The sequence below is a fragment of the Labrus mixtus genome, chromosome 11, assembly GCF_963584025.1.
Source record: "Labrus mixtus chromosome 11, fLabMix1.1, whole genome shotgun sequence".
Lineage (NCBI taxonomy): Eukaryota > Metazoa > Chordata > Actinopteri > Labriformes > Labridae > Labrus > Labrus mixtus.
The window spans coordinates 5,584,214-6,102,198 of NC_083622.1; the positions used below are offsets into that span (position 1 = coordinate 5,584,214).

General features: G+C 39.9%; 10 protein-coding genes, 1 long non-coding RNA gene and 1 pseudogene across 14 annotated transcripts; 8 read left to right on the plus strand and 4 right to left on the minus strand.

Annotated features, from left to right (window-relative positions):
- Positions 1-1,907: 1,907 nt before the first annotated feature.
- Positions 1,908-74,960, plus strand: LOC132983430 (neurocalcin-delta A). Of its 2 annotated transcripts, XM_061049721.1 has the most exons (7): positions 1,908-2,029; positions 4,853-4,957; positions 7,187-7,269; positions 60,941-61,352; positions 70,496-70,601; positions 71,703-71,822; positions 72,781-74,960. In XM_061049721.1, exons 4-6 carry the CDS (start codon positions 60,975-60,977, stop codon positions 71,798-71,800), a joined length of 582 nt encoding a protein of 193 aa, XP_060905704.1. In that variant the 5' UTR covers positions 1,908-2,029; positions 4,853-4,957; positions 7,187-7,269; positions 60,941-60,974; the 3' UTR covers positions 71,801-71,822; positions 72,781-74,960. The 2 variants fall into 2 exon arrangements, with proteins under 2 accessions (XP_060905704.1, XP_060905705.1); XM_061049722.1 differs by lacking the exons at positions 1,908-2,029; positions 4,853-4,957; positions 7,187-7,269 and adding an exon at positions 36,474-36,763.
- A 1,135-nt stretch (positions 74,961-76,095) lies between these two features.
- LOC132983422 (grainyhead-like protein 2 homolog) lies at positions 76,096-90,640 on the minus strand. Of its 2 annotated transcripts, none has more exons than XM_061049715.1 (15): positions 90,165-90,640; positions 89,214-89,403; positions 88,679-89,104; positions 88,522-88,577; positions 87,300-87,456; positions 86,899-87,010; positions 84,596-84,690; positions 80,987-81,145; positions 80,787-80,844; positions 80,384-80,526; positions 80,217-80,254; positions 78,718-78,809; positions 77,781-77,866; positions 77,547-77,611; positions 76,096-76,935 (listed from the first exon to the last, which is right to left on the minus strand). In XM_061049715.1, the coding sequence occupies exons 1-15, from the start codon at positions 90,176-90,178 to the stop codon at positions 76,821-76,823; spliced, it is 1,806 nt and encodes a 601-aa protein (XP_060905698.1). In that variant the 5' UTR covers positions 90,179-90,640; the 3' UTR covers positions 76,096-76,820. The 2 variants fall into 2 exon arrangements, with proteins under 2 accessions (XP_060905698.1, XP_060905697.1); XM_061049714.1 differs by having other exon boundaries at positions 87,198-87,456; positions 90,165-90,637.
- An 873-nt stretch (positions 90,641-91,513) lies between these two features.
- Positions 91,514-94,105, plus strand: LOC132983423 (zinc finger protein 706-like; annotated as a pseudogene).
- Positions 94,106-96,638: 2,533 nt separating this feature from the next.
- LOC132983424 (14-3-3 protein beta/alpha-1-like) lies at positions 96,639-107,924 on the plus strand. The gene is made up of 6 exons (XM_061049716.1): positions 96,639-96,789; positions 99,133-99,444; positions 103,140-103,263; positions 105,121-105,284; positions 105,502-105,597; positions 107,062-107,924. Exons 2-6 carry the CDS (start codon positions 99,142-99,144, stop codon positions 107,116-107,118), a joined length of 744 nt encoding a protein of 247 aa, XP_060905699.1. The 5' UTR covers positions 96,639-96,789; positions 99,133-99,141; the 3' UTR covers positions 107,119-107,924.
- A 1,716-nt stretch (positions 107,925-109,640) lies between these two features.
- On the plus strand, positions 109,641-116,171 carry LOC132983425 (polyadenylate-binding protein 1A). The gene is made up of 15 exons (XM_061049717.1): positions 109,641-110,446; positions 110,669-110,862; positions 111,319-111,434; positions 112,048-112,187; positions 112,275-112,369; positions 112,512-112,649; positions 113,475-113,570; positions 113,706-113,978; positions 114,190-114,280; positions 114,400-114,522; positions 114,637-114,779; positions 115,122-115,206; positions 115,351-115,481; positions 115,602-115,694; positions 115,807-116,171. The coding sequence occupies exons 1-14, from the start codon at positions 110,254-110,256 to the stop codon at positions 115,689-115,691; spliced, it is 1,908 nt and encodes a 635-aa protein (XP_060905700.1). The 5' UTR covers positions 109,641-110,253; the 3' UTR covers positions 115,692-115,694; positions 115,807-116,171.
- A 14,654-nt stretch (positions 116,172-130,825) lies between these two features.
- On the plus strand, positions 130,826-144,949 carry LOC132983427 (E3 ubiquitin-protein ligase RNF19A-like). The gene is made up of 9 exons (XM_061049719.1): positions 130,826-131,797; positions 134,198-134,406; positions 136,090-136,234; positions 137,902-138,064; positions 138,878-138,992; positions 139,307-139,468; positions 139,762-139,975; positions 140,082-140,225; positions 141,468-144,949. The coding sequence occupies exons 1-9, from the start codon at positions 131,106-131,108 to the stop codon at positions 142,258-142,260; spliced, it is 2,637 nt and encodes an 878-aa protein (XP_060905702.1). The 5' UTR covers positions 130,826-131,105; the 3' UTR covers positions 142,261-144,949.
- A 669-nt stretch (positions 144,950-145,618) lies between these two features.
- On the minus strand, positions 145,619-159,123 carry spag1b (sperm associated antigen 1b). Its single transcript, XM_061049718.1, has 19 exons — positions 159,066-159,123; positions 158,628-158,766; positions 158,294-158,453; positions 158,085-158,207; positions 157,932-158,002; positions 157,623-157,735; positions 157,419-157,524; positions 156,831-156,961; positions 156,459-156,565; positions 155,781-155,892; positions 154,717-155,196; positions 152,297-152,396; positions 151,605-151,757; positions 150,816-150,973; positions 148,264-148,405; positions 147,453-147,579; positions 147,113-147,277; positions 146,676-146,999; positions 145,619-146,499 (listed from the first exon to the last, which is right to left on the minus strand). The coding sequence occupies exons 1-19, from the start codon at positions 159,106-159,108 to the stop codon at positions 146,371-146,373; spliced, it is 2,883 nt and encodes a 960-aa protein (XP_060905701.1). The 5' UTR covers positions 159,109-159,123; the 3' UTR covers positions 145,619-146,370.
- LOC132983431 (uncharacterized) lies at positions 147,508-150,866 on the plus strand. The gene is made up of 3 exons (XR_009674838.1): positions 147,508-147,651; positions 150,418-150,530; positions 150,778-150,866. It is a non-coding gene; the product is annotated as an uncharacterized LOC132983431 (long non-coding RNA).
- Positions 159,124-159,146: 23 nt separating the features above from the next.
- Positions 159,147-163,859, plus strand: fbxo43 (F-box protein 43). The gene is made up of 6 exons (XM_061049720.1): positions 159,147-159,263; positions 160,134-160,958; positions 161,069-161,824; positions 162,230-162,332; positions 162,957-163,139; positions 163,237-163,859. Exons 2-6 carry the CDS (start codon positions 160,210-160,212, stop codon positions 163,483-163,485), a joined length of 2,040 nt encoding a protein of 679 aa, XP_060905703.1. The 5' UTR covers positions 159,147-159,263; positions 160,134-160,209; the 3' UTR covers positions 163,486-163,859.
- Positions 163,860-164,230: 371 nt separating this feature from the next.
- Positions 164,231-180,283, plus strand: LOC132983159 (regulator of G-protein signaling 22). Its single transcript, XM_061049390.1, has 22 exons — positions 164,231-164,245; positions 164,525-164,587; positions 164,677-164,859; positions 164,977-165,062; positions 165,769-165,953; positions 166,041-166,797; positions 167,040-167,201; positions 167,475-167,637; positions 167,992-168,114; positions 168,298-168,399; positions 170,617-170,811; positions 172,375-172,467; positions 172,563-172,753; positions 172,977-173,139; positions 174,999-175,163; positions 176,400-176,468; positions 177,072-177,230; positions 177,692-177,871; positions 177,957-178,139; positions 178,221-178,331; positions 179,161-179,260; positions 180,141-180,283. The coding sequence occupies exons 1-22, from the start codon at positions 164,231-164,233 to the stop codon at positions 180,245-180,247; spliced, it is 3,555 nt and encodes a 1,184-aa protein (XP_060905373.1). The 3' UTR covers positions 180,248-180,283.
- Positions 180,284-180,561: 278 nt separating this feature from the next.
- LOC132983433 (intermembrane lipid transfer protein VPS13B-like) lies at positions 180,562-463,350 on the minus strand. Its single transcript, XM_061049726.1, has 68 exons — positions 463,041-463,350; positions 461,192-461,350; positions 459,282-459,425; positions 443,811-443,928; positions 438,519-438,686; positions 436,895-437,076; positions 435,246-435,420; positions 429,834-430,105; positions 427,865-427,960; positions 426,495-426,617; positions 425,305-425,442; positions 423,751-423,838; positions 421,563-421,748; positions 418,319-418,488; positions 417,941-418,135; positions 415,513-415,637; positions 401,576-401,760; positions 388,784-388,918; positions 387,846-388,025; positions 349,822-349,945; positions 347,925-348,073; positions 338,992-339,125; positions 323,791-324,025; positions 322,736-322,953; positions 318,674-318,874; positions 314,152-314,323; positions 312,076-312,190; positions 308,166-308,307; positions 307,011-307,283; positions 306,698-306,854; positions 306,203-306,323; positions 285,578-285,781; positions 280,343-280,469; positions 278,139-278,282; positions 262,873-263,214; positions 261,850-262,264; positions 261,492-261,629; positions 253,890-254,285; positions 246,656-246,858; positions 245,310-245,526; positions 243,720-243,904; positions 233,879-234,075; positions 231,785-231,966; positions 231,295-231,515; positions 231,047-231,178; positions 225,908-226,069; positions 208,907-209,062; positions 206,984-207,250; positions 205,360-205,443; positions 204,893-205,068; positions 201,973-202,143; positions 198,999-199,206; positions 196,826-197,014; positions 195,827-195,973; positions 194,709-194,995; positions 193,946-194,073; positions 193,340-193,536; positions 191,932-192,050; positions 190,921-191,371; positions 190,588-190,752; positions 189,388-189,616; positions 186,962-187,138; positions 186,624-186,794; positions 185,955-186,131; positions 183,876-183,978; positions 182,333-182,501; positions 182,116-182,196; positions 180,562-181,557 (listed from the first exon to the last, which is right to left on the minus strand). The coding sequence occupies exons 2-68, from the start codon at positions 461,336-461,338 to the stop codon at positions 181,309-181,311; spliced, it is 12,234 nt and encodes a 4,077-aa protein (XP_060905709.1). The 5' UTR covers positions 461,339-461,350; positions 463,041-463,350; the 3' UTR covers positions 180,562-181,308.
- Positions 463,351-466,355: 3,005 nt separating this feature from the next.
- On the minus strand, positions 466,356-470,486 carry osr2 (odd-skipped related transciption factor 2). Of its 2 annotated transcripts, none has more exons than XM_061049724.1 (4): positions 470,212-470,486; positions 467,673-468,333; positions 467,191-467,290; positions 466,356-466,858 (listed from the first exon to the last, which is right to left on the minus strand). In XM_061049724.1, exons 2-4 carry the CDS (start codon positions 468,317-468,319, stop codon positions 466,676-466,678), a joined length of 930 nt encoding a protein of 309 aa, XP_060905707.1. In that variant the 5' UTR covers positions 468,320-468,333; positions 470,212-470,486; the 3' UTR covers positions 466,356-466,675. The 2 variants fall into 2 exon arrangements, with proteins under 2 accessions (XP_060905707.1, XP_060905708.1); XM_061049725.1 differs by having other exon boundaries at positions 466,356-466,776; positions 470,212-470,485.
- Between the last annotated feature and the right edge of the window lie 47,499 nt (positions 470,487-517,985).

Sequence of the window (517,985 nt, forward strand, 5' to 3'; positions counted from 1 at the left end):
ACTGCGTTTCATAAATATCATTGTTTACATCTAAGCAGAGGCAGGGGTTATATACTGAGTAACCTGCTGTATCCAAATGAAGACCAGTGATTCATCCATGATATCTGAGGTACATTACTCCTTTCATGATGAGAAACAGAAATCTATAAAATAAAGATTTGAACTATTGTATTTTCTTCATTAATGTTTGCTTAATCCATGTATATTACTCAGAAATGAATGCAGGGCTGTGGCACTCCTTATCTACCATTAAAGCACTTCACTGAAAACATGTCATTCATTCCAGCGACTGATGCAAAGAGAATTTGTTTTTAAGTAGGATGATGTTCTACAGGATACATAGAACATAATAAAATCAATAAATGACTTTATTTATCTTCTGTTCATTGACCTTTATTAGATGAAATGTGATGCACAATAGGGGAACAGACTGTGGACTGACACACAGCTCTTGATCACCACCTGCTGGTCTTTAAACACTATGACCTGCCCTGATGTCGTCTTATCGTGTACAATCATTTGAGATAAAATCAGTTTTATTTAATAAGTGAGGTTACATAATGAAATTAAAGAGAAGTATCACTGTAGAGTATGGATTCCAAAAAAAATTAGCCTTGGTGCACATCACAGAGTTTGTAGTTATTTTATCTTTCTTTGCATTTCATGGACCAATTTCACTTCCTCAAGCTGAAGACATGGGAGAGGCTGTTGTACTCTAAACACTCCGCTCCAAATAATATCTTTTTTTTTTATAGACTACAGTACGCACTCACAGTATGCATACAATTGGAATATAATAAAATTGCACCTTGGACTTTGACACCAATGCTCCTTCATCTGCTCAGACCAGCATTTAGGACAAATAAGGAGATGTTACTGTAAGCATTTGTCCTGTGTCTGCCCCTCTTTTGTATTTGATCCAGTATTCTATCTTTGTTTTATTGCTTCTTTTATTAACATTATTGTATTCATCAAAGGTGCGGCATGAATATTTACTCGCCTGTCCTGCTTGATTGCTAAATTGTTCACGAAGGCACAAAATTCAAACATTGTCGAAAATTTGTAGTTCTTCTGAAAAACAAAACATTTGACCTATTCCTCGTGTGGATGATCTTCTGCTGGAGAGGATTGGGGGTCAGAAAAGCCTGTTAGCATACTGGCTTGCATACAGGAAAATGTGACCCCTGGTTGCACTATACATCCTGCGTTGTTTGTTTTTGTTTTTGGGCATTTTGCAGTGCCACAAAGTATTTTTCTGGTATATTGAATAACAAAGAAGTATTTAACATAACCTATTACGACTTACTACACAAAACACTTTTTTTAAAGGAAAGATAAAAAGTAAAGTCCATAAGGTAAGATAAGGGAAGGTTTAAATTGCCTTTGTCCTCTTAGTGCAGTTTAGAGAAACATTACTGTAGCATATATGCAATACAACATTTGCCCAAGTTCAAATAAAATGAAAACTGTAGAAGAACTTTTCATGTACCTACACTGACAAAAGACTATATGTAACATTAGATCCTCGTTTTTACCAAATTACTGCGAGGAAATCATGTAACTAACCTGTTTGACCAGTAGATGGAGCAGGAGTCCAACCAATGAAGTAGCTAAAGAGGCGAAATAAGACAGATGTCTCACTCTGTCTTTTTATGAACACCATTATTGTGTTCTTCACGAATAGTTTTTTAAGAGTACATCATTAAACTGTCACATATTGTAAACACAAAAACAGCAGCAGTCCCTTTATGTGAAAAATAGAAATGGCAGAGCTCCTCGTGAAAAGACAATAAACCCATGGATATACTAAAAAATATATATATTTTAGACAACAACCGGAAGAGACGCTGGTTTTCCTCTCGTTACGCTCATCTTGTTTATATGCGATCTTTGATGTTACTCCACAAAGTGACACTTGTTGGAGATACATGTGTTACTGTTGAGTTCTTACAGACTTACCGCCGTCACATGAAGAAGACACTTCTGGTGACATTTCCTACCTGGATATGTGTTACTACTACAGTTTGAGGTGAGCTATTTACGGCTTTTAACGCTCTATTTTTGCTTTTTGACTGTTTATTAACACGCAATACAGAGCCGTGTTATTTTTTTTTTTTTTAGCATGTAGGAGCATCTTTCTGTGTGATTCAAATGCAAGGACTACAATTTAAAAAAAACGATGCCTGCGTCTTTAAAACATGCAACAAGCTGTGATGTGCTGCAGCAGATTAGTTCTGTAAATAGTACATTGTGTGTCGCTGTGCTTGGGAGCATCCTTTTAACCATAGCATTTTAGCTTCCTGTGCTAATTTGAAAGCCTTTAAGGAAGAGCTGAACTGCTTTGTTTGGCTCCGGTTTGATGCATTAATGAATGAATGAATGTAGTCTGAGATATCACTGTCTCATTTACTTCCTGAACTTCCTGTTTTCTTATTGCTGTGTGTCCTACTTAACAATTGCTCTGAAGGTTTCCGGAGGGTGTGCAGTGGTGGGCGGTGGACTGAGCCCCTCTCAAGCACATTAAATTGTTGTTTCCTGTGCTGTTAACATGAAGTTGGTTGTATTTGTTGGCATTTCCTTTTGAAAACACAAGTAGGAACTCCCAATTGGTTTCTCAGGGGCCAACGACCCCAGTGTCTCAGAAGATGTTGTAATGTGTTGTTGCATACTGCAGAAGCAAACTGTCCTGAAGAAAACGAAACAAGTCATTATTGCCTCTTGTTAAGTCATAAAAGGCATGAAATAAAAATAATGAGATGAAGCTCCCCTTTAACTTGCTGCTGGCTTTCATGATCATCAACATGTTTTCTTTACCCATGTGTGAACTAAAGTGAAACCTATGGAAGCCCATTTCCGCCAGTTAAAAAATAAAAATGAAAATAATAAAGTCATAATAATGAGATAAAAAGTCATAATAATGAGATACAAAGTCAAAATTATGAGATAAAAAGTCAAAAATATGAGATATAAAGTCATAATAATGAGATAAAAAGTCAAAATTATGAGATAAAAAGTCAAAAATATGAGATATAGTCATAATAATGAGATAAAAAGTCAAAATTATGAGATAAAAAGTCATAATAATGAGATAAAAAGTCAAAATTATGAGATAAAAAGTCAAAATTATGAGATATAAAGTCAAAATAATGAGATAAAAAGTCAAAATTATGAGATATAAAGTCAAAATTATGAGATATAAAGTCATGAGATAAAAAGTCAAAATTATGAGATATAAAGTCAAAATTATGAGATATAAAGTCAAAATTATTAGATATAAAGTCATAATAATGAGTTGAAATTGTGAGACTTTATTATTTTCATTTTTATTTTTTTTTACTGGCGGAAATGGGCTTCCATAGAAATCTGAGTGATACACAACTATTCAAAGATTTTAGTTTAGTTTAGTTTATTTGCACATTTTTTGAAAGAAGAAGTCAAACAGAATTAAAACAAATAAAAAATAAAACACATGTGCAAGTGAGGGCTTATCTCAAAACCTCACCTTAAGAGATTAAACAAAAGTTCAAATAAAATACAGTAAAAAATAACAAAGTAAGAATATTTACTATCACAAATAAAATGACATACAAACATTGAAAACATTAAAAAATAGAGCAAAACAGGTCATACAGTATGTAGACAATATAACAAAATCAGGACAAATTTTTCTGACATCAACGCATTTCTGAGTCTCAATTTGTATCTAGAAAAAGACAAAAAAATCATCAAGTAAATAAATATGCGTGTTCCATAATTTGACTCTATCTTATTGAGTCCTCGAGATGTACGACACATTGGGAGGTAGAGGTTATTGGTTTGTCTAGTTGAGTAATAGTTCACTTGAGAATTAAAAATGATCTTATTGTTGTTGTTGTTGTTGCTGTGTTTGTGTCTGTCCTCCATTTTCCTTCACCTCTCTTAGGGCTGGGCGATATATCGAGTTTTTAAGATATATCGATATATTTTAAATCCAGATATAGGGCAGGACAATATCGTTAATATCGATATAGTTCATGTTGCATTAAAATAACGTTATACGTTCTTCTGTAAAGCTGCCAGTTCACATATTTCTCATCTCACTGTCTCTCCCTCTTCACCCTGCTCCTCTCTCTCTCTCCCTCTCTCTCTCTCTCCCTCTCTCTCTCTCTCTCTCTCTCCCTCTCCCTCTCTCTCTGTCTCTCTCTCTCTCTCTCTCTCTCTCTCTGTCTCTCTCTCTCTCTCTCTCTCTCTCTCTCTCTCTCTCTCTCTCACACACACACACAACTGTGTTTATTTTGTTATGCAGGTTATGCAATTAATTAATTTCACAAACAGGTAGTTTGTTTTCATGTACATGTTGAACTTGTGCAACTGACTGTTAATGAAAGACATATCGATATATATCGAGTATCGTGTAAATTTCCCCATTGTGGGATAAATAAAGGATTATCTTATCTTATCGCCATTCAGCGAAAAAATATCAAGATATGAGTTTTGGCCCATATCGCCCAGCCCTAATCTCTCCATCCCAACACAGTTCCAGCAGGCGGCTGTTCAACATGAGTCTGCTTCTGCTCCAGGCTTCTGCCTCCTAAAGGAAGTTTTCCCTTGCCACTCTAACTCTGCTAAATGTTCCTCAGCGCTGTGCTCATGATGGATTAATGTCGGGTCTTCGTAATGTAATATAAAAAATAGTAAGGTCTTCTACCTGCTGTTTTGTAAAGTGTCTTGAGATAACATTTGTTATGAATTGTCGCTTTGCAAATAAACATTGATAGATTGGTTAATCAAAAGAAAGCAGTGGTAGCAGCACCTCTCCCTCTCTCTGAATGTGCTAAGTAGATTTTCTTTTTTTCTCACCTTGTCTTTTCAGCTTATTACATGTACGGGGATCCAGATGAGCTGACATCTGGGACAAGTCACACATCACCAGGCAGCGTGGTACCACTGACAGCTGTAGTCAGCAGCATCAGGTTGAGTAAGTAGGAGTCTCACTGCCAATGCTTGGGCTTAATAGTAAATTAAGTCAACTGTTTTCATTCTGATTTTGATGGAGAAATAAATCTTCTGGTGCAGTCAAGATGATGTCAAACTGAGTTGCCAGTGCATGATTTGTTTGTTTTTTAAGTAATGAAACTTATGAGAGTTGACTTTCGCATCGGTAGTTTGTTCGACTAATTGAGATGTACATTAGAGACTCCCCCACACTCACCTCCTTCAAGAAATCCCTCAAAACTCACCTCTTCAATACTGCCTACAACCACTAACTCCCCCCCCCCCCCCCCCCATATTACTTCATCATTGTACTGTCCTCGTCATTTTTTGTTTTGTTTTATTGTTTTATGTTTTTGTCAAAGCGTCTTTGAGTTTTTAGAAAAGCGCTATATAAAACCAATATATTATTATCATTATTATTCTGAGTATTAATACATGCAATGCCATCATTTTACATTTCATTGGCTATGTTGAATAAAAATGAGGCTTTTGCAAAATATACAATTTTTTTATTGGGAAAAATAACAGATGACCAATGTAGTGTTTGAAACAGTAACCGTTTGAACAGGAATGTTAATTGACCATTCCTTAGTTATGCAGCAGTTTCGCACTGATATTAAGATGCAAGGACATAGAAAAAGTCTATTTTTTCTTGAGCGAACAACATAAACTTAATTTGATTTTGTCAACCAGTTCACCGCGGTTTGCACCACTGACTGCTAAGCTGTGATTTATGTGCTGCCGTCATTTGCTGAAAAGAATTTCAAACTGTGGAGTTGATGCATGCTCTGCTGGATAAACTAGCTGAAGACATCCTTTATGCTTCCTGCATTATATGTTATCAAGAAAAATAAATAATGTCAGTACACATTGGTAACCGTCAGTATGATAACAATATAACTGTTATAGGACCAATAATATTAAACTTTCATTTTTTTGGGTCTGGTCCTAATTTCAATACCTGAGTTAAAACTCTTTATTACACACAGATGCTGTTCCTCCCATACAGGGTGAAGGTATTTCTTCTATAATGTTGTTTTAATAAGTCACGGGTGTGATCTGCTCTTGTATTGCATAATTGTTTTATTATTTTCATATTTCTTTGTATATGTCACTAACTTCAGGAAGAATGACGTAGGTAGTGAGCAAGTGTCGAATGAATGAAGTCTAAAGTCAGAGCAGACGCTTCTGTTGGGTCTGCTGGTCAATAACACTGGACCCATTTAGGGCCACTCATAGCTGGACCTCAGCCAATGATATACAACCCACCTCTGACCTACTCATTAACTCAACATGCACACACGTGAAACTGTAAACAGAAACTCGCGCACACATGTCCCAGGACGAACTTGGCATGGGAAGAAAATCACATTGTGATTATTTTGACTTGCATTGCAGGAATTGCACGATCCAGGAATAGTGGGAACATTTTTTGCATCACTCTCTAAACATTCACAGAAAAACACAACATAACAATCATGGTGACATGACTTTTTTTTTTTATCTCTGCGATTTGCCCCATTTGCAATTTCAGTTATTTCAATCAATCTTGTAGCCCTGACATGTTTGTACAAATGTTTATTGGTACACAGTCATATACATTAGAGTGTATATCTTCAGAGAGAGCGGAATCATTGATTAGAGCCTGGCCAATAAATCCTCCAGCCAATAACATCTGCAGATATTAGCATATCAAGTGACTATCTGCATCGGCTAATTTGATTGCCTCTATTACTAGATTTAGTCCCCAGTAAAGTAGCATCTCATTTGAGTATAGTTGAACTAAACTAGCAGTTCTCTTTCTGGCCGTCACCAGCAGAGTGTGCTACACAGATTACAACAAGCATTATCCCCCTCCAGAGTGTCAAGAGGTGATGCATGTACGGGGCGCAGTCACTTTCCAGTCGAGTGACCATCTACCTCATTAAATATCTTTTCCACAAGTGTTATCACTGCATTTGAGGGAGTAACACAATCAATGTGTATATCTATATTTATCTATCTCTACAGGTCTAATAAAGATGTCGGCCGATATATCAGTATCTGATTTTTTTCTCTCCATAATATCGATATCGGCCCCAAAAATCCCATATCAGTCGACCCTATAATATATTGTTTTACTCAATTTTATGCAACTTGTGTGAGATCAAATCTAGATTTAATTTTTTTTTTTAAAGTGTGTGTCTCTCTCTGCTGTTTCATTTTTTGTCAGATAAAGTCGTTGGTCAAAGGAAGGACAAACCAAATAAGGATTGACCGAGCAGTCTGAGATCACCTGACTGAGCTATTCAAAAGGTTAGTAAAATAAAGCAGAAACTTTATGTGTTGCCTGTATGTCTTATATAAATAAGATAAGAGCTGAGACACTGTAAATGATTGATGTCACCTCTGTGAATGTACCCTGACTGGGATAACAGTAAAAACGTGTTTTATTCCTTTTGTCTGCACACACTGATCACGATGCATTTGTTAGCTAAAGCTGTGGTTAGAAAATGCACTTCAGGTCATTTCACTGCACGTGTGTGATGTCTGTTTATGTTGGCCATAAACATATGAGGGGCAGTGTCTCTCCATGCTGTGATAAGTTGCAGCTCCCTGCAACATGAAACACAAAAAGCAGTTTAGACCAGTGGTCCACAACAGTTCGGCCCGGGGGCCCAAAGGCGGGTCGCGGAGCGGTTTTCAGTGGGTCCTGATTGTGTGCCTGAAAAAATGTCTAAGAAGTGCTTTTTAAACATGTTTCTTTTGTTCTGTTTCTTTGTTTTATCTCGTGTTTTTGTGCCTCTCTGAGGTCCAAACTGCACATTTTGAAATATCAGAAAATAGGGTTTGGAGTTTTCATGAATGAGTTGGTGGTGGGTCCTCCAGAGGCTTGACCACTTGAGGATCACTGGTTAGACAATAGAAAGCAAAGAGTGGTATTAAAGCTTTTATCTTCACTTGTTGATATTTAAGGGAGGGGACTGTTTGTTCAGCAATATTACCGCAACACTAATTTACGACCCGATACCAATATAAGATCGGACCGGTCCCATCTCTATTCATGACTATGCTTTCACATCATTTTGCTCCTCATGCAGTCAGATTAAATTTAAGCTGCTTTTTGATTTATTTTGGATTCAGGATATCACTTAAACCTGAATAGCAGTGGATAGCTGAAGAAACTCTGACTCATAGCTAATATTTCTTCATTTATCACACTGTATTGTTATTGCAATATATACAATGTAATCGCACATTACTTGCTTTATAAACAGGTTTTCAAAGATTTGAGAATTTCACTTCTTTGTCACTGACCCTCTATCTCATCAAACAGGCAGGCACAGCGCGCATAGCTGTGATGAGTCACAGGTCAAATAATAGCATCTGACCAATTACAGGGCCAGGTGTCAGCACTCAGTCATCCATGGACTACAGGCTCAGTCTGACAGACAACACATGACGGATGATTTTAATTCCACTTCATTGTGCTGTGGAATATGTTGTACTATATTTAATACAAGACACTGCAGCTACAATGTAATGATATTTAAATAGATTTTTACAACGTTTAAAGGGCAATCACACAATTGTATTTACCGATGCCTCACTACAGTGTATGTTTATGAGGAATGAGAAATGAGCAAATTAAAGACAGAGCTTTAGATGAACACTTCATCTTTACTTGAGATTTGTTTAGAACTGTAAAATTAGTCTTATACACATAAAACATATTTGTTATAACTTTGACCCAATGTGTTTTAAATCCTCGAGCTCAGTGACAAACTGTACAGTCAGAGAAAATCCAACCTGATCCACGTCACATGTGTGATTTCCTGTCCTGCTGCCACTGACTCAGACCATATGTCAACTCTGCATTTCTACAACCTAAAATGGACTAAAGAGTGAGCTCCATCTATCCACCCCTTATCTGTGCTGCTTGTCCTGGTCTGGGTCACGGGGGGTGGGTGGGGGGGGGGCTGGAGCCATTCAGCTGTCATTGGGCTAAAGGGACATACAGAGACAAACAACGAGTCATATTGAGAGGGCAACTCTAACAAATAGAATTGGTAGCTCTTTATAAATACCACACTAACTGTTTATTCCGCCTGTAATAAGGAATTGACTAAACAGTGTAGTCGTAAAAATCTACATTTCAGAGGAAGAGAAACCTTAAGCACCTAATTAGCTTTTTAAAATGTGTATCTAAATGTACTTTTGACTTTCAGAAATGGTGTTTAAAACAACAAACCCAAGACAAGAGATGTTTGCATTTGATTTGGCGCTAAGGTTGCATCCCTAGATTTACATAACGTAGCTCAGGGACAGTGCAGAATAACAATAATGGCCAAACACAAAACACTACAAGTGTCACTCTTACTGTAGTTTGAGACTGTCACAGTAATTGTACTTACAGGTTACTTTTAAAACTTAGGTTCACTGCTCACTGATTGTCTGTGTAACAGGAGACAGAAGATGTTTTTAATTAAACTTCCCTCTGAAGCCACCCGTTGTTTTCACTCGTTCAAGCCGTCACCATGAGTTTGATTGGAACGATGAGGCAACATTTGTTTTTGAGACTTTCTGAATTCTCACTTGTGTCAGGCGTAGCAGAAGAGCGATAGAATAACCGCATTAGCTCTGTCTTCTCAGAATGGACAGGATGCTGTAAACTTGTCTTTCTAACATTCGGAGTTTCAGTCAGTCTTCTTCCTCGCAGCACATCATGGAAATGTAGTTTTTATATATTTCCTTTATGTTTATGTGGAGTACCCTGGTGGCTTTGTGGTCTAAGATCACTAACTATGATACTGTGATGTTGTGGATTCAGACCCCTCCCCCCCCCCCCCAAAAGTACTCTCTGATCTCAGTTTGTGATATATTGTCGCCATAAGGAGTTCATGCCAAGTGATAAAATTCATAAAATATGCATGTTATGTGACTTTTTCCACATTCTTTGAGAGGGGACTCGTAACAAGCTGCAGTATAGCTGTGTCCCTGGTTTTAATGAGGAATGCCAACAATTTTAACTATCCTCCCTGGGAAACTAAAGACATGGAAAAATAAGGAGGCAGCGTTTGAAAGGAGCTTTCCAGAGAGCCAGGAGTGTATGCTGTGATATTATTATATTTGTCAGAATGCGACAAACAACCTACTTGCTGTTGTCTTTAATGTCTTTTTTAAACCTTTATTTTAGAGCCAGGTTAGTCTCACCGAGCTCAGAGAACTCATATTAAATATAGTCATTTAAAAGTAAAGAAACGTATCAATATCACAACAAAAACACTTCTTTAAATGTTTTTCTTAAAGGGGGCTGAGGGAAGAAATAATAGAAGTAAGAGAAAGTAATGATCATTATAATAATAATTAGGTAGGAGCCACAGGTCGGATTCGAACCCGGGCCGCTTGGAGGCCTATAGCCTCAGTACATGAGGTGTGTGCACCAACCTCTGCACCACCAGCGCCTTGGAATTATTTTTTTTTTAAGATGAGATAAAAGTATAATGAAAACTTTGATTATAAAAAAAGCTAAAACTGTCTATCTAGCATGACTTCTCTCAAATAACTTTTTTTTTTTTTTTTTTTTAAAGAGCACCAACTGCTAGTGTCCAACAATCTGGGGAATGACTTCAAGGCCAAATTCTTCCCACATTACACAGTCCAAAAAGGATTTTGTGTAATCAGTGCTTCGTATGGCTGTGTTTGAATCAGCCAAAGTTTGAGTTAAACTGAGCAGCAGCCTGAAGCAGATAAGCTCTCCAGTTTGTTGGTCAGTCATTACAAACACATGATGCAGTTTTTTTTTTAACAATACCACATCATAACTTATCCCATGAGAATCAACATGAGAAGATTAGCCATTTATACAGAAAAGTCAAATGAAGGAACACGGCCATAAGTATTAGGAAGAAAAAGGCTTCCACAGGCTGCTGGCCTTTGTTTAAGCTACAAGTGGGATGAACAACACAGAAGAGAATAACAATTAACAATAAATCACTGAAAGTGACGGCTGATCTGCAAAGTGTCCAACGGGATATTCTTTACTTTTGACTTGTGGAAAATTCTTTTCATGTAACACTTGCCATTAGGGGTGTAACGGTACACAAAAAATTCAGTTCGGTACGGTTCCAAGTTTTGAAGCTTCGGTTCGGTACATTTTCGGTACAGTAAAAGGGACCTGACCCTTTTACACATTGGGCTAAGTGCAGCATCGACAGCTCAGACTTCTACACCTGCTCAGGTTACTTTTTAATAACATTTTAAATTAAACGTTGTAAAAAAAATAAACTTATGCTGCATCCGTCAACCAAAAGAGTCTCCAATAAATAAAATATATGAAGTATTTTAGAATGAAATGAAGTAATTAATATAGCCTATATGTAAAAATATTTATTTTTAATTTCACTGACACCTTTTAGTTTATTAAGCCAACAGTTTTTTGAATGCCCTTTGAGCACATAATAAACATAATCACATCTGGGACAGAAGAGTTTCATCACAGAACTATTAATATTTCCCTCTGTCGATATAAGAACTTCAATGGCATTTGTTATGGCTTTGGCCCGTTTAGAATTACTAGCAAAAGGCTGTCTGTTGGGGAGGGAGGGTGTTCATTCTATCATGCTGCAGGTTATTTTTGCGCAGGCCCTGTACCGAAACGGTCCGGTCCGAGTACCTTTACACCCCTACTTGCCATTGATTCTTAAGAGTCCCTCTGCACCTTTAAGAAAAAGCTAAAGACCCAGCTCTTTCATGAATACTTACTAACTTAATGATGATGGTCTCCATATTATTGATGATGATGATGATGGTTGTGACGATTGTTTTTGTTTGATAATGACGACTTATAAGATGGTTTCTATACTGATTAGAGCTCTCAAGAACTGTCGTCAATGTTGTGCTTTGTGGTCACTTCCTGTCAGCACCTGTGTGTCCAATCAGACTCAAAGCTGATCGTTTACTCTTACTCACATTGTTCCCTTTTTTCTAGATCCTTGCTTGTGTTGTTCTTACTCTCTGATGTACGTCGCTTTGGATAAAAGCGTCTGCTAAGTGAATTGTAGAATTGTACCACTTTAATCTACAATAATTTATTGCAAATATTGAATTTACTTGAAATATCCTTCTCTATTGTGAACTCACACATAAGCATGAGAGAAGACTGTGTCAAACATGTTGAGAGTTGTGTGGCAAACGTAACTCTCAGCATCGCCCAGTAGCTCACAGTGGATCCATTTATGACCCACGTTGATCCTCAGCAGCTGTCTCATCTCCCTGTAAACTCTCTTTGTCTGTATGACTCGCCCATAACTCTGAATGTGGCTTCAGACATGAACAGCACAGCGCAGTGTGGGCGTCACATCAAAAGATGAGTATTAACCCACAAATATACTGAAATACTAAAATGATGGATGCTTTTGTTGTTTGTGTCTAGTCTACCCTGGGTTAGATACTCGTACTGTAATAAAGGCTAGCCCCAACTACCTGTGCATAAAAGGGATGAAGCAACCTACCTCTATAGAATTCACAGTGGGAGTTTTCCTATAATAATGTCCATTATCTACAATCTGAAACTCCTGCAAGTTTAATGAATATCCAGACAACTGGGGCGCTGGTGGCGCAGTGGTTAGTACGCGGGGGTGACTGTGGCTCAGTCGGTAGAGTCGTCGTCTCTCAACCGGTCGAGGGTTCGATCCCCAGCTCCTGCAGCAACATGTCCGATGTGTCCTTGGGCAAGACACTTGGGATTAGTTACTTCTGATGGATGATACTACATAGCAACCTCTGCCATCAGGGTGTGAATGGGTAGGTGTGACATTCGGTGTAAAAGCTCTTTGAGTTGTCAGAAGACTAGAGAAGCGCTATACAAGCTCAAGTCCATTTACCATGTACGGAAGCGGTAGTCTTCCAAGCAGGCGGCCCACGTTCAAATCCGACCTGTGGCTCCTTTCCCCCACGTCATTCCCTACTCTCTCGATGAAGTCCAACTTTATCCACTGTCCTATCTCCCCAATAAGGCACAAAATACCCAAAACACATCTTAATAAAAAAAGAATATCTGTATAACAAAAGATGAGTGAAGAAACAAACTACTGTAAAACTTCAATTAATAGCCGGGCTTTTATTTTCTTCAGTGTATGAAATGACACTGCCTTACTTTGGGACAGGTCTTTGATTATTTACAAACTAACATCAATGACGGGAAAGACTATAAAAGTTTAAATTTACACCAGAAACTGTGCACAAAGTTAGGGTGTCGATAAACACATTAATATCAGAACCAGAGAGAGAGACAGGGACTCAAAAGCAGACTCACACGTGGCCGAGTTCAGGAAAAGGCAGAGTTTAATTACAGTCCAGGTCGGTGCACAGGAAGGCAAATCTTCAAGGCAAACAAATCCAAAGGGAGCAGGCAAAAGGCAGGCACGGTCAAAATCACCAAGTCTACTAGGAAAACCGCTGGAACAAGGTGACACACAGGAACACACTACGAACTGGCAACATGAGGGAGGAAACACAGGGGTATATACACACACACAATCAGGGGATAACGAGACACAGGTGAGCACAATCAGGGCAGGAAAACATGAGGAGCAGGATCTGAAAGACAGAGACAAGGGTAAGTACAAAATAAAACAGGAACAGACAATAATCCTAAATAAATGAGTAAAAACAAAACATGGCACTAGGTAACTTTACAGATCTTGTCAAATAAGTTACAAATCAAGAATTTGATCTTGCTTTTTGAGATGGTATGCCAACCTGTTGCACAGCTGCATACTAGCATCATTTTATGTCTTTCTTGGACACATGTTAAAGATCATCTCTATTTTTAATCGGCTAACTAATCAACACTAAACGCACAGGGGCCTCTAATTGAGACCTGCTTTTATTTGTCAAAAAGGAAGGTTTCTATCACACATTTTTATGGCAGTTTAATTTGTATAAAGTAGAGATATTATAACTGGTAACACTAAAGCATGCACGTCATTTAGAAAAAAGTGTCTCGGCGGTGCATTTAAGTCGACACAAAAACAAACATATTCAAGAAGTAATGAGGAACAGTTTCATGGTAAAAGTTTTTCCAGGTAAAAGTGTCTCCAGCACTCGTTTGTGGGCTGCCAGCCGAGCTGTCTTTGTATTTTTGGATGACTTAAATTCATAGTCTGGTTAAAGAGATTACTCTATAATATATTTTTAATTTTCGATGGAAATTGTATAAAGTTTCTTCACTGTTACTACTTTTTTTTAATCTCCTGACCCTTACGTTAGCCATCCAAAAGGCTGAATGAGAAGAAGCAAAGAAAAGACTCAAACTGAGACTTTTTTTTTTATCAAAGGTGCTAATATTTGTATTTACCTTTAACCTTTAACCACACATTCCATTACCTCAGCAGCTAAACCGTGACACCAGATCTCCAAGTCCAGACAGACTGTTGGCATCAATAGCTGCAGACTGTGTTGAGCGAGAGCAGAGAGGAGTTGCTAAGCTTCACTGACAGGCTTTAGTTTCACACCCTGGCTGGCCATGAGTCCATGTGCATGCCCAGAATTAGCACAGGGCTTTCCCACTATGTTAGAATACTGTGTTGGCTGGAGCGCCTGTCTCTGTCAGACAAGTGTGAAGTCCTGGGTATACAATTGACTTCGAGGGATTTTTTTTAAAGACCTGGAATGCCTGTTACTCTGAGTATACAGGACAGAACTCCAAGGTGTTGTTGAAGTCATTGTCATGGATTAATGCAAACACTGTGTGTAGGATGCATTAGTAATCCTGATAATGATGAGACTATGGGTATAAAAATAAGTTTTCATAAAAACTCCTAAACATTTTCCTTATGGAAAGGTACACATAGAGAATCATCTTTTATATAAAAATTGTTTTGCATTTGTGAAATCCAACAAATATGCATTAAGAATAATAAGCATTTATTAGATAGGACAGCTGAAGAGAGTCAGGGTATGTGGAGAAGAGAAAGCAGGAACAACATGCACCAAATGGTCGAAGGCCGGGAGTCAAACCAGCAACCATTTCATTAGCTGTTTTCACACGTGCACTCCTGAAAATTAGGAAAACATTTCAGCAGGACTGCTTAGGATTTTCTCCTAACCTGGCTGTTCACTTATGCTCCTCACAGCTAGAGACTAGACTCCCTGTCAGAAGGGAGGCGGGCGACGTAAAGAAGACAATGTGGAAGTAGCGGATGAAGCAGCATAGTCCACTATGCTAGAATGAGAATATTTACCTTTGTGTCAATGCAACGTGTAGGTCAACAGGTTTCACACTAACAGCAAAAGAGCGGAGAACAACATTCTGACAAACAGAAAACGTAATGCAGCGGTCTGATTACGTGCACGGAGTTTGAACCGGTGGCGTGCAGACAGTCTAGGCACTGACTCCACTCACAGGACGTAAACGTCACCACCCTCTCCTACTGGCTCGAGGTGAATTTCCTGCTGCGTTATCACATCAGTTCACTCTGACTTTCTGCGGAAAAAAAATACTAGGAGGCCGTCAGGAGAAACTCCAGGTGAAGTCCGAGTGAAAAATGTGGCTGTTTGCGTTCACACGTACAGCTCAATATTTCAGGAGAGTTCTGAAAGTGTGAATTGTGAGTTTTGCGTCTGTACATGGGGTTTTACTAAAACAGTATTCTTTTTTTTATCTATTGAAATCACCTGTTTTTACACATGATAAAACATACTGTGATGGAAAAAATGTTGCAGAGGAAGTCCAAGATGGCAGACAAAGCGACAGAGTCCGACACTATAATGACAGTTTTTGCTTGTAATTGGACATAATCAGTATCAACAAATGATGCAGCTTCATTTTGTGCAAACGTTTCCACCAGACACATGATATAAAAGTCATCAACACCTGCCGCTCGCCTGGTAGAATTTTCCTAAAAATGATTAATTAAATTAAGTATTATCTGCTCAGTCATGGATCGTCTCACCTCGACTTAATGTGGAAATTTTACGAGGGAGCTGGTAGGAAAAAGTCCAGGTAAAGTCTGGAGGAAAAATCTGTTTATTTACCTTACAAAAACAAAATGCTAAAAGGTGGTAAGGAGCTGAGGATGATAGTATTGTTAGTTTGAGGTCGTGTGCATGTGTGAGAAAAGTTTGACACGTGCACAGTGACATTGAAAAGTCAGGTTTAGGGCGCACTTACACGGGCCAATCTGTACTGTGCCTAAGCACGCCTCAACCCTAAAGTCCAGTTAGTTTGACTAGTGTTAGTGCTCCAGTCCATGCTCTAACACGGTACACTCCATGCATGAGCGCAAGCACGGGTACACATCGTGGACAGCCTTTCGTTATCGAGAAATCCCGGAGTGTGGTGGCTGCATCTGACTAAAAAGTCAAAATAAGTGTGTGAAGTAGCTGTCATGTTCTCTGTTCTGTTCTCCGATGTGCAGATACGGACTCTTCTGTCTTGTAAACTGAGCATGCTTCGTGATAACATAAAGCCATGCATGTGACGTATCACGACCTGCTCAACCTTTGAGCAGTGTGAGTGCAGGCCAGCGGGGGAAATGGGAGGGGCGGGACAATTGAGCTTAAGCACGGTACTGGACAATTGGGCTTAGTGTGAGTGCGCCCATAATCTTCTTTTAATCTAAATTTTATGACATGAATATCTCATTCAGTGACCTTTACCCTTACATTGTCCTGCTGACTCAAGGTTGATTAAAAGCAGTAGATGAAATTCAGAGACATTTTAAACCCACAACAAGGTGATTATGACATATTGAATAAAAGAAACTTCAATATTATCACTTGCATGGACGTGTCTCATATGGACAGTAATAACATCTAAGTATGAAGCACTTCTATAAGCTGCCAGTATTTGTAAAATACCGTTACCTCTGGAAAATATGTTGAGTTCATTCAGATGAATTAATCCAAGTAAATGCAAACAATTGCACAAACAAACAGACATGCATGCATTTGACCCACATTGTCTTTTATGTAATGTTCTAGTTTGCCACCCAGTGTGCAGTAGAGGAGAGGTAGGATGAAAGCTTCCAGGAGCGACAGTTATATGAGAGCGGAACGGTTATGAGTGGGCTGGAAACCGTGACAGCCGGTCTCCTGCAAGAAGGGGAGTGCGGGAGAAAAGACTGAATAAGAAGTGGGGTTGTTACATGTGGGAGTATACCACCGCAAATATGGTAGGAAGAAAACACGTTGATGCGGCGGCCCAGTTTTTCTGAGCAGATGAGCGAATGAGCAAGCAAGCGTGTCTCGTCCAGACACCCACACACTGCCCGGGCTGTTGTCCAAGGAGATTAGCAATATATTGTTACGTCTTTCTCTGTTTGTCTTTCTTCTCCCTGTGTGTGTGTGTGTGTGTGTGTGTGTGTGTGTAACCATCAGGTCAGAGAGAGATTGCCATTTTTATGATGAACATGAATGGGACAGATGTTGAACTTTAGTCTTCTTGTAATATTTCACTCACCATATTTACATCTAGAATGGGTCATACGCTCACATTAAAATATGTGTCATCCACCTGCAGGAATCCCGTCCTCTGTGTACATAGAAGAGTTGATACAGTACTGGGATTTAAAGGTCACACATTGTGCAAAATACACTTAACCATGTTATTCTAACACTAATATGTGTCCCTAGTCCGTCTACAAACCCCCCCCTCCACTTATGAGAAAAGTCCATCCTCTCCGTCTTTTGCCTGCTCCACTTTTCAGAAAATGTGTGCTCAAACAGGTTGTTTGTAGACTTTCCCTTTATGACATCACAAAGGGCAGTAACCCCTCCCCCAGGTGAGTGACACTCCAACAGCTAGGTGTTTTTGCCTTCTCATCGTAAACCACTGGGCCTTGAGCGAGAAAGCCCTATCCTCCCCCCCTCCCCTCCTCCCCTCGGTGTAGTCGAACACAGCTCACTTGTATTTAAAGCTACAGACACAGAAACAGCGTGTTCAGAGCAGGGCTGAAATAGAGGGGTTTATAGGCATTAAACAATACAGGAGACTGGTTTGAAATTGTTGAAGAGGAGGATTAAATGTGACCTTTAAACTTTGCAATTACACAATACTAATAAGAAAAAAACACTAATGATACCTGTTCCGATACCACAGCAACAAAAATAGAAGTCCTAAGCACCCGAGATTGACTAGTTTATTGTTTTTTGTTTATTTGTTCTCCTGCACCTGCACTCTAAATTGAACAAACGCAAAACCTTGCCAATGCATTTGTGCAATTGAGACAGTGTCCTCTCTCTTTCTTTAGTGGTAGATTTGGGTTTAAAAATACAACTGTGGTTTATCTCAAGTTTAGGTATTTTGGGATTTTATCATTCAAGACAACTTTATTGTCCTATAGTTAGGATCTCTGAACTGCACCAAAAGATAAGCCTGATCAGAGCCTGTGCTGATGGCATGGCACCAGTGGTTTAGCAGACTAGAATAACATCTTTGAATTGTTTTTGTTTTTTTAGATAAAGTACAGAGGGAGACTAGAGACACTTTAACAATGCTAAGTAGAAGAAGAAGCTTTGATGAAATATGTTAAAGCCCATGAATTACATCATTTTCTTTTAATCATCTGTCAGTAATCAGAGGTGTTTGGTCATTTGAAAGGATCTTTAATACCATGAATAAAACAGAAATGAAGCCTAGGACCTGGCTGCTAATGAAATGTTAATCCCTTGAATTACACAGTCTTCCTGCTCATTGACACTGCCACTGGTGTTTGATGTTTCACATGAATGCACACAAATGGAGATGTTTTTTTGATCCCTGATCATTCTCTCTAGGTTGAATAATATGCTGTTTTTTTGTACCTGATTCTGGCTGCTTTTTTTTCCCTACCTACCATCTGCATAGAACACGTTGCCATGGCTTCAATGAAAAGCCTCAGGTCTCTCTGTTGTCACATTTTGTACAAAGACAACCTGAGCTCTCCAACCTCTCAGCTTTTCTGTCTCTCAGTTTGGTTATTTCCACTGTATTTCTCCTAACCGGTGACTAACACGATGCGTCTCCACAGGAGAGCTTACAACTTCCTCAGAAACCTTGATGAGCAAAATAACTTCATCTTAATTTAAATAAATGAAAGAAATGTAAAAGCTTCATTGATGCGTTTGTTTTAAAGTAATTTAAAAAATGAAATGATGGGTGTATTTCAGATATAATCATAACTACATTGTCCTGACATGACATTGGTTAAGTCTCTTTGTAAAACATGTCTGCTTGCTTTTGGCCTGCTTAAATGACTACAGGGGGATGTCATCGGGTTAGATACAATCTCTTGCCATAAAACACAAGCTGGACCATGTCATGGATGTTTCGAGAAGTTGTTCTATTTTTGGTTTGTTTGAGCTCATTCCTCTTTCCAGTTCTGTTGTATCAAAGTTATTGGGCAATGTTGTCGTTGAGCCACATGTTGCATTCCATATACGGTTGTTAGGCAGGACGACTTCTACGTCAGTAGTGTTTGTGTAGTGTCACAAATGGTCTGTGAAATATGCACTGTGTTGTCTGTCTACACATGTATGTCTGCCTTTGGGGGAGAGCAGGCAAGTGAGAGTGAGACTCTGAATGTGCATGAACACTCTTCTGCTTTCTCTCCTGGGAATTTTCAAATTGCCCCCGAGCCAAAAAAGCTCTCACAGAACCCAGGAAATAATTCCCTTTGATTTGAAGACATTAGCGGGTTAAGGCTATTTTCTTTGCAGTGCTTTTTGATGGATTGACTAATATTTATGTTGAAATACAAGAATTTTCTCAGACAACAATCATTCTCCTACTTCTCTGTCCCTCATCGGTGTTTGCAGAATATTTCTGGAGTGGAATTGAAAAAATATGACTGTAAAATATTTATTTTGTCACTTTGAGACAAGCGAAATGTTTGCGTCTATACAAAACACATATTGTATCACCGTTACCCATCACTACAAGAGCTGTTAGAATAGAATAGCATGTGCCTCAGTTTATCTTTCAAACGGTAAAGTCTTCACATGAAGTTACTATTCTGGGAAAGTCACAGCCGCAACACCTCATGTTTTCAGTTGGAACTGTTAAGGAGGCTCCTTCACGGGGTTTTTCCAAAGAAGCGGCTCGTGTTTCTCCACTTGTAATCATTCACAGATAAACATTTGAAATGTTTCTCAGTCATCCTTTTAAATTAAAGCTAAACAAGAACAGATTTGTTTTGCTGATCGATACAGAAGATTTCGTTAGAAGCCAGTCTGAGTCAAAGTAAGAGCAATTGCCATAGAGCCACACCACTAGCATGCCAAAAAAGAACAAAATAAGAGGAGTGATTGAGCAGGTATTCAGACCCCTTCTGTGTCCTTTGTGTAGCCAATTTACTTCTCAAGTCTAGGCCATGCTTTCTATTAGGGATTTTAATAATTAAGCATTTAGCCGATTACAGACTGAATAATAAATACTGTCAGTTTAACCGTTAAAATAATTTAATCAAAAGTTATTCAGAGTTTGTCTCAAGGTTGAATTTTCTTTCAGCTTAGTCATGTCGTTTACACAAGTATCATCATGTGCCTCTTATGGGAAAAGCATTCATTCACGTAGATCCACAGAAACCTCTGTGGGGCTCTTCACAGGACCGAACAAAGAACAGGTCGTTAGAACGTTATGTAATTCTGTATAATAGAAATATAGAAGAACCACAATGCATTACAACGTGCACAGCAAACATAACAAGCCTAATGAAATAATGGAGGACAACCTATTTTGCCTCCCAAGTTACACATCTTACTAATAAACATCGAGCGAGCAGACTAAGTCATCAATCATTTTCCTGATATATACTACAATACATGTTACGATATCCTCCTTTTAGATATCCTGTTCCCTTTCTCACTCATCAGTCCATCTCTACAGTCAGGAATCAGTCATTTTCTTATTTTTGTATATTTTAAAATAAACCATTTATAGCTAAAATAAAACAAACGTGTGTCATTGATCATTTGTAAAGCGATCACATACATTTGCTGTCACTAAAAAGTGCATTTTCAATCTTGTTGGTTTGTTAAGGTCGGCTATGAGTAAGAATAAATTCTTTATTAGCATCCTCAGTTCATAGCAATAAGGGACATACTATTATTTCTGGAAGTGACAATGGTATTAATGGCCATTTAGTCGGCATGGGATTTTGAGACAGAAGCAATAATGACAACACAAAAGTACTTAAAGAATCCTAATATAGAATTTTTAACAAATATTCTGAATTGCAACTGAAGCATTGCTCTCTGTACAGACTGTTCCCTAAAGTAAAAGTTTGTATCAGAAAAAACACACAAATAATGACATATCTATAAAAAAAGTTCTCCTCTAGTCCAGTGCCATACCATGAATCAGTCGGGTTATTGGAAACGTGTCACAAAACCTGCTGCAGCTGTTTGAACCAAGTTTTGCAGCGACAGTAAATGCAGGGGGGTGGCAGGGTTGAACCACTGATTAATACTTTGACACTTTGCGAAGTAGACATTTGTGGCTGTTCACCGACGTTTTAAGTCTTAATGCAAAGTCAATGCAGCCAACTTCATGTGTGAGTAAAAGAGAGAATGTGTGTAGCTGAATGTCAGTTTACTAAAAGTACACAGAAGGAAGCTTTCCTATCATGTTCCCTTCTTCAGGCACCCAGAGGGTAAAAGAGTTGAATGGCATTAGCTTCAATTGTGAGAAAAACCCCTGACCTGCAAAGAGCAGGTCGTGCATCTAAAAGGAATACTAAGACCTGAAGTGTAATACGAATGAAATCACTCTGCTTTTGCTGAAAAAAATCACAAAAATCTGAAATCCTCCGTACTTGAAAATGCTATAATTATTTCCTATTTTCTAACCCTCAATCCACTGCATGTTGCCATATTGTTTTTTAGGGCTCCATCTACTGTTAATGGCAATCCAATGGTATGTATTTGGATGGTTGTCTTTCCAGGCACATTGGCTTATTTACAATGTTCAGTCTTGACGTATGTGTCATTTAAAAATTTCAATATATTTCAACGATATATTTATAATATTTGCAAAATTCAAATACTTTTAATGAATAATTAACTTGAGATCTATATGATAAGCTTATTATATTTTTGACACAGGTTTCCATTTTTGTCTCGCTTTTAGTTTGAGGCATCTGTTTTGGTCAACGATGAGATTTGAGCTTTGCTGTTTTCCAGCTCTCTCGCCTACTCGATCTAAATATAGAGGACTCAAAAAACATGCATAATTCCAGATATTCCTGACTTATGAGTCTACTTTTCTTTGACAAGTACAGTACTAATGTTTCCTGGCAGATGGGAAAACGTGAATTCATATCACAATTTTCATTTTGGCCTGAAGGGAGCATGGGTGTAGGATAGATGTGGAGTCGAGTTTGGTGTAGGAATATCTACTAAGGAACGAAATACTCAACTCACAATAAGATACTTATCAATGCTGCATTTCTGGATACAATTTTCTCACAATATGATGCTCTATTTATTACATTAAAGTCAAATTATGAATACATATGTTTATATAATTTCAAATCTCTGACTATATTAAATGTGAATACATTTTTATTATTTTGTCTTTATGTATTAAAGTAGTCCTTGTTGTATATTTGCTCAGGAACACAATGCCATTTTTTTTTTCTTAATTAAAAGCGACAGTGATAATGCCTTAAAAACAGACGTAACATTTTATTTTCAACAAAGGATTTTGAAACCCCTGCCTGAATCATTACAGCACAAATTAAAATGAACAGAGGTGCAGCATGGCGTTTAGCACAGAAAGCTTTTTAAAGATGATTCTTTCTTTTTTTTTTACAAGTAACTTTGTGTCACTTGTTCATCGTCCGCTGAAATCCTTAAACGACCAATGAACTTATTCATCTCTAAGGCTCTTGCACTGGTTTGGATAAGGGCCGTTCAAAATCTGCTCTGGGTGTATGTTATTGATAAATATTTGGCGTGGCACCGCTTTATGTGCTGCATAGTGTTGGTTGTGCTATATCAGTCCACCTTTGTTCAAAATATTTTTTGGGCGTTATATGTGCCGTTCATTGTAGAGATAGGACAGGTGATAGAGTCGGAAATCGGGGGGGGGGGGGGGGGGAAGTGTGCGGGAAAGGAGCCACAGGTCGGACTCCAAACTTGGAGGACAACAACCTCCCTGCTCCCGTATTTGCACAATCTTGTAAGTCGTACAACGCTAACTGTAGTCTTAAGAATTGTTATTCAAGATACATTATTTTCCTTTCAGCCTGTTTTTCCTCCCTTGTGGATTCAGAAAACACTGGTGAAATTTGGAGCGAATTAAATTGGTACTAATGTCATATTGCACAACGTAACACATTCGACTGATGGAAAGATTTTTTTATAAAGGATGACTCAAAGAACATCATGACACGCTCAGCAAAGCCAAAGAAGAGTGTGTGCCCAATTAACGTTTCAATTTTTGTAGTTAATCCAATTCCCCACATGTGGATCTGCCCATGACATGGATACCCCACCAAACCCTGTCCCTTTACCCGGGGCAGGCATTGGTGTATGTCTCTAGGTCTAGTGTAATGGTCAATTTAAAACCTCCACGTTGTTTGTGGGCAGTGTTGTTTACCATGACTCTGAGTTGAACCAGAGGAAGTTCAGTGTAATTTTCAGACGGTTCCCAGGCCCCGGAAACCTCCGAACACAGGCCACAACACAGTAAAACTTACACTCTTGCAAATAAATCAAGGACAAATGTGTTTGTTTTTTTAACATTTAAAGGGATAAATGGCCTGAATATCCTTTCTTTTTAATACACAAACACACACACACACACACACACACACACACAGGCCTGTAGGGCCCTCAGACCAAGAGACAGCTGCGTCATGTCCAGTGCAGCGACCCACTTCACACAACAAGGACCTTCTGCCTCACACATACTCTTACTCCAGGTCGCTTGTTCTCAGTTGAACCTCTAAACTTACTTAACATAACTGCCACTTATCATTTGGCATTTTAAATTGGAGGAAAGTAAATTCTAAACAGTAAAACGCGGTTAATTCAATGTCTGAAAAAGGGACTTGAAAGTCAAGTGTCAGTTAAAATGAAACTTCAGATTGATTCTAATCTAATTGATACGAGTACTACGAATACTTTATTCAGCATTGCGCTCACAAATGTCACATTCTGTGCTAGCTTTGCACTGTTGTTGTTGTTGTTGTTTGCTCTCACAATGAAATGAATGGCAGGCAACAAGTTCTCCTTTTTTATTCTGTTCAAAAACAAACAGTGGGTTTGTTGGGATCCATAAAACCTGGTGGCAGTTTACAGCTTGATGTGAAGCATTGGCGCATCCAGAGGGGTTGCCAGGGGTTTTCCTAGAAATGTGATTGGCCACCCCAAAAAAGCGTAAACTGTGATTGGCCATGACTAACGATCCAGAGCAACCTACGAGACAAGGGAGCTCAGGAACTATGTGGTTCGTAAGTTTAACAGCCAATGAAAAATAAGAGAAAGTGACGTGCAGTAATTTGATGTGAATGCATACAGGGAGAGAGCGATAGGCATAGACATGAGTACAATGTGCCAAGTCCATGGGCCTCTAAGCCTAAAGCAGCATAACTAGGAACTGGTCCATACCTGAGCCCTAACAATAAGCTTTATCTAAAAGGAAAGTTTTAAGCCTACTCTTAAAAGTACAGAGTGTGTCTGCCTCCCGGACTCTGACTGGTAGATGACTCCAGAGGAGAGGAGCCTGATAACTGAAGGCTTTACCTCCCATAGCACTTTTAGAGACTTTAGGTACCACGAGCAGGACTACTTTCTGGGACCATTATGGCCAAAAGGGTAGTACGGTACTATTAGCTCTTAAATATAAGATGGTGCCTGACCATTTAGAGCAGTTGTGTTAGAATCGCTCGCAGGCCACAGGTTTTGTTTTTTAAAATATAGTTGAAAAAATAGTAAGGCTTTGTAGATCAGAATCGAAAGGCTCGCTAAAGAAACCCTTTAATAAAAGGAAATCAAATATTTTGATTTCTTCGTTCTACTTTATTTGTTTTTTTCTCAGAATCAAACCTGTAACGTGGTTAAGTTTTTTTGGAAAAGCTTTCTGCATTTAGCTCAGGTCATTAAATGGTTAAACAACAGTCCGCTTGTTTGCAAAAACTTTGCATACGTTTTTTTTCATAGTTTACAAAAAAATGTGGAAAATAGTAAAAGCTGTAGATTAAAACAAAAAAACAACATGTTACTGAACATTTTCTATTTTAGGAATATTGTTCAGCCCTTGTTAACATGAAAAATAAAAATAAGATAATGTGCCAATCTTAATCGAGGCCTCGGGCCAAAATCTTCTGATTCTTCATTTGAAGTCACGGACCGCAAAAAATCCCCTCAAGGGCCGCAAATGGCCCTCGGGCCGCACTTTGGACACCCCTGATTTAGAGCTTTGTAAGTGAGAAGAAGGATTTTAAATTCTATTCTAGATTTTATCGGGAGCCAGTGCAGAGAAGACAGTACAAAAGTAATGTGGTTCCTTTTCCTAGTTCTAGTCAGTACAAGAGTCTTTAGAGACTTACTAGAGCAGCCTAATAAAATAGAATTACAACGGTCCAACCGAGAGGTAACAAATGCATTCATGAGTTTTTTCTGCATCGTTTTGTGAGGATATGTCTGATTTTAGATATATTCTGCAGGTGAAAATTAAAAAAGTGTTTCCTCATAATATTACACGGAGGAAGCGTAAGGTAAAGAAAATCGGTCCAAGCACTGGAGCTTGCGGAACTCCATGGCTCTCTTTGGTAAATGGTAAATGGACTTGAGCTTATATAGAGCTTTTCTAGTCTTCTGACCACTCGAAACACTTTTACACTGCATGTCAATCCCCATTCTCACACTGATGGCAGAGGCTGCTGCGTAAAGTGACCATCAGAAGTAACTAATCCCATTTATACGCATGCATACGCCGTTGACGAAGCAATTCGGGGGTTAAGTGTCTTGCCCGAGGACTTTAACATGTACAAACTGAGATCGAGCTGATAAATAGGATTTAAACCAGCTTACAGCAATCCCTGTAATGCCAAGTAATTGTTCTAGTCTCTGTAATAGGATCTGATGGTCAATCGTGTCAAAAGCAGCACTAAGATCTAACAGGACGAGCACAGACAGAAGTCCCCTGTCTGACGCTAGAAGGAGGTCATTGGTAACTTTAACCAGTGCAGTCTCAGTGGCAGATAGCTGTTAACACCAGTCTGGTTTTGCTCAAGGTTTCTGCCTCTTGAAGGAAGTTTCTCCTTGCCGCTGTAACTCTGCTGAATGTTGCTTAGTACTCATGATGGATTAACGTTGGGTCTTTGTAGATAATAGAACATAGAGGAAGGTCTTTTACCTGTGTGTGTTGAGATAACATTTGTTATGAAGATTGATTGATGGATGGATTGATTGATTGATTGATTTATTGATTTATTGATTTATTGATTTATTGATTTATTGATTGATTGAGTGCTTTGGTGGACTATAAATCTTTACTGAAAATCGTCATATATACTGTTGTCATGGAGAAAGTCACATAACTTGATAAGCTACCACTTTCTCCAAGACCTTTGAGATAAAAGGAAGGTTAGATAAGAAGAGGTTTAATTACGGCTACTTTAAACATGTGGTATAGCCTGCCAGTAAGGACATGTTGATGGTTAATGGTAAACGGACTTGAGTAGTCTTCTGATCAATCTAATATAGAGGTGCTAACTGAGGGGAAGACTTCCTTAAACAGCGTTCACTCATCATATCTACTTCAAATATAAGCAGTTAATAATCTGAAAGACTTCACATGCCGGTGTATTTTTTTATTTTATTTTTTTAAAGTAACACAGCAGAGTAACATTTACATTTTTTTAGGCTTATTTCTTTGAGGAGAAGATGTATGTCCATGTCAAGTCACAATATGACGTTATAACAATAGAAAAGCCCATTTGGCCACGCCCCTGATCAGACCCTCTGTACCACGTGTTCATGTCTCCCACCCCCCTGCACTGCTGTAAATGATACAATCAGTTATTCAAGATTATTAAACTGTAAGCTAATTCATTAATTAATTGTTTCAAACTTATATATATGATTATCAAGACAGTGATCACAATACAGATTTAGATCCAAAAACACATAAGCCGCTGTTCAATTTACAGATTGCACAGGAAGTGCTCGGTGAACAAAAAAATGTCACGGCTGCTGCTGTGAGCTTACTACCTCAACCCACTTGTGTGCAGTATTTGATAGGTAAACTGCATCTGTGCCTTCCCCCCCATGCAGGTTTACTAGACCGCAATCATTAATATGCAAAGACAACAACAGCTCTATTTCTGTGTGAACATTATTGATGCATGTGTGGGTGTGTATGCCAGGTCTGTATTCATTGTGTGTGTGTGTGTGTGTGTGTGGTTTATGTGCATGTGTATGTCAGTAATAGTGAGCAGAGGACAAGAGTATGACTCATAGGGGAGGTCGTGATGAGTCTTTTTCTTGCCCCTGACTTCCAACCTGCTGCTTTCTGATAAGAAAGACACTGAGGCTGTGGGCTCTGGTTAATCCTCTCAGTGCATCGAGCCTGCTGTCTGCCATCAAGAACAATGGCTGGGACAGGTTGGTCATCCATCCCTTTTTCTGGCTTCTGTTTATAGCTCCTGAATCACCAAGGATGGAGTGGGTTGTAATCTTGTTGAGTAACTCTTGAGACACTTTGTAGATTGTATAACCATTCTTTCACCCCAATATCCTGTTTGCTCAATTTAACCACGCCTGCAGCTATAAATTAGATTCAATATAATCTGTAAATAATTTGCTTCTTACCTCTCCAGATTTAGGGGAAATGCTAAAATATCAAAGAATGAGTCACGGGCAGTCAGTGGTGGAGAGGTGAATGTGACAGTCTTACATAAATATCAAAAAATGTCATTTTAATCCATTAGTTACCGAGAAATAAAGAATCAAAAGACACTGAGTTGACTCACATTTACGGTCAGATATGCCCTTTATTTTCTATTTAGATGCACCTCCTCTGTTTACATTCATCTAGTAGGATGCTGAAGTATTCAACATTTGCATGGGAGCCCAAATGGCTGCAGAGAGCTCCTCTCCAGGACAAGTTGACCCAGAGATAAGGACTAGTGAGCACACTAAATGAAGCAGTTTCAGCGTTGGAAAGTCTGTGGTATCTGTGGTAAGTCATGATGGGCTGCAAGATGAGGTTGAAATAAAAACATTGTGAGGGTCTAACTCTCAGCATAGTGTTAGTGCGACTTCCTGTAATGTTCATTTTTCAAAATGCTTTTTAATCACAAAGCTCTTTTTTTTTTTTAGGCAAAAACACTGAATAAATCAGTTTCACTGAAAACAGTATTGTTGAGACTCTTCCATAGGACATAAGGCAAGACAAGTTGATTTATTTTGCTTATATCATACACAAAGGTCACTCACTTTACACAGATAAAGAAATCATCCAAAGGAAAAACAACATGCTTAAACAAATAGATGATTGGAGTATTAGAATAAACTTCAAATACTGAGTCTGTAAAGTTATACTAAAAGAAAGTAAGATCATTCATTGATCATAATTAAAAATGAATAACAGTACTGGGACATTAAAAGTGCAGGTTTTGGGTTCATCCAAAAGCAAATGAAAAAAAAATTTTTTTTTAATTGTTTACATTTGGAGACCGTCTTATTTGTAATGACAGTTTAAGTTACAAGCTGCATGGTGACTTAATGCTGGTTCACAGTGTTTCATTAGGACTCCTGTCTAAACTAGCAGACCTACAGGTCAACAGAACTAAGGTGCTGTTTAGTTTATACGGGTCAGAAAAATATAGATACCCACCCGATCAGTCTCTAACTAGTGGAAACACTTTAAACTGGATGCCAGTGCAGAGATTTTTTAAAACCGGATTTCATTGTTCGATCATGGCAGCAGCTTTCTGAATGAGCTGCAGCTGTTTCATGGTCTTTTAGGAAGTTCAGTTTGAAGACCATTACAGACCATTAGAGGGGGGGGATTTACGTTTATTCCCTGCGATCGGTTCGCGTCCACAGACTGTTGCTCTGTGCAGGCTGTGTCAGGCTTAAGTGGCTTATAGGCAAAGAACATTGTTTGCTGCTGGACAATTTTAAATAGTTGCCTGGGAACACTCCTATTCAATACGGTCAGCATGAGGATAAAGGGAAATGAATCTTACAGTTTGTCTCCCCCTGCCTCTTTTTACCACTTTAAGTATTTCAGTCTTGCTAACACAAGTTGGGTAATGTTTCATGATGTAAGTGTGGCTTTTCAGAATGAACAAAAACAAAAAAAAAAAGGAGTCGACTGCAAAAGAACAAAAAGCTGTGAGCAGTGTGTGTGTGGTGGTGTGTACTGCGAGTGCTGTCCTCAGATTGTCCCCTCGTTCAGGTGGCAGTTACATAATCTCAGTGAACCGTCGCAGATCACATAAATTTCACTTTTGTGACGGATAGAAATCTGCGTGCAGAAGTTCTGAGGATGAATTTAGTCCCCATGTGCTGACCTTTTAAAAATGCATTTCTGGATTTGAATCAAAAGATAAAATGAGACATCAGACAAGAAGTAAAAATAAACTGAAAGTGTCTTAAGGTCTTGTGTTATTTAGCCAGTCTTTAACAACAAATTCTCTGTCACTTTGTTTATTTTTATTTTCATACCACCTCTAATGTTTAATCCGTTCTTTATGTAATATTTGCAGCTGTTTCTGGATTATCTCATTAAAAGTGCAAATGTTTTATTAAATGATAGCCCCCCCTTTATTCACAGCGAGTTGTTATTTATCTTGTAAATTAAATAACCATACCTTGTTTTTTTTAACACAACAGCATGGACCTCGAGGATGCTTTCGTCATTTGTTTTGGCAAGCGGTGTGGTGCATTGGATTAGCCTGTTCAGCGAGGTGAATTGGCTCGCCCACCTCACTGTATTGCAGTTATATAACACACGAGGAGGAGATTTGGGTTTTTTTTTGTTTTTTTTTTAACAATGTTATCCACTCAATTCTGTGAGCTGTGAATTAACCTTCAGTGCTAATATGCATTTAAAGCTACGAGACCAGCTGCCTTGTGTAAGAGATTCTGACTGCAGCTGCTGAAGGATAAAGGGACGTGTGGCCGTCACAGATAGTCTCTCTTAGTGTTGTAGTGTCAGTGCATTCCCTCAGGTCAAGGTTTGTGAGTTTATGCATGGCTGCACATCTACATGTCTGGGATGTATGCGGATGTCCTTTTGCCTCTCTGTCCCTCTGCTCTTAGGACAGTGCATTGTTCTAATCATAACCATATGGTGTGTGGGAGACGACTTCACATCTCTGTCAACCAGCCAGGTTTCTGCTGATTCCTGTTTATGTTGTAATTGCCAGTTATGTAGAAAGGCACAGCTTGTTACTGTGAGTAGACTAAGAGTATTTATCCACTGTTGGTGTGACAAAAGAAGACATTTGAAGATGTCACTCTGGGTTACGGGATATTGCAATGAACATTTTTTTTTTTTTTAAAGATTCAAATAATCAGCAGATAATTCCATATGTTTACTAATTGTTGCATCTCTAGTTAACACATAATCAAACATGTTCTATGTTGTGACGCTCTCACTGGTCACATGTTGTCCTAACAGCGTACAAGAGTTAGATATCACAAAGCATCGCGGCAGCATCGGACGCTCGCTGTCAGCACTGCATCTTTCAAATATTGACTTCTCTGCTCTGTGGATTTCAGCTTCACCTTGCAAAAAAAAAAATGACAACATGATGTGCTTTTGATTCGAGGGTGGACCAACGAATTGAGTCAACAAGCTGTTGACTCAATTCACATCACTCAGGCTCTTCTATATAACGGCTTGCAGTGAGACTAATAAAGTTTTGCTCTGGTATTGACACAAGTCAAAGGGCACCTCTGCAGTACTTTGGAAGGTGACCTTGCACTTCTCCAGCAATTAAACCAGCTTCAATACTTTGGTCCGTACCGAGACTTGAAGTCCCTACGGACTGAGCTACTGCCGCCCAAAGGTTGTGGCAAGCCAAAAAAAAAGGTTTTTCACCTGCATCGACACAAGTCAGAGCTCTTCTCGATCACAGATGTTGATATTAATAACACACCACTATCTCCACTTTGGTAAAAAAAAAAAAAAAGTTAACCAGCTCTGTTGAGTGAGAAAAGTGAAAGGAAACCAGAAGTTTTCCTGTTAGACACTGCCAGTGCCTTGTAGAGCCCGTCCTCCCTCGTTCCTTGTCTTCACAGGCCACAGAAAGGAAAATGGAAACCGCGCGTCGGGTTCAGATGTTGCAAGCCTTAAACGGGAGATAATTAAATCAAACTGGTTCTGTGACTGCTCGTTTGCATCACATGTCGTGTGAGCCAAATCAGCCACGCCCCTTATAGTGCAATCTGTGCGTATCTCTTAATCGAAAAAGGAAAGGAATGAGTTGACTCTTCAGACCAAAACCTTTTTTAGAACCAGGCTGTTAATGGGGCTTCCTGTGCTTTTGGAGCAAGCCTCAAGTGGACACAGGAGGAACTGCACTTTGCACTTATGCATCAGCTTCAACTTTCAACTTCGGAAAGGGTGGAGCCACATTCCACCGCACACCCAGTGACTCCCTATCATGACGTCTGAACTGAATGTAACATGACGCTTCTGATGCTTGCCTGCTGTGAGGACAGAGTGTTAGCTTCAGTGAACCAGTGAGAGTTTGAAGTATGGAGAAGCAAAATTGACCTGTTACTCATAATGCCAAACATTACAACCTGAATCAGAATAAACAAACCACTCCACCTACAACGGCAGCTGTGTAGTTGTAATCCTTCTGACCTTCAAAAAATCGATTTGTAACAAACTTTTTTGACCAAAATGAAGATGAGAGCGGTTTAAAGAATTAAGTCTTTTTGTAGTTTTTTTAGTGAATGTTTGTCATAACTCTCCTCAGAACTACATACAGCGATACTAAAGGAGCTGACACAATAATGTTGACTGGCACCTTGATGTCTCTTTCTGCTGTTCTTGTTGCACATTGGTCAGTCTGCTTCATTATGTTGAGTCACAAACAACCTGACATGCTGCTTCCATAGATAACTTGAATTGAAAGGAATAGTCAAAGGCTGATGTTGTTTAAAAAAGATGAAATGTAAACCTAGTTGAGAGGTCTTGGTCTTCTCTCCTTGAAAACTGACGATATTTGTTTTTTCATTTGTTTTTTATTGTTTATTTTTTATTTACTTTATTAATTCCTGAGGGGAAAGTCAGGTTTACACTCCGTTAGTTCGAGACCTGCTACTCGCACGCTCAGGCCCGAAATGCTCACATGCACAAACCGGACCGACGGACATGCATTAGTGGAGAGACGTCAGATTGAGGGTGCTACATAGGGAGCATGCCAGAGCTGTTGAGGGTTCAGTGCCTCGCTCAAGAGAACCTCTGAAGTGATCTGGCACCTCTCCAGCAGCCAGACCGACTTCAGTACTTTGGACTGAGCTACAGCCGCCCCGATGTTATCTAATGCCTCCACTGAGCAGCTTGGATTAACGTGACTTCTTTCTTGATACAGCTCCAACTTTTCCAGGTTAAGGTTTCACTGCCGCAAATCGACTTCAAGATTTATAAAAAGCTTAAACCTTAAGTTTGCATTTATTGTTTCTCAGTAATGTTTGGCTGATTTTGGCTGATTTGAGAAACTTGATGCAGACAACCATGTAGTCATTAAGGGAGTTTTTTTTTTTTTTTTTTTTAACAGTAACGCAGTTTGGGGAGTGTTTCCTATTCCAAAGGAACAACTTCTAAAGGGTTTGTCTTGGAAAGAGAAGTTGTTTTCTCTTCCGCCCATGCTGTTGCTTCCTGAGTCTTCAGGAGGAAGGAATTCCCTCTAGTGCTGGTTACCCACCCAACATCCTAAAACACACACACACACACACACACACACACACACACACACACACACACACAGCGTGCCTCGACAGAAGGGCTGTTCAGAGAGTCTAAATGAAGTGAAAAGGCCCCTAGAGGGTCAGATTATGTGTGGCTCTGGCGACAAAACCTTTCACTTTTAAAATGTTCTATCATTTAAAATCCGACCTCCCTTTCTTAGGGATATTGTTGTGTTAAAATGTAAAAAAATAGCATTGTTTAAGGGGTTTCCTGTAATTTTTCTCTTGTGTATTTATCTCCTCCACCAAATAATTCTCCCCCCCCCCCTTTCATCCCTCATTTTTTTATTATGAGCCCATAACAGTCCATATAAAACAGCAGCCAATATTTGCCCTTAAAACATTTCAATCAAGTACTTTATTGTCATATTTACAGAACAGTTACAGGGAAGCGGTCATTGTCAGTACATTTTTGAATTCTTAGGTTTTCTCCAACAGCACTTAAACAATACGTGTAAAAGGAAATCAACCAAGTAGGTAAAAAAAAAAAAAAAAAAGAGGAACTTAAACATGACATAATGAGATATAGAAAATCTGCTTTAATACAGGTATGTAACGTTAAAAATATAAAATAGTGAAACATGCCAAAAATAATTCTTCCATCTAAGCTAAGCGTGAACAACCATGTGTCCATGAGGCATCACCAGTCAGCCTACAAATCCCATGACTCCGGCTAAAGTCTAAATAATTCATCCCTGAACCGATTTATTCACCTGACCCCGTAAGATTCTCATTTCATCCTGTGCTCTGCTGTTCTCTTTCCTGTTGGCCTCCACTTTTGTCTCTGCTTCACCCCTCAGCAGGACCTTTACAGTCTTATTTATCCTAGCTGCAGGCTTTATTAAATTACTTTTCTTGCACTCTGTTGGCTTTCTCCGCCCTGTGTGGTGTTTCATCGTCTGTCTCTGTCCGTGTTCCTCTCTCTCAGCCATATTATACTTTTACCCACAGTGGTGCAGTGGGGGTGGGGGTGGGGTGGGGGGTGGGATTCTTTCTTGGCTGACTTTGCCCCACCCTTCACACTACCCCACCCTAATCAGGGCCCCACTGCGGTCCATTCAACAGGCCGGCAGATGCTATTCATCCCAGAGCTGGTTGGAGTGGAGGATGGGATAAGGAGTTGGTATGGCTTGTAGAAGTTTTTCCTCCCACAGTGCACACCCTCGGTCTTTGTCTGACCCTTAAGCCCCTGCCCCAGATTATCTTGACACACAATGAAGAGCACATTTTGGAAGTGCTGTTCTGCCACTTAACCGACGAGTAAATACAAATGTTAAAATCCCGACATAGGTAGTTGCTAAAGGTAAATACATGCATGAAAAAAAAACAGTCACTTGCTTCAATTTGATGAATACATATTAGAATAAAATACAAATACAAAGATAAGGCTTTCATGAACATGTTGCTAGTTTACCAGTGTAAGGATGAAGCCCTTGGTTGAATAGTCATTAAATGTTCATGATATAAATTAAATTATGTAGATATATATTTATAGGGCCTTGTTTGGAACCAAAGCTAAAAAATAAAGCTTTTAAAAGCTGTCACCCTCACTTGTCTGTAACAAAATTACGAGGCACAAGGCAGTTCAACTTGTGTTTTTGAATAAAAAAATTACAAGCACACTCTCTAAATTGCTCGAATACATCGGCAACTGCTCTCTTCTGTCTTTTAGTAGGAGACATAATCGTAACTTTTGCGTCTGTATGAAAAGCCAAAGGCGCTTCAGGCCTGTGAATTTAAATGGATTCCAGCTGCTAAAAGCTTGGAGTTAAAATATGATTAAATATCTGTACTTTTTTTTTTTACTTTGCTATTTTTCTATATTATTTAAACGACAGAGATTTTATCTTTTTGAAACACTTGAAAAGTGTCAAAGTGTTGAAAATGATGTCAAACGTAATCCCCGCTGTTGAATATGACTTGTTACTTGTTATTGTGTCATTTGAAATATTAAGGCATCTGAACCTGGAGCTGTTTTATTCCCCACTTCCCTAAAGTAATAACGTTATTTAGTTTCTTTTTTTTTTATTTCCTGTCTGTACTCCTTTGTTCAGATGTAGTTCTTTTATTAGTCATTTGTCGAATTGATCCCAGGAGTCCAAAGGAGAAACATTCAGCAGCGCCGACATTAACAGACTAAAGAGCCTATGATTATAAGAATTATAAACACAGCTTAAGTTATTAGAAACTCTTTCTTCTGTGTTTCCTAAAAAATTAGAGTGACAGCGAGATCACAAGGTGGCACCTCGCATGCCACTTGGGGAGCTGGGGCACATGTCGGTAGTTCAGTGATGTGCCAGCTAGTCCAACGCCATGTGCGCTTAGTTTAGTGTTTTATATGTCATTAGATCAGCGGCTTGTGCGCTGGCTGATGGCATGCCACCAGGGAGCGCCCCCGTTAAACCAAATCAAGCTAAATGTTAAAGGTCATTATTATCAACACTTTATTATGCAAATTATAAACATTCCTATTTTAATCATGCCCAATATACTCCTCGTCAAAATGAATAGGCATTTAACATCCGTTCCTGCTGCAGTGGCTGACGAGGCCAAGTGAAAGCAAGTCCAGCCTAGACTGGAACTGGATTCATTGGGTCTTGGGAGTACCTTTATCGTCTCCCCCCACAGACCTCATAACTCCAATCTCCTGACGGTCCAAAGCCCAAATGACCGATGTAGAGGAAAGGAGGTTAGTTTAGCAAAGTAGGCCCTGCAGCTAGGTCCATGCGGGCATCCTGGGGGGAGGGGGGGGGGGGGGGGGGGTCCTAAGAGGAACCCCGCTCAGCTGCCTCATCCAGATTCCTTTAAACCTCCTGTAGTTGCTGTAATTCTAATGTAACTCTCCGTCTTTAAACTCTGTACCTTTACTATCTAAAGAATACATTCACTTCCTCGTTAGTCCCTCCTTCTCTTCAATAAAAAAAACTGTCACATTTGTCTACATCCAGATGTTTTCAGATGTATTGTTTTAGCATCATTTGGATGCATTTGCAGCACGTTTGATGTCAATGCCGTTTTTTTCCACTTTTTGCAGCTAGTTCCCTTCATCTGCAGCGAGTACGCAATTTAGGTGTTGCATTTGTTTTTGTTTTTTTGCAATTTATTTTGTTTGTGAATTTGCGGCATGTTTTCCTTATGTGAGGAAATCATAAGTCATCCTAAAAACCAAAGTCAAGAACACCCTGCATTGGGTGGGATTCAGGGACAGCAGCACACGTTTCACACTGCATGTTCTTTTACGCCTGGAATAAATCAAAAGCAATTTGAACCGCTGTATTTATTTCTAATTGTAAATGTCCTTCTGCCCGTTCAGTTTTTTTTTTTTTCTGGTCTGGGTCAGCAGCACCGAGCTTGTCCTTAACCAGCTTCTCTGTATGTAAAAATCTACGTGCATATGTGTGTGTCAGATGACCTATTGAAATCATTGCGGCGCAGTACTCCTGTTACCATGGCAATGCAGGCTTCTCCGTCTCTCTCTCTCTTTCTCTCCCTCGGTCTCCCCTCCCCTTTCATTTCCCTCCACACCAGAGCGAGGGTCATGTGACCACTCTGACGTCAAGCTGTAGAGGAGGCAGGCAGAGAAACGAATTAGTTTGTGGGCTTTTAACAGACTAGGAGCCTCTCTGAGTCTGTCAGTCACTCTTTGCTCTGTCTCAGTCGCTCAGTCTATACTCTCCCCCTTATCTGCTGTTCCTTTCCTCTCTCTCTCTCTCTCTCTCTCTCATCCTCTCATCTGTCTTCCTTTCTAGCGCTCCTCTTTATTCTCGCCTGTTGCATTTGCTTCTGCTTCTGCTGCTGCTGCTGCTTCAACAAACTTAGTCTAGAGAGAAAGTGCTGGGTGATGGGCTGCTGAACGGCTTGAACGTCGCTACAAAGTGAGGTAAGCTTCCTGTGTTTTCTCTTTGTGTAGTATTGTGTGTTTTAGCAGCTAGTGGTTGCTTCCAGAAGGGAGAGCTTTTTTAGTTCACACGTTTGAGTCACATACTTGCACTGAGGGGAAGTTGCCTCTCAAATGAATTCCCTGACAGGGAGCGTATAGGGCTCTTGTGTCTTTCCTTTAAAAACTCCTTTTGTCACGCTTAAAATCCTTTAGCTTGACCGCGCTGACTTTAAAACGGTGCAGAAGTGTAGCGTGATGTTAAAGGTTTCAGAGGTCAGGACTCAGAGCTAATTGCTTTCTGTCTGGACAAACACTGCCAGATCTGTTTTCAGCACTAGCAGGAAGTCTGTTCACGATAGAGAGAGAGAGGAGGAAAGCGTGATCGTTGCGGGGAGTGAGTGTGTGTTGTGAAGCTTGGAAATGATAGGCAGCTCCACATGGCTTTTCCTCCCCAAAGCGTTGCTAATGTTAGAGGCAGTGGTGTAGGCTGGGGCTGCTGCTGGCTTGGGGGCAGAGCAGCTGCCACTTGCCCCCCCCCCCCCCCCCCCCCCACACACACACACACACACACACACACACACACACACACTTTGTAGGGATGGGAAAGCCTCAGAGGTCTGCTCTGCAAAAATGTAACTCTCACAGGCTCAAGGTCAGCTGTAATATTTATTTCTTCTTGGGTGGACACTAAAAGGCATTTTCTTTCCAAGTTTTTGTTTGTCCGTGAAATTTCTACAATTGTCTGGCTTGAGAAACCCCCACCCCTTCCCCCCCCCCCTACCATGCTGTTAAAACACACCCCCCACCTCGCCGCATGCTCCAAACAATAGCACGTCGGCCCACATTTAGCCCAAACAGGGTGGAAAGAGGGAAATGTGCATAACAAGTGGATTGGGTCTCCCTGCAATACTTCACACTTTATTTGTTCTCTCCTCCTCCTCCTCCTCCTCCTCCACCTCTCTCTGCTGTGAGTCTTTATCTCAGACTTTCATTTCTTTACCCAGTAGTGTCACCTTCTCAAACTTAGCGAAACAGTCACGAGGAAAGTCCACGTAACCAGAGTGTGGAGTGGTGCCCAGTTATAGGCCGACTCTCGAGTCTGCGTGTTGGATTTGGTAATGTGAAGAAAAGAGATGAAGAACACCTCCTCACACAACAGTCGTTTCTCAAGCATGTGATGTAACCCAGTTGTAGATATCTTCTGACTCCAATGAAATGCTTAGCAGAAGCAACAGTTTGGACATCCAACAGGATTTGTACTTTCTTTGCGGGGGGGGGGGGGGGGGGGGGCTTTTTGGTTCCATAAATTGTTTTACTACTGAAAATGTATAGAATTTCAGCTCGACTGCCCCCGAAATCCTCCCGACTTGCTTGTTCACACATGCATCTCGCCTTTATATCCCAGAATGTCAGTGCCGCAGACAGATTCACAGTTTAAGTGCAGAGAATAACACCCTGGACAGCAGGGGCATTTCTTGGGGTTTGGGACATTAGGCGCTGAGCCGAGACCCCTACAGGGGGATGCACCCCCAGAAAAATATTGATTAAAAAAGGGGAAATATGTCATCCCCCCCCCCCCCGAGAACAATTTTGCCCATAAAAGACCACATTTGTTGGCTTCTGGCACATTTCAATGCCACCATTCTATCATGTACATGTTATATTTCTAATATTTTTTGGCAGGTTTGGAAACGGTTTGGAAATGATTGCAAAGGAGAATTGGGTCTCTTTGTTAAATAAGGGTGGGCTGGTAAAAAAAAATTGTATGTGGGCAACGTTGGCTGTAGTTTCTGAGCAGTTCCACAACAGTAGGCTTCATTTAAACATAGTGAATCACAGGTTATAAGAGAGGGGGGGTGGGGGGGTCACCAACACTTAATTCCCTACATTCTGGTGAATATTTATGAACTTCAAATAGGCTAGGTAAAATGAAAACACTACATTATTAACATGAAACACAACAGACTGTTTCTAATAACTTCAGCTGTGCTATAATTCTGATAATTACAGTCTCTCCTGTCTGTTACACCAAATCTGAATAATTCTCATTTTCCTTTGAGCTGAAGCTCCTTATTTAATCTGTTGTTTTTCACATTTCATTTTAAACACAGTAGTTTAATAACACAAAACTTGTGAGAGAATTCTGTTTACTGCTTTAACACTTGAATCAAATATAAACTCTCAGAGTTTAAAACCTTAGTCACAAACCTTACATAACAGCCAAACACCAAATATACCAGATTTCATGACAATAAAGGGATTCATTACATCTTTATATTGCATAGAAGCACTTTTTAACTGAATATTATTTCATTTTTCACGACACTCCAGATAGTTTAATAATCTTGGAAACTCTGACTGTAGAATACAAACTGTTACGTGCAGTCTTTTCTCTCTTCCTCCCTCAGTGATGGTTCAGTAGCTGTTTTTTTAATCAACATGTATTGTTCAAATTCAACCTGTGATGCATTTCACTGTAAGTCAGAGCTTTTCTATGACATCTTAAGAGTGAGAACGTCTCAGATTGTTGAATATTCATTTTAGGAAAGGCTATCATGATGTAGCCTCTTAGTCTTCATCGGGTCGAGGGAGAAAGAGAGAGCACGTATTGGACAGAGGAGCAGACGCTAAGGGAAAAATGGGAAAACTTTGAATGCTTACTGTGCAGAAGCAGCCCGTAATATGGTAATGCTGATGAACATCTATGTAGTAAAATGCAATTATTGTACTGACATCTCCTCTTGGCTGAGCGCTGCCTTGTCCCCATACTCACACACAGAGCCGCGCAGAACACCTCGGCCAGTTTGGGTCCGATTGAGATGTAACTGTGCAAGAGGGAATCGATTCCAAGCCACATTATCTAGGTGTTAGTCTGACTTCAAACAAACTGACTGAGCACTATTTCAGTCCGTCTATCATGCATTTGAAACGCTAGTTTAACACAGTAAATCGACTTTCTCTGACTGCATGTGAGCGTTCTTTCTGTTTTTACTGATTTGAATCACTGATTCGGTTTATTTGGACGAGGGGGGCCTCTGTAAATAATGACTCAGTTTGTAAAGTTAACAGTCTACCATGATACTGCACATGCATTGCTTTGTGAAACTTCAAAAGGTGCAGAGATCCGCCTGATACAATGTGAGTCATGTAAAGCACGTGGGCCATCTAAAACAGTAATTCTGCAGGAATCTGCCAGTGTGAAGTACATGTTAAGGAGTTGATCTGTGTTGACCATCATCAGGACATTTAGTCTTGACTGAGAATTATCAAAATTTGTTGGAGTCAAAATGAACACAGGTACAGTTTGAAGCTAAATGAATTTAAGTCTTCCGTCTGCTGGTTGTGTCGATCAGTTTCATAAGTTCTGCAAGACAATCATTCTGAAAGCACGTGTTGACTTGTGAAATGGATGTGTGCAGGCTGTGTTTGTGTCTAGCATTTACACTAAAGAGACACTGCCCCACACACACACACACACACACACACACACACTTCCAGCATGCTGCCAGTAGCTTTATCTGACATACTACGGAAGTTAACTATTCTCTTGTGTGTGTGTGTGTGTGTGTGTGTGTGTGTGTGTGTGTGTATGTGTGTGTGCATGCACGAGCTGTTGAATGTTTTCAAGAAGAATTTCACATTATGCAGAAGGTGGCCAAATAAAGCATTACCCAAAGTAAAGTGAAAGTGTTGCTTTATTTAGTTTTAGCTTGATGAAAGATGTGTATTGGATCGGTCTGCTCCACCTGTTCAGTTTAGCACCACATATAAAGAGGCTACAACCACCGCAAAGAGGCTACAGTCCTCTATGCAGCGGCTGAAGGTTCAACTCCCAGCCTCAGGTCTTTGATGCATGTCTACACCGCTCTCTCTGTGACACATTCAATATTTGTAAAGTTTAACAGTCTAACATGCACAATGGCAGTCAGTCACTGCTGTTGGCATACCGACAGGTTCTGCAAACAAAAAAAAAAGCTTTAAGGCAATGTCTCAAATTCTGATAATGTCCCGGACAACAACGTATTGTTTGACACATATGCAGTAACACCAGTGTTGAACTGAACATGGTGCATGTTAAGGAGTTAGTAGGAGGTTGGCGACATGACTAAACAGGTTTTTATTTGTGAAAATATGTATGCCATTGTAACTAGTCATTTATCTGTGGGAAAAACAGGACGCTTTGGTAAAGACGGCAAAACATGAGATATTTAAGTGTTTGCAGCAAATACTGAGTTCAATCCTGGACTCTCACCTTGCTGCAGGAGAAAACACACATACACAAAACTAGAACAAAATCACCGTTAAGCTTTTTTTTCCACACATGCGCTCATTATTTATTTAAAGAAAAATGTGAAAATGATACAAGTGCTATACAATGAAGATAGACGTGGCTGACGTGTTTGAGGCAGAAATGTGAACAAGCCAACCGTATAGGAAAGACATACAGTTGTAAAAATCAAAAACAGAAGTGAAAAACAATTTCCGCCAGCCTGCCGCTGAGTCTGACACCATAATGACAGTGTTTGCCTTACTATCAATGGGACCTGCAATTTGACATTACAAGTAGAAAATGAAATACTTTCTGGCAGCAGCTTCAATACGTGCACAACTGTGTTGAGTCCAACATCTATACCGTCACAAAATAAGAAATCATCATGTGGCAGTGATCCACTTTTTAAGATTGAATACTTTATATAATAATAATAATAATAATAATTTGGGAAATTCGGTTTTACAATCTGTTTAATGAACTTGGCCGGTGCCGGGACTTGAACATGCGACCCTCCGATTCCCAACCCAAGTCCCCTACAGACTGAGCTACTGCCACATCCATTCTATAATATACAGTACTGTTTATCCCTCATGATGAGGGTCAAGTATTTTCTGCTTTGCTACTGCCCTTCCAATGTTAGGTGAAGTGAAAGGATTAAAAGCAGGCAGTAATGTTACAGATTGTCATTTGCTGAAGAGGCTGATTAGTTCCAAAGCTGCCCGTGTTTTGTTCTGCTCTCCAGTTTTCACCATCAGAATCCTGCACAAAGATCAACTCACCACTTGTGTTTCCATGTGTGTGTGTGTTGAAGAGTGTGTGTAGTTTGTGTCTGTGTGGTGGCAGGTGGATAAAGGAAGAGGGGACTGTGTGTCAGCTCTATGCAACTGAATGCTTCCCTGTGTCCAGGTGATTATCTGCAACTACTGTTTGTGTGTGTGTGTGTGTAAGAGTGGGACACAGTGTAGCTTTAAGTCTTAAATAAAAGTCTAAATTGATTTAAGATAGTTACATCATGGAAAAGATGACTTAACTCCCTCCTATCGGGCCCCCACATACACAAGAGATGGTTGCGTTTGTGTTTTATGTGTTTATGCCCACATCCGTTTAAAAAACCTTCCTCATTTCTACTCACGAGCTGAGCTGAACTTTATGAACCAGGCTTCTAAAACATCCTGTTTTATACTTAAGGGAGTCTCATGTAACAGTGATGGAAACTAACTTGAAGGCAGTTTATATAACTGTTGATTTATGAGCGGAGCCAGAGATGAAGGCAGAAACTGGGAGAACGAGAGGAGCAGAGCTGAAGTGAGAAAGACACTCAGAGATAAGAGGGGCGACTTCAGGGGGGCACGTAGATGTTTCTGAACTGCTCTCAAACTTCTCTCAGGTGTTAAAACAGTGGATCCTGTAAAGTACTGAACATGTTGAAATGCACAGTTGATTGATCCGGCAAGTTTCCGGCAACAACACTACTATTTATTACGTCGTCTCCTTCCACTTCCGGGTGAAAAGCCCCGGCGGAAATTCTCGAGCGTGCGCAGAACGCGAAATCCGATTACGATACGATGGCTGAGTATACGTGCCGTTAGTTTGCAGACTGTGAACGACTTATCTAGGTGTTCTTTTCCGATTACGAGATGTCCGTCATGGTCCGATGTAGGTCGGACTAAGATGTTTACATGCATTTAAAAAAAGTCCAAACAGTGTCTGATACGATCAGAAATTCTAATATCTAGCGCCATGTAACCCTACTGAGTGTGTTACTCCTGTTATCAGAATGTATTTGCATTGTGTAATTTCCAAACTCAAAAGAAGAAGCAGGCCATGAAAAACCTATTTAACCTGTTAACTATTTAACGGTTAAACTCTTGGTCGCTGGAGTGATCTGCTGCTGTCCATCTCCTGCGCTGGCATTCGTCTCTTTGTGATTAAAGTCAGAGCATCAAGACAGAAGCATGTTTGTGGTAGTTTGGAGGGACAGCTGGTCAGCAATGCCTTTGTCTTTCTCCAACAGGCTTCTTTAAGAAGGGGTTATAGGTCATTCAACTGCAATCCCGCCCAAAAGGGGGTGCAGAAGGCCCCCCTTCCACACCCTCCCCCCCAAAGGTCCCCCCATGGGAAGACACACTGACATATTTAAAGGACAGCCTTGGCCGATCGGCGCCCATGCATTGGTTAAGGAGAACTATGGGAAACAGATATTCTATTTTTATCTTGAAAAAGGAATTCACACAACAGACAAAAGAAAGTTATTTTTTTCGGAGAGCAGATGTCCCCTTGCAGAGTTTAAAGAGTGATTGTACTATTACACTGCGACAAAGGAACACAGCTGCTGACATTACTGAAAACTTTTCTGCTGTCACAGAAGTTTCACTATACCACACACTCGGTTTGTAAAATCAAGATTACCATTTGGGCCCGACCAATATGACATGCCGATATTCATATTGGGGAGAGAGAAAATCCAATACCAATGTATCGGTCAATATCTATGAAGTATAGATATAGATATACACATTTGCATTGATTCCTCAAATGCAGTTGTCAAACACGTGCTGGTGAAAGAGAACTGCTAGTGTAATACAATGAAACTCAAATGAAATGATTTTGACTGGTAGATAAATCTAGTAATATCAGCGCATATCTGCGATATAATTAGCCAATACTAGTAGTCACTGGACGAGCTAATATCAGCCGATATTATAGGCTGGACGATAAATCGGTCAGGCTCTAATTACTATTATAAATTTGAGTTACAATGTAGAAAAAGTGGTATTTTTTTGGATTAAAAGATTTATTCTGCTGGTTGATTTTGTGAATTCAATAATTCTCCAAAAAGATTTTTGTGACTTCTTTAGAAGTTTTCCATTCAGCTGAATTTCGGGTTGATTTTCATGATACCAGGATCTTCTCTTTTAAAAGATTGGCTTTAATTAAAGGCTTCCTAAGTGAGCATTCAGACATGCTTTGGTTTGAGCAGGTTATCAGTTTGATGTACCACTAGTCTGAGATATTTCAGGAAGAATTTGAAAGCGAGAGGATAATTTAACTTATCTCAGCCTTGATCACACCAATTTCAAGGTGAGATAGTAAGTTGGCACTGTCCATGTGCCAGCCAAGTTATTTGAAAATGTAATTTCAATGTGTTTCTACAAACGTAAATGTCTTTTTCCTTGCCTTGTTTTACCAAGCAGCATCCTCTGGTGTTGAAAAAATGAACCTGGTGACGTCACTGAGATTATATTTCTATATGTCTGTTTTATACATGCTATAGGTTTTACACACATTGGTCAAAATAATTGTTCTGATATGAAGAATCCCATTGCAATACATTTCCCTATGAGTCTTAATGTACAGTAGAAGGCTTACTCACAGGGCATGGATGTGTTTCTAGTTATTAACACTGTCTGGACCTGACTGTAGAAAATGAAGACTTTATCACAGAACATTTGGTGTGAGGCCTCTGTACACTCATTATAGATTACAGCTTTTAAATTATTGACTTTATCCTCAATGAAATATCAAACTTGGTCTTTGGGAAATAACTAGTAAATTAGTTTTTGGGCACAAATGTGCTATCATTAAATCAAATGGCATTTAGTCAGTAAAGAGATGACATATAGGCAATTATAAAATATGATTTAAAATAAACTTTAATTGACACTTGTGAAAATATAATGTCCAATTAGTGTTAACATAATCATGAAAGTTGGTGTTTCTCACCTTTCTCAGGGGGCACAGAAGGAGCTTTCTGCCAGTATGGAATATATTGAATAATTCACTATATAGCATGTGAACGATTTCCCAGAGGGGGGTGCTGTAAATGACAGTTTGGCAGCTAGGAGATGATGGATCTCGCAACTCAACTACTTTGAATTCCTCAGTGCTTGCAGAGATCTTTGGCAGTCAGGATGCATGCCTTACTGTGGGATGTGAGGCGAAAAGAGAAGACTTCTATCACTGAACTTGTCATCTAAAAAAAAATCACTTGACTGCAATATCTGCTTGGAAATTGCTTTCCGAAAACCTGTGGATTTATTGTAAGCTGCAGAAGATGCTATCGTGGCGAGGGGGGGATATTGAAGCATCGTTCTTCCTTGTTATGTGCAAGCTCGTGTGTTGTTGTGGCAGCTGTTCTCAACACAGACAGAAAAAAAACTGTAAGCCCACACGCATCTGTGTTTCACTGATGTTGGTTTGAATATCTTTTGCACAGAAATGACAAATGCTGTGTTAGTTTTTTTTGTAGAGTTTTTTGTCACTGTTTATAACGTGCTTTCATACCCTATGAATAGTTATCTACACTGTAACTGAGACTTCCTCTTGAGTTCTCAGTCATTCAACAACACAAACTTACTACTTAAAGAGAGAGTTTAACTTATATCAGTATGATAAACCAGTCCATCAAACCCATGACTGTGCGTATATACATGTGCGTATCAATTCCAATCATTATAGGAGGGATGACTGCTGATGCCAATTCTGCCTGAGTTAATGCCTTGTTAGTACATTGTCACTCTGTGGTAAACACTGTTGCCCAATATTATTTGGAAGAGTAAACCAACACATTTACCAAACAACTCAAATTGAGCTAAGCTAGCTTGGGTTTTAAATATGTTAAATACTTTGACGATACCACAAGTGTTGAAACATTGTAATCTCTGATTTTTTTTTTTGTAATTGATAGTATTGAAAAGCACCCAAGCTGCAGATCTCCAGTCATATACTGAAGTATATCTTCAGTCAAATTGTGTGCAATTCATAGACCGTGCAGGAGTTAGCTCGCAATCTTTGGTGATTAAAAAACAATACATAACCCAGTATTGGTAGCTTAGGTACTTGCATGTTTGTTTTGTGTTAGTATAGAAACAAGTATTTATATTGCTTGATTCTATCGGGGTTTTTTTGGTTTTTTTTAGATTTTGTGTTTTGGCTTTTTGGAGAGGCAGGACAGTGGATAGAGTCGGAAATTGGGGAGAAAGGGAATGACATGCTGGAATGTAGCCTAAGGTCAGGTTTGAATCCGGGCCGCCTTCTTTGAGCGCTACAGCCTCTGTACAAGGGGCGTGCGAAACAACCGCTCTGCCACTGGCCCCTCTTTATCGTTTGATTCTTACTGGTATTGTATCAAAGTTTAAAATTCTGGTATTATGACAGTCCTGAAGTCAAATGGAATGATCAGTTCCATAAGACAGTAACTGCATGTCTAGAAGAACCCTAATGTCAGCTGTTTGCCTATTTTTGCTTTTAATTTTTTTTTTTTTTCAACTTGCACATCGCCGTGCATGCCAAACTGCCTGTATCCAAGTCAATAGAAATCATCACTGTGCTGACACATACATGCACTAAAACTGTACACAAGTGTTCAGACTTGGCTATGGACGCAGTCACCTTAACGTGACAATCCTTTTCTGCCCTGCCTTTTGTATTCTTTAAAGCTCCTTTGAGAGACTTTTGACTTGTATTGATTGTGGCAACCCCTGTGGACAAAACAGGAGGGTTTATCTCTTCGCTGATCTTGTCCTGGACATGAGTAAGTGGTGTTTTCTTACAACATAATTCCTTGAGAGTCTAATGTGCAACTCACAATGAATCTTTGGTATGAAAATGTCTTTTTAAAGGCTGTTTTGGCAAGCTGCTGTTTAATACCTTGGCTGACACCTAGCCCCTTGCAGCAGTTATAGGTAGAGATGCACCAATCCACTTTTTTTCAGTTCTGATCTGATCTGATGTAAATGGTAAACGGTAAATGGACTTGAGTTTATATAGCGCTTTTTCTGGTCTTCAGACTACTCAAAGCGCTTTACACCGCATGTCACACCTACCCATTCATACCCATTCACACACTGATGGCAGTGGTTGCTGTGTGACCATCAGAAGTAATTAATCCCATTCATACACATTCATACGCCGCCGACTAAGCAGCATGAGCAATTCGGGGTTATAGGGATACTTCACCCGTTGAAACATGAATCTGTATTGACATTGGGTCATATATGTAGTAGAAATGAAGTTGGTGCCTTCTTGACCGAGAAAAGACAGAAAGTGTCTTTTTGGCTCATGTGGATGAAAGACACCAACTCCCAGAACGCACAGCACCGCAGGCCACTCCCACTAAGGTTCCTCTATTTACTACAACACATATGGCCGTTTCCTCAACTGATTTCGAGATTTCTTCCAGAAGGAATTGGCATCTTGGAAATTCCTTGCAGAAAACGGACTCTATGTCTGTGTTCATCGGCAAACAGTGAGAGCACCGACACTACCAGTCTGCCCCAGCTCGAGCCGGCCCCCGTCTCCTCGTCCTCACCGCCGACGACAGGCAGGTCTCCCATCTCGGCTGCCGCGGTAGAGATAGCCACGAACATCCGATTCAAGCACAAGACCTTCAAAATCCCCTTCATCCATATCAGTTTGAAGTTGAAACCTATTTTTTTTAGCCATTGTCGGTTCTTATCAGCTTTTGCCTGTTGGCATAGCTACCAAGCAATATGGTGGACGTTGAGTTTCGATTCTGGGAGTGAGTTCCCACCCACTGATCTGTGATTGGTCTGTAGCTTCAGTGGTCGAAAATATGAGGAACTAGCGATGTAGTTTAACCCCTGCTAACCACAACAGCTACCAAATTTGTAATGACCCAAAGCTTAATGCAAATGGGTGAAGTATCCCTTGTAAGTGTCTTGCCCAAGGACACATCGGACATGTTGCTGCAGGAGCTGGGGATCGAACCCTCGACCTTCTGGTTGAGAGACGTCGACTCTGCCACAGCCGCCCCGTCTCGTCTGAACATGGTCATGGAGATGATTTGTCGACACTTGGTATAGTTTACAGCCTGAACATCTTCAGAGCGAGATTGTGCGAGCTGATAATGTCTAATGTGCCCAACCATATTTCTTGATCAGTGACGTTGATCGGTGCCGTCGGTCCCATCTCTAGTTTTAGGCATTAAAAAATAACTATATAGAAACATTCAGTTGTATCTGATGCTCGTTTTGCTTTTGAAGTTCATATAAACAGGCATCAGTATTCATGTTACTCTGTTTCATAACCAGCTAAAAACTCCAGGACTTTAACTCTGGGAGGATCATTTCACACAACAAAGGACAGTAATAACTGTCTATCTCTATATTCAGTCTTCACGCTTCAAAACATTCTCACCATTTAACAAATCCCCATTCTCTGGATTCATATTGACCCCTGACCTCTCCTGTGATGTAATTTCCGTTTTGTTATTTGCTATTTTCCGTGATGTTGCATCCTGCTTCTATATTTTCCTTTGACCACAGGAAGCAGAGTGAGCTTTGTTGCATCCCCAGAGGCATTCTTCAATCAGAGCCATCTCCAGGCTCACGCTCTCGCCTGAGTCACATTTTCTCATTCCCTTTCTCTTCTTCCATCCTCTGTCTCTTTACTCTTTCTCTCAGAAGGAGTAGAATGCTTGACATGGTAGACCTTGTCCTCTTTCTGTGACAACCATATATTATGATATATATAATGTTTTAATCATTTACACTTAAACTTGTACATTGTAGCCACCTTTCTTCTTTAGCGATGCTTATGGTAAATTGTAATTAGCAGATTGAATTGGGTGCAGTCCTGTTTTATGGGAAATTAAATCTGAAAAAAACAAAAGACAATCAGAAAAGGAAACAGTTGGTACTTTGCACATTTAAAGCCATAGAGACCGTCATTACTCTGCCCAAAGTCAATCAATTAAAACAACCTTACCTCCCACTGCCGAAGTCTCCAATCCCCAAATGTCCATTTATAGCATAAAGACTCCCCCAAGACATGGTGTGACAGAAAAATGTGGGGTTTCTGCTAATGTTTAAGAAATGTCTGCATAGGGGAGGAATAAGATTTGTCCTCTTATAAGGATGAATGGTGTTCTTTAAACAACAAACAAACAACACAAAAACAAAATTTATTTCAGAAATAGCCATTTTCACATCAACTATATTGACACACGGAGTAAGCTGGGTCTGTGTGCTTGTTATATTATGTAAGCTTACATGACCAGCTTTATCCTGCTGTACTGGATTTTGTAGTCAACAAAGCCAATCTGGTAAGTAGAGGGGGGGGGATTAAGCAGTATATTGGGGTCAGCAGGGGTACAGTGTAGGTCCTCTCACAGCTGGAAAGTTTGGGGTTTTGATCAACTCCCGCAGCCACATGTCAAAGTGTCCTTGATGACTCCGAGACACTGAACCCCGAAATACTCTCACATCAGCAGTGTGTGATTTGAATGGAGTAAATACATACTGATGTTCTCTTTACAGCAGTGAAGTCTGAATGTTATGTGAGGGGTGAATTTGACCTGCAGTGTTAAAAACAGCTTTGAGTAGTCGGAATACTAGAAAAGTGCTATACAAGCTCAAGTCCATTCACCATTAGAGTGGTGGCAAACTAAGGGGCAGGTGATTATTAAGGGTAATGTTGGTAATCGGTGGAAGAACCGAAATATGCAAGAGGTGAGTGATTTCAAAACAAAAAAAATTTGCACAATTTAATTGGATTTTTAATCCTGTGAATTTTTAGCTGTGTGCACACTAAACCAGTGTTTTAAAACGCTGTACAAGTAAAAAATCAAACGATATTGATGACTATTTTGATACCATTGTAAAAATAGAAGATCTGGGCATTCAATATTGGGAAAGTCAACGTTTTTAATTGTCAAAGAGGCGAAATCCTCTACAAATACATGGCGTTTCATGGCTTTAATTGTCCAAAAAAAAAAGGCTATAGACCCATTTAATTATCACTCATAATCCAGTTAAAGTAGGTGATGGGGTCTGCACAGACCCCGGCCTCTGTCTGAACTTTCCTATTTTCTCATCATGTTGATTGGGAAACATTTCTGTGCATCAATCATTGTTGCAGAATAGTGTTGAGCCAACAGTTCACAGATCAGGTCAAAATAATAACGTAGTTATTCGGTGACATTGCTGTCTCCTCTGTTCTCTATCTGTTTGTAGAAGACTTAAAGGTCTTTCTTTCCAGCTTTTAGATACAAGTGGGGGGGGGGGGGGACCACTGATGTAGGCAATTAACTAGGTCCAATGATCATGTGCCAGGCAGACAGAGTGCACCTTCTGCTGCACCTCAGACAAGGAACCAAACAAATTAGACACGACCTCTGAGTACAAAGCAGAGGAAAAGAGGAAGTGGGGGGGAAAGGCTTAGATTCCATGCAGGCATGCTATCAGAGCTGTTTCTCATCAGAGTCCACCAAAATAGTTCTGACCACGCTGACATGCTGCCTAATCACGTGTTATCCCAAATCTTTTCCTTTTCTTTTTTTCTGTATCAAATGTTGCAAGCCAGAAAACCATTAAATAGTAATGTTATATAATCCCTCATGGATTACTAACATGGATAACAACACAGAGTAGCACAGATGCAATGACCACATATCCCTGCAATGTGGCTTCATAGATGAAATTACATAACCCTTAAGTTGATTATGAAATCAACTAGAGGAAGCATGTCATGTTGTGCTTCTTGCTGGTTCACTCTTTTTTTTTTTTTTTTTCCTGAATCAATATAGGAACAATACGAGGTTGCCTCCTCGTCCTCCTCCTGTCAGGTCTGTTACCATAACAACCTAATGAAGGCTAAGGGGGCCATTTAAAAGTATGAGAGCTGGAAATATCAACTGAGGGCAGTTTCAGGATAACCAGCTAGCAACGCTAATCAATCAGACCAGACTACTGTTTTATGCCGTCTCAGATTTGGTGTTGATTATGAGTTAGCACAATATAGGCAACTCAGTTTCTCACATGAACATGTGCATTTAGGAGTCAGGTCACAGAAATCCTTTTCTTTAGTCTGTGTTGTAAAAAAACTCATTTGCTCCATTTTTAGTTTACCCTCTGTCCAGCTACTGCCGACAACTGCCTCTTCTGTTTGTTATCCCATCTGACCTCACTCTGTCAGTGCCAGAATTTTTCCCTTTTGGAGGTATCTTTGGAATAAAGTTGGGCTTAATCTTACATTTAGTTTGGGTTAAATCATTTTTGTCTAATAAGGTGTTTTTTTCATTTACCAGGAGCATTGATACTTAATCAGTCTCACTAAACAAACGGTGTGTGACTCAGTAATGAATGTCTATTAAAGGGCCTGAATTGTCTCACGGTTTTCCTGCAGGGACAGGAAAAGGGGAGGACAGAGGCGTGTCCCTTAGGGCCCAGTAGGATGTAGGCAGATACAAGCATCATGGCTCAGCAGCATTTTCTTTCTTATTTTAATCTTAACTTTGGAGCGTGTCTTTGTGACCCTTCTGTCTCACTTCCCCACTGTCGTCTCTCTTCTTCCTGCTGTCATTTGTTCTGGAGGCCCCCCCCCCCCCCACACACACACACACACACACACACACACACACACACACAGATGTATTTTCTTTAAAAAGAAAAGGAAAACTTTCTTTTTCTTTGGTTTCACTTTATTTTCTCTCATGTGCTCTCCACAAACGGAGAGAGGCACCATTAACCCATTACAAGCCAGTGTACCACCAGATGATGTTGAAAACTAAAAGTGTCGCATCATGTTTCTTTATTGTCAGGGACTCAAGGGTTATGAGTATGCGATAATTATAATTATGCCCAAATTTGCTCTTACTATTTCATCCTTTAGTACAACTTCACATAACTAAGACACCAACTTATAAACATGTAGGCCATGTATATATTTTTCTGTGTTTGTTTGTTGTGAACAGCCATGTTTTTATGCTTGTATGTGGGTTAGAGGTTGTTTCTCTGTCAACTGATGTACTGTTGAAGTTGTTGTTTGGTCATTGTGGTTTTATGTGACCTGTTGGGAGACTATATGGAAATAAGCCTTATGGCTACAATCTGGCATATTTACATGTTTATGTTCATTAATGTGCACTGTCCCTGCTTTAAATAAATAAATACAGTAAAAAAAAAAAGTAAATACAGATGCTTTAGATCTATCTATCCATCTATCTACATACATTTTACAAAGTACTTCTAAAGCTCTTAAACTCAATTCAAAAACTTGCTGCAATTATGTTGGTAAAATTTCATTTGTTGTGGCTTTTTACATTTGTGAGCAAGTTATTTATTTTTTAATACTGATTTAAATGTATAATAAACATTCAAAGAGTATGTGGCATGTATGGACAACACTAGAGTCTGTATTAGATAGTTAAACACAGAACTTACCCTGAGCTGAAGTTCAAGAAGGCCACGGCACAGCTGGAATGAATAAGGCTTTACGGAGGCCTCTTTGAATCCCGCTAAGCCAAGCTGTAATCATGATGTGTTACACGGGTTAAGACACTGACCGGGGCCAGTCCTCATGTGCAGCTGCCATAGAGGGCCCACCTGTGCATACTTGCCTGTATAAAATGAATTTGAATGGATGACTGAAAAGTCCTAATGAAAGGAAAGCCTTGGTGAACTTTCACGCTACAAAGGTTTATCTTTGATTTCATCTTTGAAATATAAATATCTGAATCAAAGATAAAAACCTATGACCACTTCACAGGTTTATCTGTTAGGGGTGGTGGCCTGGTCCCCGGCCCCCTGACGAGGGCTCGGGGGGTGCACCTGAAATACATAAAGTATTTTTGTGACTGTATTTGAGGTGGTGGGAGGTTGTGTTGGAAGGCAGCAGCCACCTCGCCGCTTACTGCCTTCTCAGTAACTATTCACTTCTGTATTTGAAAGAAGAAGAACAGATCTGGGGTCTCATTTATAAAAGAGTGCGTAGAATTCATACTAAAATGTACGTGCGCCAAAATCCCGGAAATGGCGTGCGCACAAAATAATTCAGATTTATAAAAGCGTTCGTACGCACACCCGCACGCAATGTTCCCTTTATAAATCACGATCCACCTGGAAACGTGCGCACGTAGATTAGTCCCATGTTCCGCCCTCTACACGCCCACAATCAACCATAAACGGTCAATGCAAAGCATGGAAATGCATACAAACGAGGGGGCGGAGCAAAGGTTTCCAGCGCTGGATCGCGGCCAAACCCGGAAGTTTAGACGAAGAAACGAAACTTTCTGACCCAGAAACGGAGGAGTTTGTGAATGAAGTGAAGGATGAAATGGACATATCGGTAGTTTGCTGCAGCAGGAGGATCACAAACTGAAGAAAAATCAGAGAATGACACCACGTCGCTGCTGCATGCACCCTGTCCTATGTGCCAAAACATCCACCGTTCATCATTACGCACGAGTATATCTGCAATGTTTACATGTTAACGGGACCCTAACTGACTTCATATTGTCAGAGAGGTCACTTCAGTCAGCAGTCTCCCTCACTCTATCATATTAGTAATCAAAAGTTTGATCAACGAACAAAAACGTTTGATTGTTGGCCACATTTTTTCGTGGGAAACTCCGTCTGCTCTGTGACTCATTATGAGGATATATAGGCCTAATGGTCGTGTCAGAGATGCCCCGACTTAATGTCCACACTTGAATCATTTACAGAATAAATACGTGCAGCTGATGAAGATGTGCTGAGTGTGGAGGAGGCGAAATGTGTGAAGCCACCGCCATGTCTCTGTGCGCTCTGTGCGTCTTGACGCAGGCATCTTTATTGAAACTAAAGATCACAAATGATGATAAATGCACGATACTGAAAGATAGTAATAGAAACTAGTGGCGTTATAGTTTTTGTGTTAGTCTATTTTTTAACTCTACATCATTGGGTTAGATTAGTGTAGACGTCCCGTCCTCTGAGGTCCGTCCGGGATAATGAAGGCGAGACGGCGCTGATGCAATATGTATGAGGCGGACTTTTATTTTTTATTTTTATGTTTATATCTTGTCATAATGAAAGTGACTTATTGCAAGCGCGATTATAGCCTGAATAAAACCATCGGTTTGAATGATTAGGATGACGTGGATCTGTCAGTAAAGTTTGATATTTAGTGAAATAAAATGTGGAAGAGACATCAATATGTATCTGCAGGCTTCAATTCACCACTTCGCCGTCTGTGTCGCCAGTTTCCCATACCTTCAAACTGTACGTACGCCTGGGTCAGAGTTTGAGTACCGGTGCGCACATTTTAGCGTCAGGTTTGTTTTTGTAGATCACAGACTTTGCGTGGGAAAAGGCGTACGGCAGTTTCAGACCCCGTTATGTGCGTACACAACGGTTATGAATGAGACCCCTGATGACAGAATTTATTTTGATGTGCAAAGTTGAAACATTTTCAGCCTGTGTTTGCCATCAAGTCTTCACCCCCCCAAAAAAAAGGTTTGCAGTTTTTTCACATTGACAACTCTTCCTTTTCTCAGAATGAAAGTCTGGTCTTTCTCAATGCTCTGGTTTGAACTTCAACCCTTACAGCTCAGACAGTCTCACTGATTTATTTCATGTGAGATTCCTTCTCCATGAATCTAAACAAGTTGCAGAGTGAAAATGTATTTTTCCACTACTACTAGCAACAGGGCATCAACCGGCCAGTTTATCATTACTTTCATTTGAATAGATGCAAAAAAATATGATATGAACTTAAATGTTTCTGACACATATGTTTTTGTCTGCTATTTTTGCTGACTTAAAATGCTGCTTAAGAAAAGAGGCATTTGTTTTCTATTGGACTTGTTCAGCCTGTCATTTTCTTGGCGCAGGGATTGTGAGTGTAATGGTAATGGCTTTGGAATTAAACTTCATTTGCAAATCTCACACTTTGAACAATTAATTGATAAATGTGGCTTACTGAAAGATAGAGTTGGGAAATGAGTTGACATGCCTTGCAAAAGAAGAAGCGCTATGGCTGACTCATCCTGCACTGTAGGTAAGGTGCAGCTCACTCTACTGTTTTAAGGGTGAGGCTTTAAGATTTCCTCGTTTGGATGCTTAAAACAATTAGCCATACTCTTTTTTTTCTTCCAAAGTTTCCTCCCCAGCTGAAACATGTAACACATCACAGCCAGTTAGATTTCATCATGTAGTGTCATGCAACTAGCTTCAAGCTCAGTTTTAGGAAGAGCACATGTTTGTTGTCACCGTTGCTTTTAGAAAATCTGATGTGAAGTAGTTGCATTTTTTTGTTGCTTAATGTGTGGATCGTTGCACTTCAACATCCAGGTAGGACATTTCTTTCATGCTGCACTTCTGCTGAGATGGAGAAATCATTGCAGCATAAAATGCAGAAATAATGTAGCAGCTCACCTCCCCCATCTTATTTCTTCAAACAATGATGTGTTGCTAAGCAACATAAAACAGTCAGTAGCCTGCTGTGATTGCAATGCATAGTAAAAACATCCACGATAGAATGCTATTAAATGGTAATGTTTTAAAGACATAATATCTTTTCATTCTTTTGCATATCTTTTTGCCTGGCTATTGGTTGATACACTGATGATAATAGAAATATTGAAGCACTATGCTGAGTAGACTGATGTCGTTGGATCATTTTCTGTATTAATTATCATTTTCTTTTGACAGCCTGTTTTATAAAAGGATTTTTTAATACGTTTGAGTTTATACCATCGTTGATCACATTTTCTACTTGCTACTCACCTCACATACCTGCACCCACACAATCCCATGTACACACACACACACACACACACACACACACACACACACACACACACACACTTCCTGCAGTCACTCATTCTGTGTATTTGACTCTGAGTTGTGTGTGTGTGTGTGTGTGTGTGTGTGTGTGTGTGTGTGTGTGTGTGTGTGTGTGTGTGTGTGTGTGTGTGTGTGTGTGTGTGTGTGTGTGTGTGTGTGTGTGTGTGTGTGTGTGTGTGTGTGTGTGTGTGCCCATGGATATGTGTATTCAGCGCACTCAGCCAGACAGCTCATCAATGGCTGTGAGATTTTGCCGAACGTTACTATGGTAACTGCAGTGAAATTGCTTCATATGAGAGTGAATTGTTCATGTGTAGGATGAAATAAAACAGAGGATGAAGAGCATGGAAATCAAGTGTGACTTGAAGAGAAAGATGAGGAGTTTATGAATGAGATCAGGGACCTTTTTTTTTTTTAAAGTTAAATCGGAATCAGATTTATTGTTATACGTATGCTTCGTAGTTATTTAGGACTGAAGTCAGAGAAATAGTCAGACTAATACCTTGGGGTGGTTCAGAGTATCTAATTAACCTAAAGTGCATGTCTTTGACTGTGGGTGAAAACCGGAGCACCCGGAGAAAAACCACAAATGCACATAGGGAACCTTTTTGCTGTGAGGGGACAGTGCTTATCACTTATTATTAATGAATAAGGGAGGGGGAGATGACTTAGGAGAAGGGAACACATTAGCAGAAGGTCGGGAAAAGACCAAAGCATGAGGAAAAGATTTCTCCAGTGTTCCTGCAAAACTGGATGAATCTTTTCTTCAGAGATGTACTTTTTGGTCTAGTCTCCAGCTCGTAGATCTTATCCTCCAGCTCAGCAAGCTCGTTTCTACACTTGTCCAGAGCTTTGTCTCTCTTCTTCACAGTTTGTTTGAGGCTGCTGAAGTGCTGGCGGAGGTTGGACCTCTCCTCCTCCCACTGCAGCTGCTGATTCTCCATCTCTGCCGTTGTGTGGGACAGTGATGCCTTCAGTTTGTTGTTTTCTTCTTTTTGCTGCCCCAGCTGCACTTCCACTTCAACTTGAGTCTGTATCTGGTTCCCTAGATCTTTTTCCAACTTCTGGACCTTTTTAAGAGCCTCAGATTCAAACCTATTCTTCCCTAACAACTGAGGCTCCCGGACTGTGACCTCTATGTCCCTCATCATCTTCTCTTCATCGATACTTTTGATCTCTTCTTTGAGCTGTTTCCCCTCGGTCTGTGAAGCTTTATTGTGCTTCATGAGCCTTGTGGTCTTCTCAGCACTTTTGTTTTTGACTTGCTCAGGCTCAAGCTCAGAAACGAACGCTTCCACAGTCTTCTGTTCAGTTTGTTTGGGACTGCTGAGGGACTGGATGAGGTTGTACCTCTCCTCCTCCCACTGCAGCTGCCGATTCTCCAGGTTTTCCTTTGCGTTGGACAGTTTCAACTTCAGTTTCCTTTTTTTTTTCATTTCTTGCTTCAGCCGCTCTTCCAGTTCACTGTAACTCTGCTTTTGGTTCCATAGTTCTTGTTCCAACCTCTCTAACTTTTTAAAAGGCCCACGATAAAAACCATTTTTCCCCACCAGCTCACACTCCAAGTCTTTGACCTCTATGTCGTTCATCAGCTTTCCTTCTACTAGCTGCTCATCCATCGTTTGGAGCTCTTCTTTGAGCTGTGTCACCTCTGCCGCTAAAGCTGTATTGTGCTTCATGAGCCGTGTGATCTTCTCCGCCTTTCTGTTTTTGAGCTCATTAAGGTCAAGCTCAGAAATAAGAAACATTTTTTGCTGCGCTTGTTCGGCTGGTACTGGGTTATGGCTATGCTCGTGCATGTTATTTATCCTACCTTGATTTGTTCCTTTTATTGGGGGTAATGGGAAGGGTGCTTGTTTGGCTGCTACTGGGTTATGGCTATGCTGGTGCATGTTATTTACCCTACCTTGATTTGTTCCTTTTAGTTGGGGTAATGGTAAGGTTGGTGTCCCAGGTCTTCTTGACATACTGTTGTCTCCATAAGCCTGCAGTGAAGCACCTGTAGATGCAGCAGTCTGCTGTGCAGCATCTGGTTTCCCTTTGAGGATGAGATGTTGGGGCTGAGTCTCTGCCATCTTCATCTTTGAGTCTCTTTCCTCTTTCTTGCCCTTCTTAGCCCGATGTTCTCTCTTCCGGCTCGGTGTCTCCAGGGTTGAGGCGTCCACAGCCCCCTGTAGAGAGGTAGCTCTCTCCTTCTGCGAGTGGACATTGGACATTTCTGAATCCCAAGAACATAAGTCCAGGGACTGCGACTCCATGGGTTTCTGTACTTTCTTGTTTTTTTTATGTCCTTTCTTGTCTTGTTTGTCTTTGTTTTCCATCGTGAAAACTTCTGTTCCGTTTGCTCCGTTCATCTCTGAGTGTACTTATATCCGGCTGCTCTGAATAAGTGTGTAGTATGTCAGGTAAAGGAGCTCTATTTGGTAAGTCTAGAGATTCTAGAATTGTTGGTCATCAAAGGGATCAAAGGACGGAATGTTGTTTTTTTCCTCCAGTCTTTACCATGACAACAATCACTATGGAAACGGTTGATGTGTCTGGATTCTGAAATGTCTGGGAATGTTTTTTTTTAAAAGTAAATAGTAATTATACATAATTGCACATAAATGTACATAGCTCAAAGCTACTATGAGGAACATTTATATTGTTCAGTTGACAAGGTGGTGCCCTCATCTCTCTACTACGTACTCATCAAAGTGATCAAGCAGTGAATTTGATTATTTTTTTTGGTTCTTTTGCTACGTTAATAAAAAATAACCGTGTCAGTTTAATCCTGAAAACAGTTTTTTTTTTTGGGGGGGGGGGGTCTTTATTTGAGAGACAAGACAGTGGATAGAGTCAGAAAACATGGAGAGAGACGGTGGGGAATGACATGTGGGAAAGCAGCCACAGGTCAGATTCGAACCTGGGGCGCGCGCACTAGCCACTGGGCCACCAGCGCCCCAAAATGTATTAGACTTCTGACTTGAATAGAAAATACATTTAAATTGCATAATGATTTGCCAAAACAACTTCACAATGTCTGTTTTGTAAACACGTAAAGAGTGTGTCATACACTGATGTGAGAGTGAGGTGATGAGATGAAGTAGTGTCTACTACTTCAATTAACACTTATAACCTCAGTGCCTAAGCCGTCCTACAATTTCACTATCACTCCACTTACAAAATATGCACACAAGTAAAGAAGTGTGGCTTTATTCTGCTTCAACTGCAAGAGGATGACTCATCACCATTACTATTTTGAGCAGATTTTATTTTCCTCACTTTCCTCACAGGGATTACAAAGCTTTATTACTGTTTCTTAGAGATTGATGCTGGGTGACACATGATACACCAGTTCCTGAAGAGGATTAGTGAAGTGTCTCTCAATAGTTTATGAATCTGAATGCTGTTGTTTGGCTAAATATAATTCAAAACCAACAGTTTAGATAGATGTAGAGTGTGTGTGGAGGTTTAATAGGCTAATTAAACCCATGTTGTGCATATGATGCTGTGTGTCCTCAGAGTGCACAGAGCTGTTTTCCATGGAAAGTTCCAGTAGTTAGTAAAAAAGGGAGGGATTTTATTCCTGATAAAGTCTGAAAAGAAGGTTTGCTTACATTTTTGGTTGATACTTCAGTAAAGCCACTCGAGGACAGAGCAGATGTGTCCTTGGCTTAGTCTGCTTGTTATTGGGCTGATGCATTGAGAAGATAAAACCATCACTTTACAATGGAAGCGGGTACAAAACTACCGTTTCAAAGTAAATTACAATAGATACGTAAAGACACGTATTAAACAGTAGGTCCCAACCAATATCAGATGTTTGGGACCGATACTGATATTGGGAGAGAAAAAAATCCAATACCGAGATATTAGCCGATACACAAAGACAAATTCCTTGTATGTGAAAACGTACTTGGCAATAAAACCCGATTCTGATATCTTTCTTAGATCTATGTTCAATCTGTAGAGATAGATATATTTAGATGAACGTATTGTGTTGATCCCTCAATGCAGTTATCAAACACTTGTGGAAAAAAAATGTTTTTAAAGGGGACATATTATGAAAAATAGAATATAGGATTACTTTATTGATCCCAAACTGGGAAATTGTGGCGTTACAGCAGCAGGTTATCCAACACACAATATGAGTAAAAAACACAATGTTAGCAAATCTAAACATAATATAATATTAAATACAAAGTAAATAAGTACTAAAAATATCAAAACTAAGAATGTGAATATATACAACCAGGATTTAACTAAGCATTACTAGTCTTAAATAGGAAGATTAAATATGGAAGATTAAATGTAAATGTGCAAAAACAGAGTCGTAAATGGACAGTATTGACATAAGTTAAAGTGCATGAGTGTAGACATATAATAAGCAGAAACTATACAATATAACGGCGAGTAGACAGCCAAATGAAGTGAACATGAGTGCAGTTTGACAGTGTTTTTGAACATATATTTGGGTAACCTGAGTGTCTACCGACCCACAAAATGTGAAATAAACCCATCCAGTCCTTTGTTTGTGGTCTGTATAAGTCTTACAACACAGAGAAAAATGATCTGTTTCAAATTTGTTCTCCTTGTGATGTCACAGTGGGATTCTGGTCAAAAAATACCCTACCCTCCCCTGGTATCTCCACCCATGGACTCCACCCCCAGCCTGGAACAAAACTTTTGAACAGGTCCCCCTGATGTCTACCGGGAAAACTGAGGGGGGCTCATTGAATTTAAAGAGACACACACGCCAAAACGGAGCGTTCTGAGAGAGCTGGTTTATACAGGGTCACAAACCTCCTCTGGTGCTTGATTCATGTTATATTTTGACCAAAGAACAGCACAGATGTTTCATTTAGACCACAGGGGGACTGTTTTGGGTATAATATGTCCTCTTTAATATCTGCACATATCTGTGACAAAATACCAATAATCACTGGATATGCCAATATCGGCTGATATTATCAGCTGGTCGTTAATCGTTCGGGCTCTATACAGTTCTTTCTTTTTGAGGTGGTGATATAAACTATTTAACCAATATTTTCAGCAATTATTTCATGCTCTTTAATTGCGGGAGGTATTTAGAAATAGTGACTGTAATGTAATAATCCTTGATTCACTAATTAATATGTAGGAAATATTCCTGCATTTACATAACTTGTTTTACTGCGTCCCTCTGTCGCTGTCTGCTCCAGCAAGCGATTATGACACACGTAAATCCTGTGAGAAATGACACCCCTAAAATCCTATAGATCAACAGAACATACTATAGTTTTATCCTTCATGTTGTATTTCATTGGTTTGTCCCACACTAAAACCAATCCTTCTTTGCCTTCCTCTCTCCTCCAGCTGTGTGTGCCAATAATCGACGGAACCAACAGACATGGGGAAGCAGAACAGCAAGCTCCGCCCTGAGGTGATGCAGGACCTCCTGGAGAGCACCGACTTCACAGAGCATGAGATCCAGGAGTGGTACAAGGGCTTCCTGAGGGACTGCCCGAGTGGGAACCTCTCCATGGAGGAGTTCAAGAAGATCTACGGTAACTTCTTCCCGTACGGAGACGCTTCCAAGTTCGCGGAGCACGTCTTTCGCACATTTGACGCCAACGGAGATGGGACAATAGACTTTCGGGAGTTTATCATCGCGCTCAGTGTGACGTCACGTGGCAAGCTGGAGCAGAAGCTGAAATGGGCCTTCAGTATGTACGACTTGGATGGAAATGGGTACATCAGTAAATCTGAGATGCTTGAGATTGTTCAGGTGAGTGTGGCTGGAGGAAGATGGACACATCATATTCACTTAGTCTATGTACAAAATCAGCTCACAGATAACTAATGAGCGCTTTGAGACTAAGAGACGGTCAGCTCTGAATTAATTACAATCCCTGAGCAGCATTAGCATGGACACACACACACCAACTAGGGCAGGTATTTTCATGTATCAACAATACTTCTACTGAATTCATATCAGGCTCTTATGAGACTAGGTTAAAGAGTGCAGCTCTTATCCCTGGAGGGAGAGAGATCTGAAATGTGTCATTTACCAGAAGCATTGAAGTGTTGTATTTAAAAAGATGCATTTAGATGATAACATTAACTGCAAATGTTCCTTGTCCTAACAGTAAAGCAGTTTTGGAAGGAGTCGGGACTTTATGAGCTTTAGTCCCTTAATGTGGCTTCTAGTCTTATCTAGAAAGGAAAGGATAGATTTCCATCTGCTCTGCACAATTTAAGAACCAGAAATAGATCAAAAGCTCAGTCTAACAGACATCTGCTTATACACCTCCATGACACTGTTTATGCAACTATATTTAAATGTTTTTAAAGTTGGCTCGCAGTCTATATCGGGCTTGTGTCGAGTCTTAGACTTCAGTGTACACCTACCCTTTTAAGCCTCATTTGTTGATTAAAAGACGAAGGACAGTGTTAAAATCCCTTCATGTTGACCTGTTGTAATTCATCCAGTTTTATGAATGCAAATGTCAAAGTGTGTGAATATGGGTTTTTAAGGAAGGGTTGGGTAATTCTGGAAAGCTAGCAAGATTTGAAAATGAATATCTCCTCAGGGGTCTGTATGAAACCAAGACCGTCCCCTCCCCTCGCGGCGTCATCAATGGTGATGACGCTGATGAAGCAGCGGGAGCAACTTGGGGTTTAGTGTCTTGCCCAAGGTCACATCGGACATGTAGCTGCAGGAGTTTGGGATTGAACCCCTGACCTTCCGGTCGAGAGACGACTGAGATTAGAGTGAGCACAGGGAACCAGGGGATCATTTGATTGGTGCTTTCCATCCAGACTTTACGGCAGTGATAGGTCAGGGTTTTTACAGGATTAGAGCAGGTAGAGCTTTTTTGGTCCATTTTCAGAGCACATGATTTAGATGGCTGTCAGGTTGTTAAGATCATGTTAATGAATATAACAAATAGTGTATACTGGATAAAATAACCAACCTTACCTTTAAAACACTTTTACCACTTTATTAATAAAAAGATTGAAAAGTTATCCAACAGTGTCCAGAGTTGTAATAGATTTAAAGTCCTTTTTTTTTTTTAAATTAAAGGACAGTAAAACAGTTGTACTTTGATTTACAGTATGAGAAAAGTATTCTCTGTAATGCAGCTCAGCTTTGAAGGTATGTTGAGTGTATTTTGCTGAAAAACGTTGTTTGGGGGGAACAATGATGGCTTTTCATCATCGAGAGTTTCTCATGTAAACAGACTGTCACAGCTCCACACACATACAATATCAGTGTTTGTGTGAGACGTCTCCCCTCTTGTTTTTTACTTCCATGTTTGTGTACAGCAGTAGTATTTAGTTGGTCTGGCTTCAGTTTCATCTAGTTTCCATTTTATTGAGAAATACAATTGATTAACAAACAATAATGGACTTGAATCATCTTTTGAACCCGTCTCCCATTTTCTTTTGCCTCCCCGCAGCACAGGGACAGGAATACACTTTACAATTATTTCTTATTTTAATCCGTACACCCTGGAGTTGTTGTTTGCATGACCAGGTGGAATCTGTGAGGGAGGTGATGACACTCGTTATCTCTCATTATTAGGGACGGCCACTAGAGAGTTAAGCTAATGAAGACAACCTCTCCGATTCATTTCTTGGTAGCCAACTTAGTGACTGAGCCTGCAGCTTCTGTCCACATAAACCCTCTGCCTACTTTCCATTAAACACTGGTTCTGTTCACAAGGACAACATTTAAAAAAAGCACTCACCTCTGGCTGTCAGCAGGGATCATCAATTAAAGTGAAAGGGTTACCTTTCATTCTGCCTTTATGAGGGAATGAGTGTCAGTATTTTTTTTATTTTTTTTTAAGCAAATGTGTCTGCTTTGCTGGCAACAGCTCTTTAAGGTGAGTTATTTACCATCCAGTTATAAAGTGGTAGCTCTACGGACCTGGGTTAGGAACCAGAGGGTCACCTGGTCTGGAAATTGGTCTAGCTGGAGAGGTATCAGTTCACTCCCAGGGTGCCCTTGAGCAAGGCCCTCTTTTATGTGCAGCCCCTCACTCTGACATCTTTCCATTAGTGCATGTCCAAAGAATCTGTTTGTGCATGTGTGTGTGTGTATTTTATCTTATGTGTGTGTAGCATGTCTCAATACAGAGCATAGAAGTATTAATAAAGGATATCTTCTTCTTCTTCTCCTCCTTCTTCTGTAAAGTATTTAAATGTAGAAGAAAGAGAGCTATGTTTCACTCAGTGTAGACAGTGTGACTTGTCTAAAGTGCAGTTTTAGAAAGACACACACACACACACAGATTGTTATATATACACACACATAGTATTTGTATTTTTTAATATCTATCTACTTCTTCATGCATTTGGCTGTGTGAGTCTGCCAGTTCAAAGCCAACCGCCTCTGCAGAGAGTAGGCCAGCTAAAGAGAAAAGTTTCAGGTTTCACTGACTTGTTGAACTTGTTGAAGTTAAACCAATGGCTGAGTTCAGAGTCTTGGAGTAAAGTCTGCAGTTTAGAGCGATCACAGTGTCCGCTTTCAGCTGCACCGGCAGGTCAGTAGTCAGTAGTTTGCTGAGCTGGAGCTGAAGCTCACTCCAGTTAGCTAATGGTCTCTCCTGCAGAGAGTGTGTAAATGCTGGTGATACTCATAATTAGCCTTGCTGTGGGAGTAATTGAATAAGAAAGATGTTAGCCTGCCTCATTTTCTCCACATAATGAAAAAATCTTCTGAAGATAATTGCAAAAACTGAATGCAGGGAGAAGAGATAAAACAGCCTCATGATCCCTTCATCAATAGTTGATATCCATCCTCTGTCTTCTTTTTATCTCAAATGGGGCGCTATCAGCAGAGCAGGCAGGCTGAGAGGAAGTTCATTGTCGCGATTGGTTAAAAGGGAGGGAGACAGCATTCACACTGGTAATTTAGTGAGATTGAATAGAATAGCCGCTCCAATGAATAGATGACTGCTCAGGCTGTTCAGGTAGATAAAGTCGCAATAGGAAACACATTTATCTGTGTTGGGAGGGTGTGGAGAGACTCTTGGCAACAAGAGAACAACCTCCCTCCCCCTGTTTGCCTTCCTGGCTCTCTTAAATTTTACCTTTCCATTTCTTTTAAATGTGATCACATTTATGTTCTGAATGAGAGTGAACAAACAGCCTGAACCACTCCTCTGTGACTCAGGCTGTTTCCGGCTCCACAGGAGGCGATGTTGTGTTCTTGTCTGGAAGATCCCTGCTCAACTGGTATGAAAAGCACCCTCTTTTTTTTCTCCTTGTGATATTTAAGCTCTTACATGGATTCTGCTTCCCGAGCTCAGTAATGTTGTCTCATATAGCCAAAATATAAACCAGCGTTAAAGACAAATGAGGAGAGGATAGCTGGGGAAGGAGAAAAGCAGTGTCCAGGTAGAAAAACAGGCAGCCGAAGAGGCAAGAGAGCTAAGGGATACAATGAGCAAGAAAGAATACACCAGCTTGCAGGGTGTCGTGTGTGTGTGTGTGTGTGTGTGTGGGTGGGGATAGAAAGCCACAGCCAATTAAGACAAAGGTTGTGGTCTGTGGACACTAAGGAAGGAGAGATCAAATCTGTAAAACACACGTCTCTCTCTTTCTGCAGGGACATCATTCTGTTTGATATTTTGAACCACTTCAAACACGCTGACTGAAGACCAGCTGGGTCAGAGCATAACGCTGGTTTTTATTTCATATTTTCAGCCGTCATAGAATCTCAATCCTTTCTGATTTCCATACTAGTTATCCTCATTTCTATTAACAGATATATATAATATATAGATGTAGAATTGTGGAGTAGAGGGACAAGATTTCTGGTGTTAGTAGTGTTCCGGTTTCAATTTGGTGTTGGATCACGTTTCAGCATTCTTTGGTGGTATGTGAGAGAGTACAGATGGGGTAGATTGGGCTGTGGCTCAATTGGTAGAGTCGTCGCCTTTCAATCGGCAGGTCGAGGGTTTGATCCCCAGCTGAGCAACATGTCCGATGTGTCCTTGGGCAAGATGCTTAACACTAATTGCTGGCTGCTGCTTCTGTGGCGGTGTATGAATGGATTAGTGTTGTATGTCGCTTTGGATAAAAGCGTCTGCTAAGTGAATTGTAACAATCTGCTGATGAGTTGTGTTGAGTTGGAGAACAGATAGTCCAACATTCAACCAGCAGACATCGTAAGACGGTGTAGTGTTTTCTATGAGCAGATACATGAATATGCAGAAAACAGTCCCGTCTCTTAACTCTGTTCTCGCATCTCCAGTTGCTAAACAGACTGTAAACACAGTACAGCTTAAGAAAGATGAAGTCTCGGCTTGTATATCTGATATCAGTTATCAGGATATCTGCTGGCTACACTGGAGACATTACCTGTGAACCTCGCGAGGTGAAACCATCCTCAGAGGATAGTCCATGGATTCTTTACAGTTTGAAGTCATATACTTCATAACAACACGACTATCTGAAATCTTTAAAAGAAAAAGAACTAAATGTGAAACTGGTTTGCCGAGTGTGGCTAACATTAGCAGTGCTAACACAGCCAGCCCTCGGCACTCCTTGTAGGTTAAAGGTGCACTATGTAGATTTGGTAGTGACATTTTTAAGTTGGAGAAGGGAAATAATAATATGCTGTATTTTCTGAAATGAATACAGAAAACTTAATTCAAAGAACCCTGGAGCACTGTTTGTGGATAAAAGCTACCAGGAGAGTTACGGTTTCACTGTTGTGGACCCCCCTCCATAACTTCTCGCTTAGCATTTTATCTTCAAACGGTGTTCCAGGGACCAAAATCTCCTCTGAGGACAGTTTGTGTATAGAGTTATGAACATATACGACAGAATATGTACACTTCTCCAACTATCACATTTCTCTTCCAAAACTACACAGTGCACCTTTAACGTCCACACGTTTTTGCTGAATGCGGTCATGCCATGCTCCTGTCAATAGACCATTTTTAACCTGACACAGCTTTCATGCGTTTTTATCTCCATTTTCTAGATTCAAATACTGCCAAACCTCTCCGTGCCATCTGTTCACTGTTCTTGTTTACATCAGGGCAGAAGAACAAGGAGAGAAGGCCACACAGCCACAGCTGCAGCCAGCCTGTGGCTACAGCCCTGGCTAGCGGAAGGGGCTGACAAAATATCTGACCGGCATCGAGGGCCAACATATAAACATATTAGTAATGTGTTTAAGCGACTAGTAGCGCTGGTGCTGATGTTTAATCACATCCCTAAACGCTCCTCCTCTTTGAATCGATGTTATTATAAACACCAAACTGTCAGCTTTGTCTTTGATTTAATATCCACCCCACAATCATGTTGTCTTACTCATCACGTGCTGCCCACAACATCTACTTAAGTGATGTTCAAAATGCCCAAACCATTGCTTTTGCTTGTGAACTCTCCAGTGAAACTAATAGAAACAAACTGCTTTACAAAGACAGCTATGATAAAACATGTTTTTTAGCGGAATTTTAAAGTAGATATAAAGCATTACTGATTCTTCGTAATGTCTGGTCAAATATGTCTCTACTCACGATGGTGGTAGTAGATAGTCGAGGTGGGCTACACCCTCGACTGGTCGCCAGTCAATCACGTGGTGCTCTAGATCATTTCACTTTTTACTTTTTTGCTTGTGATTTAGGGGTTCAAACTGGATTGCTCTGGATTTGATCAAAAGCTAAATTCCCAACGCCTCATATTGGCTAAATGTTCCTCACGCCCAGTGGTTTGACATATTTTGATTAATAACAGACCGTTCTCTAAACTAGAACGATGACTGATAATAACCGTAGATGCTTCTTGTACTCGAGCTACAGTGACCCCAGTTCTGAGCCGCCATGTTACTGCCGAACAGAAAGCATAACCAGCACCTATTTAAAGCCTTCAGTGCACTCACTGTAATTACAATCAGCTCTCTCCTCTGTTCTCATGTCAGCTCCCATTCCCCTCAAATCAGCCTCCTTATTAGAAACAGAGAGAGTGGGCTGTGTTTTCACTGTTTACTCCCAAACCGCCCGCGAGGCAACAGAGAGCAGAGCAGAGACACTGATATATTCAGTCTGTGAGGGTCTACGCCAATCTTTACCTTAGCCACCATAATGCACGCTCAAAACAGTCAAGTGTTTCAGCTTTGTGAGTATACTCTTTGACTCACCTGTGTGTTTTTGTACCTGAGACGGCAGCATCACATTTGCTCACATCAGGAAATTAAAAATCCCACGGGCATGTTACACAAGATCCAGAATGTGGTAAACTCGTCTCTGGAGTTCTGATAGTACCTCTGTGTGAAGGTGCATATGATATGCAAAAAAATCTGTTAATTTTGAAGGCATGAAAGGTAAGCAAATCATGATAGTTTCTCTACGTATCACGCCTGATTAAATATTCTCTTCTCTTTGTATAGCGCCAATTCATAACAAGTGTTGTATCAAGAGCATATGGGATAATATGCAGGAAGGATTTGTCCTTTGTATTCCTCGCATTCCTGTTTTCCACACTTCCTTGCCGCTGAGGTGGAGGTCGCAGCAGACCGTGCATTAATGAGGACGGAGTTGGTTGTGGGGACAACACAATCCGATGATGGGGGCTAAGCGTCGGGTGTTGGTTGGTCTGAAGGTGGAGTCTGGTCGTCGGGAGCTGGTTGGGATGACGCAGTCTGAAGGTGGAGTCTGGTCGTCGGGGAGTTGGTTGTGGGGACGACACAGTCTGAAGGTGGAGTCTGGTCGTCGGGGAGTTGGTTGTGGGGACGACACAGTCTGAAGGTGGAGTCTGGTCGTCGGGGAGCTGGTTGTGGGGACGACACAGTCTGAAGGTGGAGTCTGGTCGTCGGGGAGTTGGTTGTGGGGACGACACAGTCTGAAGGTGGAGTCTGGTCGTCGGGGAGCTGGTTGTGGGGACGACACAGTCTGAAGGTGGAGTCTGGTCGTCGGGGAGCTGGTTGTGGGGACGACACAGTCTGAAGGTGGAGTCTGGTCATCGGGTGTTGGTTGGGACGACACAGTCTGAAGGTGGAGTCTGGTCGTCGGGGAGTTGGTTGTGGGGACGACACAGTCTGAAGGTGGAGTCTGGTCGTCGGGGAGCTGGTTGTGGGGACGACACAGTCTGAAGGTGGAGTCTGGTCGTTGGGGAGCTGGTTGTGGGGACGACACAGTCTGAAGGTGGAGTCTGGTCGTCGGGGAGTTGGTTGTGGGGACGACACAGTCTGAAGGTGGAGTCTGGTCGTTGGGGAGCTGGTTGTGGGGACGACACAGTCTGAAGGTGGAGTCTGGTCGTCGGGGAGCTGGTTGTGGGGACGACACAGTCTGAAGGCGGTGGCTGGTCGTCAGCGACAGTTGGGTGGTAGTACTGCCAGACCGCCTCGCTGAAGATTGGGGGGAGCTCCGATTACTTGAGAGCCTGGCTTCTACTGCCGGGAGAATCAGGCTGAGTAGAAGAAGAAAAGAAGCTGAGAAGAAAAGAACTGTGGACCGTTTTGAAGCATTCAGCATGGGAAGGAACATCCAAGAGAAGAAATGTTCATTGTGTCTACATCAGGTGTTTAGATTATGAGCCTGGTTTCATATGTAGCTGCAGCTTTATGACTAAATGCATGTGTTTAAATATTGACACAGTGGTGGAAATCACATAGTTCTTTATAACATATCTTTGTTGAATACTTCGCTCTGTAGATTAAGGAGTTTTAACATCATACATACATCATGCAACATTCTGAACAGCAGACTAATACATGTAAAAAATCCACTGCTGTGAATACCAAACTATTGCTGTAGGGACATCTTGATAAAACAGTCTTCTGTATTATCTGTACAGAATATACCCATAAAGTGGAAATAAACACAAACAGGATGACATGGGATCTGAGACTGATTTGCAATTTCAATGAGATCTGCATTAACAAATTAACTTTTAAGATTTGGTGAAAAATAGAGCACAAGTATTGCTGCTCAGTATCAACAGATTCGCTAAGTTAATGTGTTAGAACTGCTTTCCTAATCAGATCCTGGTCTGGTACAGTTAGAGTTTGCCTATTGGAGCTTACATAATATGGCAGATCAATTTCAAGGCCGTGTAAACAAAGAGAAATCTTCAATCTTTAGTTTCATTTAACCTTTAACCTTCATGCAAACAGGAAGTCTAGAGATATCAGTGTCAGAGTAAAAGTGTGAGAAAAGACTATTTAATTCAGCATACACTTTATGAAGTAGGTTAAAAAGATACTTGAATACTTTTTGTTTCCATACATTTAGAACAATGCAATCTCCATTATTTTAATAATATATTCTATCACAAAGAATCCAAACTTTAAAAAAAACTACACTGCACATCTGTCAGTCGTATGTCAAACCATTAAGGAAGACAGCACTCTAAATTTCACAAATACTTTGGCAGCGTTTCAGTTCTGAAGTGTCGCTAACAGGTTTGTGCAATTAAGACAAGTGTGACAGTGTGCAGGAGTTTGCCTCATAAAAAAAAAACATATTTTTGGAAGGCTAGGACTTCTGTTTTCGTTCTCGTGGTACTGGAACAGATATCGACACTGTTTCAATTTAACCTGTATCATATCTGAGTTGAAATTCTGGTAATCGTGACAACACTGATTGTACTTCAGCCGCAGTCATTGCGGCGTACCACACGTTTACATCCGTTGCACTTTTCTCCTGATGCTAGACGCTGACTTCCATCAGCAGCTGGCTCTACAAGCTGTTTGTTTTTTTGATTGTCTTGCAACTTGTTGGAAAGCCAGAAAATGCAATTCAGCCAAGTTCACAGCAAACTCTGGGTGAAAAACTACAAAAAATGTCTTTTTTTAAGCCTTTGTAATGGATATTTTTGATACTGAAATACATTCCATGTGGATTTTTATTGAAACAGATCCGTCCAATAACTATTAATTAACTGACCTCACTTGTGTCCCTGTTTTAGGCGATCTATAAGATGGTGTCCTCTGTGATGAAGATGCCTGAGGACGAGTCGACACCTGAGAAGAGAACAGAGAAGATCTTCAGGCAGATGGACACCAACAGGGACGGTAGGATGACCTCATATACCTTCTCTAAAGCGGGGTTTGTGTCACAAAGTTTAAACAATGAAATCAAGATAACAGACTTCAAATGTTAAGATGACTGTTCAGTCAAACAGTTGTAGGGTGTGTACCTGCCTGGCCTCAATACTCCATAATCTCAGCACTCAAAAAAACAATTAAAAAAAAACAGAGTTTTCAGTTAAAAGGGACATAACTGGCCTTCACTGCTTGTCCCTGCCACCTGGCTTTCCAACAGCTGTTGTCATTGTCCACTACAGATGCACTTGTAGAGCCCTTCAGCCCTCTTTGAAGACAGGAATCACACCTGACCCTAGATGCTCGTCATACACAACACACCGGTCTGCTTCTGTAAAATTCTACTGTACTTACTCAGAGAACAATAAGTATACCGCACGAACACTCAGCGGAAAAGGAGACACAGAAACGAGACGAGAGGAACAGAAAGAAAGATGAAGAGTGAGTGATGACAAGTGGTGTGAGTGGAAGGAGGAGAAGGCACAATTGGGGAGTAAAGGGCTCGTGGAGAGAGGAGGAGGAGGAGGAAGAGGAACGGAGAGAAAAGGAAAAAGCAGAACAAATGCAGCGACAAAAGCGGAGAGGGAGGGAGCACTGAGTGGTCTTGCGTTTGCTTTTTTTTTTCTTGTAAAAATCAGGAGCAGTGAGTAACTATGGCGGCATGTTGAGTCCCTCTTCTATAGAGGAGAAACAAGAGCCTTCTCAACACTGCCACCTGTTGGTGTAAAGTGGAACATTGTTAGGGTGCAGTAGTTTGAGTATGAAGGGTTCAACAATGAGAACAAAACATTTTCCCAAACATGTTAAGATTTTTGGTGAAGGATAAATATATTTGAAATGAAAAGGAGCCCATGTATACATGTGAGTTGAACTGTTTTAAGTCTTACTACGATTGCTGGTTGTAAAAAGTTACATTTGCTACTCATTCAAACTTGATGTTATGCTTCTATCTTTCTATATAAAGAGGTTTGTCTCCTTCACTGTACCTCGATTCTCTGTGATGCTATTACAAATAAATGATGTTTCAATGCATTCTCTCCTCATTTTCGGATTGTGTTTGGTGTGTTCAAGGCAAGCTGTCCCTGGAGGAGTTCATCAAAGGAGCAAAGAGCGACCCCTCCATCGTCCGCCTGTTGCAGTGTGACCCCAGCAGTGCTGGACAGTTCTAAACCCGAGGCATCAGCTCAACCTGTAAGGCCCAAATTCAACGTGTGTACAGTACAACTTACAGTAAAAGCTTCTGTATACTTAACTTTTTGAAAACAGGAAGGTGTTTAGGGGAGAGTGTGACGGTGCTCTGGTGGTGTAAGTTTGAGAAAGAGCTGATAGCAGGAAGGCGGAGGATCAGCCTCTGGAATGATATGAAGCTATTCAGAGGCTGTGAGCAACGCCTGCAGGATGTGGGCCGGGTCATCCACCGTGTCACTGGCTTTGTGACTGTTCAAGGACTGATGTTAGAGACTTTGTGGGAGGTGGTCTGTTATTTTGGAGAAGTCCTGGAAGGAGTTGATGCTCTGAAGAAGCTTCTTACATTTAAAGCCCACATGTGTAGGATTTGTACTGTCTTTGCAGGCACCTCCTGTAAAGATCCCAAATGTCAGCCGTGCTGCCTCTTCGTAGGAATGTAGGACACTTGAGGCTTACTCAACTGCCTTTGTGATGTCAAGATGTTACGCTTCTCTTTATGACGGGACTTAGCTTCTCACAAAATCAACAAGTAGTCAAGATGGAAATATGAAAGCGTCATGTGAGATGTCTCTGGTCCGTCTAAATCCCCAGAGGAAACAGTGATGACATCATCACCTCCTTCTGAAACTTAAGCACATTATTGCAGATTAAACTTAATGTAGGTTTGAACTGTTTGCCTTGTTTGAACTTGTGTTGTTTAGTCTTTCTGCTGAATTATTATGTGATTAGTCTGAATCCAGCAGAGTTTGAACATGTTTTGGGTTCTAGTTTTTCATATTTTCCAAATGTATAAAATGAACTTTGCATTGTTCTAATTGCTAAAACAAAAAGTGATAGCTGTTGTCTACTTTAAAATGTGATTCAGTGAGAATCATTTTTAGTTTTGGTCCATGTGGACTATTGGGTTAAATACCAAAATGTGTTTCCACATCAGTTCTAACCTTTGTGTGTCTCTTCACAGTGCTTCTGTGGGTGACTCTAAAAGCCCTTAACTCTCCACTAAGGAGCACACTGTTGATGAAGAATGACAAGCTGATGAAGATGAAAGGCCTTCAATATGCACTGAGGACTTCAAAGATGAGTAAAGGAGCCACATGTTCCAGTTAACACACCTGAGCTATTTATCTAAAACCCCTTCCCGAAGACCAACAAAGACTAAACCTGACCCCTGACCTTCCTGAACCCTCAAACGGTTTTTCAAAAATCTGCAGATCGTAGTCGACCACGGTCCCTCAGTTCTCCTCTAGGCCTGTCAGAAGACAATGAATGACAACAGTAGGTTGTATATACAGTATAAACTGGAGTCTCTGTATCAGTGTCTTTGCGTGGCTCTCTGTGCCATTCAGGGCTCCAGCCGGGGGCCACACAGACCCTCTGTCACTCGTATGTGTGTCATAGACAGAGTGTGTGCATGAGACAACAAGAGAGAGAGAGATGATGGTATTAAATAACGGCTCTTACTGCAGAGAGGACTTGTGAAGTTTGTCCTTTAGTCAGAGCAAGTACTGCTTTTAGTTTCCTTCTTTTTTTTTTTTCTACTGTGAGAATATTCCTGTGTTTGTGTATTTTGCAACCTTGATAGACATTGTTTCTTATTTTGTGCTGAGGAAAAAAAATTTACATAAAAATGTAATACTATGCTTCTATGCATATATGCGCCCCCAACATGTCATTTGATTTTGTGAAATATCTCTGACGTCATGAAGGATGAAACACAAATCACAAATCAGTAAGAGTTTGACAGAGAGTCTCAGAGTGGCAGTGTGTTACTGCGCTCCAGCTGAGGAAGGGTAGAAAACGAGTCTGTAAAGTCTTTGAGTACAATGTAGATATATTAAAGTGCACCTGAATTTGTAAAGCAAAAGTCCAGATAACTCAGTCCATTACAAATGTTAAGTAATTAACAGAACGTTTGTTTATTGCTTTTGCAGAATGTCAAGCATGTAAACCATTTCCAGAGACACACTTCTTCAAACTTCACTTTTTCGATGTTTTTTAAATGCCGCATGTTGATTCAGTGGTGAGCAGTTGGCTGCGGAGGTGAGCAGAATGAACAACGCGTGTATGCATGTGACTTATTCGCATGTTATGTATTTTTTATTATGGATATCAGTAGCTAATCGGCCAGTCAAAAATCCGGCTCTGTGCCTGCTTCTGTATGTTTGTGTTTTTCATCGTTAGTGCTGCCAGTTGTCAGTGTTACTGCAGCGTATGGACTGCCAAAGCCGATCAAAACTCGGGGGTTCATCTGAGAAGAGGAGCGCGTAACGACCTCTACACACAGAGACACACTGTTTTAAAGGAGACCATGTTTAAATCAAGTGTATACACACGTCAGTTGTATCTGACTGTAACAGAGCCAAATGTACTCAGAGATGATTCAATCCTTTAGACAAGATGCTGAGTGCACTTCGTAAAGCATGAACACAGTTTACAGTATTACTCAAACAACATGCTAATGACACATACCAGTGTAAGTGCCGGTATCTAAATATAATGAATCAAATAACTCTAAAAGGATGTGATTGACACTTTTTTTGGACTCACCTCCCCTCCCTCTTTTTAATATTCACTTGAAAAGCAAAGAAGTGAGAGAAGAGACAAAGTTCCAGCAGCACTGGTATGAGCCTCACCTGAATGTACCTGAGCCCTCCACAGGGTAGAGCAAAGCTGTTTCAGTGATTGCATTGTTTTCCTACTATAAAAGTTTTGAATGTTTTTTTTTTTTTTGTTTTTTTTTAAATAACTGCTGTTTATTTTTTTTGTGAAGAAGAAAAAAGAAAAAAGATGCAGATGAACAAACCCAGAACAACTACTGCAGTGATACTGTCACATTGTGTTGCTTTTAATGTCTTTTTAATGACTTTAGTCTTTTTTTTAAGGCTCCTTCAGGTGTAACATTTCTGTTTAAACACAAAATAGCATCTTGTGGTCAAGTGCCAAATTAAACAAAGACAGTATTGTATACATTTATACTGTACAATTGTTATCTGTTGGACAAAATGTTTGTTATTGTTGCATTTTGTAGGTTTTGTATGGTATCCTGTATTTAGTGACGGCAGTTTTGGAACACAGAATTCTGTTTTTTGGTCCATTTTAAAAGGCAAGAATTAAATTTACAATTTATTGTGTGCAAACATCGATGTGGTGTCCGCTTAATCGATGCATTCATCTTGATTTGTGCAACACCGATTCATAACAAATGTGATCTCAAGACACTTTACAAAGAGAGCAGATCTAGATCATACTGTGTGCTGTGTTCTTTACGAAGATTGAACTTAAATGTACCTTGAGTTGGGGCGCAGATGGCCTAGCGGGGTAGGTCTTGCCCCATGTATGGAGGCTATAGTCTTTCAAGTGGGTGGCCCAGGTCCAAGTCCAGCCTGTGATAGCCTACATAAAGGTTTAGCCAGTGACTTTAAATAAAATGATATAAGGTTTATTCATACATGTTCATGCTGGATTTATCAGCTCATGAACTTTTCCATGTTGGACAACCCCATTCCCTAAAAAGTTGGGACATTTTTTAAATGTAAACTAAAACAATTTGATGAATCGCAAAACGCTGAGACCCCATATTTAATTGGAAATAGCACAGAGACGATATTTTTTACTTTAGAGAATAAAATCCCCAGATTCTCTGAAATTGTTAAATCATTCGTTTTGGTGCACTATGTTCATGGCCTGGTGAACCCCTCCTCATCTTTACTTCAGGAAGACTCTCTGGGATTCTCTTTTATTCCCAGTCATTAATAACCTGAGGCAGGATAACTTTATCAACTGGGAGATCTTCTATTAGGTGTCGTTTTCTTATTTCACCTATCTTAAACTATTTCTAAAACATGTTTTCATCATCAAAATTCAAACCGGGCATATCATTTGTGGGCATATTTTGTCTCTGTGTCATTTTCAATCAAATAGGAGGTTTCATTTCTGTTTTTATTTACATTTTACACATCGTCGAACTTTTTAGAAAATTGGGTTTAATGAAACTTTAACCTCTCATAATACATGCCCAAACTGTGTGTAGCTCTTGCTTCCACTGATGAAACTGCTCTAATCAGTTGAGTTTGGTATGCTCATGCACTGCACTATATAACAACTCTAAAATTTAAGTGCCAAAGAATTTGTCTCATTTCTATGATTTAATTCTTCAAATAAAATAAATTACAACGAGGTGCTTCATGCAGGAGAAAATCTACGTTCATTAATAAAGCATTAGACAATGGATATCAACTCTTTTACCTGCATTAATGACCAAGTAGAATCAATAAAACCAATTACAAGTTTTTATTTATACATCCAAAGTATATCTTAAAGGAAAAAATGATAAACAACTTCAAGTAGCAAAAACACATAATTACCTTTAAACTGCAAAACAAGTTAAAAGTACAACAAATCAGTAGAGACAAGGGACTACGTATAAAACTATATTTAATGACACATTTATAAAACTGTACATCATGGGGAATGAGTAAATCAGTGTGTTGGTAAAGAGTGATCGGACAAAGGAGCTCCAATGACAAATTTAAAAGATTATCACATAGATAAAAAAAAACAACAGTGAGTGTCATCAAAGCATGTTGGATAGACTTCAAAGTGAAAGGATAATAAGAGATAGGATGGAAGAAGAAGCAGAGGACGCTCACAGTATTCCCTCCAAATTCCTGCAAATCCAGTAAAACCATACTGCACACTGCTTTGTCTTCTTCCAGCAAACTGGCTGAATGCCTCACGTCACAGTGACCGGGATAAACCCCTCTCTTCTGGTTCTCACACAGTAAGTATTAAGAGGTGAATGACTCTCTGCGTTGGGTAAAAAACGAAAAACCAAGACTCGTATGTGGATCACATTCTGGTATTGTCACGTGATACGGTTCACAATTGCTACTCCGTCAAATGGAAAGCTACACCCACCAGTATTCACCTCTGTCAGACAACATGGTGATGGATAAAAAAATAAAATAAAAAAATAAAAAACAGTGCTTTGACGATCAACCATCAGATTTCTGACAGCGTGATATGCAAGGAGTCCGTTGAGCTCTCGACGGTCAGGGTGAAGGTGTCCTCGTTGGAGTAGTTCTGGATGATGTTGTCGTCCATGTTCACCAGGACCCTGAGGGAGACAAACACATGAAGAGGCAGAAAAAGTATCCGGTTAATCCAAGGCACAAGGCGTGCTTGTTTTTGACTAATGTTAAACAAACAACAACATTGTTTTCTCTAACAATCTGTATCAGTCTCATAGATTCCTCAGAGGCCCTGCTCTTCTATTTAATCCCCAGAGGATGATACCTACCTCCCTTGTGTCCCCTGATCTTTCTCCCACAGTGAAGTTGACATATTTTGCTTTTGACAGAAATGTCTCCACCACTATTGGTTAGACTGAGAGAAAAAAATCAATCCATCCAATGGGGATTTAATAGATTGACATTTTTGATGCACGTACAGCAGAATGAATATAAATGACTTCACTGATACTTTACTTTTTTTTTCCTTCTGCTGCCAGCTGTTCATGGTTATCATGATCCAGTAAAACATCTCAGAATCTCAGCTTGATAATTAAATATTAAAATACTTTGATGACTTTGAAGATGCATCACTTACTAAACACTACTGTAAGATCAAACTACAAACACTACAAAGTGAATACGTATGGCCTCACAATGAGAATTACGTCACCCAAAAAACTGAAGGCTGAGGTCTTGAAGGGTTTGGCATACTCACCCTTTTTTGCTCTTTTGGTAAACTTTGTCAATTTTGTCAACAGGCAGTGCATATTTTTCTGAGATCTGTAAAGAAACGGTGCATGTCCAACATGTTAAAGCAGCATGATCCCTTTGTATGTTATCTTTTTTTAAACTAAAAACTAAAAACTGACTAATTAATCCGTCACAAAAGGAGGCCATGTGTTGGTCAAATGATTCAGCCTTAAGTGGCAAGAACAAAACGTATACTCACTGCCTCCATTAATGCCCTGAGGGTTGGGGTGTGCAGCATCAGGGCATCAAACACGTCATCACACTCCTTTCTCACATACAGCAAAACTGATGAGCCAATGAAAATGGAAAAAGTCATCCACATAGTCACATAACAACTTAAAACTTAGAAGAAAAGAAACATTTAGGGGCTGTATGAAGGGCTGTATTCCTGTTCCGGTTGTTCAATACAATAATTATATTGTTTATGTTTTTCCCCTTTTGAGTGCTACAACATCAGCCAGACTCTTGTACAATGACGTCAGCTGTTTGCCATGTGGTGGACATGAACAAAAAGTTCACAGATTACTTTTAGTGTTAAAAGTCATATCATTGTTGTCTAGTTATATTGGATTTGATGGAATGATCTTAAAGCTCCTGTGAAGATGTTTTCATCTGGTTATTAAACAGACTGAAATGTGAACAGAGGCCTCTTTGTAAGTGACATCATCCACATTAGATTCTGATTGGTCTGCAGAGTCAGTTTTAGGGTCGGTGTCAAACAAAGTGATGTCCTGCACGCTGCAGAAACAGCTTTGTTTTTTACTGTTCACGACAAACATGAACAATAAGTGATACATTTGACTTTTCAAAGGATGTCAAATTAGATTTTTCCTCAGAAAACACTACAAACACATGTAATGTACAAATTCCTAAAGAACCCAGAGGTAACCATTCTGTCCACAGTGGGGCACAACTTGAAATCTCCCCACAGTAGCTTTAAGTTATCAGAGAAACTACCCGAGCTACCCTACGAGGGATCACTCCAAAGACAAACACTGATTTGTGCACTATGACACAGCTTAAAAAAATGAAAGCCATTTGCCTGAAACATGCGAGAACACTGGTTGTAGACTTCTCAAAAGGGAAGACAAATGAGCAGAGATAGTTCAGAGAGAAGAACCTTTACTTTAACACACCTTTTCTTTCCAGTTCCACTTTGGGCTTCTTGGGCAGAGGGGGACAAACATCTGTCTCAGCTGGATTAGACGACCGTTTCACAACAACACTCCTGACAAACACACACACACACACACACACACAACCACAAATCAGAAACAGACAAATGGTTTTTATTGCCAAGTACATTTAAACATACAAGGAATTTGACTTGCAGTGCTTCTGCTGACAAAAAAAAAACTTAAATAGAATAAGATCAAAATATAAAAAAACAATATAAAAATGTATGATAGAATGTCGAAATATAAGAAACACAAAGTGTGCAGTGGAGGATCCGTGCAGTTGTGTATGTGTATGATTTACAGTGCAAATTATTGTCAGTATAATTATCAGACACACAACTCTTAGGCTATTATTACATAATGCACTCATGAAGATTTCTTGGACAGAGTTCAACACTATCATGAGTTTATGCCTGTGGTGTAATGTGACGTCAATGAACAGTATGAAGTAGAAAAGCCCAGACTGGCTAGAAAAACAAGCAGGAAAAGTCTGCCATCAATATTTACATATATATCTGCTATGTTTACACATGTTGCTCACTCCAACTTCACATGAAAATTGACTTCAGAGGATGGCAGGTAAAAGTCTGCGTACAGTCAGTCCGTTTGTAGCACACCCAAAAATGTCTGAAAATTATCAAGAGTTTTGGACATGTGTGAAAACACCATAATGGATCCATTCTTTGCGTTAAAGGTCCCATATTATGCTTTTCCTGGTTTTATATGCTCTTTAGTGTGTTTTCCAAGTGTCCTGTGCATGTTTAGGCACATCTATGTGCAAAAATTAAAAGTCCGCGGAAACGTGGCTTCTCCTACGTCCTCCTGTTAGCTGCAGCATTAGCCGCATGTAACGCTCGGTTTTAGCCCCCCTCGAAAAAAATGTGTCAGTCCGACGTCATTGTCAGTGTGAGATCAATGATCTAAGTCCGTTGGCTCGTTGTGGCAAGCCCAGCAGCTCATGTGGAAATTTCCGAGACGCGTGCTGAGCAACTGACCAATAACGACAGAGCGGATCGGCAGACCAATCAGAGCAGACTTGGCCCACGTGGGGTCTAACAGTGTGGGCTCAACAGAGTGTAGCTGACGGACTCAGAGCGTAGAGGGAGCAAGGAGGAGCAGTACATGAAAACAGACACTTTTTTCAGACTTTATCTATTGTGAACGTACAAAAGTAGGTACATAGATTAAATATACAAACCCCAAAAAGGGCAGAATATGGGCTCTTTAAATGTCACAGTGTAGCTTATTCACAATAATTTTGTTTCTGTTCTATGGGGTCTGATAAGTCCAAAGTTCATGAAGAGAAATATATTGAACATTTTTAACAATCCCTTTTTGGTATTTGAAACATAAAGAGTTAGAAAAGAAAGTGACTTGGACTATTTAACAGAAGTAAATAGCAAAGTGACCTCGGAAACGACAGATCAAGAGTACGTAAATAACAGCTTGATACTCACCTATCACTGTCGACCTCCTCGGTGTTGAAGGCAAACACCTGTAAATGGAGTCAAAGCTCGACATGAGGAACACTGCAAGACTGGACAATGGCTCCAATGGGTATTTCTCCCTGTTGTGTGTGTGTTGGTGTGTGTGTGTGTGTAGGTGTGTATTAGACATTCCTCACCTGCCCGGCTCTCTGCAGGTTTCCAAAGTGGACGTCAGGAATGAAGAGGACAGGCTGGTGGGAGTCCAGGTCCATGACAGTTTTTAACAGCGTGTTATCAGCCCTCTTGATAAGAGAGGTAGGCCCTGAGCTGCCATTTTTCCCTAATCCAGAGAGGGAGTGAATTTAACATCTGTTGCCAGGCAACCATTTGATTTATAGGTCCAATGAGGTCCCATTACGCTTGCCTGGCCTTTAGCGTTCCACTGAGCTCATCTATCCAATTTATATGGTTTACTGGGAAGTGCTTGTTGATTTTGTTTTGTCCTATTTTAATCAAGTTCTATGAAGATATATCTGGCCATGACATTTACAGTACTTCTTTATATGCAGTTCATTTTAGCCAAACTGTCTTTTTTTTTACCTTTCGTTCTCTTTCTGAGCTGCTTCTTCTCCTCATCACGAAGCTTCCTCTCAGCACCCTGCGAAACACACGAGGGATTCACAGCACAGAAAAAAAAAAAATATGCTAAAAGACAGCAAACCTCAAAAAAAATCTCTCAACAAAGTCTCAATCCTCCGCTCGAGACTGGGCAGCCGACTGTGCCAGCAAGCCTTCCTCACCTTGTCACAGAAGACCTTGATCTCAGCGAAGGCCCTGTGAATAGGCCGGCTGCTGCAGCTGTTGTAGCTGTAGGTGTCTATCTGGATTATCAGAGGCATCCCCTTCACACCTTTCTGCGAGGAGAAGTCTGTGCTTAGACAGTTCACAGAGATGAAGACCTAGGAAACAAGAGTCAGACAAAAGGACAGAGTCAATTTCTGATTGCTTTGGACTCAAACAAGTAGAGAGATTAATCATCAGAGCCAGGCATACTTGTCTTTTTTGATGATGGAAAGCTCAACTGATATGGAAATACAGAAAATTGTGATTTCGGATGAAGAAATTATCCTGACATTTAAAGGTCACACATTATTCAAATCATAATTTACCGTGTTTTTCTAAACTAATGTGTGTCTCTAGCCTGTTTACAAATCCCCAATTAGAACTTTTTCCTGCTCCACTTCTCAGAAAATGTGTGCTCAAAAAGGCTGTTTGGAGATTTTCCCTTTATGACATCACAAAGGGCAGTAACTCCTCCCCCAGGCTGGTGACACTCCCACAGCGAGGCGTCTGTTCTGCCCTTTCACTCTGCAGGGTAGCAGAAACTAGGAAATACATGATTTTAACTTCCCTTTCGTAAACCAGTATGTCAAGCAGTGGTTGGAAACTTAAAGCCGACACACAGGTATTACTGTCTTGCTTTTTTTGTTTTTGTTTTCTTCCATCAGCTCAGCATTTGTTGTTCAAATGGATCACTGTGCTCCCTGCTGAATCTCAACCTGACTCATGACCCTAAAGCTGCAGCGTTGAGTGAAAAGGTCACAGGGTCAGGAGTCACATCAGCAGGTGTAACTCACAGGTCAGAAGTAAATATGTCCCACTACTACTCCACCTTTTTTTATGTGAAATATCCTATAAGCTGAATAGGCTTTCTATTTGAGAGAAAACTTTTGAAACCATACTTTACAATTGGTTTATTATTGTACCATGAGCTGCAGATTATAGAAATGTGAGGTTTTGCTCCAAATCCCTGAATAATGCAGCTAAGTACCTGAATCTGTTCATAGCTAGAGAGAGGTCACAACACCTCAGCCAAATTGTAGAACAACAATAATCTAAGAATTTTAAAAGAAGTGCACAATGTAGCCAGAACTTTGTGTGCTTTTCCTCTCATACTTCCTGTAGTTACAGGACGTTAAAGATTCCCATGGTTTCCCATCATGTTCGTTTACTGCCAAAGCATTAAAGCCAACATAAACTCCTGATGAAGTTTCCAGTTAAACGGGTCGGACAGCCTGAGCAACAGGTCACCACAGACGACTAACGGAAAAGATGCCAACCTCAAAAACAAGAATTTTCCCACTATGCAGCATTAACAGCATCATGTCTCAACCTGCAGAGGTGAGAGCTGCGTGCTGGAAAAGCCTAGAGCACAAATGAGCCTCCTACACACCTCCACGAATTCACACCTCCATAGACCTCAGGCAGATTAGTATCTCCAATAGCACAGGTCTCCACGCTGCTAGCGTGCCTGCGTGTGCGTGCATGAGTGCATGTGTGTGCATGTGTGTGTACTGCATTTCTGGGAATTCAAAAATTCTTCCTAGAAAAAGAAAAGTTCAGAGGGTGCCATCGGTCAACTGACAAACAAAAACAAAAACAGCTCCAGGAAGCAGCTCATCTCCCCTATCAACTCTCCTCACACTATTACTCACTACAAATGAGGATGATGGTTGTTGCCTGGCAACAGCAGAACCATGCCAAAACAAAAAATCAGAACTGATCATTTGCACTAAAAATACCGATTTTGTGCATCAGCCCATCGGAAGCTGATTGGACATCCAATACGTTTCAAAACCACAACACAGTGACATGAGCCGTCATATTTCCTCACATCAACAGAGGGGTTGTTTTCAACTTGTCCCTGGTCCTGTGTGGAGGCTAGTAAGGGATATTGCATTGTCTGTGTGCAGCATTATCATCTGTTTACTATCGGACAGCCACACATTAACATACCCAATTAACAGAACCAGAGTCAGCCCGTTTCACCTTTAAACATTCAATACTCTGACTGTGAAATCATCTTTAGAAAGAGTCTTTCAGCCAATGTAAGACACATTTAGAGTTTGGGAATCCAGGCTCTGAAAGTGGGAAAAGAAGAGGAAAACGGCTTGGCATTGGTGGAAAAATAAAGTGACATTAAAAAGAGGGTTTATATAGCCTATAGAAAATTTTGGTATTGATGCACATAAAACATTGAGGTTTATGCACTGATGTCCACTGGTGCTTAAACTTCAACATTCATGAACAAAACTAAAGAGACTATATGAAAATCCTGCAGGAGGGCTGGTCAGAAAGGAAATTAGTTTGACCTTTTTGCTCAAAGACGGATGGTGTGTCATTTTCAGGAAGGTTGGAAAGACGTTAATTTCTCACCCTTACATATTTCAGTCGGCAATAAAAAAAAAACTCAATGGCAGCAAGTGACTGATTTAATGGTTGCAGTGGGTCATAAAGCCGTGCTTGCCCTCTTAAAAAGCACAAGAACCGCACCACATTACTGAAATTATAATCACACAATACCCAAAAGTATAAAAAAAAAAAAACACGCTCTAAATCTGTGGCAAGTTGCTGTACTAACAATGGCATTAAAGCATGATCACAATGAAAAAACTAGCAATCTGATGTTCAGATATTAGCACTAAACATACAGAGTAGAGCTTAAAATGATGGGAAAGCCATTAGTTTTACAACTATCTGTTCTACACATAAAGTATGAGAGAAATCTAATTTGATCTGAAGATGGTGTGAGATGAAATGTCACTTCTCCTCGTGGGACACTTAAATGTCTACATTTTCATCTACATACTGTGCAGAGTTCAGACTGCTAACTGATGATGTCTTCAGGTGTAAAGCAAGATACAACTGAGTGAACACAAGGTGATGCTGTATCATCACACAAAGGAGTAAAGGTTTAAGTCAACACCAGGTATTTATCCGCAAACCCACAAGGCAGTAATTACCTTTCTCACAATGACACTGTTTGAAGATCTCATTAAATTTCAGTCCGATAGAAGCCAGAGCATTAAAAAAACTGTCAGAAGCCAAACGCAGCCTGAGGCTTGGCTTGAGCTGGGTGTGAGTGTTTGTACACGTTGTTTGCAATTTGTCTGCATCTAACTGACCACTTTAACAAAAGGTGAAATCCGAGTAGCTGCTTCAGGGTATGTTGCCATGTGTGGAGCATGTCTGTGATCCCTAACACAAAGGAAGATACAGTCCGTCTGTTCTAGAGAAGGGGTGAGGGGCGAATGGAGGGGGCTGGCAGCTATTCTGAAGCAAGGGTGTGACACAGTCCACTGACATGACTCTGTAGCCACAGAATCCTCAGGACAAAAAAGTTGTGGTTTCATTGAGCAATCTTTCCTACAAGTAGTGACAAGTTTTGAATTCACAAAAAAAGAAAAAGAAAACATGACAAAGCACATTGAAAAGGAGGGTTTAAAAGTGAAGGTTAAGAAAAACATGTTTATATGTTTTGAGTGGCTTCCTTTGTGGATCAAGCATCTACTTTAACTAAAACACATTATCTCACGATACTTCTGTTGATTTTTATTTTATTTTTTTACCTTGGGTTCTTCACTCACGTCCCATGTGAAGGAGACGGCGTTATAGGCAATTTCCTCCACATTACTGATCGTGCTGAGGCTGTCTTTGTAATCGGCTGCAGGAAATGAAGATAAGAGAAGAGAATTTCAAGTTGTTAGCTTTACACTTCAACAGAATAATGTAGTCACCCTGCACTCAGAAAAATGCCCCGCCTTTAAAACCCCTTTTATGTAAAAGTACAGAAATGGTATCCGAACTACAATTCACTCAGCAGACGCTTTTATCCAAAGCGACGTACATCAGAGAGTAAGTACAACACAAGCAAGGATCTAGAAAAAAGGGAACAATGTGAGTAAGAGCAAACGATCAGCTTTGAGTCTGATTGGACACACAGGTGCTGACAGGAAGTGACCAGAGGCAAAGCACAACATTGAGGGCAGTTCTTGAGAGCTCTAATCAGTATAGAAACCATCTTATAAGTCGTCGTTATCAAACAAAAACCATCGTCATTACCATCATCATCATCAATAATATGGAGACCATCATCATTAAGTTAGTAGGTATTCATGAAAGAGCTGGGTCTTTAGCTTTTTCTTAAAAGGTGCAGAGGGACTCTGCAGATCCAATGGAGTTTGGAAGTTATGAACTATGAAGTATTTATTTTGTAGTAAAAGTCTCCCCTTGACAGAAATAGTAATCAATAAGAGATTAGATTGTTCATTCTGACGCACCAATGTACATGTGATTTTTTTGTTTTTGTTGTAACCAGTCAAAGTGAAACTACGTTGAACAACTGAAGTCCATGTCACACATGCAGTGCATTCCATCCTCACTGAAAATGTTGGACTCAGTGTACCATGATGCATTGCGACTTTTCTCTGGTTTGGTTTCTTCGTACACGAGAGAGTAGGATCATCTCCCTTGTACAACCGAACGATGGAGCGTTGGTACATTTTTCTTTATAAGGCCATACAACATGAACTGCCTTCTGATTTATGTTCTCCGCTCTAGCTTTCCATCTCAAGGTCTCATCATGTGAGTCTGGGTCTGGGTCTGAGTTGGGGAGTCACCCTTAAACTAGAGCATTCATTTAGCTTGGAAGATTTTAAAACCAGGCTCATTTGATGAACTTTATGTACATGTTTCTCTGCTTTTTGATTTATTAAATGATGTCATATTTGTTTCTTATTATATCCTAGTAAAATACTGGTGAAATAAAAAACCTCTTAACATTGTCCAGTTGGGGTTCATGCGTGACCACAAAGGTTGATGACATCACAATCATCTGAGTTACACTGCTTTATACTCTATATCCAGAATATTGCTTTCTTACTGTCACATTTGTATTGTAAAGACGCCGTTATACATGCTGAGTTGATATTATCACAGTCACCATTATATATACCTGCACACTCTACCTAGACACCCCCCTCTTTTAAGCCAAACAGAAAAAGTTTGAGATGTGAGTGTACGTCCAACACTAACAATCTCCTGCTGAAAGATTGTGTAAAAGGGCAAGTATCAGGACCTCAATGCCTTGAATTATTGAGAAAACGTCAGGAGTTCTTGTGTAAATGAGGCTTTAGTTGAACACTAACTTCAAAACCTGGAGGTCAGCCCCTGCAAAGTGTCACAAAATAAGTCTGAGGGTTTTGTGGGATGTTTATTGTGTACAAAGAAAATTAAATAAATAGTTTAGTTCTGCAACACTTCTTCACATTCAGGGCTTGAACACTAAACTTTAAATGAAACAAACCTGAGAGTTTCACAATCTGACAGAGCACTAAATGAGTAGAAATGAGGCCATTGTTACTTCCTAAAACATTTAAGACCATGTGAGAAAAAGTTATTATAAGCTGCCTCGGGTTTTCATTGTGCCATCGTACTGGCATGAACTTGCCATGGACAAAACCATCAGAGTGCCTAACATCTCTGCTTCATTCCACTACATTTTTCCACCACAGGCTGAGGCCTGTCTCTTGCTGTTCGTACTGGATATGGCCTCAGTCCAGGCCCCAACCCATTTCTCAACGTCTATGCAAATGCATACCCATTGGCTGTATCTGCCATGCTCTGCTGGAACTGGGGACGACAGTTATTCAAATTGTGTCGGGTTTCAGCTCAGAATATGCTGAAGGTCTGCCCTGGAGGCTATTCCAGGGTTGCCATCTGTTTACTGTCTTTTTACCAAAATGTTTTGTGGAGCTCAGGCATCAAGTTTATCTAGACCTATTCCCAATCTGTTCGGTTTCGTAAGCCTTTGACGTGGATTTAGTAGACATGCCTGTAAGTGAAGACTGGAGGAAAACAAGCGTCATCATACCAATATCCAGGACTCTCTGTTTTGCAGTGTGCTGCCGGGAGTGCCAGTATTTCCAATTATTCAGCTGCTCATCTCTGCATTTGTCTTCTCCAAAGACCACCATGATAACACTCTGAAGGCAAAACAAATTATGTATTTATAATGAGGCAAAAACTGAACAAACAAGTAAGAAAAAAAACAGATATTACATGAACAGAAGAGTAACACGGTTTCAAGCCATCCAGAAGTTTGATAACAGTTTTACCCTCGACCGTTGCCTTTTTTTCCCCCCTCACAGGTACTAATCTCCTCTCCCTCACCTGTACAATACTGTCCTTCTGCAGCTCAGAGCCTCCCATGATGCATTGCTCACTACTGGATCGGCTCCCATCAGGCCTGTGTGACGGCGTTAGCCCACTCACCCGCACTTTGCCTCTGGGCTGACGTAGGGACGATGCGCTGCTGGTTTTTGACAGTGTCAAAGCGTAGAATTGGCCCCTGTTCAGGTAAGCCATGGGTCCGTCTCCCTGCCGCGGTCGAAGTGACATGCTGGCTTCAAGACAATACTGGAAACTATCACTGTGAATACATGAACATGATCTGGGTCAACTTAACTTAAACTTAATAAATATAGTGTCTATCCTCTCACATGAGAATAAACCACATTTTTTGTCTTTCCACAAAAAGAGCACATCCTATAATAACTCTGTTCTACTAAGACCTGTGTGAATCCAAGTCTGACATTGTTTTTCTCCACAGAGCTCTGTATTGTTTAACTATAACGATCATACTTTTTAAAACTATAAAAATACATCAATAAATCTCACTGTTCAACTGGCTGACATGTTCCTTCATTACTATAAACACCAACCTGCTGCCCTTAATACACTCTGCAGCAAATGTAATTTGATCCATGACTAAAAAAAATAGTTCCTGATAAACAACACATTCACTGCTGTGCAATATTGTAACCCAAAACAGTTTCCACCTGTGGTTATTATTATGTTTTTTAACCTTTAGTAATCCATAAAACACAATAGGAATAGTATAATGTGAAGTTATTTTTAGAATATCTCAACATGCTTCATATCGCTGAAACATCGACTATACAAAAGGTCATGTAAGTTAATGTATGCTCTAGCTATTGTGGTTTTTAATTTATCTGTGATCCCTAACATGACCTAACACAAAGGAAGATACAGTCCGTCCGTTACAGATGAAGGGGTGAGGGGTGGAAGCAAGGGTGTGACACAGTCCACTGACATGACTCTGTAGCCACAGAATCCTCAGGACAAAAAAGTTGTGGTTTCATTGAGCAATCTTTCCTTCAAGTAGTGACAAGTTTTGAATTCACCAAAAAAAAAAAAAAACGAAAACATGACAAAGCACATTGAAAAGGAGGGTTTAAAAGTGAAGTTTACATGTTCACAATTGTATCCTTTTACGCTGAATGCATATGCATCAGACACACTGTGCACACATAAACATGAACAAACATGTGGTTCTTTCTAGATAATATAACAATGAGTAAGGTCTTCTACCTGCTCTTTTTTTTTTTAAGCGTCAATTGTTATGAACTGGCGCTATCCAAATAAAGATTGATTGATTGATTGAAAAAGTATTATCTGTGAATGTTCAACCTACCCTTGTTGGCTGTGGTGGAGTTCATCAACTCCTGAGGAGGGACTGTCAAGGTACATCTGTTAAAAATCACAAAATATGAAGTGAAATAATTTAAAAAAAAGGCCAATATCTGATTAAAAAAAAAAAAGGCTGATGGAGTTCAAAATCGGACATATACCTCTCCTTCCACAGCATCGTCATACAAGCTCTCTGGAGTGCTTCTCTGCTCATCTTTTAGGTACCCAGCAAGGGGCAAATCATAGTGTCTCTGTTCGTAAACCATCCTTAACTGCTCACTGGGCACTTCTCTGTATGCACCTCCAGGACAGGATGCACAGCCCTCTGACTTGACCAGGGCCAAAGCTGCTGCACCTCCACCTTTATCGTCCCCTTCTCTCGAGTCTCCTGCGAGGCAAGTAGCTTCATACCTGGAGCCCTGATGTTCTGTAGCGGTGCTGTTGTTGAGGGAGAGATTGACAGGCATTGATCTGACAGCCTGAAGATGGTGTTCTAGTATCTCCAAGCTGCTGCTGTTATCAGGTCCAATGGCAGAGGGTTCTGTGGGTTTTCCACTACTGTGGGCACGTCTCATCTCTCTGGGAACCTTACATGATTAGGCAAGACAAAAATAGGATCCGACAGATATCAATATGCTCATGTGAATTTGTCTAATTCAATCATTATTATTCTGCACGTAATGCAAAGCTTTCTACCTTGTAGTAGTCATACAGCAGCCCCAGTGCCGCCGCGCTGTCGTCATCTCCGTTGATGCTCATCATGGCCTTAGTGGCAGCAGTCAGTGGGTTCTCCAGGTAGCTCCTCCACGCCTCATCCTCGCTGCTGAACACTCTGCGAGAGGAGGGTACCAGCACTTCATTTGGTACCACCACCACCAGCCGTTTACTGAGAGGATTTCAGACAGGACATCGGGATGACACATAAGCCGTGTCGTAACTGCAAATGTCAAAGCCGTCATTAACAGACTCCAACTCTGCCAAGCCACCAGATGTGCCCCGGGCTGTTTCTCACCAGACTTCAATCTAACCGCCCCCCCCCCCCCCCATATGGAGTTAACTTCTGAGGAATAACTCATGTGTATATCACATCAATTTCACAATTTGATTTACAAATTCAATTTTTAGTTTAGTTCTGCTACTTTTAAATTATCTCCTTATTTAGACACAAGAAATCATGTGTTTAAGACTCAGACTGTAAATATTAAGGTAAGATTGCATTTGATGCTTAAGCACAAATAAAGTATTTCAGAAAGCCAATATAGGGACATACAATATTTGTTGACATTTTTTTTACCACACAATTTGTGATTCTTATGTCAAAAATAATCATGCCAATGTTGTATTCATTATCACAGGTAAGATACATTTTAAAATCTATGTTTGCACCCCAAGGTTTTTTGATAAAATTTTCTAGTTGTGCATTTCTTGCATTTTATTTGTAAAGGCTACCACAGCTTGATAATTAGACCAACACTAACACAATTAGACATTTGTTAAAGAAAGAAATTAAATAAAGTTTGTCACTGAATGACAGAATATATGCTACCTTAAATAAAGAGCCAAAAAAAAAATCTATGATATTTATAGCACTGGTAAAAGTTGGAGTAAAACTGAGAGACGTTACCGCTTGAGGAATTGTGTACTTACCTGCTTGGATCCATAATGCCTCTAGGATTCCCTGATGTTTTCTTGTTCTTCCTTGAGAAACTGGACTTTCTAGTTAGTGCAGGTAGGTTAGTGTCGGAGATTTAAAAAGGTAGGCGTACAAGAGGCTGGCTTTATTTAGCTTCTCATTCAAGACAGCCAATGAAATTATCCGTGATATTGCCTAATAAAAATATGTCTCTGATGTCAGGACTGGATTAAAAAAAAAAAACTGCATTTCGAGCATTGACCTGCAGGTTTCTGTCTATTGGGAGAAGTTGTTGAACTCAGAGATGGGTAGACTCTACTGCAGCATCTAAAAAGGTAGGATAAACAAGGAAACTACAGCTGCGTCGCTCATTGGTTAAACGACTCTGCACAGGTGGAGCACATGTTCTCCCATTGGTAATTAAAATGAGGAAAAGCGTGTGACCTGAAAATGAGGAAAAAGTGGACTTGCTGACACGTTTTACAGTGATGTAGTCTCTTTCTTCACATATTGTTCTCTTATACCATGGCCTCTTGTTTTAAAGTAGACTACCAGTGAGCAGGGAAGTAGATAATATTCCCACTTATAATGCTTATAATAAATAGTCGGCCAACGTTTGTGGACAATTAGTATTTGTAGAACTTGATTTTAAGTGGCAGCTTAACCAGTTAATTTTACTAAAAAAAATTATAATAAATTTGCTGCTCCTTTTAAGATGATTACATTAAATATACGATCATAAATTGGCTATATTACCTCACATAACAATGCAATGAAATAAGCGCAAAGCCCCGAGCGGCTAATATAGGCATAGACCTCTAGGCTATAAATATAAAAATCTACCCTGTTACCTAAATAGCGTGCTACTCCTGATAAAAAGAGAGAACTAAACGAACTTATCTTTAGCGTGCAATCATAAGACTTTTCTTTCTGACACGATGAGGCGCTGCTCTGTCCAAAAGGCTTTCCTCTAACGATACTGACAGCACATGAAGGCATCACAGTTTAGACCTGAGCATGCGCAGTCGTGCAGAGTTATAGCAATCACTGGAAGCGGCAGCGAAGGGTCTGGAGGATTTTACTTAGCGTTTCTTAACAATTATTTTAGGGGCTATCTACAGTTTAAGATTGTTATTAACTGGTAAGACATTTGAATGATATTTTTATGGCTTTTTACCCATGAATATCTATCAATTTAATCATATTTACTGTATGTTTTCATCCATATCAGACTGTATGTCTCTCTTCACATGGTGGAAGTGATACGCATGCTTTATTTTGCTTTGTTAGGTTTATGTTAGTAAGACGTTCATGTCTATTCTAAAACATTTGATTGAAGGCAAAAGTTGACGAGGGTAAGGATGTGAGAACAACATTGATCTGACATCAATTAAAAACATTTTCATTGTTACTTTTTTTTTTTTTTAAAGAATACCCAGTGATTCATTTTTAGTTGCAAGTGGAGAGAAATGCAACTTCTGCTTCTTTCATTAGACACTCAGTATTATCACAATGCTCGTTGTTTCCTCATCGCTTCCAGTCAGATACAAAGTTCACATGCAGCTATAAACTCAATCAACTGACCTACATCAAGCATTATGTTCTCTAGTCCGATTTTTCTTTGGGGAAATTTTGAACTTGATTGCCTTTTTTTTCCTGTGACCCAAAAAGTGGCAATTAACCTACTTCTAGAGGATAATACTCATCCTCTGCTGTGTGCACGAATTAAAGTCCATTGATCCAATTTGTTCCAAAATTGTTAATCACCTAGGTTTATTCTTCTGAAGCCTCAACTGATATTTTATTATTTGGGCTTCCAGTTAGTTCCTTTGTCAGTCCCTCAATAATTTATCCTTTCCTTCTTCTTCTTTTTTAAAGCTAGATTTTAGTTTCACGGTGTCGTTTAGTTATTCACTTCTTAATAGTGTTCCGTATAATTTCTTCAGGTATAGCATCAGATATGGCCCGTGGGCACCAGAAGTTCCAGTCCCAGCAGAAGAATGCCAAAAAGCAAGCAGACATCAAGAAGAGCAGCAGCTATGGCTGCTTTAATACACACATGCACTGTGTGTCGGGTATGTGCTTATAGGAGAAAAGCAGAGCAGATAGTTCTTCCTTTACGGTTTCATTTAACTATGACGTAAGGATGAAACTGGTGTGGAGCGGGCATAGAAGCCCCATGCCTTTTTTTGTTACTGAGATAAATGACATTGCTATCAATAAAGGGCCTTAAAAAAGAATAGAAGAGACTGTTTGATTCAGCCATTGTTTGGAATGAATCAGCTCACTTCACATGGATGTTTTTCTCCCTGCTGTGAGAAACTAATATCCAAAAATGAATTGATTTCATGATGATGCCACATGTTAGTGTACATCGGACAGTCTTGTGTTCACAGTGACGATGTTCCATACAGGAGTCGGGACAGATATGAGATGATATGCAAACTTTTTTTTTTCTTTCTCCTTTTTCCATTTTAATGCTTCTAATGTTCTATTTGTTCATTCATAATTTCTAATTGAACTGTTTTTTTTTTCTTTTTGACATTTCCTCAGACACAAACGCCTGACCCGAAGACCTTTAAGCAGCACTTTGAAATCAAGCATCCAAAGTCCCCAATGCCACCAGAGTTGATCGGTGTAGAGGCGTAACAGACTCTGATTCCACACAGTCTTTAACATTTTACAATGATTCTGATTATATATCCAAAGTGTTGTTTTATTTCATTTTCGTGCTGCCTGTTTTGGTAATTAATACATGTCTGTTTTCTGCAGGGACAACACCTGTATGTCTGCTCTTCTTTTTTCCAGATTGTATTTTTTTAAACTTTCCTTACTTGTGATAATTTTCTTTGATGCCTATTCTGAACTGCAACTAACAGCTGTCTTGGTTTGTGCTAAAAGTCGATTTCACCTTTGATGGTATGCAATATTTTTATCTGATCATTTTGAAATGTAGAGCTTACAAAACTACCTTACTGATTGCTTCTCATATTAAAAACAATCTCAGGGCTCCTACACGTGACAAGCTATGAATTTAGAAGACGAATTGGTTTATATGACGTTTACAGCAGGGCCATTAAAAGAGTGTATTAACCCTGGTCTTCATAATGTGATATAACATTTCATCACCATCATTTGAGTAGATTCAGATTCAATCTTAATCTGCACTGATATTTTACCTTTCCTCAATAATTGTTATTTTTAATCTGTAGTTTTTGCTTATTTGTAGGATATTATATATACACGGGTACTTAAATTGTTGATTGGATTTCCCCTCTGAATTTTATGAATGGTTTGTAGTTCAAGTCCACTCTTTAAGTTAGTCACATTCAGCAGAGTTGTAAAAGATTGGTCAATAATGTCTCCTCACATCAAACCCCTCCATGACACAATTTCTCATAGAGAAACTTGAATTCAACATTTATGATTTTTTCCTGTAAGATTAGGTCTGAAGAGCGGCAGAAGGTGATGATACGAGTTTGCACTTGATGTTATTCATGATTACACTACTTCCATCCTCCCAGTGTGTCATTGCTATGAGAAGTACGTAACATTGTTCTGTGTTATTTGTTATAAATGATAAGTGTTTGATAATGAATGACTTCACATCTTTTGTACTTTTCTGTGTAACCTGACATCTCATTGGTATATTTGAAAAGGATCTCTAGTGGAGATGCATCTCGTCATGGTGACATGACACTGTAAGTTAGCTTTAGTGTTTTTTTTACTTCTGTATTAGTCTATAATAACAGCATGCCAACAGTATAAGAGAATTCATTTATAAATCTATTTTCAGTACACTTGAACCTACTTATTATTAAGCACACACACATTTTATCACTGTGCTAAAGTCTGGACTGACAACCAGCCATGTTTTTACTTTTGTATAATTATATCTTTGTCAATATCATGATCTGTAAAGCCCCAATAAAGGTTTTACTTTTGTAAAAACAAACTTTCCTATGGTCTGTTTTCCTCATTTCTGTATATTGTTTTTGTTTATGTATCTGTCATCGTTGTCTGGTGTTTTGAGCTCCCACAACCTAAAAGGTTAGAAGCGTAATGCCAATTCACAAGTGGGTAGTTATTTCTTAATCGTCGAACTCACTAGCATACCACAAATAACATTACTGCACCACTCATTGTTTCAAAGGGAGACCCCTCCGCAGACAGACTGCTGAAGAAGTCTCTGATGTGTTGCATTTTTTATTTAATTATCAAATAATTCAATTTCTGGATTGTGGTATTTTGGTCTTTAAAGTTCAGATTTGAGGGCTTGATTTAGTTTTTTTCTATCTTTTTTTTTATAGTTTTGTATGTGTAATCAATTACAGCATTATTAAATCGTGAGTGGAGCATTTTGAAGTCCCTTATATCTGCCAAAAGCCAAAGAAAAGTGACAGTGTATAGTGGCTCTATGGCGTATTGGATAAAATATATGAAAACCCTGAGACTTATTGTATTAAAACTGACTATTAAGATACAAAACGAATAATAATATAGCTAACCATAGTGAGGAATAATCAAAGTACCTGCAACACATTCCCAAGCCAGGTGATCACATGGCAGAGTAAAACAAATAAAAAATGAAAAAATGTTTTCCTCTGCTGATAGTTTCTCATGGTTACTTGGTGTGAGTTTTTGTGCCTATAGGATCAAGGTTAAAATTCTAAAACTTTGCGATGCATATCCTTCTGTTTATCCATAAATAAACAGCTGCATCTTGTGATTTAGTATTAAGGTATTTTTAAGCTTTTAAAAGCTTCACTCTTAGTCCCACATGGATCTCGTTCCATCCCAGGGTTAGGGGTTAGTACATCCTATTTACATTTCAAATAATGCATTAAAACATGTTTTTGATTGGAGCACCTGCCTGGTAAACATTTATTTCAAACTCCAAACCTCCAGCTGGTGTCATAAATGTTTTGTACCCTCGCCTTGCTCATTTGAACAAATTCATAATTTGATGTTTAATCATTTGGAGAAGAATAACTTAATGTCACTCTTCCTAGTTGGTAAAGGTCTATACTCTACTAATACAGCACATCAATTATATTTTAAACTACATTTATTAAATTACAAGTTCAAAGTCGCTCAACTGATAAATATCAGAGTGTTGCCGTGAAAATTCTTGAACTAAATAGTAAACCGTTTGCATGGGACCATGTGTGTTCTCAATCTTGGTTGTTTATAATAAGTGAAACTCATCTAACTGGTTAAACAGCTTAAACCCTACTCAGCTTACATCCCCCCCTTCCATGTGAAACCCCTCTGTTTTGGTAACATGCAAACACAAAAGAAGCATTTTTTGACACTTTTGCATACTGCCACAAATTCTTAAATAGGTTACAAGATTGAAATCTCGGCCCTGAGGGGGAAACATGTGATGGGTCCAAAATAGATTCACTATTTCCCCTTTAAACCAATCAGAATGCTGAAATAGTAGTCTCTATATTAAGCAACATATACTTCATCACTGTGCCATGTGATCTACTTGTTTTAAAACATGCTGGTGTCAGTTTCAAAAACAAATAAATGCCGTCCAGACACAATTTTGTTTTTGCTGTTTTCTAGTTTGTTAAAGATATATTACTCTGGCAGCAGAGGATGTTGGTGATCCCTAGAGAAAATATGACCCAAATACTATTTCCATTCCATAGATCTGTGTCACAGCTTGAGTTTAATGTGTGCCATCCAACCTTTAGAGTTCCTTTAAGTGTTAGTAACTATGTGCTGTTTTGCCTACCTGTAATGCTCAACGGGTCGTCAGTGAAATCAATTTAAATAATCTGTGTCTCATGCACTATATCACTTTATTCTATCCATTTTATATCAGTATTCATACAGTTCTGGTTACTTATTCCTTATGTTTCTTATCCATCATTGCACTACGGTCACTTTATTTATCTGATTTTTACCTTTACAGTTATATTGTTTATATTAGTTCTGTTGTTCCATTATTCAACATGCACCTTATAACTTATCATTTAGTATTTAGTATTTTGCCTACTTGCACATAGCTCTGTATATATATATATATATATATATATGTATTTCTTGTTTACTGCACATAGTTCTGTTTACATCTGGTCACTTCTGCACATAGTTCTGGTTACATCTGTTTACATCTGTTAGTCCGATCACTGTCCACTTATATCTATTCCTTTATATGTTGTATTTTTAAGTTAAGTCTAAGCTTTAAGTTGTATTTAAATTGACACTTTATATTTAGGTTAAAATGTTTCGTACTTGCACTGTTGTTAATTTACTGCTCTGTGTGCCTTTGAATTGCCCCACGGGGACAAATAAAGTTTTTTGAATTGAATTGAATTGAATTTAAATTAGGAGAAAGAAAGTTTTGATAGCATTTTAAAAAAGTATCCTAATTGTACTTTTATTGACGACATTAAGAACTGACGGATGGACGTTGAAGAAATTGTAATCGGGGGGAAAACTACAACTCCCACTATGTCGCCCGATCGGTTGCCTTGGTAACGTTTGACGTCAGCGCCTCCTGCTCTGGAACTGCCTTGGACTCCTGTGATTGGAGGGAAACCCCGTGGACGGGCATTCAGACAGAGGGGCTGAGAGAATCAGCTGTAGCTTGGTACTTCATCACTGCTATCTGCCAGTACTCAGGTATGAAATCGCTTACACCTTTTAAAACTGCACTTGTACGTTCGCGCAATTTATCGCTAAGTCTTCCGCGTTATCGTACGCGACGGTTTTGATGGAAGTGCATTTGTCCACAGTTGTCTGCGAGGCTGTAAATTGCGGCGACAGTCATCGTATCGAAGAACAATGGTTAGCTTAGCTGCAGTTTGGGATGTGTCTAATGGCTGGGCTCAAAATGGAACATCACACGGGGAAGGCGTGTCAGGAGAGCTGCTTATCATTTGGCTCCAAATCTTTGAACGTGTTGACATTAAAATGCAATTGTTAGGATTTATTCACGACGTCGAGATGGCGTGTTGTGCATTAACCTTAACCTTTAAACAACGAGGCTAGTGAAAGGTGTGATTCTTTATAATATCTGCAACCAGATGTAGCCTCCTGCTCCGTGTAAGGCTTATCTAACCAGCAAAGCTTTTAATGTTTCCACTTAAACACAGAAGATTGAAAGATTATGTTATATGTGCAAATTGTAGTAAAAAAAAAAAAAAACAGGTTATTTATAACGCCTATTATCCAAGTTTTTAAAAAGCTGTCCGGCTTGAAATGCTTCTTCAGGAAGTACTCGGCGCCACACTGGAAACTGGTCATGAGGCCTGTAGTGTAGCGGTCTCTTTTATCTCCTCCAAAAGGTGTTTCTCATTATAATTAAGCACCTGAATTAAATTGAAGCGACTTTGCACCCATTAGGGAAAATATACAGGCAATAATCAAATCAAAGTGCTTGAATTTCTACTTTAATTTCGTCTTTTTTTGGGGTGAGCCACAGGTACAGGAATGGGTGTGGTGTTTAGTGTGTGTGTGTGTGTGTGGTTGTGTGTTTGAATGGGTGTGTATTTATGGTGTTCATGCGCCTTTTATGCACGTCCACAAGAGAGGCAATATCAGCATTTGCACTGGAATTAAAAAAAAAAAAATCTTTATTTTTAACTCTAACTAAACGTGGCCAGTAGGCCTACATGCCGTATTTGAGCGGACAGTCTTTCCCATTAACCCTTGGCTCTAGTTAACACTGAATCTACTGTTTTGTGTCGTAATTATTTATTGAATCACATGTGCACACACCCAGTTTATGTTGCATCATATCTATTGGTTACTCACCTTTTCTCTCTTTGCTGAACTGGGGGGAAAAAAATCCTTCAATTTTGCTTTTCATTTCAGAATTTGGACATTTTTTTAACATTGAGTGTGGTGGTGTGAGTTCTTCAAGCCATGCAAAAAAAAAATAAACTAAATTCTTCAACACTTCTGTGTCTTTTCAACAGAAAGTGATTCATGCCTTGGTGTACATGCAACAAAACTTATTTTAACAAACTTGCTTGTATCTTTAAATAGTAAAACAAAATTATGTAAGGTAGTTTGGTGAAGAAGAGGGTTTCATTTCCTTATTTTTTTTAGATACAATGAACTGTTTAATGCAATATAAGAGTGCTAACTGCATTAGAAATTGGTGTAGTTTTGTATCTTTGGACACATTGAAACACAGCACATTACATGCACTCTGTAACGGAAAAAAAGTTATTGATTTTTTTGAAAGCCTGCTGGCTATTTGGACTGGGTCACTCGGATGCAGGTAATTGATCTAGTGTAAAGAATTTGTGTTTATTGGTGTATTTGTGTCAAGTCAACACAAACTGCCTTTACAGTTGTCTGCTGGCATCTTACCTTAGTAACAGTAGCATACAACACTGCTTAGTAACTTGGTAGTATTTCTATAGCCGGTCAGACTAAATTGTTCATTAGCCGGGCCGGTTGTTTTTATGTGACTTGTAATAATAAATTAGGACACGTTCTTATTTATAAACAAAGCTCAATTTCAAAGTTTGAGTATATAAAATTACCTTATGAATCTTTAAAAACATTGCTGTATATAGTTGATGGTCTGTCCGTTTACCTGTTTTCACTCCCATAGTCTTGAACTGCTATGTTGTACATCCGTGTTTGCTTGTACAAATACTTCCTAAAGATTCTATCAAGCGTCCAGAGCAGCCGTTGCATCATAAACCACAGCTTTCGTTTAACCTGTTTAGCTAGTAGTGTGGTAGCTACTTGGGAGTGTCTACAGAAGTCTTGGAAGAATTCATTCAAGAGCAAATACAGATTTGAATGTTATTGCCTAATTCTTCACAGACACTAATTTGTGTTCTTATTGCTCTTGGAATTATATGTTTTGCATTCTTTTGTCCCACTTGTTTGTGATAGGTAGTTGTTATAAATAGACTGTTTCTAATAACAAATATATCCTTCTGTGACTTTCATTTTTACTGACCTTAAGATGTCCTCTTGTCCCCTGTGCTTTCCTTTACCCAGTGAGCAGCCATGAGCGAGGCACCCCAGAAGGAACTTGTGCAAAGGGCCAAACTGGCCGAGCAGGCTGAACGCTATGATGACATGGCTGCCGCGATGAAAAAAGTAACAGAAGAGAGCGAACAGCTGTCAAATGAGGAGCGTAACCTGCTGTCAGTGGCGTATAAGAATGTGGTGGGTGCCCGTCGCTCCTCATGGCGCGTGGTGTCCAGCATTGAGCAAAAGGCGGATGGCAGTGAGAGGAAGCAGGCCATGGCCAAAGAGTACCGGGAAAAGATCGAGAAGGAGCTGAGAGACATCTGTGGGGATGTGCTGGTGAGAATGATATATTGTGATAAAATCAGAATTGTCTCATTATTTACCTGTTTAAGTAATACATTGATCTCATTAGACAAAGGTATCCATCGGTAAGGTTCACTGCAACCTTGTAAAGACCTGAAAGGACTGTTATGGAAAGAATAAAACGAATATCGAGGTTGAGAAGTTTTCTGTTTAGTGCTCCTGAAACAGTGAAGAAAAGTATACATTAGGTCTTCATCAGTGTGTGTGTTGAAATGAAACATCACTCACTGTGTACACTGGCATCTCGACTCTGGAGAAATGATCAACTCGATTAAATTCTTTCAATTACTCTTTGAATGTATGTGAAAGTTGGATTTTTAGCTCATCCACTTCATAGCTATGATTTAGATTTTTCTAGTTTCTAAGCGAATCATTTGTGGACATTTTGGCTCATTAATGTTTGGATTCTCTTTATTTTGTTCCAATCATTTTAATGAACAAAAATGCAGCTCATTCTTCCGCAGCTCATTCAGTTTACATTTTGAAGGTAAATTTGATCATTTATCATTCCATCTGAATTTAAATGATTTATTTATTTAGTAGGTAAAATGAATACTGTAGTGTCAGAAACAGAATCATTGAGGCTTGGCTTTTTAAAACATAAGAAACTTCTTTTCAAATGGAAAAAAAAACAAAACATTGACAACTTAAATTGAAGGCGCCGGTGTTCATTATGCACTGATAAGTAAAGACTAGACAGAACATTTGTCTCTTTAGAACAGACGTCTACTATTTTCTCCTCACTCAGCCTGTGCCTTATCTGCCCGGTGACTCACCAGGCCCTAATCCTATAATGACAGGAGCTGAGCCACCAGTGATCTGGCTTGCTGACCTTCACTTCAGCTGTATGGAGACCAAAATAGAGAGGGATGACACTAAAGAGGGCAGAGGAGGAGGTTGTACAACAGGGATATGTATAATATACATACAACTAAGTAGTTCGTAAGAGGTGTCCACCGTGTCCAAAATGTGTTTATTCCTGTTCTCGATGGCCTTACTTAATGATGTGAAGGGAAGTCGGCTTTCCCTGAGAGGGGCATGCATGGATCTAAATGGGATTACAGAGCATATCCTTTGACAGTTCTTCCTCTATGGTATTCATTTTATTGCACATAATAGTGGGAGATGGTGCAAGAACATAAGTAGACTAATAAACATGTACCAAAAACAGTTGCAGCAGTTTGTAGAGGTATGGAGGTCAGTTCAGTTAACTATTGCTTAGATAGTCCAACATCCACACACCTGCATAAATGGTAATATGGCAATGTAATGGTAATAAAAAACAAGGTAAAAAATGCTGAAAATTGTATATATATATATATATATATATAGAAATAGGCTGGTTCTTCATTTAACTTTCATTTAGTATGTTGTCTTAAGTGAAGTTCAGGATAGAGGGGAGAGGCTCAAAGTGAAGAGCACACTGCATCACCCAGTCAGCATTAATGCAGTGAAAGGAACAGTTATGTGTTTTTTTATTTATAAGAGCTGTAAAGCAGTAGTCAGCTCATATGCCCTGTTTACATTGATTTTTAGCCTCTATTTTCTATCTAAGAAAACATAGGCTCTCCATCACATATTGGTGATGTTCGTGTGACTAGTTTCAAACTACCTTACCTTCTGATATGCATGATATTCTTTTGGGCTGGGTATTCTCAAGAACCTCACAATTCAATTGGCTCTTTGTTCTTGATCGATCTGATGTAGATTGGATTCTACTTTGATTCAATAATACACAAAGATGACTGAAATACTTGGATAATTCATTACAGTTACCTTTCGATATTAGTTACATTTTAATCTCAACATTGTTTGTAAGTTTAGAACAGACCGACTCCAAAATGTGTTTTTCCGTTGCCTTGACCGTTAAAGTACAGTGCTGATCTCTGTGCCTGAGCTGAGTTTACAGCACAGGCGTAAAAAAAAAAATAACTGTGCTGTACAATAATGACATGGGGGGGAGTAAAGTGCATGTACACTGACTTTTTTTTTAAATAGTGCGACTATTATTAGGCTTAGAACATGCCTTAGTTTTTGACAATACAATTGATTTTCTGAATCAATTTTGAATTGGGTAAAAATATATTGCAATGCTTTGATGAATCAATATTTTATAGTGGAATTACACTTTCAGCTAGTTGTGCTTGCTTATGTCGTATAGGGCTTGGCTGGGCTGTGTGAGTGACCTACTTACTTAGCAAGAGCTCATCAGGAGTTCAGCAGCATGGTTCTCTCTTCTCTTCTCCACCCCCCACCATCTTTCATCGGTACTACCATCCTCTCTCTCCCTTCTGTCTGTCCTCCTCTACCATTTACCAATCTCACTTCTCCTGTCCAGCCAGTCCCTTACTCCTCCCCCAAGCTGTTAGTTGTTATACACCATCCAAACAGATCCACCCCCGTTCAGTGGTCTCTGAAGCATCTGTGATATAGCTCCTTGAAAACTCCCAGGCTGAAGCCTTGTGGCTATTTGAGGTAGCCAGCTTGTCTCTACCCTCATTTAGGTCGGTTAAAAAAAAATGTTGCTTTCAAATGATGGCTAAGCAGTATATTTAAATGTGTTGAAAAAACAAGCACTCCTCTTGTGAGGTCAGCAAATTAGTGAAGGCTACACATTATTTCCTCTGACAGAGAGGAGGTTATAATTTTGAGAGAAAGCTCAACCTAAGGAAACGATTTGTCTGAATATGGTGCCCAAACCAGGCACAGCCTTTACCCTATAAAATACATTTTACAAAGATATTTTGAACAGGTTTTCTGTTTTTGGCACCTTGTAGATATTTGGATTGTATTATAAGTTGTGATTGCTGTACATATGGAATACCGGTAGTTGTTTAGCAGTAGGAAAGGGGTAGTAAAATACAGGTTGATACGTCATGTTACAATTCCTTTCATAAACATTTAAATTTGATAAACAGTTTGTGTTTTGACACCAGAGACAGCAAAGTTTTGCTTCAGAAAAAAGGCAAAATAAATTCTGCTTAAAATGATGCAATCAATTCGAAACAGCCTGAGCCACTTGCCCAAACGTTGTGGCGGTAATGCATATGTGGAAAGTAGGTGGTTGGATTGCAGTCTGAGCCGAAGCGCAGCAGGTGTACTTATTAAGCTTGGTTACAGTGCGCAGGGTCAGCAAGTGTAGGGCAGCCTTGTATGTTGTGAAAACGTGTATACTCAAGCCTTCTAATATCAATAATCACTTTTTGTCAGTAAATCAGTCTAACACTGTTTTATTCAGATCCCATTTGTCTTTTTTTGTTTAATTATTGACTTTTCGAATGCAGATGGATGTCATTTCTTTTACTGCATCAGTTTGTGGAAATATAAATACTAATAAAATACTCATACACTGAATAAGCAATAAATACAGACACACTCCTTTTTGAACAGGTACTGACTAGTTTGTGTTGCCTTGGAGAATTTCACATTGAGATCTGAGTGAAGTCTTTTTTTAATATAGTTGTTGTTGTACTTTTTTAGTTTTCTATTGTACTCTACTTTATGTACTGGTTCAAAATAAGTGTATAAATGAGTTGGTCAATTTCAAAGTCATCTGGATCCAGTTGGAGAACAAGAAGTTGCATACATTGTACAGGATGTGTTGTACTGAATATCTTTTAAATCTGTTCTAATATTCTGCTTTGTCTATTGTTTGTTTTCTGTCACAGAACCTCTTGGACACCTTTCTCATTCCTAAAGCCACTGCTCCTGAAAGTAAAGTCTTTTATTTGAAAATGAAAGGAGATTATTTCCGCTATTTGGCTGAGGTGGCTTCAGGAGATGACAAGAAAGGTAAGCTACATGAAACGTCCTTTTTCTGTTTGTGATACAGGTTTGTTGAATTTTCATTATTTAAGTGTGTGTGTTCTGCATCTTGAAAACTGGCATGTAGGATGAACATCTACAACTCCTAGCCTGACCAAATAAGATTAAGAAAGATCCTATTAAATGAACACTTAAGTACGGCAAATGCTTTCTGGCAGTGCCTCCTCAGTGCTGATTACATCAGCCTAATATGCCCTATTGAGACTGCCATTTCAAGCTGCGGTATTTACTACCCTGTGACGTTTTGTCTTCAATCTGAATGTCGCAGAGGCGTAACGGGGGGGGGGGACAAAGTGAAGTTATCCCCCTTCTTTACTGTCTTTGGAGCTAGTAACAGAGACGTTATAGAGACAAGATGGTATCAGCAGACTACAGGGAAGCACAGCACTGTGTGTACAGTATGTAGAGCGCCTGCTGTGTCGTGCTGCCGTAGCGCCCAAATGCAACGTGAATCACAGACTCGCACACCAATTTTTTTTTAGCCTTTGCGGAATCAATATGAATGTGCAGAGACGTGATGACTGCTACTCTTAGTAAGGGCACTTTTGAGAAAAAGGGCTAAGGAGGGCTCCTGCACAAAATAAAACACCTGGTGTGACTGTCAACAGTTTTCTGCAGCAAGTTAAAGATAACTTAAGGACACAGAATTTTACATTTTCCCAAAACTAAATCCAGTTAGCAAAGTGCAATTAATGCAGATCTACGCTAGACATATCTGGACGCCTGTGGGTGGGGAACAGCATCCTCGCTTGCACGTTCTCCCCTCCCAAACAAAGAAGTGTTGAATTTCACACACAATTGTCTCACTTAGCTCCCCCTAGTCATGCTGGTGCTGATGATGAAAAGCACTTGACATGTATTTTAGAAGTGCTGCAGAAGTGAATCTTTTAAAAACAAATCACACATATGTATAGAAGATTAGATTTGACCCCGTATCTAATAATTGAGTAATAACGAGAAACAGATCACATACCGGTAATTAAAATATATTTTCTCTGAACAACAAGATGAGGGAGCTATTTGGGGTCATGTAGCTTTGTCCTTTTTAAGATAAGCATGCTCATGTCTTTTTACATACAAAGCACCTATCTGGATCAGAATCTTTCCCTTTTTATTGTCAATTTCATTCTTGGTCTCTTTACCGATTAACCCCCTAGTGGCAGCTCAGACACAAGGTTGTATCTCTAGATCATATCTTCTATGTCATGATTTACTGTTCATCTGGTAGGCATAATCAAGTGGACACATCCTTGTTCAGTGGTTCACTTCGCAAGGACCAAAAGTTCAAAACCACTGTGTGGAACAGATTGTAATGCAATGATTTTCTTAACTGGCATGTCTTCCCCATTTATCTCTTTCTACATCCATTCCAAAAGTGAAGGTCACAGGATGTTTGAAACTAAATGGAGGCTTGTGTGTTGAATTTGGGGTAGCATTTACATCATCTATTCACTCAGCAATACAGGGGAGTGTACTATTACAGTGAACAACTTAAGACCCTTGCAATATTCTGGTCAGGAAATGGTCTTGCCAATACTTTCCATAAAAATGTAGTTAGATTTATTTAATTCAACAGATTGATCTTGTTCTTTTCCTAAAATATAATATAATAATAATAATAATAATAATAATATAAAAGTATTTCAGTTTACCTGACCTGAGTTTTTAAGTGGCCTTTATGGAAACTACTGTAAAACAAATTGTTCAACTTTGACGGATGTTTTTCTACGCTGAATAAACAAATAAAAAATGCAATGAGAAAATGTTCCCTGTATGCTATAATGTTAAAATTCCACAATTCTCATGCTCCTTTCCTTCTTTCAGACACCATCAAAGACTCAAAGGATGCCTACCAAAAGGCCTTCGACATCAGCAAACAGGATATGCAGTCCACGCACCCAATCCGTCTTGGTCTCGCCCTGAATTATTCCGTTTTCTACTACGAGATCCTCAACTCTCCTGAAGAGGCCTGCCAGCTCGCAAAAAGTGTAAGCTCATTAACACCCTGTTGCACTACTCGTCATACTTATAAAGAAATGTAACTTCTTACTTTAATAAAAAAAAATGCATACAATCACACTAAGTAGATGTTAAAAAAAAACCTTTGCACACCAACTTTCTCATACATGTTCTAAGTTCATGTGTCCGCTTTAGTGAGTGCACAATCATGTTCCAGCTGCTAACACTTTGTTTGGAATCCTACAGGCTTTCGATGATGCCATTGCAGAACTTGACACACTGAGTGAAGATTCGTACAAAGACAGTACTCTAATCATGCAGCTGCTGAGAGACAACTTGACAGTAAGTTTGTTTGATTTTTAAACATTTACCAACTCAAATGACCATATATATATATATATGTGTGTGTGTGTGTGTTTATTTTTTTAGATGATGTGGTTGTTAAATTTTTGCAATGAAACTTTTGGTAATTGACTAATAATTAAATCTAACCTTCATTGCAGCGTAGTAGACAATTGCAGCTGTTCTTTGAAAGTTTACACCTGACATCATGTTCTTGAAGCACCAGTACTCTGAACACAAAAAGATGGTGGTAGGGTTAAAAACAGTTTCAAAGACTGCTTTCAGTTTGTAATTGCAGGGCCAGATTTTCATAACCCTTACTTTGGCCAGGTTTATCTTTTTTTATTATTCTTTGCTTTAATGTCTAAACCTTGTGTTCAATTAGAGAACTACAAATTCAGTCATACTCCTTATGCTATAAATATACAGCATTTGGTCAGTAGGGGGGACTAATGTGTCGTTCAGGGTTCATAAATCATATTAAAACATGTATAAATCTTATCCAGAAACAAGATACTAACATAACAAACCTTTACAGGGATGGGCTATACATTTGTTTTTTAAGATATATTAATACAATTTCAAAAGAGATATAGGGTAAGAATGTTTATGTAAACATAGTTGATGTTGTGTTTGAATAACTTGATAATCTTCTACTGTACAGCCCCCAGTTTTCCTATTTATCCTCTGTCTGTCCCTCTTCTAACAAAACATACATCTGAGTGTCTTTTTATTTTTGAATGAGTATTTTTGTGTCTTTTCATGTATTTTCATTGTGCAGCAGGCTGCTTATAAAAGAGCCTATTTGACATTTGTCCATTGTGGATTTGACTTAGAACAATTATTGAGATATATACATTGTGTGTCATCATTCGGCTAAAGATATGATTAATTGCCCGGCCCTAAATCCTCATAATGTTTACAGTAAAAGGGCCACTGTTTTTACTATCAAAACTAAATTCTGTTCACATTCTTTAAAAAAGATCAGTAGAAAAAAATCACAGGCAAGTAATAAATGTGTTCTGATAAATGTCACACGATGTTTAATGGAATCATCACATGAAGATTACAACACAATAGTTAATCTGCTTAAATTGTGCTAGTTTGTAAGATTTTTGTAGAACCAGGCCCTTAAATATAGTCGCTAACAAGTAACACCTTTGCCACCACTCCCCAAATGTATTACTCTGATATGTGTATGGTCAGCTTAAACAGAAACGTACAACAGACCCCATGTCATTATGCATATAATGCATAGCAGTTATTAAGTATTCCATATTTGTTAATGAAGAAGAGGTGTTATGTTTCTGGTCACTGTGGAGTGTGCACAATACTTAACTTTCCATTCAAATGAAAATGTGAAAAGCTTCAGGATTGGGTGTTGCTCAGCTCAGTTTGACAGTCTTGTTCTTCTCCCGCTTGCTGCTTCTCTTGATGCTGATAAATCCTCCTTTCTTTCCGTAGCTGTGGACCTCTGACAACCAGGTTGATGCAGATGATGCAGAGGAGCCCAGAGATTGAGCCAGTCCCCATAGTCATCCCCGTCTACCTGCCATCAATCCAGCTCAACTCTTATCATGATCATCAACATGAGACCACCTCATTAATCATCTTTGTCGTCCAACTCTCTCCATCTATTTTCTGTTTAGTTCTTTTAACACTCACCTCACTCCTATATCGTTTTACTATTCCATCTTTTATAGTAACAGTCGGGAAAGGGGATGGGGAATGTGGTGGGGGTGGGGGGTGGGGCTAGCTCCTCCGCAGTATGAGACAGTAGCTGTTTTGGTTTGTTCTTTGCAAGAGGAAAGACACTGAAGGTAAAGACGAGAAGTGTAATGGGGACTGCTGGAGACGAAAAGGCAAGGTTTTGTTGGTACACAAAGGTTACATTCCATTTACTGTCATTTTCTCAGCTTTTTACTCTTATTTGTTTTCCTTTTGGGTGACTTGCTTTTGTATTTCTATGTATGATTTACGAGGTATAGATAACTTTGAAGAACAAAAGAGCACACGAGCTTGGTATTGTTGATGTTTTAATGAGCACAGCAGTAAAAAGAACATGTGCTTATCTAGTTACTGCTTTTTCGAATTAAGATTTTTATTGGTTTTGTCTTTTATTCTAATGTTTCTTTCAATACTTGCCTAAACTGCATGTTGGTAAGAAGTAGTCTGTATTGATGTAAGGAAGGTTGTTGTCAGCTGGCTAGCCTTGTTAATGGGTTTTTTTTCTTTCTTTTTTGAATTTTCATACACCCAAACATAACTGCTATTTGGGGGAATACATGTAATTTGACGCAAGAGAAATAAAAGATAATTTAAAAGTTTCCACTTGTCCTTTTTAAATGAATACACTGATGCAACAGCCTTGAAGCTTTTTGGGTTGTAAATACTGTCCATGGTAATCAGTATTTCACAAATAAGATGCGTCCTAAACCAGTTTGTTTTGATGAAAATAGGATGGTGAAATCCAGCAACCATTATAATTAAGCCAATCTGTTCTATGAATCACTAAAATAAATGTAAAGGCTCTAAATTGGAGGCCAGAAGCAGAGAAACCCACAGAAGTCCTATCTATTGTCAGTCCAGTTTCATTCAGAAAAAAAATGTTTAAGGTCCTTTCATGTAAGGCAGACCTGGATCATGCCACGTCAAATATTATTTTCAAAGATCAAACAATTCAACCGTAAGGAAACCCTTCAACCGCAGTGGCGAGTAAAATGTTGCCTCTTGAAGAGAGAAACTTCAGAAAGTGGAGCCAGATTCTTCAGGTCGTTACCATCTGCCTTGCCTGGTGAAGAAGGGGGGATAAAATGTAGAAGCACGATGACAGCTCAACACAGACACAGGAGTGGAGAATATGGTGACGTTTCCTTAGAAAAAATAAGGATCATACTACATGACTTTATTATGTAGACATTTTCCAGGCCTGACTAAAATCTGCAAGACTTCCAAAGCAGAACAATGGGGTCGAGAATTTAGGAACAGGCATTTGATTGGACAGCATTACCCTTTTCTCTCTACTATTACTAATGAAGACCTTATTACTGTTGGATGAATCAATGTTAGATGAAAGCGATTTACCCTAATTATTAGAAATGACTCAGCAGCTGCAAAGGTCCCAGCTGCATCCACCTTCATTTAATCCAAGGTGGGTGTCAGGATAATTGAATGTACTGAAACATTTGTTACCCTGTCAAAGATTTTGATTCATAAATATCTTCAGATGATTCTAAATTAAGAATATTGAACAGTCAAAGACATGGTTATAGGCCTGTGTGAGCCTATACCATAGACCAGGGATGGGCAACTTTGGTCACAGCCAGGGCCACGTTCATTCAATTCTCACTGCCAGAGGACCAAATTGTAGGATACAAAAATGATTATGTCTCAAATTTAACTCAACATATACCAGTGATCAAATATTATTATGGACATATTTCTGGTTTTCATGATTTCATGGCAGATTTTGTCATGTTTTCTTCATGTTTCCAATTAATTGATATGTAAAAATTGACCTGAGGGCCACGTTGAGGGTTGATGGGGGACGCCAGTTGCCCACCCCTGCCATAGACTGTAAATATCATATACGCATACTAATCAAACTAATAAAATCCTAATAATAAATAAATAAAATAAACTAATTAAATCCTGGTTGTATATATTCCCATTCTTAGTTTTGCTTTGTATTTAATATTATATTGTGTTATTTGCTCATATTGTGTGTTTGGACAACCTATTTGGGATCAATAAAGTAATTATATTCTATTCTATTAATCGATAATAATGATTTTTTTTCTTCTATTTAATGGATTATTACAACTACGTTTATTTATCTTAAATTAAAATTATAATCAGTCCAAATGGCAGTGGTAAATGTTTAAATACCTGCTTATAATCCAAAAAATAGTTCAGGAATTTTTTTGAGATCACGAACAGAAAAAAAAAATCATCATAATTAATTCAGATATAAAATATCGCGAGAAGTGTGACGTCAACCTTTGGTAAGTCAGCGCACCGTGGTTTCGACAGGAATCGGGTAACAACCTCCACCGACCTTCCTTTCATTCCGGTAATCCGTCTGCGTAGGGTGTGCTCCGGAGCTAGTCTCGGCACACATTTTATTATTATGAAACAAACTAAAAGCTAGAGAGCACACGCAGACATATTTTTATAAGAAAAGAAAAAAAAAATCGGTGAAGCAGGATTCTATTTGCCAACCCAAAAGCAAACGCGAAGAAGAAATCGAACGAAAAGACGGAACGAAGAAGAAGACGACCGTTAGCACGCCGAGGAGAACGCGTGGTTGATAAACGTTGGGCAGTTATTCTTGATTAATAACAATTTCTCACTTTTTAGGGCTTCGTTATTCGACTGGTAACTGAACGCCTGAACAGTAAGCTCGTATATTTGGTGAAATTTAGCTTACTGGCCGACTGTGAAGGCTGTAAATCGTGGAGTCTGCGAGCCATATCGGGTAGGCCACGCTCCGACATTTTTGCTAATCTAGCTAGCCTGCCCACGTTGCTAACAGCTAAGCTAAGCATCGCTTTACCTGAAGCTTTAGGAAAGGGAACCAACTAACTTAACTCGAGTTTGTGAAGCTTTTTATAACCTTTAACATTACACACATTCTGAGTCCACGCGTCGGCAGACATGAATCCCAGTGCTCCCAGTTACCCGATGGCGTCCCTGTATGTGGGAGACCTGCACCCTGACGTTACCGAGGCCATGCTGTACGAGAAATTCAGCCCGGCTGGGCCCATCCTGTCCATCAGGGTGTGCAGAGACATGATCACACGTCGGTCCCTCGGCTATGCCTATGTCAACTTCCAGCAGCCTGCAGATGGTATGTATAGAGACTCCAACAAGATCTAACAAGACTAAAGCAGCACCTCCATTTTAACCATGTATCACACACACCTTGTTCCAGTATGTACCTACTGCCTGATTGGAGATATTAAGCTGAAAATACAACATTTATATGGCATGAAGTGGGTCAAACAGTCAGTCACTAAATCTGTGATTCAAATCAAATTGGTGTTAAGTCTTCACATTCTTTTCCCTCCAGCTGAGCGAGCTCTGGACACCATGAACTTCGATGTGATCAAAGGCCGACCCCTCCGCATCATGTGGTCTCAACGTGACCCCTCCTTGAGGAAGAGTGGAGTCGGCAACATCTTCATCAAGAACCTGGACAAGTCCATCGATAACAAGGCCCTGTACGATACCTTCTCCGCCTTTGGAAACATCCTGTCCTGCAAGGTGAGACGAGCGGGATTCATTTGGTAGACCTCCTGGAGTTTACAAACTTACTACTACTTTGCATCACAACAGGTTGCTGTAGGTCAGGGGTGGGGCAACTGGCGGGCCCCCCCCATCAACCCTCAATGTGGCCACTCAGGTCAATTTTTACATGTCAATTAATTGGAAACATGAAGAAAACATGACAAAATCTGCCATGAAATCATGAAAACCAGAAACATGTCCATAATAATATTTGATCACTGGTACATGTTGAGTTTAATTTGAGACATAATCATTTTTGTATACTACAATTTGGTCCTCTGGCAGTGAGAATTTAATGAACGTGGCCCTTGCTGTGACCACAGTTGCCCGTCCCTGACCTACGTTGAACTAACTGTGTGTTTGTGAAGTGAAGTTTTTTTTAAAATGCATGGAGTTTGTTTTTTTGACATGCTGAAATTTCCCCTTTCTAAGGTGGTTTGTGATGAAAATGGCTCAAAGGGTTACGGCTTTGTGCACTTTGAGACCCACGAGGCTGCCGAGCGGGCCATTGAGAAAATGAATGGCATGTTGCTCAATGACAGAAAAGTGTAAGTCCAACTGTAATTGCACTTCTAAGCATAACTGTCTCAGGTACAAAGTATTACATGTAAGGTCATTAACTTCATCATATTAAATGTTTTGTAATGCGTAAGTGAAAATGAGAAAAATCCCAGGGAAGTGGGGAAAGGTTTTAAACATCACACAACAGGCACGTAGGGAACATGCCAATCATAATGAGTTTGTGTGTGTGCTTTTCTTATACAAATAACATAATTTAGGCACTAAAAACAACTGAGGCACTCCTTGATGCATGGTTTGAAGCAGATCCATTTGTGGTTGCAAATTAGTGCCATGGTAAAAATGTCTGAACTTACAGCAATAATAACATCTGAATAGGTCCCATCTTTGCCTGCAGATGGACCTTGAGCCAATGAAAAAACGGCGGAAATGCCCTTTGAATGAGCTCTAATCAGTAGTGGATTAAAAGGCAACATGTTTTGTCATCTAAATGATTTAAGGAGGGAAATTTGAATTATTTAAATAAATACATTTGAGGCAACACATTAAAGCTATGTGTAAACAGAACAGTTAAAATGACAAATTTGGTCATTTTGGAGTGTAGGTATATAAGACTGAATGTTTTTTTCCCCCCCCCAACAGATTTGTTGGGCGCTTCAAGTCACGTAAAGAGAGGGAGGCTGAGCTTGGGGCACGAGCAAGAGAATTTACCAATGTTTATATCAAGAACTTTGGGGAGGACATGGATGATGAGAAACTGCGGGAGATGTTCAACAAATACGGTAAGACTGAAGCCATTTCAGAGTTCTGAAAGTCATTTATTAAAATGACCTGGCAGGTTAAATGATGAACTGATTTTTTTTTTTTAGGGCCAGCCCTCAGTATCAGAGTCATGACTGATGACGGTGGCAAATCTAAAGGATTTGGCTTCGTCAGCTTTGAGAGACATGAAGATGCACAGAAGGTCAGTATTCTGTCTTTGATTCATTTTCTCCAATCTAAATGCTTGATTGGAAAATGAACCTTCCTCATATTATCAATGTACCTCTGATGGTAAAAAAGATATTGACCTCTGTATACCTGGTGGTCTGTATTTCTTATTGCAGGCTGTGGACGATATGAATGGTAAAGAACTGAATGGCAGGCAAGTGTATGTGGGCCGGGCACAGAAGAAGGGAGAGCGTCAGAATGAGCTCAAGCGCAAATTTGAGCAGATGAAACAGGATCGCATGACCAGATACCAGGTTTGTTGGCCATCCACTCATTTGACTATTTTGTCAGCAACAACTTCCTTCTTTTGTTCTGAGTTTCATTTTCTGTTATCACCAAAACTCTTTCAAGTGTTACGTGAATGACTGGTTCAACAGGACTAACCTCTGGGCCAATTCATAGTAAAATCTGTCAATGACTTTTTCTGTACTGATTGTGGTTAAGATTACCTTGATGTTGAATTTTAACAGATTCATTCTTATTCATCCTGAAGGCCTGCCCAGTTAACATGCATCATCTTGAGTATTTAGAATCAGTCTAATAATCAGTACTTCTTGAGGGGGGGTGACAAAAGTCTGAGTGAATGGCTTCAAGGACATGGTGCTGCTGACTCTTAACAAGCTGTGTTGAGCATTCTGAACTTTATAAACTAGATATCCACTGGGCACATATTTTCAATCTGATCAATGATGATTGCATCTTCATTTTGGTATCTTTTTTTTTTTGGTAACCCTTATTAGGCCTCATGCTCCGTTTTTGTTTTCCCCCCACTGCAAAGCATCAATACTGTAAGCTGTTGCACCAAGTCAGTCTCAGTTCAGTTTAAACCCAATGAGGTTGTATGTTTCCCCCTCTGGCTCACTGGATAAGCAAAAAAATATCCTGATTCATATAATGCACCTTTTCTTAAAAGTTTTAAATTGTTTTGCTGTTTGTGTTACAACAAAGCCCACAAAGTTTCTCCTTGTGTGCAAAACACATAATAATATAAATACTCTTAAACCTGCCTACTGTTGCCCTGAGGTATTCTTATGTCATTTATAAAGCATTTAAGTTCCATGTCCTTTTCTGTACATCAGGGTGTTAACTTGTATGTGAAAAACCTGGACGATGGCCTTGATGATGAACGTCTGCGCAAAGAATTCTCGCCATTTGGAACCATTACAAGTGCAAAGGTAAAGCCATTTTGATTCATAAACGTATGGCTTGATTCCAAATTTAGATTGTCTTCATCAAATTTTATGGTTGTGATGTTGTATTATTTATATATATATATATATATATATTTCAACTTGTCTCTTCTTCCGTAGGTGATGATGGAAGGTGGCCGCAGCAAAGGCTTTGGCTTTGTGTGCTTCTCTTCCCCAGAGGAGGCCACTAAAGCTGTAACAGAGATGAACGGGAGAATTGTTGCTACAAAGCCTCTGTACGTGGCCCTGGCCCAGCGCAAGGAGGAACGCCAGGCCCATCTCACCAACCAGTACATGCAGAGGATGGCCACTGTCCGTGCAGTGCCCAACCCTGTGCTCAACCCTTACCAGCCTGCCCCACCTTCAGGCTATTTCATGGCTGCTATACCTCAGGTATTAACATATAAATGTGTAGCCAAGACTTCACGTGAAAGCATGCTGCCTAATAGTATTTAGAGGTACTGCTGTCATGTCTTTTAAATTAGTCACTAGTGTGAGCCACTTCATTTGGTTTTAGGAAAATAAATTATTTCAAAATGTTAAAGTACTTTTTTTTTTTTAAGGATAGCTGTTAATTTTAAATCTTTGTGGTTGTACTTTTCAGGCCCAAAACAGAGCTGCATACTACTCCGCCAACCAACTGGCCCAGCTCCGCCCAAGCCCCCGTTGGGCCACTCAAGGAGTGCGTCCTCAGCGTAAGCTAAAACATTTTACTTCATGTGGATATAACATTTTGTGATGTTAAAATTAAAGAACTATATTCGAACCTTTTCACAATGGAATTGTAATGTAAAGTTGTTGTCGCTCTTCTCAGACTTCCAAAACATGCCCAATGCCATGCGCCCATCAGCTCCAAGGCCCCAGGCCTTCAACACCATCCGTCCCACTGCAACCGCCAACACCCAGGTCCCACGCATGATGGCTTCCCAGCGTATGCGTAAGTATTTCCTGTAAAAAATTCAGAATGTGCTGTTGATAAATCAAATATCACTGCCTGGTTAATGCTAGATGCAGTCTGTATGAAGTGCCATGTTCATCTTTCTTACTGCAGCGACCCAGGCACTCAGCCAGCGCCCCACTGGTGCTTCAGCCAATGCTGCCCCAGTTCGTGCCATGCCCCAGTACAAGTATGCTGCTGGTGTGCGCAACCCTCAGCAGCACATGGCCTCCCAGCCACAGGTCACCATGCAGCAGGTAAATTTCTCCTTACTTACATCATCTCTGTATCAGGCGCCATTCATTAACAGTTTTGCCAGAATTTCAAACGTGAGGATCTTAACTTGTTGACTAAAGTAGTTGATGCCCTGTACCCCCACAGAAAGGTGTTGGTGATTAGACCTTAATGTCAATAAGCATGATTTGAGAATCAATCATTTCTATCTTAGTATCCCAGACTGCTCATTCGTACATTGTATAACTATAGATTGTGACAGCTAGTTGTTGTTTTTTTGCTGTAGATACTTTTTAAAGTTATTTAAAATGTTTCCTCTCTGGTTTCTAATCTTAATTATTGATTTTCTTTTTTCCTTTCCTCAGCCTGCTGTCCATGTCCAAGGACAGGAGCCCCTGACTGCCTCCATGCTGGCTGCTGCTCCTCCTCAAGAACAAAAGCAGATGCTGGGTTAGTACATCCTCTGCTCTGATTTAAAAGGAACAAATTAAACAAAAATGTTATGGCTAACCAGTGTAATTGAAATGACATATTTTACACCTAATGTTTGTTGTAGAACATTTCAAATAGTTAATCCCTGTTCTTTCTTATCAGGTGAGCGTCTGTTCCCACTGATCCAGAACATGCACCCAAGCCTTGCAGGCAAGATCACAGGTATGCTGCTGGAGATTGACAACTCAGAGCTTCTCCATATGTTGGAGTCCCCTGAGTCCCTGCGCTCAAAGGTCAGTTTTTGTTCATTTTATTTGCCATGTTTAAAAGTGTGCTGTTGGCAATATGATTCTAGAAGCAATCTGGGTCAGCAGTGGTTTTTTGTTTCTTAAATTCCTTTTGGTTTTTTCTAGGTGGATGAGGCTGTTGCTGTGCTTCAGGCCCACCAGGCCAAGGAGGCTGCTCAGAAGTCCACAACCCCCGCTGGTGTTCCCAGTGTCTAAGGTGTGTATTAGTGGAGGGATTGTAGTTGTAAAGCACAACATGTTACGGAAGTGACAGTCAACATATGTTAATGAACTACATTGTAAGCATAAATTGTTTTGTCTTTTCTTACAGTTTGAGCGTTTGAAACCTGCTTCACCGATGGAAAAAAGAAAAAAAATTAAACATTGAAAAACCTAAAACTCTGAAAACATCGCAAAATGATAAATCATTTCTTAAAAAAAGAAGAAAACAATTGACTCTGCCGGGTCTAGGGATGGTTTGACTGGACCTTGTTCATAAATAAAAAAATTTGTTGAAAAAAAAAAAAGCAAAATAGAAAAAAATCGACATTATAAATTTGAATGCATTCCTGTTTTATGTCATTTTACTGTGTCAGTGCTCAGATTACCAGACAATGTTCAGGAAGGTGATCACTGAGCATTTTGAAAGGTGATTTGTATTGTAAACTGCTGGCTGTAATAAATTGTCATTCAAAATGTCTGCATCAGTTTTATTTTTATTTTCCTGTCCTTATGGCTCTACATTCCTGTTAAGGACTATTGTTGTTTAAGTAGTGCATGTGTGATTGATCAGTCTCTGTTAAATGAGTGTCACTGACCTGCAGTGACTGGACACAAGCTTATCAGAGGTTATGTTTCCGGTCTCCTGTTGGTATTTATTTCATGTGCTTAAACGTACTGATGCTTTTTTTACTTTGATCGATTAGCGAATTTCAACCTCCCGGCAACGTGTTGACAAAGATTCTGTGAAAATTATCTTTAAAAAAGCTTGAAAGGAGTCTTAGCAGCTATTAAGGAACATTAGAGCAACTCTGAGCGTAGAAGGGACAGAAACTTTTTAATGAGGTGTGGTCGGTCCTCTTGCCAGGGCCAAAAGCTGTGACTGGTTGATCCAATAAAGAAAGTTCTCTTTGGTGATAATTAGCATAGAAGGACAATGAAATGTCTTGTCAGACATTGTGCCAATCACAACTCACATGACATGAATGTCACTGAATTAATTGAAAGCTGAATGTATGTAGCCTACAAAATGTGAGGAATTGTTTTTCTGATATGGTGTTTGCGAGACAGACTTAAATTATATTCAAAACAAGACGACAAAGTATTCCCAAAGTTGGAAAAAAACATTTAGAATATAATAAAATAACCATTGTATTTTACAAAAAGGTAATCTAGTTTTCTAATTGTATGTATATTATGGTTTGAGAGCATTACATTGATCCTGTTGTAAGACATAACACTACATCCTAATCTGACTATTCTCTGCCCTCTGAAGTTGATCCAATCAATTCTATAATTCACTTAGCAGACAAGTCAACAATCAAGTGACCTTCCTTTTGGATACAGATGGTCTGTGGTGCTTTTCACTGAAATGTTGAAGTGACCAGTGCTGCTCCTGTCGTCATATTCAGTTGATAGACATCCCTGGTAAAAGGAATTTGTGAACCCTCATTGGTGGCAAGGAATAGACAACTATTGAATGCAAACAATTATTAAAATAGGTAATTACTAAAACCGAATGTATATTATTTATTGGTTAAGTTACAGGAACTCGCAACCGAACAGAATAATGTAAACTGTAAGATTGGATGCATTTTCCCTCAGAAGAGCAGATCCTAAATGATTTTTGGCACCAGCTGGGTGAGCAATGACCTTCATAGAGCAGGGTGACTATTTCTCAGTAATATATTTTTACCAGAGAAAGAGATCTTAGCAAGGAATAGTTCATCATGGCGGAGTTTGTTATACAAAGCTGAACTTTTCGTTGTATGATTTACTTAGGGTGTATTTCTTTAGATCATTTTATCATTCATTTCAGTTCACCAAATCCTACCTGAAATTGCTTCTAGTTGACGGTCCTGGGTTAAACAAATTAGAGAATACTAAAATAAATGATTTATCCATTTTATTTTTCCTTTCATGTGTTAAGGGTCGCCTTCTATTTTTTTTTTTTTTATACAGGTAAAAACAGGAAGTTGATAATGGACACAGGACAGAAAGCTATAGTTGAAATCAATCTCAAATATAAACTTTTGATCATAAATTATTTTTCTGTGCGCTTTTATTTTCTCTACATTTGAACTCTACTCATGACTCATTTTTTTATTCAGCCCAAGCTAATGATATTACAATGTCCAACTTTATTGTGCAGCAGGTTCTTCCAATATCTCCTTTGTAAACTTGGTTGTATCGTCATCATAAAAACATTCAGGGGTGAGATTGATCTGATTTATGTCATCTTCAAAAACAACATTCCCGTGGTATTTTATAGGATTATCAAACTTTGAATCTTATGTTGTGTTATGTTGTGTTTTTATACTTGTGTAATGTTCACATGGGAAGTGTTTTGAGTAATTTATCTCCACATCTTGATATGTTTTTGTGCTCATGAAGCGTTTGTTTTAAGGTCTTTTGCACATACACCGTATTTAACCCTCAGGTTATCTAACAGATTCTCAAGGTCTGGTTAAGACTGTTACTTGTTTACTTAGCTCTTCTACCTAAGTGTTTGCTCTGATGATATTGCAGAATTTAAAACGTTTTATTTGTCTGTAAATGAGGAGTGACAGATCGAAGTAGCCGAATTACAGTGCAGACAGAACATGACTTAGCTGGGAGCTCTCTCTCCATCCATCTCATCACGCCAAAGACCCACATGAAATAAAGCTTTTACCATTTCACGGTACTTCAATGGGCATCCTGTTTCATGAAAATGAAAAGAGACTCAAAAGCATATCCCAGAGACCATATATAATATGTGCTTGCCTCTCATTAGGGCTGGGCCCTTACAATATGGTGCAGAATAGATAGATAGATTGATAGATAGGAACTTTATTAATCCCTTGGGAAGGTTCCCTCAGGAAATTCAGATTCCAGCAGCAGGTAACACCAAAGGATAGAACAGCACACAGATACAAAAAAATAAAATAAAAACATAAGTTATATACAAATAATATATTGTACACAGTAGCAGCAATAGACATGTCTAAATAAAATATACCGGTACAGATTTATAATAAGAAAAAGGTAGCAGCAGTTATGTTGTTTTGTATTTGTCCTTTGTGTTTATAAATAGATAATTAATAATAAATAATGAATAATGCAAGCTGTTAGGATTGTGTTGTGGTCAGAATGGACAGTTTTAAACTAGGAAAACGTCCTGGTCGGTTTTGGGCAACAACTCGACATCTATCGCTTTTCATTATAACCTCTAGGCCTTGTCCATTCAGCATCACAAAGGTTTGAATGTCACCAAATTTACAGACAACAGTGGGACCTGTAGTCCCAAAGAGTTGGGACCCGAGGGGCTCCGTAGCCTACAATAGGCCAGAAGAAATAACTTCGTCAAAAGCTTAAATACTGAGGTCTTTTGTAGGGGTCAAACTAGAGGTTGCAGGGCGTTGGCTCGTCTGTTTACAAAACAAAAACAATCATTGACAAAGCCTAAGTAGATTTGTATCGATATCTTGCAACCTTCTCCAAGCTTCAGTCAATCTATCGATCAATCAAGCAATGGGACTTTGAGTGGCACCTTTCATCAGGGTAAGGGCTGCTCAAAGATAGATTATGGGATAGTTGAAAGCGTTTTGTCACACTGCCGACAAGAGATATGACTGTCTAGTCCAGGGATTGGCCACATGCGGCCCCCATCAACCCTCAACGTGGCCCTCAGGACAATTTTAACATATCAATTAATTGGAAACATGAAGAAAACATGACAAAATCTGCCATGAAATCATGAAAACCAGAAATATGTCCATAATAATATTTGATCACTGGTATATGTTGAGTTAAATTTGAGACATAATTGACTGTAATTGTTTTTGTATACTACAATTTGGCCCTCTGGCAGTGAGAATTAAATAAATGTGGCCCTTGCTGTGACCAAAGTTGCCCATCCGTCTAGCCATACCTCTCTTACTTATTTTAACCTACAAGCTTTTCCTTATTTGTTTGAAATTCAGAAGGACTTACAAATGACTTGAATGTCATGTGACAAGACAAGAGTAGACAACATTATTATGATAGGCCTAATGATATTGTGTTGAACATTATGGACAATAACATGCATCCCTTACACAATCTGGTGTGTGAACAAAAGAGTGTTTTTAGTGGGAGGTTACGGCAGTTAGGCTGCAAAAAGGACAGATTTAAAAATATTTTTTTACCTACTGCAATTGCACTTCATAACGACTCCCCTTTAAGTAAGGACAGAAGACATTTAAACTTTTAAACTTTAGCCTGAGTTGCATATATCATATATCAAACTGTATTGTGGGCTCATGTTTTTTGTATGGGTGGGATATGTATGTATATATGTGTTGTGTTGTGTGTTTGTATGTATGCTGGCTGCTGGAACACCTAAATTTCCCTGCTGGGATGAATAAAGTATATCTTATCTTATTTTATCTTATCTTATCTTATAATTGGGCCAACAATAAAATATAAACATTGAATAACACGTTTAAAATTAGTGTTGTGCATTAGTGTCAGGGAGGGTGAATTTATAAAAAGACACACAGGACGGTGCTGTGTCTGTTTACAGTCGCCTGCCCTTGGCTCTTTTCGTAAAGCTTTACTTTAGCCTTTGAAACTTTACTCGAAATCTCGCGATATGATTTGAATAGAACGAGAACAGCGAACAACAGAGCGAGCACTATGCAGGCTGTTGTCGTTCGAAACGGAGCGGATAGGTGGGACCGAATACGGAGGAAAAGAAGTGCAAGCAGCGGCACCGGGGCCACTCGTTAATTAACTTGAAATCATCTCGGGGAGTCAGGACCATTCTTTTCGTCTTTTTTTAACTGTCTGTAGCAGTAACTGTCACCAGCAACAGACGGTATGTATGTCATCGTTACGAGCTAACCTTTGCTAGCCAGCTGCTAACAGCTCGCTGTGTTTGGCTGTAAGCTAGCGACCGTCAAGTGAGGCAAGATGAGACCAAATGAAACAGTTGTAGAGGCTCCCAGATTCATGTTTCCACATCGTTATGGCTCTTATTTTCTTGCTCAGTTATAGAGGTGACGGTCAGGATCTGTAATGAGACAGAAACGGATATTTAACGTCATATAACTGTGCAGCTGATCTAACGATGTTTAGAAGTCGAAGTCGTATCGTCAACCTACTTTGTTATTTGTTTCTGGAATATCATGCATTAACTTCTGATGTGATTACTAAAGGATAGGCCTTACTTTATAGCTTATATATATACTGGGTTGTCTTTTACCATCGTACAGAACTGCACCAGTTTGTTCAACTTGGGCTGCAGGAGGGATCAGATAAGATAAAGATAAAGATATACTTTATTCATCCCAGCAGGGACATTTAGGTGTTCCAGCATACAAACACAACACATATATACATACATATCCCACCCATACAAAAAAACATGAGCCCACAACACAGTCTGATATATGATATATGCAGCTCAGGCTAAAGTTTAAAAGTTTAAACGATAATGAGGAGCAAGAGGAAAAGTTGTATTCCCTCAGACTGTCTTCATTACAATCTTTGATGCTGCTTTTATATGTCATTTCAAGATAAAAAAAAAATAATCCCACCACTCAGTTACAATAATAAATACACATAGTGTAGATTTTAATAACGACTAGACTTTTTTTTTTTTACCTAGAAACTGGTAATATTACATTTAGATCCTCTGTGGTCTTTTGTATCGTGTCAACCTGAATATATAATTATTATTTAAACAGTATTCAAACTCTTTCCAAACATTCACCTAGGGCTGGACGATATGGACCAAAACTTATATCTCCATATTGTTTAGCTGAATGGCGATACTCGATATACCGTATTGGTCCGAATATAAGACGACCCTGATTATAAGACGACCCCCGTTTTTCAACACTCACATTTAGAAAAAAAGAATTGTCAGACCAGATCTTGTTTTTATAAAGAACTTCATTTTATTTGAAAATAACAATATTAAAAACACATTGAATTAAACACCTGTTGTATTAATAATTATAATAATAATTAACATACCGTATTTTCAAAATTAAAATCAAGCAATATTATCAACATTTTTAAATAACAGAGAAAATACAGGCCACAGCGCCCCGCTGTGTTCGCTCTCACTGTCATCGCTCCCCTGCTCCTCCCAGAGCGCGTCATGTGTATTGACATTTAAAGGGACAAGCGAACAATTAGAGCTGCGCTCCGAATACTAGACCCCGAATATAAGACGACCCGACTTTTTCGGACCTATTTCGATGGGGAAAAAGGCTGTCTTATATTCGGAACAATACGTTATATCGATATGTATTTTCTTAACAGTGAAAACACATGGAAAAATAAACTACCTGTTTGTGAATTTAAAAAGTAATGTTATAAAATAAAAATGTTCCTTAAATACAATAAAAGAGAGGAGAGAGAGAGGAGGAGCAGGGTTAAGAGAGACAGACAGTCAGTCATCATCAGTGAGATGAGAAAAAGGTGACCTGGCATCTCTATAACGTTATTTTAATGTAACATAAACTATATCGATATTAACGATATTGTCTTACCCTATATCTTGTTTGAAAATATATCGATATATCTTAAAAACTCGATATATTTCCCAGCCCTACATTCACCTACAAATAATAATTACCAATTATTGCCGATAACTGTCCTTAGTCTAAATCTGCAAAAAAAGTTGCACTGCATCTTATTGGTGTGCAGGTTATATGGCATAGTATTGAATACATTTACACTTTGCAGCAGAGAAATGTTGTCTTTCTTCATAATATGACACTACGGTTGTTGCTTAGCTGAAGTAAACTGGTCATCATTTCAACTATTATGGCACATCATTGTCATTTTGTGGCAAAGTAGTACAGAAAAGTATGCAGCAATAAGTTATCATCCTTTGTGCCCTGGTTTGTGGAAATCTTAGCTCAGTCCAGGCACTTCATGGTTATGTTACTAAATGAGGCTAGATATCATCAAAGTATGAAAAATTGCATTGCTCTCCTAGAAAGTCAAGAATTTTAATTTTTCTCAATTTATTTGGTTGTGAGGTCATTGAACACATTTGTCTACAGATTTATGACTGCCATTTTTGTCATAGCAGTAGGCCTGCACAATTAATTTAATTTTAATTGTGATCATGATTTTGGCCTTCCCTCTGTCTAAGTAACATGATTGACAGTTATAATTAACGTTTAAAATAAAGATAAACTTTATTGATCCCCCATTGGGGGAAATTTCTTTGTTACAACAGCTGAAAAACAGTAGTATAATAAGTAAAATTAGCAAAAAGTTAAACAAAAAAACAACATGGGTGGAAAACCCTACGTATAAACTCTAAATACATGACCCTTCTTAAATTATGTTTGATTAAATGTCATGTATTGTCTTACTTATAGGAATATTTGTTTACATACAGACTTCATGCTTCCCTTCATTTATTTTCTCCACATGCTGCAGCATCTTCTCCTGCCCATCTCTCTTTTCCTCTTTAGCTGTACACTGCTCTGTTGGCAGCATTCATCAACAGTATTTGTAGTACTTTGTATTTGTAGTTAGTTAATGTCATAACTTTCGATCAACCGGACGTCCATTTTTCTCTATCAAAATAAAAGTCAATATAGGTTATACAAAATAAAAGCACAGCAAAGAACTGTTTTTTTGAGAGAATCTCTTATCTGAATTCTTAACTTTAACTGTATAACGCTTACTTATAAAAGCTGTCATATTAAGCTTAAATATAAAGTACTATTAAATAAAAATACCTTTTTAGACGAGGATGAATACTGAAAACTAGATCTTTCTCCTTGACATTCACTTCTTACACTTTTGATTGAGGATGGATATTGTGTAACAGTCGGTGTATTAAGAGAGCTGCCGCAAGGTCATGTTTGGTCAATTGTTCGGGGCCAGTGTGGGCTTAAAAAGCCAGGGCAGATTTTTTTATCCCAGTCCATCCCTCATGATACAATATGTATCACGATACAGAGGCCAGGCCTAGTTGCAGTGATGTTTACGTTCGCATGGGCTAGTGCCTTTTCAAGTGCTTTAATAAGTTGGACGTGTTGCCTACGACGTACCCGATGTCCGCTGAACAACGACGGCACACTACTCTCGTCTTGTCAACGTTTCTATGTCCATTATTGTGGGAATGGGGAGGGAGGGTGTTCATTCTATCATGCTGCAGGTTATGCTCCCGCACAGACGCGTCTCCCCCTCCCCTTTCATCGCTGAAAATGAAAATGAAAACGAAACTTAAGATTAAGTCCGTAAAAAGAACGCCATCCCGATTATATGCAACTCTTTGCGGTCCGTGTGGGAACACAGATTAAAGCAATTTTGTTCCGCGTGTACTCGGATCGGTCCGCTCCCGGTACCGAAAGGGTCCGGTCCGAGTATGTGTACCTTTACACCCCTACAATACATACAGTGATATACATTAATTTTGGATAATGACCATGTCCTACACAGAATTCACTTTAACAGCTGTGTTTTAGAATAACGGCAAATACTTAATTTTAAGGATATATTTGCACAAGATTTGAAAATGGATTGTGTTTTTATTAGCAAGTTGCCCACCATGTGAACTTCTTCAACCTAAGGCAAGGCTACTATGGGCAAGGCTATCTTTGTTGCTGACTAAGTGCAGTGATGTGAGCTGTTCTGCACATTTCTTGTGCATCTTTTCCACTCTTGTTGCTATTGTTTGCTGTGATGGTAACTTGTGTTCCGGCTTGACAAATGCCATCGTGGACACTTTGTCCTTACACAAAACTTAATGAGAGCCTGTCACTGTTATTTAATAATTAGCTTGTCTGGATATAAGGCTAATCTTCTCCACTCTGGTATCAACCAAGCGGCAACCTCCGGTCATGAAAAATGAAGCCAATGGGGAATTGCAAAATCCTGCAGTTTGTCGAGTGTCCACTTGAGGCGGCCTCCAGAAACACCGGAAGTCACACACACACACAACAGGCAAAAAAACCTGTTTTTACAGCATAAATGTTTACAGCCTGGTACAATAAAACGGAATAGGTCTGATTAGTTATTGTCATCACTGGCACACACTGTACAGGGGGTGAATTATTTTTAAACAGATCTGTTTTAATTTTGAATAGGATACATGTTATCCATAATTAGATGCATAGCTGACATAATTGACAGATGGGTGCAATGTAACGGTTCGTCAAGATTTCATTTTTAATTTTCTTTTACTGTCACTGCTTCGGCTCCATCCTCCTGAGTGCTTTGCTTTTTCTGCTAAACAGAAATGCCAGGATGCTTACCTCATTTCCTCTCCTCAAGTGAAGTGAGGTAGGATAGGAAAATGGGAAGTCTTGGAGGAGGGGTCAGCCGGAAACTGTACTGGCTTTGTTTGGGTTGGGAACTTTTGCTTTGCCTGTCTTTGTGCATTAAACAATGTCTTCACTGTTCATCTTGCCCTTTTTCTGCATCATTATTTTACACCTTTTATTTGTTATTATCAAAGTTGTTTTCTCCACTTCTAGTTGATTAATCTCACTTTTTAATGCTTTTACTAAAGGCACTAGTACAAGGCCCTGTCATTTAAATACAGCCACTGACCACACCCTCAGTTATAAGGTTGAATCACACTTTGTTAAGTAGGGAGAGACAATGTTTGACTTTCATCCAACATCACTCAATAGTTGCTCAGCTTGCTGGTCAGGAGGTTGCTCTATATCTGTTCATGATGCTGTAGAAGCTTTGCTAATGCATTGACTGTCCCAGCCCAATAGAAGCCCAGGAATGTGCATAGAGGCAGCATTACACAAGGGACAGACAGGCCAGGAATGCTGCTACAGTGATACTGACTGGCTAATGACAGTGGCCGACTGCTGCATGTTCAAATGTTCAGATTTGTCTGTTGGTTTGAAGCTGAGCCGTTCGTTGTGTCTGCTTGTTCTTATGTTTATCTCTTGATCTCAATTTGCATCCACGCAACCCTGGATGTTATTTTTCAATGTTTCAACAATCTGATATGGGATAGCTCATTTCCCATTGTTTTGGTGCATGACTACTGTGCCAGGCATCAACTGAATGTGTATTCTGGGTGGTTTCCTTTGCCCCACACACGTAACCCTCCCTATCCCCCCACCACCAACACAACAGCACACTGCATTCCACTATAGTAACATAGGTCACAATTTAGACTGCTGGTTAAATTTAGAGTCCCAGGTCTAATAATTAACTGAGAGGGCTGAAGGGCATTCTTTTGCACTGCTTAGTCGCCCAGGGTGGTACTCGTCTCAGTTGGACTACAGATTTACCTTCCTTGCCCTATAGAAAGAAAAGGCTTTGTTATGGAGAAGTTTGCCCTTCAAGATGCACCTTAAGAGGTCTTTAAAGGCTAACGTAAATCAGACAGATGACAGGTTGAACACTGGAAATCATTTTTGTTGGAGAAAGCAGGAGAGTATAGTAAAAGGAGGTCAAGAGAATACTGGTAACACAGGAAAGCATTGCTGTCCAAATAGTTGCTTTAACTTGGTTTATTGGGTTTTCAAGATAACTAGCGATTATACAATGATTGTATTTGTAAGTTGTTTGGTTGGAATACATGACAACACAGTTAGTCAAAAAATAAAACCAAAAAGAGTATAAAAAATCCCACCATGAATGCCAACACCCCTTTCCCAGGCTCTTCACTGGAATGTATCATGTTCCAACCCGCAGCCAACAAAGATAAAAATAAGAAATATGAATAAATAAGCATAACTCTGAAATGGCAGCGTAAAACACAAACATTAGACATTAAAGAATGGGATGTTCATTGTTCAAAATGTTGTATATAGACCAGATTAAGAGTGTTTTTCCCTTTGTGCAAAGTCTTAAACTTTTAGCCATTCTTCTCAAGAAATGTCTTACTTACTGTAATATACCTTCCACAAACAAGGAGAAAAAAATCCCACTATATCCTCTTTAACCATGACGTTGTTCTGAATATAAAGTGAAACTTATATTCTCCCAGCCTGCAGCAGGTCAACTGAGGTCACCACTGAATCTTTTCTCTGTCTGGAATGCCTAATGAACTCTGCCTCCAAGGCAATGTCTGGCTTGCTTTCTTAGTTTGATAATCTTTTGCTTAAACTCACAGAAATTGTTGTTGAATCGTTTCTTAATTTTCCCATATTACTCATTCACGCAAAATTACGATTTTTGCGTCATCGGAGGCTCCTTGTCAGACTTAAAAATACAAAGATTTCCCGTCTCAGGGGAAAATGAGGGCGGGATGCACGACCGTTCAAAAATACTACCAAGTTTCTAATGATACAAAGCTTAATGCAAATGGGTGAAGTATCCCTTTAAGAAGCAACTATAAGAAAATGTAATTATGTGCTGCAGGATGAACTTAGCATTTTATTTTTGTTTAGTCTACCAAGCATGTAACACATCCACTGGGAAAATATACAGTCCAGAGGGTGCTAACATGACCATTGCATGCATTCTTGACCTCAGCTGTTAAAGACAGTAGGCTAATGAGTATAACAAAGAGTAAGGTCTTTTACCTGCTCTTTTGCAAGATAATGAAACAAACCTCTTTTGCAGAGTGTCTTGAGATAACATTTGTTATGACTTGGTGGTTTCGTAGGTGTTTCGAATGTTAGATTTTAGTTGTTTTGTTGAAAAAGTGACAGTCCTAGTGTATACTGGTATAAGGACAGCGGTCTGGTTAGTTGGCCCTAATTGAGATATAACTGTAGCTCTTCTTAACTGTGCATGTAAATGTACTGAGAGAAGCTTTCTAAATTTGTGGTTGTGGATGCTGCCAGCGCAAAAAACACAGTTAGTGGACAAAGGCTCTATTTCTGTTTGCTAAATGAGAAAAGGCTTTCCAGCTGACAACAGCCTGCATCCAATGAGTGCATGGGTGTTTTATTATGTGAATGGGATTTAGCCAGGACCTTCAGATGAGACAGATGGCACAGTCTACCTGCATCATCATCTCCTTATCACATACAGAACTATCTGCTTTGTGGAGATTGACCTGAACAGTCACTCCTTGGCACATTTTGGATACCGTCTTTGCATCCTCTTTTCATTCATCAAACTGCACACTCCTATGTATCATTCAAAGTAAAATACACTCAACAGCAGTACCTTTGGACTGCAGTCTGGCTTTTGGAAGAGCACTGAAGGAAAAAGCTGAAGGGGATTTCCACTTGTTTTCTGTTATGCTCTTCTGCTTCCTTTTTTTTTCTTTCCGTGGCTTTCTGTTAAAAATATTTATGACTATGAGAAACTATAACTTTTGTGCTGGAAGTTTGTTTTTAAAGCCAGCTGACACTCAGGTCTCCCCTGCCCAGCACATCTTGAGGGTAATGTTTTCAGTCCTGCCTCAAAAAAAGAGCAGTCAAAGCTGAGGTACAGGGGGCAATCACTGTCTTCTGAGTATTATTTGTTGGTGTTTGTATTTGTGAGAAGGGGAAGGAGTACAGCAACCCTTAGCAGAGAAGCTTGGTGCTGCTTGTGTCAGTGGTTTGGTTACCGCTGTAGAGCTTCGCTGCCTTTGATCTTGGTGCATAGCATTGCAGAATGACATATACAGTGTGGTTTTTTTGAAGTTGCAGTAAGTGCTTACAAACTATGCACAATTTGCAGTGTGAGTGTGCTCTTCAGGCCCCTACAGCTTGCGTGGCCAATTTCTGGGTGTGTGTGTGTCCTGGCATTAACCTGTGTATGTTTGCACAAACAGATTTATTGTCCTGTAACCAAAGACCTGGATACATACACTGGTTCACATTTGGGGATGGTCACCAAGAGAGTAAGCTGGAGCTGGTAGCAACTCTCTCCTAAAATAACACAAACTCTTTCTTTACCGCCTCAATCAACCTTCCCAGAAACACAAAGTAAAGCGTTAAGATGCAGTTAGAAAAACTGTTTGGCATTCAACCAACACTTTTGTACTTTATAGAGGTCAACCAGAAGAAGATCATGTAGTAACAAAAGAGTTTTTAGGGGGACTTCAGGCACCAACATTTTCTTTTCCTGCATTGTGATCAATTTGTATGCATCAATGTGTGTCTTCATAGCACAACTTTGTGTTTATGATTGGCATTCAACAATTCTCGATATAATTTTTGAACCGTTTGGTACAGCATCCTTGGTTCAATTCATGCTTTTCAATTAAGTTTTTTTGTTTTTGTACAAATAGCTCAAATGCATTATATTTATTTTCAACATGTTGTGTGTGTGCCTGTGAGTCCAATGCACAATACACTGGGATAAGGAAACCCCTACCCCAGAGGTAATATCCAATCACTGTGTGCTAAAGTTGGTGGACGCTAACAACACTGGTGTCAGATTTCACCCATTCCTTTCACACAGCGAGCAGTGAGGAGAGGCAGCAGTATGAGGAAGCACCGCTGTCTTTAAAGTCAGGGATGTGGGGACATTTCGGTTTCGCGTTAAGTATAATGACAAGGAAGATCAAAATTTCGCCTATTGAAATGGAAACAAAGAGATTGGCTAAGTTTTCATCAAGAGAGTGCAGCAGGCAGTAACGACCAACATAAAGGTACTGATTGTTGCCACACAGACACCAGCTGTTACCTGCATGAGGTCAGACGGGGTGAGAGTGAACAGAGAAAAGACAAAGCAGCGTTTAACAAAGGTACCGTACACAATAAAATACCAACACTTTACGACCCGTTTCTGTGTGATTTTCAGTGCAAAACACACATTTTATCAAACTGTGCTAAAACAGTTTCCAAAACTTTTCATAGGCTACATTTTATAAATCTGTGCAAACAGTTAAATGGACTAGGACTTGTAGAGCGCTTTTCTAGTCTTCTGACTACTCAAAGCGCTTTTACACCGCATGTCACACCTAGACATTCACAACCATTCAAACACTGATGGCAGAGGTTGCTATGTACCATGTCAGTTAAGGAAACCATGGCCACATATTTCAAATACGGTATGTGCAGTATGACTCCATCCACAGCAGGTTATCATGTGTGGGGAGGATTGTTATCAAGAATGCTCCAAAACAGAGAGAGTAGAATCACATCATCAGCAAACAGTTGCAGTAAAAGTTTTGTATATCAGACGTTAAATTTGATTTTATTTTTATAATATTGATGATAAAGGTTTAAAAAAAATTCTGAAGTCATTCGATTCAATTCGAGATATTTAAAATATTCAAATTGAAACGTAAAATGACCACTGACTACATCAGGTATGACTTTTTATTAAAAAAAAAAAAAAAAAAACTATTTTCAACACAATTCACCCAACTTCAAAATGTCTAAAAAATATATTGTTTTTGTCCTCTTAATCTCTTTTCCTCTTCTTAATTTCATTTGTCACTGTCCTGTTACTCTTAGCCTCAGCCATTATATTAAATTACATCTGTAGTAAACTGGTGACCTGGCCGTGCTGTGGTCAAGGTAGAAACGCCATTTTCCCTATTGAAAGTTATTGTGCTATTAAATCGACCGTTGAAACTATTATTTAATGGTGAAAAAGTTGCATATTGTTGCTTTAAGCTCGAAAAATGTATTGCAAAAATCACATGTACCTTGTGACACTTGTGCATCTGCAATTGTGAGCTACAGTTGTCGCTGAATTGCTGCTGCATTAGAAACCCCTGTATGGGGAAAACGCATGCTTTCTTCTATTCTGCTATATCTCACATTGCCGCTGTTTGCTCTAATCAGCGAAGGACGCACTGATCCCTTGCCTTGGCACTGATGCTCTAACAGACATATTAGAGCGGGTTCTTTGCGTCAGTACTCTCCAAGGTTGTCAACCTTTTGTCCTCTGTGAGTGACAAACTGATCAGCTACACAAACCTGTGTCCAGCCAATCACGTTTCCCTTCACATCCTACAATTTGTGTGAATTTTAGTCATGTTTGAACATAGAAATAAAAGTTTTCAGAGTAAGATTCAGAACTATTAAAACTGAAGGAGTAGATTTTCCAGAGATCGTATTGCTTGTTTTTGTTGGCTCATGGATATGGGTCACTTGAGTCACAGGACTGGAGCATGAAATGTTGGTCATAGCGGACCAGACTTGGATCTCATCTCAAAATTGTCATTCAAAGTATCTAATTTACATCATGTTAACTTTCTTATCCTCTCTCTTTCTATGTCTCCCACTCTTTTCCCCTCTCCCTTTCTTCTTTTTCTCCTACAGATTCTGTTGCATCATTTTTGCGGTAGGTGACCCCAACCCCTCCGCCAAAATCCGGCTATTAGATGTGACCACGAGGTTGATCAGGAGAAGCCACCATGTCTTAAACCCAGACGGGCCAAGCGGAGCCCTGTCCCCCCACCCTGGACCACCCTCCCCCTCCCCCATCCACCACCTTACCCCTTCTCCTAGTCCCATTCCTCTCCCAGACCTTCCTGTACATGTAAGGGGCAGGTTACCCAGCGCTGGCTCCCCGCTGGGACACCCCTCCCCATCCTCCGGAGAGATGAGCCTGCAGAAGCTCCAGCCTTTGGGTGGTGGCAGTGGAGTGATGGGCTCTGACCGAGACCTGCAGTCCACTGCTTCCTCCATCTCTCTGCCCTCTGTAAAGAAGGCCCCCAAGAAGAGGCGCCTGTCCCTCGCCTCCTTTTTCGGACGGCGAGGCAGGGAGCCCAAACCAGGACGCCAAAGGTCGAGAGAACTCCACCATTCTGGACCTGGAGGATTCGGAGGGGTGGATGGTATCGCTAGCATCGAGAGTATCCACTCGGAGATGTGCAATGACAGAAACTCTTCTTTCTTCTCTTTGGCTGGGACTGGGGCCGCCTCTGCTGTTGCCACCTCATCTGCCTCAGGGCCTTCCTCCTCTATATCCTCCTCGTCTTCCAGGGGCGGGGGTGAGAGAGAGCTCCTGGAGTGCCCGCTGTGCCTTCTGCGCCACTCAAGGGAGCACTTCCCTGACATCATGACCTGTCCACACCGCTCCTGCATTGATTGCCTACGCCAATACCTGCGTATTGAGATCTCGGAATCCCGTGTAAACATCAGCTGCCCTGAGTGCTCAGAGCGCTTCAACCCACACGACATCCGCATAATCCTCGGTGACCAGGCACTCATGGACAAGTATGAGGAGTTCATGCTGAGGAGATGGTTAGTGGCTGACCCTGACTGCCGGTGGTGTCCTGCACCAGACTGCGGGTAAGAAGTAAACGAGGCTCAGTTTGAGCATTGGCACACTGTTATAAACTCTGTTCTTGTCAGATGTATCAGGTATACCAGTTAAGGAAGTTGAATATGTTGTGAGATAATGTGTTTCTGTGGAGAACTGCCATGGGTAGGAAACATTATATTCAAGCATGCCCCATTGGTGGAGAATATACAATTTTGAATATATCCCAATATTTTGCACTCTTAGGTAGAAACGCCCCGTATTGCATATTCATTAAGGCAAACGTACTAAATTGACAATACGCAATTGAAAGACGCAGTGCTCAGTGTGCGCTGTTAGTAGATCAATTTTCACGTTTGTTCAGTAAATCAGGCCCTTAGTGTACATGGCATGCCCGTTTCTCAATACTAGGCAGAGTTTGAGCTGCCAATGAAAAATGGACATGGAGAAAGTTAGCTCCAGCGATCCTCCAAAGATCAAAAAAGTATTTTAGAAAATGGTGACATAGTTTCACTAATATAGATGATGGAGGCAGCTCTGCTTGCGGCCCCCTCACTTAAAGAGAACATGTTATACCCATTTTCTACCTTTGAAAACAGTCTCCTGTGGTCTAAATGAAACATCTGTGCTGTGCTTTGGTCAAAATATAACATGAATCAAGCACCAGAGGAGGTTTGTGACCCTGTATAAACCAGCTCTCTCAGAACGCTCCGTTTTGGCGTGTGTGTCTCTTTAAATGCAATGCCCCCCCCCCCCCGAGTTTTCCCGGTAGACATCACTCCTCTGTAGCGAGAATAAAAATGGGGGACCTGCGCAAAAGTTTTGTTCTAGGCTGGGGACTTATGCAGACCACAAAAAAAGGACTGGATGGATTTCACATTTTGTGGGTCGGTAGACACTCAGGTTACCCAAATATATGTTCAAAAAACTGTCAAAGCAGATTTTGCATAATATATCCCCTTTAAAATTGTGTGTCCAACAGGAGCATGGAGGGCCAGTGATTTTTATAAATGTTAGTTTTTTCTTCAGTTTTACTGTGTGTGAACCTACAGGACTGTGTGCTCTGTGCCTCTCATGATTCCACAACACGCAATGTGAAATTACACTCTGGGCCAATATTACGCCATTGCAGATGCAATGTGTAAGTACAAAGGCATAATGGCGGCGGACCTTCATAATAGCGCTGTTGCTCAATAGTTAAGGGCAAGAGGTCACTCTGAGAGGCATTGGGGAAATGTTTTCAGCTAGAGTTAAAACCTGCAGGGATTTGGATGTTTTTCAATTTCTTTAACAGTTTCCAAAACTCAGCTCAATCCTGTTTTATGCCTCTGGTAAACAACACAATCCCAATTGCTATAAGGTTTTCTGCACAATAATGAAAACTTGAGATTGACAGTATGCAGTTGCATACCAGCAAACGGGCAGACCTATGCTTTGGCATATCATTCATGACAAAGTTTTTCTGATGACAAGGCCTTAACGCTTACCTTGTATGAGGATCTGGAAAAGCCAGAGGGCGCCACTGGAGAGGGGCAAAAGAACCATATGCAACTCCTATGAATCCAAGTTCTAGAGCTATGTTTCATCTGCTACAGTGTACAATATCATCATATAATGTGTGTGTAATGTAATATAATGTACAATACATTTTTATTATAATCTGTGTGTTTAAATTCTATGTGTCCATCTCTCTGCGTGCCCCTCGGCCGTTAACAGTGCTGTCTTATTTTTGCTGTTTAATCCCCTTTGTGAGTGATGGGTGGTTGGAGTTCACCCCCCGCTCCACTGTTAATGAAATGTGTTTGTGTTAGAGGTCCTGCTTCGTCAAATAATGACTCAGCTTACTGACAGATCAAATCAGCGCCTCATTTATGAATTGAGATGACATCTTTTTTTTAAAGTCTTTACAGTTGGCTTTTCATAACAGAAAGCAGCAGTTCAGGTTTGGAATTATTTGAACTAGTAGTTTGAACTATTGTTTACTGGTAAACTGACTGTCAAAAGTCATACAGGAGATAAAGAACAGCGAACAGAACCCTGACAAAGTGAGCAGGACTCGAAGTGAAGCACAGGGGTCTCATCCTAATTCCTTTGGCGTTTCGTTTGAATAGTAGAGACAGTTGCGATGGATGTGATGTGATCATAGAGACCGAAAGATGTTTAAGTGAGAACAAGTAGTAATATCAGGACATTACATGGGTAATTTTTTACAGGGTAACGGTCAACTGACTCTTACTATGATATTATATGATATTTTATTTTATATGCATCACATTTACTCATACAGTATGTGCACCATTTTCTTATGACTGGAATGTTTCCTTCAACCTTTGTAAAAAAAAAAAAAAATCAGGCAAAACTCATTCTGTGATGTCAGTGTTGTATACTAAAACTTTTTCCGTATTATATTCATGTTTGTCTTCTACCAGATATGCAGTGATTGCCTTTGGGTGCGCAAGCTGTCCTAAAATCACGTGTGGCAGGGAAGGCTGTGGCACAGAGTTCTGTTACCACTGCAAGCAGCTGTGGCATCCCAACCAGACCTGTGATGCAGCCCGACAGCAGAGAGCCCAGAGCCTTCGCCTGAGGACAGTCCGCTCATCCTCCCTCAGCTACAGCCAAGAGAGCGGAGCAGCAGGTTGGCTGAGCAGCTTCTTGTTTGTCTTTCTGTGTTCACCTCCTGGATCAGGTTTGGCCCTTGTCAAAGACTGACGGGTGTTTTCATGTAGAACACACTTTATAAAGTACAGCAAAATGCTGATGTTAAACGTTTTCAGCGTTTGTGTTTGTGGGCTACCAATGAATTGTCCCTATCAATGATTTTGTCCATAAATTATAAACACCTACGCAGATCTTTTGAATGTGCGTTCAGCCTGCGGAGGGATTGTTCATTTGAGACAGCTGTGACTGTTATAAACTCCAGACTGCAGCGGATTTCATCAACTTCCCTGATAGACCTGAGAGTCACACAGAGTAAAACAAGGCTTCATGATTAAACATGAAGTTTTTGGTTTGTGTCTGTCAGAGTATAAAACATAAAAATAATGTTAAGGCTTTTTAATATCCAGTCATGTCTTGGTTAGAGCGTTGTTGCATGTGATTAAAAAGCTTGGACATGCCGACGTATAGTAGAAGTAGTCCTACCATAGAGGAAAAAAACGTTGATAATAAACAGATAAAGACAGGTTAAAACTTGTTTTCGCCACAAATTGCGTTCACACTATGAGGGACAAAGAGTTCATAATTATAGAGTCAGGATCAAGGTCATTAAATCAACTTTACATGATAAAAACAGTTTTCTAGTCCTCGGGTGGTTTTAAAAAGGCATTCGTCTAAAGTGGAGAAACTTTCTAACTGCAGGTAAAATGTAGAAAGTGAATTATGTTACAGTCGGGCTAATTTTTACTTCTGTAAGGTGAGTGTGAGGCAAAGCTTAGGTGAAGAAGAAAAGAAATGACCTTCTCTCTGTGTCTTACATTTTTATCATCAGACTCCATGTGAATGATAACACATTCAATCTGAAATATGACATCCATGCAGGAAGTACCAGATATTTATTATTTACTTGAAATATATTTCATTTTAAATTTTGACATATTGGTGCACAAAAATACATCATGATACAAGATTTACAGTGTTTGATGCACAGCATTTCTTGCCAGAAAACCCCCAGACCCCCCAGGCTTGATTTAATTGAAATTTTGGTTTAAGCATGGAAACTAACTTGTATGTTTTTTATGTTGTTATGATTTACATTTTGAACAGGGTACATTCATTTTAATGTAAGATTTGACCTTTTGTCAATTATACAATTATTAAAATTCCTAATGTTTGTTGTAAAAGGGTTTCAGTCAGTTTGCACGGTACATACACTGTGCAGTGTGCACATGAACAACGATTAATGCTATTTTTGTTTTTGGTTTTAAAGATGTTTTTGGGCTATTTATTTATGCCTTTATTTCAGAGGACAGTGGATACAGTAGGGAAATGGAAGTGAAGGGTAGAGAGTGGAGAATGACATGCGGAAAAGGAGCCACAGATCTGACTTGAAGCTGACCGCCCTCTCGGAGGACTACAGCCTCTACACATGGCGCGACCTTACCGTTAGACCACTACCGCCCAAGAGTTTTTATCTTGATGTTTATTAGTTATCAATGCATGGTCAGCACTCACTGCTGTTTTATCAGCTCTGTAAGCTAGAAGGATTGTTTATCATAGCAAGACAGTTTTCATTTGGTCAGAGATGTCAGGTTTTGCTGTGCTGTATCATTCAAATAGAAATATTACAAGTCATTTATCATATTTTCTTTCTATCCTTCAGCCGATGACATAAAGCCATGTCCACGCTGTGCCGCTTACATCATCAAGATGAATGATGGCAGCTGTAACCACATGACCTGTGCTGTTTGTGGCTGCGAGTTCTGCTGGCTCTGCATGAAGGAGATCTCAGACCTGCACTACCTGAGGTCAGTTCACTACTACACATACATACATGCATATCTTCATAAATCAGACACGGCTTAGATGGAAGAAGAAAAAAAAAAAGAAACAACGACAAACATAACACATTTAAAGCAAAGCTGTAAGAACAAATTCCCCCCTGGGGGACAATAAAGTATTGTATTGTATTTTAACATCATCATTACCACCTTCTTCACAGTGATCAAACAATGCAAAGGCAAACACACATTTCTTTACGTTTTCTGTAATGACTGTTAATCGCAGGAACTCCATTGCAGACTGAAGTGAAAAAACAGACATAAAACCAGCGTCAATAGCACACAGATGGACAATATAAAAACTGTAATCTCCCACTGCATTATGATCTGCTCATGGGGCTTATTTTTTGCTTATTCAAAGCATGTTGACACACAGTTTATCTGCTATAATGGGCTGTGCATGTAAATCAGGACAAGCCAAAACCCTTATTGAGCAAGGTTCAGTGCACGATAGATAAAGGGCATAAAGATTGACAGACATGTGTGCCATATCTGCTCGTCTTCGATGAAACATAAGCACTTTTTAACCACAAAGGTGCATTAATATAAACTCTAATTTGAGACACTCACATGTCTCAACCTCTTCCCAACAGGATTGTGCTGTATTGACTCATTAAATGCAGTCTCCCTGTATAATTAGTGCACTTCATATTTCAGGTTTTGCCATACAGCCCCAGCTCTAATACAAAAGCTTTGTTTTCACATGCTCGGAATGAAATAATAAATGAAAGCAAAACCCCACACTTGTTAACTTGTTTGAATGTTGTCTGTTTGGGTCATATTGGTGTTTGGTCAATAGATGCTACTCTAGACATGATCATAAGCCAGATAGGCAGACAACGCCCAATCCTAGTTCATGAGAGATTGGCTTGAATAGTGGCTAAAATAAGGGTGAGCATTCTGCACTTACAGTATATAGTCCGGGGGGTTGGGCCTTCTCCAGTGGCTCTCTGTGGCTTTGCTGCACTGTTGCTTCATCCGCCATGTCTAGGGCTGGGAATCTTTGGGTGTGACCGATTCAATTCGATTTTAATTATTTTTGGTTACTATTTAATTGCAAATCTATTTTCGATTCAAAACCATTCTGGATTCATGATTCAAAGTCTATTTTTGAATGAGTACATACTTAAGGATCTTCTTCAGTCATCTGTGAGACTGGCTGAATTTCCTGCTGCTTCATTTGGCATTCTACTGAGTTACAGAGCTAGCCTTAGCACTTAGCAGGGAGTGACTGATAAGCCAAAAAAATCTCAGAAGATTAGAATCTCGACTTTTACATAAATCGATTTTTTCCCCTGCCTCTAGCCATGGCTGCGTCGTTTTTTACATTTTTTTTTATTCACGTCTTGTGTGCAAATGAAAACAAGCAAGTCAGGATGAATACAGTAACATTTCCAAGGAGTTTCAAATGTCAGGAATACATATGTGTAAAGGTTAAATCGTGTATTGAGTGGATGGCCCCTTTTACTTAAGCAAAACTGTAACATACAGACAAATGAACAGCGTCACCCACCTTTAACCAGTACCACCCACCTCCAGGACAGACATGAAGTCAGACAGCAAACAGAAGATCTTGTCCCCTCACATGTGTGAAATCATTTTTCTTAATCTTTCCTCCATTACTTCTGTCTCAGTCCCTCAGGCTGTACTTTCTGGGGGAAGAAGCCATGGAGCAGGAAGAAGAAGATTCTTTGGCAACTGGGAACACTTGTTGGTGCCCCTGTCGGCATCGCACTCATTGCCGGCATCGCTATCCCTGCTATGATTATTGGCATCCCTGTGTATGTGGGGAGGAAGGTGAGGCTGTGTGAACAGATTTATATGCAGTCCATAAGAATACATTCAATTGTTCCTGCTTGATTGATTAGACAAGTCGTACAGTTTAAACACTTGACAAACACTTGATCCATGTTTTGGATTTTTTCCCGGTAAAAATACAAAAACATAACGAGTGGAAAAAGTATTGAATGTTTTATCTAACAGGTTATATGTCGTTTAATACTCTGAAAGTTTTTTTTTTTTTAGAAATGAGAGCAAAGGCATATAGATGAAATGAAAAAACACAGCCTATGTTTGCTCTAGGCAACTAGTCCGAATCAAAAATACTTTATTGATCCAACTATAAATCAAATGAGGAATGTAAATACGATATAAAGCAATAAGTACAAGAAATAGTGAGGACAATAAGGAATATCTACAAAGCACAGTATCAACAGGGTGATATTTCAAGGTTACTGTACAGTTTGTTTCAGTAAATGCCTCCATATCTCTAAATTCTGTAAAAACTAGAGGTTATGTTTATATTTTAAACAATGCTCTGACTGGTTTTTAATTCAGGATAATTGAGATAACCAAATGATGTCATCAACGACTTAAGGTGTGACAAAGAGGAAAAAAAAGAAGCCTTAGCTTTCACCTGATAATAGTTGTAAGCTAAGGCTGTCATCTTAATCACATCAGTGCACTACACATCCAAACAATGGTTAAATCATGGTTTACTGGTTGAGCACTCTTCCAGCATAGAGTCTTTAGATCCAAGGTGGTTTGGGTTAGAGTGGTGAGTTTCCTCTCTCTGGCCATGTGACTTAATTCTCCCCTTCCCCCTGTCAGATCCATAACCGCTATGAAGGCAAAGATATCTCCAACCACAAGAGGAACCTGGTGATCGCTGGTGGAGTGACGCTCTCTGTTATCGTGTCTCCAGTGGTGGCTGCAGTCACTGTCGGTCAGTCTGTTCTACAAACTCTTCTGCCTTCCCTCCCAAACCCCCTCTTTGCTAAAGCACTCTGCCTGCATATCTTTGTTGACCTATCCTTGATTGAATTTGTCACCTTAAAAAAAAAAAACTTTTTTAATCCTGGAGATCATATCATGTAGAAGTTTGTTTTCTAAGTCAAAATAATTCCCTATGATCTATTAGATGAGGATGGGGAGGTTAAAGGATATTTTTACTGCTTTTTAAAAATAAGTTGTTTATTTTTTTCAGTAGTTTGGTCCAACACGACCCCACTGTCTCACCCTCTCTCTCTCACCCCTCAGGAATTGGAGTTCCCATCATGTTGGCTTACGTTTACGGTGTAGTGCCCATCTCATTGTGCCGTAGTGGCGGTTGTGGCGTCTCAGCTGGGAACGGTAAAGGAGTTCGCATAGAGTTTGATGACGAGAATGACATGAATGTTGGAAGTGGGGCAGCTGCCACAGGTGAGCCTCAGTGCCCCCGACCCCACCATCCATTACCCTAAAATGTGACAAAAAGTGTCACCTGATCTTGTGACCTTGTGTGGTTATGTCTTAGCCAGCAAACAACAACAAAGTATAATAAAGTCTGCTGCTGGTTTCATAGAAGTGTTCCTTTACACAGTGTATTTGTTGAAGTGCCCTTCTTAAAGAAAATAGTCTTACCAACCCAGAATTAAGCTCATATCAATTTCATCAGACACAGCATAACATTTTTTTTTTTAAATGCTTTTTAATGATTGTTGTTTCCTTTGTAGATTCAACATCTGTGGCAGACACACGGAACAACCCCAGTATAGGTGAAGGTAGTGTCGGAGGACTGACGGGTAGCCTAAGTGCCAGTGGAAGCCACATAGACCGTCTTGGAGCCATCAGAGACAACCTTAGTGAAACAGCATCCACCATGGCCCTGGCTGGAGCCAGCATCACAGGCAGCCTCTCTGGCAGTGCCATGGTCAATTATTTAAATAGGTACTTTAAACAGCAACACACGCCATGCAGTTTAAATGTTGGTGAAGATTTCAACCTCTCTGTTCTTTGCTGCATTGTCTAAACATCTCCCCTTATATTCTGTCAGGCTAGAGGTGCAGGCTGATGTGCAGAAAGAGCGCTGCAGTCTGAGCGGTGAGTCTGCCACTGTCAGTTTGGGTACAATCAGCGACAACGCTAGCACCAAAGCAATGGCTGGATCCATTCTTAACTCCTACGTGCCGCTTGACAGGTGAGCACGATCAACAAACCGTATTTATGATGCCATCAGGAAAGATTTTGTTCATTGACAGCGTTTGTGTGTTTCTGTATGTCTGCCGTCTTTCCACTAATATTTACTTGAAAAGTTAGTTTCTATTGAGAATTATGTACGGTTCTTTTTTAGGAATGCATGGCCAATAAGGTTTTTAGCAAACCATTTCTCAGTTTCCCTGGTAACACTTGAGCATACGATAAATCCCTGAAAAAGACATTCACATCCTATAAGGTTCAATGCTATGAAAACATTCGATACTCCAGTAAATAAAACTGATCTTGGCAACAGATAATATTTATTTACTCTGTAGCCCATAGAGTACTAAGACTCAGCTTTGTGCCAGAAAGTTATGCTATCCAAAATCAATAACATGACGTGTGTTAGATATCATCTCTGTGTAGCTGATCAGCCATGTCCCTTTCCTCATATTCACAAAAAGATTTTGATGAACAAATATTGGGACCATGTTTTAGAGCGTGAGCTGCAGCCTGAAATCCAGATTAGAATAAGTTCATTGGGCAGTGTACGTCTTGCAGCTTATGTATTACAAACACCATCCTTTGGTATTTAGAAGATGAGGCACTTCAAAAAAAGTTCCCTCTTCAATACTCATTTTCTTTCTCTTCAGCTCCATCCAGGTCATCAAAGTTTTCATGAAATCCAGATGGTTAAAGGAATGTTTCATTTCCAAAACGTTTTAACTTGATTTGGGTTTGTAAATGAGATGCAGACATTAGAAATGGGAGGTATGAGAGCGTCCCTTTTGCTGTTGTTACTCTGTTGAGAAACAGGCTTATATGTTGCTAGCACTTTAATTTACAACAGCAATCGGACAGTTTCATCAGATTATTGTTTTCCAGTTCCAATGAACACCCTGCAGCCAATCAGAATGGATGATCCAAACAGAGGATACTTAATTCTGAGAATCCAGTCAATACCAAGGAAAATTGAAATGATTTTTACAAGTGCCTCAAAGCTCAACAATCGTTGCATTATTGCCAATGATGCCTTTAAAATGGCTTTCTCCTCTGATAGTGAGTTGCACTGCACATATACAGCAAACAAAAGGCCTCAACTTCTGGAAATATGTTGGTTTATGTGTGGCTTGCACATCTTCAGTGATCAATGTTTTGTTTTTTCCAAGGATATCAACATGTGTTTGGACGTATACAGTTTAGTTTTCTTATATTTTGTGCTTATTTTCCCCTCATATTTCAGGGATGGGAACAGTATGGAGGTCCAGGTGGACATCGAATCCAAACCTGGCAAACTTCGGCACCACAGTGGCAGCAGCAGTGTAGATGATGGCAGCCACGTTGGCCGCTGTGGCTGGACCTACCCTTCCAACGGTTGTACATCCTTAGAATGCAAAGGAACCTCAGCAAAGTGGGCCAAAGAGGCCTCCTGCTCCTCCTCGTCCGGCTCAGGGGGCAAGAAAAGCAAAGGAAAACTACGCAAGAAAGGCGGCGGAGGCACCAAGATAAACGAGACACGGGAGGACATGGATGCTCAGCTGCTTGAGCAGCAGAGCACCAACTCTTCAGAGTTCGACTCGCCCTCACTGAGCGGCAGCCTGCCATCTGTGGCCGACTCCCACTCTAGCCATTTCTCTGAGTTCAGCTGCTCTGATCTGGAAAGCATGAAGACATCCTGTAGCCACGGCTCCGGCGGAGGCGACTACCACACACGCTTTGCTAACGTCAGCCCCCTACCTGAGGTGGAGAACGATCGTCTGGAGACCTGTCCAGCGTCTTCATCTTCTCCCCAGGGCAGAGGAGCTGTATTTGCTCCCCAGTCCCCCACCTCCTCCCTCGGTCCTGGTTCAGAGCTCTCTCCTCTCTGCTTCATAACAGAGCAGAATGTCAACATGGTGTGCCCTGCTGAGCTGGACTCTCACAGCAACACCAGAGAGCTGCTTAAAGAAACCAACAACAACCACCAACAACCACAACACCCAGCACAGACCCAGCAGCAGCAGCCCAAGAACTCTTGTATACAGACTGACATATAAAATCTCAATACCTTAAGTGCTGCACGGATTTTGTTTTTATTTGATATCATTTCCTCAACTAAATTACAAATTATAGCTGCATTTCTGTTTTTTTTTGCAAACTGCATCTCTGTTGCTACCTTTCAACTTGTTACCTTTTTGGACCTTCAAAAAAAAAAAATCCACCCTCAAGTATAACACTTTGTCCACTGGCAGTTAGAGCGCTGCCAGGAAGTTTAAAGATGTTCCTAAAGTTCAGCCATGTGAGAAAAGTAAAGGTTGTGAATGGTAGTGGTTCTTCCTGTGGAGCCCAAAGACTGCTGACACTTAACGACAGTTCACTTACTCACCACTTGTAACAGAGACAGCCCACTGATTTGGTAACTTTCCTTTTGATCTGTGTACGTTAAATGAAAAACCACTGTGCCAGTAATGCGAGTGTTTGACTTTGGCTTGATAATAGCGATTCTCCAGAAGTGAACTCAGACAGGGACCAGGCAATGTGAATCATTATTTCCTCTTTATACTTCCCCTCAAATGTATTCGTAACAGAGGAACCTTTGTGTTCTTGTTTGTGTTTATAATGACACTTTATTTTTTTGTCCCTGGATGATTGTTTTTAAATGGACCCCCAAATGAAAACTAGAAGGCCTGGGCTTACAGGGATAGTTCAGATTTTCGGTGGTGGGATAAGTTCAAGGTACCCTTCTGTGTTTCAGTGTTTTACCCACAGAGGATGTCAGTCAGCATTTCTCCTCTACCTCTATGTACCACTGTGGACAGAGTTTGAAGCAAAACGTACTTAAAGCCATTAATAGAGTCCCGCCTGTAAACAAAACCAGTCAGTTTGGCTAGATGAGCTGTTTGGGTCATGAAATGCCATGGTGAGCTGGACTAATATTCACTTCTCTGTGTAGATTTCACTTTGATGATAATGGCCTTAGACAGCTGTGGCTGGCTATAAATATATATATAAATAAAAATAGGACAGCTAAACGTGTGGTGAGGCAAACTGCTGCATGAAACTATCAGCAAAGAGTGCCAAATATATATGAGCTAAACAACTGACCAAACCACTTCAAAAGTTGTTCCTCTTCCTCTCGGTTCATTGGTTCTCTCTCTCTCTCTCTCTCTCTCTCTCTCTCTCTCTCTCTCTCTGTAAAAGTGATTCCTCTATTTAGCCTGGTTCATAAATTATCCTCATGCCGCCAGCATGGGTGGAATTAAGTAATTTCCAGCCAATTGTAGTTCTTGATTAGCTTCTCTGATAGCATTGCATGCGTAGGAATACAGAGCGTATGTTTAAAAACACAGTGCCAAAGTAAAGGGCTGTCTGACAGCAAGGTGAAGCAGTGAAAATATTCAAAGAATATAGCAGTAACTTACTTAGGTTAAGGCTTAGCTTTAGTGTTGGTACTTCCACTTGGTTCTCCAAACAGGAATCTGAATTACTCCCTTGTTATCTGAAATCATCCATAACTATTTACCACTGAATTCAACTTGTAACACAACTGAGGTTTACTAAAGGTGGATATGCTCTAGCACCTAGAAGATGTTGCCTCACAGCCTTTCAGCTGCTGCTTGGCATGTTGGACCTGCAGCTGCTGAGAGTCCCTTGGAAGCCCAGGCCTTGGTCAGCTCTTTGAAGAGCTCAGCTCTGTGGAGGACAGTGTTTTAGAGATAATGCTGAAAGTATTCTTATAAGCATTAACCAATGGTTTGGTCGTCTCTCTGAAATTTTATCAAGAAAATATTTAGTCCTTGTGATTTATTCATTGTGATGGTTTTGTCTCCCTGACTAAGAGAGAGCTTTGATGTCTTTCTTTGTTAACTCATGGTGCCTTCAAGAAGCTGTTTGTGTTCTCTGTTTGTCTCTATCTCCACTGTGTCTTCAAGACTCAAAACTAAGACGACCCATTAGGGGTTGCCAAATGTCTGTCAGCGGGAGGGATGCTCATTAACAAAACGTACTGTGGTAGATATGGTAAATGAAGACTTTCCAATTGCCTACCAAAGACAGCACTCAGGCTTTTGTTAAATCTCATACATTTGTCACCTGCTGACACAGTATGGTTTATCCATTTTACACCAAGGGGACAAATGAATATACAAACATACAGACTGCTGTTTTATACATGCCTCACAAATGCTACACAAATGTCTGCGGTCCCAGAAAGGCCCGAGACTCTTGCACTGCTACCTGAACTTCTTATTACCTTTAAATCCAGAAAGGTTAGTTACCTTCCCTGTTGATTTGTCCTTTTTTGATTTGCCAATTGGTGCTGCAGAGCAGACTTGAAGTCAAAATCTGCTTTCAACACTGAACTCCAGAGTGTTGGCTCAAGTTTCTCTTCAGTGGACAGCTTTATTATTGCCACTGAGTTGGCTCAGGTGAACCTCTCTACCAGGTAGGTTAAAGCGTTCTTGAATGGTTATTTGACCCAGGTCTGTTTCTGAATGAACACTTGAGTTTGGTTCTGCAGATAAAGCTACATGCTGCAGTCCTCCCCACTCATTTAGCAAAATGTTTTCTTTCTTTCTCCCCAGTTCTCTCATTCTTCACCAAAACTCCGGTTTCTTGATCCTTATTTGAACACTAGTGCCAGACATAATTTGTGCAGAATAGCATAAGGTATTTGTATATGTTTGGTAATTTGCTTTATTATATGCGTGTAAATGCATATCATAAAAATAAAACAAAAAACAAATACATGTTGTCCGCTCATTCTTTTTCATGTTAGTGCAAGAACTCTAGTAAGGGTAACACATTTCTATTTTTATGTAACTGTTTTACTACTGAGAAGAAAACCTTATAAATAAAAAGTGTATTTGCAAGTTAGTTAAAAAGTTCTCTGAATGTTTTACATTTCATCCTACATTTTTTATATTAAAACCACACTGGGCATGTGAAATGGTTGCCTCTTGACCTTTAACCCCGTCACTCTGGACCATGTATATTTGGTCAAATATTTCAACAAACAGTGTAGATGGATTCAGACAGTCTTTTATGTAATACTTGATATTTAATAAAAGCAAAGAAAATACATGTTTTTGCACTTACAAATATAACTGTATTTTAAAGAAGCTATTGAATGACATAAATATACTGTATCTTTGAGTAGGATCTGCTCACTCATCAACATGTAAGGGGGACCCAGAGTCTGACATCTGAAGACACATCTAAGAGAAAGAGTTTGCCTTTTTCTAGTGTGTACACATCTGAACTGCAGAGAAGATACGTGTGCCCATATGCGTTACCTCGAAGGCTTATTTGGTAAACAAATGCATTGGTAATACACACAAACACTTAGTGAGTGAATCATTTTCTGAACTTAGGTCCGTTCAATTCTTGGGCAAAGGACAAAAGAAAGCATCTGAGTCGTGGAAGGTTATAAATTATATTTTTTCGAACAACATTCTCAGAAGATATCAGTTTAAAAGATACACCTACCAGGCTGCACAGAACAGAGTAAGACATTATGCAGGCCTATTTCTTAGTTGGGATATTTGTCCCTGCTTTTCTTATTCATCAACAGACATTAATTAGCTCAGTAGCAAATTACCTCACTTGTTCCTTTGCTAGGTTACATTCAGCATGCACTGTTTGTCATCTCAGATCGTCGCTGGTGTCTGACAGAAGCTCATAAATCGAATAATTGATATCTGAAAAATAACGGGGTTTGAGGACAACCAAGCTCCGTTCTTAAACACAAACCTGTCCAGAGAATATTGAGCGGCCTGTAGGGGGAAAAGGATTTCCTTTAGCCTTTTAATACCATTGTACCTTGGACCCTGTTTATCAATACACTTCAGTGAAAGGTCCACAGTATCTTCCTGTCACCATGCTGTACAATGCAAATGATGAGTGGTGGTACAAAAGTAAATCTGCATAGCAAAATGTTTTGGAGAGAAAAATATATATACCTTATGCTGTCACACAAACATACAGTGATCAGATCATTTACAGCACACACCAGAAGAGTAACTGTGACTTAGTTCCTTTGTATTGCTCTGGGGCACACGCCGCAGCTTCCTGCCTGTGAGCACTCAGTCAGTGTGCATTGTTTTGCATAGATCCAAAAGTTTCAGTGATGCAGCAGCTCATGCAGCAGGGAGCAGGGGAAGAAGGGGTCAGATGTACTTGTTGGCCAGATTCTGAACATCGTTCTTAGTGAACTCGGAGCTCTCCACAGCAGCCAGATGCTCAAACAGCTGAGTCATGTGGCGACGCTCGTCCTTATTCAGCAGCATAAGCACCACCTGTGAAAACAGCGCATGATTTAAACCTCAGCTGCAGATAGAGTAAATAGATGAAATGTGTTATTTCTTAGATATAAGTTACAGTCAGGGTTATGTAGACTTTTAATACTATCGTGGATTTATATGTTTTTGTAACATTAAACCATTCCATGAAAGGGACCTGAAACACATCTTACCGAAAACCTGTCGGTGGTGTGCAAAACGTTGAGGTGTTGGTAGACTAGGCTAGGATTCTTTTCCAGGAGGTGGGAGTCCATTGCCTGCATGATGAGGCTGATAGTGTGTCCATCCAATTGGGTGCTTAAGAAATGAGGAAGCATCTCAGGGGTCGTGGAGGCCAGCAGTTCAGCACAGATCGCTGTGTCCCCGCTGCAACACGCTGCATTCAGAGCCTGTCCGAACTCGTAGGCATCTGTAGGCTGGAGGTTGGTTGGGATATCCTCTCCTCTGCAGCTGTTCTCTGAGTTAGGATCACCTGTCGTTTCCTGGTCACCGTCAACCTGACGATGTCGTACATAGGTTATTAAAGTGGATTAACACAGAAAAGAAAATATGGCAAGCCTACTTCCTGTGCATACACTCATATTTAAAAATAAAATTAAAGTGTACCTACCTCTGTGATAGGGACAGTTTTCCTGGGTTTGGCTGGTGAAGCGTTGGAATTAGCCAGACTCTGTCTGAGCAGCACTGTGACTTCCAACAGCTCCTTCTCAGCCTCCTGCACATTGGGATCCTGCTGCAGTACCTCCTGCAGGTCAGAGCTGCATGCCAGGTAGTCCTGGATGAGGGGCAAGTAAATACAAGTTCAAGTGACTCATTTTGAAAGGGGTGTGAGAAATTCTACAACATCCCCAGTTCAAACATATTTGAGGGTGTTTTTTTTTCTCTCTCGCCCACCTTTTAATGAGCACAGTAGTTTTGTGGCAGTTTTTTAAATTACTAACTCTACTCACCTTGAGGCCTTTATTGGCCAGTGCTCGTCTGTAGAAGGCCTTCTTATTGGTTGGCTCCAGCTTCAGTGCTGCATCGCAGTCGTGTTTAGCCTCAGCAAACCTCTCAACCTTCAAGTAGCACAGGGCTCTGCAAGCACACACATGCAAGTATTTTTATTGACCCACCAGCAGCTAGTTTTGAATGATGCATAACTAAAAGGTATCATGAGTTTGTGATGCACTGGCTTTGAATCAGACATTAAACTTAAGACTGAACATGCTTTAATAGCTTTAATAGCTGTGTTTTCTTCATAATGACAAAGTATGTTTAGCCTCCTGCGTTTTAGCAGCTCTGTGGGAGTAGCAGCTGTGTGTTTGCTCTGCTGTGGCTGAACATACAAGCTCGTCTCCGCAGCAGAGCTTAGCATACACAAGCAAACATGAACACATAATAGAATGCTTTAAATGTAAGCATCGCAGCTTCCTCTGGAACAGCAAGAAAGAAGTCAGGCCTGCCCAGTCAATGTCCGGTTTTAGCTGTATTTGTCTTTGATAACCAGTACGGAGTCAGACAGCTGCTCCTTTGTGTTCCAATTTAGCAACAATACATTCTAATTTATTACTAATGACAGAGTAAAGCCTAGTTGGGATTTGCTTAAAGATGACATTTGAGGATTATTAATTAGCATGTTTTCATTAATCCCAATGAACCACTGGATTTTTCTGGGTTTTATCTGGCAGTTCTTCCTTGTAAGGAAACAAACTATGTGAAGTACAAAGGGACAGGAAGTGAAAGAGACCTCTGCAGTGTTTATGTTTGTGAGACTCTAACCTGTTGGTGTAGATTGAACACTCTTCTGGCTTTAGCTTAAGGCATTCAGTGTACTTCCCCAGTGCATCCTGGTATTGGCCATTCTTCACAAATTCATTCCCTTCTTTCTTCAAAACTGTAAAACGGGCTTCAGCTTTCCTTTCTGTTAAACAAAAAAGCAGATATTGACATGACGAGCAAGTTATAAACCCATATCTGCACTTAGAACAGAATCAAACCGATCTCCCTTTTATTTCAGAATAAACCTTACACAAGAACATATACCAGTCCTCTGTACATTTAGACTTAAAGAGCTTTATAATGTTTGAAATCAATACTGTGCTTGCGTGATGTGAGGCAGAGAGTGAAGTCAGCAATAAGTCATGGAAGGGACTAAAGGCTAATCAATCTGCTGCAAAGTGTCTCCTGGGAGGAAAAACGGTGCCAGCAGCTCTTTCCTTTCATTGGAGTTTAAAAATAACAGCTCAAGTCTGGAAATTGCAGAGTCAGTGAACAGACGTGACATGTCAACTTATATAAAATAATAGACCTGTCCTGCTACTCCTGTTCTACTGCGAAATAACTGAATACAGGAACAAGCTGAGGTTCAGGGGGAAAAAAACGTTTCTCTATTGGCTCATTTAATTATGATCCAATGTGTGGAGGAATTCTGATCCTCTGTTGGAGTAAAAGTGTCAATATGACAAGATGAAAATGCTCCATGAAAAGTTAAAGTCCTGCCATTAAAAAAAATGTAGGGAGATAAAAGACCCAAAAAGGCAAAAATGTGATGGTTATAATATTTATGGATAAATGCATGTGTCCAACTCATTTCAATGTTGGTAAATTGAATCTCTTTTACTTACACTAATCTAGTGCAATGGATCACACTTGATCTGTGATTAGTTCAAATCAACTCCTATGGTTCAGACCACACATGATCGACGGATCGACGTAGAATCATCATCATTTTGGAAAATAAATGTAATGCCACTAAATCCCTTCAGAGAGTCTGAAGTGAATAGAAAGCAGTGTGTGTGTGTGTGTGTGTGTGCGTGTGTGTGTGTGTGTAGGCACCATGGAGTTCTGCTGTACAATTTTATACTTCTCAATATTTTTACTCGGGTTTTTGCAGACTTTCACAAAGAAACGGTAAAGTGCTGATGTATTATTGTGTATGGTTGCTTTGGATCAACACTGGTTGGACATTTCTATGTTCACTTTCACTATATCTGCGTATCAGCTGGGGGTTATAGATAAATACAAAATTAACCTACAACCTGCACGCTGTAGCTGTTCACTAAGCACTCTTAATTAAGCCACATTATACAAACTCTGTTATACAGGACTTCAGGTTTATCTGACTGCTTGTAGTATTGTTATTATTATTATCATTATTGAAATAGTAGCAGTGTGTATATTGACGATGCGATACATTATCTAGATGCATTTTAATTACAGTTACAGTCAGGGCGTAGAAATCTGTAAAGATCTTTTTTTGTGGCTGAGACAAAAATGATCCAATCTGTGATCTGATCCAAACCGTGAGATTTGAGATTCATTGGAACCCTCGCAAGCATAAGTGAAAACAACTTTGTTGCTGAGCAACCACCGAATGTCCATAACTGCCTGTCCATAACTTTATATGATATTTCCATGGTGTTAATTCCCAGACGGGACCTTTATTTTAACGAGTCAACAGGAGTGAGTAGGAGCAACCTCCTGGTTAGTAAATAGTTAGTTAGTTAGCAACTCTAAAATGTGCATACAAATGAACAGGCTGAGGGCAGGTGTCTTGGCTCTGTGGTTAGAGTCTTTACACTTTTTCAATGTGTCCTATTAAAAAGAAGGAAAACATGCTTTTGAAGTCTAGTCCATTTCAGCTTTTTGTTAAATGTTTTTCCAAATAGAGGTATTTATAGGGCTCATGCAAAAAATGCAAGGTGTCCAGTACAGAAAGCCAACCTATAAACATTTAAAAGTCACATATGTTTGAACTTCAAGGCTCATTAGACAAAGTCTAAAAGGAGCGGGCAAACTGTCTAGGGCAATGCCAGTGTAGAAGACAAATATTAACATGGCCTTCAGAAAGTACAGGTCTATCATGTCTGCATGTCTTACTTCCACTTATTTTTTAAAGATTTTTCAAAACCTTTTTTTTTCCTTTATTGACAGGAAAGCTGAAGAAAGACAGGAAATGCGTGGAGGAGAAAGCGGGACAACCATACATCACAGGAGGCCGAGGCCAGGAGTCAAACCTGCATCCACGGCCTGGAGGACTGTAAATGGTTAATGGACTTGACCTTATATATTATATACTTATCCAGTCTTCTTACTACTCAGTAGCCTCTGTAAATGGGATGCCTGCTCTACAGGCTGAGCTAAACCAGTACCCCACACTTGTAATTATTAACCCAGCATATCTAAAGTTCAAGGTTAACAGTTTCAACATGTAATTAGTCGAAACGTTTTTACAAACATCATCGCTACCTTGATTCAGCCCAGTAAGTGATTTTTTTTTGTTTTTGAGGACAGATCTCAACAGATGTGATTATTCCTTTATCAAAACAGACCTGCATCCATTGCTGCTTTCTCTGCCCGGGCCTGGAGGACCTCTTCACTGGGTGGCTCCTCTCTACGGTGCTGTTGAGCTGACAGAGGCACCAGAGGAATGTCGGGAAGTTTCTCTCTCCACTCTGTACCATCTTGCTCAATCAGCAGCCGAGTGATCCTGGAGAAGGACGCAGACCGGTCAACACACGGACGTTACGTAACAAAAACAAGTTGAATATAAAACTCACCATAACACACAAACAAATGTGATCAAATAAACTATTTTTACAGTGTTTTATGCAATACACTTCAGTCTTCTAGATTACATGACAGCATGGAAATTTCTGGTGCTCCTGAACCCAACTACCCAGGTGAGTTCTCCTCGTTGCATAACAGCGCAAGAGGACATGCACTCTACAAGCCATAATTAGCCTCAAGCTGGAGCTGCTTTTGAACACCAGCTAAATCTTTGAGCCACTAATAAGACTTTGTATGTAACACACATACTGGTAGTTTATTGTGATCATAGAACAAAACAATTTGTGGATTGAGGTAAAGAATAAAATAGCAAATGTACAAAATGTTGAAATAATATTGTGGAAGAAGGAAGGGGTGATTCACTTTATTTAGTTTCTATCTTATATCAGTATGTGAGATGTAATTATTTTGTTTGTCAACCACAATTAAAATAAAGGCAAGGATACGGTCATTCTAGATCTTGATCAGTAAACATGACAGAGATCACTCAGTCAGTGTACTCATCTCCCTGCCTTTGCGGCCTCTCAGCTGAAGACAGGTGGAGTAAATACCTGTTGACGCTGTCATTTGCTGCTTGAACACTGATGTCTATCTGCAGGACAGTCTTGTAATCCACGTAGGCCGTACGGTAGCGTTCCAGGGACTCATAAGCCATGGCCCGCCGCAGGAGAGGCTTGAGGGAGAAGGGCTGCAGCTCCAGGGCTCTGATTAGTATAAATAGATGTGATGAGACAGGAGCAAAGGATCAAGTCGGATGTCTGCTTCCTCTGTTATATTTGTGACATGACAGATTAAAACATTTACCTGTTTTTACAAAAAAAAAACGTTAAAAAACTATGTTGAACTTTAAGCTTACTGCCCAAATAGTCAAATTTGGGATAAATTCCACACCTAGTGTTTAGTGGGCAGAAGAAGCCAAGAGCTCCTGAGTAGAGGGTGCAAATGGAGGAGGATTCTTCTGTATTGCAGACTGTTTCCTGCACTCACACATCGGCTCACCCTGACTTCAAGGTGACTTTTTTTTCCCTAGATATCTGGCAGGACAAAGTCTGCATAAAGTCAGGTTGAGCAAATTTAAATGTTTGCATTCACACATGCACCCCAACCGGAAAGTGTTGGGAAATTTACAGGAGTACAGTGAATGTGTGAAGGGGCTTACATCTCTGAATCCATGTGTGAAGGTGCTGTATTTGCATGTGTAATTAATACACTGTGTGACAAGGTCAGTAAATAATTATCTTACCTTGTGCAATCCTGTATGCATTCTTGACAGTTGCCATCTTTTAGGTAGCATGCTGCTCTGTTAGAATACAGAATACAAAGGTCCTCTGGGCTATCGATCCCTGCATGAGACAGACAGATACCACAAATACAGCATGTATTACTTTGTACTGTTTGCAATATTATGATTATAAATATCTCATTACACACACAGACATGTTAAAGCAAGCCAAAAGGTTTTTTCCTATTTAAAGTGCTGCCACTTTTACAGCTTCAAGTCTAGAAATTGAATAGATGTGTTCTGAACGAATATGGAGCATAAGGTAAGGTATTTCAATTAAAAACAGTTTGGCATATAGATGATTGCCAATATGTACTCCGCCTTTGCTATATGAGTGGGAGTGTGTTGCAACGATAGCTTTGTCTAAAGACGAACAGAAGTACTTTTTTGTTGCATAAGCATTAGAGGTGTAACTTTTAAAACAAACAAAGGGTGAGGTTATCGCCTAAAGTCGCTCATGGTTCAGACTTACAAATGTTAAATAATTGAAAGCTACATTAACGCATGCAACGATTTTATTATATGACCTCCCTACCAATTCTCTCGTTTGAGTACCTTGCAAGCTTTTAACTTAACTTCTAAGCTACGGCATGAGTCTTGAAGTTTAACCAAAGTTCCTTAAACTCTTTGTTGGGGCCGACATAGGCAGCAGCAGGTCAACCATTTGCTCCATTACTATGACTTTTATTTCTACTTTATAGGACTAACCTATGATGGTCTTGATAAAATGTTTCCTCTTCTTTAACAAATGCAAAGGTAAAGTAACACAAGGAGGATGACAACCAAGGAACAGCTTTTCTATCCCCTCAGCACATAACGCCGATCTCTGAATTGGCTACCAGTACCTCACAGAATTAACCCTAACCCTGACCCTGACCCTGACCCTAACCCTAACCCTAACCCTGTGGACCAAACTACCAGAGGAGCTAAGACTCAAAACAGTGCTAACTACTTTTAAATCCAAACCTGTTTAGCAAAACGTCTTAATGAATAGTCTTTCACATTCAGTGTTTTTGTTTTGTCTTAGTGATACTTTGTTGTATTAGTTTAAACTTCATTGTGTTTATTTTCCTTCTTTTTATCTTGTGTGTGTTTCTTTATTGGTTTTGACTCTGTGTCTAATTCTATTTGTTTCTGTAAAGCCCTTTGGGTTGCCCTTGTGCATGAAAAGTGCTGAATAAATAAATATGCCTTTTGCCACAGACTGCACATAGTCTAGTTGCTTTTTTCACCACTTGGCTAATGGTATTTTTACTTTTTACTGTTTTCCCATCATCCTCATCATTGCTCTGCTGGATTTGTGCCACGACAGTACGGTATACTGTATACGAGGTTCAACAACAATCAGAGATAACTCTTTTGTCTTTTCTTTGCAATTTCTGAAAGTGTCTTTGTGACTTTTTCCCTGCTCTTGAATGCAACCACAACTCGAAATCTAGACTTGTCCTTTTAACAAGTTAACATTTTTGTTTATTCATTATTGATAGATCAGTATTAATCTATACATTTTATGATTCCTTGTCCTTTATCTCAAAAGCTCACATATAGAAGGTTTAGGTGTTTTAAAAGGCTTCAAAAATGTATTCTCATCTCTACTAAGATGAAGTCTCCATGGATGAGGCCTCCACTACATCAGACAGCTGCTGGAACTCGTGTGATGTTGATTCCTTTTGTTTAAAATACATTCACAGAGCAGAAATAAGTGCATTATATTACATTACATTAAGTGCCAGAAAGACACCGAGCCTATGCTATATGGTGGATGAGCCTGACAGGCAGCAGTTTCCCTCTCTCCATCAATCGCTCACTTTCTCTCTCTTTGTGAGAATTACAGCAGCAGTCCTACAGATTCAATTTCACAGTGAGTGGTTAGTAGTCATGTGACCTGTACAGACCTGAGCTCAGAGGCTTAGAGCCAGACTGGGGCTAAAACAGAAACACTGTCTGTGTAAATCACAACTGGCAATTTGTGACGCATCACGGTAGTGACAGAGTCACTAAATACCCAGAAACAGTCCAAGATTAAAATCCAGAGATATTAAAATATCTGGTTTTATAAATGGAGGCACTAGCATCACAAGTGCAAGGTCATGACCTTTGATTTAAAATCGCATTTGCAAGTTACAATTAATAATTTTAAGGAATTATCAACATAGACGAATATTACTTCAAATATCAGTGTACGAGCCTTTTTTCTAGTCACAGCCTGTAAACAATACACTGGTGTCAGTAAATATGCTTTGTTTACTCACACTGAAGCACACATATATAACTCTAATACATATTACAAATCAACTAAAGTCTTACATACCAATCAACATTACTACAAGCCACCTCAGGCAATAATAACACAAGCAAGCAGAAGAAGGTATTTACCCTACCTGAGTCTGCATAGCCTTGAATGGCCTGTGAGTATTTCTCCAGTGCATCTGCAAACTGTCCGTTTTTAAACTGCAGGTTGCCTTCATTCTTAAGCCTCGACAGAGCTGGGGGTAGGGCTCCACATGGGGCATCAAGGTTGACAGTTTCCCCTGCATTTCCTCCAGACAAAGTTCCCCCTTCATTTCCTCCAGCCAGACTTCCCTTACCTCCACTGCTCTGCTCAGCCTTGACTGAGGCTGTCGAACCCCTCTTGCTTGTTCCATTCGCTTGCTTTTCCTTGGACTCCTGCGTGAATTTATATTTATCAGAGCTGCCTCCTCTGCTTCTCCAGTGTCCATGGTGGGAGTTGGTGAACTCACTGTGAGGACCCCCGTCCCCTCTGCCGTGAGGCTTTTTTTGAGCGTTACCCATGTCTCCCCTTTCAGGAGCAGCTGAGCTCTCCTCCCCTCCCACAGGCTGGCTGGGTTCAACCGGACGAGCTGGAAGGGAGAGGGAGGGAGAGAGGGAGGGAGAGGCAGAAGGAAAGACAGAGATGAGGGGCAAACACACCCACCGGAAGTTGTCAGCGGTTACATCACAGTGGGGGAGGGTTGGACACACATGACACAGAGCACTTCAAACAGGGTGTTCCAGGAAGCAGCAACTCTCAACAGTGAATTACGAAAGCACTGGGTGGGGGAAGGGCGGATAACACTTGCATACACTGTAGTATGTCACGTTACCCAGATGGAAAAGCTTGGGTTTCTTCTATCTAAACCACAGGCAGACAGAAGGGTTCGTGGTTAAAATGCCTGTCCTTCTATTAATAGAATTATGGAAGCTGCCTTTTAAAATACATCAATAAAAGGAAGCTTTTAAAGGAGGACTGTAAAATGTTTTGAATGTACATAGAAGAGCATTATCTGAATTTGAATCGATCACAGATACATTTTTTAGACGGATTCAGTGAATCATAATTTGTCACTTGCCTGTTTATAGTATCTGTGTCTATAAATCACTAATATATAGATACTGAATATAGAGGCGATGAAAGAATTACACCATTCAGTTCTGAATTTCTCACCATTTCTGTTGTCGTCCCCCTCTTCTACTTCTTGGATGAGGATTTTTTTGCCTTTGCTCTTCTGCTCTGGTCGACATTCTGAAATCCTCTTCTCTGTTTCAGACAGAAGTTGCTAAACCAAAAATAGTTCAGACATTAGACAGAGTTTGCTAACTCATTCTGTTGCTGTTTAGTCAACAAAGGTGACACAGAAACTTATACCACAATCATCAATGAAGACATATCCTCAGCATTCACTTACAGTTAATTACTACCCCTTAGACATAATTAAAGGACTTTAAACACAAAATGATGGTCACCATGTAACAAGGAACATCTGGAAGACTCTACTCCAGATGTACAGTAATTAAAGACTACTTTTTTTAAGATTTATTTTTTGGCTTTTGGCCTTCATTTGACAGGACAGTGGATAGAGTAGGAAACCAGGGAGAGCGAGAGAGAGAGTGGGGAATGACATGTAGGAAAGGAGCCACGGGCCACCCGCTTAGAGGACCAAAACCTCTGTACATAATATGTGAACTACTGTGAACTACTTTTGATTCACTTAAAACCTTGCAGCAGTTGAAATGTGTTCTAACATGCCTAATCTCCAGTAATTACAATGAGTCCTATAGTGAAAAACAAAAAAACCTACTGGCATGAAACGAACATATCTCATTAATAGATTCCATCACCTACCGTGGCTGCAGCATTCTGTGGCTCTTTCCTGAGCACCATCCTCAGGTCTTCAGCCGCCAGCTGGAATTGACCCATGTGATTATAAACTTTGGCACGTCGTAGCAGGCCTGATGATGGAGGAGAAATAAAAAATCACATTCTGAATCTAAATTGCATAGATTGAAGCAACTCTTAACTACTTCACAGTAAAGTTACAAATGTAGTACATAATATTCTATGTGAACGATAATGAGAAAGAGCCTCAGTTAACTTACTGTGTTTTGACCTACTGTCAACTTATAAATTGATGCCAAAATAATGTCTATATTTACATGCATTGTTTTAACACCGATAAAGTGGTACTGCACAAAAGCACAAAAGCACAAAAAGCACCTTTCACATTGCCTGATTCCAGCTCAAGTACCCTCTGACAGTCGCTCATGGCGTTATGCCAGTGCTCGAGTTTGATCTCCGCCTGGGCTCTGTTGTTGTAGGCAGACACAGATGGTATAATGGAAATGCTCCTGTAAAGGATGGGCAAAAAATACATCAACCTTTATTAATAAAGGCTAATAGACACACACAGAGAAGTAAAGTAAATGATGATGGATTTGAGCTTGAATTGTGCTTTTCTAAGCTTCTGACTACTCAATGCGCTTTTACACAGTCACACCTACTCATTCACTCACTGATGACAGAGGCTGCGATGTAAAGTGCATCAGTATTAACTAATCCCCTTCACATTCACACTTCGCTGCCGAAGCAGCAGCGAGCAAATTGGGGTTAAGTGTCTTGCTCAAGGACAGATTAGACATGTGGCTGCAGGAGCTAGGGGATCGAACACCCGACCTTCAGATGACCAGCTCAAGCATTAAACCACAGCCACCACTATTATTCCCAAACATTACATGGTATTGATATCAGGCCTTAAGAAATGCAAAAAAAAATCTTCAAATAAAGAAGTGATTTTAAGAGCCAAACCTGGAATAGTATGCAACAGCCTCCTCATAATCATTTGCCCTGAATGCTTCATTGCCTTTGTCCTTTTCACGATTTGCCAGAAGGAGCTTCTCCTGTTGTGATTTCACTGAATTGATTAAAGAGAGCAGATATATTAGACACAAAACAAGCACTAAAAATACTCCATAAAGACATAAATATAAGATGCTATTCTTAAAACATTACATGAAGCATCCACTTCAGTCCAGATCTGGGGGTGTTGGTTGTTTGCGATGGCAGGTGGATCATTTGTGACCATGTTTCCATCAATTCTTTTGCATTCTTTTTCCACATCAAACCTGGAGACAGAGTGAATATATCTGGGTAAAGGAAAACACTGGAAAATAATGTTTAACAGAAGCACCAACCATTTAACTGAGCATCATTGTAATGAGAGAAGCTTAGCGAAGGCCCTTTGAAGAGTGAAACAGGGTAACATGAGATCGCATTCTTTATAATTTTATCACATAAACAGAGAAAGACAAAATTACTCACTTGTCCCATTCTCGATAATCACGTGGTAGAGGATGTTTTGAACAATTCCTCTTTTCTTTTGATACTGCAGTCTGTATGACATATTCATTAATTTTTTTCACTGTATATATAATAACACATGGTGAAATAAATTTTGAAGACTATTCTTTTTACCTGATTAAGCGGAACAGAGCAATTGGACCCTCTTATTGGTGTCATATCTTCTTTCATTGATGCATCAATCATTGGCTCCTGCATTAGCAAAGTCTCAGTAGTTTTGATTTCTTCTTGCCAAATCTGTAGAGAAGGAAAATGTGTAACAGTGACTCCAAGAGAAAATGGATATTATGATTGATCAGAAAACATTAAAATGTGAAATATACCTTTAAGTCATCAAAAATTTGGCTCCACTCATCTTTAGAGAGACTGGCTGCTGTGGCCACAGGGTTTTCCTTTCTGAGAGCTCGGTTTCGAGGGTCCAGTTTCTTCATGTGACTCTCACAGAACTCAAGCAGATGAGGATAAAATCCCTCTTTGCCAGACCTTTAAACAAAGTAAAACATTATTTGAAAGCCCCACATGTTGGATGGGCCATTACCCTACTACAACCAGTGATGTGTTGTGTGAATATTCAATCTTGTTTACATTTTCCAATAATACAAGACTTTAAAAAATGTATTCTCCTTCTTCATCCTCAAAAGCTCAGGTTTTTTTTACCTTAATACTTCTAAGATCTTCTCCAGGTATTTTACATCTTTGCATTTCTCGATGTAAACATAGTCCAAGTGCTCCACAGGAACCTTTCCGCTGAAGTCACCGGCGGTGGACTGGTTTGAAAAGAAAGCTGCACTCATGCCTAGAAGCAATTTAATGCAGTCAGTTATAAAGTCAAACAATGTGGTTCAATCAATATCAAACAATGTTAGGCTTCTGTAAATAATAGAGAAATAATAATAATAATGATGGGCTAACGTTCGTTAACCAAACAATTTGGTGTTATTTCGACAGTTTTGGCTCCGCAGACTTTGATTAAATCAACATTATTAGTTGGTATTGGATACATTATCGTGTAGGAGGAAATAAGCGAATTTAATATTTCCTTTTATCCGAAGTTAATTGCTATTAAACCCCAGAACTAAGAGGAAATAACTTCACCTGGTGTCGTCTGGTTGAGCAGAGAGGAATAGTCCGTTGCCATGGTAACCGCACACGGAAAGAGGCTGCAGGCCCAGAGCGGAAACATGTGACGCAGTCAAACGGTGGGCTCCAAATTTGAAAAACGTGGCTGTGTTCCTGAGGTGTCACCGTTATTATCGGCACTTTGCGTTTACGTTAGCGCAGTTCAGACCAGAGGTAAGACTTTTTGTATTTAAATTATCTCATTTCATTCTTCACATTACACCGGGTTGCCACTATTTTCGACTGTTTGTGTTTTTACGAAGACAACACGTCTGTAAAAGTACCCCTATCAATGTGTTTGTTTAATAACGCAGCAAGCCACACGGGTAAAAGTCGTTACCCACAGGTGTTTTCTTACCGTGCTAATTGGCCTACTGTATCACGGTTGTTGAGCCCAAAATGTAATTGTTTTTTTTAAAGTTATGTAAACGGAAAAAGGTTCAACTCCACTTCAAAATCCCCTAAACCATGATGACGTCATTCGTGTGGCATTTAAAAAACGGAAACGTTATTATTTAAGCCTAATTACAGGGAACACTGACAAGACACAACCAGCCAATCAAATTGCTGTTATTTTCTCCATTTATTCAACCGTAATTAAATAAAATGGGAGAACGACAATAAGGTAAATGGGTTTATTTCCCCGTTAACCCTGTTGTATGAATCCCCGGGGAGTGCAGTGCTTGTTGGTGTGGTTATCTGGCTCTGGCGGCTATAGCTTACTTTACAGCGGGAGAACCCGGATTTAAATCTCCAACACGCCCTCTCATAGCAACACTGATGAAACAGCTGAGAATGTTTAGTGTTGAATCAGGACAAATCTCTGCCTACCGTATACGTCGAGAACAACTGAAAGGATTTAGATAGGCCTGTGTTTAAATAACTCTGCTTATCCTGCCAGTGAGGGGAAGGTAAGGCCACATTCAAGCTGCATTTGTAGCTTTGTTTGTGTGTTTTGAACCAGTCATTGATCTCGTGTTTCACCTGTTGTTTTTTTTTTGTTTTGTTTGGGACTTTTACCTTACTGCATCTTGTTCTCTTTAGGTCTGTCAACATCATCCTCATTTGGTTGTTTCTGTTTGGAACAAAAAAAGGAGCTCGCAGCGGCAGCAGGAGGAAAATGGAGTGCACTCCTGAATCAAACATCTACCCTGAGAGCTGCAAAGGGAAGCACTTTTACGACGACTGCTCTGACAGTGGGTACTCGGGGTTATTCCACAGCCCTCAGAGCACCAGTGGTGCCGCCTCCCGTGCAACTTTGTCCCCGGTAGAATTCAATGAAACGCCGAAAGAGAACCTCAGGGAACCCATCAAATATGTGGGCAAAGACTTGAGGGGAACACAGCGACCATCTGTCGTAAATTGGTGTGAAACTCCAAAAAGAGATTCCTCATTGAGACACAGACTTCTAATGCGCAGACCCACCACTGATGTCAAAACTGACAACACAAGATCGCCATGCACCAGGAGGACCGGCAGATCTGAACATTGGTTAAGTGTATCTTCTGATACTTTGGACACTGTGACAGGAGCCTTGGCATCAAGCACTTTGGAGCACGATTTGCCACTATCTGGTAGGAAACGCCGTCTCCTCTTCACGCAGGCGAGGACATCAACCCGAGAAGATGGAAAGCCAAACTGTGTTCTCCTTCCCGGTTTTGATAGAAGAGTTTCACTCTCAGATGCAGACTTCAGTGAGAACATTTCTGCCTCTGGTCAAATTAATGAGACTCCATGCTTTAGAAAACTCCAGTCTTCCTCATCTAAAGATAACTTTCAATCACCAATCAGCAGTGTTGCTAACAACCTTCATGAAAGCTCAAGTGCACTGTGCACACCATCTTCAACACACAAACCTAAATACATCAGGTATGTGCTTTTTTTTGACACATCTATCTAACGTTCTCTGTGCTATTTAAAAAAAAAAAAAAAAAAAAAAAAAAAATGCTTATGTTTAACCCCCTTCTAACCCCGGACAGGTCTGTGTGTGAAGATAGTGGTTTCAGTTCTTTGACCCTTGATAAATCCCAGGACTCCTCGGTGGACCATGATGGCTCTTTCCAGGAGCTGCTGCTCCCTAACTCCAGAGGGAACAGTGAAACCCCAAATCTGACCGAGACAAAGCGACACTCTCGTTTGCAGCGGCAGCATAGGCTTTCTACACTCAAAGAAGGGGGCTCTCAGTCTGAGGAAGACACAAAGGAGAAAAAGTATGAACATTTTTATAAGCACCACAGCCTTTGTAAAGAAGATGAGGTTTTTGCTGGTGATGCCACCCCTGTTGGAGGTGTTCCTGTTGCGTTTAGCAATAGCATGACCTCTGATAGTTTGGCTTCTGCAAAGCATTGCTACACAACCCCATTAAGAGCATCCACAACCATGCCAGAAAACAAGACACCTTTTAACACCGTTCAGGCCAATCAAGACGTGACTCCGGTCACAGCAAGCCCAGTGGATCTCTCTCTGACACCAGCGCTGCAGCTGGTTCATGCTATGTGTCAGCAGAATGCCCAGATGTTTGTTGGCCAAAGTCCAAGCCTAAAGGAGCAGCTGAAGTCCACAGCAGCACTTGCTGAGACGCTGGGGACGTTCAGGACCACCATGCCATTGGCAGGGCTCATCGGCAGGAAGATGGGCATTGGGAAGATCGACATATTGACAGAGCTGAAGAAGAGGAACCTCAGGCACATTCTCGCCAAAGTATTCAGCCACCTGTCCTCCGAGAATATCTACAGGTTAGGAGTCTGTTTTAAACTCGGCTGTCTTTACTGTTTACACGATGTTAATCCTTTTTCATGCAGTGTATGAATCTTGACGCCTTGAGTTAAGTAGGATTATTCCAGGTTTTTCAAACATCAAACCAATGAGAGTTTGTGATGACAGCATTAACTTACCACTAACACACAGTAAAGTAGATTTAAATTAATGTATGTAACTGTTAAAATGAAAATAAATACATACAGCTCTAGTATTGAATATTATAAATGTATCAAACTTTCTTGTCTGACAAGTTTTGATTTTTGTGTACTTCCCTTTATTACTTAAAACAACGGGCTTCATGATCAAATCAAGGTTAATAACAGTATTAACAGTTAAATGGGAGCAGACATTCTAAGTCTCTATTTGCTTGTGTTTGGAAGGTGTGGTCAAGTGTGCAAGAGCTGGAGTGAAATCATCCAACAAGACAAGCAAGCCCGATTTAAGAGAAGAAACCACCTAAGTAAAGTGGAGTCTGCTATTGAGGTAGGAGATTGTTATGTCATTTGTCATATTAGTATTTGTGTTTAATCGTTTTTTTATCTAATGTGCTTTGACGTACGTAGGTGTTTGGTCAGCAGAGCAAATAAAAAGTAATCAAGTGGAGACCAGTAAAATGGTATTTATTTTCCAGTGTGATTTAATGTAAAGTAATAGGGCGGAGGGCGGAATCATCAATGCATTTGCAATCTATGTTTGCAAATTCAATATTGATTCAGAAAATCCTGAAGTTGATTATCGTGTTGTCAAAAACTGAGGCAAAATGTCCTAAGCCTAATATACGTTAAACTATTTATTAAAAGAAAAGCAGATTCAAACTAAAAGGAAATATTTGTGTTTAAGGGTGCATGCAGTTAACTTTCTTTGTGTAATTACTGTGCAGCACAGTTATGTTTGTGTTGTAAATTCATCTCAGGCACAGATGCACTAGAGCATACTGTACGTTAACGTTTTATCCTTTGTTTATTAAAGAATAATGCAACTGTAAAATACATTTACAATTAATACAATTAAAATCGAATTGACAGTTCCCAGTCCTACAAAGTAACATGTGAAGGAGTATTTCATTGCCATCCAGCTTTTCATTGACTTTGTTTTGTTGTCTTATAGCTTAGTGGTGCTGTCCATGTTCCTGACGCAGAAACCAGACTGACTCTGACTAAGAGATCTGCCCTGAAGATGGTCCAGTCCCAGTCTAGGAGTTTGAGCTTCTGCACCCCACAGTCAGGAAAAAGCACTTTGACCCCATTAAATTCAGGCGGCAGCAGCAGCAGGCGGGATAAATTTCTCGAAGTGAGTTTAAATCTCTTATTGATTGACTAAGAGAACTACTAAGGATATTTCCAATTAAATATTTGCGTTATATTTCATATCATTTTCTTCCCTTCAGGTTGCCAAAACCCTTTTCAACGATGAGTGCCTCAAGCCTTGCCCCCGATGTCAGAATCCTGCAAGGTGTCACTCAGTGAAGAGGGAGGGTGTGTGCAGCACAGCGGACTGTGGTTTCCAGTTCTGCACAGCCTGCTTGTATGCTTTCCATGGCTCCAAAGAGTGTGGGAGCAGGTCTGTAGGCCGTCACAAGAAGGACATTATTCTTCCTGGAAGCGCTAAGAGCAAGCGAAACATTAGGAGACTATGAGCAGGAAGTGGACTGTTGTCCTGTTTGTATTGCCAGAATCATTTTAAATTATTTTTTCCGGTCTAATGGCAAAGACGAGCTGTGGCAACAGAGAAACTAATTTGAAGCTAGTACATGAGAGCAAGTTCTGTACTTATTGATGTTTTTATTCGTATCTATTTACTGTATTTTACCCCCTTTCCCCCCATTTTTCAACACAGTTCTTACTGTTTTTAATTATGAATGTGAAGGAAATCTCCAGCAGTAAAATGAACTTATTTTGCTCAGTCATTTCCATACATGTTGATCAACTGTACATAAAGTGTTTTTTGAGATTTCCCAATTTTACCAATGTTTTTTCAGAGTTATTTAGAATAAATTTATATTTCTTTTTACTTATTTGCCACTTGTGTCTTGTTCTTTTTTTTGACTCTCTCCAATGTGAACAAGTGAATTTATCAGCATTTGGTGCCATCTAGTGGTATGTCGTCCTAACTTAAAGGAATTCTTGTCTCAATGAGTTAACTTTGTTTTCTTATTAAATAAGATAAATTCACTTGGATGGTCACAGTTATCTCAACAAACTACAAAGGAATAGATTTGTGTCACAAACTACAAGATGAAACATAAACTTGTTTGTTATTCTCTGCTCTGCCCTAGTTAAACTTTTACAGCCCTCTGTGTTTTGAAAATGAGTCCACTTCCATAGCAACCTGCAGTGTGTATGTAATTACACTGAGAGGTTTGTGGCTGGCCAAATGTGCGAATGGCAGCCAATACTGTAAGGGCATTTTAATGTGAGCAACAATGTGTGGTGCAACCTTAACAGGTAGGATCAGCTCTTCTAAGACATTTCTATTTGATGTTTTAACTCAAGATTCTTTGGTAACTTTAGTTTGTGTTTGTGTTAAGAGTGTACTCGTCTAACTGCTGACAACTTCGTGAGTACAAGTTCTTTACTACTTTTCGATCTGTAATAGCAGTTTGGTGTAAATTGTCTGTAATGCTGTTCCAGTGATGTTACCTGGAGTTATAAGTGGCGTTGCTTTTCTCAATGCAGGAGACTCGTCTGGCCTCTGACGATGTATTGACTCACTACTTCAATGATTTCTTAAGTCTTCCGGTAAAGTTTTCCTATTGTATAGATGTAACACTCCTTTGACAAAACTCGTGCACCCTTTGCTTACCCTTACGTCTTTCTCTCTTTTTAAGTCTTTCCCAAAGGCTTTGCTGTACAACAGGGAGACGGGGCTGTTTGAGGTGGTGAGTGGTGCTGCTGAGTTTGCGTCCAGCAGAATCAGATCAGACCTACATAGCAGCAGATCACAACTCCTCACTGGTGACCCATTAGCACTGGCCAGATCCCCTCCAGTAGACAACCACTACACTGTCAGTGTGAGTAAGCAATACGTCCTTTACAGGGGAAAAAACATGTTATTTATCACTCATTAAGGGGATAAGCACAACAATATACTTTAGTTTAATATGTATCTATCTTTGTGACATCTGCAGTGCCTTGACAAAGAGCAAGGAATCCAGTGGATACTGACAGAAAGACTGCCCTTCTTCCTTAAAAGTGACTGCTATAGTGAATACAGGTACTGCAAGTGCTCTTTGAATCTCCTATACATACTGGACAGGAACGCCTTCTATAATCTCTAGATATTTGTATCTGTTTGTGTTCCTCACATCAAATTATTTCTGACATAATATAATTCTTTCTTCATTGTCTAATAGCACATACATTTTATTTCAGCATTTGATTACTTTCCTTTCAAAACTTGAAAAATGTCTACTTTGAAACTTAGATCTATTTTTATTGAGAATCAAGACATTATGAAATCTCTTAAATATGATGTTGTATCTACTGCTATACAAAGCTCACATCATTGATCTGTAGCCTGTACATGTAGAATCATTCATACCAGTCCTTTAAATAACATTATAAAGTAATAGAAGGACAAAAGAAAATATAACGGGACTAAATTTGTAGAGATGAACACCAGTGGGTCTGAAAATCCCATTTCTTCCATATTTTTCAAATTGATCTTTTACGACGATCTTTGCTATTTAAAGAATGCTTGTGGCCCTGAATGCATCGCACTGTGGTTTTGTAGCTGGTTCAAATGCTTGTGTTACCCTTCATCTGATCTTTACAGAGCCACATTCCTGTTACTTACTATCCCATGCTAACTTTCAAACTACACAAAGAACCAGTGACACAGAATCAACAATGTGTTATTACTTTGTATTATCTGGTTGTCAGACAGGAGAGGTCACCAGAATGTTCTACTTTTTTCTCAGGTTTACCAAGCTGTTGTGTCAGTGGGACTCAAACCTCCGTATTCAGAGGAGGAATGTAACCTCTGATCAAACTTTTGTGTCAAAACCACAAAAATACTTTCAATCCCAACTCAACTTTGAAAATAACAAATCACTGAAAGCCCCAACATGCTCACATTCTCAGGAGCACGTTTCAGTAAAAGAAGGTAAAAACTTGTGCTTGTGTTTTTGATGAAATCAATTTATGAATATCTGATACCTAATGTTATGTTGTCTCTTTCTTTGTTGTTCAGCATATGTGAGGATGAACAATATTACATGTCTACCGTCTGAACAGAAGAAACTTTTCAACACTAAACGCAGTCAGTCATCCAGATGTTTCTCCAGCTGCTCCGAGCCAGAGGACCTACGTGCTGTCTCTTCTTTGTCCTCCTTCTTTAACTTTACATTTAAGAGAAGCGATGATCTCTGCAGCTCACAGACAGACATTAGCCGGTACATCACAGCACCATCAGCTGGGAACTTAGTGGAGCAACAACTCAAAGTACCCAAAAGTCACAATTCTGATTCTCCTGAACGACAAATGGAGCACGTGGCTGCAGAAGTGGTTCAACAGGTGCTAAGCAATGCACTGAATGTGATGAGTGGTCAGAGCCAGACAAATGATTTTGATCGTCTCTGCGAGGCAGGAGACCAGACAAACAGTACCAGCACACACCGGTCCTGTGAAAGGAAAGTTAGCCGGCCTTTGCTCAGCAGGGGAATACAAAGATTGGAAGAGAAGAAAGAGAAAGTCCAAGAGGGCAAGAGGGAGAGTGGAGAGGAAGAAAAGGCAGTTTGGCCTAAGAAGAATTGTGAGGTGGGAAGTTGGGGCACCTACCAGGAAAATGTTCGTGATATTTGTTGCCATGGTGCCTGTTGCCATAGCACCAGACCAGGCTTTGATGAGTTCAGAGAGTTTTTGCAAGGAACGCCTGGAGAGAAGCTGCTTAATCTCTGGATGGACATAGAAAGACTGAAAGCGACACAGAACACGGAGCGAAAGAAAAGGTACACGTTACATCCGAGGAGAAGTCTTCTGATCAAATTTTAGTTTTTCATTTCAGTGAGAAGTACTAAAGGCTGACATGTTCTGTTCAAAAAGTAATGGTGAGATATAGAACTTGAAACACTTCAAAAGACTCCTGAACTTTTGAAAGAAAAGGAAAAGGACGACTACCTCTTATTTTGGCGTTGTCTTAATAAATCTGATCGAGGATCTGATAACGTGTTATGTGGTATTTTGGTACCAGGTATGTGGTCTTGATGAGGAGCTGCTACCTGCTGAGCAGCAGCCAGAGCAGTCTAAATGTGGAGCTGCTTTCCAGACTGGGGCTGTCTACCTCCCCCTGCTGGACACAGGAAAAACTGTGCTCGATCCAGCCTTTCCTTACAGAGTCCCTGCTCTCCTACTGGTGAGATTCACAGTTCATAGTGTTTTATCTTAACCATTAACACTGGGTTTCTGTGTGCAGTATCAATTTAGATGTTCATTTATTTACAATCATTTTGATATTGCAACTTTCATTCATACACGGATGGCAGATGTGCCATGCAGGCTAACAAACTGCCCAACAGCTTATACGGTGTTTACTCACTCACGTTCATACAGCGATTTAGGGTTCAATATCTTAACCATGCAGACTGGGGAAACACCCTTGTTTATTCTCTCTCCCCTTCATCCACAGGGTTCCTAGGTTTTGGACTTCCCGGTGTGTCCAGAAAGACCATAATGACTCCCCTCCTCTGGGGCAGTGGGCAGACTTGTGTGTAACTGCTATGCCGGACACACAGCCTCTCCTCTGCCCTGGCTCCACCCTGCCCCAGTCCCCCCTCGCTGTCCACACACAGGTAGGACCGCCAAGATATGACACAAGTTAGTGCTGACGAGAGACCAAAGCAACAACACAGAGACCAGTAGCAATGAAGCTCTAACTGTGTCGGTTTCACTCATTTGACTGTCAATCGTGGTGGGTGGGATCAGTACCTGGCAGTTTATTAAAAAAGTAATCTAAATGAATGTAAGTGCCTGACATGAGGATGTGCAGAATCTCTATTTTTAATTTATCACTGAAGTTGAGAATATTTGAATTTTGAATGTTCTTTTGAGTCAAAGCAAAACAAAAAAAATCACTTTTTAATAAACATACATTGCATACATACAGTATTTGTTGACATGTTGTTTTCTCCTGTGTATGTTCTAAGTTGTTTTCCAGCAGAAGTCAGTTACTGAGCAGCAGCAGAATGGAAGAGATGTTACAGGCGCTTTATGTTGAATCATGGGCTGGTTTATACTTCACAAACTTCTGTGAGCAGTCTGGAAACCAGGTACAACATCAGCTGCTGGAATAATCACACCTTTAATTTATAGTTAATCACATTTAATCATGATTGCACATTTGAATGTTACTGTTATTTGATCTGATGCAATACTATGCTATGTGCACACATTTTAGACATCTGATATGACACCTGCTCATTTTAAATGTTTTTCCTTTTTTTTTGTTTCAGTTGTGGGAGAATGCAGTTAACTTTTGGACTGACCTGCAACACTACCGTGTGTTGTTCTGTCAAAATGGACTCGACCCCTACAGAGTACAGAGAGAGGCGCAGGTAATTACCAAGTACAAAGAACAGTATGGGTTTACAGCGATGTAAACTCTATATGTATAACAGTGATGGAGACCAAGACAAGACAAGTTTATTTATGCAGCATATTTCAACAAGGCAATTCAAAGTGCTTCACACAAGACATCCAAAGCATCATGGCAGAGGAAAAAAGAAACATCAAAATAAATGAGATCATTTAAAAATCACTTACACAATCACAGATTCAAACTGAAAATATGTTGAAATAAAATTAAAATCATTAAAATTAAATGTTTTTTTAAATAATTAAAAAGAGAAATATAAAAATAGTTATATAATAAGTGCAGAGTTTAAAATCTCATTAAAATTGACATAAGCTAGTGTCGGCTATTTGACAGTCACCAACCCTGCATTAAGAAGCATTAGCAATTTAATAACATCAGAAAACTCTAATTAAAAGTGTCATTCTAAAAGTTTAAAGGCATAGTGTATCTGTTTTTTGCTACTTCTCCACTCTATTTTAATTAATAAACTTTTGCCACAAAAGTAGAAACACACTGGTCTAAACATTAAATCGTTTTTGTCTTTCTCTCTCAGGCGCCTGAACATAAATTATATTTCAGACACCAAAAGTGAAGAGCCAAACTTCCTTTGAGGGATAAAAGATATATCTGTGAAAAAATGAGCTTATAAAGCTCAATGGATGTTAAAATAAAATCAAAACCTCTGCAGTAAAGTCCAGAGAGATATGATGGCCAGGATACATCATGATCCACAACAAATGTAAAACAAAATACATTTTAAAAAAGCAATTGACAAAAATAGGTGCAGTAAGCAGTTATTTAGCTAATTTGACCTGCTGCTCCCGGTCTTTTTCATCCTTCTTGACCCTCCACTGTAGAGATTAAAACATTGAGTCTAACTTCTCTCTACAGCTCGACCAACAGCTGAGAGATCTGCTCCAGAAAATACTCAGAGTAAAATGTATTTTCCTTGAGTTAACCTTTAGTTCACCAAAGGAATGACATAGATGATATTTCCATTGTGCCGTTGCCAAGAGGGTTAAATAACTGACTTTAATGTGGTGTGATGGCAGCAGTGATGAGAGATAGTGAATATTGTGTATGAGAGCTTTGAACAATGGTGATGATGGAAGTGATGGTGGTTTCGAGAAAATAATGTTTCTCGAGTGATGACATTTTTATGACCTCTCCTTTATGACCTCCTCTCCTCTCCTCTCCTCTCCTCTCCTCTCCTCTCCTCTCCTCTCCTCTCATCTCCTCTCCTTTATGATCTCCTCTCCTCTCCTCTCCTCTCATCTCCTCTCCTTTATGATCTCCTCTCCTCTCCTCCCCTCTCCTCTCCTCTCCTCTCCTCTTCTCTCCTCTCCTCTTCTCTCCTCTCCTCTCCTCTCCTCTCATCTCCTCTCCTTTATGATCTCCTCTCCTCTCCTCTCCTTTATGACCTCCTCTCCTCTCCTCTCCTCTCCTTTATGATCTCCTCTCCTCTCCTCTCCTTTATGACCTCCTCTCCTCTCCTCTCCTCTCCTCTCCTTTATGATCTCCTCTCCTCTCCTCTCCTTTATGATCTCCTCTCCTCTCCTCTCATCTCCTCTCCTTTATGATCTCCTCTCCTCTCCTCTCCTTTATGATCTCCTCTCCTCTCCTCTCCTCTCCTCTCCGATATGACCTCCTCTTCTCTCCTCTCCTCTCCTCTCTTCTCCTATATGACCTCCTCTCCTCTCCTCCCCTCTCCTCTCCTCTCCTCTCCTCTCCTCTCCTATATGACCTCCTCTCCTCTCCTCTCCTCTCCTTTATGATCTCCTCTCCTCTCCTCTCCTCTCCTCTCCTCTCCTCTCCTCTCCTCTATGACCTCATCTCCTCTCCTCTCCTATATGACCTCCTCTCCTCTCCTCTCCTTTATGACCTCCTCTGATCTCCTCTCCTCTCCTCTCCTTTATGACCTCCTCTCCTCTCCTCTTCTCTCCTCTCCTCTCCTTTATGACCTCCTCTCCTCTCCTCTTCTCTCCTCTCCTCTCCTCTCCTTTATGACCTCCTCTCCTCTCCTCTCATCTCCTCTGCTCTCCTCTCCTCTCCTCTCCTCTCCTCTACTCTCCTCTCCTCTCCTCTCCTTTCCTTTATGATCTCCTCTCCTCTCCTTTATGATCTCCTCTCCTCCCCTCCCCTCTCCTCTCCTCTCCTCTCCTCTCCTCTCCTCTCCTCTCCTCTCCTCTCCTCTCAGCTGCTTTACTCCACCTATCTGTCCAGCTCTGCCAGGAGGAGCGTAGGTGTCAATGAGGAGATCAGAAGTGAGGTGTACAGTCATATGAGCCCTGCTTATGAGGAGCTTTTTGACAGGGTTGAGGAACACACACTGAACATCCTGCTTGAGCCATGGACACTGTTGGTCCGTAGAAATATCGAGTCCTTCCAAAAGGTAACTGCAACACAAACTTAACTTACATTATATTCCAAGAATCCATCTCTTAGCTGGCTTAGAGGTTGTTGTATTAGATGGCTTCTCTCTTTTTGCAAACAGTCCCTGTTATAAGCGAATTGCTTGGTTCGCTTAAGTCTTAAGTTTAGCTTGCAGTGTTTTCAAGAAATGGTTCTCCAGTCAAATTCTAATTAGTCACTGCATTGTCTTGGGTCAGAAACAACCATGAAGTGTAAAGTTGATTAGATGAACGGCTCTTGAGATATTCCCAGGGCAGTCATACACACAGACTGCTGTGTGAAGCTGCTACAGCACCACCAAATCAAATTAGATTGCATGTTTTTTTGCATTTTATAAATGCTAAATCGGCTCTTGTATGGCTTTTAAAGTCTTATGACTGCTGAAAGCGCAGTTACACCGCAGGTCTCTCCACAACCCGTTCACACACTGATGACAGACGCTGCTATGTAAAGTGTTCATCAGTATTATCTAATCCCATTCATACACATCCACACGCCTCAGACGAAGCTACAGGAGCAACTTGAGGTTAAGTGTCTTGCCCAGGGACACATCAGACATGTTGCTGAAGGAGCTGGGGTTTGAACCCCTGACCTTCAGGTTGAGAGACGACTGACTCACTGAGCCACAGCTACCCAAAGCATTTCAAAATCTTTTAGGACAAGCTATATAAAAAAACGTATGTTATGGAATAATATCTAAAATCCCAAAAGCTACCCATGTCAGACTTTGTTGTAGGTGTAGCAAGAAAAATCAGCTGACTAATTTAGACACATTTCATTTTAAGGTCAAATTAATGTAATGACAAAAGGGTGTGGCCTTTATGGATAAATGTATCTAGTCAAAAGTCATGAGTCTGGTTCTGCTTAAGGTTTTTCTGCCTGTTCAAAGGAGGTGTTATCTTGCTTCTGTTGCTTGCCAGCTTGTTCATGGTGGATTAATTTTGGGTCTTTGTAGATAATCTAACAATAAGTGCGGTCTCGACCTGTTCTTTTTGTAAAGTGTCTTGAGATACCGCCTTGTTTTGAATTGGTGCTGTTCAAATAAAAATGAAGATTGATTGAAACGCAGCACTCCTTTGGGCCCCCAGCAATGCACCACCGTGTGCCAAGTGTATCAAATGAACTGTTCCTGAGATAAGAGAATGTGAGGCACTTACCTACAAAGTCTTTCCACGATAGTTTGACATATATTCTTATTTTGAAAAGTAAATGCCTCGTTGAAGTGATGTGCAGCAGATGTGAATCCACAAAAAGCAATAAAACAACCAAATATTATTTATGTAGGTGCATAACATCATACCACAAAGTCATCGAGCTCAAGATGCCACTATAAGATTTAGTTTTTTTGTCTGAATCAGAAAATAATAAATTCCATACAGATCAAGACCAAGAAAAGCAGAGAACATGTGACCATAACTTTCTGGGTTTTCTGATTTAAAGCAGACTTCATATATTAGCTGAAGATCTAAATATTTGCAAATGAAGGTTTGATTTGATTGATTAAAAAAAGAAGAATTGTTTCAGCTATGTGCTGTGTTTTCAGGTCTGCTTGCAGGAGGACGTGCGCTATGTTGACAGTCAGGAGTACAGAGAACTCCAGAGTCTTAACAAGGAATCAAAGTGTCGTTTAAATCAAGTATGCAAGCATCCCATTCACTCCATGCATTCACAAAGTGTCGCCCTTTCCGTCGTTATCATTCTTCATGTGCTGCTGCATCTCTGCATCTCCAGGTGGAGCAGAGTGAGTCCACGCTGTCTGCCTCTCCCATTACTCCCTCTGCTTCCCTCTCAAAGGGCTCCTGGGCAGCCGAGTCCTGGGCAGGAGTGTCTCCGAGTTACCAAGGTTACCGTCTTGGTTCCTTACTTCGTCACCGCCATGAGATTGGGCACTTCATGTCCTTCCTACAGAGTCATAATGCCAGGTAAACTTACACCAGTTTCCATAACAGACTCACTTCCCACTTTCCTTAAGTGTCCATATACAGATGTTGTACAACGCTTTGTTGTCCTTGCTGCAAATTTGCATCACATTCTCATAAGACTAAAATGTAGCCAGCATGGGAAGGCATATAAATCACAGTTTGCCACATGTAAACAATGCAATAAAGTATTTTCCTTGTTTTAAACATCTGTGTTTCTGAACAGCATACATCTGACATGCTGGCTGGATCTGGAGCAGTACAAGAGGACTCCTCAGAAGGACACAGCTGTCAGACAGGAGAGGTCCTTCCATATTGCAACCAAATACCTCAACGGGAAATACTTCTTCGGCCCTGACAGCCCCGCCACAACACAACAACAGAATGATGTACGTCAGTCAATCACGATATTCCAAAAACAATATGTCCACTCTTATTGGCAAATCTAACCTTTTTGCCATCATCAAAACTCCATTGAAATTGAATTATTATTAACTTCCCGAGGGAGCTGTGGAGAAGTGGGGGGGTGGGGGGGTGGGGGGGCAGAAACATGGTATCCATGACATCAAAGCCCCAGAGTGGAGCTCACACTGAGGCTTGACATCCAGATTTAATAAACAGAGGCTGCTGTGCTCTCACACAATTTCAAATCCCCCTCCTTTGGCATTCTGGAGACTTCATGCTGACAGCCCTGACAGCAAGATGTCAGAGGGAAACGCCGGATAAGAGGACATGGTTAGAATTAAAACAAGAAGAAGGGAAGCGTGTGGTTTGCATCCAGAAAGACAAGAAAGATCCGCTCCAGTAACAATGGCAGTAGGATGAAGTCTCTCCTGACATTTACTGTCTGAGATAAGGTTTCTGGATTCTAGGATTACTGCAGGGTGCAGGGAGCTAGAATGCCTAGATAGGGCACAGAGCAGTAAGAGTTTCTCTTCCTTGAAACCAGTGATGGTAACTAAGTAGTAACTGTAAGAGAAAAGAGGGTTATACATTTTAAATTTGTGACAGTACAGCCTTTTTTTGTGTGTGTGTGGTGACAGATAAACAAAAAACACCTCCACTGAGATTTGTTGGTTACCTAACAGGTCAGTTTGGAAAGAAACTCAAACTTTACTTTCAAGTTTTCCATTTCAGATTTTTAACTCTATTGAAACAGTTGAATCTGATCGAGTCAACACGAGCTATTTCAAAGTCGACTCAACTACTTTAAGCCAACGCCAACTGTGAACTGTTTCCTTTGTCTGGTAGCATCAACCGTTTCATCTTTTCATATTTAATCATCTTTTTTTGACACACGCTATTACCTTGACTATCTAATTTAACATTTACTCATTACTTTAAGCTAATTATTTGCATATTGCTTTAAGTCGTCTTTTTAATCATTCAGCCGGGTCTCTAATCAAGCCATAAAATCTAAGCTCATTTTTATTGCACTTTAAACCTGCTAGCTAGTTTTTCACTCTCCCTGGAAATGTAATTGTGTCTTTCTCTCTTTTTCTTTGTTCAGTAAGGTGAGCTGTTTATCAGTCCCTCATGTTGGGGAGCTCTGTCATCTTTAATCTTCAGACATACATTGCACTTGTTGACATGACTTCAACTCGTCTGTATGACTTTATTCATTAGTCAACCTCATCTCGTTACTATCATCGAAAAACATGATTCATCCTAGGCTGCATGTTCTAGTGCCTCTTACTCTATGGCGTCGTGCCTGGCTGCTGCTCCTGCCTCTCTGCCTTGCTTCTTGTCTGCGTGAGCAGCTTACAGAGACTGACAGCTTTACTGTTTTGGCCCTTCACTCTTTCAATCACTCAGTCATCCAGTCCACAGATTGGCCTCCTTTCATCTGCTGACTCCAAATCCAGTGTCACAACTGGTTCTCATTTCTGAAGCCTGTGTGTGAGTGTATATGTGAATGCATGACTTTGTGCGTGCAGAATGAGATGAGAGAAAATATAAAAGAGATATAAATATAGAGACATGGCCAGATCGATGTATGAAGACAGAAAGCAGACAGAGGAGTGAGCAGAACAGAGGGATTCTGGGAATGATGAAGAGCATTGCAGGAGTCAGGAAGGAGAGGAGTGTTCAAGCAGGGGCTTTTTTTTTTTTTAACTCATATGTTCCTCATTTTTATAGAAATCTACTGTGCAGGAATACTCTTTAGCGTAGAGATCAAACTAATGAACACACATGCAGTCATCTTCCTCTGCTGTGTCTCTGACTTTGTCTTTTTCTACGTGTGTAGATTTTGTGTTTGGCAGGTGGACTGGAGCGTCTGAAGCTAGAATGTCTCTCAAAGCCAGATGTTGTGGAGATTCAAGACATCGTCAGGAGTCACATTGAGAAAAAATGGCTGCCTCTGTTTTTGTCCACAGCAGAGTTCACGGAGCGACAGAAACACCAGCCACAGGTGGAAATCTTAATTCACAATACTACACGTCATGATTTAAAAATAAATCTCAATTTAGGGTTAGACATTTAAAGATTGTATGACATTTTTGGGAATACGCTTTGTTGCTGATAGAGAGGAGACAAGTCCTACACCCACGTGTAATGGTTCAATTTAAGGCCACCGCCAGCAGCTTAGCTTTAAAGCATAACGACTGGAAACAGCTCAAAACATCATAAACTCTGTCTACCAGATTCTCTAACGCTTAAGTAACACGATAATTTGTTCTTGGAATAGATTACTTCTTAAATTCTTTTGTGAAAAAAATCAAGCTTTTATTTGTTCACAACCAAAAATCCAAGCAGAGTTTTTCCAGGGTTTAAATGTTTTCTTTAAACTTATTCTGAGAAGCATTAACATTTTGGTTCGCACAATGAACAGCAAGAATAAATCCATATATTATCTCCTAATTAAAATCTGACTGATATACACTGTCCATAATATTAACAGTTATGAGCTGATCACATTTCTGGGTAACTGGATACATATCTTCTGATATCGGCTTAGTCACCATTTAATGTTTTACAAAGCTATAAAAAAACAATGTTCAGTATGATTTATGAACTGTGTTAGGTAGTTTGTTATCAAAGAAACAATTGCACACAATACATACAATACATAAATGACATACTGTAGAATTTGATCTTTGAGCTGTAAAATGAGAGTTGACAGAGCGCAGAGGTCGTTGGCACATTAGTGTCTCTGCTATGTGAGAAACCACTAAACGTTGTCGCTGCTCTCTCAGGTTGCCTCGTCAGGTAAAACCTAAACCTCATATTCTGCTGCTCTGCCTCATTATGTGATCAAGTTTACTACGTTTGGTCACATGGACCTTCTCATTAACTAATGAGAGGTAGATGTAGTTTAGCACTTCGCGCTGCAGGAGGAGATCATGCGTTGGCGGAAAAGACGGTTAGTGGAGGACTGGAGAGAGAGAGAGATGCCACTAGGTCGCCTAAGTTCTCTCTTAGAGGAGATTGGAGAAATAAGAAGAGAGGAAATTAAGACTGAGAGAAGGTGAAAGGTAAGAGAGCAGAGGGAGCTTCAGTTACAGCCAGTGACAGAGAGCAGCAGAGTGCAGAGCAGTGAGGTTTTAGAGGTGCTCAGTTTCTCTGTTAGTCCTAATTTACTCAGTGTCTGACTTTTGACCTGTGTGTGTGTGTGTGTGTGTGTGTGTGTCTGCGTTTTGCGTTGTAGCCCCAAGCAGCAGAAAGACCCTCTCTAAACCCCTACCGAAGGCGCAGAACGAGGAGAGAAGCCTGGAAGGTAAGGGGAAATCCTCTGGGGGAAGCTGGATATTTGGATATTTGAAATGGAGAGAAATAAGGCATTTCCTGGCCTGAAAGCTTGTGTGATTTAGTTCATGACTTGGCTCCAAGCACTGGCTTTGTCAAACACCATTTTGGCCATGTCGTTAGTTTTCCCAAATTGGATCCAGGATAAATAAGATTAAAGCATCAGCATTACTAACCTTCCTTTAATAATGTTGGGAGGGTTTTCCATGCAGCTCTGTTCTCTCCTTCCTCTCAGCTCAGCTCACAGCTAGACTCGGATAGAAAACATGAACATTTTACATTTTAAGCAGAATGATTACTGGAAGGAGTTTTCATGTGATTATCATCTTTGTGATCATGACCTCATCCTTGGCAATGAGCAGTAAAGTAGAATCCTTCTCTGAGTCTTAGAGAAGCTCACAGGTCAACGATCATCTTTACGTGTTCAGGAACACACTGTACTGTAACTTCTACTGATGTTTGGTTTTACAAGATTAAGTAATTATATGCATATTTAATATCCACAAGAGAATAAACATAATGGCTAAAAGTCACCTTAAAAAAGCTGACAGTCCTCCACCTTGTGTCCCTGCAGGCTGAGGGGTTGTGGATGAGTTCCTCAAAAGAGATTCTGCTGTTGCGACGGATCCTACTCAACCCCATCACTTGTATGCAGTTTCAGCACTTTGTCTTTCTGAAGGGAGACTTCCTAGAAAATGACTTGCTGTTCTGGCTGGAGGTGCAGAGGTACAAGGTAAAAGAAACAAAAATATCTAGAAGGGCTCAAATGACGTGCCTGCAACATTATCTGGGTTGAAATCCTTGTTGAATTCCATCCCAGTTTTCTACACTATGTACTCTAAGATGACATAAAAAAAACCCTAAGATAGATAGTCATTAAAAGATATATTTAGTGTTTCTAGAGATTATGCTTCAGTTTGAAAAAATGATGTATGTGCACAGTTTGTGTTCACATTCATCTACAGTAAAGTAAATGATATAAGTGGCATTATTGTTTCCTTTAGGATTCTTTCCTTTCTTCCCAACATAATCGTTCTTAGCTTTTGTCATTCATGAAACAGCAGAAGGGGAAGTGGGGAGAGGAGGGATTTCAGGTGAAAAAAAAAAGTTTTGTCCACACATTCCTGCAGCAGTATTACGTAAGTCCAACTCTACGTATCACTTTCCCTGTGTCCTGTCTCTCTCTTCATCCAGGACCTCTGTCATTCCCACAGTGAGGAGGCCACCATCCAGCAGAAGATCTCCACCATCATCAGCTGTTTTATTAACTCGTCCATGCCCCCCGCCCTGCAGATAGACATCCCCCCTGAACAGGCCCAGCACATTCTGGACAAACGGCACGAGTTGGGCCCTTACATCTTCAGAGAGGCACAGGTAGTGTGTGTGTGGCAAAGGGGATGGATGGTGTTGTATTTTCTTTTTTGTACGTGTAGGGACTTCTTTTACTTTTCTCCTGCAGATGTCAGTGTTTAGTGAATTGCTGAAGTATTGGCCTGAGTTTAAAGAGCTGAGCAGCACCGTCCAAGAGGAGCAACTCCTTCCCCTACTGCAGGAGAAACGAGTCACACACAGAGCCAGAGTGCGGAGACTGAAGAGAAAGGAGGAGGAGGAGGAGGAAGAGGCAGAGAGGAGGAACGCTCAGGTATAGGACGACGAGAACGTTATCATACAAAGTTATCTGCAAATTCAACAGAACATGTTTGGAAAATCTAATTTTCATTAGGAAAAGCTGGAGAGGCCAGAGTCGAGTTTTGGAGAGGAGAGTGAAACAGATGATGAAGATGAAGTGACTGCAGAACAGGAGCAAAGAAGTGAAAAAACTCCCACACAGTGGGTAAGGAACAGTTTGATAAACATAAATGTTGAGCTTATGTTTTTATAAAGTGTATAACATCAAGACAGACAAGTACTGCTGTTGCATTCAGAGCAAGAGAACTATTGGAAACAAAATTGTCCTGAGCAAATGTATCAATTCACTTTTGTCATATGACTCTTATTCAAAGAGCACAAGACAATCAGTGATCATGTTGATCTACACAGAGGGATAGATAATAACTTTCCAATTATACAACATAGTGTCACAAAAATCACTTCAGACATGAAAGTTTCAACAATGTAACAGATCTCCTGTTACTCTTGAATAGTGAAGTGTCACAAAAAAGGGTTAAACCACCAGGGGTCTCGTGATGGTAATCCCACAGCTCTTAAAAATGTTTCTAAGAATGGGGATTAATTTACAGTACAGAAATACATTTTGTTGTACAAGTAGTAAAATAAACTGTGTGGCTCACGAGTCAAGAACAGTTGAAGATGTAGCGTAAAGTTCAGAGTAAAATTTGGGAGGAATCGGTCAAATTAATGTAACTTATTTTTTCATGCTTGATTTGTTCAAAGTTGAAGCTTTATATTGTTGCTATAGCAGCAACACCATGACTACTGTTCACAAAGTCTGTTTGGCACAGGACTGAACCTGAGAGTTACGTTTAGTTTTCATTCATGGGAAGAAGAAGAAAAATACAAAATAAAACTCAGTCAGAGCATGCAGTCCAAACAGGACCTCAGCAGGTCTAACCACAGCATATAAAGGAGACACTCAATCCTCTAATTTAACCGTTTTTCTAATCACATCAGATTTGACTACATTTCTGGAAATTTCCCTCTAGTTGTCGTGGTCCTACTCCAAGTACATGGCAGCCCTGCATAGAGAGGAGGTGCTGCTGAGGAGACCGCGTGAGCTGGAAGCCTCGTTCTCCACAGTCTCAGGTACAATCAATCATAACAAACGTTATCTCAAGACACTTTACAGAAAGAGCAGGTTTGGACCACTACTCTTTGTTGTATTAATACAGAGACCCAAAAATGAATCCACCATGAGCTAGCACTTACACACACCTCCCTTTGTCTCCCAGGGCTGAGTAAAACTATCCAGCAATGACCGCTCTCTGCTACTAGACAGATTAAATGCAGGAAACCATAACAGTGAAATGACATTTAGCCGTTCCCACGGTAAAATCCAAACCACATTTCCAAGGCTCTGATAGTACCTGGCAGTTAAAGGCAAAGTTAGTCCCACCCCCCATCTCCACATGTCAGAACTGTCTCATTATGTAGAAGTCCGGCCAAAATAGCCACTTCAGCCTGTCCATTAGGTGTCAACGCTCTGTGCATGAGTTAGTGCGAGCCCGTACTGCATGGACATGGAAATGAGGCGCGATGCTAACGCAGGAGTAAGTTAAAGCCCGTCGTGATTAACAGATTTTAAGTTTGTAAAGATTTATTTTGGGGCGTTTTGTGCCTTTATTGAAGAGACAGGACAGAGGAGAGAGTCAGAAAATCAGGTAGAGAGCGATTGGGGGATGACATGCGGGAAGGAAGCCAGGGGTCGGATTTGAACCTGGGCTGCCCGCACTAACCACTGCTCCACCAGCGCCCCACTTAACGTAAACAGCAAATAACGTTGAAACACAGATGGAGATATTTGCATGGTGGAGACAAGCTCAACATAAAGGCCTGGAGGTCGATGTAGGACACTTGATGAGGAATAAATAACCTTTGTTTTTGTCTGTTAAAAACAGTCATCAATTTGTTTAAAGACCACGTAAGCAGCTACTTAAAAATAATGATTTTGTGCATGTCTCTCCAGACTCCTCCTCTCACTGCAGCATCGGGTCAGCAGGCCGGAAACAAAGCCGCAAGCAGCCCTCGTGTCGCTCCAGCGGGACGCAGAGTAAACAGTGTAACAGTGAGTGATTATAACTGAAAGACGATTTAAGTTGGTTTGCCGCTCACACATTACTGACTCTTATGTGTTACCACAGGGAGTGTCAGAGCCTGCAACATGAAGTGAAAACAAGGAGTAAGAATGAAGTGAGAAAAGAGCAGCTACTGTTTCTGGACAACAATGAAGAGTATGAGTCTGACTTTAATAATCTGTAAAATGTAAGACATGTTTTGAGACCCTGTGACAAACATCTGCTTCTGTGTGAATCTCATTAGACTCCACTTTAATCATGTAATGTGTTTCCATTTTAATACTCAACACACATTGATGACATAACGCTGCGTAGTTTTAAAATGTTTTTATTAAAATGTTTCTTCATTTATATATTATCCATTAACGTACATTCAATTGATTAGACTTCAATCTAACATAGAGCTCAATACTACAACAATATTGAAGGCAAACAACATGGTTTCATCATCACAAGGGGTTGGCTTACAAAGCACAGTGTGATTGTTAAACAAGTATGTTACATCATCTGTAAAAACATTTTGGTTGACAGCTCGTATCTCTGGTGTCCATCAACTTGTATATAATATTGCACTTCACATTGGCACAGTCACTAATAGGAGAATGTAAACACTAAGAGCTTATCCTGCAGATTGAACTATAACAGGCTAATTTGCTTGAAATGTAACAGATTTTAGAGTTTCTTTAGCTGAGCACTGTGTTTCTGTAAGCAACACTAAAGAGGTTTCACACTGACTGAACTTTGATTTAAAGGTACACTTTAGTGTTTACTACAATCCCTGAACTAAATGCGTGTCTATCATTAAAACGGATGATAATCCCACTGAAATTTTCTGTCATTATGAATTTGTTGTAACCTTAAAAAAATATAAATTTCATAAACAATTTCTAAGAATTCTCTACATGGACTTATTCTCATAATATAAATCTTATTTTCTTGAACAGATATTTTGCATAAGTAGGTATTCTTCCTTCAGCGCAACAATAAGGTGTATCTGGAGATTTTTTTTAAGGCTTTTTGTTAAATAGAACAAAATCTTTGTGTGTTTTTTTGTTTGTGTTAGTGGAATCCCATACGTAAGGCTTTATTCTTAACCATGGTGAATTTGCTGACAAACACCTTGGAGAAGGCAGGATCCACCAGGTAGTGGTAAGACTTGGTGACAGAAGGCGGGGGGTTGGCGAGTGTCACAGAGGGCTGCAGCTGGAGAGAGGACGTAGAGGGGGAAAGAAACTGGGAGGAGCGCATCACGTAATCCACCAGCCGGCGATACTGCTGCTCTGACAGACGTTCACGAGCGCCATCACCCTGAGGGAGGACACACAGTTGTTTACAAAAAAAAAAAGAGCCGATCCTACTGAAGTTATTTCTGCTGTGAGTAATGTCCAACCATGTGTCATCAAGAAGCTTTGTTAGTTATCATGCCAACCAAACACTACAGCAGCTGGATTCAACCTCATCCTGAGAAAAGGAAACTAGTCTGTTTTACTGAACTCATACTGCACATTTTTAAAGTCTTTTAAAAGATATGCCGCATTAACCCTTTCAGACCCACATTAACACACTCGTAGTGCTACACAAGGTGCCAATCTTCCCATCAGGATTTCACTTATAGCCTTTTGACATATTCACACCTCAGGAGCTATTTTGGGTTCAGCGTCTTGCCCATGGAAACTTCCACATGCAGAGGGTAGTTAGGAGTTTTCTTTATACTGTCATTTTGAAAATACAAAAAAAAAATCTCCCTCTGTAACTGGTGCAAAAATAAACAGAGCGCCACAGTAATTAGCGTAGGAATTCCACACTGTCTAATTCCACTTTGATGAGCTTTCACAGCCATTGTAATGATTTGTACCAGTGTCTCACCTCTGTATCGCTGACCACTGTCTGCTGCTGTAAGGTGAGGGTGAGCTGGCCCTGCTGTCCTGGGTCCTGCTGACACTCCACCTGCAGAGGAAGCAAGGTTTCCACTTGTTCTTTACTGTCTGCTCTGCCACACAGGCTCCACAGAAAGGTTCATTTGAATTACAGGACAGAGCTGTTGACGAGCAGTGGTTCTTTAATGCTGACTCCTGACTGTTACCTCTGTGATGGGGAAGGCCTGCTGCTGCGTATCCTCACTGAGGCTCACCACAAACAGCACCTCGGAGGTAAGGAGCAGGCAGCCTCCATGCTGCTGACCTGACCCACTAACAATGGTCACCTCCAAGGCCATGTGGAGCTCCGGGCGTCCAAGGGACTGAAGCATCTTCCTGCAGTCAAAAAGCAGAGCCAACAGGGACAGTTACCCTTTAGAATTGAAGATGACAAACACACTACATTGGTAATACTGCAGGACTGAAAAATTCATTCAATTGAATCAACAAAATAAGACATTTTTTATGCTCAACATTTCTTCCCTGCATCAAAGGATTACGTGTTAACACTGACACACATTACAAATGGCCCTTCTAACTTCTGATATACACGTTCTTATAAACACAAGACCACACAGAGCGCACCTCTAACCTCAATACACACAAATAAGCGGCCATACGTATCTACATGCATTCTCTGGGTGGTTCCTATTACACACATGTTCAGTAAGGGAATGCGTGTGCAGGGACTAAGGTCTACATTCATGTTTCTCTGACAGTGTGTTTACTTTGGAAGGCAGGTGTTCGCATTGCAGAGCAGATGTTGAAACAGCCTAAGCAGGGACTAATTGGTTCTGTTCAGTGTTACTCTGCTCACACAGTCTGACCCCTCAAGCTACCTGCAGTAGTAAAAAGAATTGATGGATGCCTGATGGAAACCAGTTTGACTGCAAAGCAGCAGGAATAGAACCACAGGGGAGCATTATCTCAGCGTTCACTTTTTCAAATCTCTTTTTCATCTTCCTCTTAACATGAAAAAAAAACATACTTCCAACCCTTTCAGAATATAAAACTAAAGAAATCACCTCCTGAAATGATGAATCAGCAATTTTCCTTCACTAATTCAACAGTTGACACTGACTGCTGAAGGAAGTGAATCTTTGATCGCTATGGTTACCAAACCAAATTTGAGAAATGTCATTCTAAAATGCCCAAAATGCTCTCTACTGTATAGCTCTCAGTAACCTTCAGGAGACACAGGACTTTAACAATGTATATGCTAATATTTAGCGATTCACTGAGTGAGTGCAGTACTAAAGATATGCTTCTGCTGGTCACAAAATGGACCAGTTTTAAACTGATTCTTAGTCTAACTCTCACTTTTTCAGCAAACAAAGGAAAGTGGTCCTCCTAGCTCTATGACACTGGGAAACACCTCTGCATAGACTCATTCAGAGTACTTGTAAAAACTTCTAACATGGCTAGAGGAGAGTGAGGGAGGGAGGGCAGGCTGGCTACCATGTGTGCAGTCAAGGTCAAACATATTTTTCCAGACTTTTTCCTCTTCTGCATGATCCCCTCTCCCACCATTTTTGAACAAGTCCGCAAAAACGATGCGTGTTGACGGGGAGAAATGAGTAAAGCAGATTCTAGAGAGAGTGGGTAAGGGAAGCAAAGGCGAGAATACATGTTCCATCGTCTTCTAAAGGCTAGCTAGACGACAGTAAGGCTGGAGACTGTAGGGGGAGTGGATGGCTCAAAGGGTCGTACCACACATATTTAAGGTGGCTGTTTGGGGCATGAGCAGACTTCTCCTCTGTGGGCAGGAACTGTTGTTTAGGAAGCTGCCACAGTCCTGCGCCATGAAGGATCCCTGAAGAGAAGAAAAAATACAAACACTGTAATTATCAGGAGGGAAGTGTCTTCTTTGTGGTGTGGATTATATACATGCATTTGTATATTAAATATTTACATTGATAAGGCAGACAGGTGGCAGTCTTATTCACTTCTACGGCGTCTCATGACAAGCTGTTAAAGATATTCATGAAGAAGACTGTTTCTATTTGTGTGTGAGTGTGCATTTTAACTAATGGTCATGATTAGTATGGCTCTGTGTGTTCCTGTCACAGAGAGTTCATAACCCGTGTGTGTTTGATCAGTTTTCCTTTGTCCCACCTCGAGCTGTCAGCAGAGCAGCAAGTGAAAAAATCAAGTAGGTAAAGCAGAACCATAAAGAAAAGAGTGAGATCCGTTAATGATGTCACTGCAGCATCAACTCAGAGGGCTTGTTTTTGAGTTTGTGTAGTTATCTTCTTGTGTTTCATGAGACAGGATGGACTGTGACAGAATTTTAACAGATAATTGCGGCTGATCTGAATGCCATTTACAGAGATTGACGCACTTGCCTGTCAGTCAGATACGTAACTCTTTTCCTTGATATAATCAAAATGGATGAATTATAATAAAACCAATTACAACATGAGCTGAACATGTCTATTAATGCTGTCTAAATGATCATTTTAATACTGGTGTTAATGGGACATCCGGAGCTTTTGCTGCCAGCCTCAAGTGGACACTCAAGGAACTGCAGTTTTTTGCACTTCCACATTGGCTTAATTTTTCAACACTGAAGCACACAGCTTGATTGATATGTATGCTGGTTGGCGTGGCATTCAATGCCCCTGTGTGCAGTCAGGAGCGTCAGTGTGTATGTGTGAGTGTTGTTGTTCAGCTGAGCTCAGAGGAACAGGAGGATCAGAGGAAGACCCAAGGGAGCCTTTGATTTTACAAAGTGCTGTTGACCTCTTGATAGTTGGATGTAGCCAGGACTTGTTTTAGTGCCAACACAACATCCTCTGAGCCAATCAACAACCCCATTACGCTTAAAAAAAAAAAAGTACAAGTAACTCCAAAGACTAAAAATGATTATTATTATTACTTTATTACATATTAAAGGTCGACATGACCTCCCATGGCTTTAAGTTAACTTCACTGATTACTGAATCTCATACAAGTCCATCCACTACAGCTTCTTGTTTCTGTCACTGAGAGGCTAACATTGTAAGTCTGACAAGAAGACGAGGACAAACTTGATGATTATATCATACATCTTCTGTCACCAGAAACCAAAGTATTTTTCATGGAAAGTTTATTCAGTAAAGCTTAAAAGGAAGTTGTTGCAGGAAAAGACTCTTTAACAAACTCATCTAGCTGCTGGTTTCTTGACATACTTTGATGAGCCCTGTTTTCCCTAAAGGATTAGTTTGCAGCCCTGACATGACCGGCAGCCAAAGTGATCAAATGAAGCAATTCCAAAGCATTTTGTAACTATTAGTATCTATGGCCAAACATTTAGTTTCTGCATCTGTGATGAGTAAGGGCATGGGTCTGTGTTAGTGTTTGTGGCAGGGTTTCTTTCCACAGGTCGCTCCGGGTCTCACACCACTAAAGATCTGTCCAAATAAACAACTAGGTTCTGTCTGGGTCCAAGAGTCGATGTAGATGTAGTATTTACATCCATTCATTTCAAACTGTATTGTGTCATTTGTCCCTCTTTGCCCAACATGGCAACATAACAAAAACTTTAGTTACCCAAGAGTTCTTAGCTATCAACTGGTAGCTCAAAAGGTAAGTCGTGTTTCTGTTGTTCACATGAGAATTATGCTCTAATCATAAATTAATTTCACTGCATGTTCTGTAATGTAAGGGAAACACATGACATAACATAAGAAAAAAGCTAGCCATCATTTTAAATCCTCAGCTCAACAAAGTCTCATCTTCTGTCGTACAATCAAAAAGGACATGATGATTCTTCCTACATGCTGTTATCTGTGATCAGCCAGAACTCACCATATCCAGTCTGGGACACCAGTTCAGCTGCTCCTCCGATGGGCTTGGTAAAAACTCCCACAATACCTTTCCCAACTCCCGAGATGACCCCTTTGGCCTGACTACCAGCTGAGCTCTGCAGCTCCCAGTTCCTTTGGAAGTTCTGCATGGGCTGGTCCACGATGCCTGCTATTGCTCCTGAAAGAACAAACAAAAAAAGTTGTCTGTTTTGAGTTCGTATTTTCATTATTTCCTCATAATTATTACAAAAAACCAAGAGAATGATGGCACGTTTGAGAAAACACATGACCAGACAAGCGAAGGAGCAACAGTAAATGCAAATCCACACAGATGAATATATTTAAGACCCAATTATGCTCTGAAGAATAACAAATAGATTTTTTTTGATTTAGTCTTTACATTATGACTGCAAGCTGATAAGAGAAAGATCTTTTCTATCTTGCTGAGCTTAAAGCAAATGCATGATGTCTACTGTTTGTTTCCTTTGTGACATAAAGCATTTTATTTTGTATCACATACTGTTGAATTATTTAACTTCATTCTGATATTTGGAATATTGATGACAAAACATAATTACGATATGCTGCAAAATCCTTCAGTATAAACATACTGATTAAATAAGATTGGGGCTCCGTGTGTGTGTGTGTGTGTGTGTGCTTCTCAACATACCTAACAGGCTAATGCCAAGTCTCGACAGCCCCTGCCTCAGTCCGTCCCCGAGGCTCTCTGGTAGCTGGCGTCTCCACTCCTCCTGCCTCGTGTAATGCTCCTCATCTAGGGAAAGGCGGTCCATGTTCCTTGCCAGGCTTGTTGCTAGATTGGTGATTGAAGTCAGTGTTCCTAGACACAAATGTGACACAATCATACCAATGCACAGAGTTTGCATTCATTATTAATATTTCCAGAAAGCGGAGAAGGGGTTAATGAAGTGTGTGCAATATTTTTTTTTGTCAGTAAACAAAAGGGTGAAATGTACAACAATATGACATAATGTTCATCTGTGTTACCTTTAGAGATATGTTTGACGAAGGAGGTGGTTCCTCTCGACACCCCGCTGACGAAGGCTCCAGGCCCTCGGGTGAGACCCTCATACGGCAGCCGGAAGAAGTCTGACACGCCGTTACCGATGCTCCGCACCAAGCTGGCAGGACTGCCCAGGATCTCCAAAGATCCCACCACCCAACCTGTGAAAGTTCATTGATATTATTTATTTAAATATGTTATGAACATTACGGTCCCAGAATGAAGCTGAGAGGTAAAGCCTTCAGTTATCAGGCTCCTCTCCTCTGGAAACATCTTCCAGTCAGAGTCCGGGAGGCAGACACAGTCTCACTTTTAAGAATAGACTAAAAACTTTCCTGTTTGATAGATCTTATAGTTAGGCGCTGGTGTAGACCAGCTCCTAGTTGCTGCTACAGGCTGAGACGGATTGAATAAATCAGTCATGTAAGGAACAGATGTTTTTCTTTTCATGATGAGAAATGATACTAAAAGGTTTTAAAACTTACATCAGACTACTTTTAATCTCCATTTCCTCTAAGCTGGAAGCCAATATTTAAATAAATCAATTTACAGTTTTTTTTTTAAATTGAGAATTGTGTTAACTACACTCAAGGCGGAATAAAGTGAATAAGAGAACTTTTTAGACTCCTTACATTTTTGATTCAACAATAAAACAAATAAAACTCCAGCTCTAAGAAGGAACACAGACGCCCCTGAAGTGCGATCAGCTTCACTACTCCCTACGTGCCAAAAGCACTTTAGAGTGGGAGACTCTCCCAATCCAAACATTTCACAGAATCCCTTGTAAAAAAGATTCCTAATTCAACGTTTATATTTACCATTGTGTTGCTTCTACTGGGATCTTCTCAAGCCAATCTTTTTTAAAACTCTGACAACATGAACACTGACATACACACGAAACCGTTCATTTAGCAGATGTGTGTGTGTGTGTGTGTGTGTGTGTGTGCAATGGATGCACTGCAGAGAAAAAATCTCCATGGTGCATACACGCTTTAATCTTTCACCGAGACTCTGCACAGGTTTTTAGGGGCCTTTCATTTATTTTACACCATGACGGTATATTTCACATCTATCCATGGATCACATGTAGCCTGTGCTCTGTGTGTGTGTGTGGGGGGGGGGGGGGGATCTGAATGGATTACGGCTCAGCTGTGATCTGTTTCATCACCAGCACTGACTCTATACTTTGAGGCATGGCAGGAAAAAGTCTGCTTCTAGTCTAGCTGAACGGATGTGGACTTTTGCACCCCACTCGGATAGTGCATGGAAAGTTTGAAGGAGTGCAGTGCATGTGAGAAAGAGGTTACAGTTTGACCAACTCAAACACAAACACACTAATGTACACAAAAATACACACTTTCTAAATGAAGTCATGTGTTTGTCACAGTAAGATGTATAAGCTTCTACAACCTCACCTCTCTCAATCAACCACAGAGTCACATTCACAAGGCACAGCTCATTGATATTTATGCACTGACAATTGCATTACAAAAATAAAATGGGCATTTCTCACGACCCAAGACCTCGCTTTGCTCGTATTCTGTCAATTTGTACTTGAATAATGGACTCTAGTGGTACGAAACCAAATCAAGTGGAGCCTAGTGGTCCTTTCTGCTTCATATAATCCCCCAGTTGTGGTTTTGGTAAAGAGTAAAGTCCTAACAGGAGCTGATGTTTACAGGGCTGAGTCATGCTTTTAAACACATATGTACACATACACCCGAGCTTAAGCACAAAGACTGCACGCCTTTGGATATCTATATGTCCATAAGTCTTTTCATGTGTTTGTGCATGGATTTGCGTTTGTGTGATTGTAGAACCGTACATCCTGTTACTAATCAGTCCCAGAATACATTGCTTCCTGGTGCCCCTTACTTCACGATGACTCAGTAAAAGGAGAATGCAGCGAGGGGACGTGAGGTATGAGGAGAAATAAGGACTCCTCAATAGATGCTTGAAAGAAAAGTGTCACGCTAGAACACTCCTGAGGTGGAAATGATTGTGTTCAATCTGAACATTTCTCAGGCTTTGATCAGACAGAAGGACAACTTTTGAGAGAAGTACAGAGCCCTTATTGTACTGGTAAGATTTGAGACTTAGACCTGCAGGCCTCCCACAGATTCACCAAAATGCATGACTCAACAGTCACACCTCAGTAATACACATAAATAATCTAAATCTTCTTCAGCCTTCATGGATTAAGATGACATTTTCTGTACTTAGAAAAAATTAATGTAACTCTTAACTCATGCCTAAATAGACTAAATGATGGAATATCTTCTGTTATCTTGCTCAGACTGAGTGCATTTGATCCATAGGTAGGGATATGAGTCTGATGACACTGCTGTCTGGTTTAAGTGATGTGGTAGAAGGTAGAAAGGTTGTGCATATTTCCATCACCACTACTTACCAGCTCTGAATAGGGCTCCAGCCGCATAGTGCATAGCCAAGGCGTGGACTAGTTGCCTGGCCGTGGTGCAAATCAGCCCCCTCTCAAACAGGGAGAAGGAGAGAGGAGTGTGGTCTGAAGCGATGTACAGCTTCAGTGAAGCATGGATGCTGACCAACAGGTTGACGGGCTGGATGGTCAGCCTCTGCAGCCTTACAGTGTGGACCAATGCATGCACCGACTGAAGCACCTGAAAGAAATAAGTAATGCTTTAAAGTTTTATGAAAACAAAATCTTGTGATTCACAGCACAAATATTAGTTGACTGTATTTCAACTAGACTTTAAACGTATAACATTATTTAAGCTCCAGTAGATGTCGGACTTTAGCGTCTCTCTCAGACCAAAACAAAGCTCTCTCAGTGCAGCCGTTTGGAGGACTAATCTCCATTCTCACATGCAGCCCCAAGTTGATTCAGTTATTTGTTTGAGGTATTTTAGACCAAACAAAGTTTTTTTCTTCGGTTTGGAAAGTCTGTTGCAATCGTACTCCAGTGAAGACACGCTGCCATTATGCTTCTCTGAACAGCTTCCCTGAGCAGGCTGACTGTCTCTCTTCCCCCAGTGTGGTGTAGAGCTAACCCTCCAAAAGGGAAGGATTAGTGTGAAAGAAACATGCGTATTAAAAATGTTTCAGCCTCTGAGAGACAAATAAACAAGATGAAGAAAGTGTTGTCCAGTCAGTCTGAATACAGAGCTAAGAACAACAAATCCAGAGGAACTTTGACTTCACTCTCTTTTTTAGAAAGTCGTTACTCAGTAATATATTTAGCTGAGATATATTAGTATTTGCTACATTAATTTTTTGAATGTTGCACATTACACCCTTCAAGACTGCATACTTACAGCTCAGTCAATAAGGAATAACAATAAAAATTGGAAACAATTTTCTGCTAATGTGACACATTATAATCAACTCTGTCAGAAGTAATGTTTGAGCGATGGTTAGGTCTGCCTATTGTTTAAGTTTCATAAATACCGCCCTCAAACTAGCAGAGCTCATTCAGCTGCATCCTGATATACCATTGAGGTTGGATGCTCCTTCTTGTATGTCTTACCAAAGCTGAATGTTTTAGCGTGGTGACAAAAATAAAACATGTAGTGACTAAACTTGACAACATTTGGCTTCTTCGGTACCTTAGGAAGAGAGAAGAGAAATGCACCTGTTCAGGGAGGATGGGGGCTGATCCAGGATCTTCACTCCTTTGGGTCTTTACTGTGGCTGATCTCATGGCGCTGTCGGGGATGTAGGTGTGGAACAGGGTTTTAATGTAGTACACAAAAGTGTCTTCAAGGTAGACTCTGGCGGGTTGAAGCTGGAGGGTGACCTGAGGAGGGAGAACACAAAGCTGCTGTAACAACTGCAGACTAATGATTGTTGAAGACTTCTTGATTTCTGTATTATTAACTTGATATTAAAAATGACTTTCTGTTTTCTGTTACTATCCTCGAGGATAGGAAAATTGAAAATGAAAAAACAGAGTAGTGAATCAAACCTCCTCCAAGGTGCATCTGTCTGCTGAAAGAGATATCCTCAGCTTGAAGAAACATGAGCGTTTAAACTCCTCCAGGGCTTCAGGAGACCCGGTTGGGTTGACGTCGCTGCTCCATGGACCTCCAGACTCAGCGCCCCCTCTCTGATCCTGGCACAGCAGCACGGGGAAGTGAAAACTAGCTCGGTTATACAGCTGGTTGTCCACCTGCAGACTGGAACAGTAGACCTCGATCAAAGAGCCGTCAGGCATCAGGGTGGAGATGGGTACCGTGCCGGTTCCAGAGTCAACTCCCAGCTCTAAGGGCAGGGAGGGGGGTGCTGGAGCCATGCTGAGGAGCAGCTTGGTCAGTGTTAGCCTCAGCAGCTCCACTGAACTGGAGGAGCTGGTGATGTCATCACTAAGCACCACACTGGCTTCCTTCAGGAGGACTCTAAAGGACAGGTTTGTTGACCTGAAACAAAACAGTCATTAGTAGAATAGATGATATCTGGATTACATCTGAACTACTGATGTAAATACTGATTCAGATCATTTGTAACGTACTGAAGAGAGACTCAACTCATTCTCGTGCTGCTATGTTTCATGATTTTTCCTAATTAAGGATCATATTAAAGATAATTTAATGATGACATAAGTTTACATCTACGTAACATGCATTATATTAGTTTCCTGTTTTTCTGAAATGAGAAAGCAGCAATTTGTTGATGTCATGGAATTAAAGCGTAACACCATTATTCTTCAACTGTATTCATTTCCTTCATGACAAAACACGAAGGGTTTATTGCCCTCCTGTGGTGAAAATGATCTCTGTTCCTGTATGTTTGAAATCTTGTACCGACTGCTGCATGAAAACCTTTCTGTTAGCAGTAATCAAGCAATTTGTAGCAAACAACACAACGGCACAAAGGCCTTGAGCGTGTTAGATCATCACTGACAGATGGTGTATTTTTATTCAAATACGGAGGGAACATAAAAACAGCAACTTTAAAAACACTGCCTTTGCTCACATACCTGCTGTGCTGGTTGATTACAGCATCCACGCTGCCCTCTGGTGCCAGAGAGAGAACCAGAGTGCCTTTCTTATACTCCACGTCTATGTAGAGACATCCAAAACCTGGCAGGAACACAACCTGAGCGGCAAGTGGAAAAAATGTATCAGTGGAGAGATACATATCATCTTGCTCCTCTCTGTGGATAGAATGTGCGGCATGTTCTTATTTTCACCTTAAATAAACATCGAGGATGTAACTTTACCCCAACACAAATTCATAGCTGGGTGAGGTGCTCTTCACACTTTTCCTGGTGCCTGTATGTTTCAGAGCATTCATTTGTCTGGCTTTAACTCGCAGAACTCAGGGTTCACAGTGATCAGCCCCTCATGTGACGAAAGGAAGCAGATCCCTGCTGAAGGCTTCACTCAGCAGTCATAACAAGTCCAACCTTTGACCCTTCACCTCTACCACAGAGGTGAGGCTGAGACCTCGAAGAAACCAGAGATACACAGCCTCAACCTCAACCTGCAGCTGGCTAGACACAATACCAAACATTACGCACTCCGCGCCTTAACAGCTTGCTAATCCCTGACTATTATACCTACTTCCTGGCAAGCTGCCTAACCCTTACAAAATATTAATCTGAAGGTGAAAACAAAAAGAAGGGATATGAGTTCATCAAATGTGCATTTTAAAAAAAATATATGCACTACCCTGAGGTATTCATGTTACATTATGGTCATTTTAAATATGCCGTTTTTTAGTATACAATAGGACATAGTAGATTATTGTCATATAGAATGAAACATTTTAATTTCTAATAGCAAACCATGTTTTTGGAATAGAACAGAACAGAATAGTATTTATTTCCATAAGGATGGGTGCAGGACAGTAAAGGTAATGTTGTGCTTTTGCTCCAAGAGTCACCTCTGTTAATAATTAATGCAAAAAAAAATGACGATTACAAGTGATTACAAAAGTTCAGAAAAAAAGTTAACACTTTGCTGTAAGACGCTGTGCTCAGTGTCTTACAGCAGCAGGAAAGAAGCTGTTTTGGAAGCAGGCTTTGACTTCTGGAAGTCATATAGGTATTTCACACTTGCAGAAAACTCCTGAAAATCTCCTGACATTTCCAGGAGGAGCTGTATGTGTGAAATGTTTCATTCGGACTTCATATGTGAATACGCCAAAGTCTGGAAGTCAGGATTTCTTGTTTTAAAATGTATCTGGTTCTTGCTGGTAAAATAAAAATCTACTATAACCCTGTGATGGAACTGTTGAACTATTTTTCCTTTTTGATCTCTGAGGGGAATGCTTTACAAAAAGAATGACCCCCATGCTCATGAAAAACATTCCTACATGTAAATGATGTCCCCTTGCACCTGGACAGAGAAGCTCACATTTTAATACCTCTCATTTGCTTTTACCTGGGTGCCAGGGCTGTTTATATCTATGGGGTCAGTCCAGTCTGTAGAGCCGTGGTCGGAGTTGGTTTTCAACAGCAGTGAGGGCAGCAACTCTTTCGGTCTGCACTCTGGGAAACTGGAAGATTGGTAGTAAAGCTCGTGTTGCAAGGAGCAATTAGCTGGCAGAGGACAGCAGAACACCTCAGTCCTCGGAGTGTCTATTGGAGATGAGAAACAAGAAAAAATAAGCAGAACAAGAGATAGTTTATTAGTGCTAAGTGAGACTTAGCGGGAGGAAAGGGGATGAAGTAAACTAAGGAGTCATGATATGTGAGGTAGAGGAGATTCATTGTCAATAGATTCCATTTCTTCCAATCACCCAAAGCTCTTAACACAATACTTCATATCATAATTTGTTGCCATGTAATGTGCTAATCTAACAAACACACACATGCTAAGACATCTAGTGTGAGTGATAGTGTTCAGTATCTTGCAGATGGACATATCAACTTGCAGACTGCAGATCTGTTGACTGAACCGCTGGTCTTTCGATGAGTGAAAACCCAGACCTATGTTCTGAGCCACAGCCGCCCGGGTCAGTCCTGTTTAGTTCAGTCAGGTCTCTACCTTTTAGATTTTCTTTGAGAAGCAGCGGGATAGGACACTTGTTGTGGATCAGCATTCGAGGAGAGGGGTCATCGTTCAGGGTAATGTATGTTACCCCAAGGTGCTCCTGATAAGTCAGAATGATGCCTCTGCAAAATACAAATAAAAGCATAAGTAAACAAGTCCATAAATTAAGTTAAGACAGCTTCTATCTGGACCGCTTCTAACCACACACAGATATGTGTCAAACATCACATCACTGCTACATCATTTTGTAAATCTCTGAGGTGCATTTTTGGGCAGAGCCTTATCTTAAACCAGGTTTTCTGTGTGTGTGTGTGTGTGTGTATGAGAGATGATATTTATTTGTCTTTATATGAATGTTTGTATGCGTGATTGACTGCATAGTTAAATCTAGACAGTAAGTGACAGTCAAGCTGGCTGGACACAGGGGTGTATCTGTGAAGAAACATCATTTTTCTAAGTGCTGCACAAACTATTTATCCTGTGTTTTCAGATGATAAAATATCTTCTAGGAGGGCTTAACTTACTACAAAAAAGACACGAAAAAAGAAAAAGCACATGAGATATGCTAGATGAATCAATTGCATAATAAAAGCAGAGAGACTGACAGTGGAAATGTTGAGAGTATTTCTCTTTTTGCCTCATCAGCAGCGTTTAACAAGCTGTGAGCAGCAACAGTATCTCCATGCTTTGTACCCTGTGCCAGTTGGGGCTTGGTACCCTGCTCTAAATGGACTGTCACAGCCAGCAAACCACCCACCTGCTGCTCAGGCCACCCCCAGAGTTTGGTTCCCCAGGAACAGACAAACTCTGCCTTACAAAGTCCGGTCGAATCGGAGCGGGGAGGCTCCATTCTGCAGATCCAACTCCAACATCGGGCCTGGGAAACAAGCTGAAGAGCATGTGTCTGAGAGGCAGAGGAAACTCCACCGTTCCCTGGACGTTGGTTTGGAGAAGGTCCCAACATGGCACGGAGCAGGGTATTGCCGGAGATGACTCTTCAGAGGGAGCGAGGCTGAACACTGCTGTCTCTGGTATCTCACAGGCCTGAGGAGGGGACATAATGCAGACATGATGAAAATGGAAGGAGAAAAGTAAAGAGAGGAGAAGAGGGGGAAGCCAAAAATATGAAAAAAAAAACAAACAAGAAAGAGCACAGAAGATGTGAGTGATTTGCACAAAGGATACATGGTAAAACCACATTGTTATTGTACTCTCTTCTTTCTCCCACTGAGCTTAGTGCTAAATTGGTAGCAGAGAAGTCCTGCTGTGCTGGTTTAACAGCCATAAGCAGGGAGTAGTCGAGGACTTCAGGGATTAGGCACTGAGCATGATGAATAGACCAGCTAGAAAGGCATTCCTAGCCTTGTTTGTGGCCTGTGTTATAATTGAGCCCATCACCAACTTTTTAGTTTTTTAAGCTCTTTTTTAAAGGTTTTTCAGTCAATTAGTGGCAATTGGCAAGCTCTGCCATCCTTCTTTAAGAGGATCTGAAGGCTTATTAAATGACATCATTACATTGTTGCTCTCTTTGAGGACAGGCAGCAGATGAAAGCGAGAAGGGAAACCTGCTTCCAATTCTGGGTGTTTGTCTTATGTCCTTATGAAGTGCCATTGCCACATGGTGAGACAGGGAGGAGGAGAGGGGGAGCAACATGATCTGATGGAAAATGTCTTACTACAACGAAGCGTTGACTTTTTGTTGTGTGTGAGCTACATGCATGGAGAATGTACTGTATGTGTGAAGCCTCAGATCCTCCTGCAGGACGGGATGCGGAGCAACACACATCATTTTCTGAAACAGAATGCGATTCAACAGAAAACCTCGGTTCTGTGCCTGCAGAGAGGAGAGTGTTTGTGAGCTTTTATGAAAATTACCTTGTCATCAGTCCCCAATGCATGGTGAGCCATCAGAGGCCTGTACTGTATCATGTAGGGAGTGTTGTTGATGAGTATCGTTTTGTCCTCTATCTGCAGGATCTGGATGCCGTGTCTCACCACAGATGACACACAGAACTGACACAGCTACAGAAGGAAGAACAGACAGCAAGTCGTCAGCAATAAATCAAACACTTAAAAAGTCTCACCGTTAAGAAACAGAGGTAATGAAGTCAGTGCAGATTTTAAATACAAATTCACAAATGTTTAAAAATCACTGTGTCACACTTTATGTAAAGGTCTCATTTTAAGGGTTTTAAAGCAATTAGTAAAGCCTTCTGAGATGCTTGCGAAATAAACTACCTGTGTTTTTTTTTTTTTAGAATTATTTGCAAAGCCATGTTGCTTCGTTAGACAATGACAGCTAAAAGGACAAGGACGCAGGCTGGATTCTTATCGGGTCTTATCTTATCTAGCCGTAATGACTCCTTTGCCAAACCACGACAACTTCTGATGCAAAATAAGTACTTCAAAAGAAGATAAGGATGTGGTGACCCTAACAAGTCATTGTTTTCACTTACATACTGGTACCTGCAAAAGCATGATTAAAGGGGCAAAGTTAACTTCTAATTTATACCTTGTACATTTAGAAGTAGGTACCATTGATGAACTACATAAATGAGAATGTTTCAAACAAGGGCTATGAAATGCATATGGCTTCTATTAATGCTCTTAGGACTTTTTGACAAGTTTTATGATTCTATAATAAACACTGACACCGTCCCATTAACACATAATTTGCATCTTATAGGGAACTGCAAGGGACAACAACTATACCGCAATGTTTGCAAAGCCTTATTATTGGACTTCCCCTGATAATTCAACATATTGCTTCACTTTTGCTTGTTCGGTATACACCACAATAAATTCAGTGACATCGAATGGGCAGTGCTAACTGTAAGTTGTTAAAGCTTTCACTTTGACTGCTGTTTTCCTGACCTTTTGTTTGCCAGGGAAAGCTCCAAGTGTGATCTCAGCCTCTACATATCCCTCCTCGTCCAGAGTGACCACCTCCGAACCGGATCCCTCCTTCCATCGAGGAGAAGTCATGTCATGGACCAATTTCAGTGCTGTAGACTTGTGGACGGTGTTCGTGTGGGCCCAATAGATACCAATCTGGAAGGCTTCCTGGATGGAGGGGGAGAAGAGGGCACGGGGGAAGAAAGAAGGAACAATGAGAAGGTGGATATGGGCGCAATCAGGAGGATGAATAGGAAGAAAATGAATAGTTGTCAGTCATGTCATGAACTTTAAATTGACTGCATTTGATTGCATTTTGGAAACAGTTACAGGCACGGTAACTGTTCCAGACAAGTTTCATGTTCCCTGTATAGCATTTCAATAGCCTTGATACAGAGGAATATATAGCTTTCATTACTGTTGGCTTTGTGAGAAGAATATAATGAAGGTGCCCAAAATATGCTTGTGTGGCCCCTTGACTGTTTATTTGGCTCTGCAAGATCATGAAACATGGCATCAAACACAAGGTAATAACTCAAAATAATGTTTATTTTAGGGGAATAATATCAGAGAGCCTGATTCCGCAGTTAGCCCCAGGTAAGGTGCAGAAAACTATGAGTTTGTATGTACTATATTCCAGAGGGGGAAACACATCTGCAGAGCTCTACTTGTGGTAGCCAGTGTGAAATTAGCGTGATTAACTTTGGTGATGGATCTAAGGTTTAACATTTTTAACTCAACAATTAAATGGCCAAAAGCAAATTTTATAGTAATGCCACAAAAAGGCAGACTTCTTGTCTTGATGGATAAAGTAAAAAAAAAAGTGTCAGCTGTAGATTGTGACTAAACTTTTTTTAAAGTCTATTGAAGGCTTTCAGAATCAAAAATAATTTAAAGGATTTTTAGTTTTACTGCTTTATCTTTGTACGAGCTACGTGCTTTTTTACCTTTGAAAAGCACATTTTATTATAACAAGGATTTATTTAATCCGACCAGGAAATGCACATGTCCTGTTAATTTGTTGTTCTATGTGTAAAACTTTTCTCATGCGTCCGTCCTGACCAGGACTCCTGCATTAAAGACGATCTTCTACAAATGATAATGCTTTTTCCAAGTGCATAGATTTGTCAAATGTGCTGCTTTAGGGTGTTTAATCTGTATCTTAAACATAAATAGCTGCAGAGCATGTGAGTTTGGCAGCACATGTTACCATAGTTTGAAGTGAACTACTGTTATAGCCATGAAAACCCTGGGTTAAAGATAACTCAAAGTTATCTCTTTATCCCCTAATTGTGCTTTGATGCACAGGCTTTTAAGTTACTTGTCTTGAAGAATAATCCTCGGTCAGTCACACTGATGTATAATTCAATCTTAAACATTATCTTCTTTGACTTTGAAGGGAGAAAACAAAGTTACCCTGATGACTTTAGTGGACCAATGTTATTAACTGAAAGCCTTCTTGACAAACTTATGGCATGGAGTCCTGAATACGAGCATACACCTGGCAGTGCAAGTCTCTTTTAAAGGGGACATATTATAAAAATCCACTTTGACAGTGTTTTTGAACATATATTTGGGTAACCTGAGTGTCTACTGACCGACAGAATGTGAAACAAACCCATCCAGTCCTTTGTTTGTGGTCTGCATAAGTCTTACAACACAGAGAAAAATGATCTGTTTCAAATTTGCCCTCCTTGTGATGTCACAGTGGGATTGTGTATCTCCACCACTGGACTCCAACTCCAGCCTAGAGCAAAACTTTGGGGCAGGGCCGCCATTTTAATGAGTGATGTCTACCTGGAAAACTCAGGAGGGGCTCATTGAATTTGAAGAGACACACACACCAAAACGGAGCGTTCTGAGGGAGCTGGTTTATACAGGGTCACAAACCTCCTCTGGTGCTTGATTCATGTTATATTTTGACCAAAGCACAGCACAGATGTTTCATTTAGACCACAGGGGACTGTTTTCAAAGGTGAAAAAGGGGGGATAACATGTCCTCTTTAAGATTATAAAGATGTATTAATGGAAATGTAAGATCAAGGTCATCTAGAGCTTGGGCCTATGCATTGGGATAAGTTGGTCTATTTACCATCAATTTCAGTTTTCTTTTTCAATATGTCTCTTTGGGGCAACATAAGCTGCACTCTACCTTGAAGTTTGGTGGTACAATGACCTTGCCGGCTGGTATTTGTAAAACAATGGTTTCTCCTTCAAAAAGCCACAGGTCCCAGTGAGAGTGGTTGGCCAGCAGGGACCAGGGCAGCAATTCTACCAGCAGAGTGTTCAGGCCAGCCTTCCAGCAGGACAACTTGACCTGCATGGGACTGTCCGACTGGGCGAGGGGCTCCAGCACTGGCCTGTTGGGAGAAAACACACCGTTATAGAACTCTCTCATCTAGAATCTGAGGTTAGAAATGAGATATAGATATAGTATACAAGGATATAGACACTAATAAGACGGATGTTTTACTTTCTGTGTGTATGAAAGTTTAGCCTAAATATTATTAACTTACAAATTGTATTCTAAAGTTATATATTTGTATGTTTACTCTATTTGTGTTTTGCATGAAGGGGATATTTGTACAACTCAAATTTAATTTTGCAACTGTGGATTGTAAACTGACCAGAGCATTTCTAAGTCCAAAAGTAATTTGATCGTAGTAAAAATGTGTGCACATTAAGGACAAGTGGAACTTCAAGGAATGAACATGTGAACTGTGTTGACGCATTTGCACAAGCGAACTCTATCCAGTTCGATTCTGTGCTTGTTTCTCATTACAGCCCCTGCAGTAAAACACTTAGAAACACAATCACACATAATACTTTCAGACATACCTAATATTAACAGAGAGACAGACACGCTGCTACCTGTACTGCAGTGATAAACGAGGCATCAATACCAGAACAAATTGATAATAGAGCGAATAATAGAGAGAATAAATAGGATTAATGGGATTTCTTATTCGGTCTGCCATGGGCACATAGAGCACTGTCCATCTCTAAACCGGCATTTAAGTGTCTTATATAAGTAAACCGTTAAACTATGCAGACCATTAACACATCAAAAGTCCTCACGGTTTAACTGATACATAGAAAAGGCTTGTACACAAGTTATCCAATACAAACAGATACCAAGGACAGTTGACAGGCTTCTGGGAACACATATGTGGGGACACAGACAAAAAGAAACACACAACCATTTTTCCACCAATCCACTGACACAGCAGTCATTTCACAGTAATCACAGTCTTCCGAGCCATAAACAGCGCTGAGTGACAGAAGAGAGCCAAACAAACAGTTCTCTCAGAGTTACTCTGAAGTTCAAAGTCATCAAAGACGACCCCCCCCACCGTGGCTGCCTTGACTCTTCTCAAACCCACAAACCTGTTATTTCAAACTTGTCACACACCCAACAACTGTGCACCAGGAAATGGGAAAAACGATGTCAACAGTTTTATTTTCTATTTAGTGGTGTTTGTGTGTGTGTGTGTGTGGTTTAATGGGACATTGACCTGTTCCACATGGCAGCAAAGTGCAGGGCTCAACAAGTTATAGGGTTCACATAAAAGTAATGCAAAAGAATGTGCGCAGCGGATTTTGTCAAAGCCTAATAGGCTATCTGAAGTTTATCTATCTAAAGAAGTGTGAGTTTTAGACGCACATTCAATCCAAAAGAAAAATAAAAAAAATACATTTACTACTTTATTTACAGATTCCCTAACTAGTAGTTCAGTTTCTCCTAAATCTCTTTCTCTCTTTATTGAGTTTCATGGAAAATATATGAATTAAGCTGCGACTTTTCTTTGCTTCATAAGTTATGAGTGTGTTCAGGGATAGAAGAATGTGTTTTACAGCCTCTGAAAACAAATCTTTCTTTAAATATGTTTCTCTCGAGCTCCTTGACATAGAGTAGCAGATTTCTCTGTTTCAGACTTACTGCCAATCTCACTGATGGGACGTGAGCTTTGGCTCTGGGCTTTTGTCTCACAGGGAGTAGAGAGGCTCGACTGACAGAGAAACCTGACGTGAAACCGAGAGAGCTTCCTTTCACTGAGACACACTTCATGTGACATCAAAAGGTGAGTGATGTGTACCGTGGTGTGTGTTTGTAACACAATGTTATGATTGTGTGTACACATGTGTTGGGCAGCAATGTGTTTGCATATGTAAAGAGAGCAGAGAAACCCAGGCAACCACAGGCAGACATATGGCTCACATGTCCGGCAGATCCAGCGGGACTCTTTGTAACTCAGAGCCTGTGGGAGCGCATGTGGCTTCGTCTGTTACTGCTGCTATCAAGATGTGATTGTTTTGTGACAAAAGATGATTTCCAGAGTGACATTTGTGGATAGCTTCACATGTGTGTAGTGCCCATTGCTATATATAAAAGAATGCATAGGCTACATATGCACACACACACACACACACACACACACACAAATACAACTGTGTACCCCACAAAGCTGTGCCAATTTTTAAGTGGAAGCAAGGCTCTTTGACTTGTGTGAGAAACTGGGACCATGACAATGTGACAGCTTAAATCTTTGGTCTGTGGGGAAAGCAGCAGGATTCCAAGATTACGTCTAAAGCATGGCTCTGAATTATATTTACAGTTAACTGTTTTATTATGTGAACAAAGAGCCAGCAATAAAGAGAAGCCTCCCTCATTAAAGGGTTCTCTTGCACAACTGTGTCCTTTAAGGAGGGATGCTGTACGAGCCCTACTATTAGAAAAAAAACTTTGGTGGGCCTCATTGAAAGTTATGTTATGAAATCCAAACAGCTAGATTTAATGCTTGCCACAGAAGGGCTATAATAAAGAAAATAATTATACAAGTTGAATTAAAACAAAGGATTCACCAGATGCATGTCAAAAGGGGCTGACAGCTTTGCACTCAAACTGGTTTTAGAGTGAATGTGGCACACAACTTGCATCATGTGTTATTATTTCTCTATCCAGACTTGATTTACTTTTTTTCATCCCACCAGGGAAAAAAGGTCGGAACTTTTTTTTTTACTTAATCCATTTCGAGCAAACCTCTTCGGACACATGGAAATGTTGTTTTCTTAGACAGTCTCACAAACACAGCTCACAAAACGGGCAACAACTAATATGGGGTTACTTTTCAGAGTCCTTGGAGATGTAGGGCCATGGTGGCTCACTGGGGATCTTTGGCCCATAGAAGTCAGCCAGGATGTGTTCGAGGTTGTCGTCGTTTCCAGTCTTGTTCACAATCTGTTTGATTAGGCTGGTGGAGATTGGCACGGCACAATGGGAAGCATCTTCGTCCTCCCTGAAAGATGGAGCATAAACAAAAAAATCATTGTAGATTTGTAAACAGAGACGCACAAAAAGGGGGCGTATGTTTACTCACCAGTGAAGGAAAATGCAACAGTTTTAACTTTAAAGAGATATGTCACATACATGACATGTATATTCTCAGCGTGCTATCTTTACTCCAAAACTTGCAAGTCTTCATGCCAAGCAGGCATCGTACCAGCTGATTTCACTTATCTTGATGCTCTTCTCTTGGCGTACGGCTTGTTGGGTGATTGCTTGAAATAAAAAACCTACATGCTCTAAGAGTCATAAAGGCAGATTACTGCGAAACCATTGCTTTATGTTTTTGAAGCACATTTCACAACGCAGAATGTTTACTTATTCTAAATAAACATTTAACAGAAAGCGTTCTCAAACAGATACAGTATCATATCCCTTTAAAAAAAAATCATCTTGAAAGCAACAGACTATTCCCATTGTTCTGTCTAGAGCAATTTAAGTAACCTCCAGCTAATCTCTGCTTTTAGCTTGAAATCCTGAAGACTGTGAATACGCCTTTTGTTTTGTATTCTTATTCCTTGAAGACATGTCTTACAAACACTATCTCACAAAGATCATAGACAAGCTGAAAAAACAGTGAATAATCCTGTTGGATATTTCAACCAGAGACACTGGTCAATTATGGCTTTGCTGCGAGAAGAAAAAAACTTGTAATATAAACTATAAATTCTCTGGGAAGCATCCACTTCCACTTAGCTGAGGCAAGCAGCCCTCTTGCCTGAAGGCAGAAGTTTATTAATAGACCTCATTGTGCTATAAAGGTAACACAGGGGGCTTTTGCTTATGGATCTGGGGGAAGACAGAGGAGAGGGACAAGGTGTTGACAAGAAGCTTTTCATACAGAGCAGTTTTCTGAGGTGGGGAAATGGTAGAGGCTTCTGAGAGTTACACTCAGCTTTCTGATGTGGTTGCAAACATGAGGAGAGCAGGACATAACTGTTCTGGGTAAGAATTCTCTGTGTGTCTTGTGTCGCAGACCGCAGCTCTGCTCTGTGCCTCATCCATTAGAGCCCACAACTATATGTAATTACAGGAAGGAAAGACGAGCTGTTGACCAGCGAACATTCGAGATTGGATTTGTCCTAAAGGTTCTTGAGTTGAGGAGCATTTGTGCATGTGTGTGTTAGATAGGTATATGTGTGCTAAGGGTGCACTTTTGGCTAGAAGTGGATGAGTTGAGTTGGAGAGACAAGGGAGAGGTTAATACAACTTTGCGCAGTAAGACGCGGTTTAGGCAGGGGACGGATTGTAAACACGAGGAGTATTGTGGTTGCAATCCAGACAGACAAGACACTTAGTAGTTTTGGAGCTTGCTTTTGTGCACATGAAAAGGATTTATCTACAATAACAGGGGCCAAATATGTTCCCAGTCACTGTATGACCACTATGGTTCCATAATGGTAGCTGAAATCATAACAAACTTTGTGACCAGATATCTAAACACACAACGGTTACAGCCAAAAAAAAAAATCTCCAAAGGGGGAGTCAATTAGACTCAACGTTTATTCTGTTTATTCAGATCACCACTGGCTGCTACCAAGGAGGTGATTTTTCTTCATGGCTTCCTTTAAAAAACATAATTTACAGATGTACAAATACAAATGCAGCGGGAATAACAATAATGCCGTATGTGCAGCAGGCATTTCCCCTGGGGCCACCCATCGTGAAACAAAAACCTCATGTTGTTGAAAGACTTTGAACTCAAGTATCTCCCATTCACAAGGCTCCAGGAGGATTTTAACAACCAGCCCTACACATGACTTGCACATACAAAACATTTCCTAAATAGCAACACTTTTATACAACAAAACATTGTTCCACTTGTTTCAGCTTAGTGGAGCCTGCTATGTTAAACTGTATAAAGATATGTCTCTTACAAGAGGTGTGAACACACACTGACAAACTGGGACAGAATAACAGGCACAGTGGTGATGTATGTGACAGACTCTGCCCATGATGAAGTGAGGACTGTCACACTTGCACTGGCTTATAGCTAACCAAGTCAATGACAGACCCAGACCACCCACAGACATGAGGACACATGTGCATGTACACGAATCATCTACAAACACATGCATGAACACACGTATAGACCCACATACAGACCTGCTCCCGAAGGCCTGTATCTATAAATGAGGTGCAATTATGCTCAAATCTGACTTCTCAGCTGCTGCCAATCTGGCTTTCTGTTCCCCCTGAAAAGCCCGGGTCCCCTTGGACCATTTCGTCTCGTTGGCTCAATGAAATTAGAATGTGGTGTCAGAGGATCTTAAGTAAGTGTCTTGCCATTTTTGCTAAACTGTGACACAAAATGATCCATTACAGAACACCAGAGACTCAAGACTGTCCTTAGAAGAAGTATGAGCTGGTAACTGATGACATAATATAACACCAGACTAAAAGAACTTAAAATAATCAAGGAATTGATCCTGCTGATTGGCAGCCACCTGTGATATGAAAAAATGTTGAAGACAAAAAAAAAGTGCTTGGTGACTTTCTGCCTCAGTCATGATGACAGATACGTTTTTTTTTTAAACATACGATGAGATGTAGAAAGTAGTTGGGGTGATACAGAATTGAGTTTTCAAGGTCAGTGAGTTCTATATGTGTAGATCTACATTGCATTTCAAAGATCAAAACATGTATCTTGTGGTGAATATTTAATACTAAATGGCGTCAATGTATTGAACATTCTTTATTACCTGGCCTGGAAGGTGAGGTGGTGGGTAAGGTCTGCCTCAGTGTTTAACAGGGGCTCCTGGTGGCCCTGTCCAGTTATCAGCTGGCTCTCTCTCAGACCTAGACTCCTCTTCTCGATGTGGACAATTACTGGATCGGGCAAATGGCTCCGCATGACGAACAGCGGACTGAAAACCACCTGTTTGTGCATCAATACAGAAAAATAACCAGTGAGACAAATTACAAAAGCAATCTCTTTTCAAACTGGCAATGCTATTTGGCTGAATATGATAATGAATACATATCATTATCTAGTGACCCGGAACTTTATGAAGACTGTAAAAATAAAAAATACTAGATTAATCCCAAGGGTTACATTTGGGAAAATAAAAAGGAGAAACTGTAACAGGCTGCATGCATGTTCGGTGTATGCACACTACCAGTCTAAACAACTTTGTGTCAAGGATGCAGGATGTGACAGGATACTCACCAATCTCTGCTGCATCAGAGAGTCGGGTTCAATGGTGATAAGAGTACACCACACGTACAGCAAAGAACCACTGGAGCAAGGCAACTGGAAGAAAAAAACGTCCTGTTATACTGAATATTCTCACTACTTTTAAATCTTAGCTGTACTTAGAAATCATTTTAAATGATTCCCTTATTGATTGAGGACATTTGAGGGCAAATTGTTTGTGTACGTAAGTTAGATTTGAATAAATAAATTGCAATATAATGGGCCATTACAGGCAGACAGATAAATCTTGCAGGATTTAAAAGCTGAGAATCTGCCCACCAAAGGCTGAGCACTCTTTCTTTTTCACTGGTGTTTGTCACCATCTATTCCTCACCCTTCATTAAAGCCTCTAGATGCCAAGGCACATTACAAGCTGTCAAGTTTATGACAGACAGGGGAATTCATTCGCTGGTGGGGACAGCATAGCTGAGCATAGAGACAGAGTGAACATTGAGTTTTATTACAGTGAGCCTTTCAAAACAACTTGGATGAGAAGAGAGAGCAAGTCTTGGTAAACAGAAACTCTTTAAAAGGTGTTGAAAATAAGATCGGAAGGAGGAGGAGGAGGGGGATACACGAGGAAGAGGAGTAACTTGTGATGGATTTCTGATACTGATAACCAGGAGACAGATGAAAAAGATACAGACACCAACAGAGTGGAGAGTAAGAAGCTGGAACAGGTGGACTAACTGTATGTCAGAAGATGAAGCAGATAAAGTTAAGGAGTTAACAAATACAAGATGGATGAGTGAGCAGGTGAGCGGGCAGGATTAAAAGAAAGGGAGGACACAGCTTGAGAGTAAAAAAGCAGAAGAATGATGAGGGATAAAGAGATCTAAGGACAAAGCTACTCGTCAGCTCCCCCAGTATGAGCCAGTCCCCCATATAAGTGATAAAAGGCTGCTTTGAAAAAGAGATAATAGCAATTGGTTGGAATGAAGTCAATGCTGATCAGAGCCACAAACAGAAGTCGGAGTAGTGCTAGCTGTTAATAGCATGGGGCTTATAGAGGAATACAACAAAATAGGAGGTACAGATAAAGCCATGGAACAAGAAAATGATAAAACAAGAGAAAAACCAGCAGGGAAGGAGAGAAGGGAGTAATTGTCTGGAGCTAATCCAGTGATGTGAAAGTGGCTTCAAAGCCTTTCGGTGTGCCCACGTATCAGCTAGTGTTTCCTGTCTATGGTTAGGTTTGTTTTGAGAGAGCATAAACTGTATTTTCTGTCTCTCAACATAGTTTGGATATGGGGTTTGAGGGCCTTTGTAAGGCTATCTGAGGGAAAGATCTCAATCTGTTCTCTTAATATGAGTAGCAGGGTGGAAGCTCTGCCACTGTGGCCACCCAGGAGAGGAGAATCCGGCCACAGTTGGTGGTCTGGTCCCCAGCACAGAACATGTTATGAAGAGCTAGTTTAGAGTATTGGTTTATGCACTGTGTGCCTTTATCGGTCCTGTCTGTCTAGCATATGCCTTTTTTAAATTTGAACAATTTCATTTAATTCATTGGTTCTGTGGCCTCTGTATACCTCTAGGGGAAATATGTTAAACCGTTCAATTTGTGACTCCAAAGTCTTAGTCCAAGTCCCTACTATACCTGCACAACGGAGCGGCTGCTGCCCTTGTCCCTCCTTTCCAGCTGAACATCTTGGGACCAGTCTTCATCTCCCTGTGCCCTCACACATAGCTCTGTCATCTCAGCGTCCTCCAGCACATAGGAAGGCAACTTTGCCCCTGCCTCCAGGCAGTCACAATGTTCCCTCACCACCGTCTGATTGTCAGGCCCCACATAGTGCTGCACCACCCGCAGCTCAATGTCCTGAGTCAGGTAGCTGCACATCACCTGGCGCCCACATATTATAACCTTGAAGGGGAAAAGGTTAAAGGGGAGAATTGCCATTATTAGAAAAAAGTAGTTGATCTAATGTTCTACAAAATTTTAGTTTCCTTTTGCATTGAAACGGTAAGTAAAAGGCAGTTGGCCATTCAGCGTTTAGGATTTTGATGTGGCACCAAGGATTGAAAAGCAGATGCAACAGCAATCAACCTGAGGTGCCAGTAAGACTGTTAAAATAGAAATAGTAAAAAAAATTAAAAAAAAGTAACAAAATAAACAATACACAAGATGAGGTCTGCCCACGAAGGCGAGAGTCAAACTTTTCTGAAGTGGCAGCTTCTGTACTGCTCTGAGGCTTTGTGTTTGGATGTGACTAACACTCGTACCCTATCATTGGACCCGATGGGAACAAGATGTAAGCAAAGTCAGACAGAGGAAAGAATGTGAGAAGCTGAGTCTGTTTTGTCTGCAGGACAAGAAGGAGACATGCGCGACACTTGACGCTGTTTACAAAACAAAGTGTCACCACTAGAATCTTTTGGCATCCAAGAATTTTCAAGAACAACTTTGTCTTGTATTTGTGGAAACATTCAAACATGATCCACAAACAGTGTTGGTATAAAAGAGAAACATGGCTGCTTTATGTATTGGTTTGTTTAGGTTTATGATTCCTGTGATCTTTGAGTGGATCGATGGAGCGCAATGTGTTTTTGGAGGGCTTCCAGATCATAAGCTTTTCTTTGTGGGCTATAAAACAGATTTTTAAAATGTACAAAAACAAAATGCGGTCTAAATCATAAAATGCAAAAAAAAAAAAAAACATATTAAAAGTGGTCATCCTTAAAGGAGTGCATAGTCAGAGTGACATCAAACAAGCATTACGATGCAACAAGTGAAAACCTTCTGTGTAGTTTGGAACCACTATTAACCGATTGGCAAGGAGATAATCTGAGGGAACGCTTTATTCTTGTTGTTTTTTTTTTAAATGTGGTGTAATGTGTAAAAATGTTACTTCTATGTTTTTTTTTTGCATAAGCGTTCACTCGGATTACTCTCTCCACTTATCAATTAATAGTGTTGCAAGCACTGTGTATTAACCTCAATGCTGACATAGACAATGTAAAATGGTAAAATGGTTAATGGTCTTGATCTTGTGTAGTGCTTTTCTAGTCTTCTGACTACTCAAAGCGCTTTGACACCGCATGTCACACCTACACATTCACACACTGATGGCAGGGGTTGCTATTTAAATTGACCATCAGAAGTAACTAATCCCATTCATAAACATTCATACGCCACTGACGAAACAACAAGAGCAACTTAGGGTGTTTTGCCAAAGGACACATCAGACATGTGGCTGCAGGAGCTGGGAATCTAACCCCTAACCTTCCTGTTCAGAGGCGACTGACTCTACCACCTGAGCCACAGCCGCCCGACTTTACTTCATCCATGGAAGCCTCTATGTTTCTTTTTTTCCAGCAATGTTAATACTTTTTATATTCATGCAGACATAAGTCCATGAAACATCTGAATGATGTGTTAATATTATTTATTTTCTTTAATATTTTCCAGTCCAAAATAATCAGATGAAGGCCCAAAAGGAAGAAATAACACCACTGACACACACAACAGAAAAAGCTGTGAGTCATTAAAAAAAAAAAAAGAAAAAAAGAAAGACCATACCTGTTTCTGGACACCATTGAGCTGCACCACCTTGATGATGAGAGAGGCGGTGCGTCCTTTGTACTGAATGGTCCTCAGCAGAGTCCCTATGTTGTCCACGCTGAAGGCCTCTGACCATCGCCAGTTTCCCCATCCTTCAATGCAGATGTGCAGCAGCTGCAGGATGGGACCGGGCAGGACACACACATACAACAGAGACAGAAGACAGACATCAGAAGTTAGTCTCCTTAGTCTTTATTTATCTCCAGGAAAAGGCAAGTAAACAACAAGAATCTTTGTTTAGAAGAATTTGGTGGTGGTGGTATGTGTGTGTGTGTGTGTGTGTGTGTGTGTTTTTGAGGGGGGGGGGTGGGGTGCAACAAAGTTCCTGTTTATTGGTTTTGAAGAGGCCTGCTGCTGTTGGAAGTAGAAATCCAAGGACACTCACAATAAACTTGCTGGTGGAAAACAGCTGATGGCTGCATGTGTGTGTGACTGCACGAGTGTAGTCGTGCGGTTGGATGTAAAGGGCTCTTTTCTCCACACGTCTAAATAAGCGGCAGATAGTTTGCTTCTCAAACTTTCCAGTGTCATATCTATCACTTCAACTTGGACCACATCCATGTGTGGGTTGACACACACAAACTTCGGATGACAGCAATAAACAGATGTCCAGACTTTTGACTTGCTAACAACTTTACAATACTCACAATTTTCAAACTCACTATTTTTCCACACAATTCCTTAAATGTGGTAAATGTAATGGCAGCAGGGCTCAACAATAAGTAAAGAAGCATCTTTTCTAAGACCACTATATCTGTGTATGCATACATCCACGGATGTGTGTTTTAGATACTTTCTCCATTACACAATCTCTCTGTGTGCAAGCACTGAATTAGTTTTAAATGACATGATGCTATTAAAATCTGAGAGCTATAACCTTTGCTTTGGGCCACCAATCCACCTGATGAAACCTGCAATAAGGTATGGTCAATACGGTCACGATACAGGGAAAGTTCTAAATCCTTCTGAGACAGCATGGCTGACCTTCCACCTGACTTAACTCTCTGTGTCAACTCTGCTGCCAACGTCAAACTTGCAGAGAAAACATTAGAAAAGAAGAATGTATTGTATTAAGAGAGTCAAAAAAGACAGGGGAATCAAAGGGTTGTCGGGGAAGCACAAGTTCAATCATGTCCCATAGGAGCTGTGACCAGATTGAAACCCCAAAAAGAGCTTTCGAGATTTACACGTCGGGCCGTAGCTTCAATGTGCCGAACGCTTAGCCAATCTGTTTAAAGAAAAACAAATTACTTCTTAGGTCAAAGAGCATGAGGGACCTTGGTCAAGCCCTTCTATGTTTCCCTCCACTGTAGACATTTCTCATCCGTTTGAAGGCAGATTTCTTTACAATAACAATCTTAATCAAAGCCTGAAGTTACTCTCTTTGAGATCATCCCTCTTCCCTGTAAGCTCAGTGGGAATGGCATCATTTCTCGGTTTTGCTCACTGGACTTCCTTATTGGGAAAATGACAGACTTGTAAACCGCCAGGTGGTGATGTTTGTCCCTACGGGTGAAGAACCAATAGTTTACTCCCTATACAAGCAGTAGCAACTTAATCAAGGCCAGGAAACAAAACTATGAAATCAAATAGGATAACGGAAACCGTTTAATTTGCATTCGACATCACAAGTTCTAACCCACTCTGCTGTGCCTCACCACCTTCTGCAACAAATACATTTTATTTCAACACTTTTTTCCTCTTTTAAACCCTCTTTTCTTCGCTTTCTAGCGATGCAAACTATCATGCCTGTGGCTCAAGTTGACCTCTAAGGCAGAAGTCACAATAATGTCTCCCCTTCAACTTCAAACAGCTCTGACTCAAGCGGCTGAAGAAAAAAAACACACAATGACACTGATGAACTGAACACGTAAGACAACAAGAATGAAAAACAAAAAGCTGCTTTGTCTCATTGTAACTTATCCAACTGTTGTGACACTGAGAAAACCCAGTCAGCCACATGTGGTGGTTTTATGCACTTGAATTAAGCCTCCAAAAACACTTTAACTGTTCAATCGAATTGAGAAGTTAACTAACAGAACTTCCTTTGTAGAAGAAAGGGGATTAAACTGAAGCAAAAATGCATGGTTAACACAGTCCTGCATGGTTAACACAGTCCTGAATGGTTAGCACAGTCCTGAATGGTTAGCACAGTCCTGAATGGTTAGCACAGTCCTGAATGGTTAACACAGTCCTGCATGGTAAACACAGTCCTGAATGGTTAGCACAGTCCTGAATGGTTAACACAGTCCTGCATGGTTAACACAGTCCTGCACACAGTCCTGCATGGTTAACACAGTCCTGCACACAGTCCTGCATGGTTAACACAGTCCTGCACAGAGTCCTGCATGGTTAACACAGTCCTGCACACAGTCCTGCATGGTTAACACAGTCCTGCACACAGTCCTGCATGGTTAACACAGTCCTGCACAGAGTCCTGCATGGTTAACACAGTCCTGCATGGTTAACACAGTCCTGCATGGTTAACACAGTCCTGCACACAGTCCTGCATGGTTAACACAGTCCTGCACACAGTCCTGCATGGTTAACACAGTCCTGCACACAGTCCTGCATGGTTAACACAGTCCTGCACAGAGTCCTGCATGGTTAACACAGTCCTGCATGGTTAACACAGTCCTGCATGGTTAACACAGTCCTGCATGGTTAACACAGTCCTGAATGGTTAACACAGTCCTGCATGGTTAACACAGTCCTGCATGGTTAACACAGTCCTGAATGGTTAACACAGTCCTGCATGGTTAACACAGTCCTGAATGGTTAACACAGTCCTTCAGGGTTAACACAGTCCTGCATGGTTAACACAGTCCTGCATGGTTAACACAGTCCTGCATGGTTAACACAGTCCTGCACACAGTGCTGCATGGTTAACACAGTCCTGCACACAGTCCTGCATGGTTAACACAGTCCTGCATGGTTAACACAGTCCTGCATGGTTAACACAGTCCTGCACACAGTCCTGCATGGTTAACACAGTCCTGCACACAGTCCTGCATGGTTAACACAGTCCTGCATGGTTAACACAGTCCTGCATGGTTAACACAGTCCTGCACACAGTCCTGCATGGTTAACACAGTCCTGCACACAGTCCTGCATGGTTAACACAGTCCTGCACAGAGTCCTGCATGGTTAACACAGTCCTGCACAGAGTCCTGCATGGTTAACACAGTCCTGCACACAGTCCTGCATGGTTAACACAGTCCTGCACACAGTCCTGAATGGTTAACACAGTCCTGCATGGTTAACACAGTCCTGCATGGTTAACACAGTCCTGCATGGTTAACACAGTCCTGAATGGTTAACACAGTCCTGCACACAGTCCTGAATGGTTAACACAGTCCTGCATGGTTAACACAGTCCTGCATGGTTAACACAGTCCTGCATGGTTAACACAGTCCTGAATGGTTAACACAGTCCTGCATGGTTAACACAGTCCTGCACACAGTCCTGCATGGTTAACACAGTCCTGCACACAGTCCTGCATGGTTAACACAGTCCTGCATGGTTAACACAGTCCTGAATGGTTAACACAGTCCTGCATGGTTAACACAGTCCTGCATGGTTAACACAGTCCTGCACACAGTCCTGCACACAGTCCTGCATGGTTAACACAGTCCTGCATGGTTAACACAGTCCTGCATGGTTAACACAGTCCTGCACACAGTCCTGCATGGTTAACACAGTCCTGCATGGTTAACACAGTCCTGCATGGTTAACACAGTCCTGCACACAGTCCTGCATGGTTAACACAGTCCTGCATGGTTAACACAGTCCTGCACACAGTCCTGAATGGTTAACACAGTCCTGCATGGTTAACACGGTCCACTTATTTCAAGTCAAAACAGGGCTTCTATGTGTGCCTTGTGTTTTAGGTGGGTGTTGCAGCGGGTATAACGTTTTACACTTGTACAGCAACTTGACCCAGCATCCTCTTGCTCAGTTTGCTCTCATTTTAATTTTTTTTGGGAGGCTTGTAAGACTTAAAGAAAAGACCTTAAATTCTCCTCTGTGATATTGCTTTCTCTTCTTCCACCAAATGTCTCCCAAAGATACGCTGGCCTGCAGCCAATCCTTTGACCTGATGCCCTTTTCATGTTAGAGATTATGCTTATTTGGAATCATCTACCAGCGTATACAGACACCCTCTATACATTTAAGAGTAAACTTAAAAAAAACTTTCCTTTTTGATAAAGCCTACAGTTAGGAATGGCTCAGGTATGGACCAGCTCCAAATGACGCTGCTAAAGGCCTAGACTGCTGAGGGACCTGGCACGTTGAGCTTCTCTCTATCTCTCTATGCATTCACATCATATAACTGCATGACACTACTTGCAATTTTTTAAAATGATTATGAAATGATGATTATTATAAATATATTGTTATAAATGAAAATGAATCTTAGAGCTGCTCAGCTTCAACCTCTTTAATGAACATAATCAGTCCTCCCTGATTTATCATCATTACACGTTAATATCAGACTGATAAGTCTATTATCATACTTATCTGTAACTGCGTATACATACTTTTAGCTATAAATCTATTTTATTTATTGTTGTTTGTCCGTCCTTCTCCTCCTTTCTGCATCTCCCTTTATTCTACTCTCTAAGCTCAACACAGTTTTGGCAGACGGCTGTTCAACATGAGTCTGGTTCTGCTCAAGGTTTCAGCTTGTTAAATGCCAGTTTTTTCTTGCCCCTGTAACTTTGCTAAATGTTGCTTAGTGCTCATGAAGGATTAACGTTGGGTCTTTGTAGATAATATAACAAAGAGTAAGGTGTTTTACCTGCTCTTTTGTTGTTATTATAATACAACTTCAGATACTTATAACAATATTTAAAGGAATACTCTGTAGGCACTGGTTTGTCATTTGGTGGAGCAGGTGTCCTTTGTACGGTGACTGTAGTCCTTGTCGCACTAGTCAAAGGTTTTACTCCCAGTCTTCATGTTGTTTGGTGCATGTCATCCCTCGCTCTCTCTCCACATTTCCTGTCATTCTCTAGCTTTCATATCTGACATACAGTATCTGTCTATGTCTGTTTTTCATGTCTTTGTTGTGTTGCCTTGTAGTAGTCAAACATTCGGTTGAACGCTGAAGTAATCTGGTTTGTATTCATCACTACCACTGCATTTACAGACTTTGCCACAATTCAATCTTCTTAAATAATTAAAGCCTGCAGTTAATGTAGAGCACATAGCACTTCAACATGTTTTCAAATGAAACAGTCTGCTGAAACGGTGACTTTCCTAAAAGTAACACAGAACACCTGTGTACTGCATCAAATACCAGAGAGGGGTTGAGAGGTCCAGAATGATGACATTTACAAGGATCAAGTTTGGACCTTATCACAAGATCAGTACCACATTCACTTTTTGAAACCTCATCACCCAGATTTCTCAGCTGCTATGGAAACTAAAAGCAGAACCCAAACATGGGACTGACACATAAGGGTATGGTGTTAACTTCTGAGAACCACCATCACCACTCCCTGAAATTATAATTATATTCAGTGAGTCAATCAACCAACCAAATTCCATCATGGGAATGATGTCATGTCTACTTCCTGGCCCCATTGCTTGATCCTTTCACAACAGAAAATCATTAGCAAGGCCATTTCCTAAAGACTATAAGCTGTCTATCAGTATGTCATAACCAAAACAATGACTAGTAACTTCCCGATATGAGTAACTACCAAACACATATGGCAAACAATCAAGTGTCTGGTTTAAAAGTGTGGATGTTAGGACGGACAAAGTCACATAATGAACAAAGAAAATATACAATTGGAAAGAAAACAAAGTCACATTCTTTCTCACACACACACACACACACCACTTCAACCTCTGTCCTCTTGCAGACAGAGCGAGTCACTCCTGCCACTGTAACCACTATCCGTCTATTGTCTATGAGGAATGTGCTTGGGTGGACATAAAACAAATGAAGTGTCTGTCTGTAGTCTCAATATCATCAGTGTTCCAGGATTCTACAAAGACAGGCTGACAAAGCCAATGTGGTCATTGGTCGTCTACCTATTACAACAATTTCTTCATTCCATCCCACTCAGACAGTAACATGGGACAGGAGTGAAACATGGAAACGTGGTATGAACAATACAAGTAGCTTCCAAAACAGGGCCAGGGAAGGGGATGTGGGGGGGGGCAGCAGCAGGTCTTAGGTATTTTAATTTTAATCATTCAATTCAAACTAATTATCTAAAATCAAAACCAACTTTGAAAATGACAAAAAAATATGAGTGTAATGTCACGCATCAAAGGTTTAAAAAAAAAAGTCTAAGAAGCCTTTTTGTCTGCCAATTTTATTTAATGTTATGTCGGCATTGATGAGAAAAGAAGGATGTGGAACAGAGCTCTGTCTTGTTCGCTGAAATAACTCTGAGACCAGGGAGCCACCTCAAAAATGAGAAACAGGTTTCTACTCAGACAACAAAACAAAGGAATACGCATCACTGTCCTCTAGGAAGGATGAGTTTGGGAACGACGAAAGGGGGGACAAAGTTGAATTGCAGTGAGAGGAAAAAACCCCCCCCCTAAATGAGTTAAAGAGAGAATAAGAGACACAACAGCTTCTTTGCCAGGGTAGTGAGGGCTAACCCATGTAACAAGAGGGAATTATGGTGGCTTTAACAGCTGTCTGCAATGCTTCGCTCCTCCTTGGCTCCATTTCTCTGTCGAAAGAAGTAAGAGAGAGCGACATCAAAGCCCCAGATTTGCAAGTCTAAGAAGCGGTTTCTGGAAGAAGGTACAGAGAGAAGGCATTGTGTGGGACGTTGAGGGGTTTATGCTTGACTAACACTGTCCCATAGTTCTCCTTTTGGTTTCGAGCAAGGCATCTTAGACATGCAGGGCCTTAAGGGTTTCAGGAGATGCAGACGCGGGAAGAGTTTGCACCCAATGAATGGAGCTGACAAAAGAAGTACTGTATGAGAGGAGAGGGGTTTGTAAACCGCATTGGGGATGTAAAAAAGTCAGTGGTCTAAGACCCTTGGAAGGACAGAGACCATATCTCAGTCTATCAACAAAAGAAAACAACATTTGCCCCGGGCTTCTGTAGGAATACAATACAGTATGACTGAAGCATTCATATTCACTGAGCCTCAAACACAGGTTAGGGTCTTATACGGTTAAGATGAGGGACTACATGGATTCACCCAGGGCATGTTCAGACTAAAGCCTTTTTCATGGGGCAAATCCGCAACAGCGCTATAACTAAGCTTCACCGTCATTACACCTTAAGACTTTCATATTCACCAGTGTAATATTGGTATCTCAGTCTGTGTATTCACATTGCAAGATTCATTTCGGAAGCCCGAGAGAGCACGGCACACAAAGCTCCAGCACTGAGTTTGTGGGCAGAGACCTCGTCCCTGAAACACCTCTGCTTCTACCTCCGAAGGCGCCACAGAGGGGGGGATCACTTCATCCCCCAAAGTCCGCCTCTGTGGCATTCATATAGGAGGTGAAATATCAACGGGGGCGTTCAGACCGCCGTTTCAAGGTCCACCAAAACATGACCCTTTCCACTTGTTTGTTCAAAGTCTCATGACATTGAAGCCTATCCCTGCTTACACTAGGATAACAGCAGAAACACAGCAGTGTAATGGACGGTCAATACATACTTTACTTTACCAAATGAAGTAAGAACAAACACACAACAAACGTATGCATACGAGTGACCCAAAGGTGATTTGTTTTTCAAGAAGATGAGAGGCAAGGGGAGACCTTAGTGGCTGTACCATGACCATAACTAGAGTACCTCTAAACTATCAGAAACTGTGGGCTGACTACAGGCCGACTGAGACAAGATGAATGCCTTTGATCTCTCCAGTGGTTTGACAATGCAATGCATAGTGCAATGTAACACTTCACTACAGAGAGGATTGGTTTACTGCAATGAAACCACAAGCTTTCCTGCTGGAGCACCAAATGCAGCATGGGTTAACCATATACAGCTACCCTTAACCACACAGTGGTCGATTGTGTAATGAAACTGAGGCCGAGGAAAATGTAGAAAACCTTTTTCACCGCACAATGTTCAAAAAAAAAAAAATGCTTCTCCTGCTTCAAACTCTAGTGCCTTAAAGACATGTGCATTATTGTCTTGAACAGACGCTGCCGAGCTGACACGAATGAACATGTTTCAAACATGTTGGACGGGATGTTCTCTAGTTTGGGGAATAGCAAAAAGAAGCAAAAGAAGCATTTCAGGCTTAGGTCTCGTTAGGGCTGAACCACATTTGTTGTTTTTGCCTTCAATTGATGAGAGAAATACTTTAATTCTGTGAAGCGTTTAGTAGGATTGCTTTAACTGGACAACATATAGAGCTGTGCACCCTGCTACTTTCCACATGTTTTGATAAGTAATGGAATGAAAAGTATATGATGTGTGTGTGACTAGAAGAATCTTTCCTTTTTTTGTCTTTTAAATACTTGGCATATACTTATTCATAAAACATCAAATGTGACTCAGATCACATTTTTTTGATAGCTTGAACAGCACAAGTCACATGGAATCGGATTTAAAAAAGAAAAATCAGATTTGGGACTTTCACATGTGTTCTACATCAGATACATGTCTGTTCTTTAGCAATGAGACCTAAGTCTGAAAAGCCAGGTTGGAAATTGTGCAGATTTGACATCACTCTTGAGCAAAACTTGTCACAGTTTCGTGCTGGGGTAACCCCCACCAAATGAGAACAGTTACCGGTAGGTGTTAGACCTTTTAAGTATTTTGGATGACAACTTCTGTACAAGCAAAACTTAAAGGGTTGTATCATAACCAACCTGTGTTTGAAAGCATATTGTGCTGATTGTGACGTCTTTGTTGTTGTTCTTTTGTGCATGCATGTCAGTTCAGGACGATGTCTGGTTCACAAAGGAATCTGATACAGGCCAGATTTAATGTGAACAGCCTAACCAAAATCAGAATTCACCATTAAAGCTTCCAGTGTGAAGTAGTCTATGAAATTTAATCAAAACCATTTTAGCCGTAATTCAAATATACCAACTATGTCAAAACAAAAGAAATCTACCGCAGTGAAAGACCTCATTTTGCAAATGACATCACAGTCAAACACATGTTGTTAAGGCTATTTAAGACTGGGATTTCAATCGAATAGATCTACTGTGACAATGTGGCTAGGGGTCATGAAACATAGCAACACTTCTTTCATGTGGAGAAAACAATGATGTCCATGTAGGGTTGCAACCCGGGGTTCAGGACGCTTTGTTTAACTTTCAGGGCCAAGGATCTGATGTGGAGAAGGAAATCCTAATTTTTAAACTGCTAACACATTGACATGTCTAAAAAGAAGTGAAAAGAAAACAAATATGAGATTCTAGCAGCTCAGCTCTCATCAACATGATTATTAAATTAATCTCATCACGTCAGTGGGAGAGTATCCTCTTGGACGCACTACACACAGAAAGACAATCCTCAACTATATATACACAAAGAGCAATGACAGATTTTATGTCTTATAAAACATGAAATCAAAATTATATTTACAGCACGTAAGTGAGAGTAAGAATACTCATCAAACTCAGAACAGCAGATGGATGAGGGAGGACTCACTGTCTTCCATGTATTTCCAATCAAAATAGCTGCTGTTGGCAGGTGGGGGAGGACGCTGTGGAATCTATTGTTTAGTAATGCTTCAACAAGGACAAAATGGTGGGTTGCAGAAGGATAAGAATGGCTCCAAAAACAATCAGGAGTCATAGATTTAAGAAAAGTCATGAGAAATGATGCTGTTAAAACCTTTCTTTTTTTGTGGACAGAAATGCAAACACGAGGTTCTGAACTATTTGAGACGTTTCCTTGACACAATTCATTTTTAACTGATCAAGTCTTGGAAGAGTCCAAGACAAGCACTCCTGTGAGAAACCGTTGCAGCCCTCTGGTGACAAATGTAAAGAAACAAATGCAAACAGAAGTCACATGTAAACAGTGCCCACCTGAGGGCTGGAGAACATAATGAAGAACTGGGGTAGAGAAGATAGGGCTTAAAAGGTCTTCTGGCTGATGATGCAGACCCCATTGGCTTATATGCCCAGTGAACAGATACACATTAGTAGAGTTGTGGAGGACCAGTTCAAGATGGACCAGTTGTTTTGATGAACACATTTATAGGCACGTTTTTAAATATCATATAATTTATGGCAATGCTAACTTACCCAAAGTAAGCTCTTGTTCAAGTTTGATGAATGAGGACCTGTGTCCACTTCCTGCATTATTGCCCTGGCCTATCAAAAACCTAGAGAGATTCTCATCGGCACTTTCTGTAGCTAGGTTACAGAAGCTGTCTCCTGGCACTTCTGCTTCTCTTCAAGGTGACCATAAACCATAAATTGCTCTGTATGACTAATATTTGCCTTTATTTAAGATCATTTTTTATGTCTTTTTTTTTACAAAGACACAAAAACAATGGAAAGGAGAGGGGGGGGGGGGCGGGGTCGGGACCCAAAATTGTGTTGCGGAGCCAATTTCAATGGGTCGCGAATGTGTGCCTGAAAAAGAAATGGTCAAAAAGTCTGTCAAGTGCTTTTAAAAGATGTTCCTTTCTTTGGTTCTGTCCCATGTTCTGTACAGTCTGAGGTCCAAACTGAACATTTTTTATTGAATAATTCTGATTGGTTGAAAATGATCAGAAACTTTGGTCATGATTTCCCATTAAGGAGTTGGCGGCAGGTCCTGAGACAAGACCATTTGAGAACCACTGAGCTAGAGCTTTAAACTTCTGGTTTGATAAAGGGCTCCAATACTTCCATGTGATTTTTCTTTGAGTTGATCATTATTATTTCTTAATCCTTTGAGTTTGGCTGACTAAGAGGGGCGATTCCCCTTGACTCACCACTGACTGTTAAGAGGTAACGAGTCCAGGAATTTAAATCTAGCAGAACAGATGCAAGCTGCAACCTTGCATACCAACACTGCTCTGTTTCCGAGGTTATCGTACCTCTGAAGCCATGATGGTAATGATGGGACTGGGCTGACTTTACTTCTGACCAATTGACTCACACACATTGTGTTTCTTGTTGCTACAGAGACAAAAGTAAAAACAACAAATACAATTTCAAATACAACAACTCCCTCGATATATGACGTTTTTGATAAAAATCCTGGGATGACGATGGTAATTTTATCATAAATTCACAAGTGAGTTGTTTCAGATGAGAGGTCTAGACAAGCTGGAGTGTCTCACAGTAGGTCTTATGACTGTGATGTTTCACACTGATGAATTATCAAACATGAATCAGTGGGGATGAATGTATATCTAGCCGGACATCTTGCAATAGCCCAACTATGTGTCACAACCTAGGGTCTGAATTTAAGTCCCCGACAAACACCTCAGAAGGCTTTAATCCCTTTATACCATTTAGACTTGGCAGAGAAAAAAAAGGAGACCATTATTATTTGCTTTCGTGCTTCTTGTGGTCAAAACTTTTTCAGAAGCCATAACTCTGTTTCTCTGGCAACTTCGTAGAGATCGACTAACACTTGAACAACTCATTACAATTCTATAAGGTTCTTATGAAATGGATATGTTCACTAAACCTTAAAACTGAGAAGATCTTAGATCACACTTTTCTAGTCCCCTCAGCTCGTTGATTAGTTTGTTTGAGCCTGAAAGTATACTTAGTTCTGGAAAGATTCCGTAACATAATGTAAGCGGTTGACAAAGAAGGAATTCATTTGTTTGTTTTTTAATAAGCATACGGGAACATCCATTATTTTATACAACATATAAGTATAAGTTTTAGACACAGGCAAAGACAGGGGCAAAACAATATTATTAATATATGTATATACATATATATATATAAAAAAAACGTGCATAAAAATAAAAAATGTCCACAATGGGATTTGACTTGGAGACCGTCCAGTTTCCAACACAAGTCCGTACAGACTGAGTCACTGCTAATCTCGTCCCTGTTCTTTTCTCTCTCTTCGTTTTTAGCTGTCATTAAAATGGTCGTATTGTCAAATACTTAAAATGTAACATTGATTCAATTGGTGCAATTTGGTGTTAGCTTTTTAAAGAGGATCTTTGACTGCATACAGTTGCTTTTGCATTTCAGAACTGGTACTGCTTAAACAGCTCATTACAGACATTTACACTGGAACTTTTTTTATTAGTGAATCATACAGTGACAGGTGACAGCTTTGTGTGACAGGTGACAGTTGTCTGCTAGTTGTCAACTCAGCCAATTAAGCAGCTGAACTTGTGTTGTGTCCCTTATTTTGGTTTTTTTTTTTCCATGAAATTATCAGATTTTTTTGATGACACTGTTTATTGTACTAACTGGTCATCCAAGAAGACTGTGCTCCTTCGTTTCTAGAAACTGAAAATATCACGTTTGTACAAGAAATAGTGAGCGGATACCTGAGTCACGTCAGGACTGCTCTCTACTTTTACCCGAAGAAGAAGACGGCTGGCCATACAGATGAAAATGTGTTTCTTCTGAGCTTCCCAACACTTGGAGTTTACTTGTGACTTCCTGCGTAAGGCTAAGATGAGGCAGAGCGAGGAGCAGTCTGTTACATTTAACAGACTGTTTTAACGGCTTTAGTGCAGAAATTCAACAACTCGGCTCAGACCCGAGAACAAACAGAACCTACTTTTGTGGTAAATATAACGATGAACTAGCTCATTCACTAGCCGATGTATTAGCCGTGGGCATAGACAGTAAAAACCCACGTAAGGCACCAATGGCGGGTAGAAAGCAGACAGGAAAAACACACACAAAACAAAGCCCATGACGTGAAATGTCGTAAGAACACTCTTATACTTTCTTTACTTTCTCTGTCTCCCACACACAGACTCACAGAGACGCACACCTCCCTGCCACGCCTGCTACCAGCAACACGGCCAATCTAACCACAGACTAATGGTCCTGGGCAGCTATCTTCAGCACATACCTCTGGGAACTTCACACACTCCAATACAACACTGACACATATACACACATTGAACAATACCTAGACACCCATACAAATACAACACGCAAAGACACACATCCCCCAAACGAGCTCTTCTGAAGAAGCAGAATTACAATTTTTTTCCAATTGTGAATATTCCCTTGTAGTGTTTAAAAAGCACTTCCCAAATCTAGGGGACTTTTTACACCCCTCTCTCCGTTAACCACACTAACCACAGGGATTTCCATCAGCCGGGCTGCATCCTGTACCAAGCAGCCAGATATTTCAACCATCCACATCACGCCACACGCTAGGGCCATGAAAAACAGCAGGGCGGGGACAGTGACTTGTGTGTGTGTGTGTGTGTGTGTGTGTGTGTGTGTGTGTGTGATACAAACTGTGCTTCATTATAGAGATAGTTACGGGTACATCCATGATATTCCTGATGTTTTTATAGATTTATGGATCTTTCTATTGATCTATATGTATCCATATCTTTATCTAATATCATCTTATATGTAATACTTATATAAGTAAAGAAATAAAATAAGAAAAACATGTATAAATGGTTAAAATAGTGTTTGTTTATAAACTCCTTCACCTTGGCTGGTAAATACTGGGGTGTGAAGGCATGCAGAGCCTGTAAGTGAAAGTAGACAGAGGCCTGACTCCAGGCTTAAGGAAACATTTTATTACAGTGTCTGTGTGTGGGTCTGAGTGTGCACGTGTTGGTATGAATCTGATCAAGTGTTGGACCACAGCAGGCTCTAAGTACGTGACTGCCTCAATCGACCCTTTAATCCATCTTATGGTTTTGACTGACAGCAGAAATAAGATGGCTGAGAGATTGGAAGGGATGTTGAGAAACAGATAAACAGTGAGAGGGAGGTTGACCTGAGCCGAGGCTCACATTTCCCTGTAAAAACACTCTTCTCAGAGAAGTGATAGATATTCAGAGGTATATCAACATTTTGGGAAGTGTACACTGGTAAAACCACTCAATGATGTGCTTATTAAAGTTCTTTCTTTTCACTAATGGAGATACAAAAGCACACACAGGAGAATGTGTGACTAAAATTATTCAAAGATTTAGTTCCAGCTAAAAGAAAAAAAAAAGAGAGGTGCTGTTCATTATGAAGTTCTCTCCTCACTCCTGACTCTCTTTGGTTATTTCAATAGACTAGCAATAGCTGAATAAAATAAGAGCAAAATAATAAACATACCATTATTATGTATGGTTAGTTCTTATCAATACTTATTTAACATGTTTGTGCATGATGGTTAGAGAAAAATGGTTGAAGCTAGGAGGAGCAGCAAGAAAGCGAGTGGACTTGTGTTTTTTTGTTGGGTGCCATCGTAGTTATTTCAGCCAAACTGTGAGTGTCAAGACCATGGCTCACCCTTTGCCCCCTGCCTCCTTTTTATGGATGTCCTCCCCATATTTTTCAGCCTGCCTGTAGAGTATCCCCTCTGACAACTCCTTGCTAACCTTTTATTAAATATATATAGCAGCCATAAAATTCCAAAACTGTACAATCTCCCTCTTTACCTTTGTCAAGGGACTACAAAACCATGAGCATATGCTCAAGTCAAAACATGATAAAAATGAGAAGAAGTGAAACGTCGAGATTGCCCAAATTAAAATGTTTCACTTGACTTGACTCGGTCTGAAATGGAGGTACTGCAGCTGAAAGTAAAACACAAATGGTTTGATTTATTCTGTAACATTCAGTAGCACCAGTGGTGAAAGTAAAATATAACTACAAACACATGTTTGATGATATCAGTCGCTAAGAGAAGGCTGTCATCAGAAAAGGACGTACACCAGATGAAGTGAAATGTGACAGTTTGATCTTAAATCTGTGGAGTGAAAAAACGTCATTTTGATGGTGCAATTACTAAAAGCTGTCTCTGTGAAACAATGGAAAATTTAAATACCCATGTACTCCAGAAGTAATCATTTCATGGACTCATTTATTTGCATCATTTTGAGACAGTTTGTTTCTTACATTTACAATGTTACATAGATAATAAATGGGCTGTCCTATAAACGTCCTATGCTGACGCTTAAGAACATATCCTTAAAATATATCTCCAAATGTCCCTATGGTGGTACCAGGACGATGACATCTACCGCAAGAAAAAAGGGACTCCCTTAATTCTGCTTCGACCTCCTAACAACCCCACTTACAACCTTCAATCTAAGTTATTTATCTTTACCACCAAATTTGGTGAAATGTACCCACACGCTCCGACCCCTGCTGTTCATGGTCAGTCCTGTCCAGTCAGGGGGGCCTGGGGCCTGTCAGCAAGGGCCAGCAGCCTGAGCACACAGGTGACTATTTTCATGTTGACAGGAGAACAGTCCTGTTTACAACAATTATAATCTACCCATGTAAAGGAGTAATACCATTTTGGTATAAGTTAAACATAAATGTACAATGAAAGCATAAATGGGCAGTCAAAAAAAAGGTCAAAGTTCTATTTCCGAGTAGGACACGACGTGGGGAAAATAAGTAGACAGGTTTTAACGGTAAGATCTCGGGGGGGGGGGGGGGGGGGGGGGGGTTGATGTGGAGAGCATGCTAACAGATATAAAAGGTTGCAAAGGAAGAACAAGGAGGCTCTGGAGAATGGTGGCTCACGATAAACAAAGTTGTTTTAGACACTCCAAAGTATCGTGGGACTAAAGCAAAACAGCATTACCACTCATACTCAAGTCTGGAATCTGATTTTGTAAGAGCTACAAAAACACAGTTGCAGGACCATGCAACCATTAAAGAAATACGACCCTTTCCCTTATCAGTGTCACTATTTTTATAACCCTGAAAAGTAATTAGGGGTGTGCACTACAATTTGCTAAGGCGGACCCATTGGCAGGCATTTTATCATCAAGCTCAATAAGTTAGCTGAGTGTTTTTGGCAGAGTTGCACTATTTCTTATTTATCTAGTTTTACAAATTATGTTCATCTTGAGAACACATATTTCATATACCACAAACACATGATAGAATAACACATGACAGAACCTTCTTGGAATCACATTCTTCATCTATGATGTCATCCAGCCCTCATGGACAATCTTTCTTCCAAAACATCTCTGAAAATACAGGGGTCATTTTGACTCATGCCAGAATGAAATGTGGTATTTGCTATGCTGATATGCCAGATTGGCACTCTCCAAGTTTTGTGTTTTTGTTTTGTGTGTGTGTGTGTGTGCATGCGTGTGTGTGTGTGTGTATGTGTGGGAATTTGAGTGTGCATCTGGGCGAGAGTGAGGTAAGAGCACAGATTAACCATGATCGATGATTAATACAACTTGACTTACTGACTTACTGTGAGCAATTATGGCCATGTCTTTTCTCAAGTTTGACTTTCTCACACTCGCCTTTTATAACATGGGGGTCCTGAAACATGTGTGCAGCAAACCCACACGCATATGCCACAGATCGCCAGCCCACCCTCGGTTCAACCTCAAAACCACAATGGGTTAAATATAATCAATCTTCTTTAACAATGCTGTCAGGGCACTGTCTGAAAGCGCTGACAGAAACACACAGATAGTGGCCACAGGCTGATGACAGTGTTTCCAGTGTGTTGGTGTGCATACCTTTGAGAATAGAACAATATCAATGCTCAAGCGAGTTAAATGACCTGTATGTGTGAGCCATTCTTAACACATTGGTAAAGTATGTTTGTGTTCGGTAGTGTACATATGCATACAGGTATACATTTAAATGGTAAAGAATATGTGTGTATGTGAAAGCATAGGGGCCCAACTATGCATTATGTGTGTTATATATTTGGATTTTAGCCGATCAGTGAATATGTTTGGTGTACATTAATAAACGATGAAGTCTATCTGGAATAAACGTCCATGGGTGTTCTAAAATTGAGTGTATGTTGTCAGCCATAACTGACTTTGGACGGTCTGATATGTCCTGGTCCCTTGGCTATGTACTCGTTTGTGTGTGTGTGTGTGTGTGTGTGTGTGTGTGCAATACCTGAGGAGACTTGTGTGATCTCCAGCTGTACTGGTGACTGTGGAGGCTGGCCAGCAGCACGTTCTCATCTGTGTCCACCTGGCCGAAGCGCAGCGTCTCATTGGTGTCGTTACAGATTACAAAGTGGCTGTAGACGAGCTCCTCAGCCTCTGGGTTCCCATTCTGAGTGAAAATAAGAAAGTTTGGGGGGGGGGGGGGGGGGGGGGGGGTGAGGTAGGATTTATTGGTCAATAGATAGAAAAGAACAGAGGAGATTTAAGAGGAGTTACATGAGAAAGAGAGCGTGTGAATAAGAGCAGAAGCGACTTCCAGGTGTGTGTTTATTATGTACAGAGTGTGCAGTAATTGTATACACAAGGTGTCAACAATTTGCAGTATGGATTCATCTCAATATCAAACAAGTAGATCTTGGGGATGAAGCTATCAGCCAAAACGTTACAAAGAGGAAAGGGATAAATGTGGCGGCATCACAACCTCGACAGGGGAGAGAATAATAAGACGTGCTTGAGGTAAAATCTACACAAAAAAACTCCAGCAGGCCTCTCTGCTAAAGCGAAATCTAAAAATAAAAACAAGCAAAACTATTCCACTTCCTTTTTTGTAACTTTTTTTTGTTGGTGAGATACACATTCTTGTAGATGTCTACTTATGCCAAATGGCAACTCCGTTTGTGTCTGCAAGTTTATTAAATTCTTTCTCAATACTTTGAACGTTTTAAAGTCGGCACTCCTACAAGTTAAAGTAATCAATATACTGTGGTTTGTTCAGAGCACATAAAACAAGTAACCCTCGGGCCCACCTAAATCAATACGTCATTCAGAAAGCATCACAAAAAAACATAAGTCATGGGATTCTTTCCACTCTTAAGTCACCTTGCATGCAAGAGCACAGAGTAAAGAGCTCACTGGGTTGCTGTTTGAAACAATGGTTTCACAAGGAAAGGGCAGTGTGTCAAATCTCTTCCATGCAAGGTTTCAAGACACAATTTAAAAACTGTGTAAAGTGTACATGTGAATTAGATATCAAGCGCATGGGTGCATGTTTACTGCAGCTCCTTCAAAAGGCTCTTGGGCCCTTAAGGGATCTCTCATACACACCCCTCCCTGACTCACGAGGCTCATGACTGTGGTTCAGACAGCTTCTCAATAACTGCTCAACTATCCCAACAAATAGGGACCCCGGCCTGCTGTGGACTTTTAAATGGCAGGGGGTTGATGGTTGATGGTTAAAAGAGGTTGGCAGTAAAAGCTCAGACATTGACTGCCAAGCACGTTCGGGGTCCTAGGGTTGTTGTTGCTATCGAAAGTGGATGGGAAAGTTTACACCATTAAAAAAAAAAGCACTTGATGATAGACGTGTGAGAGAGGGTGATAGAGAGAGAGAGAGAGAGAGCAAATATAAATGAGACAGCTGGGACAGTGGGTTGAAATTCATTTCTAGTTTTATAGGGGAACAGTATCTGTGCTCCCTTTTCGAATCCGACACTGCGGTTTACAAACTTCCTGCTGCCATCTTAAGATGCCTTTGCTAAGCCGACTCTTTGATGGTATCATCTTTCAACTCCAATTCACAAGGCAACTTGATACACAGATCAGAAAAGTGTTCCGCAGTAATCATAATCACCTTCCTTTTTTTCAGGCACTTTAAGAGGAGAAAAATGAACATCTCATATGACAAACTTATATATAGACCTGTTTTCTTTTTATGAAAGGAGCCTTGCAATGTATTCTGTTGTGTTGGCTTATTATCAATAAAATAAAACTGATAAATCTTTCCTCAAGAGCAAAAAATAACTTGATATTTTTCAGATACTGACCTGCCAAGAATCAAAGTATAGTACATTCCTTTAAGCCATCCAATAATATTACTGTAGATGCCACGTGGTCTAGTCCATATCTGCATGGCAGAGTGCCTATATGTCATAAAAGGCCAGGTACAGTAAAATGTCTTAGAAACAGACACCACTGAAAAACAGACAAATCAACACAATATGGAGGAGATAGTTAAACCTGTAAAAGCTACATTATAAAACAATAATCATATCTAAAATTACCAATGTGTTCTTTTATGGATGACCCCAGTCTACACATCTGCTCCATAAAGGAACACGATCTCTCTCTGTTTTTATTTTTTTACTTTTTGGTTTGCAAAGGAAAGAAGAGAATCATTTAAACATGGGAGGATTAAGGGGGAAGAATACAGGAGGAAATTCCTGTTGTCTCAATTGCAAATAAAACAGCCTGTGAACATTCTGTGAGAAAGTAGTGTGTGGAAATACTACTGGGCTTTCGTGTGGCTTCCCACCAAAGCCACTTCCCTAAGGTTAGGGTTAGGCGGAGCAAAGATTGAAAGTTGGGATGGGGACTGAGAATTGAGAGGGGGGTCTGAGGTTAGAGGCTTTGGTCGGGGCCACATCGGGCAATCAACCAAGGAGAAGTTTATTATACTTTTTTTTTGTTCATCCTTGGAACCAAGAAACCTTTTGAAGATGTGTAACACTTTTGTTTTGCATTACTTTTACTTCAGTTTTCTAAGAGAATAGTAAAGCTTAATTGGACCTGAAATCCTGCTGGCTTCTGAACTATAAGTAAGGACTTGATTGAAGGTAGGAACTAAGGGTGATTGGGCAGGGGGACAAGCTGAGTTTAAGAAAAAAATTAATATGAATAGCAATGTTTATGACACATAATAAAGCATGAATCCACATGGATACCAGAAAGTGCGTTCCATTTATTTATTGCTGTGCATCCAGCCCATATGTTCTGTTTGTGGTGGCCTTGTCTGGCTGTGCATTGGTTTTTGCAGTTGCTGAAAAATCTCCTCCCTGGTTCAATGCTGACCCTAAAGGCCACAACACAACGGGCCTGCCTGCCAGCCTTGACACCAGGAAACATGAAAATTACTGAAACAATTACGCACGTTAGGATACATCCTCCTTTTGCGGAGGAACAGAGCCTGCTGGTATTTCCAACTGCTTCTGATTATGTTTTCATAAAGGATCAGATCTTTCTATGTATGGACAATGTGTGCACGAGTGTTTGGCTGAATCAGATCAAGGATACATTTGAGCTCAACTGCTTTTACGTCTCCCAATATAGTGGATTACACGACTTTACGATTACACAAAGTTTTAACTTCAGAGAAGTTCTCAAAGGTAAACAGAGTTTTATGTAGTGTTTTCTGAAAGAGCCTTTCTAAAGAATCATCATTTTGTACTTGACCTTTAAATAACCTTTACTCAAGAACTACCATACCCACATGAAGCACATCTAGCCTTTAATTATGGTGTGTTTTTCCATTGTGTTCAGCAAAGTGATAAAGGCTGGAGATAGTTAAGAGCTTCTACACAAAGTTACAAGGCTGCTTCTGTTTAGACCAACCAAGGCAATACAGCAGACTCAATCCTTTTATGAATCAACCCAATACCAGTGAAGATAAAAGATAAATGCAGCCTTCTTGAAGCTAACTGCAGGCTAAAGAGTGACTATGTAGAAGTGAAGAAGGGATTTCTCTGATTGTTTGTCATTTTGGGTCTCAACGGCAAGGATGTAATTTAAGAAAATGAAAATGTCATCCAATCAGTAAAAGTTAAGCTTTGGCTTAAGGCACATGAACAACAAATAACTACAAAATGCTTGGCATGTTTGTGAAGCCAGCCATGGATACACGTATTTCCAAAATATTTTGATAAAGCTACAAAATGAGCATTCATCACAACATGACCAATGCTCAAAAGTGTAATTTATGGCTAAATTTACCAGGAGAAATAGGGGACATTCCCCAGCATGTGTTACATGATGCATGATGAAGTAAAGGGTCAACTACAACCCATCATCCAACAGTCTGTTTAAAGCGTTTGATGTCACTGGGTGAAAACAAAGGTATTAAACCTCCAGCCAAAACAATCATTTTATGGTATCTTTTTATACAGCTTGTTTAATTTTATTTTCCATAGGGAGAATACGACAGCTGTTTCTAAAAAAAAACAAAAAACACAAGCTATTAGTTCTCTCTCCTGGCAATGAGCCTGTAAGCATGCATAACTATGAGAGTACCTTCAGCCTCAAGGGACCAGTATATGAGTCAGCACAGCCATAGCTGAGCTGAGAAGAGCCATGGTAGGCTATATAAAAAGAGTATGTGTTTGTGTGTGTGTGTGTGTGTGTGTGTGTGTGTGTGTGTTGCGTTTGAATAAGGTAGACAAGTGGGTGGGGGACTAGGGCATGATGAAGTCTTGGCAGGTGTCACCACTCAAGTTTTACAGTGTTTTCATGGGCAATGCTTCACACACAAATATCCTGGCTACCAGAGGCGGTGCTGAGAGCTGAGAACTGAGAGATGATGAGGACCATAGGACGAGAAGCCCAAAAACAGACACACTATAGCCTCTTAGTCAGAGTTTACAGCAAGCTGAAAGGCAGTTCCATGTCGCAAATTTTATTACAACTGGCCAATGACCAACACTGTTCTCATGAAATCCACTTTGTTGTGAGTGTGCTAAACTGATCTGTCTATCTGGGACAAAACACTTCAGCATATTCTCCACATGTACTAACATTGTTATTATTCTATGGGTTTACCAGGCCCTGGCTAGAAATATACTGTGATAGTTACTTTATATGTAAATGGTAACACTCACAATACTTCAATTCTTCTGACTACTCAAAGCGCTTTTACACCACGTCACACCTAAACATTCACACACTTAGCGGGAGGAATTTGGGCCTGGCCAAGGACCCATTGGATATTGGGCTGCAGGAGCTGTGGATCGAACCCCTGGCCTTGCGGTTAAGAGACGTCTGACTCTACCACTGAGTCACAGCCCACGCTATGTGAGCGCTATCTATGAAACCACAGGCAAAATCACATCTTATTATTTCCCCTTCCATTTCCATGGAGTAAAGGGTCAGACATTTGTCCATTACAAAATTATTAATAAAGGACAAAAGAAAAAGAACGTTAGAAAACTGAAGGATTTCCGAACACTTTGATAATTATATCAAAAGCCAGAGCGGAAAGCAATATCACAAATTAATGGCAAACAAAATGTCTGATTTTTGCACGACACTTCATTAGGCCTTAATGTATTGTTTTGAGTGTGGTTGAATAAAATGTGTTTTCATCAGAAACTCTTGGTACCTGTTGCCAGCTCTGCAGGGCGGTGTCCACAGTGTGGATGGTATACTGGCTGACGTTGAGTGAAACTGGATCCAAAAATACATTCACATCCAATGTGGCATTCTTGGGGCAGCAAGTGGCTGCAGCCTGGCCCTGAAACACACGAGGAGGGGAAATACTTAATTGACTTGTTTTCACATTTTCTCAATTACGCCTTGTATCAAAAATATTTTGACAGACATAAAATCAATGTAAACGTTAAGCTCAACCTGTACAACACATGGCTGGAAGAGCTGTTGGTGGGTCAGGTTCCGGTACTCCAGCAACTTGCAGTCTAGCTGTGTGGAAAAATTGAATTCCTGACAGTGACGAGGTCCATTGCCCCACTGGCGAAGGAAAACACGTGGCTCCCGAGCACCAATCACCATGAACTCTTGATCCTGCGGTAACTTCCTGTCTGGCAGGAAGGGACGAAGCTGTCTAGATGGAACTGGAGGAGACACGGCATTCGTATTTAAATACTGAACTGTGAGACATCTTTAAATGAAACACGAGCTATCAAAATTCCCCAACAACAACAATTTTCTAATAAAAAGTAAAAACGGGTGATTTAGAAAGCAGACACTTCAATGACTGAAGGTAAAACTGTGTATTGGTCGACTTAAATGACCAAACAGAAGACAATAATGGACCGATATTCATTTTTGCGACAGTTACAAAGTGAAGGGAGAAGAGACTCTGTGTGTGTGTGTGCATTACCTGTGCCCAGCTGTTCCAGGTGGTGGCAGAGGTGAACATCCAGCTGTGCTAGTTGTACAGATACACCCAGGGAGGGCACGAACCAGGATGCAAAGCAGGAGTCCACACGTGTGCAGGCTGCCAACGCCACAGGGGATACCAACTGATCGCATGGCAACTGGGATCCACAGTCACTGTCAGAACTGGGGGATACAGCAGAATATCTTCTAAGTATTTAAAAAAAATATATTTTCATAGTTGTAATATTATTTGTAGCTGAACACGTTTGTCTCTTGCCCAGCGAGTTACTCATACATAATCACATTAGGTTATTATTTGATTTGGAACAATAATGATCAGTCTAAGAATTTGCCAATAATAGTATTATACAGGAATAACATTTGCTTGGTTTATCCCATTTCATTTCTAGTAAATTGCAAATGGTAAATGGACTTGACACACATACACATTCACACCCTTGGCAGATGTAGTGAGATCATCAAACGTAACTAATCCCATTCATACACATTCATATGCCACTGACGAAGCAATTCAGGGTTAAGTGTCTTGTCCAAAGAGCCGGGGATCGAACCCTCGACCTTCCAGTTGAGTGACGACGACTCTACCAGTGATCCACAGCCGCCCCCCCCGTAGTCAAATAAGCTAAAAGGTTTCTATCAAACATGCTTTTATACTTCCCTTGTTTGTTTGTTTGTTGTCATATTAATGTGTATAAACTTATACAAAACAAGGATGTGGCTTTAAAGTCAGAAATGGACTTTGAGACAAAGGCTGCAATTATTTAGACAAAGAGGAATGTCAAGCAAAACTAGAGACAAATAATGCTGAGAGTCTACTGGAAGTCTGAGGCTGTGAGTTTAGGTACATTAGTACTGCCACAGTTTCCAGGAGAACCTCTCCATGGACATTAATTGCATGTCATGGATGATGATGTTGAGTGGAAGGTAATTGAAGTGAATGACCATTTGCTCTGTAATTTGCTGCTACCATGATCCACCATAAAAATTCCAGCAGGAAACTCTCAAGACCTGAAAAACGCTGGTGCAGCAGAGTGCTCCTTAAAAAGATAAGCATCATATGTTGACAATTTTCATTACTTCCAGTTGGCAGGGCAGCCAAGTTATTTTCCTGGTGGAAACTAAAGTAAGGCAGATGAAACGAGTGAAGGAGGAAAGAGGAATCAATTTTTATCAAAAGAGACAAATAATTTAAACATAAAGGAAATGTAGTGTTCGTAGTATGATTGTAATGAAACACAGATGTATATTTTTCTTAACACTGTATCTGGTACTGTCGACTTTTTTCTCTGTTTCTTCTCTTACATGTTTTCTTATTCCTCCCTTTCTGCTCCTCTGGAGCTCTCTAAGTCACACAGAATGTGGGCTTGGCAAATCCCTTCCACTAAAAGTTCCCTATATCTTGACAGGAAGTAAAAGAGGGAAGGATAGAAAACGTGCAGGGTAATTCCAAATTAGGATGGAACGAGAAAAAGACGGGAATAAATGAAAATAGATGAAGAAGGTATAAGACGATGGGAAACGGGAAACAGTAGTAGTATGAAGAAGAGGATAAATGCTCTTTGAGGTGTTGCAGTGCTTGCCAGGTCTGGTCCAGTGCAAACGGCCCCATCTCAATTCAACCCAGCCAAACCCAGTCCAACCCAGTCCAGGCCAGGCCTAGAAACTTATGAGCCAAAGGGGGCTTTATTCCACTTGCTTCCCGTGAGCTTCCCCTCGATTAGATACACTCAAGGTAAGCAGGAAGGAATCCGGATGGGCCCTGACAAGCACTTGGTGTGCTGGGAAATCTCATTAGGCCGATCTGAACGCCTTCCAAACCCACTCCCTACTTCTGCACACCAGATGTGGGGTGAGGGACACATTGCTAGCCCTTTGTGCTCGGCGGCCTGGGTGCTCTCTCTCTCTCTGCTTTTCCTCACACTGGACGGCACATGTACTTTAGATCCACACACATATCCGCATTTAAGGAATAGAAATGCTCTCTTATATGCATGTTTGGACGTACGCAAACAAACAAAACATTTACCTACAAGCACACGAACAAAGTAGAAAATAAAATATTGAATGTTCTCACCTTTGTTCATCTCCTCCCTCTCCATTATTGTTGAGAACTATCCTCCACAAGTCCGAGGCCACCAGCTCCTTCTGCTGGTCAGTGAGACTGAGGCTCGGCAGCTGTAGCTGGCATGCACTGCTCTCTGAAAGTCTGAACTCCCGGTATGGCACAAAGGCCTGCTGGAGGTCATCCCAGTACTCTAGGCTGCATGGCACCTGGAAGGAGAGACACAGGGATCTGGTATCAGGAGTTTTGTTGCACTTTTCAAATACGTTTGGGGAAATGTGTTGTGTTTTCAGAAAGTTTTGTTTTGTCATTGAATGATGAATCATGATTGATGAAAAGCCTTTTTTTAAAGGTCTATTTTGGGGCATTTTGTGTGTTTTTTTTTAATAGAGAGACACGACAGTGGATGGAGTCAGAAATCGGGAGAGGGGAATGACATGCAGGTAAGGAGCCACAGGTCGGATTCCAACCCGGGTCACTCGCTTGGAGGACTCCAGCTATAGGCTACTGGTGCTGGAGCTGTTTTGCAGTGGTAAGCTAATCACAAGGCATCAATACTTTACTGGCCCTTTCAATACAATGGGAACTGTTGCTTTAGAGATGTCCATATTTCAGCATTTACTTGTTTCAGGCAAACCGATGTTTAATTCTCTTCAAATAAAAAAATCTAAACATTTTTAACATGGACCACCTACACAGCAGGAGGATAACTCATGTCCATAACAACACCTCATGAACATGGCATAACTAAAGACAAGGCAACCATGTGCTTCAAGACAGCCTTTCAAATTGTTCTTACACTGAATAACAAATGGGTTATTTGAATGTTCTCACACGGCGGACTGGAAGTGCTATTTCTTTTCTTCCCAGATTGTGCCAGAATTAGCATAAATGTGTCTGCTGCTCCTGTGTGAACTAAACCAGGTTCTCAGGTTCCTTTGACCACCTACACAACTCAGCTGCTGACAAATCAGTGGTGGCATACCTGAAGGATGTTAGACAGTAAGAGGTGTGTGTGTGTGTGTGTGTGTGTGTGTGTGTGTGCGTGTGTGTCTATTTACATATTTCTGACAAATTCAATCACATTTTCGACCAGACCAACAAAGTTCCCCGGATAACTGCGAAACTCAAAGAAGTGCAGAACAAGTTGGTGTGTGTGCATGAGAAAAAAAACGTAGTGTTCCCAGAATACAGACATGTGTCCCTGCATTCAAAAGAGTGTGGATACACAGCGCTGTGAGGAATGCATGAGGTAATCGTAGCTTACAGCATGTATGAAAAGCCACACACCACCTTTCTGGAATCAACTTCTCATAATTGCATCTGACAAAGTGGTGCACCCGCCACCCCAACACTGAGCCACCGAAGCGGAAACTGACTGAATCTCCACGGAGAGTTCCCAGAACCCCGTTGCTAAAACACAGAGGGTGTTTTTTTTTTAATTTCACCTGTGATATTCTATACACATGACGGCATTCAGAAATGTATATGCACGGTACATATATGGTACAGTGAAATACATTTGCATGGTTGAATTTGCGTCATGCTCCCTTTGACTTGTAGCCTTGGCCTTGGAGGAGAGTGGAGATGAAATCGATAACCATTTCAGAAAAAAAGCATATGAAAGGTGGAAAAAGAGAGAAAATGAGTGAAATCATTTTTGTGGCCATTTTGAGGTGGACCTCAGGCACTGGCTTTTCGGCAGAGAAGGTACGTATGTATATGTCAAATTGATTGTGTATATATGTTCAAGAGAGAGACTATGTATAATTGTACATATGAAAGACAATATGTGTGTATAAATATATGTATACACAGGTGTGCATATGTATGTGAGTGCATGATACAGTCTGGGCAGTGTCAGTTTCCGCTGCCTGATTGTGTGTGTACCTTATCTGATAAACAAAATGTAACCCTGAATAGCTGACATTCCCTGGGCTGGATGGGTCCAATTTGTGATTTTTCCAAGGGCTAGACAAAGTAGACTCTGCAGCTAGGCCGCAGGGGGGGAAATATCAAGACTAAATCTTACATGTTATCTTAATTTTTAGAGTCAATGTTCCATTTGGAGGTTGAACCTGGAAAGTGTCAACAGCCTTTCAAGTAACTTAAATTTCAAATCTATTTACAAACACGTAGTGTAGGACTGTTTGCAGCACCGTGTGTATACGGTATGAGTTTCAAACCTTTCATTCACCCCTGTTTCTGACACACCAAAACTACTATTCTGCAAAGGTTTAATTTCCAGGGCTGGTTTGACTAATCAAACTCTCTTGAAAGGTTAACTAAAGGCAGACGAGGTGAAGAAAAAACAGAACATAAAGAAATGACACTGATTCCGATGATTAACCCTGATGTGATCACTGCTTCATTTAAAAAAAATGTCTCTGCAACTGAAGACTCCCACTGAAGCTCTTGTTGCTGACACCCACAGCCCCGTCTGCCGTTACTTTTATTAACAACATCAACACTTCTATTAGGTCGTCTGTTATTCCACTGATGCCTATATGTCGAAAAATTCCACTGCAAGCTACCTCCTATCAGCCAGCAGAGAAATTGAATTGACATCGGCTTGAGCAAATGTTTACTCAGGAAATGTAATGAAAATTGTTCTGAAAATGAATCCCGCTCTGCTGTCTCAGGTGGGCTAATATACGTTAACATTAATCAGTGTGGAAAAATCTGGAATAGGACCTTGCTGAGATCTCTTTGCGTAGTTTTTTTTTTTTCTCTGTGGTGCCAAACGTTTAAATGGGGGACTGTAGTGTAGTGGATGAGGCATAACAACTCCAGATCAAATTAACCACATGGACAGTCTTCTATTTATATAGTGCATTAGCTGTAACTAAGGCAGGACTGCTTGAGCGCTGTCCCGCTAAAATAATAGTTATCTTGGCTTTAATACACTATTCCCCTTTCTGGTTCAATGTGTAAGTCTGAGGTAAAAATCCCCCCTCTGACTCCCCTCAGATTCTAACTCCATACAAAACTTTGCTTAATTTGACTAATTAGAGGAAAGTTGTACATCAGCGAAAGGGGCAAAACATTAAGCTCATGGTGGACCTGTGTACGACATAATAACTGACTTTAACAACAGCTGCAGAAGCGGTTATGGTTCATTTTAGGCCAGCAGAAATTGTGTGATTTCAGTTGCAAGCAAGCCGGTCTACGATGGCAGCTCGGAGCCCTGCTGGTATAAGAAAGGCTATCCCACAGTTGCCATGCACGAAAGCAACAGCAGGGAAGCAGATGGTGTGATGTTTGTCGGTCAGAGCCATTTGGGCAGCTACCCAAACAGAGAGTGAATGATTCAATTTTTACATTTGCATATTGAGAAAAGCTGGTAATGGTAAAAAAATGTGAATGTGCATGAGAAGAGAATGAGTTACATTTTCTTTTGAAACTTTAGTCTGCGGTGGAACTGAAGTTGCTGCTCTCTGCTAACAAACAGTATCTGGTCCTCCTGCTATCTTGAGCTGGGGTCGTGCTTAATTGTAGCTTCTGTGTTTTCTCACCGTTTCTGCGGATTACGAACCCTAGTGAGAGACAGAGGAAAGAGGAACACTAACAAAAGTAATGGAGGAGAGAATTGAGGACACCTGCTTATGTTTCAAAGAATCGGACCACACAGAAGTGGGGAGGTAATTATAAATCCCTTTCCTCTCTTCTTTTATCCCTTCATCACTTTTTGCCTTCTGCAGGTGGTAACCTGTTGATGCTCTGTTTAAGATCTGTCTTTTTTTTTTCAGCTGTGCCTCCACCATTATGACATTGCTTCCCCCTTTTACAGTATGTAAAAACAGTGCAGAGAGCAATTTGACTTTGACTAATGGAAGGAGGTTTGAATTCCCCCTCCGAGATACTGGAACCAGTTGGGAAACCGCAACTATGTAAATGCAGGAAATCTTGATTTTATAAAATGTTAATATGATCTACTCGGGGGACAAGCGAGCAAAATGGCTCAGAACATGAACTCAACCTTCCCAATTCCACCTTCATCTATTTAACGGGGGGGGCGGGAGGAAAAGAAAAGCAGAAAACATGAGAGGGACTGTGACAGAACGGGGGGGTGGGGGGGGGGTTTGGGGGGATGAGGAGAGGAGATGATAAAATTGTGGAAAAGACGCCCTTTTGTTTAGTACACCTCACACAATCCTTCACCTGTTAAGAAGCAGTAAAAAAAACATGACTCACTCAAAGATAAATGACAAGACAGCTCAATGCTCAATTATGTCTTTCCATTTCCTAAAAAATCTTTTTTTTTTTTTTTTTTTGCTTTTGCCCTCTATATCTACGTGAGCACATGGTAACTTCAGAGGCCTGAGAAATGATAGCTGCATGCCTTCTTTCTCTTTCCTCTACTCTCTGCTCAGTCTTAATGTAAATACATTGTTAAATCCTGTAAAACAAAACAAAACTAAGCCATGTAAGTATTTTGGATGTTTAACTGCTGTATTTCTGATCCCTGGCTGTAGTTTCTTTCTGCCGTTAGGGGCGATAGTTTCATAGGATCTGTTGTCTGCCAGAGCCGGAGAACAGTAGAATTAAAGTTTACTGTGGCTTTGGCTAATGAAGAGGTCTTATTGAAACAAACCCTGCTTATCTTACACAACATGCTTCATGCCCTGTGAGTGTTTGGACAAACAACTGAGGTAAGATGGACTTCTAACATTGTAGGTAAACTGGTAAAGTAACATTTAATCAATGTATTTATTATAAAAAGTCAATTTCACATAACACTGTTTTATACTGAGTCAAAAAAGTCAATCACTTTAACTTGTAAATATTCCATTTTTTTTGTAACCATTCATGTAATCAACAATACATTTGTTGACATGAACACTGCAAAAGCCATTCAAGTTTCCTATCACAGACATGTGTGCTACAGGGCCTGGAGGTTACTGTAACACAAGCAGCAGAATGTATTAGTCAGTCCTGACGTTTGACTAGCTCGTGCTCATAAGTGGTTTCAACGAGTGCAAGCTGCAATTATCGAACTGATAGAATCTTTATTTGCACATCTGTCAATAAGAATTTCTTCTACTCAAATCTCCGGCGAGGAGTGTGTTAATAATGAATCAGACTGAAATAAATACTAAAGCATCTACATTAACGACACAAGCAGAAGCTACCATCAGGGACGAGGTTGATTATTTATATAAAGTTATTTATAATACCAGTAGTTTCAGCGACCAGGTATAGGTGTACGAGAAGGAGATTAGATTACCTCACGACACACAGCAAAAAGGTTTTCTTTACATTTTCTACTGAAAGGATGCACAGTGAGTTCTACATTTGTTTTGTTTTTTATAAAGCAGGGTGAGATTTATCCTGAGAAAACACTGCTTACACATGTACAGGACAAAAACATACCCACGCACAGGAGCTTGAATTCAAAGTTTAATTTGGACTGAACTTTGAATTTTCATGACCTGGATGTCTAGAAAGCAGCACAGACGTGCTTCTAATAAAACACTCTGTCCTTGTTGTTTCAGTCTACAGCCAGAGTACCTCGACCAAACTGCTTCCCCACATGAAATGGCTCCAGTAATAGTCTTTTCATCGCTCTGCCTGTTGAAGTCTCATCACCTGATTCTTTTTAACAGACTTGTCAAAAGAGACAGGACCACGCCAGATAACATGAGGAGTGGAGTAAAAGATGTGGAAACCACATGTTCATGAACCACTGCTTTACATCTCCTGCTGTGTAAAACACACACTCTCTATCTCTCTCTCTCACACACACACGCACACACACACACACGCGTCAGACATCCTTCTTAATAAACAGAGCTATTCTAGAAAGAAGCACAGACGCATATAACACAAGTAAACAGGCTATATTCACTTTCAATCCTGCAACAACACAGTCCAAGTGTAGCTAATTCTTAATTTACCAAAAAACCTACACATCTGAATGAAAAGAAATCCAAACAAAGTGTGTTTCACGTCTTTAGAATAACAGGTTGTACAATGTATTCTTTTAGCTTACCACTACTCGTGTTGAAATGTGCTTTTTTAAAGGGACAAACGACATTCTGTTTTGACAACCAGCTTTACCTCCAGTGTTTCATTCCTTCCAAACATCCAGCGAGCATGCAGACTAGAGCAGATGCAGGAAGGATTAGAAGACAGAGGCTATAGGTATGTGCACATATACATGGGATATGTCTTAAGTGAACTTACCTATCTATGTCCATTGAACAATAAATACTAACTAAACCATATTTACATACAAGTCAAAGTTAGACAGTGCTAAAATAAACATGATCGAATGTGGCATTATTTAACAGTCGGGCTAATTCATAAAAGTTGGTCACTTTTTTTTTTAAATATTATTGCACATACTATATACTAAGAATCAGGTTTGGACATCCTCTGGCTCGCTCATCATTTCATTGCTTCCAGTTAGGAATCTGCATCATTCTCTTAATGAATATTTCCTGCCTCCTAAGCTGCTCCATGTGTCAGTGAACGGGCTTTGTGACGCGTCGCTTGTTTGAAAAAAACGCTCGCCCTGCTTCTATTCCTGGGACGTCTAGCACACATGCACTTAATCTGCTGAGAGAGAAGCATCTCCTATAAAAAAAAAATAAAAAAAACCTTCTCAACCACCTGTGGCACTGCAGCGTCACACATATACGTATATCTGTGACAATGATTCCCTTTGTTACTGTATGTTAGGAGGAGGTTTTATAAGAAAAACCTCACTCTTGATCTGTTTTTGTTCATTAGACAGTGCAGCAAATTTGCACTTTACTTAAAAATATTAGGTTTAATATATGTTTATTTTGTGTAGGACTATTATTGATTGTTTATATTTTATTTTACAGCAGGGCAGGATAGCCCCTCTTGACTGTCCTCTTACTCCATCTCTGTTCAACTCTCTCACTTCCCACTGCCCCCTTCTGTCAATCCCCTCGCATTAACCGTCCTCTACTGTAACTCAATACGGCCCAATCAACTCAGAGCTTTAGAGTTTCGCTTATTACAGACTTTACAGCTGTGGAGCCTTGCGGGGTAGCCAGACATCTGCAGCACTTCTCAATATCTTGTTCTCCTGGGAGGATATAAACAGACAGAAGAAATCTGTAGGTGAAATGATAGTGGGAGTCCAGGAAGGAATCTGACAGATAAACGCAGGATATGGGGAGATGGGAAACTTCTGCTGAAGAGGTGGAGGAAAAAAAAAGCAAAGAGGAGAGGAAGCAGGACGGTTACCTTACCCTAAAATGATAATGCAATTTTCTGAGACGTCTGTGTACTTATCACATCAACCTTGTTTGATACTTCTTTAGCTGTCCTTGCACTGCATCTAGACAATCTGCTTCTCAGCTTCTGCTTATCATTGTGATATTTCTAGACCTGATGAACACAATTGTATCTGACTGAACACAGCTAATAGGGCTCAACAGTGTAAAAAGTGGGCGGTCCCTGTTCAGCCCTATTAGCTGTGTTTAGTCAGATAGAATTGTGTAAATAATAACAATTAAATAAAATCCGATTCCATAATTTGTACAACATTTCTCTTTCTGCTGACCGTAGCTTAACCATTCCCACAGGTTTTATGAGAATCAGGCCAATAGTTTTTTTTCCCCATTATCCTGCTGAACCCAACAAAGAGGCAAAAATCTTCACAATCATTATGTACTTGCTGGACATGATGAGACTGAAAATGACCACTGCCAGGACTTTGTCAAGCTATTTTATCAAAAATTGCTCTTTTTTTGCTACCGTGGAAATAACAATTTGTTTTAAGTTGTCTTTGAGGATGGTAAGCAGGAAAGTGAGCTGAAGTATGGAAATGTGGAGGAAGAGTGATAGTAGGAAAAAGAACCCCGTCCTGCTCCCCACTGAGGCCCTGTAGACTCAGTAGCTGCTACAGCCTGCCAAATAATAACCTCATCAGGGATTGGAGACACCTGGCTTTTCACACCGGAGCAGGCAAGATGACTTCCACAGCTGGCCATGTATTACAAGTTTGGAGGGACAGTGGGGGTCTCTGTCATTCAATAACACATTGGTTATGGGATTTCTCATGACTCATGTCATGGGAATTATAATGGCAAACAGCTCAACTCTAAGACAGTTTATTTCTATTTCATTTCAGGTGATGTAAAGAAGGGAACAGTGAGGGACAGGCTTGGATTCTCTTCTCAGGTTACACCTCTTGTACCTGTTTTTCAGTAGTTCTCTGATGGACTGGATAATGTCCAGACACAAGAGATGTTTAAACAAGTGTTTTTAAACATATCATCACTCTTTGCTTTCATTGAGTTTCCAGATTTATTCACAATATGGCCTGTGTTCATGACAGAGACGATTTTAAGAATAATGGTGGAAATGAGAGCAGCAGTGTAATATCACATAACCATGTTCCTGTGCTAAATGGTTAGGTTGTGTGAAATGTACTGAACAATGCATCTTACCTAACATCTGTGTGTCTCTTATTGATCTTTTGCAGTTCCCATAGGAAGATGCAGATTGGTTGTACCAATAAGCAATATTATACATAATTATTAAAACACACTGAATATAATTAACACATATATTTTATTTTTAGGGCTGTCAAATGTTTTTTTAATGATTACTATTAATCACATTTTTAATCAAGATGTTTAAAATTACAATATTTTGCAGGTCCTATCTGGTTCTATTTGATTACAACTGGTCAACTGAGTTGTTGTTTTTTTTTTTTTTAAGTGAAATGAGCTGTTCAGTGTTATTATTTTCTATCAGTGCAGCAGCAGGAAGACGCTGAGGCGGCTTAACTAAGTGCTCAAACAGGGACAAAATAGCATGTGATTATATTTCAGATGCTGATCAATACTAATAAAAAAATTGTTTTTACAAGTGGTTAGTGTGTGCGCTCCATTGTACACAGGCTATACACCTAAACATGAGCGACCCGGGTTCAAATCCGACCAGTGGCTTCTCTCCCGCATGTCATTCCCCACTCTCTCTCTGATTTCTGACTCTATCCACGGTCCTATGTCTAAACAAAAAAGCCCCCCTCCCCCAAAAAAACAAAAAACATTTTAGTGATAAGGTCACTTGTAGGTCAAAGCTGTGCATGTGAGCTGTCACTTTCACTTAGTAAGCTAATAAGGAGAAAACATGAAAACCCATCTTGTCTCTGAGAAATAAGCTCAGAACTCAGATGAGTTAAGTTTTGTTTTCTACAGTAGTTTTGGTTGCATTATGCTTTTAATGTACTTCATGTATCTTAACAAGACATTGGTAGAGGATTGCCATAAGGTGTGTAATAACCGCCCCACCCATCGGCCTGTCAGAAGTATGTCAGATGCTGTCCGGTCCATGGAGTGAAAAAGGTTCATAACCACCGATTTAGAAGGTAGGCCCATACATTTTATGGGAAGCAATGTATGGAACTTCCTCAAGCAATTCAATCACGTAAGCAGAATCATATTGAATTTCCTACAGTAAAAAAACAAATCAGATTTACCGTAAAACCAGCTCAAAGTTAAAATTATTAAACTCAACATTGTAGTGAAGTCAGAATATCTCAATACAAAGCTGTTGACTTGGAGTTTAGCCAATTGTGAACACTTTACTAAAACTGACATGTAGGTGCAAAACGGTGATAAAAGTCAGTAGCAAATGAGACATCCAGGTTTCTTATCGAAATCCAAAGAAGTTGGCATGAATAAAATCCCAAAGGGAGCTTAGTCAGTACAATGGCTCCTTGATATTTAATCTACAAGTAGAGATGAAGCGTTAGATAAGATACTGTGACAAGGAGAACAATAACTTTGGCCATGAAGACATAAGAACTAAGGAGCTAATGATGTGAAAATCATAATGGTATTTTAGTATTTGAGCCGGTCTCTACCTGCAGGACATCCCCCAGGTCGGCAGTGCTGATCTCAGGGTCCTCTGTAGTGTTGAAGGGGACCGGAGTGATTCTGACAAAGGTAAGGACTCGAGGTTCAGGGTACCTCCACAACATCACCCCTGGGCAATCCTCTGTCTCACTGTAGAACACCACCTCATGGGGTCCTGGAAGTCTCTGGGAAGCTGCAAGAACCAGAAGTACAAATGACTTCACTTCCATCCACTAACGGTCTAAAAGAAAGGTTTTTGCCGTGTTTAACAGTACGACAAAAATCAGAGGCAGGGAAAGTTGAGAGTAGTACGAGTACAACAATGACAATTATTATCTCCTTCAAGATGTTTAGAAGCTTTACAATGTTTACGATCCCAAAAAGCCTTTTATAAAGTAAGAGTCTGAGTAGATATATAAACAATTGCGTTGCCATTGACGGCACCATGCCAACAACCTGCAAATCATGGTAACAGTGGAGCTACATCTGTGAGTGATGTCTGACTAAAGTCATGGCTGCTGTTTGGAATTTAAGTCCTTTGGAAAAATGTTTATTCTGAAGAAATAGTTAGCAGAGACCTGCTTTGTTTGGCCTCTGGACATACAAACAGAGTCTATTTACAGAAACATATTCAAATGGGCAACAAAACCTGTCAGTGACTAATTTTTCTTTTTGTATGAAGCTGCCAACATGAAGGTGGACAGTGTGTTGTTCTTTTAGAAGTTATGCTTCGTTTTAGTTGTCTTGGACTCATGTAATTGAGGTGCAGGGGCAGATTCTCCTTCCACCTGTCTTTCCATCCAGCTTTCTTGTAGTCAATTAATCCCATCCATCCCTGTGTCCGGCCCTTGGGGGCATTCACTGTTCTCTGGGGCCCGTTTCTTTTTTTCTGGCTTTTCAAAACATGTTGCTGACAGATTTTGCTCCCTTGTTCTAGTTCACTACTGTGTATGTCCTCCTGCTTCAGCCAGCATATTAAATGCATCAAAGACCAGTGGAACAGTGCAACAAACAAAGACTCAACCACAGCTGACAGAGTGGATGACTGGTCTGCAGCCAAAGTGAAGTTTGATCCTTTGTGTATAATGTTCATGTGCATGTCTGTGTGAGCGCAGAGGACATCACACACTGCTAAACACAAAGAGGGGGAATAAACAGCATGTTACTCAGAGTGGAACCAGGCAGATATGTCTAATGAAACTTATTTTCACAGAGGACTTTGATCTGACTTTGATTTAAGGCGATGTTAATCTTAAATGACATCTTACGTTGGCACAAAGATCCTTTTTATTAGTCAAAATAAACTCACTTATATGAGTTTATGAATGTTTGATCATAGTTAGTATTCATCCTATGAATGCAGAAACCAGAATAACCAATATTTTATCCATATGTATTGGCTTGACATGGTATAAACAGCAAAAAAAACATCTCTAAGCAATATTATCTGAATCTGAATCTTGAATAGTGCACTAAAAAAAACAACAATTTTGTCTTTTTGCAACAAATGACATGAATCCCAGCGGATAAAGAAAAAATCTATTCAAACTCGGCACCTGTCATCTCTGCAGAAAATCAGCATGTACTGCAAAGTTTACCTGAGTCCTGGATGTATTGAAAATGCCCTGTACGCAGATCGTCTGAGCTGTGCTCTGTCTGAGGAGTGGGAGGGGCAGAAGAGGCAGGTGGATGGGTGTTGTAGGCCTTGCTTTTGCTGCAGCTATCATCTGAGTCCCCTCTCTGGAGGTTTAGGTACATCTGTAGGTGCTCCTCAACCAGCTTCAAGCAGTTCAGATGTTCCTGGCCCCAGAAGACCTGAATGGTGATTGAGAGAAGACAGTGAAAGTTAGGATTTTTAAAAGTGACATGGGAGAGATTTAAAAAAAAATGACTGCTGGGAAAAGAACTTAGACAGCAACACAGACTCATCTAATGCAAAATATGAACATTATTACATTACATTCATTTACAAAAGAGGATGGGAAACAGTCAGAGTTACCCTTGTCATCACCCTTTCACATCCTTTCCAGTATTACCCAACACAGCATTACATCCTCCTTACTTACACACGGCATTCCCCTTCCCGTGTTCCATCAAAGCCAGTCTGCCTGGGGTTTGGACTAAAGACCAGGAATCTCTGAGTCAAAAACTCTTCACACATGGAGCTGCTACTCACCAGCTTGCAAGGGTGGGTAATGACTAAACTGTAAAAACAGGAAAATCTGGGGATTTTTTTTTTCTTTTTCTTTGAGAAGCCTTTTGGAAAGAGGAATCAGAAGGAATTCCGGTGGTTTTTGTACAGCAATAGATTAAAACACTAGAAAGTCCAATATTTACAGAGGGAAATGTAGGGTTACGTATTAAGTGTTGTGAGTTGCGAGTCATGTTTCTCTTAATGGGCACGCAATAAAAGCATTGAGGCAGCCGTTTTTAAATGGGGAAAGGAGAGGGGGTTCCCCCTGAAGAAGTAATGTGGAATAATACATTTGTAATAAAACTCGACGTAAGTGCTGCTGAAAAGGGACTTTTGCGGCGTGGATATTATGTAACCTTTCATGGGGAAAAAGGCACACTAACCCCATGAAAAATAGCATCATAATATTCCTACTTCACAAGCAGAATATGTAACTCAAATCTACAGTGAAATTACAAAATGCAAATCCCAGTGTCATCACTTCAACTGCAAAGTTGGCATGAGTTGAGAGGAAAAAGAGGATTTAAGGAGAGTGTGAGGAGTTTGGCCTTTAAATGACAGATTCATTAATTTAGAAACCACAAACACTGACGCTGAGGTGATGAGGCTGTTGAAGCAACCCTAAGTGGGGACACTCATTTCCAGCCAGGTGCAGAGCTCTTACCTTGACCTCGACAAACTTTTGCTGCCTTGAGTGATAAATCTTGTGATTTAGGATGCTGGCTGGAGTGATTTCATGAGTACACAAACCTGCAGCAGGCCTCCCTTTAGGTTCAGCAGTAGTTTTGGGAGGCCGGGCTCAGGTCCAGGGCTGCCACTGTGCCGACACCACTGAGCCTCCAGGGAAGTGCTGCAGGAGAACGGTCCCAGCAGAAGACGGCTCCGATCCTTCAGCCCTGTTCTCACTAGCAGATCTTGAAGCTCCAGCTGCACAGATGCAGCCTGGATTGCATCTGGGAGACAAAAGGAGTAGAATGAATACCATGTAAAGCTCAGTAGAACCAAAAGACAAAATATAGAAGGTCTTCTTTTGGTCTTTCCAAGATCCTGTCAATAAAAAACCCTACATTCATAGTAGTTATTTGTTACTATTTTACTTGTTATGCACTGAAAAAACACTGAGGCTGAAAGGGTAAAACAGCATGAGGTTATGAGAAGAACAGATTCCACTCCATGTGTCGTCTCCTTGAACAGAGGTGTTCTAGGGTCGTTGTTATGCTGAATTGAAATAGTAAAAATTCAAGTTTAACAAAGTGTTTATATGATTTGGTAAACTAACAGAGATATGATGACAGTGCACAAACCCTAATGAGATCCAGACAGGAGAGCCAAACACCCACACATTCTAAAATAACCAGAAGTAGCAGAATCCTCGACTTAATACGCTCACAATTCTCTGTCCTTTCCATTAAAGCAGAGATGTGTCACTGTGGTCACAGGCTGACTTAAAGTTGGCATTTCAGTTCAATAAATCAGCCGAACTGAAACCCCTTCTACTAGTTGTTGACATGGGAGGACTGATCTAGTCAGTTACAGCTAAAGAAAAAGCAGCCCATTTGGAAAGCTCAGTCCTGGATGACTAATAATGCCCTGAGAAACAGCTCTTTAAACATGCCTTTTCACCTCACATATTCTCACCCCTGTCTACTTGGCTGTAAGTCTGGGAAAATAGAGAAAGCAGCGGCACACCTGGTACACTTCATAACTGTAAGCAACATATTATAGTTCTTATTATATAAAGTTTTAGCTAATAACACAAGTTGTAAAAAAAAGTACAAAACCAGAAGTAATAATTCTTTTTTTTTTTTTTTCAAATATTAGATCAACATCAAGAAGTTAAATTTGGCTGAATGAATAGTCGAACAGTTAATATGTACTGTCATTATGGTTAATCTATCAAAACCGTCAACTTGATTAATTTTCCCCCTCTATATCTCAGTCCCTTTGGATCTGCTGGGTTTAAACTGCTGGACAAAACACCTGACACCACCCTACATAAAAAAAATGTTTTTGAGTAAAGACTTTGATTTCGGCCTTCCTCGAGTTCACCTGGGGTAAAGCGGGATGGTTTGAAGAGATGAGAAAGTCATGAAAAAAAGGGAATGAGCAAAGAGGCGAAATATGCAGAGACAAATTGATTCATACAGAAGGTGAGAGATTGAATGTAGGACACAGAAACAGAGAAAAAAATATGTTTTGATAAACACACGACACATACGATTTGTCATAAGGAAAACCGTTTTTAACATTAGTGTCCAGCAAGACAACAGCGGGGTTCCACTAAAAGTTCCTCCTCTTGTGCAAACTCTTCTAGCAGAAATATAACACTGGGAAGACATTTTTCTCAAGAAGTACATTCTTCTTGAGAAAAGGTTCTTTTGTACGATATCATCAGTGTCACTTTTTATGATCCCTGAGTAGGAGTTCAAAGTTTAAATCCAGTGGGTTAGGTCCATGTGAGAGTGGGTTACCTTAAATAAGGAAATAAGTGTATTTGAAAATCCCATAAAAACCAAATTCCAACAAACCTAACCTCGCACAAACACGCTCTCGCCTGCTGCCATAGTTATCTTACCAGAAAAACCAGAGCACGAGTGCACATCCACCCAAGTTTAACATACAACTCAAGAAAACAAAGTGGGTGGTGGGAAAGAGGGTGGAAGGAAATCTTCCTTAATGTGAAATACACTTCTGGCAAACGCTTGGGCAAGATTAGATAAGATGGGAGACGTTGATTTACCGCGATGGTTTCTCCCTGGCAGCCGTTATCTGACCACTGCCTGGCTGATTTATACCACGATTTATATGGAATCAATTAGAGGAAGCCTAAAGGAGTCATTACCTAACAAGCAGAGGCCCCCAAAGACTCTTGGGGATGTAAGAGTGATAGAAGTAATATACTGTCACTCACTACAGTAATACACCATTCACTCACCACAAGACCACTATAGGACACTTGAGGAAACTGGTTTCTTAGCAGGGGATGTTGATGGCCAAAATGGCATAATGCAGGGAGCTGTGTGTCATCCAAGCCATTTCACAGTTACTAATGAGAGTTGATGAGTTACATATGGGTTCAGTGACAATTGCAACACATAAGCAAATGCAGTATGAAAGATCTGTGTTTATTTCCTAAAGTTTAACTCTTAATATGGTCCGTTTAGAGTTTAGAGGATGACATGTATGGACATAACGCTGCAAATTAGAGATCTCATTTCCACTGTTGGAATGTCGACAATACAACATCGCCCAACAGAAGCCCATTTTAAATGTTCAGATTTAGAAAGGGCAATCTCATACGTGACGCAAAATCAGCCCAGAGTTATGCATTGAAAATGGTCTCTGTGATGGATAAGAGAGAGAGAGAGGGGGGGGGGGGGGGGGGGGCGAGAGAGAGAGAGAGATTCAAGAAGCCAGGTCAATGCCATCCAGAGTAAATATATTAGTGGGTCTTCTGATTATTTCCCCCAACAGATCATATGTGAAGTTAAACTGATTGGTTGATTTCAATAAAGTTGAAAGAAAATAGCATTAAACTGGACATATAAAGTACAATGGGGAAAATGATGTAAAAATATAGTATATGAAAAGGTAATTCACATTCTCTCATTATATATATCCATAACAAACTTTAGACTTCTGTTTAGTGAGTCTGTTTTGAATCGGTCTTTAAATTTTTTGCAACAGTTTTTCTTTATATATTCATATTTTATGGCTCTCTTGAATCCAAAGGTTTCATCTACTGTAAACCAACGATAATGCTTACTGGCTTTAATGCTGATTACATGTGCCAGCAAATATAATACATTAAGATGGTGGTTAGTTTCATATTATACATATTCCATGAAATGTTCCAGGGTCAGTTAACTTACATTCTCTTTATTTTTTTTTTTAAAGATTTTTTTGTGTGGCCTTTTTGGTTTTATTGGACAGGACAGCTGAGGAAAGACGGGGAACATTGGGAGGAGAGAGGGAAGGATGACATGTAGCAAGAGGCCGAGGTCGGATTTGAATCCACGGCTGCTGCAACGAGGACCATAGCCTCTGTGCACGGGGCGCACGACATAACCGCTAGGCTATCCGGTGCCCTGTAAATGTACATATCAGAGAAAGTATGAATGAAATGAAATGTTGGCTTAATTAAGGTTCAGGTCTTTAATTTGCTAATTTAAGGCTCAACATAGATTTCGAGATGTGGGTATAAAACAAAAAGGAATGCAGGTTGGACTTTGCTACGATATACTTATCTCTGAGTGTTCAAGCTGAAATGAAATGTTAAATGATGATTGGAAGAAAAATGGCCCTCTTTCAGCAAAACAAACAAAAGAAAATGTCAATTGAAGTTTTGACTTAATGTGAATTAAATGAATTAATAGATGACGGGGTTGGATTTATCACCTTGCTCTATAAACTAAGGTTTTCTTTATAGAGTGTCAGCAGAGGCAAAGGAAGGAAGAGAAGGCTTTGTGTCTATGAGTGATTGTGTTTGTGTGCTTATGAAAAAGTGTGCACTGGTAACAGGGTCTGTCGATACCTGTGTGTGTGTGTGTGTGTGTGTGTGTGTGTGTGTGTGTGTGTGTGTTCTCAGGAAATCAGGGGCACTCCATGGCACTCTGAAGGAGAGTTGAGAGATCAGGGAGGGTCTTGTTTCATGGACCTTAGACATATGTTCTCTCTTGCTTGTGCACCTCCCTCCTTTCTTTCAGTGAACTATAAATGCCCCCACCTTGGGGAGTGGTGAGCTGTGGATGGAAGGAGGAATGCAGGGCTTCCACTTGTTTTTCATTAACACAGGATCTGGTAACACACCTCACTGTCAACCTAATCCTCTCTCTCTCCATCTTGTCCCCTGGCAGAGGGGGCTTCCATGACCAGGTACAGAGCCCCAGATGTTTCATGTATGAGGGGGGGTTGGGAAGATGACATGGTCTTCAACCCCCTCGCAACCATGGATGTGCACTGATGAAGACAGGATAGGGTGGGAGCAATGTCATGGCATGTACTGAGGTGACCCTGTTACTTCTCTACCATAGCAGTCAGAAGGCTTTCCCCCTTTAGTCCGCTTTAATATCTCCTCTTTGTCTCAACCTCCCATTTTTCTCCTTTTTTCTGCCTTCATTTAATGTAACTGTTGTGATGTGAACTTCTATTTTTTGAGTTGATTCTGGTAGTTGTGTCTACATGCATATAATCTCATCTTATTTCTAACTGACTAGTGTACCACTTCCAGTAAAACTTTTGGTAACATGCATGTTCTTTTCTTCATCTACCCTACTGTTCTATTAAACTTAACCATGTATTTCCTTGGATGAACTGTAGTACCTTCCAGCTTAATCGTTATGTTTGTCTTGGTCTGATCATGTTTTTTTATTTACTGGGACATCTTTGATCCGACTCCTCTTTCTCCCCGAACTTCTCCATCTCCATCTCCATCACCCTCCTGATCCTCTCCATCACAACTCTTCCTCCTCCTGTTTCCTTTGCACACTGGCATTATCCTGACGTCTGCTCAGGATGTGGTCCATCAATCCCAGCCTGCCACTGAGGACCAGCAGAGCAACAACAGCAGCAACAGTAGTTGAACAAACTGTAGCAGTAGAAATACTACATTTTCCTGTCTTACATCTCTCATGTACAGCTCTCCCAGGGGGGTCATTCCAGCTGACTTATTGTGGCAGCTCAAACGCTCAACCTTACACAACAGAAATCCTAGCCTTTATCTCTGTAAAAATTCCAAGGTATCAATTTTCCGAGGTACAGAGTGCACTGGAGAGGCTGGTGTGTTGAGTGATGAAGTCGGTGCGGCTAAGGCTAAAAGTCAGTAGATACATCTACTATCACTAGCAATCAGTCAGCGTAATTGGAGACAGTTTGTCTCCTTTTGATGGCAACAAATCTGGAAACACTATGTGAAGAAGCCCTCGGGGAAAATTGCATTGCATGTTGTGAAAAAGATATATAAGTGTGCGACATGTATCAACAGAAGGAAATGAGAGAAACAATTAGGTGAACAAACATGTTATTCAGTTTAATTAATTCTGGTATTCCATTCAACTATTGCAAATGTGTAATCATTTAAGTAGGATTTGGTGGATTTTTTACTTTTTAATGTTTTACTCTATGTGAAGTTTGTTTTTGTTTTTTTAAGATTAATTTTTGGGCTTTTTGTGCCTTTAATGGAGAGATAGGACAGTGGATGGAGTCAGAAATCAGGGGCAACCTGGCCCGCCCGCTTGGAGGACTACAGCCTCCATACATGGGGCTCGGGCACTAACCACTGCGCCACCAGCGGCCCCTTCGTGAAGTTTTAATGTCCATTCAGAGATATGGCAAAAAGATAAAAAAATCAGGGCCTATAGTCTGATCTACATAGAGTTTCATAAACCAATACTTCAGGGAGCACCCAAATATAATTTAAAAAGGCTTTGAGAGAAACTTTTTTTTTTGCAAAATATATCAAACAATTACCGGTACTATTAACCTTTTAAAAAAAAATATATATATTTCTGCCTGCAAAGGAAAGGCAATCACCATAAATAGAAGAGTGTTATAGATGCAAAGGAAGTTGGAGGGGTTTCACTGCCATAAAAGTACAATTGTCTCTAAACGTTTTCTTTTTTCCATTGCAATGCACAAAATGTTTCAAATGTGTTTATCAAAGGCAACAAATCACACATGGATGAAGGCTGTAAAGCAAGAGAAAAGCAGAGCAGGCCAGCAGCACTGAGTATTCTGTCACTGTGCAGTTATGCCGATTTTAGTAAACAAAGTGCAAATTGTTTGAGGTTTTAATTAACATTTTTGACAATCATTTTATCTGAAGTAAGTCTATATAACAACATCTGTCAAACAGATGCATGCACTCAGGGAGCCCACTTCCAGCTCTGTCCTGTCCCTTTTCAAACCTAGTCAACAAGGGATGTGTTGCTCTGTGGTACTGACGCACATCTTGTCTTTGCAAAATGACTAATCTTGCTTGTTATCTACTGCATCTGGCATGTTGGCCCTTAACTGCTTTTGTCCTTACATTTCCATCTGTTGTTCAATTCAGAAGACATGCCAAAGAACAGCAGACGCTGAAAAACAAACCAGAATCCCTGATCACTGTTACTGTGCTTCAACTCACTCCAAACAGTGGATAGAAACTGGAAGATTTTTGATTTACATAAGCATTAGCAGTTCTGTCATAATGGAAACACTCTGATGCCTCCTGTCAGTGTTGATGAACGAAGGGTTTGAGCCTAACACGAAACCAAACATTTCACTCTCGCACAAAGTGATGCATAAGCACTTGAAAATATCTTTCTCTTAGGCCCTAATACACGCATATCCATGCAATCAAATACACACATTCTCACAACAACTTCAGATCCAAGACTAACATAAACATCTCATTTTACAGTTTACTGACAGACCTTGTTTTTGGCACATGAGGGTTTAGCTAGCATGTGCAAAGAATGAACAGTATTACAAATAACAACGAAATCAACACTGGAATGTGGTTACCAATCTCTCCCAGTGTGAGTGAATGACAGTCGTAAATCTTTTAAAAAGGAAGACACCTCACATATTTGTAAAAAAAAAAAAAATGTGTAGTAGAAAGTTCTATGGACTCAATTCATGATTTAAAAAAAGTGAAGAAACTACAAATCTACAAAAAGACCCCTTCAACCACCGATTACAATGTTAGAATGGATTTATATCTACTTATTTCAAACAGTGTGGGGCGCACTGGTTTTAGCCCGTTGAGTTTTTTCATTTCTAATGATTCATGATTAATGGCTTCTTAAAAACAGTGTGATGTCATTACATTTGTTTCCAATGAAGCTCCACCTGTTTCTAGATTCCGGTCAATTTTATTCTCGAAATTCAGCAGCAGAATAAAAAGGATCATAGTATGATGAAATCATTTTTCCCTTGGTACTTCAAAACACTTTCCCAGCTAACTTACTTCCCCGAAGTAACATTTTTTGACTTTACTGACCTTCCATCCTAGGTCCTGACTTCATATCCAGACTTCCTGTCATTGCCGACACCGACACTGTCACACTAGGCCTTACTGGATGGGCCTCTGTCTCCATGACAACCACAATCTGGGCAGTGTGAAGAGAGACCCTGTGGAAGAAAAGGGCCAGGGCTCTGATGCTGCTGGCTTTGTCCAGGGCAGAGGCCTGATGCTGCGAGTCAGGACGAGAGGGATAGGCCCTGGGAGGCGTCTTCATTGGGGAGGAACGAGGGCTGGAGGCAGCAGTCGATGTTTTACTCGAGAAATCCCATGTGTGGTTTTGTAGGACTTTCTCTAGGTAGGCTTTTGACTGCTCAAGCTTTGCCAGTGTAGGGCTGATTTTCAGAGGACGCGACAGCTCCACATTCAGCTCAGCTGTGGGTGGAGATAAAATGAAAGAACACAAGTTTAGAAATGATGAATACTGAGAAAAGAGGGTCATCAAAACTTTAAAAACAACTCCCTCTGTAGCAGTCTCTCTTAAATTGGGTGAGTATCTGTTGTGCTCATCCTTGCTTTATAAAGAAGTGAGACAGCAGGCAGTGAAAGAAAGACTTGATATCTAATTTAACGGAGTCATTAGCAAACTAGTGAGAAACAGTTCAGTCTTCTCAAAGCAGATCCACAAACAATTTTAAATTGAATCCAGCATTGAAAAAACTTCTCTTTTTTTAGTTTGTCTCTAAAACTATTCTTGTCATGTAGACACCCAGAATGAACTGGATGAAATCAATTTGGGTTTAAAGAAAAGCCAGGCTTTACTCACGTCCCACTGCCCAACATCTGCAGCTATCTAACCCACAGAAAACTGTTTGGTACAATGTCATTTCAATATTTTTGAAACTCCATTTGGCATTGAGAGACCTGCTAAATATCAGCTGGTTTCAGTCTCAGACCCTTTACCTATGTGTTACATGAACATAAAATGTATGCCTACATCTAATTACTGCCTGTCTCTCTGAAACATTTTACAGTGACGCTGCAAAACAGCATACAGGAAACTTTTTTTTTTTTTTTTTTTCAAATGCTAACCTCATAAATCCAAGACTTCTCTGCTCTCACTTGTTTTACCTCATTCTTGCACTCTCTGGTGCACAGCAGCCTTCAAACACTTGACTGGAATTTACAGAGACACATGAATTAACTCAATGCCGTTTTACACTACTTCCATTATCCCATTTTTCCACTTGGTCATGATGATGGGAGAGGGAAGCAGCTGAAAACAAGTGCAGATGTTTTTCACGGTCTGATCAAGGCACCAGTGTTTAGAGGGGTTGTAAGTGTTTTAGGCCTCCTTGTCTCCTCCCAGGTAGGAGCTATGGATGATATGAACAGGTTATTTGCCAAAAGGAGAGGCAAACGCACACCCCCCCCCCACCCACACACACACCCACACACACACCCACACACACCCACACACACACACACACTAACATAATCACTGCCCTCAGGATTCTCTCTCATTTGATCCAGTGGCAGTGAGGCAAATGATGGCTGGAGAGAGGAATTGGAGAGGAGATAGGTGGAATTTGCAATGTAGCTTGTCATTTCCACTTGACTTATCACCAGGAAACTTTCCAGTGAAATAAATATAGTGTATGCAGCAATTCATCCAGGTTCCTTTACCCCCTCACATCTATTTTCTCTTTCCCTCTATCTCGTATAGCCAATTGTTGTACTCATTTCTCAGTGTTTTTTTTCCCCCCCCTTCGACTTATCCTCCAGCCCTCACTCTAAAGAAACGATCCCCCATAATAACGAGCTGTTTTTAGTCAGTGTAGCTTTTACATGATCTGGAACATTAATCAAGAGTTAGTAGTTAAAATAATCTTCTTTTGGTGGCCTAAATAATGCTTGTCATATTTTCTTTTATTGAATTAAAAACTATATTTATATTTATTTTGCATTTCATTTAAATAAAATGTGTGTAGCATGTAGTGTCTTTCCCTGTGAATGTGTAATCACGTGTGCAATTCACCTATTGCACATCAACTTTTTGCTCAGCTGTAACTTTCAACATTCCGACTTTCCAAACTGAAATCAGGCGAAAAACACTGAAATCGGAAGAACGACTTCCCAACTCGGAAACTTGGACCACCCGAGCAGCACCTGAATGCAGCATGAGAGACAGGCTGTGTGTTTTGCTGACTGTGTGTGTGTGTGTGTGTGTGTGTGTGTGTGTCATTTCTTTGTTTTGAATGAGGGTTTCCTGAGTTAAGTTATGAGGTCCCAGAAAATAAAGCTCAGGTTCTGTGCACTTTAAATCCTTTATAACTCTTTTTAAATAAATCATCTTTTAGAATAGGATTTTGAGGTTTCTTTTGTAAAGCTATTAATAAAAACAGTTGCAACTAATAAAAAAAAACGAAAATAGCCTGAAAAACATCACAACTTTTACTGCAACTTTATTGAAAAGCTGCCACAAAATCCAGCATTATAGGCCGCAACAATCACTCATTAATGTCTGTGAAATTCTGGAGGGACTGATTAGAGAGGTAAGGAAAGACAGTGGGTTATTTTAAAAGGGAGGAAATATCAATGATTAAAATAAATCCACTGGCACTTTCATTGCCAGGCAGGGGGGAAAAAAACGGCTTCTCCGGGAGTCCGTTTTTTTAACACATTAGTATTTTTTGGGGGGGGGATACCTTGAATCCAGCATTGAGGATGTCAGTGTAAGGCCTGTGCAAAGAGTCAGCATCAAACCTAGAGGTTAAGAGGTGATGTACCTTTAAAGAACAGGACTTAATGCGAACAGGCTGGGAGAGTTACAGACTGGGCCTTCTCAGGTGTCAGCCTCTATTAGCACTTTAGAAAGTGGGAGATCAAGGTCTGACAGAGGCACACATATCTCTGCAAAGACTCAAGAGAGATCAAATTTGCCTATTATCCAGGTTACTGTGCTGTTTTCAAGAGGTCACGCATGACGCCGTCCCAGCTATGAACCCGGCGCCGGGCGAAGTTGTGTGTGTGAAACCAACACAAACATTGTTTTCATTCCAACCACACCTTTGATTTCTCTACCTGACTGTTACTTGACTCTTGACAGCAGAAAGGCCGTCTCAGACCACAGGTGGCAATGCGTCCAATTACACAGGGTCTGTAGGTTACGATATGTGTGCATGTCTTTGTTTGAGAGGGCCAAGAGTTGTTTGAAGGGAATCTGTAGAATCCCACTGTCACACAAAAGCCTGATCCCAATAAGGCCTGTGACACATGCCTCAAATGCCATCTGATTCATATTAAAGTTCTTCTGGTCGGTTCGGAGGGGCACAGACTTGTATACAGTAACTGACAACATTTCTTAGACCCATAGCTTGACGGGAACCAGGGACAGGGGTGAGTAATGGTTCCAATTTGCTCTAGCTAATCTATCACCTGTTGCTTCACTCGCCTACAAGTGGTAGCAGTTACATCTGTGGGCTCATTCACAGACCCTCAAAAAGACACAACTGAGTAGAAGATGACGGAGACAGGGACAGAGAGTTTATGTCTGTTTTTTTTTTTTTTTTGGTGTTTGCTTGAAATCACTGAGCCTACTCATGCTGAAGAAAAAAAAACAAAACCCCATCCCTTCCTAATTTTTTGAGTACGTTTTCTGCTGGTCCAACCTTGAACCGTCCCGCTTCCAAAAAAAACGCGGCTTCCTGCATGTATCTGCATTTGTTGTGTTTATATATATATATGTGTGTGTGTGTGTGTCTGTGATGAGTGACTGCTGATTGAGGGTCAGTGCTGAAACACCATAAGGTCCTCACTAAACATGTTACAAGTGTTTGTATCAGCATCCTTGGGAGGAAAACTTGGTCTTGTAGAGTAAATGCTGATGAAATTGCAAGCATATTGCTGTAAACACACAGCAAGAAGTGGCCTCATGGTGGTATGTTCTCCATTTGCTCCTTGTTGAAATATATCTAATGTGAAACACTGTCAAACCAAAGTACAGCAGTCAGACAGGCCACATGCACTTGAGCATTCAAACGTGGCAACAGACAGTTAAAAAGATTTGCACATGTAAAATAAAAACGAGTGAAAACACCAAAGACTACGTAAATAACTTATTTCTCCCGACTAACCCGTTTAATCTCATCGAATCCCCTGATTGTTTCTCGTCTTTTTAAAAATGAATCCAAAAGATTGCCAAGTGGAATCTTCGAGGGTGGGAAAAATAAAGTCAATGCGAGAGTGCGAGTGTCCACTTGAGGATGTCTGCAAATGCCTTCGAATGTCCAATAAAAAATGACAAATTTTATAGCGGAACTAAACAAGTTAAAAGCATCGTACAAACTGTGTCTGTTTTCTTTCTAGAGCTTATTTCCACATTCTTTCATAACTGTACAGTTTAAAACAAATAATGCATCCGTTATTATTAAAGGCAAGAGGTTTTCAACTCGTAACATGTTACAGCTGAAAGTCAGGAGGCTCAAGCCCCACTCTTTTGCCTGTTTCTAGATTGATCAAAGTAAAGGTGGATATGGCATTTCCAAATGGCGACGGCCATTTTTTGGCTTCTTTATACCTCTCCAGAAACCAGAGTGTGACTTTACAGTGACTGCATTCATCTTTTATACAGTCTGTGATCTTAATAGTCTGTGATCCCTAACTAGAACTTTAGAACCGTACATTTTCAGACTCAAACTACACTATTTAGACTATATTCCCTCATTGACTTCCTTTATCTTCTGAAAGGACTGTCAAAGCAACAGGAATTCACATTTTGCATGGTAGTCGATATAAAGGCCCAGCTTCTCCTGCTCTTTGATCCACCATCCCCAAAGATGTTATTTATATCCCAATCAAAACAAATATCACACAGTTGAAAATGTGTGTGTGTGTCAGTGTGGGTTTGGCTGTGTGTGGGTGAAGGGCTGAAAGGAAACCAGTAGCATGTGTGGACAATTCAAGATCTTTCCAGCATAGCTTGACCTGAGGCAACCTCAAACAGAGCCTGGATACCGTCTGCGTCATTTAGGAGGGTGTTTGTGTCTTTGTGTACATAAGAAGAATGATTGTGAATGATTATGATTGAAGTTATCCTACTGAGACAAGGATAGCTCTGCTCTTTAATAGTTCAAGGGAAACACCTGGATGTAATAGCACAATGTTAACATCTGCGCTTCAGCAAAACACTAGAATCATATGTAACAGAATAATGAAAATATCTCTGGAGTTATGACAGGCCTAAGCCCTGCTCAGAGAAATGCTAAAACATCCTGCTCATAAATAAAATGAAGTTGTAAAGACACGTCTGAACATTATGCAATCGAATTCAATATTGCATTTTTTGCAAAGGTTTATAAACATGTCAAACATCCATGTGTACATGTGAATATGGACTGTGAGTTTTACACAGCACACAGTGACAGGCCTGTACATGCAAGCTTAAATAGAATATTGTTCATATGAATTATGAAACCAAGTTCCTTTCTGTGGAAGTCTGATTCTGAAGATGTGCTCTGGCCATAACCATGAACTCTTACATGTTTATAAATGATGATGAACTGCTCATTGAATATTGCAAATACACCTGCAGATGTATAGCACTTCATTTTATTCATAAAAGATCGTCAATTAATGGTTTGGGTAATTTTAACCTAATTTTTTCTCTTATTTTCTAAAAAAAAAGAAAAACAAAACTTTGTAAAAAAAAAAGGGCCAACAACAGTATCTTGCATCGGCCTTACTCAAAATAATAATAGTTATAAAAAAAGACTACACATGTTCACTTATAAATAACTCAAACACATGAATATCAATCCAGCAAAGTGGTCAATATTTAAGAAAACAAATGTAACATTCAGAGTGTTCTTTATTGAGTTCAGTGTAGTTTATTCACACTGTCCTGCAGGTTTTCTAGAGTTTTTGTGAGAGCTGCCAGCGCTTCCCTTTTCTCTGTAACACTGATTATTCATACTGATTATTCCATCAATCAATAATAACTTATAACTGGTAGCAGCACACTTTTTTGAATTCTTACATTTTGGCAGATTTGCACATAATTGGTAACACCGAGTAGGTACAGTGTGGGCATTGGAACATTTATGGAGGAAATTCAATTTATCAACAACCTGTGGTTCACACCTTAATAAAAATGACTTGCAAACTCTTTCTCCTTGAAATTAGATAGCCGAAGGCTCAATCCAAATGACAAACAAGAGCAGTGATATTGGGAATCCCTGTTTGATAAAACAGTGATGGAAAATGTTTGTTGTTTGAGAAAGAAAGAAAGAATCAGTGTAGCCTTATCAGCCAAAACAGCACTGAAACCAAACGTGCCCAAAACATACAAAAGGCTCTTCAACTCCACCCTGAAGAAGTGCTTCTCAGCAACAAGGAACACCCCCCCCCCCACCTCCAAACCCCCAAGGAATGCAAAAAAAAAAACTTTTCCTGTAATTTATGCCTCATCGAGAGAGCATGCTCATTGACATTTAACTGATGTAGTCATCTGTAAGGACCAACGAGGTAGATGGACATTGGGGGTGTGTGGCTGTACTGTGTGATTGCTGTGGTGTACAGAGCATTGCATTGTGTGGTGTAGTCTAATTCCAGGTGGACAAAGAAGCTAAGGGCTTTCTGCTGACAGCAGGACAGGATGCGTGTGGGCGAGAGGGTTATACGATTCTCTGACATCATCATCAATGAAAATGACTTAAAAAGCTCATTTTGGTAAACATGCACAATTCCTCCTCATGATTTGATGCACGTGGGAGATATTGCTGACATTCTTTGAAATTTATGCCACAGTTGGATGTCTGTGTGTTTGAATATGCATCTGCAGCATCTGGCCTGGTAAGTTCAGGGAGCTGAACTCTGAAGGATGTCCTGCGCCTACACATAATCCATGAAACCCTCATAGGGATAAAAGGGTTTACCACACACACAAACTCAAAAGCCCATTCACATTTTTCTTCACTGCGGTTCTGTTTGTATTGCATGTCAGCCACACCCTTCAGGGTTAAAGCCACTCAGATGGATATCATATCAGTCCCGCTGCAGACATACAATCCTGTGATAGGCAATACATTAAACACACATTAATACTGAAGGAGCTTGTAATTAAGTGAGGAACATAAGCAGTTCCTGTGAATGTACAAAGTGTTTCACCTTGCTCAGACTTTGCCTAATGCTTACCAAGAGTGTAGTGGGGCACTTTCTTTGATGTGTTAAATGTACCGCTCCCGTTGCCTCAGGTTTGCTTAAGTTGTGATGTATAATGAAAAGGATATGTTTGTTTTGATTTTTTCCAGTAGATTTTGCTCCCTTTTTGTTAATGCTCGTCTCTGTTGCTGTTGATGCCTTTTAAATCAACACTACTTTAAATTACTATAATCAATATCAGCGGCCTTCCAAAGAACAAAGCCTCAGACACTTACAGCCTGCCAGTTTCTGCACATGTGGCAGAAAAGGCAGACTTTTATGATTGCCTAGTGTGTTTCTCACTGGCATGTTTATATACTTTACTTGTGAGTGGACATTTACGGTGACACTGAATGCTTAAAAATGTTAACGAGCAAGTAAGTGCATGTTAGCGAGAGCTGAAGCCGCATGTGTTTTGTGTACTTGTGCATGATCCCCCACCTGGTCCGTTGAGGAAATCTTTGATATTGAGGCAGAGCAGAGGGGGAGGGATGCCTGTTTTATTATCCACCTCTCCTGCTACTGTCTGCAGCCAAAACACATTGTAGTCCAGCGACTCAGGCAGAGTCTTTCCTGGGTCTGCAGAGACATTAGGACATCAAAGGGACAAAAAAAGAGCATTAAGAAAGGAACAGAACAATAAAGAATATTTTAAAGTTTACTGATATCAGAATACAAAAATACTCTTTTTTTATAGCATCTTTTATACAAGGAATGAAGCTCAAGGTGCTGAATTATTGGAATGTGCAATGGGTTGAAAATTCCTTTTTCTTTAAATGTGTTCTATATCTATCCTCACCTAGACACTTGTAGTCTGAAGGCACTCCTTTTAGAGACACGTCAAACACTGACAGCTCCATCCTCTGCTTCCGGTGATGGCAGCTGAGCAGAGCAAAAGGTTGCATCACTTGGAGGTACAGGAGGGGTTCCAGCACTTGGTCTCCAGCCCCTCTTCTGCCCGGCTGCCTCACTATGGTCACGCCCAGTGCTTGGCGGGCCGAGGACCGGCTGGGAGTTGGTAGGCCGTCCAGGGAGAGGAGGGTAGTCCTTGGCAGTGAGGAGGCTGGCTGGGAGGTGTTGCTGTTGAGGATGTCTTCAGCTGTCAGGCCTGCGAGGGAACTCTGCGCGGTTGGAACGGGGTCTGGATTCAGGGAGGGTGAGGCTGGAGAAATCTCAGAGAGGATCTCCGGCTGGGAAAGGGAATCTTTTCCGATCTGCTGTGAAACAGACAGATCCATTAAGAGCTGCGCCAAGCTTTATTTTACCTAAGATTCACCGTATTTATTTGAGACATTTATTCATGAGAATGCTAGAAACACTAAAAGGTGATTCGGTTCGTCAGGCAGATTTTAAAGATTCTATTGACTGTTGTATACACATTGAATAACAGCAACTAGCTGGTCACAACAACACATTGTGGCAGGTAAAAATGGTGATTTGTGTCATTGTTATGGTCAAGAACAACAACTTCACAGTGCCAAATGCAATGTGTATTTTATCTCTATTTTGAGTGGGACACTGATGAGCCAATACGATTTTCAGTTTTGGATCTGCCTACGTCCTATTAAACCTAACTAGGAGTTTTAATATACCCCATGCATGAGCGTTCAGTTTTAAGTCAGTTAGATCAGCTATAGGTGGAGGAAACTGTAAAATGACTGTTCAATTCATGTTCTAAAATAGTGAGATAAGAATCCCTATACTTAAATACAACAACAACCCTTACATGAATGATGCCCCTTCCTCTTGGTATAAATAATTACACCAATAGAGAAATCCCGGACTCTTGTGAAAGCTTTGATGTCTGATGGTTCATGTTTACCTTCTCCCCTTGCTCCTTCTTCTCTGGTGTGCTGGGGGTTTCTGACAATGACTGGAGAGCCTTTGGGGGACTGGCACAAGCATAGGTCATTACGGACAGCCGGCTAGCGGTGAGAAAGATGTCGAAAGGGATGAAGCTTAGGTTCTTGGTGATGGTGGACTTGTGGGATGGTCTGGCGATGCAGTGGTGGCTGGCACCACTCTGCTGCTCTATTTGGATGATGCGAATGCGAGTGCTGTCACTGCCGAAGCCGCTGTCCTGCCCAGTCCCGCTGTGACGAGACGAGGAGTCGCCGCCTGCCACTACATCACGACTGCCACGCTTCTGCTGACACTGATGTACCTGTAAACAGAAACAGTCAAGGTAAGGCTGATTTTACTTTTACCCTGATGTAGAGAAAACAAGACCTTCATTTCTAGTCACCAACTGAGGTAGAAAAAGCTCGGATAAATCCAAGATTCAATTGGCATCTTTGCCACTCGACCACGGGTGTTAGAATGGGTTTTACTGTAGAACAGGGCTCCTCAGCATCCCTGTAAACACAGCTCCCAAGATAGACAAAGCTGTTTCTACCGTGGACAACATGCCACAATAATTTAAAAGGATTTTGCAGGCAGCTGCTAGCTAGCAGAACTTGAGAATCGCTGTTTTTATATTTATGTAAGACAAGTCTGCTACTCTAAAGTGTTCACCTATGAGCTAAAGTGGTTGTGCTCAAAGCTGAAATACTCAGTATATTGAACAAGGGTTTTTTGTGGTGAAAAAAAACAACTTTTTTTCCAACACTACCTCGTAAAAGTTGAACAGTGAAAATGTGATTCAGGTTACAATTATTACTCACTTATGAACTGAGTTTATAACCTTTTCTGAATCTAGAAACAATAAACAAAAACAAAAAAACTTCAATACAAATGCAACACAGTACCAAACTACAATGTAACTACTAAAACCATCAGTAGTCCTACCTACAAAGTACACATTTTGAATACCCCCCCATACACACACACACACACACTGTGACTCCCAATTTCCACAAAATCCTTGCGCGCCGCTACACACCAAAGGACAGCTGCAACTTGAACAATTACCTGAAAACCTCAAGGATGTACAAAAGCTTAAAACATGTTGTGAACCTGAAACTTCAGTTTGCATTAAAAGGAATGTTTTATCTTAAACCAAACCTGTGGATACTGTGTTTTCATGGATCACAAAACAAATAAGAACTATTTTTTTGGATCCTGTAATAACAAGAAGAGGAAAACCAAATAACTCGCCTGACTGAAACCATGGACAAAGGACAAAAGAAGGGGAACGTCATAGCCACAGAGAAATTAAAGGCATGTTTTGGTGCTTTTTCTGTGGTCTTAAAGTCATTATTGGAAATGTCTTTTCAAGACGGTCTCACTCTGACAATTACAACTGTTTCATATAGTGAAATTGTTTATGAGTATTTTGCTGCTTGTTTTTTAGGCTCTGGTCTAACAAACAGATTTCAGCCTCTGTGGCTATAAGGGCATAAAATATATGACATTAATGAATGAGAGTGAACGGCTGGGTTTTAAGCAACAATGAAAACAAGCTTCTTCATTCTGCTACCTAAGCAGGGTGTCATGACAGACTATAAAGAAGCCACTACTTGCTCCAGTTGGACGGGAACAGGACAAACATATCATGTCATGTTTATATAAAACAGATATGTTTGGCTAAAAAGCTGAAATAAACAGAGGCTTTACTTTCAAAAAAAAAGTTGCGAGCACATGGAAAATATTAAACATAAGCTGATAAACAAAAACCTAACAGCAACCCCCCCCCTCTCTCACACAGCATGACAACACAGAGAGACATTCAGAAAAATATAAAATAGGGAAGTAAAAAAATGGAAAATGTAAACAAGAAAGGCTGTTTCAGTTTATTCAACCACTGCGTCACGTCAATTAAACACTCCACCTACAGCTATAAGCTTGTCAGTTATCTCATAAAGACCTGTCTAATAACCATCATATACACTGTTACTGTAATAGTAAGGTTTCCCCCCCCCCCCCCTTTTTCTCATCTAAGTTGCTGAGCACGATCAGTTTGAATTAGCTACTGCTGTTCTTTTGATACATGATTATGATGAATTGGACAAAGGGGAAGACAAACAGTATTTGCGTTTTCATCAGACCCAAGGTATGTCCCTTCCTATCCCACCAGAGTCTGCTCAAACCTGCACATGGTTGCCATTACAGCATGTTCCCTAAGCCCTCCACCCCCTCACCGCTCCCTCCCACCCACTCCTTGAGAATTTTAAATGTATATTATTGCTGTGGCCGAGATAGTGTTTCAAGACCTCCAGGCAAATACTAAACCCACTGGCAGCAGATTAGACAGAATACTTGACTTATTAGATATTTCCTATTCTAAACAATGTCATCAAAGGCTAAGAACAAGAGCCATATAAAATGCTGCAGTATGCCTGCCTGCCTGTTCTGTTCTGTCCAGGCTCATGTGTGGGGCTTCCATAAGATCGGCCTTGCCAGATCCCTCTCCTTTCCCTGGCCTAATGAGGACAGGATGTGTGCACTTCTTTTCTGTAGAAACGTAAGATTTTCCAAGCAACGGGGAGAGGAGAGAGGGCAGAAAAGGGCCTGGACCTGTCTCCATGTGTGTTGTGTTAAGCAGGTCAAACTTCTACAGAGGTAAAGAGGTATTTGAAAAGTTATTCGGTGAAGGCAAAAAACGTCCCTTTCCAAGTGGTGCAACACATTGGAAGGGACAAAAAGAGTTGCACAGCAGCTTTGAAAAGAGCAAGAGCCAGGAGAAACTGCCAGATACATTTACGCTTGTCAGTCTCTCTTCCCAAGATTAGGCTGTACACATGCATTAAAAATTATAGCAAATTCTGCCAGTTCTCTTGAACCTCACTACTAAGAGAGTGCCCCCTAAGCGCATTCTTTGACTATATTTAGATGTGCTCACAAGTGGAATGATTGATAACATGTATAGCATTTAGGAGCTTAACAAAAAGGAAACATAATATTTGATCATATCATTTGTGCATTCACAACAAGTACACATACTGTACACGATGGCGGTCTCTACACAAGGGTTAGACTTCAGCTGTAGTATTAAAGAGTGTCGGTGTTTCTGGGCTAAGTTATATCCCCATTGCACTTACTCACTAAAAAGGGAGCAGATAAAAACGGGCTCTGTTGTGTATATGATTTAACCTTTAGCCAATTTATTCATTGACAGAGGGTAATAAATTCAGAATACAAACACACACCGTAGCTGCAGCCCTGGTCCCAACTGAAATCCCCTTTTCCTACAATTACTTTCTATTACATTATATAATGGCTGCATTGAAGTGCTGTTTCCAGATCCCAGTGCAATCTTTCTCCGAATGTAGTTGATCATGAACTTGTGACTACATACACTTATACACAATCTCTCCCAAACCCCCGCCAGCCAATCATGAGGTCATCCCCTAAGAGTCTCTCGGCAGAACATTCTGGAAAATGGAGGATAATCCCCAAAGTGTGAAATCATGAGTCTCCCAAGTGCCAATCATATCATGGTACATCTGTACGGCTTCTGACCCCCTATTCCTGTCAGTGGAACTCAAAAAAAAAAACTCGGCTAGAGGAAGGCTAATATGTGGAAGCAAATTGTGTATCTTGACTGCATCAGAGTTTAATGGCTTGGCCCCTGCCGTGCTACCCGCTATTGTTTACAAAAACCATTAAGCTTATACAGTACCAGGCCTCTGTGCTTTTGTGCTAATGAAAGAAAACCTCAATACCGGAAAACCTCATCTAAATCAAAAGAATAATAACGATACTTAACCCAATGCCATAAAAACTGCAATTCATTCTCTTATTTTCTTGTGGAAAACAGAGGGAGGAAGACATTAATAACATGAAGTCACTTCTCTTTGTACACCATAACCAGCGGTCACAAAGCAAAAAATGGCATCAAAGATAGTCATTTAACATAGTCAACTTTGTTGCAATAACAAAGGCAACCTGCTTTGCACTTCAACTGAACCACAACAAAGAAGCAAGAAAGGTCGCGGCCCTGGGATGGCTAGTGCTTCGAGAGAGACTGTAACGGTACTTCCAACACGGTGTACTCAAAAGCACAGGGCGCTTAGCAGGGGCCAGTTTTTACAAGCTCTCTCTCTCCGATCCTGATGTTGGTGGGTGAGTTTTTTCTCCTCCGGGGTTTAACAGCATGTTTCTCAAAGGAGCATGAGAGACAATATCTTTTTAGTTCTCTCCTCCCACATTGAAGGCTCCATAGCGTTTATCCTCAGCACCTCAATCCTTGCTTTGGGCAGAAGTAGAGAAATAACAAATGTGAGAATAGACAGTGTGTCTTTCCCCCTGATGCCACTTACATAAAGGGAGAAAAAGGGGAAACATCCGTGTGACAGTAATAATTTACGCATGTTGACATTCCCAAAGCACTGTGTCAGTTGAAACACTTTCCACCCAAAAGACTTACTGGGGGAGAAGTGAAGGAGGACTGAGTGACAAGGCTAGTCTAAACAGAGAGAAGTCTGTGAAAAAGCTAACTGAAAAAACAAAGGAAAGATTCAAAGACAAAAAAACAAAAATGTACTGTAGAGTTGGTGCCTTTTAATCAGCAGCTATATGAAGTTATACTTGGGAAAGTGTTTTATGCTCTAGAGTGTTAAAAAACAAAGATATATAAGGATAAAGGCTCGGGAATGAAAATAAAACATTGAGTAACCAATGCCCGTCTGGGAAATTACAGTATTCTGTCAAACATAAGACATGACACTCGTGGCCAAAGCCTCTTTTTTTTTTTTTTATAGATGACTGAGATTCAAAACTACTTCTCTCCCATACCAGAGCACACAAGTTTGGTTGAAAATACAATACAGGTTTTGTATATTAAAGGAGACTTGATTATAGAAGTCTGACATTCAGCAGCCTTCAATATCGTATTCAACATGTCAAACGTTAAATGTGAGCTCATCATGTTTAGTTGGCCTTCCCTGAATGATTCCAGGATTTCAGAGGCACACACCAATCCCATCATGCCCTGCCTGTGAGCTTTAGCAATCAAGAGTGATTTATAAGGTCTTACAGAAAACACCCTAAAAGTTAAACAGTAGACATATTGCTTCAGTCACCGTCAACAATTGTACCAATCTAGACCAAAACCCCGTTTCAGACCCACCAATCAAATCCACTGCTTGGGTGGTGGGGGGGTAATTATGAGGACTCCTAAGAATTGTTCCATACTGTTCCAATCACACTTGCTGTTTGGATAAGCGGGATGCAATGTAAATGTATTTGTCATTGAAGGAACTGCTCAAAATGCCAGGAGACAATTTCTAGATTAACACCACAAGTGTGCTCTTAAAAACAAACAACGGGGAAAAGTGGATCCTCTATCATGATGTAAGCATTTAGGAATGATACACAGACTTCCTTTGTTCATCTGACAAAGTTGTCCTGTCCGGGAGCACATGCTGCTGCTGCTGCAAGGACATTACAAGCAATAGGGATCGTTCATTTTGAGAAAATGATTCCACACAAATGATCAGCAACGCGGCAAAAACATAATGCCATTTAAAAAAAAGACATACTTTATGGTAAGTAGACTTGGATTTGCACTCTTCTAGTCTCCTGACCACTCAAAGCGCTGCCTCACTACATGTCACATTTCCCCAGTTGATGGCAGAGATTGTTACTCCAAGAGCCAAACTACCCAACAGAACGATTCCATTCACACACAATTTGGGGTCGGGCGTCTTGCCATAGAATACTTTGACACATGTGACTGCAGGAGGTGGTGATCGAACCCCAAACCTTTGGGTTGAGAGATGTCAGTCTCTACCACTGAGCCACAGAAAGAGAGAAAGCGAATGAGAAGCAGTCGTACCCTGGGGTTTTTGATTTAGTTATGAGGTTTGTGTCATTTTTGAGAGGCTGCCTCATGATGACAATGGTGTCTAAAATTGTTGCTGTGAAGCGTCTGTCTCTGGGTAAGCCGTCGTTTTAACATCATTAGCTTTGGTATTATGTTTTCAATGCACAAAATACAACACCTCCACCACCAACAACATCAATAACAGTGACAAAGGCCACGTCAAAACAACACTGCCTTTAGCATGGCTTAGCTGTTCACGAAGCAGAAGTTTATGGACTCTCAAAAAAGTACAATACAAGATCCCCTGTCCCCTCCACTGGGCTTGGGAAAGAGAGATCACATAAGAAAGAAACAGCCAAGCTGACCAAATAAACAACATAGTTCAAGTTGTAGAAGCAAATTTGGAGCCTATTCAGCTGCACCTGGAGGCCTGCATGTATTGGGGGAGTTTAGATAAAATCAAGACCTGTTCAGCTTTGCAGCAGCTCTGGCAGTAAGACAAAGTAATCATAAATCTTCCTATTATTATTATTAGTATTTTCTGGACTATTCCAAATGTTGGAGTGTGCAGTGCTTCTAATGATTCATGTATGCCATGCACATCTAAACTACTTAGGAAGCTAAAAATAGATTAACTGAAACTGGTGACATATAGACTCAAGCTCATGTCCTCATTATCCAAAATATCTGAGCTTTGTTTTTGTTTTTTTCATCAAGGGATGCCAACTTCATCCGGCCTCCTCTGGGATGTGACAGACGCAGATTATTTCTAAGATCAGTTTTTGGTCTTTTTATGCCTTTTTGGAGACAGGACAGTGGATAGAGTCGAGATCGGACCAGAACCTGAGCTGCCCAGCCACCGGGTTCCCCAGAAGCAATTATTTCACTGCCACTGTAGTTTCAGCACAGCATTTAAAGGGGTTGCTGTTTCACTTGTAAAAGAGAAATGGGGAAGATTGGAGATTGCAGCAAAAGCACAAAAAAAATCTCACTTAAACCATTGAAGTGTTTTATTAAGATGAAATCCACGATGGGGGAAACCTGGCTCCTAAGGCACCTGGCACCTAAACCCACAAAACTGGGGAAGCCTGGCTTTCCTTGGCCTCCGAAAGAAAAAACACCACTGGTTAGCACATGTGCAAACATGCTCTTACTTTACCATCTAAGTTACAGAAAGCAAACCCAATACTCTCCATCACCTGTTATTTTAGGTGGAATCTTGCTTTTACTTATGCAGTGGGGGAAAAAAGTTACCTTTCTCACCTCTTCAGACAAAATTTTTGCTTTTTTTCACTGAACAAAGTCTACTATGGTATGTGGACACGTTGCCATGGACTTCCTTGCTTTTATTATTCCCCTTGGTGTGTGACCCTGTTTCCCTTGGAGGCAGAGAGAGGGCACTGCTGATTCCTTCTCACCTGAATTGACACCTGATCCCAGGGTTCAAGGAGGGGCCTGGTGCCTATCCTCAAAGGCAACTGCTTATTTCAAGGCTCTAATAGAATCTCAGCCTCTGTGAATTTCTATGGCGTTTTCACGCTAATTTTGCCAAAGCTGATTGAGGAAAAAAAAAGCAAATTCAGCTGCTACTGATCTCTAAAAGATCAGGTTTCTGAGGGGACAATTTAAGAATGTTCCAGAGTTATGCTTCCAGGGGAAGGTTGCTGGTAGTGCTGGGCTGACCAGCGAGGTGAGTTGTTATGACTGGCTGTCAATTAGCAGCTGATTCACACAGGAGGGTCATTGAGACTTGAACGATAGAGGGGGAAAAAAAAGATTCAGCTTTCATAACAAAGGTAAGGCAGCAAGATGAACACAGGCTATGAAAATATGTATGTTTAAGATAAGCTGAGACAACGACGCTTACTTAACAGATGTAAGACAGCCAAAATGGAAAAGTAGACGCCTGTGCAGGGAGCCTTATTTATTATTACTCTCAGCAGAAACAGAAAAAGGAAAATAGTACCAAGCATGCTTGCAAGAGGTCATGGTGAAAGGGATCTGGCCTCCAGAGACTATTAATAGGTTGACTTGGCCAGGTTGACTGGTTAAGAGCTGTACTCTCAGGACATCAGCCTCCACATTTACAGAGCCAGGAATCACAGCAAACAGCGGATTCAGACTTCTTAGAACTTTTTCCTCAAAGTGTCGTGGCTATCTCTGTTGATTTCTTCCTTCCCCTTGCATTCTTTGTCATACAAGCCCCTCTCAACGTGTCTCATCTATTTGACTGCTCTGTTCCTTTCCTAAGCTTTGAATCTTCCCTCACATCTGATGTCTCCCTCCATGTTCGCCCAGAGAGCACATAAAAGCTCTTTCCGACTCCTAAATGTCCGGGAAATTGCTGAGGTGGACAGAGAAAAGCTCAGTCTATAGATCTCAACAGCAACAAGACAAAATGAAACACTCATCACAGAGAGGAACCATCTTGGAAACGGTTTACATTAAACATAAACAGACAAGGATCAAGATCTGAGCCAAGCTTGTCAACAACACCTTGGCTAAGATAAGCCAAGTTATTCACTTTCAACATTCTGCTCATACTCTCTGGTTTAGCTTTCATACATGAGAATGAAAGCTAAACTGTTACACAAGAGCTAGAATAGGTGACCAAGATTTCATTCTCCAAATGTTAGCCGGTCAGACAGTAGCGTTTGGAGTGAAAACTGCAAAGCCTTTTTGTCATTATATTTACCTGCAAGCAAAAGTACTTAGTTTAGGGTGTCCTTACTGATGCATCTATATGACAGTATGAACTTTGGGCAAACTGGATGATTGGAAATGTTTTCACTGATAAACTCCAGAATAGGCCTATACTCATTTGTTCTTACCAAAAGACCTTTGTGTAAACTATCCAGCACGTGTGTTATCGAAGATTTAAGTTAACATGTGCGGATCTGATTGATGTAATTGATAACCTCAGAGAAGACAAAGCCTCGCACCCCCACCCGATAAATTTGGGATTCCCCCTAGGTTGGGAACCCAATGTCTTAAAGGACCACCATTTTTTTTCCCCAGTCAGGAGCGGTGCCAGTCCCGCAGACAAAGTCACGAATGAGAGAAGACGTAGAGCATGGAGGTGAGCAAAACGATGAAGGGGAAGAGAAAGAGGGTCAAAGCCAGGTGATTAAGAATTAAGTAGTTGAAAAATTCTTACGGCCTCACAACGTCGACTGATGTGATGACACAAAAAAAAGAAGGAAATGAGAGAAAAAGGGCGAGAGGAAGTAGAGATAAGGCAGGTAATTGGTGATAAAGAGCTTTCCCCCATGTGTGTTGAGTAAAAACTGTAATTGAGAGGTTCCTGTGAGGTCTGATACCTTGTCCTGAACATGGGTACTGCCTTACTGTCTGTTTTTGAGTGCACTGGCATCAGTGTGTATGTGTATGTGCCTGAGTGTTGGAGGAAGTCTAAAGCCCTGTTTCTCATGCATGTAATCATGCCAGGATGAGGTGGAGGATGAAGCTGAGCGGTACTTCCCCTGCACCAGAGGGTATTTTCCTCTCACACTGTGGTACAAGCACATGGCTGACCCAAGCTGCTTCTGCATGTGAAAGAACGAGAGATAGAGAGGCACAGGAATCAAAAACACAGTTTAAAAAAAAAAAGAAAAGAAAAAAGCTTGTGGACACTCAAAAACATTTATAAATAATTATTTAGACCTTGTGTTTGAAAGCTGATGTAGGTTTTCAAAATCCAGGAGCAATACTTGAAATGAAACACTGTAGTCCTGCATTGTTGTGCTGGAGGACAGCGCCCAAGTGTTGCTGGGAAACCAGAGATGTATTCAGTGACTCAGTGACGTACTGACGTGGCTCTTTTCAGTAGAAAAGCAAACTGGTTCTTAGACAGTTCACACTAGCACTAGCACTAGCACCAGCCCAGAACTAGCCCCAGGTTACCTTTGGAGGAATGGGGGTGAGTGTTAGCAACATCAGGCCTCAGAACAAGGGCATACTTATGCACATTAAAGTGTGACAGAATATGCCAGTACAAAATGATCAGATATTATGCACCTTTATAATATAAAATAACATGTACAAACACATGAGGTTAATGTTGTCTACTTTTACTTCAATCATGCAATGTTAGGTGAAACAGCAAAATGTTTAATTATGATTATAAACTAAGTATTTTTGTAACCATATGAAAAAGATGTTGTATAAAGAGCACATTTATTTTATAAAATAATTAGCCGACTTTAAAGCTGTTTCAGTGACAAACCTTCCATGTGTATCATTCTTTCACAGCAGCAGATTCAAGCATAAATGAACTGTACACTACTATAAATGATGGGTAATTATAGGCTGTGATTAGTCTCTCTCTTCTATTGCCAGTTTTTTTTTTCATTCAGATTTGATATCAAACTATTCAATTTAACTCCCTTTTCTGTTTACAGAAAGATGTGCGGCGTTCCTGGTGACAGACTTCTTTGAACGAGTGACATCATCGAATATCCGTTTGTAGAGTTATAAATATATTTCGTGTCGACAACTGGTGCTAATAATATAATGTGGACAATCCCGATGCCTTCTTGCTCCTCTCTCAATCCTCAGTGACTTCTGTGTATACACAGCCTTCTGTTTTTATTAAACTCTTGCGGAGGACAATGTTAATTGTGAAAGCAGAGGTGCTTTTTTGAAGCCCGTAAACAACCAGTTCAAACCAGATGCTTGAATACCAGGAATGTTAAAAAATAGAATCCTTTGACAGGTTGTATATAGAAAAAGATGGACACATGCACCAAGTCTAGATTCATATACTGTGTAATCTTCCAGTAAATCTAATCTGACTCATCCGTTAAAAAATCCAATTTTTGATTACAAAAAAACAAGATGTTATGTGTTTATGGTGTGACTAATGCTTGTACTTGGGCTCGATCAGCTTCTTGCAGAGCAAACAGCAATGGAAGGGAAGCAGCCCTCAGGATCTTGTTTCTAAAAATGGGATGCCATGATGCTGCAATTACAACAACACTAGAGGGCTCTGCAGCTTGTAAAATGAGCTTCTGCAGACCAGCACACAACCCTGTTTGAGTCATACTCCCCCCCCCCCCCCCCCCACCCCACCCCACCCCCCCTCTCTTGCAGGGTGAGAGGCAAGCAACTGGACAGATGTGCTTGCCAAAAGAGTAACAACACTGAGATTGATGGCGGTACAAATAGTTTAACAGTGAGTGTCCGAAAAAGCGAAGCCTGACAACATGTAGTGCGGGTAACCTACAGTTTCTGAAGACGCACTGACCAACCTCAGTGTTAACACAAGGTTACGCTCCATAATGGCACTGCTTTAAAAACTGGATGAACTGAGTGAAGAACAGAGTATAACACACATTTAATAACATGCTGTAATAAAAGTAAAAGTGAAACATACTGAGAGTTTCAAACAACTGTGACTGGAAAATGTAATATTGAAATTGTATTTTTTTTAATTAAAATGAAGGTGTGCATATGTCCCCATGCATATGTCCTTCATTTTTTTAATACTGAATGCATGATCATAATGTTATCACTATGGACTTATGGGCCTTAACCATCTCACTTAAACCATGAAAGGGCAGTAATTTCACAGTGGTAGGTTCTAAGAAAAAAAAAAAAAAAAAAGAAGTTAACTCTTTCCATCCCTGAGTTAACTGGGAGATGTGGCTGGGGAAAAGGAACATAACACTATGCCTGCCACTGTGCCCTTGAACAGTAGCCTTAATCCCCAAACTCCTACAGTATGACCTGCTCAGTATGAATGCATAGAAAACTGGAGTCATGCAATGTTGTGTGTGTGCATACGAGGACTTGTCTGTATACACTGCCTTGAAAAAAAAAAGGAACATATCTTCTTTAATATATAGTGAGTGTGAGTGTGTGTTGTGTGTGCGTGTGTGCGTATGTAGGGGGGGAAGGGGGGTGTCTTACACGGACCTCCCAGAATAGTTGCTTGCTGAGCTTTCTCATTCTGCCTTGAACCTGGATGAACCTTCTACAGCCGTTAGCTACCCCTTGACAAAATCAAGCCATGAATCATTCATTACAGGTCAAAGGGGGGGCTCAGAGATCACCCAAATCAAAACCAGATGCACCACAGACGCCTCCTCAGTATTAACTGTATAAACAACTAAACAATGAATAAATATGTCAGAAAAGTTCACACTATAGCTTTCACATTTTATATTTTGTATAATGCTTCACTGTCAAATCTGACAAACAGACTGGCTGTGAGGTCTCCATTTTAACACTTGATTTGCCTGGCCTGCTTTGTCTGCTATGTGAGTGCACTGTGTACAATAAAAAGGTAGTGTCTATATAACCACAGGTACAGTAGCATTTGTCAAGCATCTTTGTAGTTTAAACAACAACAACAAAGTAATCGTTGCACTAACAACCCTTTAATGATTCCTTATTTTCCCCCATGGAAAGACAAAACTTTGACTTTTTAAAGCCTAAGAGGGTTGGAGTTATGGGACACAGACACTGGACATTAGTACATACAGTACATCTTTTAGTTAACTGTAGATCCCTACTAGAACCACATTCCAGTAATACCAGAAACAAACAGCTGCGTTGCTGTCCAGCCCATTAGAAAATGCAGAGCTTATGTAGCTCTGCTGTTACAGTTGCAATATTATTATAAAAGAAAATCCCTGCACATGATTTATAGCCAGTTGAAGTCACTGCGTTTTTTTTTTGCAAACACAGTGTACTTGGCAGCAGAAAAGGCAAGTTTAGCTCCAAAACTGTCTGTTGCCTGTACACTGTCATAGTATTAATCTGTTGGTGAGTTTGTTCTACATGATAATGTACTTTATATAAACGTATAGTAAAGCAGTTTTCTGGTTATGAATACAATATGCATTTCCAGATATTGTTAAATGAAATTAAACCGAAAAGAATGTCGATTAAATGCTGGCTCCTACATACAGTATATTCTCATTAACCCTCACAGACACTATCTGGATGGGCAACGTTAACCCCTGTCTTCTCAGTCCTACGCTGCTTAGCATATGGACTGTACTGAATCGCTCGCAGCAACTCAGATAATTCAAATTAAGTAATTCCCCTGTGAGCAAGATCTGTAGTTGGCATGTTGAAGCAGCTGGAGAGGAGCGGCGTAGTGGAACTGGACTGTGGGTCACATCTTTCTCACCTACTAGGGAGACCACAACATGATCTAAAATGTAGGTTTTGACACTCTAGCCATCGCCTAGGAATACCAATCCCCACACACCTACGTCTTCAGCGTGGCATAGAAAGCAAAACCACGATTGACAGCAGTACCAACAACCATTCAAGCCCCCCAAAAGATTAGCCAAAAATTGCTCTCTCAATTACCTTCAAGCATCTAAAAAACACTTAGCCATCAAGTAGCCAGGTTTGACCCCCCGAAAAGCTAAAAAGCATATGATGATGATCCACACCACTTTGATCTACACAAGATCAGTGTAAAAACCCAATGAAAGTGGATAAGGTTAACAATACGCCTGTGACAGAGGTATCATTTCTAATCAAGCCAATTCCAACAAAAAAAAGCAGAGGATTCCAACGCAGATAATTAGACTCAGGGAAAACCATAAATAGGGTTATTGATTAAATTTAGGTAAAAGTTGCGATGATTGGACAATGGAGAATGCTCTGTTATTGAGTTTTTGTGAATTGTTGCTTTAGCTAAATTGCAAAGTCCTAGAAGAACTGTAGAGTGTTGCCCTTGAACAAGATGCCAAAGCCCTGATGAATTAGCTATAGATACTCTTGGACCAAGCTGGAAATTAATTATCTTCACAGGGAAAGGTGACAGCTGAATGTGGATTTGTCAGGGTCAGCCAGACCAGCATGAATCAGCCCCAGGCCTCCGTTGGCACTGCCAAACTGACACTGTCGTTTAAATCCTGAGTTCCTAAGCCAATAAGACAACCATGTGCTCTATTTATATAAGGTGATTCAGGAAATTATGACCCTCACTGGTTTGTTGTACTCTGTTTCAAGAAGGCTAAATAAGAGCCAGGGACATACGTGCTGGGGAAAAGGGACCGGGACAGCCTGGCCTTACTAGAGGACCTGCTGTACATGTGCAAGGATTGGGAGGAGGCCCTTTCTCACCTACAAAGTATAACCCTGCCAAAATGCAATATCAATCTAAGTATCACATAAGTTGGCCTTCCCTCGCAACCTTCAGGGGCCTCATAACTCTACTGCTCACTTCTTTAGCTTGCAGTTAAAATGTGCTCCAATCTGATGCCAATTGATAGGCCTAAACCTTCATATATTACAGGTATAGCTATCTGCTTAACCCCAGAACTTAACCAGCATTAGTCAGAGGCCATTATTTAGTACCAGGCATGTGCTCATCAGGTCAGGTGGTCGTATATGTTAAGCTTGATCCAGAGGCCTTACTTCTATTAGCATTAGATTCCAAATATCCTGTCACACCGCTAGTGGTTAAAGATTTTGATGGGCAGCTTCCTAACCCTAGGCCCAGAAAGAATCATTTTTTGGGATTGGACACGAAATCCACATGGATGACAGACTATTCCCCAACCATCAGTGAGGCTATAAAGATCGTGCAGCAAACCCAAGATCCCCAGGATTTTTTTGACCTCCCTCCGACAAGGTTGTTGAAGCCAAAGCCGGCCTTGTTTTTTTGCACGTGTGAAGACTTCTTTGACAGAGAAGATCTTTGTGTGGTTCTGATCAATGCACCTGCAACAGGCTACTATTTGTGCATCTAGCATTGACACACAAGTGAAGGTACAACTTCCTCACAATGACTAATAACTTCAGTATCACTCTGTAGCTCACTTTATTTCATCCCATTCTCTGTCCCATCCCCTTCCCTTCTCTATGACTCCAATTCCCACTACAGCTAGTAAATATCTTTATATTGTGTTCCATTAGAAAGCTTCATTAAGTGGTCAGACAGGCGAATGGCGCCTGAGAGCTCCCCATCCTGTAAACAACAGAGAGGGTCCTGAGAGCTGTAGCTGAGCACGGGACAGTAAACTAAGACTACATTAGAGAAACGCTCTTCGTGAGTAAATATTTAAATGTGGGGGATTCACCCGAAGAAGCCTGGCGCAAATTTTCAGGGCAAAGTTTTATGAAAACACTCATGATGGATCTTCTTTTAACAAAACTGGCGCAGCTCAATGCAGTGTTTAATTATTGGGTGTATGTTGTATTTCATGAAGAAGAACAAGAAAATCATTTTCATCATAAAACCAGGCCTCTTCTGTCTCACCAAACAATCAGCATACCATAGGATTACTAATACAGCCCTTTAATTTCATACTTCAATCTGAATGTAGAAGAATATACATAGACATTTTGATGAGAGGAAGTCAAAACTAATGCAATCGTTTGTATTATTAATGTTAATAACTGATCATTTTATCTACCTCAGCACTTTTCTCCGGAGTGTCCATCCACACCATGTTGTCTCTGAGAAGCTGCTGAAGGAGCTGCACCTGGGCAATACTCAGGTAGAAATCCAGACTGCTGGTCACGTTTACCTCCAGAGAGTGGCCACACACCACCACCTCCTAGACAGAGATGAGGGAGATAGTAAAAGGGTAAATAGGCGAACAAGCAGAAAAGACATCCAATAACATAGTATGATTGTTTTTGCCCTCGTGTCCTGCATCGATCTTCTAACCAAAGACACAGTGGTGTGTACGCAGAGATTGGCTTTCCATGACATTTATGTTTTCCTTGGAAGTACACAAAGAAAAGCCATGGTGCCATCAGTGGTCAAGGTGAAACTGAGCAAATTTGGATTTGGAGATCATCACCCTTTTTGTATGGTAAATGGACTTCTGACTACTCAATGTGCTTTTACACTACATGTCACACATACCCATTCACACACTGATGGCAGAGTTTGCTATGTAAAGTGACCATCAGAAGTTATGTTCCACCGACGAAGCAGCAGGAGCAATTTGGGTTTAAGTGTCTTGCCCAAGAACACATCGGACATGTGACTGCAGGAGCTGGGGATCAAATCCCAAACCTGCCGATTTAGAGACGACTGACTCAAGACTGTATGTATCTGGAGGAGTATTCCACAAAACAGGATTATACGTTTATGATTCTGTAATATGCTTATGAGAAAAAAAAACCAATATGCGGCTAACTGCATGCTTTCTTTAGTACCTCATTATAAGGAAAACTATGTTCGCCTCTGATACCTGATTGTAGTAGAACAATTTGTAGTTTGTAAATCCAGCTTTCAGTGCTTGGTTTCCAGTTGTTACTCTGAATTGCGGTGATCCATTTCCTCTCTTTTCTTTAGCTTTCGGAAGTCTGTAAAAGCAAGCTCTGGCTTCTTGTTAAATCTGTTTGTACAGTTGGTCTAACTAGAACCCTCTCCAATTTTAGTAGTATTTTCTGGGTTTCCACAGCATTCAGGCCATAGACTGATGAAGAGACTCATTATGTGTTTTCTGCCTCTCAGTGGGTGTAACCACATGAATTAAGCCTACTGTGATGTCACATGCATTGCCCCAATACTCTTTCTGTCACTCAAATACCTTTTCAGTTTAGCTGAGGTGTACATTAATGCCTTTTACCCTTTGCTAACTCCAATGTCCCAGCCACAGTAAGCATTTCTTACCTCAGGTTGGAGCTACATCTATCAGGATATCACTCAAAAGGCTAGCATAAACCACACACACACACACACACACACACTGGTATTAATATACATGTATTTAGCCACTATTATGTAGACATAATCCATTTAGACCAACTGTTTCAAATCATTTCATAATTTTTTGTATTCAATATCCAATGTAAAATTAATGTTAAAATTCAGCTTTTTTTAATTTCATGTATAAAACATAAATAATTGTCTTTATGATTAGACATGTGGTAGTTGGATAAGTAGTAGCAGCAATTTTTTATTTTTTTTAAACTGATTGTAGAAACAGATTATAGACTGCTGATTATAAAAAAAAATAAAAAATCCACTATAAATGCATGAACCAATTGAAAGCAGGGAACATTTTAAAATGTATATACACTGTGCAGCAAGTCACGTTTGGATTATGTGTGTGTGTGTGCAAACTATGGATTAGCTGTTAGCCATTGTCAAGGGGCACATTAGAGTGGGCAGATGAAGCACCAATGAAGGAAGAAAGAAGCCCTGCCAGAAAACATCAGCTGTATAAGCAGAAACGTTTGAACTCTGTGGGTCAAAAGCCTCCACTGCACTAAGGACTAGCTGAGGGAGTCCTAATAAGGAAGTTACTGTAGGAAGCAACGCATACATTTGACTGACATCTACATTAAAAATGTCTATTTTCAAGACAATGGATGGTGAATGTAATTGTTACAATCATGGATATAAAAGGTGATGTTCACAGGGGAAACTTTGTCAGTTTAAGTGGTAAGACAACAAAAGAAGGCTTAACCGCTGAATGAACATCACAGAGAAACACTTGTTTAAGCAGATCTGTACATTATTGTTATTAACTACCAGATATATAATATAGACATTAGACTTGTTTCCTGTTGTAATTATAATTTATGTTATGATATCGATACCGTTAAGAGAAAAATGTAATGTTGGATTCTTTACAAGCTGTGTTGAATGAATACAGACCTCTGGTTGCCCACAGTCAAGAGACAGGTTCTTGCTGAAGATGATGGCTGGCGCAGCAGTAACCCGAACAGAGAAGTCAGTCAGGATAGGTGTCAGGATTGCCCTTCGCTCCTGGTGCCTTCTGATGCTGAGCAGAGACACATAAACAATCAACTGTCTGCAAAAAAAACTTGTACATTGTTCTTAACCTGTGTTAAAAAAGAGAGAAAAACTATGTGATGAATTTGCATATTTACACAATAAAACTGCATCCCTAACATTCTCAAGGCTTTATTTGCTTTATTTAGCACATTTAACTCGACACAGTCAAAACTCCTCATGTTAAAACCAAACTTTTTTTCTCTGTAGCTGACAAGAAGACACATTTAAAACTTCAATTAAAGAGTCAAGATTGAGCGGCGCCGGTGGACTAGTGGTTAGTTTGCGGGTCCCATGTAAAGAGGCTGCAGTTATCAAAGGTTCAAATCTGACCTGTGGCTCCTCTTCTGCATGTCGTTCCCCACTCTCTCTCTCTCTCTCCCTTATTTCTGACTCTATCCACTGTCCTGTCTCTACAATAAAGGCACAAAAAGCCCAAAACAAATCTTTAATGAACAGATGAACTAAAAGTAAGAGACAGATAGCCTAGCCGTTATGTCGCGCACCCCATGTACAGAGGATATTAGTCCTCGTCGCAGCGACCGTGGGTTCAAATCCGACCTCGGCCCTTTGCTGATGTCATCCCCGACTTTCTCCTCCCAGCATTTCCTGTCTCTCTTCTGCTGTCCTATCCAATAAACGCAAAAATGGCCCAAAATATAACTTAACAAAAAAATAAAAAGAAGAGATTTTAAAATAGTTTGCCTCCCAAAAGCCAGACCTGTGAATTACTTCTACTGTAAGAGTAATGTTTTTCCAACTTTTTTACTCAAACACATTTTAGCAGGAAGCTTGAATATGGTGACACATGCAGAATGAGACTTTATACGATAAGTCTCATGTGGGTTCACACCTTAATAGTATAGAAACTTCTCAAATCAACTCTCTGTATTTCACTTATATTCATTTCCATAATCAAGTTGTATTTGTGGAAACATTTGTTCCCAGTAAAACAAATATACGCGTGGGCTTTATGAGGTGGTGTGAATTGCCACATCTGCTGCTATTAAAACAATCAAGTGGTACAGCTTCCAATATTTACAGTTGGCCAGGATTATAAAAGGCCTAGTTTCTAGGTGGCCTTTAGTACAGTACTTAACTAGAACCAATATCATATTCACCGCCGCTACACAAATGTGCATTACCAGTGCCCTCGAGGGATTATTTTCTGACACATTTCTTTGCCCGTAGAGTTTAAGGGAGACCTAATTCGAAGGTAAAATGATCTGTGAGGCCAATTGGTGTTGGCTAATCTCCCCTCAGACAGGGATTGAAACAATGAGTGTCTCGTTCCAGGAGACAGGTGCGATCATTCACCAGCATGGAGGCCTGCAGCTCGGTTTACCAGTAATATGGGTTCCTCTGACTGGGCTGGATAACTGTGTGTGTGTGTGTGTGTGTGTGTGTGTGTGTTACTATGTGTTCTAAGCTACACAGAATGGACATTGAATAAATACATCCATGGCATGGACCAAAAAAAGACTGGCATGCACAGTGTGGCTGACAGAAGGGAAGATGGGTGGAGTTCAGTTCACAGCCTTATGACAGGTTTCTTCCAACACGAAGTGACATGTGCGGATCTTTTCTGTGTATTCATGCTGTATTTTCTTTCAAATTTCTGGAAGCTAATGAAGGCCACTGCAGCAGCTACTGGGATTGAACTAGAAAAAAACTACAGAGTTAACATGCCACAAGTCCAAAGGGAGAGATAGAGTGTGTGTGTGTGGGGGGGGGGGGGGGGGGGGGTTTGATGTAGGAAATGAGGAAAAGGTGTGAACTTTGGATGTGGTGCGTGTCAAAACTTGTTAGCTGAGGTGGTGTATTTCAGTGGGTGATTGCAGAAGACAAGTAAAGCGGTGATCATGACCCCCTTGAAGGAAGCATGTTAGAACATTCTACATGACATCTTCAGTTATGACTCCATATTGATGGTGGCTGATAATGATGTAAACAGTACAGTACACAGCAGGACAGCAAAGTCCATGTTGTGACACAATCTCAACTGCTGTTCTTTCCATAGCCTGGAGAAGTTGGGAAACTGAGGAGGCAACAACCATAGCCACATTCATTTTTGTTTTAAGACAAAAGAAAGTACAGGTAAAGAAAAAAAAAACCCACAAACTTTGACTTTTTCAGCATGATTTAGTTCTTCAAAGCCGTTTTCACATATGCACTTCTGATAATATCTAGATAACTGCCCTGCATATTCTCCTGACCTGGCAGTTCAAGAAGGGGGGGGGGGGGGGGGGGTCTCCCGAGGTAAGACGTGACGTAATAAAAAAAAAAACGGGGAAGTAGCGGACGGCGCAACAGAGTCCTCTGTGCTATAATGAGAATATTCTCCTTTAATGATACGTGTAGTTTGGCGGAATCACACTATCAATAAAGCAGCCGTTTAATTAGGTGCACGGAGATCGTTGTGGTCGTGGGCAGATACAGAAGTCTATGCAGCGACTCCAGTCACAGAAAATAAACGTCACTCCCCCCCTCCCATTGGCTCGATGTGAATTCTCCTGATTATATCCTGCTGCGTTCTCGCATCAGCCCACTCGACTTGCTGCTGAAAAACACTCGGAGTCTGGCAGGAGAAACTCCGGGTGAAGTCTGAGGGAAAATGTGGCTCTTTGCATTCACACATAAAACTCCATTTCTGCAAGTGTGAAAGCCCTACAAGACGTTTCAGCTCTCATCCAAAAGGCTTCCTTAGTTCTGAACCTTGGGCTCAGCCTCGGTAACAAGTCGTCTTCAAACTACTGTAATTTACAAGAATACAATACTCTAGGTCAATCGTCGAGGTCAAAATGTTAGGTCATGCTGTAATCAAGTTTAGAAGTGAAGTAAAGTTCTAAAGCTGTAAGATAGAAGAAATTTGAGTCCACTCAAAAGGCATTTACAACTTCCTCAGCCCAACATGTGAGGCCAAAATCTCACTTCATTGACCTGTCAGACAATGTAGTGTTGGCGATAAGGCCCAAGCAGCCCTGTTGTCATCAACAATGAGACAAAACGAGGACAACAAAAACATTTTTGGATTGGATTCAGACTCAGGAGTTCTTTGCCAACACCTTTCCAAATAACTGCATGATCGCTTTTAAAATTCTTAATCTAAATACACAAGTTTAAAACAAATGAGAACTATCAGCACCTGAATGCACAGAATCTGGAATTGACCTAATTCTGCCTTAAAACAATAGATCAATGTACGGAGGCTGTAGTCCTCCAAGCGGGCGGCCCAGGTTCAAATCTAACCTGTGGCTCCTTTCCTGCATGTAATTCCCCACTCTCTCTATCCCTGATTTCCAACTCTATCTACTGTCCTATCTCTTGAAATAAAAGGCACAAAAAGACAAAAAAATAAATCTTAAAAAAATAAAAATAAAATTAAAAATAATAGATCAAACTGAAAGAGGTTAATTAACAAACTCACTTCTAACTTTGAAATGTATTCTCAATTTTCAATCTGTGGGGATTACATGTAACACTCTCATACTGTGTGTGTGTGTGTGTGTGTGTGTGTGTGTGTGTGTGTGTGTGTGTGTGTGCGCAAGTGCAGGTGTTGTGCATGTGTGTGTGTGTGTGCGCGTAAGTGAGAAAGAGCCTTACAGTAGAAAAAAAATCTAAGTGTTCACCATGAGTATGAGGGGGTTTCTGAGTGTGTATGTAACTGAAAGGTGTGCATTTCATTTAGCGAACTCTAAACTCTATTAATCTATGAGCACTCAGTCTAAATCAGGCACATGTTGATTCTGTACAGAATTCTTCCACAAGGCCTCTTTTTAGTTGACAGGAAACAAATCTGGACTCTTTGCCTGCGACTCTTTTGGGCCTGTTCCCTTTCAAAACATGAGTGGAAAAATGGATACATTGCCAAACAGTCTGTTACACTCGTGCTTGTTTTAGCTCCTGAGTCTATAAAAAAAAGACAGGGTTTGTAATTATGACTGTGCATGAAACAGCTCTATAAAAGGGAGCTAACTCAATAACTACAAGCTGCTCCCACATCGAGATTGATCTGATGCATTCTGGGTCACTCATAGAAGATCCCCCACACAGCACCTGTGTAAGGGTGTATCTATGAAATCTAAAAGCAACGTGAATAGTTCTGGCTGTGCTTCTTGTAGTATGATTCCTTTAAAGTTCAAACTTAGTAGAGCAGGCTTATGAGGATACATATTATCTATTATAGAAGTCAAAATTTGTTTTTTTAATCATCTTTGTACTTGAATGATATCAATGAAAAAGATCAAAAAGCACAACAATAAAACATCAATGTCTGTGTGTCAAGTTAACAACTGTTAATGCAATGGAGTTCTTCTAGTAACCTGATGTATGAGTCATAGTCACTAAAAAAATGAGTCCAAGTTTGACAAGAATACAGAAGGCGTCTATTTGGATTATTTAGTGTTCGATTGTGTTGACAACTGAGCAGTATGTAAACAATATGCTTGTGTTAAAGTCTTTATATTTGATTTTTCAAACTTAAATATAATAAAAATCAAGTATATCCTCTGAAAATAACTCTGTGAGTCATGACTGTCTACAATGGGTGTAACACCCGAGTCCCACTGTCTGTGATGTTTTCAGAGTTTTCCGAGTCATATTTCAGTTTGTTTACATCGCCGGGACAACGGCTGACTCCTCCCCTCGTGTATAAAAGTTGTTTAATTGAGGGACTAGAGAAAAGAAGAATAACATACTGTACTCACTGCTTAACTGTGTTTCTAGATCACGCTCATTTCAGGTAAATTTACATGCAGTGTGAAGATACGAGCATAATAAAGATCGCTAGCATTAGCATGCTAACACAACAATGCAGCGGGAGTTGTTTTGGTTTCATGCTGGTGCTCAAGGGCGACATCTGCTGGATCAAAAAATCGTGATGATTGAATTGGATATTTTAGATAAGAAAACATGTGTGTGTAAGGAGTCTGATAAAAAGTTGATTGTTGGGAAAGTCAGGATGAAATGATTCTGTTGTTGAATGTTTACTATTTTGCAGTGGATGCATCAAAATGTAATTTCAAAATGTACCAAGAATAATTTACTATATCAACAATCTCTACCTCTTAACATGCAAGAAATGAATATTTCTCAGACCTGCTGGCCATGTTCCACTCCAGGGCCGGGTTTTGGGAGCTCCTCTCACTCTCCGCTGACACTCCTCCTTTGTTTCCCTCCTTTTCTGGCTTAAGTTGCTTCCACTGAGCTGTTCCAATGTTGATGGACTGTAGATCGATCTGATACTGACGGTCCTCCACTTCTGAGCCCGGGTCACGCAGGATGCCCAGGTTCAATGCACGTCTGGAGGGAAGAGAGGGATTTGGTTGAGTCAGGTAGTAGGGTTATATACGGTACATGTTGCAGGAGGCAGACTACAAGTCACAGGAGGACTTTACATCTATTAGGAGCTGGGTATAATATTTACTTGCAGCTAGTGCGAAACCTTAAATGTGAGTAGTGCGTTAACCTTGATAAGTTAGAACTTGTGTTCAAACTAGGCTACGTTTTGACTCGCGCATAAGCTGGTGTAACGCCGTGCAGGTCTTTACGACTGACTTCTTTTGTGAAGTGGTTCAGAAGCCTAAATTTGCATGTTGATTTCTAAACAAAGCATCGCCTCTATAAGGTAAGATAAGATGTTCTTTATGTATCTTGGACTCCGAGAGAGAATTAAAAAGTATATAAATATAGATGATACAAAACATGTGACAATTCCACATGAACATAAAAACACCTTCCTACACTATACTGACATATTGCACAGCCGATTAATGGACATTGGTACAAATTCATGTTTAGAACTGTTAAGCCTGGTTGTGAGGGACCCTGAATCTTCTCTCAGAGGCTAAACGCTGAACCTCAGAATGAAGAATGTGGGTCGTGTCAGACTCTATTTTCTGTGCCTGTCTAACAACAGACTGTTCATATTGTGTTTGGTGTTTTTTTAACACCCATGATTTTCATAGCAGTCTGCACAAGAAGAGTTGTCTGTGATTTCAGCTGAACAGACACGTGATAAATAATCCCCCATTAGGTTATTTTTGAATGCCATTTTATCATTGGCTGCATTTCTTGCTTATGCCTGTGGTTGGACGTCTCGGTAGTCTGTGGACAGTGGCTCTCCACTGCCTCTCTGTTTTTATTTCTGTCTCCAAAAACAAGAGGACCTCTTTAGTATACACAAACTGTAATATGGTAACAGAGATGTAGAGATATGTCAGGATTGGGCAGGGCTTCCTCTGAAGTTTTACTGTAAAAGTAAAGAGAGCAAACACTGTCCCGTCAGAGCCAAGAAAAATGATATCATCTATTCTGCCTTTGAGAGACAATATCCCGACAAATTCACGAGGCAAAGGAATAATCAAAATTCAACATCTGCATATGACATCAGAGCTTTCCCCTTTGTTATGATATGTTTATTTGTGCTGGTGAATTCAAATGAGAGCTTAAATGGTATAAATAAGGGCTTAAAATGGCTGCAGATGTGGCAGCAGCATGAGAAGTTCTATTTGTTTTCGGCAGTGTCAATGGCAATTTTCATATAGCATTTTCCTCCCTTAGCTACACTGGGAAGGCCTCAACAAGAGCGTGATGTTATGACAATAAGCACCAAATACAAAAGCAATGGAAATGGGAGATCAGAGGTGTATAACTGGATTAAGCTGGATTTGTTGACATACAAATAAGGGAAAAAGATCCTTAATCAACATTTGGAACCACATTTATCAACAGAGTATACCATAAATCAAACAAAGAGCCCTGTAAGATTTGGGTGGGATGTGTCAGTCTAGATTCATTAGGGCTTTTGTAACAGTACCTCCATCACCCTCCCCAACCCCAAACTGTATTTTTCACATTAAACAAACCACAGTTGCCTCATACCCTTCCAAATTATCTCTTAACTTCAGCTTACTTACTCTTCTACTCACAATCAACATTTGGAAGTCTGCAGCCAAGTCTGTGCATTGCTGAGCTACAGGGTCATCTTCAATGACATAAATAAATATGATAAACATTTGTCTTGGTCTTGCAGCCAGTGGAAACTGGTGTGATTTAATATCAAAAGACATATTTCAGCCAATCGCAAGAAACAAGAGACCTTCATTTCTGACAAATGAGGAGGGGAGGAATTTTGGAAGTTCCCCTTGGGTGCAATAATAATTGAAGCCAGATTTTCTTGTTGTACATGTGGGGAGAAAACACTGGCGGTTTGACATATTTGATTGGTCATGTGAAGACCACACTGCTTGGCCAAGTGGAATCAGAGAATGCCTTGTGAAAGCACGGCACTCACACTGCCCACCATATACACTGACGAACTAAAAACATACAGAGCAAGGCAGGTGGAACACACCCTTCTGCTCAGTCTCAAATGCCATTATCAGACATCTGCCTGCCACTACCATGTGGAAAATATGGAGGAAATTAAAATAACATGTCATAAATGACATGCTTTAGCAGATGAGGAGGGCGAGGGAGGAAGACAAGGGGGGGGGGAGGGCGAGCAGTAGAGAAATATTTCTCAAACACAAGTACTTAGTTTTGTCCTTGTTCTCAGGCCAAACTTATTTTTATTGCGGGAAAAGACCGCTAAAAATTCTGCTATTTATAAAAAACGATCAAAAGTATTGCAGTAACAGCCCTCTGTGTTATAGTCTTCATGGCTATTTCTTCACAAAACATTTAGCCCTCCTCTGACACATTAAACCCCTATTTGATTCTCAAAAGTCATTGAGCCAGTTTTTTTCATCAGAGCTGAAATATGAAATATAAGGGCTCTAATCCAATATCTTTATGACTTTAAGTTAAAGCCCCTATGCATTGAAGCCCTCCTGTGGGAAACAGCAGGATAAATAGTAAAGTCATGGCTATGGTACGCATCTGGAATACAAGACTTGAAACGAGAAATCAAGGGGAACCTTATTGTTGAGCTGAAATTCCTTTTATAAGTTATAACAGAAATGCACAAATGTTCAATTAATTATGTTCCTCTGTTTAGTGTACATTAAGTCCATGCAGAGCATACTGTACATCATGACTTTTGCTAATAAGTGGAAGAATGGGAGCACTTGGTGCTCATCGTGTAGTAGTGGATACATCACACATTAGCTAATGCTAATCTAAAAACAATACATACCAAACGAGCTCATTCAGATACACACTGCTACAGCTTTGCCAAGGAGACAGAAGGTGCAACAAGTTAAGGAGTTCTCTGCTGCTGGACCAATCATCTTAAATAATACCTTACACAAAACATAAAACTTGCGCAATGGGAGAGGATTAATTCTGAGTGGAAAAGAAAGGTAAAGAATATTAAAAAGACACAATCACACAGAAAAAAAAAACAGTGGGTAAATAAGTAAAAGGGCTTGTTGAAAACAAGCAGAAGTTGGATGTTTGGAGAGCCTGGTTAACATGCCATGGTTTTAAAGGGTAACCATGGTTCAAGGTTGTAAAACAAACCACAGTGGGATCTGGTTTAGACTCAGAGCCTGATGGTAGTAGTGTGGAAGCAATGGGCCGTGCTACAGCCTCTTGCGGAGGGGATCCTGTGGGGCAGGGTGTACCATGGCCCTTGGATTTAAATTGCCTTCCGTCTTCCTCTCTAAAATCCCACCCATTCCCTCTTATCTGTATCCCCTGGTCCTGACCAGTGAGGCAGGACGCACCAGGGCATTACCAAGCTCTGCTGGCTTCTGGATCTCGTCACTCGGAAACCAGTAACCTGAGCCCACAACCCCAGACCTGTTTTTCACTCAATTTCCCCCCACGACCAAATGTTATTCATGACTTAAACATTCAACTCACACATTCAACAGAGGCAGGAGCGTACCTAAATGTGTGTATGCATTGTTTAACACTTCACAGGCCCTCTGAGTCTGCTCCCCCCTGTAGAACATACGTTTTCATGAGATATAAGGCTAAGCTGGCAAAGTCAAGCAAACATAGTTCCAAAAGTGCTGTGTATCATCAATTTTCCATGTAATGAGCAGAACGTGAATATTTGAACTTATGTAGCACAAACTTTGTGAAACACTTACATGAGTGTCTTGCGTTCTCATTTCATATTTTTGGAAGGGCTGTACCACTTTGTTCAAATACAACAGAAACATCTTAGAAGCAGAGAGCTTTTGCCAGGCTAGCAGTAAAGCTCACCCATATATCTAAAACAGCATTTAATTTAGCTTTTGATGTTCTTTGTCAGTGGATCCAAATATTATGAGCTTAACCCCATTAGAAACCAGCTCCTCAACGGCTCAGTGGCTAAAAAGCAAAGTCCCACTGGGTCTGACAGATAGGGGGAATTCACAATCTTTATGATTCATGAAACTTGCAATTACTTAGTAAGTTAAGCACCGTTGCCTATGGTGGTCCACTCTGAATTGCCAGCCGTTCTGGGCTGTAGATTTATGACACCAGTCAAGTCCAATTGCAGTTAATTTGCATCTACCAATTATAGTAATTAAGGCTCTGAATTAGAGCGCCGAGCAGCCCTTGGAGTGAGATGGGAAAATGATGACGTGGAACATTGCGACTCAGCATAAAATAAGAAGTAGTCACTGAGGGCTTTTTGTACTTTTGCTAATATAATGTTTCTGATTATTGTAGCTCACTTAACAGATGTCAAACAAAAAACACAAAACAACAAAATGTCCATGAAAAACAAAACTGCAACAGTGTTCCAAATGTGTCACGATTGTAGTTGTTTTTATGCCAACAATTTAAGTCGATTTGTTTCCCCCTTCTCAGCACAAAATACAGTAAACATAACTTCTACTACTTTGCTGCATTGTGTCTTCGTTTTACAGACAAATTCCCAAGGAAAAAAAAACTCAATAACATATTCTCCTGTAGTCCAAAGGCATCACTCTTCTTTACTGCTTACCGACAGAAGCCTGCTATTCATTAGGCTGATTGCACTTTAAAGACTCAACCAATTTGATCGTATTTACACAAGATCTTAGAGGGAAACTATTACACTACTTCTGTATATAATACCAGCAGGGCTCATATCTAGCTTATACCACCCTCACGGCATGATACGTTAACGGAGCAGATATTTCATTTGGCCTTTTGCTGATGGGCATTTCATAAACACAAGTCAAAGACTATACAACTAATAATCTGTCATGATATTCCATGATTCAGTGATTATGTAAAAGCTGCTTGCTTCAACCCCACACTAAGCAATTTATTAACACACTAAAACAAAAACTATTCGAAGGCCCCTCAGCCAACTTGTCTTAAGGCCGACTGATCTTTCAAAATAAAAACACGTTTGACCTTTAACAAAAAGTTGACTGACTACCAAAACCGCGATAACTGAGAAAACCCGAGAAAGAAGTTGGCACTATATAGACTGATTTAGAGTGTCCACTTTTGTTATGATTTGATGCAATAGACAAAAAGAAAAACTTGGAATTCCCATTTGAGTTGCAATTGTTTATCTTTAACACTGCCTAATCCGTAACTATGCCTTGGCAGTCATTGTTAAATAATACGCCTTTAAAAAGTATTAAATTAAAAGTCTTAAAACTGAAATTGCTTCTGATAAACTGTGCCATCACATACACACAGACTTTTGAATGTTCTTTTTAACCTGAACAATGCTGCTCTCCTGCTACTGCCTCTAACACTAGCGTTGAGCGTTTTGTAACTGCTGAGAATGGCTGTCAGGTTTGTTTGTCTATGTGCATGAAACAGTGTGTCATGGACTTTATACTCAAATCATTTGTGTATCTCTGTGTAGTCAAGGATGAGCGATGAAAAGTAAAGGGACTGGTTCTTGTGAAATCACTTCCTCTGTTAGCACCAACAGATTTGAAATGCTTCCTCCATGCTCTGAAAACAGCTCAATGCTTCTTTCATAAAGCATGTCAGGCAGAGTTTTGACGGCGGGTCCCTGATGCCGAGGTGTGAGGGGAATGCCTCACTGACTTCCTAAGACCTCAGATTGAAACCATATTTGTGTCCCCACCAAGCAATTTCCCAATGATGTAATCAAACCACTATTTTAATTCTCGAGGCCTTATCTTTAATTAATCACAAAACATATGCATGGGATAGATTATTTGTAACTGCCTGCAGTAGGGAACATTGCAGGAGTCGCCAAAGATCTGGCTTGTCCTCACACAGAGTCAGCAAGCTAAAGTACAACAGAAAGCTACCTCAATGCTGCTTTAATTAAAGATAAGGAGGAGAAGTCCTGATCCAAAGTAAGTCTCTGGTAAATGACAAGACACTCAGTGTGTTCACCAGAACCTTTTTGAAAACAGTCCCTAAAAACAAAAATGCTTTATTCCAGCTGATGCACTTTCAAGTAGACTGATGATAATTAATGAGCAGCGACAACAACACACTAACAGCTGCACCTCACATGTTGTATCAGACATGGTGTACAGAAAAAACACAAAACAGTGGTGCATTATCATGAACGAGGTTATTACCATAAACGACAACTAACGGAAAAACTTAAATGTGAAAACATATTTTTGTGAACTGGATCCAAAATAAAAAACAGGCTTTACCAAAAAACCATATCTAACCAAAACTGTATTGTGTGTTTACAAAAATAACTAAGATATAAAAAAGTCATAGTTTTCATTTTGGACACAAGCTGCAGAGTGATACATACATCTACCACGTAGCCTGTCCTTACGGTTTGTTCAGGCACATCAGTTTCAATTTTGGACGAGTTTTCTGAATGAAAAAGTTAAGAATGCGTTTCCTTACTTACACTATGTTTTAAAGGGTATTTTTAAAGAAGTTGTTTCATATCTTTCTGATATCTTTTCTTCATATCTTACCATTAACAATGTGGAGACAAAACACTAAAACTCATAAAAACTTAACAATAACTAAGTATTTTCACAAAATAAAAAACTAAACAATCATTAAAACCGAATTAGAAATAAACAGAAAATTAAATGTAATAAGGATAAAAACTAATGAAAAATACCAAACTTATATAACGCTTGGTGCACTTACTCCTCTAATCATGTCAAACTTGAAGTTGTTGGGTGCTCTGTATTAGTCTTAATTAAGTTTTATTAAACAAGTTAATTTAGGAACAAAAGACCAGAAATCTATAGCAAAGCTGGAAGGTATCATACCTAAAAACATAACGCTCATTGTCTATATGATACGAGTCTTTTACCAATTAAGTCTGAGTCTTCAGTGCATTACTTGAGATTTACTCCAGTCATGCTCTGACAGCAAGGGTGTTTATTGAGCTGTTAACGGGCCACTTTATGATCCAACAGCATGAACCACTACTGTTTTTCAGCTTCATATTGATTAAGCAAATTAGCATTGCCAAGCTAGTTCCACTTTAGGATACAAAGAGGGCTTGTGTGTTTTAAAGATGCTTTTATCTATGAAACTAATGGTCTTCGGCAAAGTGCTTTGAAGCTGATTGCACGTGATTATATTCTGACAAATGTTTCAGCTGCAGGATTACAAACCAAGGCATTATCCGTCTTCAGATAAAAATATGGACTTTTTTTTTCTGAAACAGATTCGGGGACATGATGGCCATGTTTAATAAGGTTCCCACTTATGCTACAAGTTTAGCAGACAAACAGCTAAAACACAAACAGCAAGAATAACTTTGAAACTTATAGCTAAAAAAAGATTCCTTCTAATTGATGTTTGGCTTGTCCTTAAACAATATTATGTTCTTGTTAAAGTCCCTTCCAGCCAAAAACAAACAAACCCAAAAAACAATGAAAAATTCAGCTCTCACATAATGAAACTAAAGACGCCACGGTGAGGCCAAAGACCACGGAAATATTACAGCTTTCTCATGAGACAGTTTCAAATACTTTTATGTCAGCAAGGAAAAAAAAAAACATAAAATAATTACAATAATCTGGAGCACACATGCTTCCTCCTGCAGCTAATTCTTCCTCCTCTGCAGAGCTAGTGTTTATAATTCTGAAGCGGATCTTGCATACATCCAAACCGCTGAGTGTATTTATACAAAGTGTCATTTCTATATGTGAGTTTTTCTTCTCTTTCCCTTTCTAACTGAGGAAATCTCATGGGCGGAGTGAACTTCTGTGCTCACCTAATGAGACTAGTGATGCTCTTGATGTGGGGACAGAGAGGGAGGGAAGAATGGAGGGAAGGTTCAAAAATGGGATGGGAGAGTGACAAAGAAATGACTGACTGATTAAATATAAATTCAACATAAAAAATAATATAAATGTAGCACAAAGGCAGTTCATGTAGAAGAGCAAGTTAGATATTATTAATGCAACTTCTCACAGAGTCTAACAATGTAAAGTGAAATACACTAAACGGGGGTGCACAGTGTCGGTGGTGGGTCAGTGGTAGAATGGGTTGTCTCTCAACAGGAAGATTGGGGCGGTGATCCCCAGCTCCTGCAGCCACATTTTTTAATCGTCCTCTGTTTGTCACCCAACCTGTTAGAGCTCAGAACCATTTGTAGTGAGTGTAGTGTGGTCTTCTAGTGTAGTAATCATGAGCTCTACAAGCTTTGAACAGGAGGGAGAGTGGGAAAGTGTTAGAGTTTATGAAGGAAGGAAGGAAGGAAGGAAGGAAGGAAGGAGGGGAGAAAAGGGGGATTAGGGAATAAGTAATGCTTCTGTATGCATACAATTTGTTCAGTCAAGGTGTAATGAAATAGAGGGAATTGTTCATCAAGAGGGTTGTACTCGGCCTCTTCCTGCAGACCTGGTGGCGAGGAAAAAAAAGGAGAGTGGGAGGATGAGAAAAGGGCATATGTATAAAAATGTTCAACAACATCCAGCGGAGATGAGGGGAAATCGGAGGATAAGCAGGCGATAAGATCATGAGGAGACTCAGGGGAGAACAAAGGAAGCTTTGCAAAGAGAGATTGTAGAGTGATTGTAGAGAAGGTAAGAAAACCTCTACTATATTCACCACTACAGAGGTGATAAAAAAAAAATCATGACATGTTAAACATACTGTAGCTGCTGCAATGCAATTAGGATTGGATGGAGAGGAGGAATAAGTAATCCAGGGTAGTAGAATAATCTTTGGCATGCTAGAGAAATATGTCATTTAGGGATCACCTTCACTATATGCCCTTGTGCAATGGTCACAAAGTTCAAGCATCGCTGCCTCTGGATGGCAACACTACACTCTCATGTTATGTCCCAAATCCGTTTGATGTTGTTTTATTGAAAAAAAAACGACAGCCCTGCTTCTGACTAAAGCTATGGCTCCATATGCAGGCTGTATACGGAGCACATGTGCTGTGGCATGTTTCCCCCTTTTGTGGCTACACCTGCCGCAATTATGGAGGGCAGATTGTGTGAGTTGCAAGCAGTACAAGATGGTGTAATTTCTGTTTGAAAAAATACTGCCACAGGGCTGATCACGCAGATCATTAATATCTATGAAAATCAATATAAATAGCAGATGAAATGTAAATATTTCAACAGTGAGCAGCAACTCTTTTTGTAAAGTTTATAAAGAAAAGTGTATGTTGCTCCCCCCTGTACTCGCGCCACCTGTTCTCCTGATATCGGCTCACATAGCATGGAAACAGTAAGAGGGGATGTTTAGGTACCCCGGTAATAATAATAATAACTGTTTATTAGAAATGTTTACATACATTACAACACTACATGTACCTAATCATTTCAATAAAAACTATTATGCAGCTTTACACAGTACAGAGCACAGAGGGGAGAAACAAAATACTAATTCTATTCTCCCAAATAATATTATGCAAATATCATCTCATGAGCATCTGTATCTCTGAATGAGTCTTTCAAAAGGGAATAATTCCTGTTTAAACCTGACATTTTATATACCTGGTCCCTTATGGTCCTAGTTTTCTTCCTGTGGTTTGCTTTCAATTATCTGCATGGAGGACAGTGACGTAAACCACTGCCAGTGTAAGTTCAGTGTGCGATACGTCGCGTGAGTGAGACAATTCAAATACTTCTGACATGCCAGGCTGCGATGTCCCGTGTCTCCCTGTGCCTTTCCAACATATGTCCGTTAGCTTGATCTCACCCTCAGCCTTCAAACAAGCCCTCCACCCCTTCAAAGATCTCTATTGTGGCTTTTTGAATGCTATTAATATCAGTCCATTACGAGGCTACACATAATGTGGGGCCTTTAAAAAAAACTCGTCTCAGCCTTTCAGATGCCTTCTCAGTTGTAAAAAAGACGAGATGGAAAACTATAAAAGGGGAAACAATGACGCTTTAATCACTGGCTGCTCTTCATTCCTGACGAATGGATGGAAGTCTTGCCAACAGTTTGATATTTCATTTCAGAATAAATATATGAAGGAGAGTACATTTGCTCCGGTCACACACACAAAAAAAAAAATGTTCAGGGGGTTACATGTGCGAAAAAAGAACTGTACATGCATAAAGTAAGGCTGTGTTGTGTGTGTCGGCGTGGGGGGTGAGTTAACGAGAGAAGAAAGGGGACCACCGCAGTAGAGTTGTCTACATGGTGGCTTCACATTTCCCTCTGTTGTTCTCACAAACCTGCAGCTGAAATATTATGACAGACATTCATCACACAAAACACAGTACATACAAACACAACAACACACACACACACACACACACACACACACACACACACACACACACACTTGTTTGTAATGCAAAGCTTCTGCTGACACTGAACAAACCGGGCAGCCTGCTGATCTTAATTCTTAATTGAATAAAAGCAATTGCGTATCGAACGGCGCAACTACTGTGAGGGGAACTAAACTACAGTTTCATAATGATTCAAGAGGAATATTTATGTTAAACAAGACAGTATAGATGTGGAAAAACAAAACCAAGCATGTGGGTAGAGAGGAGCTAATCGAACACATATGGAAGAGATGATAATATACTACACATAAAATAATCTATTGGTATTTAGCGGGACTGGGTAAAAACAACTGGTAGAGACTAGGAGGAAGAAAACAGTTCTTAGCCAACTTTAGTGCCAGCCTTTGGTTCTTTCAAGTCTGGTTAGGCCTCCTGGGGCAGTAATGTGCCTCTTATTACACAATCATTAGGCAATTACGCCACTGGTTTCACATTGGCTTCCAAGAGCCACAAAAGAGCTTGTGGCTTCACACATGGACATTTGAAAGCATCTGCACATTCCTTCTTTCTTGAGGTTAACTTCTCTTTTCTCTTTTATTCTTTTACTCGATCCTCAAATTGCTGCTGCTGCTTTGGTCTGATAGGCTACTGTGTAGTCTACTGATGAATGCGTTATGGCAGAGAAACTGCTGACCACACACACTGACAGACGCAGACAGTCACACATACACGCTGACACATGCAAACGCACAACAACAGAAAAATAAAAAAAATACACTGATACAGTCACATTTAATGCACAGTGTCCCAGGCCTATCTGTGCACATCAGCATATGGCCTGCGATCAGCTTTAGGCTCAGTCAGTGTTTCCACTTGGAAAGACTGACAATCAATATGGTATCCTAGAATCCCCTGAGAGTCCACCTGGCCTCAGCTACTGAAGCGGGACTGTCCAGTCGGAGTCAGCATGTCAGCTCAACGGCATTTCAGTCAACCCACCACACAGGATGCCAGAACATCAACATGTCATGAGCAGGGAGAAAGGAAACTAAAACATAATAATGTTCAGGGCTCGGAAGTTACACCGAACATACGCACTAACAATTTCATGGACACACACACACACACACACATATCAGCCTCCGACAGGGTAACATGGTAGAATGTGTGTATCACATGCTACAGCTGAACACATGGCTTCCGAGGTTTGTTGGTACGGGTGTATTCTTAGAACCTTCGTATCCTGCGTCAGGATGAACCATTCACACTAACACACACATACAAGCACTCTCATTGAAGTGAAGCCCCGCAGCCAGGCGGTCAACCTCTGGATCAGGCCCTTTTATGAGCGCTGGACAGCTGATGGGTGATCCCTGCTGCCTCTGTCAGCGCGCATCTCAGCCGGAGTGACAGCAGAATGAGACAAACACAAGAGTCATTTCCCGGGAAGCTCGGGAATTAAGGCCTGTTAACTTGAGCGCCACCAACCCAGCAATACAGAACTCCCTAGCTTTAGCGGTCAGATTATAAGAGAAAAGAATTTACAGTATACTGTGGATGTTTCAGCTAACTCACGGGAGGGTTAAATACCCTGCCCACGCTGAGTATTCAGAAATTCATTTGGCAAATTGTGTCTTACTGCCATGCTTTGGTCATGTCAGAGGACAGACCATGTTATTAAACCTGAAGGGTTTATCTTGAAATTATATTGTAAAAAAAAAAGTTATTTTGTGCCCTGTAGGTGGCGCTAGAGCAACCTTTTCCGTCACTGAAGGACCTACACTCGTAGTTAATGATTGCATGTTAATCTAAGTATTCATTCAAACATTTTTTATCTTATGAGCGAATGAAAATGCAAGCCAGCCTACACACGATGTTCCAATGAACTTTAAATTCATTGTAAGGGTTTCATATTTAGTCAATAGTTTGACTGAAGGCAGTCGTAAACATCATCCCCTAAAAAACATAAAATCCTCTTTTTAATGGAAATCAATGCAATACTTCAAAACATCTTGTCAAACGTTGGAAAATGTGTTCCGCCTTTGTAAACCCCACAGGAAAGATCAAGATGTTCTTAAAATGACCACATAGGTCCCCTTGGTCGATGCATGTCAGTCACAAATTTCAATTTTTTTTTTTCATTTCTTGCTGGATCGTGTTGGACCCGTGGACCCTAAAGACTAACATTGCCGTACCGGTTTGTGCCAAAAAGAGAGAGCAAAAATAAGTTGCGGTATAGTTGTTTGATTCTCCTGTGGTGAGTCCTAATATCCCATTCTCTCCCCCTTTCTCCACTTCTCCGCACACTACATCCGAATCATATGCATAAAATGGCCATAAAAATGTAGCAGCGGGGCCAAGGCTGGGGTTTTCTCCCTCCTAATCCCCCTAAACCTCTAACTGCAGGCCGAGGAGTACAAGTGTTGTGGTGCAATCTTCTCACACTGCAGAGGGCCTGAGAATAACATCACAGAGGCCACAGATATTTATGGAATGAACCACAGGCTGTACACAGAAGTCAGCAGACACCACAACACAGCACAGAGGATGCTGTACACAGCTCTCTACTCGTACGCAGCGCAAGACACTGCCGGGTAAACACAGTCGGGCCAAAGTGTAGAGCTGCGGTTAAAAAGCTCTCTAATTAAAGATAAGTGGAATGCGACGCGCAGAAAATGAGAGAATACATACTTTCTATGACACATAGGTAAAAAACATGCAGCTATTAACCACTGATTGTATTCAGCATGTCTATGAATTAAAGTGGTAGTCATCAGTTGGAGGGTTCTGGTGTGACAGAAAGAAGAAGTGCTGACTGTCTTCTTAAGGGAGTAGACCCTCTTGAAGACTGATAGCCTCATACTGAGTGGTTGGCTTTGTTGGACACAGCGGTCAGGTATTCTGGTCCACAGATTAAAGATGAAATGCACTCAACATTCATCTTGCTTCCTCTGCTCTTGAAACTTTAGCTCCACTAACACAAACCAAATCTTCCCGTCACTCTTCTGCATGTGAAGGCACGCGGCAATTTCTACTCCTCCAGGAAGTAAGCCTGCATGTTATTTGATACGAAAGCTGTACAGTATAGGAGACAGAGTCGTCTATATATCACACCGGTTCCCACAGAAAATGACAACAAATATCAATTTATCTTGACAAAAAAACTGTGAAAGGGGATACAGTCAACCTCAAAGCCACAGTGGCTGAGTCTAAACTTCCTGTTCAAATTACAACACCTTGTCCCAGCGCTGATTCAACATAAGCCCTCCTGAACCCACTCACAGTCTCATCTGTCTGCTGTGCTCTCGCCATAATCCAAAACATAAATTCTCGGACAAGCCTTAATAAAAAGGGGTGTATGATCCACTTGTGGTAGTTGCTGTCCCCGTTTTTTAAAACAATTTGATGTTGCATTAATCCTGAGTGTCAAGAGATGTGAAATATGCCCTCTGCGATTACAAGCACCAGGTGTTTCATTTGCTAGACTGACAAAAAAAATGTTTATTCTGGCTGACCCTTCAGTGCTTGCTTATTGAGAACTGTTTTCTCTGTAGAAGAGGGGGAGAGCCAGAGTGTACATCTAATGTAAGAGGGTGGAAGAGAGGCTTAAAAGAAGGGATAGAAACAAATGAGGTTAAATTATTTCCAGTCGACCAGGAAAGGTCTTGTACTAATCATCTTAATCGGATGTCTCTTTCTTCAGTCTCCAGGGCCCAAATAAAACACATCAGGAATAAAGTGACTACAGGACTCCTCCAGGAGTCATTGGTCATCAACATTATTACTTTACTTTCAGTCACGTCACATGGCTGGGTTTCTCCTATACTGCCTTAAACAGCTTGCAATGAAGACTGAATTGTGTCAAAAAAATCGAAATAGATTTGCATTTCACACACTGTAGGTACTCTCAAATTAAGACGATCATATACCATCAAAAAGGGTTAGCTTTGATAGCATATACTTATGTCTCAGTCCTACAATACTCAGTAATGATAAAGTAAATTATGAAAAGAAAGAATGAGATCAAAATAGACAGAGAGAACTTTAATTAAAAAAGCTAATTTCTGGCTTGGTATTCCCTACAGACACCATTTGTGCTGTTCTTAAATACTACTCCTGCATACGAAAAGCACCACAGTGAAATTTACTTCACCAAGAGAAAGACATTTTTGAGGTTTTCAATTATAATTCAAGACTTCATCGTGGTTCACGGTCAATCAAACGTTTGTACATATTAATGCTGCTCATTATTTTGGCTCTTCTGCAGTGGTAGCTTAGAAGGGTTCATATCATTCAGTAATTCTGGTGATGAATTAAACAGATATTACAGTTACCGCCATGTCTCGGGTTTATAATTAAACCTACTCAGCAGCTGGGGAATTCTTTAAAGCAACTCCTAAATCAGTGTATATAAGTGCAGGTCATGGTTGTCAGTGTGTGTGGCCCAAGCCGCTCTTCTTCTCCACAGCAGCAAAGCAAAGCCCGGCACTTTTTGCTGGTGTAAACAAACGAGAAAATGGGGCACTTGGCAGCGTACTAAAGTGAGTGATGAGGCAAATGTACACCGAAGCATCTAATGAATCATTTACTGGGAACAGTGGGTTTTATGAGGAAGAGAAAGATGAGGAAAGCTCAGAGCAAAAAGAAAAGGAAGCCCACTTAAGTGTGTTATTTGTTCCATTTATCCATCTGCAAAACACTATTTGATAAATTGATTATTATAATGAAGTTATATCTGAGTAAAGCCATTATCGTCATAAATATTGACTAATATATTAAACAATCTTTGATTGGAGTGGAGTGTAATGACTGATCTCACAAATACTATAAGTGCAGATTGACAGTTTAAAAAATTGTAACTTCACTCGGATCATATAATCCTATGAATAAAGTTTTTCAGCCAGAAAGAGTTTAGTATCCACGGTGTTACATGAGTTTTTTAATAAGTGAGGAGCTTCAGAAATGTACTTTATCTTGAAAATCAAAATATAAAAATATGGATCCGATTGTAAGACAAACAGAACTTAAACGGCTCTTCCCACAGTTTCTTACCAGGTAAAGAACTCACTGCTAGGTAGTGGAAACCAATAGCACACTGTTTCACCACCACTTGTATCTGTGCATACATGAGTGCCATTTAAAAGGATGTTACTTGGGTAGAATGGTGCACATGACGTATTGCTTGGGAATTTTATTACTAACAGCCAGGGGCCTGGCTTCAAGAGGCTGTGTTTATCTGAAGAGGGGAGATCCCCATCACAACCACTTATTAGGACATACATGTGGCCCTAGCCAGGCAGCCATTCAACAGCAATAAGGGGATTGCTCACTGACCACAATGTGCTGGGATGGGACCAGTCTAACCAACACTGGAGCAACAGAGAGGAAAAGCGAGACAGGAAGGAAATAACAAATACACATGGAGACAAAATGACGATATTGGAGAAGGGTAAAGGGGGGGCAAGAGAGGAAATAACAAAAACACAAAGAGACAGATACATTAAACATTAAAAAATAAAGTTATAGAGAGGGAATGCCGGAAAGAATGAGGTAATGAGGGTGGAAAGAAAGTAAAAAAAGATTTCAAACAGAAAGGGTAGGGAAATATAAGAAAAAGGTCAAGAAGGTCAAGAAGGTCAAGAAGGCGTCACCACTGATAAGTAAACGAGAAAGGATAGAATAAACTGAAGAAAGATACCGTTTCAAAAATAATAGATGGGGTTAGAATAAGTGAAATAATAAATTATAGACAAAAACAAACATGATGTGCAATTAATGTAGATAGTACCATGGGCATGGCCAATCATTTCCATGCAAAGAACAACCATATATTAGTTAATGCCAGAAAAAAACAGGAGGTATGGGTGTAATATCCACAGTCCACTACCTTCCTACAACTATTTGCACTAATCAAAAAACACAAACAAAGCTATTTTGTATCAGCCAGGGCTAAGAGTTATGTGAATGCAATTCTGCCAAATAAACTGAAAAGACTGAAATGAATACTGATGCTTTTGTATGACTTATCGAAACAAAGTCCAGCGGTCAGATGTCTATCAGCAAATGAGAATTTTTGTTACACATGTACAGGACAATATCAGCAAAGTGATCAGACACTTTGTCTATAGAAGGTGCCACAATCAACACAAACTGAACTTTCCTCACAGGAGTTATGAGGCACATAATTAAGCATCATTAAGGGGGTGTGGCCGCTTTGAGTTATGGATGACTATAGTTGACTGCTAGGTGTCGCCTCTAGTCGCTTAAGTTAACATATTGGCCATGTTGTGGTGCTGTTGCAATATGAGACTGATTTCAAAGAATATCCCCTGCTGATCAATTTACTGTATTCACTGGACGTATATGAACTATTGGAATGAAGTTGGGTGTATAATAATTATCGAATGGATTTTTTTTTAGATTCAGTGAATATCTCGTAATGACTCCCCCAGTTCTAAGTGTGTGCAGAAACAAAAAAAAATTGCAAACAATGTGGCTCTGAGTGATTCATATAACAGCCAAACAGCAACAGGAAGCGCTCATGCACTGAGCTGCTTACCTCTGCAACTGTTGGCTAATCGTCCATCTCCTCTTCAGGAGCTTCACCAGGACAGACAATCCAGATTCTACCCTTATGCTTGTTGTCAGATAGTTGTTAAACTCCTTTAACTGGGCCTCAATGTCATTGGGATACAAGTTTTTGAAAAACAACTGAAGGGATTGGTGCGTTTGCTTGGCTGTTGAGTCAAAAAAAAAAAAAAGAGAATCAAAAATTCTCCTAAAGATTACACCCTAACCTTTATTCTGTTTTTCAACTTTTTGTCGGATAATATCTGATATGAGTGTCATAGCAGGCCTATATATCATATAGATGTATAATAGATAGAGGGAAATGAATTGTAAATAGTTAATGGTGTCTGACCCGAAAGATCATCATGCATATTATAGTATTGCAGAAGTGGAAAAAACGGTTCCAATAGATGTTTTCCAATCCTTTCTCGGCATGGTTAAAATCCATAGGACCACTGCCTATATTCAAATATTAGCATGGGACTATAACTAGAAATTATCAGGGGAATACACAGTAGTACATTTCAAATCAACGAAGGGTTAGGGTTAAAGTCGATTTCTTGGTTATGCCCACTGTACAAAGTAAATAATCAGTAATATCAGACCATATATTGGTTATTTTTTATTTTCAATTGACATGCAATTAAAGCTGATTAAAAAATGAATATTGGGCCCAAGATATTATCTTAAGTTATTGTCTCCACACCTAAGTGCAATTAAAGGGTGGACAATTCATGGATAGCCTTTGAAATGAGTGAGGAAGCTGCTGGGGACTCACTCCTTCAGAGGAACAAAATTCAACAAATGATGAAATGAAATATTCTTACTTTTTACCAAAAGAACCTGGCGGTGGATTGGAAACAATTTACAGAAGCCGATGTACTCTTAATGATAACTACACACTATTCCCTGACAAGATTGAAGCTTAAACGGCTGCAGTAAAAACTGGAGGTGGGTCAGAAGCAGCGTTAGTTGAACACTATCAAGATATGTAATGTCAGGATGTTTACATATGCTTGCTGTTTTAGCACTCACACTTGCTCTTTTCTCCCAGGGTGGCATTTTAGTAAATCATGGTTAAAGACATGCTGAGGCAATAATTTTATGTACAGTAGACAATAACAGCATGGCTGGTTAGATAAGTCATTCAATTATGGCAACGGATGTAATTAGTGGTGGGCTTTAAACAGAATTATAACAAATGGCTACAGGCGCTTGAGCGTATTTCTTCCGTCATTGGTTTAAAACTGGGGGGGGGGGGATAAACTAAGCACAAATACAGCGCATGTTAGGGTTATCGATCATAACACTTAGAGGAGTGATCAACCTAAACTTGGAGGCAGATGTGAACGCTGGTGAGAATAATGCATGGTTAGGAATGGAAGCCTGAACACAGAGAGGGGTTTGATATAATTCCCGGGTTTAACTACAGAGAGGGACATGGTGACTCTTGGCTTCTGTATGTAGAGGTTAAGGGGGTGAGTAAATATGGGAGCGTTTGTTGCTAGTGTTTGTGACAGAGCAGGTATATGTGTATATCTGTGTGCATATTTTCGTTTATGTAAACTGACCATTTAGCTGTGAAACAATGCATGTGTGTGGAACTTGTGGAATTACTGAGTGCATGTGTGTCTGTATTTTCATATTAATGCGCTTGCGGCTGACTACTTTGTAGCGTGTCTGTTCAGGCAATTGCGGAGGGCTGTACAAGGCAATCGTCTATAAGCAGATGTGTGCACCACAGCCATGGAGCCACACATCCTCTAACTACTAGAGGCAAAGCTTTTTTGGAAAATATGGGAGAAAATTGCATGGCTGGTCTAACTGTTTTAGGGTCAAAGTCTGAGAAAAACTGCAGATTATTTTTCCGTGCACGCATCCGTGATCATCATTTATCATATGACATGATAACAACATGGACAACAACAAGTTCACAAAATACATTTAGACATGTATTGAGGAGACCTTGAAAACAAACCAGTAGCCGTACTACCTTGTACAAAAACAAATATCGATTTTGCACAGTAAACTGTGAAACTGTAAACTGAAAAAAAAACACCTCCAAAAGTCTGTGCAAACATGAAGCTATTGCTACATCACTACACAATCTGCTCTAACCGTGAGGGCTAAAGCTTGGTCTCTTTGGAAGAAATCTGGAAAAAGTTTAGCAGAGTGTGTTTCATTCTTTTGACGCTACAGAAGTCAAACAATGTGCATACTTTCTTCTCTCATCATCTCACTTCTCACATGCAGCTCCACAAAGTTTTTGGCCCCACTTGTATCTGCCAAACTGGTCAGTGATTACTGATTATTGTGCAAGTAGCTGTTTCTCAGGAAATTCATGTGGTTTGATTTTCATGCTATCTTATGGAATTGTATGTCTTCAATTTACTCACCCTTTGTTGAACTGTTGATGAAATAGCCATAGTTCGTGCTTGGATAATACTTGTAATCTGATATTTATTTATCTCATTATAGTATAGAAATGTAATGCAATTTTTTACATCTTAGTTGAATAACAGTCACTATTACTCAGCTGTTCTCAACATGACTTTTGGTCTCAGGTATTTTGGGTGGCTTTCAGACACAGAGTAAACTTGTTGTTGTTAAATGTGCAAAATGTGTAATTGGTTCCTTATTGTCTTGAAGGAAATCTGTGTGTGTAATAAAGAAGTGTAATTTCTCATATCCTGGTGTTTACTGGAATAATGACTTTTGGTCATTTTTGATTCACCCTGCACCAGCTGGCACCCAGGAGGGAACCCGTCTTTGTTCCGGGTATCTTCAGTCATTTTGACATGTGTAGGCCAGCTTCGTATTTGCCCATTTTCATAATTGCTTTCTCTCTCGTTCATTCACAAACACTCATACACAGACTGTAGGGCTGTGGTTTCTAGGCAGTTATGACACAATCCAGATTTTGTCAGCTGCCCATAGGAGGGGAATGTGTTTTTTCGGGGAGCCATTTCCCTCAGAAGTCAAGACTTTCCCTGCCTAACAGCTTTGATCCACATGATGCGGAGAGCTTGTGTCAACAGTATTGTGTTTCAGATGGAGGGCCTGGCAGACCCCGAGGTGTCACTCATTGCTCTCTGTCATATCTTGGGAAGCTTAAACACTATGTGGCGCTGTCAACCGCTGTACCTTTAAAACCTCCCATTAGAGAGACAATCAGCATGCTGACTAAGGAAGTGACACACACTCACACACACTCGCCTCACAATAGCTTTTATGGAGTGTGACTTATGGTAAGAAAAATTTGACCTCACCTTCCAACAATTTGTAAGATTTGTGATGATCCAGAAGTAGCAGAGTGTTGTTTTTAATGCAGAACGTGATAAAGCTGTGTGACTGTGCTGATGATTATTCACAAAAGAGTCAGAGTCGATGGTAAACTGTGAGGTAGACCCAGTCCCATATCACTTCATAGTTGTGACTTCATTTATCACAGAGTTAAAGAAGAAATAGTTGAGTTTTTAAGGAGGTCCTTAATAGTCCTTATCTATTTACACAGAAATGGGCAACCTTTTGGTCTACCCCATAAACCCATACTCTCAATTCAACAGCGAGTTTATAGTAAGAAGAGAATTGTTCTTACTGGTAGATGTCTTTTCGCAGCACAGTGCGGGTTAGAGGGTTATCAGCCTGAGGGGCCATACTGAGGGAACCCAGCTTCAGTACCACGGTGTCCTCTTTTTTCACATGGGGATCTACTTGGCCTACACAGAAAAATGATCAAATAAATGAAACATGGAGGGTGATATACTACACATACACTCAAAATATTAAATATATTCACCTGCCTCACAGAGCCTTAAAAGTACAACATGATCACAATGAGTCACAACTACTTTACAAAATTCTGATACAACAAAAATGAATTTATATTCTCAAGCGGTAGATATAACTGTTTTTTCTCTGTATCCTCATATATAAGGTTCTGCTTTGTGTCCTTGGCCATTAAAAGGATCCTCATAACGGCTCTGCAAAATGTAAATCATCCCCTGCAATGTAACACTGTCCCAGCTTACGTAAAGTTTTCTATGTAAAAAACTACAACTGTGTGTTCAAAAAGGGACAAAAGTGTTCTCACCTGGTGTTGTTTCCTTTTCTTGTACCCCAGGGAAGAAGACCCTGATCACACTGGAGTTGATGTAGATAAGTGGCAAACATCGAGATGTCAACGTGTGGCTTCTCATTGGTTGACCACCTGATTTGCCACGCTCTTTGTAGCGTCTTGGCACTGTAGCCTAAAAACACAACAGGTCAAAAATACATGTGGAACAAACGAGAGACAGAGAGAGAGAGAGACAGTCATATTTATCAAAATGTATTCCCATGTTTTGATTGGGTAAAGCCTGGATATACTTTATAGTTTAAGACACTGACAGACTCTTTGCCTCTACCTGAAACACTCCTGCGATAGTGGACAATAAGGGACACGAGAGCACCACATCAAAGGGCTGGGCTGTCAGCAGGATTTCTCTCAGGTACTGAGGTGAGTTGTCTGCCAAAGGATCGGCGGTAAAGCGCTGACTGGCAGTTGCAGCCCCGCTGCGTGTCGGTCGCTCAGGACGGGTGGTGAGTTTGTGACGGACATTTTTGGTGACCGCCTGAGTGTAGGTGATCGAAAGGAAGCCGTGCTGCTGGTGAGATCCCTCCAGGACCTTTGCTGCCGTCTGGCCAATGATGAGACAGGACAAGACACACTGATAGTAGGTATCATACAAATGTAAAGAAAGTACTTTTAAGAAAATACTAAATCGTAAAGCTGCTTAGAAATATTCCTTTGATAAGGGTTAAGCCCAAATAAAAATAGCATAGTTGTAGGAGTTTAAATTGTTCAATTGAACGACTGACGATTTATCTTTGTCAGTAAACTGGGCCATACTGTCACCCATTTTGGATCAGGACTTAACATTTACCCCTTGCTTTTCAAGAGAAAAAATGTAATTCTTATAGCCCTTATATTGTGTTTACTTTTTTTACTATTGTGCAGTGTAAATTAGATTATATCATCAAATCATCCTCAATTATAAGAAGCATAAATTTGTATCAAACCAAACAATTACTGCAGCTATAATCTGAGATTGAATAATTTATGATTTAATGGAAAAGCACGATCTCCTAGAACAGGAGTGATTTTCAAAGCAAATATTATGTGCAGATTGCAAAAATATCCATAAAGTAGAAAAAAAAAAAAACCTCATACTGTTTGCAAATTAAAAAGAAAGGCAGAGTTAAGTCTGCAGAAAACCTCCATCAACAGTGGACAACGCATGGAAAGAATGTATTACTCAATACATTTCTGCATGAAATCTGAAGCCGTTTGGGAAAACAAACTAAACATTTAAGGAAAACAGATGCGTTATATAACTCTACACAAGTATTTTCCTTAAGTGCATTATGTTGATAGAAATGTCAAAGAAAATGTAACAGTTTATAAGCATATTAAGCACTGGCTTCAGAAACAACTCTGAAGAGCAAACAGAAGTATTTCAAGCCACTGTTAATGGAGGTTAAGCAGAGTCAACCAAAAAGGAGAAGAGCTGGATTCTTACAGGGGGGAAAAAGCCAGAGAAGTGGCTAAAAGTGTCTTGCTTGCTGACCGGTCGAACCAACACAGTGCGTCTGTTCAGCTTGTCAGTGCAAGAGAGGACCACTCCTCCACAGCCGCCCGAGCTCCGTACACCCTCCTCCTTACTGGAGGTGAAAACAGGGAAGGAGGAGAGACACAGAGAGAGAGAGAGAGAGAGAGAGAGAGATAGGGCATTGATGCCAAAAGGGACAGAGAAGGTAGGAAGTCACAGGAAGGAGGCAGAGAAGGTAATAGAAAATATACAGATGGTGAAAGGAAGGAAAAAAAGAGAAAAAAGAGAAGAGGAGACAAGCATGGAACTTTAGGATATATGTGAAAAAAAATTAAATAGAGTTCAATTATCAAAGGGAAGTTGCTGAACCACCTGAATTATTGTGGAATGGTCTTATACTATAATATGACAACAACATAACGGTTCAATTTGGGAATGAGGAGTCTATAAATGGATAAAGTAAGTCTTATGAGACTCAATAGAGTGTCGTACACCACTTTGGGGCATGGTTCACTTTACATCATGTCCTGTGAAGAAGGGCTGACATTTTCTAGAAATTTTCAGGAGTGCATACAAGACTTACATTCCCTGACCTTTATACAAGATAAACATTACTGGATAAATCACAAGTGTTTATTTCTATTATACATTATCTTTGCTGCTTCATTAGACCATTTTTTTTAAAGGTACAAGTATAAGACCATCACCAGAATAAGATTTCATCAATAAGAGAGTGGAGGCCTGTGTCCTTGTCTCCTCTTGCACATGCACAGGGTCACAGGCTCGTAACGCTTATCACCAGATTTCATCAGCTTGATTATTCGAACACTCAGACCAACTGGAGAGACACGCAAATGTAACTGTAAATCTCAACATGAGTTATGTTGAAAATGTTTTAGTCTATCAATACAAGGTGTATCAATATATAAATATATATATAGATATATATCTATATATATATACACACATGAGTTATAGCCAAAAACAAAGTCTTCCATATGACTTTCTTATGTTTAAGTCTGTCCAGCATGAGCAGAGATGAGGGACTTTGATTAGGAGCACCAGAACAGCAGAGGCACAGTATAAAGAGGCTGTAGGCAGCAATGAGTGGATTGGGATAGGCAGACGCCTCACCACTGCCGTCTCTCTGCACTGCAGAAGGAGTCCTTCATAGTGGCCAAAGTGCCAGCACTGCCCTGGCCTGGAGAAACACACAACGTCTAGCTTAACTAGGACCACTCGTACGGCAGGGTCTAAAAACATTTCAGCGATGAATAAATGGCACAAAATTCAAATTAGATAAGTAATAAACAAGCTGATATTAACATTTCTGTCACTGTTTCAGAACAATTCTTTCAAACTTCAATCAAAGTAAATTATACATGAAAAGTTAAAATTACTATTAAACTTAAGAGTTCGTTTTTAGAGTTCAATAAAATGCAAAAGGTATTAACTTTATAATAATTATTAAACAAATCATTTGCTGTATGATTATTTTTGGCAGCGTAAGTGTTTTTCATTCTTTGTTGCTGCGATCCTTTAGAAGCAGAAGAGCAGCTGTAAAGAAGAGGACACAACAATTTACATTCACAAGTTGCAGAAAATATAAATCCCACAGTACAAGACAAAGACATACACATGGGCTGCGTTGATACAGTTTCTCTAATATGCCAAGTGATTCACAACACATGTGCACCACACACATTGAAACGGTTCAACACCACCTGCATTGTTTCTCTTACGCTCGAACACCACTCACCCCCCCCCCCCCCGAAAATAAATAAATAAGCAAATCAAACAAGAACACACACACAAACACACTCGCACTAAATTTCCATCGGATCACTAAGATGTCAGTGAGAATGCAGGCCTACTCCTTACAGTAAGTGTGTGTGTGTGTGTGTCCGCGGTTTATGCATAACTATCATGTGTGTCAGTTTTTTCTCCTATTTGAATTTCTTTATGGAATCTCCTCTCTCAGCTGTATGACTGAAAGATACATATGGACCCCCCACAGCTCTTCATCTCTTCCGTCATCACTTTCTATTTCGTCTCTCTGCTCCCATCCAGTCATCGTTCGCTCCAAGCCATTTGCGGAACAGCTGGAAGACATCAGGTCCAATTTGTGTGAGTTGCTCCTCGGAGCAAATCAGGCTGAACTGTCACCGGCCATCCTCTCTCTCTCGGGGCATCTCTATCTTTCAGAAAGTTCCCATTGCTTGGGGAGACCTTGTTAAACTAAAGTGGAAAAGAAGCTTCCTAATTCCTTCACTTGCCGCTGGACAGGAAACACCCCCCTACAGAGTTTAATACTCAATCGGTCATCACCTCCTTGCTTCCTAGTTTCTCTTTAATTCACTTCCGCTACTCCATGATGAGTTAGGCCAACACCTACGTGATTCAACCCCTACTTATTTTGTATTCCCTAAGGACTACCTCCACTTTATTTTCCTTACCTCCTTCCCCCGATCATGTTCTATTTTGATACAATCAGATATTCAGCTATATGTTCACCTCCCATATTTCCCTGTGCTATCGAACTTTCCATTCATTCTCCAGCAGTGAGATAGCTCGGGCCAGATGACACATTTTTCCTGTCAACCGTGATTTAATCTAACCCAATGCACACAAATAACCTGGGCTGGGTGATTAAATACGAAACGATTATCTATTCAAGATGATTTACGTGGACTCCACTGTGGGTGTGCTTTTAAATGTAGAAGATTCAGATTAGAGTGGGACAGAAGCCCAGTGGCCTTCCACTGTGTCCTAAACAGTCATGACTTTAACCTGGCTTGGATGTTGAAGTGCTTCTGCTTGCCAGGACTTTGGTCAGTGAATGTGTGTTGAGACCAGGTTGTTAAAATTTAAATTGAATAACCTAGAAATGAGAAAATTGTCCCATTATCTACTTAGGAGTGTATAGAGGTCTGCTAAAAAGATTAGGGTTGGCTCTGTCTCGTAGGCAATTTAACACACACCTGTGGAGAGCAGAGCAGCGTGGTATTATGACTCCTGACACCATAACACTCTTATTCTGTCTAACAACCGACACTGTCCTGGATTAGGTTCATACATCACACCATGAATAACATTGTATCTAGACTATGAATCAGAAAACAACAGTAAAACAGAGAGATCTAAGAGAAGCATGCTAGAAATGTAGGTTGAAAGCTAACATTTTTACCCCAGTCTTTCTCTGACCTGTAGTGATATGACATACCTTAAAGATGGCTAGGGTGATTCTAAAGTCTGTGGATCAAAACCAGCACCTATCATATATTCTCTCAGCCCAAGCGGGCGCCTCACCCTGGCTCTACTTCCCTCTTCGTCTTTGTGAGATCTCTCGACACACCTTTTCTCTGCTTCTTTCTATTTTCTCTTCTGTTCTCTTTGCTGTTCTTTTTCATGTGTAATGTTGTGTAAGGTTTTTTTTTTTATATACATTAAGATGAAGTAGCACAAAGAAGTTCTGCAGGTGGATGGTAGGAGCTAGCATGACGCTCTGAGATGCCAGAACTAACTGTCAAGACTTCCCGAGGTATCGTGGGCCTACTGTAATTGGACAAAAAAAAAAGGTGAACAGAGCTGCCCACTTGATTAACTCCTGTGATGACCTGGCTTTTAGCAGCTCATAAATCTACAAAGATATGTTGTAGGTACCATCGGCGTTGTGAATAACTGACTAGCTTGTGGTTAGTATCTGTGACTGTGAGAGGCTCGGTGTGTCAGTGTATGGGGACCTCGTGGACAGACAGACGGTCCTCTTTCTCATGCTATTTAATGTAGACATTGTCATAAAAGCCATTCCTTCCTGCTGACTGAAATGTTGTCATAACCCTACATGAATAGATGTTAACTCACACAAGATGTACTCTACCTGCATCTGTAGTGGTCGATGTTGAAGCTGACAACTTTACATTTGATCTTTGTGTAAACATCCTGGACATCTACTGAGGCGCTCAGGTCTTCCAGTTCACCGATGACACAGATTTCTGGCAGCCACACAAAAACAGAAAAATGTTTACATTTTTACAATCGTTTGACTTCATCAGTGGAAAGTAATTTGTACATCCATGAAGGCTTCTTGATTGTGTTTTAACTACAGTTATGATGATGACACGCGGCAAGTAAGCAGTTCCCAACACTGTTTTGTATTTGTCTGCTGTGTGACGGTCATTGCACTTGGTAACCTGGTAAAACAACAGAGCACGGGTTTTAATAGAAGACATTTATATCAATGTTTGTGATTTTTATTTTTTTAGACAAGAAGCAACAATGTAGCTACGCCTGTCCAGGTCTTACTTTTGGTTTTGAAAAAGTTAAACACACAACAAATGTAGTAACCTATGCCCCCTTCCTGGCTGCAAAAAAAACTAAAATCAACATGAATAAGATATCCCATAGTGTGTCATAATGAAGAGAGTGTGTGTGTGTGTGTGTGTCTGTTAACAAATACTGAATGTTATGTGGACTCTTCTCTGTAATTGATAAAATCTATGAACCTTCAATGCACCTTGTGTGCATCCAAACCCACCCACTGTAGGCAGAATGAGTAAGCTTCATAGAAACGCTTATTTACTGTGTATTGATACAAGCCTGTGAGCCTAACTATTTGTTCTTTCTCATTGTTTCCACAAGAAAAGTCCCCCAATCATAGGTTGGTGTGGGAAAAACTGGACTTTATGCATGTGAAACTATTGTTGTTGCACTATTGCCTCATTGTGATTCCCTGAAACACAGGGCTTTCTAATGCCTAATTAAAATTGAAGCTTAGGGCTTTTTAGATTTATTGTTGATACTTGAAGGAACTCTCCCAAAATTGTATAAATCCTTGAAATTCATCGTCCCATAGCTCTGTGTTCAAGTTTTCTAAACCCATCCTGTGAGAATACAGGAAACAATGAGGGTTAGATTTAAAAGTTTGCCACTGATTTGTTCCTTTGGCCTCGGGTCATTCGGGCTTGACTTTCTACCTCTGAAGTTTTTTAACCAAGAGCCAATGCGTCTGGAATGGCTGTTTTCCATTTCTTTGGAGAGACAAGAATGTTATTTCCTTTGCGGGTTGAAAAACACATTACATCATAGCAGATTGTCTGCAGTCATATCTGCGGCTTACTTATCTCCACGAATATACTTAGGATATTAGACATTTAATATACTGCATACACACAATTCTTGTTTTCATTAACGTGTTTAATGTGTTGCGCACAGAAAATCCAGTGGTTAGTTCCTCTCCCAACTCAGATGGCTAACATTAAAGCCAAATCCAAAGTAATGCCGATTTAAAATAGCTTTGAGTTAAACCATCTCTGTGAGGTCCTCCAAAACATTCCATTTCCACTATTGAAGAGCTTAAGCTGGGTGATCTGGTAGGCAGATGCTTAGTATTACAGACACCAATTAAAGGTGAATCTAGCCTTTCATCGCCACCAGTAAATCTCAAGGGCACAGGAGGTGGTTCCCGTGATATTCATCACCCGTTTAATTGTTTGTCTTCTCCCTTCATCCCTCCTTCTCTACAGCTGCATTTTCCTTCTTTGAGAAAGTGTCAATACAGCAAAACGTGTTGATGCAGTATTGTTGGGGAGACATACGCGTTGCATTAGCATGACTGTAAAAACTTTGAACAGCTTCCTGGAGCAGTCTCCCGGCACACTGACACTTTTGCTTTAAACGCTAGCCATGCTTTACACTTCAATGTTTTCTCTATTGTCTTGAATAGAGATGAATCAGGTGTCAGTGTAACCAAACCAACAACTTGATAGTTTATTGTTAAATCAGACACAGTCACTGACGGCAAGCCATCAAGACATTTCTTAAAATGTTTCATTTAATCTTCTCTTTGTGATTCAACAAACACAGAGCACGGAGACATAATTCACTACTGTCTAGTGAACGTCATCGTGCTTTTTTTTAAAAGAGAGCAGTGAGGATTATGTTAAAGTTGAGGTACCTGTGTTTTTGGTGGTTGTTTCAGGAGCAAACAGTTTCACCGTGACCTTAGGTAGCATCCACTGCATCCAAAGGCTGACTTTACCGCTGGTGCCACCAATGCTGCTGGTTTTCTGCTCCAGAGTTATGGTGTCCGCAAACTGAGTGTCATCTCCTGCAGGCACCGAGTCACCCTGTAAAGCACACAGAAACTTTACAATCAAGGGTGAGAAGCTAAAAGGCCTAATGTGAGCCAAAACTGGACACTTCCACCTTAGCTTTAGAAATTGAAAAAAATTGTTTTGTTAAGCTCGAACTGCAAGGGAAGAGAAATATTAGTTTGTGTCAATGTCAAGGAGCCATTAGCACCGAACATTTGAGTCGGCAAGATTAGATTGTAAGCAGATTTACTATAACATATCAAAACAAAACATGAAATCACATTTGATCGAAAAATATCAGATAAAAATAAACCGATACAAAGTCAAACTTTTAGTCATCATGCTTGTGCTGCAACTGTTGTTCTATCCAACCATGTGTTTTGTGCACAAGATTACGTTTGAAAGTGTTGTTGCTGTGCATGTAGCCATAACAAAGCAACCACCAGCAACTCTCGAGCCTTTTGGGTCACGGATGACATCAGTGTCTGGTGAACAGAACTCTACTTAGATCTGAGCTGATGTGGGGGGAAAGGACCATTGTGCAGAGCTGTCACTGGGGTAAACCCCAAAAATAAGCCACCAGCACCCACGTGGCCTGCTTTCCCTCAAGTGTGCCAGGACACACACGTCTTGCAGCCTAGGAGGGAACGGGAAATGAAGAACACAGTGAGGGGCTGGCGGTGAGGTTGAGAGGAAGGCAGGATGCGAGGGAGGACGTTGTTCTCTGCGAGCCCTCGTCTCATTACTGGGGGGTTTGGCAAGCACAGAGGATGACAGTACCGGGGACATTTTTTTTATTTGTCTCTGACACTTCCTGGTCGGATTTGCTTCCCAAATATGTATCTGTAGGGCTGACTCGGAAAAGTAAAAAAGCTTTCAAACAAACACTTTGGCAGTTTTCAGCCCTGGCATTGCAGTTTCACTTTTTTTTTTTTTTTTCCACAGCTTCTCCCATCACAGTGCGGTAATGACAGATTGTGTCATGGTTATCAAGCCTGACTGTGGTCGGTGCGGAGGTTATCAACCATCTCAATTAGAAACCCCACAGATGCTGGACTGATTACAGTGTCTTAAAGAGGATCCAGATGAGAAAAGTATGTTCCTGGTCCACAGCTGGGTGGAGAGATGAGGGCCCCATGCTAATTTGAAAATTGTATTTAATCCCACAGTTAAGGATGGCTGATGGCAGAGCTCAAATATTGACAGAGGAAAATCATGTAAATAATTAATAATTAATGCAGATTAAAATAGATAAATATGATGGATTATGTGGGTGCTAGAAACTTCTTGGAAGCATGTGTTTAATGGGAAGCGTTCACTTCTAGACTAATATGAGTGGCACGAATCTGTTGAGTGCTGTCTGTTTAAAATCTGAATCCAAGCTGTAAACAGCCCTGAAGGTAAAAAAAACAGTCCTACCTTTTAATCAAATACATACTTTAATATAGCAGTATAATATAGTATTATAAATAGCTTCAAATCTCAAGATAGTAAACTCAATCTTGATTTAATCTGGTAAACTAAATCCCCTAACGATATCTAATAATAAATATCTAATATCTAATGAAAGTCAAGCAGTGTTACTATGCGTTTGGGACTAACACTTAAGAAGTGAGTGAATGTGTCTGTTTGTCTACAGCATCATTCTTTTTATGTGCAGAGTAGAAATGGTGTTCAGTTCATCTCAATAGAGATATTCTGGTGTCAATGGCCATTTGGCGAGTAATGATTGTTGTGCAGGAGTCAAAACATAGCACTGTGCGTGTGTGCGTGTGTGCGTGTGTGTGTGTGTGTGTGTGTGTGTGTGTGTGTGTGTGGTTAGGACTGTTTAGTTTACAGTTCTGGCCACTCTGTAGGATTAGGCTCTGTAATGTCATGAGTGGAAACAGGAGCAAGCCACTGGGGTTGTGGGAAGCTCAAACCACTGTGTACTGTAGCGTGGTTACCGCTGGAGCATCGGACATCCGACTGCTACTACTTCCCAGCCAAAACCGCTGCTGTCACTTAGATACTCTCAGTCAATTACAAACTGTTTTTTATCGTGGTCAGAAGAAACAGGAATTTTTAAAAGCCTGATAACCGTGCATTTTAACAGCCCCGTGATTAAAAGAATTTGGAAACCTTGTGTTTACATATCTTGCCAAACGGGATTAACTGTGGAAGAAAAAAAAGGTATAAAACTGTACAATTTAACACCTGTCTAAATCTAGGGTATCAATTCTTTGAACAAAAACTCAAATGAACACTTTCAAGTATTTAAATGAATACCTGGAAATTTAGCTTTTTTTTTTAGAAAGTTATTAGAAAACACAAAACCAGGGTCAGTGATATACGCTGCACATCCACACTACGCTTTCAAAGCAGATAAGACAATAATGTTAGCATAAAAGGATAAAAAACAACACCAAAGTTAAGATCACAGATAAATTCCATATAAAAGCCAAACATCGTGTTTTCATCAGTGTAGGAAATGTCTACCTCTTCAGTTAATTCAGATAAGCCCTTAAAGAACAGATGTGGTGTTTTGGTTTTCGGTAGATCTGCTATCTTCCTGAGCTGCACGATTCTGGCCTAAATCACACACATCCTTACAGAGAGCTATTTTCCCACACCACCCCAAGCCAAGTTATAGAGTATACAATTTAATTCCTGGGCCTCCGTGCTATAAACTGGTGGAGGATCCAGGTTTATTTTCTTTGCAGAGTTTGCCTTTGCTCATCAGAGAGACCAAAACATTGGAAGACAACAGCAGGCTGAGAAGTGTCAAAGAAAAATGGAAGGAATGGAAGATTATTTAAAAAACAAAAAATTAAAAAGGTGAAGAAAAGGTGAAGAAAAGGTGTATGTACAGGTGGAAGAAAAGTGTGTAGGGTGCAAAGGATAAGCTTGATGATGCAAGGAAGCATCTAAAAAGAAAACAATATATGGATTAAAAGAATGTAAAAAAAAAGATGTAGATTAGAAGTGCTGGGGATGACGGAGTAAAGCCTTGAGAGGGAAAACAAGAATATGGAGAGAAGTAATATGGTGCAATGGTAAATGGACTTGAGATTGTGTCGCAACTCCAAGCACCAGTCCATCAGTATTAACTAATCCCATCCATATACATTTACACGCTGATAATTGCAGCGGGAGCAATTTAGGGTTTAGGACACTCTAAGAGGACACTGTCAAGGATCTGGGGATTGAAACCTTGACCTTTCCATTGACAGATGACCGTCCCTACCATTGACTCACAGGCGCCCCAAAAAAACCAGGGCGAGAACTTTAAAAACGGCAGGACCTTATTGCCTCCATCAAGTTCTGACAACAGGTTCATCATATTTTTTTATAATGTAATAAAACTTAACATAATAGTGGGAGTCATTGTTACAGAAGGTTAGTTTTGCTAGTGCTTAATAACGCTTTAACATTTTTGGGAGTCTTTTTTGTTTGGATTGCAATGATCAGGCTCACAAATAAGCACTTTTCAAAAATATGGTAATGTTCAAAATATGAGGTGCCAAGGCTCAGGTTGGGTGAATAGTCGGGGAGGAGCTGTAGGCCAGAGGGTTTTGGGGATGTGGTGTGGATATAGTTCAAGGACTAGAAGACTGAGAAGAAGGGGCGGGGAGTCGGCTGGATGGAGAGAGAGACTGCTGCCACTACTGCTGAGACTTATCAAAACAGCTCCTACATTCTTGCTCAATCACCACCCTCCCAGAGGACTAAACACTTCTGCCAATGTTTGTACTTAGATAAACAGTGACAAGTGGGCTGTCAGGGGCCTCTGTGGCCTTGTTAAAGACACACTATACCAAAGGGCCTCCACTGCCATACTAAGCTGCTGCCACCTCTGTGGGTCCACAAATGACGCAAGAACACTTGCATGTTAAACACATGAGAACAAATGCAGACACAAATGCACATGGACACGCGGTCCATTTCTTTCATGTGTATGTACTCATTGAAACTAACTGTATTGCCTGTAAGGACAGGATGATGGTAGGCTGTTATCTCAGGGGGGCAATATTGATGGAAGGGCCCAAGTGGCCCAAGAACATTAAACCTTGAGTTTGTTGCATTTGAAACACTCGGCAACAGTTATTTTTTTATTCATCCTTTGTTCCCCGGGTGTCTGAAGTTTCAAAGCTATAAGCTCCCAGCTACAGTAGTCGCTGTTGCTACTCCTATTCTAGAAAGAGAAAATATACTAGTCTTAGCAGAGGGAAAGCATAACCTAGTGGCAAAATACATCCAGTTCAATGGTGGCATGTATTGTATTATTTTCTCATTTTAATAAGAGACATGTCCAGCTGAAAAAAAAGATGAGTAGAAATATGACTTTTATAAAAACACAGAACTTCAAAAAAAAAAAAATGTAGCTGGTTCAGATAAACAAACCTCAGTGGGGGAGCCAAAGTCTGCAGAGGGGCTACATGTGCTGGTGTCTGGTATGGCCGTGCCGGCACTGCTGCGCACTGGAGAGGACAAAGCAGCAGTAGCAGGTTCTGGAATGTTGGAGGTCTGACGCAAGATGCCATGCTTCTGGAGACGAGCCCACGTAGAGCTCCAGCTGAGAAGGAGCTCATACAGAAGCTGAACCTGGAGAGTGACAGAGGCAGAGAAAAAGAGCTCATTCTCAGTTGCAATGGTTGATTTAGTATTTTTGAAGGAATTGTGTAGCTGCCAGTGATTGGTATAAAACAACATCAATGTGTTCAGTCAGTCTATTGTTTTTTGTTTTTGTTTTGGGGCTTTTTGTGCCTTTAATGGAGAGATAGAACAGTGGACAGAGTCGGAAATCAGGGAGAGAGAGAGAGTGAGGAATGACAGGCGGGAAAGGAACCACAGGTGGGATTTCGAAACTGGGCCGCCCGCTTGGAGGACTACAGCTTCCATACATGGGGCGCGCGCTCTACCCACTGCGCCACCAGCGCCCCCAGTCTATTGTTTTTTAAATGTAACCATGCTTATATGGCATACCTAGCTATACCTACTGTATAAATAGTAGGTATAGCTTTATACACAATGACATGACCATGGCATCCCAGCCGAATATACCTTAGGACCACTGTGCCAACTCAGTGCCTTAAAAGCAGGTACACATCACAAGTCTTAAAATTTGGCACAAGATTCAAATGTATTTTTGCCAAGGTCTGACTCAAACAGCTGCATTGGGGAGTTTTCTTGTAGTTCTGACTTCTCAGGCCATTACTCTGATTTGGCTTGGCAGCTTTGTAGTTACGTGTCACTAAACCTGGTTAAATTGAAAGAGAAGGAGAGAGAGAAGACAGAAATCCGAGCCAGCAGTAGACCACTATCCATTCCCTTTTCTCTCATTCTTCAAACTCTTGCATTGTTTCAAAAATTGTACTTGTCCTTTAGAGAGGCCTCATTTGACAAAGTGATGTAATACCTATGTGATCATATTTCTACTTGATGTTTCGTTCTTTGAATGGCACAGCGTGCGCATACACGTGCTCCACTGCACACATTTGTTATCCATAACAACAAAACTCCCAAAGAAACACCCACGGAGGAAAGTTAAGTTGTGTCATCATATTCCCCCAGAAAAAACTCACCACAGTTAGGGAAAAACTGAAAGCTAAGTGTCGAGTGTTCTCCGCTATTTATCATGTGTTCACATGAAAAGAGGCCTGGCTTTAAACGGCAACAAAGCCAAAAACAAGAGTGGAGAACATTTGTGGAAATCAGGGGAATGTGATGTGATGCTTTCAGTTATCGATGCGTTGACTCGATGTTCTGTTGTTTAGAGAGAGAGGAAAATAAATGGAGAAAAGCAAGAGAGCTTATGTCTGGTTTTCCATTGCTTTGCTTCTCAGCAATCACTGAAGGACCCTGCATATAAAGTCCACAGAAATCCTTGAGCACACACACAATGTTTCTACTTTAAACACATTTTTACTTGCTGTTGGTCTCTCACACACTCATGCTCGCCTGTTACCACACATATTACGGGGAGGACTTCCATAAATAAGCATAAATCAAATGAAAGGCAGCACAATACATTACAGCTGGGCCATTTCAAACATGTCCAGGAAGAGCTGCTAATGCTGATCCAGCGGCTGTCCAGGGACAGGGCCAACAGCTGTCTGCCATACCCTACCGAAACGCACTGCCAACAGAAGAGATAGGTTAAGCGCACTTTGCCGAGATTAGGGGACCCGGGAGTCCAGCCGAGCACAACTGAGCACGCCTGCTGCACGTACAGAGGAAGACACTAAAGAATGTAAGATGAAACAAATGTTTAAAAAGAGTTTTTACATGACCTGCATTTATCTGTTACCAATCACCTGTCATCCCCTCAATCACCTCCCCAACCCGCAGCCAATGTTGTCAGGCTGGTCTGCAGATTTCTCACACACACACACACACACACACACACACACACAAACAAAAGACACAAAAATAAACGAACGCACACTTGCATGATTACATGAACTCGGGATTTGTACTCTTCGTGTCATTTAGGAATAGAGGGAGTCAAGGAAGTGAGCAGAATGTATCGAGGCCTGCTTTCTCCAAAGAGCTGTCATCCGCAGATCAGGAGATTGTTTTAGGGTGATGCAGCACGAACTGAACACTGAACCGAGGTATCCACCGTGAGTCTTACAAACTCACAGACGACAAGCAGAGAGCATGCAGATGGTGAGCGCACACGGGCTTTTATCTGCGAGGAGTTTATAGAAAAAACAAACAGGATTGAAAAGCCCTACACTTGATGCACGTGTATGTTGCCTGAGAGTGAGCATGTTTATAAATATGTTTGAGTGTGTATGTATGAGTGGGTTTGTGTGCATGCATGTGGTCACTAAAATTATGCTAATTGATATATTTCTGAGATTAAGCAAACTTTGGTGATGGTTGTATGTATTTATTATGCAATTATAACATGTTGAGGGGTTGGGGGTTCGATCCCCAGCTCATGTCAAAATGTCCTTGGGCAAGACACTAAAGCCCAAATTGCTCCCGCTGCTATGACAGTGGCGTGTGAATGTGTGTGAATGGAATAGTACTGTAGAGAAGTTTGGCACTTTAAGTATCAGCCTCTGCCAATAGTGTGTGAATGTGGTGTGAATGGGTGAATGTAACATGTAGTGTAAAAAAGTGAATATAAAAGTATAAAAAGACAACTGATGTTGTGTGATAGAACAGTAACTTTCATACCAGATGTCTGTGGCTATATTCAAACAACAACATATTCTCTTTACTCTGTAAATTGAAAGTTGAGGGGGCTCGTCTGACACACTTTCTGTGTGTATGTGTGTTCTGCCTTGCTCAATAGTGGGAAAGTTCAGATTTTTGATTGACCCAGTTTAGTCATTTATTTTTTTTAAACACAAACAATGTGTCCATGCGTGAGTAGCAACAGCATTTTTGCATTGCCTAGTCCCTAGCTGCAGTTGCTTTCCAATGTCTGGGACTTTGAGAATCCATGACAAAATGTGTATTTTCATTTGAGATGCCAGAATAATTAAGAGGCTAAACCCTTTTTTTATTTGTGGATTTGATTTTTAAATGCTCACTCTTAACTTAACCCATCCAACTTATCCTGTCCTGTACATCAGTCAGTGTTTTCCTTTTACTCTGTGCGGATTATTTATTGTGCATTAACATCAACCGCTTGACACGCCAACACCACGAGCAAAAGGGAAGGAAAAAAAGCTAACTTTTCATTAGATCTTTAAAATTGAATAAGACTAATCACATTACTGCAAAAAAGCCATCCAAGCCTTGCTTGACACAGGCACTCTGAGGAAGAAAAGAAACTTTTACTCAATAAATAACCGGCTCTCCTGATCCCTTGGAAAGTCTCACAGCTTTAGGATTAACCACATTTCTATGTTTCTGATACAATTACCCTCAATGTCATCATGGCTCATCACTGGGGTCAGAAAGATTTAATAGTGTGACGACTCAAAAGGTTGCCCTAACTGAGTGTTTACACAGAAACTAAATTTAATAGAACTTGTTAAATCTGGGAAAAACAAAACATGTGTAATGGCACAGATAAATGTGATCATAGTGTTTTAACAGTGCATTGAAAAACAACCCAGAGACCTTACCCGGAGATATGTTTCAATTCCAATCTGTCTGTTTTCATCATGCTCTTACTGAAATATAATTACACACCCCAAAACAATGATGATGAGTCTTACTATTCCCCTCTCTCCTCCACTCAGAACGTCCAAATGTTTGACCAAAACAAGCAGAGCAACACTCTCTGGTTTACATTTTAATTTCTATGAAAATTATATTAAGTAAGAAGATGAGGCAGTTTGTTTATGGGAGTCAAACTATATCAGAAAATCATGCAGAGCCAGGACCGTCCTGCCAAGGTTGATGTGGTCATATTTCAGAAAAGTTTACAAGGAATGATTTGTGTAAATATTCATATAAATCTGATGACTTCTTTATGACATTCAGGACTGTCTCACTAACCTGCGGGTTGGAGCACTTGACGTGGATGGGCTGCAGATCAACATGGAGGCAAACAACAAAGGAGTTTCTTCCTTCGGAACAGCTCTGCAGCTTATGGGATGTGATGGCCAGAGTGGAGGTACAGCCCATAGGTTCCAACAGGCTTAGGCTTCGCTGCTGTCCCAGCAATGTGTACACGCTGAACTGACTCAGGCTTACTGTCCATGGGAAAGCGTCGCCTGGTGTGGCACATAAGAAAAGGTAAAGTAAGGTTACATGACAAATCAGCAAGAGGATGAAAAGTGCAACAGAAAGACACCAGCAGAGGATAAGAGGAGCACAGGGGATGTGAAGTTACAATAAAGTCTTCAAAAAAGAATATTCTTCTCAATTAGCAGTTTCTAAAACTCTCACAACATAAGGAGAGCTTAAACGTTTTAAATGGTAAGCCCTTGCAGAAAAATCTTACGGAGATGTAACTGCTGCTTTTGTTCTCAATGCCTAATGATGATGTCACTGAAGTGCTGAGAGAAAAAAAGAAAAAGGACTATGCCGCCCTCCCCCCCCCCCCCATCCTTCTTTTCTTCTCAAGAGAAAACATTGGTCATCCGTCTGAGTATTGCTTCAACTCTACCAGGTGTGCACACCACATGTGAAAAAGAGCTATCTCTCAAAGTCCTCTCCTTAAGTTTGTTTGTCTTTTGCCATGGTAAATGTGCAGTCGTGGGTCAAAGGTTGACTCAGCGTTGAAAAGACCGTAATGATGAAGAATTTGCCTTATGTAGCCTAATACTATAACAAAAACATTCACTTTCATTATTTCTATAAGACAAATGGATTGTATTACAAGCTAAGAAGATTTTCCCATACACGTTAAGTTATTTTCTAATACCTGTAGCAGGAGAGTTCATTGTTTTTAAAAGTGTAACATTTTGATTTCTCAAATAACTTTCAGATAAATATGTTGGCACAAGGGCATATTGTCTTTTTAGTATATGGATAGCTTATGTTATCTCATCATTTCCTACATTCTAATAGAAGTTTGGATTTCTTTCAGATTCATTAACAAAACCTACCTTCATCCAAGATGGGTTTGGAGACCACAAAGGGAAGCTCCTGCAGGGGTTCCATGTGCTTGTGCCCGGCGCTAAGGACAGTGATTTGGGGAAGGCACACTACAAGGGTCCCGGGCATGGAGGCTTGGTTGTGGTACCAGCTACGGACGGTGCCGGGAATGTCACCAGAGATGATGGTGCTCGGGGAGGCCAGGCTGTCATTAGGCAGGAACACGCAGCACGACTGAAGCTCCAGCTTGAGAGGGGCAAGAAAAACAAGACGCTTATTGAATTCTATTAACCAATTCCACGTCACTTTATCACTTTCCACAAACCTGGCTCGGCCTCGATCAGCCACTTTGTTTCATGATAAGAGGTCTCAGTTGTGTGACAGTGAGGTTAAATTCTATGTGTAGGAAACAGAACATCTTGCACAACTTTAAATACTGCATCTCAATTATTTGAACTGAGTCTTTTTAATCCCACTAGTTTTATGGTGCATATTTCTGTTTAAAAAAAATCAGCATCACACGCACATCACTTATTCATCAGGGGCTGAGTCATAAAATAACCATATATATATATATATATATATATATCAAGAACATATTTTAACATATTTCTGCTAACCAAAAAGGAAAGAAAACTACATGCCAACAGGTAAGTTATCAGAAGCCAGAAGATGTTTTCCTTTTAACCAAAACACCACTAGTGTGAGTGTTTTTGTGTGTGTGTGTGTGTGTGTGTGTCTGTGAGATGAACCCTGTTACATTTGATATCTTTGACGTACAACATATGGATACACACAAGCAAAACACACCACTTGAATAGACGTTAAATCTTGCATTGCATTCTGCAGGATCACGTACAGATAGATGTTTTGCCTCTGTTTTGACTCTGTATATGGAGACCATTTCTCTAAACTTTGATGAGAGTTGAGAGGGAGTGCAAGGAAGGCAGAAACTGATAAAAAAAAAAAAAACTTGGATTGAGAGAAAAAGAGCTGGAGAGAAAAATAGAAAGGGACGGATATTGTTTCACAGCCATCTCACGCTGCTTCCTCTTTTGATTACTCTTCAAAGACTAGTTTGAAATCCGAACGCTTCTGCACACTGACACATAAAGCTTTAGCCTTTTTAAGTGCCAACACGCAGGGAGAAAATCCATTGACACTGCCTAGTCTGCTGCAGATTTGAGCAGAGTTAAGCTGTAAAGCAGGCAGACACACGGAAACCCCTGGGTTTAACACTGTGACTCTGGTCTGCACCCTGAGCTCACTGCCTCAGGCTAATGCTCTCCTGCTGGACCTCTTGGTTTAGTTATACGCTATATTTCACATGATAACACCTTACTTCTTCTTCTGCTCTGGCGACTCTTCAATCGTCATGAATGTTTGTTAAACAACTGTATTGGCTGATATTCAAAGAATGGGTGTGTCAGTATAAAGGTCATACGGACATAGTCGGGCACATCAATTGATGCATAATGTGATTTTTGTTATTATAATGTCAATATGAAAAACAATCTTATTGCAAGTTAGTAGAACCTGAAATAAACAAGATCTAATTATTATTATTATTTTAGATGTGACCATCAAATGTTGTGTTAAGTTTGTTCAATCATTTACTTCAACAAAAAAAGCATTTTCAAATTTGTCCTTGCAAACTGATTTTCCATCCATTGGCTATAATCGTGTTAAAAGATAAGCACACAAGTACACCCCTGTATTATGTGTGAGATTTGTACTGTACTCTCAGAGATAAAGATTTGTATCCAAGAAAAAATCTTTCAACAGGATCATTTTTTATCACAGCTATACTACTTGCAGAACATTTTAAATAACTCACTACAGCTACGTTAATTACTATTATATTATGAATCTGATAACTGGTGGTAACTGTGGCTCAGCTGGTAGAGTCGGTCGTCTCTCAACTGGAAGGTCGAGGGTTCGATCCCCACCTCCTGCAGCCACATGTCCGATGTGTCCTTGGGCAAGACACTTGACCCAAAGTTGCTCCAGCTGCGGTGGTGTAAGAATGTGTATGACTGTGTATGACTGGGATTCGTTTATTCTGGTCACCTTACATGCGCTATACAAGCTTAAGTCCATTTGTCATATATTGAACTTTTGGGTCCATTGTTTATACATAATCACAAAAAATATTTTAAATCCTAAATTTGACCCATTACTTACTAAAGAAAGCTAGTATGTCCCGTTTTGAGAAGACACAGATGCAATCATCTTTACTTCACATGTTGCATAAAAGTAACCTTTTTTTTTTAACTTGGCAATTGTGAGATGGAATTGAAACCTTTTGGGTATTAAGAACAGTTTTAGCCTCAAGTAGATGTATTGAGAAAGCTTCTTCAACTATAGAGCTCATAGAAATGGCACCTTCAGTGTAAGTTACCACCATAATTGCTTGTGTCAATGTGTACAGTTAAGCATAACGTAATACCCCCTGATGGTGTTTGCTTATGACTATATAATGCTTTGCTGTTGTTCCCCATGGCAACACACAACAAAAAGATGATGTCAAGTGTAAAGTAACTACAGACTTGCCACATCACACAGTGAAATGCTAAAAATAATGAGATAACATCTCACAGATGACAACAGAGGAAAAAGTTCAACAATTGAATGGCATCCACCGGGCATAGCGACCACTGTTTCTGGAAGTTTACACTATAGCAAAAAGGCTCAAGATGCTTTAAATGGCTCGATGTAATGGAAAAGAAAATAGCCTGTCTATCTTAAATGACGTTGATACTAAATTTATCTTTCGTCGGCTCTTTTCTCCTTTTCTTCACTATTGGTGGCAATTAATTTCAGCCACAATAAAACCACAAACAACATGGTGTAATTCACAATGACAACAGTGCTTAGATTCCCTTTGAACGTGAGGATGAAACATTGAAGCCAACATTTGCTTTTCTCTTCAGAGGGGAGTTTGAATGTGAACCTGATATTCCAAGCAGTGGGGACCAGAAGCTGCAGCCAAGATGTGTATCTTACTTCAAATCACACAGATGCTAGAGGAAGGAACAAGGAAAATAATGCATTAGCAAAATAAATGAATAAATTAAATAAATGGTAGTCGAAAAACCTCTAATCTTCCAATATCTGATTTAATTCATGCCAAAGTCTGCTTGGTACAGTAGGGGCACAAGAACATACATATTGTAATCCATTTGTAGTGCAGGATGCAGCACAGTTGCTGGTTTAAGTTGTGTACATTCTGAGCCTAGCAGAGAGACTAATGCACGCTTTTATCACTAGCAGGCTGGACTATTGTAACGCTCTCCTTTTTGGTCTTCCTAAAAACACAACCAATCGACTACAGCTACTGCAAAACTCTGCCGCACGAGTACTGACAAAGAACAGAAGGAGAGCACACATCACACCTGTTTTAAAATCTTTACACTGGCCGCCTGTTAGTTTTCGTGTTGATTTTATTTTAGCACTACATGGCCTTGCACCAGACTACCTATCAGATATGATTTTAGTTTATGAATCAGTACGGCCCGCTCAGATCCTCCAGTTCCTCTCTCTTAGTTGTTCCACAGAGCAGGACAAAAACCTTTGGCGATGCTGCTTTCAGCTGTTACGCTCCGAGACTGTGGAACAACCTTCCTGAGGGTCTGAGAGGAGCCCAGAATATTGAGATTTTTATTTATTTATTCAGTTTATTCAGTCTGGCTTTATATAAATTCAAATCTTAACATTATTGTTTTGTCTTTTTTTTTATCCTACTACAATTTTAAATATTATTCTCCTAGGTATTACTTTTAATATCTTATTGCTTTTATGTGCCGTATTTTATTTTTTCATTTTTATATATATTTTTTTTAATTCTTATTGGTCTGCATTGGTCTCTCAATGATTTTATAAACTACTTTTTCATCAATAACTTTTCTGCACTCTTGTTAAGCACTTTGAACTGCAATTTAATTTGTCTTAAAGGTGCTATATGAATTAAGTTTGATTGATTGATTATAATGTAATAAAGAGTACGGCCTGAATGATAAATGGACATGAGCTTGTTTAGCCCTTTCTAGTCTTCTGACTCCTTAAAAGAGCTTTTACACCGCAGGTCACACCTACACATTCACACACTGATGGCAGAGGCTGCTGAGTAAAGTGTCCATCAGTATCAGCTAATCCCATTCATCAAAATGTATACGCCGGCGAAGCAGAGGGAGCCACTTGGGGTTAGGTGTCTCGCCCAAGGACCAATCGGACATGTGGCTGCAGGAGATGGGGATTGAACTCATAACCTTCATGTTAAGAGAGTCAGCCTGCTCTTTTTGCAAAGTGTCTTGAGATAACATTTGTTATAAATTGGTGCTTTACAAAAATAAATTTGATTGATAAATTTCTCTATAATATGTATTTTGACCGGCCATTGAAAGACAGTGTATTAAAACCTGGTGAAAACAAAAACATGCTGAGATATATTCAAGATACCGGTTGAAAATATTGACAGACGATTTCTAGCTGCCCATCTTTGGTTTGCAGTTCTACTCGCCCTCTAAGAGTGGGAAGCTCAGAACCCTCTGAGAACCCATTCACTAATCTTCACCCTGTTCTCAGAGGGTTTTATCTAACAAAAGGTTAGCCTGGTTCTCTTCCCCAGACCTCACCAAGGTTCTCCTGCTGTGCTTTCACATGACGAGACTACAAGAGCAAACACAAGAAAAGCCCTACAGTATACAAACAAAGAGAACTGGAGTAACAAAGGGCTAGAAAGGGCACTGGCACTGATTTAAAGCACCGACAATGAGAGAAATAGTGTGAGGTTAGAATGGGCCAAAACCATGAAGAGCTCTTCCTCCTGATCAACTACAGAATGAGTCTCTTGGTGCTCCCATAATCTATTCTTCTATGCATATGTCCTTCTGTCTCTCTCAGGAGGACAGAAGAGGAATGGGTGCAGAGGGTGTCCACTATTATGGAGCAGGTACATACAGCAAAAGCAATGTGGTCCGAGAGTGAGAGCATGTGTGTGTTTCCTGTCACATCTATAGACGTGAAAGTTCAGTTGAGGCTGTGCAGGGTCATGTTTGGTATTTTACACAATTCTGTATAACAGCTCTGTAACAGGCCAATAAACACAGCAGTGGAAGCAGTTAGCCTGTGTGACAAAATCCCCCTACTGCGAGCTGAAGGCCATGCCAGGTTTCTGTTTGTGAGTGTATGCATGTGTGAAAGAGAGAGAGTATGTACAATGTCCTACGACAGGACCGGAAAAGTGACAGGTATGCCAGGCTGACCTTAAATTCAGTTTGGTCTGTCACATGCTTGAAAGGCGGGGAGCCACACTGGCAGCATGTAGCTGTTCTTACAAGTCATTTAGGGCTCAGCTTTCTGAATTAAATTTGATCCAAAACAGGATAGCGAATGTATTTTCCTGTAAGGGTAGCCCCTTAAAAGACTTTCCAACTGCAGCAAAGGAAAATTGTTAAATCAATTCAAAAATAGAAACAGGCAAAAAAAAAAAAAAAAGAATACATGAAAGCCAGAAGAATGATTGGTGTGTGGAATATCTGTTATTCAACTTCACCCTCATGGGGTTCATGGTACTGTAATGGGGAGTAAAACTGCAGTAAAAATGACAGATACACAGCTTCTGACAACAACTCAGGTACAGCAAACAAACCATACAGCAGAGGGTTGTAAAGGACGTTTGGCAAGGTGAATGTGTGTACAGGGATTGTGGCTTAAAGGTCGAGCATGTTGTCCACAACTATAAGTTCAAAGGTTTGATCCTTGGCAGGGATGGGCCGAAGTGTCTTTAGGCAAGAAACTGAACCCCCAGTTTCTCCTGAAGGGTTAGCGATTCTTGCAGGCTCAAATGAATGCAAATACATTTAATCCTGATGGGCAGCTTGGCACTTTGCAAAGCAGCCTCTGTCATCAATGTATGAATTGGTGTGGGAAATGGTGAATTTTGGCAGTCTTTTTAGTGGTTTGAGTGGTCAGGAGGCTAGTAAAGCAGTGTAGAAGTGAAGATCATTTCACTTTGTTTCAACGATTTTGTGGATTAAAACGCAAAATGTTTGATTTTGAGAAGGGAGTCTGGAGCTGAACCATACGACAAGGACTCATGGTTCCACTAAAGATTTAGATTTGAATTGAAGCTTACCTAATACTTCTAATGAAAGATCACTCAGTAGAAACACTGCAGGGTCAATGTGACTGTTTGTCTGCATCTGTATTCAGGCGCAGGGTTTATCACTTGCAGCACACTCCATTCCTAAACTTCTTAAACAGCGGAAATAATTTTGACCAGGAAATCTCAGTTAGAAAAGAGATTGAAGCCAATTGGCTCCTTATGAGGCTGCACGTGCCGGGCCTTAACTGTGAAAACATGCTCGAATTACATACCAACACATTCATAAAAGTACATTCAAATACACACACACACACACACACACACACACACACACATAACACATGTGGGCCTGCACGTCCACAATACAATGCATTAAAAAGAGAACATGAACTCAAAATCCCAGATCATTTCATCCCTTTTAAGTGTTCAAAGATAAACTAGGTAAACTCTGATTCAGAATGGACATGGTCTCAAGCCAAAGCACCTGAGTTAACATCCCCTCTCTTTTTCTCCCCTGAACAAATGCTGCTCTGAGATATCGACCCTCACCATGACTGGTTTTAATATCTCTGTTGATTCTGGATCAACAGTGCAGTGTTTCACTTACCACCTCTGAAGGATGGCACCTGAAACAGCAAAAAAAACTTGACACTCCTCGAACTACAAAGTAACACTGCTCTTTGTAAGAAAGAAGCAAATTTGATCATTTACCATATACGGCATCTTGCTACTTCTTTCGGGAAAAATTAACAAAAACAAAAAACATACAGAACACATCCATCAGGGGACATCTGGGGTTCTTCAGCTGTGTATAAGTTTCAATATTCAAACACGGGATTCAATAAAACATCCCATGGCCCCATGAGTGATAGTGCCAGTGGGTTTTGAGTGACAGCCTGGCAATTAAGCAGGTGACCAAAATCCTGAGATTTAGACATTGATCCCTTCCTCTTAGACCTTTAATGAACAAGAATCTTTAACACTTTGATCTACAATCACTAAAGCAAAATCTGGATTATGCATCAGGAAGCAGTCAAGAGAAAAATAAACAAAACTAGTTATGAGACAGATGAGAATACCAGCTGGTAATGTTAAACTAAATCTAAATGATGCTTATTGTAGGAGTATTTCATTTAAATGGTAGGATACCTAAATATACACTTTTTGAGTATCACATCTGGTGTCACATCACAGACTTCTAAAAATAGGAACATTCCATTTTAGTGACACATTCGACTTTAATTTTGATCACTTCCCTACTCAATGAGATTATGTTCAGAATCCAGCCACATGTGTGGATCCTGTTTCAAATCTTTTAGTCCTAGTACCCTCAAAAATGTGCCCCTTACTTCCACATCCGAACAGGCAGTGTGTGATTTGTCTTTTGTAGCATTTCTCCCTTGAGCTTGAGTTGAGAGAATGGTTTATCTGTTTCCAGCAGAGCAGCTTCTAATAGAGAGGAAGCTGAGGACCAAACACACTTAGGTTTTAAAAGGTTGGAGCAATGTGGAGATGGCCTATATAACCACAGGAGGCTCTTAGGATCCGCTGATCCTTCCCTATAAATGACAGAACAATGAGTTAGATTGAAGACATCTTGTCTCCTCTGTAGAGGAAATCCTGCTGAGACATAACTAGTCTTTGAAAGCCATTAATCAGAATACAGTTTATTTGTCAGGCTTTGACAGCAGCATTGCAGAAAATGTAAAAAATACACTTCTGTCTGACATAAAATGCAGATCTGGTATTTTATTAAGTCATGAAGGAGTGGAGAACATTTTAGGAAATTGTCTGTAAGTGCTCAGTTGGGTAAATGAGTTCATTTTCTACACACCAACTATGAATCTGTGTTACCGACGCTTAAAGAACAACGTTTACAGCAACATATGAATCTTGATATAACTCTGACAGCACATAAAAGACATCTTACTTTGACCCTTGCAGTGAAATACTTGTCCTGTTTCACTGCGGTAACATCCGTTGTTAGGCTTATTGTTTTCATATCACTGTTGGAAAGAAAAACCTGGAGGCCCTGGGTCTGTCCTGGGTCTGCACATACCTCAGTAGAGCAAACACCAAAGTAGGCCATGTTCATTTTATATAGTGCAACCTCGATAAAATGTTAAGCAAACAAAAACATACCCTTATTTTAACTTAGAGGAACTGACACATTTTCTGTTGTTTTTTTGTCAAAGTTCTCTCTTTTTTTTTCACCACTATAAGCAAGCAGGCTCCACACAGGAGATCACAGAGAGATAGAGGGGAGGAAATTAGAAACACCCTGCGACCATCCCGGGTGAAAACATTTGCAACTCTGGAGCAGGAAAATCTCAGCGGAGAGATCAGCAGCAAACGGAAAACACATCCTTTTGTTTTTAAAAACCTGATACCTCTCCAAATGTAATCTTCCTGTTCCTGCACCAGACGGGACACTGTGTTTCCTAAGTGGCTATTCAGATGAACAGAAGGTCTATAGAGCACTACCCCCCCCAACCCTCTCAGCCCTCATCCCATCTCTCTGGATACCCCACCCACTGTTAACCTTCTGCTCCCACTTCTTCTGCATATCCTCTTGCATTCGAACCTGTCCAAAAACACGTTTGGAATAGTGAGTGTGATAGTAAATAGTTTAAAAAATCGTGTAAATAGTGTCTCCTTGTGAATTAACATGATTAATGTGTGTATCTTAAGAAGACACTGTGCAGATGTGTGTTGTTGTGCATGGGTTTACAACAATTAGGTTTCCTTTGCAACCTCAGGAAGCAGCTTTCGTCCCTCATGTCTATGAGAAAGGAATCTAAGCGTGATGCTTTCTGACAAAAGATAGGCTAGATCACCCACATGCCACCACAAACAATAAGCTTGCGGCCTGGCATAGCAGCACGGCCAGGCAGCCAGCCATCCCTGTGGCCCTGCATTCCTCTCTTCTTACACTGCTTACAGAAGCTGACAAGCACTGGAGGCCTCCATGGCTGAGGTGGAAATCTGCAAAAATAAACGCTTTAGGTGACATGAAGGCTTTGTTTGTTTCTGCTGGCCTGGCTGTTTGTGTTAGCGCAGTGGGTTAATTGCAACTTTGATCGCTGGGTTTATTGATCCAACAGTGGCCTTAGGAGTGTGGTTGGCCTGGCCAGCCTTGCCTGCTCCCCTGATCTCAAACAATCCCACCTTAACTACCCCAGCATGGTGAGCAACTACAGATGGGTCTGAGGGATGGCCAAGCCAAACTAGAGTTGAAGATGCACAGGGAGGGAGAGAGGGTGGTCATGAGTGGAATTCCAGGTTTTGTCTGAGAAGACCATGGTGTATAAAGATAGGGTGGTAATATGTTATGAAAGAGTTTTGATACAATTGAGAGCTAAAGCTTTACATAGGAAAGTCAGAATCTTAAGTCAGTCGGACTGTATTTATGTAAGATGTATGAAAAATCACATCCTTTTAATCTTAGCAAATATTTACCACAACTGATTTATTAAGTGTGACCAAATCAAGTAGGCTAGCTGATGAAAGTAGTGAAAATGACTTCCCTCTGGTCCTTCGATATAGAATGGTTGCACGCTCTAAAAATTCAACTAGCTTAATCTCCAAAGCAAAAACACATTCAGAAGATGAGGGGAAAAAATAATCACAACTTTTTCTGAGAATAATAACGAATCCCTATCTTGAAATTGTAGCTGCTGTGGATTTTATTTCTAATAACAAAACAGTTCAAGATGTCTAGACCTGTGAGGTTCAAGAGGTTACAGACACAAGAGGACCTAGTAAGGACTTTCCAGCACGGCCCAGTGAGAGGATCAAATAAGTATGTGTCTATAATTGCTGTGAGGTCATCGGCGTATTGATGCAGCAGCACAAGATGGAACAGCAACATATGCACATGAGCCCTCCTGTCAGCAGGACCGCACGCTCAGACAGACACAATCAGGAAGACAATGCTCACCCTTTCTCTCACTCTCTCTCCTTCATATTCCCTAAGTGCCTCCGCTGTGTCCTCTCTGTAATTTGCGTCTTCTAATTTGCTCTCTGTCTCCTGTGTTTTGTCATACTTGTGGTGTGATGTGTTGCTTAAACGTCTTCCTCTTTTTTGCACCTCAGCCCATCAATAGTGAGATTCTGACAACATAAAAAGGGACTGCAAGCTACAACAAAAGCCCTCCAATTTTCAGTGTCACTAAACGTCGACAAGTAAACACGCTGAGGATGAGAAATGCCTCTCAGCTTCAGCTGGATAAATAAAGAAGTGTTTTGTGAAAAATGTGAAGAATTTATAGTTGACATTCTTTATTAATTAACAATCAGACAAATTTATTAAATTGTACTGGGGACTGTGTGGGTAGTTAAGAAACATATGAACTGCTGTTTTAGTTCAATGTATCTACTGTAGTGTACCACCCATTGTCTCAAAACTACACAAATGATCAAATCTCAGTATCTCTCTGTCAATCAGTAGCTTTAGTCCTAATCATGGCTATAATTGGGATTTGGTTACATTTTTCCACCAAAACGTATGTACTCACCCTGACACAAACACCTGACGTTGCAGTATCTACCGTGAGCGACCACACAGGGTTTGTAACACGTCTTTCAAATTTGAAAAGTTGGCCATGTGTCACCACCACACACAAAGAAACATGTTAAGGTGACATAAAAATGATTTTTCAAAATGAAATGGAAGTTCGGGGATCTGACTGGCAGGAAAGATGGGGTGTTGGTTGGAGGGCTGGTAGGATGGAGGAAACGGGTCAGAGGATGAAGTGTGCCTGCAAAAGGCGCTCCAGTCAGGGGTCAGATCCTGTTCATGAAAACCATCTGGCCAGCTCACATCTGAGCCACACCAAGCATACACGACACATGATCCTCTTTTCTATCCCTCTGTCACTTTCTTTCTCGCTTCATAGAAACCGTTTGACTAATTTCCTCCTCCATATTTGCTTCCATTGTATTCACATCATTTTACCTTTTCTACCCCACTGCTTTTTCTCCTGCTTTTTTTTTCTTTCAAAAATATTCTACTCATTAATTCATGGCAGCTGCAGGGAGCAGTGTTACTTCATTTTTCCATGGCAACGGTCTCTCTGTTTCAGCAGATCCCATTTCAGTTTTGGTAGCAACATGCTACTTTGCCAGCACTGAACATATCCATGTGTTAAATAGACAGAATTATTGCAGAATTCCTGAAATAGAATGACCATCCCGGTCACTTGTAATTATTATCAGCCAAAGTGAGAACACGGGTGCCCTTGGGGAGAATGGGGCTGGGAGGAGGAGATGACAGACTAAGGGGGTAAGGTTGAGTGGTGGGAGAGAACGTTAGGAAGACAATGAGCTGGAGATGAATCACACTGAAGCAGTGACAGACGTGAGTTGTAAAAACATACAGTAGATAGGGGAAGTTCAGGAGGTGTGGGGTACGAAAGGAGAAGCGCAGTTACTTAGAGGGAGAGAAGAAAGTACAGCCGAGGGCAAGTGGCCATTGGAAGATGTGCCAGGCACCTCCGGCCAAGGTCACAACTCACAACTTAGGCCGCGCTGCTTTTAGGTTCTAATGAGCAGTGAATACTAAAACACCACCCACACATATTACAGCACTACATGACACCATGAGAGTTGTTCATGCAAGTCTGTCCAAACATGGAAACACGGAAACACACACACACACACACACACACACACACACACACACTTTTGATGTTCTTAAAGTCAAGGAGATTCCACCATCTTGGGCCCGATGGGTTCAGTTTCGATCGCATGTCCCTGAGACATTATCATGCCCGTAGCAGTAATCTCTAATGACTCTATTATCTCTACATTGACTCTCTCTCTCTCTCTCTCTCTCTCTCTCTCTCACAAAAGGTTAAATAAACACAAGATTCTGTTGAGATTCAAATCTCTTTTCAAAGTCTATTATTTAAAATCTGCACTGAAACACACAGACACTGGATGCATGTGCCGAGTTAGTTCACAATCTAGAGAGTGCAGGATTTCATTGGCTTGGAAAACATTTAAAGTTCGGCGGCTGTAGTCCCGGGTTTCGAGTCTGACCTGTGGCTAATTTTCCTGCATCTCTCTCTCTCTCTCTCTCTCTCTCTCAGTATGTTTAAAGGAAGCTCTCTGATGGCTGCGAATAAAATACAATAATGTTTTCTGTCATTTCACTGCAGGCTGAAAATTGCCTGTCATCCCGTATGAGTTTGAAGAAGATGTTCTTATAAACAGAGCGAGATAGAGATGCACACGAGTCGGAGTCATACTGGAACGATGGCTCAGAACATTCTCTGTGGTTTGGTTGAAGCGCCCAGCGACCGATAAAGTGACTCATCGATTGCGATACGTTAAGCGTGCATGACGCGGCACCGGAGAAAATCAAAGCTGACTTTCTCTTTAATTCACAGAGAAAGGTATGATGTAAAGATGATTTCATAGCAAATTCTATGAATAGAAAGAGACGATGATCTGCTTGTTCCCGCTGCCATCCTGGTTTTTATTTAGTTTGAGTGGAATGTGTTTAGTTTAGTTAATTACATAATATATATTGAAGCACAAAGTCACACTGAAAATAAATGTGGATTGCAGAAGGAGAGAATTGTTTAAAATTAACAAAGGAACGTTTTATCCCAGTAATCCCAGTGTCCTGTGCTATTTGAGACTTGCGACAATAACTGAAAGGAACACCTCATTTACTGTACCTTGTACCCTCATTGGTTATTATTCTTTAATCTACTGTTGTTAACACTAGCCTAGAGTCTAGCACCTGCACAAGACATCTGCCTTTAACTACCTCCTGATCTGAATCTTTAGGATATTTATTCAAGTATAAGAATCAGAGCATCATGAGGGCGCATGCCCATTAACGGCTTTTTGCGCGTGCAGTCCTCATGACCTCAGTTTTCAGACAGCTTCTGACTGGTGCGTACTGTTGCTAAGTTACGAAGGTTGGCTCACAGCATTCCGCTTCCCTCGGTAGAGACCATCGAGTCATTTTTAAACTGCTCCGTTCTTGGTGAATTTCTATGCTTTTAATCGTAGAGATTCACCAAGAACATAAAACGATGCTGCTAATCATGACCATGCATTAGCGGCAACTCCAGACTCGGAATCTGTATCCTTGGAAATAAGATTCAGGCAAGTTTATCTTCTCCCGTTGTTGTTTACAAGGCTGGTATCAGAAGTCTAGCCCATTGAGCGCATCTAAGTACTCAGTATGCTGAGACCACTAAAGTGCATGGGTTTTGTAAAACATGCACCGCCAGTGCAAAAAACATCATTAATGGACCCAGGCCGTTTTGATGATGACCCCTTTCAAAAAAGTTGTGACAGTGCAAACAAAATATATGGAACGTTATGAAACACTAAAAGCAAACAACTGATACAAGTGCTTCAGACTGCATTGATGGACACAGGCCCCGACCGTCTCTCTGACCAGGACTTACAGTATATATATATATATTCTGTTTAAACTGCCTTAAGTGGCTTCAGCAGCCGTGGAATAATAACTACTTTTCTAACCCTTTCTGCCCCAATCTCATTCCCCCACTTGCGAGTCCCTCTTCTGTAAAAGACGAAGAAAGCCCTGCATCCCAAATTGGGCACATGTGCGGCATAAGTGTGAGCCATTAGGTATTCTGTTTACACCACACTAAAATAAATAGAGTGGTTTCAGTTTTTGGATATCCAAAGCCTGGGGTACCAGCTGTCAGGTCCTTCGGTTTGGTCGGCTTCCACTCCCATGTCAACAGGACAGACTCTTTCCTAATTACTGCTGCAGTACATGGTGTGGTCCCAGTCGAACAGCCGAAGGGGACAGAGGAAAGTGGAGGCAATGACGGGCAGAGCAAACTATTAGAGGGTTGAGTTAACTTTTGTGGAAGTACTGTAAACAGCTCACTGGGACCTGGAGTCTGAAGCATTATTTCAATTCACATGCGTCATGCTCTCTTAAATGTTTGACAGACATAAGTTTGCGTGTCCTAGCAATAAGAATTTAGCTGAGCTGAGAATGGTTGTTTGTTGGACTGGACTTGTGCAGCATTGGTCATTGTTTTTTGGGAACAAAGAAAGCCAAAATCCAATAAGACTGATTTTCATTGCTGCAATTTTACTCTGAAACCCGGCACACTTGAGTATCCATTGTTGCAGTGAATTAACTTTTCTGAGAAAGAATAATAAAAAACACAACTGCGCTGTTTGAATACGGTGATGTTTACAGTGGCAACCTAAAAACTATGACATCTAAGTAACACAAATACAAAATTAATGATTTTGGTAAATGTGATTCTGTGACTTAATGGTGATGTTTTACGCGCTGTCAGCTAGACGCAATAAAATAACCCTAACTCTATAACACCACGAAACACAAAGAGGAGTGTGGCTCAGTCATTAATGTTCTACATGAGCACTGTTTGCATAGACACACACGTGTGCACACACCATGAAGTCCTTTTCCTGTATAGAGAGGACCCCTTTCAGAGAGTTGTCAGCACTGCCTGATGTACTTCAGATGTGGCTAGTCGGGATGTGGGCCCTACTTATTGGCTAAGTCAAGATACAGTTAGCAGTTACACAACGGGAACACTTAACTATGCAGTAGGGTATTTAAACAGCGACAAGGACACCCTGCACGCCAGCCAGTCAACCAGAAAATTAAGCCTGCCACAAGGGGACATAAAATACTAGGCATGTATCAGACGTCCTTGGAAGCCATATGACCACAACCACAGAGACAGCTAAGCAGACTGAGCTAACTTAAACTTAGTGCTTTAGAGAAACCAAAGAATTATAAGGACAGGGAGAGGGGCTTGTGGCCTCTATGGTTGTTTTGGGACTGGTGTTTGCAAAGTTGTTACATGCTGATACTTGCAGATAGTTATTGTTAAGATTGTTGAGTATTGGGAAGCAACAACTTTATAGTCATTGTTGATGAATATGTTGATGACAGATTTGAAAGAATCTATTCAAATTTAGTGTGAATGTAGAAAAGACAAAATACAGAGACATCTTGCAACACATTTTCTTTTTCACAACACTCAGTAGGAGAATGCGGATCTACTATATCTTCTCCTTTACAACCATAAGTGATAGTTTGACAGTAGATAGTTTAGTATGTTACCTGTAGAGTGAGGCGTTTCACAGCATCCCAGGCATGGGCAATTAGCTCCTTCATTCTCTCCTCTGAGGCCGTCCATGCCTCGGCTGCTGTAGTGTCAGGCATCACCTTCATTGGGATGGACAGGGGACGCGATTCTAGGGGGGGGGGAGACAATATATAGACAAAAAAGATTGGCTAAATAAATTGTTTTAAAGCACATATCTTAATCAGTCACACTCTACATCTGCATCACTCTACAGTGATGTGAGTACAAAGCATTATATGTTATATTTAATTCACTAAATACATGTATATAATGTACATTTAATATATTGTGTTTACCCATTATTTATATGTCTTTTTAATGTATTGTTGTTTTGATTTGCTGTACAGTGTTATGTTATATGGTGTTTAAGTGGCTCCTCGTTCAGGTAACGTCATGTTGCCCATGTGGTTTCTTATGTATACTACAGACAGAAAAATAATTCATGTACATAGACACACAGGTCCTAGACATGAGATGTCATTGTGGTCCTGCTGTGGTGCATAGGACGGCACATCTGTTCTGAAACTCATGGCCACAGGGAAGCACAGTAATTACACAGCAAAAGCCTTCTTTATTAGCATTTGCACCAACCACATGAACCTGAAGGTCAAAACGGGCCAGTCGATATTGAAAGACGGTTCTTATGAGAAAAGAATACAGGCAGTTAAGGGCGGAGGGTACTGAATATAAGAGCAATATGCTGAAGGAGGAACAGAGGGACTGACACAGAGGTATATAATGTAGACAGAGCACACACTCTACCAGGTTAGCCTGAGGTCTGTGACTGGTAAAGCCATCAAGACGTCAGAGGTGAGGGAAAGGGGGTTTCTCTAAAGACATATTAAGACATATTCCATGATTTAGAGGTCCGTCTTGCTCAGCAGTTCTATCCCACTGTTGTCATGAAACAACGGTGATGTCACAGCACCACTGTGCCTCCTCAGACGCTGTGATCCTGAATATCACTAAAACAACCACACGGGTTGGTATGGCAACGAAGCGTATTGCTGAGGCAATCAACCAAAAAAGGATGGTTTGTTACCTTTGGTTGTCGTTGCTATGGCAACTTGCCCCAAAAAAATGTTTGTGTCTGTGTGTGCATTACTAAGTTAGGTCACAGGTGAGATGTTTTATTTGTGCGTGAGTCTCTAGCTGTGTGTCAGTGGAACAAAGCAGATGGAAGGGAAACATCATTGTTTCTGGACTACCACTTTTTTTTCTCACTTTCAGCAGTCACACACAAAAATAAACACAAGTGGGTGTGTAGTGTGTTGCAAGCACGACACAAATAGCTCAGTGTTATTCATTTTTATATAAAAACATGCGGTGAGTATATATACACACGTGGGCTCATAAGTCGGTACATTTCGGTTTTATTTCCAATATCTTCTACAACTTTATCTGTCAAGTTTCAAAACCACCTTACCATGTTTGGTCATATTCTATAGAAATCCATCAATCTTTATGAGGCTATTACTTTTTGGTGAGCCCCAAAGGTTTACCACCTTTGGCTGCAAATTTAATCTAAAACCTGGTTATTGCTCTTATCCTGTGGACCTCATGGCTAACCTCCACCTGAAAAAGACCACGGAGGGGATGACTGATCAAGCACTTTTTCAAGACGTTTTGGCTTTGCTGGTAGGCCAGGCTGTTAAAAGTCCTGCCCCAGAGAGAATCTGCTAAGCCAATCAGAAAATCTGCTGTAATACAGCGCAGGCTTTAACAATGCAAGGCCAGTCTGTGAGCAGTTATTCCCTGTGATTTAAAAACGATTCCAGGACACTGTTTGTGAATCCAGGGGTTTGTTAATTGGTATGCAACTCCCATATGTTGTTTAAATGATTTGCTGCCCTTCATGTCTGCAGCAACGGTATTGAGGGGAAAAACGAGAGGCAAGGCAGGGACAAAGAATAGGATACAGAGAGAACTCGTGAGATCTAAATTCAAATGGAGTAACATGACAATAGTTCCTAAATCTCTTAAACCTGCTCAGGCCTAACAAGTCCTGAGAGTCCTATCAAAGTGGGGTTATTCCCCTTGTCTCGTGCCATCTCAGCCATGTCCTCATTTTCGCCTTTTGTTAGGCTATTAGGCTAAAATCTTATGGGCCAAACTTTGGCCATAAAGAATTCCCCTCCCCTGTTTTGTTCTCCCTCTCTCCAACTACTGCCTCTGTTTTACTCTTTTAGTTTTCAGCTGTTGTTTGGAGCTGCCAGTCCAGTCCCCAATAAACATTATAGTCTTATGATGGAGATTATTCATCATTTTTAACAACTCCATTACAACTCTCAGCAAGAGGGGTCATTGAAACCTACTGCCTGAGCACGTGTCAAATGATCAGAGGAAAGATTAGACCTGATTAGAACAAACTCATATTGGAGCAGCAAACAAACACTTAAAGCCACCATTGAAAATGCACAAAACCTCGATGATGCAGCGGAAGACACTGATTTAAAACATTTGGAGAGCTTGTGTTGTGGTTTTTTTTTTTTTTTAGTTGGAGATGCTCTGAACCACCTGTCTAGCCCTCATAATTAGATTACATCCCTACACTTGCCAATTTTTCCTGCTTCAAGCTGTTGAACCCAAATACTGGGTTTCAATGTTTTACAAATCATCACATTCTATTTTTTTTAGAATTTAAAGTTAACCCAAGCCTCTCAAGCACAACCTTATGCCCAGCCAGCCATCTGAAACAATGAAATATAGACATTATCAAAACATAAACATAGGCTTAGGGTTTAAAGTCTAATGTATTTTAAGAAATACACACACACACACAGAAAATACAAATGCAAGAAAGAATAGTTAATTATATCTGTCAAAATACAAACTACCAAAACACAGTACATGCTACTTACCGGGTATAATATGTTGTTAAATGTTTTTTCTAACAATCTGTGCACATTGCTTCTCTCTTTTCTATTTCTTTCAAATACATTAATTTGGTAAGGCACTCTCTAAATGTCAATTCAGGCATGCAGACTTTGATGTCTCTGGCAAGAAAAAATTGGATCACACACATTTCTCATCACAACTTTTCTCATTGTGATGATCGTCATCTTCAGAGTTCAGCGTGATCCTACACAACTTTGTTATCCAATCTGTACAATATTCAGTTCAAAATGCTTTTTCGAAAAAGAAAAAAAGGGAGAAGGAGAGGAAGGAGTCTGCCAGCCAGACTATGAAATAACAAATAAAGAATGAAAATAAATGACGTGTCCTCCGAGTGTGACACCAAGTCCCCTTGAAATGTCCCTTGTGAGATCATCACAGCTCAGTTTCAATTTCCCTCCTGTTCCTCTGCCATCTGAACTTAACCCTCTCTGGCTCGCACACTAATCCAGGCAATGTCAGATGAACCATGAGTCAACCTGAGCTTTTTCGCTGTGCTTCGCTCTCTTCAACTTCAAAAATCCACAGCCAAGATCCACGGGCCAAATACCCTTATCACTCATGAACACAGAAAAAGGGACACATGAGGACAAACCTGTTCTCCCTGGACTGTTCTGTCCTGGGAGTCAGTGAGTGGTCTCATCGATGTGCAAAGACCAGAGACTTTCAAATCTGTTAAAGAGAGTACCCTGCATACTACGACAATTCATCACAGGAGGGCCTCCGATCTCATTGTTACTGTTTTCCCATTCCAACCATCATTACCTTGATAAATTATTGGCTTTACCAGAAAAATTAAACTATATAAATAACTCTACAATGAAAACATTATCCCTCTAAAAAGTGCACAGCAGCCAATAAAAACCTGTCTGACTTCCATCAAGCTACTTGGCTTTGGTTTGAAGTTATGTATTACTGAGTAGTTCTGCCTGAAGTCTTTTCATCAGTGCTTTCTCTCAGAATATATAATATATGTGTATTTGGTTGTATATTAGTTTTTCTCTGCAATTTCTCTTTCCCAAATATATTGAATTTTGTCTTTCCAGAAAATATGTCTATCATCCGTGAAACTTGGACTTTCTTTCCTTTTCTCTGCCTCTGTTTTTTGTTCGCTGATGTGCTACGGTTGAGATCACAGAAAACCAATCAGCGGGAATAGTTTTTGTGAGGCCCACAGCCCTGACCCCCATTAGATTTGATTTTCTACCTAGTAGATTTACAGTACAGGCAATGCAAATGTTTCAATTTCTCTTCCAAATGTAGTTTTCCTGGTCCTCCTAAAAAAAGAAATGTCTTTTTAATCCCATATTAAAGACTACTATCAGACATTTAGAAACTAAACAATACTTTTCTATCAAATCCTTAAGCAGCACAGCAAGACTGTCTGTTCGATTTCTCAGCAAAAGATTCATGTTCTCAGAGAGCCAAAGGCTAATTTCAAATCCCAGGAGATCGCTACTCTAGTATACATATGAAAACATGGAGAAGCTCGGGGTTAGAGAAGCTCATGAACCGAAACATGGTGCTGCTGCCAATAAGAACATTAGGGACACATACGTATAGAAAATACTTAAAGGCTAGTTAAATGTGAACGATAATGTCGTATAGTAATGTGGGCAGAAATCAGTGTCAAAATGAAGAGAAACAATCTTTGCAACGTTGTACTGTAGTCACAGCCTTTTCTGTAAAGGACAATTACACATAAAAAAAAACTTTTAAACCTTTATTTGATGGTGGTACTATAAGCCACATTCAAACAAACCCTTGAGTTAAATTAAAGGAAGTGAAAAGCAGCTACCTGCAGAGTGTGTGTCCATTTGCCTACACATTAACAAGCCTGCTGGGAAGTCCCCCTTGATTATTATTAAACTGTGTCCAGCCTGAATTTGTTAACAAAACAACATATCAGTCACGTTACATTATACATTCAATGAATGTATTCAAATTGCTAATGGGCAGCAAAGACATCAAGCAAGTGCATTTAGGAGGAGGCTTTGAAGAGCTAAAACCTCTGAGAATAATTGTCTATCAGCGGGTAATGATTATACTCTAAGTGGAACTCATAACCTCTTGGGACTTGGTAACAGCACTCTGTGGATACAGGTTTCTTAAAGGGACCTTTTTTTACTTACAGACAGAAGTAAAAGCAGTTTTGAGTCAGTAACAAATACTGATGTTAGATGACTACAAGAAGTTGTAACTTCTTAAGATCATTAATGTACATGTCATATCACTATATAGATGTTAATGAGAATCTAAAAGCTGCTTAACTCCATCGTATCACTTAACTGAAATTGCTCATATGAGACATCACTTTACTATCATTGCTGGCACTGTAACATTTAGTCTGTATTATCGGTGTTGATTGGGGGGCAGTAGCTCAGTCTGTAGGGACTTGGGTTGGGAATCGGAGGATCACCGGCTCAAGTCCCGGCACGGACCAAGTCCGGAAATTGGTCTGGCAGCTGGAGAGGCGCCAGTCCACCTCCCGAGCACCGCCGAGGTGCCCCCGAGCAAGGCACCCAACCCCCCCACCAGCCCAGGAGCGCCCGCCGTGGGCAGCCCCCCCCCCACTCCGAGACCCCTCCATCAGTGCATGTCCATAGGACCCTGTTTGTGCATGTGTGTGTATTTCGGCCTATGTTTGTGTAGCATGTTAACTAGACAGAGTGTAAAAATGAATTTCCCCTCGCGGGATCAATAAAGCATAAATTATTATTATTATTATTATTATTATTAGTTCAAGTCCCCATGCGGAAAAAAGTCTGGAAGTTGGTCTGGTTGTTGTAGAGGTGCCAGGTCACTTCCCAAGTACTGCCTAGGTGCCCTTGAGTAAAGCACTGAACACCCAACAGCTCAGGTGCAGCAGCCCCACTCTGATATCTCTCCATTAATGAATGTCCATCAGTCCTTGTTTGTGCATGTGTAACTGGGGCCTGTGTTTCTCTCAGAGTGTAAAAGCCAGAATTTCCCCTCAGGGATGAATAAAGTTTGTAAAATAAATAACATTTAAAATGCTCAGTTTGTTTTTCTTAATCGGTCCCCCTCTTCTGCTTCTTTCTCTATCCCACTTTCTCTGCCCCTCCAGTCGAGGCAGACGGCTGTGCACTGTCGGGCCGGTTGACAAATGTCGCCTTTATAATGGTGTGACTTTGTTGATTGAGTTTTGTCAAGTGTCTAGAGCACTGTCTCCAACAGGTAGCTCGCGGGCAGGTTTTCAGTAGCTCGCCTATAGGTTGACCGACTGTGTTGGAAAAAACAAAAAAAATATCTGACGACATAAATGCACCTCTTTCCACTATTCATATGTTTGGCCCATAAAAACAAGTGTAAAGTAGTGATGTTTTCTTGTAACACATGTTAATTTTCAGAAACATAGCTTACTATGTGGCACAAATAAGAAGTGTAAAATATTCATGTTTTTATTCTTTGATGTGAATTTAAGATTATTGATAAGCATTGGCTTATTGCAATTTCACACGTGTACAAACAGTAGCTTAATTCAGCTAATGTGAGCTATGTAAATAAATGCAAGTGATTTGATGCAAGTAGTTTTATGATGAGTTAGCAGGGTGGCTTATTGTTTCATTATTCAAACCATAAGAGCTGAATGCTTCTGCCCTCATCTTATTTTGAAGATACATACAAACAATACTTCTGCTCTAACAAAAAAGCTATTCTAATAGAAGAAGTTATTTACTAATAATCTGTTTTCTGATGTTTAACGTAAGAGAGGTAGCATAACTCTGAATGGCACACAGTTCAGACGAGACGGCAAAGATGTTGATGTGGAATCACAGCTGCTTAAAAACCACCTCATCAAATACAGATAGAAAGAGAACATTATGTCTGCAGTTTTGTCTTACATTCAAATAAATACAGTACCAGCACTTTCTTATCAATGTCTTATTTTTACATTACGCCAGAAAAATGTGGTCAGTACAGAGCTTGTGTCTGACACAATGTAAATATCCTACTATTTGATGTAAAATACCTTTGCACATTCATTTCATAAGACAGATGCATAGGAGAGCAATGTGTCCATCACAAACTTAAAGGTAAACTCCAACACACTGTCAAACTTGCAAATGTATTGGCAATGTTTCTGTGCTAGACTTTCATCAGACTAACTGTTATTTAAACAAAATAGTATTCATTTCCACTTCTGAAACACTATGTGAAAACACATGTTCAGTATTTATTAGTTCTGGTTATTTCCTAAAAATCTATCTTTGGCTTTGTTAACAGTTGTTTAAAAATCCTAAAAGGTTGAGAAGTGAAAAAGAGCAGAGCGCTGGGCTAAAAGAAAATCTTCCAGCAGAGAAACAAAAGAGTTAAAGAAGCAATATGTAGGACCGGCCTAAGAGATAAACAGCCGAGGAGTTGAGAGCAATTAACATTGATGGCCAGTGTACTCTCTTCAGCAGCAGAGTGTTGCAGACAAGCTGCAGCCTGGTTTAACTTGTATACTGTGTCGGAAACCAAAGGGATTGTTTACTGATGACTCCTTTCTCAGAGAATATACTGTTGACATGTGAGTAAGCAAAGACGCTAGGGTATATGGAAAAGCCATTAGTTCAGTTTGGACAAAACAGATGGGCAAAAGTAACACCAGGAGGACCGACGACGTGACCTTTCAGTTGTTAGTTTTTAAAGCAAGCAGAGAAAGAACTGTAATGGACTTTTTTAGACTCTGAAATATCAAAAAAAAAAAAAAATCTAACCACGTGATGTAGGGTCAAATCATACACATACGGTGCTTTATTATGTTTCTTTAAACTAGCTAAGTGACATGAAACTATAGCCATGTCTTTCCATTGGATCATATAAATAACATATCTACAGGGAAGCAGGAGAAAGAAGGAGTGAGCCATTACGATCATAAATATACCTTAGGAATATTCAATAAAAAACACTTCTTCAGTCAGACTCTGTATTGTGTCATGGACAGCTCCTTAACTGAGTGCCTGCTCCAGCCCCCCCCCCCCCCCCCCAGGTGGAAGTGTAAGAGTACATATGAATACTGTACTGTATAAACGTGTGCTCTTGGTGTTTCAGGTGTTTTTTTTAGGTCCACTTAACCGACTTCTAACACTGATAAAAATACCATTACTTCTTTTCTGTGCATCTGTACACTTCTTGCCACCATTAACAAAAACACCTAGAAGCTTATGAATACTGTTGTTGGGCTTTACTGGATGTTTCTGACACTGAAGTAAAAAAGTGTATCCATGACAATATCTAAAAAACAATATTTGCTCCCTTTCCCTGTCCCAACTTCTCTGTTCCAAGGAATGTGTCAATTTGTGTCCAATGGTTACAATGTTTCTACCTAGAGATGATAGTATCCATTTAGAGACGTCTGGATGGCATCCAAGAGCAGATGAATGATCTTGTGAGTGTGTCTGGTGGAGGCAGGCACGTGTTTGTACATGTATAAAAACTGCCTACTGTATATACAAGCCTGTGTGTTTTTTCTGTGAGGTAATATTTATTCTGTGGATTTGTGAGAGCATGTGCAGTTAATATGATTGTTCCGCACACGGGGGTCTGAGAAAGCGGAAAACTGGCATAGAGGAAAGCGTCAGACAGCCAAGCCACTCATCTATTCTGGGCATCCAGAGCCCACAGTATTACTACAAGAGGAGGGAAACCGAGGAGGACATGACTGGATATTTGGTGTTCTCCTAGAATGGGTTCATTTGAGTGTCAGCAAGCTGTAGTGTGTTATGTAACAACATAGTAACTTAGATTCATTGCATAGAAACAAGGTTACAGAGAGTAAATTGTTGTTATTCCAATACTGAATGACCATATCCTTTAACAAAGAAAGAATGTCTCAAGAGAGAAGTTTTTATCTGCACATTAATCTTAATACATAACACATCTGAAAACAAACACTGACAGAGGAACTTACATGGAGCGAACAGCCAAACCAGTAGTCATCATTGAATGCTGATGAAGTAAGAATGTCAATATTATACCTCTGGCAAAGTTGCTTTGGTAAACCTACCTGTCACTGTCTTGGTTTTGACTGGGCTGCTGGCGTAGTCTGATGCCTGATTGGACGGCTGTCTGGCCAGCGGTGTGCTCCCCACCGACATCTCGTCCTCTCTCCTCTTGGCCAGAGGAACTGAAGTCTGCAATGACACCACACCATGACTGAGCACATGAGTCCATGGGAAAGGAAATACTTTGTATACCTGTATCCTAAAAAACGTTTCCATGGAATATGTAGTAATTCAACCAATAAAGAAAGAGAGAGAACATTTTGTGTACATGCATAACTATGTTTAACTTCTTGGCATTCCATGTCTTGTAGATTAAGACGGCTTAAATGAGTCTCATTAATTAGCAGACATAACTCTTAATAGGGCCTACATCAAGGGAGGCTGAGAGACAAATAGAAAAGGAAATTCCATGGAACTCAATAGATGCAGTAAGAGTTCACATTGCACTGAGGAGTTGCAGAAGCACAAGAGGCAAAGTGTGTGAGAACACAGCACAGCTACATCCTTTCGGCCTCTTAAATAAATATTCCTTAGTGCTGTGCTCATCATGTGTTAATGTTGGGTCTCTGTGGATAACATAACAAAGAGTAAGTTATTTAACCGGCTCTTTTGTAAAGTGTGCTGAGATAACATTCGTTTTGAATTGGGGCCATACAAATAAAGATTGACAGATAATCAAAGTGCTTTTTACACGGGAGGTCACATTCACCCATTCACACCACCTTTCACACACTGATGTCAGAGGCTATATAATCCCCCCCCCCCCCCCCCCCCCCGCCATAGCTCCATTCCACATCCGTGGGTTAAACATTGCACGCAAGGCGTAACAGAGACGTAAGTTTCCTGCCTTCGACTTGCAATAGTCTCCCATGCTAAGCTACTCACACACACACACACACCTGCGTCATTGCTCACCGACATAAATTTTGCCAACTTTATGTTGTTTACTGTTCGGAGCGCCTCAGGTCTTATCAAATTCCTGCAATCCTGACCCTGCGACTCACTGTCCCTTCCTCTGTCCTTCACAGGCTGTTGTCTGACCTTCAGCTGAAACCTCCTCTTAACTAGCCAGGCCTTCAGCAGTGGCCCTGAAAAGCAGCTGAGGCAGATGGCCGTGCAGAAACAAAGGCAAAAACACGCACTGCCACACGTTTGCTGCAGTATGTCCAAACACACAGGAGCCAGTGTTTTGTATACTTCACACTGGCTGGAGTTCAACTCTTAACATCTGTTTACCCCTGTTCACTAACAACCTCCAGAGTAAGGGGATGGTGCAATTAACTCCATCTCTCTTTGTCTGTCAAACACATGCACGCTGACAGTCCTTCCAAACTGCAGCAGGCATGAAACAGAGCAACTTGGGGAAAAATATATGTAAATATATATACAGAACATTTGATACTTTCATGTACGCTACTATATTTATGTGCCTTTATGGGGTGAACCTGGGCTTTATCCAAGGCAATCAGATTAAGCATGTCTGCGTCTGTGTGTGTGTGTGTGTGTGTGTGTGTGTGTGTGTGTGTGTGTGTGTGTGTGTGTGTGTGTGTGTGTGTGTGTGTGTGTGTGTGAGTGAGAGAGGGCACAAAGCATTCACTGTCCATAACCATCACCATGATCCCTGTCAAATAAATAGAGAGAGACTGGATGGAAGACAGACAGCAAAGCACATGGAAAAAGGTAACAGAGAAAGTGAAGGCAATGAAAGGGGAGAGAGGAGGGGGGGTACAGTTACATTTGCCCAAACCAGCTTAGAATGATTTCATCGATAGAAAATTTTACAGCAACTTATTTAAAATAAAAAAACGTTAACCTTGTAACGCATCAGAAGTTTAACTTCATTAAATGATGACGCAAAGGGTCAGGAAGAAAAGGACAGACATCGTTTAAAAATGAGACAGAGGATCGGGTACCTGTTGTTGTTGCCTGCTGCTTCCTCTGTGAGGTTGGTACAACAGCCATGTGCAGAAGACTGGGTCGACATTCATAGCAATGCCCTGGACACTGACCAGCAGGACTGCACCTGGGAAATGAAACAAACACAAAGAAAAAGCAACAAATTGAAGATTTAATTGCTCAACGCTGAAGAAAACAATAGCAATGATGAATTAGTCATTTATGGAAATAAAAATAAAAAATATAAGTTGAAGATAGGTTGTGGATGCCTTAAAATGCCACCTTTCATTAGCACTCAGAATCATTTTTTTATTGCCAAGTACATTATACATACAAGGAATTTGACTTAATGTTTTGTGAAAACTATTAGAAAAGGAATAAAGCAAAAATACAGCAATTACTGAAGTTCGACAATACTGTACTTCAATGATCAACACAAGTAAATATCATCCAGATCAAAACATGCAGAACTTAATTGACTTAAGCTGAATCTATATAAGCTCATAGAAAAACTGGCCTGATGGAGTTGCTGCAATTATTTCTGAAAAGCATTAAGCAAATGATTGAGAACAATACAATGATTTTAAAGCCATGGCCAAGGAGTGAACGTGTCCCAGTGACCTGCTACATGTAGTTGCTATTAGGCCTGTTGGAATGCAGAAAGGAGCATTTTGTCTATTACACTGTTCAAAGTGGTACAGCACTCTTTTGATAAATTTCACTGAAACTCAAGACTTTCTCTGGGTTTTGGTTTACTCTTAAATAATAATCTTTACCAACAATAAGTGGGTCCTGAGGTAATGCATCGGAATCCTATCAATAATGATTCCCATGCTGGCAGGATTAGCACAGGGTCTCTGGCGTGCGCTGGAATGTCCCTGCATGATGATAGGAGGATGTGTCAGCTCTAGGACTTTCAGCAGTTTAACGGACCTTTATGCACGAGCCCTTGAGGTTGTGCAAAGTTGTGCTTTGCCTGAAATTGTAATGTTTCTAAAGCCTGAACAGAGCACAGTTGAAAACTTTCCCTTGACACACATATGCACACATAGATCTACATTCTCACAGACACACACCATTTATTTTATTTTAGCTCTTTGGCCCGGCAAGAATAACGCCCTCATCCATTATTCACTGTGAACAATGCAAATAAAGCAGCACTAATTTTCTACACTTTAAGAGCTTTCAGTGACTGGTGGTCTGTGTGCATGCAAAGTTAATGTGTATTACTGCAAGCATGAGCTCTGAGAAATGTGTGTGTGTGAGTCAGTACAATAAATGTGTGTTTTCTGTGTATTTATATGTAATGTGTATAGTCTTTGTGTGTGTTTATCTGCAGTATATCACAGTGCCTGTATGTTACTTTACTGAGCTATGGTTGGAACTGGCACAGAATGCTTTCTGTGCAATGAGCAAACTTTCTAATTGGATCAAGTCGAACTGACTACATTTCATGGATCTATCTTTCTACTTTAATTTTTATTCACAAACATTTTTCCTCTTATCTAATTCCCCCATCCATCTTCACCACCGCACCAACCGTGTCTCACTTACAACAATCTTAACCAATCTTGTTTCAATTCATCTCTGAACTGGTAGCCTGTTGAACCAGCTACGTATAAGTTCTACCTTAATTACAGTAAGGGTGCAAAGTCCACACTAAACCCTAGGTTGAAACTAGTTGGTTTGTAACTTAAGTTGCTAAATTGTTTGGTTGCATCACCATGATTTAAGGTTTGTCTTAACTAGAAGAGCTAACTTCCAAAGTAACCACTTCATTGTTGCAGAAGTTACGTTTTATGTTCATGTGACAAATCAGTGAAAAGCATTTTTTCTTAATGCCGTGTTTGTTAGAGCGTTGCCTCTCGTGCCTAATTGTATCTGAAGAGACTAAAATTAGAAAATAACTTCTGTTAACTGCTTTAGATCCACATATCGACATATCAATATCCATCCATGTCGACAAAAATATAAGTAAAACACGACACAGCATTATGATTGGGTGACAACTAAAGCTTTCATCCTCTCATCTACGGCTAGTGTAAACTAACAACAATGACATAGAGTGGTGGAATCTTCAAATAAAACATAAGATAATTTGACCATGGGTTGGTTGAAATTAGCTCTGCTTATGGAAGACGAAAGCAAGCAAGCGTACAAACCAAAGTTATAATACATTTCTGAGAAACAGAGAGCGCACTGCAAACAAACAGCCTGTAACCCTCTCCTAAAGATGCATTGGTTATGTTTTATCTTTTAGTCTTATAACACAGAAATACAAATATATAGTAGAGCAAACTCCTTCAATGACAGCAAACTCGGCTGTGGGCTTTGGCACAGAATTGATAAGAATAAAAGCCCAAAAGAACTTAATGTACAAATAGGTTTTAATTCTAAGAAAAGTTACAGTTTATAAAATTGTCCATTTTGTTGTGCAAGGACCAGTGCAGAAGTTTTTGTATTATTCATTTTTATTATTTTATTACCATGAGTATATCTGCAGCAGCTGTCATTTTGTTGTGGCTTTGTGTCATGTCTGCAATGACAGCCATGAGCATTTTGATGCATTACATCAACACTCAAAGGGTCCTCTTTCTGAGACAAACAGAGCAAACTGTCTATTAAATGTCGTTCTAACTGTAGCTTGACAGTGGCACAGAAACACAATATGTGCTAACCTTGGCTTTGATGCTTTGAAGAGCAAGTCTTCAGCATTCACACTGTTTTCTTGTTTCATCACTGTGTTGATATTACTGCAGAAGAGTGACACATCCTTTGAAGCGTGCAGCACCATGAAAAGGCCGAGCATGCTTAGAAGGTGACCTCGGCAGCAGGCTAACTGTTGTTTTTCTCAGCTCTAACAGGGTGGCATATGGGTAATTACAGAAAGTGATGACAATGATAACAGGGCTAGTTTTCTTTCTTCCTAAATGATTCCTCAAGAAAACAGCTCAGTGGCCTAGACTCTGAAAGTACACACAACCACAGAATGTTCGAGCGGGCAGCTTTAGACACACACTTACCTTGACACCCACAGTGGACCTATTAATGTCAAAGGTGTTTTTTTTTTTTCTTCAGTGGTTTTAAGACCAGTAGGGTTACAAGAGAGAATGGGGCTGCTGGTGTTGTTTTACAGCTGCCTGACATCAGGCTGCTCACAGCTCTTAGGCATCAGTAGAGCGAGAGAAGGCATATAATCATTACGCCCTGAAAAGGTTCTTTCTGGGCTCACAGCCACAGTGATCTTACATTCACACAGCTTTCTGTCTTCAAATCAGATTCTATGAAGTTAAGTGGTCCATGCATTGGCATATATATAAATGCAAAATCCACTTTTGTCCAGTCACTGCAAATATGAAATTTAATAAAAATGGGAGTAGTTAGGTCAGTGCAAGTTTAGAATCAAGTCCATCTCGGGAACCCAAATCCCTGATTGGGGTTAAAGAGGGCACAACCTCGCAAATAAATGGCCATGACCCCACCATCAGAGTCAAAGACAGGCTACAAGGTTTAGTAGGTGCTCACCACCCACCCCCAAAGGAAAACAGAGAGGGGACGATTCATGTTCAGGCTCGCTAATCGTGCCCTCAGAATCATTTCATTGTTGGACCCAGGGCAGCGCTGGGACCCTGTGTCCAGCTTCTACAACAGAAAATAAATAAATATAGCCCAGCTCGTGTCAGCCAGATGACTTCTGACAGGTTTGGTTAATTTCGAAGCCAAGTAGCAAAACAAAACATTACGCCAGCGTGCAGGGCCTACGCTGCCTTTAATTGCTTTTCCGATGAGCTCATGACTTGAAGGTGTCCTGGAGCGAGTTGTGCAGCCCAACAGGTGTTCTACTAGTGTGTGTGTTTCGCTGAGACTGTGAGCGTGGTTTTTTTTTTTCTTCTTCTTCTGTGTGCGTGTGTGTGTGAGTAAGAGAAGACATAAAGAGAGGAGAGAGAGAGAGAGAGGGAGAGAGAGCTGTTGACACAACCAAAAAAGGGACTCAGCTGTGTGTGGGTGGGTTCAGGGAGCAGTGTGTGCAGTATATATTGTGTGTGAGTGTTTATGATGGTAAAGGGTAAAATGGTAAATGGACTTGAGCTTGTAGCGCTTCTTAGTCTTCTGACTTTTACACCGCATGTCACATCTACCTATTCACACACTGATGACAGAGGCTGCTTTGTAAAGTGTCCATCAATATTAACTAATCCCATACATACACATTCATATGCCAACAACCAAGCAGCGGGAGCAACTAAGGGTAAAGATTTTTTTTACCCAAGGACACATTGGACATGTGTCAATGTGCTACAGGAGCTGGGGGATCGAACCCTAAAACCTTCTGTCGACAGACTGCCGACTCTACCACTGAGCCACAGCCGCCTCTATAGAAGTGCACACGCGCCAGCAACACAAGGAGGTGTTTCTATTTCTATTTAAATGTTTTTGCAGTATGAGACACTGAACTGACTCCTGAAGCCACATCCTGTCTGTAACATCCACTCACAAAGTCACATCACATTCAGGCACAATTACACTGTGCTGTTGTTCCCCTGCTGTGCTGTGACCCAGCAGACAAGGGGCAACGCTGCTCAGGGCAATGTAGCCCCGGGGTTCAGGAAGGACACCGGGCAGGTTGAATGGAAACAGATCCTGGTCCATGGAAAGCCTGCTCTCACTCTGGGCCCCTATACTTCTCTGCACTTGATGCAGTGAATACGCTGAACTGCTCCAATCTTTCATGAGTTGAAATCAAATATATATGTACTGTAAACAAAAGGCCTATTCTTTGTTCACCAATGTGTTTATATCTGTGTTTGTGAGCACTTATCCTTATCTGAGATAATCTGTCCACCTTACAGGCGTGACATCAATATACTGATTAAACAGCATGACTATTGCACAGGTGTACCTCAGGCTGGTCACTATAAAAAGCCACACTATACAGTTGAATCTTGAAAAGAGACATATACTGTATTAGGAACTGAACTATGGATTTCACAGATATGCAGGGGGGGGGGGTCAGAAAACCTGTCAGTATGTGGTTGGACCACCATTTGCCTCACAGGCAGTGCAACACATCGCCTTCGCATAGAGTTGATCTGGTTGTTGATCGTGAGTCAGGATGATGTACGACTTCGGAGACGACTTATTGCAGAGAAATGAACATTCACTTCACGGGCAACAGCTCCGGTGAACATTCCTGCAGTCAGCATGCCAATTGCATCCTCCCTCAAAACTTGTGGCACTTGTGGCATTGTGCTGTGTTTATGTGTGAGTGGCCTTTCATTGTGAGCAGCATTAGGCTATAATCATGCTGTCTAATCAGCATCTTGATCTGCCACGCCTGTCAGGATGATCGATTATCTTGGCAAAGGAGATGAGCTCAATAACACAGATTTAAAGGTTTAGGCCTGTTGTGCCATGGAAAAGTCTTCGACCTTTGCTTTCAACTCAAGGAAAATTGGAGCAAAAAACAGAAACATTTATATTTTTGCTCAGTGTATAAGTAAGTGAGAAAAACATTAAAAGCCTGATTTATAATACAAGATTGGTTGTACATAGAAACATTAAATTGTGTTGAATAAAGCCCGGCAGAGCCAAACAAAGTTGCTTTTGTAAATCAGTTTAACAAATTCCTCTGAAACATGACTGGGGTCAACACTCATTGTTTTAGTTTTGTCTTGGACTGGACTGTCAATAGAAGCATCGAATAGGGCTCACACTACATATTCCAAAAAGGAGCAATGGACTTTGCACCGCCATAGCATACAGTCTACTATTAACAAGAAGTAAGGTCAGATAAGGAGTTTGGGGAATTGAGACAGCACTGTTGAGTTACATATGTTGGATAAATCCTCCAAAGCCTATATTACCCTGTTAGCAGATTCCTATCCTTAATCAATCCACATAAAACCTCATGTTGTTGAAAAGACAACAATTCACAATCGGTGCCTGTGCTCTTTCTGAAACCCAAGAAGGCCTTACATTCACTATTACAGTTGTTATCTTTCTCTCTGTCCACTTTCTCCTCCACACTTCTCTGATACGTCCACAAAAAATCACCTTTTTGTCTCTCCCACCTCAAATCACACCAAAGGAAAATACTTAAAAGTCAAAACTTAATGTGAACTGGCCCGTGTCGGCAAGATAGCGCGCCTTCTTAATGAGAAATAAAACAGACTGGGTTCTGATTGCATTAATGTATCATTACCGTATCCATCATGTACATACAGTGCACTGTGTGAACTCTTAATGAGCCCCAGTGTAATTTAAGAGGAACAGGAGAGACACTTCTGAGCTCATTAAAATAAACAGACTTCTGCTTCTGCTCCTGCTTTCCCACAGAGTCTTTTTTTTTTTGCACAGTTACCTTGAACACTCCTTATCACAGCTATCATTCAGATGGCTCATGGGCTTTCTCTACAGTTCAAGCTGAGTTCCCTCAGTTTGTCATGAGGAAAGGGAGGTAAGACATTTTACAGCTGTCATTAGCTGGGGGGCCTTTCAAGTATTTTTTATAAGAATAGCAATCTAACAACAAAGAAAGATTTGAAGTTAACTTGATATGGCAACATTTTGACTTATAGTAGGTAAGGTAAAAATGTCCATAAAAAGTTATGTATAGAAAAAGCAAAAGTACAGTACTGTTCATTTGAAACGTCACTCTTTGCCAGGAAGGAGATACTGTCATGACCACTGTATTTTTCTTTGTTTGTTACTCTGTAGACCAGTGAAGTATTTATTGTGAATGTCCAAAAAAAGATCCAACCCAAAAAGCGTGTTGTAGAGGTAATAAAATTCAGTTTTTGTTTTGACCTCAAACATTTTTAACATTATATAAACATCAATCCATTATAATCCACAGAAAAAAAACATTTGTTCAAATTTGCTTAGAAGCGATGTGCAGTGGTTGCACGACAGATTAAAAAATCATTTATTAAGGTTCACTATGTGACATTTTTATTTATGTCATTACAAAAAGAATACGAACTCTATCGTCCTGTAATCCACAGAGCATGAAGGGTGAATTGAGACTACATCATTTTATTCAATCGCCTCTATTTTCCCCCCACTTTTTTTTTTTTTTACAGAATCTCCATTCCCTCAGTCTTAAATCTATTTTCAGGTAACCTTCGAAAGGTCAAGGTCACTTTGCTAATGAGATGACTTTGGAAGTTGGATATGCTGGACTGAAGAATTTGACTGCAGTAGAGTCTATCGTCATCGTTAGCCTGATGATTAATTATCTAATCATCTAGTCATCAATTCTACTGGTTTGAGTATCTTTATCAGGCAATTTGTCTGTTCAGTCTATAGGTTAAGTTACGTCAATTCTTAATAGCCAATGTCCTCTAGACCCTTCTTCATCTATTTATATTTTACATTCTCTGCTCGTCCCTCTCAGTCCACAATCCACAATCCAACGCGTCCTTTTTTTTTGCTTGCCATAGTAGATTGAAGATTACCCCTCTTAAAGACATAGCCTTAAGTGGTTGCACATTTGACCCATTTAGCAATTTGGTATAATGGTTTCAGGATGACCTATTTTAGCTGCAATGCAGGAAAGAAGGGATATAATGTAAGATGAAACATGAGTTTTGATAGGCTGTTTTCCTTGTACCAGAAGGGGGTCACAGCTGTGTCACCAATATGAGAATGTGTTCAAAGAGAGAATAACATGTTCACCATTAGAGAACATTCAAGCAAAGAACAGTATATAAGGCTGTTTTGGATTCATAAAGGCATTTTGTTACAATAAGGACATCGCTGAACAGATATAATGGGCCTTATTTAGGAGATTATTTAAGATTATTTAAGAGAGAAGCAGGAAAAATGAATGCTCTCTTACCTATGTTACATTAAAAACCAAAACACTTATCGTCACAGTGAACATTGTTTTCAAAAATGTTGAGTCTACAAGACGGATAAGAATGAACGCTCACCAAGGACCTTAGATTTTGTTGTGTCGTGATGCTTCAGGGAAGACCTCTTTTGAGTCTGGTCTGTAATTAGTCACTGTTGAATGAAGCCACGGTTCAAAAGCTCCTCAATGACAGCAGAGTAAAGGCATAGTGTATGCCTTGTTTTAGAAGGCTGTTGTTTATGTCTGCACACAGGAGGAGGTCTTTTTACCCGTCAGAGCTGCGTTTAATGCCTGTTGTGCACACAAACAAAGACCGTCTGGGCCACCTTCATCACAGGATTCTAAAACGACAATCAGTCGCCCTACCATCGCAAATCAATGTTGAGTCCCCTTCACTTGACACACCCAAATATTTCCTCAAACTGGCTTTTTGCAGACCGACAGGACAGACAAGGAGTAGAGCGAGATTGGGGAACGATACGGACAAAGAACATGGGAGTACAAGAGATCAGGAAAGGACAGATTAGCAGAGTGGAGCAAGAGAGGGGAGGCAAGAGATATATGGGAATGGGGAGGAGAAGCAGAAGAGAGAGAACGAGAGAGGAAGGACAAGTCTTTGAAGGTAGAAAAGCAACAGCAGCAACTGCCAGAGGGGCCACACTTATACCTCAACCTCTAATCTGAGTGTTATTATCAGGACATGGTCTACGTCTAACGGAAGAGACCCCTACCAGACCTGCTATCTCTGTCTGTCTGGTTAATTCATTAAAAATACTAAACTTCTTGTATAATAAAAAGTTTGGTTAATAAAAAATGCTCAAAAAAGTACAGATGCCATCGTGGCCAATGACACAGGAAAATATAGTTATATAGTGAAGCATGTTAAGTAACAGGTAAACAAATTAAGCAGATTAAGTATTATTAGGGGGCAGCCTTGGCAGAGTCCAAAAAACGACATTTTTGATTGTGCGACAAGGAATACCACACAGTTCTGCCACACTGGTCGATGTGGTACTTTGGTTAGACATGAACAAGATGTCTCAATAGTTCTGGTGCCCCTGAAACAGCTCTGCAAGATTTCTGGGGAACGCGGGTGTAGGCCTTATTGAAGTTCACAGAACAAATTAAGATTATATGTGGAGACATTTATGTCCTATCAAAACAGGCAACCCTTTTCAAAATGGGAATCACAATCTTTGTCTGGCAATCAACAGGCACTGTATTCCTTTTCTACGTGGCACTTAAGAGCCTTTTGGCATTAGGTCAACTGCAGGCTAATTTTCAGATATGCAAGCAAGCCTGACTAAACGTTGCCCAATACTTCAGCCACCTTATGTGACCAAGCCCATTATCTATAAATGGTGTTATTCGTGTGAATTATAAACGAAAAGGGGAAATAAATGGAAATGAATTGATAAATTAGATATCAGTAATTATAATTTAACAACAGCTAATATACTAATAATAATATTATGCAATATTAAAGGGGTATGGGAAATGTGTGGTCACCTTACTTTTCAAGTTAGTGTGAAGGTAATGCTTCAATGAGTCTTAGGATAGCCAATCTAAGACGGGTATTCTACTATTATTTAAAGCTTTATGAACTTGACTGCTGAACTGTTAATTTTAAACACGAGAAGGCCGATGGAAGCTATTCTCTAGTGGCTATTAGTGTCGAGAACAAGTCCTTTCATCTGTAGACCTTGTATATGCAATGAGGGAACGAGAGTGGGGCTAGGACTGCCTGTGTTTACTGCCTGTTTATCTAAGTGGGCATGTGTGGAGCTCGGGGGCCATGACAGGTCAAACCACACACAGAGAGAAGAGTCCAGGGTCCTCAGAGGACCACTAAAAGTGATGAGAGTTTACTACTACTGCTTGATCCATAACTCCTGCTGCTGCTGCTGCTGCACTCACACAACTTTGTGCTAACATGCTGACATACACTCACCCCCTGACTAAGAGTGATGAGAGTTTATTACTACTGTGTTGAGACTAATTGCCCCTGGGTAAGAAGACAAGTTGAGTGTTCCTGTGGACCTTTAGGCCCCCAAGGCAGAGAGAGGAATAACACAGCTTTTGGCCAAGCCATTACTCTAAATCTGCTGTTTTATAGACAAAAAAGTATTAAAAAAATTAAATGTTTATTAAGAGAGCTTTGCTTTCAGTAAGTTATAGATACATTTCAGAAAGCAGTTATCCTCACTATTGTCATGCAAATACAACTGAGCTCATAGCTGTCTTGAATATCGCACAGCAAGCATTTATACTGCAAGGGAGAGATGTGCTTTACGATAGATGGTTATACTGCTAAACCCCTGCATCATCTTGATTTGTTGTACCAGTGCCAGTACAGACGACTGTTATACCTACCAAGTGCTATTGATTAGTGGATACTGAATAAGCTACCAGCAACCAGCAAATCAAAGGCAAGCAGTCTGGGTTGTTTTCTCATGGTACAGGGCCTGTGTATAAAAAGGGCTAAATAAAATAAACTTATAATTTGAGTGGAATTGGAGACAACAAGTGCTGCTGCAAGAAAAGACTGTGATGTGTGATTTCTTGCGGTTTGGGTTAATCCTGATTGAGGAGCCCCTGAGTTGAAATGTCAGCAATTTGAGACTAAAACAAAAATAATTACACCCGGGGTTAATGAACACATCTGCCTGAGGCCTGGAGAGCTAGAGAGAAGAAGGAGAGGAAGCAGGAGAAAGAGAGGCAAGGTTTAAAGAAAGACAGAAAGAATATACTCTAAAGAACATGTTGATGTGGTCATTTAAATACTTAACTTTCAATAGTTTTTTTTTTTTTTACTTAAATTAAGTCTATGATATTGCCAATTTCTGTCTTAAGTTAATAGTATTAGTCCAAAGAGTCAGAAAAAAACAAGTAAAAGGAAACAAAAGTTAGTGAACAAACTGGCAGTCTCATACAGAGCCATGTGGTCATTTTCTATGCCCGGGGCCTAGTTCTTCAAAAGGTTACATTTCAATAAGGATGATCCAGTTTTTATCAGGTAATCCAGCTCAACCAGAAAAATCCGATCTGAATCCATTCCTCTGCTCTGTTCAGAATTATCCAAATTATTGCAATCAAACTTAAAGATTTGGACAACACAAACTGGACGTTCTGGATAAAATCCAAGATCGGATAATCCGATTTTTATCTGATTTTGTATTCCTTGTTTTTCCTTTGAACAGGCCATTTTCAAGATTTGATCAAATCCGGTACGTTTAACGCCATCAGGTAATTTTTTAATAAATGGAGCCTGTTCAGAGCTTTCCCTCAAGGCTAATGACCTTTATGGCTTAAGGATGAAACATGAAGAATGGTAACACCATGCCTCCTCTTCACTTACACCCATCACCCTCAGGTTTACACTTTTCAATCTGCTTTTAACTTTGCTGTTTTGTCTACACACTTTATCTCAGTTATGCAGGGAGCTTCCCAAAACAATAACATTGATCACTAGTGCTAGGTGGCACCTGCACTGCTACACAGATTTGTATGTGTCCAAACCACTCTGGATGTGTTGAGTTCTAACAAGGCATTAGTGTAGGTTGAATGGTAAGAATAAAAGTATTTGTTGTTGTGCATGTGTGCAGTATGAAACTTCAACAATGAATATTTCAGTAGTAAAGGAATGTGTCTGAATAAGTTTATTGATTAATGGATCCAAAATTAACATTCATATTCATCAATATTTTTTTCAGTGGAGATTATCTTTGCGTCTCTTTTCTTTCTGTCATTCAAGGCCTCTTACACTACTGTACATGTCAGCATTCACCCTTTCGCACATTTATCATGATAATTAGGTGCCATTATAGGCAACCAATCAACTTATCATTAACACACATATCACCATAGACTTGCTGCCCAAACTTCCTACAGGAGCAATTTGGGGGTTTCAGTTAGGGAAGATAGATTATTTTTTTTAAATCAGCCCAAAATGTTGCTCAATTATTAGGTATTAAGAAGCTGTAGTAGTTATTTTCAGTGAAGGCCAGGTTTTTTTAATCCAGTCAAGTTTGTTTGTGTATACTTTACTTCAGAACGTTTCATCATCTTATCTCTAATAGCTGGCCGGCCAGTGAACAGCTGTGTTAGGGGAATGCATACACGCTGATAGTCCTACAGAAACAACAGAAACCCACATCAAAGGAGCTTCATTGGTGGAACAACAATTACAAAACCTTTATCCGATGAGTCTATGAGTCCTCCTTACACATCATCACTTACTGGCATTACGATTAAAGAAAGACAAGAAAATGATTGGTCAGATATTAGCTGACCCAAACTATTTCATTTGTTCATGTCTTCTTTTTCTTTTATTGCTTTTTCTAGTGCTATTTCTCACATAATGCCGTGTTGGCCTTATAACGCCACCAATCGTTAACCACAGCATTCAACTCTGTATTCATATTTAATGTTCATCATTCTCCTTTTTTCTGCTGATGGCAAACCAGAAACAAGCTTGGTTAACAAAGAACGCAAAAGACATGAAACCCAACAAATTACACACACACAACTACACACATCTACAGAGACACACACACACACATACACACACCATTGTGTTGGAAAATGTGCAGTCAATGCTTTGGATAATGGGCTTTACGTCATGCGGACCTATAAACCCAGCTCAGGTATGGGTTTATTTTTCTTGGACATATCAGATAAATCGTAAAATAAGAATCTCACTGACAGACTAACAGCTTAATAATGCGGCACTACTCGTACTTTAAAAAATGTTAAGTAAAATTGCTGTTAAAATAAACTCCTGCATCTCCTCGGGCAAACTTTCATGCCATCCAAGATTGGTCCAATCTCACTACGACCACTGTTGTACGTCAGGTCTGCTGTACTGTCAGGCTACTCCTATGCAGATGTGCAGGTGCTGAGGTTTACATCTAAATGGTAGCTGGACTTCAGCTTGTACAGTAAAGTGACTGACTTCTTTAGCGCTTTTGAACCGCATGTCACACCTACCCATTCACACACTGATGGCAGAGGCTGCTATGTAAAGTGGCCATCAGAAGTAACTAATTCCATTTAAACATTCATACGCAGCTGACGAAGCAGTGGAAGCAATTCGGGGTTAAGTGTCTTGCCCAAGGACACATCGGACATGTGGCTGCAGGAGCTGGGGATCGACGACGATCGGACTCTACCAACTGGGCTACAGCCGTCGCACAGCCAGTTTGTACTCCAATTCGAAAAAAATGGGATGTAAGTAATAATTTACTCACTCTCAAGTGAGTCAAAACCAATGGAAATTTTGAGGGTTAAAGTCTTCATTGCAAAACAGAAAGTAACTCTGAGTAAAATAACAGCTGCATATACCCATTTGAAAAGCAAGCTCTGGCTTTGACAGGCGTTTGGGAGGAAATGTGTGAATGTAAGTTTCACAAACGGTTCAAATCAAAATGCAGGTTTTTGTGTCACTTTGTCAGACACTTTGAACATGACTCTTCAAACATCATAGTGCTTTGGTTATGTATTGCTAATTTATTGTAATCAACAATGTTTTCTGTGGAGATGTTCTATTCCATTTTGCTAAAAAAAATGACAAACCTAAAGTATCTGTCAGCATTCAACTATTTAAAAACATATTTACATTGATAATTATGTGCCATGCAAGGCAACTTTTACAAACAATTCAATTTGAAGTTCAGTATCTCGACTAAGGAAAATTCAACATGAAGACCGGAGGAGCCAGGAATAGAACATCCGATTTTCCGATTGGAAAACAAGCTGGCTCTGAGACACATACAAAGTTGTTAAATTAGTTTTAAAAAGTATTTTATACGCTTTGGGTTACTGTGATTTCATAATTTAACAACAAAGATTTAACTGTAAGTTTCGGCCATCTCTATTGCGCTTCTGTTAACTTCTGACCTTTTTTACATTCAGGATTAATTGACACTGTCTTCTGATCCTAATTGCTCACTGGCCCTCTCAGGTTTCCTCTCATACCACCCCACCATAAAGTTAAGGGAGTGTGGATGTTATGTGTGGAGCTGCTGGCTCACCCTGCAATGACCTGCCTCCACTGCTTTACTACCTCTGATTACATCTATTGCTGTCAACCAAGATGGAGCTCCAAAGAAAGGTCATTGGAGCCTAAGATACCTCGGAAATATCTTCTGTGCTATAAATGCATTCAGCACACACAAACAGAAGAAAACCATTTCATGTGTATTGTAATGCACCATTGTGGTTGAACATCAATCAATGCTGTCAATTTACTAGTCAATCTTCATTCTGCATATTCCCATGATGGCCGTGTTGCTGTGACCGCACGCTCAGGGTGGGATACAGAAAGCTGCATTGTGTCTTAAGGTGTGTGTCTGTAATGCCCTAGATTTGAGTCATCTTGCAAACCTGAGCGACTATTTTAATTTCAAATCTTCCCCATATCTAATGGGTTATTAAATATGTTTTTAATAATGTTCCCTGTTAAATCTCCAGATTTTCAGGACGCATTGACTGTGTACTTTCTTATCAGGGATCGTTGAAATGAAAACCGTTGCTCAGATTAGCAAAGTTAACATGACTTAAACCTGGAGCATAACAGTAAGATGCGATAACAACATTTGGCCCCCAACCTTGAGTGTGACGTCACGGCAACATGGTCATCAGGGGAATATGCAGAACGAAGATTGACTAGTAAAGTGACAGCATTGGTCATTAATATGGTCAATAGGACCACTTCAAGATTCAAGATTAAAAACACTTCTTCTATCACATTAGAGGCTCAAACAACATAAAAACATTCACACCCAATAGACTCCATATAAAATCCTACCAAAAGTCCAATAAATAAAAAAAAAGCACATTAAACAGTTGTGTTTATCTTGCCTTTAGCTCCTTCTTCACATTCAATCAGGCAAATTACAGAGATACAAAACATTCCCAACAGCAACATGGTCCAGCAAATGGCAGGATGGTCAGTTGCTCTTAATGAGAAAACGGTACTTAACATGAGGTTAATAATTCTGCCAATGAAAGCAAAAATTGAATTGAATTTATTTTCAATTTTGAATGGCAATTTGGTCCATTTTTTCCCCTGCTGGCCTTACTTCACTTTACTGTACCACTTTAGTTCACTAAAATGATATCCGGTTGGCCATCAACCATTCGCCTGAATCTATGTTTAAGCAGCCAGGCAGTAAGAATGACAACAGAGGTTATGTTAAATCATTGGAATCTTAATCTTAATTATGATCTTTGTCGTAATTGCCTGGGGTAAAAGATACTGAAAATGTAGCCGGAACAACATCCCTAAACAGAATAACTGGCTTTACTCTATTACGGTATATTGATTTGAGAGTGGGCATCCACTTTTTTTCTGGTTTTGGCAACAACAGGGAAGTCTGAGGTCATGCTAGAAGCATGTCTTACATACCCTGGAGGACTCACTGGGAAGACTTGGAGAAAGGTGAAAATGGAGGCTGCTATCACCATGATCAAGACGTAGATTAATAATATGTTACAATTCACTTAGCAGACGCTTTTATCCAAAGCGACGTACATCAGAGAGTAAGTACAACACTAATCCATTCAAACACCACCACCGAAGCAGTGGGTGCAATGCAGGGTTAGGTGTCTTGCCCAAGGACACATCGGACATGTTGCCCAGCTGGGGATCAAACCCTCGACCTTCCGGTTGAGAGGCGACTCTACCAACTGAGCCACAGCCGCCCCAATTAAATAAGGTGCATTCCAATACCTTGATTATTAGTGTGTAAACAACAAATATATATTCTTATTGTATGTAAAGTCAAAGGTTGACCTGACATAAGAAAACATGCTAATGTCAGGGACCGACATTCCACTGAGAAACTGAGTTTAACAAAAGGGTGTAACTTTCATGTCATGTCTGGTTCATAGTACAATAAAATACAACAGTCATTTCAAGGCGCTTACTCTGAACTTTGTACTGTGATCTCAACATGAGATAACTAAAACTTTAATATTTATGGCTTTTGTAGACGACATGGCTTTGTAATTTTTTTTTTTTTTGAAGACACAAAATGAAGAAAATCAGGGCAAGAGAAGACCACATCTGATCAAAGAGATAAGTCATAAAATATTGCTTATTGTGGCTATAGTGGCAAATTTATAGGAAAAGAGGGATTTTTTTTTGTCTTGATCCCTTGTGGAGAACACCGATTTAATTAAAAAAGAAATGAAATAATGAGCCATTGTTCACTGGGAACAAATTTACAGGACAAAAGTCACAGTTCAAAAGACCCAAAATGTATTCAATCTTTACTTAAGAGACATTCTGGGGGGAGGGAGATCTAAATCAGGGTTCATAAAGTCACAGTCACACATAAAGAGAGCACTGTTGACAAGAAACAAAGAGAATCGCACATTTCCCCACAATTTATTTCCTTTCCCTTACATGTTTTGTCGTATGAATGGGATTAGTAAATACTGATGGACACTTTACATAGCAGCCTCTGCCATCAGTGTGTGAATGGGCAGGTGTGACTTGTGCTGTAAAAGCGCCTTGAGTAGTCAGGAGAGGAATTTACCATTTAGTCTATTTACCATTGCTGACCAAATTATGATATCATTAATAATGATACCTCTATGTGACCTACAAAAGCATTTCTATATTATTATTTTCGTTTTTACAGGAAACTGTTGTGGAGTAAGTGTCAGATGAAGTGTTAATTACAGCAAGCTTCAGAAACATCCCATTTTTATTTTCCGAGCAATTATTCTAAATAAGTGATCAGTTTTACAGTTATAAAAACAGCAAGAGGGGATTTTATTTATACAGCACAATATCAGCAGAGACATAAGATTGTTCCACAGGGTTGGTCAATTATATTGGGCGGTATATAGTATCTTATTTGACATAATATTTATATTTTCTTATTAAAATGACAAATGCATATTAGGGAGAATAACACTGCAGAATCTTTTTTACAGTAAGCAGTAGTAAACTTGCGCAGGTCAATCACCTCTCTCTAATCAAATCATTCAAGTTATGGACAGAGCTAAAAAACAGACAACAAACAAACACATACAAATATATTTGTAAAAAAAAAACAATAAAGCCTATTAGGAATGACAATTAGAATTGTCTGTTTTTAGAAAATCAAATTACACCCTGTCATCCTTCATCGTTTCCTGAAGCAGAGACGTATCTCCACCTTACTACCGCCAAGCTTTGGTTTATTTTTCAAGAAAATGACCCTCCTTGTGTTTAACATATCTCTAATATTGTCATCACCAAATATTTATTTGCAAAGAAGAGGCCCTTTTAAATGTCATGTCCACATTCCTTCTGCCTCTAAGCAGAAACACAACTTTCTACACACACACACACACATACACATACACACACACACACACACACACACACACACACACACACACACACACACACACACACACACACACACACACACACACACACACACACACACACACACACACACACACACACACACACACACACACACACACACACACACACACACACACACACACACACACACACACACACACACACACACACACACACACACACACACACACACACACACACACACACACACACACAAACAGATGCCTGCAGCCTAGGCTAGATGTGTTTATGACAGAATTTCATACAACCATTTTGCATATTTATAATGTGCCTAGGTGCGTGTCAGCTCCGCTTGGAGAGTGAGTGTGGGTAATTTGCTTGATGCATGGCTGTTCCCTGAAAATAATTTCCAACACACTTGGCCCTCTCTCCTCTTCTTGTATAAACTCCTGCTGAGCCCCCTTCAGATTATGTATCTCTATAATCACTTCAAAGCAAAACTGCTGGTGAGAAAAAAGCGTCAATGTCACATGTCAGAGAACGATAATATTACTGCGTAATTAACAGTTTAATAGATTTCCTTCCAAATGACAGAGCTCTGCTTCATTCGCTTACAATTTATTATTTGATGACAAAATTATCAAAATCTAATGATTTTTTTTTTAATCAATCACATCAAAGATAGAGATATCAATTAAAGCTGTGTCCACAACTAAACAACCATGTTCTCTGGAAAGTGTTGCAGCCCTCTGATTTGAATTAGACCCCTGTTTATCTTAAGTCTTTTTTCAGATGCTTGAACTCTAAACTAACTGTGCAAGGATGTACAGACCTTGAATGTTATCCAAACTTGGTCCTTTTAAATCACTATTAAATAAAAACAGCAGAGTTTTTGCTTTACTCTCTTACATCAGGCTGAAAAATAATTCTAGGGATAATTAAGTTTAGATGGTGTGCCCAGGGGGGTGGTATACCATCGACTTCACAGTCGGGGGGGGAACTCAAGATAATAAACAGCACACCACAAGGGGGCACTGACGTAGCAAGGACCTGTAAAAGGTCAGAGAGGCTTTGATTAACAACCCATAGATGAGGGGGAAGGGGACATTCGGTTGTGGTTGCAGAAGATAAGAGTTTCATTGGAAGAGTACCTCAAGAGAGAAAAGCTTTAAGGACAGAGAAAAATCCAAGTTTCAATAAATGGGAAAAGCCAAAGAAGAGGGGATGCAAAGATAGGGAGAACAGGGAAATGAAGAATGGGGAACGTCTAAAAATAATTTAGGATTGCAGTGACACAAGTTTAACTGTATTTGCAGTTGGCAGGAATTAACCAAATAAATAACTAAATATTAAGGCTTCTAATTGTCAAACAGTGCTTAGCTGCTTCAATGGGGGGGATTACATTAGAGACCACTTGTATGCTACAAAGTTTAGGAATCATTCTTAGACAGAATCAAAGTTTCAAACAACCTGTCAAATAATAGCATCATGACCTTTCCTCTCTTTTGATAAAGCTTAGCATCCCATCCAAACTAAACATTCAAATTTTCCTTTTGGGAATTTATGAAATATATTAAACTCTGTTTGCCAGTGCTGTCCTTTGAATGGCCGCCCCACAGATGTGCACACACACACACACACACACACACACACACACACACACACACACACACACACACACAAACAAGGACTATGGCCTCCCAGAGAGATCTTCCAGTAAAACCACAGGTCCCAGAGGGAGGCGCCCTGGTGTCTCTGTTGTGACCCATTCCTTGAACAGGCCTGGAGAAGTTACTTCTACATCAGTGAATGCACTCAAGAAGGAAATGTCAATCCTTTTTTTTTTTCTCTCTCTGTACCAAAAATCTGAACAACTGGAAAGTCCCACTGCTCAGCCACCACAACAGTCACGTTTTCGGCCCATCAGACTCTTAATGTTTATTATGTTGCCCTAGTTGTTATCTATACACTTGCTTGCATCAGTGTGATCCTCTCCTCTCTCACTACTAAATTAGGAAAAACAAAGTAGTACTGAGTCAAAATATTTCTGAGGGACAGAAATATTGTTAAGAGAAATTTAAAACATTCCGGTACTTAAAATTCCAGTTCCATCATCCAAGATCCCAGTAACACCCTGTGTACTGCTTGTATCCTTCATACCATCACTACTACAGCTCCAGTATGTCTGTGTAAAATATTCCAAAGAAGTCTAAGCTCTGATCTGTTTCTGTGCCCTTTACTGCACTCTTCATTACTTGATATGTCTCTCTGACTCTTGCAGCCTATGAGGGAGAAACAAAAAGATGAACAGCATGGTGGCCAATGTGACATATTTGCTAAAGCAGAGACACACAATCAAGTAAAATCAAGGATTATTTTATGACTACAGTAGCTACTAAACTGGAACCAATTCAGTAAAACTTGGCACACATTGTTTTTGCTAATTGCGGCAGCATCCAGACACAAAATTCTGAACATTTATGTGTCCTAATTTTAAAGGCTGCATGTAATTAGTCACATACATGAAAAAGAAGACCACAGACAGCATTAGTGCACTTTTTAAACTCAAAATTGATCATATTTATAGTGTTAAAAAAGCATTTTAACTCATAGGAAGCTTCCTGAAGTAGTTTCTTATCAGTAACATTTTCTGAAAAAGTGTAATATAATAAATAATAATATCATACATAGTAATATTAACTCAACTGTGCATACTAATGTGACTCTGGGTGGGGCATAAGTATGTTAAAACTGATTGAGGTGAGTAAGTGAGGTTCCCTCTACAGTTCCCCAAAAAAAGGCAAAATTAGATTTGTATCAATCAAGATTAGCAGTGAAGGTGGAAATACATTGGATTGTGACTAAAGACATCCTTTAAGACCACCGGTAGTAGTCCGGGGTTTCCAATCAAATACAGAAGAGGTATAATTTACAGCCTGTACAAGGCTTCATAATGAAGAAAGGTCAGCCATTAAAATTGAAATAAAAAAAGGAAAAACATTAGGCAGGTTTAGATTATTTTCTTAGATTAGAAGGATTGACAATTTTCAACGTTGAAATTTAGGAAATTGAATGAACTGTTGTTTCCCATCACGTCAATCTACATCTCTGTTTCCATACCTCCCCCGGAAAAAGGGGATGTGTGCAACATATTGTTGAAAAGGACAGATATTTAGAAGAAACAGTTTAAAGTCATGCTGTTTCACTATTTAATGCAGACTTTGAACACTCCTTGTAACGGCACTAAAACCATGTTTTTTTAGTAAGTACGTGTTCACAAAAAAATCTTCATAGAAAAATATGAATTATAACAAGTACAAGAGGTAAGCAAGTGTGAAGCTGTGGTCCATTATCCACAGTGTGAACCTGCAAACAGAGTGAAACCAACTAACCCCTTGTTTGTCTGTCTGTCTGTCTGTCTGACAACTGTCTCCAGCACCCTGCTGCTCCATGCTGTTCTTTCCCTCCCTTGGCACAGGTGACCCCATGTTCACACCAAAGATAAAGGTAGGGGGTTCAACAAAGCCCTAAAATGCCCCCTCACATCCCTGATATCCCAGTAGCTATCTTTTAGGCAGCTCTGTGCACACACATTCACCCAACCACCTACTGTGTTGGCACCAGCTGAGTGGTTGTTCTGGTGGATGTCAAGATAAGGCGTCGTCCTTTCAACAAGGTCTGCTCAGCTCAGATCCCTGGATAACACTATATTACACTTGATTTAACTTGCTGACCCTTAATCTTAATTCTAGAATAACACAGATTAATACACGTGTTTATCATCTAAATCTATGATTCTGAATCCACAGATAAGCTCGTCATCAATCCCTGGCACCAAACTCTGAGATTGTTCTACCTTTCCTATGGCAACAGAGGAAGCTCCTGTGGAGATTTCTGAAAGCAGAGAGAGAGACTGGCCTCTGATAATGGAGGTGTTAACAGCAGTGTAAGCTTATCAACGCTGTGGGCTTGAAGCACAGACAATCAGAGAGGATGGTTACAAGACAAGAGAAATGGAGTTCCCAGGACTGGGAAGTGTTAGATAAAGCTAAAATATGTTTCAATTTTACAGTACTTTATTTCCACTTCGTTTCCAACTGTAGCTTCCTAAACACACATATACAGTATGTAGTAAATAATGTGTGGGCTAAGTGCCTCACTGGGTTTTTTGAAATCTAACAGGATTTCTTAATATCTTAATTTTATTCGATCACTTTCATTTCAATCATTCAAGTCAAATGTTTTCTTCATCCTTTACCACATATATCGAAAAAAGATCCCAGATAAATTAAGAAAAAGAAGAAGAAGAACATATACCTATGTAATACACAGTGTGGAGCTACATCGCAACAAGTAAAAGCGCTTTATTAAACTTTAGATAGAATTAACATCTATATGGGTATGTACTGTATGTGTTTATGCATATATGTGAATGAATATATCTGTGATGTATATCTGGTTAGTGTGTGTTCTCCCCTATGCAGAGCTTTTTTCTTTTCTATCAACACAAATGTCAAATGAAGCCCAACCTCAAAGTGATACTGTTGTCATTGGTTACTGTTAATTTTCTGTTATTTTGAAACAGTGGCAAAAAAGTTCTAATAAAAAAAACAAAAAAAAAACACCTTTTTTAAGGGAGGATGTGATTGTATTGTTCATCCATTAATCAATCAATTAACCAATCAATGTTTATTTGTACAGCGCCAATTAATAACAAATGTTATCTTAAGACAAGCGGTCTGGTCAACACCATAGTCTTTGTCATAGGCAGATACAGCGGCTGATCTCTGCAGGTAAACATAACTGAAAACCCTAATGATGATGAAAACAACACGGTGATGATCATAGAGTTATTTATATCAAATAAAATGTATAGTAGAGTTATTTAACATAATGATTGGTTTTATAAAGCAATAGATTTTAGCATTTAGGATAATGGGAAGAATTTTTACCAGATTTCACAGATGAATGGTCTCAACAATTTATAATGTCTTTGAATATATATGTTTCAAAATCATCCTTGGCTTTTTTCTCTGGGCAACAGAACCCACTCCTCTTACACCAACTGTGCCCTTACATTTTCAGCTAGCATAAGGTTTATTTTTACACTTGAAACAACTAACCTTAAAGTAATGATGCATTAGGACCATTTTCTTTTTTTTTTGATTGCTAAGCGCTGTCATGTCATGATTTGGGATTTTTTTCCGGGGGCTGCAGCACATATTTCTACCTGTACTTATTATTGGTTCAGATTTGGATTTACTTGAGGAAAACACCGTTTATTACCTCAACAAGGCTTTTTTCTTATCAGGGGGGTTAACAGGTCACCGAGACGTGGTAAATCAATGGTATGGGCAAAAAAGGTTTTTCTCAGGCTTGGTTAATAAAATTAAATTTTTTACTTCTGGTTTGTCAGAAAATTACTATTTGACCATATATGGCCTGATTTGTAATGTACTCAGTTGTTGTTATTGTCTGGGTTTTGTTTCACACCAGTAGAAGTGCCTCTAAGACCTAATGGGGCACTAAATAAAACCCTACAGTTCTGTTGTCATAAATCCACCATGTGACTTGGTGATAAGGCCCCCTTTGCTGAGCCTTCCCCCGTCTGCTTCTTATCACACTTTCATTCCTTCTGTCCTTTCCACCGTCCCTACTTGTGGAAAAGCACAGTGGTGTGACCTTTGACACCTTAATCGACGGGTATTAAACAGCCTCTTAAAAAACCCTCAGTGACTGGGCAGATTTGACTGACAGGGCGACTGACTGGCCCATGGGGCTGAGAGGGACCCGAAAGTCGCCTCCCTGAACTGCTGCCGCCAACACTTTGGAGGTGGTGGAAGAGTGTTAGCAATCACAGGGTTTGCAGATTAGCCATGCTCATTAGTTCAGTAGAGGGACCTTTTCCCCTCACAGGGTTGTGAGATGTTAATTTGCTGCCTTGCCTGTTTGGACCCTGTCTCATCCGGCAAAAGAGTCTGTCTGTCAGACACAGTCGGAGGTTAAAGGTGAGATTCAATAATAACTGAAGCATTACTGGCTGAGAAAAGGAGCTGCCAAGTTCAGCAACAGAAAGGCACAAAAACATGAGAACCAACCAGCATCAGAAAACACATACAGGCCCACATGAAGCAATGCACGACGGTCTTGTACTCTGCTCCAAGATTTTAACCACAACAAAACTCAACATTAGCACATGACTTTTCAGTTTGAATTTTAAAGATTTGTTACAAGCGGTAAAGTGACAGAATACGAACAATATGCAAAGTGAGACAAGGGGACAATGGTGCAGTCACAAAGCATGGCAGTTAATCACAGAGAAAATAAGAATTAGATCAATGTGTTGATATGGTTAGGGTAAAGGAGCAAAAGCCAATAACTTATACTTAAAAGGGGTAATAGCTCTTCTTTATGCTCGAGACTAACAGTAAGCAGGATAGGGGTCAAACAACGGTTAATCCAAGAAAAGGATTTCCAACAAATCCTCTTGAGGTGGGTTTTTTACGTTAAATCATCAATCTGTGTGTTTGATTTTAAAAAATCTGTTGGTTCAAAACAACTTATTAAAATTGAAATTAAACTTGAGTCATGTGTTTTTTAAGAAATAGCTTGTGAAAGAATAGATATTAGAGCAAATAGAGAGAATAACCCTTACAACATGGTCAACTAACTGGACATGACATAATGACTGACGCTCTACTAACCTGAATCTAAAGTAACATTTGTAACATTACTTTACTGATGTCAAAATTTAGTATCCATAACTTTGAGGTGTTACTAAGTGAGCACATACGTCTGTGTGTTCTAGACTATACTGCATGCAGAACACCACACATGTAGACAAGTCATCTATCTCCCCCTGTGTGGAGAAGCTGACACAGGATTTAGTGTCTGCACCTGGACAGAGATCTTCCGCATGTCCAAAAAAACAGGCCTCACAAGTGACCCTTTAAAACAGAGCAGAGTCATTCAGCAGTCAATCACTAGTCCCCTCTTCCTCCCCTCTTGCCATCAGTCGCAATGCTGCCTGGAAACACTAATCTATTAATTGTAATATTAATGGTTAAAGTTTCCAGGTCTAAGCAGAGATGGAAATCATCATAAATGATGATTAAATACTTCATGGCATGAGCAATAAAAGAGGCATTACAATCATCTGTAAGCAAGCACATCTATCTTCAACTCAGTTTGACTTATAATAAAGACATTTCCATTTGAGTAACCTGCAGCTGTGTGATTCTAAGTGTGTAGTTCAAGACTTTCTTGCAAAACACTAGAGGACACACGGCTTATCTTAACTCTTAAATGGGAAATGCTTGATGCCATCTTGACCCTAATCTACTTCCTTGCTGGAAAGGGTAGCCAGATAATAAGGCTGTGACTTTTATCATCAATCTCTATTTGTATAGCACCAACTAATAACAAATGTAATCTCAAGACACTTTACAAAAGAGAAGGTAAAAGACCGTACTGATAGTTATATTATCTACAAAGACCCAACATTAATCCATGATCACTAAGCAACAGGGCTTTTGAGTAGATATGCTTTGTGAAATATATATTTTTTGTTGTCTACATATGTGTGTCTAAACTTAATCTTAACACATTTTCCTGCAAAATAGGCTGCATGAGACATTTAACACCTAATGACCACGACCCTACCGACCAATCCGAGCACAGCAGAAACTTCTACAATACATCCACAGTAGTTTAACATGTATTTCAACATAATGGTACTAAGTACTTCCATTTTTTGCATAAGCACACACAAACACTCACCAGGGAGCTTTAAGTGGGACCGACTGTTTTCAATCAGCTAAATTAGTTGCCTGCTGATTACCAGTGTGCCATGACTCCTGAGGGGAATTTATAACCTTATCTTCCAGAAATTGCTGAAAGCTCCCGGTCAGCCCATTCTTCACAGCAGTTCAAATACATCAATAAAGACAAATAAATACCCAAGCATGTAAGAAACCACTCGATGCCAATGCATACAAAGTAAAAGGAGTATTTCCCCTAACTGTGCTGTCGATCACAATGCTCACGAGACGGTCTGAGGTCCCAGGCCTGGAGCAAATTCTGCACATTAGTTGTGAAACTCAGCCCCACAGAAGCAAGGATGTAGCCCCTAGGACGAGTGTCAAACCTCCATCCCAGACCAGACAGTTTGTGCAGTCTGAACGCTGATTAAGCCAGTACACATGGTGGGTACAGACACACATTAGCAACAGCTTTCAAAACACCAGATCATATTTCTGGTTGAAATGTTTTCCTTATTAATTTAGGTAATAAGTGTGTTTCTAGGTCCGTCCACTCTCCCTTCAGTCAAAAATTGTGTTTATGAGTCATGACATGATGACAACCCTTCGGTTTTGGGAAGCGCTTTTTTTGGCCTTAACATTCTCTTCCTGTGAAAATAAAAGAAAGCCCAGAGAAGCAGAAGGGGTCAGTAACACTAGAAAACTGATGCTGCTGATAAGGCCAGAGTGACGATAATTTTTTAACACAAATGGGAGTGAAGGCATTAGGTTAGAGAAAGGTAAACATGGGTAGAGTAGCTACAAATAAGAGTGAAAAATGAAAAGCACACGAGCTGCAAAAATGTAGTCATGGCTACATACGTGAGGGTTTATCTCTGTCATACAATTTGAGAAAGATTGTTAAAGAACATCAGAAAAAGAAGCAAAACAACAAACAGGGATGTTCAGTGTCAGATAATGACATGTGGCCATAAAAGTTTGGTTAGGTTGAAGATGACCAATCACATGCAAGGCCCACAGAAACACTCAGGCTCATGTTACTAAGTGAGGATGCAGGGGCCAAGGGAGCAAGATGCTCTCCTCACCCAAGTGGCCATAACTCTTAATGAACCAGAGCCTCTGTCACTAGTACCTGCCGTGGCTGGATTTCCCAATAACATTCAAAATCTGTTCCCATTGACAGCTACCATTAACATTCCTGAACAACCTGGCAGGAGAGTAAATGGAGGTCAAGTAAGGGGAAAATGTGGGGGGGGGGGGGGGGGAAAGGATTTAAGATTTCAGGGGTAAAAAGCAGAAAGTGTAAAAAAAATGAATTCGATTTATTGCATTAGTCAGACAAAAACTGGACTTTTAAAATACATTTTAACATGTTGGGAGTCCATTAACTCTTGGATACAGTTTATAGACCTTGCTCGATCACTAACTGGCCTAGGCTCTATGTGCATGTTCTACAGTTCCCACGCCAGGCTTTGACCAGGAAGTCCAACAGCATAAATACTGGTAGGTATCAGTATGGTGAGTGCACATTCTTGGACATACAAGGGCCAACAATTTTTGAGTTTAATGAGAAATGTTGATTGTTTGGTATGTCTGTGACTTAATAGGTCAACCGGAAGAAGGTCCAGTAGTAACTGGCTGAAAGAGGAAATATTGCCACCTACCATAGTGGAGTCAAAAATAATTCAGTCAATAAATTGATTCTTCCCCACGCTATATACTGGGACAAGGACATTAGTCCAATTAAATGGCCCAATAGAGCTGTAAGTGTTGCTCTACTTAACTGTGTATGTAAACGTATTGAGTGAGAAGGAAGAGGTGTATAACGAGCAGAATAAAGAGCAGAGAGGGATGGGGAGAAGGAGGGGGGGCAGAACAGCCGGGCAGGCCGCCACATGGATCTGGACCTGGTCTGTGTTCTCCACTCTGAGTGCAGAAGGACACAGTAAATCACTAACAAATAACACCACTTAAAGGTCTCCAGTGCTGTAGCCAAGGTCTTATGTCTGTTTAGAGCTTTTGTGGGTATGTGTCAGAGAACGGAGAAAAATAATGAATGCCTCTGTTTACTCGTCCATGCAATATATCAATATCCCCATCAGAATGAAACACAAATTCAAATGAATTGTCAATGTCATTCTAATGTTTATGTAATAAAACAAAGAATGGGGTTTTGAGGGCCATTGATGGGAAAAACTCAGCTTGAAAATGAATACGATTCCAAAATTACACATATGAGATGTGAATAGAAAATATGTTTTTTAAACCAGGAAAAAAATCAGGAACAAAACTAAAGGTGATGCAGTTATGGCCTTGAGAACTCAAAGTTAGTAGGTGGATGAAGTAGAGCCGATGATCCCACTTTCCTTTATTGATCAAAGCTAACCTTAACTACTTTAACAGCAAAGTTGTTTTTATTAAAAATAATTTCTTTAATAAATCTTCATTTGATATATTTGAATATTCTGATGTCTGCAGCTATGCTGTTAATTATACAACATGTCAAACTACAACAAATGGCTGTAATCCACAGTATTTTCTATACACGCAAGAAGAAACAACATGGACATCTTAGTGCTTAGTAAAAAATTTAAAAATATATACTTTACGTAGTTTAATGTTAAAGACAACTGTTGCAAAATGTGACAACCGTGTTGAAAATGGACGGGTTGATGAAGAGCAAGTCAATTATCACATTGTGCTTTCCAAATATAGAAGTTAATGTGATGCTCACCAAGAAGTATTTAGAAGAGCAAAGTTAAAATCAAGTACATTAAAAGTTTTAGAAAAAAGGACAACATTATATTTCAAACTTAGACATTTTAAAATAAACAGATTCCCCTTTTTCATATCTTCTTACAAAGGTTTGGATGTGAAGTCTATCGACTATTGATCATTTATTTAAAAACAGGAATATCATCCAGGGAGTCACCATGAGTATATGTACACGTACATGTGTGAGTTTTAATGAATTGAAATCAAAGTCTCAAAGTCATTTTAAAAGTATAATCTTATGAGACCCTATCATTGGTTGAAAAAACAACAAATCAGGAGCAAGCAATTATAAAACTGTTACCTCATCATCATTATTGTATTCCGTAGCTGTAAAACACAGTCTTGTATTACAGCTGACAGCTGGCTAGTAACACTGTTAGAAGTAAAAGCGTGTTAAGTTGAACTGCCAATGACCAGCTGACACAACATAGACATGCTCTTGTCATATTTTCTGCAGTTTTGACATCAAAATGTTTCAAATTGGGATTTCAATCCAGTTCCATTTCCGCTTCCAATCATTCTAAACCACTGTGCTGGTTAAAGTCGCATATATAGTTAGTCATCTTTACAGTGCTAGATGTTTCTCTGTGATCTGAGGGGAAAAAATAAAACAAGAAAAATGATAGAACACGAAGGAGGGGAATTGCTCTCATTTTTAGGGTATAAAGAAGTGACAATGACTCAATCTTTTTGTCACTGGGAGAGGTTAGAGTGGTTTTTAATAGATGGAAAGAAATGTAATTTGAATGAAAGACAACTGAAGGCTTTGATACTCAGCAGTCAAAGTCTTGCCGGAGAAAATATGTGCATCTCTTTCCTGTAACACCAAGAAACTGAGGATGCTTAACTACTTTCCGAACTTGAGCAAACCCTGAAAAAGAGCCAAAGAAACGTGTAATTGGTACTATAAGCCCCCACAGTGTGTGTATGTGTGAATAAGAGTGTGTAAGAATAAGCCAGTTATAAGGGAGAGTGTAACACTAGTGCGGGTTGTGTCACATTCCATTCTTGACTGAGCCTCATTGAACCCCCTCCACCCCTTGGGTCTGGTTCCTACAGGCTGATTCTGTTAATTAGTTTGCCTTTTTTCATTCTCTAAGAATTGTGAGAAATCTCTTTCAAAACCACCACCCTCCCAGCAAACCTTCACCACAAACCCCAAACCGCCATTAGCTTAATTAGCTTAATTAATTACGTTTTAACAGAGTAATCCAGCAATAATCCCCACATAAACATCAAAAGAAAAGTGTAAATATAGACGATCATAACCCTTCTTACCCCTAAGTTGCATTTTAAATCTTATTTCACGGCTGCCCCTTTTTCATCCTAACCACTACTGCTTAATGTGGGACTGTGCTCAGCAAAATAACTTTTAATATTTCCTTTTTATTTCTTCTTCTAAGAGTGCTGTTGCAGTTTTTTTTTTTTTGCAGTAAAGCTTTGTCCACCGTGCAAACAGACTGATTTCGGCAAAGAGAGCAGCCTGGGAAAATGTGTGTGGAGCGCAGGACAGGAGGGGAGTGGAGAAGCGTGGGGGGAATGGGAGAAGAGATGAGAAGCGGGCATGGTACGAGGGAGGAGGCAGGCTGCAGCAGCTGAGCTGTGAAGAAGCTAATGGGCTTTCATCCCCTTCCCACGCCCACCGCGTGTTTTCGGGGAGGCAGTCAAGCGGCGGGACACATATTGGTTTGGCTACCGGCACAGAACTCGGGCCAACTTGATTCAATACTGCTTGGCAAGGTAAAATCAGCATCTGTCTGAACTCTGGTTAGCCTGTATGTCACTTCAGCAATGGCAGAGTATGAATCAGTAACCAGCCTCTAATAATGTGAGGAGGTGGTGGTTGATCCCACTAACAGTTAAAAAGCAATGATGAGACATGAAAGGCAGAAGCATGACAGGCAGTGAAACTGATAAACTCAGTGGTGTGATGAACAGAGAGCCACCACTAATTGACGTAAAGCTCTGATAGGAAAAATGGGAAGAGGTTTGGGTACAAAATTCTCTCACGCAGAGAAACTGCTAAACCACAGCATGCTGCGTCGGCACATATGTACAGTTTATCAGGACCATAAAAAAAAAATCTAAATCAGTGACAGGGGTATAAAGAAGTTTGTTATGATTTTTTCTACAAATGACATTAAATCTGGCATTTAAGAAGCTGAGCATCACATTTCGGCTGAATCTTCTTCTCCACAGTGGCCAAGGTTAAACTCTAATCAAGGCCCTGATGCATATATTCCAGTCTCACTTCCCTATTTCTTTTCTCCACCTTCCCCTTCTTCTCTGTGCTGCTTGTCACTAAAAAAAAAAAATAGTGTTATCTTTAGCCAGACAAAACTTTAAAAATACTTTACAAACGCAAATTACTGTTTACCGTAATGTGAATTATAAGACTGAACATTACACTTTTATCTGTTAAAAGCTTTTTGCACAGCACAAAACTAAGTGAAACTGACTAAATGCATGTAAATGTGTATGACTCTAGACAATGTTTGGGCCCTTTACGGCAGGTCAGGACATTACCCCCCTCTAATTTGTGAGAAGAGTAAACCCAACCCCTGTATTAAGTGAACTGAGGAAGCCAATTGTTTTGATTGGGCTGTGTGATGTTTGATCCGACTTTGTGGAATGTGTGACCTCTGATCCAGTGACAACATTCAATTAGATGAGGTTAACTAAATTGACCTCGTCCACCCTTGCCATTAAGCCTCCAACTGAAAAAAAAAGAGTAAACAGCTTGAATGCTATACAGTAAAGCAGGGCATTATCCCCTGTCAACACTACATTCAACACTACATTCAACATGACCTGTCTTATTTCCAGTACTTACACAGTAAGAGGAAACTACAATGATCATCTTCTTCGCTTCCTCTTTACTTGGTAAAAAAAACTGAAGAATCTTAAATGAAAATGCTGCTGGCAACTCTCCTCTCTTTTTAAAGAACTACACTTAATATCACTCTTTAAATGATGTGAGTGTATAGAACTTGGGGGGGAAGGGGGTGTACTGGAAATGTGTAAGGCTTGCTGTCAGGGTGACAAACGTTAAAAGTGTATTGCACCTCCAGAATACACTCATCATTTCTGGAGGACTGCTCCGGAGATTCTCCTGACCTGGCTGTTCACATATGCTCCTCGCAGCGGGAGACTATCCCTGTCAGACGGGGGCGGGGGGGGGGGGGGGGGGGGGGGGGGGGGGGGGGGGGGGGGGGGGGTCTCCTGAGGTAAGAAGTTACTTTAAAAAAATGAAGTGGAAGTAGCGGATGAAGCGACAGAGTCCGCTATACGACGCTATAATGAGAAGATTTACCTTTATGTCAATGCTAGGTGTAGTCCAACGGAATGACAACATCAACAAAAGAGCGGAGAACAACATATAAGCGAACAGAAAACGTAAAGCAACCTTTTAATTACGTGCACGGAGATCGTAGTGCCCGTGTGTATACACTCTATGTACTGTAGTGTATAAGCGTCAGCCCTCCTCTTATTGGTTCAAGGTGAATTCACTGAAGAATATCCTGCACCGTTCTCACATCAGCCCACACGGACTTGCTGAGGAAAAAATACTTGGGGTCTGGCAGGAAAAACTCCGGGTGAAGTCCGAGCAAAAAATGTGGCTGTTTGCGTTCACATATACAGCACCAGGATTTTTTTCAGGAGATATCTGCGAGTGTGAATGCCCTATCAGAAAATAACAAAAGGTGACCTGGAAATGACATTACAACCAGAACCTGACCAGCTAGATCACTATTTCCCAGCACCAAAGCAACAAAAGACAAGCACGTTAACCATCCCCTTGAAGAGGAAAATAAAACAAAACAGTGATAGATTTATATATATTAAAGTCAAGAATACACTAAAATCTACGAGTCTGTTCTCCAATATTGAAGTGCAGCTACTTTTGTCATAAGATATAAAAGATTGTCTGTCTGTGTGAAGCAGCCTTTACCTGTATTAATCGTTTTCTTAGTTGGATACTAAAGAAAGCATGCATTGAAAAACACCATGACTCATAATCTGCCATCAATTGTCCTGCAAACCCATCTTATATTTGAGAAAAGGTCTTTAATGTTGTTTAGGTATGTCAATGTTAACAGAAAACTTTAAGCTGACAACTTCAAATATAACATCAACTGGAGAATGCCGGTAAAAATGTGTTGCTTCAGTGTTAGAACTGGAGTTCACATCAAATGTGATAAAAGGCCCTCCTTTAGCCTTTAAAGGCAGTCATTAGGTCTTTACAGAGATTATCTTAATGAAACTGATGAGTTAATTTCGTCTACACTTTCACACGGTCAAAACATCTTACAGCTTCTCTCTTTTCCTCTGAGGATAACTTTTAGAAGTGAAACAGCAGTCACCCAGAATGACCTCTCTTAACACTCAAAGGCAATATCTTCATGTCTATCTGACTCGTGAACATACGACCATAATGCCTCGAAGTGACAGCTAACACCAGAAAAGCCTATATTTGACCACTGTGGTCCTCTAAGCCGCAATTAGTCCGAGGTTTCTGCTGCTTCAGCCCTGTCCGAGACGGAGCAGTCCTGAGGAGCCCTTTTTTTTAATACTATACATATTCCACTGATTATTTCACCCTAATAACTGTGCATGTTAACACTTTAAATTAAGGTCACAATATTCACCATTAAATAGTTGTTAATTAGCATTCTAATTAGTGTATGCTCATTAGTCATTAAGTGCTTATTAGTACCTTATTCCACATGAGCATAGTCTATAGATAATAGGCTGTTAACTAAGAGTTTGCCCTCAATACCCTCCTGATCAATACCCTCCTGATTACAGTGTAAGAAAAATAGTGAGTTAGGAAGTTGTTGAACATGAATTATGATCTTAATATGCTTTGCTTACGTCTACCTTGAAAGCGCCATACAAAGCAAAGCCTATTAAGATCATTCTTCATGTTCAACAACTTCCTTCATTACTGTCACTGAGCAGTAATTTGGAGGGTATTGATGGCAAACTCTTAGTTAATGACCTATTGGCTATAGATTATCATCATGTAGAGTAAGGTGAGAGTAAGTTTTCTCTTATTATTCTGCAATCCACGAGCCCCAACCTTGGTCCATTTTAGGTTGGCAGCGTCTACAAACTTAACACTTCTCAGGAAGGATGGAAATTGGACGAAGCCAAATTGCAGCATGGGAGCTGTGATATCATGTAAAAGGGAGGCTAGCCTGAACAGCAGCTTTAGGCTCAGTCACACTCCAACCCAACACCGTCTCAGTCCTTATCCCCTTGCACCCAATCTCTGACCCCTGCCCCTCAGCCCAACACTCCAAACAGGCTTTAAGCACTGTGAGAGTGGCCTAAGTAGTCCAACACTTCACAGATGAACAGCTCCAGTAATGGGCCATGATTGACCTCAATAGCCAGGTCTGAGTGTGATCCCTTGTGTCTAATCTCCACATTACCTGCTCTGCTTCACACACTCTGCCTGACAAGACATGATGAAAGTGGCTGCCTTGAAGATTAAACAGATTGTTGAGGAAGTTAAACAGGGCTTACATAAATAAACAAAACAAGCCACCTCTGGTCTACTTCCCCCGATTTTCAGATCATATGTATATCTGAAAGATGAAGGCTTTTGGATTTGTAAAACGTACTGAAAGGTTGCTGTACATGAATATATTATAGTTGTATATTCTGCAAATGGGCATAATATGGAGGTGAGAGTAGAGATACTTTCAGACGCCATCTTTCACCAGAATCTGTGTGGCAGGTGATCAAATTCTCAACAACTGAAATTTTGGTCAGATCACAACAGCTTGTCACATCATTGACAATATTCAAGATATCATTTCTTTGTTGTTTTTTCCCAAAGTTGTACCATTAATGTATTTTTGGTACCATTTTGGTATACTGAAGGCCAGCAGCTCAAAGTCATCAAGCGGCTGCCTTTGAAAAAGCCAGAGTGCTGATTTAACACTCCATGGAGTGAGTGAACACATGCAAAGGAGGGAAAAAGAGCATGATGGATGGACATATGAAAGTACGACAGGGCTATGAAAGAATGTAATGGAGAAGGCTACCGAGGGGAGATCCTAAATTCACACCCCCTCTGCAGTGTCAGTGCAGCCCACTCAAAGGCAAGTCTCAGAAACAAACAGAGCAAGTGTGGTATCTCTGGGTGTGCATTCCTGTGTATATGCAGCACTACTCTAATGTGTTTTGCATGCATTTGTGACGCTTTATAATGGCTTAGATCAAAGTCAGGTGGCGCTCAATCCACCTGCTCTCATTAGTCTTTCAGACATAAGGTTTTGTCAGATTCTGACTCGTATATCATCCCCATTAATACAAGCAGAGTTGCTTTTTCTCTGTCAATCTAATGCATAAGTATCTAGACATACATGCACACAGATAGACAGACTGATCTGTGTAGGTGCATGTGTGCGAGTACTGACATAATGTCTATCAATGGGACCCTATAATAAATGTTTATCAACTATATTGCAAGTATAAAAAAGTAGTTCTGTGTCGAGGAGTGGACCTAATTTTGAGCATGTAACTCTGAAAAGGATTTCTTCCTCAAATAATTCTAAAATAAAAACAGTAATTGATAAGAAAACAACTTTAATAAATCTTAAAGAACTACATCTGGTTAGTATTAATGCTCCTGGGAAATTGTCCAAGGATTAATTGAATGTAGCTTTCATTATCCCCTGCGATATGTTTAAATTAAGATTAAAGATCACTTTGTTCGCCTATTCCCAGCTTGCATGGTATGGTAAAGAGATCAAAACTGGAGGGCTTTATAGGGAACATCTTTAACATTTGCTCTGTTCTCAGTGTGCCTGATTAAATGTAACATTTTGAGATCCCATAGTTCTGAGAAAAGCATAAATCATTGTCTCGCAGCTGCTGGCGTGCCTGGGGAAAACACATGCTATTCCTCACTCTCTTGCTTTTTTTTTTTTTTTTTTTTGTCGTCTCTATGATCATAAAGCCTACCCGGCCTGTTGGCTCCTCCTCCTCTGCTGCAAGTCAGGATGGTGGAGGGTTGGGGGGGGGGGGGGGAGACACTTAGAGGCTGCCACTAGCTCTGAGGTTCAGAATAAAGCCCGGCTCCTCACACGCCCTCTAGCCTTCTTCTCCCTCACACTGGCCTAAAACCTGAGAATGAATATAATGAAGCTATCTCTTGATAAGCATTGCTTATTTAAATTATGTTCAGTAGACCACTTAAGGTCATTCTACTCTACTTTAATATCATTCAATAATAATGTATACATCCAATACCAGTCAGAAATCAGTCTTGGTGTGTGAGGAAACTATCTGGCTCTCAGCTTGGCCCATTAATTGCCAAACTGTACCCTTGTGTTCCAGCCTACCAACCTGGATTGCCGCCTAATTTGACTTAATAGCAACTATGACAACCCTGAAATCTAAAAGTGTGACTCGTCCTATATATGCCTCTCTCTCATGCATGTTCCAACCTTAACTTTCTTTGTGTTCTTTAATAAAAGCATTGATTTCTCAGTATTTATTGTATCATAACACCCAAATCATGAATCATTTATGGTTATTGGAGAAGAAGAAAAAAGGGAAAAGGAGAATACTTGGCTCTAACAGCACATTAAACTGCCAAAAAGTCTTATCGTTCTCGGGTCCATTTGGAATAACTGCTCAATTAGTCACAAAGAAAAAATCACCTGAAGACATCATGTTGTAATGCAAAGACTTGATGGCAAGATATGAAATTCCTATACAGCTATAGATCTATAAAATAGAGGACATTTCAAACCAGAGCTGCTTAGTACTTCTGCGTTAAAACCCCCGCCTTTAATTGTGTTTAATTTATTAGAGTGTTCCAACCTCAACTCTGTTAAATGAAAACACATAAGTCTGGATCTGCAGGAGTTCTACATGTATGGGTACTCCCTTTAACCACCACCCAAAGCCAGTTCCAAGTAAAGTGGAATTTCTTTTTAATTCACTGGTAAACAATTAGACAGAAACCAGATGTCACTGGCCATATTAAAAGGAACTTATCTCCTTGGTGAATTAACTTTGTATGAAAGATTGAGAGACTTTTGAAACATATTTCAAAGATGCCTTCAAAATGTTGGACTGCACAATAATCACTTATTAACAGACTTTTACTTTGTTGAGTAGGAAAATAACATTCCCAAACGGGGTCTTGGGTTTGCTCTTAAATATTTCAGGCAGATATCTGTGTTATACAAATGGGGCAAGAAAAGTCATTTTACAGACGTGTTTGATTGGCCATTAGTATAACATTTTGCTGTATATTAGACAAAATACATACAATGTATCTAGATGATCTTAGAGGTCAGGGGCTTACTGAGCTCGAGCAAATAGCTTCCTAGATAAATTTAGGGATACATTAGAAAACTGCTGGCTATTTCCAGATGCTGTCACATCCTCTTAGAAATGAGACGACACAGAGATCATATTGACGTGACGCCTGGGGAAAAACTTGGGGCAAGGCTTCTCTCAACTGCAGTCAATAACATAGAGTAAAACACGATGAAAATAAGGCACATTTATGTGAAAGCAGAAATGCACTTTAGCCCATATCGATGAGTAGCTGTTGATCACTCAAAATAAAAATGATGCTCTGTTAAATGGGCTGATGTGTCCTACAGAAATGTGCTTTGAATTGAATCCCTACAAAAACCAGAAGCAACTAATAACATGTAACATAGAAAAGAAAAGATGATTGTGACTCATTATATCTTAATGTTTTCAGTATGACAAGGGTGTAGGGAATTGGCTTTTCTCTTACTCCCCAAGCCAATCCTATGCTCTATGTATAATGACCATTCTTGAAGAATTTGCTAAATGGAATCAACAGAGCCATATGGGAGCAATAAAATGTGTTTGATGCACAGGCCAAGTTGTCCAACAATTCAGAAATGTCAAGATCACACAATGTTGAGCCTCTGAGATGGTCCTATGGGAGCAAAGGGTGCCGCTCATTTAGAGTGGTGCAACTCCACCTTTCATCTTCAGTTGAATGAGGCACTGCATCCATCATTCCATTAACACTGACCCTAACAGGCTCACAGTCACCCTCTGGATGACAGCGGGGACATGGGACATGTGGCTGACCAAAAGCTTTGATGTAAACCTGACCACCATGTACAAAACACAGACCCACAAGTTGATGCCCCGAAATCCTTTTCCCTTTCTCTTAGCAAAGTGCTTGACAAAAGACACACATACGCACAGAAAGAAGAATGGTACAGTCTGTTAAAACTGTTTGTGTCAAGTCATCCTGCTGTCTTCAGCACTGACGGTTATACTACAAATAAAAGACCAACGACCTGCCAGTAAGAATTCAATTTGAGACCTTTAAGACAAAAAGGGGATGAATAATGGAAATGGAAAGGATACATTGAAACTAGAATTATAGCTGTGACATTAAATGAATAAGAAATAAAAAATATTGCAAACAGGAGAGTCAAATAAAGCAGAAAAGAGTCTAAGAACATGAAGAACAAGAGAACAGAAAAAATTTGGCAATGATGAGAGGGTGTATGCAGGCCTCCGCTGCTTCACATCTGCTGGATATATCAAATGCTTCTGGAAGTCGACCCTCACCACCCTTTTACCTTCATCTTCTAAAAGCTTTCCCATACCATTTGCCTCCTTTTGGTTTTCTGGTTTGTGTTTGGATCAAGTTTTGATCATAACAAAAATGAACTGTCCTTATGAGCCTTTGCTTTACTGAAATAATATGCTCCCTATATCAACGTTATAGACTGAGGCTGTGCACTGAATGAAATGAACCAGAGTTCCTCAAAATATCTTCAGTGGCGCTGTGAAGGGTGGAACGACCCTTTGTCAGAAATACAATGTTTCATTTAAAATCTACTTTTATGTTCACTGGATACAGGAGAGGAATTTACTGGGTGACACTCAAATAGCAATGGAATCAAACAACCTCCCAAATGCACCGTCTCTAAACAATACTTATCTTCTTGCTTCACTACAGTTAAATTGTATCTTCTCCTCAGAGCCTGAAAGCACCTGAGCCCAGCTCTATCTTCATCGCATTGCTGACATGTTTAAAGCCCGGGGGGCCCGATATGACTCAGGAGCCTGGTTGGGATTGTTAGATAAGCAAAACCTTCCAACAAAACTCTGTAGCCATGTATTAAAAATGATGTACCGTTATGACTCTTAAGAATCTTTCAAGATTTCAATCTTCCCTGGGAGAGGAGAGGAGAGGAGAGGAGAGGAGGAGAGGAGAGGAGAGGAGAGGAGGAGAGGAGAGGAGAGGAGAGGAGGAGAGGAGAGGAGAGGGAGCTGATACCTGAGTTTCTGCAGTCATCTCCTTGCTGAGGTATTTGAACAGAAAATGCCAGCAGGTCAGGGGCAAGCAAAGATTCAGGCTTGCGAATCTCATTAAGCCAGCGGCTCATGTAGAGTTCTTTGGTGTCAGATGGGCCCTGAATCAGAGGAACCAGCTTCTCCTTAACCCCCTGTCCTGAACCTAAGGAACAAGAGTAAAAGACAAGTTAATATACAAGATCTATTTTTGTATTTAAAATCAAAACTCAAATATGAGAAAGTCTCATTTACAAAATGGGTCTGAAAAGATACAAAAGATACATAAGCAATAATAAAAGTACTGTCTAGACCTTTTTTTTCTGTAGAGTGTCCGTATGTAAAGATTTGGGACTCTAGAAATACAAATAATGTATTGTTTTGAATAAATAATGCCATTTATCCAGAGTTGCACCCCATAATAAAACAATTTCCTAGAAATGAAATAATGTCCATCAATTTGCATTGGACTTGATTAATATTGGAATTAAACCCAAAAATGTGATTACATGACCAATACAATAATTATACAGCACAACTCATTTAAAAATATGAAATGCTCACAAGTTCACACCATATAGAATGAAAATGGAATTGACTTGATTCACTTGTGAAACTTTAGATCGTTTTCACAGATTTTAAGGTGTCTTATCTCCAATGAAGTCTGCTGTGATGATCAGTCATACATGAAAACCAAACAGTATGGGTATGGACTTTTGACCAACTGATGAGGGTTTTAGTATAAAGTATATTTGTCCACGTTTGAATTTTAAACTTTTTTTAATGTCATATGTCATATATGGAAAAGATGGTGTAAAATGTGTAAAGCTATAAGTTAAAGAGAGCTAAAGAAGAGTCCAGTCGTTCTCATTCTCTTGTTTCTACACAGCCAATAAAGTTTTAACAGGGCACAGCTGCACACACCTGGGATCCTGGCACACACTTTTATAGCTCCCACGGTTCCCGAGGCGCATTTCACTGTTGCGCGGCTGCAAAACTTCAGCTCCATGTTTTGGACCGAGCCCTCGAGAGTCGGTGACAGGCCTGGAGACTTCACACCTAATAAAAAAAAAAAAATAGTGAAAATGAAGTGCAGCACAGGTTAAAAACTGCTGCTGTTGCTTAGTTAAACCCTTGATAGGCCTTTAATTGTTCTTGACCTATTTTGTTCCTTCTGTATCTCCCCTAACGTTTTAAGGAATCCAGGTGTTATGATCACAGGGACCTCTGACATCTATTAAAGTGTGTAATTCAACCCACTGTTTACACAATAAACCTGTTGCTGTGTTTTTAACATGTCATTTTTCTTTAATATGTAAGTTGTCCCTCATAAATGTCACGTTTGAATATACATGTTAAATATAAAGACTTGTTAAAACACGGTTGAACATTACCCGTTTCAACACAGCTTAAACTCAAACGAATTTCTGTTCAAGTCAAATTCCTTGTATGTGTAAATGTAATGATAAATGATTCTGTTTCTGATAGCACTTCATTCATGGATGGTTCCTTCAAGTGTCAAAAACAATTATCGACTGATTTTACAACTCTGTATTACGAAGGCACATATGAACATTACTACTATTATTCTGATGATTTATTATTTTATTTTTCATCTCTGTAGCAATTTTTTCAAAAAATATTAAGTGCATTACAAATAAAATTTATTATTATTATTATTATTATTTACCAAAGGTATATATGGAAATAGTTGGGAAACAGTTGTTGGATCCATAAGAAAAGGCTGGTGTGATATTTTATTCCGACACATATGGAAACAGCAAAATAAAATCAACCAATTAGCCAAAGGCCGAGAAGGAATAACTGACCGTGCTAAAATCCCTAAGCTGTAATCTTCCTCTTTCATACAAATAACCCAACAACCTTTTTTTTTTTTTTTACCGCTGAGACTCCCTCTATCAGCCTTAATGGAAGATGGGAAACTTATTAACACTTCCTGTGTCCTCCTGCTCCGCTTCATAATGTAAAAGAGTAAACAAAGCAGGGCAGTATATCTCTGGGACTTTGGATATCTCTCTCTCCCTTTATTTACTTGGGCTATAGATATGATGATCTTCATTGAATGTTAAACTGGCACAAATGATTTATCACATCCCAAAACCCAAAAAGCAATGGACACCTGCAATCAGACTCTGGAAACTAGCATACAATATATGCATACACAAATTAAACAATGATAATTGAAATACATGCTAGTGCACTGCATTTTTTATTCTTACAAAAGAGAGACAATTGAGTTTTTTATATATGAGTTTAGTCATGATCTTATCAGCTAACTGAATTACTAAACAAACTTACATACAGATACATTTATACTATCTAAACACACACAGACATCTGGGTTATCTGATCTAAATGAAAAAGGGAAGTTACTGTAGAGACTGACATAGGCACTGCATTAAGGTAGACTCCATGGACAAAATATAGATCACAAAAATATGTCACAAAAGGAACACAAAATATTTGATTATACTATCATATGTGTCTTAAAAAAGAACAGACCAGTGCAAATAATGGATGTCCATATCCTGTGACCATGTGGCCTTTTCCACAGCAGGACTGAAGGAAAAATGATGCAACAGTGATATGTAGGCCTCTTACTTGTTCTGGAAATACTGAGATGTTATTAGAACAAGTGAATCTGAATCATGACAAGGCCCGTTCCCTGTGCTCTGTTCAGTCTTTGATGAATGGTATCACTATTACATATTCCCCTTTGCCCATGTCGATGTCCTAAAGGGCATGGTGCACCTGCTGGGGTGGTGGTTGTTGCTTGGGGGGGGAGGGGGGCAGAGGACAATGCCTTGCCCAGCTGTTAAGACTATAAAAGTTTTGTACACAGGAAGAGGAAACACATAACGCCTGGTAGTTTGTCGACTTAACAGTGCAATTCAGTTTGGTTGGTAACTGCATCAGTTTTGCGTTTTAAAACCATACGTGTGTGTTTCTGTGTGTGTGACCGAAGTGTCTGAATGTGTGTGGTGTCTTTCTTCAAGTAACGGCAGGTGCAAGAAGTGTATAAACACACAGCTACGGGGCAGAGGCCACCACACTCGATCAAACAGCGGAGGGGGAGACCAACGGGCAGATGGATTTGCCATCCTTAGTGTTAGTGGGCCAGATAAGAAAAAGGAGGGAGAAATGGACGGAAAGTACAGAAATAGTAAAGTGAGAAAGCATAATGAAAGCCCTCACTGACAGGGAAATGAAGGATTTGGGGGTTCTTTTTTAGTTTCTGTCTACCTTAATAGTTCACATGCACTTGTTTCCAGATGTGTGTGTGTGCGTGTGTGCGTCTGCATGTGTGTGTGTGTGTGTGTGTGTGTGTGTTAAGGACATCTGCAGACTTGAAAGTCATGTTTTACACATTCCATCATGTCCTGCTCTCACAGCTTTGAGGAATGTTCTGGGAAAGTTATTTACTATGCTAATCAAAGTACCGTTTTTTTGTATCAGCATTTCATATTCAAATGTATTGGAAGGGAAGAAGAATCACTGTCCCTACTCCCGAAAGCCATCTTGTTCTTGATTGATGCATAATAGACATAAAGAAAATAATGTGATGTGGAAAAAAGGGGATAATCATTTTTTGACTTGTGCAAAAACAGTGATGAGTTTGTGGTTACATTTGAAGTTATTATAGTAATGAAGAGTTATACTACAGGTAACCGGCCCCTCGTATGTATAAAAGCATTCGGATTAAGTTTTATACAGGATGATGTTGAGCTGAAAAGAGGATATACATCATAGTCAATCATAGGCAGGTAGTCATTGAAAGGAAATAAGAGCCTGCATTACTAAAAGCTCCAACTCTGGAAAAATGGCCCTCAACAGTTATGGGGCGGACAATAAAGAGGTAGGAAATCGAAAAGTTGACTTAAAGCAGCCAGCTGAGCCAGTAAGTGGTGATGCAGACACAAAAGCTGTCTCTCCTAAGTCAAAGGAGGCTGACGTTGAGGCAGTAAGTAAGAGCAGCAGGTCTGTTGGCACTTTGCCAATACTGTCACACAGGGAAAACATAGACACATGCTGAAAGTGTGGGACAGGAACACAGACATGGTGAACCAGTAATGGTTTGTCCTGCAGTTAGACCTGAGAAGAGAGCAGCTGTGGCAGGGGGGCAAACCACCTCTGCGAGGAAGACCCACAACTTTGAGAAAAACCTTGGTTTTTATGCTGGCCAGAGAAAGTTTCTTAGAAAATTGAAGATGTTAAAATGTATTAACTCACTGATGGTGATCTCATATGGTTGAAAAATGAGAAATACTTGAACTGGACAGGAAATATATATTGGAGGAGGGGCATAAATGTACATGGGAGACCTGACCACTTTAGTCTATGGGTGGGAATAAAATTGTAGTTTTGTTTTGCAATCTGAAATACAATATGAAGGTTTTCCTTCTGTAATGCATTACAGATAAGTAATACTTATTTATTTATGTAATTTATCAAAAGAAAGCAGAAATATTAAATTGTAAAAAAAGAAAAGGGATCCCTGCGTCCCACCTGCAGTGCCATCACAGCTTACCATTAGGACACAGCCCACACACTGCTGGCATTTAAAGGAAATCTACTGTTGTACACAACAAAATCTGCTTTGATACATTTGGAGTAGCAGCAACAGTGAATGTTTGAAGAAATGGACAGTTTGCATGAGCAGTGGTAGCTATTATTATTATTAAATAATCACAGACTCAAGCAGCCCCTATTTCTTGTTTTTTGGTTATACTATTACCTACACAAACAGTCAATTCTTCCTACACCTACAGAAACAGAGGCACACAAAAAACACACAAAGTCAGAGCAAGAGGCAAACAAACAAGTGTCTAAATGCTTCTCTCTATGTGGTAGCTCAGCTTAGCTGCTTCCAGCAAACTGGAGCAGGTCTGGAGTGGTGGAGTTTGCAAGGGGTGCACTATTAAGGCCTTGGTCTAAAGACACTGATGGGGTCTAAGTGCTGATGGTAGCAGAGTCTGGGGGTCTAATTTCCATGATTACCATTCTCTCCAGGTGCTGCCTGTCTTTCCTTCTGACTAAAGTAGTGACACATGGTCTCCGCACATTAAAAAACTTGGTTCTCTCTGCCACTGAATTACCACAATTAATGAGACTTCATGAGGAAGCAATTTGGCCAACACTAATGGACCTAGGCAGAGGGGTTTGGAAGACCATGAAAGTGTTGGTGTGTTTGGGTGTCTGTGGGAGAGGGACGAGATGCAGTACAGATTAAGTAAAAAAAAAAGTAATACAAGAAGTAAGACGGATGAGAGAGAGTATTGGAAAATAGTAAAGACAGACGGCCAAGAATGACAGAAAAAAGAATCACCCTATGACACAAAGGCTACAGTATACGTGGGTGATATGCTCAGGTATATTTACGGCTGTAAATACATGCAAGTATACATGCAGGCCTTTTATTTTTTTCTTGATTGAGGATTGCCAAATACAATCAATAAACTAGTGGATATGAACGAGAGACGTTTACTGTTTGGTCTCACAATGATTGAGAAGCGACATTTCATTTTAAAATTAATCTTCTCATGCCGTCATTTTTGGTGCAGCTGGTTGCTGCTGATCATAGTTTTACTCTGTTGTTCATAAAAAGCCTCAATGCACAATTCTAACCTGCTGTGATAACAGAATCGCATATTGATTATTTTTTTCTTAAACCGGGGTTGGCATCTCCAATCTCCAATGCTAGAGTCTACTGTGCTTTGACCATTTTAGTTGGCATACAAAAAAACAGCAAAATTCTGGCTTAAAAGAAGCATGTAAATGGAAAACCAGTGAGATTCTTCCACAAAGCGGTACGAAAAAACTAAAGACAATGACTAATGCTGCTAAACCAGCCCCTCAAATGTAACTCTAGATTACTGCCTTTTGCTATTTTCTCAAGAGCCTGGTATTGTAAAGCCTGTGCTCTGTTTCTCAGGCTTTCCATCCCCTGGCTTTTCTTCCTTTATGGGACAGAATTAAAAAGAAACCAAGAAGAGAGTTTTTGTACATCAATAATCCACTGAGATCAATATTTATGTCTCAGCTTTGAAGAGGCTGACTGTGTCTGTGTGTGGTGGTAGCCAAGGCGTAACTGGGGTTTTGGTGCTGCCGAGGCACTTCAATTGGAGTTACAGTGGAAATTTATGGCCTTATGACGTGGACTTATGTGCTCAGTCGGCACTTGTCACTGCCCTTAGATGGGTTGGTTTGATTCTCAGTAGGGAGCCAGTTCTGCAGACACAACAGATGACATAAATACAAACAGATTTATTGTGGCCTGTTATTGATTCAGGGATTAGAAACATTTCAAAGAACTTTGCTGTGGCGACTTTAAATCCCGTTCAGTGAACTTGACTTAATATATCTGCTTGTTTGTGTGTACATTATGTTTTTGAACATGTTTGGCATTTTAAGAATCTTGGTAACTCATCAAATCCATCCCTTTACACAGCTGCACTTACTTTATTCTTTACATTATAGAGCTTTGGAAGAAGGGTCACATTTGTATTGAACCAGTCTCCTCTGTAATTTCTTTAATATTTCAGTCCTGATGTTTCCCCTGATGAATAAAGAACTCTGCACACCTTGACTTGTCTTTCTGTCTGCTTGACACATGATTTATTGATGACAGATTGTCTTTACCCTGGAAACACTTCATAAACAATCGCTTCATATATCAAACTTCAGTGTAGTCTTCTTGGGGTTAGTAGTAATCAGTCATGTTCTAGAAAGAAGTTCCAAAAGATCTGCTCCCTCAGCAACTACCAGCAACTAACCATTTTTCTTCTTTATAGTTTGTATCAGAGGGCAAACATAACACGTCTGATGTGAAACTCAAGCTTCGAGGGCCTTAATGAGATCATCCATGTCTTCAGTCATGCCAGGGATGTCATTGTGTTTCCCATGACAGAGAAGCAGGCTCCCATTCAAACAAACAGAGGAGAGAAACCCTGTGGCCCAATATCAGTTGGGCCACAGGGGGATGATGTAGAGCATAACAATACATTGACAAAATGACAAGCCTGATGTCCCCTAATAACTTTCTGAAATGATCAGCCACTAGGGGTTATTTTTATGTGCGCACAGTTGTATGGTGAAGGTCTCAAGTCATGCTGTTTGATGAGAAGCTAACCTCAGGCACTTAATGTTTTGCAGTGCTTTAAGCGTGTTAGATGCTTTCTAATATGACGTCCAAAACATTAAAAACTTCTGTTCTGTATCCACTCCACTGGCATCTCCCATTTACTGCGAGAAAAAGTAATTGAACAAAAAAGAGCGGAGAGCTCTAGGAAGACAAAAGAAAGGGGGGAAGCTTGAGTCTGGACTGACTTAAAACATCATCACAATCTGCCAGGAATGGAGTGAGGGCCCGTCTGTAGCTCATTGAAGTTTTCAATGACAAGCTCCGTCTCAAGTTCCTACCAAGATTTATTTATCGGTTCTCAGATGCTGACACAACGTGTTTCTAATGTCAGAAATAAGGTTGAGTACGGATGAAAGGGCCCTTTTTTCTTTTCCCTCCTGCTTTCCTCATGACCTGATGTCAATCCGTGAAGCAGACAAGAAGACAGGCCGAAATTTCTCTCAAACCAATCTTAACGTCTTAAAAAAACTATGGATACTTTTAGCAGGAGGGAAGCCAGTGCAGATATCTCAGGGTTTTCATTAAGCTTCCCTGGACTTTCCAAAAACATACGGACTAGTTAGCCAGTGGTAAAAAAAAAGAAGCCAACTAATGGGGTATGGGGTCATGGCCCCCATGGAAAAAATCATGAATTATCTCCACTCATGGAAAATGACAACAGGGTTACAAATTCTGTACATGTTCTGTACACAGAGAACACACTACCTACACTAGACAGCCTGTAAAACCCTCTGCTGATCCTCCAAGTTATCCCACCACGATTAAAACGATCGCCATGACAACCATATTCACATGGCAACTTTACACCTACTAGGAGCTAGGTGTGATATTTAAGTTATAACTTGTGCCTACATCGGCACTATCTAAGCTGCTAAACTAAGACCTTAAATGTTAGTAGTGCTTAAACTCTGTCAAGTTAGAATTTAAGTTCAAACTAGGCTATCTTTGAATATATAGTGCAATATATAGTGCAACCCAACTGGCTTCCCATATCTCAACAATCAATTGTGACACCAGATCATTAAAAGACTCAAAGATTGAAGAACAGTGAAAAACTAACAGTCTCCATGAGCTCAGTGTATGAGCCCCTTACTGAATATGAGAGGGTAAACTTCTCTGGCTTGTCATGAAGATTAGTTGATGGAATAATAGTTGTGAGAAAAAAAAAAGGCCATGTCAGCCAACATCTGAGCAGGAATAGAAGAAACACAATCAAGGAAAGAAAAAATGGAAAAAGACAGGTATGATGTGGAATCAGACAACATAAAAAGCATAGAATACCAGGGATTAGCTAAGAGAGGAGACACATTTTCCCCCTCCAATAACACAGAACTATTACCGAAACCCCGGCCGCAGCCTCACAGGGGGATTCACATCAGACCCGTGCTCCTGAAGGCAGTCAGATCATAGGGATCTGAACTGCTGGCCTTGACAGAAGCATCTTTTTACATGCAGTGCAAATATGCAGTAAAGTGTTGTGGACAGGGTCTTTGAACAAGATTGCTTTTTTTTGTGTGGAAATATCACTGTGAGGGGAAGTAAAAAAGAAGTCCTCCTGGTGTAACCTTAAATAGTCTTGAGTCTATTTTTTCTGATCTTTTCCCACAATCCCATCCCCCTGACAAATGTGTCGGGGGAAATTTAAGTAAACAGGACTTGTTTTAATAATGATACTGTTATAAGCAAGAGTGTAAGTCCTGAGCTATTGTTATCAACATTCTTTGGGTCTCTATTCGTTCAGAGCATAGGCGTGCTGAATCCAAACAATCGTGCCGTCATATGCCTAAAATAAGATCATATGTTGTGAGGTCAGGAGCACATATTAAATCTGCTAAAAAAGGATGTGGGCAGGCATCCATGCATATGCGTGTGTGCGTGTGTGCGTGTGTGTGTGTGTGTCCTGACACTCAATTAAGTGCCAAAGCTGGATCTGATAAAGAGAACCAATGGCTATTTGTGTTTCTGGGCACTGAGGTCCACCACACACCGTCAATCTCTTTACTTCCCTCTTTCTGTCAATCTCTCTTCAACCTTTTTTTGCCTTCTCTCTTTCATTTTTCATTTCGCTCATTAAATTGTTCACTCCCTCTCCCTCCTCCTTTTCCTCTGTTCTCTTCCCCATATATATGTCATGCTGGAGTTATGTCACAGCTCATATATCACTGAGCAATCATCTACAGCACGTCTGGTGACCAAAACCAACCACCTTTTACTAGGACCCCCTTCTCTTGTCCTAGCCTGGACCACCACCGAGCTTTGTGGCCAGAAAAAAAAACCAGCTGTGGTAGCTTTGTGGTTTTATATCTGTATCCATCACCGGTGGGAATGTCGATTTCAGTCTGACTTAAGTGAGCATGGTTTCATACAACATGAAGATGTAAGCATAGCACTTAGAAGGAAGGGTTTTAAGCATTTGTGCAAGAGTTTAAATTAAAGAGAATTAATAACATGGGCTTCAGCTTCTCTTTCTTTTCTTTGTCAACTTGGTTGGAGATCACGCCCTGGATCACCTATTTCTCCACCTATTTAAATAAGCTAAGGAAAGTAAATCTAAGTTTGGAGCATACCGTTTCTGTGTCATTTTTGCTGCCATGTCGTGGATTTCCCCAATACTAAGACACACCGACCACACCCACATGCACAACATACTTTAGAGGTAAGAGCATCATTGTTATCTGACATCAAAGATCGGCCTGGCAATAGTAAAATGTGTTTAATGAAGCCGGAAGGACAAACTTTCTCTCTCTCTAACCCACCAACAATGCATTGATATTAAACCAAGGATGGATGCTGTGGGTCCCTCAGTTTTTACAAGAAGATGAACATGTGCTGAGAAGAAAACACCCTTATTGTTGCAGGAAAGTACTGAGCCAGCGACACCAGAAATGGTTTGTGGTCCATGGCGCAGTAACTTTCTGCAGCCTCAAGATAACAATAGCCCTGACCACACATCATTTTAAAACCAACTCACCAATGAGGCACACGTGGGTACAAGTAAACTTGCCACTTACGCAACATGGGGGCTCTACATGAATACAGTTTTGGTGAGAAACTAGGAAGGACACACGCTGTGCACAGCTTTTCCCATGACACATGCCTCCCTATGGACCACTTCACTATTTTTCACCAGACAACCAGACTGTACACGTATGACATACTGTTTGCTACAGAGCTCACCAATAAAATATGACACTAGTGTGAGCTTTACTGAAAAACAGACGGATAAGGTTGGAACAAAAGTCACTACAGAAAACCCCTCACGTGGAAAAAAGCCAAGCTATCTACAGCAGTGCTGTCCTAAAGACAGTTGTGTGAAAAACAAAGCCGTCATACAACACGTAGTGACACACAACATGTTCTGATTAGTTTTCTGATTGCCCTGGTACTGCATGGCATACACATTCCACATTTAATATACTGAGCAAGTTACGACTGAGCCGCCACACTGAGCAGCACAGTTAACTCAAACTTTTATCATCCCTAGCGGCTGTGTTACTGTCAGCTGCAATGATTTTAAGTCCCAGACTGGTACTTAAATCTGTAACCACCAATTAATTTGAAGAATATTTAATATAACATTATTCATAAGTATCTTGAGGAAAAAAAAAGCTAAAGCCTTTCTTGACCCTTGCTAGGTTGTGGGATTTTATTTGGACAGGGAATAAAATCTCATACCTAAATGGCTCCCTTGTGAAGGACACTGACCATATGTGTTATCAGTTCGACCACAATATGAAACACCTTCCACTATTAAAACACAGTGGGACATCAAAGGAGAGAGGGGAGGATAAATTCCTTAAAAAGAAAAGAAGAAGAAAAGAAGAAAGCACGTGTCCAATGTAAACAGCTTTCGTTTGACATGCTCAGTGTTTGGCGTGTGTGTGTGTGTAGGTGTGCGTGCCTGTGTGTGTAGGTGTGCGTGCGTGTGGTTTTTGAGCAAGAGCTCTGTCCTGGCAACGACCTGAGGACGCCTGGATGGTCACACAAGAATGGACAAACAAACAGATGAAAGAACAAAAAACTTCTGGATATATAATCTGAATCTTCTGGGTCCAGTTTTTCAAAAAGTATAATCAAAATGATCCAGATTTTGTAGTCCCTTTTTTTTGTGCTATCCCAGATAAAAGTGATGTTGATCTTGTAGATTCTGTCCTGGTTTTTCAGATAGGAACATTCTGATCTAGATACCACAAGATCAGGATTACAGAATCTAGATTTGCAGTCTTTGAAAAGGCCACAAGAGGCAACGTCTGGTAAAAGATCCCAAGAGTCTAGATGGCTGTCGGGATCTGGTGAGGAAAGAAACTGAGAGGGCAGAGAAACAGATCACTCTAGCTGAGCTGAGTTTGCTTCAACAGAGGGAAACAAAGCTTAAAAGAGAGGCTGAAAGATGCTGGCATTACAGTTTCCGAGGATGAAATGTAAAATGATTGTTTATTTTGCATCTAGTTTTTCTAATTCTAGTTGAAAATATTTGATGTTTAATTATTTCTTTTAGAATGGATATTGTTTTGGTATGGTCTGTGTTGCTTCAGTATGCAAGCATTGAATAAAAGAATGATTAAACATGTGTCATGTGTCCTACATGTCTCTACATCCACCTTGAATCCACCCTGAATCCACCCTTCCAGTGAGATCAGGATAATCCTGTCCTATCCTAATCTCCATTTTAGAGTTTTGAAATACCCAAAATCAACATTTGATCATGATTCTGGACATGATTGGATTACCAAATCCACATCTCACTTTTGTAGGATCAGGATCACATCTCTGCTTTTTGAAAAAACCCAATTTTGAGATTTAATCCTATCCAGATCATTCAGATCCAGATTAAACTTTTTGAAACTAACTGGGCCCTGAGTGTTTCAACAAACCCGTGCTTTTACCACAAACAGTTGCAGCCTGCAAGTTATTCAAGAAACAAATGCAGCCACTTCTAAAAATGCAAACACATCTAATTCACAGAGGCTGAAATATATGGCACCATGTCATAGATGAATTGTCCAGCCTTGATTTATGGCAGTAGATGGGAGTAAAGAATGCAAAATGAAGAACCTGCACTAGTGAGCAGGAGTAATGATAGTCTAACCTAAGTTTACAAAATGAGACACAGAGAGGTGTCAGTTACGTTACATTGTGGACATAACTGGGTGATGCAGGGAACACAGTTCACAACAGTCTTAACACACTGCATTTTCATCCTGCATGATACCACTGTCCATTTCTCCTCCACACTCAAACCGTCAGACAGAAAAAATATTCCTTAAACTTAAAAAGGCAAATACAGTACTACACATCTTTTATTATAGGAGTTAATGCTCTTTTTCAACCACTAAACATACAAGTCAACTACTCCGCTCCATTCTTTTGCCTGCTAAACTCAAACTCATTTCCCCACAGCCCTTTTTCTCACTTGAAGGCACATGCACCAGATGTGCAATTCTTACCCCATGTTACTATTCAAACCATGTTCCAAGAGGCAGAAGAAAAAAAAAAGGCAAGAGTGAGGGGAGAGGAATATTTGACTTCACTCCACGGGAGACCAGTTTCATAAATTCTGGCAGCTACACTACACTGAAAAAGGTAGCTTGGCTGGCTTGGCTGAGGGAGAATGTTGACGGCATACCAAACAACATGATCCTAATGAGTTGGAAAATCCCCGGCCCTCCAGAGGACTGTCCAGATGCAATGGTCATAAGTCAGCTACTGTTTTATTAAATTCAGGCTCCCCTCCTTTACTTTAATAAGGGGCAAAATGTGTTATTTAACCATCAAAGCATCCTAGATGACATGAAGCATAGGACTTGACTGAAAGTCTAATACACAACACTGGAGGTACTTTATGCCTTAGTGTCTGCAGCATATGCTAAATACCTCCTATCAGATTGACTTGTTTTGGGCAAAAGCTGATGTGGTAGATGATGGGTTGAGCCCTGAGGAATTACTCTTTTCACGAGTGACTCACATAACTTAAAGCTCTAGCCAGTACAATATATCTGTCTTGATATTGAATCGATTCCGAGAAACAAGCTTAACGGAGAACTAAACAAACAAAGGACAGTTAACGTACTCTATGAGAAAAAAGGAGAGTTCAATAAATCAAGTACAATGATGAACCCATTAACATCTCATTCAAGAGTTTAAAAGGGACCAGATGAGCAAAGTGAAGTGTAGTTTTCTATTTATGCATGGATCTTATGTGTGGGTATTTCTTTGTCTTTAGGGAAATGCAGAATTACAGAATCACAAATGATTCCTACGAAAACAACTGCACTAACAGATTACAAACACACACACAAAATCCATACAGTCTTTGCTGCTCTAGGAGAACAGCACTTTTTCTCTGCATTCCCCTTCTCCCCACCCACCAAGACACACGTTCAGAAACAAATTTAAAGGTAATTTGCTCAAAAACGATAAAAAAAAGACTTGGATTATGACTTATTCAGGTAACAAAAATTCATGAGACTGGATAGTAATGTCAAGTGATTCGCTGTGAAAAAGAACAGGAAAGCTCAGTAGTAGTAAAATATACTGTATTGCGTGTAGTTTACCTGATATTTTATACACCTCATTGAGCAGGTTTTCGCTGAGTGTTAATGGGACTCCGTTTGCAACACTGTGGGTCCAGCTCTCACAGATCGCTTGGAGCATGAGCGTCTGGGCCCTTGTTGCCTGTACAGTAAAGTGCGGGAGCTCAAAAATGCACTCTGCAGTTGGGACTGAAGACCTTTTACTCCTGCAAAAGAAGATATGAGACGACAGAGTTAGACGAATATCTCATAGTCAAGAAATAGCAACAATAACAAATGAAAGAATAGAAAGTGGCACATAACCACTAACACACATCAAATAACAGAGACACCAGTGGATACAAAGGGTTCCCATTACATCATTTTTTTTACATCACAAACATCAAAAATCCTATTGCAATATTAAATAGCAGAAGTGGCTGAATACGTAGCAGAATTATATTCCAACAAGAAATTACCAAGTGACGCCAAGATGTCCTTAGTGACTTGGCAGCAAGGTGCAGTTTGCCTCTTTGTCGCCAACCCTACTCTGCCCTTAGTCAATTCTGTAATGATGATTTATGTGAAGAGATGTACAACCCAGAAACCTGACCCTGAAAATAATCTTTACACATTTAACATTTCATCTGCCTCCAAAAGTGTGTGTGTGTGTGTGTGTGTGTGTGTGTGTGTGTGTGACAAGCTGATGAGTTGAGCGTTCAGGGGGATGAGGTAACAGTACAGTTGGATGGAATCCTTCAGGCCCCTGTCCATCAGAAGCTCAGTGGACCTAGCTCTCATTTATCATCTGACAGACACACAGACACACACAAACTCACTTTTTTCATTTGTGATTCAATTCCCTCTTCCTAGTATGTGCCTCACCAACGTCACCATTCACACTGTAACAAATGAATGTTCCTCCCACCACCTGCATCTATAGGTACTAGTAAAAAAAAAACAAAAAAAAAAAAAACAAGGCAGCAGATCAAACATTGCTAACAAACTGCCTTTTTTGTTTCAACCCTTTATTCATTTTCCTCAGATTGGTTTGTTTTTTTGTTTTGGTTTTTGAGGACGTGCATTGCACCCTGCCTTACATGCATCTCCTTTTTAACGAGGGTCGGTGTGTGCATACCCTCTCTCAGGATCATAAACAGTGAAAATTGATTGCCTGGGATGGCTGCAGTGTCTCAGGAACAACACTCACAGTTCATTTAATCACACATTAACATTTGTCTGCTCCCTGTTCAGAATATGGAATATGTTATAGGGTCTCTCCCTCCACTCAGCAGCTCTGCAATTGTTTAACTCCTCTGTTTCCCTCCCACCCCCCCCCCCCCCCCCCCCCCCCCCCCCCACTTCTCTCTGTGTCTCTTCATCTTTTCTTTTATTCTGCTCCTGGGTGGTTCAGCAGGATGACATGAACTGTTGGCTGCCGTCACGCAGGCGCAAAGTTCTCAACTGCCTGCTGTCCAAAACGGAACAATTATGGGACAGAGAGTGAGGGAGTGACGTTGATAAAGAAAGACGTAAGGGAACGTGATAAGGCCCTAAAAGAGAAACGCTCTAAATCTGAAAAGGTGAATGTATTTACCTTGACAGCACACATTTTCCTTTGAATTCCCTGGCAACATATGGTGCATTTGGCACTACTGGGGACTATTCCATGTCATGCTGCTCTACTATAAGGGAAACTCTACTGTTGCATGCTATACAGCATGACATCAATCAAACCAATTTCATGTGTGTTCAAGTGCTTTCATGCCTGTGTGTACACGTAGCTAGATATTGCTGCTGAACAAAAGAAAGTAAAGGGGACTCAGCAACAACAATGTCCCCACATGCAGAGCAAATGTGCCTGCAAAGCCACTTCAATGGGATTACTGGCAAGGGATGAAAGTTTGTTGGTTTATTTGAGTGTTTATAGCGTTTCAGGGGAGCTGTCATGCGCATGTGGTTGACTAAAACTTTAATTATGCACCTGTTTTTATTATATTATGCCTGATTCTTTGCGAACAGCAACTTGAATCTTGGAACTAAATGAGAAGCAGAAATTCTCATTAGTATGCTTTGGAAATTCTGTAGGGGGGACAGCCAGACACTCATTGGATTTGATTAAGCAGCTGGCACAGGCAATGTTTGTTGCTGCAACTTTGTAAACAGCTTTCTGGCAGGCAGCTTTTTCACTTTTGACAAAAGGCCTCAAAGGAAACAAAAGACTCCAAGAGGTAAAAATAGAACTCCTAATATCTTTTGCATCAACAAGAGAAGAAATGACTACACTAAAATGTATCTTAGAATGTTAAACACAGATTCATGGAAATACTAACAAAATGCAATGTATCGCTAGATTGCAGAATCTTTACATGGAACTGTTGCATGGGGAAGTGAAACTCAAAGCATACTTCTGGGCTCTCTCTGGGTGGGTCTCCCCATAATATGAGACAAACCAGCAGTAGGCCCTCAACTCACTTGGATTGTGACTCATAATTTTAAAAAGCAGGTCCTTAAATTGAAACTTCTGTACCTCGTAAAATAGGCTGTCCCTGACCTCACAGTAGTCCTTTAAGTCAATAACGATTTTTTATTAAAACACAGATGCCACCAGGAAAATATTGAAAGAAAAACAAAATTAGTCAGGTGCTATGAGAAATTAGGTTTTTCAATTTCAGGCATGAACTTTTCTTTATTCAGGTGTATGTGAAAACATTAGACCTCATTTCCTGACCTGTGCCACGCTTAAGTGACACAGAACTGGCCGTGGGACAGCAGTGGCAAAGTTGGCGGACTTCCTGACTGTTGCACGAGGAAACAAGCTGACTGACTTGCACAGTCACTCCGTCAAGTGTCCTTGTCAAAATCAGGCATAAATGGGTTTAGGGGTTCAAGAGCCATGAGAACCTTACCAGCTGTGATACTTTTTCTTTGAAAATGTTTCCTCTTTGTATGTGTGAAAAATTGACATACAGTAGGGGCACCAACTATTTTAGTCATTTAAACAACAAACTTACAATTAAGACTAAAAAGAGGGCCGTTATGAAATACTTCTTGTAAGCTCAGAAAATGGCTCAGAGCCATCCAGTGATTCTAGTGACTTCATACCATTACTATCATAAGGAATCTGTCTAAGCTTAACCTTTCATTAATGAAGCCTCTAGGTATTTCAGGTCTGCACAAAACTGTTTCTGCATTGTAAATGCTGAGATACATTTGGACTACTGGTTCTCAGGCTAATCAGCTGCCTGGTCTGGTCTGTCTGTGGTCACAACTATTTAGACAAATACAACTGGGGCTCTAAAGCAAAGAGTCTGTGATCGCTTCTCGACAGAGGCCAGACAAAAGCCGATCCATGAACAAGGACACACTTAACCACAAGCATCATACAACCTGTACAAACGTCAGTAAAGGAAAGTTTGCCAAGCACAAATACACACATGTAAATACTTCCAAAACAGCCAAAGCCCTAAAAAGTTAAAAGGCAATGCAGATAACATAAACAGTGATAAAAGTAAAACTGCAAGTATAGGCAGGAAAAGGATAAAGATCGCAAACATTCTGGTAATAGTATGTTTCAGGTGAAAACTTTTACATGGGGGGTCTTATTATTAAATCCATTTGGAAGAGCTCAGTACATTTCAGGAACAACAGAGCTGTTAGTTTGTGCCTAATTAAGGTGGATGGTTTTCGGTATATGTCTTTGAACATGTAGATAACGAGTAATTTGTCTAAAGTTTGGATATCTTGGAATTGGTGCAGATGTTGTGACTGAAGACACTGATTTATACGATCGCAAGCATAAAGTAAACTTGAATACCTAATGGCAAAATGTAGTCAGCGAATTATTTTTTTTAAGTTCAACATCTTGCTGTGACTGAAAAAAATATGTCAAGAGCAGCTGGTGTTAATGGTTTACACTGTGTCCCAGAATACAAGCTTGGAACTTATTACTCATATCCTGTACACTACCAAAAATCAGACCTCTCACTCTTTCCAAAATACAGGGACACAGACAGCTGTGGTTGTTAGAAGATCCACAGGGGATGGGGGGCAAGGTGTCTAGTCCCTCAACCATCAAGGGTAAGGGGGGAAACCTCAGACTGAAATAAAATCCCTGACCCAGGTGGATTTAGTTTGTAATGGGAAATTCAACATGAGCTGTAACATGATACTCCAGTAAACGGTTAATAGTTTAAAGTAAGGGGAAGTACTCAAAAAGATAACATAAACGAGGTCCAATGGGGGGAAATCAATCAGGTAGTCAATCACTCATGCCTCCCCTTACAATGTGCTACTTTCTCTCTACTTAAACTTATCCGAGTCCACTGCAAAGCCAGTGTAATCCATTATTGGCTGACATATTTCACTGACAGATACAACAGATAGCCACTGTCTTGGGACAAGTGATAAGTTATCTGAAGTTTCTACAAATCATTCACTGTCCCATCTTCATTGACAAACACAAACATTCTCAAACTCAAACAGTTAACAAAATCCTCTAGTGCTATTGTTATCCAGATTTAAGGTCTTCTTTGGAGGGAATTAGACTGAAAATGGAGGGAAGAGCTCTTTTCCTTTACCTTGCTGATTGATATGAAGTATTGCAAAATTCCTCATTCCTCCAGGCCAGGGTCACTGACCCCTTTTGAAAATAACCAGAGTGAGTTATGAGCTGCTCTTAAGTCCCCTTTTTTTATCTGCAAAAGACCCACTACAGTGTCTCGCAGAGCCTGAAAATAAACACTATAAATCATGGTAGCACTTCACTCTCAGCGGTGTCCAGCCAAGTGTCCAAACTAGGAAAACCTGTCATTTTACTACCTAGATCTCATCCATTTGAAGAGCCATCATTTGAAAAAAGAAAAAAAAAATTAATGCTGCAAAAGAAAAGCTTAGCAAACATATGGCCAATTAAGCCAAAAAACAAGTAAATGGAAATACATACATACATAAAGAAAAACAATTATCTAAAAAAACAAGGTAAGTGTCCCACGAGATAAATGTCCCAGTATAACATACATGTTTTTGTATTTTCTTTCATTCACTGCACATGTTCTATCTTGGCTTGTTTGTAATGCAACAGAGCTCAGAAGTATGCTTTGTTATGTAATTGCCAAAAGCATCCCAGCTGCAGATGTCTGAAGCAGATGATCAGCAGCCATCATGACTGCAATTTCAATCAAAATGACCTGATTCAGGCAGATAAAAGGTAAAAGGGATTTGTAAAGATGATTTCCAAATATTCGTTTTTGGAGAAAAATCAAGCAATTCTTTCAGCAGGCACTGAAATTACAAAGGACCATTTTTAAGTGACAATGTTTAGAAATATAAATAACCTGATAAGACTTTGCACGGTTTCTGTAAAACACCACAGAAACTGGTCCAATGTTTTCTAATTAAGCTTTGTCTATTTTTTCCCTTCAGGCTCATAATTATCTTTCCTTCTTTTTGTTTCCTACTCACATTTTTTTTTGGTTAGTCTGGTTCAGCACTGATTTTTCCGTTGAAGTTTTGCTTACACAATTAAGTGATCACAATTTCAGTATCTCTCTCAACCAAATCTGTGTGACATCCATTTCTGTACCCGAAAAAAAATATTTGAAGACTCCGTGCTTAATATGGGTGTGAGTAGGAGGGAAGTTTATATGCCACATCTCAGAGTTTTGTGGTACCCCAGGGTCAAAAGGTGTTCCATGTGTGTGTTTCTCATTCATCAGTCCAGAACAGCCAAAAGTCTTCACAGAAAAAAAAACACTTCACTCTCTCTTTCCTTTCGCTTACACATGGCCCTCTCCTTCCTCCCATCTGGAGCACCCCTGACCTAAAACACACACACACACACACACACACACACACACACACACACACACACACACACACACACACACACGGATCCTTCTCGGGAGAGGGCTTCATCATTACACAGGGATTACTTAAAGAACATTTTTAATCAAGTTGTGCGGACAGCTGCAGGCCGAAAGGCGAGAAAATGGCAATGACGTTGTTCATCAAGCGTTGAAGGAAAAAATATCAAGACTATCAACATGTGGAGGACATGTAGTGCCTGATAGATTGAGAGGAGACAGAAGAACAGACCATATATGACATTTAGAGTTGAGATCTTGGTAAGGGCTGTTTTTAACACTAATGACATAACCTCGTGAGCTAAAGAAAATATAATGGATGGTCTCAAGTGCCTCCTCCCCCTCCCAGCTGACTGGTTAAATAAAGCTTGTAAAAAAAATAAAAAAATGTGTATCTTGGTTATACAAATGGTTGTTAAATCTCTTAATCAAATGCATATTTATCTTAAGCAGTGAAAATCAGATGGAAACCAATGGAGCAGTACTGAGGCACGGTGGGCAAGAGGACCTTGGAATGCACACCACAGTAGATGATAATCCACTCCGAGTTGATAATCCATCTACCCTTCCCTATTTCCCACTGTTTTCCCTCCCTCAAGCTTCAGTTTCACGGATGACTATATCAGGCATTAATAAGGTCTTTCAGTCAACTGAGAAAAATCCACAGCTGCTCCTGTATTTTCAATCAGGGATCTCGCCTTTATATCCATCTCGTTGTTTATTTAAAAATTCAATAGATATTCTTGGATTGCAAAAATATTTTTTCTTGAGAACCTTACAACCTATAATATACACTTAGGGGCTGAGCTAAATCCCATGTTGATTTAAGCTACCAAATGGAAAGGGCAAACACACAGCTTCAACGGCAGAGCAAGTAGGTTCCTGTAGTACCGAGCGTCGGTATGCTAAGAAAAAAAAAAAAAAAAAAGCTTTAAAGCTTGCATCAGAACTAAGGCGTCAATCATTCCGAGCACAAGCCTCGCATTCACTAATGCCATTTCCTTAATACAAGGCCCCTCAATACGTCCATTGATCTCTTTCAGCCATAAAACAAAATAAAACAGTCTTACACCAGATGTCCAGAAGAAAAAAATCGCTTACCACATAGTTGGCCAAAATACTTTATAGACTGTGCAACACAAAATATGCTGTTCTACCTTGCAATCCGTTGCACTGCCTTCTTCGGAGTATAAGTGGAACAATATTACATCATTTGGCTTTCCAGGATATAATACACACCTGTTAATGCATAAAGCCTACTTGTTGGAGTGTGCCTTCATCCCTTTAGCTTCACTTCATGAACGCCTTTTCTTTCTGTTACAGCCCTGGCAGTATATTCTGTGGTTTTGACTTCTGTGTAGGTTGTTTTTGTTCGAGTGTGTTGTTCTTGTCTTAGTTGTGGATCAGTAGTTGTCATCCTGTTTTCTGTGTCTGCGTGGGAGTGTGTGCTCTGCTGTGTGTGTGTTGATTGTTGGTCTTCCGTTCTGAATGTGGACATCGAAATCCCAAAGACCAGGTTCATTTCTTTTGGTTCAGTTGTTACATTTAGGATAGTTGGTTTTCATTAAGAGTTGGCTTTGATTTGTTAGTTATTTATGCCCTCAATTACCCTGAGTCATTATTTGTGTCCATGTCGGCCTACTGCTTAATAAATAGCCTTCGGTAACAACTCAAAGCTGGTCAGGACCCCACCACTAACACGTTTATTTAAGTTTGTAACACTTATTAATATCAGTGGAGGCTGGTCAATAGAGGGCGCTGGGGTGCTGCCCAACCCCACAAGAACAATGACAGACCTTTGCTGAAGAAGATTTTTCAAGATTAGTTTTCAATATAGGCTATACATACTGTACATGTACAAATTTAAAAAGGGCAAGGTTAATATAATGTAGTTATTGAGTAAAATGTATAAACTGCAATTAAAGTATAGATTTAATAGGTTCTACGAGTCTAAAGTTACTGATTGGTGACATGTTTCTGGTCTTGGGAACTAGAATCCAGTGCTCAGGGTCTCCTCTAACTCTCGTTGCACATGCACATTTGTTCCTGTTCAATACAAGACACAGGAGCAGGGAAAATGTGCTCATGAACACATTTAACACCATCACCCAAAAGTAGGCAGCAGAGAGACACGTCCCATGAACTGAGACTGAAAGAGAAAGTTACGCAGTGTCACTTGATCTGAGCATTGACTATTTATTAAGATGGATCTTTTTGGGGTTCTCTACAGAGTTTAGTAAACATAGGCCTGTAAGTACAAGTGCATATGGTGTTGTTTGTTAAGGTAAGGCAAGTGCATTTAGACAGCACATATCAGCAACAAGGCGATTCAAAAACATCACAACAAAGGGAAGACAAAGTGATTAAAAAGGGACATGTAAAAATCATTGAATCAAAACCCTAAAAATCAAAAAGAGGAGATAATAAAAACAGCTAAGACAGAAGCAAAAATATACAAAGACTTATATTAGAAAAACTTACAAAAATAAATGCAATTAATGAAAGGCAGCTGTAAACAGGTGAGTCTTCAACCTCGATTTAAAAAGAACAGACAGTGACAGCAGACCTGCAGTTAAGTATGTAAAATAGTAAAACAGATTGTTTGCAAAGTAAAAAACTATCGCGATGCTAATTCTGTTAGCCAGCTAACAGCTGTTCAAGTATGTGTTAGCATCAAGCTAACAAATTAAGATATACATCTGCCAGAAATCGTGCCCACCCAGGAGAACGATGCACCAGCCGCCACTGTGTCATATTAAGAAAGAGTCAGAGCTCAGGAATGGACTTTTCCAGAAAACAGCAGCTCCTTATTCAATAACTTAATGATATTGCAAACCAAAATGGCTTGTGCACAAATGTAACAACCACAGTAAATGTTCAAACCACAAACAAATGTTCGTATATATTTGCTAAATTTGACTTGGATCTCTCTTGCTTACCACTGAAAAACACAGAGAGCATTTGTCCTCCCGTTCTCGACTGTGCTTGGGAACACAGAACAGGAGCAGCTTGCCATGACTAACTATGAACTGGAGTAATGAGGCATTACAATCACACCAGAAGCCTCATGCCTCAGATGCCTCAAGCAGCCGTCATAAATCACAACATGAGCTAATCTAGAGTCTAGACTACCATTCCAGACATAGTAATGGACTTCTCATTTTCACATTAAATAGAACTACAGGTAGGGATAAAACTTAACTTCACTATTGAAAATTTAACAGAGCTAGATCAATAATGAGATATCAAGGGAGAACCAAACTTATTTTCTATTCAGAAACATTTGAAAGGCAAGTCAGCTTTTTGTGGCTATATAAAATGCACCTGTAATGCCAGATGCTTTAAGAAATTATCCCCTTAGAAAAGGCTGACCGAGGAAAAGAGGCTGCTAAAATCACCACATAAAAGCTGCCATGGGGTTGAATTACGACCTGTAATGTGACAAGCCACACTGGGCTGCTGCTGGTTTGTTGGTTGGATGGTTGGTTGGTGGGCCCCGGCCTTGGCCTGCCTCCATCTGTTGCTGCTGTCAGGTGGCCCAGTATAAGGAATATTATATAGTGTGAGAGGCAAGTGTGTGCCTGAATGTGTGTCCATGTGTCAAAGTTAGTGTGTGAGGTTAGGTTTTGGGTATTACAACGCAGGTGGCACTTCTGACACACCGCACCCACCTCCCTTTTTTTTATTTTTATTTTTCGCAGGGGATAACAGGTTGAACATGCATTGACTTTTCACGACGGCTAAGTACAGCCTGGTGCAGGCACTTTAACTCACGGGAATGATGGTTCATTTTGGAGAATTTGCCTTTTTTTGTTGACAAAATGACAGTTAAGCAGGTGAAGATTTTGAGTTAAGCATGCAGAATGTTTCAAAGCTGAAGGTGTAGAAGAAAGTGCACAACCAACATGATGCAACAAGTAAATTGCTGCCAAGACACCAAAAAAATATCATTAAATACACTGCGAGACTGATTGAAAGCCTCATTCACCATAACAAGTGCTAGAGCCATAGAGATGATGATTAGATTAATGATGGGCTGATGATTAACACATTGGAGTTGTAATGACCAAACTTTTCTAAAACTAATTAAAATGTCTAAATGACACAAAGTCAGTTCTGTGTCTTTTAAATGCTTTCCGTATTTCAATACCGAGGAAAAAGGCTTATTATAACTTTTTATAAAGACAAGATATGGATTATTTTATTAGTAACTATAAGCTCAATATTTCTAAAACAATAACTACAAAAAAGGCTGTTCAGCATTTTTATTAAAATTGAAGTAATAAAAATGTAACTTAAATGATCATATGTATCCACAACCTGACAGCAATTTCGATTCTTAATAAGAATTACAAATTGTAGAAAAGCAAATGCCAAGTAAAAGCCAAAGCTGGCAGGGAGAAGATCTATGATGACCTTCCCCAGTGCCGTTAAATACCCTGTTAGGAGAGGGAAAGTATTCAACAGTCTGAATTTGCATAACAATAAAGTAACGTCTGCCTCCACACTTGCCCCGCCCCTTCCTTTCTGTTTCAACAGTCATTTTCTGGTCGACATATAGCTGATGACGAGTGCTACTAAACATCTGAAAACAAGATTCAATCAATCGATTTCAAGTGACAACATGCATCTTAAAATGTATTTTGTTGTTATCTGTTTTTAAGGCCAAAGAAAATATTTTCTTCAATTTGGAAAGTCTGGTTAGTTCTAGTCTTGCGATGACACTATGTCATTATACACTTAAAAAAAAAGCGTCCCTGAGTGGGCTGGGCCATCTCTCTTCCCCTTTTGTGGTGGCAGGGCTAAGGATTGGAGATGGTTGGGTTCCTGAAAACCTCCTTCTCCAACTATGACACATTCACAAGGGGAAGAAGGCACTGTCCATCAGTGTGAACACAGACAACAAACCCAGAGGGAGTTTGACTTTTTTCTCTTTTGAGGAAGTAATTAGGCAACAACATACATACTGTACATAGGGTTAGACTGTCCTGACATTTTCAGGAATGCATGAAAGGGCTTCACCATCTTTTTTCTTTTCTTGGTTTTGTGTTTACAACTATTTCACGTTTCCTTGAAATTCCAAATGCTCTTCTATTTCTTCTCCACTGTCTCTACTTCTTTGTCAAACTTGCTCATCACCATTCTTTCAACGGCCTGTCAGGTCTGGTTAATTCCAATTTGACTAGAGCGACACAGGTCATGAGGAAAGAGAGTCATACCTCCCGCTGTGATGGAAAGGTTCAAATATAAGTCACTTTAAGCCTGACATGGCAGGTTATGCCCTCATAACCCTAAACAATACACCCACTGCTATTATCATCCAGAAAAGAGACTGACAGCAAAAACCAACAGGCAACTGCTGGGAAATGCAAAAGGCCTTCTAACTTGTCAAAGCCCCGGAAATACTTTAAGTTAGGCATGAGAAATATGAAAAGAAGTGAAAAGATACTGTTAAGGGCAGTAGAATTATCTTGGGTTTGACTTATACACATTATCACAATGACATCATATAGAGCTGACCCCAAATTGTCGAATCTTCGATACGTTTGAGAGAGCCTCAGTCTCACAGTCGAAACACAACGATCAGTTCAGGGTGCTCAATGTCTTACTTCACATAGATTTGCCTGTTTTTTGGCTCATAGCCTAACTTGGTATACATATAACGTCATTAATACTTGTAATGCAGAGTTCTGAAAGCCACTGTACTTCTACTTTAAATCAATTCTCTTAGTGTTTGGATGAAGAAATCACCACAAAGTGTCGAAAGAAGCAGCATATCCATGTTGAGAATTTCATTGGCTACAAGAAAAAGGAGTTATTGGCACAGACCTGTGCTATTAACCGTCAGATTAGGGGCAGGCACCTTCTTTCAACTCAGGCAGTCATTGGCTAATAAAGGCTGTAAACTGTGTTATGAAAGCCGTGATTTGTCAAATGAGGTTTAATCAAAAGGTCAGCAGAGGTAAATTTGAAGCAATCCATGGATCTTTGTAGATATAATGTGTTTGGATTAAATATTTTACTGGATTTGAAGTGTGGAGACCCGTTTCTGGTGAAATATTAAGATGGGGAGAGTACAGTAAATCTTCAAATGGTAAGTTAAAAGACAGTAAAAATCATTGTTTGTTTGGTTTGTGGTGGTTTGACAGATGCGTAGATTGTGGCTGCTGTATCCGTCAGTGTGTGTGCCTTCTGTATTGGACATGTGTAATATGGTTATGAGGTTACCTTAATGCAGACTTATTGAGGGGAAAAAGTCATGTATCAAGTCCTATCATAGAATAAATGTTATTCAACTCTAGAAGACAAGTAGTTTAATGACCTAGTAAATCTCTTTATGTTGCAAATATTGATCAATGAAAAGAAAAAGAAAAAAATATTAATTTGACGATCAGTCGACAAGGGCCCGATCTGACGAATCAGGTTCAACTAAGTACGTCCTGTAGTCTAATATAAAAAAAAAGATAGTGACTACTGATGTATGCTCTCACTAGACATGCACATGTTGTATTATATCAAAAACCTTCACACAAAGTATAACAGAGCACTTCTTTTACATGTCAAGGGGACTCTATGAGGTTGTAATTGTTATTTCTAAGGGCCGGTCTAGGCTTTAAGAAAAGCCACGGGAGAGCACTGAACTGAAAGGTTCTCAGGAGACGAGAAACATCTAGCGATTGTCAGAAAGAAAAATAACATCCGTTTGACATCTGAATCCACTATTTGAGGCAGGCAGGGCAGAAAAGAGTGGGGGCTGGAGATCAAACAAGCAGCTAGCAGCCTCTTATTGGGAGCAGAGAGCACAGGGAATCAGGTTCTTTCTACAGACACACTCAGTCAAAGCTATGGAGCTATGAAAAGCTGTGCGGTTCCCTCTGTGGCCAGCTAACCACTGTACAGTAGGTTCAATGTTTGCCTGGAGAAGAACTCAGGAAAAGTCAAAACGTCTGCAGCTGTGTGACATGTTTAAATCGAAATTAATGGGGGGAAATCGATTCCCAAGCTAGTGCTCTCGCACAGGTTTCCTGCTTTAACAGGCACTTTGACTGCAAGGTGTGAGAGAGAGGGCAGTGTGTGTGTGTGTGTGTGTGTGTGTGTGTGTGTGTGTGTGTGTGTGTGTGTGTGTTTCAAGATGTTGATTACTCGAGCCGAAACACAACAATGGAGTGAATAATTCTGCTACCACAGTAGTTGTTTTCTGTGTTTGCAGGGGCTAAACTCAATCTCCAGAGTTTCTCCTTAATCGGTACAGAGGTTCTAATTTTTTTTTCCAACATCCTATAGTGTCAGGTTTCTCCCAAGAGGTTTTTCCGCTGCCTTTAAAATAGTGAGGGACAGTTGTAGCCAATGCTTTAGCTATAGTTCTTTCTTTTGCTGATGACTGAATGCCATTAGCCGTGGTGCCCCGATGTTCTAGATTTCTCCCCCATAGTTCCTGTTTTATTACCATGCACACAATGTAGTTCAATGATGTGCGATTGGACTCCTTCCCTGTTATTATGTAGCTCTTTGTCTTATGCAGATTCATTTTGGACTAAGCCTTTATTTGATAGGACAATGGATAGAGTAGGAAACCGGGGAGAGAGTGTAGGGAATGACAAGATTCAAACATTAAAGTCTATCTATTCTAAACCCAGGCCCTCCGCTTGGAGGACTAATGCTTCCGTACATAGGGCACAATCTAACCACTAGGCCATCTGCACCCCCATCGAACTATTACTTGTTAATCATTCACAATAGTGTCATAATTTCATCCACAGATAAAACAGCCTTCATTTCAGCACATGAAGCATCTATGATAGCTGTTGAGTTTATATATGCATGTTTGTCATTTTTGTCTATGTTGGCTTTTCCCTTCTTGGGCTTCATTCCTAAATATCTTGTCTTTGTCTCCTAATTCATGAGTTAATTCACCCCTAGTCTTTTTTTCAAATAACTGATCGCACAACTTTGTTTAGCGGATGTGACGGATGTGAGATAAAGATGATTTATCTGTTAATCTAAAATACAGGCACTAAGGACGCTATATTTAATTACTTCAGTTCACAAGAGCTAGTGTGCCTGTCCCTGAGCACACTTAAATGTCCATGCATATGAAAAGTGCTATAAACTCACCAGTATGCAGGCATCTGGATTAGTTTCCCATAAAGTGCAGTGCTGAAGGAAGGGATGATGGAGATGAGAGGGAGGAAACCTCCTTTATTGTCCTGGCATGTCAAGTCTGCTTGGAACCCAAACACCTGAAAATGACAGAAAGACAGGGAGTAAGTGTGGGGAAGATAACAGGAGGCAAAAAGGGGAAGCAAAAGACGAAGGAGAGAAAAGGTGTGTGTAGGAATTCAGCGATTTGGACCAACAATTCACTGGATCCAAAGACAATAACGATGCCTGTGTATTTGTTGACTTCACATAGCTTCTGAAAAGACAATGAAGAGGCACACAACGTTGTATTCTCCCATCTCTGTCACCACTTAACTGATTTGACCCTATCTATCATCAGCAGACGTATCTAAGGTCAAATCTCCACTCTTCCCGTCCTTGGCAGTCATAGGAAGAGAGAACAAATCCACATTCAATCCTTGACTGCTTTACAAATAGCTTTCAAGAAAGTACATGTTACACCCTGTTTAAAATATCCTTATTCTGAACCCTGAAATGTATACTTAAGCATATGAAAGAATGCCATGTGACTTTTTCCTTAAAGGAGTACTTCATTACTTGGCAGGAGTACAATTACCACCATAGGGGGATTTTATCAGGATACATCACCGAACCATATATTATGTATAAAGACTAAAATAATAGAGCAACAAGGAATGAGTACAAAAAGGGAAACAGCAATAAAACTTAATTAATGACAGGATCTCTTGAATGCAAGAAGTTATACTCAAGCTACAACTGAATTAACAACACAGAGCTCCAGTTACACTGTCAGGTTATGCTGGACTAAATGTGTTAAAGTACTTTTTTTTTCCAAAAGAGAGATATACTCTTAAATAACACACAAAGTGTGTTTAAGTGACAACGCATGTCACAAATGTATTCACAAAATTTAAGATCCTGGTTTTCACATTGCTAAACGTAAGGCAACTTTAATGTTCACATGTTATTAGTGACCATGATGGATGAAGTCCAGTTTATGTCCAGTTTCCAGATGTGTAAGGAGCAGGCTTCATTCAACTCTGCAGGTCAAGGCATGAACCATTTTGCTGTGCCGATGGTCAACAGCAGATAGACAGAACTTTGGACATAACTGACAATTTATTTAACATTCATATCACACACCAGAGTAGTATATGAAGTTGCATTGTGTGAATATGTGCAGTCAGTGGCCTCGCTGTTAAGAGCACAGGCTTTGAGTTCTTGTCCACAACCATGGGAAGTGATACAATGGCTAACAGCTATCTTCAAGACAGACACCTCCGTTTTGGCAGCCAGTGTCAACAAAACACAGATTAAGATAAACTGAAATTTATGACAGTTTCAAACTACTTCCTGCAAGTGGCTGAATTGCAGCTAGAATGACCTCCACCCTGTCATGTCCCCACTGCCAAAATCCAGAGGTAGGATTAGTACTTTTGCAGATACAGATGCTGAGGGCTGATTGGACAGATGGGATCCTTGGCCACCTATCAGTAGACTGTTAACCTCTCATTGACCCTTTGATGTCCGACAAACATCCTGCACAGGCCAAACCAGGCCAGACAGGACCACCTTACATTACTCCTGAATTTTCCTAAAGGGTAATAAAGCGGAATTTACCAAACACTAAATGGACATACACATGACACTTTTCTTGTCTTCTGACCACTCTAAGTGCTTAACTATTACACATCACATTCTCCCATTCAAACATAAATCCATACACCGATTGCGGAGAATACTATATAAAGTGCCAATTAGTACCTACTAACCCCATTCATTCAGATTCAAAAACTGTTGGCTGTTTTACAGGGAGCAATTTGAGGTTCAGTGTCTTGCCAGAGGAAACTTCATGTAGACTGCATTGACTTTATTCTCCATTTCATTAATGGCTCCACTTTAAACGAATAGGTAGAATTGATGATATGATCTTAGCAGATATTGTAGCCATTAGATGCAACTTTGCCTTCACTTTCATTTAAATGTATGTATGCAAAATGTTCAGACATATTTAAAGTAAATCAATGAATGAAAATGTCTAAATGCTGGACACATATAGTATTTGCAGACACAATAAACACCGTTAATGCAAAGTGTAAAGTTCTTGACATCAAAGCTTTTCTAATTTCAAGAATAAGTTTAAAATATTTTTTCGGGTAAATGCATAAACAGAAGACAAGCCCACACAATTAATCCATGCAACAAAGACTTTAATGATCAGAATGTTTCCCTCATTCCTGTCAGGAACCATCATTATTTACTAATAGTTGTAAATCTACATAGTTCCACCATCCACATTGCCCTATCTCCTGAGGTTCCTCTTATAGTAGTACCAAAAAAATAAATAAAGTAGACCGGGCATAACATTCATTTTAAATGATTATTATATTGTCATGCTTACCTTGAGGCAGAGGTGTGCATAGCAGTGATGTAGTAAGTTGTCGGAGGGCTGGCTGAGACTGACGACAGTGCTGACCAGCTCTGGGGCATACATGGGCACCGAGTGTTCAACATTCACCCTTTCCACTTGGAATTGGAATGAAGGTAAAGGGCGCACCGGCTGAAACACTGGTAAGTTGACCGAGCCCAGTGCTGTCTGTCAGGTGGGATAAAGGGATTGAGAGTAAGAATATAAGAATACATTCTTAATTTAAAATGTTCACGTTAGTCTTCCTTCTTATGTATATCTCAAGGCAGACTCTAATGACCATTTATAAAGACGTTCTCAAAGAAGAAAATACAAGAAGGATGTGAAATACTGAAAGTTTCTGTGCACTACCTTCTGCCCCATGATAATAGGCATCAGTGTGTGAAGGAGGTTGAACTCAGCCATGGAGATGGTTATTGAGACTTTGAGCAGAGTGAGACTCATGAGTCTGGTTGGGATGAATTCCTCTAGGGTGGATATATCTTCTGGAGTAGCTGGACCATGGCTTTCATCCACCATTTCTACAGAGACAATGACACAACAGGAGAAGTATTAGCTTTGAAAACAAATGCAGTGGAACGTTGCAAACATGCAGTAACAAGAGAGGGTGACGTGTAAGATTAAAACTCCTTTCTTACACCACTGACTCTATCCACAAGAATGTAACATGTGTTCAATTAATAGTGGAGAGATGCAGGGTCTAAGTCATTACAGTTTGACAGAGAAAAAGGCTGGCAGTGAAGGACACTAATGTCTTTGATTTGGTGACTCTCCTCTTAGCCAACTGCATAAAAACAATAAAAAAAATAATTTCCAAAGAAAAACCAACTCCTCATTCACTGATGCTCACACTAACATAACTGGTACCACCAAATGATAATCATTAAAATGGCCTTTTTCTTCAAGCAGCTTTGTTTTTAAACCATCCCATAAACCGCTTGTTAAATTGATAGCCACAAACATCCAGAAAGTGATAAATTCAATGAGCAAAGTAAATTTGGATCTGGGGGCTTGCTAGCTAAGGTGTGACCAGAGCACTAAACCACCAAACTGCGCAGGGCCTTGGGTGGAGCAAACCCTGAGACTTTTGTTAATGAATGGCCTTGGCTCTGGTCCCAGGACATAGCCTTGTTTCAGTTCAGCAAATGTTCTCTTGGGCAACATTCTCAGATCCGAGGTGGGCTCAGAACCTGATCCTACCATGAAACCCTACCATCACAGTCCACATGAGGTTCTTTCAGCACAGACAGAAAGTACACAGAAAACTTGAATATGTGATTAAATGTTGACGTATGAATGTGTATGAATAAGTTAATACTGATGGGCAATTTACACAGCAGCCTCTGTGTGACTGGGTATGAATTAATGGGTAGGGGTGAGTAGAAATGTGCTATAAAAGCTCAAGTCCACTTAACATATACCACTTTCTTTTATATTAAAAGTAAAAAAAGAAGAATACACAACCACAAAACATGATTACAATTATGTTAAAGAACTGAACATCATATCATTTTTTGTGTATAGTAGTATTGAGAAGAGGTAGTTGACTGAAAAAGACGAGTAACAGTCAGAATAATAACTTAATAACTGCATTTCTTGGTCGTCGGTAGCCATGTGGGTTAGTGCGCGCACCTTGTGTGGAGTAGGGTTGACCCCATATAGCAGAGTACTCGACATTTCTCTCTAAGAGCATCAGTCGACTGCCAGCATCTAGTCGATCACATGGATAATTCCATTCCAGCTATATTGGGGTGTTTAATGTCTGATTTAGCATATGTCTGTTTTAGCCGCTGTGGCTCAATTGGTAGGGTCGTCGCCTCTCAACCGGAAAGTCGAGGGTTCGATCTCCAGCTGAGCAACATGTCCGATGTGTCCTTGGGCAAGACACTTAACCCCGCATTGCTCCCGCTGCTTTGGTCTATGAATGGATTAGTGTTGAACTTACTCCCTGATGTACGTCGCTTTGGATAAAAGCGTCTGCTAAGTGAATTGTAACATTCTCCAAAAAATTCATGACTCATAGCCTATCTTGGTATAAATATCAACTTATTCATACTTTTAGTGCAGTTCTGAAAACCACTCGTACTGTAAATCAATCTCATTAATGTGAGTCAGTCAGCAGCAGCACAGATGCATGCAATCGGCCGTCAGAACAGGGGGAGGCACCTCCTTTCAACAAAGGCTCTCATTGGCTGTTATAGGCTGCTAAAAAAGATCTGATCTCAAAAGATCAGCGGAATAGCTGAGATTCATCCAGGTCCGTGGATGTTTATGGATCTAATGTGTTTGGATTATATCTCTTACTGGATTTAAATTGTGGAAACTCAGTTTGGTGGATAAGTATGTGCAGGAGAGTTCAGTGAATCTTCAAATGGTTAGTTTAAAGAAGTTGTTGGTTTGTTGGTGGTCTGACCCGCACATACTGGGCCATTAGTGTGTACGCCTGCTGTCAGAGAGATGTGTAATATCATTATTGTAAACCTTAATGCAGACTTAATGAATGAGAAAAACGATGTCCTATCATAGAATAAATTGATATTCCAAGTTGAGAAGACAAAATGTTTAACGATGTGATTAAACTCAAACGAGAATGTGGATCAACGAGCACAAAATCTGATGAATCAGGCTCGACTACGAAAATCCTTAGTATGGAGGCGGAGAATCTGACCTGTGGCTCCTTTACCACATGTCATACCCCGCACTCTTCTATCCACTGTCCTTTCTCTAAACAAAGGCATACAATGAACATAAATAAATCTTTAAAAAATAAATAATAATAACGGCATTTCCTGCAGTAAGTGTTTTAACTACTGAAAATGAATCACAAAGCAATGCAGAAAAAGGTACAAATATAATGAAACTTGAATTATATGTTAGTTGTAACCTTCAATCCATCAGATACCTCGTTAGAACACTTTATTTTATCTCTTCTCGGTTTCTGAAAACAACTTGGAGGTCTAACTACACTGACCCTTCTCCTGAAAATACCAGAGAGCATAGCCACATATAGAAACAAGAAGAACACACTGACCTATTTGGCTTTGCTGGGCAGTAATTACCACATTATCTATTATCTATCGCAGATGCTGAAACAACCGAAACCAAAGGATGTTATTGTTTCGTATAAATGAGAGTTATTGCTATAGATATTACACACAGACACACATTCCACATTGTTTCACAACATCCCAGGGATGAGCTCATGAATAGCTGTGCAGGGGATCACTAACAAAGGTGTTTGGCTTATCCTCCCTCATGCTGTCCAAAAGGTCATTGCTTTCATGTACAGCTGTGTGTTGAAAGATGAGTTTTGCAAGGAAATAACAAAGTGAAGATGATACCGTAATGTCTAATCTGCTACAGTTATAAATCACAGGAAAGATAGAAAAACAGTAGAAGAAGTAAAAAGTCAAGTGAGTCAGACACGTGAATACAGTAAATGACGATTGAAAACAACAGATTACAAAAGAAGAGACTGTTGAGTTAGTTGAATAAGGGCAATAAAGTTAACTATTAGTTGTTAGCTGTTGACTGTTAGCTACTTAAGTCAGCCCAGTAAAACAGAAGAGACAACTGGGAGCGTGAGAAGACTGACCTTCCCCTGGCTTGCAGTAGGGTTCATACTCGTGGTCCATGGCACAGGTGACCATCTTGAGGATGCGATGGACAGCGCTGCTGTGAAGCCTAACGTCCAGTGGTCCCACAACCAGCCTCTTTATGGATGTCTCTTGAACAGTGGGTACAACCTCCTCCATATTCACTACCGAGGAGTCCTGGGAGCCTTTGAAAAGAAGAACACATACATTAAATACTTCAAAAAAATGTGTATAATTGGGGAGAACATATGTGCTTTTACAGTCTTGTCTGTTTAATCCATAGATGTTTTTTGCAGTGATATAAAAGTCGGCAACATTTTTTTTTACAAAATCCAGATTTCCTGGGGGCTCTGGTAACCTAGTGGTTAGTGTGCATGCCCCATGTGTGGATTCTATAGTCCCTCAAGTGGGCAGCCAGGGTTCAAATCCGACCTCTGGCTCCTTTCCCGCATGTCTTCTCAACTCTCTCTCTCCCCCAGTTCTGACTCTATCCACTGTCCTTTCTAAATAAAAGCATAGAAAAATAAACCTTTAAAAAAAATCCAGACATCCTAGGTGAGCAATCTTCACATCTGATCTGCTAAAGCATAAGAAAACACGAGTGTTGTAATGCAGCAGTAAGGCGCAGCTCACATAACCGTGAACCCTTAAAAATGATGAATATTCCAAATGTCCAGTTCTTTCGCACAGCTGTCGGCTCATTCATTGCAGGTTCCTGTTGCTGAGGTGTGCTTAGAAGAAGTGGGAAGATAAATTGCAGTTAGGGAGAGAGCGGACAAAAGGTCAAAACTCTCTTCATTCCTTTTACATTTCACCTTTGCATCAAATGTAAAGCGGTCAGTAAAATGACGATGTGGCTGAATGTATTTAACAAATATGGAAAAAAAATCTACTGTGTAACTGTAATTTGAAGTCAATTGTTACTGTGTCCTGAGGTTTGTAAGATTTTAAGTTGGCTCAGAGTTTCTGTCAAGTCCCTTGGCAATGAAAACTAATTTGTTTGGTTGACACTGGATCTGGTCCACGTCAGAGACAAAGAGAAACACTGACAGAAGAGAAGCATTCCAATCGGCAAAAGTAACTACGCTTGTCCCGCAAGAGTAGATAATGACACTTATCCTGCTGTCAGAGTCATCTCTGACAGCTCAGAATGACAGTATCAATGTATTTTTTAATTAAGATTCTTATCTGTAACTGACAGTAGAGGGGAAACAATAGCTTAGTCAGGAAGAGGCAAAGGCTTGAGAGAAGTCAAATGAAAGAGACACAGATGGGGTAAGTCAAAGAGCACAGTTTACATTGGACTACTAATGGATTAATGTAACTGTTCCAGTTGAGAATAGGTTCAGTTATATGATAGCTTCTTGTTAAATATAGAGGAGGCAAACTTAGTTATTTCATCAAAAAATGTGTCATAATTTCACCAAGAATATTCACCTCACACCATAATGTATATGCAGAACTTTAAGTATTTACACATTAAGCTATCCTATTATACTTTTGCCAATGGACAATAACATGGGTTTATATATCTAGAGTGTTCTCAAAACACTCATGTCAGTCGATTGTCATGATCAAAATTTCACAGAGAGCAGCTTTCGAGCGGCAGTTATACATGTTCAACATTACACACTAAAGTACAGAGACATTCGAGGCCCAAATATTACATTTAAAATGGTAAAGAGGATGCTGTATTTCTTAATGGAGGTCTGGTTAGAAATATGAAATCCTGCCCATTTTAGCATGTCTGGCAGGAAGAGTGACATCTAATTAGGCAAGAGAAGCCTATTCACTTTCTCAAGAGCTTACAGGTAAGGCGACTGGGGGAAACAAGGTTTTAACAAGCAGCAGGGAGAAAGAAACTCAAATACGTGTCAGCACAGACTAAACACTTCTGACAGTTGCCCTCAAGGTAAGTTTGGGGTGAGATGGAGGACAGGAAGGGTCAAGGACCAGATGCCTGTGACTCAAACAAAGACAAGCTATTTTTTTTACGTCTCTACAGTGATATTGAACGGAGAATAGAGAAGTGAGAAAAGAAAGATGAAAAGACAGAGAATGTAAGATAGAACCAAAAAGACGAAGGCAGAGAGAGGAAGAACTCTGCGGATAAATAAAAAAAAATAGAGAGATGGTGAGGTGAGCAAACAAGTCTTCTCAAGGAGGAAAGAGTGAATAAGACAATACCCTTGCCACTGCTGTTCTCCATTGTGAAGAGATAATCCATGTAGAAAGCACCAAAGCGCTGCAAGCCCGTTATCTCCGTGTAGGTCTCCTGTCAAACAAAAGCAGTGTTAGGTAAATATGGCCGGAACAAAGCAAACAAGCAGATAGCATTTAAGAGTGGCAGTGACTGAGGTCATGTTGGATGCAGCTAAAGGGGCCAATCAGAGATAGAAAGGCTTACTGACGGATTGATTTATGAGAAACAAACTACTTAAAAAGAGAAGCAATGTTTCTTCATTAAATTGATGCTTGGATGTTACTAAAACATTAAATCTTCTATGCTAAAGGAATTTATAACCAATTCAAATACTCTGACTGGGATTATGTCAGATACTTTTTCATTTACAACTGTGAAATGTTAGTTGAAGTATTTATAAAGAAAGCAATGTGCAGCTTTTCAAGGCATGAAAGTTATATAGAATGCATTTATAACAATTATAAATGTAAAACCCGGAATTGTTTTTTTTTTTTTAAACTAACTTAGCATGAATATATATAACTGTAGGTATTTATCTCGTGTTAGATCTAACTGGGTGTTTGTTAATTGTTAAACCATAATAACTCATCGTCATTTAAAGAACAGGGGGTCTGAAGCTAGTTGCCCCATCATCACGCTTGTGCTGAACATGAAACCACTTGTGAACAAAGACAACGAATAAGCAAGCAAGAAACAAACAAAGAGAAAATTCACTCCCTTTCAACACCCCGATGCCAGACTTATCCACTAATACTCTAAATAGAGCTTTATCACACAGGCGGGTTAATAAGTAACATTTATCAGAGGACCGCTAATGGCTCTGGCATGCTTTTGGATCAAAGCCATTGGCTGGTTTGGAACCAGCTAATGAATTAACACTAAACTCTTTGACTCCTCGACTTTCAAGTACGGTGAGATGGATGGATGGATGGATGGATGTCCAAACAATTGCTTCATTGAGGGTCATGAACGTGTCTGAGCAGAGTCAACACTCGAGCTGTGATGGCTGATCAAGAGAGCAAAGAGTTATCGTGGATAACCGCTGCAACACTACTATTTACATAGCGGCAAAATTCCACTACTGCAGCCAGCTGACGAGTGAACGACATCAATGATCTCAGTGGAAATGATTTAAACATGAATGAATGATTGAGATGAGACAATGGTTAAATTAAACGGGCAAAATGTAGTTCTAATGTTAAACAACTAACCATGGTAATAGCTGTCATTTAGAGAAAAAACTATTGAAGTCTTGATGTAATAATATCAGATTATCAGCTATTAACACGTCAACTACTGTCTTAGAAACGTATGCATTCATTTAAGTCATTAAAGTTAAACCAGTACTAGTTTATGTCTGGAAACATCTTTTGTCCATATATTCCCTCTGAATATAAAGGAACTTCTTTTTGGTCTCCCATCATAAAAGAAAAACATTTTTTAATGTTAAAAAGAGATGTTTTTAGGATAGAAACTCTAAATATATACAGTCGTTTTTTTATTGTAGAATCACAGAATTTATTCAAATTCTTTGTAACCTTGTGATTAGTGGCATCAAGAATGAACTCAGCCCTGACTCCGTTGTTCTCTGGACTGCGGTAGTCAAAGAGGGAGTTGGTAAGGTAGGTCATTCCTTTACTGCTCAGGCTTTCACCACAGCTGAAGAACACTGCATCCTGTGGAGATGCAGGGACAAGTAAAGAATCAAATTAGGACACGTATGAAGGGGGGGATGCAAAGAAGTATAAGAAACATAGGATATTACCAACCATCACAAAAAACAATCCAGCCCATTCTTCATAAATGAACATTATGTAGATGTATCTCCATCTTTTTAAAATAAATACTTTGGTGACAATTATTTAAAGGAGCAATATATAAGATATCTACTGAATCGAATCAAATCATAAACTGGCCTTTCTCATACCATCAGACATTTAGAAAACATGTTGAAGTGCTGGCTTATCTGTCAACGCAGTAACCAGTATGTCCTCTTTCTAAGTTCAGATTCCAGTCCTGAATGGTGTACTGTATATTTGTTTTAACCAGAGAAGTTAGGCGGTATTTAGGCACCCCCACATAGCCGTTTTGGACACCCCTCTCTTTGCAAAATACCAGAGCAGTTATCACGGAAAATCAACAAATATTGAAGAAGCTTTTAAAAAAAACGAGAGAGGTTAGAACATAGAAAGTCTTCAAGACGCAGAAGATGCAGAGCTGGCTAAACACTGAAGCTTCCACGTCAGCGATATGGCAACCCACGTGTGCAGGAGGAGGTGACAGATGGAGACAGCTCTCTTCAATTTCTTAAATTTGGACTGCAGTACCAATTGTAAAGGCTACGAGTGAGAGTTACATATTGCTCCTTTAATGTGACACACTATGAGCTTGGAAAAATAAAACATAAATGAAAACACACAGCACATATTTGATGAAATACATTAACTTTAATGAGTCCCAAAGTATTGTGCTGGAAATAGTTTGTTGCCAAGACCACTGACACACTTATGTAAGTGGGAAACTAAGAACATTATTGAGAATTAATTGTGGTTCCATCTCTTAAATAAAAAAAAGTCGGACCACATCTTGACCTCTTTCTGAAAGCGCTTGGGAGCAATAACGGCACCAGGGGAAGTATTGCAGATGAACGTGATCTCGTTTCAAGGCTTTTAAATGAACTTTGGTTATTTCTCACTCAAGATTTTCTTTCTTTTAACACTCGTTTTACCTCTTCTCGTCGGTTCATGTTGTCTTCAAAATCCCTTACTCCCATGATGCCCTTCAGGCAGAGCGCGCGGCAGCCCACAAAGCCAATCTGACAATTAAAGAAGGGCTCCCCCATCATCAGAACCTGGAGAAAATAGAAAGATTTGAAACAGCTTTCAAATTCCATATCGATTGTGATCTACAAGATACACAATGTGGATTCTGAATGAACTCAGTAGTCATTCCTACCAGTGAAAGAAATATAGGACTGTAGAGTAATAAAGTATTCACTGATTCAAGCTATCATTAACACTTAAAGCCAGAGGGATGTGATCATGAGAAGTCAGTTTCAAAGTTCCAGAGTCCTGTCTTTTACACAATACGGATATAAATCCAGGATATTTCTTTTCTTACATCAGGCAACAAAACCTCAGTAAAATCACAACAGTTGAACAGAATTAAAGAAATTCATTTGACTTGATTAATTTTAAACGTCACAAAAAAACATAAGTACATTTCAACAGTTCAGAGCTTAATCTTTTCAAGTATTACAAACAGGAATCAACAGGAACCACAACCTGTTTAAGGCTACACTGGTCTGCCGTGCTGCTTAGTTTGTGGAATACGTACATTGTTATAAAAAGAGCGGGTCAGATAGCTTTCATTTTCCCTTGAGACTGGGATGTGTGGTAGCAGTTCAGTCGCCCAAAGTAACCAGCAAGAGTGGTTCTCTCTCACTCACTGCGCCTTTGCTACAGCCAGACAACTAAACAATCACATAAACTTTATGTTTCACCACACAATAATTACAAGGCCTAGACGTCCCTGTTTTACTAGCCATCACTTTTGCCTTTCAACGCTCATGCACTTTCGGTTCCAGCTCAGACTGCTCTCAATTTGTTCAAGCAAGCATAAATTAAAGAAATTGGGATTGGAAGTATCTCAGAGCTCTAAAATCTGGTAAAAAGAAATCACCCAAGCAGGTAATTAGATAAAAGTTTTTGTTTTTTTATGCATTCAACTCTCAGCAGAGAATGCATAAATGATCAGGCTTGGGCTCGACTCAGACACAGGTCCCACCATAGTCTAAGAGGCCATACATGTTAAGTTTAGTTCACTAGGATCCCCATTAGCTGCAGCATTGCAACAGCTATTCTTCCTGGGGTCCTCACAATGTGTGTGTCCTTTGGAGGGTTGAAATATGTAGTTAAGGAAGTTATTAAATGGAATCAAGGACTCCAGGAGAGAAAAAATGGAAACATGAAGCAAAAAACCTGTGCTGGGAATTAAACTGTGCTTCTTTGTTTAGGACTCAGCCTTAACACAAGGTGTAGACCCGGGTGAGCTGATTTGGCGCACTGAGAATAAATATAATAATGCATTTTATCCTACCTCAATGGTGATTCCCTCTTGCTCCAGACACAGGACCTCTCTGGACTTGACTTTCTGAGGGCTGTAGTAGCTGCTCTCCGACTGGGTTTCGGTCAGCTGAAAGAAAAGGCAGATAAACCAAGTCTGTTTAAAACCCTGTCAAAATAATTCATATTTAGTCAAATAACAAAAGATGCATAACTCAGAAGTCCAAGTTATTTTGCTATTTGTTAACCAGCGTGAACAAATAAAACCTAAATACTGTAGTTCAAATGTGTTTCCAAATCTGCTCAAAAATACCTCTCCAATTTAATTTTTAGATGTCAAATGCTTTAGCAGTTCTCAAATAGCAAACAACGGTGGAAGCCTTTTTAAGTCTTTATTTTTTGTTTCAGCTAAGGCTTTGGGACAATTATTGATATAAAACGTACATTGTGCGATCGAAAAAACCACTACACAATTAATCAAGTCTTTTAGTTGAAGTGTTCAAGTGTGTAGGAGTGTTAATTCAAAACTTTTGGGAGATGAGAAGGCAAAATTCAGGGTTTCATTTTTGTGTGAATACATACCCTGGAGGCATTAGAGAGACGAAAGATTTTAAAAGGTGAGAGGATTGACAAAATTAAAATCTTTTTTGTATTATTTATCATGCAAAGCAGGTGCAGTGCAAACACTTGATTTGCCTTACTATCCTTACTAATGGAGCAGTGACTTAACTGAATTTTCTCAATTTGAATCTGAAGTAGCTTTCTCACCCTCGATCCCTTCCCCCTTTTCTTTTGATCGCGTGCAGGGACAAAGTATCTGTGAACACTTCAAATGTGCCATCGGAGAAAATAATGAATGGAAAAAGTTCCTATAATTAAAAATGAATACAAATTGTGAATTTTAATAAATGAATAGATAATATCGGCATACAATTAAACTGGAATTTGTGCAGAAGTGAAAGAGGGAAACAAGTGGTTAGTATTGAAGCATGCACTGCGTATGCAAAAAACATTTAGTGTATTGCCAATTTGTCTGATCAAAAAGATTTCAATGGCAGTACGTCAACATTCTAAAAATACCTCTTGTCTCATACTGAGGTTCAAGTAGTGGCTGTTCAAAGACATCCAATTCACTCAAACTAAATACTTTGTTGTAGGAAAAAGAAAAGAACTTTCAAAAAACCCTCCTCTCAGCTGTTTGCTATTACTCCAGACAAGAGGCAATTAATTGATTAAAAGAACTTATACAATACAGAAACCACTCAAACATTATTAGAAAACCCAAAAGGTCTGTTCTGCCTGAAACATACCATACCGCCCACTCGCTGGTCATACAAGTTGTCAAGTTAACACACACACACACACACCTACACACACACAGGCAAGGAGAAATGCGATCTGAAGTGCCTTAACCTAAGGGGAAACAAAGATGAATTCCAGCTATTCTGAGTTAACAGGAGAGATTAAAGTTTGAGATCTATTTCTAAATAGTCATTATACCATGTGTTGTGTTTAAAACATAAGACTGAAACAAGACGCCAGCTAGAGGTTACACTATCCTCTCCTGTACCACACAGAGAGAGAAGGAGATTGAAATGTGTTTAAATGTGTTGATTAGAACGTTTAATCTTAAAAAAGGTTTTTCGAAAACAACATTGAATTCTATTGTCATTATTATTTCCATTTCTTATTTCCACCCCAAATTAGATGATTAAGCGTGACAGAGCCCTGCATTTTTTTTGGTTTAACCTTTTATGTAATATACATTTTAAAGACATTAACACTTATCTTCAGTAATTATACTTATATATCTTTTGTCCAAACGTTACATAGGACATCTGTTTGTCTGAAATCTCTGTTAAAGTTCTCATTCACTCACTATAGTTCAGCCATTTCTTGTTCCCATTGGCATGATATGACTGTACACATGAAGCAAAATAACAGTTCCCATGCACCATTTCAAGTTATTTGGAAACGAGATTTAAGAAATTACAGCCGACTACCTTGAAGGTCACAGAAGCTTTGGTGCAGTAGAAGCCAATGGAAATAATAGGGTCTTTGGGTGCGTGTTGTTGGGGGTTGTTGTAGATGCCTCTTGTCTCTCTTTGCAGGTAGAAGCCTTCCTCACTTTCATCTTCGCCTACAATGGCTGGGACAAAGGACCAAGCCCAGGACACCCAACCCTGGTCGTTCTCGTCAGGACTGCCAGACGGAGTGTAGAGATCCGGACTTGAGTACTGGCCGGTCTTTTGGCTTTCCATATCCACATCCATCCCTAAAGTAAAAACAAAAGTCAATGTTAATTATAATGCAAATACAAGTGCAATATGAACAGTAATAAGAAAAGTCAGGGTTAGCACCTGCAGATCTACTTTCAGTTCAAGAAAGATCTCTTTTAAACAGTTAGGATTTGCAAATTCATAGTTATTTAAATCATTGTTCAGATGAAAAACATCCAATCCCCACTTGTTAAGCTCTACTGCAACAGATGAATCAATATAAAGATGCAGGCCTCGGAAAGTAAACTAGTCAAATACAGAGAATAGAGAGAAGTGACAATGGAGGCGTCTGTGACCAACGTAGCACACTAAATGAATAAGCATATGCCTGGAGGTAGTTTAATAAGCAATATGCTACAGCTGTCATCTAAAACTACAAAAAGGCAGTTCAACAGAAGATGTTGCCAATGATCCAGCATGTAAGTGTGTGAGAAAATGTGTGCTGTTGAATAGGGCACATCCTGTCAGCCAACATCATTATGGTCAGAGCTGAATAAGTCGGACCCAACACACAGGCTTTCTTCATATCGGCATGCAGCCAGATATTGGGTAATATATTTGTTCAGAGGCCACTACAGTGATATGATAGCAGGCAATGAGGGGATATGGGTAGTTACTGTATAAGCCATAATCAAAAGCCAAAATTGTCAATTGGTGCAGGTGAAGGCTAAGAGGGACCAATCATGTAACCAGACATAATAACAGGAGGAGGTTTACTCGACCACTGGCCACTGTAAGCACATACCTCACAAAACGTGATGAGGGTCATGTAGAAAGTGGATGAAACAAAGCGAGGCTTTAGAAAGAATTTTGAAAACAATAGAAGTCAAGCATGAGTTGTGATGTCACACCCATTCTACTGTCTGTTCCCTGTTTTCCACAGACTATTTGAAGGTACTCATGTTCCCCAAACCTCAATGCACCGCCTCAGTCCCTTAGTCCGACCTCTGAACTAATCCCATCGTGTGTGTTTCTGTACAAATCAGTAGAGGGGAAGCTGATGTCAATACACAAGAATGTGTAATCCCATTCCTTGCGGCCTCACATCCTCTGTGAGAAAACAATATTGTCCGTGAGGTCACAGCTTAAGAATCCCAGAGGCAAAGGCGGTGAAATTATGACATATTTTAATTAAATCTTTCACTTTGCGAATTGGCAGTTAAGAATCTTTTTACACCCAGAACCCCATCTCTCGGTCCGAATCTGCTTTCCATTTTTCCCTTTTTGTTTTCACTCAGTGGAGCCTTTGAGGTGTCAGCTCGACAAGTTAATCCCTTTCGCTTCACATCACAGCCTGACGAAGCCTACGTTTGAATTTCGAGGCAATCAAAATTAAAGGACAATTATCAAGTGATCAAAACAGACTGGCTTAAGGAGACTTTGAAGTATTAATCCAAAGAAGTGAGTGAAAAATTCCCAGAGAATGAAGTAGACTGGCCTAAATGCATGCTGCTGTGGAGTGGAGAACTATGACCACACAGGTGTGGCATACCTTCAATCCTGTCACTCTGCAACGTCAGAAGAGCAGAAGCTTGAATGGATTCCTTTGCAACTCAGAATCAATCAATGTATGCTCAACCTTGGCATGCATTTATCCATAAACAGAGTTCAGAAGCTCAGATTTGATATGGAATTTGTCATGGTTGGTTTCCATTCGTGCAGGGTTTCCAGGCAGTGGGTTTACATCCCAGTTAACAATGGAGAGGGTGTTGTAAGTGAGTAAACAGCTTAGTGACATTGATACAGTGATAGAAAGAGGCAGTGCCCTCGCAGGCCAGTAGATGTCTCTCCATGTTTAGAAGGAGTTGTGGACTGGTTACCTGACGGACACCCAAAACAAATTAATTTTAGACAATTAAGACTATGAGCCATCTATTCCTCACTTTCTCACAGCTAATAGGGTACTTCTCCCTACTGTCACAATCTGGTGCATAGGCCTACCTACAGTATTTTGCTATAAAGGAAGGAACGTGTATCAACATTTCAGTAACATATTGTTTCACTTGAACATAAAAATGTTTTTAAATTCTTTTGAGCAGTCGAGGCAGGAGAATGTTAAACCCTCTGCGGGTTTAAAAGCTGTTCATCCATGGCCATAGTCTTCTAAACTCGATGGCCTCCACATCTTCACACCAATATTAAAAAGCTTAAAGATTATTGAAAAGAGGCCCTGTCACGTCATTGGAGTAGCATAAGGGAGCCATATGAGGTTTTAAAGAGGAAGGATAGCCTGTGGCCTTAGGTTGAGACCTAAGTGTAATGTTCCCCACCAATCAAAAACAAAAAGTCTCGGTCGCTCTCATAAAGGATATAAAAAAAACACTCAGTCCTAAACATGCTCATACAGAGAATAACCGCCATATATGCAATCAGACTGACAGAAAACAATTTAAAGCATTAATGCATGTGTATTATTTATGCTTATTCTGATACACAGAGACATGCATGTACACTCACACAAACAAACACACATTTTGCACACACCTAACATACTTGTTGAAACCGTACAGGTGTTGGTGCTATGACCAGCTTGTCCTTTCAAACATGTTCGTGATCTACTGTATGTTGCCATCGCTTAAATATGAGTGTTTTACAGACTTCACTGAATCCAGCCATCAGGTAGCCAGCTAAACCTCACTGAAAGTTTGCTTTGGTAAGTGACAAAAGCGGATCCAACTATATAGAGGTATTCATTAATTAAACATTGGCCCTTGATGCAAACAAACAACAAACACGCTTCAGTGAACCATGGTCACATAAGAATATTAAAAGAGCTTTTTTACAGTTTGTCAATTGGCAATTAAGAAAGACCTTCACATGCGGGAAAGTTATTCAAGACTAAGCAAGATAGAATAAAGACACACACATACACACACTGTTCCTCTATTGTCACTTAAGGCTGACTGCAAAAGCCCCAGAAGTCCCATTAACAACCTTTCAAAAATCCCCATTTTGACACAATAAAAAAACGTTTTTTACAGTTTTAATAAATGCTTTTGGTTTAAATTGCTCTTGATTGGTACACGTTGTATGTGGGGTGAATTTATTTATCCTAAGGAGAAGAGTTATGCATCATTTGGGGCGTGGCTTATCTTAATGGTGCATTGTACAGTAGCTGTTTACCACAAGGCTTAAGGCCCACCTCAGCTCAACCTCTCTGCCTGATGCTAGATTGACCGAGTGTTAGTTTGTGACAGTTTTGCCGACAGCCATCTTTGGGCCACAAAAGTCTGCTTCAGACCCTATGGTCTATGGTTTACACAAAGCACATGGATTTAAAATGTTTCACTTGAAAAAAAGACCTCAATCAGAATAAATGGGCTCAAACTAATTTTTATTTCCATTGGTTGGGGGCCTTTTAAACCATCAAACCAAGACGTAAATGTCTTAATCTTATATGTACTGTAACCCTTCCTACTAGACTGGGAACATATGTTGTTGTTAACATATCATTAAGTGAGCTGCTGCTTATGTAAGGGCAACACAATACCCCAAACTACTTTGGTGTCTAAGCACCTTCCAAAGAGGCATGTACAGAGACATTGCTGTATAGGCTGGAACTGAAAGATGACTGTAGGGGAATCCCTCTGAGGGAATCACTCAGCTGTTAACATTAAATGTGTTGGTTCATGTAAACAAGTGACTGTATTAGATCAAATGCCATAAAGCTGACCAAATACCTTTTTCATATTGATTTCAATCACAAAGTGGCCACAATTTACACTTCACTAAAAATAAATATGTTGTTCATATAAGTCAAAATACATTAATTGTGTAGCATACATCAACTATAACTTGGCAAAGGCATTATGTACTGGTTAAGAAAAAAAAAAAATCTTATTATAACTAATAATGAATTCAAAAAGCCTAATTACGGCCCAACAAACAAACACCAGCCTTTTACAGTACAAGCACAGACAACAGCCCCTTGCCCCTCTTCAGCTTTTTTTCTCTGTCAATTACTTCCAGCATAATAAGATCTGGGGGCACTTAGGTTCCACAAGCTCGTCCCTTCTTGTATATTTTTGTGATGGGATACTAATTCATTCTCAGAGCCTCTACATAGCAGTAGCATGACACAGACGCTCACATCTGGCATTGGACACTGAAAAGAAAGCTGCGCCAACTCAAAGTAAAAGTCCAAGGCCAACAAGCACGGAGCACGTTAGAGTGTAAAGAGCGAACGGTCTGTATTGTGTTTGGCTGCCTTCCTCCCCTCTGCCCACCATTTCCCCTGCACATTAATTTGCTTCTGGTGCTAAAAGAGACTAATTTAGCCCAGCAGAACCTGAACCTGGATCCTGTTCTGTTTGCCCAATATAAGGGTGAGCAGTTGGGAGAGTTGAGACGAGCATTTAGAATGCAGATAATAAAGTATATACCGTGGTCTATGTTTATGTATATGTGTTAGATTGTGTGTGACATTCCTGTCTCTTCCCTTCATCCTCCTCTCTCTCCTGCCACATGAAGGGGGATAAGGCCTGATGACAACAGGGTGTTGAGTTAACACTTTGGTTTTTGTTGGGAGCAGGAGGAGTAGTCAAAGTGATGCTTAATGTCCCATTTAGGAACAACAGCAGCATATGCACGGTCAAAGCTCCTGGAAGCAGCATGGCAACAAGCATGATCATGAGATCAAGATGCTGTGTAAGGAAAAAATCTGAGCTTTCTGCACAGTCTGATGGCTCAGTAACCAGTTCAGACCTTTGGACCACAGTTTTGAGTATGATGTTACTGCTCTACTCTAACCATAGTATAACATAGTAATGCAGAAATGCTGCATTCCAGTGGTACATCAATTTCCAAATGAATTCAATGGAACAGAAACTGGTTATAGAAAAATAATGGTTTTTTTTAGAATTAGACGTAATTTTTTATTTTATTAAAAAAAATGTATTTAAAGGAACAATTAGACCAAAATCTACATTACTTAATTAACGTGCACATGCAACTACCACTGACAAGGACCAAGCTATTCATTCAACGAGAATAATTGTGACGGAAACTCTGAAATACTGAAAACAATCTAATATAAAGACAAAGAAACAAGAACCGAGTAGGAATTAAGGACAAATGAGAGACAAGGTAATTGACAAGACAGGTATGTCACTGTCCTCCCACAGAGACCTCACTTACCGGGTAATATTGCTACAGTCTCGCTTACGTTGCCACTGCCGTCCTCTCCCTCGCCCTCTTTGTGTCCTCCAATTTCCCCGTAGTAGAGAGAAATAATCAGTTCTAAAATGCGGATAAACATGGGCAGCTGCTGATCAGTAATGGACAACTTCAGGCTCTCAACCATCGTTTGGATCTGAGAAAAAAATAGAGAGGAAAAGCATAAGAGATGATAAGAGATAACATTTGAAATATGATTACTTAAACTATAGTTACATAGTGAAAGACAAGCCGAACCACTTGTGTTCGGAACCACAGAATATGGAAAGTGATGTTTTAAAAAAGGGCTACAGCCACCTAAGGTCCAAAGAAACTGGTATGGATTCTCTGGCTTACTATTGATTATTAAGTGTTGCATGATGAAAACACAGTTTTAGCTTCTCGTCAACTAACCAAAATATAGTCAAACATGCACTAACCAATGCTATAATGCTTTGCACTATTCACCACTGCACTGTTTCATATTTAGTCTTGTAAATATTAGTATTTGCTTATTATGTTTATTGTTGGTATTTAATGTTGTACCTGTACATAAGAGAGCACAGTTCACAGAGGTTAAATTCCTTGTGTGTGTGTGTGTGTGTGTGTGTGTGTGTGTGTGTGTGTGTGTGTGTGTGTGTGTGTGTGTGTGAGCATACCTGGCCAATAAATCTGATTCTGATTCTATGTCAAATCTATTATATTGTTTTGATCTTTGAAGGTAATCCTTTACATGGTGTTTTCAATGGACACAGAAGCTCCTTCAGGGAGCGACTAGCGTTGCCTCAGTGTTCCACTGAACGACTAATAAGGTCCTTTGTTCCAGTAGAAGTCATATATTTGAATGAACATTTTTAGTTGTGGCTCTGACTCATGGCTGTAAATTATGTCTCAAATGGTTTACTTGTCGTGTACTGTGATTGTTCTGTCGATAATGTTTGTTGTGTAATGAATTGACAAGACGGCAAATGAGTTTCCCTGCTGGGGATTAACAAAGTTTTCTATCCAATCATATCTAAACTAATCTCATATGTGATTATATCAATGGTGATTTTGAAACTTTAGGAACCAACCAAATCTGTTACTTACTTTCTGATCATGTAAATGAAGAAAAGCACGTATCAAGTAGGCATCAGAATCTACATTTCTGACAAAAAGATGTATCCATACCACTGACAGTTAGCACAAAACAAATTGCTTCTTGTGAGGATTATCATGTGAGGAGAATGTTTTTATCAAACACAGTTACAATTGGAAAGAGGCTCATTTTAATTTAATCTTCAACTCAACTCATTGGTTCATCACTGTTTGCCTGATGAGGGTCTATTAACGAAACATAGCTAATACATGTTTGTTTGCAAGTAAGCCAGTAAGCAGGAGTTTTCCTTCAAGCTCATTGGTGTAAAATGAATTACAACTACTCATTATCCTGCTATTGGTTCAAGGAAAATTAAACTAAGCAAAATTACCGGTAAGTCATTTTTCAATGAAGATTTATATGACAAATTCAAACATTTCCAGCACTAACATTTGTACAATGCCATAATGACATCAGATGAACCCATATAAAAAGTATGCTTTGGAAAAATTTGCCGTTTTCAAGCAAGTTGTTTAGATATGGTGCTGCTCACTTTGATGACGGATGGAATCTTTGAATTAATGTTGTCGTAGGTAAAATGGAGACGTGTTCTGAAGGAGCATTTGTACAGCAGTGGGTCCTGGTAAAACTCAATCTTGCCACTGGCATTCCGCTTGTCCAAGCACACCGTGCAGTCAGCAAAGTTGATGACTTTCCTGAGGACCAGCTCTGGGGCTGTGTAGAGAAAAAAACAATAACAGAAGATTTTGCATTGAACACATAAAAAGTTGACCCATTGACACGAATAAAACCTGTATGCATTTGACATATAAGCACAGAGTAAATGTGCACCTACAGAGACCTATCTTTAAACGAAGACGAATGTAAACACAAACACTCTGACAGAAACTGGCACTCACAGGAACTCCTTATTGTCCGATCTATGAGATCAAGAGAGATGACACACAGCAGGCAAAACACAGCTGCTGTGTGTTGTGACGTTTATAAGAGATGCAACAAAGTGGGTGGTGCTTTTGTTGGGTTTGTGTGTGGTTTTTTGGTGTTGTGTTTGGTTGATCAAGCATCCTAAAAGTCCTAATTGTGACTGTTCACTCGCCCCTCACAAACTGATCACAGGACTTATTTTTCACAACAGTATATCTAAACAGTGACACTTATTTCTTATGTAACCACTACTTGCTTCACATGATTGAACAGAATACAGTTTATAAGAAATTCCCCAGTAGATGATTACTATGACTCAAAACAGCCATTTCATGATTTCTCAGGAGTTTGAACAGCACAAAGGAAATGGAAAAGCCGATGAAGAAAATGAAAATCGCATTACAGAACTGTTGCAGTTTATCAGCAGGGAATAAGACGACTTCCATAACGTCATCTTTATGGAAAATTAACCAGATTCGGAAAAGCCTAATCTGCAGAGCAAACAAAATATACAGGGCTGATGTTTACTCTGTATCAATAAAAAAAAAGTTACTAGTCAATTATTTTGTTTTTACTTATTCTACATTTAACTCAGGATTTTCATTTGCATATTGTCTCATTTTTTTTATTTTTCTTAATTATCTATTACTGTTTTATCGTCTTAATTATTTCTTCTATTTTATTACTGTCTTTAATTACTGAATTTTCACATTTTTATCCTACCTCTTGTGTTATCTAATTAAAAGATTATGAGAGCATTTCAGTTAGTCAGTTATTGTTTTTTGAGCCATTTATTTATAAAATATTTTTTTGGCTTGTTGTTTTTGTTTCTGTAGAGCACTTTGTGTTACATTATTGTTGTTACTTCTTCTGAACCAAGTTGCAACACAGGACCTTCACAATTGACAATTAGTATGCTCAGGTTTGAAATCTCTTCCGTTACCTGTGGTATTATTAAATGTGAGCTCTTTACTGTGTCAAGGCCCCGCTGCATTGGACCTTAACGTTTTCCAAACAGAGTGGGGAGTTTTTCAAGAGCATGAATAAGAGAGTACTCTGGCAGCTGACGTTGTGCATTTACACTAAAGCCATGTTTAAACTTGTCTGATTTGTTTATTTTACCTTAGTTTGAACTAAAAAAAATTAAACAGTTACTGTAATATATATGTTCGTGTCTCAATGGATTAACTAGTTAATCCCACTACCAAGGAATGTAAGCAGCCATTGCTCACCAGTGATGTCCATGAAGGCCCTCTCCCATATATCGTCCACAGTGTAACACTCTGCTGAGGTAATGTTCACCGACAGCACAATGTCATCCTCCACATATTTCAGGATCAGGTTGTTCACTACAATATTCACGTTGTTCACCACACGTCTGATCAGGCTCTGCACATACCCTACAAACACAAACACAAGACAAACATGTCAAAAGTGAAAGAATAGTGTGAATAATCCCAAATGAAAAATGTATACAGAAAGAATACCTAATCACAAAGAAGAACACATGAAGACATCAATTAAAGATAATTTACCAGGACACATTAACTTAGTGTTGAAATGCACTGTGAAAGAGTCAAACCCACAGCCCTTAGTGTCAGGCAGATATACACCACCAACCCCTTCCATCTCCCAAGGTTTAAAAAACGAGGGGTCCTGATATATTATTTGTTGCCATGTACAGTGAAAAGAGCTTCATATTCACGAGAATTAATTTGCTCTTCTCCTCTTGCTGAAGCAGAGGTTCACGCCGTTTAACTTCAAACTGTGCAGACACTGCCTCGAAAAACGTATTCTTTCAAGCTCGTTAAATCCCTGAGGACCTTGCATTTTTATTAGACACTAAGAAAGCATGACCTGTTTTCGCCCAGAAACAGAAGCAGAAAAAAAACATGCGTGTTTAGGTCGTTAGCCAACAACTTCAGAGAGAAATTAAAATATGACACACGGGGGAGTTCTGACCATAAGAAAATAAAAACATACAGCAGTAAATCCTCCTAACCACAGTTCTGATGACATTATTCATTCCTCTTATGTACAGTTAAAAATCATCACTAAAATTTAAAAGAATATATAAACGTTTACGGCTTTTCCCTTATTTTCCAGACTAAACTCTTGCCTTCCAGAAACGACATGTCAGGGCCAGGGCATTACAGAACGCATAATTCTGCAGAGCCAAATAGTGCAGTTGATGAAAATACTTTTAATTAAATTAATAGCTATACTGCCTATTACACTGAGCAGACTTGGTATTAGTATAGTCTAATTGACAATAGTCTTGTGAGTTTGCTGCCTGACCAAACAGAGTGGCAGAAAGAGAGGATGACATAATATAAACTCAACTCATAAACGCAATGTGTGTTCGTGACATTTGTGCAAGGTTTTGCATTACTGTGTGTGCTGGTCCGGGTTTAGGTGTGTGCCTAGCTGCTTTCTTGCATGCATGAATGTTGCTGTGAGTGCATATATGTGTGTGTCTGTGGTTCTGGGGTCAGTTAGAAAGCTGCTGTCGCACCTGCAGCCTGGGCAGTAAAACCAGCACTTTACCCCCTGCTATTTTCCTCTCTGGATCTAATTTACTCATGTCAGGGTGTCTCTCCTCCCCTCTTGCACTTTCTTATTCTTGTTATACTTCTCCTTGCCTTGCACCAAGTCCAGGGCCACATTCCGCCTTTCTGCGAGCCATCACACTGCTCTTAACTTCTGTAAACAATTGACACAGCCAGCACCTGCGCTGCAGCCCACAGGGAAGGAGCCTACTTAAAACTGTTCAACCATAAAATGACTGGAAAAACCAGCTCCTTTATGCGAAATCAGAACAGGCCAAGTACTCTCTTCTGTGCAATACAGGAAAGAAACACTATACTGTCCACTCTCACTATTTGTCCTGTATATGGAAATTATTAATAGTGATGAGTCTTGCCAGTTGAAAACTAGGTCTCCCGATTTGATTACGATTTTCCAGTCAACAATTTTATTTGATTGGATTCAATATCACGATGCATCACAGTGGGTTACATCCTCAATGTTCTATATTACTGCACATGGCTTCTTTTTCATCAATTTAGACAAGCAGTCAGATAGATATGAACTCCATTTTTGGTATTTAGAAATCTATGTCAACATAAATGTCTTTAAATTGGAGAAAAAAATAAACAAAGTATAGCTCCAGCGGTGGTTAGAAAGTATGCAATATTGGATTATGTTCTGCCATTTCATTAATGGAGAACTGTCCACTTCTGAATGCTCTACAATGCATCTTAGAAGCGTTTAATTTCAACACCCCTAGAGAGCACTCTCTTACAGGGTAACTATCACCATTAATGTAATCCACTTTATTATGTTGGCCATTCTTGGCTTAGCTCCAACTGGAGAAAAGTACAGCAGTCCTCCAGAACAGAAGAAAGCTCCAGTTGGAGAAAGGTCCAGCCTTACCAATATGGGATATTCTTTATCCATAAATAGCATTTTCCAGCTAATACCAGAACAGCTGCTGTATTTATTTTCTGAGCATAGGCCCCGGTACCAGGACAGGGGGAGCACTGGACCAGAGATTTATGTCAGGAGTGTGCCTGTCCATGCAAATCTCAATCTACTTAAATCATACCCATACTAACTCAACCATGCATGCATAGTAGCATACACAGTTCTTTGGACCCTCAAAGAAACACACGCACACTCAAATGAATCAAAGTGCATGCACATACATTAATGCTACATTGAATCATGTGATAATACACATTGTGTGCTTTTGTCACAGGGTAGGAAACAACTATTTCTTCCAGACAGCTTGCAATCTGAAAAATAACAAATCAAATTTGGTCCAGCATTATCATTTGGATTAGTACAAACACCTTTGTACAACCTTTCTGTTTCAACCAGCTGTATGGATTGCTTACATTGTTTTTTATTTAGTGATGCAACTGTGGAAGCAGCTAAATGCATGCAACATTTGGAGAAGGAATTTCGCTTCTAGGTCATTAAAGTGTATCGTATCGAATCATATTTTGGATTTCAATTTATTCATTTACTGGGGACAATGCGATTTAACATAGTTTCAATACAGAACAAGAAACTGATGTGATGCATAAAGAGTATATAGCTATTGATAACTTCCAACTCTCAATATAGTATCGTATTGTATCATATCGAATCATAAGCAAAATAGGATTCGCAAAATGGCAAACTCCAACTGCTCTAGCTCTCAAAAGAAGAAAAGGCTGTCATAAAACATTGGTAATTTCTATACACAAGTCAACATTTTGGCTGGGAAGAACCTATATAATTTACAGTGGTATGAAGCTCAATCAACTCAGAGGTAGCAGGCTTAACTAAGATGTTAATCAAGACTTAATGCTAAAATCTGATTCATTTCTATAAAGACAAACGCACTACAGAGTTAATAAAGTCTGTCTATAGGAAACCCCACGAGCAGAGAAATGTGGTTCTCACAAGTGGTGGCCACTGGTCCCCCACAAACAGCAGTAAATATAATCACTCACAGTCTCACCAAAAGGTTAAAGACCTTGGTCTTTGGTCTTTGTGTGGCTACCAATCCTGTAGCTTATGAATAAACACCAATTTTTTCAACCACAGGAGGGAAGAGCTTTGAAATTTTTTTGGAGCCAGCATTACCGTTGAAGATGCAGTTTTGAATCAAACCAGCCGCACTGTAGCAGAGTTGTGGCTAACCAGCAAAAATAGAAATAAAAAACTCATTTTAAACCCACCATGAATCATCAACTAAATTTGTGGCATCTATTTGATTTTTTTTTTTTAACGCTCAATGGTTCCCTTTCAAGCTACGTGCTCATCGACCCGCATTCACTGTGTTTTAAGAGTCTTTTTCACATCTGACACACCTCATTAAAAGATCCATAAAAGCAGTTCTAATAAATTACACACTATATGGATAAGAAAAACGATAAGGACAGCACTCCAAATTTTGTATTTTAATTGCCACACGAACGTTTCAAGCCGAGGCTCTTCTTCAGCGTGTGAACAGGCAATGCCCGATATGTATAAACAACAGTAGGTACTTTCCAACAAGTCCAACATGAGGTTCTAAGGATGAATGTACCCCACAGAATGCTGTGCTGTCACCTCACTTTTAAAAAATCACCCTTTAAGTACATTTAAGACCCCTGATAGGTTTGCTTTGTATCTTATTCTTAGGAAAACATCCTCTGCCTGAGTCATAGCAGGTTAGTTTTATTTCACCTAACTTTTAACCTCTACCTTTTAATTAGGAAGGTTGGAATTACACTCTTCATCTGTTTCCTCGCTGTTATTGAGGTGCTGGGACCTTTGACCTCAGACTTGTCTCTACAGTCTGTGGTTGGTTAAAACCCCAGTCCACTTCTGGAACAGTGATTTGCACATAGCTATACTAAAAGACAAACTCACACACAGGCATACACTCACATCGACACAGACACACACACACATTTACACACTCACACACACCTTGGATCTGTTGGAGGCAGGCCCAGAGGGAGATGCTGGGGTGTGAGGCACCCTGCTTTAACAGCTGGGGAGAGATATGATCTCATAACGTCAGGCCTGGAAATGGATCCTCCCCAGATACAACCAGCAAGAAGTGTGGGTTCATACATTCATGCATACTAGCACTCGAGGAGAGACTCATTGTTGGGTGTAAGAATGTGACCTAAAGCTGAAGACCCCCACCTGTCTTTTGATATTCTTTTTCTCTCTTAAACCCATATCTTGATATTTTTAGTTTCCACTTCAACTTTGTCTTCGCTCTACATCTTTTCAATGACACAAAGACATTTATTTATTTTTCATCAGTTCTAAGTCTGACAGGTTGTTACACTACATACCTTAGTAACATGTTAGGACAATAAATAAATTATAAAGGTTTTGCAATCACTAATATTTTTTTTTATATTCCCTCTCTCTCTTAAGAGTTTACTTGCTTATATTCAGTATACTTAAGTGTCTTTATTGGTAAGAGAAAGTTACCAATTGAGAAAAAAAAATGTAGTAAATATTTTGAAAAGGATGTGCTGATACCATTTGAACAAGATGTTTTTGTGAGTTGCGGTAAAGAGTTGGAGTACTGCAGACATGGAATCCAAGGACTCTGTAGGAGGCATGTGGTCAAGTGGCCTTGTTGATAAGAACTATCACGATGTGATTTATCACAGGCACATCCCCCACACTCTCTCCGGCTGATTTACAGCAATGCTGCACGGCTTATCCCGAAAAGAATACTTCTAATAATGTAAACAAGTATCATTTTCATATTAGTCTGACAATAGCCTCTGCAGACTCTTGGCTATTTATAAGCCAGTGGTTTAAAAATCCAGTTAATTTGTATCTTTAACATTCTAAGAGGCAAGAAGGCAAAATAAAAAAGGACTCGCTTTCATTTTTAAGTCATCGCCTCAGTCTCACTCTATGACCATGTGCTCCCCCACTAGGCATCCACACCTGCTCTGGTGGTCTTTTGCTTACCAGGGAGGTGGAATAGCCTCACTGGCCCCACAACCATCACTCACCTGGGGGCAGGTCGGGGTCACTGGGGGCAGCCTGCTGGAGGCGGCGGGGCTTGGCCACAGCCTTGGAGCTGTCAGAGACACTGCGACTGGTGGAGCTGGAGCCACTCTCGTGGTCATCCTGATGAAAAAACAAACATAAACACTGGTGAGGAAAGGTAGTAATGTGGCGAAATGTTTTGTCCAAGTAAAGGGAATGTGTGCGCAATTAATTTGGGTCGGAGAGTTATTTATTTGAAACAAGATCAAAATCAAACTAATTATTTAACCAGGTCATAAAGTTCTGTTTTATTATTAAACAACAAAATATGGTTGTTATATTATCTGTAAGCTAATCCTTGTTTTTCTGCTCATTAACTACGGGAGTGAGGTTAAACAAAATACAAAATGAGATAACCTTTAGTGGACGGAGGCTCAAGATTTTTTAGGTTCAAACTATTGTTAAATTAAATATTTCTGATGTTGAGATGGCAAAAAAAAAGAAGCAGTAGAATCCCTAATTTCCTCCCTACTACTTTGTGGATCTTAAGATATGAATTTACGGGCTAGAAGACATCTCCGACTACTTTAACAAGATTAATCAGGCTAAATACCTCTTCTACTGCTTAGCTGGCTGATCAACAGTGTTACTGTAACACCACTACTATTTGAGGTAACTAGTAAATATCTAGTTACTTTCCAGATTCAATAATACCATTACAATTACTGACATTTAAAATCACACAATCTTTATTTTATGTGAAACGGCTTTGGTCAGCACGGTAACATCTTTGGAGAAAGAACGTTGCGTGCCGTAAACAAACATACAGGCAGGTTATCTTTAAGGTGTGAGCTTTCTGTCCCGGAAACAACAACATCATTTTCCTGTCTTGCAGTCTTTGTGCAGGAAGGAAATCTTGTCTCACAAGAACGAAGCACCAAGCTAAACACTTTTACTAAACTAGCTGTCGTAGAGCCCCGTGCTGCACACACCTGAGAGACCCAGGTGCAGCTCACTTAAGATTGGCAGGCCGAGGAGGAGACACTCCATACAAACAGCCGGCTTAATTGCCAGCCTGCTCCACCCTCTGTTAGGTGGACTATAGAATGATTAACTGGGACGTTGACAGCGATGTGCTTCATATCAAAGGTTGAGTCTGTTGCCTTCAAAGATCTAATTAGTAAAATACAAACAAAATGACTACAGTGTTATTTTAAATGTGCGACTTGTCACAGCACAATTCTGCTGCAGCAACATTAAATAATGTGAACATTAATATGAAGACTGAAGCAAAAAAATGTCACGCCTAAGTTATTTTCACTAGTTACTTTTACAATGCAGTTCCTTTTTCATAATAGTAACTAGTACCTGTAGGTAGTTACTAATTTTTTGTTTGGCGCTCAACACTGTGGATTAATGAACAGAGGAGTTATGCAAGCACCTGACTTTCCTTCTATACAACAACCGGCTCCATAGTCTACTTCCTACAAAACACACCTCTTTTTTGGATGGGAGGGCTGAAGGTTTCATTTTCCTTTACAACAGCAATTTTCATCTGCTCTTCTGCATCAGCTGCCCTGCACCATGCAGAAGCCTGCACTCGCAGTGCTCCATGCCAAACTGGGCTTGAGCACAGTTGCCTCTTGCACATACGTCATCACGTCAGAAGGGCGGCCCAAGAATATTTGCGTCTGCCCAAAATTTTGAGTAAGCACTCCACCTCTGTATCACAGCTATTGTTGAAAAAGATTCTTCGAGAGGAACTGTTGTATCGACTACACAGCATGTACACGCTGAGTTCCAATGCATGTGCTAGAACCATGCCGAAGCCCTACCTCCAACCGTGCCAAGGAAGTGGAATGGTTGTGGTTGTGTAATCTACAACCAGATTTGCACCTTCTCTGGGTCTTGGTCATGGTGTTTCCAATGTAAGTGGAAACTGTGTTCTTGATACAAAGTTTTAAGGGGGGTTGTTCATAGTTATTCAACGGTTCATAGTAAATATTTGTCCATTCTTTAGGTCAATTATTCAATCAATTGGACAATTTTATTCATAGAGTGCCAAATCATAGTAAAGGGTTATCTAAGGACACTTCCAGGCCGTACTCTTTCCACCATGAGCAAGTAGTTTACAACATTTGGCAGCAGTATCAAGGAAAATTTTCCTTTTCAACACACAGAAACCTCAAGCAGAACAAGACTCATGGTGAACAGCCATCTGCTGGGAATGGATGAGCTGAGAAAGTCAGACGCAGGGAGAGACAGGAACACAAAGATAGATAAAGATAAAAAAACGTAAATATGCATAATTGGAAAAAAAGTCATGCTCAAATGGACAGTTGGCATAAGCCTGCAACAGAGTATGTACAAGAAATGAAAGAAAACAAAACAAACATATTACAACCATTATTGAAATAAATGTGGAGAGTTAGCTCATGGTCTGATTATTTAAAGTTAGCCAGTCAATCATGAAAAAAAAAAGGAGGAATCACATGTGTTTTGTATTTAAATACGATTGGCATGGCAGAGTGTCAGAGGAGTCACCCCTTATCTTGCCTAAGGTAAACAGTGAAGGTGTCAAAACTAAGTATAGACAGCTACTCCATGCCATCATGCATCACCACACTTACTCCAATGAGCAAGTAGCAGTCCAGAAGCAGCTTGCAGGCAACGTTAAAGGCTTCATATGCCATTTTTTTGATGCAGCAGATGTCGCCCTTGAGCACCAGCATGAAACCAAAACAACTCGTGGTGCATTGTTGTGTTAGCATGCTAATGCTAGCGATCTTTATTATGCTCGTATCTTCACACTGCATGTAAATTTACCCGAAATGAGCGTGATCTAGAAACACAGTTAAGCAGTGAGTACAGTATGTTATTCTTCTTTTCTCTAGTCCCTCAATTAAACAACTTTTATTCGCGAGGGGAGGAGCCGGCCGGCCGTCCCGGCGATGTAAACAAAGTGAAGATAGGACTCTGAAAACTCGAAAACATCACAGACAGTGGGACTCGGGTGTTACACCCATTGTAGACAGTCATGACTCACAGATTTATTTTCAGAGGATATACTTGATTTATACTATATTTAAGTGTGAAAAATCCTTCATATTTTTCTTCATATTGGTCTCACACTATACAATTAATCCACATTTCCTGGTTCTGACACAAGTGAATGACAATGAACCCCTGTCAAACTGTGTTGTTGCATAATGAAGATTAGGCTTTCAACACACTGCATTACTTGAGTCGTGGACACACTGACAGAGGAGCAAGTATCCCCAAGTGCAGTAAAGTAAACATACAATTGCCGAAGTGACGAGAGAGAAAGAAATATTTACACTTTACTTCAGTAAGGGCTTTTGCGGTAAAGTTTCACTGTGGAAGCAGTTTTTTCCCCCCATCAGTGAGTGGTGGGAAATGGTAAACAGAAGAGAAGGAATAATAAATACCTCATCAAGGTTCAAACGAATTAATATTGCTAAATAATAGGATGTAAATTTGTTGCTCATTATTCACGCTACATTTGTTTACTTCCATTTCTTAGTGATGATACAACAGAAAATTCCATTTCTAGATGAATACGTTTATAAAGAGACATTTTCCCATGTAGAGGTGCTCAGTGTATATTACAGTACACTACTTGAGCCCATTCCCTCCCATGTATACTTTAATATCTATACCTTACTGATTGCACGCCAAGTTGCGCAATTAAGCGCTCAATGTTGCCATGGGCATTGAGTTATACTCAAGAGGCGAAAAATGCCTTTTCAGTGGGAAGCCCTGGAACAAATGAAGCCTGCCTCAGCTGCTGTTGGGTAACCTGATCCCTTCTATGCAACACTACGGCACAGGACAGGGTGGGGAGTGGGGGGGGGGGGGGGCTGTAAGACCAAGAGAGGAGGGGTTGTTTCCCCTGCAGGCATGTCAAGTCAGGTTGACCAAACATGACGGTAGCAGAAAAAGGAAACGACAAATAAGGGAAAAGTGATATGTTGGAGAAAAAAAAAAGGGAGATTCAGAGATAAGAAAACATTTAGACCAAATATTTTTGAGAGAGTCCTACAGCCAGAGAGGCTTTGGAGATAAAAACAGAAACACAGAAAAACGGCACAGATTCTGCTAGGTTGAGTGGCAGGCAAGGGGGACCCCCTGCACAGAGGGTAAGTCGGCACCCATAGGGGGTTAGGGCAGAGGAAAGCTAGGCCTGACCTGTGGTGTCCTGCAGATGTGTGTCTCAGTCAGGGACCAGGAGGCAGTGTGTATGCATGCAGAAGGGCATTGCTAGATAAACATACTATTTTATTGTTGTTATTCCTCTGCAGGGTTTGGTGAGCTCATGCTGGCAAAAAAAAAAAAAAAAGACAGGCCTGGAGATTAGATGCCAGACTGTTAAGGGGCGAATGCCTATGGAGTGAGTAAATAAATCAAAGAAATCCAATAGCTCCTTGTCTTAAACAGGCCTCTCGTCTCATCAGCATCACTCATATACACATGCAAACGCAATGGGTCTGACAATTAAGGTCGCAAAGAGCATCATCCCCGAGGCACTCCAGCAATCAGAGCCATGCAGTGGCTGAAGCAGTGCCTTTGTTACTTACACTACTTACTGTCTTCTATCCTGCCAATGTCATCTTGCTCATACACGTTGTCTTTTCTGTCCTATCCTGATTCCCCTTATGCTTAATGTTTGTCATTGTCATCCTTTCATCCCTTGTGTTCTGTAAACTGTATATTCTCATCACTGGAAAAATAGCTAGTTAACTTTGAAGCTTTTTTTAATAGTGATGACTCTGGTTCTCATAAGCGTGCTTTCCAGCTGGCATCGAGGAATAAGACTTGAAAAGTGGCTCACATAGCATCACAGTCTGGGATGGTTCCAATAATGTCAAATGGTATGCAGCCACTTCTTTTACACTTAAGCTGCTCGACCAAATGATGACGTTCCGACTGGAATGTGAGCTGAAGAGAATAAAGCTTTCACGTTTGACTCCAATTACCTTTTCTTATACGTCTCTTGGCCTGTGAACACATCCATCAGCTCGACCAAAAATTAGCTGCTAATGGGTTTTTAATGAAACTGTAACAAATGCAGAGAGCCATTACACCATGATTAAAGACAGGGGTTTCATTTTCTCCTAAGACAGTGGTACACTAGAGAGCACTGCTGCCAATAAGAGCTGTGAAGGCAGAATCGCTCACACCTTCCTCACATTTCAAACATTCATAAATGAGAAAACACTCCTTATATTACTATTTTACTCGGTGACGTGCATACAAATTCAAACACACTTCACCAGCATTATACACTAAAGACAAATAAATGTGAGAACAACCACACACAAACACAGTCGTACATACAATCAAAATATAACGACCCCTATCCTAAAAACACAGCACAGTCCTGCAGCTGGAATCCATGGCTGATTGGAGGGATTAATGCCTGAAATGAACCCAGATGAATATCACATTGTGTGACATTCTGAATAATTATCTCAATGAAAACAGCTCATTACAAAAATGTCGTTTCTCTCTCTTTGTTTCCAGCTCACCTCAAGTAATTGAATCCGCCACTGGGAAAGTTATCCACATTTAAAACGCACACACGGCACAAATGATATATTACAGTCCTGACATACAGTATGTGGATTTTGCTAAAGAAGTGCACTCATGTATCGCACAAAAGAAGAGGATATCTTTGTGATTTCAAAGCATGAAGTGCTTCCGTGAAAAATCTAGTCCCAAAATACACTCTCCATTCTAACCATATGTAAACATTCAATAATCTATGATTAGGGCTGATTTAAGCAGCTATGATATTAATATTGATTACTTTCGAATGTCAATAGAAAAGCTTTTTTTTTAATTTTTTTTTTTAAATGGAACACTAACTACGCAGCTCGTACAGATTAAATCTTTCACCTACAAGATGAACTTAATTTCCTTGATTATACGAAGGCAAGGCACTCCCTGGAAATATGCATCCAACTCTTGCTATTTTCTTTTTAGTCAAATGTTCTAATGTACCAGATTTATTTCAAAACCTTCAAATATTGATTTACATTTGGAATCATTTTAGGAGGGTCTGTTTAGAAGTTCTGTAATATTAGGAGTGTTATGAGGCACATTTTATCCCTAAAAATTGGAAAAACGGCCGCACTGGGCTAATTTTCCAAACATGTGCCTACTTTCTTTTATTTAGAAGGCCAAAAATATGACAAGTTCATTTAAAACGGTACGACTGAGACGTGGAAAGGATGAAAGTGCATTTGCCAAAGCGAAAAAGAACAGAACATTTTATTGTTAAGCAGCAGGAATCACAAAGCCAGCATGCGTTATCTAAGATAGGAGCCCAGTTACCAACCAGACCCACAGTAAGAAACAGAAGAACTTCTGACTTCTCAGGGTTTCATTTGAAAATCTTTATCAGCTGTTTTCCTTGAATAAAACTGGCTGATGAAGTAGACCGATCTTTAATGGGCCCATATTCTGCTTTTTCTGGTTTTATATGCTCTTTAGTGTGTTTTCCAAGTGTCCTGTGCATGTTTAGGCACATCTATTTGCAAAAATTAAAAGTCCACGTAAACGGCATCCTCCTGTTAGCTGTAGCATTAGCTGCATGTAACGCTCGGTTCTAGCCCCCCTCGAAAAAAAATTTGGCAGTGTGACGTCTTGTCAGTGTGATATCACTGATCTAAGCCCATTGGCTCGTTGTGGCAAGCCCAGCAGCTCATGTTGCACGCCCGTTAACTTCTGTAGCACGCCCACGATATGCCGTAGCCTGCGGTAGCACAGTAGTGCTAAGGTGCTAATGTTTATGCTCCCCTCGGAGCCAAAGTGGCTGCATTCCCAATATGGTAAAAGGGGCGGGGCATTTCAGAGAACCGTGCTGAGCGACTGACCAATTACGGCAGAGCCGACAGGCCGACCAATCAGATCAGACTTGGCACACGTGGGGACTCTGAACGTGGGCACTTCAGAGCCTTAGAGAGAGAGTCAGAAGCGAGCCGGTGCATGGAGCGGCAGTACATGAAAACAGACACCCCTCTGAACTTTAGCTACTGTGAACATACTTTAGTAGGTACATAGATTAAATACGAACCCCAAAAAGGGCAGAATATGGGCTCTTTAATAAAGGGGTGTTAAAAGATTATACAAGTTTCTAAATAATAATAAAATATATTATATGGACAAATCAATCTGTGCAGTTGTTGCCATGTACTGAACGTGTAGTTGTTGTTTTTTCTGTACTATGGAGCTAAGACAGTACAGTATGTAGTAATGGTTTTAAACATATATTATGAATCTTATAAGCAAACCTTTAGTAATACCTGATCACATCTACTCGTGTTTTCAGTACAGTAGCTGCTCCGTTTAAAGTCTGTACAATCATCCATTGATCTAGTGTATCTCAAAGTCAGAGAATTCATACATAAAATAAGTTTCTATTTTGCTGTTTTTTCCCCATGTTAGTAAGCAGGTATGCAGTAAGACAATACTAAACACTGGGAGAACTTACGTTGAAACACTTCCGTCCTTGGTTACAATATTTGTATTCATTATATTTGTTCAAACAAAAGGATTAAGTCACAATAAATTAAATCCAGAGATAGGTTAAAAGACTGACAGGACGAATTCAAACACGCTAGTAACAAGTCTTGATAGAGGTGACAGAATAAGTAATGAGGATGATCAAAGATGTGTTCCTTTTTTGTTTACTGGAGCCATTTCAAATGTTGCCAAGCGACTTATAATTTTTTATATAGTACATTCACGCTGATGACTTGTACTTTAAGTATTATTGGACACGGACCATCTTACTGGTGAACATGAAAAAAGAGGAAAAGAATGTTAAAAAGCAAAGAATCAACGACTAGAGAACAAAAAGCAAAAAAGAAGAAACATGCAAATGAGACTGTGGAGGGGGGAGAAGAGAATGAGACACAAAGAAAGAATGGGAAAGAGGGAAAAATTGTTCCTGATTTAGATCTAAGAGGCCCTAGTCCTTCAGATGTCTCCATCAACTAACCACAAACCCAAGCTGAGCATGTGAGGCATGCTGCTTACGCTGGCAAAGCTATCCCCTAATGCTAATAACTGCAATGTGTTAGCAATAAAAAAAAAAACACAGACCTATTCCAAGTAGACACACACATAGACATTTGTAGGGCAACACACAGAACTTAGACAAGACACACATTGGGGATTTCCCTAGCACAGAGGTAGCTTTAAATCTAACGTGCTAATTTCTAATCCAAACACCAACCAGTGTGTTATTTTCAACTATGTATCATTAAGTTAACATTTTCAAGCAAACTATTGGTACTGTTCAATGCTCTGCTGTCCAAAAACTTGGTAGCAATTTAAAAACAGCTTGGTATTTACAAGGTAGTAAAGGGCTTATAGTTTGATATCAAAGACGTCATGGTAAAATGGGACTGAAATTGAAGTGTAAGGTAATAAGGGACCGAAAGCAAAAGAGTATTTATTGGTAACAATAAGGTATCACTACTGAGTCCTTAGTGTCTATTTTGTGTCTAAAATACAGTAAAATGCAAACCAAGTGGTTGTATGAGTGCAATGGTCTAAAATATGAAACCATGGTGACATTCAGGGTTATCTTCTGAAAACAAAATAGTCACAAAATATGTTTGTGTTTTCACAATGTATATGGCTACTGTTAAAGTAACAGTTTTATCATCGAATGACAATCCTTAAAACGGTCAATTTATATACTAACAATATAATAATGCTGAATTCGAGCTTCTTTTGTCCAGTATGTGCGGCGCTGTAACATGAGACTGCACACAGACCAATCTCAGATGAGAACTACACACTGGGGCATCTAACTCCTTTGTGTGAAATTCTGTTGAGGGAATAGAAATTGCTGAACTTTCATTTACAATATATCTGTCAAACAAATGTAACCACAGTATGCATACTGTAACACAATATCATAGTATATAAACATAAAGGATTAAGCTGAGAATCACAGTATGTCACGCAAGTACTGGTCATGTAGGATTTATTAATTAATTAATTAATTATTTACGTATTTGTTTGAGTCTTACATACTCAAAATTCCACAAGGGAACCAAAAATAACTCTCTATGAAGTTAGAATAGTTACAGTACATAGCCAGGAAAAATATCCTATTTTTCTTACTCTTATAAATAAAACGTTGACATAAAATCAAATCCTGCTTTGTCACTTTCACACACAACACAAACACTTTAACATAATTTTGTACACATCTTTCTTAATCCAATGCAATGAACTCTTCCAAATCTCACAAAGAAAATGAAGTATACGGTGTGCCTTATTGCAACACAATATCTTCCTGGAATTTTTGTTCATTAAGAGCTTGAAAAAGAAGACATTAGCATTAACTGCCAGGTAATTGAAATATCACCAGGAGCAACGAGCAAGTAATAAACTCTACTGGGGGAGTTCTGTTTTCCGGATGGCCTCAGAGCAGAGATTTAACACTGGAATTGGCAGCATCCTGTCCGGAGGAGTGATCACCACTTGACTCATTGATGCAGGAAGCCACTGATCTTAAATTTATCCACTGACTGCTTTCCTGTGTCTGAGGACTGTCTGAGGAGCTGGTGTAACCTCATCCTGCCACGAATCCAGAATTCCAACAACCTACGATGCAAAGCTGCAGGTTTTGTAGCATTGGCTGATTCATATGCAGTCAAAGTCTTTGTTGGAGCTACAGAGCAATCAGGTTCATTTAAAAACAATTTGTCTCATTTCATATTTGATATTTATCTCATTTCATATTTTGTGTTTATCTCGCGGATCAGAATTGTTTTCTATGCGCCGTTCGTTTGTTCTTCACAAATTGATTCTGCTGCCGTAAAGCGCAGCATATTGTTGTAAAAAAAATGATATGTGGACACACACTGTAGGGATAAGGCATACTGCTGAACAGGATGAGGAACAGTTTTTTCCGACCATCACCTTCATAGTTAAAGGCAAATAATAGTTGTTTTCTTTTTGTAAGCAAGTGGAAATATTAAGAACAGTGTGTTTGGTCTTGAAACCTTCTCATTTTGAGGAATAAATTGTCTTTTTGCTTCATTTAACATCTGCCTTGTTTCATCATTGAATTATTTAGAAGTTGTCCCTTTGGAAAGCGTGGTTTAGTTAATTCACGTCCTGCAAGAAGTGGCTACCAGGTTTTTATTTTAAGTTGCCACTACAAGTTGGGTGAAAGGCCTTCTGCTAGAATGATGCAAATGTGCAAAGAATTCTGTCTTTATTCCTGTATTTGTTGGTTTCTTTTTTTTTTTTTCCTTTGGTTCCATTCTTTGTTTAGTTGTTTATTTGATTATCTGTTTAAATCCCTTTTCTAAATTTGTTAATTTTGGGCTCCAGTGGCTGAGTGGTTAGGGCACACGCCCCATGTACAGAGGCTGTAGTCCTCCAAGAGGGCTGCCCGGGTTAAATTCGGACCTCGGTTTTTTTTCTTTTCTTTTTTTTATTTGTACATTTATTGCTGCTTCATTATAAAATGTGTTTATTCTTCACTAAGCTCAGGTCTACCAGGTGTTGTTACTGTACAAGTATTTAAAGCCTCTCAAATAGCGTGTCCCTCAATTCTCAATTCCCCCCAGTTAACTTCATCATTCATTTTGTACTGTATATAACCCCTGTTTTTATTTTTATTTATCTTATCTATTCTGTTTAATGTGTATTTTTGAGCTTTCTTGTCTGTGCTGCTGTAATGCCCGAATTTCCCCTCGGGGGATCAATAAAGTACTATCCTATCCTATCCTATTTTAATTGCAAACAATGCTTGCTTAGGCAAAAGGGTTATATCTACAATGGAGCATGGCTATGGTCTTTTTGCCTAATCAAATTTGAGTTTCCAATCATGTTTGATATCAACATGATGGGAATCATAACAGATAATAAAGAAGCAGTAACTTCCTGTTGCCAGGGGGTGGCTCTGTGACACATAACATTACAAGGTAAGATGTTTTATGGTGTCACTCTTGAAGAGCAGAGAGGATTATTGCAGCTCTATTTAACATTATTGCAGATATGAATACGTACAGCTGAGTTAAACAGCTTTAGTTTTCAGTTGTTCAAGCTTCTGCACATACACTGGTAAATCAAAATCATGATAAATCACATGTTGGTTAGTTTATACAAAGGACTTTTGGTAGGAACAAGTGTGTGTAGGCCTATTCTGCTGGGTTTTTGTCAATACAAATCTTTGAATCTCATGGAAAAAAGGTAGGGAGCCACTGATACATAAAACTTGTAGTTGGTAAAGCAGGTTTTAAAGGATGACAACCTTAAAGGAAACACAACAAAGATTCATGTTTTAAAATGTGTCACCTTTCAATAGAATGTGTGTCCTATCTAACCTCGTTGACTCAATAAAAAACAGTCTCAACAAAAAAATGCAACATCACTTTCACGATTGAAAATGTGAACGTTACGACACATGAAAAATAATGTCAGATAACTCGGGTGTACTTGGTTAATGCCTGATATTCTTCTGACGAGAAACTGTGTTTTTTCTTCTACAATCATGTAAGCAATTATTTCATCATTAGCAGTATTTTTAAAATGATATATCATTCATCTCACTTATATAAACATGCAGCCTTAAAGCAACATTATTTAAGGAATTAAGTCTGGCGCTCTTTGGTGCCCACTGAATGTCTGACTGACTGCACTGTCACAACTGGATCAATCACGCTTCCTGTTTGTTGTTGGCATGAGCAGCTAGTGACGCACACACATCTGTCAAATGAACAGCGTGTGAATGTTACATGTTCGTAATTCACAATCCGTTGCACCAAACATGATTGTGATCCGTTGCACCCTAGTCTTAATCGAAATAGATTTTAGAGTTCATCCATGAACCGAAACAATGAAAAAATGATATGCATTAAAGTCACTAGAATTCTACAGGACAATAAAAATGTGGTGGTGGTTATAACATATTCATGTACAAAATAATAGCACGTATAGGGTCTACTCTTAATGTGAGTCCTTTAAACATTATCAATAAGTATTTTTGAGCATCCTTCTCATAATGTGATTAAAGGACACAATCATGAACGCATTGCTATTTATTTCTACTTCTGGTTTTCATCTGAAATCAAAAACAAGTGTACAACATTTTTCCTACAACAGTACTTCAGCACTCACACCCTCATTACAGCTTATTTTCAGCAATTACACTGTCAGCACAAGCTGTAATCTCTAACTGCTGCTAAATGCCCACATTTCTAAATTAGCTGGAAACTATAATTGTCAGCTGTTTTTTTGCAGATGGGTTCTGTTCTACAATCTGAATATTCCTAATATCACCCGGTTCCTCTCAAGGGAAGAAACGAACACTAAGTAGTTCCATTAATTCTGGTCAAATTACTCAACCCTTAATGAACTTCAAAGGGCGTACGGATGTGCAAGAGGCCAGCACTCAGGCTTTAACAGTCATTTTGAAAAACAAACTGTATTAATGATATCATTTATCATTTCCTCACTTTGGCCGCACACAGCCCACCACAAAGTTCCTGCCTCAACTAGACAAAAAAAACAGAGGTAACCTACTGCATTTAACATGTAAAAGTTTCCCTGTACAGATTATTATTTCAGCTGCTTTAAAATCCTGTTGGCCACTACCCAAATTAGTCAAATGCTTAAGGGAGAACTATTGAAGACCGTGTTTTAACACCACTTCACCAAACTCCCAACATCCCTTCTAGAATCTCTCTAAAAACTGCTTTAGGACCTGACATGTACATGTACTGTATGTGGACAGCAGACACTTTAAATAATGGAAATTCTCTCATGGCTGAGCAAAGTGGGAAAATGCCAGAGCTGGCGATAACTGCAGTTTTATATGTTTATATGTAAAGAAATACAAATTACCAAATGACACAATTCTAAAGCATTTCTTGGGTAGCAACACACAGTAATCATCCTTCTGTGAGCCACTCAGACAGGAGGCCGTGTAACTGCTTATTTAAATTCCACATGCAGGACTTCAGCTGTAAGTCAGTCTTTGCACAAAATAATGTCTCGTGTGTGAACACCATTGAATAATTTGTATTTTTTTCATTTGCAATTCCCTGAAAAGTATTTTTACGATCTGAAACAAAAAGATGTTTCTAGACTAAAAGCACTAAGCCAGTAATGCCATGGTGTACTACTTTCAGCTGTGTATGAAGCATAAAAATAAACAAGTTTTGAGTTGCATCAAACTTGAAACTTGATCACATGAGCAGTAGCTGTCTGTGTAGTATATGCCGCCAGCTCTGAGCAACTCAAGCTCATGTGTTACAAATCTTTTTGCCGCAGTCTATATAATTAGCTGTAATTGACTTCCTTTGAAATTTCTTTCTTCTGGGGCATATGGCCTTGAAACTTCAATCTCCCCATAAAGGGCCAGCAACGAGCTACACTTTCAATTTATAAACTGCATGGGTGGCAGAGGCAGGGCCATGCTCTTCTGCAAAAAGTCCAAGCCAAAAAAATGCTTTCAAATACCACACTTCAAAAATAAATATGTACGAGTTAACATAAATACAATAAAATCAATATATATTTAGGGTTAACTCTAATCATGTCCATGACAGGGCGTAAAGTGACATTTCCTCGAAATAAGTTAGAAATTGAAAATCTCATTGTTGCTGCTTGAAAGTGACCTGTAACGTTTTGTTGTAAACAAAAACAATAATGTTTTGGTAAAAAAGCGTATAATGTAATTCTCTCATTGAACATTTGCCAAGCTCATTTGACTTAAAAGTTTAAATACCTGATTTAACCTCCCATGTTTCATTGCTCTGTCTTTTCCTCTTTACACTAATAATGAAATCAACAACTCCACAGGGTAAGAAGAAGAGGAGGCTTGAACTGACATATTTGGAACAAACTTATTTCTAGATGAATATAATGCAAAATAAAATTCACTCATTCACTAATATCTCCGCAAGAACTTCACAAGATTTTTCTCAAGTTGTTCTTAAAGGCTTTATATGCGATTTTTTGCTCCAGCAGATGTCGCCCTTGAGCACCAGCATGAAACCAAAACAACTCGCGCTGCATTATTGTGTTAGCATGCTAATGCTAGCGATCTTTATTATGCTCGTATCTTCACACTGCATGTAAATTTACCTGAAATGAGCGTGATCTAGAAACACAGTTAAGCAGTGAGTACAGTATGTTATTCTTCTTTTCTCTAGTCCCTCAATTAAACAACTTTTATACTCGAGGGGAGGAGTCAGCTGCTGTCCTGGCGATGTAAACAAACTGAAGATAGGACTCGGAAAACATCACAGACAGTGGGACTCGGGTGTTACACCCATTGTAGACAGTCATGACTCACAGAGTTATTTTCAGAGGATATACTTGATTTATATTACATTTAAGTAAAAATCACATATAAAGACTTTAAGAAGATTTCTAAGATTCTCTGTTAGATTCACCAACGTGTTCTTAAATGACTAAATTGTTTGCAGCTGTCTTCTTATCTCCTTGTGTTTGCAAGTTGAAGTGAAGGTACTGCTGCAGGAGGTCAGCACCAAACAAGCAGTTATATTCAGCAGTGTGAGTGGTGGTTACACAGGAACACAAAAAAGATGCATGTGATACAATACACATGACTAATGTTTGTGAATTCAAGTGTCATGTGCATGTATTTTAAAAGACCGCCTGGATTTGTATGATGATAAAAATATGTATTAAATAGTTTATTAATCATGAAATAAATATTGTAGGCTTATGTAAACCCTAGAATATTATAATACTGCAGGTTTAAATGAACTGACCAATCATTTTGTCCGAGTCGTGCGTTAGATTGCTCTGAAGTGTTCGTAAATTCTGTTCTTACCTAAGAACAAATCCCATATAAGAAAACATTTGTGAATCCCATAATCTTCTAAAGTTTGTAAGTAGGATTTATGAAGAAAACGTTCTTAAGAACAGTTCGTGAATGAGGCCCAATGAAGTCACCTGCCAGTTATGAGTTACCTGAATATTTCTTGTCATTCTGAAAAGAAGCTGTCAATCAGGCAGCGATTTGGTTTTCTTTGCTTTCCCTTTTTATTTCACGTACTTCTAATTAAAATAATAAAGCACCAACTAGAAAGACAAAGCCACTTATCTATGTCAAAACAACAAGCTTTAGGCTCAAATAAGATAGTCCATAACCAACTCTACCAACTCATACAACCAAGACTCTTACCATGTTGCTTGCATGAGAGCGAGTTACAGATGGAAAGTTTTGAATCAGGGTATGTGGTCAGGATTGACACAATAGACAAATTAGCACATCTTTGCTTAAGCTCCAAACCAACTTGAAGTAAAGGATGTCACAAGTGGAGAAACATAAAACTCCTAAAGGCCAGAAATGATTCATAGGGGAACTAATGCAAATACAAAACAGTATAAATGTAAATACAAAATGTAAATGTAGATTTTGCCCTGTAGTGGAATCAAGGAAAACGTGTTCGTCATAAACAAACCTGTGCTCCATCCTTCAGTTTGAGAATGCACTCCATTGTGTTAATGGTGATGACAACAGGCTCCGAGCCCAACTTGGTCCAGGGCACATGGATACGCAGCTCATGGATATGACCACTCAGGAATGTGAAAGGAAGCTTCAGCTCCTGTAAATATGCATTGATAGGATAAAAAACACAATTAGTTACTATAGTTAGAACTAGTTAATGACCGCTGAGGCTTCCAAACATTTGGAGCTTATATCAATCAATTATTATTGTTATCTTTAAATCAACATTTGCATACTAGATGTTATTAAAAGCAACAGCTTAAGTTTAAATATTGGTGACATAACCAGTCATATTTCCTCAGAGGCAGATGAATCACTGTTCTGCATCTTTTTGTACAAGGAATTATACTTGAATTATGTTACCTGACCACTTCAAGCAGGCTTTACAAGCCTCCTGTGGAGGTTGATGCCAGGGTCGAATGTTAACTTATTTGGTCTATCTGCAAATGGCAGGAAAGCCAAAACATTTTGCCAACCGCATTTCTTTGTAAGCAGTCAATAAATATGTTTTTACAGTGTTAGATAACAGTGGTAGAAACTAATGCATTGACTTTAACTTACAGTGGTATCATTTTAAGTAACTTCTACTTTACTTGTGTTTTACTGACACTTTTTCTACACTGCATTTTTCACTCGATACATAAAAAGCAGCACTTTGTAGAGCCAGATTAATAATATAACAAAACATGATAAACTAAGTTCCTAACAAGTTCCTGCTGTGTCAAATGTTTAGCTTCTCCCCTGCCTTCCAAAGAGACAGTTGAACATGTTATTAATCTAGTTTGTAAGTAGAGATGAAGATGAAGCTAAGTGATTTGGAAATGTGATTTGCAAATGTGTCCCCACGTTATGGAAACTCAATTTAGCTGCTGTAGCTAGCCAGTCCCCATTGTGCAGGCTACTTTAGTGTGGCTTCAGCTCCTTGACCTGCAGCCCCCCCCCCCCACCCCCCACCGAGTGGCACAACAACAGGAAACCAGGGAGTCCGACTTTTCAAATTTTGAGTTTTAAAAGAAAATGTAGTAAAAAAGAATGTCATCATAAACACAAGCACATCTTAAAATTGTTTATTTAAAACATTTACTTTGATGTCTGCCACTAAAAACTGTAGTTTCATTTTGCATTAAAGATCATTTTTTTATGAAAAAAGGTGAGAAAAAATGCATCAAAGATAAACTCCCTTAAAAGTTTGTGAGCAAACAAAACGAAGATATTTTGTAGTAAAAAAAATAAATCCAATGATTTCTTTATGCAGTTGTTAGAATTTCTACCGATATGGACACCCTCTACATACAATTGGTAATCGAACCTGTGTCCCCAGTAAAGTGTGCATGGATAGTATATTAAATTTCTCCCAACAGCAGCACTGAGCAGTGACTTAAAACTTCAGTATAACATTACTGCATGTAATTACTCAATTACTGAATATGATATTACCACACAGTCTTTTATGAGCCATTAAAAGTGACAAAACATAACTTGTCACCCCTATCATTATTGGTCTTGTATCTAAATAGACTTGAGCTTGTATAGCGCTTTTCTAGTCTTCTGACTACTCAGAGTGCTTTTACACCGCATGTCACACCTACACATTCACACACTGACGGCACTGGTTGCTATGTAAAGTGACCATCAGAAGAAACTACCGGTAATCCATTCATAGACATGCATACACCGCCAATGAAGCAGCAGGAGCAATTAAGGGGTTAAGTGTCTTGTCCAAAGAAAAATCAGACATGTTGTTGCAGGTGCTGGGAATCAAACCCCCAACCTACAGGTTGAGAGACGTCCGGCTCTACAGTACCAACCGAGCCACAGCCGTAAAGCTTAATGAAAGCACAGGACACATCCAACATATAGTACCTGCTCAAGCACATCCAATTTCAGGTCCAACTTGCTGAGCACCACATCTCCACCCCAAAGAGACAGCTGCAGATCAGACGGCTTCAGATTCTTGATATACTTGTTCACATAGCTCATCAGGAGCGGTGTGACATAGGACTCCAACATGTTGTCCCTGTCCTAAATGCACATCGAGAATTGGACAAGCATGTTGTGTTATTCATCATTGTTTATTTTTCATCACTCCTCACCTGATAGATAGATAGATAGATGGATAGAGAGATAGATAGAGAGAGAGAGAGAGACAGATAGATAGATAGATAGATAGATAGATAGATAGATAGATAGAACCCGAAAAAAAGATTGAAAGAACACCCCTAGATGAATCAAACTTAAAATGTGCAATTTAAAATAGACTTATACAAGAAATGTACATAACCCGTGCAGGGATAAAAATATATGTGCAATTTAAACAAGAACCTATAAACAGTTGAGGGAAAAAATCTGTAATTAGACCTGAATATAAAAAAAATAAGAATAAAAAAGTGTAGAATATTGTACTTTCAAGGGCGTAGTTTGAGATTCATGATCTATGAAGACTAAATAAAATAAAAAAGCTCAATACCCATTTCCTAAGACTTCTCCTTGATACGGGTTTAGTAACTTTCCATACTATATGTTTTTATAGTTATAGTAGTATAGTCAATAGGTATTCTAGGAATGCTGGTAGAGAGCACATCACTTGAACATCTCACAGCATGTATTATAGCCAGGTGTTCGGAATCCACTCAATACTGGAATATTCTCCCACTCACAAACATACGCAACCTTCAAAACACACCTCAAACAGTGGATAAAAGAAAACCAAGTCTGTGACCACCTTTAACCTTGTATTTGTATTTGTAATTTGTCTTTCTCTGTTACCTGCCTAGGGACAACAGATGGAAACTAGCACTTCTGCTATAATCTGGCATTTTTACAGCTGTAATTGTTACAGCTGTTCATTAATATGCACTGTCCCTAACAAATAAATAAGTAAATAAATAAATAAATAAAATAAATAAATAAAATAAATAAAATAAATAAAATAAATAAAATAAATAAATACAATTAAATACAATAAATACAATAAAATAAATACAATAAAATAAATACAATTAAATAAATACAATAAAATAAATAAAATAAATAAAATAAATAAAATAAATAAAATAAATAAAATAAATAAAATAAATAAATTAACATCACAACAGACAGCGTTGGGCTTATCTAGTTATGCAATATTTTTTTACTGTTTTTTGGGGATGCATTTTTTAGATGTCTCCTCCTGAGAGCTTCTACATAAATACATTATTTTATAACTAATCCTACAAAGAAAGGGTCATTATTATTGACATTCAGTCAGTCTGCAGGTGTAACTATAGCTTGTCATGCAGAGCTGATTTCCAACTTGCATTAAAAACAGGCTATATAATTCTGTTCGTGAGGTTTGCAGGTGTATGTCTACTTTAATATCGTTTTAATAAATAAAGTGTCTGAATTATAATTACCCAGAGAGAGCCTGAATGAGCCTCCTCGTTACGTGTCATTAAGGAGAAACACAACCAGCAGCTACTGACTATATATCCAAATGTGTAGCAAAAGCAATGCAAGTAAATACTGGTTTGTGTTTTTGTAATCTTCCTACATAGTAAGCAACACATTTAAGTTACTGCAGAGAGTCTATCTATGATATCCTGTCAGCTACACAAACCACAACAGACGAGCATAGAAGCTAAGCTAAGCTAAGATGAGTAGAAGTCCTTTTAACTTCGTTTTTGTTGACTCAAACGTTTGGCCACTGTTAAAACACAGAAACACACATGCTTACTTGTCACCCGCTTATATCCTGCAGCAATTCCTTGACTTCGACGTCTAATATAACATATTCTCCTCGTTAACTGACGTTAGCCATATCTCTCATCGGTAGGAGCCCATACGTCATCGGTAAACACCAACGCGGCTTCCGTATGCATGGTGTTGCCTTTTCGGCCCTGTAGGAAATTTGCGAATCGGTTTCACCCAATGGGCAAGACATCTCCGCGTCAAAAGGCTGAATGAGGAGATTGATTGAAACGTCAAATGGGACTTGGCAGTCAGTATAAAGAGAAAGCCGTGACGACATAATCGAGTGAATGGTCGATTCGCGTTTTCTCTTCCTCATTCGGTTACTGTGGCTCCATGTCAGTTATGGTCAGGTGGTGTAATAAAACAGTAGCGCGTACAATCATGTGGCTGATGTTGTAAAATCAAATTAGTCAATATTCTTTATCAAAGAGGCAATTTCTTCTCTCAGGGACGTCTTCTTCGCTGATGCGAGGCTGAGGATCTGTGAAATCAAATATCTCATCAGGTAGAGTCAGTGCAGCAACATTTTCTGAAAATGCCTCCAATGTTTTAAAGCTACAGGTTACATTTCATTTCAACATCAGATTTCATTTCATGAATAGCGAGAATAGTCTTCTAAGACACCGACAAGATATATGAAAAAGTAAAGGAGAAGGATTTTTGTGTTTTCTAAACATTTATGAGCTTGTCAATCAATTAATCAATCAATCAATCAATTAGGCCTACGCCAAATCCTAAAATAAAGTCATTTGATCTAGACCATACTCTTTGTTCTTATATTTAGCATAGGCCTGCTCTTTGTTGTGGTTTGGTGAAATATTTAACTGATCATATCATCTTACATCTCACAAATCATTTTTCAATGAGTTGTCAATCTTAATGCCAATGAAATTATGATAATGAAATTATGGGCTCTCTTACATTTTATTACATTTAAATGTAACAAATGAGAAATGAATTCAATTTTAAACCCCTCTGTAAAATAAAATGTGGTTAAAAAAAATGCTTTTGATCCTTTTTTTTTCTTGTAGGCCTATCGGGAATTTTGGTGACCTTGAATCTTAAAAAACACGCTTATCAGACAAATAGACTATTAGGATATATCGGAGGAGGAAAATAGATAACAGGCCTATTTTATTTACAAACAACAGTCGACGACCTGCTTTGCTGTGTCTCCATATTTGTCCTCTTAGCCTAGACCTTGTAATTATGACATATAAATAAGAAATAAGCGAAATAACAAAACATCAAAAGTATTCCACTCTAGCCTATATTAAATAAATGTCACGGGTTTTTTGTTTTTTTTTTCAATTCAAATGTGTGTTTAAGGTTGTGACGGTCAGAGCAAGTGGCCTGGAGTCAGCGCAACTTCAGCCCTGTCAGCTTGATGAAGCTTCCTGAGGACACACACTGGCCGGTCAGCTATAAAGTTCACTTTGTCACCGTCTCTGCTTGGCACCGCATGCGTGCAACAATTAAACTCCCATTACTGTGAGATCAACCCACGCTTTAAAGTAATGACATAAAAACTTAATATCATGTTTTGTTTTAGCTCTGCGCCCGTCCATATTACTCTGATCGTAAGTCAGACAATTAATAGTTTGATTAATTAAGATCTTGTGATGGAGAAGAAACTGCATGTCCATGAATTTAACATCTTCATCTTTTTTTTGTTATTATTTTGACAAGCTTTGCTTATGAACATGATTAAATAAACGAGGACAGAATTTACATAAAAGGCATGCTTACCCATTCGTTTGAGCTTTAAATTATTGCTAATTAATCGCCGGTTTCCACTAAAAATCATTATAACTAAATAACACGCATACACCAATATGTGTTTCAATTTAGTTCATTTTGTAATAATAGGACTCGGACTCCCAACTTGTTGAAAAAAAAATCGTTAGAAATTATTTTTTATGCATATCTGTCCATCAAGTGAAATATTATTCTACTGCCTTCACCCATTATTATTCATCAACTACAGATTTTGTTTAGAGGGAAGAAGTCTACCAATCGAATAATGAATAACAATCATTATAAGCAGTAACTTTTTCAAACAGTTAAGAGCAAAGAAACGCAGAGTTTTCATGTTATGATGATGGAGATGTGATTATTATCATTATTATTATTAATATTATTATTATCATATTATTATTTGTATTATTGTTATTATTATTATTATTATTATATTGAGTTGTTTATGTTGGTTGGTTGATTGAATATTTGTACTATTTCAAACATTGCCTTCACTCATCTTTTTATATATTCATCGCTTGCAGGTGTCATTTTGAAGTTAAAGCTTGATTTCTTCCCCCTATAATATTCAGACACTCAATGGGTTTTGTAAATGAGGTTGCTGCAGATGATGCACGACGTTGCCTTTGGATTAAGTCAATATTTAAAAGGCTGTATGTGTGATAAATACGGGGCCTTACGTGATGTCTGCAGGTATGCCTTTTTTTAAAAAAACCCTCTTCTGTTTTTATTGCTTCTTCTTTAAAGTTTCTTTCAATCCCATAAATATAACTGCTATTATTTCCCTTGCTATAACTTTCATTGTCGGTAAAAAAAAATAAATCAGTTTGTCAGTGAGTCCTCAGCAGCAAAGGATGATGAGCCATTAAAACACGAGGCCTGAAGGCCAAGTAACACAGCAAGCCATGAGTGACGACGGAGACAGAGGGAGAGAATCCTAATATTCTTTTCCCGAATCATTTATAACAACAACAAACAAAAAGAGAATAGATCCGCTCGTTCTGTCTCAGCAACAAGCTGTAATGGTGAATGTTAAAGCGATAGTGGCTGACGAAGTTAAGCTGGGTCAGATCTAAACTCAGTAATGCCTATTAACATCCAAATCTAATGGCGTACAAGGCACTCACTGTTTCCTCTTTAACTTGCTTTCATTAATTCACTGTGGATTAGGCCTTTATGATGTAAATTAATCATGTCAAATTAATGCTCAAGTAGGCCAAAATCTTTCATTTCAGAGTTGGCGTGAAACTAAAAACATGTCTTTTGCTTTTTTATCGGTGCTGATGACTGCAGCTGTGCAGGTGAGTAAGGATATCAGAGGAGCACTTCTCAGTAGAGATAGACAATTATGAAGGAGCTCAATCATTCTGAGCAGCTACAAAATGCTAAAAGGAAAACAATTACGCCCAAATATTTTTTTTTATTCGGCTGTATTCAATTTTTCATAACAAAATAATTCTTGTTTTCTTTACAAAGAGCTGAATGTTTAAACATTGTGTCTCGACTCTCAAGCACTGCAGTCATGAATAGACAGACCAGATTTACATAATGGAAATATTTATTTTTGAAATACATTTAGACACACTTTAAACTTATGATTGTTCTTTGACAACTTTATCATTTCATGTCAGGAAATAAAATAAAAAAAAACACATATGTACATAGTCTTTGTATTTAAAGGGTGGTGTGAAAGGTGGACATGGCCAAAGCTCCGCTGTTCTCCCACTTGAGGTGCAAACATCCCACTCTCGATTGTGCCGCAGTAAACGTGTCCTGGTGTTTGTGGATTGTCTCTGAACAAAAGCTTGCTGACTTGTCTTCCTGCGTTTTGACCATTGTTTATTTGTTAGTCTGTCCAGCCTAGAAGTCCTGTTGTGGGCTGTGCGTCAAACTGTGCCGTCGCAAGTCACAGTTGCGCCGAAACACCTTTCCGCAGCGGCCACAGCTGTAGGGCTTGATGTCTGTATGGGTGAGAAGGTGAGTTTTCAGGTTACTTCTTTGATTAAAGGTTCTTCCGCATGTGGGGCATTTGTGGGGAGACTCCTGTTTAGATTTGAAGCAAGCAAAGGATTATTCCCTTTAATTATATCGAACGTCTATTACTTATATCTTTCAATTATCCAATTAACTCCACTATATGGTCAGTTAAAAATGAGACTGATTAACACAAAAAGAAATTAGCCCACTGTGTGTGTATCTCTCTTTAAGAGTCTTGAATTAATTAGTCAGTTGGCCAAACTCAATCGTTTTGTGAGACGTTTTAATATCCCCCATGCATGCAGGAGACAGTGCTTGTCAGGTGTTTTATGATCCTAATATATGACTGGTTTAGACTGAATGAAAGCATGGTGACTATAGGATCATTTTCTGCTTACCTGCATATGTAAGGTTTTATGGACGGCTAGAGTTCGAGACTGACAGAATCCTTTCCCACATTCTTGACATTTGAAAGGTTTCTCCTTGGAATGGATGTATCTGCAAAACAGGAAAAAAAAAAAAAACACTTCAAATGTCTGCATATGAATAGACTTTGTTGTAGCTTAAACAAACCTGGAACAATAGGGGCGAAAAAACTCGTAAATGCAAATAATGAGTGTCAAAATGTAAAAGCGTTTTAGACATCTGTAAACACACCTGCCGGGAAGTTATAGCAAAATTTGAAAAGACATTGCAAGTTTCAAAGAGTTTATTCAGACAGACACAACACACACACACACACACACACACACACACACACACACGCATGCATTTACGCGCACGCACACACACACATCACAGGGCTGAATTATAATAACGGGCAAAATACAAATAAAAAATAAAAAACATTAAAAAAAAACAAAACAAACAATTGTTTTACCTGTGGTCTCTGAGATGGTCCTGCCTCCTGAAGGCCTTGTGACAAATATCACAGGTGTAGGGCCTCTCGTCTGTGTGGGTCCTCTCGTGGATAAGGAGGTTGTAGGACTTGGTAAAATGCCTGCCGCAGAACTTGCAAATAAATTCCTTTTTGGTCTTGGATGGGAGCCTGCCGCGGGTGGGTTTCCTATCCGGAGACAGCTTGCTCAGCTCGGAGATGGTTCCTCCTAGTCCTGATGCCAACTTCGACAGGTCCGCAGCTTTTGGTGGGTCCTCCTGGGTGGCAGCGAGGGCCAGGTTGGCGAAGTCAAATCTCGGCCTGTCCTTGTGCAATGAGGGGACGCCGTGCCCAAGTTGTTTCGGGTGGAAGAGTTGTGCTGCGGCCGTGAATGGTAACGCTGGGAAGGGAATTCTGGGGTCTACCAGACCCTGGGCGGCTGCCATCTCGGTGATCGTCGACCTAAGTCCTTGGATGTGCGGGTAACCAAGAGTCCAGTGGTTCATGTGCATGGTTTGTACAGCGCTTAGGCCGTACAGTCCCTGCAGCTGGTCAGCGGGGAAAGTGTTAACGGCCTGCAGGAAGGAGTAGTTTGTCAGCTGGAGGGCCGGGTGCAGTGGGATTGGGGCGTGCAGAGCTTTGCTCCCCATCTCGACTCAGACCTCTGCAGAAGACATAGTGACAACCATTGGTTAAAAAAAAAAAATACAAATAAAACAAAGGAAATAACCATGAATGTTTAGTTTGTGTATGAATACCACTTAAGATGCATCAAGATGCCTTGTTGGTGGCAGTATCAAAGTATAAAACGTCTGTTCTACAGCCTTATTTAAACCTAAATGCATTAGGGCACATTCATTTGGCTACTTTAATTCTAACTTGGACAAGCGATGGCGGTGACTAGGAAAAAAACAACAATATTCCCGTTGAGATTTACTGATAATAAGTAGAACCCTAATAATTTAAAAAAGAGAGAAATGAAAAAGGTATTACACACGTTAGTTAGAACAGTATCATTTGTAAACGGTGATGCCTTAACGTAGCCTAATTTTAAATTATTCATCAACACTGTAACTAATTTAAGTAGATGTAAAACTATTCCTATGCCATCAATTTGAGTTGTAAATTACAAATAAAGATAGCCTATGACCAGAATGACTAATACAAGGTAATATGTTGATTTATCAAGTTGTTGCTTCACATTATAAGCCGTGCACTGATTGTGTTCTACACTTTGCGGGCAGGTTTTAAATGTTAGTATTGAAAGTAAGTAGCCTACATGGGTCAGAGTAAACACACACATGCTGGCTGTTAAACAGAGCGTTTCTTTCATCTTTGCTATAAATGTGCCTTTAATTTAATGGTTGTGCAGAGCTAGTTAATTTAATAGACCGAATATTTAACTCTAAATGTTTCTTGTTTTTATTTCCTGGGTTTCCTCTGGGTAAGTTAACGTTGTATCAAAAAAAAAAACAACCCTCTGGCCTTTTAAAAACACTTTCCCTCAAGAGAAAAGAAAAGGTGTAAACCTAAAACAATAAATTTAAAAAAAGCAGAAGCTGCCTGACTCACAAATGCAGGACAAATAAGATGAGCTGACAATGCATGGCATTAGATTGACAGGTTACATGTGTGTGGGGTTGGCAAGTTGTGTTTTCCCCACACAGAAAAGTCCACCAATTTAGTTCAAGAATACGGACAGTGACATCGGGACTAGAAGGAAGCAAACGGCCAGTTGACCTTCAGATTTGTAAGAGAATGAAAATGAGGTGGCTTGGTATTGGATATAGTTTTAGCCCATTGTAATGCCTGGAGCTGTTTTTGCTTCACCAGAATCAATCACACTTTGATAGGCCTGTGTAAAAAAGCATTCTGAACCTGAAACCTCACTGAGATTTTGGAATTATTCATAATTGGAAAGAGCCGCCAGACTGAAAGTGTTGCGGAGCAGGTTGATTCGGTCAGTCCATTTGTCTCGCAGTATTTCAACTCCTTCTACTTTGCTCTCCCTTTAACGGCCGGGATATTAGAAATAATGCACAGGTGCACCTTGCATTTTGTTATTTGCCCATGTAAATCTTTGTTCAGCCTTTTCCCTCAATAACCTTTGGACTTCATTCACACGTTGACAACAGCTTAAGTAGTGTCCTGTCGTGTGTGAGTCCCTGTCAATGTATTTTTCTGGCATGTTTTCAATCAGCAGTGACATGCAGCCTATCACAAACGCAAAGGCCACTGCTTGTTTCAGCGATATTACGCGCTGTGGGCCGAAAAGATGCGATGTCAAAACGTGGGTGAACTATGAACTCAAACTTGCGAGCATAACTGAGCATTCATCGCCTGTGGAAATATTTTTTGGATCGGCACTGCCCGTGCAAAGTTTACTATTTTATTGAACCTGATTTTTTTTTTTACAAGTTAAACATTGAACGTTAGTCTATATTGTCTTTTGATTAAAAAAAAAAGTTCTACAAGTGAGTTGACTGAGGTCGGTTTCTCTACTGCAGAAGATTGACTTAAATCCTGTCAAACAGATTCTTACCCCCAAAAATAGTTGCCAAAAGTCCTGAAGTATGTCAATAATCCACAGTAACTATAGAAGCGACAAGCTCCAATAAAGCGCCACCAAAGATTTTCAAGTTCCACGTCCAGTAAACTTTCATGTAGCCATGCAGTCAACTCTGATGCCCTCGGTACTTTGCAGAGATGTGACAAGTTGTTAAAAGTTTGTGGAAGGAGGCGAAAAAGTTCGGAGGAGACAGCAGCAGCGTGGGAGTCCCTTCTGAAGCTAAGGCTGGAAGTGTGCGTAATGCGCACCGGTCCTGCACTTTTCAGGGCTCCGGGACTCTGGAGCTCTCAGCCCGCCCTCCGACACGCCTCCCCCTTTCTGTATCATTAACTTCAATGTTCCTCTTCTGTTTATTTGTGTTTGGATAGCAACTACGGCTACAGACCAAGAGCGTGTTCAGCTCAACCCGCTCTCCTCTGACACCTCTCATATAGCATAAAGCCAGGGCTGATACCTTCTTTTGGAGTCATGATTGGAAGCGCAGGAGGTAACCATGATCGTTTTTCCTCCAATACCACCCTTTTGAAAACGTGCTTTTGGATACTTGAGCAACTTATAAGCAAGATTTTTTTTTTTAAAACCATAGAGCCCATTTGCGATAATTGAAGGCTGATGGAAGAGCCATCACACTAAATTGTTGTATTACTTTGTGGTAAGAGTTTAATAGAAATATGATAGGTTTGTGAGAGATCAAAAAAGACATGTTCGGATCAGCGGCAAGGTGAAGACATACAAAGTAAACACTTTCTCAACTTCTGGTATTCAGGCAATGGACTTTACTTGTTAAAAATTACAACAACAACAAAAAAAGGCCTCATGCCTACAGGCTATTTATTTCATCTTCATGAATACGCCAGGATAATGTACCTACTGTATGCTACCTGTGTTTTTTTTGGTTTTTTTTACAAACAGGCACAAGTCAGCCATATGCCGAATCAAAAACAAGTGTTACATTACTGTGTTAGAAAAAGAGTGCGTAATGATACAGTCATGCAGTAATGTGTTGAGGGCCTACAGTGGTACTTTGAAATGAGCTTCAATCAGAATAACTCACACTGGTTCAGCCCCACTCTTACTATTATGTTTCTACTAATGCCATTGTTTTTATCTTTCCAAAAACGTTCATAACAAGTGACTCAATTAGATTAATTCGACAAATCTTCAATTTAAATGCAGTTTCTTTGGGGGGTCGCAGCTTTAAATACAATGTAAAAAAACAACAACTTGACAGCACCAACACAAAGTGAAAGTGCACCTTTGTGGCCTTACTGTAAGTGGAGTGACAAGCACACTGCACTTGATGTAATCACAAGACGAAGACGTTTCATTTGTTTAATCTTAAATCAAATTGTAAGTCGCTGGATTGAGAATTGAATAGAAGAAAATAAAAAAATAAAAAAAATCACATAATGGCTTTTAAATGAATGAAAAACGACTCTGGTCTGTTGAAATGTCAAAATTCACACATCAAACTTTTTCTTCTGGTCGATAGTATGACGTTCATTTAGCCGTCGTCTGATTGTCTTGCTCTTCTACTACACATTAACACAGACATAGTTTTTTGTAAGGTCTAGTGCAGCAGGGCTGACAGGTTTCTAGTTGCTGCAGACAGTTCTTGTCTTTCGCTGCTGAGTCGGTGGGTCGAATGCAGGTCTGCAGCGCCGTCTATTGGGAATCTAACAAAACAACAGTCAGGCACCTCTTCTGAAAGAAATGTTTGCGGCTCCACATTACACAGAGTAACTTCATATTTTATGTCAGTACTGCTGAAAAAAATCATATATCTCCATGGGAATCAATGGGAATTACTATTGTGAAGTACTAATAATAATAATATAAACTAAATGATAAAGACAAAACAGACAAAAAGCATTTTAAATGGAAATCTATTTCATAATAAAAACAGCCACTTGGCGTTCCTGACCGTAAATCCGATCTTAAATGAGAATGATCAAAAAAAAAAAAAAGGATCAAGTCCCTCAAGATCTCAGTTCATTTAGATTTCATTAAGAGCTCATAATTTTCTTTCATTTCTTTTTTTTTTGTATAGAGCTGCAGAACACTATGTGCAAACAGCAGGCTTGTGGTTTTCATTCGGTTTCATACCACCTAGGCCTTTATCTTCCCTGTCAAAACAACAATCACTTTCTGTCACATTAAAACACACATACAACTCAATATGTTACATGAGCGATGATAGCAATGTGTCCTTTATATTCTTTGAGTGCAGTCAACTCGGATCAGAAAATGTTTTTTTTGATGTGAAATATGACATGTTCTGTCTGGTGTATACGAGAGGCTTAGACGAAGGTTGTTTGTCACCAGTCTCTTTCAGGCTTCTCTTTCATGAACAAAATCTGAACAGCCATAATTTGTTACTGATGTCTGTTTGTGAAGATCAGAAATGACGTTTGAGTAAAGGATAATTCAAAAATAGACCTACAGTTTACTTTTTTCTGTCATGTATTAACAACCTAGACTTCAGACCTTTGTCTACACACCTACACTTCTGATTATATTTTTATCATGAAGTAAAATTATGATCAAAGTATGCATATTTTGACCTTCATATCATGTCACACGGTAATACGTTGGCTTGATATACTGTACCTTACCTTTGTAATGCTCACAAGTAGAATCCTTGATAAAGAACCGAGAGCGGCCTGTCCTGGAATGTGACTGTGTCCGCTTGTCTCTCCGTTTTGCAGTCTTTATGCATGTTCACTGACAGGAAGTTCAGGTCCATACTGTAGGAGCAGGGGGAGGTTAACCTGTCATACCTACCTGCTGTGGTTTCAAAGCCCCCACATCCCCACCTACACTCTCTTCTTCCTGTCCCAGCAGCAGCTCTCAGGATGGGTGTCTTTCACTTGAAGACCCTCATAGTCACATTTTCCCCCACATCACACCCTTTTACTTGAAATTGTGAACTTCTTAAAAAGGGGGTAAATCCTCTCTTGCCTTACACAGTGAAACAGACTTATATAGTGATTCATTTTTTCTACGTTTGAATTATACAAATTGAAACAATTAAAAAAAAAAAGAATTAGGAGCAGTGCGTTTTGAACCGACATACATTTACATAATCATAAGGAAATGCTAAAAGGAAACATCTATTCTGCATATACGGACAAATCTGCAATTTTTTAACTGTTAGCATCTGTTTTTTTTTTTTGGTGTATTTGAATGTTTCATTTAACCATTTGATTCAGGATTATCACTTTTCTCATTAATCACATGGCAAGTCTTCACAAGTTAACTATAAAAAAGTTTTCAGGGTCTTTTAAATGCATTTGAAAAGTAAGTATAAAAACAAGACCAGTTTAACAATGACAATAAATGAGTTTAATTCAAAGCATTATTTAAATATCGTATTAATCAATAGAAAATAATTTTAAAAATGGACTCATGATTTAGTGAATAAAGACTAGGCTATATAGAAGAACCTTTCCTTCACAGGGTATTTAATGCTGTAATTTTGCTGTGATAGCCTCATGCTTGTTCGTTTCATTGTATTGTACAAGATTGCCCCCAGTTGGTTTACCCTGAAATTACTATTGCAGTAACATTACATGAAGCATCACTATAAGTTGAATTATACAGTGGTGAGTGCATCATTGTCAGTTGAAGGGTAATGATAAATGTTCATGATACTGTAGGACATTAAAATCCTTATAAACATGTCACTTTCCAGGACTACAGTACATGTCCTATATTCAGTTTCTATGATACAACAAACGAAAGATAGCTGTTTTGTTGTATTCTAGTCTCTTCTCTTTACTTTAACTTCACAATATTCTGCATTCCTCTCATAACATACATGGGGAAAAGCTAGCAGATAGATTCATCAAGTATTTGTTTGAGTATAGGAACAGGGGACTGGCAGTGTTTGGGTTTAAACACTGAATTCCTATGATTTCCAGCATGATCGCTCCACCATCTGCTGTCCATTGCCACTATCTTCACTGGTCTGCTGCCATCTGTTTAACAGTGCTCTGCACCTTTGCGTGACCAAATGTCTTTGCTCTCCGAAACGTCATCCACTTTGCCAAAGAGGCATAGAGAAGAAAACCGCCATAATATCGTGCTCCTTCAACCAATAAAACCCACCAGTTAATACTGCTCAAGCTCAGCACCAAATCCCATTTGTCAGCAAATAGTTTTCCCCGTCTGCGCTGGCCAGGCGCTTCTGTATAGCTTCCTGCCATTGAAGTGACATCTCCAGTTACTTGTTGTCTGGTGTGATTTCATGCAGCGTGACGATGAGAAGGACCAAAGAGATAGATCTGTGTTAGATCACAGAGTGTTTCTAAAAATGCATTTGTTATTTATTATTTAATTTCTAAATATTTAATCATCAGCTGGTTTAATTGATAAGTATCTATAAATATCAATATGTCAGTGTTAATGAAAACCACATTAATTAAATCGTTAATTTAACTCTAAACTCACAATTTTCTTTACTTTGTTATAACAATAAAGTAATGGTCTTGTGCTTTAAACTTTAATAAAAGGATAACACTGTAAAAAAAAAAGAGGCCTTGTTCTATAATAAGAGTCATGTATCAAATGTTATATGTACTGTGCCTGTTCAGTAAAATCATCAGAAGTGGGACAGAAATGAGGATTAGTGAAATTCCTCTCTGGCCAACACAAATGTCTATGTATGTGTGTATGTGGCAGAGAGGGTCATATCAAACACTCATATGTTCTCTCTGCTCTGACGTGACTGCATTGTTTACACTGTTACTTTCGCTCGTCATGTAAATTGTATTTTCTGTAATTGATAAATGCGCTGAAGCTCTTCACTGCTGAGCTGTAAAATGCTTGACCTTTTTGCAGACCGGCAGGGATTGTTTGGATTCAGCTGCTCTGCCGTTGCAAGGACTGTGTTGTTTTTCAAATATGTGCCTTATACGACACCATTGGCCCACTCTGAGGCTGTCAAAATCAGATAAGCACATGTGAACTTACATCAAGATAACACACTTACTGGATAATTCTAAAGGGGTCTTTCGGTGTAGGCCTATTCTGTTGAGATTAACGGTAAATGTTTTAATGAAATTAATTTGATTAAAAATTATGTTTATTTTTGACAGCAATATCCCTTTTTAAGTGTGGATCGCACGGGGGCTCAGTATTTCTCACATTTAAATAGAAATTAAATAATACAATACTTTATTGTCCCCCCCCTTTGGGACTTACAGCCACAGCTGACTCCGTTAGTACATGGATACAAATTCATGTGTAAACACATAACATGAAAAAGAAGACACACACATAACATGTTATGTACAGCATATCTGAAGTGCGAGCCGTGTTGTCGTTGCAGAGCATGCGCAGTCTAAAAAAAAATAACTGCATTTATGGAATAGGGGAGGCACCCAGGAAAAAAGGTCTGGATCCACTGCCTTGTGTCTTATTGCCCTTGACAGATTTCACAACATCTGTTTGTCTGTTTACTCACTGCTTGTTAACTGAATAGCAACTCAGTTTACAAGCTCAGTTCAATTATAATTTAAAGATTTCTTCATGTGGAAACTTTAATATTACTCATTATGCAGCTGTCCTTTTTTTTCAGCTGGAGGCGATGGCCCTGCACATGTCCTAAATATGTTGACTTGTCTTATACAGTGTGATGTGAATTAAAAAATATTGTATGAGATCTGGTTTTAATCTTAAACTTGGACTCCAAGCACACCAAAGAGCATGTATACAAGCGCATGGATAATTTTGTATGACACCTGCTCAGTCCAAATGTAACAACATTTTAACAATAGGCTTCCTCAAAAGTTTACTATTTTGCTTTGTTGGTAAAGCTTTTAAAAATAATATCTTTGCAAGTTGTCCAATTCTCTCTAGAATCAGTTGAACTACAGCAAAGTGACCACACGGAGAAATAAAGTCAAAGGATTTTCTAGAAGAAATAAACTACAAGACAATAACAATAACATCCAGTCATTACTCTGATGTGTTAAGTAGAAACTGTATCTGCCGAGACCCACCACTTTGCCATCATTTTTTCTGAATTAAATTCTGATTTAGAAACGGTATCAGTTTTACGGTTTAACAAAAACAGCAGCATTCCTGCATCAACATGTCAGTAACAACAAATCAACAAATGTGAACCAGAGCAATAGCAGTTGCTGTTTATCTGCAAATGAGCCAGGTCAATTTCAAACACGACTCAGGGAACTAAACAATAATACCATCATACTGAAGTTTAACTGGACGCGCCTATATGTCAATGAGGGCTGTCAGCAATTACCAGCCTGATAGCAAAATAAAGCAAAGTTTGGTCATGCACGTCAACAAAGCAGAGTTCATGGAAGAGGGCTGGCTCCCTCTGCAGATAGAAAGAGCTCTTCTTCAGACATGAAATACACAATCATTCTTATAGGTTAGATTTATCACAAAAGGGACAAACTGTACTTGTGAAGGGTGAACATTCAATACATCATTTCTGTCACGGGATTGAACTATATCTTTCGTTACATGCCTTTAAGTTCGGCCATGGTAGTTCCTTAGTCTGAGATCTGTGGGGGTTTAATGATTCCTTTACTGTGTGAACACTAAGCATGTCCTGCCCTATTGCACATGCTCCACTGGAAGGTCAATAGTGTTGTGGTGTTTGCTTGTGGATGCATTGCCATGGGTATGTCTTCACAATATTCAGGATACGACCTGGTCAAAAGGGGCTCAATTATTGTAGAAAAGCAGTGGTTAAATAACAATTTTTCTTTTTATAGCCGAAAACCGTTGAAGTTTAGTAGTTAATCAACAAACATCCCAAAAGTAATTTGAATACTCACTTTGCAAATATGAAGACAGTTCAGCAACTACCACTCTCTAAAACTGCTAATAAAGTAACATCTTGTTTGAATGTTTAAGACTGTTTCATGGCCAGGAGCGGTGTTTGAATCAAGACTGTATGTAGACAAAAAAAAGACAAAGAAAATAACCAGAACAAACAAGAGTAAAAAACACATTAGTTCATATTTAGATGAAAACAGGTATGCTACAGGTTTATAAGTGAGCCTAAGAAATGCAGTGGAGCAGAGCTTTGTTGTTGTTTTCCAATCATGTTAGATATCAAAAGCCATATAGCTGCTCCTAACAGCCACTCTGGAAAGTGGAGTGAAAAGACCCCCCTTGATTCAGTCTCCCCCTTGCAGCTGTAACACACTGACAATGCTTGTTCATATTTTTTTTCTGTCATAGCAGTGTGTCTAGTTAAACTTATTTAATTTCCAGAAGTTCATTTTTATTTCTAAGATAATTAATAAAAGAAAAGCAAGTTATAAACAGTAAATACTGTGTTTTATTTACCTTTTACGATTAAGGCACCGGCCCTTTAAGAGAGGCTCAGTGTGGACACTTGTGTTGAGCTGTGGGCATTTCTTTAATAAAAGTTGCAAAAATTGAAGATGGATGAGTTCCGACTGGTTAATTTCAAGGGTGCAACACAGCTCTACATCAGTACACTGGCAAATTAAGATTGACAACAATCTTCTCATCTTACTGCATTTTTAAAAGGTTATCTGTGGCCATTTTGCTCCAGGGTCATCCAATTTGTAATCAGTGTTCTGCAATTTCTGTAGAAATCTTGCAACATTGTTGTTGCCTGCACTGCCTGCTTCTGATTAGCTCCTCCTGGTGAGTAGACCTCTCCCAGCACCTGCTTCCCTGGTCATGCTCATGTGATTTGAATAGGCTGATGAGAGATGGTAACAAAGTAATGGCAGCACATTAAAAGGTTTAACCAGCACAATGGTACAGTGTCTCCTTACGTTCATAAGGAACAATTTTAATAGGCGACAGCGACCACTGCACCCCTCCTGTACCTGGGATGAGATAGAAATATAGATGTCAAGGAGAGGTGTGTTAAAACAAGGAGAGGTGGACCCAAGTGCAGAATAAACTAAAAGTATTTAACAATCAAACAAAAAGGCCAAAGGCAAACTTACTTCCAAGATTCAACAAAAAACACAAGAATCAAAAACAGGGCGCCGCCGAGGAGCACGAGCAAAAACTGACATACCAACAAACGACATACAAACAACAATGAACTGACACAGAAGGGACGAAACACAGAGACTAAATAGATACAGGGGTAATCAAACACAGGTGAGACTAATGACACAGGTGAAGACAATCAGGGCAATCACAATGGAGGGAAACACACAGAGGAAGGAATGAACACGAGAAACACTGAGGACAACTACAAAATAAAATACATGAAACACTGAAGACACACAGAACTCAAGAATGAACAAAACACACTAGAACATAAAGAAACACTGAAAATACAAAACTAAATAATACCAAATCATGACAATAGAAAAATTAATGAAAGCAAGGGATGGCAAGATTAAACAAAGCTTGGCCACAGAGGTGGATTTTGAAAGATGGAAATATTAAGATGTTAAGGAATTGTAGAATGAAATCAGTGACTGATGTTTGGAAAATCTTCAGAACGGTAGGTGGACACAAAGGGTTAATTTGAGAAACAGAGACATGGAGGAATGGCTCTAAAAAAATGAATCTAGACTACTCATGATTTAGTGTTTCTGTTATGTTGTTGTTGAAGGAATTAATAATTCTGTACAACAGGCCCAGATACATCCTACATAAAAAAAGCAACAACAATGACATTTATTCTGTGTGATTTCATATTATTACTTTTTTTTTCTCAACTTTTCTCTGTGTGATGTGCCAGACATATGTGCTTTACAAAGAGAGTCAGGAAATGGCTTTCTACTTAAAAAGTGAGAGCACATCTTGACAATATTACGAGGACCTTTAGCTGTGAAGGACCTCTAAGACTGCTTTCCGGCAGGCAGGCACTTTTTTTCTCAATTTGTAATTTGCCCAAAAGGCGTCATGATGCATTTATCACACAAGATTGTTGGCTGGAATCCAACCTTGACCTCTAAAGTAAAAAATAACATATTTTATTATTAAAAATAATTTAATTTAATCTCCACTTTACTTTAAATTAACATCCAATGTATGTTTGCATTTATTTTGTGACCACACATGCGCACAAACACACTTTAAGGCATTTTCTACAGGGAATACAAATACACTTCAGCTACACAAAGCCACCCTGCAGCTCAGTGGTGGTGTCATTTGTCTAATAGTCAAAGGTTGGGGGTTCCATCCCTTGCTCCTACAGTTACATGTTGAAGTGTCCTTGGGCAAGACGCTGAACCTCAAATTGCTCCCGCTGCATTGCAGATGGTGTGTGAACGGAAAAGTGCTGGAGAGCAGTTGGGCACTGAACTCTGCCCTCAGTGTGTGAATACTGTGTAAATGGTCGACTGTCACCATAAAATCACTTTGATTGGTCGGGAGAATGGGCAAGTGATATAAAAGCCCAAGTCCATTTACCATTGAACCCCTCCCCGACACCCCACACACACACACACACACACACACACACACACACACACACACACACACACACACACACACACAAACATTCACTAAATGAACACAGAGTTTTGCTCCCCCATTAGTCACTCGTAACCACTTTCCTCCAAGCCCTGTAAATCACCATCTTTAACACGAGCATTTACAGGATGCATGTTCACAACTTGCTGCAGTGAAAGTTTTGACCACCATCAGGGATATATTGCAAGCTTCTGCATCTATTATGCAGTCAATACAGTCATACAGTCTCAGAATCAGAGCCATGATTTTTTTTTTCTAAAGGTCTACTTAGAGTTTCTAAAACGTATTTAGACTTTTAATAGTGTTTTAAGCTGTTTACCGCATATAGGTGAGAGAGGAGTTATTGGTCGAGCAGGGGCTTGGGCAGCTGTGGATATTGGCACGTTGCACTGCCTCACTAAACTGGTCCTAGGGAGGTCCCAATGACCTGTTTTATACCAACACTGTTGCTTTGTCATAAAACCAGGAGGAAGTGGAGTCACAACTTGAGTATTTGTTTGAAGCAGATGGAAAATGTCCTCTCGTGGTAAGGCTGTGTGAATATTGTGTGCAACAACTGTGTCTGATGGGAGTGGAAATGTGCAGAAAACCAGGTTACTTCGTCTTTACATTGACTTTAAATTGGTGCCCAGGTTCTGGTAAAATGCTTGCCATACCACAGAGGAAAGAAAACCACACTCCCCTTTTATTTTTGGATGGAAAACTGTCTCCTGTCATTGGTGTTTGAATGCTGTAATTGGACGTACAGGGGCTTAGAGAGAGAGGTGTGATGCAGTGTTAAAACTGCACATATTTCTCACCTCTGTGGAAATCCTCGCTCTGGCATTCCCGACTATACAATTTGCTGCTGCGCAAAAAATGAACAGTGTCCTGAATGAGATAGGTGAAGAAACCTGTCAAAGTGAAACAGTGTTTCAGTGGATTTAAAATTACTTAAAAGCCTATGTCACTGTGACCAGAAGAAATCTCAGCGTGCACAGTTTGCGTCAGAGTGATGGATGGTGTAAGTGTGTTCCAGGATTATGTTTTATAAAAGTAAAAGGGCCCTAGGGCTGGTCTGGGGAGCACATATAATCTCAGTCAGAGTGCTGGGCTGTGAAATAAGGCTTTATTATTAAACACCTTTGAGAGTGCCCAGAGCTTATGGAGGTCCTTGCATATTCAACTTAATGCTCTCTGGTGCCTCTTATCACACGTCCTTGCCATTTGGGCATGAAATTAAAATGCTGCTAAATATTCCATTTATTATGAGTGTAAAATAATTTAAAAAATATCTACTGATATCTTTTTAAAGAGCTAATTTGACACCTTTATGACGTGCTGTCATGTTTCTTAATTTCTGCTATCTTTAAGTTTCTTTTAGCTTCCTTATATTACAGAGTGAATGTTATTCTTGAGTGGAGAGAATAAGAAAAGGGTAATACTTGGGGCAATGTGTTTTAGATTTGATTGTACAATTGAGAATTGGCTATAAATGATGTGGTATTATTTTCACATGTGAAACGTAGCCCATGAGATGTGCATGGACGGCTCTCTGGAGGCCCGAGAGACAACTTTGCCTAGTGTGAGTCCACCCTGTGTCCTTGTGTTGAAGTGACCTGGGCCTTGTTCCACAGCTCCAGGAACAGAAAAAAAATACTATACAAGTTTCTGATCCACAGTTATTTTGACTTTTATGATATCCTCTTTGAATCTTTGAATCGGTAATATCCTAGGTGAAATAATAATCAGTGCAATGGTCATTTGGTAATTACAAAGAAGCCCAGACAGGTAACAACTTTGTATGGAATCTGGCATTGTAGATTTGGTACTACACAGTAAACTGTACAGGTTGAAATCAGTTTAAAGGCTTATATTGAACAATAGCAATTAAAAAACTGCATGGTTGCTCTTCTAGTGTATGCCTGAAGTAGAGCATCAGTTTGACCTGGCGGTTAAATCTAGCGCCCCAAACCCGACTTCAGGTCTGACCCTGGATTATCGCTGTGTGTCATCCCCCACTTCTTCTCCAGGCATTTCCTATCTCTCTTCATCTGAATGACGGCACAACTGACCCAATACATATCTTTAAAACGTATCCTAAAGTCGTTTTCTCTGCTTGACCCCTAAATGGACCTTTCAATATGTTACCAGTAGTGACTATGGCACACATGGTTACCTGTATATGAAATCTGTTGTTGTGATGATTGTACAGATCATTCATTCTATATATTCATAGAAAGGGCTATAAACCTATATCTTATCTGTCTAGCACTAAACTGGAGCTAGACAAAGTCTACAAGCAGATGGTAAACATTTTAAGTATTTTAGTCAAAGGTTAAAAAGAAACAAAAAAAAAAAAAACGGATTTGTCTCCCATGAGTTGGAATAGAACAAAATTAAACAAGTTTACCACATACATAAAAGGGTTTTTTCATATTTTGTTTCTGCAGCTTTTGCAGTGATAATATGTAATTGTGTTGACTAAACCCAGTGGCCAAGTAAGAAATGATAAACAGATCATGGGGCCACTGTGGCTCAGGGCGAACTCACACTAGGCAATCCATACCGTGCCTCAGCATGCTTCAACCCTAAAGTCCAGTTCATGTGAGTGCTCTGGTCTGATCTCAAGCACATTACACTTCCTTGGCCCTGGCACGCTGTGGGAACACACACTAGGCCCAGTTGTCCTGTACCGTTGCCCCCCCTCCCTTTCCCCCGTTGGCCTGCACTCACACTGCTCCAGGACTAACCGGGCCTGAGCACAGTTACCTCTTGAATCCGACATAACATCGCAAGACAACACATGCATGGCTTTACGTGATCATGTAGTTTGCTTAGTTTACAAAACAGGCAGATTAAAAAATTAAAAAATAAAAAGGGACACACATCCGGAGAACAACATCAACAAGACAGAAACTTTACTGACTTTGTGGTTTATTTTGAGTGATTTTAGTCAGACACAGCCACAACACTCTGGGATTTCTCGATGATGGAAGAAGAGATAGACGGCAACATGAACACATTTTATGAAATAAAACCATATTAGATTGATAAACATGTTCAGAACTCAAAATAACTGGTGTATTTTCTTTGTGATCTGATATTGAAAATCATATTGAAATCACAACAGCAACTGAAGGGTTACGCTTAACTGACCAAGGTCATTTTTTTCAATTCATGTAATCAATTGACTTTATATCAAAATACATAATTATCTGTTTTGAAATTGTAAGCCCTTGACACCTACAACAAGTTAAATAATAATATAAAAATACATACAGTATAGTATTCTTTAAATGTTTGGCATTTAAGATGTCAAACAATCAACTATCCTTCAGAAATAGTGTCAAATGTGTTTCCATCTGTTTCCTGTTTTCTTTCTCTCACTCTGGAAAATAGGGTTTTGTTTGCATTCATACTCTCAAATGTCTTTTCAATATTGTTTTACTTACCTATTAAGTGATTGAACTTAATTCCTTTATACATTGTGTTATAGCGCAAAGAAAGAAAAAACTTTTTTCCAGATCCTCACTGACTGAATTAACAGCCCAGTAGGATGTCCATCGGGGTTATTTTATTGGGCTGTGAATCCAATGTGAGCAATGTTCCTAACCCAAATCAAGAGTCAGACAGTAGGGGTCACAAGGGGTTACACCGAGCCCCTTTTGGATAGACAGGTAGGGAACTGTAAACCTGGAAGTCCAAGAGCCCAAGCTTTGTGTGTTTACCTTGCTGCTTTTAAAAGTGATGTCACCACATTGTAAAAAGATACAGTTCTCGACGGCCCAGCCTTTTGTTACTATTTGAGAGAATAAACAGGCCAAGAGCATGGAGAGAAAGGGAAGGGCTCTGTTGCTGGAGGGTAGTGGAAAAGGGGCTCCTGTGGTGCATGGTAAGTCCAGGCAGTTGAAGTGGGCTGTGGGGATCAGTAATTGTCCAGGTGCTGTGAGATCAGGCTCAGCCTCTGTCAGCCAAACTCTGCTTACTGGGGGGAAAAAAAAGGGAAGTCCTGCCTATAAATATCAGCCTTCCCCGACCCTAACCCCTCCATTGTATACAGGGCTTCAAAATCAACAGAAACACCAACTGCCTTTGCCCTTGATTGTGTGTCTGTGGTGTTTAAATCATAGTGTTTGTTTTCTCTATTGAGATGAAAGATACATTGGATCAGTGCCTGTCCCTAGAAATCTCCTTACAAACCACCTCTCATCCCAGCTGTTTTGGAATTCTATAAATAGTATCTTATATATTTTAATAAGATTATATATGTATAATATCTATAAAGGTCTTTGTTGTATTGTGTATCTCTTAACATACGATAAGTCAAAGCAGCAATGTGTGGTGTAAGAGTAGCCGCATACGTAAAGGCAATGGAACAGCTTATGTTTTATGTGAGCTCTCATGGCTCAGACAGCTGTGTGGTCGCTGGGCTGTGTTAACATACTGCGCTTGGGGTCCCGGCCTGCGCTGGAAGTGTAAGTTGAGCTAAGCAATTCCAGCCCAGCTGCAAAGGCAAGAATCGGACAAAGTCTGGATCCTCAGAAAGAAACTCCCAGAAGTTTTCCATAGAGTTCGCGATCTTCTGCTGAGAATCACAGCTTTGGCTGCATTTCTCTGTAGTCCTTAAAGACCATATTTTTGTTGACTGCAATGCCAAATACACCAGCAAACCTTACCACAGGAATAATGCAGCAAGTGTGTATGTGTCTTTGTTAAGTTTTCTGATGAGACCTTTGCTGTTGGGCTCCTTCCTTTGGTTCTAGTGTACTTGAGTATGGTGCCTTGCCATGGACTTTTATTAGCTTTTCCCTAGCCTCAAAGAACTTGGCCCAGGCTGGTCCTCCCAGGCACTTTCCCACTAATGAAGTGCACATTCTGCTGAAGCGCTTGGCTGAGCTTTGTTCCTTGGAAATCCCTTAATGGGAATTTCCCCTTCTTGAATGAATCCCTGCCTGCCTCGGTTTCTGCCACTGCCACTTTGGTTTGAGTGAATTCCCTCCTGAACGTATTATTCATAAAACTTCTTACAATTGTTTGCCACTGTTCAACTGGTTGGCTGGCTGTCTGGGTAACTGGCTGGATGACTTGTTTAAGGGCTAACTTATAGCAGGAAATGGGATAAGGTTTACTGGCTGACACACTGAGTGACATTGGTGAGTGAACTCTGAGGAGAAAAATACGTACAAGTATGTATTTATGTCTATAGGTCAAGAAAAAAATCCTTAACTAAATCTCAAAATTCTGAAAAAAAAGCTTTGATGAATAAAGTGGTTTAAAACAACTTGTTCCACTTATTTACAATGACTAAACAGCACCTGTTCATAAACGTCCATAACCGAAAGGAAATAAAATTTACTCACTTACGATTTTATTCCATGAGCAGCCACCCAGCATCTAATATTCCGGAGCGTCTTAATCACTGGAAAAAATAATTCTTGAATGTTTTTGTTGCACAGCCCAGTGAGGATAAGCTAGACAACATTCTCAAATCAACCTCGGAAGGTCCTTTTTTCTTTCTGCATTTTATGAGGAAAATCCACCGGGAGAGAACAGCTGAGAAAGACTCAGACAGAGAAAGGTCATGCGAAACTGGCTGGTTCTAGTCTGGCTGGACATGTGATGGTGAGCTTCAGTTCCACTGGGGCTTCACCTCTCTGAAAGTCAACATAATGAAAAGAGGTCTCCTTTGGAGAATATGTCATATGATATATATACATTGCTTTTACTGCTATTGGGTTAACCTTACTGACGCAAAACAAAAGACGGGAACAATAAAATGTGGACGTGTTTAATTTTACACATTTTTTCCGAACAGTTTACATCCAAAAAGTTAACGGTCAGGGAACTCTCTGAAATTTTACATCCCCATATGAGCGTTTAGAAAGCACTCCAAAGCTGACAGGACAACAGTATGACAAGACAGAAGAAAAGCAGTCGGACTCTACAAGTCTGTTTTTTTTTTATTAAATCCCCATTATTGCTGTTTTTCCTGTTCAACCAGAGGTTAGCATTTTGGGCACTTGCTGAATTTAACCCTCCTCACACTGCCATAGCTTTGCTGTATCAGTCTTTTTAAAATTATTTATTTATTTTTTAGTTTCACTATGGTCCTCAAATAGATGAAACATTACCTAATAACAGATCCTGTTTATACTGTTTAAATCATGTGTATCATTGTTAAAGATTTGTACTGTGTGTAATTGTTACATTTGAAATACTGACAGTGTCGGATCACAGAATCAACCAATTAATTAATATACGAATTAACACAGTCATGTTCTGCAGCGTTTCTCTGTCTTTTTTTTTTACCACAATAACTTCACACTCTGTGATCGTGTTGAAGAAGTCCCGGAAGTGACACGCTAAATGCCGCCCTTTATGCGAGCGCGCACACTGCAGGAAGCAGAAAGGCCGAGTTAACAGAGAAAGTTCATAATCAGCTCTATGACACTCAATACGTCCAACTACAACTTAATGCTTTGTCGAGCCAGCTTGATCATTGAAAGCCTGCGTATGTTCACTTCATGGCACACTCCTCTGGTAGCAGAGAGTTTGAAAAAATAAAAACTGAACAACTAAGTAATTAAGTAAACAAAAATACTTCATGAGACCACCTAAATATCAGACTGAATTGTCAACCTGCTTCTATTCGTCTGGAGTGAACAGTCACTTACAGTAAGTGCTGCACGGTGAAATGAAGTGGCGCTCCTCTTTCAGAGGTTCTATCAGCTGTCGGTTCTCTATAGAACAACACGTTCCTTGGCCCTGATCATATTGCTTAGCTTTTAAGGAATGAATGCTTCATGTGTATGCACAACCTGCACCAGTACATTACCTTAAGGCCTGGACTGATAAGACCATCCCACAGCAGTCGAGAGATGCAAACACAGTTATCATCAATAAGAACACAGACGACGAGGCCATCTGTAGCATAGTAGGGAAATATCAATCCTTTCCACTGCTGATAAGGTGTTGGTATAACGCTCATCAACAACGTAACGAAGCCATGCTGCCTGGATCAAAGTGTGCATGGAAGAAGAAGAGGAGCACTGTCAACATGATCTTTCTTCACAACTCGACAGCTTCGGGAAAATGCATTATCAGGAAAGATCCATCGTCAGCACCTGTTAATGCCAAAGCCCTCTCCAAAGCTGAATTTGTAAAGATAGCTCTTACAGGATGTCCCCATAAAGTTTGGAAACATTCAAGATCAGTTTAATGATACGACGACTTCTTGATCAAAGGATCGTGACAATCTCAGGCCCCTCTTTTCATACTCTTTCTCCTGTGTCTTATCAAACTAAGATTGAAGACAGGACTTTGGACTTTCGACCAAAAGACAATTTCAAGAATCAGAAGGCTCCATGTAGTCACTAAACCTATACGTATAAAAGACTGCACGGCTTCCCTTTTTGTTTTTGTTGAGTGGTTAAGGGATGCCATCTGTTAGTTTAGATGTCTTTTGGTTGCTGAAACAAATTTATGAGAAACACGTTTTTATTTATCCCACTTCATGAAAATAGTTTAGTAAATTGAGTGGCAAATTTAATATGGCACAGCTGGCGAGGTTCAGAACTAAATCGTTTGGCCTTGTCAAAGGACAGAGTTTGCGGGATGGCCTGCACATTTTCACAGCTGCTCCAGAAGATTTTCGGCATTGGTCCGCACATTCTCACGTCACGCTGATGTGTGAGTGAAACACAGCGTATCTCAACATTTTCATGCCAACGCACCGTTTATACATGAGGCTCCAGGTCCTTACAACTGATCTCCTGTGGCCATACCGCCGGAGGATCTTCACACTGTCCTTAATGTAGTGATGAGTTTTCAGAATTGGGTCTTGGTGTTAACACCATTTAGAAAGACATTATCTGCTAATGGACTTCTTGAATCCTACCCACTCAACCTGCCTTTAATGTCCGTTCTTTTGAGTGCCGCTGTGGCTAAGTGATTTAGTCCGTTACTTCTCAACAGGAAGGTCGGGGTTTCGATCCCCTGAAGTCACGTGATGAAGTGTCCTGGGCCAAGACACTGATCCCTGAATTGCTACTTCTGCTATCCCAATGGGGGATTGGCATGTGAATGTGATTGATGGGATTTGTCAAATGTGAATGAGCACTTGACATAGCATCCTCTGCCATCAGTGTGAGAATGTGATGCAGTGGGGGGAATGTCACCTGCAGTGTGAAAGAAACTCTGGGCTTTAAAAGTCCAAGTCAATTTATAACATTTCAATATCTGGGGAGATTTTTCCCAAAGGTAAACAGCATTAACACATCATCCAGAAGAGCATTAAGAAGGGATCTATCTGCCTTTGACGGACTTTGGAGGATAGTAAAACAGAACAAGACGTCACATCCGGTCCTTGAAGCACTTCCACAAAAGCTTTCTCCAGTGTGCCATAAGGCTTCAAACCAGAGTAAAGTGTCCTTCAGAAAGACATCGAATGTCCTCGACAGACAAATGAGAAATCACAAAGTAATTTATTTCAATTAAATCAGCTTTCTTTTAACTGAATTGAAATATATGTTATTCACTTAAGAACAAATGACCAGCTCTTAGGTCAATCCCTTGATTTTGAACTGAGCGGATGCTGTTAACGCTGGCTGGGTGGTCCATGGTCAATGTAGTTTGAGCTCCCTTTTGCTTACCTGGCTGCATTGTTAGACTTTTTGGACACTTTGCCACATTTGCTAAGCACTTGATGATTTAAAGAGATCCATAAAATGTGTAGGGTCGTGCCCCCCAAAAAAACCAATTGGCTCAGACTGAGGTGGACTTAGTCATGAGGAACAAGGTGGAGTTCAGTGGAGTAATGTAATTTTGTATGACTGGAATATGTATAGAACAATAAACCATTTTAAACCCTTATGTTACCCCATTCAACAGAAATTATTAGGAGAAAAAAAGGAACAAGGGGTGAGAGGGAGCTTTATATTTTTTCTATCCACAGCCAACGAATCTGCCAAATTCATCATCATTTTTCTGCAAAGGAAGAGAGGAGGAACACGATGGTTATCCCTGTTCTTGTTCAGTCTCCACTGGCTTGAAGACCTTTTATAAACACACATTCTGTTTGATCTTGTTGCTGTTTCCTTACTATGGTGTCATGTTGACCCCTAATTTAATTTTGGCTGCCAAGAGATTTAATCTAAATGCCTGAGAGGTGGCAGTTGTATGAATAATGGAATCCCCTTCAGGAATACGGGCCTGTGTCCACTAACAGCGTTTTTTTTTCACTGGTGTTGTCCACTACCTGAATTTGAGAGCGCTTCAGCAGCCCATATACTGTTGCTAGGTAACAAAAGTTGTCCCGTGGCATTCTGTTGGCGGTTACCATTAAGTCTGTTTTATATGGCCCTGAATACTTATTATATGCTTTTCTTCAAGAAAAACGTACAAAAATAAAATAATAAAATGGAAGGTAATAATATCCTGGCATAAGCGGCAGCTCTATATCTGGAAATTCTATCTTTGGAAAAATCAAGTCTGAAGATGAGAAGTGTGGCATTGTTCCAAAAGTTCAACTTTTTTTCAACTGAGAGCACTGTAAGCCCTGCGACAAAAACATCTGACACAAGAGTGTTTTTGTGCTAAGGAACACTGAAAATGCATTGAAAGTTTTGTATAGAAAATATCCACTGCCAGAGATTTAGTTTTTAGACTGCAAAGGCCACTAAAACAGCACAACTGCTTTCCATAGCAGCTTATACTGTATTCACTTTTAGAACGGTAAAGACATTTAGGATTGAGGATAATGCTGCTGTACAAACTCTAAGCTTACCTTACACTTGATCTCCTCTCTCTCTGAACATATTGCATGGCCCTATAGGATTGGTACTTGTATTCCAAAGTTGACTTCTAGTAGAATTTGACTTTTTTTCTGGGAAAAAAATGATTGTATGTGTTAGAACTTTTAAATGGTCAATAAGGATATGACATACAGCTTTTATAAGGCTGGTTATCCTTGAGGAATCCCACAACGATATGAGTAATCACATCCTTATCAGTCAATTCAGTATGGGAAAAACTGTCTCACAAAGACGCTATGAAGAAGTTGGAGTTATAAACAAATGATTGGGGTGACGTTTAAATGCGGCCCTCCTTCATGTGGTCAAAGAGGATGTATTTTGGGCTTACTGTTCTTTGCTATCCATATGCAATCACTGAAACAATCTCAGCATGAGCTTTTTTTTATTAGAGCACATAAAGTAAACAGACCCAGTGAGTGTTTTTGATAAATACAATTTGCTGCTTTGCTCCTTTCCAAGCTGCGTCTTGTGTTCAGCCTGTTGTAAGTTAATTTGCCAAATCAACTGAAAAAACAGAAATCTAATGGAAAACACTGCCCTGGCATCCACACAGCATACCAGTGGTTGTCTAAAGAATTGGAGCCCTTTCATGTGGTGATTGCATGGTTTTAATTTGAAATGTAGTTTCCGTAAAAGAAGGCTTGTTTCAGTTTGGTGCTTTACTTATTTAATCTCTATTTCCTATCATTTGTATCTTACATTATCAACTTTGTGCTTTTTTCCACCCTGCAAATCAATTCAGTCTCAAATGATAAATTCCTTGGCTGTGTTGCTGTTGCTTTTCAGGTCCTTGTGAGTTCATCACACATTTAGATAGACCTGTGAAAGAGAGCCCCTTGGTCCCAATGTCAAGGCCCCTTTCAGAATATTGATGGAGCCTATGTGTAGTTGCTCAAAGGTGACTGACTACTGCCATTAAACTGCGTCGGACCAGTCTGTGGGTTCCCTGTTGGACTGTGAGAGATACGATTCTGAGGAGAGGTCGGTGGTCTGCCTCAGTAACATTGTGCATCCAAAAATGAACCAGGATTTCCTCAACATTACCATCCTGGGGTGACGGGCAACATCTATAGACGAGCTCCAAGATTCTGTGGTCTCCCACCCTGATTTTAAGGTTGGTAAATTTTGTTGCATTCATCTTATTTTAATTAATTTTAATTTTATTTTGTAGCATTTATCTTTTTCTATTTCCAGAGGTATCCAAAAAAACACATCCAGTAGTCCAGTCTTTTGTTACCTGTTATGGTTCTTAAGGCAAGAACAAAGCCCGGACAGAGCTCGTGTTCTGACAACAAGTTTTTTATTATCCAAAATATAACATTATAATTATTTGTTTAACTGTATTTTACCATAAAGTCTGATGAGATTTAAATCTCTTTTCTGGGGGAGACTTAGGTAAAATGACAAATTGGTATCGAGTTAAAAGACTTAGATAAAATAAAAAGAGCTTACTGTCCCTTAAACCACTGACATATTGACTTTCTTATGAATAACATGCATAGTTCAAATGAACGCAGCCATCATTACTACGTATATACTAAGTACTGAGCTTAGGTCTTATAGGTCTAGATGAAGGTTATTGTTACTTGAGAGTAAGTTCTGAAAGATATTGGCTTTTTGATTTCTTTCAGTTGAAGTCCCTATTTGCCAGGCCACAAAAGCCAGTAGCCCCCATATCTGTCACGCTAATTTTAAAACAAGGAAAGCATGACTTTGCTCTTTGAAGGTTTCAGAGGGAAGGAAATAGCTGATTGAATGCAAACAAGATACGTTTTCCTCTCATGTTGCTTCCACATCTGTAAATATGCCAGGCAGCTCTGCATTATATGGAAATGGGGGCTAGAAAGAGAGATGTCAACCCAAAGTCTGTATTTAAGTCTCTATTTATTTTGTGCCACATTATAATATTTGTATTCATGTTGTTACTGTATGGTGCAAGTGCAGTAGGTTAATTAAGTATTTCCAGTATCTTCTCTGTCATGTTTGTCTAAGCAGGCCTCGGTTTCTCCCTCAGCCATCAAAAACCAAATAAACCATATTTGTTGCTATTCAGAATATATTCCACATGCCAAAATATACAAGCCCAGCGTTCTTAACCTTGTGCTGTGATCTGTTTGTTTAGACTTGAAATGCAATGAATATAGAAGCCATGGCCTACAACATTGGCCGCTTAAAAGGCAAAGTAATGACACTGTGTGCTTGTGTTTTTGGAAGCTGTGAAACCACAGCAGGGAGCTCCCCATAACTGCTTCCTTTTAACTGCTTGCCATTACTCACATCAGAGAAATTTTGATACTTTTTGCTTCAGAACTGCTTACCCTCTCTGTATGCTTTACTTACATAAGCAGTCTTAGCACCGGGTCTTTGTTCATGTTAGTGCATCTCATCTGTAATGGAAGCTTCTGGCTTTACTAAATAAAATAAATTACATTATTGTCTTGAAGAAAGTTTAAATTATTAACATTAAAATAGTATAGTTATGAGCCCATGCTCATTTAACCAAATGTATGAAATCCATTCACCATAGCACAACCTATGAAGAGACCAGTGATTTCACCCTTTTCGACATGAAGACAGTAAACTGACACGGTCCGTTATGTTTTATCACGTCATGTTTTCATTTTCTGTCTATATTTTCAGTATTTGTCATGTCCTGTTTTATTTTGTGCTTTCCTCTTGTCTCCGTCTTCTAGATCCTTCTCCTCTTGTTCCCCACCTTGTGCCTCCTGATTGAACTCATCCGCATCTTGATGTCACCTGATTGTCTGTGTGTTCATCCCAGCATGTCCTCCTCATGTTGCCAGTGTGTTGTGTGTTTCCTCGTGTCGCCTCATTTCAGCATTCTTTCTCCTGAATATGACTTAAGCCTGATTTTCACCATGCTCTCGTTCGGATAAGTTTGCCTTGAGAAATTGATTACCTTTGTACAGACCTATTTTAGGGATTTACCATATTAATGAAATATACAGAAAATGAAGTCATCAATGTGCTTAAATACATTTGGATGAGTAAATTCTCCTTTGATGGGGCGCTGGTGACCTAGTGGTTAGTTTGTGCGTCCCCCTGTGTAAAATTTATCTCCCCACCTCTCTCCCGAAATCTCTGACCTTATCCACTGTCCCGTCTCTCAAATACAGGCATCAAAACGCCCCAAAATAAAATTCTCCTCTGATACTCAAATCACTGAAAAGGTTAACATGCTCATGTATTTCGAAGCAGACACATTATTTTTGTAGAGCTGCTTTTTCTCACTCAAAGATACTCTTGGATCAATCAGCAAAGAACATGACTTTAAGAAGAAATGAAAGTCTTGGCTTGGAAAGCAATCAAATGAAAATGTCAAGGAGACTCTGAGTAATTAAAAAAAAAGAATACTGCATTGCCTCTTTCCAGATGCTACTACTTGTTCGGAAAAGTGTAAGCAGCCATTGGAGTGTTTGGGCTCAATGTCTTTAAAATTAAACTATGCAGGAGGCGAGCTACACACAGGACGATTTTCAATTTTATAAACATGGGAGACCAAAGACATAGGGACAATTTCAAGCAATTTGTTACATCATAGTTCTTCAAACGCAATACTGCCAGATGCGAGACCACAGTAACAATTTCACAGTGGCCATTAGACAGACATGCGATCTCACAGAAAAAACAAACATGGAGGACATGTATATTGTATTTTATGAAACATAATAAAGGCCCTCGTGTTGCTGCCATAATTCCTAAAGGTGTCTTCTTTTTCGATATCCCACTTCGGCAGGGAGCAGTAAAATAATCGGATTGACGACACACTTGAGGATTGTTTCGACAATTAGTGTTCAGTGTTTAGCCAGCTTAAGTGACAGCACTGCACACCGACACAAGTTATGCAACGATGTCATCTGCTGTTAATCTTTAATTATCTGCCTCATTTAGTAAGCAGTGAACACATCAATCTTCACTTGTATTGAATTGTGGAGCAAATTTATCATACAAAACAAATTTCTTGTCTTTTATGGCATTATGTGTGCAGCTTCCACAGCTGCTTTATGGCATTTCTGATCCCCGGCTTTAGTCCTGCCTCTCTCTCTTACACACTTTGGTACACAAGCAAATGCTGTGTGTGATAAAACTTGCCGTTAAACAGAGCAGAGGTAGATAAGAGAAATTTAAATGAATGACTTAAATGTGTGGTATTTGACTTTAATTAGATGAAAATTAAAATGAAGTATGACATGTATGAGCAGGGCTCTACAGTGTAGGTATTAAACTAGTATAACAATAGATGTCTGTGCTCTTAATAAAATAATGAACGAGCACAGTTTGTGACTACAGACAACGAACTACATCACAGTTTGTTTACCCCTGCTGTCAAGTAAAATACTACAGATCCCCCAATAATCAATGAAGAGTCATGTGTGACTGTTGGTTTTAAATAAAACAGTGGTATTTTTTTAAAAAAAGAGGCCCCTATTTTTTTTAACAGAAAAGTTAATGAGGAGATCAGTACATTGAGACCATATTGTAAGATCCAACTAACAAAGACTTGTCAATGTTTCATACAGGCTGCTGATGTTAACATTAACATGGGACTAGTTACAACCAGTTAAATACAAATATACAGATGTCCTACTTACTTCTGGCGACGATGGGATACCCCATATAGAATTACAGTTAATAAACGGTTTTATTTGGATGTCTAAACAACACAATTGTTGTGCTCTTAAGTGTTTTATTCTATTAAAAAAAAAAAGGTTTCGCTTCAAGACCTGATTTTAGAGACTAGTTGCTTTCAGAGAGTAGCTGTGATAAACTTACTCATAGGTAACAGCGGCAGTACCAAAGCCTCTTCATGTTCTTCTCCTTTCCAACTGTTTCTACCCTTTAGTTGCCGTCTCTCATTTTCAGCCTCTAAATGAGAGTGTCCTGCAGGGAATTCAATTAGCACTTTGGGTCAGCCACATAATACCCACTGTTGAAAGGAATTTGCATGGTATAACATGACTGGAAATATTGACCTTCACATTTCAAAACAAGGTTCCGATTAACTTGTGATAAGGCCAAAAAGCCAGGACCTTGACGGATCCTCCACATGCAGAAGGAAATGTGAAACATGCCTTAGTTAAAGGACAGCTTTTCTTTACTCTTATTAATTACTTGGAGTGTAAGCAAGTGGGACGGCTAAAATATTTAGAGGGAATGGTGCTCTTGCCCACATTACCATTTGGAATAAAGGCTGACTGCATGGGAGATGTGATATGGTCAGTCATCAGAAGATTTACACAAATTAAATGTATCCTCCCACATTCACAGCTGTGTTGGAATGGTCTTGGGTTTGTGGGTCTGTAGCTCACTTCATAACGATCAACAGTTGCTGCGTGTCTTTTTGATGGTAGTGTCGATTGTAATGATACAGTTGAAACATGCAGCATGAGGTCTGTAAGCCGTCTTCACATACGCACTCCTGAAAAATATCTAGATTACTTCAGGAGGACTGCTCCTGAAATTCTCCTGACCTGGCTCTTCACGTGTGCACCTCACAGCGGGAGACTGTCCCTGTCAGACGGGAGAGGTGACGGTGGAATATCGTGGGAATATCTGCCTTTTTTTTTTTAATCAAGGCTATGCATAGTTCAACGGATTCAAAATATCAACAAAAGAGGAAGAAAAACATACTGCTGAACAGATAACATGATGCAGCAGTTTCATCACGTGCACTGAGATTGTAGCAGTCGCGTGCGTGCATGCAGTCTCTGCACCGTGCACCGGTTAAAGGATATAAAAGTCATCTCCCTTTCCTACCGGCTCGAGGTGAGATATCCTGATTATATGCTGCTGCACTCTCACATCAGCTCACTTGCACTTAATACAGAAAAATACTAGGGGGCTGGCAGGAGAAAAATTCAGTTTTCTGCAAGTGTGAAAGCCCTAATAAATATGCCCGTCATAAAAGTGCCAATGCTGTGTTGATAGCAACAGATTAGCCATTCAAAGTACAGTACTTCCTCCTGTATGATGAAAAGTCAGATCACAGTCTTTCTGGCTGGCTACTGTGGCTAGAATCACCTTGTTAGCTAAGATAAGCTTTGCTATAGTTCTATCAGCAAGGATATTCACATTAAATGAGATACCAAACGGACATGCTTTCAATACAAATGAAAAACACAAGAGAGACATGTTCATATAACTTTAATAACATCCCTATTCTGCACTTATGTAGTCAAAAAAGTATACATTTACATGTATGGCAGTAAATGCACATGTCGTTCAGCAAGACCACTGGTATACATATGCATCATGGTGGTGGTGGAAGATGGGTGATACTTGTATGACAGAGAGGTTTGCACATGCCCCTGGGCCCCTAGTGACATGCGAACAACACAATTTTCGATGTCGGCACTGCTGGGATATCTACAAGCAGGGATGCATTTTAAACTTTTTTTTTCCCTCTGGGAGAAAAAAAAAAACACCAAAAAAAAAGAAAATAGACTGCAACTTATATACCGTGCAACTTATATTCTGCATTTTCCGCCTTCTTCAAACCACATGATGACCTGGCTTTGACTAATAGGACTGATACTTTCAGGAAGTTTGTTATTTCACATTATATTGTGTACTGGCTCTTAGATCTCCATGCCAGTAACCATGATCCAGTAGGCCTATAAAGGGTTGCCAGAGTTTTAGATTTGGTACAGGAACTAAACTGAGCCACCTGATGAGAGACAGAGTGGAGTTCTGGCAAGGCATGGACCTGTTACTCTCTGCTGAATCAGCACTGTTTGCATCAGATCATTGGGAGCCACATGACACCAGCTGACCTGTGTTGAATTATTGTTAATTCAAAAGGAAACACATATCTGTGGGCTGCTCGGCTGACAGGAAGACATGTCACTGACGAGATGAGAAGATGGACTCAGTAGATTAAATTGAATCTCACTGAAAATGGACGGCAATTTTTTCCACCCTTTCATGTCACTGGGGTATTATCAAGTTGACAGTTTTGTGTATTTGGCTTCTTCTTCTTTTTCTCTCCCTTCCTCCTCCTCAACATCCTCCCTAATTCTTCCTTCCCGCTATTTCGAATGATCATGAGTCCAAAGAATGTCTTTCTGCAAGTGTTTAACAAACTGGTCTTTGAAGCACGGTCCAAGTGGCTGCTTTGTCTGTGCTTTGTTGTTCTAAATGCAAGCTGTATTAAATCACCTCCGAGCCCTGGCCTGTGTGTTTCATCTTCTCCAAAACCCAATCTACATTCTTAAGCAGGAAGTTCTGCAATGCTTGCTGTCTAGGGACTCAAATTTGCACATATTTTTAAATGCAGCTCTAATAGCACCAACACACTAACAAAACTGGTATTTGTTTCTTTTGGAGAAATTTCCTTCCGCATATATCATCAAGCTGGAGACAAGACATGACTGAAAGAGAGCGAGATGCTTCATTATCACTTTTGATAACATGTTTTCTTCTTATCCTCTTCGGTCGCGTATTGTCAATTTGTAGCCTGTATGATTTAGAATAACTGTAGTTAACTCAAGGAGATGTGTTTTTCATACAAGCTACTTCTTTTGAGTTTTATGAGGTCAAAATGAGAAATTATCAAATGGACATACCAAAGGGATTTAAAGGTCATACAGGATCATTTTTGTTACATAAACACATCGATGAATCAGTTAAACAGCACAATTAATATAAAGCAGTGGTGAATGTTTTCCTTTTTACATCCATTTGATACATTTTCATTTGACTGTTTTTACAGACAGGCTTCCAAAAGTGTAGTGAAATGATGAAGGGTCAACAAAAGACATGCTGTCAACCAGACAGAGGAAACACACCTTACATTTACAGTCGGGAATAAACAGTAGTTTATGGTTGGAGTTTCACTGCCGTGTTGCATAAACAGTTAGGCGGGCCAACTTTTAAAAAGAGGTTAGGCGTAAGGTAGATTGTCTTATAAAGTGTTTGAATCTCACATCTCAAAGGCTCTGAGTCATCGTGAATCAACAAGAAATAGTCCGCTGCAATAATAATCCAGTAACTATGAGACTGAATGAGACTGAGTGAATATGTAGGACAGGGATAATAAATAGAATAGTTATTGATTGTTTTGAAGCTTCTTTCAACTGGTCACAAAAAATGAATGATTGCATGTGTCAAGATAGTTATTTTCCACATCTTCTCACTCCATATAACTTAGTATATGGTATAGAACAAAACTACTGCAGATAACTATCTAGACTATAAACAAAATCCCCTCCTATGGTCTGGGGAAAGATGAGCCTCTCTTATCAGCTAACCCAGCGCTTAGCCTTCACCTCTGCCTTATACAGACTGGTATCTGACTTTCGTCAAATAGCTACCCCAATTTTATGGATTTACCACCCTTTGTGTGTGTCTCCTCACCTGTGATAGCGTTCAAAGGTGCATCCACCCTAAGATAACAGTTTACAGTAGTTAATTGGTGATTAAACGACTAGATGTCCTTGTAAAATGTCGCTACCTGTGTTGTGGTGTTTTTAAAAACCTTTTTTTAAAGATGTAAAGAATTTCATTGGGGTTTTAAAGTAAACTTGTGCTTGGTTTTAAAAGGTGTTTACTGTGCTACCTTGCAATGATAAAACAGTAAAAACAGATGGCGCGTGATCTATCGGCCTGCTTGAGATTGTATTCTGTATTTCGGTTCGTCTACATTCTATAAGGGCTTGTTTTTAAGGATTTTTTGGACAGATATGAAAGCAATATTATTCTTGTTATCTAAGTCTATTCCAGAATACTAAATTGCAAATGTCAAACAATTTCTATAAAATGCTCTCTCTGTGATGGATTCTTGATTTCTCCATTGACTTTGGACCATTAGCTGTAAAAAGATGAACAGTCAGTCGATGAATTCAAAAAGTCTGATGTGCTTGTATGTGAGAATATAATGTTACCGTGGTTCCCCCTCATCCAGCCCCCCCCCCCCCCCCCTTCAAGAGAAACTGATTTACACAGACCACCTATTTATGTATGCTTAGGGTCTGTTTTCTTTTATTCTGAGTTTTATGGGAGTGCTGTAATAAATGTAAGTTGTGCAGACGTTGTCGTACTACCTGAGTTTCTGTACAGGAAAAAGAGCTCGTGATTGCGATGATTAACAAAGATTATAAAGGACGAACAGTTTGTGCTTTGATACTGTTTCCACTGGCCAGTTGACAGCCAAACACGTGCATCTTCATCTGTTCTAACTTTGATGAGACCAGAAAATCCGCGGCTCTGCCAGAGTTTTAATTTGCTCGAAACCTTTAAGGTGCAGTTGTCACTGGGCTTTCAGCATGTCCCCAAGACACCCCCTCCGATCCATCCCCCTGCCTCTTCCTCTCCCCTTAACTCTCCCTCTCTCTTCCTTCTCTGTGAAATATTTATAGCTGATGGCAGATAAGATTATTTCAGCCTCGAACCTCTCAGTGCCAGCTGCTGCAGACCTTTGCTCACAATAAAGCCTGAGATGCGTTACAGGCAGGGAGAAGATTGTTTTATTTGGAGCTCATCCTAGGTCTATATTGATAAAAGGGTGAGGTGAAGAAAAGCAAAACACCTTTGGCTTTTTTTTTTTTTTTGGCTCTGTTCACAACTCTAAATGTTGCAAATTCTTTACAGATAAAATGTTATGTTTTGGACTTAAGTCTGAGTCTGACATTATTAGGTCTTCACTGAGACAAAAAACAAAAAACAAAGAATCTTTTTTCTTAGATTTGAGAAAGTCCTATAAGCACTTTAACAGGATTTCAAGCAGTATACAATAAAGTTTTTTTAAACATTCAGAAAAAGGCATGACCAATTTCTGACCCCAATATTAACTTGAATAATTGTATTCATTGTCATGTTTTCTACTTCTACTAAAATGGAGATATCTATTTTTTCCTTTACCTTAGTCAGAGTTAAAAGGTGAAAGTTTATCTTTATTAAGGCATATATTGTAAAAAAAAAAATAATAATAATACGCCAGGGATTTACAAACTTTAAGTGCCCCATTGCTTTGCATGAAAGAGCAAACTATTGCAGATGCGCAGAAAAGAAAACGATAGCGGCAATTTATCAAGATTCCTTTCAGCTGTATATGAGCCGTGCAATAAAACTAGCAAATTAAAAGAAAAAAAAAAAAAAACCTTTGCAACTTTGGTGTGTTTAGAAAAGTCAGCATAGTTGTCTCTAATCACGTCCAGCAACTTTATTACACCTCTCTTTTGTTGTCCTTAACAAGAGTTCATTCAGATAACATCTGCAAGTTCAGAAGCAATACGAGGAAATGCATGGTTGTTTGATGCTGTCAGAAACGTGTTTGGCTGTCTGCTGAATGGGATTGGTGTGTACAAAAGATTTGAAGACAGAGTGCAAAGTTACTAAAATAGGTGATTAGTTGGATAGACTTTGTCCTATCATCATTGTTATCTGCTGCGTATCAAACCTACGTTATTGTCTGTAGGGGGAAAACAACCCTTTTGCATCCCTCTGATTGTTGAACTAGCTAAAAACAACAACAACAACAAAACACACACACACACACACACACACACACACACACACACACACACACACACACACACACACACACACACACACACACACACACACACACACACACACACACACACACACACAAATACAAATGACATGACAGGATAACTTGTAATGTGTTTTACCTGCTCTTTTGTAAAGTGCCTTGAGGTAACATTTGTCATGAATTGGCACTATACAAATAATAAAAATTGATTCATTGATTGACAGGACAAGACACATTTTTTTTAATTTTCTAAAGATTTCTAAATTTCTAAAAGAAACAAGGTATTCCCAGGTATATTATTGTCATTTTCTTATTGATGCTATTAAAAGAAGAGCTCAAATTGTACAACGATTAAACGTAATCTTTGAAAAGTAAAGATTTCTTGTACTGTTTCTTGGATGAGATGAATATTGTCATTTATATTTGTTTATAACATTACTTTTTTTTATTTCTTTACTTTTGTATAAAACATTTTAAGGCATTACTTTTTTTTTTTTTTTTTTTGCATGATCAGTATCCAAAATACTCTGTGATATTTATTCAGTAAACTGCCGTACACATTATTACTGAAATTATTATCATATCTGTACCAATCACAAATTCTGGAGGGGGAATGAAGAACTCAAAAAATAAAAATCAAGTATGAAAGATGGACATTTTACTCTGGTCCTAGGACTCACCATTCTTGAATATCAGTTGACCAAAAGTTCTTGATACAGCAGCTTTATGAAAAATGATTTGAAATAGTATCTTCTAACATCTATATCAACAACAGTATTCCTGGTGTCAAAGACAGAAAGCTTTCAGTTTAGTGTCTCGGTCAAACGTGACAAAATGCATGTCCACATCCTCCCAGTGTTTAGCTCGTCACATATACTTAATGTTGGTTGAGTTTATACTTTCCAAACAGTGTCTCTGGCGGATTGGAGTCTCGTCTCTAACTGAACTGTCTGTCGTTTGTTGACTCTTATAGCCCTACTCTCACCAGAAGAGTGTGTGTGGGAGCGTTTATGTTCTTCTGTGTGTTTGTATTAGTACATCTGCTTGTCTAAGTGCACATGTGCATGTGGATAGGCAATATAAGTTTGTGTTATTCCCCTATGCGCATGAGAGAGATAGATACGTATATGAATTCCCCCTCAGCGACTGGATCTCATTAGCTTATGGTGTGATAGCCATCGTTATGACCTTTCAAACAGTACCCGTCGGCAGCATAAAAATGAGCTGATCTGAGCAGATGCCTGTGATAAGATAATGATAAGGACGCTATCTGGCTTCCACATCGATAAGTTGACCACGACTTATCATATTCACCATCTCGTGTGTTCCCCGTGGCAAATGGCGCCATGCTGATGACAGAAACAGTTAAAAGGTCCATTAGAGCAATGAGGCCTGCAAGTAAACTGCACGATGGACAAAAAGGTTTCAGAATCGTTTAACTACTCTGAGATGTAGCCATAGCTCCAAATATTGATTGTGATGCAATAAGGACAGTTGTTATCTACTAAACAGTCAATCCCTAATCCTTTGTCTATCATTGACTGCTATATCTTAGGGCTTTTACTTTTTACTTTTTACCAACCATGATTCTAAAATCCGCTGTTAAAACAATAGGTTTGTTTAAAATGAGTCTTGTATTACTTGACTACTTTAGTATGCCATGCTGCTTTCCTTATCCTTCCCTTTCTGCCTGTCTCCATTACTGACACAAACAGAGGCTGCCCAGTACAAAGGTGATTTTTTTATTGGTGCCATTCTCCATCTTCTGGAAGCCACAGACTCATGAAGGCATTACATTAGATTTTTTTTTTTAATCTATCAGAGGGTCCTGATAGCTGGCTAGCATCCTTGTTCGGAAATGTCTTATCTTGTGAGATAAGGAGCAGAGTGCTGTTTGGGCTCAAAGGGTATTAGAAGTAGATCTCATGGCTGTCACTCAAACATGTCTCACTACTTTATGAGCTTTATTAAAAAACTGTAGTTCTTGGACATCTGATGCATTATGTGACACTTCTGATACTGAATATTGTTTTTTTATTTTAAAAGGCAGTACATGTGGATACTTGTTTTACCTTATATTTGACCCAATGCATTTACAACTAGATAAGTACAATCAGTAGACTGAAGACTGCCAGGTGTTTATGGGGATTTTTAATCAGTTTATGCTCCCAGCTCTCTTACAGTCATCTGGTTTCATTCATCTTTACCCAATATTTTCATCAGGATCTGTTTTCTGTATTACACTATTGAAAAATACTTGAAACGAGTGGGATGAGGGGTGAGTTGGGGGGGTAAGGCGGGTTAGGTCACTTGAGTCCAGAGGTCGACATTAAATGGGAGAATGGACTTGAACTTGTATGGAGCTTTTCTAGTCTTCTGACTGCTCAAGGCGCTTTTACACTTCATGTCACATCCACCCGTTAACACCACATTCACACAATCATCTCAGAGGCTGCTGTGTTTTATGAACAACATTATCTCTTCTCTATTAAACTGTGATATTTAGATATTTATACTCATTGAGCTTGCCTTATTATTCGAGTAAATTTTGGGCCTTTTTCTGACATTCTAGTGTTAACGTAATTGTCTTAGCTTCTTAGAAATCAACCATTTTGTTGATTTAAGTGGCCTTGTATTCATCTGTCTTTGATTTGTTGATCTGTCTTGTCATTGTAAATGAGGGTTATAATCCCATGCATACACTTTCATAGCAGGAAAGATTCATGGGAGGGACCATGTCTGGAAACTATACTGAGGCCTAGTCCACATGTAGGCAGTTCCCTTCCACACATGCTTAATTCTCAAAAACCTCTTTGTCCACATGAAGACGCAACAGCGCACTGTTACGGCGGCCATGAGCGTGGCAAGTCAACAATGATGTCCTTGACATGGAACAATTTCTTGTCATTCCTCCTGCGGGGACCATTTAATTTAGTTGTCCCACTGCCCGAAGTCTCACCAGGTCCAAAATGGCAGACTATTGGGTTTGTGTCGTCTGAAGCAGCAGTGACCTCCGTAGTCCATTCAGGCGTCGATGCTGGTCAACATACTGTATTGGAGAAACTGTGTATGTATGTATGTGTAAGCATGTCAAAAGTCCAGTTAGCAACGTGAACACCAGCACAAATTTAGTGACGTCTGCCATCGCACTTATCTCATGTGAACAAAGGTGACAGCGTCGCACATTGACTTCAAACAGCGGAGAAACCTGAGTAACGTTTCAAGCTCAAAACTCAGTTTTCCCCTTCTACACCTTCTACATCTGGTAGCTTGATGAAGTGGAAACCAAAGGTCCGGTTGATTAGTTATTTTTGGGCTGGAAAGATAGATAGATAGATAGATAGATAGATAGATAGATAGATAGATACTTTATTGATCCCGAGGGAAATTCAAAAGTTCCTACATTCAAAGTCCGTCACAATGCAAACTTCATGTTAATTTACAAATGTATCTATTTATGACCACCAGTAATTATTCCTGAAGTAACAACTATAATTCCTTGGGATAATCTTGTGGGAAAACTTAGATAACAAATGTAAGTAGGATTAATTCTCTGGGTAGCATGATAATATTTACCAAATTGTACAATGTTATGGTAATCCAACAAATAGGACAAAAGTCTCGTTGTCTAGTCTGTAGCATGGAAGTAGAACATTAGTCATCATATATCATAATGTAATGTTTCTGTTTTTACAGTAAAAGGCTGTAGCCCATGTCCACTCGGCTAACAGCTTTGGTCAATCACTTGTCATAGAGTGTCAGCTCATCCAAAGCCTATGTTGAGCCTATGTTTGTGTTCTGGCTAGACATTGGCTATAATTAGTGCTGATTAGTTAAATGCCTTTGCTATTTCAGTCTCTGCTGCACCCATCCATCCACCCAGGCTCAGTCGAGCTGCCTTTAACCTCCCTCCCCCATGGGTGAATTCTTCAGAGGTGTCTGTGTGACAGACAGGGCTCTAGCAGGCCAAAGAGAGCTGTCACGCAAATCAAGTAGAACTACAAGTTACATTTTTCATTACAAATTAAAATGCTGATTTAATCATATTACTTTTTTATTTTTTTTAGAAAGAAAAGTGTTTCGCTGTATGCTCCCTTTAAATATTTTCATAAATCAATTAGGTTTTTAACCAAGGAGAAGGATGAACTTTTTATTCTTGTCTTCATGTTTACTTTTTTTTACTCTATTCTACATATGTCAATAGGTGGTGCATCAGACTATTATTATTTGCAGTAATTGTGTGTGTGTGTGTGTGTGTGTGTGTGTGTGTGTGTGTGTCCTTGGGAAAGACACTTAACCCCATGTTGCTCCTGCTGCTTCGTCGGCGGCGTATGAATGCGTAAGAATGGGATTCGTTTATACTGATGGTTGTTTTACATAGTAATCCCTGCCATCAGTGTGTGAATGGGTAGGTGTGACTGAACAGCAGCCAGCTGATCTCTGACTGCATACGCCTTTCCAACCTGGGGCAGCAGGGAGATTATTGGTGCACAGACCAGAGGTGTGGACACTTTTCATTCTTACATCAAGACCCTCTTTTTGGAGACAGAAACACACTCCCAGTTTTCAAGTCAATTCCCCCTTCAATGCAACCTTGCAAGACCAGTTGCTTTGGGGTTGCTTGAAGGTCCCCTGACACAAGCTGTGAAGGTTTATGCTGCTGGCACTTACTTCTGTTGTTCAGTGGTAGGGTTGGTCCACTCTCAACCAGAAGGTCAGGGGTTCGATCCCCAGCTCCTGCAGCTACATGTCCTTTGTGTCCTTGGGCAAGAAACTTAACCCCATGCTGCTCCTGTTGCTTCAGCGGCAGCGTATGAATGTGTATGAATGGGATTAGTTTATACTGATGGATGTTTTACATAGCAGCCGCTACCATCAGTGTGTGAATGGGTAGGTGGGAAATCGGACGTAAAAGTGTTTGAATTGTCAGGAAACTGGAAAAGTGCTATACAAACTCAAGTCCATTTACCATTTTACTTCTCAGCTTTGTTATGATTTGGGGGAATAATGTGGTAGACCTATTTGAAGGAGACATATGGTTGGTGTACAGTTAAGTCATGGCCTAATTTTCTTCCTAGTCGAGCGTTGCATTTGATTGAGGTCTTCCAGAGCAGGCTGCACACTGGCAGTGTAGTCGTCTCTCACTGTCTTTTTTTGGGGGGGAGGATTCATTAATAGTTCTAAAGGCCCTTAGCCTTGTGTCTGGCTGGCGGATTCCTTTTAAACCCCTTGCAAACTATTAGAATTAAGCTTAGAACTATTTTTAAGCTTAGAATTTTTAACTGTTAATTTCCCTTCACTTAAAAAACCCAGTCGTAGTTTAGTTTCAACTTTTTCTTTATCACTCAGGGAAACTAGTTGTTACTGGATGTAACTCCAGTTCTATGAATATGTGCAGTGCTATTGAGGAGGAGAGAGGCAAAGGATAGAAGGAGCTACTTTAGACTGGCACCGGCAGATGAAAGCCTGGTGTGGCAAGAGGTTATACCTATACAATGTAAATGATATATGTCATATACATCCAGAGTTATACCTTGTATCTCAGTCAGTTCACATCCATTTAAGATGTAAAGCCATCAAATGTTTCATTGAATTATGACTTAGTGTCCAGGTGTTTAAAGTTTAAAATAATAAAAAGGAGTCAGAGAGAGAGAAACAGATTAAATTACAGTTCGAGGAGGTAGAAATACGTTTCAGAATCAATTATATACCAACAGATACAGAGTCAGATAATGCAACTCTGCACACCCCTAGTAGGGGGCTACAATTCATTTATCGGATGCTTTTGGCCAAAGTGATCAGAGAGTAACTTTCAGTCAATCTAACGACAGGCTATAAGAGTTAAAGCTGAGGCGGGTTTTAAGCCTCCTGACAATCCGCTACATTGCGCCCACCTGTCAGTCAGGTCAGCTACGCGCCTAACTGCGGATAAGTGTCGTTGATAAAATCACAACGAAGCGTTCTAAATAAAATTCACCCCTTGTGCAGTGATTGCCCATGAAAACAACAAGTAATCAGACCTATTTCGTTTTTACCAGGCTGTCAACATATAATATATATATATAATATAATATAATATCTACTGTAAAAACAGGCTTTCTTGGCTGTGGTGTGTATGTGACTTCCGGGGCTCCTGGAGCCAGCCTCAAGCGGACACTGGACGGACTGCAGGATTTTGCACTGGCATTGGCTTAATTTTTCAAGACCAGATGTCGCTGCTTGAATATGCATGGCCTAATGTGATCATAAAGCGTGCTTATTTTACAAATCCGGCAGACTCTATAAATAAAAGAAAGGGTTGAGTCTGCACATCGTAGAACAACGCAAACACATCATTCTGAATAATGTCCCTGTCTGTCTTTTTAGACTGAGAGCAACTTGAGTGCATTGAACAATGATGAGTAAAAAAGGGAAAACCTTGGGCAAATCAGCAGGTAAGCTTTTTTTAAGCTGAGCAAGGTCAGAATTAGATGCATTCTGATAAATCAAATAATCTAGAATGGGAAGTATTAATTGTGTCTTGTGAACAATGAGTAAGAAAGTTACGAGACAATATAAAACATTGACTTGAAAGAGAGTTCAGGATCAAGCCAAACACTAAGCTGTTTAAAACTATCAGGTGTATGCATAGGAGTGCCATCATAACAAGATGTAATTATAACAGGGCAAGATTTGGATTTGAGTTTCTTTTAAAGGCAGGGTTGGTCATTTTCGAAAAACTTGCATGATTTTGGAAGTAGCATTCCCTCAGTGCTCCGTCTACACCAACCCCCTTCCCCTCTGTGCTCCCTCAAAAGCCACGCCCCCTCACTTACATAAACGAGCGCTTTTGCTCCAGAAGCGGACCTCAGCGCTTCACTTGCATTGTGTAGAAGCTCCGTTGTCTCCTGTCTCATTCAGCAGTATTTAAACACTAAACTTTATCACAATACATACAAAAAAATACTTGACTGTTTTACTACTCATAACAGCCAACGACAGACTCACAGTATAAACTCTGTCATCGGTGACGCACTTTGAGAGTGGACTAGTGCACGCAAGGGGTAGAGAACGAGTGGGGAGACAGGGAGGCATGATTGGTTCATCAAATTGGTACCTCGCGGCAGACATTGGTCAAAGTTTTTACATTGCTTACAACTGCTACAGATGATGGATTGTCTTAGTTCCTTTTTCAGAGCACATGAGTTATTAATTTCAAGACAAAACATGACAATTTCAACCAAAATCTTAAAACGTGTATCTGGAAGAAATGACCAACCCTGCCTTTAAATACCAATTAACATTAAATATGACTTTGTTGGATATAAGCAAATCTCTTGGAATGGATAGAGACTTGTATTTGTGATATATAAGGATTGGATGTATAGAAGACAGTATCATCTGCACAATGTCGAATGCGGCAATTATTGAAGATGACTGGTAAATCATTAACTAGAATAGAAAGAAGAAGTGGACCCAATGTCCAAACCCTGTGCTCGGAACACCTCACTTTTAAATCAACATGTGAGATTTGTTCTAACGTAAGTTTACACTTTGTTTAACACTTTTATACATTGTTTCTGATGTCTCCCTGTGAGGTGGAGGGGTGTTGGTTACAGTGCAGCGAGGTAAAGGGGCCTCCAGGGAGGTTTAGATAAAGACTCCAAAGTGATCTCTGTTATGCCCCTTTTGTTGGGTTAAATTCAATGGAGGTGCCTATACATTGGTAGCAGATGGGGCAGTTTCCTTGCATATTAGTCATGGCATAAATATTTGACTCCCCACTCCCCATGCATGTACCCCTCCTTGTTAAATTTTATCCACCACGTTTATATCACAAATGTGACAGAGATATTGAACAGAGACCTCAGCCCCTGAGGGTTTATATTTTCCTGCTCTTTCTTCTGGCCCTGTGTGCCTCAGGTCCTCCTGTCTTCGTGTTTTTCTCCTTGGCGGCCTTCTTTCTGGATTCCCACCATCCCCCCGGTGGATCCTCTGATTTCTGGAGCTGCAGGCTGACAGATGTGATGACTTATTGACAAAAGAGTCTGGTGAAGGATAGGTTGCTGCCTACCTTCTACAATCTTTAGAGTGTGTATGTGCAGAGATCACTGAGTAGTGAGATTATGGTTGTGTACAAAGGGTGTGCTTATGGAGGAGACTGAGTTTGAATTGGACGTTTTTGTGCATGTGTGGGAGGATGTGTTTGAGTATAGAAGAGGGGGCTGATGGTGTGTGGATGGATCTGCTGAGGGCTGAGTGAGATGTCTGATAAATTATCTCATTTAAAGGCCTGTTGATCTCATCTTCCATCACAGAGCGTTTGACTGAACGTACACCTCAGTCCATGTTGCTCCTCTGCTACTGCCTAACAAAGCAACAAGGACAGTCAACATCTGACAACTTTTGATGTATTTTGCCATGACTGCAAAATAAGTGCAAATAATCAATCTGTCTTTTAGATATGCACTGACCTGTTGTTTGCTTTCTGTTTAATTGCAGCATGAAGAAATAGTGAGACTGTGTTCTTCATCACTTAAATTAAACAAGGTCTTTAGCCTAGGTCACACCTACCCAGAATATTTATCACTTTTTTGGAATGAAAAAAAAAAATAATTATACTTTCTTAGATTAAAAACACCTACCATATAATTATTTTCAGATTTTTAAGGTGTACCTCCATTTTATTGACTTTTGCTTTCAGGCGTTTGACTACATTCATCGCAACTTTTCCCCCACTGTAATCTCTGTCCTTGCCTCATTTTTTTTCTCATGCACTCACCTACTATTCACTCCTTTCCTTTCCTTTGCCTTCCTTTCCTTTTCCCAACCCCCTCTTCCCTTCGTTGTAGTTCTTCACAGTTTGGAATGCCAAACGTGTGACCCTGCTGATGACCTCTCAGGGAGGTCATACATTTAGTTATGAGAGATTGCAGAAGCAACACAGATAGAGATATGAAATGGTAGATAATGAACAATCTAGTTATTGTCACTGTGAACATCTCTAACCCCCAACACCATTAAACCTACGATATGAAAATGTGAACTATTCATAAATGTAAAAGTTAACCAACCTCAAATTAGTTTTTTATTGTTTTTTAAACTTAAATGGAAGTTTTGAGTGGAAACGTTTATTTTTATTTAATCCTGATTTAACAGAGTAGCACAAAATAAATAAAAGTTTATAGTACGTGTTAATTACTCAAAAAGGAATCTTTGAACCACATAAGCCTGCTCATCCTCTTTCCACTGATTCAGACAGATTGATTGTGAAACTCAACAGATAATCTCAATTGGCCGAGCACATAATATGACAAATTTCATGCTATGTATGTGTGCGTGAGAGTGCAGATATTTTTAGATGGTGTGAGAGTCTGAAAATGTAGACAGGCCTGTACGTAACACAGTGGCCAGCCCTCTCCACAGTCCGACCTTTATAGCCCTTATGCATCACCACCCAGCGGGTTCCCTGTGTGCTCCCAGATTGTGATATCAGAGCTGATAACTGCCCCTGAACCCCCTCCTCACTTTGACCCCCTGGCATCCCCCACTCGTTTTCCGGCATCAGCTGGGATTTGGAAGGGGTGGAGGAAATAGAGATGCCTGTCCCCCCCCGTTCCCCCCCCCCCATCTGATCCCCTTTCATCCCATCCTTTAACCCTCATGTCTGCCTGCACTGGCCAGACTGCAGCTTCATAGACCAAATTATTTAAGCTCATCACCACCCCGCACCCACTTCCCCCGCTCCTTCTTGTTTTGATAGGAGCTGATGTCATTCCACACATTTTTTCACAAATTAGGGGGCTAAAAGTTACAGGGCCGCCTCACTCTGCATCGACATGTTGTGCTAGCCTGACAGGAGCTTAATCTGTAATATCAAAGTTTGGCTGTAGAATACAGGATAGGTTGGCCTCTGTCCAAACTAACACCCCCCCCCCCCCCCCCCCAGTGTCAGGGTTGTCAGTTCTGGGCATCTGGTAGAAGAACCCACTGTCATTAAAGGCAAACTTTTCTGGGCCTGTAAGGTAACCAGGGATTAAAGGTAGCTGCAGTAGGATGAAAAGATGGAAACATGTTGGTATCAGGAAAGTATAGTCATCCTTCATCTTAATAAATACTTTTATTACTGATCACAGCAAGTAATACGTTTGAGTTGACCCCTAATAAATACCCTGGTAAAAAAAAAAAAAAGAGTTCACAAGAACATACAATAGGTAAGAGGTCCAATGGCTCTTTGGTCCCGTGAAATTATTTATTGTGGTCATCTTCCATATTGACTTTGTCATTTTTACAGCTCCACTAGATGGTTCTCAGGAACAATCTGCCAAGAAAGCCTCAGAGGAGGCAATGCAGTTAATGGTTTCAGACATTCACTCAGTGCCCTGCTACAACATCAGTGTCTGAGCTGCTTGTGTACATTGTGTGTGTGTGTGTGTGTGTGTGTGTGTGTGTGTGTGTGTGTGTGTGTGTGTGTGTGTGTATGTTGGAAATAGTTGCCTCAGTTATTATCAGAGTAATCCTGAAATTGGAGACAGTATTAGAGTTGGGCATGTCATTCAAAGACAGGATTACGGCTGTGTATTGACTACCGTCGCTTCCAATTAGACAAAACATTTCCTCAAAGCCTTGCAGATCACTTGGACTGACACGCTCCTTTCTGGACGTCTACCAGACAAAAAGCCGAGCAGTTTAAATGAGATCTCTAGGTGATTTGACGAATATGGCTTTGTCCTCCCTAACCTCCGCACTTCTCACTGCTTTATGCTTTTTCCCCCCTCCTTTCTCATCCTCACCTTTGGCCCGAGCTTTTGCTTTCCCATGAATCCTCGTGTAATGGGTGTGGATATAAGCCCGGCTGACCCAGTGTCGGGTGACAGTGTGGTCAGCGACGGTGCTGTGTGAGACTACAGGCCTGTCACTGTGGCCCCTCTAGACGCTGCTGATGGAGTCATTTGTTTTTGCACATTAATTTAATTCTGTCCCCAGACCAGGGTCAGACACCTGCTTTCCATTGCATTGCAGAAGTTGGGGTGGGGGGGGGGGGGGGGGGGGGCAGAGGGGATAGAGTTGGAAGAGTGCTAGATGGGCCACCTGTTGGGCATCAAGATGAAAACACAAACCAAAATACTCTTAACAGTCTTCAACAGATATTAAAAATTATTTTCCGATAAATGAATAAATCAAATTGACCATTTTCGTTTTGTTTGTTCACATGACAAATAAAGTTGTCCAGAATCACATGTTTGGCAAGTGGGTGGATTTCACACAGAGAGGCTGTTCTATTTTATCACGCCACCAATTCTAAAAGTATTGTCAGTGATCTCTGCTGGTGTAAATCAGTAGCTCTAGCCCAAACACTGTAACACTCAAGTGATTGTTGGACCTGCTCTCCCATGTGGAGCTTGACGTGCCGTGTGGGCTGGTTCAATGTTATAGTACACTGCCACCATGTGCTCAACATGTCGACATGCCAGTACGACGTGACTGAAACAAGACCTTGTCTCCATTTGTTCACCGACTGACTGTTCATTTATATCCGTTTGACAATCATCAGTTCATCATCCGTGACCTCCCCGAAACAGTCAAACACGACGAACAGGCACATGAACACAAGCAGTAATTACACGTCTGTGAGCTTACAATGAGAGATGCAAAAGCACACAAAGATAAGCATATAAACACAGAGGAGGAAAACACACACGGGCTCAGCGGTCACATCTTAATTACACAATGTCCTCATAAGATATGGAGATAAGACTGAGATGGAAAAGCCACTCATATGAGAAAGACATTTAGTGACGAGCACACTATACTCACCTACCCAGTATGCATATTTATTGGTTGTTCAACCACATACGACTACATATTACGACTTTGCCGAATCCTTCTGTATGCAATCTCGTACAGACAAGGCGGAGCACGGTGTGTGAAAAGAAATCTGTGTTTTTGTTGAGGCCATCCAAAAGTGTAACATGAAGACATTACTGTAATGGGTCAAAGTTAATGTAAACCATCCCAAGGCATAGCTACCAGTGTAGATAAAGTATTTCCAGATTTCTTTGTTGCAATTAGTAGTCCTTTGTATGAGAGAAAGTACAGATTTTGTTTACCTGCTGTATACCGCAATCAACTGATCGTTTCACAGACAAGTAAACTGCGGTCAGCCAAGAGTTTTGCTGAGTTAATCCCATTTCAAAATACCCCACTACATCTATTCAGTCTAGACTTTACATTATGGGGGCCCTATAATCAGTTGCATCAGTGGATTGAGTATAGTTTCAAAGTCAAGGGCACTGTAATTGAAATGTATTCAGCCCGCCTGTCTCTTTCTTCCCTGACATAAAGTAAATAGGAAACTAAAAGCTGATGTAAAGTGGTGACTATACTGCAATCAGCCCACTTGCTACTGGGGCGGACCCAATCAATGCGTGCCTGCCACCCAGATGTTGTCTCCATCTTAAGTCCCAGCTTGTTTAAGAAAGCTTGTCCTGGAAGTTCAGTTTGCAAACCAAAAGCTTCCGCCTGGAAATGACCGTTTAGAAGGTAATAAGGACCTGGTTTCTTCTGTGCCACTTTGAATTGATGTGCTTTCACTCTGATATGATATGATCTTGAGTAGCAATGAAATGGTTTCCCCCCTCGCTCCCTCCTTTCCTTGTGTCTCCGTCCCCACACCCCTTTCTCCCTTTCAACCCTCAAGGGGTAAATTGGAGTACATAATTACTGCAATACCACGTGAGTCTAATTGATTACTGCTCCCGCTCGGCCATTGCCAGCGGATTGTGTGTCTGAACAAATCTTCAGTGACCCCGCAGTCATTTTTTTTCCTGCGCTGATCCGCGTAGAGTTTCAATTCAGTTCTTCTGTTTTTTTTTTTTCATTTTAGCCACAGGCAGCAACGACCAGGACCTCATGTCAAAGTAAAGTTGGAGTTAACTTGCACAATAAAAAGCACAATATTACATTTTTAACCTAATTTAATTTTTTTAATGATGCATTGGAAATCCATTAAAGATTTAAAACCAAAAAAGCAAGTCAGTCATCTCTCAAATGAAAGCAGCATAGGTGTATGTATGAATGGATTACTTCATACTGATTGATACTTTCCATAGCAGCCTTTGCCATCAATATGTATTCACATCTTGGTGTGAATGAGTAGGTATGAGCTGTGTTGTAAAAAGCACTTTGAGTTGTCAGAAGACTATAGAAAAGCACTTTACAAGCTCAAGTCCATTTACCTCATTTAAAGCAACATTTCTATTTAACTATAATAAACTCAAAGGCATAAAGTATGTGATTCTGGTTCAACTTGTTTGCTTGTGTGAGAGAACTGTTCCTATGTTGTGTATTTTTCAAACTGCTGCTTAGTCCGATCCCCAGCGACCGTCACTGAACCAGGCGCAGGGTTTGAAGCGAAGGCAGTGAGGATGGATTTCACCCCTCTCTCTTTCTCAAGGTTTTCACTTTGCACAACAAACCCAACAACCAAGTTTTCGGGCCACCATCACAACCACCTTGAACAAAAAGTATATTTAGAAGAGTTATCACCATCATGACAGAATTTTAATTTATGTATTTATGTGTCAACCTAACTCAGTTTTATTGAAGTCAGATTTGACTACCCTATACTATTCTTTAAATGTTTTTCCTCCTAATCACAACAATAGTCTAGCCTTTCTCACAGATGAGCCTGGATGAACATAATTAGTTTGTTGGCTTGGTGTTAAAACATTATGATAATTGCCATTAGCAGGCTTACAGAATTAACACTGGGTCAGAATAAGGTCCGGTTGCTACTCTAGGTTCTCTTGTATTTTATTTGAAGATTATTTTGTCATCTTCAGCCCTGCAAGCCAATTCTTACTTGCTGTCCTGGTATTTATTATAAACCACATTCACTGACATGCAGATAAACATCTTGTTTCAGGTTATAACAAGCGGAAAATAAAGCCTGAACAGCTTGTAATGAGTAAAAATAGCTGTCCCTGCAGCAAAATTAGCCAGTTAAGTTTCTTCTAAAGTTTCCTTCTAAAGAAAATATCTTGTTTTAAGAAACTGACTTTAAGTAATCTTGCTTGCAGCTATTTTTGCTTCTCCAGGGCTTTTTTTTATTGTTGAGATAAGATGTTCATCTGGACTTGTCGAGGAAATGTGACTTATACGTTGAGGTCATTTTGACAAGAAATTTACAGGACAAGTTAGATGACATTTTAAATCTGGGCTACAAGAAATGTTTATGTGTACACACAGTGAAATGAAACAGGAAATAGAAGCGTGAGTAAGAGTGCAGTAGAGAAAAATGACATTGCTTTAGGAGGATATATGAAGTCCGGCTAAATGTAATAGAAAAACATTTTCTGGACCAATTACTTTAATTGCAAGCATGACTGTAGCTGCACAACCAAATGGTTTGGTAATTTCATGCTCAAACTTTAACAATGTGTGAGTGAGTTTGTTTACAAAACCTTTTCAGTTGCAGTTCTACTTTTGAGCACTAGATGTCAGTGTTGCACAAGCTGTTCCCCTTCTTTCTTTCTCTCTTTTGTTTCTTTCTCTCTTTTGTATCTTGATGCTGCTGGAATTTGAGTCAGACCAGTTTAGACCTGTTTCGTCTTGGACTAAATTGTCTTTTAGACACAGCACTGCAGGCTTTTATCGGACGGAAATTGTCAAGCATTTCCATTAGTTTTCAAACGTGGAGAGGGGCTTGTTGATTTGCACTATGTTTAAATACGCACTTTTAAAATCAGTTTATCCTCAAAGACTTTTGATGCCTGTGAGAATAAAATTACTTCTCCCATGGCTTCTCTTTAAGAAGACACTAGTTACCTCATTTTAAAAGATGAAACCTATATGGCTAATATACTGGTCAAAGTAATGAAGCTTTACAGTTCTAAGCAACATAGCTATTTTGTCCTCTTTAATTAGGGCCAAAAAAACCTGGGACCGTATTCACAAACATTTTTGAGAATCCTCTCAGGGAGCTCCTAACTTAGCTTAAAACATCCTGATTTAGAAACACTCTGAGGGCAACTCTGAGCAAGGAAGATACAGAAACATTTATCTTAGTGAGGAGACGTGGTTGAACCCGTTGCTAGGTATGACTTTTCAGAAGCTGTGACTGATTAATCCAAAAAAAGAAAAAAGTTAATCATAGTCAAACTGTAATTATAGACACTATGAAATTAACATCTCGGTGTGATTAATTATAAGACGTACTTTTCAAGTATAGCCTGCAAAATGTTTGCAATCACATGCCCACTTGTGTAGCAGCCTCTTCACATTCTGATAGTTACACCATGATGTGAAGAGCTTCAATTAGTGACTGGATGCACCTGTGGAGGTGTAGAGAAACTCAACATGCATGTCCCCCTCTGCACTGAAAACAGTCGTAGATGGATTAAAATGTCTGCACACAAAATCATTTTTGTAGGTTTCGGCCCAACTATGATTAAAAAATATTCTTCATGTATGTTTGGAGAACATTTCTCTGTTTTCTCCTCAGCCTGAGAAACTCTTCATCCTGTTAAAAGTCATCTTCACTACTCCTCACAGATTTACACTTTAGGAGCTCTCTTAGGGGCAAAGACACTTTCTGAATAACTTTCATCTTTACAAGGTTCTGGGGTCATTTTTGCTCAGGAAGGTTCTTAACTGAGTGAAATGACCCGGAAGCATTTAAGTGGCGGCCATGATAAGAGCCGTTCGAATTCTCTAAAAGCTAAGGAAAGGTGGGTCAATGCTTCCTTTATAACATCCTTTAGCATAGGATACACCGGACCATCCTTTACCAAAGGAGATGAGATATGACGCCCCACAATTCCTTTCGGCCGCAACATTTAAAGCAGCTCACGCATCCCACCGTTCACGTAAACTAACCATGACCGAAATAGGAATCAACAATTTTGTCACATTGTGCACAGCCTGTATCAGTCATGGCAACTTCAAAGTACAACAGAGTCTACATGTCACAGTGTTTACTGATTTGTTTGGTGGTTCTTAAGATATTCTGCAAAGCCATATAATCAGATTGTAATCACCATAACAGAGAGACAGAGACATTTTTATCCAGATGATGTTTTATTCAGCATATTTCATTCACTTAAGAGTGCTTTGTGCAGTTTTACATTTGTATGCCTAAAACATGATGTGTACCTTTATGTATGTAGCATTAATGTAATAATTAATTCCATCAAATTTATTTTGGATTAATGTTGATGTATGAGTGGACAGGAAGGTGAGCGTGAGCAATGTGATAACCATTTGGTTTCACTTTTCTTACTCGTAGCCTGGTAGCCTATATTCCTTTTATTTTCAATTCCAACCTTGGTAATTAGGATTATTTCACCAGTAAGAAGGCACAGGGGAAAGTTTTTTAGATGCGCTTTTAGTAGTCAATTTTCGTAAAAATTACATAGCTTAGTGGAAATGCGGTCGGACAGTCAGAGCAACGCGCCTTTCCCTTAGTCCTTTATGAATTCTCCTAACATCTATCCTTAACCTCATGACGTTTTCCCCCGGGGTTAAGGTACAGAGGATAGTGAAAGGAGATAGGAGGGACAATCCCAATGCACCTCTAGTCCTAATTTTAAGGGGAAATTCTTAGAAAATGTCAAGGGCCGTATTCACGAAGCCTCCTAAGCACTAAGAGTTTCAGAAGCTGCTGGTTGAGCTAACAAAATTGAGAAAAAAAGTAAATCATAGAATCTAGTCAGACATTGTTTAACTATGAACACTTTGAAATTAGCATCTGAGTGATAATTTATCAGATGTAGGCTACTTGAATTAAGGTGATTTAGGCCTTTTAACATAGACTTTTCAGTGTCCCACATTTAGAAATGCAGATTGTCCGAGACAATTTGGCACTAAGACTACTGATATGTATACTATTTCTTTAATGAGTGTGATAACTGGATTTTCTCTTTGGGTTTGAGTAGGGGACATCCTGGGGATTTCAGAGTGGCATTGGGTGTGAATTGAATGTATAGCTTCATGTTGCAATACATCCCCGAAGTCTAAAATACAAAAACTGTCCCACATTAGGCTAATTCACCCTACTATAAAAGTAGCCTACAAGATGTTTGAAATCACATGCCCACTTGTGCAGCAGCTTCTTCTTCACATGTTGATATTATATCAGCAGGTAAAGGGTCTTAATTAGTGATTGGATGCACCTGTGGAGGTGAGCACATGTAGAGAAACTCAACAGGCATGTCTCTCTTTGTACTGAAAAAAAAGTCAGAGATGGATTGAAATGTCTGCACGAATAACTTCTGAGTGTTCAGCCCAGTTGTGAGTCAAAAGGATTATTGTTCATGTGGTGTTTGAAGAACATTTCCACATTTTCTCCTCACTACTCCTCACAGATTTACACCTTAGGAGCTCTCTTAAGGGCTGAGACACTTTGTGAATAACTTTCATCATCACAAGGATCTAGTCTTAACTTTGAGGGGAAATTCTTAGAAAATCTCCTGATTCTAAGAATGTTCTTAGAATTTTGTCACTGGGAGTAACTCTTAGTACTTAGGAGGCTTCGTGAACACGGCCCCTGCTCTTTACTCTGCCAGATAATTCTGTCTCATTCTGTAATGCTCTGCGTTCTCTCTTTCAGTGCTTCATCATCCCCTCCTCCCTGAGCGAGCAACATGAAGGAAAGAGGGGGACTAGAGAGCCATACGCACATGTAAAGTCATAATGAAGAGAACTAGCTTTGTTTTAAGACATTGACTTTACATAATATAGAAGAGGAGAGAGCAGTTTAGCTCAGAGAGACACGATATATAGGAGCAACGGGAGAGGGGGAGCAGTGTGGGAGTCAGGAATAGAAACAAGTGGAGGAACTGGAATAGACCCAAGAGAGGCATCTGAGGTGAAGAATGGGAAATAACAAAAGCAAGGGTGTTGCAGAGATTAAGGCAGAACAAGGTGAATCAATACATCCCTCTTCTGCTGAAAAAGAACACTGTGTCTCATGATACAGAAAACAGTTCACAGCAAACCAACTT

What these genes read in the sequence shown, in the direction of transcription:
- LOC132983430 (XM_061049721.1), top strand. Translation starts at nt 60,975, where the DNA reads ATGGGGAAGCAGAACAGCAAGCTCCGCCCTGAGGTGATGCAGGACCTC. An exon ending in AGATGCTTGAGATTGTTCAG is followed by an intron (nt 61,353 to 70,495) that starts GTGAGTGTGGCT and finishes TCCCTGTTTTAG; the next exon opens with GCGATCTATAAGATGGTGTC. An exon ending in GATGGACACCAACAGGGACG is followed by an intron (nt 70,602 to 71,702) that starts GTAGGATGACCT and finishes GGTGTGTTCAAG; the next exon opens with GCAAGCTGTCCCTGGAGGAG.
- LOC132983422 (XM_061049714.1), bottom strand. An exon ending in AGAAGGACAGTATTGTACAG is followed by an intron (nt 87,011 to 87,197) that starts GTGAGGGAGAGG and finishes TTTTGCCTTCAG; the next exon opens with AGTGTTATCATGGTGGTCTT. An exon ending in GAGGAGGTCGACAGTGATAG is followed by an intron (nt 78,810 to 80,216) that starts GTGAGTATCAAG and finishes TGTGTTTGTCAG; the next exon opens with GAGTGTTGTTGTGAAACGGT.
- LOC132983424 (XM_061049716.1), top strand. Translation starts at nt 99,142, where the DNA reads ATGAGCGAGGCACCCCAGAAGGAACTTGTGCAAAGGGCCAAACTGGCC. An exon ending in TTCAGGAGATGACAAGAAAG is followed by an intron (nt 103,264 to 105,120) that starts GTAAGCTACATG and finishes TCCTTCTTTCAG; the next exon opens with ACACCATCAAAGACTCAAAG. An exon ending in TGCTGAGAGACAACTTGACA is followed by an intron (nt 105,598 to 107,061) that starts GTAAGTTTGTTT and finishes TTCTTTCCGTAG; the next exon opens with CTGTGGACCTCTGACAACCA.
- LOC132983425 (XM_061049717.1), top strand. Translation starts at nt 110,254, where the DNA reads ATGAATCCCAGTGCTCCCAGTTACCCGATGGCGTCCCTGTATGTGGGA. An exon ending in ATCGCATGACCAGATACCAG is followed by an intron (nt 112,650 to 113,474) that starts GTTTGTTGGCCA and finishes TCTGTACATCAG; the next exon opens with GGTGTTAACTTGTATGTGAA. An exon ending in GATGGCTTCCCAGCGTATGC is followed by an intron (nt 114,523 to 114,636) that starts GTAAGTATTTCC and finishes TTCTTACTGCAG; the next exon opens with CGACCCAGGCACTCAGCCAG.
- LOC132983427 (XM_061049719.1), top strand. Translation starts at nt 131,106, where the DNA reads ATGAGCCTGCAGAAGCTCCAGCCTTTGGGTGGTGGCAGTGGAGTGATG. An exon ending in CTGTGTATGTGGGGAGGAAG is followed by an intron (nt 138,065 to 138,877) that starts GTGAGGCTGTGT and finishes TCCCCCTGTCAG; the next exon opens with ATCCATAACCGCTATGAAGG. An exon ending in ATGGTCAATTATTTAAATAG is followed by an intron (nt 139,976 to 140,081) that starts GTACTTTAAACA and finishes ATATTCTGTCAG; the next exon opens with GCTAGAGGTGCAGGCTGATG.
- spag1b (XM_061049718.1), bottom strand. Translation starts at nt 159,108, where the DNA reads ATGGCAACGGACTATTCCTCTCTGCTCAACCAGACGACACCAG. An exon ending in GCTCTGTTCCGCTTAATCAG is followed by an intron (nt 158,003 to 158,084) that starts GTAAAAAGAATA and finishes TATGTCATACAG; the next exon opens with ACTGCAGTATCAAAAGAAAA. An exon ending in GGGGGACGACAACAGAAATG is followed by an intron (nt 155,197 to 155,780) that starts GTGAGAAATTCA and finishes TCTCCCTTCCAG; the next exon opens with CTCGTCCGGTTGAACCCAGC.
- fbxo43 (XM_061049720.1), top strand. Translation starts at nt 160,210, where the DNA reads ATGGAGTGCACTCCTGAATCAAACATCTACCCTGAGAGCTGCAAAGGG. An exon ending in CACAAACCTAAATACATCAG is followed by an intron (nt 160,959 to 161,068) that starts GTATGTGCTTTT and finishes AACCCCGGACAG; the next exon opens with GTCTGTGTGTGAAGATAGTG. An exon ending in TCCTCCGAGAATATCTACAG is followed by an intron (nt 161,825 to 162,229) that starts GTTAGGAGTCTG and finishes TGTGTTTGGAAG; the next exon opens with GTGTGGTCAAGTGTGCAAGA.
- LOC132983159 (XM_061049390.1), top strand. An exon ending in ATGATTTCTTAAGTCTTCCG is followed by an intron (nt 164,588 to 164,676) that starts GTAAAGTTTTCC and finishes TCTCTTTTTAAG; the next exon opens with TCTTTCCCAAAGGCTTTGCT. An exon ending in ACATCTTCAGAGAGGCACAG is followed by an intron (nt 177,872 to 177,956) that starts GTAGTGTGTGTG and finishes TTTCTCCTGCAG; the next exon opens with ATGTCAGTGTTTAGTGAATT.
- LOC132983433 (XM_061049726.1), bottom strand. Translation starts at nt 461,338, where the DNA reads ATGTTGGAGTCCTATGTCACACCGCTCCTGATGAGCTATGTGAACAAG. An exon ending in CTTTCCCTGGCAAACAAAAG is followed by an intron (nt 195,974 to 196,825) that starts GTCAGGAAAACA and finishes TTCCTTCTGTAG; the next exon opens with CTGTGTCAGTTCTGTGTGTC. An exon ending in TCTCAAAGAAAATCTAAAAG is followed by an intron (nt 193,537 to 193,945) that starts GTAGAGACCTGA and finishes CATCTCCAATAG; the next exon opens with ACACTCCGAGGACTGAGGTG.
- osr2 (XM_061049724.1), bottom strand. Translation starts at nt 468,319, where the DNA reads ATGGGGAGCAAAGCTCTGCACGCCCCAATCCCACTGCACCCGGCCCTC. An exon ending in GACCATCTCAGAGACCACAG is followed by an intron (nt 467,291 to 467,672) that starts GTAAAACAATTG and finishes CCTGTTTTGCAG; the next exon opens with ATACATCCATTCCAAGGAGA. An exon ending in ATAAAACCTTACATATGCAG is followed by an intron (nt 466,859 to 467,190) that starts GTAAGCAGAAAA and finishes AAATCTAAACAG; the next exon opens with GAGTCTCCCCACAAATGCCC.